Genomic DNA, 542,295 nt, shown 5'->3' with positions numbered 1-542,295 from the left:
AGATTAGCTTTTGTCAACATTTTCTTGTGTGTGCAAAAAGAAGCACCATTTCCCTATATAAGTATCTAGATTAGACTGCCTGATGTATAGCTTGAAATGAGTTGTTTTCCTGCAATTTTGTCTTTTGTTGTTGTTCCTTGTTGATGGCGTGGCTCCTTTTTGTTCCCAGATGGTTGGAAATGCCAGTCAACTTGAAACTCAGAGACTAACATTTAAAGATTTTTGTGCTCTCAAAGTGATTGAAGAGTCAAGTGATTCCCATAGTCAAACACATGGAAAGGGAGCACCAGAGTTTCTTATTCATGTCCAAACCATTGAAAGCATGCTTTTGTAGTGGCTTTTCTGAGAGGAAAGAACATAAGCTCTGGAAGATAATTTTGCTGAGAATGGACCATTTAAATAAGGGTATAGAAGGTGAGAACTGAGTGCTCTGAGTCATTTCTATCATCAGACAGGAAATTTCTAAAGAAAATTTTCTAAGTAGTGTCTTGGCACTCTTGCATTCCGTTGTATTTAACATCTCTGCAAACAAACCATCAAACAAAATTAGTGCTTCCTGCTGTTTGGTTCAGCTCGTATTGTGCTGATTGTTTAGAAAACAGCATCTAGAAAACTGGAAGTGTGGCAATTTAACAACTACTTCACTGAATCCTGATTGTTCCAGGAAGCATGTTTTACTAGTAATTTTGGGGTCAAGTCTGACTTCTCCCAGTTCACCATGTATAAAAACACAAGCACTGCTCCCCTGTCACATAAGCTGCCATCAAAGTCATGCCAATGTTTCATTTTTCAACATTCCAATTGTAAAGACAAAGACTTATGCCCCCCCAAGCCAAAGCTTCTCATTAGATCTCATCAACTAGGTGGTGCCTGAACTGACCAGTACATCACATGGGTGAGAGACCTTCAAAGGAAGTCTTAGTTCTACAGGAGATGTTGGGGGACTTTTTCTTTTGATGTTTAACTAAATTAAAGATCTTTTTTATAGTAATTAACAAGACAGGACATATATCAGAGATATATTATGAAAAAATATATCATTCTTAAAATATCTTTCTGTTACCCATTAACATGATACTGTACACCAAATCCAAAGATCCTTGTGCACAACATTTGGTTGTACCTACATGAGAATTTGGACATGCATGCTCACCTAACAGATGGTTGGTGCTGCCAGCTTTGACAACATTAGTCAGCTCTTCAAGGACCAAGGGGGCATTGATTCAGTTCCCATCCCCCCAAATGAGGCAATTGAAGCACTCTCATAGCCCTAAGTGATAGTGCAAACAACCTGTTTGGCACTGTGTCTATAGTGCAGAAAACAGGCTGAGGTGGAGGGAGAGACCACATGACATGCACAGACCTGGATGCTGGACACAGCAGTCCTGCTGCAACAGCAATTGTTCACATCCTTGTGCGTGCGTACAACTTAACCCAAAAGGTGATCCATGTGCAGAAACTTCCTTCCAGGTGTAGATGGAGCATTGCTGGACTGGGGCACATCTGTTTATTCATAGATCTCAGTTATGCTTGCACAGCAAAATAATAGACTGCACTGAACTAACTACGGCTGCAATCCTATCCACACTTTCCTGAGTGTAAGCCCCATTGAACACAATAGGACTTACTTCTGAGTAGACATGCATAGGATTGTGCCCTACGTTGGATGAAGCATTGGTAATGCCTCTTGACTTTTTTTGTTTTTGTTTTGTGCAAATCCCACTTTTCTTCTTCCACCTTTGCTGCTTCCAGTCTGTGTGTCATGGCTGCCAGAGATTATTACTGTGTACAGAAGTGGGCAACATGTCCCACAACTGATGCTTCAGAGTTGCTGCTCTGCCCCCATCTTGCCTGACCGCTGCTCCTTTTGAAGAGCCAGCCCACTGCACATGCACATCTTGCTGCTGGTACACTGTCACCCCACTATCAACAGATTTGGGAACTGTGTACAAAGCTGGAATTATACTAAAGGCGCGATCCTAACCAACTTTCCAGCACCAAGGTAAGGGCAATGCAGCTCCAAGGTAAGGGAACAAACATTTCCTTACCTTGAGGAGGCCTTCTTGAATGCCACCCAACTGAAGGATGCAGCACACGCCCCAATAGCACAGCTATGCCAGTGCTGGAAAATTCAGTAGGATTTGGGCCCTAATCATACTCTGACATTTTTCTCAGATGGAGACTGAAAGCATCTTGTTAACATATTAGGGAGAAATCTTCCAACATTCAACAGCATGAATACCTTTTTGGATGTCTGAGTTTCTGTTGTGAATAGAATATGTGATCTCAGCATGTAGGGATTCAGTTAACTCACAATGATACTGCATTTTTGTCTGCATGACCTCCTTTTTTTCCTTTTCTTTGCTTCTGTTTTATACAATTTAATCAAGAGTAATGGCTGGCTATTATTTGGCAGCAGGACAGGCGAGGGCCAAGAATTCAATTAGGAAATTACAGAAAAGACAGCTGAATCTTTACCACATAGAATGTATGTGCAATTGATAGCTAGAATGAAACCTATGAGCTCCTGCAGATGGTGGATTTCCTCACTCCTGGTTCATCTCTATAGCATCCAATTGAGAGCATAGGAGGCAGCCTGGAGCGAGGTTGCTGCCTTTCCCCCTCCCTAGAGCAGTCTGTGTGGGAAACCAGTTCTCAAAAACTGCACTCAAGCGACTTCAGGTCATTTATATAGTCTAACAGAGTCAGCATAGATTGAAGCCTCCTTCACATTTGGCTCACAACTACCATAAATCCTGGAATAGTCCTCATAACCCTTAAAATGCAAGCCATTTGGACCAACCTTCCATTTTGTGTTGCCAACATTTTTCAGGCAAGTTTCCTGTACCTTTAATAAGTGTGCATAACAAACAGAAATTCACCAAGTGTTGTCTTACACACAGGCACAACAATGGAAAAAGTTTCACCAACTAGATTTTTTCCTCATAGTACAGTGGCTAAGCACACAAGCCTGAAAAAATAATGTTGGTCAGTTAGTCATTTTATACCCACTTTTCAACACCACTTACTAAATCAGTCAGTGGCAAAAGGGCCCAATCCTATCCAACTTTCCAGCACTGATGCAGTCATGCCAATGGGGCATGAACTGCATCCTGTGGTGGGGAAGCATCACGGAGGCCTCCCTAAGGTCAGGGAACATTTGTCCACTTATCTCAGGGCTGCATTGTAGCTACATCAGTGATGGAAAGTTGGTTAGGATTTGGCCCTAATCCAGGCTCTAAAGTGGGGGGGGGGGCAGACAAAAGGAGCTTACACTGTAACCTTAATCTTATGTTACGCACTTTATCTCAGTGTATGGAATGGCTTCAGATTTGTAAACTGGTTTCAGATGTTTAATAAAGCCATTACATCACTTATAAATAAATGGTACTTTCAGGTTCAGTCAGGTGAGGAACAACAGGTTATAACAATGTGTATAATACAGGCAGTGGTGTCAATAGGGTTTGCATCACCCAGTGCAGGATGCCAGTGTGTCACCCCTCCATGCAGTGGGCGGAGCAACACCCCAGGTGGTGGGCATGGTGATGTAGCATGACTCTGCCCCCACTGGTTTTTGGCTGCACCTTTTGATAGAACAAAGATAGAACACATTCTGCATGAAATTACACATTGATTGATATATAACATGCTGGTATTATTCCTCCAAACTGTGATTTTAGTGATTTTGGTCACTAGTGGTGTCACACAACCCCACCCAGAGTGTCAACTTACTAACACCTTATTGCAGCAGTTCTCAAATTTTTAGCACTGGGACCCACTTTTTAAAATGACAGTGTGTCCAAGACCCACCGGAAGTGATGTCATGGTGGAAGTGACATCATCAGGTATTATAATAAGTATAAATAATTACAGTAAAACAAATAAATAAATAAGCAGAAGCCAGCCCTGTTCCACCAAGTGAATTTCCTCTATAGCCTGCCTGCAATAACACCCCCCCTCCAAAAACAATAAGGTTTTCAGCCCTATCCAGTGCCCAGTTCAATTGAAGAACTTCTGTTTAAACCAGATCACTGTCAGGATCCACCTGGCTTTACAAGTCTCAAAAAAGTTCACCTTATTAGCTGAAGCCTCTGTTTTGATCCTTTTTAGTGGGGGGGGGGGGCGAGGCTGCCTTCTGGAGCATTTGTTGAGCTCCAGTTCCATCAGATCAGGACCATTCTGGTGGCTTCACATTCCCCTTTGCCTGGCCTGACCACCAGCCAAGGCACGTTTGCTTACTCGCGAGTAAACGCGACCATGAGACTTAGGTTCACTTTCCATAGGGCACAATACATTCATTGCTTGGACTTCCTTCTCAGGTGTTTTTGGGAGCTGCATTCATTGGATCAGGACCATTCTGGTTGGATTCCTCTCAGCCTGCCCTTTCTGACAGATTAAGGCAAATTCACTTACTCACGAGTAATTGCGCAATATGGCTCAGTTTCACTTTCCGTAGGGCTCCATGCATTTTTTGTTCTCCGACTTTTTGGCCATAACTTTTGATAGAAAGGAGATATTTCACTCAGGTTTTTTCCATTGCATTCTGCTGGAAATTCCACATCCAATGGTATATAACATGATGGTACTACTCCTAACCACTGCAATTTTAGCGTGTCACCCCTCCTGTGCGCATCACCCGGTGCAGCCCACACCCCCACACCCTCTTAGCGACGCCACTGAACACAGAGCAAGAGTGATATGCCAACAGCTGGGACAGTCAGGGCCAAAAACTGAATTACAATGCAATAAAGATAGCTGGTCTGAATCACAGTGTAGGTCTAAGTATTAAAACAGAATGTAAAGGGATGGATACAGAGCCATTGTCCTTACAGTTATGCTCACCGATAAGCAGCACAGGGAGGGGCTGTAGCTCAGTGCTCTGCATGCACAAGGTTTCAGAGAATCCCTTGCATCTGCAAGTGGTACAGAGAGAAATTTCTGGATCCCTCAAGAACTACTGCTTCAAAAGCAGTGTAGGCAACGTGTAACTAAATGGGCTGATGGTTTGTCTCAGTTTAAGGCGTTATCCTACCAAAGGGTCTGGCATTTTTCTCTAATTTTTCAGGGAGTGTGCAAAGAGCCCTAATGGAGTTGTGGGGGGCAGTTTCAGAGTATTTGGTAATGATGTTATCATAATCACCAAGCTTGAGAGCGCCATGACTGTAACTGCACAGGGCTTTGATCAGGGATGGAAACTCGAGTCAGGTGACTCAGACTCAAGTCACGAAAATGTGTGTGTTTTTTGCTGACTCATGGATTCATCAGTTGTGCACATGGAAGATTTGGAAGAACACTCGAGTCACAGGCTCACTGACTCGGCACTCGTCTCCACACATGCAAACTCAAGTCTGCCTGCGTCTGGGTGTGCTTGCTTACTATTTTCACAGCGTGATAAACTTCATGGAGCCATCATTCAGACCGGGTGAACAACAGGGAAGTTCCAGCCAGGAGGCAGTGAAGGGTTAATGTTTTCCTTTTGCACACTCTATGGACAAGTTTCAGGAAGGGGGATGGAATGAAAAAAAACACGACAGTATTTTCTTGTCCAGCTCTCCAGAAATCCACCTCTCCCTGCTAAAAAACACTCTCATTTAGAACGGCAGCCAGCTTCATACCCGAGCCGCCTGATGTTCTGTAATACAGCAGGGGAAAGTTTCAGGCAGGAAGGAAAGAAAGCATGTTTTTCCCCCCTTCTCTCTCCCCTCCTGAATTATTTCCCTTGCTGATCTCTGAGCAGCACTAAAAAGCTCCTGTGTCAGGCTGTACAGAATAAATTGAGGGTTGGACGGGGACAAAGGCAAAACATTGTTGCAGTGGTCTACTAGTGAACTTTAAATATAAACACAATTAGCATTCCATCCCTTATATTGTTCTGTTTCCCTGTGCCTCATGAAATGTCTCTCGATATAATGGCCATAATCCAACATAATGTATTAGACATGTGAAATAAATGGGATTAAGGATATTTTACTCTAGATAGGATTTTGACAAATGTATTTAGTAGCATATAATACAAGCTATATCTAATCCGGGAATACAATTTGCAGAAATACAGTTGCTCAACAAAAGAATTTTATGCACCAATGACCACAAAAAGTGCTTGTTGACATGAAAGTACATGATATACTTGTTATGTCCGAAAGCAATACCAAAACCCATTCACCAGCAAGTAGCCTGAGACACGCTAACAAAAGAAAACTGAAAGCAAACTGCATATTAGATGATTAATTTTGTTTGATCAACTTCAATTTCATAAAGACTTTCCTAGCAGGGCAAACACTTTTGCGTTTAACTACACAGTACTTTAGTCAGACATGGGTGTGTCTTTGTACCAAACATAAGTGAACAATACTGAGGACTGACAATGACAAATGCATGAGTTCACACTGGGAAATTCATCTGGGATACAGAAACCTCCTGTGACTTTCTTATAGCACAATCCTATAAATATTTATTCAGGAGTGACTCCCACCAAATTCATTGGAATTTCAGCCCTAAATGGGCATGCTTAAGGAGGCTTGTCCCCACCCACATCCCATCAATGTCTGCTTACTTTTAGGGTGACTTCATAAAATCCTACGTTTTTCTGTATGATTTATTTGACAGAATAAGGATTAATATGCTGCTTATAACAGAAATAAATTAGGGAAAATATCAATTTAAAAGAAAAGTAATTTGAATCATCAAAACACTTTTGATGATTCAAAAGTAGAGTAGGTTATAATTTCAGCAATAAAACAGGAATTTAAAAACTAGTTTGTGTTCCTTTTCCTCTTTAGGACAAGACTTCCATTTACTCAAGGAAGCTTCTTTGCCCTTTATAGCCTCTCTAACTCTGCTTGTTAGCCATGCTGACACCCTCCTGGACATAAGGCCAAATCCTATCCAACTTTCCAGTGCTGGTGCAGCCGTGCCAATAGGGCATGCACTGCATCCTGTGGAAGGGGGGCAATCACAGAGGTCTCCTACAGGTAAGAGAATGTTTGTTTCCTTTCTTGGGGCTGCACTGCTGCAGCACCAGCACTGAAAAGTTGGATAGGATTGGGCCCTTAGTTGAGCCCTTCCTCATTTGTGGTATACTCTTCAAATGGGCCTCTGTTACTGTTGCTTTGAAGTACCTCCATGCACTTTGAAGAGATTTCAATTTTTTTTTACTTTCCCTCAGTTTCTTTCTAACAAGTCTCCTCATCTGTGGTAAGACTACCCTTTTGAAATACTGTAAGTGGTCTTCTTGTCAGGTTTGCTTGGTACTCTTGGTACATGCATGTTGAAACAGATTACAGCATGGTCACTGTTCCCCGATGGTTCCATAACATTTATATCCCTAACCAGGTCCTGGCTATATCAAATCCAAAATCACCTGTTCTGTGGTTGGTTCCATGACTAGCTGTTCTAAAGCACAGTCATTCAGCATATGAAGAAACCCAGGCTCTCTTTCATGATCAGTCCATGTGAGGATAATTGAAGTCCCTCATGATTACAACCATATCACTCATTGACATTTCCCTGATTTGCTTCATCTCAAGGCCTCCTTCAGGTTTTTGATCTAGAGCAGGTGTGCCGAAACCCCAGCCCTGGGGCCACTTGCGGCCCTTGAGGACTCCCAATCCAGCCCACTGGGAGCCCCCAGTCTCCAATTGGCTCTGGCCCTCTGGAGACTTGCTGGAGCCCACACTGGCCCAATGCAACTGCTCTCAGCGTAACGGCCAACTGTTCAACCTGTGAGATGAGGGCTCCCTATGGGACGAGGGTTCCCTCCACTGCTTGTTGTTTCACGTCTGTAATGTAGCAGTGGCAGCAAAGGAAAGGCCAACCTTGTTTTGTGCAAGGCCTTTTATAGGTCATGAGCTATTGCAAGACCTTCATTCATTCATATAAGTTCCATTTCTAATAAATTCATTTATGTAAATTTATTCAAATTTTAAATGTAAATTAATTTTTTCCCCAGCCGCCGACGCAGTGTTAGAGAGGTGATGTGGCCCTCCTGCCAAAATGTTTGGACCTTCCTGATCTAGAGAATGATAGCATACTGCCACTACTACATTGTTCCTTGGGCCTGGCAGTGGTGTCGCTAGCGCGGTGCAGGGGGTGTGTACAGCACTGGGTGACGCGCACTTGGGGGTGACATGCTAAAATCATGGTGGTTAGGAGTAACCCCATCATATTATATACCGTTGGATGTGGAATTTCAAGTGGAATGAAATGCAAAAAACCTGAGTGAAATATCTCATTTCTATCAAAAGTTATGGCCCAAAAACTGGAGAACAAAAAATGCATAGATCCCTATGGAAAGTGAAAGTGAGCAATATCACGCATTTACTCTCAAGTAGGTGAACCTGCCTTAGTCCATTGGAAAAGGCAGGCTGAAAGGAATCCAAGAACACCAGAATGGTCCTGATCCATTGAATGCAATCCCCAAAAACACCTGAGAAGGAAGTCCCTCCCTCCAAGCAGATGAATGTATTGATTCCTATGGAAAGTGAAACTAAGCCTCATGGTTGCATTTACTTGCAAGCTACCTTGCCTTGGCTGGTGTGGAAGATCAGGTGAAGGAGAGTACAAGGCTACCAGAATGGTTCTGATCCAATGCACCTGCAGCTAAACACACGCTCCAGAAGGCAGCCTCACCCCCCCCCCCACTAAAAAGGATCAAAACTGAGGCTTCAGCTGATAAGGTGAACTTTCTGTAGACTTGCAAAGCCAGGTCGATCCTGACAGTGATCTGGTTTAAAAAGAAGTTCTTCACTGGGGCAGTGAGAGCAATACAGAGGCATTTCCATAGTTTTGCTCTGCTGCCCTGAATGGCTCTGACAGTGAGGGGAAGGGTATGTGTTGAGGAGCACTGCAAAACATAGCACTGTGCCCCCCCCCCCGTAACACCACTGCCTTGATGGTCACCCCACCTCCAACATGCCCCTCTCTGTCCCTCCTTAAGAGTTTGTAGCATGGAATAACGGTATACCATTGGTTTGCTGCATTCCACTAGGTTTCCATTATGCCCACTATATAAATGCTTTCCCTAGCCACGAAACATCCCAGTTCTCCTATCTTTGTAGACTTTGAGCATTTGCATAAAAATTCATATAAATTCATGCAAGGCTGCAGTTGGCACATCACCTAACCTGTGAGAAAACCTCCCTGGTCACTATACCAGCTGGTAATTCTCCAGCACAGTGGACTCTATGGAGGGTCTTTTTGTTTATGTTTGTTTTCTTTTCACAAGGCACAAATTTCTTACAGCAAACCTAAAGGTGTCTGTAACCCCTTTCTGGGGGGCCAGATGACCCATGTCCCAAGCATCCTGGAACAGTAAGTGTAAAGTCATGCACATTGGGGCAAAAAATCAAAACTTTAGATATAGGCTGATGGGTTCTGAGCTGTCTGTGACAGATCAGGAGAGAGATCTTGGGGTGGTGGTGGACAGGTCGATGAAAGTGTCGACTCAATGTGCGGCGGCAGTGAAGAAGGCCAATTCTATGCTTGGGATCATTAGGAAGGGTATTGAGAACAAAACGGCTAGTATTATAATGCCGTTGTACAAACCTATGGTAAGGCCACACCTGGAGTATTGTGTCCAGTTCTGGTCGCCGCATCTCAAAAAAGACATAGTGGAAATGGAAAAGGTGCAAAAGAGAGCGACTAAGATGATTACGGGGCTGGGGCACCTTCCTTATGAGGAAAGGCTATGGCATTTGGGCCTCTTCAGCCTAGAAAAGAGATGCCTGAGGGGGGACATGATTGAGACATACAAAATTATGCAGGGGATGGACAGAGTGGATAGGGAGATGCTCTTTACACTCTCACATAACACCAGAACCAGGGGACATCCACTAAAATTGAGTGTTGGGCGGGTTAGGACAGACAAAAGAAAATATTTCTTTACTCAGCGTGTGGTTGGTCTGTGGAACTCCTTGCCACAGGATGTGGTGCTGGCGTCTAGCCTAGACGCCTTTAAAAGGGGATTGGACAAGTTTCTGGAGGAAAAATCCATTATGAGGTACAAGCCATGATGCGTATGCGCAACCTCCTGATTTTAGAAATGGGTTCTGTCAGAATGCCGGATGCAAAGGAGGGCACCAGGATGAGGTCTCTTGTTATCTGGTGTGCTCCCTGGGGCATTTGGTGGGCCGCTGTGAGATACAGGAAGCTGGACTAGATGGGCCTATGGCCTGATCCAGTGGGGCTGTTCTTATGTTCTTATGTAGTTAGGTCAGCACTATCCTCCAGAATTTATCTTCTTCTCTGTCACCCACTTCCTTTTCCAACCCAGGGAGTTAGAGGAGCAGCACCAATCTGCTGCCTGAGGGCCAATTCCTATCCAATTTTTCGGTGCTGATGCAGTTGTGCCAGTAGGTTGTGTGCTGTATCCTGTGGCGGAGGGGCAGTCACTGGGACCTCCTCAAGGTATGGGAACAGGTGTTCTCTTACCAGAGGGCTGCATTGTGGCTACACCAGAGCTGGAATGTTGGATAGGATTGGACCCTAAAGCTACAATCCTATCCACACTTACCTGGAAGTAAGCCCCATTGACGATAATGGGACTTACTTCTGAGTAGATATGCATAGGATTGACCTCTGAGGCAACTGTTCAGTTGGCCTCATGGTTGGGCCAGCCCTGCTTTCCAACCCCATACTTGGACCCTTACCCTTCTCTGCTTGGGGCACATGATTGAGACGTACAAAATTGCAATATGCAAGGGATGGGTAGAATGGCTAGGGGGATGTTCATCTCTCTCTCACACAACATCAGAACCAGGGGGCATCCATTACAATTGAGTGTTGAGGGAGTTAGCACAGACAAAGGAAAATATTTCTTTAACCAGTATGTAATTAGACTATAGCAGTGGTTCTCACACATTTAGCACCAGGACCCACTTTTTAGAATGAGAATCTGTCAGGACCCACCAGAAGTGATGTCATGACCAGAACTGACATCATCAAGTAGGAACATTTTTAACAATTCTAGGCTGCAATCCTACCCACACTTACTCAGGAGTAAGTCCTGTTGACCATCGTTGTTAAAATAATATACATAGTAGCTTGTTAAAAGTGCAGGTCTGTAACATTCCCCCAAATTATAGTCACAAACCATGGTAGCATCAAGTCTAATATATTGAAAATAAAAAATTGAAATGAATGGGGGCCCACCTGAAATTGGTTCATGACCCACCTAGTGGGTCCCAACCCACAGTTTGAGAAACACTGGACTATGGAACTCTTTGGCACCGGTTGTTGTGGTGGTGGTGGCGGCGGCAAATGGCCTGGATGTCTTGGGGATTAGGCTGATTTCTGGAGGAAAAGTCCATCATGGGTCACAAGCTGTGATGGGTATGTGCAACCTCCTGGTTTTAGAAGTGGGCTGTCTCAGAGTCCCAGCTGCAGGGGAGGGCACCAGGATGCAGGCGTCTTGTGCGCTCTCAGAGGTGCCTGGTGGGCCACTGTGAGACGCAGGAGGCTGGGCCAGGTGGGCTCTTGGTCTGATCCAGCGGGGCTCTTCTGATGTCTCAGGTTTTGCTGAAGAAAGGTGAGCCAGCTGCCCGCAGCCGTTCCGACGGACGGTCGCCAGGTGGCGAAGCATCCCAGCGATTGGGAATCACATGGACTGAACGCTGCAACTCGTCCCCGAATGACCCCGCCAGGCTGTTGCTCTTGTATCCATTCCGAGCGTCTAGCGGGAGAAGCCTTGATGGCGCCTCTGGCTGTTGTTGCTGCCGCCGCGGGACTCGGTGCAAACAAAAGGTTGGTGTCCTGGGTGGTACTGGTAGTCGTAGCAGGGCTGGGCTGTTTGCAATGAGTAGTACCCCAGTTGCTCTGGGTGGGAGAGCGGCTGCTGCTGCTGCCCCAAAGGGTGGAGAGTGAGGGCTCCACCCTGCGCAAGCACGGGGCGATGATGGAGCGATTGCGTGGAGGCTCCCACTCCCACGACCGACTAACGGAGCACTGGGACTGGGAAGTGCTCGCCCCGGCTGCAGGCTGGGTCGGCTGCCCAGCTGAGCGTGCCTGCCCCGGGGCTCTCTCTGTGTGCCTGCCCCTGGATCTCTGCTGACACGCCAGGGAGGAGAAAACCCACCCTGCAAAAGACTGGAGGAAGGGAAAGTTCAGGCTGTCGCGGAGTGTGCAGTTCTTGGGAGGAGTAAGTCAGTGTGGTTGACTCACAGCCCCATCCTAGGCATGTCTGTTCAGAAGTAAGTTCCATTAGAGTCCATGGGGCTTACTCCCAGGAAAGTGTGCCTAGGATTGCTGCCTTATGGGGGTAAAAGCAGATGGCTGCGTGAATGACCAATTAGTTGGGGAGATCTACACGTTGCAAACTGGGCTGCTTGTGGACAGGAGCGGACAGGGTGCTGTCCTCTTTTTCCAGGACATGTCCTCTTTTTTAGCATGTCCTGGAAAAGAACTTTAATGTCCTCTTTTCCTGTGAGCAGGCAGCACATAACCTTCTTGTAATTAATAAATCATATGTAATATGATTTTAAATTTAATAATATAGTGTTTTAAATCCATATAGGAGTGGATTATAAATCCCCATGAAATCCATATAGGAGTGTTTTTAGCTTTTATTTTGTCATGTCCTACATTTTGGGGTGCCATGTCCTCTTTTGCAGTTATGACATGTGGTCATCCTGGGAGTGGGTTGCCCTGCTGTTTTTGCTGAGTGATTGGAGGTTGGCTGTGGAGATATTGGTCAACTAGGAGCCACTGAGGCAGGACGTTTATTATGAGTGCACCCATGTTTTTAATTTTCTGCTGTGTTCAGAGGCATTTAGAGCTGCTCATCCTACTCTCCTCTAGAAACCCATCCCAAAGATAGTCAGAGGGTGTAATTTCTAGCTTGATCTTGCTGCCACCTGGTTTCTGTTGTAGGTGACAGTAGCTGTGAACAGCTACACTTCAGAGTACTGTACTCTGTACTACAGAGTATTTCAGAGTATATTTGCAACTCGGTTGCATGATATTAGCCTATAATCAATGACATCAAGGGTTAGTAGCACTGATTTCCAAGCTGGCTTGAGCTAGGACACCCAGCCTTTAAAGAACTAACACCTTTAAAGAACTAACAAGTAGATAGCCATGGCTATTTAGGGTTAGCATGGGGGGGGGGGTCTTCTGTGATGTCGTTTGGTGTGAACAGTTAATTCCAGATAACCTTGTGTATGACAAGGAGGATACAAAATGGGAAATTGGCATTGAAGGGCATGTTGTAAATGCTGTGTACAGTTTTGCCGAAAAGGTAAAGAATATCCAAGTGCCGCAACTTCTCCTTGGGGTTTCTATACATATTGGGTTGTGTGCTCTGTTTTTAAGAAATAACTTGGTGTACAAAACAAGGAAAGAGAAAATAATCCCAGAGGAAGCTCATTTTCCATTTGAGATTTCCATATAAATTACACTATTGAACTTTAATCTCAGCTTTCCTAACTGGTTCACTTGGATGGGTTTATCTCAATTTGTATCTTGTAAGAGAGAGAGCTTTACAAAATATTGTGCTCTATATAGACCTCTTGCACATTCTGTACAGAAGGGACTTGTTTCTATGTGCCTGTTTAAAAGTTGTTTGTAAGGCTTTGTACCTATTAAAAAAACTTTTCCTATCTTTTTTGACCATGTGCTTGCAGTCTCCATTCTGATCACATTGAATCCAGCTTCTGTTTGATCTCTAAATTATTAGTTGGTGCCCATTGGTCATTCATGGGAATATAATTACAATGATACTTCCTACAATTTACTATCAGCCTGCATTTAATTTAACCCTAAATCTACATTTTTGCTGAGCTGCATTTCAGTTTCTTTAAAGACATGGAACACAGTCTACTAGGACCACTTTCTGTACCAGGCAAAGGAAATGAATGAACATAAAAAGTCTTCTTTTTTGTTTTTTTTGGCTTTTCCCTTGATAAAGATAGATCCAGGTTAGTTAATAAATGACAATAAACCCTACCCCCACCTTCCTGTTCTGTTTATAGGTCAAAAACATTTACCTACTCACAGCCTCTGAACATATAAGAGGACTCTGGATTATAACACTTTGAATTTTTTTTGTCACTCCACCCCCCCTTCCCCATGAAATGAGTTAGAGTTCTGAAAGTCCTGTCTTATTCACATTTGCGCTGAGGAATTGAGTAAAATATTATTGAGGTGGGGAAGAGTTGACCTCGGCAGTCATATTTTTGTTATTCTTTGATGAAGTACCAAATTCATCATCATTATTATTTAATAATAATCCAGTTATCTATTGAGTCACCATGGAAGTGGCTAAGAATGATATGCTCCAAATGTGACAATGAAGTAACATTATAAAACATGATCTTGTACTGGTATTTCAAAGATGTTGCAAAGGCCCTGTACTTGGATATGTTTGGGATCATGGTTGCCACACTTTCCTTGACCTCCTTCCTCCACTTCCTGAAATTGCATTAAAAACTTACAGATAATTGCAATAAAGGCTGCTTGTGAGCTTCTGCATGTGATATCTGAGTAGTGCTTAATCTGCCCTCCTCCATGCACACATATACCCATTAGCAATCCAATTTTATGTAGTTGAATGGGCTTTGGTGTACTCATAGGACCAGCCTGTGGAAGAAGAATGAAGTTACTCCCATTCGATTATAGAAGGGTATTTGTGTTGGTCTCTTCCAGCAAGAAACAATTAACAGTCTTGTGGCACCTTAAGAACCAACAAACATACTGTAGTATAAACTTTCAAGGACTGCAGTCCACTTCATCAGATGCTTGAAGTGAAAACCACAGTCAGTTGTAAGAGCAAGGCATGTGGTCTTGTAACAAACTTAAAAAGTATATAAGATAAGCACAATGACATTCATAATTCGTGATAACTTCCCAGCAGCTAATTAACTCTGCAATGTGATAAGACCCCATTGTCTTGATTGAGACCTGTGGAGATGGTGCTGAGTCTTGTTATAAACCTCAGTTCAGCTGATAATTTATCTAATCTCTTTGAAGTTTTTCTGCTAATTGTTGTCTTATGATTTGCTGCAGAGTATTTAAACATGTTGCATTTATGCTTAGAATTGAATCTGCTGGGTTTAATTTCATTTTTTACACACACACCTGTTTACTTGGAAAAGCGTTCACTCACCTGAGCATTGCATGCAATTTTGCCCAGCTTTTTTTGTGCATGAACAGAAACTGCAGAGGGGAATCTGGATTGGGACAGCTGTGTGAAGGAGGGGGCTTTAACTCTTTGTTCCTGCTGCAGTCCCAGTTAAAGGCCCTGTTGCTGCAGGAGGGAAGCTCTGGCATGTTTAAAGTAACAGAAGGGTGTCTTTTCACAAAGGATGTTAAGATTAACTTTTAGTCTCAGGAGCATCAGTTCTGATAGTCATTCTCGGTAGAAAAAAAACAGTAATGAGAGAGCCATTTTTAAATAAAATGTATAGTTATCAATGTGGTTCTTGTTTTGTTTTATTGAAATGTGAGTCTGTGAACACAGTACAAATTGAGTTGTTAACCCTGTGAACCCAGCCAATTGGCAGAGAGCACCCACCACTTCTGTCTGCCCACTGACCTCCACTGCTGCTCCTCCCACTGCCTGGATTGGAAAAGGAAGAAGGGGATGAAGTATGGAGGAGAGTGGTGGGCTAGAGCAGGGGTGCCCAAACCCCGGCCCTGGGGCCACTTGCAGCCCTCGAGGCCTTTCAATGCAGCCCTTAGGGAGCCCCCGGTCTCCAATGAGCCTCTGGCCCTCTGGAAATTTGTTGGAGCCCACACTGGCCCGATGCAACTGCTGTCAGCGTGAGGGCGACTGTTTGACCTCTAGCGTGAACTGTGGGATGAGGGCTCCCTCCACTGCTTGTCGTTTCATGTCTGTGATGCAGTAGCAGCAGCAAAGGAAAGGCTGGCCTTGCTTTGTGCAAGGCCTTTTATGGGCCTTGAGCTATTGCAAGACCTTCATTCATTCATTCAAGTTCATCTTTAATATATTCATTTATGAAAACTTATGTAAATTTATTCAAATTTTAAATGTAAATTAATTCTTTTTTTTTCCCTGGGCCCCGACACAGTGTCAGAGAGACGATGTGGCCCTCCTGCCAAAAACTTTGGACACCCCTGGGCTAGAGCATCTAGGACACTTTAGTCTCTCCTCTCTTCTCTTCCACACTTCCTATTCTGCTCTGTTCCTTGTTTCATTCTCCAGTTCACAGAGTGGGAGGAGCAAAGGCTGGCACATCATGAGGATCCGTATACAGGGGATCCGTATTTGTGCATTGCCTCAGCTGCCTTGGGCCAGCCCTACATGTGGGGGGTCATTTGTGAACCCCAGCTTAACTATATCTGTGAATTTTAACGTTTTTGAAATCTGGATAATGGACCTGACTTTTCTAAGTAGATGTGAATAATGCAGCTGATATTTTGCATAGCAATGTGTGTGGCTCTTATTAGAAAAGTACCCAACTTCAGTTTATTTTCAGAGCTGTTTTCTAAAATTCACTATATTTGCCTGTCTTGCTTGACTTGTAGCACAGTCTTTGTGCAGCACAAGGTAGAAGATTGCAAATGTCCTCTTATGAAACACACTGACATAACACATAGTATGCTGAGGGAAATGTTTTGCAAACCTGTGTAGATTACATCTAAACAATTACCGTAGTTTAGTTTTTTTCTTATGGGTGCAGAAAAAAATTCTTCAGATTAAATCATCGTTAAGATTTTATTAGATTCTCCAATACCGGAAAGCAATTAAGTTTTTGATAATTGAGATTATTTTACTTGTCTTGTTAACTAATGCTGCAAACCTACACGTGCTTAACTGAAAGTAACCCACATGAAGCATGATAGGACTTCTTTCAAATAAATGTGCATATGATTGCATGTGAAAGACAATGATATCTCTTGTGTAGAATGAGAGGGAGAAATAATGCTGGAATTGATTTTAAGGAAAACTTTTCCAGGGGCTGAGTTTACCATGGGTTTTTTTTCAATTTATTATATATTTGGCAGACATAATTGCAACATTCTGTTGTTTTTTAAGTTGTGGCATTCTGGGAAGTGAAACGCAGAAGTGTCAGAACTTGAGGGGGGAAAAAGCCCTGGGGAAAAGAAAAGCCCTGAAAAAGAACATCAGTGCTTGAAGTGCAAGAATAAATTATGCTCTCGAAAGGCAAATTGTATGCAGGTTGGCTCTTCAATGTTGGCTGCCACGCACGGGCGCACCTTGCTTCCCCATGCAACTTTAAAGAGATGCCTTTGAATTCCTGCAGTGTTGCAGAGGATGTTGGAACACAAATCTCATATTGCATGTGCATTCATGCCATCAAAATAGCATTCTAAGCTTCTATCGCAAGAGTTCTTGGGACAAGTTGTACAAGTTTCCATGACATCCTTAAAAATATTACTGCTCCAAATGGTTGCTTGGCTTGTCTGCACATTCAGGCAAGACCTTGTCCCATGCTGAATGTAGCCCAACTACTTTACTTGCAAGGCCCACTTGTGCTGTGAAGTGCTCATGAACCATAGATGAGACTCACTGCCAGAGGAAAATAGGGTGGTGTAGAGTTAGCATTGGGTTGGTGAGGTGGGCTTAAGATATGAGCTTGATGCGCAAAGTTCAGAATGGCGCCTGGAGTGGTTTTTGATGACTTCCAGTTTTCGGCAAGGCTCCAGTGGTGTTTGGTGCAAAGGTGGGCTTTCAAAACCATGTCTTTTGTTATCTGCGGTTTTCGATATCCGTGTGGGGTCTGGGAATAGAACCCTCTCTGATAAAGAGGCTCCACCTGTAAACAAATCGCAGAACTCTGTCTTGAAGGCCGCAGCTGAAATGTACTGTTATCCGTTTGATGTTACACAGGATATTAGGCTTCCTAATGCATTTATTTACAGCCCAATCCTATGGGCACACTGCAGTGCTGGAACTTGTGTTCCAGTGGTGCAGCATGCTTTGTGGCCGTTGTAAAAGATGACATGCCATATACCGTAGCTGGGCTATGCCAGAAGCCTACCAAGGAGTTCTGGAGCTGGTGAATTTGTAGAGTAGAGGAGGAATGTGGCAGAGACCAGGGCAGGGTGGGGGGCAGATCAAGGCTGGGAAAGGGGTGGTATTGGCTGTAGCGGTGCTGCCCATATCCTATCCCCTTTCTTAGCCTTGATCTGCCTTCCTGGGTGCACTTGGACTTGTGCCAAAATTGCTGGTGCAGGTCCAAGTAGATCCAATCAGGCAGTGGAGGGTTATTCCATGGACAAGGGAACAAATGTTTCCTTACCTAAAGGAGTTCTCTAGGGCTGCCCCCACCCGCAGGATGCAGTGTGCACTCTGGTGGTACATCTGCATTGATTGGGTGGTTTACATAGGATTGGGCTGTAAAATTTATTTATATTGAGTAGGGTACAAACTTTTTAGCACTGGGACCCACCGAAAATGATGTCATTAACCTGAAAGGGATGTCGTAGCTAAAAGTGGCATAATCAGTTCAGGCTTCAAACCTAATCTGCTATCAGCCAGATGTCCTATTACAGGGCCTGCTCCTGCTGTTATTTCGCATTCCAGCTTGGAATGTCAAAGCAGAATGCAGACTTTGATCCTTCTCCAACCACACAGTCCTCCCCCTTCTTTCCATATTCCCACCTACTCAGGGCAAAGAAAGAACCATCCCTGCCCAGCAGCAATGCACCCTGAATTTTCAGATCTGTATCTTCTGTATTTTCAGCTCTGTATCTTCAATGGCAGCTGAGCTAGGTGCTATGTGACCCACCTGCAATTGGTTCACAACCCACAGTCTGAGAAACGCTGGAGTAGAGGTTCCTCTCTTACTCGTTTGGATGAACAATTGCATAATTTGGTCTGTTTGTAATTTGTAAATACATTCAGGGAAGAATGTTGGGTATGTGGTCTTGAGATGGAAAGAGTAAATGATACAAAGAAGTCCAATCCCAAATAATCAGTGAAGAGAAAATAATATCTGTGTCACAGTGAGAGACATATATTGCCACTGATTTTTTTAAGCAAAATTGTTGTAGATAGGGCCTTATCTATGTATAAATTCCCTCCAGAATTTCAGTTTCTTTCTTTTCTTAGCTGACTTCAGCACAAATATGGGATCATCCTGTGCCAGCTGAAAGCAGTTTGAAAAGTGCTGATAGATGTATGATATAACTTGATCTCTGGCTGCTCTTTGGGTAAAAAAAAAAAAACCAATTGTGGCAAATGTGATTGTTATAAAGAAAAAAGTGAGTACAGTACTGAAAACAGTTTTAAAGTCTTCTGTCTGTAGTTACACAAGTGGCTGTCATTGTAAATCTTCCTGCCTCTGTGGATTAAAAGGTTGCTACTGTGCCAACATATTTGGTTTTCAAAAGGGACATATAAACTACTGTGGATTAAATCTAAGTATCTAAACTATGTCCATTTTCACGAGGGGAAGGAAAGGGATTTGAAGAATCACTGCAGAAACGCAAGCATAAGTCGACCTCACAGATAAGCCGAGGGCAGGTTTTGAGCCATAAATCATGGAATTTTCTATGACCCTCGGATAAGTCGGGGGTTAAACGTAGGGGGGTGTCTGACTCAGTGGCATGCGAAGGTCATTTGGCACCCAGGGCCCATACATTTTTGGCACGTCCCATACAATGAAATAAAAATTAAATAATATATAATATAAATCAAATATATTATTAAGAAACATTAAAACACTATCAGTCTCTTGCTATGAAATTCAGCATGCTCTGACCTCACAATTTAGTCCAATTATCTCCACTTTTGACTATTGAAAGAGGGTGAGGTGAAGGAAGACCACTGGAAATAAGGCAAGAATTAGCAGCCATCAAAGCACCTATTCCACCTAAAGGATTTATTTGCTCTCCTGACCCTTTCAAAATTTAATGTATTACTAGTAAGGATCAAGACAATACTCAGTGATAATTTCTCAAGCATAAGATTATTCCCCCCTCCCCCTCCCCCTCGGGGAGAGGGGCTAGCAAGCCTCAGCTTTGCAACAGAGAGTTTAAAGTTTGGATTCTATAAGGAGGGAGGGGACAGAAACAAGAAGGAAAGAGGAGATGGACTTAACCCTTTCAGTGGCTTGAGAAACAAAGGTGCAGCCTTCTGCAGGCTGCCTCTCTCTTCTATTTTTTAAAAAAAGATCACACTCCCCCCTTCCCCCACCCTGTCCAGCTTCATCTGTGGGGCAGTGGGAAGGGGGATAACAAGTTGGGCTTTCCAAAAGAGTGCTTGAAGTTTATATACAGTAGGAAGGGGGGAACAAGAAGGAAAGATGGACTCAGCTGTTTCAAATGACTGCTTCTCCTTCCCACACAGGCACACACAGTTCATTGCCTCCTGCGCATCCTGCTCTGTCTTGGGTGCCTCTGTCTTGGGTGCCGCTCCAGCGATGCCTTTGTGGGCACTGGTGCTGAGCGAGGGGGGGCTGCTGATGGCTGCGGTGGCAGATGCTCCTGCCCTGCCCTGCCCTGCGCAGGCTAGACCAGTGCATCAAGCTCCTGCAGCTGGAGCTCGCCCCACAGGCAGCGCCTGGACAACGCTTCCTCTCCGAAGATCACTTTCTTTCTAGTCCCAGCTCCCTCCCTCCCTCCCTCCCACAATAGTGATTGGCTGGCTGGCTCACTCAGGGCCCCCCCCTCGCTGCTTGCCTGCCCCGGAGATAAGGAGGGGCAATGATTCAGGCTGCCTTTCTGGGAAGAAATTTTTTGCCTTATAGGTGAGTATCTATGGTAATGTCTACAAGTGTGCACACCAAGGGCCCAATCCTATTCAATTTTCCAGCATTGGTGCAGCTGCAATGCAGCCCCAAGATAAGGGAACAAATGTTCCCATACCTTAAGGAGGCCTCTGTGACTGCTGCCCCACCACAAGATGCAGTGCATGCCCCACTGGCATAGTTGCACTGGTACTGGAAAATTGGATAGGATTGGGTCCTAAATTGCTGGCTAGATGCTACTGATGTTAATGGGGTTCAAAGCTAGCTGAACACCCATTCCCAACAAGTGCTAATTAATGACTTCCTCATCAACCTGGATAGAGGTGTTGAGTGAAGTGCCACCGTCTTGTACCTGTGCTGTTCAATATTCTTATACATTTCCTGGATGAGGGGGTAAATGGGATGCTTATCAAATTTACAGATGATACAAAGCTGTGGCGGGTGGGTGGAATTGCTGACACTCTGGAACAGGGGTGCCCAAACCCTGACCCTGGGGCCACTTGCGGCCCTCGAGGACTTCCAATGTGGCCCTTAGGGAGTCCCCAGTCTCCAATGAGCCTCTGGCCCTCTGGAGACTTGCTGGAGCCCTCACCAGCCCAACGCAACTGCTCTCAGCGTGAGGGTGACTGTTTGACCTCTAGCGTGAACTGTGGGATGAAGGCTCCCTCCACTGTTTGCTGTTTCACATCTTTGATGCAGTAGCAGCAGCAAAGGAAAGGCCAGCCTTTCTTTGTGCAAGGCCTTTTAGAGACTTTGAGCTATTGCAAGACCTTCATTCAATTATATAAGTTCATCTTTAATATATTCATTTACGTAAACTTATGTAAATTTATTCAAATTTTAAATGTAAATTAATTCTTTTTTCCCTGGCCCGCGACACAGTGTCAGAGAGATGATGTGGCCCTCTTGCCAAAAACTTTGGACACCCCTGCTCTGGAATATAGAAGCAGGATTCCAAACAATCTTGGCAGTCTCAGTCTTTGGACCCTTGTCAAGATGAAATTCAACACAGACAAATGTAAAGTTCTGTTCTTTATAAGAAAGTACATAAGAAATCAGAGAAATTGTATTGTATAAAAAATCAGAGGCACAAGTACAGGATGGGGGAAACCTCGTAATCTAACGACCCAACTACTTCCCTGGTAGGTTTCCTGTATCTGAAGTGTTTAAAGAAGTTGTTTTTGTTTGCCTGTTTTATCCAACTGCTCTTCATAGTCTTTTTCGCATTCCTTTTTGTCAGTTTGCACTTTGTTTGGCAGAGTATGTGTTTCGTTTTGTTCTCATTTAAACAGAATTTCCATTTTCGGGGGAAAAAAGCCTTCTTGCCTTTTATAGCTTCCTTGAGTCAACTTGTGCTCTATGCTAGCCACCTCCTATTTAGTGGAGTACATTCTAACTGAGCTGCTGTCCTCCTTCTTCTTGTAGCTTTTTTACACTCCTTATGCTCATGGCTGCCTTAATGTCATGGCTGAATGACATTAGTTATACAAGAATAAGAAATGCTTTGAGACACTGTCCTGGGATTTAGTGTTGGTTCTTCTATGCGCTTAGGCTAGAGGCCTAAGGGCCCAGTCCTGTCCAACTTTGCAGCACTAGTGCAGCTGCAATGCAGCCCTGAGATAACAGAACAAATATTTCCTTACCTTGAGGAGGCCTCTGTGACTGCCTCCCCACCACAGGATGCAGCACATGCCCCATTGGCACAGCTGCACTGGCACTGGAAAATTGGATAGGATTGGACCCTAAGCCATTAATTCACACATATTCTATGGCTTGTAAATCCTATTGGCAGAACAGACTCTCACTTTCCCTGGGTTCTGTATCTTCCTAATTATTTTGGTACTTGCAACACTCTGTTGCTGTCTCCTGTCTGTGCCGGGAAAATGCCAGCGTCATCTGAGGACCTCTTGTAGCTGTTCACTTGTCATGTAGGTTAGTATGCTTTCTCTGTTTTAAACTGAAAATTCTAACCGTTCATCCAGAAACACAGTGCACTCATTCTTTTTTCCGTTCTAGACATGGTTCTGGGCAAGCAAAATGTTACTTGCTCTGTAATAACATGGATTCTTATTGGCCCCAGCAAATCTACAAGATCTGGCTACCGCGTGTAAACGTGTGGAAATAGGATAAGCATTCTCATGTATGAGCCACATTGAATCTGCATTTTTTTGCTTCATGGTAAGGGGCTTGCAGCCCAAGCTAGGTCCTCTTGGACATCCAGGATCCCATCTTGGATCCTGCTCATCTCTTTCCTGTGCTACCACCGAGAGGAATTTATGTGGAAGGTGGCTTTTATTGTCTTTTACCAGCTCTTTCCACAATTATCTGAATAAATGTGGAATAATACCTGAATAATAATTCAGGTAAGTAGGTTCTACATGTGAATTTAAGGACAGAAATATTCAATAATTCATATAATAGGAATGAAGAAAGTATTTACATGGATATACAGAGAGAAGCATTTTTCTGTAATTCAGTGACTAGACCTACAAAGCTGTAAGTTTTGTGAGTTGTTTTTTTTAAAAAGGAGATACAGTTACTCCTTTCCTAAGGGTTGTTGGTATGTTTTCATGCAGATGAATAGGATTCTTCATACAGTCATTTACTGCCAAACACTGATGTATTTGAAGACAAAGACTTTCTTCAGAGGAAAGTTTAGGCTGGCATGAGTATGAATCCCAGATTTATTCTACATTTGGATGAAAACAGTGGTACGCTTGTACTCCTAGAGTGCTGGAAAGCTGCTCGTCCCTGATTCTAACTCTGCTGAGCAACTCTTTCTAATCTTGCTTGCAAATTTGCTGTTCCTCTCACAGATACTGAAAACCAAACTTGGAAAGATAAACTGTATTTCTGCTCTCTCCTGTTTGCACCTATAAAAGAAATGATTGGTTGGTCTGTTGAGGACGTTCAAGTGGTCAGTTTAAAGATGACTTTTGTATGTACGCAACTACAGCTGCATGTATTTACACGGTGCTAGTCTTTACAAAGAAAATTATAGATAACCATGTTGGTCCATTAGTAAAATCCAAGAGCCACAGTCTGAGCATACCTTTACTAGGAACAACCCACATGATACAAAGTTTTGAGCAGCCTGGTTTGAATTCTTTAGAAACAGAAGTGCTCCAAAACTGGGAAAACAGCCACTGTTCTTTCCTTGTCTCAGAAGTTCCAGGGTGCATTTTTAAATTTGATTCTGGCACCTTATGAAGCTAATCTAAATCTGCATAGTTCCACATGCACTCCCCTTTAGGCTATTTAAACCTGGAATTTGGAGGTTTAGTGTATCGACTCCACAGCCCTGCTAGTTATAATAGTTGGCAAGCCATTGCTGACTGGGTGATAACCCGAGAGAACAGGGCTATGGAGTCGATACACAAAACCTCTGGCTCCACCCAAAGTTGCTTCTAACTCTAACTCCACAACCCCAAGCAGAGCTGAGGAGTCAGTGGTTCAGTCTTGGGTAGGGTTGGAGGTTTTTTGTGCAGACTCCACAGCCCTGCAGACTTTGGGGCTTTCAGTACATATTGGTTCACCCACTTTCCTTATTTTTTTATTTTAACATCTAGCTTGATGAAGCATTCTGCATCCTTAATACTCAAGACTTAATGTCATTAACTTGCTCAAAAACAGAAAATGTTAGGTAGCCAAGTGGGAAGGGAGCAAGTTGTACAGCCAGCTGTGTAGGTCAGGGATAGGCAACGAGCAGCCGTAGAGGCTTGGTCTGGCCTCTTTTCTAGCTCCTGAGTCCAAGGATCCCACCCCCTTCTTAAATACCTTGGCCACTTTCTCCTGCATCAGCTGAGGCCCAGACAGAAGACTGTTTAATTCCCTTTTTCCCCCAGTGTGAATAGCAACAATGGCTTGCATTACTGCAGTCCGCTCACTCTACTTGACTAGCATACCTCCTATCACCAAGATGTGAATGAAAGTAGGTGAGCTGTCACTCCCTTGTGCAAGCCAAGTCTGAAGCCCCTTTATTACAAATTCTCACTACATGCATTAAGGGCAAAGTTGAGGATCATTCCTGCTGGTTCAGCCCCCAACCTCCACACATTCAGCAGAAGATGTGAAAGGGACTCTATGTGCTTATAGTCATGCACCTAGATTCTCCATGCATGTCTGAAAACTCTGATTATGCAAGATTCCGATTAACATGGGAGAGTTTACTTATGTAATGGTGTGTGAATTAACACTTGATATCCATCTGCAACTTTCTGATTTCTAAAGAGCCTATAAAGTAAGCCATTAAGCTTTCAGAGCCCTGTTGCACCATGCCAATTTATCTTTAAAACTTGCATAACTCTAGTCATACCTACCCTATAAAAATACTGCACAAGGATCTCATTGTATTATGAAGCATACACAGTTGAGCAATATAAAGGAATTCATTTTGTTGCTGAGTATTGAAAACCCACTAGAGTCCAAGTGGGTTTACCCACTTTACCCCTGGGGGCTGGGGGATGAGAATGGGCCCTCAGTTTGGCTGTACTTGTCGTAAAAGGCGACTAAACAGCCACCAGGTAGATGAAACTCGTTAACCTGGGAAGGCAGCTCATCTGAGAGAAGGAAAACTTTGATCCCAAACCTCCACTGCCTTGTGGCTACATCCAGTTATGGAAAAGGCTTCAGGAGTCAACCTCGAGGCAAAATCCAGAGCCGGAGTCCCTGAGGCAGTTCATGGCTGAACACAGTCACGTTCTGGCAACTCCTGCGACACCGCTGGAACCAACCGTATTGGCTTCTGCCTTTCCATTGGACCATTTCAGTGACGTGGAGAGGGGGGATTTGCTGCATGGGTAACAGCCTATTCTCCATACCTACTTTACCCAGGTTTCGCACACTGGAGAGTACACTCTGTTCCAGAACCACTATTCAGAGCGCGATACCATAGTCTTCAGAGACTGAAGGATGCCAGTGATGAGAGTCCAAGATGCCTACTTGCTTCTGTATTTTTCAGTTCAAGCCTGGGCGGATCAAGACTTGCCAGTTTTTCTCTGAATCTTCTTTGCTACAGTAGCTGTAAGCTTCTGTCTTTTTATCAGAGAAGATTATAAGGGAGATAATTATGTGCCAGATTGTAGGCCCTCAATTTATTCTCTTTGTAGGTTTGAATGATTTTATTTTTTAAAAATGAAAGGGTGGGTAGGTGTGTTCCTGGTAAGTTAGGAACTCTGCTCAGGGCTATTCATTCATGCAGCCAACTGAGGCAGTCACCTCAGATAGCAGATTGGTAGGAACAATGAAAGGGATGCTGAGATATCACAGGGGGGGGGGCCTCCTGTGATGGGGGGCTTCTGAAAGAGGCGAAAAACAGGCAAGGGAAATTGGGGATTTTACAACATTTAACATGATTTTGCCTTGTTCAATAAGCACAGGTAAAGAATAATGTGCAAAATGTATATTGATGTTACACACAGTCATACACACAATAACAAACATATATGCGCATGCTCACAATATTGGTCACAGTCTCCAGGTCTCCAGACAGATTCTGCACATCCAGTAGTGGTTAGCTGATCTTTTCCCACCAAACAGCAACTCAACATGTTCGTCAAATAACTTTTGAGATGTTGGAGAGAGTCCAAGTTTGTGGTGGATTAAAATGGGGTTGATCATGCTAGTGAAAGGAAAAATGAACATTGACTATGACTACAGAAGCTTGATGTATCCAGGCTGTATCACAAGTTGGACTGCAGAAATCGTAGAAAGCCTGAATTACCCAGGTGAAGCAACTGTGTCTCTACTACCACCTCCTCCACAATTCACTAACTCCATTTTAAATCTGGCACTGTCTTCTCATTGATGCATAGTAATTATATTGTAAACTAAAATTACTGTCCCCAGGCAATCTGTACTTTGCTGTAGCAAAAGCTCAGACTGGGGCGTGATGACTTTTAAAAAGAAGTTTGTGCATGTGCCAGGTAGTCAGAAGTGTTTGCATCATGGAAGTAATTGATGAAATCTAATTCCCATTTTTAAGGAACAGAATTCTCTGCCTGCTGTCTGTCACGGCGTATTTCTGAATTTCATAAAATATCTTGCATTTGTGCTTTGTGTTAATGAAAACACTCATTTTGTCAATTGAGTTCATAACATTGGTTCCTTTACAGTACCAAAGCTTGTCTGTAAATTATAAGCAAAGATTTGTCATGTCTGTTGCTATCTCCAGCTGTCTAAAAATATATTCAACTTTAGGGAATAGGGTTGTATGTGAAAGTGAGAGGAGAGGCAAGAAACATGAAGTAATCTGCTCAAGTATCATTGCTTTACTTGATGACCCTTGTTCAGATGTTAAGGCCAAACCATGGTTTACTGCTACATATACAAGCCTAAGGAGCTCTGTAATTTAAAAGCTGTATTATAGTTAACGCCTCTATTTTATATTTTATGTTTACTTGAGGTAGCAAAGAAGGAAACATTAGTACCTCCCTAGTATGTGACTTTGTACATTGTGTAGACTAGAAGGCCTGTCAGACATGGCAGCAGGGGTGAAGACAGATATAGGGCACAATCCTAATCAACTTTCCAGCACTGACTTAGCTATGCCAATGTGGCATGCACTGCATCCTGCAGTGGGGAGGCAGTCAAGGAGGCCTCCTTAAGGTAAGGGCATATTTATTACCTTACCTTGAGGCTGCATTTCGGATAGGTCATGCTGGAAAGTTGGTTAGGATTGTGCCCATAATGTTTTTAGAGCAGAGCCGATGGTGTGGAAGCATCCTTGCTGTGTTCAGCTTGAGCCTGTCTTTCTGCTGTATCTTTCTGCTTTTCCACAAGTTGAGCTTTTGTGTATAAACTATCTTGGCTCAAACTTGTTGTCTTTCTTTAGGACTATAATACCTGGTATAGCATCGCAATAATGCAACTTCTACACAGTACTTGGCATACAGCTTTCTAAACAAAACACGTGTAGATTGTCAGTTGTCCGTGTGGGGTTAGCTGATGTGATCATTTTCCCATTCTGAAGTGGCAAACTGATAGTTACACTGTAGTGCAGAAAGTAGTTGTGTCATAGATTGGAGCTACATGCATGGTCCAGTTTCTTAAAATACTGGACCAAAGTCTTTTTCAGGGCTGATCATAATTTGCTGCTAAAGGGGCTGTTGGCCAACCCAATGCTAACTCCTTGCCTAGCCCTATTCTATAAAAAAATAGATGAAACTCAACAGATGAAACTTGAGGTTGATCTACAAGGGGCTCCCTCTCCTGAGGTTACTATCAGGCTTTTGACAGCCAGGCTACATGACATAGAGAGACAAGAGACTTTAGGTACAGCACAAAAAAAATGTTGCCCTTTGAATTTCCAACTCAAAATTACATTTGTTCAACAACCAAAATATCTGTCCCTCCTAATATGCCCCCCAGAGAGGTGGGCTTTCGCCCTGGCACGTTGCAATGTGTTCCCCCTCTAATGGCCTCCTAGGCAGATTCAGAAATGCCTCCGGGGAGAACGTTTGTGTAACTGCAACTTAGGCGAAGTAGAATCATCTATACACATTATGCTGCGCTGTCCCAGATATCAAATGCTAAGACATCAATTTCTCTCTCCCTTGCTCAGTGCTAAAACAGGGCATTCTGAGAATTCAATTCCTTCTGGGGGGTGACGACGAACATATAACCCTTTTAGTTGCACAGTTTTTAAACCTGAGTAACCTGAATTGAGCCAAGCTATCGGTCCCAAGTAACCATTGAATAGATCAAATTCTGGCAAAGTCTGTAAAGTAATTGGTTGTTTTCTGTTTTTTAAATAATATATGCACGCATTTATAATATGTTTGCATGTATTTGTGTATCTGTGTATTGCTTAGGTCTCTATTCTTGGTATGGTATCTGTTTAGAGACTTTATTTATCAAATACTTGTGCCTAATAAAGGTTTGAATGAATGAATGAAAAAGTAGTGGTGTGAATTGGCCTACCACTGCACTTTAACAGCTTTTTGGATCCTGAGTAGTGTGAGCCGGAATGTCACACCTCTCCCGCTTCACATCCCCTACTTCACATCACCTGCCTCCAACCCCACCCTGCACCCACCAAAAAGCTACTGCTCTTGGGAGGACCCACTGGAACAGCTTGTGATGTGGCACAAAGGAAGAAGGGAATTATTCATTTTCATTTCCTCAATGTTCCTACAAGGATATGGTTTCCATAGAAGTATTTTGTAACAAGTGGAGCAACTATTGGGGGGGGGGGAGTATGCAGTGGACTTCTTTTTTTTTTAATTTAGCAGCATCTACATAGCAGGAACAAACATGTTCTATACATTATATTTAACATAAATTGTTATAAATTGAAGTAAAAACTATTCATAAAGCTGAGATCTTTGAGTCTGAATTAAGAGTTTTGAACAGAGGTTTGCAATATAACCTCTGACTAATTAAACAAGCATTCTCACAGATAAGTCACTTATGGCAGAAAATCTTAGCAGACTGCAGTCAAGTTAATTAACCTAATTTGAAGAAGAGTGCTTAGAAACTGAATACCATGGAGAGAGAGTGCATCACAGAAATAATTTTAAGTGCTGTCTTTTATGTTCAGCGTACTGCTTATAGATTTTGCAGTATATTAATAGATACTATAATATTCCCAGTTCATCTCTGACATATAGGCTTAAGCAATCCTTAATTACTGTCATGGAGTAGTTCTTAAATGCTGCTGTACTGAGCTCTGCTGTTTTGAATTGCTTGTTCTTTTCTGTAACACCATGAGGGAGAATGTACCAGTGTAGTATAGCAGACAGACTTGGAATGGGGGGGGACGGGGGGACGGGGACGTGTTCAGATCCACAAGGAGCCATGAAATTTGCTGGTTGGCCCTGCCCTTATCACTGCTTCTCAACCTAGGCTATCATGTGGTTGCTGTGTGGATAGAGTAACCTCATATGCTGCCCTGTGCTTCCTATGGGATATAAATATGATAGTGACAGATGCTTTCAAGTGGGCTTAATTAAAACTTATCTGCTCCACTTGCCTGTCTCAATCAAAGTAGGATCCTATGTGTTGGAAAACTGGCTTCTCCATTTGCGTCCCTAGATGAATGGAGAACTATGAACGCAAATGAGTGCTTGTGTGAATTTTTCCAGGTTGAAAACTGGATGGATTTAGGAAAGGCTGAAATATGCCAGTGCAGTGACAGTCAGATTGCTGGTAGTTGTGCTGATCATCTGTTTAGATGCATGTAGCAGGGATGACTGAAGCCATCCATTCACTCTCTTCTCAAATAGATGACAACTATTTGTCTGGGTCTCATATGGTCCTTCTCAATAGTAGTTTTTGATATATTAAGTGCCTGGTGTTTTTAAGTATTATTTGTGTAAAAAATAAGTTACTTATTTCTTTGGGCTTAATGATGATGATAATGATAAAAAGATACAATTCATGGTGGAGAAGAAAATTAAAGTGTAGTCCCCTGTCTTCCCCTCTTCTCTTCGGAAACCAGCGAGCTGGACATTTATCCTTAAAGTGCTAGTTTTCTAAGTGCATTTTTAGGAGACTATTTAAATCTGCAATCCCCCATCAGCAACCTGAAATACGTAGTACAGGCCAGCTCTGGGCTCTCTCTGTCAACTCTCTTACATGATTTCTCTGAACATGTAGGTTGGCTTTTAAAGGACTGTCTTGATATTATTGTGTTGATGCATCAAGAGCCCAAAGAGACTGCTACCTCATGGAATTCATTTCTCCTCTTTTCCTCTTTCAGCACTGTTACAAGCATGAAAGTTTCACAGAATCCTTGCAAGACATTTTTACTCGAACTGACCTTTAATGCTCAGGATTAAACAGCTATGGCAACAGTTCCCAAACTTTCTGGGAGCATTTGGGAAGTCCTTCCTGGGGAGGGAAGGGGGTGGCACTGCCGTTCCTACAGTCACACGGCACTTGGGACATCGGGGCTAGTTTTAGATTTACCAAGGCCCACGGAGGGTGGGGGAAGCTTGTGGGGCCCTCAGCAAGCCTCCTCACACCTTAGAACTGTTGAAAAATGCTCACATGACCCACTTCTGGTTTTTGTTGCAAAACTGGAAGTGGGTTACATGAGAATTTTCAACAATTATAAGGTGTGGAGAGACTTGCCAAAGGCCCTGCAGGCTTCCTCCACCTTCTGGAGAGCATCTTCAGGCCTTGGTAAAAATTATCCCCGATGTCCCCAGTGCTGGTGCAATTGCAGGAGCACCGATGCTGCTGTCCAGGTCGCCCCACCTCTTAAGGGTGTAGGGTCAGAGTTTGTCAGGCTGGGCCATCGTGACGCCCAGTTTGAGAACCTCTGAGCTATGAGACAATGTAACGTTTTATATGGTGTTTTATGGATTTAATTGTATTCTTCATTTTATTGCTACATGTTCTGAACTTTGTGAAGGAACAAGTTCAAATTTAGCAGCATTTAAATAAATTAATCTTGCTATGCTATCTTCCAACCAATGACCGATAGCTTTCATATGCTTGGTAGGTTTACCAGAGAGGGTCTGTAGCTCAGTGGTCAAGTAAATGCCTTGCATACAGGAGGTCCAAGGTTCAATCTCTGGCACCTCCATGGTGGGCCGAGAGAGACTTTGGTTTGAAACGTTGGAGAGCTACTGCCAATCAGTGTTGGACAATGTTTGACTCTATTTAAGGCAGCTTCCTATGTAGTTATGAGATAATAACACAGGCTGGATGGGAAATAGAATGCACGATGAAGCCATTATATGATCCGACTACTTCTCTGCCTGCCTAAGGCTGGAGATAGGCAACTGTTGTTGCTTGTTTTGGTTTTGTAAGTGGTATGAAAGAGGTGTGGTCCCCATGGTGTACACCAGGGGTGCTCACACTTTTTTGGCTCGAGAGCTACTCTGAAACCCAGCAAGGCCCGGAGATCTACCAGAGTTTTTTTTACAATGTTCGCACCATCATAACATATAACATTTATGTGCACAATGTATGTTGGTGTACCTTGCATAACCGCATAAACATTTTTTGTAATTACTTGAGTTTACTTTGATGACTTGCACTGAAGTGAATCAGCCAAGGATGCATAGCCCGGACAGTAGCTGCTGACAGCCAGCTTCAAGCACACTTCCAAATGTTCATCAGTCATGGTAGAACTGATGAACTTGGACTTAAAGGTCTTCATGTAGGAAAAGGCTGACTCACATAAATAAGTGGAGCCCTTCCTGCCTCAGGTGCTCTTATATCCCTGAGGGCCCTATTGCCTTCAAGTGGCTGCAGCTGTGCAGCACACTCTGCTGGATGCCCAGGCCTTACCCTTAAAGGGGCCACTGCTGACACCACATCTACCTCCCCACCAGATCTTCCTCGATTCCAATACAAGGGGGGGGGGGAGCAGATCTCTATACAGACCAGTGCAAAAACAAGGGAAAGGTGTGAGGGAGGGAAGATCTCTATATAGGCATCACAGCAAGACCAGTGCAAAACCCCTTGCACACAGAACCAACAGATGGAAGTGGGGGGGGCAGATCTCCATACATACCAGTGCAAAAACAGGGGAAAGGTAAGTCATCCCCATGAGAGTCAATGGGGCTCACTCCCAGGGATGCATGGACAGGAGAGAAGTCAACGGGGCTCACTCCCAGGGATGCGTGGATGGGAGCTCCTCTCCAGGACTACTCACAAGTCAGCCCCAGTAGACTACTCACTCCAGGACTACTCACTCCCAGGGCGGGGCTCACTCCCAGGGATGCTTCACTCCCAGGGCGGGGCTCACTCACAAGAATGCGTTTTGCCTGGCGATCGACTGGTAGATCGGGATCGACTTATTGGGCACCCCTGGTGTACACACACCCATTTCTGTTGCCCCACTGTTGCCTTTGGTCAGTGTTTTTGCAGTGTGTGGAAAAGCTCTTTGACACAGAGGCAACAGTGGGGCTAAAGAAAAAGGCAGAAAACATGTCTCTGTTATATAATTTTCTTGACTGTCTCTCAGGCCCCTTCAGCTTGGATACACTCAGCCCGCATGCTAACGACAGCGAGTTTTGTTGTGTGAACAGGCCCTTTACAAATGTAAGGAGTTTAACCTCTTTCTCCTATCTTGAGGTAAACAATTATGTTGACTCATCTATGATGGATGGGAGTTAAGTGTTTTGCCCCTAATTTTATACGGTTATAACAAGTATGTCTGTTACCAAAGAAAAGCTCAAAGTATTGGTATTGCTCTTTTGGCAAACACGTAGCTATTTTATTTTTCTCCGGCACCATTCCCATGTTGATGTTTTTCCACTTTCTTCAGGTACAGAATTTCCCAAATGCATTGCTTTTAGCACCCCCAATAATTGTTTGGGGCTGCTAGCAGGCCATTAATTTTGGGGGGCAGATTAAATAGCCAAGGATACCTACAGAGGGCTCCTTAATGGGAGCTTAGGGCTGGAAGATATCCAGAGATCTCTCTGGAATGTTGAGAATGAGAAAAGTCAGACATGCAAAGAAACAACAGTTTGGGGAGGGAGAGAATTCCTAACAGCAACCTAGAGTCTTGTTTCACCTTAAGGACTAAACAACTTATTTTGGTGTGGTGTGCGTTTTCATGGAGTGGTGGTTTGTGCAAGTCTTGTGGCACACAGGGCAGATGTGTGGGCAAAGAGAGACACATTGCTCTCCATGCACATGGAATACCTTTTAGCACACAAACAGGGTAGACTTGTTGCCACCTGAAGGGTATTTGTGTCTCTTACCCCCCCCCTCCAAGAAAACACCAAGGTAAAGCCAAGTTTCCCTTTCTCACCTCACCTCCCAGCTAGGTGTTCCCGAAAGACCAGGGTTCCCTCAGCATGAAAGCTGGTGACTAAAAGAGTGATTCACATAACCAGTTTACCAGGTAGGACCCAAACTCTTAAGCATCCATGTTTGCCCTGGGTAGCAGAGGCTAGGAGCAGCCATCCAGAATGAGAGGAGGTTGTTCTTGGCTGTGGACAAAGAGACTGGGCAAGTAACTTGTGAAAACAACAAGAGCATACCAAGAAAAGTTAAAAACAAAGCTGGAATAGGTAAAAGATTTATGAATAATAATACTAATAAGCATTTTCTGCTTATTAGGTAAGGACGTATTCCTTTTTTAATTGGGTAAGTTACTAGCAATGTAATCTGTGAATGAAAGTCCTATTACAATAAAATTTATAGCTGCAGTGTTATTACAGGTCCAACCTTAAGAACATAAGAACAGCCCCACTGGATCAGGCCATTTGCCCATCTAGTCCAGCTTCCTGTATCTCACAGTAGCCCACCAATCCTTGTTATACATGAATTTTTTTATTCATGGATTTGACTTAACACGAATGGCCACTGCAAATGAGAAGGAATGTGCTGATCCCTGGAGAAGGGGAAAAATGCATCTCTTTAAAAGCACAGTTTTAAAAACGACTTTTCTTACTGTTGTAGAGAGATAGTCATGCAAGTGATCATTCCATTCTTCAGCTGAGCCAGGCAAAGCCATTCTTCAGCTGAGCCAGGGGTCCTTTGCATTTCTAATTACTGACTGCCTCTCTACAACAGTTATTTAACACATTTTATGGTATCAGCAGGGAGTCCCAGAATTCAACCCCCTGCAGATGTTGAGTTACGACCTTGTTCTGTTAGGAGCAATGGAGGGGCAAGAAACCTGGAAATAGGTCTTTAAATCTGTTTTTCAACGGGTTTTTTTTTTTTTATCCACGGATTTTTTAAATCCACTATCCATTCTGGAACGGAACCCCAGCGGATAACGAGGAATGATCTGTATTTCACTCATCTCCAGTATGTGTTAACATAAAAGAATTTTAGGGAATGGAGGACGCTCAGCAGTAGACCAAAAGCCGTGTTGGAAGAGATTCTAGATTCAGCCTTTGGCATCTACATTTGGGTTAGCAAGGCTGGGAATGACCTCTGCCAGAAAATCTCGGGAAAGTTGCTTTCTGCTTGAGTACACATTACTGAGCTAGCTAGACCAACAGTCTGACTCAGCACAAAACAGTTCCTTATATCTGAATATCAAAGTGGAAACCAGACATAATATAAAGCTGAGCAGATGGACGGCAAGTAAAACAGCAGGATAAGTAAAAGCCAGGATAAAAATACTGTACTGTAAACAAATGAGTCTCCTTTTGGGCTGCCCACTTTTCAGTTACTGTTGTATTTGTGCCTTTGACAGTAACTTATGTGCTGACATTAAGAGGTGGTGAAGTTAACATGTTATAAAAACCTTTTGCTGATTTCTGAGTACCCAACTGCTGTTAAAAGGCACATGAGTGGGCTACAATGCTGCTGCTGCTGCTGCTGCTGATGTTTTGGGTCACTTGGTATGCTAATTGTGTGACATAAAAAAACAGGATTGCTCCGTTCTCCCCATCTGTGCCACTTTAGAGTTTCCATGGCCTGGATTCTGAAAAGAAACTGGTGTCTAGCCTAGATGCCTTTAAAAGGGGATTGGACAAGTTTCTGGAGGAAAAATCCATTATGGGGTACAAGCCATGATGTGTATGCGCAACCTCCTGATTTTAGAAATGGGTTATGTCAGAATGCCAGATGCAAGGGAGGGCACCAGGATGAGGTCTCTTGTTATCTGGTGTGCTCCCTGGGGCATTTGGTGGGCCGCTGTGAGATACAGGAAGCTGGACTAGATGGGCCTATGGCCTGATCCAGTGGGGCTGTTCTTATGTTCTTATGTTAAACTGGGTAGTTCCTTGATATGATAACAAATTTCCTGTATGCTGTTAGCAAACTATTGTCTGAGTACTGTATTTCCTTACCCAGTTGACAGTACTTCTTAACTGTTGCAATAGCGTTACTGGAGTTGCTTTTGCATGATTTCAGCCTGGAGCACTTCTATACTGCTTGCAGGGTTTAAATCATGTGGACAAGTTCAGTTGTGACGGTCTTTCCAGGAGGGCTATGGGATTTCGCTGCCATCTTAGAGATTAATAACTGTTGAATGAACCTAACCATAGTGGTCTGTGCCCAAGTAACATTCACATTTGAGTATTGTAACATCTTTTGCGTGAGGCAGCCCTTGTAGTTGATCTGGAAACTGCAGGTAGTGCAGAAAGCCACGGCCCATATAGTCACAAGAGTATAGTGGTACAATTCAGTGGCTACACTGACTGCTGGTTCATTTTGGGGCCCAATTCAAGGTGTTGGTTTTAACCTTCAAAACTCTTAACAGTTTAGGACCAGGATATCTAAGGGACTGTCTCTTTCCATATCAGTTGGCCTGTTCCTTAAGGATATCTGAGGTGGGCCCTCCTACATGTGCCACCCTTGATTAAGGTTGGCAGTCATGGGGATGGGGCTTTCTCTGTGGTGGTGCCACAACTTTGGAATGCCCTCCTATTTAAGTCAAGGTCTATGTTTTGTCTGTTAATTCCTTTCAGCAGGGGCTTCAAAACTTTCTTTTTTGTTTGGCCTTAAGTTCTGTTAGTTTTAGTTTGTGAGCTTTAGCTGCTGTTTTTATAGGGCTATAATTTTATTATGTACTTTGCTGCCATTTTGTATTGCTCTGTGTTGCTTTTATTGTTTTAACCGTTCCTACTGGTTTTTTTCCTGCCAACTTTTATTAAATTACTGATTTGTTGTGGTGTTAGCTGCCTTGGGCATCCTGGTAAAGGGAGGAAAAGTGGAGTACAAGTTTCTTAAATAAAGGAATAAAAACAACTGGTTACATAACCAAAGGGTAGGAGTAAACAGCAGTTCTCACAGTTGGGGGGGGGAACAAGTAGTAGGGGGTCTCTCAAGGATGTATTTTGGGACCACTACTATTTTACTTGTATATCAATTACCAAAAACTAGAGGTAGATAATGAAGTGGCCAAGTGGATGACATAAAATTATTCAGAGTGGAAAAAAACCCAAGCAGAATGCCAAAAGCCTCAAATGAATCTTTCCAAACTGGGTGAATAGGCAACAAAATGGCACCTGAAGTTCAATGTAAGTAAAGTGATGTGCATACTGTAATTCAGGATCCCCCAGTGAAATTGATTGATGGGAGATTCAGGATAGGAAAAAAAGAGCTTACTTTACACAGTGTGTAGTTTAACTTATGGAACTCACTATCACAAAACGAAGTGGCAACCACTGTTTTAGATACCTGTAAAAGAGAATTAGGCAGAATTTATGCAGCATATGTCTCTTAATGGCTGTTAGTCATGATGGCCGAGTAAAGCCTCCAGATTCAAAGGCAATACGCCACTGAAGACCATTTGCAGGGGAGCAATGTCTGGGGAGGCCTGTTTTGTTCATGCCCTGTTTACGGGCTTCCTGAAAGCATCTGGTTAGTTATGCACTGTCAGCAGTGGGATGCTGGACTAAGCAGACCTTTGATCTAGTCCAGGGGTCTCCAAACCCTGGCTTGGGGGCCAGATGTGGCCTGCGGCGAGCCTTTATCCAGCCCACAGCCAGCCTCTTGTCCCCTGAAAGCCTCTGACCCACTCAACCAATCACGACTGGAGCTGTGTTCTGGTTGCGTCTGGAGGGTATTCTAAGGGCTAGAGAGGTTGAACGAACAAGCCTGTTCATAATTTATTCACTCGCTTAGTTCCATCTCCAATTTATTTATTTAAATTTTATATTTAATTTTTTTTTCTTGCCTTCATCACCGTGCCAGCTACTTGATGCGGCCCTCTGGCCAAAAAGTTTGGAGACCCCTGATAGTCTGATCTGATCCAACAGGGCTAGTACTCTTGTTTTTTACTTGGAGTGCAGATTCTAGGGGAAATACCTCTGAATTCACCTTGCCTACATTTAAGCACAGCAGGAGCACTGTGGGGTAAATCCATGGAGTGAATCCCACAGCACTCCTATAACATTTAAAGGGCACTTACAAATTTATCAGTGAGAAGTTCTTCATCCCATTACATAACTTTTTTCCAGCTGTACAGTTATGTAATGAAAATTCTTTTCATGGGATTAGAATGGCTTCTGTAATGTTTGGAATTATAGTTTAATAAAAGCAAACTCTTTCCAGGAAATTGAGATGAAACACACTGGAGCGTCTACTTAGAAATAAGAAAACAAATGAAAAATGAATAGTGTGAAAACTATAGCAAACAAACACTTCACATGCCTACATAACTCACAACTTTGGCTTGGAGTGCAGCCATTTCAGTGTTTTGGTTAATGTGTTATAGTTAATAGCGGCAGCTTTGTTCCTCTTTGAAGTTTATTACACACACACCCCAACTTTAGATGATTCAGTGAATAAAAACAGAGTACAGTATTGGTAGGTTCAATGGGCAGATATGCCTCAAAAACAGAATTTTATAAATTAATGTCTCTGCTATGCAGACACTGATAAGTTGGTTGACTCAACTTCAAAGGGTGGTGTCTAGTTTTGGGAATCTAAAATACTGGTTTTGTAAAAACAAGGGCTTATATTTTAAGAAACTAAAACAAGATCAAGAAAAATGCATTACTTTGAGTGGTAATTAGTTTAAGCATGAGATTTTCCCACAGCTCATTTGGAATGGCATTGTTTGTTTGAGGGAACGTGGAAAGTCAGTAAATTATGTTTTCTGCATATTATTTCTAAACCTTTCTAAATATTAGAAAATATCTTTCCAGCATGAAATAGGCACGATAGTAAGCACTTTGCATAGTACAGAATTTATAATAAATTGTACTCCATTGAATTTTAGCAGTTTTCCAAAGCAAAAGTCAGTGGCTTTTAGTTCTTTTCTTGGTTTATACTATTCTTTTATTGAATAGGTTGGGCCAAGTATTGTACATTTCTGCTTCTGTTCCTCCTAACTTTTGTTGTTGGAAGGTAACTCTTTATCTTTATCTATGTATTTGTGCTGTGCCCTGCAGTGTGATCCAAATGCTACAATAATGTTTCTGAACTTGCAAAGATTATGTGAGTAAGCTTATAAATTCACTTCCCCTACATGAAGGCAGTTGATTAAAAACTTGATAAAGAAGGCTCCAGCCCTGGAAATTTTCAGAACCAAAATTAGCAAAGCAGTTTGACTTTCCAAAGGAAAATATTTCCAAAAAATTATGTTTCAAGCAATTGGGGGAGACAAGATTCCTGTATGTTGTTCTCCTGTGTGGGAGAAAGCAGTGACTGGGAAGGCTTTGAACAGCCAAGACACTGCAGGAAAAGAAAGTATGTATTACGCAGGCTTTTCCCTCCTCCTGATCACCTGCTATGCCTGTGCTTCTGATTACAGCCTCAAAGATCCATTTTGTTTGTTTTGAAACCTACATTCTCATCTGCTATGATTTGGCATTGCCGTTTGGAATCCTTGCACCCCATTCCCAAACGTCTTTGCTTGGAGGTAAATCCCATTGATTTTAGTGGATCTTTCCAGGTGAATGTGCTTAATTAAGCTTCCAGTCTAAAAACCCTGTTAGTGAGGACCTACAAAAGAGGAATACAGTATTCACTTTTCTTGGAAGACCCCTTCCATGTTGCTTCAGACCTGCTGCTGAAACTCAACCCATATACTGCATTTACCAAGGCCACACCTACATCCACCTCACCTATTCTGTTTGGCAGGTTCAAGAGACCTCAGAAGTTTGAACAAACAGCAGTAGTGTTGGCATTAGAGTGGATTGCAGCATGTGGGACAGAAATGGTTCAATTTCATATCCCTCAACTTCCCTATTGATCAGGGCAGTCCCTGTTTCTGGTATGTATTCTATAAAAACACTATTCCTGTGTTGTTTGACTGTGGGGTTGTCCATGAACCTAAGGCAAAGGGTTATAATTAAACAAGTAAAATTGATTTTTATTTAAGGAAATTGGGGCTTACATGCCTTTAAAACCTAAAACAAGAAGAAAACTTCTAAAAATGGCAGAAAGACATGCCTGTTAACAATGCAAGCTTTCTGTACTCCTTGGCCAATGGTGTGATATGCCCAGGAGGCTCCTCAACTTCCTTGGTTGCCAGAGATTATTTTTTGTTCATCACATTTCCAAAATGGAGTCCAAGATGTGTTGTTAAAACAAAGAGACCTGAAGAACCAGGAAACTAATTCATCCTGGAATTTGCAGGTGCTCCTGAGCATTCTCTAGTCTAGGCAAAGAGAAAGCTCTTCTTTAATGTCTTGCCCTGCCTTTAACAGAGGGGTGCCGTCTCTTAAGGAGAAGGGAAGGGCAAACCTAGGGCTGCCACAGTGAGATGGGCCAGGCTTGCACCAACTAGTCATTGAAGAGTATATGTGTGTAGGGTTGCTGATTTTATGTTTATGTAGTGAGGCCATGACCTCAGCCGCTACATAACCAACAAATCCACAGTCCATGCAGCTCCTGTGAAACAAGCTTTCCAACAGGAAATGGGGTGCTGACAAGCAGCTAGCAAGGGTGCAAGCAGATTAGGAGACGGATGCCTGCTGCTAAGAAACGAACTTTGATTCCGAAAGGGATCTGCATTTACCATATGTGGACTTGCATGCAAGCAAACAGGCAGCTGCAAAATGGGATTTTTCAATATTAGAAATTGAGAGCTGGGTTCAGTTAGCAGTTAGCACACTTTAAAAACCTTGCAAGTTGCCTTCACAACAGCGTATCATCACTCTTGCAGTTTCAGTTCCTGATTTTTTGAAGTGTGGTGACATTTTTCAGTTCTTCCTTCTGTTTAGCGGAAGAATGCTATAGCTGTGCAGTGAATAACAATTAGGCAGGTTGGTGCTTGGAGACTTGCATGTTCTCTGTCTCTCACAGTCATAAATATCTTGATAAATCCCTTTCCTATAAATATTTTCTGCCTCTTGAACCCCATCCTCTACCACTGCTGTTGTATGTTTCCCTGGTGATTTCTGTAGTTTTGATTCTTGCATTGTTTCTTATTTACAACACTCAGTTGACCTCTGCTTTTTGAGATCTATAAGCAGTTTCCAGTCACTAGGAATTTCACAGCTCAGCTTCTAGCTGCATTATTCATACAATCAGATGCCTTAAAAGCAAGCAGGGAATATCTCCATAATGTGACACTGAACTTACGATGGCTGCTGTGATCTACGGTTTCATTCTGTTATGCTCCAAAACTGTCAGCAGCGTTTCTTTGATTATAAGAGTTTGATTATTCCAAAGGTTGTCCCAGGAACCCAGATGGATCTGATATCTCAAGACTTCAAGGCTCCCTGAAACTCCTTGGAACGAGGCCAGTAAAAGTTTTGCAAGTTAGTAATTAACTACAAGTTGTAGGCTTGATTAGAAGGCTGTTTTAAGCAGTTTGGTTTTTATTGTGTATATTGTTGTTCTATTATATTTTGATGGAGTCTGCTTCGAGCTAAGGAAAAGTGAGTTAGAAGTGTGTTCAATAAACTTTCTAGAAGTGCATGAGCCAGTTTTTAATTGTACCTTTTTCTTGCGTATCTGTAAATAAATCTAATTTTACTAAAATGCTATAAGACTGTAGCACTCTTATAGCACTACTTGGACATGGGGAGCATGTAATGCTATTTAGAAATGTTGAAGTTGCTCTATGCTCTCCTATTTTACTACACAAGTGTAAGATACTCTGGGATTCGTGCACCAATTTGCTATTTCAGCTATCTCTTGCTATAAAAAAGTTCTCTGATGACAGCATATTTTCCCTCTCTGAAGCAAAAATGTACATAACCTGATTTTAAAAATGTAAGAACAAAGAATGAAAACTGTTGAAGGGCTAAACTGGAAGCAGGCTTTTAATAATCAATGCAGTTTATGTTTACAGAAGATAAGGAAGTTACTCTAACAGAAACCACCAACACACATTTAGGGCATGTGTTTGCAGACAAGCTGGTCTGCTGGACATTTGCTCTCCTTTTGGAACCCTGTGAATTGTACTTCTGGTGAGAGTGACATCTTGACGATGCCCTCATCAAGTCATAGTTCCAAGGATTCCTTAGGAAAACCCTGACAGATTGGTACAAAATCAGTGTAGATCTCTTGTGCCGATTTGTCTTATTAACTTGATAACGTGTAAGCCTGGGAGCGATCACACCACCAATATTAAACTTGAACCATCAAGACAGCTATTTTATAAAAATAATGAACAAGATGCTTCATTTGCCTAAATCCATGTTTCCCAAACTTTTGACCATGGCCCTAAATACAGGTGGTCTTCTCAGTCCAGCAACCCATAGAGTTAACAATAATTTTTTTTTTTAAATCAGTTTGGGTAAAACTAGCACACTATGGTCAGATGTTCCCAGATTGTTCAATCAGTTTAGTCTGTTGCCTCGGCCACCCCTTCTGAACTTGCAGGTTGCCCAGCTGTGCCCCTCTATGTGGGGATGGTGCCCCAGAGGCACCTTAAGGCCTAACATCTCAAAAGCAGCCTGCTCCACTGGGGGAGGGGGGGAAGGTGTCTGGATCTGCCAGAGCCAGGTGAGTCTAGACCTTAACAAACAAATATATCCCAACCCCTGAGACCTTCCCACAACTCTCAGGAACTTCTGTGCCACACTCGTTTGGGAACTGATGATTTAGATGTTTCGTTACTTATGAGGTTATTGTAATACCATTTCTGAAGACGTACTAGAGTCTATGACTAATTCAATTCCCTAAGTAATTTTTAGAAAACAGTGGCATTTTTCCTGTCTCCACCCCATTTTCTCTTGCATGCGCGCGTGCGCACAGGAAAGCTTTCCTAGAAAGTAGACAATCAGCAGATTCTGGACCCTGAAAACTTTTTTCTGAAGTCTTCCTTCAGGTCCTCACACCAGTGGTCTCAGAACATTCATGCTCCCCTCAAGTACTTGCCTGGAGCCTCCGGAGGCCTCTTCTAGGTTGCACCGTGCTGGCAACCCACTCTATTGGCCTCCATGGGTCTCAGAATAGCCTGCAGAAGTCTTTGGAAGCTACTTCCAGTTTTCGGAGTCAACTTCTGGTTTGATTGGAATTAGCTTCTGGAGGCTTCTGCGGGCATTTGGAGGCTGTTGGTCACTAGTTCAGTGTGACCCAGGATATGCCTCTGGAGACTCCAGGTAAGTAATTGTGGGGAGCCTCTGGGAGCTACCCATGTGGACCCTCTGTATGCATGGATGGTTACATGGTTCTCAACTATGGAAGAACAGAAATTGAAAGAACAGAAATTTAAAAACACTGAAGTGGAGTAGAGGGAAGTAAAGACTGTGCAGTTAATGGAAAGAAGGAAGACCATTTAGAGAGAGGCCAGGAGATTTTTATCTTTCCCAATCTGCAAAGACAAACCGGTATTTGGAGAACCAAATTATGTTGCTCAGACTGATACAACTAAATAGAACTCTGTCTCAGTGACCAGGACTGATGGGGGGGTTGGGGGGAGATATGTAAAGAAAAAACCAGCCAAGCATGTTCCAGTCATTATAAGTTTGTATGATTCAGTTTTATCCCAGTCGTGAGAAGGGCGATGTGCTGCTTCATGGGTAGATCAACTTGGTTCCAGAAGATGAACAGAAAAAGAGAGAGAAGAGTGGTGGGTTGCAGGTAGTTCCTTAGTTGGGTATCTAGGCTTGGTACTTTGAGGGAGAGAGGGAAAACCAGAAGGAAGGAAGGAAGGGGGAGAGAGAGAGAGAGAGAGAGAGAGAGAGAGATATGCTGGATATGTAAGAAAGTTCATGTAACCTTCCTAGCTCACTGGGAACACTGTCTTTGACCAAGATGCTGTAATGCAGCCCAATCGGGATGCTCCAACTGAAGAGACAAGAGATGGGATTCCAAACTGTGGCTCGGTCAGAGCACTGTCGCATAGACCAACATGAAGTGTTTTATTAGGGCTCAATTTGACCTTCTGTTGTATTTCAGAATCTCATGTTGGGTCTCTTTTTTACCCCCAGTTCCTGAGGGACTTGCTGGCCTTTTAGTTGATAATTAAGTTAAAGCTAGCCATTGGTTATTTCCTTGGTTACTTAATCAAAAGAACTTGAGCACTGTTCTTGTCCAAGGAAAGGTCAGGGCAAATTTAGTCAGGGTGAGATTGTTGGTTTGACTTCATTGCTCTAGTGTGGCAGCAAATGACCTTACTTTAGACTTGCACAAGTTTTGTCCCAATATTGCAAACACTGACTAAGCATTCTGCCTGGACTTTGGGGATCATGGCTGTTTTGACTCTCATTTACATTTTGGTGTATTGGCTCTCGCTTATACTTTGCTCATCAGAACAAAAGGGAGGGGCAGATCTTGGAAGCAACAACAAAAATTATGCTTTTGAATTTGGCTCACAGGCTTCTATTTGGCCTGTCCTTATCCAGAGTTTCAAACACGTAGCTAGGTCACCTCAGCACTATGTAGTACTGTGTGTCAATTCCTAACAGCTGTTTTTCTGTATGAAGCATATGTTGCTAGAATGTCCTCTTTAAAAAAAATGCTTGGCAAACCTTTCTGCTGGCCACCTGCTTTGCAACATCTGCAACATCTTTTGGTTTCTTAGTGAAAATCAAAATAGGAATACTATCCTTGCGTTTCAAAACAATGTTTGGCTTGATTACCTTTTAAGACCTTAGGGTCTTACTGACCCCTGGTTTTTGGATGACAGAAAAGTGTTGTCCTTAATCAGAAAGGCCAGATATGGACAACTGATCAAAATGTATAGCCTCTGAGTCTAAACAGTACTGAAACCAGGATGCGATGAGGTCTGTGATATACATCTGTTCTTATTTCCTGTTTTCAGAGTTGGTAATAACCGCTCCTGAATTTTCATCTTTTTTCCAGATTATTTAGATCCCCTTATTTCAGGAGAAACTCTGTAATCTTTAGAACAATCTCTTTGTCTCTAAATGACACAGTTATTCTCTGGGTGCTACTGTAATCCTTTTTTAATCCTGATTGAGGAGAAGCAGACTGGACTGCTTGGGAATTAAATGAATATGGGAAGTGTTTTTTTATATAAATTAACAAAATGTCAGTGCCCACAAACAACTATTGATTTATGGAAACGGTATGTGTCAACCACTGGCTAAGTTTCAGTTATTTTGTGCAGTTCTGTCAATGTCGATCCTTGTTGCTCCTGTTCAATCTTCCTCTAGTATAGTGTGTAAATCACTATTAGTCAGACTATCAGTCTTCCTCTGATAGTGTGTAAAAACTGCTTTATTCTCTTTCTCTTCGTGGATTCTTCTCAGCTTCTCTAGGTATCTCCAACTAACTTTTTAAAATTCTCTCCCTGTGTTCTTTTCCATTCTGTTCACTATCCCAACATTCTGTGACTTCATAGGAGCAGGCTAGAACAATGGTTTAATCCCCCTCCCCCAAAAGGCAACACTGAAATGGTAGTTCACCATAACGGAAGCAATCATGGGTCTATATTGGCGCACAATATAATTGGCAGAAAATCACTACAATCCAGCAAAATTTGATCATTTTTCAGTTCCATTAGTTCTTCTTTTCAATGAAGAGAAATTTTAAGGGGTCAATCCTAACCTACCAATGCAGCTGCATTGCAGCCCTGAGGCCTTCTGAGGAGGCATTCGTGACCTCCCTCCACCTCAAGAGGCAGTGTGTGCCCCATTGGCTGCATCAGTGGATAGGATTGGCCCCTTAGGATGCAACCCAATGCACACTTACTTGGAAACAAATCTAAATGAATTTAGTGGAACTTGCTGTGAAGTGAACCTGTGATGTAAAGCATGTTGTTAACTCTCCTATTGAAATCAATTGGACTAAAAATGCTCACTCTCAGCTGAATCGTGTCCTCTTTTTCATTTTGAATATACAAATGTGTCAATAGAAAATATTTTTCCAGTATGTTTCTAATATGTTTCTTTCTGTTTATCAGGTTTGTATATAAAGCATCATCAAATGGATTTTTTTTACTATATTTCTTTAAAAAGAACTGACCCTTGAAGTGCAGTAACTGAATTTTGAGTTCACGAAACAAATTGGGTCATCATAATTCATAATGTATTTGTTGGATGTTTAAAACTTAACTGGCTATGAAATGCATTGTCGCTTCGGCCAACACAAACAAGGGTGTCTCCCTAACAGAAAAATTACATCATATTCACTTTTTGAAAACATTGGGGAACACATGCAGTTCAAATACAGGCTTCTATTTTAAGATGCAAGAGCATCAGAGGATGTGCTTATAGTTTCGTTGGTATATTATGAATATTATATTATCAGGTCATCTGCTGAACTTCTTATGTCTCATTTTATTTAAGGTTTGCATAATGGAATTTAGATTTACATGGGAGCGACTGCACATTTTAGATCAATCCTGCTGACATTTTCCACGTTTTGCTATATCCTGGTGTGATAGCCTTGATTCTTAGCCCAAAGAAAACATACTATGGATCTTAAGGAAAGTTGTCCAAGCGTTAGCATCCCCAGCTCTGATGAACACAGAGTGAAAAAAAAGAGATTTACTGTAAGTATGTATATACAAAGCTTTCTGGCAGAAATCAAGGTTCTATTCTTGTGGTCTATTTCAGTTTCCATCATTATCACACTAGTACATTATTACATATCTTACACAGGGTCAGCTGTCAAAGTTAGTGTGTGACTCTGATTTTATGCATGTTGCCAAATTTGCAATACTTATTGTATATTTTATATTAAATCATGAAAACATGATGATTCTTGCATGTCAGAACAGATTTATTGGAGCTGCTGTTTTAGAAATCAGAAAGACAGCATAGATAGCTTATCTTTCAACAACTCTTAAATACAAACACATTAAACAGCAGTTTCTCTTGTGCCTTATGCTCCTGTTTCCCTTTCATTGTTTCCTCTTTTCTCCCCACCCCATCCTGGTAGCTTCTCTGGATGTTATTTTATTTTTAATGCAGGTATAATTTTGGCATCAGTTACTCTTGTGTATTATGTCAACTCCTTTTAATTAAATTCTTCTCAATAGGCTATTGGGTTCTAAAGGTGACATCCCAGTACTCCTTTCAGAAATATGGTTTGATGCATTGTTCTGCTGAACTCCTCCTGAGCAGTTCCCCCTAAACCCGAGGGTGTTTTCATTCAATAGTGTGGAAATACCTTTGGACTTACCCCAAGGTTTTCATCTATTTTTAGACTGCAGTATAGTCATCCTTCATTATCTCCAGGAGGGAAAGAGTATTACTTGATGTAGATGTGTAGTTATTTCAAATTACTTGTCAAATAGTATTTGGGTTGAAAGGAAATAACATGGAAGATATGATCAGAACTTCCAATCTATTTTCCCATCCCAACTTTTTAAAGTGGTAGGGCTCCAATTTTGTTTGGAGCAGCAACACTGGAAGAGGAAGGGTTTTATGTTTCCCCTCCCCATGATGTTTCTTTGGCCTGAATCTCTGCCCCAAAGTTTCCTGAATGTTATAACTAACAAAGGGCTATATTGAAATAATTGTTGGAAATAAACCTTGGCTGATTAATGATTTGGGGTGCTTTTGTTAGAAATGTTCAATACATTAATAGAGAAAACACAAATAGGACTTACTAGGAGGGTGAGGAGGCTCTTTTAGGTTATACCAGGCCGGTGTCCCACTCTGCTGGCCTCTGTAGGACTCAGAATGCCCCACAGAAGCCTTGGAAAGCTGGTTTTCAGAAAGCTGCCTCTGAAAATCAGAAATAGCTTTCCAAAAACCAGCTTTCCAAGGTTTCCATGGGGCATTCTGTGGCCCGCATAAGCCAGTAAAGTGCATCTCCGACCTAGTGTAACTCGGAAAAACCTTCCCACCCTCCTGGTGAATAATTTGGCTTTCAGAACACCTCTAATTTGGTGCCAAACTAGAGCAAAGGTGGGTGGGAGGGCCCAAGTCGCTACTCATTGCGTGTGGGCTCATGACCCACCAGTGGGATTGTGAACCATATTTTGGGAAACCCTGGCTTAGGATCCAGCACATTGTCATCTGTTAGATACTCTGTGCCACTTTGCCACAAATATGTACTGAATAACTGTGTTATTGTATTTCTTTACTTGGTTTGTGGGTTGGTAAAAGAGTGGGTGGCTAGACAATAGTAAGATCTTGTATTTGAAAATGTGCATACTAGAAGATGAGCCAAACGAAAGTTTAATTTGAATTGGAGAATCCCAACTGGAAAAGGAAAAGCAGAGTACAAATACTTTAAAATAAATAAATAATAATAATAATAATAATAATAAAACTTTATTTTTATCCCGCCCTTCTCCCAAAAAAGGACCCATGTAAATACTTTCCATAATCTTGATGTAACTAAAGTTTAATGACGACCTACAAATATTGTACCTGTAGGTAGCCATGTGTGCTCTGTCCACTGTAGATGGCTGAGTGTATGAAACTGCTTTCTGCCGACATTGGTCCATCTAGGTCAGCAGTTGCTTTCCAGGCCAGCCTGGGAAAAGCCTAGTCTGAAACTGAGGAGATGCCAAGGATTGAACCTGGAACCTTTGGCATGCAAAGCTTGTGTTCTCCCACTGAGTTATGGCCCCTTCCCAAGTAGAGGCTGTGCTTTCCAGTTGTTCTGTTTCCTAGAAAATATACTCATAAGCCTTACCTGGTCACAGTGCAGATAATACAACAGTTAAATTGTAGTGGGGTTGGAATCAAAGGTGCTTCTCACTGTGCAGAAATTCCAGTGCTTCCAAATTTTTTAACACTGTGACCCACTTTTTAAAATGACAGTCTATTGTGACCCACATAGCTTGACTAGACAAAAAAGAGGTATAGAAATATTTTTATTCATTATTATTCATTAATATTATTCATCAATGATATTAATGACAATAACAATAATAATAATCTGGATGAAGCATGTAAAAGTGCTGCCGATAGTAATTGGCACACTAGGCACAATATCAACACAATTTAATGAGTACTTTGCACAATTGGACAACCCGGCAATAACACCAGCCAAATTACAGAAGACCGCCATAATTGGCACAGCGTCACTCCTTCGTCGGTACCTCATCTACAGCTAGACATCAGGCAGTTGTCCGTGTGAATGAAGATTTACCAGCTGATAAATGTGGTTTTTGTGTGTACATGTATGATCATTATCAGCTGTGCTGTCATTTTGATGTGAATAATAATAATAAATAATTCAATAAAAATCTGGATCCTCTGCTCCCAAGACTGCTAAAGACCTTACATGTAGCATGTGTGTGTAGTCATCTTGCTAGACTCTCCCTGGAAATGGAGTTCAATGACTATTCCCCCAAACCTTTAAAGTCATTCCAGGGTACCAAGAAGATTGAATTGGAGATCAAGATGTGAAGTTAGAGATTTCCAGGCCAGACAAAAGGCTGAAACTGGGTTCGCACATGATCGACAGCATCAAATTACTAGAGAAAATCAGAAAATGTAACAAATTAATTTGGGAGTATGGAAATTGCCTCATACCTCAGGTTAGCATTCCAGCCACTAGAGTGATCTCTCCATCTGGATTGCTTGCTGCTGCAGTTTTCTTCTGGAAACTGGGAAAGGGTGCTTGCAAAGTTTTTAAAAAAATATATTTTAGAAACTTTTCAAGATCCACCAAAAATTGGCTCATGACCCACTGGTGGGTCCTAAAACACAGTTTGGGAAACACTGCTCTGGTCTAGTGCGTGCAGAAGAGCTATTTTCAGTAAGCGCAAGAGGCTTGCATGAAGAAAATGCATAGCAAATCCATGCTCTCTGCATTTGAGCAAGAACTAATTGCAAGACATTATAATTACCTGCTAGCAGTGCAATTGCCCATGTTGTTTGTGGCAACAACATGGGGAATGTCTTTCTTTTTGGAATCCTTTTTTCTCACCCCATCTCTAAGGGCAACAGTGGCTTTAGCAACACTTGAGGCTGTGATAGCGTTCCTGGTGGCCAGGAAATGACAAAGTGTTGCACAGGGTTGTACTTCACTCACTGAGTGACAACAGCCAGCTACTAGTAATAGTGTCAGCATTTTAAACATTTCTGCCTTCGGATGTATGATAAGAAAAAGGATTAAAGTACAGAGAGCCCCAGCACTGTCACTCACTCTGTGTCTCATGCAGCTATACTCCTCAGGAGAACTTTTCCTACAAGCAAACTTTGGATACAACACACTACATTTCTCTGAAACTGTTTCTTATCTGGAGTACGCTTTCAGCTATTTCAAGATAAATCTATTTAATATCAATATAATAATAAGTCTTTAATTCATATTTTTAACTTTTACCCTTCATTAAAATGATTAAGGTCCAAACCAGTTCTCAAAATACTTTATAGCTCTGAATGTTAGGCTCTGGAAGTTTTTTAAAGATTTGTATTTACTGAAGGGTAGGTTACAACTGCAGGACTACTGCCTTTTTAGCAATAGGTTTTGTATAGCTTGTTGCAGCTTTTTACTAAAAGCCTCCATTAAAAACAAAAAAACAATCTGTGGACAGTCTCGCACATCACAATTTCCTGCTACATAAAATTTTTTTGAACATGTTCAGCAGAGTTGAACTGAGCACTGTGTTGGAGAACACAAAATGCATTCAGTTTCTTCACTGTGTAACTATCCGTAAATTCCCCGGCTCAAAGATTAAATCATCAGCTAAAGCAATGAGGCATATCCATGAATGCACAAGAACTTTGTTATTGTCATGTTTAATCTTTGCATGTGTCATTTAAAAATTTGCTATTGTCTCACTACAGGTTTACAAAGTTTTGGTCTCAGTTGGCAGCAATGAATGGTTTGTCTTCAGGCGATATGCTGAATTTGATAAACTGTATAATACAGTAAGTAAATGGGATCATGCCTCGGAGATTACCCTCTAGCACCCAACTGCATTGGTGATCTGTGTGATCAGGCAGTTAATCCATATCCAGAGCTAAACTAGATGTGACTATTATGTATTTCAGCTAAGGAAACAATTTCCCACTATGAATTTGAGGATTCCTGCAAAAAGAATTTTTGGAGACAATTTTGATCCAGGTAAGTAATTTCCTTCTTACAAGAAAAGCACAAACTGATTAGATAGCCAAAGCTGGATACTGCATGCCAAAATTGCACTAGGATTCTGTACCATTTTTCCAAATGCCAAAATATTGCCAGTTAAGGGCCCAATCCTGTGCTCGGCGGCACGGCTCCATGCCACCAAGCACTGTTGCAAACGTGCCATAAGGCATGTTTGCCAGCCTCACTGCTGGGCTCCCGCCAGTGCTAGCCCAGTGCCGGCTGGTGCTGGGCTAGCGCCGGCTGGTCATCCAGTTTCCATGGCTAGGCAGTCTCCCGGACCACCAAGCTGTGGAATGGTAAGCAGGGGGTGGGGATGGGGGCGCAGAGGAGGCCTTTCGGGGAGGGGGAGGCTGGCGGGGGCGAAGAGAGGACGGGCAGGAGGTGTGACGGGGAGGTGTTTTGGGGAGGCGGCGGGCTGGAGGTGTGCCTGGGGAGGGATGGGAGGTGGGTCCGTGGAGCTCCACTCCGCAGGATCCAGGACTGTCTTGTAGGGCTGCATGCCCTACACGAGTGCCTTTACCTTACCACCGACCTTTTGGTTGGCGGTAAAGTGAGTAGCCCCATTGCAGGGCTATTTACCTTACTTGGGGGAAGGGGACAAAAGTCCCCTTCTCCCAAGGCGCCTCCTGCGGTAGCTCGGGAGGCTCAGGATCCGCCAGTAGTCCTTTTTGGTGCCGCCGAGCCTGGATGCCCCAGGCAGCTCAGGATTGGGCTGCCCGTCACCAAGTTCAATCAGTGAGAAATGAATGTCTTCTGCGTTTCAGAATGCAGGGAAGTGGTAACTGAGGACAATAGATTGTGAGACTGCAATGCCTGATTTTTTTTTTGTGGCTTTCCTTGTTCTTTGTGTGTGCACCCACACAGTTTATATAGATATAGTCATAATGTGTTATACCCTGAAAGATGACATATAGATGGCACAGGTAGGGATAATGAAAGAAGATAATGTTGACAGGAGAACTTGACAGACTTTTGACTTGTTAATTTATTTTTTAACTGAGAATTAAAGTCAGTTTGCCAATTCAGCTCAAGATAAGACTTCAGCCTGGGCAAAAAAAACACAAAAAAACCACTAAATTGGAAGCCTCAGTGCCACGAAGTTAGTTGCCTCATTCTGGATTATATCTGAAGGTTTTATGTCATTCTGGTTGTGTCTGGGTTCTAAGAATTTACAAACACTATTTGTGCTCGTAATTCCAGTAAACTTGGAATACGGCATCAGTTTAAACTTTATTGAAAGTACTGTGAAAGTGGAGCTGTTAATTCACTCAGTGAAGTTAATTAGCCTGCTGACACATTTGTGTGGTACATCTTATTTGCCCATGTCCTCCACTTGTAGCACATTTTAGACTGATTAATGTGTGTGAGGCTGATGTGTAATACAAGCCCTCTTGAGGCATTGGCCTGATTACCTTCTAGTCTCTCTTTTCTCAACCTCACAAAGCTGTGATTAGATTACTTGAAATTCTTTCTTCAGTGCTGACTTCATTTCCTTCTATTTTTAGCATAAGGCTTTCAAAACAGGTTGAAGATCAAGACATTGTTAACCACTAGAACTCTGCCAATACAAGTGCATTAAAAATCAAAAGTTTTGTTGTTGTAATCAACAACAACAGCAACAGAATGGTAGTGTTTACTGCAGCATGTTCTGCACACATCAGTATCACACATTTGTTACGTTATGTGGGATATACTGGTCTGTTGTGGATTCTGTAAAGATGTTGATAACAAGGGTTGCATATTTTTCCGTACAATCCAGCTCGTCCTCTTAGGTCATCAGAGAAGGCCTTTTTACAAGTGCCGCCGCCTAGGGAGGTATGTGGGTTGGCGGCTAGAAATAGGACCTTCTCAGTAGTGGCACCAACGCTATTCCATTCCCCTTGATTTAAGAATGGCTCCCTCTCTTGAGACGTTTCGGCGAGGCCTGAAGACCCTTCTGTTTAAACAAGCCTTCTGAGTTCTTGGCCTTTTTAACATCTTTTAATTTTTTACAGGCCTGATTCTTTTATGACTTGCTGCTCTATGCTCTTTTTACCTTTTTACTACTTTTTTATCTGACTACTGTTTTTATGATATGTGTGAATATGCTTTTAACTGTTTTTAAATTGTGTTTTTAATCTGTTTTAACCTGTTGTAAGATGCCTTGAGTCCCTTCGGGGAGAAAGGCAGGGTAAAAATAAAGCTATTATTATTTATTATTTCTTAGCAGTTCTATCAACAACCAGCACATATACTCTGATGTGGTCGAATGTATGTCTTAAACTGTTCTGACCTTCTCAATCATGTGTAAAATTTTAAAACACAAATTCTAATTTTTGTTTAAAACAGATTTCATTAAACAGAGGAGAGCAGGGCTGAATGAATTCATTCAGAATTTAGTACGGCAACCAGAACTATGCAATCAGTAAGTGTATTTAGTTTTTTATATTAAATAAGATACGTGACAAATGGTAATGGAAGCAATAATCCACAAATTGTTTCTAAATAGACCAATGTAAAGGGGATTTTTATACTATGCCTCTGATTACCAGATCATTCACACTACCAGAAGATTTCCAGGGTCATCTGTTTGACCATGGTTAGAAACAGATTTATTGGGCATCTTTGTTTGATTCACCTATGTAAGTCTTATATAAGCCATTCACTTTTACGGGGCTACTGTACTGAATTTACTGGTTTAGGCTGCAATCCTGTACACACTTCCTAGGAGTAAGTGCCAGTAATCTTCCTTCTGAGTGAGCATGATAGGATTGCACTGTTAGAATCCTAAATATAATACATTATTATGTTGTCATCCAAACCTTAGTATCCTTGAGACTAGCCCATGCAATTAGGTATAAATCTAAATCATTATACAACAAACCAAGTTTCTAATCTGGATCATGTTGTTGTGAACAAAAATACATACATACATATTTTTCTAGTAAGCTATAAAACTGCTGAAGGATCAGAACTTGAGAAGCCATAATACATTATAATTGCTACAATGGAAACTTTGGCTTTTAAAAGTCTATATGAATATCATGACTTCTTAAAAACGTCTCTGAATCTGATTGACAGAATTGATCAAAGGAAGTATGATTAAGATCATTCTTCTTCACATTTCAGTGGAGTTTATTATTTTTAATTGATTACCTTCTTCTGGATAACCTGAGATGGATGGTAATTGGAGGCACTGTTTAGGAACAATTTTGCTTCTACCCAACCAGTTAATATAGCATACTATACAATCTGTGGGTTTCCATTTTTCCCCAGTCCTTTTTCACATTGTGCACAGCTGCTAGGAGGAATGGTCATGCAGTTTAGATTGCAATATCCTCCATACTCTTGATATCATCTAATTCAGAAGCACTGTTTTAGTCTCTGAATGCCATTATGGACTAGATTAGGGATCCTCAACATGGTGTACTCATGGAGGTGTCTGATAGCACCTGCTAGTACAGCTGCTGTTGTCACAGTCTAGCCACCTCCTCACCTGTATTGTGAAAGGAAGAGTTTGGAGAACAGAGGATACTAGAAGGCAAAACATCTCCCTTTGCTCTTGCCCACAGATCCTCTTCTGCTTCCTCCTCCCCAATATGCAAGCATGTGCTAGGTCAACCAGAGCTTCAAAGAGCAGCATGTGAAGCAGGATAGGTGATGCAGAGTGAGAAGATGGTGGGAAAAGTGGGGGCTGTGCAGGATTAATACAAGGAAGGGGTTGTTACCAAAAGGGCTGTTTTGTTTAGCGGGAATTATTACACTACCCTTTTTGGAACCTCAGGATCGCAGGCTGGATAACAAGGCAGCGTAATGCAGAGAAATTCCCTTTAGCTTAAAGAGGAGACTGGGAGAAAGATAACTTTTAATAAAAGATTATAGTTTTATTACAAAAGCACAAAGTTAAACATAATGCACATGGAAAAATGGTAAGTTTTTCCCTTAACCCCTGCTAATTGGGTAAGAGGCACTTTTTCAAGTGGGTGCTCCTTTTTTTAGCAGGGGGAGAGTAACTGGCCCACCTCACCCCAGCACTGTCTGTTCTAGTGGCTGTCTGCTGGTATTCATTTGCATCTTTTTAGATTGTGAGCCCTTTTGGGACAGGGAGCCATTTAGTTATTTTTCTCTGTAAACCGCTTTGTGAACTTTTAGTTGAAAAGTGGTATATAAATACTGTTAATAATAATAATAATAATAATAATTAATAAGTATATGTTCCTTGGTTCTAGTACTTGAATCCAGTGTACCTAGCTTTCATGGTGGTTGCGTGTAAAAAGTATTTGGTGCATCCGAGGAAATTAGAAAAGGGAAAGGTTGTAGGGAAGGATTTTAGGGGTCCCTGGTCTGCCGAACCCAGTTGCTAACTAAAGATGGGGAGAGAAGGGGAGAAAGGGGGGGAGAAGGAAAGAGTTTCAGGCGCCAGATAGTTACCTTTTCTGTAGAGCAGCTGGGGGGGTAGAGTCCTGTGTAGAGGACCCTCTGACACAACACAGATGTGTAGTGTCCTTGGACGGGGGGCCAGAGAGAGAGTTGTGGGCCAAAGCCCTCTCATAAAAGGGGTTTTCTGACTCTGCTGAGCTGAATGGTAACTTCCTTACCACCATCCAGCAGGTAAACATTGAAAAGATCAGGATGTCCCTTATCAGCAAAATTCAGTGGGGTCTAATGGCTGGCTTCCTAGCTGGGGGAACTTAAACAATACAATGAATGGGCAACCCAGGAAGGCAGTTCAATTTTGCATATGGTACTTAAGCAGTTATTGAGTTAAACAATACAATGAATACAGTAATGTAGGAGACTGGGTTAAAACAATACAATGAATAGGAGACAGCAACAGTCGTGCCTATTCATAAAAAGGGTGACCCTACCATACCAGGAAACTTTCGGCCTGTTAGTTTGCTTTCTGTACTAGGTAAGATCTATGCTAAATATCTTTGCAATAAACTCACTCTCTGGGTTACTTCGCAAGGCATCTTAGGCCCCGAGCAATCTGGCTTCTGTCGGGGCAAATCAACTTTGGATAATTGCCTGATCCTGTCTCATTTGGCCTATAAGCAGGTCAGGATATGTAAGGCCCGTCTTTATGTAGCCTTTCTTGATTTGAAAGGTGCCTTTGATTCTGTGGATAGGGAGCTTCTTTGGGCCAAGTTGGAAGACATGGGGATTGATAAAAGATTACTGCTGCTGATTAGGTCCCTCCATCTAAATACCTCGTGTAGGGTTAGATGCTCCTGGAGGGGGAATCTAACTCACTCCATCATCACTAACAAAGGGGTCAAACAGGGCTGTGTCTTGGCCCCCATGCTTTTCAACCTATTTCTAAATGATCTTGCCCCTTCCCTGAAGGAAGTAGATGGCCATTGTCCAAAGCTTGGCGCAAGCCAAGTGCCGCTACTTCTGTACGCGGATGATGCAGTACTGATATCTCGTACTAGGACTGGCCTGAAACGTCTGCTCAGTCGTGCCACAGAGTATTTTTTGACCAACAAATTGCAGATCAATTATGCTAAATCTAAGATAATGGTATTTGCTAACAGATGGAAAGCTTTTAAGTGGTCTTGAAATGGTAACAAAATGGAACAGTTTAAGCATTTTAAGTACCTGAGTATCAACTTCCATTACAGACTCACTTGGGCTTTTCATCGCAGGGCAGTGCAGAACGCATCCAAACTAGCTTCCTCAGCCATTTCCCGTTTCTTTTTCACCTGCGGAAATGGTTATGTTCCGGCTGCTCTGGAGGCGTTTAAGGGAAAGGTTCTTTCCCAGGTTCTTTATGGTTCTCCTGTCTGGTATAAGGTTATTAACCAATCACTAGAACGCGTCCAAGCCTCCTTTTTACGGAAGATTTTGGGCTTACCCAGGTGCGTTCCCTACTCGGTCCTGTGTCTCGAGGTAGGGTTAATTCGACTAAGGACTACTGTATGGTTAAGACTTTTGAAATTTTGGTTTAGGATTTTATTTAACCCCACCTCTTCTGATCTAATGCAACAATTATTATCGGATCCAGTCCTGCCTATTGAGATCACTGATCTTCTAACTAAAATTAAGTCAATAGGGCTGGACACTGAAGAGTTAGGTATGATTGGTTGTAATGCAGCTTACAGAATTGTCAAAGGAAGAATTCTAGATATTGAACAACAAGAGCTGTTTAGTGCCGCCAGAACCACATGTTCTCCACTCCATCTTCACATTCCAGTCAGTTTTGGGAAACCGGCCTCCTTCTTTTACCACCTGGTGTGCCCACAGGCCCTGAGAGCGTTTACACTGGCAAGGTGTAACACTCTTCCATCAGCCTTGTTAACGGGCAGGTTCAGCGGTATCCCCTACTTAGAGAGGAAATGCAAGTGTGGTAGGGATTGCGTTGAGACTTTAATGCATACCTTTTTTAATTGCCCGCTACATGTTGTGTCACGCAAGAAATTTCTAGGTCCATTGCTAGCTAGGATGCAGGGCTGGGAGAATTCAACCATGCTTCAGTCTTTCCTGTCCACTCCTGATCCTGAGACTCTGGATAATGTTGCTTCCTTTTTATCTGGGGTAATAGCCAGGCAGAGCCCTGGGACTCTGGGCAGTGACTGATGTTTTTGCTTATGTTGTGTTGTCTTTGTACATTCCTGTCTTGTTCTGTTCTTTCTCTGTATTTTATGCCAATAAAGGTCTTACTGAATAGGAGACACTTAAACAATGATTTACTATGCCAGACTTCTTCCTATAATGTATGATCAGGGAGGTGGATTTAAGATGCCTATAACCACAGGGAAGTGGAGCTTGTGACTTGACCTGATTGTGACCTGTGTGTTGAGGTTTAACCTGCATGATACTTTAGTTCATAGTACATAACCAGATATAAAATCACAACTAAGGAAAAAGGGGATTTTCATGTAACAGGGTGTGTGTGTGTTGTGTGCGTGCATGCCTGAGTTGTTGCAAGGTGCAAGTATATGAATGAATGGAAGGTGCATGCATCTATCTGAGATCTCATTTTGCACCTGTCCATGCCCCCTTGGCCTTGGGGTGGCACCTAGCATCCCTTCTAAGAATTTCTGTGGTGCCCACGGACTCCACAAAGTTGGGAACCCCGGGGCTTGATGTGTGCTTATAGGTTGAAACTTAATCTGAACAAGATAATTGTTTATGATGATGGACCAAACTAGTGCTGGAGGAAAGTCATTTACCTCTCTAGATGAGGCTGCACTACCTCTAAAGTACAATCTTCATAGCTATGGGTTTTGTTTGTGGCCTGCATTGATGTGGGATTCTCAGGAGATGGCAGTGGCCAGGTTGCCTCTTCATCAGCTTAGGGCAGTGGTATTCAAACTGGGCCGTCGCGACAACCTAGCCTGTGGGTCCTGGCCTCTGCCCCCTTAAGGGGCAGGGGCAGCCAGGAGATGGGGGAAGGCAGATCCTTCGGATCGTGCTGCTCAGGGGGGCTGCAGGGGCTTGGATGCACTTGCCCGAGCCTCCTGCAGCCTCCCGGGGGTGCAGGGAGCCCTGCACAACCTTCGGCAGGGCTCCCCAGGTCAGGAAAAGTGAAAGTGGAGTGATTGCGCCCCGTTCCACAAAACCGGAAGCAGAGCATGCTCGCTCTGCTTTCCCTTCTGACAGGGCTGCAGGGACTGGGGTGCACCCTCCGGTCCCTGCAGCAGCCGACCCTGTGTGTGGGGAGCCCTGCGTGAGTGCCTGCAGTTCTCCCTTTCCCTGACCTGGGGTGCTCTGCAGGCGCTCGCGCAGGGCTCCCGCACACAGGGACGGCTGCTGAAGGGACTGGTGAGTGCATCCCAGTCCCTGCAGCCCCCTGAGCCTGCCCCCTGCCCCCGCAAAGACTTACTGCGGGTTTCAAACTCCCAGAGAGTTTGAAAACCCGCAGGCTTAGTGCAATATGCCAGCTGTGATCATTATCTGACAAAGATTTGGTCTAGGTCATACATGTTTTGTTGACTTCTTAAAGGCACAATCCTAACCCACTTTCCAGCACTGACATAAGGGCAATGCAGCATCCTGATAAAAAATTGACCTGTAAATAAAATTGACTTGTACTAATGTTGTGTCTAAATATATTTAGAGAAAAGCTTCTACTTGTGTTGAAATGGTGAAACTAACCATTATTTATAATGGGTGGATTTAACTCTCTTTCTCAGCCCAGATGTCAGAGCATTTCTTCAGATGGACAATCCAAAGCACCATTCTGACCCATCTGAAGATGAAGATGAAAGGAACAGTCAAAAGGTAATTTAGGGTTTGCTGGTATTCTCTATTCAGATAGCAATTGTCTGATTTTTTGGCAAATGTGAGCTGTAACTGTAGATTACATGTGAAAACCCTGCAAGTTTAGTACGTTTTTCTTTCCTCTTTTTTCCTCAGTGTGGATTGCCAGTTTTATGCTACAATGAAAAGTGAAGCAGTGCTTCACTTGTCTCCCCAACTGCAATTGTCCTGAATTTTTAACTCTACATTTCACAGAACTCAATTATTTGGGTTCTTCAAAGTCTACCTTCGTTACATATCTTTTTTAATGTTCACTGAACAACCATCCTGTGTTTCAGTGAAGAGGACCACTGCCTTGTTGGGACAACACCTGTAAGTTTTGGATTCTTTGCTAAGTTAAACATACATGCACAGTGTTTCAAGAGCAAACTTAGCAACAGCAGCAACTGTTGCTGTAACTTCTTTACCATTCACCAATCACAAGGTTACTTACCAATACCCCCATAGTAACACTATATGGAGAGCACCAGTTGAGACACAGCAATGCAAGAACCTAGGATTTACCATAACCTATTTTATGCCCTCTCTGACACAGTACAAAAGTAGGCTGGCTCAAACAGCCCACAATCTCCCCACCCCATCACAGACTCTTGTAACCCAATATTAGACAAAACTGTTCAACTTTTCTTTTTAGATCCAGTTCTGTAGAATGAACAGAGAGATGCTGCAGCTAATTGCAGTCAGTCACAGCATAGAACCACTGCAATGAAAAGGTTCAGGAGTATAAGAGAGAAGGAACTACAGACTCAACAAATTGAGGGTACTTAGTCCTCTTTAAACTCAATCTCAGACCAATCAGAATAACTGGTCTGGTTCAGTGATCTGGCCCAGTGGCCTCACACTGGCAACTGTCTGTCTCAATCATGTCCTAGAATCTCATTTGCTTTGTCCTCTTTGACATATTCACTACCTACTTCTACTCTCACACTATTGTGATGGTCACTTCTACTCTCACACTATTGGCCAATTATTTCCCTACTTGAACCTTTTAGTTCCTCTACCATTCATGTCTGTGCACCAGTGTAAGAGAGTGGATTGGCTGCACAGATGCAAGACCACTTAAGCAAGATCTTATCCCAATCAGCTGGTATAACTGGAGAGTTGCATTATGAAACAGACCTACAGTGTAGTTCTGTGCGTGTCTGCTAAGAAGTAACCCCTATTACATTTAATGGGACTTACTACCACATAGTGTGTAAGATTGCAGCCTCACTTCCTTGGGAATGGATCCTACTGAAATCCAATCTCATACTTACTTCTGAGCAGACATGCATAGAATTGTGCTTTAATTTACTGAAGATAAAATACCTTTTTTTTTCTTTTAAGGGGAACATGATGTTTTTGAAATTTTTTTCAGGGGAAATCAATTCAGCTGTGGATTTTTTTGACTTTTGAAGTGTCAAGTACAAAAATGCTTCACTTTCACCATAATTCAAAGTATTTGTCAGATTTTACTTTTCCACTTCACATCAGCCATTGTTCTCCTACTAGATGGTTAAATATTTTAAAGCTTTTAGTTCATCTACTTATCTGAACATCTCGTAGCTCTGCTTGATGTGATGATAATAGAAGAAAGCTAATTTTCTTTAATTATGTGGGGTTTTTGTCATACCAGAAAAGGAATTTTGACTTACAAGGGACACAGATTCTGCCTGCCAAGAAGGCTTAGACTCTTCAATCTTATTCTTGATTTCAAGTATATATTATCTTGCAGGCAATTAGGTAAAAGTTTCAAAATATATCTTAAGGCTCATAAAGTCCTGGAAAGATTTTTTTTTCAACAAAGGTGATTCTTTAATGAATCTAAGTATCTTCATCAACACACTTTACACTTCTTCTACTTTGTGTCTTTCAGCTGTTGGATCACAAATTATTTGTAGCCCCTTCACACTAACATTTGTGCACATGCATCTGGCTGCATTTCTGTATTAAGGTTCTTGCAATAGCTATGTAATATAATCCGTGGATTCAGTTATTAATGGATTGGGTCTGGGTGACTCTGGAGGGCTTTCCCAGGCCTCCCAAAGCCTTAGAAGACATTAAAAATGCCATTTCTGGTTTCTCTGTGAAACTGGAAGTCACATGATTTGAGCTATCTCATGATCTGAGGTCTTTGTAAGGAGAGCCTCAGGATAATACTTTTGTGCATTACAATACTAAGTGCATTGCACACTCCATAATCATGATACAGATGTTATTTAGTATTACAATAACCATATGATGACAAATCACATTTGTCATTAAGTGTGCAATCAACAATCAGTTTCCTCCAGAGCAGAGTGTAACTTGCACGTCACGTAACCTTGCCATGGAGTCACTGTTTTATTCTGGAGTTGTTCTGTTAAAAGTCATGGGAGTGATTGACATTGCAGCCAGGTATCTTCCAGGCAAGATACTGAAATGCTGATTCAAGAAAGAAAAAGAATAAAGGCTGCAATGTCAATCACATTGTGTTTGTGTCAATCACAATGTCATCGCTGCTCCGGAGGAAACTGATTGTTGATTGCGCACTTAATGACAAATGTAATTTGTCATAATAATAATAACCAGGTATTTATATACCGCCTTTCTGGTCATCAGATTACTCCTCTGACTTTATTCAAGGTGGTTTACATAGGCAGGCGTTTCTAAATCCCTCAAGGGAATTTTTACAATCATAAAGGTTCTCTATTTCAAGAACCAACATTTCAGAATGGATCTTCCTGGTTTGATCCCACTTCTGGCCTCCAGTTCTCCCACGCAGGCTGACAAGCAGCTCCATCTCTCACATGGAGGGCAGCCATGATGCTTCTTGCTCACACCAAGAGCAGGTAGAATCACTCAGCTCGGCTTGTCAGCTGCTTCAAGGTCTTGCCATTCTCAGCAGTTCAGGGAGCTGCTGATGTCCTTGAACTGACGACCTTCTGATGTTATCTTCGGGCTAACGGAGGCTGTACCCTCTAGACCAGACCTCCTACCCTATGGTCAGGAGGTCATATGGTTTATAACTGACCATGTTGTTGAAGGCTGTGGGTATTAGAAATGCTCAGAACAAAAAAAGAATGCGAAGAGCCCTCGTGACTGTGTTTATTAAAGGAATGTCAGAGTAGTAGCATAACTAGATGATTTGACTATGGAAGTCTAACGAGTTTGAAAATACTGAATGAATTTCCCAAAACCCAATGTTTCTGTATGGAACTAGATAGAGTGCAAACTACTGTAGGTAAAAATTATTTTCAGGCATGTAGGCAGCATTGGTTGCAGTCACTTTCAAAATCTTTATCACTTTACCACTGTGTTTCCTTTGTCAGTATCATAGCTTCTTTTCAAAACAAGTTGAATATTCCTCTGGTCAGCACACTAAGCAATGTGGAGGACATAGACTTTGCCCCCATTTAGTTTAAAAATAAGAACCATCTGAGAAACAGAATAGAGAAGGAGCAATTAACACCCAGTGTATTCACTACCAGTGTCAGGAACAACCCTGTATTAACATTAATTAACCTTTGTACACTCCAAAGGCCAGGTTATGAGAGGACAGCATTGTTAAAAGTTATTTGTAACTGATTTTAAAAAGCCTAAAACCTTGATCTGACATTTTGTTTGTGTTCGTCTTTCAACAGCTAAACTCTACCTCACAGAATATAAACCTGGGACCATCTGCAAATCCTCAGTAGGTTTTAGTTAAATATAAGTCAGATCTGTTAAAATCATGACAAAATTTAAATGCATATATTTGCTGTTTGGACAGTTTACGAAGGCAGAAGTGTTCAGGTATGGTACCCTGTGAGTTTTCTGATAACTAAAGGGAAAAGATTAACCTAGGATATTAGTAAAATAAATGAACAGCAGAACAATGAGGAGGACAGTGAAGAAGCCCACAGTTGAAACAGGAAGAGCTATACAGAATGGTGGTTCTTTGGTAGGGCTGAAAAGGAACAGATACCTAGCTGGTGAACATAAACAGCGGTTGGAAACAATGGGACAGAAAGGAAAATGTATCCAATGTATTGAGGAAAAATAATTTGTGACTATGTCTTCCATTGGGTTGCAAAATAATATCATGGCTGCTGTCTTTACAATATTTAAGAACATAAGAACAGCCCCACTGGATCAGGCCATAGGCCCATCTAGTCCAGCTTCCTGTATCTCACAGCGGCCCACCAAATGCCCCAGGGAGCACACCAGATAACAAGAGACCTCATCCTGGTGCCCTCCCTTGCATCTGGCATTCTGACATAACCCATTTCTAAAATCAGGAGGTTGCGCATTTACTACTCTCAATGATTCTCTTTGTCTGTTTTAGTGCTAAACCAACAGATTTTGACTTCCTGAAAGTTATTGGAAAGGGCAGCTTTGGCAAGGTGGGCTTAATTTTTATTTTATGTATTTTTTATTACCCTATTATGTTTGAAGTTCAATTGGTTCCACACTGGGAAAATCTGATGATGATGATGTGAGGGGTACTGTGAAAGCCAGACAAGTTGAAATGTGAAATCATTAATGTATCAGTAAAAAAGACATTCTATTTTAAATTCTAGTACTAGAACTGGTTTTTACTCTATATGCAAATTCTTCTGCAGGTTCTTCTTGCAAAACGAAAACTAGATGGGAAGTTCTATGCTGTTAAAGTACTGCAGAAAAAAATTGTTCTCAACAGGAAAGAGGTAAAAGGAAATAGATATTTTATTTTTCCCTCCAATTACAAAATTGTTCCTATTTACTTATTGACCTTTTACTTCCTTGCAGCAAAAACATATTATGGCTGAACGTAACGTGCTGTTGAAAAATGTGAAACATCCATTTTTAGTCGGATTGCATTATTCATTCCAAACTATGGAGAAGCTTTACTTTGTTCTGGATTTTGTTAATGGCGGGGAGGTAGGTCTGTTTTCAGGTCTCTTGTCTTATGGCAGAATTGAGCCTATGAGACAGAAGCTACTGTTTAGGACAGAGGCTATAATAAATTGTGACAAGGTATTTCTTGCTGTCTTGTTGCATCATATAGATTTATTACCTAGTCTGCCACTAGTTGTATGCCAATTGTCTTCTGTTTGGGAGGGTAAGATGTTCAGTCTGCAACACGTGGAGTCACCAGCTTTTGCATTAACTGAAGGAGTTTAAATACCCTTGAAAAATAGACTGCCTTTTATTCTTTTATTTGTTCATTTATCAGCTAGCATAGCCCAACAAGCTAAGGTTACAGATGTGGCAAAATGCGGAAATGGTTAAAGGAAGGATGTGAATAATTATGCTCAGAGAATCTATTTTCACTGTTTTGATAGTTGTTCATAGGGAAATTAACACAATCTGCAACCTTCTGCTAAGAATGACACCATCAATTATGTTTTTTTTTAACACCACATTCTTCTGACTTGCTCTTTGCATGTTCACAGCTCTTCTTTCATTTGCAAAGAGAACGTTCCTTTCTGGAGCACAGAGCCAGGTTTTATGCTGCTGAAATAGCCAGTGCATTGGGCTACCTGCACTCCATAAACATTGTATACAGGTAATGATTTAAACTCCGTGTAGATGTTAAAGACAGAAATGAATGACCACAAAGCACTTTAATAATACAGTGACCTGGTTCAGTTGTCATGCAAAACTATGATTTTTATCCTTGTGCTTGCAAGCTTCCCTCTCTTTTCATTTTTTTGCTGTGGTATAGAATAAACTGGGATTTGTCATGGTGTCTAAACCTGGCAAATCCTAGCTTGTTCTAAACACAGGTTGTGAACAAACCATAACAGGAGACTGAGACTGAATCTTGTTAATGGTTTAACCTAATGAAAAAGCAATGGCTTAATGCAGTGGTTCCCAAATTGTAAGCCATGGCACCCTAGGGAGCCACGGAAACCTGCCAGGGAGCAACAGAATCATCACAAAGACCTTCCACCCTATACAGTGTATAGGATTGCAGCCCTAATGGGGAGCTGCAGCCAATGGCCCAGTAGGTCAAGGGAGCCACCAGTCAAAAACGTTTGGTAACCACTGGCTTAATGTGCTGTCTGAACTGAGCTATTGTATATTTCTGACTCTTACAGAGCATAGGGGTTTTTTTTGGGGGGGGGGGAGGTTCACAGTGGCCTGATTTTCTTTTAGAATCTTTCATAAGAGTGTGGCAGGCACTTTGCTTACAGTGCAATCCTGTGCATGTCTACTTGGAAATCAAGTTTCATTGAGTTCAGTGGAGATTACTCCCAGGTAAATGTGCAGAGGATTACATCCCAAAAGTCTTACTATAGTGTGAACTAGCAGCTAACATAAGCCCCTCTTATTCTTCTTTCTGTGACCAGGGATCTGAAACCGGAAAACATACTTCTGGATTCACTGGTAGGCATTAAATATCCTTCCTGTTGCCCTAGAGTTCTTTCATTAACATGATAATGAATACTCTGCATTGTTTTACAGTTGTATCCCTATTTTCATTTCAGGGACATGTTGTCTTAACGGATTTTGGGCTTTGTAAAGAAGGAATTGCTACTTCTGACACCACAGCAACATTTTGTGGGACACCAGAGGCAAGTTAATTTCCTTGAAGTGTTATTTAAGTATTTGCAGGACAGAAGGGGGACAGAAGAATTCATAGGCTTATCATTAAAATTGGTGGTATTGGCTAATTTGGACAGGCCAGACTATATATTACAATTTGCTGATGTTGTGGGAGGGGCTGCATGGAACAGGGAAAATTCCATAACATCTGGAAGAGGGCGCTATCATGAATACAGCTCTTCCTGTGGTAGGAGTTTGCATCTGGTTTGTGAGAACTCCCTACACTGTAGCTTTCCCCTTTTTCTCCTGTCCCAATCCTCAGAAGAGGCCCCTCGGGCGTGCAGGAGACTTCTATGAGAGAAGGAGACAGGGAAGTTGTCTTCTGCATGTGCTTCTTTAGATACAAGCCAAAAACACAGAACTGCTAGTGTGCTTCTTTGGCGCGCTAGCAAAAATTGCCAGGCTTTCTCCACCCCCTGTCAGCCAGCAGCAGATCTTGGCTGCCAGCTGATTGGCTGGCTAGCCAAAGGAGGGTGGGACAGATGAGCTCCTCCAGCACGCATGCACTGGGGTTAGCTCAGTCCATTCCTGGCAAGCGACCCCCACCTGCCCGCCCTGTAGCTAGTCTGGGATTAGCTGGTTGCTCTCTGAGGGCCGGGTAGGAATTTTTAATCACCATCTAAATTGGCCCTATGATGGTGGTTGTTTTCACATACCACAGACTGGCTGTGGAGCGTGTTTGGGTTTACAATATAGCTAGTTAACGCCCTGGTCACTGGTGGTAGAAGTGCGGGGTGGGTAGGCAGAAGACCTTCTCAGTGTCCAATCTAAGTCAGCAAGGACAGGGGGTGAACCAGAACTGCTCCCATGATGCCTGACTGGCTCGAGGAGACAGGCTGGCTAGCCCCTTGTCTGAACTTGGGGGCCTTGCAGGGGTGACCTGAAGGCATAGCAGTTTGGCTGACTTACCCTCTTCAGGCGACGTTGAAAGGTGGGCTTAATAACAATTGAGTTACGCCTGGAGTCGGGTGGATGCCCTATGAGATTGGGGGATGAAGACGGCTAGGGCCGTTTCCCCCACGTAGAACCCCGCACTTGGGATGGGTATTGTTTACCCCTGTTGTTGCCTTGTTGCAATCTTGTTGTATTCAATAAAGTGGCCCATTTTAATTCCTTACCTGTTGTCGGCTGTATTTATTTGGGGAATTCATGGTAATAGTTTTATTGCTTATGGTCTTCTTACATTATACGTACAGATAGGTCATATAACAGCACTAATTGCATCAAAAAGAACATTCTTATTTGAGTAGTAAGCACACAAAAAAGTGCTTCTGTTACTCCTTTTAAAATATGAATGATCCTCAAGCCCACTGGGGGGGGAAAAGCTCCAGAAGTGGAGTGATTAAGAGAATGAGCTACAAATCAGGACTTCCATGGTCCGAAGCTCACTTCAGCCATAAACTCACCAAGTTCAACTGCCCAGCTTATGCTCCCAGCTGTAATGTAATCATTGTTGATACCATATACTACACAGATCTCATTGTTCCACCTCCATTTCTGTGTATCATTTTAAAAACTACTTTAATTTTTTAAATCAAGTTGATATCCCTGGTAGCTAAAACAACAAGAACAACAAACTAGCTAATCCCATTTTATCACCTCAACAACTTAGCTGTTGAGATGCATAGAGATGCCCTTCAATAAATGTCATGGCTGAATGGAAACTTGAACCCACTTGTCCAACCTTTCTAAGATGTGAAAAATGTATAAACCACCAGAGTTTATGAAGTAGGTGAAAGACAAAAACGCATACAGTCATCATCACTTACTCTAAATGAGATGATTGGCTTTCTAAAATGCCTTGTATAATATGTACGTACATAGCTCAAAGTTATATTTTAATGCCACTTGTCAAATGTTTTTTTTTCCCCTCTCCTACAGTACCTGGCTCCAGAGGTTATTAGAAAGCAACCCTATGATAACACAGTAGACTGGTGGTGCCTTGGTGCTGTTCTGTATGAGATGCTCTATGGTCTGGTAGGTATTTAATGTTTCACCAAACACTAAAGCAATGACTTGAATATTGGTTGCTAAGAGGCAGTTGGGGAGGGCTATTGCCTTCTTGCCCTACTGACAAGTTTCCACCTTTGAAAACAGGATATTGGACTTGGTAGTCTGCCCAGCAGCATAATTACTTGCCTAATGACATTCAGCATCAAAGATTCATATTAGTGAATAAGTGGCTTCATGTTTAGCTGCTCATGTGATTCTTATCTTGTGCTCCTTTTGGTGTTCTGTTAATTCTCCTATTTGGTTTTTGAAAATCATTGTCTTTCTAAGTAGAAATGGATGATGTCACCCAGCCACATGGAACAGACAAGTGAAGTGGCAATGATGCCATTCATTGCTAAATAGAATGGTATAAGCTAGAAAGGTCTGCCAATATTAAAGTGTGGGACAGTTAGCATCACTTCCATTTGCCATTTGCATTTGGGACAGTTAGCATCACTTCCATTTGCCTGTATTATTATGATACAATAATGAAATGGATCTTTTCCAGACTTTTGTAATACAGAAGCTGAAATGTTGTTTTCAGCATTTAGGAAAAAAATAGTTTTGTCCTTTTAAAAAAAAATTTGGGGGGACCATTTCTCTTCTTTCTTTCTTGTAAGATGCTTCCTTACCTCAGAAAAACATACACAGTGGTGTTATTTCAGAGGCTCATTAATTGTGCCAGACACAAGTTTTGTTTATAGTTGTCAGACAATGAGAGAACATGCTGGGGAAGATAATTAGGAGCTCAAGTAAGAATGTCATTGAAAACATTTGAGTTGTGCAAAAATATAAATAGCAAAAACTGCCAAATGGAACAAAGCTGTTCCCTGCTACTATAATAAGTGTTGGAGATTTCCTAATATTGCTTAGTTGTTTGCATTTCAGATCTAGTTGGTTAACTCTGATTACTTTGAAGAGGGTGCTCTTGACTGATCTCCTCCCTCAAAGTCTCTGGTGTGAACTCAACATTCCAAAGTATGCCTTTATTTGCATACCTCAAACAAGTCTACTGATGGACATGAACATTGGCTCTATTTAAAATGAAAAAGATGAGAATATGAATGTTGTTTTGTAATCAGATAAAATCTGCTAATAAAAAGTCTACTGAATTACTTTACCTCACAAATTATATGTTTTTTCCCCTCCAGCCTCCTTTTTACTGCCGTGATGTTGCTGAAATGTATGAGAACATTCTTCACAAGCCCTTGCATTTAAGGCCAGGCATCAGTCTTACTGCTTGGTCTATTCTGGAAGAACTTTTGGAGAAAGAGAGGCAAAACAGACTTGGAGCTAAAGAAGATTTTGTATGTAATGTGTCTGCATTGAAATCAAGAAGCAAATAAAATACAATGACACTGTCATGTTTTTAGCTATAGCCACACTAAATCCCTTCCTTTTAAATGTGACCTGTCTTTTAAAACTACTAGTTGCCATGGGCATTACTGGGTGGGAGGAGGCTGGAGAAAGGGCAGAACAGGGGGAGGGACTGCCCCAAGAGAGGGGTAGTTCCAGTGGAGACCTCCTCTGAATCCTATCCCCTTGTCAGGCTCAAAAGGCCGACACATGACTTTTCTAATCTGTGCCAGTGAAATAGTTGGTACTGATTCAAGAAGCTCCATGAGCAGACTGGGGTATTACTTGGAATAAGGGGTCAAATGTCTCCTTCCTCCAAGGAGACCTCCAACCAGCTCGAATTCAGCACAGCACAGGTGCATTTAGCACCGCTGTACCTGTGCTGGATTAGATTGGGCTGCCAGTTCCCCTGCATCTTACTCTAAATAAAATTATATATACTTGGTAATGTTCCTTTTGACTTCATGTGTAGTTCACAGAATTTTAAAACACTGTTTATTAAAACAATAGTAGTAACTAAAAAAAGGTTTAGTACATTATTAATCTAATAATAACACTTAACATTTACAATCAGTTTTCTTTATATGTGACTTCACTATCTGCGAGGAGCAAAATTGCCACCTACCTTTTGTTATCTGTGACTCTGTTCTCATTATCCGTGAATACTGTGCTGGTAACACATCAAACATGTGTTAGTATTGGCCTGTAGAGAATTGTCAGACACATTTATGTCTGCTTCCACACTTGCCCTACCATCTTGGGTACCATTTCGGGGGAACCCTGCGTGATGATGAGAGATCTCTGAAGGCTACCTGATGGCTGGTCTGGGACTGGGGCAAGACAAGAGACAGGTGGAGGAGGAGAGCAGGTGAAGCATCCCCTTCCCCACTGCTGAACTCTGAGACCACATTGTTGGGGCTAGCAACATTCAACAAGTTGAGGGATAGCTAGCACAGAGAAATCGCCATCACCGTTGCCACAACCTTCATTGCATCAAGGGGTATCCAGCACAGAGGGAAGCATCAGATGTTGGAGATGTAGATGGGCCCTTGCTGTTGCCCTTCCCATATATTTCAAATTAAGATTCAGGTTCATAGAATATATGGTGAAGAGAGCCCCTGGTGCCCACTGATTTGGTATCCACTGATTTGACTCAGCACTGATACCGAGGTCCCTCTTTGAATGCCTTATAACAAGGAAATAAAGCACCAAAATCCAATTTCCTATTTTGTTAAATAATTATAATTTCATTCCATTGGATTCCAGTATTCACCTCATTTAGTGGTTGAAAGTGGTATAGCATCTATGCAATGCATTCTGGGGCGACAATGCAGGAGCAAGAAACTTGGGAATGGGTCTTTCAAGTTATTTTTCTACTGATTTGGTATCCACTGATGATTTTTTTTTTAATCCACTGGGGGTTCCAGAACAGAACCCCAGTGGATAACAAGGCACGACCTGTATAGAGCTAAGGATACACTACGTTTGTGATCTGCCATACTTGGATTAAGGAATACTACAGTATAGCTACCATATGTTTATATGTAAATAGTGCTCAAATTAAATGGGGACCTGGATGCTTTAATTTTTGTCTTGTCCTCCATTCAGAAGGCTAAATGCTACCAGGTGAAGGTAAACTGAAATTGACTAAAATTAGGGGGAGTCAGGAAGTGGTACTTGAACATAAGAACAGTCCCACTGGATCAGGCCCATCTAGCCCAGCTTCCTGTATCTCACAGCGGCCCACCAAATGCCCCAGGGAGCACACCAGATAACAAGAGACCTGCATCCTGGTGCCCTCCCTTGCATCTGGCATTCTGACATAGCCCATTTCTAAAATCAGGAGGTTGCACATACACATCATGGCTTGTAACCCGTAACAGATTTTTCCTCCAGAAATTTGTCTTTCAAAAAGGCTTTGGAGTTTCTGTAAGGAACTCCTTCTTACCATTCTCCGCATAATTTGCTTGCATGGCAAGCAAAATACTTAGAGCAAATGCTAACAATTCCCCCCCCCCCAAAGTACCAAAAATATTTTAAACTTTTTTTGAAGTTTTGTTTTCATGAAAAAAGGCTAGGGTTGAATTTTTGCCAACATTTCTGACATTCTCCTGTAAAACTATAGCAATCCCATTTTCATGGAAGTATTGTAGCACATGCTAGAATTTTAAAAATTCCATAAAATAAAGCTTTAAAAAATCCTATGTTGTCAGACCTAGAACTGAGCTCTTTTTAGGACTTTTGCCTTCTGTGAAACAAGTTCAAGCATATTATCATAGCTTAGTGTGAAGATTCAGTTTGTGAATGATGAAGGGCGCCAACAGTTCGAGACAAGTGTAAATATTGTGTGCTAAGTGACAGTATGTTTTGTCTCTTATTTCAGCTTGAAATTCAAAGACACCCCTTCTTTGAATCTCTTAACTGGACCGACCTCCTACAAAAGAAGATCCCACCACCATTTAATCCAAATGTGGTAAGTGCAATAGTTCATATCACCTTAATAATTTAGGATGCAGCAACTCAACTAAGAAGGAATTATTGTTAAAAGTAATGACTCTATTGTACTTGGCATTGTATACTTGAATTCAAAGATGGAGAGTATAAAAAAATTCATCATTATTTCAAATAACTTCAAGGAGAAAAAGTATACAAAAATGATAGTGCTGGTAATAAAATTAAATTGAATGCTAATCATAATGGCTAGATACACTAATTGTTAAGGAATTGATCTTTCCAGTTTGACAGGAAGTGCAGGTCCAACCTTGTTGTACACTGATTTTTTTATACATGGATTTGACTCAACATGAATGGCCACTGCAAATGAGAAGGAATGTGGTGATCCCTGGAGAAGGGGAAAAATCCATCTCTTTAAAATCACAGTTTAAAAAAACTGCTTTTCTTACTGTTGTAGAAACAGTCATGCAAGTGATCATTCCATTCTTCAGCTGTGTCAAGCAAAGGCAGGGGGTCCTTTGCATTTCTAATTGCTGACTGCCTCTCTAAAACAGTAAGAAAAGCTATTTTTAAACCACAATTGTAAAGGGACGTACTTCTTAATTTTTTTAAACTGCTTTCATTTAACACATTTTATGGAATCAGCAGGGAGTCCCAGAATCAAACCCCTGCAGATGCCAAGGCATGACCTTATTCCATTAGGAGCAGTGGAGGGGCAAGAAACCTGGAAGTGGGTCTTTAAATCTATACTTCCACTGTTTTTTTATCCACTGGTTGTTGTTTTTTTTCTACTAGGGGTTCTGGAACAGAACCTCAGCGGATAACAAGGGACAAACTGTATTGACACTCAGGGATTAGAAATATAAAAATACAGATTTTTCCTTATGATGATTTATGTATGCTTTATTTCCCAGGCTGGTCCAGATGATATCAGGAATTTTGACACAACATTTACAGAAGAGATGGTACCCTATTCAGTCTGCATTTCTTCTGACTGTAATATTGTAAATGCCAGTGTCCTGGAAGCAGATGATGCATTCATTGGATTCTCTTATGCACCGCCTTCTGAAGACATATTTTGCTAAGATTATGCAGTTGAGAAATACATCACATCATCTTTAGATGGACTGAAGTGTCTTGATTGTGAACAGATTCTGAAATATGTGCAACTAGTGCCTCATTTGATATGTTTATGTTGACAAAAACTCTGCTGTAATATGAGAAACCCGGGCATTTTGGATTCCTTCCTGAGACTGTTACAACTACTGCACAAAAATTATGTTTAGAACAAATACCTTTAGTTAGCTGTTCTTAACATTTGAGACTCCTTTTAAGCAAGGACACTGACTGTTTTCCCTCCAGTTTACATTAACTTTCCTAGGATTGGCTGTCTTTAATAGCAGCACACTTTAGCACATTTAAATGCCTTTGTAACTATTTACAGTGTGTTTGTGCTTGAAAGGTTACTATGCAATTGTTTTTGTATATTGTTTTAAAAATAGCAAGTTTGCCCAGTTCAATTTTGGGAGGGGGGCAGGGCAAGTTGAATCTTCGGCAACACTTTCCCTACAGTTTTATTTTCTAACTTTAATACTGTGTGTTCACTTTAAGGTTACACTGTGCCAGCTTTAGTCTTGCTGGGCTTAAAATTAAGCTGTTCTTCACTTCACTCAGATAATTTGCTTCATTCTGGTTGTGAAACCTAGACATGTGCTTTCTAGGTTAATAAGTAGAACAAATTTAACCTTAAAAATTTGTTGAAGCTACACATCTCATAATGACTGTAACTGTTCTCTTCTTGTGGAAGAAGCTAAGTGATTTTTTTCCCCAAAGAAATAGATGAAGAAAAAATTACTGCATTATAGAAGGGAAAGTTCCTTCTTGTACTTGGAATACTAATAGGTTACAACTTGATTGTATTAAAATTCAAGCTTTTCTTGTGAAATGCATTTTTATTTCAATTAGTTCTTAACACAGCTAAGCAAAATTATCACAATCAGTTTGCCAGGAGAGTGATTGGTGCCAACAGACTTTGGAGGGGGGGCGGCGCATAGTTCTCATAAATATAATGTAGGCATGGATGGTGGTGGCTGAGGGGAAATATATAAAATCCTTAAAGGAATGTAACACATATGAAATTTATCACCTGCAGCAAATAGTCCCATGTATCTTGCTTCCACCCAATGGTCACATTTGGAGCTTCCATAGACACACTCGGCAATGCTACCACTGCTGCACACCTCTGCTGCATAGGTGATTGCTAGCTGCATAGGTGATTGCCAGACTCTCAGTCTCTACCAGATAACAACTTGGAACTGCTATCAGCCTATAAAAAGGGCTGCAGGGCGAGGAATGATGGGAAGACATTGGAAGACAGAGTTCAACGACACAACTGGGAGAGAAGGTTGGAAGGAAAGAAAATACTTAGGGGAAAGAGAAAGGCACTCAAGCTCACCCTGGGAGGACAAAGCCAGGTGACCAGGACTCCAGAAGTAAAGGACCTATGGGCTAGATCCTCAGGCAACCATCCTTTGTGAAAGAGGTGCCCCAAAGGGCCCATCTCAGGAGGAGGAAGACTGTCCAGGGTCTATATGCCTTTCCAATTGGAATCAGATTCCACCGCAAATCTTGCATACAGACCTGTGCACAGAGCCTCTACAGCAGTGGTTCTCACACATTAGCACCGGGACCCACCTTTTTAGAATAAGAATCTGTCAGGACCCACTGGAAGTGATGACATGACTGGAAGTGACATCATCAAGCAGGAAAAATTTTAACAGTTCTACCCACACTTACCCGGGAGTAAGCCCAGAATGGATATAGCTCTTCTGAGATTAGAAGAGCTTTAGTATTGCCTCACACCAATATTCTGTTGACAAGCTCAATGGATGTTTCTTTATTTATTAATACATCAAGACAGATATATAGCAAGACAGATATATAGCAAATACCAAAAGAGATAAGATCTAGAAAAGAAAAAACAAACTAAAAGAAAACAGAAAAAATGTGAAGCAGCCTATCCTAATTTTTTACAGCATACATCTCAAAAGAATTATAAAGCAAATTAAATCAGTTTCTTTATCCTCTGTCCCAATACCAAAATCCAGGTACAGTGACTATTGTTGTAAGATGTGGCGTATTTAAAGCTTTGTGTTTGTTGTTCTAATACTGCACACAGCAGCAGCTTCTTTTGTCTATAATGGTGGCATTATGTAGCAGCTAAGAAATGGTACATGAGAGATGGAGGCTGCAATCCTAACCACACTTCCTGACAGTAAGCCCCATTGAACAAAATAGGACTTCTGAGTAGACCAGGTTAGGATTGTGCCCAGAGTAGAATAGTAGCTTAGAGCTACTGGGTCCCTTAGCTTAGCTGCCCTGGGTCCCTTTGGGGAGAAGGGCGGGGTATAAATAAAATTTATTATTATTATTAATAAAATAAAGTTTATTATTAGAGAATAACAGCATAATATATGCATGCCTATTCAGAAGTATGTCCCATTAGTTCAAGGGGACTTGCTCCCAGATAAATGTGTACAGGAGTACAGCTACTGTGAATAAAGATCTTGAAATTGACTCAAATTATTTGAAAGAAATAAATATTAAATATTTAATAAATTGGCTACAAAAATATTTAAGAAAGCTGTCAGAGATATATCATGTAAACAATGTTGCATAAATGCAACAGGGATCAAATATGTATGCCTGTGGGCTGGGCAGAAATGGGTTAAAAGCAATTTCTGTCCAACACTGCATATACACAAGGACCAAATGTGTACACCTGTAGGCCGAGCAAAAATTAAGTTTCTTCCATTATTCATATATTAATAGTTTTTGTTTACACTTAGTGCCCAAGATATGTACTAGTTCTGTTCTGGAGGTTTGTCCTGCAGTTGGAATGTACATGTGTGAAAACAGCCTTATCATGCCTGCACAAAAGCACCACAATGGATGGACTGTGCCTGTGCAGAGGAGGCCATGCCAACTTCCATAACCCAGATGTCCACAACTCAGCAACTCGGTATACTGTGTTTTTCACACTGATATATTGCCCTTCTGCTAAGGAGCTCTGCATGGGTGTACCTGGCTCCTTTTATCTCCTGTTGCACAGTACCTTTTGCTGAGGTCACCCTCGTCTAAGTCCAGTGCTCTAATCATTGCAGCTAACAGGCTCTCAGTTTTGTGCTTGGTTGGTTTTATACAGCAAGGTACACCATAATATCTTTGTTACACAACATAGTCAGTGCTAGTGCAGAATATATTTTCATGATAATTTCCTTGGGACTCTGAAGTTATTAAAGTGGAGACAAAGTTGCATGTGTACATTATCAACTTCATTACTCAGGCCTAATTAATCCAGAATAAGTTCCATCTCTTTAAACAGCCTCCTCATGCCCATTTAAGGACATGTGCAAGCACATGCTATATTGCTTCCTGACATGCTTTTCCTGTTTTAATCGTACACACACACACACGTGCATGTGCAATTAACTATTAGTTGAAGCCTGTGCATGTTTTTAATTGCAGGTGAGGGAAATGGTTGGAAAAGAATTGCCTGAATGTACAGCAGAAACCTCCCATCATTCACAAACATGCTAAAAAAGGCAGTGGAACAGATTTGCCATTTTGTTGCGCTTATTTAACAATGATTTTGAGTACAAAAAGGTTTTTCAGCCAGCATGTCCAAAACGAAACATATTTGTTTAGAAGTGGGTTGTCAGGCAATTTAGCGGGAATTGCCCCCTCATAATTTTACTTAGGATTGCAGCATTAACATACTAGTAACTGATCAGGGTGTATGTCCCTGAAAATAAAGTGAGCTGAGGTAAATTTTTTGCCTTTTGATACTTTCCCCGTCTTCTTCCTATTGAAGTTGAAAGTGGATGGTAGAGTTGCAATATGGAATCATAAAATTATGCGATATCTCAGTGGGATCTCCTGAGCAGCCATAGCCTGAAGGAGGTGTCATTCAGTTTTTCATTCTGAGGGCGCTTGTGTGGAGGACAGTTTGAAGTCCAGCCCCCTCCTCCTCCTGCGCATGGCTGTGCTCCCTTCAGAGTGAGACAAGGAACTGGAGGCCAGCTGGAGTTTATGCAGTTATCCTGAGGGAAAAGCTGTTGAAGAAGCAGTGACAGCATTAGAAAAATATGAGGGAGGGGTAGAAGGAGCAAAACCAATTCTGAGGGAGAGCCTCCCTGTTTTAGGTATAATTCAGGGAAATTACAGAACACTTAGGGCCCAATCCTATCCTGCTTTCCAGCACTGGTACAGCCGCAGTGCAGCCCTGAGGTAAGGGAACAAATGTTCCCTTACCTTGAGCAGGCCTCTGTGACTGCCTCCCCACCAAAGGATGCAGCCCCCACCCCACTGGCATAGCTGCACTGGCACTGGAAAATTGGATAGGATTGGGCCCTTAGTTGCTTGTCCAACAGATACATTTTTAGCTACCACTGCTTACTGTTGCTCTTAGGGGTCTTCTGTGGGGGATCACAGAAAGGTGTAATAATTGTGGGGAACACTTTCCCACTTTTGTCACCTGGACCACCATTCCTAAGAGAAGGTTCCATAGCTTTGTCAGAATACTCTCCTTTTTCAGTTACATACATCTGTGAGTGGATATGGAAAATCATTTCACCATCCAGCTACATGTAAGGTGTGGTAAAACCTTTAACACTTACAGCCCAATCCTAACCTACCCTGGACCCTGTGCTGCATCCAGAGCAGGGCTGGGCCAGGTTACAGCACAACTCATTCCCCTTACCCCATGATGCTCAGCAGCTACCCCTATGGGGCTACTCAGATCTGCGTCACCTAAAGAGGTACCAGTGTTAGGATCCAGCCTGTGTGCCAGATCCTGGTCCCACCCCCCTCCTGGGCCTAGTCTTTCCACCCGCCCACCCAGCATCTGCCCCCTGCCGCAAAACACCCCTGTTCCATCCTCCCCCTACGCTCCCGCAACCCCCATGACAGCTGAAGTAGGCTGGCGCAAACTTACCAGGTGCTAGCACTCCAGAGGCCAATGCGCATCTGTGCACTGGCCTGCCCCCTTCCCCGATGATGCAAAACTGCCTTAACTCATTTTTGTCCGGCCCACAGATGTACACTTTTGGTCTCTGTTGCATATATGCAACGTTGGGCAGAAATGGCTTAAGGCACTTTGGTGACACCTCCAGGCCAGCGAAAGAGACTTGCAGTGGCCTAAGCAGCCCTTTGGATTGGGCCCTTAGTGAGATTAAACAAATTGTCTCTATAAGGCCTATTGTGAGAACACTGTATCACGTCACTTCCTGAATATCTAAAAAAAACAACTCAGAAAAAAAATGAAATAGTCAAAAGGGACATGGCTACATTAGCAGCCACAGCAAGGGATGGCAAACTAGTTGGTGGGCCCATTGGGACATCAATATTAGTTCTGGCATGAACATTTCAAAAAGTGAAAATTGAAGTACACTTCAGGAGTCCTCCCAAGAAGAAATACCTGAGAATTTTTGAGGGAGGTCAAACTAGTTTCAATAAGATGTGGCATTTCTGAGCATTGTTTTGCACATCCTTATAACATGATATGGATATGGAAATGACACCTGTAATGGCCATGTTGATCTGAGGTTGCTTTTCAGCTGAACACCCATCTCAAACTTTGAACCATATTTACAATGCCCTGTTTTCTTTTGTATATTGCTTAAAGTGTTGCATGTTACTTTGGAGCAGTGATTTTCAACTTTGTTGTCTCATGGCACACTGACAAGGTATTAAAATTGTCAAGGCACACCATCAGTTTTTGGACAACTGACAAGGCACACCTTTCTATTGGTGGGGGGCTCATATCTCCAATGGTCCTATTAATAAATGACCCTCCACCAAACTTCTGTGGTACACCTGGGGACCATTTGCAGCACACCAGTGTGCCACAGCCAGTGGTTGAAAATGGCTGCTTTGGAGATTGGTATTATAGAATTCATGTTCAAAAGCATTTACCATGCAGGGTGAAGGATCAGATGAAAATGGAAGGGTTTATAGCAAAGAGTTATAGCAAAATCATTTAAGGACCAAACTACAGTTGGGACCTCAATATTCACTGATTTGGTATCCACTGATACCAATGTCCACCTTTAAATGTCTTGTAACAAGGAAAAAAGCATCAAAATCCAATTTCCTACCTTGATGCTGTTAAAGAAAAATAATATAATTTCATTTCACTAGATTCCATTATTCATTCCGTCTAGTGGCTGAATGCAGTATAGCATATATACCATATATGCCAATGCATTCTGGGGCAATAATGAAGGAGCAAGAAACCTGAAATGGGTCTTTAAAGCTATTTTTCCACTGGTATCCACTGGTTTTTTTTAATCCACTGGTGGTTCTCGAACAGAATCCCAGAGGATAATGAGGCATGACCTGTACAGGCATTTGTTGGCATGTGTAATGTGGCTGTTACTCAGGTCACAATTAATCCAATTACTCCAAGTTAATCATATGAACATGTTGCCAGGTTCTTGGAAAGTATGAGAAATAATTCTTGGGGTGTATGTATGTAAGTACAAATTCAAGTTTACATTTGCTCGTTCTATCGTGGTACTTGTTGTCAGCTAAGTAACCTTCTGCTCCTTGATTCAAAAGCTATGCTGATAGAACAGATAAACCCATTCTACAATGACAAGGAATTCCAATGTGTTTCATCCATACTGTTTTGTTAAGTGACACTTAACCCATTACAAGAAAATCTATTTGTAATGTAAGTTGCCTCTCTTTAATAAAATGAATGAAGAAGCCCTTATAAGTAGGGGAGCTCTATTTTAATAAATGCAGGGCCCAATCCTGTCCAATTTTCCAGTGCTGATGAAGACTCAATGCAGCCTCAAGGTAAGGGAACAAATATTCCCTCACCTGGAGGAGGCCTCTGTAACTGCCCCCCCACTGAAGGATGCAGCACATGCCCCCTTGGCACAGCTACATCAGCGCTGGAAAGTAGGATAGAATTGGGCCCTAAATGTGTGTGTGTACTAGAGTGCATTTCATGCTTTCTTCTGCTCATGCAAGATGTGGATCCAACTCAATATTATTTAATTAGTTATTAATCAAAGCATTTATATTCTATGTTTTGACCCTTAAAAGGGCTCCTAAAGTGTCTTGCAATAAGATCAAAAATATAGCATTCAATATATTGAAAAATACCAAAACAATGATCAACAAAACAATAGAACTGAGACCGCAGAGCTATTGAAACAGAGAGCTAAATGTCAAATCAAAATAAAGGTGTGGTGAGATTAAAAGGTCTTTGCCACCCACCAGGATGCCAACGATAAGGGGCCATATGGGCAACACGAAGGAGAGTCTTCCATAATCCAGACACCACAACCAAGGAGACTCATGCCCCAGCTAAAAGGACCTCCAATGGCAGAAGGATGTGGAATGAGGATTCCAATGATTGAAGGCCTAGACAGACTTCTGTGGGAGAACGCTGTCCATCAAATACTTTGACCACTAACCATTAGGGCTTAATAGTTAATAATAACTAGTACCTTGAATTGTTCTCAAAAACAAACCAGAAACCCATGCAAATGGAACAATAACAGGGTAATATGCTCAACAGTTTCCCAACAGATTTCAGAGACAGCCTTACAGAGGGTGTTCATAAGAACATAAGAACATAAGAACAGCCCCACTGGATCAGGCCATAGGCCCATCTAGTCCAGCTTCCTGTATCTCACAGCGGCCCACCAAATGCCCCAGGGAGCACACCAGATAACAAGAGACCTCATCCTGGTGCTCTCCCCTACATCTGGCATTCTGACTTAACCCATTTCTAAAATCAGGAGGTTGCGCATACACATCATGGCTTGTACCCCATAATGGATTTTTCCTCCAGAAACTCGTCCAATCCCCTTTTAAAGGCGTCTAGGCTAGACGCCAGCACCACATCCTGTGGCAAGGAGTTCCACAGACCGACCACGCGCTGAGTAAAGAAATATTTTCTTTTGTCTGTCCTAACCCGCCCAACACTCAATTTTAGTGGATGTCCCCTGGTTCTGGTATTATGTGAGAGTGTAAAGAGCATCTCCCTATCCACTCTGTCCATCCCCTGCATAATTTTGTATGTCTCAATCATGTCCCCCCTCAAGCGTCTCTTTTCTAGGCTGAAGAGGCCCAAACGCCGTAGCCTTTCCTCATAAGGAAGGTGCCCCAGCCCCGTAATCATCTTAGTCGCTCTCTTTTGCACCTTTTCCATTTCCACTATGTCTTTTTTGAGATGCGGCGACCAGAACTGGACACAATACTCCAGGTGTGGCCTTACCATGACTGTGGAGTTTACCATAATTCCCTGACTGTGGAGTTTTTTCAGTAGCCTTTGGTAAGGGACCGTGTCAAACGCCTTCTGAAAGTCCAGATATATAATGTCCACGGGTTCTCCCGCATCCACATGCCTGTTGACCTTTTCAAAGAATTCTATAAGGTTGGTGAGGCAAGACTTACCCTTACAGAAGCCATGCTGACTCTCCCTCAGCAAGGCCTGTTTGTCTATGTGTTTTGAGATCCTATCTTTGATGAGGCATTCCACCATCTTACCCGGTATGGATGTTAGGCTGACCGGCCTATAGTTTCCCGGGTCCCCCCTCTTTCCCTTTTTAAAAATAGGCGTGACATTTGCTATCCTCCAATCTTCTGGCACTGTGGCCGTTTTGAGGGACAAGTTGCATACCTTAGTCAAGAGATCTGCAACTTCATTCTTCAATTCCTTAATAACCCTTGGGTGGATGCCATCAGGGCCCGGTGACTTATTGATCTTTAATTTATCAATGAGGTCTGAAACATCTTCTCTTTTAACCTCTATCTGACTTAACTCCTCGGTCAGGAGGGGCCGTTCGGGCAGCGGTATCTGCCCGAGGTCTTCTGCCGTGAAGACAGATGCAAAGAACTCATTTAATTTCTCTGCCATCTCTAAGTCTCCTTTTATCTCCCCTTTCCCTCCCTCACCATCCAGAGGGCCAACCGCTTCTCTGGCGGGTTTCCTGCTTCTAACATATTTGAAGAAGCTTTTATTATTCCCCTTAATGTTGCTGGCCATGCGTTCCTCATAGTCTCGCTTGGCCTCCCCTATCACCTTCTTACATTTCTTTTGCCACAGTTTATGTTCCTTTTTATTCTCTTCATCAGGGCAAGACTTCCATTTACGGAAGGAAGCTTCCTTGCCCTTCACAGCCTCTCTAACTTGGCTGGTTAGCCATGCGGGCACTCTCCTGGATTTAGTGGAACCCTTCTTTCTTTGCGGTATACACCTCTGCTGGGCCTCTATTACTGTTGTTTTAAGCAGCCTCCATGCATTCTGGAGAGACTGGACTCTTTTTACCCTCCCTTTCAACCTCCTTCTAACCAGCCTCCTCATTTGAGGGAAGTCCGCCCGTCGGAAGTCAAGGGTTTTTGTTAGAGATTTGCCTGGTATTCTTCCCCCAACGTGCACGTCAAAACGGATCGCAGCATGATCACTGTTCCCCAATGGCTCAGTAACGTTTACATCTCTAACCAGGTCCTGCGTACCGCACAAAATTAAATCCAGAGTCACCTGTCCTCTGGTGGGCTCCGTGACTAGCTGATCTAAGCCACAGTCATTCAGCACGTCAAGAAATCCGGTTTCCTTATCGTGACCAGAACACAAATTGACCCAGTCAATATGAGGATAATTGAAGTCCCCCATGATTACAACCCTGTCCTTCCTTGTCACCTCCCTGATCTGTTTCCTCATTTCAAGGTCCCCATCAGATTTCTGGTCTGGAGGACGATAGCACGCCCCCAGTATTACATTGCTGCACAAGCCTGGTAATTTAACCCACAGAGATTCTACGGTGGAGTCGGACCCACCTTCAATCTCTACTTTGCTGGATTCTATCCCTTCCTTAACATAAAGGGCCACCCCACCTCCAACACGCCCCTGCCTGTCCCTCCTGTAGAGTTTATAGCCCGGGATTGCGGTATCCCACTGATTCTCCGCATTCCACCAGGTTTCCGTTATGCCCACTATGTCAATATTTTCCCTTGTCACCAGACATTCCAGTTCTCCCACCTTTGCTCGTAGACTTCGGGCATTCGCATAAAAGCATTTATACACGGAATGCCCCAGGATGGGCTGCTTATTCGCTCCTTTGTCCCCGCATCCTCTCATTGTGCCAAACCGTCTATCACATCCCATCTCCCTAACTTTCCCAATTTCTTCTCCTACCCTGCCTTTGTCTTGTTGTTCTCTAACCTCCCCATCCTCGTCCCATAGGGATGAGGAGTCCCGAACCGGATGCCCCTCGGCTCCTGTCGGCCTTCCCCCAGGGATCAGTTTAAAAGCTGCTCTGCCACCTTTTTAATGTTATGCGCCAGCAGTCTGGTTCCATTCTGGTTCAAATGGAGCCCGTCCCTCTTGTATAGGCCCCGCTTGTCCCAAAACGTTCCCCAGTGCCTAACGAATCTAAACCCATTGTAATTTATTGTAATTTATTCATTGTAATTTATTCTGGGGGCAACCAAAGCATGTAGAACAATGGCCAGATATGGCACGTAGCAAACAGTGCAGTTGGAGCACCAGTCAAAGCTGTGCCAAAAACACGATCTGACTCTCCAGAAAAAAATGCCGGGTGCATTCTCAAGTTTGATTACATGTTTCATAGTCTTGAACTTATTTTCATCTCTGGTTCTTTTCAGTAAAATAGAACTGTGATTGATGAAGCTGGTAAGCAAGTAGACAAACCCATCCAGAGAAAATGAATCCAAGTCTTCTAAAAATGAAGGAAGTTGCCTTGATGTACCTTGACAGGAGTGGGGGTCTTCAGAAATTTATGGATGACTGCAAACTGTACAGTGGTGGTATTAATCAGTTTTTTAAAAGTATTTTTTTGGAAAATCAGAACTATTTAGTTTAAATCAGTATACAGGCAATTGTAATGCTGGTGACTGTCTGCTCTTCCAGACTCAAAGCAAAGCTATGCTGTCTTTCGATTCCTTATCTCAGTAAATCCATCTGACATTGCTGAGTTGGATGCTACTCTTGGAAATTATATTCTGCATAAACCTGCGAAGGCCACTCTGATTTTTCAATCAGTAAGGATCACATAATCAAAATGAAACAAAAAATGTATTCACTATTATAAACCACAATTTTTTTCTTAAATAACAAATTGGCTGTTTAATTACAGGTGTGTTTTATAGCTGTTAAAACACTAGCACTAATTCCACAGCTGCAAACAGAAGCTCAGGTGAGTATATGCACTCTGTTTTTCAAGTTCTGGATAAAATTTCAGTCATATTTATTAAATTATACCTTCCTTCTGCTGCTGTTTTAGTCTGATGCAATAGGTTGTATCCAAAGATGTCCTGGTTGAGATGAAAGGGACTTCCATTCACACAAGGTTCCTCAACCCCAGGCAGCCCATTCACAAGGCTAAGATGGTTACCTAAGGACCCAATCCTATCCTACTTTCAAGCACTGGTGCAGCCACAATGCAGCCCCAAGGTAAAGGAACATGTTCCCATACCTTGAGGAGGCCTCAGTAACTGCCCCTCCACCGCAGGATGCAGCGCATGCCCCATTGGTACAGTTGCACCAGTGCTGGAAAATGGGGTGGGATTGGGCCCTCAGGCAGCAGACTGGTGGGGGGGGATTCATTCACCCATCTCCACTCCTCCTTCACCCCACACCATTTGACTTGAAAAAGGAAGAGGGGTTGAAGATGAAGTGTGGGGAAGAGTGATGGGCTTCCACTCCAGCCCACCAAAACTGTCCTTCAGATTTTCTCTTCTACTCTGTTCCCCCCTTCCTATTTCAATGTATACAGTGGAAGGAGCCAAGACTGGAATGTTACAAGAGGGTATTGAGGCAGCATTTGGCATGTTGCCTCAGGCCCCAGGAGATCTTGGGTTGGTCCTGCCCCAACCCGGCTTCTGCTGATTTCCACTTTTTCCTACAGCTCTCTGCAGCCTGTCCTGGACTATTTTAGACAGTCCTCCAACCTCCAAGAACAGATTTTCAGGGGAAGATTTCAGCAAGAGGGGAGGGAGGATGTAAAACTGCCAATGTATAGAGTTCCACTCACACTACTTTGGACCACAGCCCAATTTTTTCTCCCCTGAAACACAACCCTAAAGTCAGAATCATCTATTTTTTTTTACCAGATATCATTAAGAACATTCAGTTGGCCATGTAATCATGCCTTTTCCTTTTATTTGATCTTGATTTTTTATAAGGTTAAGTGTAACATAGCCAAACAGTAGTCTTGGTCTAGTCTAAATGGACCATGTTTTATTGTACATGGAACAATGATGCTTTGTATTATCCTGAACAGTGAATACAGTTCTACACATGCAATGGGATTGCCCATGTGCTACTTTTGATATAGACATCAACAGACACACATACATTGTGTGTGCACTGAAGCTACTATGCATGTGAATTAGATACAGTACTCTGCTTTTTTTTCTTGTCTTATTAGCTTCATCTTAGAGAGGCTTATTATAATTCAGTTACTTCTGTCCAAATATTGGTCTCAGTTCAGGTAGTTCAACACTGGTGTAGTGTACAGGTTATGTATATAAGGCAGAAGAAGGGAGCCCTCTAACTCCTACCTCATATGAATTAACTGAATGGCGTTACACAAGTAATGCTTGACCAACCCTGCAACTGGGGATCATAATACTCCTCTGTATGGGGTTGATGTAAGGACTACAGAGATAATATGCTTTGGGAAACTTAAGAAATGTATAAATATTTCTGGTTACTATATGCTTCTGATCATGCATAGCTGTGCTTTCATTGACTTTCCAAACTAGAAATGTAATAAGGCAGAACAGGTCTCTGGGATGAGAAAGCATGAGACTTGAGTCAGCACTGTGCAGTCTGACTCACTACAGACCCAGATTTGGAGGGTTCAGAGATAAAATCATGCTGTCCACCGTAACCATCTGCTAAGGCAGACGTATTGCCTCAAGATATAAAAAAAGTCTTGAACTCTCTTTATATCGTAAAGTCATTGGCATATGCTTTTTGTAACAGTTATATTTTAAGTGACACTGTTTGTAATAGTAAGCGTAATCCCTAGCCATAATCTTGTGCATTTGTATTCTTTTTTTTCTTGTTAGATGAACATAGTGCTGAAGCTAACACATTTGCCTTCCCTGCCCAGTTACGTTATCAGTTTTTGCAAATTTCCATTTGATTACACTTCTCAGAGATTTTATATGTCAGAGGGAATAGTGGTCGCAATGAGTATTATAACTAAATACACACAAGGAGCAAGATTTGTTTGTTCTGATGAAACATGTTCATTTTCTGAAGGTATGCAAACCTGAAACTCAAATTCACATTATTGTACTATAAGTAACCAAGAACACCAATAAACCCATCATTAATAAAGATATAACATCATTTTCTACAATATTTTCTACATAACATTATACAGATGCATTGCATGTTGGGGTGCATATCAATTTTTTTGTTGACACTGGGGGGGCATGGCGCTTTTTTTATGAACGTATTTTAATCTGGATCCAAGTATTATTTTATTGTGTTTGATTGTGGAATATAAATTCTATAAATAAATAAATTTGACATTAAGGATTCCTACTAGTATTATGTATTATACTAATCCTGTTCCATAGAAGGGGACATAGAAAGCAGCAGAGGAGAAGATTTCCCCTTTTGTTCATTTATTTGAGGGAAGGGAGTAGAAAAAATAGAGTATGTTCCAGATAAGTTGAACTTTATCATTTTTAATTTTTTCACACCGCATAAAAATGTTTTACTGAACTATCATAAATATCTTTCATAAACAAATCCTTTTAAAAGTATTCTAAGTATATTTTTGGAAATGTTTGTAAGTAGGGTCACAAACCATGGGAGATTACTATATTACTACTTAGACTCTAGTGACTGCAAAAGGGGGCATCATGGTCTTCAGCACTTGGTTCCAAGGCTTTGAACTGAATGGCAGCATCTTTTTAAATTGGTAGATTATCAGCAATAGATTGTTAATAAATAATAAAAAAGATTTTTAAGTGAAAACCAATTAAGTATTCATCTTTAGAACATTGTTTTATTCTATTATATGCTTCTCTTAGGATTTCAGTATCTACGAGTACATACTCCTGGTGCTACAGAATCTGCAACAGTGAGAAATGATTTTGTGTGCAGTTTATGTACTTTACCACTGCGAGAAGACATGAAATATCGAGTACTAGGTGGTAAGAATTACACTTCATTATTAATCCTAAATTATGCTATTTCTACTCATATATTTGTTTAATGAGTGAGGGGTGCTCTTGGGCAACCAAAGAAAAGTCAGGACAGAAAGGAATACAAAGGTGCCCCCATACAGTAAGTGAAATTTGTAGTGGGTGCTGCATGGGCACTTTGAACTTCTGACAGGTTTTCCACTTTTTATGTGACCACTCAGCCTAGCATGCTGTTAATCAAAAATCAGAATAGGTTTGATGTAGAATTTAATAGTTTACTGATGTTGCAATATACAGGTATACCCCAGTTCCGTTCCAGACCCAACCGTGGATACTAGGAGTCCGTGGATACTGCTGACTTCTCCTCCCCCCCCCCATTTCATCCCCTTCTCACAGGGAAAGCACCAGGGGAAAGTCCCGCAATTGAGCTTCTCAAGTCTGTGGTGGCTATTTTGCTGGCGCAGACTTGAGAGTCTCTGTGTCTGACTTTGTAGCCTGACATGGAGGATAGGATACAGCAGAGCAGGGCTCTGCCTTTCCCATCCCCCTTTTGCCCCAGTTCCTTCTGTGATGGGGTTGGGCAAGTGGCCATTTCCTTTAAGAGAGATTTTACGCTGGTTACTAAGTAGAAGATGTGAGGGTATTCAGGTGAGGTTAACTTGCAATTTGGAGTATAAAACCTGGGTGTAGGTTCACAGAGAGGAAAGGAAAGCTAGGGTTAGCACCCCTTATGTTGGAGCATGTTAGAAGGCAGTCTTATGGAGTATTATGCTGCTGACTGTTCTGCAATGTGGGTTATTCAGAAACCTTACTATCTTATTGATAAGTTAGCTAACTTGTTCTTATTTTTGTACGCTGCTATAAATGCATGATACTAATGTTTATGGAGCAACAAAGTCTCCCTTAAGAACTAATATTTTATTTTAATAAAGTTACAATATTTTGAAGAGTAAGTGCAATCCTTTTTATTGACCAAAACAATATATTTCAAAAGAACCTGGGCACTTGTGGTGTTATAAGTGGACCGCATTATCCTCAAGAGTTAGGTGGATTCGGCTGGTAAAAGAGGGTACAGGTTGCATCCTGCCTGGGTTTAGAATTTCCCTAATTTGCCTCTGACTCCCTGCCACCCAAAGCTCTTACTGTGCTCGAGGTGGCAACCATCTGGCACTGGGCCCAGCACGATCTGGCACTGGGCCCAGCACGATCTGGCACTTGCCCAGTGCCAGCACTCCTTTCATTCCAGGTGCAGCGGAAGTTCTTTATAGCATGTTTGCATCACCTAGCGCCAGTGCTGGAGCCCAGTACTGCCACTCAGAGCCCATATGATTGGGCTCTGAGTCTGGAAGAAGAAGTGAATGAAACAGTGGGGATGTTTGTCAGTTATGGATGGCTAGATGTGAACACAAAATGTGACCTGGATATTGGAAGTGTTCTGTTGTGCAATCCTGTGCATTTCTCCTTGGAAGAAAGCCATGCTAGAGTCATCCAATGGGATTTACTCTCAGACAAGTGTGCATAGGATTGCAGCCTAATTAAATTCATCTCAATGGGGCAAATGGCTTGAGATCATATTCAGAAAATAAGGTAATATTCTTACATTTTATTTTTAAGATAAACAGCTGGTTGAAATGATTGATACAAATGCAATTAGTATTTTTCAAGGATCTTCCAGTAGCAGAAGACATTGCAGATTTCAGTCTTTTACTGTTTTCCTAAGAGGTAAGTTTTGTGTTAAATTTAAGTTATAAGAACTGTAGTACAATGAAAGATGTTAGTGTTGAATGTATTCTGCAACATAGCATTTGTTAGGGATAAACTTTCAGTTCCGAAATGTATGAGTCAAGAAAACAAAATGTGATTTCCTGTATGCAAAATTTCATTAAATGTCTGTCATATTTGAAGAGGAACTAGACAAGAGGAGAAAACTTGCAGTCACATGACTGCCATTAAGCAATACATTGTTTTAACTACATCAGTTGTATCTTGTATCTTGTCCTTGTTATAATTTTACTTCCTCCTCTCAGTTTCCTATGAGCAAATTGTTCTGTAATAATGATGGTTTTGTAACATTCGTCCTCAGTCTAGCTTCTTTGCTAGATTCCTATAATTCAACTGCATTTAGTAACAAAGGAAACTATTTCATACTATTTGTTGCTTGATGGCTTATTTCCGTACTAATAATAGAGTGTAGGAACCTTTGGCATGCCTCACTGAAATAATCTCTTTGTATTATTGCACTGAAAATGTGTAATTTTTCATTGTTTAGAAGTATTTAATTAAGTCTTCTGAATACAATTGACTGATGATTGAATTCCTTTTTCAATCATTAATAAGACCAGGGTGAAAGCGAACGTGTCACTTTTTGGTTAAAAAAAAATGCATTGCTAAGATAATACTCGTGAATTCAAGTATACCAGTGTAGCCCAATGCTACATATGGAAGAACCGTACAAAGGAAAGAAGACAGGGATTGTCTATAGTGATTACTCTTCTGTATAAAGGTAAAGAGTATACCTTTATAAAGGTATATTGATACTCTATCAATATAAGGGTAATTCTTCCCAGAGTGAACTACCTAGATACAAACCATAAGCCTAAAAGTTTTATGGTGAGACTGCATTTGCAAATTCACACTACCCAAATGTCTGCTTGTGTCATTTTCCTTCTATTTTTCCAAGTACTTTTAGAAAAGGAAACCAAAGGTTTCAGTGACACAGTTAAATTACATGTGTAAATTACATGTGTAATTGACCCACTGCTATACAAATCTGAATTTAATAGCTTAAATAAATGGCTATTAATAAACCTTTCCATCCTTCTTTATCTATAGATGAACTATCAAATAAAATGAAAATAGGGAGCAGGTACAAAGTTATAGGAATTCCTGTCTGCATGCAAAGCTGCTCACAAGTCACTGTATGCCTCGAAGCGAACAGCATACAGCCCTCTAGTCTCCCAGGTAAGTTGTGAAAAATAGTTGCTTGCCAATATCTGAGTTCAAAGTTTTAATTGGCAGAATATTCTACTAAGTAGAGTTTGGGTTAAAAATAAAAACACTTTCAATCTTTGTTATTTGAAGGTTTGAATCTGACTCTTTATGTGAATCTCAATAAATTAGCAGTACAAAATGCAGTTCCTTGTTGTCTTTTTCATTCTCATATTTTACCTTATTTCTGTCTTCAATGGGTTTGATTACAACACTATATTCATATTTTTTCTGGAATACCCTATCCTACACATCATTGAATTTTTTTCTACTTCAACTGAAATTGCAGGCAGAGAGTGCCCTCTACCTATTAATCTGTGATCTTGCAGCTTTGAAATGACATTTCACATTTGATGCATAAATCAATTTCTAATACGAACATACAATCTATACTGTTCTTGGGGTTTTTTCTGCAGTCTCCTGCATTAACATTGCACATGACACTAAAGGTTGTGTTGTATGCTGATTTGTTTGTTGGTTATATTTGTTGTGCTTACTGGGCATCTCCATTTGCGTTTGCTTTATTGTAAATTACAGTACTTTGGATATCTTATACAGAAAGGCAATACAAAACATTTTATAAATCGATAAAAAATGGAATGCACATAATGTCATGCATGAAAAATTATCTAAGGAGCTGAACTTTCATGAAAACTGATTTGCTCTGGATTGAGTCAGTCCAAGTCAAGCAACTGATGATCTAATTGTTTTTCACTCATTCAAGTTGCCTGCAGTCAGACTTGAACATTTTAAAAATTGTCTTCTGCTGATGGAAACACAAACTACAGTACTTAAGGGTGATCAAATGATTAACTAGCATGAATAAGGATAGCTCACAGATGGTCAAGGAGAAGGGCCTTTATGCCTCAATCCTATAACCATGAGCTTGGAAGCAAGATCTGCGAAATGAAACTTCGAGTATTGTATGTCTGTTCTGCACTGCAGTCTTGAATTTCAGTTCTAACCACACTTCTCAGGGACCAAGTCTACTGAAGGCATGTCTCAGTAAATGTGCATAGGATTAAGTAATTCATCTCATTTCAATAAATATATGAAATCTGGGGTAAGATCCAGGTCTAGCACAAGAGGCTCACTCAAAAGAGATAGCTTTCTCACTCAAGTCTTTTTACATCAGCCCTCTCTGCATACCCAAAGGCTTGTTCCTGAGCATCAGGAAAGCTTTGTAAATAGGATGGGCTGAGACATGGAGGTGGATGTTGCCAAAAAGCAGTTACTTTATGCTATCAGAGCTTGCCACATGTAACATACCTGTGCCTGATTTTCAGCAATTTCGCTCCCCTCCTGTAGCCTCCTCACCACAACTCATCCTATTCCCTTCCATATAGACCCATGACCTTCAGATCTGGACCTAACCTAGGTTTTTCTTCTTGTATGGGAAATCACTAAAAATTGAAGATATTGTGACATCTAAACTAAAAAATTGTCCTGTAATACATGTTATCGAAATGTATGGATTTCTATGGGTTTTTCTTTTTTGTATTAGGTCCTTCCTGTATCAGTGAAAAATTTAGCTACCTACATGCTTTGACTTCAAACTCATATTGGAGATTTACAGCTATTCTTGCAAATAGTTTTGCTTCACAAGTTCTTCCACCAGGCATTTACAACACTCTCAAGTTAGCCATTTTGTTGAGTCTAGTACAGACACGTGACACAGATGAAGAAGCAGCAAATTACCTTGATCTCTTAGTAGCAACAAATGATTCTCTAATAGTAGATAGGTAAGTAAATCTTTTTTTTTATAACTGGATTAGGAATGCCTCCTCCATTTAAAAAAATGCTATATACAATTTTTACCCATGAGTAAAGAACTGTATTCTTGTAAAATTTGTTCCTGCTGCATTTGTTCAGTTCCCTGCCCATTATTTAAGGAGGTGGGTAATGTACTTAAATGAGGTAAAAATGTATTTGAATGAAGTATTAAATTGTATGTTTCTATATTCTGAGAATAAAATTGTTGCACATTTGGAATGCAACGTCGGTCCAGGCTATTTTTCAATGTATTTATTATATTATTTATTAAATTGAACTTGATTTCTTCCTCCAAAGCAGTGCTGATTCATTGTTAAGATAGCTCACTTTTCCCATAACTTAGATTTATGAACTATAGTGTTGGTCTCACTCCCCGGGGCATACGACACATTCCATCTGGTGCAATTTTTCCTACTGTATCCAAAGACAAACATGGAACTGCTAGCATTCAGGCTAATAGTGCTTTGCTGGCCAAAGGTGGAATCTGCTTCATAGGAGAATTATCTTCACATAAAAAGGATAAACTTGAACAGCTGCAGTCAGGTAGGCCAACCAGAATACTTGCATTTACCTAAAGTACAATTCAGTTTGCCAGATGTACTCTGTTGTTAATGCTCTTTGAACTAGAGGTATTTTCTGGCTGGTTATTCTGTAGGAAAGAGTCTGGGCTACTTCCACATGACTTCACTGAATTCAAACCTGTTGGGGGAAAGTAGCACTATATACTCCTGTTTTTAAAAAATTATAAGTACAAAAGTGATAACACCTCTTGAACAACTACAGCAGTATCTATCACTTACTTACAGTGAAGTGAATGAAACTTATAGTTCTTTACACATTACAGTTTTAACATACAGGAGCTTCAGTCTAGCTTCCAAGACTATATGATGATCTTAGAAACATACTGCGGGATGTTTTAGAGATGGTACTTGATGCTACCAAAGATAAGTTAGGTTTATAAAAGATAACACTTATTGTTGGGAGCTGAACATGTAACTAAAATAGTGAATATAAACAAGTGGTGGGAGTGACCAACGTTCAGGAAACTCTATAATAAAGTATTGTAACATAATAGATATTACTTGCATACAGATATACCTGCAATCATTTAAATTACTGAATGTTTTTGAGGGAATTAATTCTAAAACAAAATTATTCAAGCAGTAGGTGAATAGTTACTACTAGGCATGGAAGTCAGAAAATTTGCCATTGATTTGGGGCTGGTGTTATGTACAGAAGTAGCAAAACACTAGTATATTGAAAAGGGTGAGGATAATTCATTGACTATTGAGAATAACACACAATAGTTTATTTTCTTTGTGTTTAAAAAAAAACCAGTACAGACTTAAGAAACAGTTTCTAGACAAGAATATGTTTTTTCCTCAAAAGTAGAGAGCATATCTTTCTATATTACATTAAAGATGTAGCTGTGACTTTCAGGAGCAGACCTGAAAATACATGAGAGCTGTTTCTGAGGTTCTTTAAAAACAAGGAGTTGTATCCTATGACTACACAAAGTGCAGTGTCTCTCACTGGACAATTCTTCTGAAAGTGGAAAGAATATTATGGACTACTTCAGTGAAAACTCCCAATAAAAGCACTGTGCATCACACAATGTTAGGATACAACTCAACAACATTATGTAGTGGTCATTATTCAAAGTAATATTTATAGGGGAATCTTCACATGATCAGATTTTCAGTTCAATTTTTTTATTGATTGGGTTAAAGTGCTAGAGAGCAGAACCATCACATTATTCATTCCTGGAAAAAAATATGGACAAGATACTGATCAGCAGGTTATTCTACCAATTCAAACCAGTTTCTGGTCATTTATTGATGTGGATTCTTCATCCAAAAAGCACGTTCAAAAGGAAAATACTCTACTTGGCAAGATGGTGAGTATGCTTTCCCATAATAATTATGTAACAGTAATTAAGAGTACAAGTTTTTGGAACAGCAGCACTGACATGCAAATACTGGTAGCCATCTTCTAAAATATGCTCTCCCCCTCCCCCCCGAAACCTTCTTTCAAAAAGTATGGATGGTCTTTATGATATTAGTTAAAGGTAAACTATATTGAATGGCTATATGTATATCTGTGGATCAAATGATACTAAATGAAAGTTTCAAAAATTTTCAGTGATGTCTAAGAGCCCAATCCTGGGCTCTGTAAGACACGTTTGCGAGCCTCACTGTCGAGCTCCCACCCATGCTAGCCCAGCACTGACCAGTGCTGGGCTAGTGTGGGGCGGTCGCCCAGCCTCCTCAGCTTGGCGGTCCCCTGGACCGCCAAGCCATTGTACAGTAAGTGGGGGCGGGGAGGAGGCATTCCGGGGAGGGGGGAGGCCAGCAGGGGGTGGAGAGAGGGAGGGGTGTGACACAGAAGTGTGACGCGGTGAGGGGGACAAGCTGGAAGCGTGCCAGGGGAGGGAAGGAGGCAGGTCTGTGGAGCTCCGCTCTGCAGGATCGGCGGTAAAGTGAGTAGCCCTATTGCAGGGCTGCTCACCTTACCCGGGGGAAGGGGACGAAAGTACCCTTCTCCAGAGGCACCTCCCGCTGTAGCCTGGGGCGCGCAGGATACAGCAGCAGCTGTTCTCGGTGCTGCCAAGGCTGGGCGCCCCAGGAAGCTCAGGATTGGGCTGCCTGACAGTGAACTTTACATTTTTCACTTCTACCCTGCAAACTAAATAGCATTTTTTTGTTTGTTTGAAACCATGTGCTAATGTTCTGTCTTGAAATGCATTTTTCTTATTTGGCTAGGAACTGAGTTTGATTTCAGCTAACCTCATAGATACTTTTGGGCTTTTGATACATTGCAATGAATCATCGTTTTGCAATCCAATTCTTCCTGTGGCGAACCTCATTTTAAAAAAATCTATTGACCCAGAAGAAGCAGCTTATACCATCTCCCAACAATTCAGAAGCCAAGATTATGAAGAGGTAGCTATACATTAGAAATGAAACAGGATGAGAAACTGATAACCTGCTGTTCCAGTGCCCAATCCTAACCAACTTTCCAGAACCAATGCAGCCCCAAGGTAAGGAAACAAATGTCTCCTTACATTGAGGAAGACTCTGTGACTGACTACCTAACACAAGATCAGTGCTGGAAAGTTGGATAGGATTGGGCCCCCAATTTTGTTTTCTTGAAACTAATTGAACAATCTGGTCTCCCTCCTACTTTAGGTGATGCCCGTACCATTTTGGTTATTGGCTTGTATAGGCATAACCAACTTTCACAGTTCCTCAAAACTATCTGAATTTTCTAATAAGACATATGCAGTTGCTTAGGGGACCATTCCCACAACCCCATTTATCAAATATAGATGACACAAAGATGTAGAGTACAATTCTGTCCTGTTCTTCTTTTTTGTAGCCTAAACTGTTACGTAACTTTTCCCATATTTGGGATGAGGCTATTCTGTTTTCTTTTACTATATCATCCATGTCTTTTACAATGCTGTGAAAGTCAACTCTAGTTTCACAACCTTGTTAATATCAGAGAGATGAGAAAGCAATTGGATCACAGAAAGAACATCTAACCCCGTCCCTTGAAAAAGGTACTTGAGGGAATCAACTCAAAATCACACAGAACTGGTCCATGGACTGGACCTGCAAAAAATATGCGTTAGCCAGCTGTTCAACTTCACATGTAGGTGACAAACCAGTAGAAATTAGGGTTGTGGATAGCTCAATGTAAACAAGAGACCATGTAGTAATAGTGAAGACAAATTCTATGCTAGAGTTAATTAAGAAAAGGATTAATAATGAGATTAGTTATGTCATACTACTACTCTGTAAATCTATGGTGTGGTCACATTTTGAATATTGTGTATAGTTCTAGTCACCATACCTCAAGGATACTGTAGAGCTCAAGCTCTAAATGGAAGACCTAATTGAGCAGAGGGGTTGGGGTACCTTCCTTTTGAGTAAAGTCTTCCACGTTTGAAAACAGGCAAAAAAGGGAAGACATAATTGAGATAAAATGATGCATAGTGTGGACAGGATCAGGTGTCATCCAATGTAACTGACTGGTAGATTTAAGATGGACAAAAGTAACTTCTTCATGCAGCACAGTCAGTGGAATTCATTGTCACCAGGTGTGGTGATAGCCACTTACTTCTGCGATTTGAAAAGCGGATTGGAGGACAGGTCTACCAATGGCTATTAGTTATGACGGTTAGGTGCTACCTCTATGTTAATAGAGCATCTCTGAATACCAGTGGTGGGGAGCACTGGTAGGAGATAAATATTGGCGTGCTCCTGTATCTGCAGTTCTGCTCCGGAACCGCCTCATGGTTAAGTGAAACTGCAGATACAGAGGTCTCCCACCTCTGCTCACCTCGAGAGGGTACTCTGACCCCTGCAAAGGCCATGGACAGCCATCCTCAGCCTGTGCTGAGCTCAGACTGAGCCCAAAGGCCTGAAAGGACAGATAGCAAGAATTACAACCTATTGGAATGTTTAGCACCTTAGCAGACAGAGGTGCTGGATCAAGCGTGATTGAGTGCAGCTGTGGATCTCCAGTTGGTAGGGGTAAGAACTAGGAGGGGTTAGCAACCAAGTCAACTTCGAGAAGGTTCTGTTCCTCAAGCGTTCTGATTGGACAGTCTAAATAAGTATGAAGTCGCCTCAGTACTATTAGCTTAAGAAGATAATATTGAGTGCCCAGGGGGTGTGGGGGTGTTCTTGCTTGAACAGAGTTTTTGGGTGCAACATCCTGCACGTGTGTGAGCTCCATTGTCCATCATGGGCACTTGGTCCCATAGGTAGCCCTGGAGCTAAGAGATCTACAAGAGTAACTGACCCAGGTGAGAGTTAGGGATTAATAGAGATAGCCAGCTAGCTTTATTATTTTATTGCTGATATGTTTCCTAGATGTTTTTGCCTCTAGCATTTGCTGCCTTATTGTAGCGTGTGTAACCTTATCTACTTAATTAAAATATCTTTTACTAAGTTGTTTCATTGTCTGTTGGGGACAAAGGTTCAGAATCCTGCCTAGCTGTTCGGCAAGCTACCAAGTGCTCATTGAGGTCTAGTAACTTGAGCACTGAGGCTTTAATTGGAGAAAGAGCTCAGTGCCTGCAAGGGATAGAATTAAGCCTAAAGGGTCTCATTGTCCCTGGACTGAGGCACTGGCACATACAGGGTGGTGGCAGTACTACTGAGCAGAGGGGCCTTGTGGGCTTTAGGGTTCGAAAACCAAGAACCCTGAGCACCCCAAACCCCCCTATGTTTACAACATGGACCCAAAGGGATTTTATGTTGGATTCAATAGTCTATAATCAACGAGTTCATCACACCATAGCCATAAGGCCTTGTATAACCACAACTCAAATGTCATTTTTACATTTATCTAGCAATCTGCAATTCTTATGTAGATTCAGCAGCATTTGTAATGACTTTAAAATCATTACAAAGGAAATCTGAAGCACACTGAACTATAACAGGCAAACTATAATTATTCGATGAGGCCTGAAAATAGTTTTTACATAAAAATTAACATTCAGATGTTTTATATTTTAAAATAAAATCAGAAATAAATCTAAGTTTGTGTTGTCCATATAATTTGTAAATAAGTGAAATATGCTGTCATTTTAGTTAATTGCTTTCTCTAAGAACATGCATGTGGAACTCAGTTCAGAAGCAGAACGACTGATTAACAGTTATTATTTAGCAAGCCGAAGAGTCAGAATACACTCTGTTTATGGGTCAAATCTCTCAGCAACTGCGCTAAGAATCTTGTAAGTTTTCATTTGCATATTATGTCAAAGTCTGTATGCCTTAAAATATTTATCTTCAAAATCAGAAGCTGTGTTTTATTTGTGGAAATATTTTGCACAAGTAGTTGTGGACATTGAATGTCAACATTCAAGAGATATAACAAAACACACTCATATAAACACACAGTTACTCTGTTTACTGGTAGTTAGAAAAAATGCAAGATGTCATATTCCACAATCACCATGTTTCTTACACACCTTTCAAACATGTCAGTTGCATGGAACAAAATTAGATGCACCTTTGGCCTGGTTTCACAATGTCAGTTCACATGCCCCTATCACTGGTGGAGGAAGCACTAATGCATTTTCTAGAAAATCATGTACTGTACTAAGAGAATATTTTCATGAGTACCTTCTGAGTGGGATGGGAAAGTGCAAGATACAAGTGTCTGAAATAAATAAGCTTCCGCTGGATAGGGAAGAAAAATATAGTATCTACATTTCTCATTGTAATACAGGTAGGTGACTCTTATGCTACTCTTAGGTTTAGGGGAGTTACAACTTATCAAAAAGGCTTCAGGATAATATACAGGCAACTGTAAAGCAATCTCCACCAGCAAAGAATTACACATCCAATTTGTGCAAGTATTTTTTAATTGCACTGCTGTGTCCCTCACATACATGCTATACCTACATAGCTAGAATCTGAATTTTTCCCTCAACTCAGACAAGATGTCACTGTACAACTACAAACTCACTCCATCAAACTTATTTATATGCAACATTTTGACAAGTCTTATTTGAAAACATGTTTATATTCTAGGCTTTCACTGTCTGAGGCGCATGCTAAACTAAGCTTAAGGACAAAAGTGCTTGAGGAAGATGTTTTGATTGCTGTCTTATTATTTGAATCATCTCTCACTTTAAAACATGGTAAACTTAACATTTTTAAATGAACAACTGTGCATATTAAATCCAAATGAAGTAACCAATGATCCTAAACTACCAGCTATTTTGATGCTTGTCTGAGAAACAGAGGCCCACAGAAATCAAACAGTAGGCAGCCCTGCCAAGGTTTCTGTTTCATGTGTCCAAGCTGTAGTTTACATGAATGAGGTATCTACACCCTACAACAGGGCTTTTCAAACTGGGGCATCGCAACGTCCCAGCCTGCAGGCCCTGGCCCCTGCCCCCTTAAGGGGTGGGGGCAGCCTGGAGGCAGGGAGGAGGCAGCGGCGCAATCCCTAGGATCCGGAGCAGTGAAAGTAGATGCGGAGCAATTGCGCTAAAGCGATCCCTCCGCATCTACTTTCACTGCTGCAGGGAGCCCCGCTGCAGGTTGTGCCAGGCTCCCCGCACTCCCGGGAGGCTGCACGGGCTTGGGTACGTGTACCCAATCCCCTGCAGCCCCCCTGCCTTCCCCTGCCCCTGCTGCTTCCCCCCTCCCGCCCACGGAAGAACTTAGTGGTTCTCAAACTCTCCCAGAGAGTTTGAGAACCACTGCCCTACACCTTGTATGCTGATATATTCAACTGGAAAGGTTGTAGAGGAGGGCATTGAAACAAACATTTCACTTGACAGATATTCAGTGTTTGGTTCATGTAAATTTCTTCAAAGAAAGTAAGTAGTCATCTCTCTTTCCCACATTCTTTGGCTTTTTTAGTCTTCAGAGGAGTCCTCCAGACTATTTCATGGTATCACAGGAACGTTTACAGGCAGAAATGACTAAAGCTCCTCTACTCATACTAAACAGCTCTAGGACCCATATTTATTTTACATTCGTGTCTATTCCTTGCGAAAATCAAGCTTGTTTAGATCTTACTACTATGGAACATTTAAAAAATGCTACTCATTTTTATTCTTAATGCATGTAATTGTTTTTCTACAAACAATGCTCAGATTGTAAAAAAAATTTTGCATATCACAGCAGGGTATGGAAGATGAGGTGGTGTCTTATGTTTTCTGATTCCTAAAGTTTAAGGTGCCTTCTCCAAAAGGAGCAAGAGTCCTTGCTTATCAGCACTGCAAAATTTGTGCTGTAACAGAAATTTGTTCAACAACCACTGCTGGAAAGACCACTTAACCACTTAACCCCATTTTCACTGCAGTACCACTTACTCTATTTACTTAATTTTTAGACTGTTTTTCCAAGAGATCAAAGCAGTTTCCAAAAATGGTGATAAACTCACACATACAATTATGGCTCAATTGTGGCCACTGCTTGTTGTGTTGTGTTGCTGGTCTTGCTGCCAGGTGGTGAGGTTCTGACACTAACTCAAGTACCCCCTGTGGTACAAATACACTGCTTGAGAAAAGCTGCTGTACAATAAGACAGGAAGATTTTCATTGCATCTACTCCCCTCAAGGCAGGTAGTTTTAAATTTTAAAAAAGAGTATATGGAAATAATGGGCAGCCCAATCCTACAGGCCAGGGGTGTCCAAAGTTTTTGGCAGGAGGGCCACATCATCTCTCTGACACTGTGTTGGGGGCTGGGGGGAAAAAGAATTTACATTTAAAATTTGAATAAATTTACATAAGTTTACATAAATGAATATATTAATGAACTTATATGAATGAATAAAGTTCTTGCAATAGCTCAAGGCCTATAAAAGGCCTTCCACAAAGCAAGACTGGCCTTTCCTTTGCTGCTGCTACTGCATCAGATGTGAAACAGCAAGCAGTAGAGGAAGCCCTCATCCCACAGCTAACTCGAGAGGTCAAATAGTCGCCCTCACGCTGAGAGCAGTTGCGTCAGGCCAGTGCAGGCTCCAACAAATCTCTGGCGGGCCAGAAGCTCATTGGAGACTGGGGGCTCTCTGAGGGCCGCATTGAGAGGCCTTGAGGGCCACAAGTGGCCCCAGGGCTGGGGTTTGGGCACCCCTGCTATAGGCTCTGGCAGCAAAATGGCCACCGCTATATCCTGTGGAGCCAGAGCAGCCGCTGGTGTCTCCTCGGATCAGTTCCCTTACACTGGGTAGAACTCTGCTAGCACAAATGGGTCTTTCTTGGAACTGCCCCCACTATTCAGAGGGCGCAGAACCAAGGAGGAACGTGTTGGGCAGCACAGCTTGCGAGAGGGGCACTGAATTCCGCAGCAGCCTGTTGCCACCCGCATCCCCCTCATGGGCCTGAGCACGCGGGCCCCACCCCACCCCCAAAAGACCTACTTTCTTCAATGTGGCTTACTCCCAAGAAAGTGTGGACTACAGCCTTAAAGGAACAATTGTGACATTAGTGGCCCAATTCTATCCAACTTTCCAGGGAAGATGCAGCTGTGCCATGCATCCTGCATGGGTAGAGGTGTTTGAAAATATTTATCTTACTCAGAAGCCCATTGTGTTCAGTAAGACTTAGGCTGTCTATCTTACTCACTGGAAACAAAGACCTCTATACATGGGCGGGGGTGGGGGGGAGGTCATAGAGGCCTCCTCAAGGTAGGAGAACATTTGTTCTATCTGTTTAGTACACTAAGCAGGATCATTTACCAGATAGCCTAAAGTGGCCAGAACTTTACAGAAGTTTCTAGGCATATAATTTAAATAGCAGAAGCTTCTCATGCAAGCCAGTCACCAGATATAGTAATTTTCTACCCACTGCCACTTCTTGCACAAACCCATATTCAGAAACCTGTCTTCCACATAGTCTACTACTGTCACTAGAGTAGGATTTCTACATAAATGTCTCACTGTTGTCCTACATGGATATGGTCAAGTTTTCAAGCATATTTAAGTATTTTAGAAGTTATTCTACCTCTCAAAGTAGATTTATTATATGAACATTAACCATTCTGACTTCCATTTTCATATAGGTGCTTCTGTATTTTGTGTGGCCCCAAATGCTGTTTTCCCATTTGAACTCAACAGTGAAAGCTCTCTGAATCAAAGGGATGTTTACTTGATGCAATACTATCAACAGCTGATACAGTTCATTGGCACATATGGGCCTGCAACACATGTCCTCAACAATGACGAATAAACATTTTGAAATATACTAAGTTTCTTTTATAAAATTGATTTTTAAATAATTTAAGAACTGCAAAAATCAAATGTACAAGTTTGTCATGCATACCATGTTGATGAATCTGAATGTGAACAAAATTGATTTCCTATGCATTTAAAAACCAAAAATATTAAGGATATACTATCACATGATCGTACTGTGTCAAAACAGCTTTGTTTTCAAATCACATTCAGTAATGGTTAATTTCTTGTTCTAACAAATTATACACTGCTCAAAACAATAAAGGGAACACTTAAACAACACATCCGAGATCTGAATGAACGAAATATTCCTATTAAATACTTTGTTCCTGACATAGTTGAATGTGCTGACAACAAAATCACACAACAATCATCAATGGAAATAACATCTATTAACCCATGGAGGTCTGGGTTTGGTGTCATACTCAAAATTGAAGTGGAAAAACACACTACAGGCTGATCCAACTTCGATGTAATGTCCATAAAGCAAGGCAAAATTAGGCTCAGTAGTGTGTGTGGCCTCCACGTGCCTGTATGACCTCCCTACAACGCCTGGGCATGCTCCTGATGAGGTGGCGGATAGTCTCCTGAGGGATCGCCTCCCAGACCTGGACTAAAGCACCCGCCAACTCCTGGACCGTCTGTGGTGCAACGTGGCGCTGGTGGATGGAGCGAGACATGATGTCCCAGATGTGCTCAATTGGATTCAGGTCTGGGGAACGGGCGGGCCAGTCCATAGCATCAATGCCTTCATCTTGCAGGAACTGCTGACACACTCCAGCCACATGAGGTCTAGCATTGTCCTGCATTAGGAGGAACCCAGGGCCAACCGAGCCAGCATATGGTCTCACAAGGGGTCTGAGGATCTCATCTCGGTACCTAATGGCAGTCAGGCTACCTCTGGCGAGCACATGGAGGGCTGTGCGGCCCCCCAAAGAAATGCCACCCCACACCATTACTGACCCACTGCCAAACCGGTCATGCTGGAGGATGTTGGAGGCAGCAGAACGTTCTCCCTGCCGTCTCCAGACTCTGTCACGTCTGTCACATTTGCTCAGTGTGAACCTGCTTTCAGCTGTGAAGAGCACAGGGCGCCAGTGGCGAGGTTGCCAATCTTGGTGTTCTTTGGCAAATGCCAAACGTCCTGCACGGTGTCGGGCTGTCAGCACAACCCCCACCTGTGGACGTTGGGCCCTCATACCACCCTCATGGAGTCTGTTTCTGACCGTTTGAGTAGACACATGCACATTTGTGGCCTGCTGGAGGTAATTTTGCAGGGCTCTGGCAGTGCTCCTCCTGTTCCTCCTGGCACAAAGGCAGAGGTAGCGGTCCTGATGCTGGGTTGTTGCCCTCCTACGGCCTCCTCCACGTCTCCTGGTGTACTGGCCTGTCTCCTGGTAGCGCCTCCATGCCCTGGCCACTACACTGACAGACACAGCAAACCTTCTTGCCACAGCTCGCATTGATGTGCCATCCTGGATGAGCTGCACTACCTGAGCCACTTCTGTGGGTTGCAGACTCCGCCTCATGCTGCCACTAGAGTGACAGCACCGCCAGCATTCAAAGGTCACCCAAACATCAGCCAGAAAGCATAGGGACTGCGAAGTGGTCTGTGGTCACCACCTGCAGAACCACTCCTTTATTGGGGGTGTCTTGTTACTTGCCTATGATTTCCACCTGTTGTCTACTCCATTTGTGCAACAGCATGTGAACTTGATTGTCAATCGGTGTGGCTTCCTAGGTGGACAGTTTGATTTCACAGAAGTGTGATTGACTTGGAGTGACACTGTATTGTTTAAGTGTTCCCTTTATTGTTTTGAGCAGTGGTAGTTTTGCTGTAAAGGAATGACAAAGCATCATGTTAAAAAGTGTTTATTTTTCAGCAATTTTGTTCAACAGATACAAGTGAAAACACATTATTTTTCTTCTATTATAAAAACATAAAAATCCTTTCTCAGAGCAGTCAATCAATACACAAATCCCAGGATACAGAAAAAAGTACTTATGGATACACAAATTCTACAGGTTTAATTTCTTCCCCGATTCTGCCTGTTTACCAAGGCAAGGAAACAAGAAATGGATTCAGTACTGACAGTCTGGTATACACCAATTGCTGGGTATTGTTGTTTGTCCCCAATTTAACAAAGGATATGGGGAACAACATTTTCACTTCCATTTTTTGAAACAGGATATATCAACATTACCACAGCAAATGATATGGAAGACAGCCTAGACCAGTGTTTCTCGATGTTTGTCCTCTGCCGTACCACCGCACATGGTCCACCTATTTGAAGTACCACCAGAAGTAACTGGCGATAACATCACTGCTAGTTACTTCTGGGTTGGGAAACTAAATGTGATGCAAAAAAAGCAAGAGGCTCAGGATGGACAGGAGGGATTTTTTAAGTATGGAAAAGCATGCTTTAGAGCTCTGTCCACCAAGATGAGCCGTCTATCGCTATTTGTTGTGCCATGTTCCTAGTCTTGCTGCCAGATGGCAGGTATCCAGGGGTCCTGCCACCAGACACAATCTCAAGTACCACTGGTTGAAAAACACTGGCCTAGACATTAGACTACATAAAGATTACCTCTCATCCCTCCTCCATACCTTGGAGCCTTCTTTCACAAGAAACCCTGAGTGGACCAGTTCATGTGGATTGCCAGCAGTATGGGACACCCTGAAAGAACATCCTCTACTCTTGCACAAGAGGGGGTGGGCTATGTGTGTCCACAATTTCTGTAACCCTGAAAGGAGGTGGCTGAAGAAGGGTTGGAGATAAAGAATGATGTGGAAGGGAAACTTGTGTGATAATGCAGTGGTATGCTCGGGGGAGCAATGTCGCTACAACTGAAAAATAGGATAGGGGGGAAATGCTGATTTGATCTGCCTGATCCAAGATTTAATTCTGGATGCGAATGCTGACCTTGCTTGCATCACAAAGACCTGGTTGGATGCAGCTGGTAGGGTGAACATATCCCAGCTGTGTCCATCAAGCCACCAGGTGATACATCAGTCCATGCTACAGAGTTGGGGGAGGTGTTGCTTTAATCTTTCAGAACTGCTTCTCACTCTCTGGCCACACCATCCCACAATGTATTGGGTTTGAATGCCTGTGCATCACACTACAGGGATGAGATAGGGTAGGAATTCTGCTGTATACCATTCAACTGGTTGCCCATCGATCTCCCTAAATGATATGACAAAGGTGATCTCTGAGGTGGCATTGGAGTTCCCATGCTTGCTAAAACTGGGGGATTTCAGTGTCCATGCTGAGGCCCTTGAGATACATGTGGCTCAAGATTTCATGTCCACCATGATGACCATGGGTCTGTTGCAGTGGATCATGGCTCCCACACGTTACAACAGGGGTGCTCAATACCAGTAGATCGATCGCGATCTACTGGTCGATCACGAGGCAAAATGAGTCGATCGCAAGCTTCTCTCCCGTCCACGCATCCCTGGGAGTGAGCTCCTGGCAGGCTTGTGAGCCCAGGGAGTGAGCACCTGGCAGGCTCCTCCCTGGGAGAGGAGCCGCTGGCAGGCTTCTCTCCCGTCCACGCATCCCTGGGAGTGAGCCCCGTTGAATCTACTGGGGCTGACTTACCTTTCCCCTGTTTTTGCACTGGTATGTATGGAGATCTGCCCCCCCCAAACTTCCATCTGTTGGTTCTGTGTGCAAGGGGTTTTGCACTGGTCTTGCTGTGATGTCTATATAGAGATCTTCCCTCCCCCACACCTTTCCCCTGTTTTTGCACTGGTATGTATGGAGATCTGCCCCCCCCCCCAACTTCCATGTGTTGGTTCTGTGTGCAAGGGGTTTTGCACTGGTCTTGCTGTGATGTCTATATAGAGATCTTCCCTCCCCCACACCTTTCCCCTCTTTTTGCACTGGTATGTATGGAGATCTGCTCCCCCCCAACTTCCATGTGTTGGTTCTGTGTGCAAGGGGTTTTGCACTGGTCTTGCTGTGATGTCTATATAGAGATCTTCCCTCCCCCACACCTTTCCCCTGTTTTTGCACTGGTCTGTATAGAGATCTGCTCCCCCCCCCCACTTGTATTGGAATCGAGGAAGATCTGGTGAGGAGGTAGATGTGGTGTCAGCAGTGGCCCCTTTAAGGGTAAGGCCTGGGCATCTAGCAGAGTGTGCTGCACAGCTGCAGCCACTTGAAGGCAATAGGGCCCTCAGGGATATAAGAGCACCTGAGGCAGGAAGGGCTCCACTTATTTACGTGAGTCAGCCTTTTCCTACATGAAGATCATTAAGTCCAAGTACCGTTCCACCATGAATGATGAGCATTTGGAAGTGTGCTTGAGGCTGGTTGTCAGCAGCTACTGTCCGGACTATGCATCCTTGGCTGATTCACTTCAGTGCAAGTCATCAAAGTAAACTCAAGTAATTACAAAAAATGTTTATAGTTAATTATGTTGTGCAATATTGGCTTATGCGGTTATGCAAGGTACACCAACATACATTGTACACATAAATGTTATATGTTATGATGGCGCGAACATTGTAAAAAAACTGGTAGATCTCTGGGCCTTGCTGGGTTTCAAAGTAGCTCTCGAGCCAAAAAAAGTGTGAGCACCCCTGTGTTACAGGATACACACTGGACTTGGTGTTCATGGGTGAACATAGAGCTACTGATCTGACTATAAAGCAAGATCTCTCCTTTGGCATGGACAGATCACTGAGCTTTAGGCTGGCAACTGTTAATCACTCCAACAAGAGTCCCTAATGGTGGGAGTAGCAGGGGGGCTCAAACGGTATGGGCCGGAGTGGTGGGGCTGGGCAAGGCACGAGGAGGCCAGATGCTCACTCCCCAATAGCTGCCCCCTGAGTTCTCTTGCCCTCCTCCTGCTACGTCTCCTCTGCTGAGGCCGGCCTCGGGAGTAAGTTGCGGTCCGGGGCTCCACCCAGACCCCGACAGCTTCGCTTGCTTGCCCTCCACTCACCTCCTGCTGTGCAGCCCAGTACTGGTCTGTGGCCTGGGGTTGGAAACTCCTGGTCTAGGTGATAGGACTCTGCTACACTGGCTGCCCATCTGCTTCCAGTCCCAATTCAAGGTGCTAGTTGAAGACCTTTAAGGCCTTCCATGATATGAGTCCAGGCTATCTGAAAGACTCCTTCCATTCATTCCTGCCCCTCCTTTTAGGTCATCTGAGGGGGCTCTTCTACAAGTGCTGTTTCTGTCCCAAGTGAGAGGGGTGGCAGCTTTGGAGCAAGCCTTCTCTTTAGTGGTGCCACAAAAACAGAATTCCCTTCCAGGGGAATTGAAAACTATTCCTTCCTTCATGGTTTTTTGACAAGGGCTCAAAACATACCTGTTTTGTCTGGCATTTGGTTGCTGAGTAGATATTGGCCCTCTGTGCCTGTGAAATACTACTGTGACTTGATTGCCTCCCTCGACTTATTTGACCCCTCAATGGCTCAACAATATGTGTTAGGTCTTGCTTTGTTTTTCTTTTTATGTTTTGCTGTTTAATGTTATAATTAGTGTTTTTAATGCTTCTTACCTGCTACAATACAATAAATAATACAGTAATACAGTACAATACTTTGTACTTTATAATGGAGCACTGTAAGCCACTTTGGGCATTTGCTGCAGAATAGGAAAGGTGGGATATAAATAAACCATGAGTACTGTGGTACATTCCCTCCTCTCCCTCTCGTAATTTTCATGTAAGAACAAAAGGAACTGCTATGAATGACTTCAGTTTGATTGACTGCAAAGCAGTTCAGTTTTGCTATGAAGTCTCTGGGGGGGTGGAATCATTATGTGGAGAACTACCCTGCTAAAAAATGTTTAAGCTGAACAACTCTCAATATACTGACTAGGACCCTCGCACCAGAAATGGCATCAAGACATGATAAACATATGCTTTTAGAGTTAGAAAATAAATTTTACATTAGAAGAAAGTAGCAGTTCTATCAGCGCTCTTATCATCATTCTGAAAGGAAACAGAAAGTAGCATGTCAAATGAAATAACTGCCAAATAGCTTGATAACATTCATAATGGCATAGCAAGTATCTCATCTAGACTGAAACCAAGTTTCTTGTCCTTCAGGATAATCACATTTTTTTCCTCAGACAGAAGAGGAAAATGTAAACAGGTTTACATGTAAGGCAAACATATACTATGCTACAAAGAACATCATCTGAAATCAATTTAAGCATTTGTAGGGACTTTCAAAAGAATAAAATCATTTTCAATCAATTTCTGAATATTCAAAATACTGAGAAATACAGAATTTAAAACATTAGTGCCAATGTGTTTCAGCATTAAAATTGAAATTTTCCAACATAACGCAGAACATTTTACTTAGAACCTTTAACTCAAATACTGTATTTGGTTTAATCAAAAATTACCTAAAGGCTCCAAGAAGCATTTTCACAGTTGCAGCAGAAAGAATTTGACAGGTGTAATATCTGAAAACTTCTGAATTCAGCAAGGTATGTCATCAAAGTATTCACTGCAAAGACAAAAATATTTAACATACCTTGAATGTAAGGACAAGCAACAAATCAGTTCACATGGCCTATTTAAAAATTTCTACTGGCATCTCAGAATTAAGAAATTCACATCAATATACATTCAGATGGGTAAACGGCAAAAGGAAATCATCATAGTGCCAGCAGTAAAGTTTTGTAAAATCTATACACAAATCCATTTTCTGTATTAAAACAAGTCCTGTTTTAGTAATTGCTTGCAAACTAAACACTTCTGCTTATTTCCAAAACCAAGTAACAAACAAAGAAAACGTGTGTGACAATTTAAGTCTGCATGAAATTACTTCAACACCCTAGCTCAGTAGTTAACCTGTGCACTGAACTCAGGGGCAGTGCTGCATTTATGGAAATATAATTTTACCAAAAAACAGGATTCCTGCACTTGGTAAGAAAAAAATCACTCACCGTTATCTCAACTCCAGAGGTCAGTAGGGTAACTTGCTGATTCTAAACAGAGAATGAAATATTTCATCATTCAAAAAATATTTGGGAATATCAGCATTTTCAAGCTTTTCTTCTCCTGTGCCTGAAAGAGGCAGTGCTAAACCCCATGCTGGAATGTGGGGGATACAAATCCTTTTTAAGGTAAAGTCACCACTGAAAGTTGCAACAAACCTGAAGACTGCATACAACCCAAGTCTGCCTCTTTGTGCTGGAGTCTTCATGGCTAAACCCATATGTATGTGTGCAAACAAAGATTAAAAACCAATGCTAGCACTGCCCTGGTCTTTTACGGCTGGAGGTTCATGTGTCTTCCATAGCATGTCTGAAATTAAAGATCCAATCCCTTACAAGACCCATGAAAACTCAAAGAACAGTCAGATCACAGGAACCCCTGCTTAACTGTACTTTGCACAGGTCTGTCTAGGGATACAGTAAATGGTCAAACTTACTCCACAACTTTGCCTCACACCAGAATTAAGCTACTGCCTAAAGCAGTAGCAATATACTGCTTGTAACATAAGGCAGCAGGCGTGTATTCATAATGGCCTTTTTGGTGGTAAAAATGGACACAAATGCAATAATGGACTTCATAGTCAGCATCTGATGAAACAGACTGCAGAAAGCCCTTCAAACAATTTAGCTGTAGTTCTGTTTTAAAAAACCACACCACCACAACAGTCACTCATGTTTTTTTTTCAGCAACTTTGTTCAGTTATAGTAACTTGTTCAGCAAAAGTAACAAGTTCAGCAAAAGTAAAAAAAGTTCAGCAAAAGTAACAACAGTTTGCTGCATACCATCATTTAACACAGTATTTTACGTTTATTAAGGGACCAAAATACATGAAATAGGGACTTGGTGCAAATACAGAAAATTTTACAAAGGCACAACTAAAAGAATCACAGTTGCCTTTTTAGTCAATTGTTTTGGACAAGAATGAAAGATGAACTAAGGTTAAAGATTACAACTTCCATTGCTTTGGGACTACAACTATCTGAGTAAGAACAACAACAAAGTCCCTACGGGCTCAGTTCAAACTGAGAACATGGTATTTCCTAGAGTAATCATGTCACAAACCCCAGACCAAAATACGGTGCTCTGCAGCGAAGGGGTCAGGGTTATAAGATGATTCTCTAGCCAATCTCCCCATTGACAAGGAGGCAATTTATCATTAGAACTGCGACATCCAGCTGGTGCAGTTGATTTATGAAGACATCAGCAGCAGTAATGATCTTTAGCTTCATCATCACTCACCCATCTTGGCAGCCTAGAAATAACTAAAAATAATCAATACTGGAAGTAGATTTTTCCCAATGTATCTTCAAAAGACCATCTAATTATAACAAAGTCCATTCTAGAAAACACAGAAAAGGAAATCTTAAAATCCAGAACTGGCAATTTCGCATGAAGCTAGGGAAAGAAATTTCGACACCAATACACATGTGTATTTATTTTAAAAATTATTGCACCAAAGGCTTAAAGAACCTCCACTTTTACAATTAAGAGTAGATGCCATGAATGTAGATTAATAATAGGATGATCAGGGCATGTAAGCAAACGTAAAGCCTAGAAGCAAAAATCTGTTATGTTAGTATTAACATAATTGAAGTTTTAATCAATAGAGAAACAGGATCAGGAAATACAAAAATGCCAGTTTCTGATTTAAGCAATGCTGGCACAAAACATGGATGTAGGCCTACACATCCAGGTAATATTACAACAATCTTGATTATGTCAATCTCCTTTTAGTTACAAGGTGAAATTCTGAGGTGGAATAGTCAATATTCCACTTCAACACGGTAGAAATATTGTTGAAGGTGTGCAAAAAGAAAATTGCTGACAAACTATTTTTAATATTTGATTGAACTACAATTCTAGAATAATGGAACACTGCCTTTGGTTTACATCTGCACAGTCCAATGAAATAAATATACTTTTAAAATGCTCCATAGATAATATGCAGATATTATAATAATGCATGTATAAGTACTATGCTCAGAGTTCCCAACTTACAAATGAGTTCCAGAAATTCTTTTGTAAGTTGGCTGTTGGAACTCTGAACACATTATCAATGTTGTTATAGGATCACAGGTTAGCTAGCAAAAGTCCATTTAATCCATAACGTAGCTGTCTTCTCTTCCTTCTCCTGCCTGCAAAATCGGGCATGCAACTCTCTTGGAGCTGGCTTTTGACATAAGAACATAAGAACAGCCCTACTGGATCAGGCCATAGGCCCATCTAGTCCAGCGTCCTGTATCTCACAGCGGCCCACCGAATGCCCCAGGGAGCACACCAGATAACAAGAGATCTCATCCTGGTGCCCTCCCTTGCATCTGGCATTCTGACATAACCCATTTCTAAAATCAGGAGGTTGCGCATACACATCATGGCTTGTATCCTGTAATGGATATTTCCTCCAGAAACTTGTCCAATCCCCTTTTAAAGGCATCCAGGCAAGATGCCATCACCACATCCTGTGGCAAGGAGTTCCACAGACCGACCACATGCTGAGTAAAGAAATATTTTCTTTTGTCTGTTCTAAGTCTCCCAACACTCAATTTTGGTGGCTGTCCCCTGGTTCTGGTGTTATGTGAGAGTGTAAAGAGCATCTCTCTATCCACTTTATCCTTCCCATGCACATTTTATATGTCTCAATCATATCCCCCCTCAGGCACCTCTTTTCCTGGCTGAAGAGGCCCAAACGCCGTAGCCTTTCCTCATAAGGAAGGTGCCCCAGCCCCGTAATCATTTCAGTCGTTCTCTTTTGCACCTTTTCCATTTCCACTATGTCTTTTTTGAGATGCGGCGACCAGAACTGGACACAATACTCCAGGTGTGGCCTTACCATAGATTTGTACAACGGCATTATAATATTAGCCGTTTTGTTCTCAATACCCTTCCTAATGATCCCAAGCATAGAATTGGCCTTCTTCACTGCCGCCGCACTTCTGTCACAGACAGCTCAGAACCCATCAGCCTATATCTAAAGTTTTGATTTTTTGCCCCAATGTGCATGACTTTACACTTACTGACATTGAAGCGCATCTGCCATTTTGCTGCCCATTCTGCCAGTCTGGAGAGATCCTTCTGGAGCTCCTCACAATCACTTCTGGTCTTCACCACTCGGAAAAGTTTGGTGTCGTCTGCAAACTTTGCAACCTCACTGCTCAACCCTGTCTCCAGGTCATTTATGAAGAGGTTGAAAAGCACCGGTTCCAGGACAGATCCTTGGAGCACACCACTTTTCACCTCTCTTCATTGTGAAAATTGCCCATTGACACCCACTCTGTTTCCTGGTCTTCAACCAGTTCTCAATCCATGAGAGGACCTGTCCTCTAATTCCCTGACTGTGGAGTTTTTTTAGTAGCCTTTGGTGAGGGACCGTGTCAAACGCCTTCTGAAAGTCCAGATATATAATGTCCATGAGTTCTTCCGCATCCACATGCCTGTTGACCTTTTCAAAGAATTCTATAAGGTTCGTGAGGCAAGACTTACCCTTACAGAAGCCAAGCTGATTCTCCCTCAGCAAGGCCTGTTCGTCTATGTGTTTTGAGATCCTATCTTTGATGAGGCATTCCACCATCTTACCCGGTATAGATCTTAGGCTGACCGGCCTATAGTTTCCTGGGTCCCCCCTCTTACCCTTTTTAAAGATAGGCGTGACATTTGCTATCCTCCAATCTTCTGGCACTGTGGCCGTTTTGAGGGACAAGTTGCATATCTTAGTCAAGAGATCTGCAACTTCATTTTTCAATTCCTTAATAACTCTTGGGTGGATGCCATCAGGGCCCGGTGACTTATTGATCTTTCATTTATCAATGAGGTCTGAAACATCTTCTCTTTTAACCTCTACCTGACAACTCCTCGGTTAGGAGGGGCCATTCGGGCAGCGGTATCTGCCCGAGGTCTTCTGCCGTGAAGACAGATGCAAAGAACTCATTTAAGAACATAAGAACAGCCCCACTGGATCAGGCCATAGGCCCATCTAGTCCAGCTTCCTGTATCTCACAGCGGCCCACCAAATGCCCCAGGGAGCACACCAGATAACAAGAGACCTCATCCTGGTGCTCTCCCCTACATCTGGCATTCTGACTTAACCCATTCCTAAAATCAGGAGGTTGCGCATACACATCATGGCTTGTACCCCATAATGGATTTTTCCTCCAGAAACTCGTCCAATCCCCTTTTAAAGGCGTCTAGGCTAGACGCCAGCACCACATCCTGTGGCAAGGAGTTCCACAGACCGACCACGCGCTGAGTAAAGAAATATTTTCTTTTGTCTGTCCTAACCCGCCCAACACTCAATTTTAGTGGATGTCCCCTGGTTCTGGTATTATGTGAGAGTGTAAAGAGCATCTCCCTATCCACTCTGTCCATCCCCTGCATAATTTTGTATGTCTCAATCATGTCCCCCCTCAAGCGTCTCTTTTCTAGGCTGAAGAGGCCCAAACGCCGTAGCCTTTCCTCATAAGGAAGGTGCCCCAGCCCCGTAATCATCTTAGTCGCTCTCTTTTGCACCTTTTCCATTTCCACTATGTCTTTTTTGAGATGCGGCAACCAGAACTGGACACAATACTCCAGGTGTGGCCTTACCATAGATTTGTACAACGGCATTTCTCTGCCATCTCTAAGTCTCCTTTTATCTCCCCTTTCCCTCCCTCACCATCCAGAGGGCCAACCGCTTCTCTGGTGGGTTTCCTGCTTCTAACATATTTGAAGCTTTTATTATTCCCCTTAATGCTGCTGGCCATGTGTTCCTCATCGTCTCGCTTGGCCTCCCATATCACCTTCTTACATTTCTTTTGCCACAGTTTATGTTCCTTTTTATTCTCCTCATTAGGGCAAGACTTCCATTTACAGAAGGAAGCTTCCTTGCCCTTCACAGTCTCTCTAACTTGGCTCGTTAGCCATGCAGGCACCCTCCTGGATTTAGTGGAACCCTTCTTTCTTTACACCTCTGCTGGGCCTCTATTAGTGTTGTTTTAAGCAGCCTCCATGCACTCTGGAGAGATTGGACTCTTTACCTTCCCTTTCAACCTCCTTCTAACCAGCCTCCACATTTGAGGGAAGTCCGCCCGTTGGAAGTCAAGGGTTTTTGTGAGAGATTTGCCTGGTATTCTTCTCCCAACGTGCATGTCAAAACGGATTGCAGCATGATCACTGTTCCCCAACGGCTCAGTAACATTTACATCTCTAACCAGGTCCTGCGTACCGCACAATATTAAATCCAGAGTCACCTGCCCTCTGGTGGGCTCCATGACTAGCTGTTCTAAGCCACAGTCATTTAGCACGTCAAGAAATCCGGTCTGCTTATCGTGACCAGAACACAAATTGACCCAGTCTATATGAGGATAACTGAAGTCCCCCATGATTACAACCCTGTCCCTCCTTGTCACCTCCCTGATCTGTTTCCTCATTTCAAGGTCCCCATCCAATTTCTCATCTGGAGGACGATAGCACGCCCCCAGTATTACATCGCTGCACAAGCGTGGTAATTTAACCCACAGAGATTCTATGGTGGAGTCGGACCCACCTTCAATCTCTACTTTGCTGGATTCTATCCCTTCCTTAACATAAACGGCCACCCCACCTCCAACACGCCCCTGCCTGTCCCTCCTGTAGAGTTTATAGCCTGGGACTGTGGTATCCCACTGATTCTCCGCATTCCGCCAGGTTTCCGTTATGCCCACTATATCAATGTTTTCCCTTGTCACCAGGCATTCCAGTTCTCCCATCTTTGCTCGGGAGACTTTGGGCATTCGCATAAAAGCATTTGTACACAGAATGCCCCAGGATGGGCTGCTTATTCGCTCCTTTGTCCCCGCATCCTCTCATTGTGCCAAACCGTCTATCACATCCCATCACACTACCTTTCCCAATTTCTTCTCCTACCCTGCCTTTGTCTTGTTGTTCTCTAACCTCCCCATCCTCGTCCCATAGGGATGAGGAGTCCCGAACCGGATGCCCCTTGGCTCCTGTCGGCCTTCCCCCAGGGATCAGTTTAAAAGCTGCTCTGCCACCTTTTTAGTATTATGTGCCAGCAGTCTGGTTCCATTCTGGTTCAAATGGAGCCCGTCCCTCTTGTACAGGCCCCGCTTGTCCCAAAACGTTTCCCAGTGCCTAACGAATCTAAACCCCTCCTCCCTACACCACCGTCTCATCCATGCACTGAGACCCCTGATCTCCGCCTGCCTAGCTGGCCCTGCACGTGGAACAGGTAGCACTTCAGAGAACGCTACCCTTGAGGTCCTGGCTTTCAGCTTCCTGCCTAAAAGCTTAAATTTGGCCTCCAGGACCTCCCAGCTACACTTGCCCACGTTGTTGGTGCTGACATGCACCACAACCGCTACCTCTCCCCCAGCACTGTCTACCAGCCTGTCTAGACGAGAAGTGATGTCCGCAACCTTCGCACCAGGCAGGCAAGTCACCATGCGGTCCTCAAATCCGTCGCAAACCCCTCTCTATGTTTCTAATATCAAATCCCCCACTACAAGAAGCCCCCAACGCCCCTCCCACCGAGGAGTATCCCGAGTGCATTCGGATATGGGCCCGTCCCCTGGAGAAGGGGTCCCCCCTTAGGGGATTGTTTCCCTCCTCTCCAGGATGATGTCCTCCAGCCCCGAGGCTTCCCACCTGGGCAGCTGAGGAGCTGCACGCTTGAGGTTGGGATGAAGCCTGATCGTCCCCGGAAGTCTCCCCATGGTCCTTCTCTGCCTGCCTGCGCTTCTCCAGGTCGGCCACCAAGGCTTCAAGGGAGCGGACGCGTTCCCTGAGACCCTGGAGCTCCTTGCACCAAGGACACACCCATGACTTATGCCCCAGAGGCATATAATCATACATGTGGCACTCAAAGCAGAACACTGGATAGCCCCCACCCTGCTGCTGGCTGTCTGACTGCATAGCTTTTTTGTTGTTGTTGTTGTTGTTGTTGTTTTATTTAGGGGTACTTTTAAAAACCCTACACTGGTTAGCAGCCCTCTTCTCAAGGGAAGAGGAAGGGCAGTGTATGGGGCCCTGGCCTCCTCGCCCTGCTGCTGAACTCGCCCAGATGCTAAACTCTCGGTGCCTTACCTGGCACTTAGTTCCCAGAGGCACTGGGGTTCCCAGAGGCCACACGCGTCTGCAGAGAGCCTCACACGATGGCAGGCCCTAGCTTTATACTCCTGGCTGGTTCCTTCTCCCTCCTTCCTTGCTGATTGAAAGGGGGGCTGGTCTTCCCAGGTGAGTTTACAAAAGCCTAGGAAGACAAAAGGCTGCTGATGGGCGTAACCTACTCTGCAGGCTCCTGAATGGAGTGCTTGGATTAGCCTAATGGGGCTCTTATCACCTCCTAAAGGTGGTGATGCTGAATTTCTAAAATGGATTATGCCTGGGTGGTTGGGAACTGGCCCTCCCTAGGTTCTTTCCCTCCTAGTTCTGTTCTCTTAGGCTGGACTGTTTCTGTTCTCTTAGGCCTAGTTCTGTTCTCTTAGGCTGGACATTGTTCCAAGTTGCAGTAGATGTCTGCAGAGTGTGTGTATCCATACTCACTTACTTACTCGCTGGTGGTAGAGCAAGCCTATGTTGGCATTTTCAGATGCACAATTCATTAAATGCAAGACTAGATGTCTGAATGAACAGATTGGTGCTTCCATGCTGGATAATTATTAATTGAACTTTGTTTGCAAATGCAGATATTCATACTAATGGAACCTATTTATTTATTGATATATAAATTGATGTACTAAATTAATGTAACAATACCATTACAATGAATACCATTTCATAGCATTCATTTATATTAAAAGGAAAAATCTCTGCAAGACTTTTCTAGCCTAGTGCACCCTATTCCCTCCCTAATTTCCTACCAGCAGAGTTGGCACCGTTTCGCATTGGGTGTTCAATTTATTTTTTACTTATTTTAAAAACTGCTACTCCAAGTATACAGAAATGTGATGATTCACCAATCATCCGTCATCATACAACCTGTTCCGCCACCCCATTCAGCAGCAGTGTAGTCTAGTGCAGTGTTGTTTAAACCTCGGTTTGGATACCAGTGGGGTTGTGAAACCTCAGTTGTGGCGTTGCAGCAACTTATGGGAATGAAAAAGGTTGGCAACCAATGGACTACAGCACCATGAGATAAAGTGGGAAGCATTTGGTGTACCCCTTCAGGCACCAGGAGACGGTGTCCAGTTCAGCTCAGCTTCTTAGCCATTGTGCTAAATTAACTTGCACTAGTACCAGGCTTCATGGCAACTTTTTCTGCTCTCTCTAATAAGAGTATTTGGTTATAATGAACAGTGCCGCGAGGGCATTACAAGGGTGGAGGGTGGGCAGAGACGGGGATGGGCCCTGAGAGGGGGCTGGGATCAAGGTCCCTGTCACATTCATATACATAGAGAAGAGCATAGCATGGATTTTTCCTTTGAATATAAACCAATGATCTTCAACCTTTTTTTGTGCCACAACACGTGTGCGTGCGTGCACACGCACGCGCACACAAACATGTGTATATACAAAAACACTCTTTGTATATACACACACACAATATATACGCAGATACATACACAAATGCATTATATACACACTGCCTATAAACACACACTTTATATATATACTCGTGCATATAAATATACACGTGCACATTTGATATACACACACAGTCACACACACTTCTATATTTACACACATAAGCACGCACGCACGCGCACACACTCTATGCTTATTTCAAGAACGGCTCCTGCAGTCACCAGAAGCGATGCTTCGCCTCCCACCCGCCGTCGCACAGCCTGTTCCGCCTGCCCTTCCGCGGGACGGTGAGCCTAGTGGTCAGTCCGACACGTGGGGCGGGGGCGCCGCCTCGAGCACTTCGCGGGACACGCGCCGCTGGGGCGGGGGGCGCTGCCTGCAGGACACGCAGGAGGCCCTGCTGAGCCACCGCAGGCGGGAATCTCCTCGGCCCCAGCAGGACGCGGTGCGGCGGGGAGGAAGGAGCGCCTCACCGCCCTGCAGCGGGCCCGTCCGGCCTCCGCCGTCCCCTCGGAAGCAGACCTGGAAAACCCGCCCGGCGGCGTACCTGCGCACAGGCGCCAACCGAGCAGCGTCCGCCGTGCCGCGCGCGCGCTCCCTTCGTAACGGCTGAGCCCCTCGGCCGCGTCACCAACGGCCAGAACGAGCGCGCGCGGGAGACAGGAACCGGAATTACAAATTCACGATCACATGACTCAGTGTCCTTTGCCCCGCCCCCCGCTCTCGTCACACTCCGGCTCCTTCTTCGCTTTAGAGTCCCCGCGCGTGGAGCTAAAGCTGCAAGGATGGCGCGCCCTCTTGTGGCGAGACCCGTATTGCCGGCGGCGTCGAGGAGCATAATGGGACTCGTAGTCCGCTCTCCTTTACACACAAAGACACCCAGCGGAAGGAGTTCAGAACATCAGAAGAGCCCCGCTGGATCAGCCCAGAAGTCCGTCCAGTGCCCTTTGAAGGCATCCAAGCAGATGTCATCCCCGCATCCTGTGGCAAGGAGTTCCACAGACTACTTCTAGATCCAGGAGGTGGTAGAAACCCACCATGGCTTTTCACCTGTGATGGGCTTTTTCCTCCATTGTCCAACCCCCTTTTAAAGGCATCCAGGCCAGAGCCAGACTCCATCCTGTGGCAAGGAGTTCCACCAACTAATTAAACACTGGATAAAGAAATTTTTCCTTGTGTCTGACCTGACCCTCCCAGCACTCAATTTTAGTGATGTTACCACCTCACTGCTTAACTGTCTCCAGTCTCATTTATAAACAGCTCAAATTTATGAACAGATTCAGGGCCCAGTCCTATTCAACTTTCCAGCACTGGTGCAGCTACAATGCAGCAAATGTTCCTATACCTTGAGGAGGCCTCTGTGACTGCCTTCCCACACATGTTATGTGATTTTATTCAAAGAGTGCATTTTAATAATTATAATTCATACACTTTAAAAGTGTACTGGGTAGGATATAGTGTCAGCAGATGCAGCCTCAGTATTATTTCTAACTAGAAAATAATCTAATTTCTGGAAAATATCTTAAGTAACAAAATGCTGTGTTTTGTGTTTTTATTTGGATATTTTAACATCAAAAAGGCGGTGTTTTGTGGTTTATGTGTTTTTAATGAAAAAAACCACCCCTCCTTATAAGCAATAAGGTACACATATCTGCACATATTGAACAAAGTGGGATTTATTTTTGAGCAAACATGCACATGATGGCCCTTCTGCCTACTCTATATGTATGCCAGAGCAGAAATGCTAGTAGCTGTCGATTGCACAGTAAGACTGGTGAAGGCAGTGTGGCCATTGCACAGCAATTGACTTGCAAGCGGAAGTGTAGAATGAAACCTTGTTAGAGTTTCATCCTCCAGGATAGCCTGGAGTCTTCCAATCAGAAATCCTCAGGCAATTACTGAAAGCAATTGTGGATCTTAACAGGACTCCAGAAATTTCCAACACTCTGTCAGGCTGGTAAAAAAACAACAAAAAACTCCAAGTACAGCATCAGTCAGAGTTGACAATTCTGAACCTCACATACTTGTAACTTGCATTGTAGGACATGTTACAGTTTTTGAATTCCAGTAAGCTGACAAACAGTGTATGTTTCTATTTCCCAAAGAGTTTTAGGGAAACAGCAGGGATGAGGACAAAGGAAAAGGTAGTTATTGTATCCCAGAGCTGTAGTAACCCACATTAATCTTTCAGTGGCAGAGAGGGAGGAAGAGAATTGTGGATATCAGAGTTGTGCAGCTGGCCATTCTCTGCGGTCTCTTGTCCTTGAGATTCTTGTGCAGGTGTTCTTGATATATGAGCACTGGAATGGGAGGGGGCTGCACTGAGGTTCTTTTACACGCACTGTACAAGGCACAGAATGCCAAAACTATGTCAGTGCAACCAGGGCTGGTGCAAAACTTCCTAATGCCTGAGGCAGAATGCCTAATGACAAGAGACATCACTAGGGTTTACATCACCCAGTGGAAGAGCTCATTGTGTCACCCCCATGATGGACCTCCTCCCATACCACACCATACAGAATCCATTACAATATCGTATGCATACCCTAAATGCAGTGGCATCACTAGGGGTGGTGTAACCTCCATTAACTTTATTTATTTTAAAGAAATCAACTTTTTGCTAGATAAGGCAGTTACAGTATATTTTCATTTTCTGGTTAGCGCCAAATCCTATCCAATTTGCCAGTGCCAGTGCAGCTGCGCCAATGGGGCGTGCACTACCTCCTTTGGTAGTGAACATCTGGTAGAGAACATTTTTTCCCTTACCTCAGGGCTGCATTGTGGCCGCATCAGTGCTGGAAAGTTGGATAGGATTGGGTCCTTAGTTGGCCATATCTTTTGATAGAATACAAATAATTCAACACTGTTTTATTATGTTCTGCATGAAATTACCTTTCCAGTGACATATAACATAATGGTATTATTCATAAATACAAATTTTCCAAAGGGTTTCTAAAATTTTGGCCACTGGTGGTGCCGCCACCCCCCTGAGAGTGTCATATGGTGCGATCTGCTTCCCCATACCCCCTAGCAACACCACTGCAGATCCTGCCCTCTCTTACCTGATGATGTGCTAGCCTTTGTTCTTCCCACTCTTCAACGTTCTAGCTAAGCACTTTCCTCCCTGCTACATTTCCTTTTCCTCTCTGCCCCCTCTTCCTTTTCCAATCTAAGAAGTGGAAGGAGGAGCAGCAGCAGCAGAGGAGGCAAGTGGGTGCCCCCCTACCTATCTTCTTCCTGAGGGGACTGCTGTAATTGGCCTCCATATTATTGGAGGCCTCATCCAATAATATTAATGGACTGCTGTAATTGGCCTCATGGCTAGCCCTGACTGTCATTGACACCTATGCTTAATATTATTGGATCAAGCTGCACAGTTCTGTCAAAAAAAAATATAATTAGGAAATATTGTTTAAAATGAGTGAGTTTTACTCTAATAAAACTTCAAATTTGATTATTACTAACCATGTGAAAATAAGAGTTAACATAACCCATTGAACAAATCTTGCCTGCTGTCATCACAACTTGTGATCCAAAAATATGTAATTCACATACAATTACAACTTTTAAAGTTATTTATATAGGAACTTCATGCTAATTGGTGTTCTACAGGCTTAAATAAAACAGATCCCTGCCAGCATAGCAGAAAAGGAAAACATACACTATAAATAAATTTAAAAATATATGTATATAAGCTGTACGCCCCAAATATTCTTTGCACTGTGCTTCTGGTTCATGTATACAGCTGTAATTACAATACTATACCCTCCAGTTAAATATTTTCTGTGTTAATATATTCTCTGCCAATCACATTTACTCCCTTAGAGACCACTTAGAACAGAGCCGTCTTTGTGCAAAGTAAAGGCTTGGGGAGAAAATGTAAAATGAACAAAAAAATGAAATTAAAGTCTTGACTTGTTCCAAATTATAGATTGGTTAGATAAACGTTTGTTATTTCTTCTTTGCCCACAGCCCCTAAAATCATGAGCTACATATTACAGATCATGAGACAGTTATATACTACATTTTGATGGGGGGAATAATTTGGTAAGGGCTATGGAAGGGGCAGGAAACTAGCACCTACTTGTGGGAAGTGATGCTGTGCCATTAGGCCTGCAAAGGCCTCGGAAGCAACTCTGGAAAGATTTGAAAAAAATATGCTGGGACTATGTGGCAGGGGCATATTCCAATTTTTGAGAAGTGAGTGGGCAACAATTCAGCCCCTGGTTCAAAGACTCACTCTTAGATATATTCAAAGTGATATTGCAAGAAAGTGTATGTTAAGAGCCATTGACATGAGTTTTTTATAGCCCATAATACAGCGGTTCCCAAACTCCTGAAAAGGAGTTGGGACCACTGTAAGTCTTGACTGAGGCAGGGTAGGGGGAGGCCCCAACTGCTAGCGGTAGCCAAGTTTTCTCGATTACCGGGGGGGGGGGCAGAGCGTGCTGGACTTCAGAAGGGTCTGGGAGGCTTTGGATTTCTGTTTCTGGCATGCACGCCCACTAGTTTGGCCCATGTAACAGTTTATGATTGATACCTTTATTGGCATAAAACAATTTCCAGGAAATAGAGGCAATGGATGACATAGAATGCACACAATAAAATACAAGCATGAGCAAGATTTAAAAAAACAAATATCGAACAAGGCAAAGTAAAACACAGGCACCAAAACTACTCACTGTTCCCAAGCTGTTAACTACCCAAGCTGTTAAGGCCTTTAAAGGTCAACACCAGCAACTTGCATTTATAAATATGTCAGCAACGAGTACAGATAGTAAAGCTTGGTGCTTTCTTACTACACCTTCTGCTAGGCAGCAATTGTACAGCAGCATTCTAAACAAGCTGCAGTTTTCAGGTGATTTTCAAAGGCAGCCCCTCATAGTGTGTGTTATGGTAATCCAAAAGATTACCAATACATGGACAATCATGGTCTGACTATCTCAGGATAGGACACTGTTTATGTGAAGCCCAAGCTGAACAAAATCATTTCAGGCTAAAACTTACACCTGGTAATATCCAGGAGTAGAGCCAGGTCCAGAAATACTCCCAAACTGCAAGCCTGCTCCTTCCAGAAGAATTCAACCCCCATACAGAACAATCCATATGAAGGACTCCTAATCAACAAGCATCTCTGTCCCAGATTTAGGTAATTTCAACTTATTCATCCTCATGCAGCCTGTCACCAACCTGAGTGATTCTGGATTTCTACAGCCTCCCTGGTACCAGAGGGAATCAAGATAGAGAGGTGGGTGTTATCTGCAGATTGCTGATACCGAACCCCCTACTCTTCAAAAACCTCTCCCAGCAGTATCATGTAGGTGTTAATAACAAAGGAGACAATTAACCCTGCTGGACCCTCAAGTCCACAGCATCAAGCACAATTCTCCCAATACCACCTTCGGAAATCTATCTTCCAGGAAGAACCAGAGCCATTGCAAAACAGTGCCTTCAAGTTCCATCCCAGTCAGGTGATCCAGAAGGATACCAAGGCTGATAGCACTGAACACTGTGCTGAGTTATCCAGCAGAATCACTAGGGGCACACCCTCCTGTCCAGTTTCCAACATGGGTCATCAGCTAGGGTGACCAAGGCCATGTCTGTCTGCAATGCCAACAGGACTAACATAAGTGCATGCAAGAGTGCTTCCTATGTAATCTTTCCCCCGCCCCACCAATGTTGCCATACTGAAAACGAGGGTGTGTATCCAGTGTGGGGGGTGATGGATCAAGAGGTTTCAAAGGGAAAGGGGAATTATTTCCTCTTACCCTTCCATAAGCCTCCTGATCTGCACTTGGTCTCCTCAAACCTGCACCAGTGCTGGCGCAGGTTTGAGGAGAAAAAAGGGGTGGAAAAGCTGTGAAAATACAGGATATGATCCAGTGCTCATTATTGCTACTGGATCCACCACTCCCCACCACCTCTACCCAATTTCACCCCCTCCCTGCCCACCCCAACCTACCTTAACTGGTCCAGTGGGCATGTTCGGAATTGACAATGGCTGGGAAGTGCTGCCACCTTTTGTGGCAGTGGTCCCAAAAGGACCACCAATGGAGCACTCTGCATGCTGTCAGCAGCCATTTTATGACAGTAGAAGTGTATTCCATCAGCAGCCTGACATGTTAGGATAGGGTTGCCCGACAGGGAAGCTTTTCTCATATATTCCTCTTACACTTTGATTTTCTTGGCTTCTCAGTTTTGCATATTTTCAAACTGTCATTATCTTTCAAAGTATTTAAGTCAAATCTCATGGGTAGCATAATTCTGTAAATCTTGCATAAAGGGTATAAGACAGTAAGAGAAGTCTTTTATTATACGTTTAATTCTAACTACTGTTGCTTACATGCAAATGGAACTAAATCCAAGCATGCAAGCTCAATTGTCTGGAATGAGCACAGCAGATCACTTCATCTATAAAGCGCATAAAAGTGGTGTCATGTAGGGCACAGTCCTAACCAGGTCTACTGAGAAGTAAGACCTATTTTGTTCAATGGGGCTTACTCTCAGGAAAATGTGGTTAGGATTGCAGCCGTAATAACATAACCTCTCACCCCAAACATTTAATACAGGCCATAAGACAGAGAGAAGCACAAGCAATATTTAATTTATATTGTAAACATATTATTGCTAGATTTAGGCTACAAAGCTGCTTACACTGTTTATATGCCACACTGCTTTTTTGGTTACAGCAATGCACTTTACTATGGACACACATTCACTCTATCATAGAAAAAAAGCAAAATAAAATTTAAGACCATCCAAAATTAGTATCCAAGTGGAAAATTTACACTTTGTAAAAATGTGTAGTACAGAGAGTTTGTACATGTTAGGACTTTTCTTTCTAAAATGGTTATAGCTCATGTTATGAAATTAGGTTTCACTGCACTAGCACCTCAATTGTACTCACTTTAGCTGAGACAGAGAATCTTAAGTGCAAGGCCTACATCTGTGCAGTTCTGGAGTCTTGTTGTTTCCTTGATCCACTCAGTACGATCAGCTAAAACAAGTCTACTCTGGTTTTTGACTGAGTAACACGCACAAGGTTCTCAATCACAGAAACTGTACAATCCTTTGCAGGTTAACTCAGAAGTCCCATTGTGTTCAATGGGACTTACTTCCAGGAAAGCATGCATAGAATTTCAATAGAAGTCAATCAATAGCTATTCACCAAAATAGCAATGTGGATGACCTGTGTTCAGAAACAGGTCATCTGCAAATAAGAGAGAAGGGATGTTGCCTTGGGTACTTCCAGAACACACCTTGGTGATTGCTGTTGGGAACAAGGATCCAGCTAGTCCATCAGCTCTTAAAACTTTCAGCTGGAGTGCCCACTAGTGATTCACAATCAGTGTTTTGAAGCAGCAGGTGATGCAGCACTTATTTCATGAAACTGAATGGAAGATCCCTGGATTGATGTGAACAGTTTTACACTGTCCATTGCATGGATTTGTAAAGGCCTGTTTACATATTACATGTGGCTATTTCCAGTGTCGTTCCTCACCACTGTGCTGCCCTGGGGCACACCTCCAGGGGCACACCTGGAGGTGCCACCCCCCACACCTGCTGCCTTGCCCAGGTATTCTGAGGACCAGGGAAGTTGCACATAGCCTCCCTGGCCCTCAGAAGGCCTTTTAAGACAAAAAAAAAAATAATCATTCCAGAGTACGGTCTCTGGGGTCAGCCCTCAGATCAGCATGCTAATACTATTGGCAGCCAACTGAATGCTGCAGAGGGCATGTCATGGGGGAGTGGATGGCAGCACAGCGGCACCCCCCAAGTCTGGTTGCCAGAGTATTTGCCCCTCTTGCCCTCCTTCAGGTATGCCACTGGCTATTTCTCTTTCAAAAGGGAGTAATCCATTTCCACAAGCACTGTAACATGAGTCAGGAGTTCAAGGATCTCTGATATGGAAAATATCCTTTGGAGAGTCTCTCATTTGGAAATGTACATTTTGCCATTTCGGAAACTATGGGAGTCATCCTAGAAGGAATGCTTTATAGTATATTATTTACACGAGTCAACTGCTTTTGAATGTGAAGAAACAAACCTAAAGTAATACACGAATAACCTTTAAGTTTCAATATGCACACCTCTTCCAGATGCTGTCAGTTCCAGCTATCACTGAAAAATGTTGTACTCATTTGAAGATGTACTTTAACTTAAATATATCTGGCATAATAAATACAACAGTATTCAAGAGAAAAATATAGGTCACATTTGTGATTTTGCTGAGGTTTCTGGTTGATTTGTATTTTCTGTCTGCACGGAGTGATTCAGAAACTGTCCTGTAGCTCCAATGTATAACCTTGATCTCATTGGCCATTTCTATAAGAAACACACACAAAAGTGCACAATAGATTAGTACTGCCTAGGTATCAGGCTTTTTAGTTTTGTTGTTGTTGTTGTTGCTTTATGATTATTACTGTGGACACACATACAAAAGTTGTACCTCCAATGCATGAAAACTTTAAAGTCTTTGTCTTAGCAGTAAAACAAACTAGCCAGTGAATAATGAAATGGCAATACAGTATACATTTTAATACTGTGACAATATCTCACTGATGTCTGTTTTAATTCCTATTTATGTGTGCTGGTAGCCCGTGTGTAGTACACAGAGTATTTCTACTGCTATGCCTCTAAAACAGATCTTTGTACAAAGTTTTCAGTTAGGAAGAATACATGGAAAGATAGGGGACTATACAAAATAAGATCAATATCCACAAGTTATTGTCTTACAATATTACCAAAGCCAGAACTGGTTAGAGAATTAGGCAATGTCTTTCAAATAGCATTAAAAGCAACTCTGAACTTTTTGCACATTTGTTAGTGTGGAGATAGCAAGCAGAAAAAAGTCAGTTATGAATTGAATGTTGTGTTCCAATTGCAGGTGTAGGAAGTACAAAAACCAATTTAAAGTTTCAACCTTAAATACATTTCATAGGGAAAAAAGTAAATCCCATTAAAAAAAAAAAAATAAATTGCTTTTAGTAAGCATGCATGACATTCAATTGCACATGTCACATATAAAGACCACCCAACTGATATGCACCAGGTGTTTGTATGCAAAGCAGGTGCTCTACCACTGAGCTGTGGCCCATTCCAGTTTCAATTCTTGGCATCTCTAAGTAGAGGAAAGAAATATTTCAGTCTGAAACCTGGGAGACCTGCTGCCAGTCAGTGCTAGACAAAGCTGAGCAAAATGGACCAACGAACTGACTCAGTATAAGGCATTCGTCCGATATACTTACTATATTTCTTGGAAAACCGATACATCCCGCATGTTGCAAGTGGAGATTATTTTTAAAAAGAAAAGAATTGCCTGTCTGTCTCCATAGCTTTTTGGTAGGTTCTAAATATTCAGGTATAACTAACCCCCAGAAACTGGTGTGCATGTGTGCGCAATTCTTTGTCTTGATAACAGCTGAAGAATTATATCACAACTGTATGCTACACATGCAGTCAAATCGTATATATACTCAGAAGAAAGCTTGCAGGCAGAAACTTGTCACTCTTAATTATTTTTAAGCACCTAAAAACAACAAGGAGCTGGACATCCATAAAATTAAGTTCACCAAGTTGAAAAAGACTTACTCCCTAGTAACCAAAGGACTGAAGTTCAATGTTATCATTAGTCATCTCTGATCAGCATACAGCTGAGTAAGGATGTAATCCTATATAGTTGGGAGCAAGGTCTACAAAATAAATGGAACTTACTTCTGAGTAGATATACACAGGATTGTTCTGTAAGTTTCACACTCTTAGGGCGCAATCCTAACCCCTTGTGTCAGTGCTTTCTAGCACTGGCATAGCAGTGCCAATGGGACATGTGCTGCATCCTGCAGTTGGGTGTCACTCTCAGAGGCCTCTTCAAAGTAAGGGAATGTTTGTTTCCTTATCTAGGAGCTGCATTGCCCTTATGTCAGTGCTGGAAAGTACTGACGTAAGGGGTTAGGATTGCACCCTTAGTTTGAAATTGGGCTAATAAGAAAAAGCATGGCTTATTTTGTTGAATTCATAGCTGCAACATTGTCCAGTATGGCTTATGCCAATGTGACTACAGAAGCACCTTGTGTAATTCAGACAGGGATTACCATGCTTCTCATTTTGCTGCTTGTCAACTGTAGCCAGTGGTATAGCTAGAGGGGGGTACAAAGCACTAAGTTTTGCAGGGAGCCTCACCACAGTGTGAAAGCAGCACTTCCTCATTCTCTTTGGAGCCATTCCGGGTAGTGGGAGAAAACCAGAGGCAAATGGTCCCACTGTCTAGAATGGCTCCAAAGGGGAGGAGGAGCCGCTTGCACACTGCAGTGAAGCTCCCTGCAAAACTTAGTGCTTTGCACCCCCTCTAGTTATGCCACCACCTATAGCTTTTCCCACTTTTCCCAGGATGGCCAACAATTAAGGAAAAAAGGTGTAAAGATAACTTTATAACCAACAGTGGATAAACTAGTTCCAGGATAAAAACAGCCATTCAATAAACTGAAAGCATCCTGAAAAAGGGGGAGTACACAGTGGTGGAAGGTCATAGGAACAGAGCCCCAAAACCTGCATGCGGCCAGCCATGGAGAAGCCCCTTTTGCATATTATCCCAGCTAATACTATCCAAGTTGTAAGCGGGATGTGGAGGAAGAAAGCTGCCCCAGCAGAGCTTAATGTAACAGCAGAGTCATAGGGGAGGCAGCAGCCCAACTGACAGAAAGGAATAGGAAACAGTGAGATGCTGCCTGGCTGGCATGCTTTAAAGCACTTCTTGTTAGCAGCCTTTTAATTAGTCATTTCCTGAACTAAGTTGGGTGGAAGCTAATTCAGGAAATAACTAATTAAGGGGCAGTAGCCAGGAAAAGCAGGAGTCACTTTAATACTCACTTTGGAGGGAGCTTCGCTAATTGGACTGCAATCCTAAATACAATTTCTAGGGAGTAAATCCCATTGTGTCAAATGAGACTGACCAGGATCGTGGCTACGGGAATGGGCACTGCAGAACTGTTGTGGGGAATACCGCACTATATAAAGTGCAATATGGAACCACAACAAGATACCCAGCTCCAGCTGATTGCAGAAGGGCACCCAAAGACCTACAATAGATGTTGCCTGCATCAGCAGTAATCTCAAGCAGTCTATAGTTAAATATGGCTGCTGTGGTTCTGTCTAATGAAGAGTTGTGTTAACTCAGACTGTAATCCTTTCCACACTAGCTTGGGTGCAAGCCCCATTGGCTATAAGAGGACTAACTTCTGAGTAGACATGCCTAGGCTTGGACTCTCAGAAAAATTTCATACTCACGTTTGAGATCTGGTTTGAGGATACTACCTTGCTTATTTCTGAGTGGCTTACCTTAACAGGGTGCAGGTAGCCATCCCCTCTCAGTATGCCCAAACCCTCCCTGGGCAGTTCTTCTTCATCTTGCAGGCTGCGGGTGAGGTGAGCAATGTAGGTGGTGGCCAAGAGCAGCACATCCAACTTCGAGAGCTTGGTGTCAGGCGGCACTGAGGGGAGGGTCCTCTGCAGTTCCAGGAAGGCATGGCGTAGGGTCTGTACTCGGCTACGTTCTCGGGCTGCATTTGCTGCTGCTGGTCTTCCAAGGGTTGCCCCAGCAGCCCGTTGTCCTGCCAAGGAATCTGTGCTGGACATTGAGGCTAGCCCAGGGGTGGAGTCCGAGCAGGGCACCGAGTGTTCCTTGCAGGTCTCAGATACAGTTCTATAGTCCATTGGTGGGGATGAACCTGCAGTCAATAACGACACCCCTGGCGCTTATTTCTTGTACTTAGGATCACAGAGAGATTTTTAAAAGTTATGTTTATTAAAATTGTGATCTGATTATTTAGCATTTCTGCAGCACTTTTCAGTGTACAAAAATGGTTTACTGTTGTTCTCTCTCTTGTTTTTTATCATGGTGCTTTCCATTGTATATATTACTGATAAAAAGCAGCCAATTCATAAAACCAGTACATCGCTTATTTATAACATTCCAGTCAAACATGCATCATCAGCTGCTAGATTGGGGCAGTTGTTTGTTTGACAAGCATGGTAGAATCAAGCTAACAATTCACCAGAGCAGGTTGTCACAACAAGGGCAGGTTGCAGCTCAGCAGGCCGGTTTGGAAGTGTTTGTGGCGATGTATACAGTAAGACCTGTGGTCTTGGCACATAATTCACACATCAAGTTTACCTTGACCACATTGTAACAGCCTTTAGGAAAAAGGTGGCTGGCCTGAGAACAATAAAACAAGTGGAATTCTAAATATGCTAGCTTATAAGAAAATTTAATTGAAACCAATGGGACTTACTTCCAAGTAACCATTTTTAAAATTGGGGCACCAGTACAATGATCATTTTTATTGGTTCAGTTTCTCCCTTCACTTCAAAAGATAAGTTTGGCCAACGGAAATTATTATCTATGTTATTTTGCTCCATAGAGAGCAAAACCACATAGATAATAAGTTCCATTGGCTCTATAGAGAGCAAAGTCCCAAAAAAATCTCAGTAAATAAGCTTGACCCTAACTGACCCTGCACGCATCTACTGTTCACGCTAATTTCTTCTCAATACACACCACTATTTAACAGAGTTGGATTCTGCATTTTATGAATGTGGACAATTAACCTCTTTGGAAACTTATGCATGAAAAGAGTAGGTGTGTGTTTGTGTGTGTAAAAGAATCTGCTAGTTAGTAAATAATTATAGTACTAAATTAGATCACAAAAGATTAGGAGAGACTGTATAGCTCTGAACACAGAATTCTGTTGCAATTAAATTCAACACAGCTGAGAAACAACAACTTGCTAGAAAACTCTGGTTTTAGCTTGTTCAGCAAATATACAGGTATTAAGCCAACAACATATTGGGTGCACAGGAGCCAATAGCCGAATGTTCCCTTAGCATTGCAGCACCATTAAGATTTTAAATGGTAATTTGAAATGAGATGTGGATTGCACCAAAATGAACAGGCACAGGATTTTTTTTCCTTTTCCCATTAGCAGATTAAATTGAAGAACCTTTCAACAAGTTTGACTGCACAGAAAGAAAACATTTGATCTGGTGCCCATAAATGTTTATGTTATAATGGTTTGTTTCTGTGAATGAGATCATTACACACTGGCCAAGATCCAAAAGGTTACTTTAGGCACATTGTAGAACTTGTGTGAATCCAGTAGGATTGTCTTCTGTGAACAGCAATATGCCCTGTGCTGGGGCAGGGGCACAGACTTTTGGATATACTGTACAAAACTAGTTTACTGGTTCTTTAAATCTCAGCTGTTGGGTATAGACAGCCAGCTTACGGATATATACATGCACGAATATACTCCAGTCCAGACCTAAACATTCCTGTGCACGTGCCTAAAAATGCTTTCACACAAACACAGAAGCTTTGCCTACTGTAATCTTTTGACAGCATTGGATGAGCTACAGATTATCATAATTAAGATTTCCAAAGAATGCAGGAGGCACAGATGAGAAGGAGGCTGAACCGCCCTAGTGCTTAGCTTCATAGTTTTTCAGATTCCACCCATTCTGTATCTTCTGTATGCATGTGTGCAACATGGCAGAGTATAAGCGTGCACCGTTACTAAACTTAGATATTATTATGTGTGTATAAGATAATAATATAGATATTATTTCAAGCCCTTTTGCGTTGAAATTTCAAGCCCTTTGGGGGACACCTGTGCAAAAATATCACAATAATAATAGTATTATTGATGGCTTAACATCTAGCCCCAAAGGGCCTGAAAACTGAAACTATTAGCTGCCTTCCTAACAAAGGTATTATTCGACATTGGTAGTTCGATGATAGAAGCTTTCACGAGCAAATGTAAGGACCAATTTGTAAAACCAATCAAGAGCTTGTGCTCTTGGCAAAACATTGATATTGTTGGTCATCATCTCACGTGGAGTGTGAGCTGGGGAGTGGGTGTCAAGGTTGGTTCCTCAAGTTTAAAAGAAAGGAAAAAAAGAAAACCATAATTCTGTTTTTCTGATTCATCCAAGTGAATGAAACAAAGGAAAGAGGCTGCAATGGGAGAGGACAGGATATCACACCCCTACATCTATTTTCCTTTGGGAGGACTTATGCCCCCCCCCCACTCAGATGTATTTCCCACTTGCCCCTTTTCTCTGGTCTATAGAAGCAAGTGAACACTTTTGCTCCATTCATTTGTATATGAGAGCAAGAAAAAAGTGACTGCAATTAGGAACAGCCCAGGGACAAGGTGGCATTCAAGGAAACTGGGTCAGAAGAGAAGGAAATTGTGAGCTCCTCCCCACCACCCACCACTATTCCTGATGAGTTTGAGACTGGAAGTTGCTGGAATTCTACCGCACCTCAGAGCTGCATACTGTGTCTGTTGGGTGGGGCCACCTCTGATGCTAAATGTATTGAGATTATATATGAAGTGATGCTAAAAAAATGTCCGGCTTGCAAATGCTTAGAGAGGCTGGAGAACGTGTTCGATTCTTGGCTCCGTTTTAAAGTATACATTATATTCAGCACAAATTTGTACTTGTGTACTTTTAAAACTGCGTGTTGGCTTTGCAACAGCCTGTAACTAAAGCAAACAATAAAACTGTCATTGTAAACACACACATACACCAGGGAATTTGGGGCATGCAGAAAAAAAGATCTATTTCCTCCTATGTTGGACATACACAAGTAAACAGTGACAATCATATTCGGCAATTGTCCACAGTTACTGCTGTATCTCCAAGTCACCAAATTCATCAGACATCATTAACTTTCACTGCTTTTCAGGCCTGTGCAGTACAGTATATATTGACCTTGACCCAAAACAGCAACAGAAAAGCCCTATGGGCATATCCAGAGCTTCATTTGCAGTTTTGCTGCTGGAATGCTACTCCTATAGTATGAAGAGAAAAATCACTCCTAAGAGAACAGACACTCTTATAAGCATCCTTTCTATGCAGGGAAATAACTGAACAAAATTTAGGAATATTTGGAGTGCAACATGTCATCTGCAGTTTGTAATTGGTGACTACTTTATGAGATTGCTTGCATGCCTTTCAGCAAGCTCTAAAAGACATTACTTATAAGGACTGACAGTGAAATCAGTCTGTGATCATTGTTTCCTTCTTAGGTTAATAAGACAGGAAGCTGCCTACTGAATCCAACCATTGATGAGTCTAGTTCAGCAGTGCTTGCACTGACTGGTAGCAATCCTCCAGGGTTTCAGACTAGAGGTTTCCAAGCCCTCCTGATGGACTGAACGAGGCACCTTCTGCATAGACTGTCACTGAAATTAATACAGACCTTTCCTCCAAGATGGGAGAGTTTTGCTCCATATAACTCAATTGAATACAGTTTTTTTTAATTTACAGTTTCTCACTTGGGGCCCAGAACTGTCCAACTGCACACAATAATGAATGCCACTAGGTAACATTTTACAATTAAGGCTGCAATCCTATGAGCACCAAACTGGGAGGAAGCCTGCTTGAGCAGAGTGGAAATTACTTCCACGTAAACATGCACAGGATCTACTGCCTTCATGTCAATATGAACATCTTTCCTTACCATTGGGTAATATCGGTCAGTCAGGAGAAAGAAAACAGATATTAACTTTAAAATGTTAACTAAACAGACATTAACTTAAAAAAATTACAGAAAAATCTGTAACAACAGATTACTGCTGTTAATCTATCCTAAGCATTTATTTGAACCATTTAATTTTGGGGGGAGTGGGGGGAACTCAACAGAACTTATTTCCAAATAAACATTTCTAGCACAAATAAATACACCTTAATCCAAAACCTTTACAAGCTGCATTGATCAATGGGACTTACCTCAAATTTAGTTCTTTTCTGGCAGGATCTGCTCTACCAGTTCTATAAGAAAAACTCCCACAAAACCACAAAGTACCCTGTAGCACCTGAACAACAAAAACATATATTGCAGCATATGAGCTTTCGTGGGCAGGTCTCACTTCCAGATGCTGCACAACAAAGCAAACTGTTGTCTACCAAAGCTGATGCTTGTCCAACAGCTAGAGGTGTTCGAAAACAGTGTTCTTTATTTTACTCAGAATTAAGCCCATTGTGCTCAAAAAGACTTAGCCTGTAACCCTATCTTACTCACAGGGGAACAAACCGCTCTACCAACAGCTCTGTTCTAGGCATGTTTACTCAGAAGTAAGCCCCATCATGTTCAGTGGGGTTCACTTCCAGGTAAGTGTGCAAAAGATTGCAGTCTCAATGCACAATCTGTGCAGGTTGACTCTGGAGCAAGGCTGCAATCCTATCCACACTTACTGGGGAGTAAGTCCCATTGGCTATAATGGACATGCTTCTGAGTAGACATACATAGGCCTGGGCTGCCAGTCTCCTGGTATTCACTCTATATAGGGCTGACTCCCTGAGAAGTGCATATGGGAGATGCTGGTAGCCCAAGTGTTAGAATGAAATTCCATTAAATTCAATGGGCTACTTCCAAGTAGACATGCTGAGGCTGGCACTGCGACTGTCATTCAGTTGCCACAAAATTGCTGGTCTTGCCAACCCCAGCCAGCCCTCTGGAATGCATTCTGAAAGACAACGGAATAAGAAGAACTTAAAGCTTTCAAGTTCATTTCCCAGCTAGTGATGGAAAGTAATTTTTGGGGTCCAACTCCTGAACTCAACTTTTCCTGGGAAACTCCACTAGATCCCTTTATTTGGTTCTGCTTGACAGGCACCCCGCGCTCAACAGGTGCACTCCAGAGCAGGAAGGTGCAGTGGGTGGGGAGGCAGGGGAGGCTTCTGCCTCCCCACAGGAGTCCTTTGAAAAGCACCAATGTGTGAGGCGCGCAAGCACTCGCAACCTATGCTGTGAGTTTTGTGCGTTGTGTTTGCTTGCACTTGTGGGCTGTGAGTGTTTGCGTGCCTCCCACTGGAATCCTTTCCGAAGGATTGCAGTGGGGAGGCAGAAGCCTCCGCTGCCTCCCCACCCACCTCGCCGTCCCTTCCCTGGTTCCTTTGCATTCCAGGAGAAGCTCGAGTGTAGCGAGGGCGCGAGTACTAGTGCCCGTCCCGTCGAAAGTGTCCCTCGGCTGGAGCAGGTCCCCCGATGCTGCCCCCTTTCCGCTCCACAGACAGCACCGCACTCGGACCTCCACCCGTCCTTCCAGCCGCGCCAGTCGTCTTCCCAGCCCCGAGCCCCGCTGCTGTTTCTCGGTCTCCTGTCGAGCTCCCCAGATCCTAAACCTCTGGCACTTCGGCGAGAGTCCAGCGCGTTTCTACCCCGCAAGTTCGCGCTCCAGCCCAGACTAAAAGCGTCCCCTCGACACCCCCCCACGGGACTGGTTTGGATTCCCGACGTGCCCCCCAATCCTGCCTTTCGAGGGCATCCGAGCTCTGCAGGGTTGTTGTTTTTCCCAAGCCACCCGCCTGTGGCAGTGCCCCGGGCACAGTTCCTCGGAGGGCAGCCTTAGGGGCTGTAGTACGCCAAGGTCAGGTGAGCCTACCTGGCACTGCAACCTATTCCAGGAGCCACAAGGGCGAGGCCGTCCATCCCCCAAAGCGGTAGCTACTCCGCTTTCACCACGGACCTGGGGCACAGTCCTAGGCATGTCTACTCAGAAGTAAGTCCCATTAGAGTCAATGGGGCTTACTCCCAGGAGAGCGTGGATAGGCTTGCAGCCTCAGAGCCCAACCCTAGGCAAGTCTACTAAGAAGTAAGTCCTAGTCTGTTCTATGGGCACTTACTCCCAGGAAGGTGTGGCTAGGATCACAGCCCCGGTGCAGAGGGTGACTCGCAGGGAGAGGTGCCCCGACGGGCGGCCAAGGAGGTTTACCTGCAGCAGCGCGTCCCCCGTCGTGTCCCCCGCGCGGGCGCTTTTCGACGGGCTGCAGACCGTCTGGCTTGGAAGGAGATCCCCGTCGAATGCGCGGGGCTCCCGACGCCCGGCTGGATGGAAGCCGGTCCCAGTGCAGGGGGCGCACTCCCAGCTCCCGTCGAGGCTGCCCGGCCGGTGCAGCTGTCGCCCAGCAGGCCTCTTTTATAGGGCTGGTCTCCGGCTGCTGCTCCTCCTCCTCCCACCTCGCCCCTTGGCCGTCCCGGCGATCGCAAACTCTTCCCGCTTCGGGGGGCCGAGGCTGCTTTCCATGCAGCGCTCCGGGGGCTGGCTGCAACGCTGGCGATCGCCAAGGCTCGTCTTGGTCCCAGCCAAGTGGAGTTAGGAGAGTTTCCCAAGACTTACTCCAGGGCACTGATCTCCAAGGCCAGGTGGGAGGGTGAGCTCCCTCCCACCCCCCCAGCAGATGGAAAAGAATCAGAGCGCACAGAAAGAGGGCCAAGGAGAATGTGCAGAGTGCATTTCCAGCCAAAGAAGAACTAGGCTTCAAGGGCAGAAGAGCATGCCATCCAGTCCGGGTTGATGCTCTGCACCTTTGAGCTCAGAAATGCCTTCATTCTGGGGCCCTAATAGGGGAATTCATCAAGCTGTTGTCCTGCCAGAAAGGGGAAGGGAAGGTCCATGCGGGAGAAAGGGAGGAAATTGGTCGTCCATGTCCATCTCCCCCCCACCCCCCCAAATAAGCACATGTCATTTGAAGTTCTTTCCATAGCTCAGCACAGTAGAAAAGGCTGCTGGCAGTCTTTGGATTGATGGCAGGAGGGAAGCAGATTTGTGCTCACTGGAGCTGCAGCATGCCTTGCTCCCCTGTGTTGAATCTGAAAGTTCAACAGTATCTCCAGGTAAGGCTGGGAAAGGCCCTTGTCTGCCCTCCCCCTCCAGTAAATTTCATGGAAACCGTGTACAGGTATCTGTTGCTGTTGGGGTGCAGAAAGATGAGTATTTTGCAAAGGAAAAGGCCACATGTACAAGGAAAATGGTCACCATGTCTGCAGACTCTCAGCTCAGTGGGAAGGGAGCGATCCAAAGGCAGACAGAAGAATGAGGCTTGCCTCTCACCCCGGAGAGAATGATGAAATCTCCAATATAAATCACAGCCTGTCCTGGAGTGGGGCTTCCGTCAGCAAAAAATATTTGAATGGAAAACAAAATGGGTAGCAAAATCCATCTCTCTTACATTATATGCTCTAAAGAGATCCTGTGCACGGTCATGATGAAACCTGTGTAGGGACCCTGTGTAGAGCCCTAGGCAAACTAGGGCTCTAGTTTGCAACACTCCCCTCCTCTAACCCAACTTGGAGCGCATATGAGTTCCACCTCCCTCCTGGTGCAGTTGCCATATGAAAAAGGCAGTGAGGGCTACAGCCTCTCCAGGCAGTCCAGGCCACTACTATTATACAGGTCCAGCCTTTTTATACATGGATTTGTCTCAACAGGAATGGCCATTGCAAATGAGAAGGAATGTGCTGATCCCTGGAGAAGGGGAAAAATGCATCTCTTTAAAATCAGTTTTAAAAACTGAACAGTTCTTTAACAACAGCCTCCTTAATGAGAGAGGGGGGGCAGCTGGCTGACCATCTGTCTTTCTCTCTCCAAGCAACCCCTCCCTTCCCCCTGAGCATGGGAAAGAAAGGTGATCCCTTTGCATTGGTGAAGGGAGGGGCTGAGTGAAGCTTTCTAAGCTCTAGGAGGAGGACTGGTTGATGGATTGTCTTCTTAATGACTCTTATCTTAGAGTCAGAAGGTCAGCAACGCTGTTTTTAAATAACTGGAGCAAAGAAAAGTTGTTTTTTAAATTGATTTCCTATAGTATGTTTTTTGCCATCCACGTGAGTGCGGAACCCATGTGAATAATGAGATTCAACTGGACTTTGTGCCTGCCACACAAATTCCTCTTCTTTTGCCTTTTTCATATGGCAGCAAAAACTGGAAGACGTTTGACAGATGTCTGGGTCTGGCCTCAAGGAGAAGATGGAGCCAGTAACAGTGCCAGGCAAGCCATCCCAGAGAACAGAGGGGAAAGTTGAGAGAGTATATGGAAAGTGCAGCAACTGTTACCCTGCACATGCCTGATCTCATCTGATCTTGGAAGCTAAGCAGGGTCAGGCCTGGTTAGTACTTGGATGGGAGACCGCCTGGGAATACCAGGTGCTGTAGGCTTATACCATAGTCTTTCAAGACTGAAGGTTGCCAACCAACCATGGAAAGTAGGGAGAAGAACACCAGCGGTCAAGGGCTTGACCTAGTGCATTGAGGTTCAGTTGAGGTCTAATAGTATGGTTCAAGGCATGATACTGATCCTAGCAAGTAGTGGTGGTGGACTATAGATTAAACAATGAGACATAAAGTACTAGAAAAATTGTTTTGTTTACCGAAGCACTTAGGCAGCCCAGTCCAAATGGGTCTTAGCACCTGCGTTGCAGCCTAGGCTGCAGCACTAGCACTGGCTCTCACTAATGTGCTGTAAGGCATGTTTGCGCCATCCAGAGAACAAGCAGCACCAGTGGGGGGTCCTGTGCTGCCCCAGTGCCACTGTAGCAGGCCTGGGAGGGGGTGGGACTGGCGGAGGTCTCCTCTGCCAAATCCAATCACCTGTGTTGGGCTTGAAAACCCAACTGGGCTTCTCGAGTCTGCACTAGCAAAATAACTGGCACAGACCACATTGAGGCCAAACTGCTCCATTTGAGCAGACCAAACAGCTCAAGCCAAATTGAGCAGGCTGGGGTTTTACTTAGGGTAAGGGGACAAATATCCTCTTCCTCTGAGGAGACAGCCAACCTGCTCAGATTCAGCACAGGATCTGGCAGTAGCCATTTGGAGCTGCTGCTCCTGAGCTGGATAGGATTGGGCTGCTAGTTTCAAAAAAAATCTTTTGACACATTCGTAGAACATGTCTTTATTTCACTACATTGAACAGCTTATAAAAACTATATATAGGTTGTGAAACTTGCAAGCTGATAGCTGACAAGGAAAACATATTGAGTCCTATGGGAAGAGAAAGGAATAGCCTGTGCATGTTTCTTCGTGAGTAGGTGACCATGCCTTGGTCCACCTCAAAAGGCAGGCTGAGGGGAAGACAACACTACCAGAACGGTAGCAATCTGATGAATGCAGGCCCCAGCAAACTCTCAAGAAGGAAGTCCCCCTCCCCAAACACGACAAGGAAAAGGTATTGAGCCCTGTGGAAAATGAAACTGAATTACACGTACAGGTTTATGAGTAGGCAACTGTGCCTCAGCTCTTATCAAAGGCCAGGTGAAGGGGAACACAAGGCTACCAGAATGGTCCAATCTGATGAAACTGGAGTTCAACAAACATTCCAGGAGGTGATCCCTCCACCATAGTAAAAAGGATCTAGGTGGGTCCCTATAGAGCAGGGATTTTCAACATTTTTCATCTCATGACACACAGAGAAAGTGCTAGAATTGTCAAGGCACACCCCAGATGTTGACAGTTGACTAGGCGCACTTCACTGCTAACTGGAGGCTCACATCCGCCAATGACTTTGTTAATGTATGACCCTACACCAAACTTACATGGCACACCTGCAGTGGTTGAAAATCGCTGCGATAAGAGTGTCATTTTAAAAAGTGGGTCCCAGTGTTAAAAAGTTTGGGAACCCCTGGTTTTAACAAGTGGATGCAATTAGTACCTGGATTCTGGAGTCCTCATTTGGAAGGAAGCAGTAACAGAGTCCCATTCACACACTAGTTTGTTTTATCTTGAACATCCCACATTTCAGCAAAACATCTTCCATCACAGAGAAGGCCCAGTCTCTGGTCAATATTCATCCTAAACTCTGAAATTGGCAGTATCTAGAGCAAGCCTTCTGATGAAGATTATAATGAACAGGCAGGTGCATATGGAAGGAGGCGGTTCTTCAGATGCTCAAGCCACATGTAGAACTTTATATGTCACAAGACCAGCACTTTGAATTGTGTTCAGAAACTAACTGGAGCAGAAGCCAATAAGAAAAACTTTTTTTAAAGCTGGCAAGATATGATCCAGGTAACAGCCTGACATTCTGAAGCAACTGGTGTTTTGGAACTTACTTTCAAGGGATCAGGTGTCAATCAGGTTATTTCCTTGAACCTCATCTGCAATGGGAAATGAATCAATCTGTATTTCGAAAATAGGAGTAGTGACAATGTGGCTATCTTCTGGTGGTGTAATAATGATGCAGTAGAAGAATGATATAATGCACTTGCACCGATCCTCAACAGGATGTGGTCAAGGCTGCTAGTATGAACAGGAAGTAGAGGGAAATGTACTCGAGTGAACCAATACCTTCTGACATTGATTCTGGTACAACTGCGGCTAATTTTACAGGACGATTGCTGTGCCACTCCTGATTTTTCTAGTCCATTTGAACTAGAAGTGTGTGAACTGTGGGCATCAGGCACCATCATTTGCAAAACCCTCCTACAAGTTAAAAAGATGAGAACCAATGACAGAAGAGAAAGCACAAAAAACATCTTGAGCGCACTGGGGGTTGATACACGATACCATCTAAAACATTTGTTGGATCAGAGCGAGACTGCTGAATAATGCTCTGAGCACTGACATAAGTCATTTTTCAAATTTGAGGAATCATTCTGCTAAATTTTTCTCCTAGATTAGAATCTCATTGATTTCAACAGCAGGATATAGCAGAATGTGCTAAAAACAGTGTTTATATGTCTTCTATTTTATGATATTGTTTTATTGTAAAGCTGACTTGGGTTGTTCAAACAAGAAAGACAGGGTATAAATGTTATTTAATTAATTCGTTAATTAGTTAGTAGATAGAACTATCTTCAACTGAAGTCTATGGGACAATGGAGTCTCTAGCTTTGGTTGAATTATGCTCCATTTTGAAGCAATCCTTACTAAGGACACTAATTTCCAAGAATCTGAGTTTCAGATGGCTGCCCAAATGATTATACATTATACTTTTTACAGCATTAAATTTAGCAGGGCATTTATTTCTTTGGAGATTTTGATTTCCTCTGCCCTCACCTTTCCCTCTAACTCCCAGCTCAGAACCAGGGCTGAGGACATGCTGCTTTGATATGAAATCCCAGATTGTTTCAGAATAAAGCCCAGAGCTGGCACTGAGCCACACTTTCCAAGCTTTGGACCACAAGATGCGAATGGAGGCTCTCAACAAACCATTAGCCGGCACCTTATCTCACTCTCCACAAGGAAATTGTTGCAAGCTCTGTGAATTAATCATCTTTCTATTAGAAGCCTGGAAGGCGTTTGCACGATTGAAAGCAATGCCTATATTCTCTAGGTACAAAAGTTGAAATTGTTCTTTGGGAAAATTGTTTGGGTTAGGATAAAGTAACCGTTTTGCTGGAGGGGAGTAATTTAAACGTTGGGCTTGGAGGTTAAACAATCTTTTCATAAGTTCCTTCTTTCTCTCCATTATTCTTTTTAGAATTTGCCAGTATTGACCTTTGCTTTGCCAAAGAATTGAAAACCATGGTTCTTCATATTTTCAAATAAGCTTTCCCATCATTAATAAATATTAATGTTACAAAGCTAAATACGTATATAAGATTATAACTCCTCTGAACTGCCAAGAGATTAAAATATCCCATATAAAGCTATTATTTTATAGTTTTATCATTTATAAATAGTTAATACAATTACTGTATTCTTGTAGATTGTGATGACATACCTAAATTCTAACACTGATCCAAACAAGCAAAGAAAACGTAATATGGTATGTTGATTGTCTACAGGTAATCATTGGCTAAATGGTTCACATAAGATCCTTGAACATTGTTGTGTTTTACTAGATTTTCACCGTGCTTTGCACTGGCTGTTTTTGATACAGTTTTTCAGTGTTTCAAAATAGATGGATTTTGCTCATATGGGGAGATTACTTCAAATCTGGGGAAATATTTTACATGAGGAAAAAAGACTTCAACTGGAGACAGAGTGGAGATGACTACAAAGGAATAGAACATTGTAGACCTGGATCTGAAGCATCACAGAACTACTTTTGTATGCCCAAGGGGGCTTTAAGCTTGTTGTTTTGAACGCACTTCCCTGCCCCAGCATGTTGTATGCAAAAATAACATTTTAAATGGTGGTAAGTTTTAAAAGCCCTTTGCTTTATGACACATGGTCCCTTAATCCAACTGGCTGGCCCCCTCCCCCACCCCTGCCTAAATCCAATTTGAAATCTTCCCAGATGTTTTTTTTCCTTTTCAGTCTTCCAAACTGAATTGGAGCAGTTTAACGTGTATATTATCTATTTTATGTATACCTGTACATATTGAATATGTATAAAACAAAGGCACACACCAAATCATATTTATGGGGACACTTGATCGGTACAAAAAGTTGCATTTGGATGGCTGGTAATAACAGTTCAGTAACATTAATGAGAAGAGACATTCAAAATAAATAGGCAGGGTGTAGAATTATCCCAACCAAACATTGGGAATGAAATTTTGATTGTGTGATAACATAGACACAATAAATCAAATCTTTGACCCAGTGAGGCAGAAAAATAAAGTCTGAATTATTTGCTGCCCTTTACATAGCCAAGAAAATTAAAAGCTCAACTTTGAGTATCATTTGTAATTAGGAAGTGGGGTCTGGGGAAAAGGTGATTTAAAGGACAGACAGTAAGGTGCAGGATTATAAGAGAAATAGCAAAAGCTTCAGTCTTAAAGACACTTACATTGCAGTTCTTCTGGAGTAGTTCCAGTGATTTCTATGGGATTACTCTGCACTAAGCATTTGATGGCTTCAGCTACAATACCCTCACATGATGAACAATGTTTCTTCTTGGCTGTTATGCAGTTATGATCCCAGTTAAACTGAAGTACATGAATGCATGCCAGTTGGCACCACCCCCTAAAAACATTTCATTGGCATTAAGTTCCTTTGAAATCAGTTGGACTTGTTTCCAAATAAGTGTGTTGAGGACTGTGATGTAAATCAGGATAAATTCCATGTCTTTTAATTTAACTATGGCCCGCTCTAGAGTACAGATAGCAGATGAATGAGAGCAGTCTCCCAGTGTGTGTGTGTGTGTATGTTTTCTGAAATGCAACCATGGAATCTTGCATCCTCAGGTCCCAAATCCTGTAGGCCATTTCTCTGACCAAAATCACACACATGCACAAGTGCACAAGCACACACTTACCAGCTACTTTCCTCTCCCACAGGAGAAAATACAGTGTTTTGTTCTTTCTACCTATGAAAGAAAAAGCAGCTGGGGGCATTTATAATTAAAAAAACCAAGATGCAGGGAGAGAATTAGGTACCCATTCTCCTCTTGCCATAGCACTAAGCCAATTTGCAGTATACCTGAGGTTGTATTTTTTTTTAAGGTAGGAGACTGCACATGGGTCTTCAGAATCTTATACAGTTTAGCCCTGAGTTATGGATTAACCCAGATAGTGTTTTGAGGTACAAAATACAAAAGCAAAACTGTGATGACATCTTTGAAAAATTAAAGCAAGTCAAATGAAGTCTGAAGCTATGCATTACTGAAAACTGATAAAACAAAACAATAGTGAATAAATAAGACCATGACTAGCAATAGAACACATAGTGTACTCTGCATGTGTGATTCTCCAGATTTGGTCTAGAGAATCATTTCATGTCATTTCACTGGAAGGGCTGTTGCCAGAACACTACTTTCCTAGCTACGATGGTGCAGTCCTATTTAGTAATGCGTCTGCACCAAGAAAGTACTGACAACAATGCCATTTTAAGTATATCTTGTTATATAAGTGGGACCTGAAACAAAATGTTGCCTCTCTCCAACCTGAAACTGCCCAGTTGGTTTAACAGCCAAATTCTTTGTCCCTGCCTGCTTGCCCCCTTTTTGCTGTGGTTTCTTTCCAACTGCCTAATATGCCATGGCTCCTAGATGTTATTGCAGCAATTTTCAGCCACTGTGCCATGGCATACTGGTGTGCCGTGGATGGTCTGTAGGTGTGCCATGGGAGTTTGGGGAGGGTCATTTATTAGTAGGACAATTAGGGGATGTGAGCTACCATGTTGCATGGTGTGCCTTGTCAATGGTAAAAAAAAAACCTGATGGTGTGCTTTGACCATTTTAGTGCTTTATCAGTGTGCCATGAGATGAAAAAGGCTGAAAATTGCTGCATTACTGGATGTTCAGTCCATATCAACTACTTTGGAGTTTTCCCCTTTTCTTTCTTACTTACCAACTTCTCTACTTCTGCATACCTAGGGAGTCTCCTGCATATGTAGAAACTACTATCTTGTCTATGGGTGGTCCAATTTCAAGTATAAACTGATAGGCCCTAACCTACCTGACTTTGTTAATATATTATGATACATCACACACACACACACACACTTCTGGCAATAGTTTCCGGGTAGAGATCTACATTTGGTATTAAATTTTTATCATCAAGAAATTTGCACATCTTATTTTAAACTTTTTATTAAGAACTTGATACATTCTATATACAAAATACTGGTTTTATAATATGCAACTTTCTTGTGTTAGCAGTGAAAAAATGTTTAAAATATCTCTTAGGGTTTTTAAAAAAAAAAATTTGAAACTTAAAATATAAAGCTCTTCCCAATAGATTCAGTTTTTCTTCATAGCTGGCTCTGAAACATTCCATGTGTTCTGTAGTTAATACAAAAAGCTATTGTCTGTCCAGTGTCTGTTTACAGAGGCATTTGTCTAAGGAGATGAGGTTCAAACAATTCCTTCTGAACAGTTGGAGAAGTTTTCAAGGCTGAATAGCTGAGTGAAAAATTTTTTATAAAATTATTTTAAATATAAAATAAATTTGTATACTAATATTTTAAATATTTAGTCCATGGATACAAATGTGCATATTCCATGCTTTAAGTGTCAAATTCTAGATATAGGTGACTAACACACATTCCATAAGGCAAGCACTTGTTAAATAGGCAAAATAAAAATAGCTTGTAAATATACATATTAATTGTCAAAGTACTAGATTAAAGAACAACACTGTGAAGTTATCACTTTTTCTAAATTGAAATAAACATAAATATTCAGAAAAAAATGACAACACAGTCCTAATCATGTTTGCTCAGAAGAATTATGAGACATACAAAATTATGCAGGGGATGGACAGAGTGGATAGGGAGATGCTCTTTACACTCTCACATAATACCAGAACCAGGGGACATCCACTAAAATTGAGTGTTGGGCGGGTTAGGACAGACAAAAGAAAATATTTCTTTACTCAGCGTGTGGTCGGTCTGTGGAACTCCTTGCCACAGGATGTGGTGCTGGCGTCTAGCCTAGACGCCTTTAAAAGGGGATTGAACAAGTTTCTGGAGGAAAAATCCATTATGGGGTACAAGCCATGATGTGTATGCGCAACCTCCTGATTTTAGAAATGGGTTATGTCAGAATGCCAGATGCAATGGAGGGCACCAGGATGAGGTCTCTTGTTATCTGGTGTGCTCCCTGGGGCATTTGGTGGGCCGCTGTGAGATACAGGAAGCTGGACTAGATGGGCCTATGGCCTGATCCAGTGGGGCTGTTCTTATGTTCTTATGTTCTAATATCCTATTGAATTCAGTGTGACTTAGGACCAAATCCTATCCCACTTTCCAGCCCTGGTGTAGCTATGCCAATGGGGCATGCACTGCATCTTGTGGTGAGAGGGTAGTTATGGAGGCCTCCATAAGGTAAGGGAACATTTGTTCCCTTGCCTTGCGGCTGCACTGCAGCTGCACTGGCACTGGAAAGTTGGATAGGATTGGGCACTTACTCCCTGAAAGTGTGTATAAGATTGCAGCCTTATTTTAGTTATTGTGCTTAACTTAAAAGTAGTCATACTTGGGCCTGAACTGGATCCAGGCAGAAGTGCTGGGAATCCATTGCCCTCATGCTCAATTTTCATCTCTGACTTATAATTGTGCAGCACACATCAATGAGAACCTCAGTCAGCCAACTTTTCCTCAGTCAGGAAAAGGCCTGATCCTGAGATCCAGGTCCATCCCCTATCTCTGATTCCACAAGGTATTGTACCTCCTCCAGCTGCCACCATGTGGCATCTCCCCACATATCTCTTGTGTATCTAGTTGGGACTGACTCTTTTTCTATAGAGACTGCCTTTCAGTGAATAAAGGTACCTTTATTTCACATTGGATGCCAAGAAAAGCTATTTCCAGTGGCTCTTATATCAGTTTTAGAATTGTATTTCATGCCCATTTATAATGTATCTAGAACTGGACATGCTACAGCATGGGAAAAAAGAGCAAACACCTGTTAGGATGCATACAGAAGTACATAATTTGCTCTTGCTGTAAAGACACGTGCACAGCATTCTGATTAACAGCCCAATCCTAACCATCTTTCCTATGCTGATGTAACCGCAATGCAGCCCAGGGGTAAGGGAACAAACATTCCCATATCTTGAGGAGGCGTCCATGACAGCCCCACCACCACAGGATGCAGCACATGTCCTATTGGCATGGCTGCATTAGCACTAGAAAGTTGGATAGGATTGGGCCCTAAGTGTACAATCTTCTCTCCAGCTTAGAGGAAACTGGTTGTCCATGTTTACCACAGATGTCAGCTGTACACAATGCAAAATGGTGCATACATCACTAACCTACCTCCTTCTCAAAGCAATTTTTTAGCATTTAAAAATATGATTCTGCTTTTTCAGAAAAGGAAGGGCAGGGACAACTAGTATACATTTAAATTTGTTAATGTACATGCATTGCTTTAGAAATAATAATTTTTTAAAAATGAACAGCTCAGCTGAAGGGGCAGGAGCAACAGAGACTACAGAATCAGTGTTTGCTTTGCTAGCTAATATGTCTGTCAAAGCCACTGGAAGGCACGAAGAAAGCTGGTTTGGGGCTGTGGAAAACCTGATCTGCATGTACAATTGAACATATCCACAAAATAATTTAGTGCAACGGGCACAGAAAGTAGCATTATTAATCATAGTGGGCTGCCCTACAATTGAATTAAACAATGCAATTTCCTTTGTTCAAAATGATACCCAACGCAGTTTATAACAGGGTTCCGAATGTGTGCAATTTTTCCTTGCTATAGACATCAAAATTAGCTTATGAACTCAATACACAAGTACTTAATAACTGAACCTTCAGATTTCAGATTAAATCATACCACAGGTGTAAAAGCTATGGATTTTTTTTATAAATTTAAACAAACTTTTAAAAATTACCAAGTTCTACTTTGGTTCACATTCCCACAGGCTTCAACAAAACTATTCCCACAATCATGCAAATAGGATTTGGCTTAGAGTTAAACTCTTTCTATATGAAGGTTCTCAGGGGGATGGATAATTTTCTCTCAGCAATTTATTATTGCTCGTCAAAGTAAGCTATGCACATGCTATTGTTTTGGTAGGAAGAAAAAGAATCTTTTCCTTTAATTGTTGGATATTCCTCTTTCCAGTTCTGAGTACATAACCTCTAGAACAGTGGTTCTCAAGCATTTAGCATCGGGACCCACTTTTTAGAATGAGAATCTGTCAGGACCCACTGGAAGTGATATCATGACCAGAAGTGACATTATCAAGTAGGAAACTGTAACAATCCTAGGCTGGAATTCTACCCACACTTATCCAGGAGTGACTATCATTATTAAAAGCATATACATGGTAGCCTGTTAAAAGTACAGATCTGTAACATTCCCCCAAATGTAGTCACATACCAGTCTAATATATTAAAAATAAAACATTGAAATAATATAATAATAATATACAGTATTTATATACCGCCTTTCTTGGTCTTTATTCAAGACTTTATTCAAGGCGGTTTACACAGGCAGGCTTATTAAATCCACGCAGGGATTTTTACAAATTGAAAGAAGGTTCTCTCTTTCAAGAACCACCACATTCAAGCTGTTACACTCCGATCTGGTTTAACATTCTGGCCTCCATCCTCCCACGCTCCGAGCAGATGGAACAGCTCAGCTGCAGCTTGCCAGCTGCTTCAAGGTCGCACGGCGCCGGTGGCCTCGAACTGGCGACCTTGTGGATGTTAATCTTCAGGCAAATGGAGGCTCTACCCTCTAGACCAGACCTCCTGCCCATGAATGGGGACCCATCTGAAATTGGCTCGTGACCCACCTACTGGGTCCTGACCCACAGTTTGAGAAACACTGCTCTAGAGGGAAAGGAACTTTTGGCCAAACCAGTGTAAGGGGAATGGGTTCTTGGGGTACTCTTGGTAGTGATGTCAGAGACATCACCCAGTTGGTTGACTGTAACACTAGTGTAACCATCATATCTACAGCAACACACACACGACAACTGTTCTCCTGTTATTTCCATTCAGAACTGCTCTCCTCAAACTGCTTTTTTTCCCATGGGAACAAGGTCCCTTATCGTTTCACTGTTAGAAGCAGCCAGTGCCACCACTCCAAGCAGGAGAGGCCAAGCTGAACAAATAGAAGTGACTAGTCTTGGTCACCATTACTGCTTGCAGGTGAGTGAGTGCAGCTACCAGTTCTGTTTTTTCATTTGCACTTTCCATTTTGAAAAGACAGCAGCTTCTCCCAATAGCCATCACTGCTGGTGGGGAGATGGCCAGGTAAGCAGCAATGGCTCATCCCTGCTTCTCCGATTCCCTGTTCCAAAAGAACTCATCGTTCTATAATGATGCAGAAGAAACAGCAGCAAACAGCCACTGGGAAAGATGGCATACTGGGGTAAAAAGGAACTATGCTCTCTCCCTGATAAATATAAGGGGAAACCCACTTTAGGCCCTCTTTGTTCAGTTAGGAGAGATACTTTCTGCCACATGAGCTTTCTGCCACATGAGCTTATCTACTGGCTTTGGAAGGATGCACTGACATGTGAATTATTTTCAGTGTCTGCAGTTAAAAAACACGTTGAATAAGGCCCAAACTAGACACTACATCCAGGGTCCATAACATTACTCAGAGCTCAATCCTATTCGACTTTCCAGTGCTGATGCAGTCATGCCAATGGGGCATGCGCTGCATCCTGCAGTGGGGGGGGGGCAGTCACAGAGGCCTCCTCAAGGTAAGGGAACATTTGTTTCCTTACCTTAGGGCTGCATTGAGGTTGCACTGGTGTTAGAAAGTTGGATAGGATTGTGGCACCTGTCAGCCCATTAAACTGGAAAAGCTGCCTCTGGATGAACAGTCCAAGAAGTAGTCACACGGTATGCACACTTAACCCTTTCCTTATCATCCGTTTTCCTGTTCCAAATCACACACACCCCTGACAGCTTTTACCCGAAGTTCAAAACATGTTTCTAAATCTCTGCTGGAGGTGGGGGGAAACTGCTGGGGGAGATTTAAAGTGGCAACAGTGCCAAGACCATGAAACGTGCATCATGAAATGCGAATTTTCCGTCTTAAATGGGCTAGGCAACATTACACACTTCTGCCTGTAACACATATGTGAGATCACAGCCATAACTAGAATGTTGTCATACATTATGAAATGATAAAGGAGCAACTTCAGAAACGGGAATTATTTTGAGAAGCAACAGAAAGCAATATGCCCTGCATGCCACAGCTGTGTACTGCAAAATAGGGCTGCAATCCTGTGTGCACCTACCTAGAAGCAGGTTCCACTGAACAAAATGGGACTTACTTCTGAGTAAACATGTATAGCAGTGTTTCTCAAACTGTGGGTTGGGACCCACTAGGTGGGTCGTGAACCAATTTCAGGTGGGTCACCATTCATTTCAATATTTTATTTTTAATATAGACTAGATCAGGGGTGCTCACACTTTTTTGGCTCGAGAGCTACTTTGAAACCCAGCAAGGCTCGGAGATCTACCAGAGTTTTTTTTACAATGTTTGCGCCATCATAACATATAACATTTATGTGTACAATGTATGTTGGTTTACCTTGAGCCCCACTGAGTATAACAGGACTTACTCCTGAGTAGACATGCCTAGGATTAGGCTGTGAGGCTGCAATCCTAGCCACACTTACCTGGGAGTAAGCCCCATTGAGTACAATGGGCCTTACTCCCGGCGTTTCCTCCCATAGACACCTCAAGGGGGGGGGTCGGCACTCCGCGATCTACTCATTTTGCCTCGCGATCTACCGGTAGATCGTGATCCACCTATTGAGCACCCCTGGACTAGATGCTGTGTGACTACATTTGGGGACATGTTACAGATCTGTACTTTTAACAGGCTACTATGTATATGCCTTTAACAATGATAGTAAATGGGACTTACTCCTAGATAAGTTTGGGTAGGATTGCAGCCCAGGATTGTTAAAAATTTTTCCTGCTTGATGATGTCACTCCCAGTCATGACATCACTTCTGCTGGGTCCCAACAGATTTTCATTCTAAAAAGTTAATGTGTGAGAACCATTGATGTATAGGATTGTGCTATAGGTGAAACAGTTCCATTTCAACAGCCCAATCCTAACCAAATCCCCATGTGGCTACACAGAGGCACCTGCACGGCTTCTGCTGTATCATTTGGGCGATTTCTGGCTACTGCAGGGGTGTCCAAACTTTTTGGCAGGAGGGTCACATCAACTCTCTGACCTTACATATAAAATATACGTAAAAAAGTATAAAAGTATAAAAGACCTTACGCAAAGCAAGGCCGGCCTTTCCTTTGCTGCCGCTTCACAGACATGAAGTAACAAGCAGCGGAGGGAACCCTCAGCCCACAGATTGTGTGAGAGGTCAAACAATCAGCCCTCATGCTGAGAGTAGTTGTGTTGAGCCAGCACGGGCTCCAGCAAGTCTCCGGAGGGCCAGAAGCTCATTGGAGACTGGGGGCTCCCCATGGGCTGGATTGGGTGTCCCTGAGGGCCACAAATGGCCCCCAGGCTGGGGTTTGGACACCCCTTGGCTATTGGTTACCTCCTTGGGGTAAGGGAACATTAGTTCCCTTGCCCCAGGTAACCCCCGGCAGCTGCCATGGGTCAACTTGGACCTGTGCCTGCTTGATCACTGATGCAAATCCAAGTTGATCCATGAAGGCAGATCTTGCCCAGGAATGGGGTCAGGATTTGGTGTACACTGCCACTGCTGAACCCGCCCCCTCTCAGCACTGATCTATTCTCCCCCCCCCGTCATCTCCCTGTTCAACCCTCCCTTGCTCCATTCAACCCCCCCCCCCGCTTCCTTTCAACGCCCTGTGCCAGTTTACCTGCACTGGCAGGTGTCCAGTATATCTTCATGTGGAACCAGCTCCTCGCCACTTGTGGCATTAGCCAGGCCCTGTGCACTGACTGGCACTGTTGCATTTGTGACAACCGTAAGTAGTTTATGCCATCAGAATACACATTCTACTGACATACATACATACATACATACATACATACATACATACATACATACATACATACAGGTAGGTTAGGACTGGGCCACAAGTGTGCCTTCTATTTTTAATATTGACTTCAGAGAAAAGCACCTTTTAAAAGGATAGCATATTTCTAAATGCTGTAGTTCCATCTTCTCAAATTTACAAGACTTCCTTAGAAGTTTTCCTTTTATGCACTCCCTTCCTTTTAAGCACTACTGTAGACAACTTGAGCTTCAAATATGTTTTATAGGGAACATACCTGATTTTTTCAGCAGCTCTATTTTCTTCCTGGATTGTCACCTGGGATTCTCTAGTGTGAGATCTACGTGCCTCAGGCCCGAAAGCAATATTTGATTTTTCTTTAGACGATGGGAAGTAGTAAATAGGAAAATGGGGATGTTCAAAGTCAGAGTCATCTGTAGGGTGCAAAAGTATAAGAACACTTACTGTTCAAAAACATGCCCCACATTAACAACTAAAACAAGGTTACATCTGCAAACTGTAATACCTAGGCAACACTGAAATATGACTTAACAAAATATAGATTGGAACATGTAAATGAAAGCATAGCATTTTAAAAAATAAACTACTATAAACATTGCAGATGTGCATGTTTTCTGTCAGCGTCTGCAAGACCATGATCCAAGCAGGATCTTCAATAAAAATTGGAAATAGAAAAAAAAATTATGGAGAGAGAAAGAAAGAAAAACATCTTTGCTGTTACTGTCAGACTCAGTTAAATTGTAGAAATTGATATGAATTAGTAAGTAATGAGAAACCTTAAAAAACTAAGGGTGCAATCCAGAGTGTGCCTTGGGCACACGCAAGTAAAGCAAGTACTTTACTTGGGCAAGTACTTTACTTGGGCCGGCGCAAGTAAAGCATGTCTGCACCTCCTCTAGAGTCAGCTGGGCTGGCGCAGGGAAGGACGCTGGCCCACGCAGGCTGAATCCAGTCTCTGCACCAACTCTGATGGGGTGCTGTGATGGGTCGTATGTATGTTCAGTTGTATACTATGAACGTATTGTTAATTTTTATGCTGTTTGTTGACAATAATAAAACTGAACTGAACTGAACTCTGATGGGGAGGGTTGCGTCGGCTGAGTTCAGGGTCTCAGGGAATGCAAGGGTCTTGGGGGATGGGGAGGAGGGATGCATCCCAGGGCGGGGTAGAGCAGGCGAACAGTGGTCCCAGAGGCGGGTGGGAAGCAGGAGGCGGGGCTGGGACCCGGCAGTTATGACAGATCGCAACCCCATTCCCCGAGCAGCATGGAGCGGCTGCAAGCTGCTCTGCTCTCCTCTGACTTATGCCACCTCCAGAGCACTGGGGCTGCGGTGGCCTACCTAGGGGTTAGGGGAAGATTTTCCCCTTACCTCTGGCTGAGCCACTTTGGGCCGTATCTTGCACTGGATACAGTGCAGGCCTCCTAGCCTGCAAGATAGGACTGTGCTGTAAGTTAACAGAAAAACTGAATTTGTTATCGCTGATATGTGGTCTTCCACCGGGAGAAATGTTTTTGCTGTTCAATAGCACAGAACAAGACAATTTAAACCTTTAATACCATGGAAGTTCATTTCAAAAATGTTTCTGTAAGAATATTTTGAAGATTTGTTAGGGAAGGTTCATTTAACCATTCATACGCCATTACTGAACTATCTAAAAAAGTAATAAACCAACTTTACAGTAAAAACTACTTCCAGGCAATAATCTTCAAAGCAAAAGAATTTGATTAATCATCTATTGCCTTTTCCCCCTTCCAAATACTGTATGTTTTTCTCTTAATGCCGATTCTGTAAATTATCACAAAAATATAATTTGCATACCAAAATGTGAATACGATGCATTTTCATTCAGTGTACTTTCTGCCCTGTTCTTTCGTCTGGCATCTCTGGATGCTTTCCAGTTCATCAGGAATCGTCTTTCCATTTCTTTTATTTCTTTCCCATCAAGAGATTCTGAGGAACAATTTTGGGAGACAGTAACTGCTAGGTTTCTTTAGATTAGCCAATTACTTCCTCAGTGGGGCTCTACTATTTCACAGTGCAATCCTTGGCATGTCTCTTCTGAAGTAAGTCCCACTGCATTCAACATAACTTAATCCCAGGTAAGTGTATATAAGATTGCAATATTAGGAACACAGTGCTGTGGAGAAGCTTTGCTCTCTCTGGCTTTTGTTCTTTTTCTATTAGTACTGCCACAGTAAAGATACCAATTTTGTCACCATGATCTCCACATGCTATTATACAATAGCCAAGTTTCGCTTTGTCTCTGTGATACAATTGCTTGTTGGATAGAAAGCAGGTATACAAACTGCTACTACATAGTGGTGGAAAAGATTAATTTGAGGATTAAAAGAACGTCTACCTGTAAACGTGTCATAGCTCTATATAAAAAGAGAGAAGAATACACCTGAAAAGAGTTAATTCCCACATCTCTACCTGGTGTGTTACAACAGCATATTATGACTGTTAGATATAATCCAGTGCAATGCAAAGGAAGCAAGACCAATGAAACAAGACTTCTGAATAATTTACACGTTCTCCAATGCAATCTAACAACCATTGTACATGACAGCCACAGAGTTTTAGAGCTTGATCATCCAAATGATCGAATTCAGTAATGTTTGCACATCTGTCCTCTGACATGGCATTAACATTTTCTAACAATCCAATCTTAACCAACTTCCCAGCACTGATGCAGTTGTGAATAGGGCATGTGCTGAATTCTGTGGTGGTGGGGGGTGGGTGCTGTTATGGAGGCTACCTCTAGGTAATGTTTGTTCCCTTACCACCTCAGGGCTGCATGGTGGCTGCATCTGCACTGGAAAGATGGTTAGGATTGCGCTGCAATTCTACTAAATAGATTCAATTGTCACAATAATTGTAGTGCAAGCCTCTGCTTGTACAACAGAAACTAAAGCAAACGTTAAGCTGTTTTTCCTCTGGTAGGCTTTTTAGCACTTTCTCAATGATGCTATCATAAACTCACAAAAGTAAATGAGAAACTATGATGTCATACTGACACATTATGAGCTAGTAGGTTTGACCTAAGGGGGTGTAAAGACAGAAGAACAGGGCTAAAGCCCAAACTAGATAAGATGCCTGTTGAGTCCCTGGTCTGATCAGGATTGCCTCAGGGAGGGTGGCTTTAACCCTGTGCCCCCAGGATAGTCCTAATCCAGATCAATGAACACCAATGGGATTTTTTGTTTGGGAGTAAACAGCAGACATGAAAGGCAGGATCTGGACTGGGACCACACTGTGAACAAACTGCCCCCTTTCCCCATGGCAGTTCCAATTAGATTAGATTCTGAGCTCAGGTTAGTGTCTGCTAGTTATGTTAGATACTTCAAGCATGTAAGTCCCAGTTAGCATAATAATGTGTAAAACAATAATTTTTAATACAGATAATAATTTGTTTGACCCTTAGAGTACGGATACCTGGACTGAAATCTCGGTTCAGCTATGAAGCTCATTGGGTAATTTTGTGCCTGCCTAACATACTTCATAGGCTTGATACGTGTATAGGGACAAGGTAGAAACTGCCACTCTAAGCTTCTTGGAGGAAGGCAGATTACAAACAAACACACACTCCTTTGCACATTTACCTAAGATAAGCCTTACTAAATTCACAGTGGGATTTGATTCTGAATAAACATGCATGGATTGGACTGCATCATAAAACAGTCAATTTTCTCATCACCTGTGGAAGTAATAATTGCCTGCAAGTTACTAGGAAGGATACATCTTCTAAAGCAGGTGATTTTTGGCCCAGTCCTATCCCCCTCCCCTGCCAGCATAATTAACATTATGTCAGTGGGGGCTGCTTTACAGCTGTCAGCAAATGAGTGTGGAGAGGAGGTTGCAGCAGCCTTGCAAGTACTGGTGGGCTGATACAAACTGCAGGAGCAGGTAAGTCAGTGCAGGTGATTGGAGGGGACTGAACAGGTCTGGGGTGCAGAATGGGTCAGTGATGGGATGAGACAATGCCGTGACTGGGAAGGCGAGGATTGCTGGGCCTGATCTGCCTGCACGGAGCAACATGGACTTGCACCAGTGATATAGCAGATACAGGCACTGGTATATCTAGAGGTGGGACTGTGCACTAAGTTTTGCAGGGAGCCTCCCTGCAGTATGCAAGTGGCTCCTCCCTCTCCCCTTGGGAGCCATTCACCTCCGGTTCCCCCCCATGGCTCCCAAGGGGAGGAGGAGGAGCTGCCGCCTGCAGGGAGGATCCTTGCAAAACTTAGTGTGCTGCCCCCCTGTCATGAATATGTAAAGTTTAGGCCTAGGTTAGCATGTGAAGCCTGAACCAAACTAAGTCAGTAACGGAGAAGTGGCTAGCAGTTCCTAGCTGCAAGAATGTGAGTAAACAAACAAAAAGATTGTTGTCTCTCCTTTGCTGGCCAGAAAGGACAGACAACAAGAATTACAACCCATTGGAATGTTTAACACCTCAAGTAGACTGAGAGGCAACGGATCAAGCGGAATGGAATGCAGCTATGGATCTCCAGTTGGGAGTGGTAAGAACTAGGAGGGCTACAAGTTTCTGATTGGACAGTCTAAATAAGTATGAAGTCACCTCAGTACTATTAGCATAAGAACTATAATAATGAGTGCCCCAACGGGTGTGTCTGGTTCTTCTTGGGCAGAGTTTTTGGGTGCAACATCCTGCACACTGTGAGCTCCATTATCCACCATGGGCATCTGGCCTCACAGGTAGCCTGGAGCTAAGAGATCTACAAGAGTAACTGACCCAGGTGAGAGATAGGTATTAATAGAGATAGCCAGCTAGCTATTATTTTATTGCTGATATGTTTCCTAGATGTTTGTGCCTCTAGCATTTGCTGCCTCATGTAACCTTATGTACTTAATAAACTAAAATCTCTTTTACCAAGTTGTTTCATTGTCTGTTGGGGACAAAGGTTCAGAATCCTTCCTAACTGTTCAGCAAGCTACCAAGTATTCACTGAGGTCTAGTAACTTGAGGACTGGAGCTTTAATTGGAGAAAGAGCTCAGTGCCTGCAAGGGATAGAGTTAAGCCTAGAGGGTCTCAGTGTCGCTGGACTGAGGCACTGGCACATACAGGGTGGTGGCAGTACTACTGGACGGGGGGCCTTGAGGGCTTTAGGGTTAGAGAACCAATAACTCTGAGCACCCCAACCCACCTAAATTTACGACACCCTCCTCTAGATATGCCAGTGGGTACAGGTGCGGGTTGTCCCACAGCAGTTGCTGGGGCTTACCCAGGGTCAAGGAGATAAATGTCTCCTTACCCCGAGGAGACCTCAAGCAGTCGAAAATTCCACATGGGATGCAGTAGAAGCCACATCAGTGTTGATGCATCGCCATGCAGGGATTTAGGTAGAACTGGGATGATATTTTCAGCTACAAATGGTTAACATAGGTATATGTATTAGTCATATGCAGCATGAAAATTACTCATCTACTCTGGAGGAGCTACCCTCTTTTGTGGGCAGGTAGGCTAGAAATAACTGTTGTGAGTCAGTCACTTTTGTGGACCTATTTACAAGGTGGGTTGAGTTGTTAGTCAAAATGCTGTGGTAAAATAACCCCCCTGCAAAAAAAAACACCATTAAAAACACCCTTTATTTGGTATTTATGTTAGCATTATTTCTGTTCATAGGAACTTTGTTCTAACTATGCTTTAATGAATTTAAAGTTTAGTTTAATGGTTTAATGAATCAACTTCTTATAAAAATAAAGAGCTCTGAAGGTATATTATTTTACCAAGAGTTTTTGACTGTAATATAACTCTGTCTCGGTATTTTGGTTTGTGGCAAACAGGATTCCCATTCAGCTCTAATTTGCTCAGTTTGAACCATACACTCACAACAAACTCCAAGTCCTGCAAATACCAGAGAAAAGAACATGAATATTTTTGCTTATTTGGCAGTATAACTAAACTTATTTGTAATTCTATATATTCGATTAAGCTTTCCAAACTGTTACACACACAGGTATCTTTACTAACTCCAGTAACATGAAGGAATAATCATACATGTTAAATTAAGAAACAAACATGCTTTACTCATAAAGCAAAAAAAAAGTTGCATTCTAATTGTCTAATTCATGATTTTGACCAACTTTCTGTGTAGTCACCTTCTACTGTAAAGGTTAAGTATGAAATATGGGTCAGAATCCAGAGCAACATAAATGGAAGTACAAACACCACTTGTTTAGCTACACATCCATGTAAGATCTTGAGGAAAATATGTGTCCAAATAGTTTTATTTTTATTATGGGCTTCTATTTATAAAAGAGAATATATATGCCATGTAACTATCTTCAAGTTTGAAATAAACAGCCACTTCAAATGCAGATCTCTGGATTTCAGCCATAATACTTCAAGATCATGCTGAAAATAATTTCTAAAAAATTGTATGAGAGTTTTTTTAGGAATCATCTCTATGGCATTTTTCAGTATACAAAATCCCTCTTCTATGCATATATATGTAAATAAGCACAGAAGTATGTACTCATGGGAAGGGGGTTGTCAGCAGAAAATCCTTTTGCATGCTTGCAGAGCTGCATATCCAAGAGAATGGACAAAAAAAGGAGATGAATCATGCCCAGAGAGCTTTGTAATTATTCTCTCAATTATAGAATTCAGTAAGTAAAAATTTCCTTCCACATCTGTGAGTGGTCAGGGCAGAGGTGCCACTAGGGTTTGTGTCACCAAGTACAAGAGCTCAGTGTGGGCCCAATCCCATCCAACTTTCCAGAGCTGATGCAGCCATGCCAATGGGTTACGCACTGCATTCTGTGGTGGCAGAGCAGACACAGATATCTCCTTAAGGTGAGGAAATATTTGTTCACTTAACTCAGGACTGCACTGTGGCTGCACTAGCACTGGAAAGTTGGATAGGATTGGGCCCTGTGTCACCCCCAGGGACCTCCTGATGGACCTCCTCCATACCAGGCCATACAGATTAAATTACAATATCATACACATAGCTTAAATGCAATGGCATTACTGGAGTTGGTGTAACCCCCATTAATTTTATTTATTTAATATATAACAGTACAGGTCACGCAATGAACCAGTAACCAACAAAAAACCAGTGGCTAACTTGAGGACACCCAGAGACCATTCCTGGACTTGACGTGCCGGCTTATCACCAGCACACACTGTTGCAAAAGCACTGTGCCGTAAGGCATGTTTGCGAGGTTTACTGCCGGGTGAGCAGACGTGCTAGCCCAGCATTGGCTGCCACTGGGCTAGCGCCGGCCGGGCACCCAGCCTCCACTGCTTGGCGGTCACACGGACCGCTGAGCCGTGGAGAAGAAAGCGGGGGTGGGTGGAGAGGAGGTGTGACAGGAAGGCGGGGAGAGGGTGGGTGGGAGTCTTGCCAGGGGGAGGGAGTGGGGAGAGAGGGAGACAGGTCTGGTGTAGCTTTGCTTCACTGGATCCAGAGTGTTCGTATGGGGCTCGGTGCCCGACACTAACGCTCTTACTTCACCGCTAACCTTCTGGTCAGTGGTGAATCAAGTAGTCCCATTGTGGAGCTACTCCCTTACCTGGGAGAAGACAAAAGTCCCCTTCTCCCAAGGTGCTGCCGCTGGTGAGTAGGATGCAGCGGCAGCCATTTTCGGTGCCGCTACAGCCGTATGCCACGGGAGCTCATGATTGGGTGTCACACAACTGAATAAGAGTTCTAGTACATGGAAATGAGAGCTGACTCATACTAACACCTTATTGGTTCCTTGCTGTGTCATAACAAGACCTCATTGTCTTGGAACAATCAGTCTCATTGGTCAGTTTTGAGTTAAAGAAATCCACTTTTTGTTACATAAGGCAGTTGTGTTTTATTTTTCTGATTAATTGGTCATAATCTTTGATAGAATACAGATATTCAAACACAGTTTGTTTTATTGCATTCTGCATTAAATTACCTATTTAATGATATATAACAGGGGTGCGCAAACCCCAGCCTGCGGGCCACTTGCGGCCCTCAGGGGCTCCCAATCCAGCCCGCCCCAGTCTTCAATGAGCCTCTGGCCCTCCAGAGACTTGCTGGAGCCTGTGCTGGCCCAAAGCAACTGCTCTCAGTGTGAGGATGACTGTGCAACCTCTCATCTGAGCTGTGGGATGAGGGCTCCCTCCACTACTTGCTGTTTCATGTCTGTGTTGCAGCAGTGGCAGCGAAGGAAAGGCTGACCTTGCTTTATGCAAGACCTTTTATAGGCCTTGAGCTACTGCAAGACCTTCATTCATTCATATAAGTTCCATCTCTAATAAATTCATTTATGTAAATTTATTCAAATTTTATATGCAAATTAATTCCTTTTTTCCTGGCCCCCGACAGTGTCAGAGAGATGATGTGGTCCTCCTGCCAAAATATTTGGACACCCCTGATATATAATATGATGTTATTATTCCTAAATACCAAAATTTTCACAATTTTGGCCATAGTTGTGTCAACCCCACCAAGAGTGTCACCTGGTGCGGTACACACACCTGCACCCCCTTGTGACACCACTGGGTCAGGGCAATGTGACTTAGGTCAAACCTGCTATTTTTATATAACTACAATATATAAGCAAGGTAAAATGGCATGTACGTTTTGAGCAGAAAGATATGTAGAAAAAGAAAACATGAGCAGCAGAGAGCAAGAAAAAAAGAAAAAGCTTTCCTACCGTGATGTCTTAAAAGGGAATGATCTATATGAACATTCCACTTCCGCAACATTAGCAACAAAGAAAAGTTTTCATTGGTATTTATAAGCTATGTTGATCCAATATTGCTGCTGTGGCAATCATATCTTTTGAATGTTAAGGCTCCAATTGCATATTTGGATAATCTGGCATTTTATTTCCAAAAGTGAAACAAAGCCTAAGTATGTGTAACTGCACTGGTTAATGTTAGCTGCTTGCTATCCTCGCCTTTCTTAAGATACCTTAAGAGAACCTTACTATTCAACCTTACTATTCAACCTTACTATTCAACCTTACTATTGGATCCAGTGAAGCAAAGCTACACCAGACCTTACTAAGAGAAATCTTAAGATACCTTAAGAGAACCTTACTATTTACTTGTAGATAGTAAATTCCTTGGAGCAGAGACCTTTTTTGAGCATCATTTATACAGATGACATACCATATTTTGTAAGAAAGAAACAAAATATACTTCAAAAACTAAAATAATTTTGAAAATATAAGAGTACATAATTTTAAAAAACTTTGCAAAGTATACAGCTAAAATTTGATGAATGTACCTACACAATTTTGTAGATTTTTGTTGACTATTACTCAGTTGATAAATGATCCAGAACATGCTCACGCCAGTGTATGTTTATATAAGAATGTACTAATCCCATGTTGAAATATGATTACCCTTTGGATACGCTCTAGTTGTTCATTGCCTTCCTGTCTCTAATAAAGTGCTTTCACTTGCCAGGCTTTCAATAAGCTGTACTAAAGGGACTAGACACTTTTTTGGGCAGTCTCTGTTTGATAAATGATCATGTCATGCTATCACTTAGAGGTCTGCTACAAAATACTAAAGAGCAAATTATATTCTAGGCACACAGGGGTTGAAAGCCTCCGATGACATCTGTAGTACTGGCTGTAGCCTTCTTCCCAATTAATGATGGTCATTTAAGAAGCTGCGTTTGACCAGTGTGCTCCAATTTTTATCGGCTGTGTCTAGCTCAAGTGCCCTAACTACATCTGTAGACAGCAATTTGTCATCATTCTGACGGTCTGCCATTATCTATTTCAGAAAATCTATATTTTTTTCTGTTGTTCCTGACTGAATTGTGAAGTGAAGGAATTCATCTTTTTGAAATCCTGCTGTCATAATCAATAATGGCCAAAGGTTGAATAAATTAAAGATTTATAACCATATTCTCAGAACACAGAACCAGCACAAGTCCTTCCAGCATAAAGAGAACTTATAAACCCACAGATACTACAAGCATTACAACTTCAACCTATATGTCATAATCCAGTACACGAAGGGTCTTTCTATTCTTGCATATGCTATGGAAATACCCCATTCACGGACAAATATGAATTGGTATGTATAGTGTAGCCACTTGGTATGCATAGTGTTTGCCTCACAGAAGAAAACTTTACATACATACCATTTTTGCATACTTTGGGCTTGGCAAACTCAACTGGAAGTTCTTGACTATTGAAAATGTGTTTAGGATCAAAGAACTACTTTAATAGGTTGATACCTCTATTTTTCTATTTAAAAATTTACACATTAGGTCAAATTCTTTTCAAAATAAGGTACTCTGCAGTATTAAGAGGAATGAAAACCAAAATTAAGAGGAATTGTTTTTATCATCTTATAAATTTCAGGTTGAAGAGAGTTTCAAAAGTTTTCTCTAGCTATATTTTGTATAAAATTATGGGAACATTCTATTAAATATGCAGAAGCTGAACAGAAATGAGAAATTGAGGGTCAGTTTGAATTATATTTCTCCCCACTCAGCTCTATACATGAGGACATGAGGGGAGGGTTTGAGTTTATATAATGTCATTTTTTTTTGGGGGGGGGGGGGTTTACAAATCTAAGAACCTGGTCCCATACACACAACTTACAGAGTAATCCTATATAGGTATACTCATAAGTAAGCATCATTAAATGGAGCTTACTTCCAGAAAAGTGTGTATACAATTACAGCCTTAAAAAGCAATTCCTATTTATTTAAATAGAAACTACTGGTCCTGCGGACATTGCAAGGGCATATTGAGGAGTGGAGAGAGAAAGGATCCAGAATCCCTTTACCTCAGAATGCCAGAAGCGAGGGAGGGCACCAGGATGCAGGTCTCTTGTTGTCTTGTGTGTGCTCCCTGAGGCATCTGGTGGGCCACTGAGATACAGGAAGCTGGACTAGATGGGCTTTTGGCCTGATCCAGTCAGGTTTTTCTTATGTTCTTAGGATGAAGGGTCCAGTTCTATCCAACTTTCCAGTGCTGATGCAACCTTGCAAACAGGACATGCACATCCTGCAGTGTGTGTGTGTGGGGGGGGGCAGGTTTGTTCCCTCCCCTTGGGGCTGCATTACAGCTGCATCATCACTGCAAAATTATATTAGGATTGGGCCCCAAGTCTTCCACAAAGACACACTTGTTATAAATATTGTTATATGTTATAAAAGCTGTCTCACAGTGCCAGTCACCTGCTTGGTGGACTGTACATGGAGCAGAAACACCATATGCACATCCTAAGGTGCTGGTTGTTGCACTTTTCATCCCTCCCAGCAACCTTTAATGGGTACAAAAAATGTTTCTGTACACATACTGAATTTAAAAAATAAATTTTAAATGGTGATTAACAATGTTAAAAACCCTATGGTAAATAGACTACAACGACTGGGCAGCCCAATCCTGAGCTTCCCAGGGCCCAGGATTGCCACGGTGCTGAAATGGCTACCGTACCATCCCAAGGGGCTGGGAAGCACCACCGGGGTTACTCAGAGTAAGGTAGCTTACATGCGCTTACCCTGTACAAACCCCAAGCAGCCCCGATGGGTCTCCTCAGATCTGCACTCACTATCAAGGCGCACATTCGAAGAGACCTGTATCAGGTCTCCTGAGCCCAGAAGGGAGTCAGGATATGGCAGCAAGGCTGCTGCCATCTTCCCCCCCCCCACTCTATTCCCCACCACACCTTTCCCCTGCCTTCCCCCACCCTGCAATGCCTACCCTCCCACTCACCTCTCTGACACTCAGCGCTCACCTGGAGCACTAGGTGGTGGTCATCCGTCCTCTGCCCAGCACTGGCTTAGCAGGGGCGTACGCTGAATCAGTGCCTGCGCTGGGTGGGTGGTGAGTGCTGCAGGTGTGCTGTGCTGCAGTTGTGCCTTACCGCATGTTCGTGCCACTACAAGCCAGCAGTGAGCCAGCATGCAATGTTCAGGATTGGTCCCTAAGTCCAAGGAATAAGTTTCCTGTATATTAACACATATATTGCATTTCAATTGCCTCATCCAAACAAATAATTCAAGTAAATGATATTTTTAATAAAATAAAGTCAGAAGTTGACTAACTTTTAAAATATATTTATCATGCCTATTGATGACCTCAATTTCTGCTACATTATTTATCCATTCCTATGTTATTTTTATTACCTTTACGTGGTTAAGTTGATTGTCAACAGCTATGAGATGGAAGAGATTTTCCAGAACTGCCAAATCACTCACTTCATCAATATTGTTATTGCTGATATTCAGAACTGATAAAGACTTCTGCAATGACACAGACCAAACATTTTAAAAGAAAAAGAGCTGGAATCCTAGGTACATTTACATGGGAGTAAGCTTGGCTGAATCTGGAGGGGGGGCTGCAATCAGAGGAAAAACTGTACCAGGGACAAATTCCTAAAGCACTATTACCCCCCCCTCCCCCAACATTCCACCTGCTTCCTCTCCTGCCCAGGCTGCTATTTAGAAAACAAACAACCCACCTATCTGGCCCTGTTGTATGTTTAGAGACACACCTGACTAGGGGTCCAATCCTATCCAATTTTCCAGTGCCGGTGCAGCTGTACCAATGGGACATGTGCTGCATCCTGTGGTAGGGAGGCAGTCACAGGGGCCTCCTCAAGGTAAGGGAATGTTTGTGCCCTTACCTCAGGGCTGCATTGTGGTTGCACTGGTAGTGGAAAGTTGGATAGGACTGGGCCCTAGTTCCTTACATCTATGCAAAGATGCAGAGCACTGTGTAGCACAACTGGAACTCTTATCTCATTTTAAAGCAGTTGATTTGAAATCTTTAATAACTTTTAGCGTTCTTTACACTGAAAGAGCAGTAGTAAAATGGCCATAAAGAAGAGAAGCCTGTGAAGAAAATAAAGACCTTAACCTATATTTTATTTACAGCTTCAGCCTTGAAGGGTGCAATAGAGGCAGGAAAGTATTAACTTTAAATCTTCATACAAAAAGTTAGACAAATCAGCTAGGTCCCACAAGGTTAAGTTGTACAATGTACTGTGGTAATTCCTAATTTGTGAAGTTTGCCCCCCAAAACCTCCTCTTGTTCCACTCTGTCTTTTGTATTTGCTATAATGTGAAGCCTTTGGAAAACACAGCATAGAGTAATCAACAGGAAACACCGATGGGTTAGAATAGTTCTAAACTTGATTGATTCTCTAATGAAAAATTTAGATTACTACAGTGTGCCAGTTAGCTGTACATTTCGTGTGCAAAGCAGGAAAAGCATATTATAAGCTAGCTCTTCCCCAATAAAGAAAATGTAATGATCAATATTCTAGGATAACTATAGTGAAAACAAGAATCGGCAATTTCAAGTACAGTATTTAAAAATATTACAGCTAGGATCCAAACAACCACGCACCTACCACATGCCCAAGGCTTTGAAATCATGTTTCTTTACAGCATATTCCCCATTCATTTCTTAAGAATAAAGAAAGTAAAATAGGACTTTGTTTAAGCAGGGTATACCTGGAAGTATGCCCTACTGAGTAAAAGCTCAATGCCAAGTAAGGATGCTTAGCACTGGGGTTCTCAAATTCTATTCTAGTTATTATCCTATTACCTAACAGGAAGTATATGCAACACAAGAATTTACTAGAACTTACTGTGAAAACAAAACAAAAGATTTCTAATATTTACTACTATGGGTCACTCCAAATCTTTAAAATGTTGTTAAAAATGCAGAAGAAAAATCAACCCTTCACAGTTTGTAAGTCTTATGGAAGTAAAACCCTTTGATAAATGGGAAGTTAAGTGAACATTTGAAATAATTCCTGTTTTGATTTTTTTTAACAATCAACATCCATCACCAGATGTCATCCAAATTCTGTGTTCTTACTGCCAGTGAATGAAGACTTCTTGGGTCAAACAAGAGCTTTTCTCCTAGGGGAAGCTGCTGGCTTTCAATATGTAATTCTCTCAGTTCTTCTAAATTCTCTAAGCCCTCCACAACAGTGATATAATTGCCACCCAGATACCTTAAGAGAACAATATAAGAGATATTTTACTCGTATGATTTGTTAAAAAGATATTCACACATTTCTGAAAGAAAAACCAGTACTGTATAATAATTATAGTATCTTACTGAAGAACTGCAAACAATGAATTAAACTATTATCCCACTCCTAAAAACATTTACCAGGAAATTGAAGCTAATAAGGCTTCCTATCAAGCATGTGTTTAGAATTAGGAGGCCAGTCAAACAAAATTAGAATCTTTGAAAGCAAGTAATTATAATATGCAATATAGGACATTACATATGCCAATTTATATTTATTGTAATATGCAGTGTACAATTACATAGGTAAGTGTATATAACCTGTACATAAATTTTAATACAAAAATAAAATTTGAAAAGGCATGTTTCAGATATCATCTGTTTCCACCCCAAGGCACAATCTAGCCAAAGTGAAGCACTTTAGAGTCACATTAATTTCAACACATGCTTAACTCTCTCACTGAAATAAATGAGACCAAAAAATGCTAGAAAAAGACTTCAATCTTATACTTGAGTGTAAGTCAATTAAACATAATGGGACCTACTTCAGAGTAGACATGGATAGGATTGCACTGTAAAGCTCCAAGACTCTTTCCTGGAAGTAAGCCTAATTCCATTCAGTGGAACTTACTTCTGAGTAAATCTACATAGGATTGTGTTATTGGACTTGCTCATGCGCTAGGATTTACACAACATGTGAGTGGAACTGCTATGTAGCCAATGTAATATATTTTTGTTTTAGAAATTACATACTTTTACTTTATTTTTGTATTTCTAGAGGCATAAATGAATACAAAAATGAGAAAAATCAGAAATTTTGTACTTACAATTTTTCCAGTTTTATTAGTGATGACAGATTTTCAATTCTTGAAATGCAATTGTTCTGCAAGTACAGATGTCTTAGGTTTGAAGCAAAGTCCAAGTTATGTATTTGTCTAATTTGGTTATCATACAAATAAAGGACATTAAGGTTTTTACACAAAGAGAGATCATCCTAAGAGAAAGAATTAAAATGTTACTCTTAAAGTTTACTCATAAGCAATCGCTTGAGCGTTCCAATTTTTTCAGATACAGCTTTTCACCTCCTGTTACACTGCTTGTAACATTTCTGTAAACATTATGTTGTCCTAAACCTGACAGTTCTGATAACATGCTATCCTTAGCAAATTTATTCATAACTGTCCAATGCATTAACATTATATTTAATTTACTTTGGATTCCAGCCATGGAACTGCACAACTAGTTCCAATGCCCAAAGAGGCAGTAAGCTTACATTTTCTGAGCAGCAGCTCCCTGTATCACATAGCGAACGATTTCTGAAATTGAGAAAAATTCCCAGGCACTTTCTGATATGACACGGGGGGGGGGGGGGCTGCTATTCAAAGAAAAAAAAATGGCAAAAATCTTACCAGGCCTGCCCAAGCCCTTGAGCACACCTAGCTCTTTGGATCCCAGCCCAAGTTTTCTGCTGGCAATTGTATCAGAAGTGCAGATTATCTCAGAATATAGAGATTTGACTAGATATATGATCCCTTTCTTGCAACTTCAAGCAAGTGTTTAAAAAAAATCCATTCACCTCCCATGCTTCCTTTGTCCTCTATTAACAAAGAAAGCATGCATTAAAACAAAAGTCTGTCTAAAATTCAACTGAAAGTAGTTGTATTTCAAATACAGTATTCTTACAATTATATCTATATTTTTATTAGATAACTTGAGATGAGTTGTTTTCCTCATGTGCTGGGCCAAGGACTCATCTCTGCGATTCTTCTGATTGAGGCTTTTAGCAATTAGCTCCAACGTTAGTCGAACCATAATTGCTGCAATAAATCCAATTTTCTACTCAATTTGGTAGGTAAATACAGTATTCTTGTTTTATCACCTAAAGTTTTAAAATAAAATAAATGTAAGTTATAAAATGCCATCTTAAACAATATCATTACATTATCATATACTTCAACTGACATTCGTTTCTTATTTCTATGTAATATTTTTTGCAGAATGGGATTTTTCCCATATAAGTCTGTTCCTCCAGCTTCTTCACTTCCTCCAGCTGTTCACTTCCAGCTTCTTAATTTTTCTTATAAATACAATATACATGGTAATATTTGTTATCCCAATCTTTCTATTGTGCACTATTCTGCCTGATCCTGTTTTCCTGAAAGTAGGACTGACGCCCAATTTAAAAAGTATTTGATTAATCATACATGTGTTAATGGATTGGGAGCCCAATCCTATCCAATTTTCCAGTGCTGGTGCACTGCATCCTATCGTGGAGAGGCAGTCACTGGGGCCTTCTTAAGGTATGGGAAGATGTGTTCCCTTACCATGAAGCTGCATTGTGGCTACACCAGAACTAGAAGGTTGGATAGGACTGGGCCCTGAATCTGCATAAATTTGCATATTAATAAAACCAGTGATTTTGAGGAATAAAACATACTGTTTTCAGAAGATGCACAGGTATTGAAGGAAGCACCATCTTAAGGCTGCATCACTCACTCCATTAATGAACACAGCCCTAACATGCTTCATTTTTCTGGGCTAACCTGCAGCCAATGGAAGCTTTCTTCCTGAGGCCAAATAGTAACTGTGTACATGGGTAATCCTCATCAGGACCACTGTGGGGGCAAATGATTCAAGACTCTTTCCCATTATGGTCTTGAACCCCATGGTTGACATTTAGCCTAGAAAAACTTAAGCAGATTTAGGCCATGCACCTTCTTTACATAACATGTACTTTGGGCCTTAGAACTACTGTACCATTCTTTCCTGTGCATGCAAGAAAGGCATGCCTTGGCTCAGATGATCCCTGTCACCTGTGTTTTTAAAGTACTTGTCCAGTTTTTAATAATTATTTTAAAACTAATTTTTATTTTAAACCAACACTATGTTAAGTGAGGGTAACTTTTTAACTCAATGGTTTTTAATCCAGTAAATCCAGTGGTTCCCAAACTGTGAGCTGTGACTCTCAGGGGAGCCATGGAAACCAGCCAGAGGAGTCATGGAATCATCTTGAAAAACCAGCCACCCTATAGGGTTGTAGCCCTAATGAGGAGCCGCAGCCAATGGCCCAGTAGGTCAAGGGAGCTGCCAGTCAAAAAAGTTTGGGAATCAATGCATTAAATCTAACTGATTAACAGCCCAATCCTAACCTTCCTGGAGCCCACTGGGGCAGCACCACCAAAATGACTACTGCTGTATCCAGTGGGTGTTGGGAACAGCTGGAGGTCTCCTTGGAGGAAAGGAACTTTTGTCCCCTTCCCACAGGGAAAGCCCCAAGCCCTGCATTAAGGCTCCTCAAGTCTGCACTGGCTATTTTGCCGGCGCAGACTTGAGACACTTGGTGTTTGGGCCAGAAGGCCAGTTCCACACTAGATAAGATGGGCTATGTTTGCAGGCAACTGCTCGAATCACATGGAAAGGAGGTCGGGGAATCAGATTTTAAAGGCAAAATAAAGGAGGCTTCCAAGGACCTTGGCTGAATTGACCCTCTCTCTCATGCAAGCCTCATCTGACAGCCACTGTCATTTCAGGGGTTGGAACCCAGGGAAGAGAGGGAAGGGAAGGAGGGCTTGCATGCTGAGCAGCCTGCAGCCTGCTTGCAACATGGAAACCACGTGGTCCTCATTTCTTTGTGTGTATATGTAATCCTAGAACAGGGATCTCCAAACTATGGCCCAGGGGCCACATCCAGCCTGCCACAGGATTTTATCTGACCCACAGCAACTTGTTTTTTCTTTTGTGTCGGAGCATTTGCTAATGTCTGACATTTTTACTCCTTATATATAATTTCTCAGTTTCAGCACAGCATTGTTTCTTTGTAATTGTCACATTTCTCTTTAGTTCTAAATCATATCATGCTGATTACAAAAATATCCAAGTAAAACTAATTCAGAGCCTAATCCTATACAATTTTCCAGCATTGATGCAACCACAATGCAACCCCGAGGTAAGGGAACAAATGTCCCTTTACCTTGAGGAGGTCTCCGTGACTGCCTACCAACTGAAGGATGCAGTGCACACCCTTTGGTATGGCTGCATCAGTGTTGGAAAGCTGGTTAGGATTGGGCCCTCATTCATTTAAATTTCATTCATTCATTTATTAAAGTAATTTTTTTTAGGCCTGCAAATATGTGAAAAATAGTGTGGCCCTCCTATTGAAAAATTTGGAGACCCCTGCAGTGGTATAGCGAAGTGGTTTCAGGGGGTAGCAGCTGCACCAGGCAACAAGCTTTAGGCAACAAGCTGAGCTTGACACTAGTGGCCAAAATCTTGGTATGTACAAATAATACCGTCATGTCATTGGAAAGGCAACGTAATGCTGAATGTAGTGAAACCAACCATGCTGGAATATTTGTATTCTATCAAAAGTTTTGGCCAATTAACCAGAAAACATTTTATTTATTTACTTCATAAATTAAATTTGATTTAATCGTGGGGGGAGGGGCTAGAAAAACTTCTTTGCCCCCAGGTAGCAGATGCCTTAGCTATGCCACTGCTCCATTTTTCACTTTTTTAAACGCCTGGGGGCCCCATCCTATCCAATTTTCCAGCACCAGTGCAGCTCTGAGGTAAGGGAACAAATGTTGCCATACCCTGAGGAGGCCTCTGTGACTGCCTCCCCAACACAGGAAGCAATGCATACCCCATTGGCATAGCAGCACCAGCACTGGAAAATTGGTTAGGATTGGGCCCTGGGTGTGAAGTCACTTCTGGGGCATCATTTTGCACTCGGCACCAGACTACACTTTCATTAGCAACGCCATTGGATCCCTGTCCTAGAAGATAGGCTTTGCACACATGCCAAGCTTGCAAGTCCAGCCTGCCTTTGGTCTTCTTCACCACACTTTGGTCTCTCTGGAGTCCAGCGGCTGCTTCTCCTCCTCCCGAGAGAGAATTTTGCCCTTTGTTCCAATGACCTACAGAGAGAGGAATGGGCAGATCCAAGAGAAAGCCATGGGTGTGTGCCCCCCCCCAACTGCCGTGTCAGTGGGGAGCAAAGTTGGGCCTAGGTGGACACCCACTGGGAACCCGGCAGGTAGATCTGCCCAGGCCTACCCACCCAGGAAAACTTCGGCTAGGGAGACCATAAGCTCAACTAGGAGCCCAGGTCTACCTGGCAGGTGGATCTGGGCTCCAAGACTGGATGGGAGCCCAGGTTTACCTGCCTAGAAGAGGGCTGCAGAGGGTGGCTGGAACGGGAGCCTAGGTCTACCCAGCAGGTAGATCTGGGCTCTACATGTGGGAAGGAGCCCAGGTCTACCTGCCTGGAAGAGGTGGCTCCAGAGGGGGGCTGCAATGGCTTCAATTCTGGGCAGGAGCCCAGGTCTACCTGGGCTCTGGAGTTAGTAGCGCTCATGGTCCCCCCAAACACTGGCTCCGTCCCTGCAGAGAGGCCACTTTGCCGTCCCCCCAGAAGTCAACTCACGTCCTAAGCATCCGTTTCTATGGAGACGGCTAGACCGCAGCTGTTCTCTCCACACCGTCTCCCTCCCTCCTCCCCACCGAGTTTCGAGACCCTGCACCGTGGCCCCTTTAAGGGCACGTGGCCTCAGCGCGCGAGGACAGACGGAAAAGTGCACGGAAGAGCCGCCGCTGCAGCCTTTAGAGAGGAGAGACGCGTTGCTATGGAGACGGATACCGAGACGTGTCCGCCATCAGAACAGGACTGCGGGGGGCGGAGATGCTCGAACGCACCTGAGGGTTCTGTGTGACGTCACGAGCGCTCACCTCATCTCGCAGTCGCGTGAGCTGCTGGAGGCAGGCTGGGGAAGGGGCACGCCGGTGTTGCGTATCTGTTGACTGAGTGTCGCTGAGGTTCATGTCGTGGACCTCTGAAGAGACGCGCAGTCGAATTCACAAAGCCACTTCCCCAAGGGGACGGTCTAAGAAGGCAGATGTGTCCATGCGCGGGAGAGGGGTGTAGGGATGCTTCTGCTAGAGCGTCATGCATTGGTGGGCACAGAAGCAGGGACGTGCGGTGGGTGGGGAAGCAGGGGAGACAGGTGAGGCAGAGCCTCCCCACTGGAGTCCTTTGAAAAGTGCTGCTGCCCTGTGAGGTGCCCAAGTACCCACAACCCATTCGCTCGGGCTGCCTGCTCCTCTACTCTCCCTGCTCTGCGCATGGGTTGTGGGTGCTTAGGTGCTTCACACAGTGGTGGTGCTTTTCAAAGGACTCCAGTGGGGAGGCTCTGCCTCACCTGCTTCCCCACCCACCACAAGTGTGTGGATTGTGGGTGCCTGAAGGCCTAACACAGCAGTGGTGCTTTTCAAAGGACTCCAGTGAGGAGGCTCTGCTTCATCTGCTTTCCCACCCACTGTAAGCGTGTGGTTTGTGGGTGCTTGGGTGCCTCACACAGCCGCGGTGCTTTTCAAAGGACTCCAGTGGAGAGGCTCTGCCTCACCTGCTTCCCCACCCACCGCAAGTGTGTGGGTTGTGGGTGCTTGGGTGCATCACACAGTGGTAGTGCTTTTCAAAGGACTCCAGTGGAGAGGCCATGCCTCTCCCACCCACTGCACATCCCTGCACAGGAGGGATAAAATACATTTCGGGAGGGGGAAGAGGATTTTGTCCCCTATGTCCAGTTTCTGAATGAGAAAATATGATGTATATTTCACATTCATGTTTCCATCTTAAACATAAGTAGAAGTGAGTCTATGGGGAACTACTGCTCAAATTCTTTACTGGTATTATTTTATCAAGAGAGCTTGGATCTGTGACTCCAGGAAATAATCTGTGATTTCATTGCAAAGTAAATAATTTCTTGACCTTCAAAGATACAAGGTTGCAAATACTATATCCTATGTGGAAACTTGTAGTTACAGAAATATATATAGAGAATACAAAAATAATCCGTAAACCATTTCTGCCCAACACTCCATATATGCAACAGGGATCACATGTGCATACCTGTGGGCTGGGCAGAAATGGGTTAATATATTGCTTAATTCAGTGGTTTCCAAACTTTTTCAGCTGGTGGCTCTCTTGAACTACTGGGCCATTGGCTGTGGCTCCCCATTAGGGCTACAATCCTATACATTGTATAGGGTGGTGGGTTTTTCACAAGGATTCTGCAGTTGCCCTGGTTGGTTTCCTTGGATCCCTGGGGAGCCACAGCTCACAGTTTGGGAACCACTGGTTTAATTTATAAAATAATGTTGAAGGTCTCACAGCTTTGAGTTTTGTTGTGTGATATCTAGTTAGAATAGAACCATTATAATCCTGTACAGCTTCTGCCTTTCCATGTTTAAAACACACACACACTGTGTGTACAGTACTTTCTGTATTGTGCGTTTTGACTTAAATGGCTTGATCTGGCCTAGTTCTAAGAGACCAAACTATTGAGAGCAATAAAAACCAAAGCAGATTTTGCCAAATGTGGTAGCATATATTAGAGACATACGATCAGGGTCTAGGAGAGGGGGGTAAAGTGGGTAATTTGTACCCGGGCCCAGGGTCAGAAAGGGGGCCCAGGAGCCAAAGGAGGGGGCCCAGAAAGTTCCTGGGATCTTACCTGAACTTGCTGATGGGCTCCAAGAAGGGCATCAAGACGGCTAGTAGACCTGAGCTTCAAAGACTATTGTGGTTGTCAGCACCCTCCCCGATCCTATTTTGCCCCCTTGTTCTGCTGCCCCCATTGTGCCCCTCCCCCTTTGGGAGAATAAACTTTGTACCCCCTGATAAAATTCCTTTCATAGACCCTGCATAGGGTAACAATATTTTGGAAATGACACCCATGCAGAATTGAGGTTAAAACCTCTTCTCAGCCAAAACCTGTTTTTAAAAAACAGCTTTGAATCGTTGCTCTTCAGGCCCAAGACAAAGCAAGATCCACATACTACAAGAATACATTAAAATAGACTAATTACACAAAACCCCAAATTCCATGTGTGGAATTCAATCCAGACAATAAATAGCTGGAAAGGGACAGGATTAGACCTTGAGTTGTTAACTTTTCTTGCAAGCATGGCTCTCCTGGCAGAAAGTGTTCACCTCTTGCCCAGCTGGGTGATGTCAACAGCTACGTTTCCTTTGTGATGTCAGAAAGTACTTGGGAAATCCCTCTAGCCATTTCAGAACTGGGTTAAAGTATGATCCCCCAATTAAGAAGCTATCTCAATGTGCTTAATAAAGTTAAGTTTCTAAATACAGTATGAAAACAGAATGCAAAATGGAAGAGAATGCTTACAGTGCACTTTCTACCATGTTTAGGGTTCAAGAATCATTTTGGGGAGTTGAGTACAGTTGTGTAACATAGGCCCCTCACTCTACCTTAACCCACTCATTTTTCTGGTCAGACAAAAAGGGTAGATGTTAATGTATTGCAGTTGCTAGGAAACTATTACATTAACACCCTGGCCCCCAGGCCAGAATGCACAGAATTATTAGAATAAAACTTAGAGACTGATTTAGAGCAAGAAGAATGGTTGAGCTAGCACAAATGAACTTCATACTCTTGGGACTCAACAGTGTCATTGCCAAAGAAGAAATGCAGAAAGCGTTCCAAACTGTGTGCATGCATTTTTTTTAGTGCTGCATGAAAGCAGTAGCGGTGGTATCCAGTGTGTGGTTAATCTGTGGAACTCCTTGCCACAAGATGTGATGGTGTCTGGCCTAGATGCATTTAAAAAAGAACTGGACAGATTTATGGAGGACAAGTCCATTGCAGGTTACAAGCCGTAATATGCAACCTCCTGGTTCTAGGCTATTTCTGAATGCCAGATATACAGGATGCAGGTATCTTGTTGTCTTTTGTGCCCCATGTGGCATCTAGTGGGTCATTGTGAGATACAGGAAGCCTTTGACCTGATCCAATGTGGTTCTTCTTATGTACACCAATACCACAAGTCTAGCTGTTTCAATGAGGGAACTTCGTTGCAGCAGGGATAGCCTTGCTGGTGGAGGGATAGCATACTGTATTTCAGTTTGTTGCTTTTTAAAACGTTAAGGGAGGTGTATAATGTGCATTGAAATGCTGGGGAAGAACCTTCAAGGAGCTTCTTAAAGAAATTCACACTATAGAACAATAATACTGCAGCAGGAGAGAAAAAGCAAATGATCCTGCACTGGAATTGTTCAGCAGGAGAGCACACATGGTAAGTCCTAAATAAAAAATATTTTAAAAGCAATGAAGAGATGAGTTGTATCTCTTGTCACTGTTGATGTGACAACTACTACTACTCAGTAGTTACTTGATGTGACAAGTAACCACTACTCATACATATTCACAATGAACAAAATCCAGGACAGTTATGCATAATTATATCTTCTTAAATCAGGGTAAAGGATTAACATCCCTGTTTTATATACAATTCTTGCATTTACAGTATTTCAATTTAATGTTTTGTGTGAACAACAAAGTAATTGATTCTAACTTAAAAATGTCTTCCTCCATAACATTTGACTGGGTCTAAAAATGTTGGAATTTCCTTTGCCAGCCTATCAAATGACAGAGAATACCACAAAATGACCATATTACTATATTTCAATTTACTATCCAAACTGACTGTGCCCTGAAGGTTCTTGTTCTGGGAAATGTATCTTTTTTGAGAAAAGGTTTTAAATTATTCAACTTCGTTTTGGACTTAGCTTGCCCTTAAACTTTGGACCTTCTCACAGTTATGGTTTTGTAGTTGTATAAGGCTCTCTGTTGCTAATTTGGTTAAAAAGGGATTATGAAAACTTTCAGAGAAAATATTTGCTCATAAAGAATTGAAATAAGATTCTTTTTGAGTGGCACAGAATACAGTATTAAACAATGGTCTGCATGCTTTCAGTGTGGCAGAAATTTGACAGAATACAGAAGGATTTTGTCTTGAAGAAAACATTTGGGAACGCTATAGAAAATATAATCAAAGACTATTCTGTATATTTCTCACCATTTCTGGATCAGAGTCCAGATGGAACTGATCACAGGATACTGCAGTGCCAGTTCCAGGTTGTTTGGGGGTTCTCAGGCAAAGCTGTGCACTGACTGCTCCCATAGCACATACCCCTGCCTTTCCTTGATGGTGTATTAGGTGGTACCATTGCCACCTGTTTGGTGGGTTTTGGATTGGTCCAGCCAGGTGGACCTCTGATTGGCATGGGCCCATGCAAACCATCTAATTGTTGCATTCTGGTTAAAAATATGGATTGCAGTATTCCCAAATTACCAGCTATGAGACTATTGTATTCAAGTAAGGGCACTGGTATATAATTATCACCTGGAGTTGTGCAAAGGCATACATAGAGGATGGGACCAGGAGAGGGCACACTGTGTCATGCAGTTCTCCTGATAACACAGGCATACAAAATTGAGGGTCAGAAAAGTTTTCCCCAAACGTTATGGTGGTTTGATATGAATTTGGGGTGCAGATTCCAAAAATGGCATCCATTTTGCCCTATCACATCTAGTTTTGGAGATATAGTATAGCCTCATTAGTGAATGGTTCAAGCAGCTTCCTCATGAGGAAGCCATGGTGTAGGCTTCCTCATGAGGAAGCTGCTTGAACCATTCACTAAAGAGGCTATGCCGTGTCTCCAAAACTAGATAGGGCAAAACGGATGCCATTTTTTGAATTGGCACCCCAAATATACCCAGGAATTGGTGTAACGTTTAAGGAAGCAAAATGTGCGTTGGCCTGTGTAACAGCAAGTTATGTGTCTACAAGAACTAACAAATCATCACATCTGATGGTATTCCTATAGAACTAGGATGGTAATTTGTTGTTCCAGTTATGATTATCAGAACATTGATTTGTTTGAACTTGTGAATAGATACGAATAGACTCGTACAATTAGACTCGTACAATTGAGTCTAATTGAATAGACTCGTACAATTAAATAGACTTGTACAATTGAGTCTAAGAGCCCTTCTATGTACATTTGCAAGTCTCCAAAGATTTATGAAATAGCCTGATCCTATCAGGCTAAACCCCACATGCTCTACACTTACTGCTGGCTCTGGGTATCCTAAAAAATGCCATAAGGCACCCTGGCGCCAGCAGTAAGAGTGCTGGGCTGGTGTTAAGGCCAGCACCAGTCAGCACAAAATAGCCAGCGCAGACTTGAGAAGTCCCATTGCGGGGTCTGCACCCTTACTCTGGGGAAGGACACAAATGTCTCCTTCCCCCAGGAGACCTCCAGCAGCTTCCCCGTGCCCACAGGATACAATGGATGCCATTTTGGTGCCACTGTTCCTCCAGGTGCTGGAAACCATAGGATTGGTGTGTGTGTGTGTGTGTGTGTGTGTGTGAGAGAGAGAGAGAGAGAGAGAGTGTACTAGACAGGTTTTTGTTTTTCTTTGCAAGGTTTGCATATGGATATAATTTTACTGAAGATTCTTTGATGGAAATATAAAACTCCATGTACACAGCATATCTTCATGTTCTAGTTCAGGGGTTAGCAAACCCCAGCCTGGTGGCCATTTGTGGCCCCCAGATTCCCGCAATCTGACCTGCAGGGAGCCCCCAGTCTCCAATGAGCTTCTGGCTTGTCAGAGACTGTTGGAGCTCGTGCTGGCCTGCAACTGCTGGTTTAAACTGCCAGATGCAAGCTGTGGGACAAGTTAGAGCAAGGCCTTTTATAGTCTCCATGTGTTTTCTGCTTTTCCCTGGGCATTATTTAACACCCCCTCCCCCAATGCCTCTGAACTACTTATGTCTCCATGTGTTTCTGGCTTGGTCTGTATGTTTTCATAGCGCAAGAGGTGTGTGGCAAACAGTTCACATGCCTGTATTATAGTTTTAAATATCCATATTATACATCTGTATATGCCTGTATTATACATGCCCTATTCTACATGCCTGTATTATAGTTCTCATGTGTATTATTAATAAGCTCAGTAAAATTCATTCATTCATATAAGCTGTCTCAAATGCATTCTTTATATAACTTTATGTAAATTTATTCAAATTTGAAACTTTAATTCTCCCCCCCCAGCCCCTAACATGGTGTCAGAGAGATAATATGGCCCTCTTGCCAAAATGTTTGCCCACTTCTGTTCTAGCGCTAAGGTATCAATGAGGTTTTGAAGAAGCATGTTCTGTAGACTCTGCCCTCTTAGGCAGGGTCTTCCCATCCGCAAGGAATTTGCCTTATGTGATGAAAGGGCATGGGGGAGAGGCATTGGCATTTGTCTACTGCCACAACTGCACCTCCTCCTGCTTTGTAGTTCACTTGATAACAGCTTTGTGGATTTTGAAGAGGGGAACACAGCAGAAAATGAAAGATGAAAGAGAGCATTTCTACTGGTGGCATTTCTACTGCTCTAGTCATCTCTGCTCCTCCAAATGTTTTCTTGTGCTCTTTTTGAATTAAAAAAGTGGGGGAAGGAATGATGGCAGCAGCTTACTCAAATCCAGGTAAATCACTAGGTGACATTTTAGGTGTCAGGAGGTCTTGGGCTGGCTCTACTGTCATGAAATGCATGTCATTTTCACCCTCTGCAGTAATGTAATGATATCCTTTGATTTTACTTGTATTAAAACCAATCCTTTGGCAAGGATAGGGCTAGAAGTGGAAAATGATGGATAGAGTTTTTATGCATGTCTTGTAATCTTAGGTTTCTCAACAGCCCTGCATTCTTATGATTTTTTTTAAACAGTCTAAGCATATACAGTAATTTTTATAATAAAACCAAACAGCACAGCAATTCCTTTATCTCCATAATAAATGATAAAGAAATAGGGACCAAAACTAAAGGTTGTCCTTTGTGAATATGGTTCTGGAAACAAGTGACTGTAGCTGATCAAAATGTGCCCTGAAGGAAAGCTTGTCTTCCATTGTGTTACATCATTATGAAGATCAGTAAACAGTACTCCAAAATAAATATGAATACTTCTTAGAAGGCTCCCCAATGTCACTTGTTCCCCTTTGTCTTGTTAAAGAAAGAGAAAATTCTCTATGCTCAAGTCATTAATCATGGATATCAAATATATTTTAGCCATTTCTTTATTCTAAGCCCTTGAATCTTTAAAACAATTAGTTATCAAGCTGGTTATGAAGCATTTCTAACAAATACTGAATAAATAATGTTTTAGTAGATTTGTATGATATGGCACAAGATCTCATTGTAATTTCCATGTGCCACAAAATACATATTCATTCTTTTTCTTGCATGGATGCATGCATGCATCCGCTTTGTGAACTTTTAGTTGAAAAGCGGTATATAAATACTGTTGTTAATAATAATAATAATAATAATAATAATAATAATAATAATAATGCACACATCAGACAATATCGGTTGCATTTCAGAAGGCCCTGGGCAGGAGAAAAAAACCCATGTGCTACTCCGCTTAATTCTTCAATAGTATCTATCTACACTTGTAACATAACTGATTTTAAGATCATCATTAATAGTCTTGTAGTATAATCCTGTACGTGTTTACTCAGAAGTAAGTCCCCCTATATTTAATAGAGCCTGTTCTCAGGTAAGTGTGAATAGAATTGCAGTCTTGTCCACACCTGTATTTGCTAAGTAGTTTGGGGGGAAAAACACACTTTATTCATGCATATAGTGAAAGCTCTTTCACACTTTGGTTCCTGCTTAAAAAAAATGGGTTAGACAGGTTAATATAACTGCTTTTAAAATATTTAATTTGTATATCTTGACCTTTTTCATTTTCAAATGAACAATTTTCATAAAGCTTTTTCAGAAAAACAGAATTTTAATGATACATTTGTTAGTCTTTAAGGTAACATATGCTTTTGTGAACTAGAGCCCACTTCATCAAATGAAATGGACTCTAGTCTTCAAGAGCCTATGCTACAATAAATTGGTTAGTGTTTAAGGTGCTGCAAAACTTTTTGTTGTGTTTTGCAACAATTTAAGCTGTATGATTTAACAGTATGATTTTAAAATGTTGTGGATGGATTTGTTTTGCAATCAGCCCAATTTATTTTCAGTTATATTATTCTTTTTACATGGCTGTGCCTTAAAATTGAACTCCATGAATGATTCCCGCCTTCTAAAGAAATTTTTAGACTTCAACTTCAAAATCCTTCACAAGAGTCTTGGGCAAATTTGGTTAGACCTATAATGGATGAATATGGACTCAATATAGAGTCCCTTCCTACTCTTATTACTAATGAAATCAAGAAGTTGCTCAAAGAAAAAATAGCCTTTGTTCTAAGAGGATGGATTTATGTATTATTTCCCAAATGTCATCTGCATTTTGGTTTCATGTTTATAAAACATCTTTTGGTTTGGAAAATTATTTTATAAATTTAACTGCTGCTCCGCTACGAAAAGTATTTACGGCCCTTCGCTTTCAATGTATGCCATTGGCCTGGTTGGAGGGGAAATATAATAATACCCCCTTTTATCAAAGAGTTTGTCTATGTGGACTAGGGGTTATTGATGATATCTTTCATTATTTATTTAGTTGTCCCTTGTATGAACATCCTAGGAATCAATTTCTTGCTGGTATACTTAGACTATTGCATGATAGACCCTTGCCTGTTCAGCTATGCAGTTTGCTTGCGGGTACAGATGTTACTATCACCTATCAAGTAGCAAAGTTTGCCAAAGCCGCAAAAAAGATCCGTGCAAAACTCCATAAATCTTAAGGATGAGTGTTTTTACTGGTTATTGTTATATATATTTTGTAGTTGTTTTTCTTTTAATGTATTGCGACGACCTATGGTTTTAAGCAAATAAATTGAATTGGAATTGTAATGAGACATGGCTGTGCCAATATTCCAGAAAGCGTCCACATCCTTAATAGAAATAGCCTAAAATGTATAAAACATGACCTCTGGGAGACTCAGATCTACGTGAATGTTGTAAAAGAATATTTCAACACCAGTGCAAATATATACCCCTAAAGCAAATATATCACGTGATAGGATAATGAGGTAGAATTTAGGTAAGTCTGGTATTCTAAGTAAATCCCTGCCTCCCTTCCTTGAGCAATTATATTTGCCTTTCAGTTTGAAATCACCACCACCACATTACAGGGGAACCCATCCTACATAATAGTAGAAAAAGATCTGAACAAATGTAGAGGTCTGGGCCATTTACTTAAGCCATATTATTAAACAAGTGTATAAACTGACTGAAAAAAGTTTAAAATAGTTCCAAAATACAGTACTGATGAACAAGCTTATAGAACAGTCTTAAACAAAACATGTCTACAACTACACATGCACCAATACTTCACATACAATACATACACGAAATATGAGAATGAACAACAGTGCTGTAGTAGCACTGTTTTATGTAACTAGTTACCCAAGAAAACCATCACTCTTGCTCACAAAAGTTGCCATTGCAGTTTAACGAATGTTAAAATAATCCAGAAATATAGAAGAATGTTGAAAGGTAAACAGTGTGTTTTCACTTGAGTTTATACAACCAATTCAGACACAGTACAGACTTCAGCAGTGTAAATCAATTCCTGTGCATGCATGATTCCTATGTCTGCATCTTATCATTCACACAGCAGTTTTCCTGAAATCCTTTGCCTCTCTAGCATACCACACTCAAACACCAGAACACTCTGCCTGAGAATACTTCCAAGTTTCAGGACCTTCTTCTGTCATGCTTATTTTCAAAGGGCTTCACTGTACTCCATTGTATTACTGTATTGCATTGTTTCAGTATTTTGAATGTTCAGAATAAAAACTGGCTAGACTTTTTGTTGATTTTAAAAACAAAATGTACAACCTCCAACATATTAAAAATGTGGAAACACATTGTTCAAAGCATCAAGGCTGTTAAAACTGCTACCTCTCTGCAAATGAAATTCATTGTGATGTGAATGGTAATCAGTTAATTCCTTAAGGCTTTTTTATTTAACACTTATATTAGATTTTTAAAGGGCATACCAGTAAGTAACTGGCTTTAAGAAACAGAATCTGTTGGGATTACAGAGTACCCTTGCTTCAGCAAAATGGAGCTCCGTCAAAGAAAAATGTGGATTTTCCAACCACAACTGTGCCTTGTGAAAGGATTTTTAGCACAGCAGATAATGTGAACAAGCTACTGTACTTACATCCCTTCACTTTGCTGAAATAGGCTGCTGGTGTGCTCATGGTTATAGCTCAGCCACACTGGCTGAGAGGAACGATAGCAGCTTGAATGATCTGAGGAAAATGCTGGTTAAAAAAACATGATCTGAATATCTGTAATTTTCAGTTTCCTCCGAGAAAGTCATTTGCTGTTGCAGATAAGAGTCTCAAACAGTCAGCAGTTTTGAGAGTTTTGTTTGTGAAGAAAACAAACAGAAAAACCACCACAACTGGAGACATAAGCTATTGTGCCACAACTGCATAACAATTCAAATTTGCATTATTTTTCCTGGAGATTTGCTTTTGAGTGAAGAACATGAAGCTAAATTAAGCCTATTTCAGATAACATGCATGCAACTGGTAAGGATATTGGGGATTAGCACTGCAAAAAGTAATGTATCTGCTCTTACAATGCAAGCATTCAGGCAGTCAGAAATAAATGCTGTAGACTGGGTTGGACCCAAACAACTGTGAGCAGGACAAAGCTAGAAAGGAGCTCTTCCACCCCTCCCCACTGTAAATTTACACATACCAAGGATTTCAACAGATTACCCCCCATGCCGCCACCCCCCAGTTACTCCCCAGCTTTCAGGAGTAGCTTTTTGTGCTCTGGGGAAAGTCCTGCTTAGGCTCATTTGGAGTCAACCTATTGTATTTTGCACAAGCTTAATTAAATCTGAATTCCAGATCCTCAAGAAAATAGTTAATTCTTTTGTTTAAAATGAAGAAGCAGGCCAAAGTTTGTAGTCTTAACACGTGTGTTGACACTCAATATCACAGATAAATGTATAAAGAACTCTTTAAATAAAATTTTTGTTCTTCAGGAATCCAAACTTCCTCAGAAAAAGAGACTCTTGCCCTGCCTTTACACTCGGACTTGGAATAAGAAGTCCGGTGCCGAATTGCTTGCATTTGGTAAGAACTGTCCTTAATCATTCCTCTTTTTTTGCTTAGTTTCTTGGAATAGAATGAATGAAAGACTGCATGTACCTGTAGCTGCTTTCTGAATATCCATGCAACCTAAAAGTACTAGCAGAACACACTTAGAGTGGCCCTACTCCTCCCTGCTGGCTCTTTGGAAAATGGAAAAGCTGCAGACCTATAGGAACAGCTACTTAAGGACAGTGACCTTTAGGTCACTGGTAATGGACAGTCGGGGTAATGGTTGTTTTGAGGAGAAGGAGACTGTGTTAGTTTAATAATTTGCAAAGTAGTGAGGAAGAATTGAGTTACAGGATAGCTGGAGAGTATAGAGCTAGATTATGTACTGAGAGAAGATAAAAGGTAGCTTTGGTAATAATGCAGAAAATGCAACCAATTGTACCTTGGGACACAATGTGTTGTAAGGATGAAGGAAATCATTATTGAAGAGACAGCTGTTGAGAAACTGGAATGTACAAGTATTAGGCAATAGTATTTAGCACACTGATACCCAGACTAGACCCTTTATTTGTAACTGTATTTGACTGGAGTATGATGTACATTGACATAATAATCATCTTAGGAAATCCATGTTCCTTCAATTTAATACTTCCAGCAGAATAGTGCTTAGAAATGTAGTATCAACATTGTTTTTCAACAGTGGCCAGCCAGATCCTTTATTTTCAAGAAATTCCTCTAAATGTTAGTGGAAGGCAATCCGTAGGTTTCAAAATCACCATAGAGATCCAAGGTATGCCAAGTTGTGGGTGGAGGGAAAGCTGGTAACTGAGGGGAAGTAGGGCTATAAGGTCAAGCAATGAGGAGTACCTCTACAGGGCTGAAGTCATCAGAAGTGTCTATGCATTGTCCCAGAAACTGAAGTCATCAGAAGTGTCTATGCATTGTCCCAGAAACTACTGGGGCAGGGAATCAGAATACAACAGAACTGATTATAATAAAAGCCTCAACTAATATTTTCACAAATGGGTTTAGCGCATGTGTTGTGGAATTTGGATTTCAGCAAAGAACTCTGCTTCAAGATATGACCTGGTTGAGGAAGACCAGATTATACATTATTTTCCATACTTTAAGAACAAAAAGAGGCAGGTAGGCCTAACCCAGAAACAATTTACAGTTTCTGGCACAAGAGATCTAGCATGGGGGAAGGAGGGAGAGTGATGAAATTCAAGATAAAATTAAACAAAGCAAAATGAAAAGAGCAGTTGGCCATGTTTAAGAGATCTTTATTGCAGATTGACATAGATAAATTCTAAAGCTCTGTTGTCCAGAAACAGTCAATTTAATGTTCTTTTGAAGCAACAACCAAAACTTTATGGTAAAGAACAGAGTTACAATAAATTTCTGAGAACTGTTCTTAGAACGGGGCAAGGAAGTAGCAGAAATGATTTAAAGTACTACAAATTAACTGAAGATTTCTATTCTGGCTTCAGTTCCGAAATGAACAAGTCCAAGTAGGTACGTCTTTCTCTACCTTAAAGATACATATCAGTTGGTGATGTACTTCAAGCAATGTTAATTTGATTAAAAAGTTTGTCCTTAATAACTTGAGACATCAATCCATGTATTGCTTCTATGGTGGTCTTGCAGCTAAGGGAAAAATAAAAAACATAAATTTAAAGTTGGCTAAGTGCAATTCTGTCACTGCATTGCAAGTTATTCAACTGTCTTATGAGCTCACGGTGCCCATAACCCCATGAATCTTCACCACTGTCCAGCTATGAAAAGGCAAGCACAACAATTCAATCCACGGTCAAAAGCTATTGGCTTTAAAAGGTAAACTCAAAATCTCTTTATATGTGAGTATTCTGTTTCAGGCACTATGGGGTTTGACACATCCAGTTCACGACAAAAAGGAATTCCATCTGTTGTACTACAGCTGTAATTAAAGTTTCCATTACCTGTACTATCAATCTACACAATGATATAATGCTACAACTGTTATTACATATGCTGCCTTCAGATTCAGATGCAATATGCCTCTGAGAACCATGCTGAAAAGCAAGATCAGGAGAGCTATTGGTCACTCTACAATGTCCTGCTTATAAGCTGAGGCATCTGGTTAGCACTGTGGGAAACCAGATGCTGAATTAGATGAATGTTTGGTCTGATCAGCAGGGTTCTTATTATTGGCACAATGGGTTAAAAAATCATTTTCACTGTACATTCTACATATCCTTCATGTCAGCAAACTAATAGTCTGAAAGTTCATAATTTAATTAGACTTTGGAAGTTAAGCAAGTCTGGCTTCCATGGGACATGGCCTTGGAAGAATATGTAAACTGCTTTTTTCAGGAAGAGCAGGATTAAAGTGTAGTAGAGAAGTAAAACAGCAAGACCAAGTAGATGGTAGAACTTGCATTAAAAATTAAATTGGAAGTATTTCTTTGGACAATTTATTAGATGCTGTTCCTCCAGGATTCCCCCAGGAGTGTACATATAAGAGATTCTTAACACATTCAGAATTAAATAATTTCTACCATAGAAATTCAAATAAAATTAGTATATTTTTTACACTGTAAAAATAGCTAGAACAAAATGCTCAAGATTTCTTTACCACTTTTATAAAATATAGACTTCAGCTGTACAGGCTAGGATCTAAAGAGTAATGTGGCACACAAGCAGGTCTTCAGAGTCTCCCTCCCCCAATGCAACTGCCCATGCAGGTCTGTCCCTAAAGCTTGGCAGGGTCTTTCAGAGAAGCATCTCATGAAGCACAAGTGACTGCCACTAACAGGGGAAAAAAACAGCCTCCTCCCAGGGCACAAGGAAGCATTTTACACGTGCACACAGATATTGTGGGACTGTGGCCAGTAATGTACATTCAGATGTATGTTAGTATGTCTGTATTGATATTGATCTACGTGATTTTGCTTACCACAAAAGTGATAATATTGTGAGAAAGTTGTGGTATTATCTAGAAGATCCAAAAGTTGAGAAGAAAGCCTCTGCCAATCCCTCCCCACTCCCAGGCCTGATCTGCCTCTCTCATGCCCCTGCGCCACTTGGCACCTTACCCGTCTGTTCTGGTGGCCGGGAGCTTGGAACACAGCATTGGTGGAATGGCACTGGCTTTCCCACCGGCAGAGTTTACTCACTGGGTGCCACGAACATGCTATAAAGCATGTTTGTGGAACCCTTGGCCAGCACAGTAGCTACTGCACTGGTCAAGTGAATGCTCAGGATTGCATTCTCAATGTCACAAAGCCTATGCCACAACAACAAGCATTTCCCCCTAAAATAAATCCTGGAAAATTAACCTTACCTGTCCCTTGTTGCTTTGGCTAGTTTGTCTTCTGATTTTCTATCATGGGACTCTAAACCCAACATGAAGCTTCCTCGGCCTAGCTGTGCTTCCGACTGCTCTAGTTTTTCTGACAGATCAAAGACCTGTCCAGTTGTATAGTCTGCATTCTGCATTTAAAAGATATTTAATACTGCATATAGAGCAGTCCATTTACAACAATACACGTTTAGCAAATAATCAACTTTAAAATATTTTTATAAACTGCTAGGTCTAGGGGTGACCATGCTGGTAATTATAACAGAAAATCACAATTCAATTCTAAACTTAAAGAGACCGAAATCCTCTTATTTAACAATTATGTGAAATATGCAAACAGTGGATATGTATATAAATTAAGGAGTTATTGAATAGTTTAAAAGTATGATTTTATTTTATTGTTAGTCATAAGACACAATTTAATGAATTGCTCATGTTTGATGTTATAACTTTGTTATAGAGCAGGGTAAAAACCACTGAAGGTGGACTTGCTACAAAAAACTTCAGCTTAAAGCATAGCTCACATGGGATGAGTAGGCATGAGTCATGGGCTACATGTTTTTCCCCTCCCCCTTCCATCCTCCTTCACACACAGAGAAATTTAAAGCTATTTCTTGTTTGGTACAAAATGCAATTTCTGGTTTAAACAGAATATGAGAAACTGTTTTATTCAAACCAGTTTAGTTAATTCACCAAAAACAGTTCCTGGGTTTGAACAAATACTCTGATTACACAGGAAACTGCAGTATGTATTAAATCAATAGAAATGTAGACATATGAATCTGCCTTATAACAAGTCTGAGCAATCTAGTTTAGCATTGTCAGTACTGACTGGCAGTGGCTCTCCAGGGTTTCACATGAAAGCAATTCCCAGCCCTACCTGAAGATGCCTGGGACCGAAACTGAAACCTTCTGCTTGCAAAACATGTAATTTACCAGTGGGCTACAGCCTCACCTTCACACAAAGGGACAGCAGGCAATCTTGGATGTGCTAGCTAAACCATGGTTTAGTGTTATGGCTGAACAACTGTCCTAGCTTTATATCTTTGGACTTAGTGATAAACCAGAGAGAAAAGACTTTCCACTGAGCACAGAAAGCCGAAGATGGAGGTAGGAGCTCCTTCCTTACAATCATTTCAACACAAGAGCTTTCCCACTCTTCACTGACAGTGTGGGGAGATAAAGGGGTCATTTCCTGTTGTACATGTGCATGAATACACCTCTTCATTTGCAACACCACAGACCTATACTTTGCTAGCCTAGTTGATCAAGCTTTTCCTTTGATTGCCTTGCCAAAGACAAGTGAGCCAAAAGTCACACTTTTGGCACACTTCATTGATCAATACAGAGTTGAACCTACACCAATACTCACTGTAAGCAAACTAGATGAACTAAGAGTGTTCACCCAGTATTTGTTCCACAGTAGCTCAAGCAACTTTCGATCCAAAGAAGATTTGAAATAGGAGACTTCTAACGCATAATACCTGTTTCATAAGAAGATAATCACATTGTCAGAGTTAGCCTCTGCAAGAAGATGCTGCATTTTAAATATTCTCCCGTATCAAGATTAAGATCAGAAAGGTGACCAATAAACAAGATCACATTCCTTCAAAGAACAGTTCAATATAATGGCACTTAAAAGGGCCATTTCATGTTACTGTAACTTAGCAAATTCAAGAATATTGTCATAAGATTGCAACGAGAACCAGAGCAGAGTTTACGACTTCCCTAATGTATCATTTTTATTAGATGTTTACATTAAAATTACAATTGCAAGATTTACAAAAAAGGAATAAAAGTGTATAATAAAATAAAAATGAGACAGTTTAGGGCTGGGTGAACCCCAACACAAAATATATATCAAGACCCAAACATTTTAAATTTTAATTGAAAAAAATAAGTCATCTTAACTTTCCCACAAATCAAGGTCTGCAAAATAGCTCATGTTATACAAGAAAAAGATAAAAATGACTGTAAAAAAAGTTTATATGGAGGGTTGTTTCCAAAAAAGCACAAGGTGAAAGTCATCCCTTTATCATCCCTTTTGTTTCTAATGGAATCCCCCCCCCCCCAACAGAAGAGTCTGGATACTCCTGAGGGTCAAGCCTACTTCTGAGACTCAGGGGACCTTTGGAAACAGGATTGCACAAGATGTGAAGGGCTTGCAGGGGCTGGGGGGGGGGAATCAAAGTTCATCCAGATCTTATACTAACTAGAACAAAACACAGTCCCTGTCCTCTATTTTATATTCATAAAATATACAACTCAATGACTAGTTTAGACAAGCCAAGAAATCATACATTTGTTGGGATAGTAAAACAAGCAAGGACGGGATGATCATAAAACAAGAAAGGAAAGAATGATCATAAAAGAAGCAAGGAAGGAAGGGATGACAACTCCTTACGCTCCCTCAATATCTTGATACCTTGAATTGTAGGAAGTGCTTAAACCACTGGTAAGTGCTTTTCCCAGTTGGAGAATAGCCAAAATAATATTGGGAGAATATTGGGAAGTTTTCCATTTAGCCAGGTTTGTAAGGAGGGCAGGGAAGAGGAGAGAAGGAAATGCACAGGCTTGTCATGCTTGCTCATTCATAATCCAAAAAACAGTGACCAATATATGCTGTTCAGGAAAAAAAATGTGTGCCTTATTTCACTAATGTTTTTCTTTCCAAGAAAAAAAAAGAAATAATCTGAGTAAATTACTACTTACTGTTTACAGTGCACTCCAAAGTCTTCAATTTTATTAAGTGGGATAGTCTGATATTCAGAAGGGCCCTCATCAGGAGGCTTGTAGCCCTGAAGGATAAAGGGAAGACAAAAATGTGAAGCTGAAAGCATAACACAGCATCTTCAAATTTTCAGATTTACAAGTTTTGCAATAATATAGATTTCACTCTGAACAAGAACTATCCCAATTTAAGACAAAGGTGTAAAGTTCATAGAAAGCCAGTCGCATTGTTTTGATTCAGAAATTCTAGAATTGTGTCTGTATCAACATGTTTGGTTATCTTCTTTTTTTGGACCATGAATGGATGCAAAACATAATCTTTTTTTCCTTCAATGTACTGCCATAAGCCCACTTCCCATATTCTGTCTGCAAAATGGAGTGTTTTCATATGCACAGTTCAATACAGGGAAGATGAAGACATAAGATCAGTGTCTTGCCTGACCTGTCTCCCTCCAAGTTAGACATCTTACAGGGCAATCCTATGGATGTCTACTCAAAAGTAAGTTCTACTGAGTTCAATTAGATTTATTCCCAGGTAAGTGTATAAAGGACTACAGCCTTAGCCTTTTCTGTGCATCATTTTAAAAAGACTAGACACAGGTATAAATGTCATATTTTACAATTATCAAGTTTCCAAAAGGGTTTATACAGGACCTCCCACATTGTCAGAAAAGGAACCCTGCAGATAATGAAATCCACAGATTTCAGGGCCCTTTAATCCTCCAGAGGTGAGGGGAACACAATTTCCCCTGCCTCTGCCTGGCCTTGCTGGCCCTCAGAATGTCTTCTAAGGCCTCTGGGACATTTCAAGACCTTAAAAAGCCCTTTGGAGGGCTGAAATCTTCAGGTCCTGAATCCATGGATACAGCGGGCCCACTGTATTTTGTTTCTTGCTTTTATAGGAAAGTTGAAAATGTTGCATTCCTTAAAGCAGGGCTTTTCAAACTAGGGCATCGTGATGCCCCAGCCTGAGGGCCCTGGACTGTTCCCCCTTAAGGGGCAGGCAGTGATGTGATATCCAGGATCGCTTCGCGAAGTGGGCTGCAGGAACATGTAGCAGTTCCTGCAGCAAGGACGCTCAGCAGGGCTCCCCAGCTCCCCAACAATCGCGCTCCACTTCCGGTTTTGTGTAGATGGAACATGATTGCTCCGCTTTCACTTTCTGGAGGCTGGAGAGCCCTGCAGACAGACGCACAGGACTCCCCGCACCCCAGGAAGCTGCAGCAGGGACACCTTCAATGGACACAATGGCTGCTGCACTGGTTAACTGGCTAGTTAGGATTGAGCTCTCAGTGATGGAATATGAGTTTTGCATGCAGAAGGCCACAAGTCCAGTAGCTGGCATTTCCAGGTAGGGTTGGGAAGCTCTCCAGCTGAAACAGTGGAGATCTGCTGCCAGTCAGACATTACTGAGATAGATGGGCTAATGCTCTGACTCAGCAGAAGGTATCCTTCCTAGTTTAGTTGCACAGATGTTCAAATATCATAAAGCTGGACAAATGCAAATGCTTTTCTTAAAAAAAAAAGCAGCTCCATGGAGAATTTAATCCGCAGATACGGAGGCCCCCCTGTACAGGGAGATAGATGTTTGAGCGTTCTTTTTCTGGTTCCCCCAAGTCCATTAATGATAGGTAGTCACCCAGATGAAGCCTGGGTCACATAACTAAGCTCCTCGAGGTTATTCATTAGGGCTCTCATAATGAGAAATGGATAGTTTTTTTTTGCAAACAAACAAATAAAATTACTTGTAAATAAAACTATTTCTTTCTAGATCACTTTTAAAAGACTTGTAAAGCTAGGTGGGTCCCAGAAGACTGTCATTTTAAAAAATGGGTCCTGGTACTAAAAAATTTTGAGAGCTACTGCAATAGGGTATATATATCTATTACCTAAATAGAACCATTAAAGAATATTCCCTTAATCAAGTTATAGCAAAAAATACTGAATTGAATCATGGACAAATATTTCAAAATTTCTTAATCATTTTTCTTATGAAGAACATGCCCACATTTAAGAGAGACTACAGAACAGCAGTTATAAAACAAAACAGTTTCATTCACCTTCTAAAATTTTGCAAAATATAGAATATAAATGTTAAATTGAACTATGACTCATTCAGAGCCTTGCTACATCAGTAAATACTTGTTGGGTGATGCATATGTTGTGTCAGCAGAAATTTGTAGCAGGATGTCCATGTATTTAATAGCTTTAATAGCTTTCCTGTATGCTATAACTTCGATTATGTAATTGTTGTTACCTTAGGATATGTCCTAAAAGCTCCAAGATTTACTTTTCCTGCAGATATTGTTCTTGTTGGATCAATCTGTAAAATGTATTTTAAAATTATTGCAGAAAATGCACTCATTCAGAATCTGCAAAATGTCATTTTCACAATCCCAGCTCAAATGTATTTCAGTTCTACATCAATTTGCTGCTGCATCATCAACAACGAATAGGACCTGCCCAAAATATTTCAGTATACCATGTGAAGTATACAAGTTAAAGATTATGATACAATTTTATCAGTGTTAGTTGCATAGAAGAAATCTGAGAGAATTCTGTTCTATCTGACATTCAGCTTGTGGCCACCACAGCAGTTTGCAATCTGGAAATATTTCCCGATATTTGCCTTTTGCAAACATTTTTTCTTAAGTATTTATTGATATACAAACACAGCGATTCTGACCAAAGACTCTATTGAAAGTAATCTCATATGTAACAAATTGTGAACAAAAATTACTATTTCCTTCTTGCTTTGATAACCTAAAATCCAACCCTAAAGATTTTGTAAATATTAAACTAATAAATGTTGAAGTACTCCCAATGCTCTCCTGATATTTCAGTGCATTCTGTATTATCTCAAATAATAAACTGTTTAAAATATGCTTTTCAGTAAGTCTTTCTGACGAGACAATTGATGCTGAAATCACATCAACACAAGCAAACCACATTCAATTCTTCTGTAGGGATTACACAGAATGGTGTACTATTCATTCAAGTTTACTGAGTTCTAATAAAATACTTACCACCACAGCCACAAATGGCTCTTGAAATTGCTGGTTAAGCATCTGTGTACTGACATCAATTCCTGAAAGCCAACAGCCGTAGCCTGGGTGGCTGTGATACCAACCAATTGCATTTTCTAGACGGCCAACCTAACCAAAGTTTTAAAAGGCAGAGAAGAAAGCATTTTGATTAAATAGCTTTTAACAATGCAATCACTGCCCTCTGTTGGGCAGTTAGTAAACTGCAGATTTCATTTCAAAATAAAACTACAGGTCCAGCCTATTTATACATGTAATGGCCACTGCAAACGAGAAGGAATGTACTGATCCCTGGAGAAGGGGAAAAAAGCATCCCTTTAAAATCAGTTTTAAAAACTGAATAGTCCTTTAACAATAGCCTCCTTAATGAGAGAGAGGGCAGCTGGTCAACCATCCATCAATCCTTCTCTCTCCAGGCCACCCCTCCGTTCCCCCTGAGCATGTGAAAGAAAGGTGATCATTTTGCATTAGTGAAGGGAGGGACTGAGTGAAACACCTTTGTAAGCCCTTGGAGGAGGACTGATTGATGGATTGTCTTCTTAACGACTCTTATCATACATCACAAAGGTCAGCAAGGCTGTTTTTAAATCACTGGAGCAAAGAAACTTTGTTTTTTAAATTTATTTGCCACAGTGCGTTTTTTGCCATCCAAGTGAGTGCTTGGAATGGTACCCATGCAAATAATGAATCTCAACCTGTATCGAAGAACACAGGCGATTCATTTAGTTTCTATAGGTGGCTGGGCAGGCCACCTCCTAACAATTAAGGGCGTAATCCTAACCCCATGTCAGTGCTTTCCAGCAGTGGCATAGCGGTGCCAATGAGACATGTGCTGCATCTTGCAGTTGGGTGTCACTCAAGGAAGCCTCCTCAAAGTAAGGGAATGTTTGTTCCCTTACCTCAGAGCTGCATAGCTCTTATGTCAGTGCTGGAAAGCACTGACTTAAGGGGTTAGGATTGCACCTTAAGATGTGCACAAAATGAATCAGTAAGAATATGCACAGAGGAAGTTCAGAAGCCAGTATGATAAACATTAAAGCTCTTTCATGAGATAACTAGAAGAAAATTATTTTAACTCAAATCGATGGTATAAGTTGCCAGCTGGGGATTCACAAATTACAGGTTTATATTGTGTGTATACAGGCAACACACACTGTGTTGAATCCAGAGAAGTACAACAATCCCATTGCACAATGGAACTTTCCCATCCTCTCCTTCCCACTGCAGTCCTCTGTGCTCCTGGAAAATCTCCCAGATCTCTCCAAGACAGAGCACAGGGGACTGCCACCAGAAAGGGAGCAGGGCTGCTTTGCACATGTGGAAGTAACCTTCTGCTTGAACAAGACACTTCTGGGTCCCGCCCATTGTTTGCAATAGTTATGTACTGATATGTCATCAACACCCAGTTCAATTTCAAACTATTTCATTATGTGTTAAATTGTAACTGAAAAAATTTAGTCTTCTATTTTTACCTGCTTTGCATTTTCTATATATGCAGCCATGTATTCATATGCAGCAGCCTGTGCATTAACTCGTGTTTCAGTGCCTTCCACTGGTAGAGCAAAGCTGTCCATGATTATCATTGTTTCACCATCCACTTTTCCAAGCATTAAACCCATCACTTCCAGATTGCCTCCTGATCTAGCATGCATAACCATTTTCAGGAGAGCCAGAGCAGAGATCTTGCAGTATTTGAAATAGTGGTGACTATAATGAAATAACAAAAGACGTTAACAATTCATTTGCACATTTCTATGAACAAAAACAAGATAAACACACAAAGAACAATTAAGACATTTTGACTTATTTAAGGCACAAATGGCCACCAATATAATTACAGCCCATCTTCAACAGAGAAAATTCATTTCTCTTATTTAATTTAACTGTCTATACAGTGTTGAGATGTGGGAAACTCAGGTTCAAATCTCTGCCTCTGTCTGTCCACTTCTTAATTTAAGATCAAAGATCTGTTCAGATCTTACATTTAAGGGAATACCTGAAAACTGAAGCAATTCATACCTGAAGAGCGAACCAAGTTGACACACCACAGAACTGGTGTGAACACACAGAAATGTGTGAAGTGTGAATCACTTTTCAGCAGAAGTTTTGGGCCTTTAGGCTTTGCAATGTATTGCAATAAAAACACTCTGCTGGCTGGCTGCATTTGCAAGAAGGGGTTTGGGGAGGGCAGCCAGTTCCCTAACAATTCATAAGCAGAACTCTCTTGACCCAGTGGCAACAAGAAGAGAGCATACGTTGCATGCCTACAGATCCAAGAGTGTATCCAGCCTTCACTGCCGCTGCCTGGGGCTCACCTTTTGATTCCTTCACTGTCCTCCTCCCTTTATCGTCCAAATGACAGCTGAAACCCAGCCCTTCCTCTCAGCTAACTGTGGTTAAAACTGCGGTCATTCCTCACTGCGAAGACCCTGCCCTGCGTCTCATGCTCAGGTGGTCACCTGCCCCAGCGTGACAGCCTCTTCCCCCTACCTGCCTTCTGCGAGGCCTCTCCGGTCCCTTGAGACCAGCCCCTGGCCAAGGCAGGTGCAGCCCGCAGACCGTTCAAGCAGCACCAGGCGCAACACACCCACTTACTCCTTGGTCCACGGCTTGGCCGCCAGGATCTCCTGCTGCTGCTTGCGGTCGTACTTGTAGATCTCGTCGATGCTCTGCGCCTCCTGCATGTTGTTGGCCAGTTCCCAGGTCTTCTGGGCCATCCCGCTCCCGGAAGGGCCGGCCGCAGCCATCTCGCCGGCTGCTCAGGCCAGGCTCTGCTCACCGCCGAAGGGCGCGCCGGGTCCGAGCCTCCGCCGGTCGCAGCAGTAGCACGAACCAAACACCACGGCCGGGGAGGGGGGAATCGCTCGCCGATGGTTGCATCCGCTCGGGGACGACGTGCCTTAGCTCGCCCCCTAGTGGAAAGCAGTGGGATTGGCCTCCCGCGGAGAGCGTCTGCCCATCCCCTCCCTGCTCGACCTTGGGCAGCCCCACGTCCATCCAAGCGAAGGTCCAGGGAAAAGGATGGGTGGGTGTTCTCTCACCTTACTCCTAGCCACACTTTCCTGGAAGTAAGCTCCATTGACTACAATGGGACTTACTTCTGAGTAAGACATAGGACTGGGCTCTCATACCCCTCACCTTTGAAACACTCCTTGTTCCCCTATTAATTACTAATTAATGTGGAAACACATCAAACATACATCAAAGTAAGCAATCATCCTTTGATAGCAATCCTCCCCCCTACACATAAAGTTTCCAGTAAATGTGAAAAAACAGCAACATTATTAATATTTCTGCCTAGCACACAGCTGTACACATTTGATCCCTGTTGCATATATGCAACATTGGGCAAAAATGGAGGGGGGAGTATTTGCTAGTTTTTGCAGCAGGGCGAGAGAGATTATTATTATTACTTATTACGAGCGTGTGTGTATGCAGAATTTTGTTCTGGCTGTCTCTCTGTAACCACAACCAGCACCATGTATACAGGATTTTAAGCTATATGTACCAATTCGATCTAGTAACCCTTGTAAATAAGAGATACAGTACAATCCAATATGTGTCTGCTTAGAAGCTCCATTATGTTCAATGGGACCTACTTCCATATAAATATGTATAGCAGCCTTAAGGAACAACACATCCTTCAGGGCCTACAATAATCTCCAAAGGTGACTAAGTGCAAGTCTATGAATGTCTGCTCAGAACTAAGTCCCATTAGGTTCAATAGAACTTCCAGTCTCAGCTGCTCTTAGCTGCTAAGAGTGTGCACAGTATAGGATTACAAGTTACTATTCCATACAGTTACCTGGAAGAAAGTCCAATTGAACAGAATGGAATTTCTCTCCGAATAGACATGCGTAAGGCTGCAATTGTACACACACTTACCTAGGAATAAGCCGCAGGAAGTAACACAGTGGCACTTTTTTGGGAATAATCATCCGTAGAATTATGCTATTCGTCTTAGATCTTGGCTGTTTGCAGATGATGGGAGATTCAATCCTAGTGTGAAAAGATTACAGTATTTATACAGTATACTGCTTTTCAACATGAGTAGTTCACAAAGCAATTCGCACAGTAAAATAAATCAATAAATGGTTCCCTGTCCTTAAAGGGTTCATTTCATCTAAAAAATAATTAAAAAAACAACAACACATAACCAGCCCCTGGAAATGATACCATGCTTGGGCAAAGAGGGACTGTTGCTCTCCAACTGCTAAATATAAGAGGACACCAGTTTGAAAGGTGTCTCTTTGTCCAGTTGGCAGGGGTTACTGAAGAGGCTCCTCTGAGCATACAGAGTGCTCACCTTTCACCACTGAGCAACCACAAGTGGTTGCTCAGTGGTGAAAGGTGAGCATTCTGTGTATGCTCAGAGGAGCCTCTTCAGTAACCTGTATACTGAAGTAACCTGTATAACTCTGTATAACCTGTATAACTCTTCAGTAACCTGTATACTGTATACTGTATACTGTATACAGAGTGCTCACCACAGAGTGCTCAACCACAAGTGGTTGCTCAGTGGTGAAAGGTGAGCATTCTGTGTATGCTCAGAGGAGCCTCTTCAGTAACCCCTGCCAACATTCAGCGATGGGTCTGCAAAGGGGCTCTAGCTCCTAACATATCTTGCCTATGCAAAACCCCAAGGACGGAGGCCTCAATCCTATGCATGCTTTCCTGGGGGTCAGCCCCACTGAACTCAATGGGACTTACTTCTGAGTAGACAGGCATAGGCTTGGATTCCGAGTGCCCAGGACTGAGGCTACAATCCTATGCATGCTTTCCATTGACTATCATGGGACTTACTTCTGAGTAGACAAGCATAGGACTGGGCTCTGAGTCCCCAAGGACTGAGGCTGCATGCTTTCCTGGGAGCCAGCCCCACTGAACTCAGTGGGGTTACTTCCGAGTAGACAGCTACAGGCACAGGCTTGGCCCCCTTCCTCCCCCCAGCCTTTGTTCCAGGCGGCGGGCAGCAGAGGGAGCCCTCGACCCGCGCCCTCACCCTGGGCCTCCGCCTCCGCGAGGCTGGCTCCTCCCTGAGCCGTTCCAGTCGGGGCAGGGACGGCGGGAGTTGGCGCCTAGCAACCCGCTGGGCCTCCGGAGTGAGCGAGCGAACACGCAAGCGGCAGCTGAGGCGAGTTTGGGGCGGCCGAGCGCGTTTCCCCCTCAACCGGGGTCACTTTTTAGACTCGTGTCGCGAAGCGCACGTCTGTATGCGAGCCGGGACGCGTGTCTCTCCTCCTAGGGGGTTCAGCGGGCGCCCTGAGTGGAAGGGGTGTGGGGAGTTCGCACGGGGGCAGCCTCAGCGCTCCACCCCTGACCGTTTTGTGGAGGGGGCTCTGTGTGCGGGGAGGCTCTCTGTGGGCGAGGCGGGAGCGCCCGCTGCCCCTCCAGGGAGCCCGCTCTCCTTCTCGGCCGCAGCCGTCGAGGCTTTGCTCGCCCCGTTCCGAGGCCTCACTTTCTGTTGTGACATGGTTGCCTAACAACGCTTCTTAAAGAGACCGCCGCCCTTGGACGAGGGAAGCTGGCGCTGTGCAGGGGCTGCCCTCCCCTTCCAGCCCTCCCTTTCCCACCACGGAATCTCCTCGCTCTGCCTGGTCAGCGACGTGCGGCAGGTGGAGGCAGGTGAGGCAGTGCCTCCCCCTCCACAGTCCTTCAAAACTCTGGAGAGGCAGGTGAGGCAGAGCCTCCCCACTGGGATCCTTTGAGAAGTGCTGCCGCCTTGTGAGGTACCCAAGCACCCACAACCCATACTCTGGGGAGGCAGGTGAGGCAGAGCCTCCCCATTGGCATCCTTTGAGAAGTGCTGCCGCCGTGTGAGGCACCCAAGCACCCACAACCCACCCACTCTGCGCTCCCTCTCTCCTCACTCTACACATGGGTTGTGGGTGCTTGGGCACCTCACACAGTGGCAGTGCTTTTCAAAGGACTTCAGTGGGGAGACCCTGCCTCCCCACCCACAGCATGTATGTCCCTACTTGTTACATTAGAACACAGTCCTATGCATCTCTGCTCAGATGTAGCTCTCTTTGTGTTCAAGTGCGGCTTACCCTCAGGAAAATGTGTATAGCAGTGTTTTCAAACTGTGGGTCGGGACCTGCTAAGTGGGTCCCCACTTAATTTTATTTTTACTTTATTAAACAGATCAGCAACTGCTTGGAAGGGTTAGGAGGGTTCTTCTTTATTTTAAATAAATTTTTAAACTTATAGCAAACTTCTAATTTTCTTACAGTGAAATCCTATGCATGTCTTCTCAGAAGTAAGTCCCACTGGAGTCAGTGGAGCTTACTCTCAGGAAAGTGTATTACAACCTTAATTAATTGATTTGATTTTGTCAACTGGGGCTTTTAAAAATTTTCCTGCTTGATGATGTCGCTTCTGGCCGTGATAGCCCTTCCAGGTTAATGATATAACTTTTAGTGAGTCCTGACAGAATGACATTTTGCAAAGTGGGTCCCAGTGTTAAAAAGTTTGAGAACTACTGGCATTTAGGATTGTAGTCCAAATCTGGAGTCCTTTCTCCTTCTGTTCATAGAAATGATTGTAACCTTTTTGTTCATTATTTAAGCAAATCATCAGAAAGCAGATGTTTTGAAGAAGGCAATTTGTAAAGATGCAAGTCTGTAAGCTAACAGTGTGTGTTCGAGATTCAAACTCTTTGAATTCTCTAAACTGGTGTTTCTCAGAAGTTTGTTGCCTGCTGTAACTGGTGATCACCAGTAACTTCTGGGTTTGGAGATCAGATGTGATGTGACAAACACCAGTTAGAGGTTCAGGGTGAGTGGGAGGGCTTTTTTCAACAGTAGAAAAGCATGCTTTGAAACTCTGCCTGCTGAGTTGAGCCTCCTACCATTTTTCATTGTGTTCCTGGTCTTGCTGCTGGGTGGCAGGTGTCCAGGGGTCCTGCAAGGACCACCAGCCACCACTTCAAGTACCACTCAGTACTACTCAGTTTGAGAAACACTGCACTAAAGTTGTTGTTGTCATGGAAGGTAACTGGAGAAGTTAGGCCAACCAAGGGAGTAGTGGGTAGTGTACATTCACCCCTTCCTTCTCTCCACTTTCCCCTTTTTAGTGAGACAGTAGCTGAATGGGTAGGGGAACTGGGAGTTTTATCCAGTACCACCATCTCAGACTAAAGAGAGCAGGTGGGGGGAGTATCTGGGAACACCCCACCCCCACACAGAACCCTAGAGTTTCTTATTAAGAATCAAGTCATGGTAGCACCTGCAACTGACCATATGTGATAATCTACTGCATTTCCCATGGACATGGACCAGATAGATAAGGAGTCAACACTTATCTAAGAGGTATGTAAGAGGTACTTATGTAAGTGGTACTTGAAGAGGTACTTATGTAAGAGGTACTTTTCAGGTGGTGATCCTCTTATATTTAGTATGGGGGGGTAGAGTAACTGTCCCTTTTCACTCTAACACAGTGTCTTTTCTAGTGACTGGTGTTTCTTCTGCATTGTTTCAGATTATGAACCCTTTTGGAACTGGGAGCCATTTGATTTTCTCTGTAAACCACTTTGTGAACTTCTTTTTTTATTTGAAAAGCATTATATAAATAATGAATAATAATAATACCCAGAAGAAAGAGTTAAACAAAATGGGGAAAAAGAGTTGAGCAGGGAAATGTACAAGCAGGCTGCTGGAAACTAAGAATTTGACCACGTTGGATACAATAATTGGTGACACCCAGCAGAGGGAGCTGGGATTCAGTTTAGGAGCAAAGCACATAAACTGCCAACTTGTCACTAAATTGGTGAGGAGGTTTGCAGGTTGGCTTGGAGTGAAGGGAGCAAACAAAACAAAATTAATTCCTTAAGCACATATAGCTAAAAATGCAGTTCCTATTGCTAGCTACTTGCATTGTCCCAGAAATCCCAATCTCTGCAGTTCCTGGTTAGTAAGTGGGGATGCCTTTCATAAACCAACGCTAGATTTTCCAGCAGACTTGGCATAAACACACACAAGTATCCCTGTACTTGAACTTGTATAGGATTTGACTGCTAGTTGTTCAGTACAATAGAGTGGAGAGGTGGATGAAAGTGGGTGCCAGAGGGCAGAATTTATATAATCAGTCCCTTTAATTCTGGTGCTAATAGGCCAAGCAACCCTCTGCTAGAGCCTGAAGATATCAAGTGACTTACAGCCCAATCCTATGCTTGTCTGCTCAATGGGAAGTATTTCCCATTGTATTCAGTGAAACTTACTCCCAGGAAAGTATGGATAGGATTGAAGCCTTACAGTGCAATTTTAAATATGTGTACTCAGAAGTAAGTCCCATTGTATTCAGTGGGGCTTTCTCTCTCAGTTAAATATATCTAGGATTGCTACCTTACTGGCCTGTTGTGGATTTCAGGAGGGTGGAGGAGACGTAATCAAGAAGAATATTGTATCTCCCCAATAAATTAGTCATTTTCCCCTTATGCTGTGGACATAATGTCTCCTGTGCAGTACTGTGTAGCATAAACAAACTTAAATGAACTGTCAGATATGAAAAGCTGCATCTTCTAAATGGATGTACGTGTGCTCCTTGGGTTTGGATCCTCACTCAAGCAAATAAGTGCTTAGAAGATGTGTACATTAGTTGCTGAACCAGTGCAATGGCATAAGTTGTGATATGATGATGTATTTTGTATATATGATTATTGATTTTTACTTTCTGTAGTACAAGGATTTATATCAATGCGCGACCTTTGATTTCTGTTATGTATTGGGTGAAGTTCTTGGTTTCTATGTATAGTAACTTTCTGTACTTAGTACATGCAAATACAAATTAAAATTTATTATATAGCATCTACTAATGTTTAAATATGTTGTCACAGGTGTATTGGTATATTCCTAACGAAATGGTGGCCATTTAAAGCTATGTTACTGGACTAAGTGGAGATAAATCACATGTGAAGATAACTGTTGGAATCTGACCTCTAGAAAGACTACTAAAAATGCATTGCAGATGAACACATTGCAGAGTATATCAAAGTAAGTAGTTGCAGAGTAAGCAGATTATTGTGCAAATTTGAGCTTTCCTTTCTGAATCATCTTTCCAAATAATCTTGAGCCTTCTTTCAGTAAGATTGGTGGGATGGGTGAAAATGTGTCATGCATTTTATCATCATGCAAAACTATTTAGAGGAATTGGAAAGAGAACTTTTTTTAGCATTGATTGTCCTGTATAGGAAGCAGAGCTTGTAACTGAGTTATCATAGGTTGTTTTTTGTCTTAATTATTTCTGAGCTGCTTACATCAGAGCATGCCAGTCATTGTGATCATTTAAGTATATGTTCACCCTTAAGTAAATTAGTATTTACTGTTGCAAAGGACATAAATTTTATACTTTCCTCCTTTCTGCAGTGTTTGCTTTTTTATTTCTTTTCCCCTCCAAATCTGTATGATTAGTCCATGTAATAATTGAATTGAAAAATGAACTACTGTAATTTTACTGTTCTTTATCAATGCCTATAGAATTATCACTGGCACTTCCCATGTAGTGTGAAAGTCAATATTTGGTAACTCTTTAAGCATTGGGGATTTTGGTAAATATAATGAACTGGAGTTATGCAGCCAATTTTCAGGCTTCATTGTTGAGATAATCTGGAGATAGTTCCTTACAAACTCAGCAATGATGATATTTGACTCTAAATGTGCATTGCCCCAAATAGGTTAATTTAGTGTGTCTGTGTTCAAAGGCTGTATCTGTTCCTTTTCCTGCTCTAGCATGACAGCAAATGGAAGAAGTGGTTATAACACTGGTTCCCAAAGTCCTCTGTGGGAGGAGGAAACCACTTGAGTCTTTGCAGGGGTGGGGTTGCAGCAGCGCCTCTGCTGGGACAGAAGGGGGGAAGTTTTATCTTCCAGCATATCCAGCTGGATTCCGAGGGGTGCAGGCAGACCTGCAGGGCTCCCCAAGCCTCCGATTAACTAAAAATAGCGATCAGAAACAACTTCTGGTTTAGCAACTGAAACCAGAAGTGGTTTCTGATCGCTCTTTTTAGTGAATTTAAGTCTTGGGGAGCCCTGTGGAGGGCTCTGCAGGGCTCCCCGCACCCCTTCCAGAAGCCAGCAGAACCTACTGGAAGGTAAAACCTCCCCCGCATCACTGCCTTCCCCCTGCTGCTTAAAGGGGCATAGGTCACTGCTTCCCAGACTAGTGGGTTGCAACCTACCAGTTTGGGAACTGCTGGGTTAGAAAGTAGTTGATACCAAGGGGATGGTTATGAAGGTTAATTCTATGCTTTCATTGCCTCTTTAATTTTGCCAACCCAGGGAATGCGTACCCATGATTAATTTGTATTGGACTATTGTTGGAATCCTTCTGCTTGCTATAGATCTTGGTGGTCTTATTTTGTCAAATCTCATTCTCCTTGAGCAGACTCCCAGTCAGCTTTCAGATTACTTAGAGATAGCTGAGTTGTTAGCAGGGTGCCACTGTAACAGCCTGAAATTTAGTCACTGACCGTGAACACTGGGATTGTTACAGATACAGTACTGGTAAACTGTAAGAGTCTCCTTACCAACAAATGGTGGTTATCAGCTTCAGTAGTGCTGATCACCCATGAAGGTGGAAGCTGTTGGACATGAGTGGTATTGGGTTATTTCTTGCAGAACATGTACAGGTGTCCCCTGTATCTGTGGGGTATAGGTTCCTGCCGCTTCTGCATATAGCAGCGAACGCTACTTGAAACTCCCCCACTCAGTGAAATAATGACTTGCCTCTCTTTGTTTGCAAATACTTTGCAAATGGAAAATTTTTCTTCCTTTCTTTGGAGCAGGAAGCAGACAGTGAGAACCTAGACCACAGTTCTCAAACTCTTGTGTAGAGTTTGAGCCACACTAAGCTGCACTAAGAACGATCGTGCCGCTGGCAGAGACGCAGGAGCTTGGCTTTTACTCACCCCTGTCTGCTGTAGCGTTGGGGGTGCGGGGAGCCCCAGGGTTCCCTGCACCTCAGAAAGTTGAAGAAATGCAACCGCGACCTGGTTTCGCAAACACAACCCAGAAGTGGGTCATTTTCACGTTTCTTCAACATTTTGAGGCACAGAGGTCTCCCTGCAGAGGGTTTTGTGGGGCTCTCCGCATCCCCTGATGCCACAGCAGACAGGGGTGAGTAGAAGCCAAGTCCCCGCTGGTGGTGCAATTGTTCTGATTGTGTCGCCACCATCACCCGCCCTGCCCCTTAAAAGGGCAAATGCAAAGCTTCTTAGACTGAGACGTCGCATCATGAATGGCGATGACGTTACTGGCCACTCACTTCTGGGTTGCAAGGCCGATAAGGAGCCTAAATATAGTGATAAAGGGACCAGGACAGATGGGAATCCTTTTTGAGCATGCAGCTTTCACGCACAGAAGCTCTGCCCACTGTGCTAAGCCTCCTTATCGCTATTTTTAGGCTCACTCTGTAGTCTCACTGCTTGGTGGTGGGCTTCATGTGATGCTCCAGGGCGTTGTGATGCACATATTGGAAACCCCTACCATAATAGTACCTTGCACTACATTGTGATGGCATCTTGCCTCTCAATTAATAGAACAAATCTTTATACTCAATATACATGTGGCTTCCACAGTTTTTAAGATTCCTCTGGGATTCACAAGGGAGAACAAGGTTTTGTTTTACTTTGCAAGAAACCCTTTTATTTTAATGTCTATGTGTGAGTGTGAGAGAGGCTGCAGTGAGTTACTGATTATTTTGAGACCTCTTCCAAAAATGTGGATTATTTAAAAAAAAAAAAAGTTGTGTTTTCCCCTATCTAAATTCAAATGCTGTTTGACTTGCAGCTCTTAATAACAACAGTAAAACAACAACCTCATCATTTCTGCTGTTATTGAAGTAGTGCTTATGGACAAAAAAAATCCTGTATGATTTCTGTAATCTAAAAAAATGAAGACTGACAACTTAGATCAATTCATTGAAGACCAAAAAATTAAGTTGGCAGAGGACAAAGCAAAGCTTGAAAATGATCCTCCTTACATGGAAATGCGGGTAAGATTTTTACATTTTTAAAACCATTGCTCTTGTAATTCATGCTCAAGTGAAAAACATTGCTCTTGTAATTCAGTCTGAAGCTTTAAAAAAAAAATTGTTTTTTATTCTGTATGCCCATTCTTTATTGTAAATAACAGGAATACAGGTAATATGTACTTTATGTGGTGGTAATAATAGCGAACCAGTTATCAGTTATAAATATATTCATTACCTTTAGACCTGACGGAATTGGCTGAATATTTTTATGCAATTATTCACAATGTTGACAGTGTGATGTGTGATTCCAATATACCGCAAAGAACCTGAACATTAAAATTAATCAAAGCTGGTGACTTGGAAAATTAAAAAGCCAATAATGGCTGTACAGGTTGAACCCAAATATCTGTGGGGATTCCATTACAGAACCACCTCCCTTGTGGAAACCGGAATCCGCAGACACTGAGGTCCAAGTTTAAATGCCTTAAAAAACAAAAAAAAAGCAGTGCACATGCAGGCTTCTGGGTATATAAATATCCTTGCTAGATCCAATCTCCATGCAGATGCATAGGGAGGAAAAGGCCTGGAGGTGTTCCCATGGTGGCCTTTGAAGGCTATGTAGTTTTCTGACTAGAAAGACACACAACTCAATCTTAACCTGCACTGGAACAGGAAGGCCACAGTGGCCTGCTCTGTGTCCAGAGCAGGGTTGGACCAGATTGCAGTGCAGCTTGGAGTAAGGGGAAAATTCCCCTTACCCCAAGTAACATGGCAGCCATCCTAATGTGACTACTCATATCTGTGCCACTGAAATAAGTGGCACAAATCTGAGCAACCTAGTGCAAGGCCAGGCCACCCGGGAGGGTGGTTATGATCAGGCCTAAGTGCCGGATCCTGGTCCGCCCACCCACCCTCCTTGAATCCCCATGCTGGCCTCACTTGGCCGGCACAGATTTACCTGCCTTCAGTGCAGTGGAGGCTGGATTAGCCCCACCTAACTGCGGGTTAGGATTGTGCCCACAGTTGATGAAGTATGTGAAATGGTTACTAGGGAGACATCCATATTGTAAGCTCTTTCTTGTATGATAAACATTGAAGTTCTTATGTGCATGCAGTATAAAACCGTTTATCTTGTTTCTGTAATTAGACTTGTCCCTGTGTTACATTATTAAAGGAAAAGGAAGAAAAACCTTGGAAGTGATAATGCGCATGGGAGAAAGGGAAGTGTGAGGCTACAAACATCTACCTTAAAGTATTATAATGTGCCCTGTGTGTAAACTGTGAAAGTACCTGTACTATCAGGTATTGTCAAAACTTTTGACGTGTTGAGTCTTTGCAATTATGTGTGCAAAGCAGAGTAGAACATTCCATTGGTAGCACCCAATGGAGTTTTTGGAAAATGGTAAATTCATAGTCCCTCTGCTGTATTCAAAGTAACTTCAAAAACCTAAGAACTTCCTTTAGAAACAAAAAAAATGTTCCAGTGATGTGTTTTCAATTCTGCCTTACTTATGTGCTTTACTTCCCTTTTCAGAAAAAGAGTGCAGAAAAACTTTCTGAGACCAGCAAAATGTTAATATCAATGGCAAAAGAAAACATCCCACCAAATAATCAATACGGTATTTGTATATTTTTAAAACGTTTATCTTTTTATTGTTTTACTTTGAATGAAAATATTATTGTATGACATTATTGAGTACATGTTGCCCACCTATCTCTTTTCCTACTAAGTAGAGCAGGGCCGACTGAAGCTATTGAACTGCCTGAGGCAGCACATAGCTCTGCTGCTCCCTGCCAGTTCCACTGTCCTCCCTTATTTGGTTCTTTCTTCCACATGGAGTCTCAAATCAAACCAGGAAATATGAAGCACCCAGGATCACTTCCTGAGCGCTTTACATTTCGTCATTTGCTGAAAGAGCCCACACAAAGGAAAGAGCTATCTTACTCCCCCCCCCCTCAAGTTGGGCTAATTTAAAGCACCCAGTTGAAGTAGGTGAATGCACCAGATTGCTGTGCTCCAAGGTTTGGAACATAGCACTCTCAATCTTCCTCCTCATGGGCTGTTTACACAAAGCAGACAATGCAAGGTATCCTGCATTGCCTATTTTGCTTAAAGACATGTGCGGAGGAAGGGGCTGACTCCTTCTGCAGCTGCAGAGGGGTGATGATGGCAGGCATCAGTTTACCTTCTCTCCTCTAGAGCTCAAATCCACCGCCTGATGTAATTAGCATTATGGGTGAGTCAGCCCTAATGCACTTTTAAGGTGTTGTGAACCTTATGAAATGAACATGGGGTGAGAGAAAAATCTTGTACGGTAATAGTAAACTTCTGTTATGGTGCAATCCTATGCATGTCTGTTCAGAAGTAGGCCTCACTGAATTTCATGGAACTTACTGCCAGGTAAATGTGTATAGAATTGCAGTCTCTAAGGCAGTGGTTCCCAAACATTTTTGACTTGTGGCTCCCTTGACCTACAGGGCCATTGTCTACAGCTCCCCATTAGGTCTATAATGCTATTTGTTATATAGGCTGGTGGATTTTTTGCCAGGGTTCCACAACTTCCCTGGCTGGTTTCTGTGGCTCCCAGGGGAGCTATGGCTCACAGTTTGGGAACCACTGCTTTAAAGTGATAGTGGTAATAGATTTTGGGGGACATAAGGAGGAATTTCTGTGCAACTGAGTTGTGTGAAGGGATGTAATCCACACTGGAGTTCTTGGCTGCTTTTAGCTACTCCAGTATTCTATGTTTTATGACTTTGCTGCTGTTGTGTGGTAAATCAGAGTTGCATTTATCTGTAACAGCTGCTTTTCAGATGTCCTTTGTACTGTCATACTTAAGCATTCTTATTTCCTAGCCCTTGCTGCCCACCTTTTGGTTGATATCAATGTTTCTTACACTATAGGAAAAAATGTGAAGTCTAAATTTACTCTTGACTTTCAGTAAAGCTTCAGTGGAAAGTACAAAACAGATGTACATCTTTTCAACTTCTCTTATTTGTCTGAAATCAAAGGACAATTCTATTTCCTTTCACAGCTTGCAGTTCTTTCAAGTACAGGCAACTCTCAGTTTTTTATGGGGGTTATGTTCCTGCAAAATGGCAAGCATATCTAAAACGGGCAAACGAAGACCAGGAAATAATGGAACCAGCCTGGGTTAGGGAAACAGGGAACACTCATTTTAATGAATGACAATTATGGAGGTGGCAGGAATACCCAAGCTAGAATTACAAGAAGCCTCTTATGGAAACAGCAATTGATTAGCACCTTTTACTTTCTTCTAAAATGCTTATCACATGCATGCAGACTCTCAATTGTTCAGAAAGAAATGGGCTTCGAGCACTAGTTAGAAGCTGGAGTCTCTTCCTCTCATCATCCGTTGCCTCATTCTGTGCACACAGCCTTCACAAAACAGACACCCGCCATAACAAAAAAAACACACACCACCCACATCCTTGGTCTGGCCAACTATTTCAATATTAGCAAAGCAGAAGATTATAGTAGGGAAAGATGTATATAACTTTAAGGGTACTTCTCTTTCCTTTCACTCACCAATATTCAGGTAGGAGCAGCAGGCTTTGCATCAAAGTCCTCTTCATAAAAAAGAGCTTGGGGAGAGTGCATGACTCAGGAGAGCCATGATACGTGCACAACGATAAGCCCACCTTGTTCCTATACTAGTGCCAACCTCACAATGGAAATAACCACTAGTCAGCCTGGTAGGTCAGTGCAGCAGAATACCGTTTCTAAAGCAAGCCATGCAAATCGCACTTCTGGTATTAATTTTTCAATTTATTTAAAAAACGGACAAGTTAAGAGCACAGAGATCAAGAATTACCAGAACAAGAATTTCTTTACTTTTGTATGTATAGTCTTGTTTTCTTAAAATCAGATTTATTCTTTCTCAGTTTTTGTGTTTTCAGAAGTTTTCCCTTTTTCTAATAGTCAACAGAGTCTATATATTTCCCCTGAGATTTCTATCCAATAGTATGCTCCAATTTTATTCTTGTATTGGACAACTGTGACAGTCAACTCCTACAGAGGGTTCTTGTGCCAAGCTGGTTGTTGCTTAGCAACCTCTTTAGTTTCTCTGAGTGTAGCTGCCTCTCAACTGCTTGGGTTTAATTTATTCTGGTACATGTTGTCATGCTGCTTTTTTTTGTGGCTTCCATCTGTGATCAAACTGGTTTTCATCCCGAGAATGACATTTCAGCTTGTTGTGGAATAGGTATTGAATCTTGTATGTGAACTAATTACAAACTGAATATGTGTTTGGGCGAAGCAACTAATTTTCTTCTTAAAACAGACCTGGGCTCATTCTTAAATTTATTGGATCAAAATGCTGAAAAGAAAATTAGGAGCTGGGAGTTGTTTCCTCTTTGAAACAGTGATATTTTCAGACTGGACATATCCAGTTAGCTAGCTGAGAAGAAAATACTCTTGCTGCAAGTCATAAAAGAAGCACTGCTTATCTTACATTACCTTACTTGAGTATTGAACCCAGACTTGTGCATGCTTCCTTAGTTTGGCAGCAAGCTACCCTAAAGGCAGACTGACAGCCTAATCCTAACCAACTTTTGAGTGCTGATGGAGCTCCACTAACGGGGTATGCACTGTATTATGTGGTGTAGGGGCAGTCATGGAGGGTATGTTTGTTCCCTTACTTCAGGACTGCATTGTGGCTGCATTGGCACTGGAAAGTTGGTTAGGATTGGGCTGTGAAGTTCTTTAAGTAGTCTTTGATAATGGAATGTACGTTGCTAAGTCTTTCACCCTTCCCTTTAGTCAAGTATGTATCTTTGAAAAATATTTGTAGACAAAGCCCTAGAGTTAGTTTTGTATTGTGTCCGAATGCTTTTCTAGCCTAGTAGACACTTAAAAAATTTTTTTAAGTCAAGGCTGAGACAGGCACCTAGATGTGTAACTTGTGTAAGTGCTTGTGTAAGTGTAAGTGAGCCAGTGCCACTGGCATCTAGCGATCTAGGCTTTGAGTTCAAATCCTACTTCAGGTGTGGACTCACTATGTTCAGATATTACAGTGGTTCCCAACCTTTTTTCACTTGCATACCACTTGGCAACCCACTTCCATAAATTGTACCCTTCATATTAGCAAAATGTTTGTAGTTAATATAGTTACTGATACTTCAAATTTATATGTTGTAACTGTAAATAAATGGCCCAATAATGGGATTTAAAAATTGGTTTCCAGCTACTGATCTATATCTGATAATACACAAATTGAAAAATAAATCAAAAATTTAATGACAAAAACTTCAGTATGTAGAGAAGACCTGGTATGTGCTAATTATAGTGAAGACTCTGCAGTATGCTTTGAACTTTCAGGTTTACCATAGACATACCTTTGTTTTTTGGGATTTTTTTGTTTTTTGTTTTTATTTTGCATCTGCTCAGGGCTCAACTTTATAAAGTTACTCCTGTCTTCCAGGAGCGTCTTGAGGTACTCTGCCCTAACTGTAGTTTGTCAGTGATCTGTGAGTTCAGATATAGTTAGCTTCAAACCATGCTTTCAGATTCTGGTTTACTATCCCCAAGAAAATCATTTTTACAGGCTCTGATTTGGGCATTTAAAACAAACCATGGTTTTTTGCAGGAAGCCTTCATCAAATCACTTTCTCTTCTTCTGTTCCCATCTGAATAAATTACTGGCCTAGCTTACAGTGTTGTTAAGACAAAACAAAAAATATAGAGCACTTTGGAAATTGAAACTTTCTGAACTTGAAGCCTAGTGGTACACTAAAGCTGCTAGTCTTTTGCAGGGGAAGTGTGACACAATTTAAGCAGGCTCTGTTCCAGGTCAGGTAACTCACTGGCCACTGGTAGCTCTATCTTACCTGGACTAAATTTCTGTTTTTCTTCTATCTAGTTCCTCATAGCTGAGAGGCAACTGTTCAGTGTTTTCATGCCCTCTCTCGGATCTAATAAAAGTGTGAGTGTGGGGGGGGGCTGGGTGTCATCGGCATACTCCTGATTCCTTAGCCCAGGTCTCTGGACAACTTCTCCTAGCATCTTCACATAAAAAAGCATGGAAGGCAGTATGGAACTTGGTAGTGATAGAGAGATTTCTGGGACTTGGTCTCTGGGTCAAATTGCTAAGCAGACATAGACTTCTTTATAAGCATATAGAAAAATTTATTTACATGCTATTTACAGATTAAGAATAGATTAGGATGGATACAGGTTCTAAGTTACCCCATGGTGGATCTTTGATTTCTTCACCGAACCACACCCAAAACTCCTGTACTTGTACTCTATGAAAAACAAGTGACCCATGTGATATTCATGTCACTTCCCTCTCCTTATTTGGCATACTGGTGCATGGTTCTAGCCCTCACTGGGAAATCCGTTATCCATGTATGGAGAAGTTCTGGCTTGCACTTTGATTTCACAAGACCCTGGAATGTTCCTTTTGGGAAAGCTATGACACACATGTTTTTCTCTCTCTGCAGGTCACCTTGACATTTTCTACCTTGTTTTTAACAGAAAAACACTAGTCATGTTTTTCCTAATGTTCCTCCTCTGAGAGAAGTTAGGTTAACCCCTAAAATCTATATCAGTAGTAGCTCAGAGGTGAAAGAATTCAGCAGTTAATCCCCCAACACCATCTTCTGTCTCCTACCATGCAGGAAATTACCTAAATATAGGGCCACCCATACTTATTCTTGACAAGCAACCCCAAAGGTCTACTATGGTACTGAATACCATTGACTGATCCAGGAGAATAAACAGTGACACATGACTTGCCTTTCTTGTTTCTTTGATACCACGAAATATGATCTGATATCTTGCAACAGACAAGAGGGTCTCAACGTGGATATTGAAGCCCCCAGTCCCAGCCTTAGGATCCTTAGTCCAAAATCAAGACCACTTCTACCAGCTCAGATGTGGAGGCTATTGGATAACAGGGCGGGCAGCGCTCTAATGGCATTCCTGTCCTGTTCCAGCAACACTGGATATATATGCGTGTAACTGACTGGTTGCTGGACAGACCACTTGGATGGAGTTACAATAGAGTACAACATATTCCCTGTTCGTTAGCTCTATAATGTTGTTGTACCACTGAGAAAGCTAAATTCTTCCACGCTTGTCTTCCCAGATCTTGATGATAACATGCCAGACAGGCATTCTTATCCAGAAGCAAGTTCTGAATTGCAGCTTTTTCCCCCTTTAACTAACCTGTTATTAAGCAGTATATGAATGGTCTGATGATACTACATCCATCCAAACAAGGAGAAGGACTAGAACAGTGATTTTCAACCTTTTTTGCTTTGTGGCACACTGACAAGCTACTAAAATTTTCAAGGCACACCATTGGTTTTTTGACAATTGACAAGGCACACCATGCATTTGGTGGGGGGCTCACATCCCCCAATGGCCCTACTAATAAATGACCCTCGCCCAAACTCCTGCAGCACACCTGCAAAAACCATTCATGGCACACCAGTGTGCCATGGCACAGTGGTTGAAAATGGCTGAACTAGAAGAAACAGCATCCTTAAGATGTCTAGTTTAGCATTCCCTTGACCAGGTCCATTACTTTTCCACTCCCCCTTTTCCCATACACTCTGAGTAGTGATGCCATCAAGTACACCTGGCCCTGTGCCCACCCACAGTAGTTCTCTTGCTTGTGTTTTCTCCTGGTTAATTCTAAGGTTGACAGTTACATTCGTTTAATACAGATTGATCTCCATTTTTTCCCCTGTTTTTTAAAACTGGAGTCTTTATAAATCTTACTCTGCAATAAGGTTACAAATCTGAAGTGCTTTGTAGAAAAGTCATGAAATAGAAGTTGCTCTAATAACTCTAACGCTGAGCATTTTCAGGAAAGGTATGTAGTGGAAAGATATGTCAGTAGTCTGACAATAAAGTGACATCACTAGAAATGACCTGAAATAACAATCAAGTGCTGCTAACCATCAGAGGCCTCTGGGGAAACATCATGATAACACCACAAAAGTATGTGTTCCATACTTGATTTTTGAATGATAATTACTGTATCTTAGAATATAAGAGATGTATGCCCAAGCATTTTGCTTCTCTCCATGGTAGGATGGGTCACCTTGAGAAGTCCACAAGCAGGATATGAAAGTTGATGTCCTGTCTGTTCCTAGCATTTGTTATTCAGGACTATATTTCCTCAAAGGGGATTCAATTTTGCTATCCTTACTAATTACCGTTGATACAACTGCTTGCCATACATGTGGACTTTGTATTGTTGGGTGAACTATTAGCATATTACTGTACTTACTAACATGGCTGCAACTGGCAAGATAAACTTGCTATTTTATTTGATGCCAGTACTCAAAGCTTTTCCCAGCTTTAGTTAGTAAACTGCAAATGCCTTCACAAAAATGAATAAAGACTTTGCAGAAATGTTTGTAGTATTTAACCCAAAGCTGTTGACCTACAGAGGTCATGAAATCCAACTGCCAGTGAAAAGAAGCCTCCCATTGTACTACGTAGATTCAGAGTGCTCTTTCAGTGAGCTGCAATAATCTGTTTAAAAGTTGGCCATGTCTGTTTTTACATGATGTCATGGAGGAATGACTGATGTACTGGAAGTGTCATTTCTATTATTACAATGCAGTGTGCATTATGAAGTGGAGAAGTAAGATTTTTGCCTTGAAAAACATTGTCCCTGAATTGCATAGTTGTCATATAGTTCAATGACAAAGCATTTTTAAATGTTAAATAAAAATTAAATATGGGCCTAATTGAAGTTCCTTGTTTTGGAAACTCCCTCTGTTCTTTGTACTTGGTCTGTATTTTACAGACCACCTGAACTTCCTTTGAGAGACCCTCTGAGTATTTTTTTTCCACATTTTTATATTGCTTTTTCTCCAAGGAGCTCAGGGTGGTTCCCTCCTTTCGTCCTCACAACAACCCAGTGAGATAGGTTCAACTGAGAGATAGTTATTGGCCCAGGGTCACCCTGGAAGCTTCCTAGGTGAGTGGGGTTTTGGATCTTCCAGAACTAACTCCAGAACCACTGCACCCTCCTGGCTCTCTTCATACAGTGTTTATTTCTCTGGTTAGACTCAGTATCTTTCAATAACTTAATATGGTTGCCCTTTGATTACTTGAGTTGGGAGGGGTGTTTGAAACTAGCCTAATTGTAGACATGTTTAATCAGAGGAAAGCCTCTCTGAGGGCTTTTTTCAACAATATCTGTTGAACAGTCCAGAAGGCAGCTGATATGGGAACTGGCTCTATCAGCAGTGATATGAGATGATGAAGCATGTTTTGTCTCTGCTTGATCTCTGCTGGTTCATTCATACATACAGATCATCTCTCTGGTGATCAAGTAATGGATGTACATGCAAGAACTATTTCAGATGTTGAAAAGCATGGAAATTTCAGTAGGCAAAATTGTACTCATTGCACTGAAAGTACATTTTTTAATCTGCTTTTGGAATTCTGTCAAAGGAATTTTATTGTAAAATAGACCTACTGGTGCACTTCTTATGTGGTGATTGCATGTAGCTTAAGAAATAGGATTTACGATATTAACACTTCTGCTGCTGCTGCTGCTTCCATCGCGTTACTTATATTTTAAGGTTTACAAGGCTGCTACTTCCATCATCTAGGGTGGGTCTTGGCTTTAGAAATTGAACAACTCATTCAGCTTTTATAGCTTAAATTTAGAATGTGTGTTTTCTGTTTCCTTTCTAATATTGCATACAGCCAGGCTAGAAGCGAGATAGGAGGAGGGATCCCTATTCCTTGGAATAGGGAAAATCAAAATCCTTTCAAAATTTTTAAAGATACTGGTTGTGAGGAGTATGATTGTGAATGCTTTCCCTATAGTTCAGTTTCTTTGTTCCTAATTTAAAAAATACACTTTTCACTCCTTGTATGAAATCTTTACTATTTAGTCAGAAACAATGATGTTGTGCTTTTGTGTACTGGTCATGCCTAATAACCAAACTTACAAATTTTGCAGACTATGGCTTAAGCTTGCCTCTCGGGGAAGAATATGAGCATAAAAAACACAAGCTAAAGGAAGAACTTCGACAAGATTATAGACGTTACCTTTCACAGGTAAAACATTCTGAATTCTATTTTGCAAGGTGGCATCAAATATACATTTAAACTCCCCCATCCCTTAATATTTTGGTACTTGTAACTGTAGCTACTGCTGCATGAAAGGTGTGCTGTACTGAACATAAATGACTAGATATGCTTGAAATTGCTTTCTGTATACATACAAAAACCTACAGAATGGATCAAAAATAAAACTAGAGCACAAGGTGAAGTCTTCAAATGTGGATAATACATTTTGAGATTTGTAGGTGGAGGTAGGTGGAAGAATGGTAGAAGAGAGGTCTAGAAAACTGTTTTAAGTTTTCAAGGGTTAGTAGAAATACACTAAGTTCCAAGATACTTTCTGGTTCCATTCTAGAGCTTTGTCTAGAAGTTGGGATGTATGTAGGTTAAAACATTCAGCTCTTGCCAGCCTAGCACAATCACACCAGGCGCTACAATGGGTAAATTGCGCCAGTGTAAAAGTGCTGACAAAGATTTCTGTAACTTGGGGACCCAGTGTATATTCATATACTTTACAAAGGTTTATTCCTTTGTTAATGGTTTTAACAGTTCCATTGTAATGTAATTTTTCTTTCTATGTGCTCCATATGATTTGTCGTAATGATAACTTACAAAGGCATTTTTTGGGATAATTTCCACGTTTTAATGCAAATTTTGGATATTTCAGGCTTTGAGTTCTGTAGAGTAAGGTTCAATCCTGTCTTGCGCTGGAACAGGCAGGCCAGGAGGCCTGTGCTGTATCCAGCACAAGATAGGGGCCCAAAGTGGCTCAGCCGGAGGTAAGGGGAAACTCTTTTGCTTACCCCCAGGCAAGCCACCGCAGCCCCAATGGGTCTCCTCGGACTTGCGCCACCTCCAGAGGTGGTATAAGTCCGAGGAGAGTGGAGTGACTTGCAGCTGCTCCACGCTGCTCAGGAATGGGGGCTAGGATCCGGCATATCTGTCAGGTTCCAGGCCTGCCTCCCATTCCCTGCCCACCTGCCCCTGGAACCGCCTTCCCCCACCCTCTCCCCGCCCTAGAACGCCTCCCTCCTGCCTCTTCTCTGCCTCCTCTCCACCCATCTCAGACCCTTGTGTTGGCTGAGCTCAACTGACACAATCGTCCCTGACCATGTCGGCGCGGAGGCTGAATTCAGCCTCTGTGGGCTGGCGTGCGTCCCTGCGCTAGCCCAGCCAACTCTCAAAGAGGCGCAAACATGCTTAACGGCACATTTGCAACCCTTCTGGGCCGGCGCAAGGGACTTGCGCCAGACCAAGGGTGCATTTGGATTGCGCCCTTAAATGTTTTTCAGATCCAGCTTTTATGTTTATTTTTAAAACTTAATTTACTGGATTTTGTTTAATGTACACTTTCATAACTGAGATTAAAAAATTATTTGTATTTGTTTTAAATAATCAGCTGGTTCAGATTCAGCATCTAGTTGGCTGGTTGGCTGGATGGCATGGATTATGGAACATTTCCCACCGCTGTTGAAACAGTTTCACTCATTTCTTTTGCATTTCTGAAAGCAATTCAGGGTGTTGGTCCTAATCATTTCAAGCCTATATGCCTTGAGACTGAGGTGTATTGCACACTGCCTATTTTATATGGATCTGCCTCTTAAGATTATTGAGGCCCCTGCCTTTCCCCTATCTTCTGTATCTTGGCAGATGTTGGGGGGAATCTGAAGGGTGTGCTTTTTCTGTGGCAGCACCCTATCTGTGTAGCATCATCCTCTGTAAGCATGGTGTATGCACACATCATGTATGCATGGTGCTTATACTTATGTCTTTGTGGCACCAGGTAAAGACACTTTTATTATTAATACATACAGAATTTAATTCTGTGTGTAAATAGGGCATGTTATAATTGCTGCAGTTTTTTCTGTCACTGGTTTTCTTTTTCAGCTGCTGTGATGCTTTCCTCTTTATATGAATCTTTTAATGATTTTCTATTTCTCATAAACCACCTTAGACATTCTATGGAGAAAGGAGATATAATTGTATTAAATAAATCAATGCATGCTACTTTGAGGGAAGGGGCTTAAAATCAAGAGTATTTCATATAAGTTTTTAATGAGTCTGTTTTCCCAACTTTTAGGGTATTTCACAGATAAAAAAGAAGGTAGGGGAGCTTGCTTCCTGCAGCTTTCAAATTAATATAACACTTTGCTTGGTTCTAATTAGATGGGCTAATGGAAATGAAAAATCAATATTTGTGCATTGCTGTGTGCTACAGTTTGATATTTGTGAACTTGCTCATTGCAAGATAAGCGCTGAATTACCATTTTCCATTCATGTCATCTTAACACATTGAATGCCTTGTCCTTTGGTATTTGATTTCACTCCAGAGTTTAATAGACTTTCTGCATTAGTTTTTGTATGATGAATGTTTGCTGCAGGGCATGCTAATGCTGATGAATCTTTTTACAAGGGTGCCATCAGTTAGGGTTGATTTAAATGATTAATTTCAGAGTGCTTTTAAAAACAACAACTCCTTATTAGTAAATTGTATCTTCTGGTGCTTTCCTTGTTAATTTACTCATCTGTGTAGACAAATCTATTTTCTGCAACTCAGAAACAGCATAATTACTTATGCCCATTTTGTATATTCATTGACATGTATATTTGATACAGGCTGAACTGAGATACTCAAGTTGATGGTGCCTTTTTAAAAATTACTCTTTTAATTAAGTACAGCTGGCATGGCAGAAATGCAATATTTTCTGTTTCAGATTGCAAATTACATGCTTCCTTAAATGGTATACTGTTAATATTACTAATCAGTGGAATCTCTACATAGTAAATTATAATGGCTGGACTTCTAATCTCATTTAATTTTAGATTAAATGTATTGTGGAAATAATAAAATTTAAAACTGTAAATTTCTTATTTACATTTTGTTGTAAATACATTTTCCATGTGAATAAAAAATAGGGATAGCAGTGCATTAATACACATGCATTCTTTTTATGCACAACATATTACAGGCAGGCCCCCTATATCTACAGGGGATCCGTTTCGGTGGTCCACTGCAGATACGGAAACTACGGATACAGTGGAACTCTGTCTCCACAGCCCCTGTATGCCCATTAGTGTAGTTTAGAACCTTACTGGGGTGAAAATGATCTTCCTTATAGTGGCTGCTACAAATATTCAGACTTACAGCAACACTCAGGCAGGCTGCTGGCAGCATTTGAAAAACATATATATTAACAGGAAGCAGTTAACTTCCTACTTCCGGTTAGTGTCAGTCTAGTTTTTTCAAGTGTTCAGTCTGCCAGCAGCCTGCCTTAACATCGCTATAAGCTTGAATGCTTATAGCAACCTGTATAAGGAAGATTATTTTCACCCTAGTAAGGTTCTGAACTCTGTTAACGAGCGTGGGAGTGCACGAATAATTGAATCCGCTAATACAGGGGACCTCTTGTACTTCTATTACTCTTGCAAATATGCTCAAAAAATAAAAATTGCCCTTTAAGGGTCAGTTCCACTGGAACATAACTTATATAGAGTCATTGAAATGAATTGAATGGTTGAAGTGTTCTGGATGAAGTAAGCCTGCAATCCTATACATAGTTGCCTGGGAATAAGTCTCATTGAATTCAATGGGAGTTGCTTCTGAGTACCCATGCATTGGGTTGCACTGTTACAAAGTGTGTGTAATATAGAATGGTATTATTATGTGCTACACTATTTGGTTTTGTTATCATTGGAACCACCTGATTGTTACTTGTTTTGCCAAGCAAAATGAGGCTTTTGGTTTAGCTCGTCCTTTTGGCATTCCTTTTGTTGGAATGTTTTTCTGTTTTGTTTGTTTTTCTGTTTGTCCTCTGACACTAACTATATTGAACAATGGTATTGGAATAAAATAAGATACATACGTTCAGGCTACAATTCTATGTTTCAACTTTTGTATCCATTTTTAGTGGGGTAGGAAAATGTAAAAAAATACTGTATAGTGCAGGAGTGACCAATCCCCAGCAGGCCACATGCTACTTTTTACGTACATAAACTTGGATGTGCCACTTCACCTTATTCTGACCCTCTCTCTGGATCTTCTTGGGTGGTTGCCCCAGCCAACATGATCTGCTAAGCCTCTGCTCTGCTACCTTTGCCCTTCCCCAGCTCTTGTCACTCCCTTTCTGGACTTCAAATCAGGAGGAGCGCTGTGTGCTCATGGCCATGGAACTCTGCATCAACCCACATGGCCATGACAAGTGACTTTGTGAGTGCCGCTTTGAAAGTGTCCACATGCCATCAGTGGCACGCATGCTGTAGGTTGGCCACCCCTGGTATAGTGCAATGATGTGCCTTGAATGTAAGTTGATTGCAAGTTGGTGTGTGCGTTCAGAGCACCATTGTATTTCATATTCAACCCCCAGCTTGACATTCTTATATGTTTTTAAAGTGACCAAGAATAGTTGTAAAATCTGGTGTAGTATGACAGTTCGCTTGGGCACTGAGATAATGGAATACATTTGATGTTTATGTTTATGATGCAGTTCTCTGTTTGAAATTTTGCTTGAGCTCCCCACAGCTGTTTTCAGGGAAGGGGGAAAGGAAAGTTAGGTCCCTCAAATCCTGTGCTTTGCTAGTTTGTCATGTCTTTGGTTCAGAAATGCATGTTTTATTATATTCTTTGATTTGCCATGTATATACCTACAGATCATTTTTTAAAAACAATGATGCTGAACATTTGACTTTGCCTCATTTTTCTATAATGTGGGTAGTATTATAAAACTCTGGAACAATGAATTTTTATGCAACTTATATGAGAAAGAGACACCCAAAAGGCCACTTATGTGTCTTTTCAAGAAACTGGAACAAATCAGGAAATTGTAACGTTCAAATAAATGTTTGGCTATTACTACACAGCCTTCTGAGGTAACAAAAGTCATGAGATATTATGGAAATATCAACTTCCTTACTTGTCTAGGCATAAACATTCCCCTTGGGTACCAAGGCATTAAAGCATTGTAAAAGGTTTTTTCCTTTTCTTTTATATCCACATAAAAGTGCTTTACAAAAGTTGTAGGTAACTCTGTTGGTCCACTTAGGGTGGAGGTGAAAGGCAAAGTAGGGCAACACCTTTATTAGGAGTAATTAAAAAAAAAAAAGCAGTGGTGACTAGACTTTCAAGTTCTCCATATCACTTCATCAGGTTGAATGTTGGCAAAAACATGGCCTAGGGAACATTTTTGTGAACTAATAATTTTTATAGACATATTTGCAAGGTTTCCTGTGAGGCCTCCTTTTACACATGTCAGCCATGAATTTGTGTTGAACTGTGTATGATTTCCAGCTTTGAGTGCCATATACCAATGCAACTGTGACTGCCAATTGTATGCACAGTGTGGATTTGTTTTTTGCATGTTACTGAATGTTTAAAAAGCTGTACTTGCAGCACATGGAAAACTGCTTGTATTCAGTTCTGTATCAATTAACCAGGTTATCTTGGAAAATGTAGTTCCTAAATCCAGTGACATTGCTTAGTTCAGAACAAGTTGAGTCATTGATTTTTTTTTTGCATAGAAAAAATATCTTGCATCTGGTGAAGTTGACCCCTATACTCAGGGATTATCCCTTCCTATTGGTGACAGGAGGTCTGCTAAGGTAGGTGCACAGAAATTCAGCAAATATTGCTTAGTGTGTGCAACTTAATACTACAATTCCTAGTACTGTAAAAGTTAAAGCTTCAATACGATATACGTCATTATGCTATTTCTTTTTTAAAAAGTTCTAATTAGATGTCAATGTAGAAATATAGTCTCTTGTTCATTCACTATGTGAGTAAGCATGTTCGGTTAGGGCAGTGGTTCCCATACTTTAGGTCAAGGGTTAAACAACCTGCTGCTTGGACTACTGTCCAATCACATTATAGCCAGCAGCTAGGAAAATGAAACTTTTTTTTTTTATGGATCCCAGTGCTGAAATGTTTGTAAATCACTGGGTTAGGGTGATAGAAGTGTTAGCAGTCATGCTCCATCGTAATCTCCAAATGGTGAGCACGGAGCAAGTATCATTGTTGGTATGCTACCTTGACATCTTTCCATAGAGCCAGAACTTTCATATGTGGTTCCATGTGTATTCCTAGATTTTAGTTGCTCTCAAGGAACTGAGGCACAAACAAGGTTTCCTGTGGCAAAGATATTTGTACCAACAAATAAGTAGTTTAGTAGTTTTACATCACAATCCAGTTCCCTTTGTGTTCAGTGTGGCTTATTTCCTGGCAAGTGTATCTAAGACTGCAATCTTAACAGGCTAGTGGTCTTCAGTGCATACTGTTAAAGAATGTATGGCCAAATATATCTCAGCCGTATACTTAAAGCTAAGCATGCATGTTGAGTTCCCATCTTCCAGCTACATTTTCCAGTAGCTCCGAATCCTGTGGTGAGTTCTATCATTTAGTAATCCTGTTCCTGCCAGTGGGTCCCATTAACATGGAAATGATGAAACTGTAACTTTTTAGGGACAATATTGCTTAATCTAGTTGTTGATTTTATATTTGCACAGATAAAGACCATAGCAATTATTTAAACCTGTTTCTTACTCTCAAATATAATTGTAAAGTCATGTTTTCCTACTTCTGATTAGAGAATTTCTAGAATCAGATATTTTAACTCCATTTGTTTCTTATTTAGAAGATATTTTAAGTCCTGAACAAACAAAAGTTGATTATTGTTGAGCATCTTCTGAAACTAAACAAAACATTTTAAAAGGGAAGCTAATATGAAAAACTAGTGAAAGTTCAGTTAAATCTAGTGGAAAACCTTGTTTCCTGTTTTATAGAACACTGCAAAACAGTATAAAAATCATAATTCATTATTATCATCATATGTCTATGGTGTTAAAACCTTTTGTAGATCCAATATGGTTTCCAATATCTCTTCTAGGATAGGTTAAGACTTGAAAGAAACAAGGAATACAATCAGTATCTCAGGGAAAAGGAAGAATGGAGTGAAAGGTTAAGAAGAGTAGGGAAGAAGCACACAGAGGTAAATCACAGACTTTGTTCAATTATATTGGAAGCAATGGGAGGATATTCATAATTAAGCTATAGAGAGAAGTGGATATTGCATAGCAATTCACACCTTTTTGCTCTTCATATGTTAAAACTATTTTTTACACTGTGAGTTCAGAATTATTCATAGCACAGTATGAGCAGACTGTTTATAGCTTGGTAAGGTATAAAATATTTATTTCTGAACTTCATCTGAAGAAGTTGTGTGTGACATGGCCCTTAACTGCCTTGTTACTACTTTTCCCTTTCTACCTACCTGACAGTGGAGAAAATGGATATCTATTGTAATGAAAGATGCTTCCTATGATGCCATACCACTTTCCCTGCACTTATGTCCCTACCAAGATTACATTGATTCTGATATCAAGTACTGCACTTGGTTCAATATTGCAACTTAAGAAGTGCTAGTAACACTATATAGCCTTATTTAAAGTCTTTCTTGTTTATGCCATTCTGCTTTTTTGTGTTGGCAATGAAAAGGGCTGACAAAATTGAAATGACTAGCGTAAAACATCTTTTAATTATCTTAAATTATTTGTCTTTGTATTGACAGCATGACACAAGCACATACCAAAAAAGCATTGCTGTTTCCAGTGCCCAGCCAGAATTACACTCCCATATTTTGTCCTCAAGAAGAGATGAAGACTCTTTCAAGAAAGATGCTTGTACTTCTACAGAGTCCTATGAAGTGTTTTCGAATAAGATACCATCATTAGATCAGCATCATAAGCCAGGAAATGAAAGTGGAGGTGGGGACAGGATATTGCATAAAAAACTCGATGAATTGAAAATTCCCAACAGAAAGCACCAACAACTGGACAACAAACCCGATATTTCTTCTGGAAGGCATTGTGGGTGTGGTGGGGATTACAATCCTGAAATCTATGATGAAATGGATCCTAGGTTTCGATATGAAAGTGATTATGACAAAAAGCCTTTGCGAGTCTTCCATGCTCAGAGGTAACTATAGCTTCCTTATTGCTAACTTTGTAAAAGCTGACTGATAGAGATGGTGGTCTTTTGTATTTTGTTTGAGTTGCCCTAATCCAGTTCTTCTCTATCCCTCACATTTTGATGTGTACCAGGACTAGCTTTCCTGTGAAGAAGTGACAAGCAGTACATATTGGGTGGCAAATTTACCAAGTGGAAATATTTTGTTGTACACAGAATTTAAAAAGAACCTTCATCCTAGAAACATGTTTACATAGATTAGACTTCCTACTTGAGGTATGAAACTCTGAAGCTGGCACTGGGATATGCTGTAACAATACTGCTACATCTGTTTCATTCAGCTGTCTCCTGTGATTCTGTATTCGGAATGGAGCTAATATTCTTCCTTATTAATGGCAGGTCCATATCAAAATATCAGGTCCCAGGTTGCAAAGACTTAACGACCCAAACAAGCACTGTGAACTTAATTTTTTAAATAAAGATGTTGCCTACAGTTGTTTCCTGCATTTCCAATTTAGTACAGAAGTGCTGAACTGCAAATGCAGGGAGTTTCTTACCTGGATATGCTTTTGCAGGAAGTGAGATTTACAGTCCTGTTCTATGCCCCGGAGCCTCCACAAGGAGCAGTAGTGCCAAAATGGCCACCGCTGTTTCCTGTGGGCCTGGGGCAGCTGCCAGTCTTTCCTTGGGGTAAGGGAATATTCATTCCCTTTCCACAGGTAAAGCCTTAGAAGCCCCAGTGGGTCTCCTTGGAGCTGTGTCAGCCATTTTGCTGTGCAGAACTGAAGGGACCCATGAAGGGCTCCACAAGCTGGGATGGGGCATAGTATTCAGTGGCAGAGTCTGCCGCTGTCTCTAACCCCTCCCGGGCCTGATACCTTGTCCCCTGCCCAGTTCCATCCTCCCCTTGCCCCCACCCCCAAAAGCTGCTTTGCTGGCTGGTGGAGAAATTTACCACTGTTTGCTCCTACGGCAGGCCCTCCCAGTGCTGAGGCCCAGCACCTACTGGCACTGGCCTCAACGCCAGTGCTACATGTTGAACGCTAGTGGTAAAGTGCCTTATGGCACTTTTATGAAATCTGGTGCTGGCGGTACAAGCATACAACCAGTGCTGGGCTCATTAGGATTGGGCCCTAAGAAAAGTGTAGTGGAGTCTGTGAGCATCTCACAGAATCCAGGGACTGCGGGATTTATTAAACTAGAAACCCCTCTTACAACTTCTAGTGTGTACTCTTCTTTGCTAGTTTTTTATTTTATTTTTAAAAAGCATATTGTACTTAGTTCCATGAAGATAAAAGCAGAAATTCTTTTTTCTCTGAGCAGCGGCAATACAGGATTAGAACTGTGTAAACTGCAGGGATATAATTTTCAATCTGAATAAATCTCCATTAATTCTTTGATCAGTTCTCTGTAAACGCATTTGCTGGATTTGTGCCAGTTATATCTTCAAAATTGGGAAGAGAAGATTTTTAGACAAATAGTTTCCATTGTAATATTGGAGTTCTTTATGTGTCTGGTATTCTCTACATTATGGTTGAGAAATGTGTTTGACCTCAGGAATCATACTAGAAACTTTTGCCATCACATGTTCTGCCTTTTATGCAACTATGCAGGGTATCAACTAAATATATTTGTAAAATAAAAACTGGAGTTCCTTAAACCAATAACTTGTGGCTTGCATAAAACCTTTTTCAGATGGCACAAAGTGCCTAGAGTTTCATGAGCATTTCCCAAAGGGTGTTGTATATAGCAAACTCAGTACAAGCCTTATTTTGATTTTCTATTTTCATTTCTCTTTCCTTGTATAAGCCAAGGCAATTCTCCCACTGCAGATCAGGCACACTATGCTGGTGTTCCATATGCAACCGGGCTCATACTCGGTATGTATGCAAAATCTTGCTGCTGATAAAGTTATTTTATGATAAAGTTATTTTATTGCATTCAAATGCAATTCCTTTTTTAAGTAGACTACAAAGTTTAGAAGTTTAAAAACAAAACCTAGTACATGAACGTAGAAGAAACTCCCTCCAGACCTACCCTCTGAAAACAATTAGATGTTTTACGTAAAGCTGAAGAAGAAGCACTGTCTATTCTAGCATGTCAGTCAATTTTGTGTCTATGAAAAGGGTAACTTTGAAATAAAAAGATCCAAAATCTGATCTCCTGCAACTTTTCCTGTATCCTTGCCACCAATAGGAAACATTATTTGGTAACAAACTACATAGTGCTTTTAGTGAGTTATATGCATGTCCAGTTTTATTCCAGCTTGTAAAGGTGTGCCCCATATCCATGGGGGTTCTGTTCCAGAATCCCCCACGGATTTCCAAATTCACAGATACAAAGGGATTCTCTCCCCACCCAGCTGGGCTCCCCTCACCTCCGGAGGCTTTCCGAAGCCTGTAGAGGCTGTGTGTGACCGCCCGTGGCCTCTGTGGGCCTCAGAATGGACGAAAAGGCAAAAAAAGTGAGGGGAGACATGATTGAGACATACACAATTATGCAGGGGATGGATAAAGTGAATAGGCAGATGTTCTTTTTCCCCTCACACAACACCAGAACCAGTGGACATCAAGTAAAATTGAGTGTTGGGAGAGTTAGTATAGAAAAAAGAAAATTTTTCTTTACCCAGCATAGTCTGTGGAACTTCTTGCCACCGGATGTGGTGATGGCATCTGGCCTGGATGCCTTTCAAAGGGGATTGGACAAATTTCTGAATGAAAAGTCCATCAAAGATTACAAGCCGCGATGGGTATGTGCAATCTCCTGATTTTAGAAGTAGGCTACCTCAGAATGCCATATATGATGGAGGGCACCAGGATGCAGGTCTCTTGTTGTCTTGTGTGCTCCCTGAGGCATCTGGTAGGCCACTGTGAGATACAGGAGGCAGGACTAGATGGACTTTTGGCTTGATCCAGCCGGGCTTTTCTTATGTTCTTAAAAAGTAACTTCTGGTTTTACAATAAAACCCAAAGTGATGTTTTTATTGCTGTAAGGCAGTGTTTCTCAAACTTTTAGCATTCGGTCCCACTTTTTAGAATGAGAATCTGTCAGGACCCACCAGAAGTGATGTCATGACCGGAAGTGACATCATCAAGCAGGAAAATTTTTAACAGTCCTAGGCTGCAATCCTACCCACACTTACCCAGGAGTAAGTCCAATTTACTATCATTGTTAAAAGCATATGTATATAGTAGCCTGTTAAAAGTACAGATCTGTAACATTTCACCAAATGCAGTCATATACCATGGTAGCATCAAGTTTAATATATTAAAAATAAAATATTGAAATGAATGGGGACCTGCGTGAATTTGGCTTGCCACCCACAGTTAGGAACACGGCCTTAAGGCATTGGGTGTCCTGTAAAACCAGAAGTTGTGGGGTGTGTTTTTTTTTTGCCTTTTCAGCCATTTTGAGGCTTGCAGCAGCCATGGGCGGTCGCATGCGACCTCTGTAGGTCTCAGAACATACTCTGGAGGTGAGGGGAGCACAGGTCCCTTTGTCCCCAAGGGGGGGTGTGGGGGAGCCATCTAATCTGCAGTTAAATGAAACTGCTGATGTGGGATCCATGGGGGCTCCTGTACTGCAATTTACTTATGAAAGAAGACAGCTACATTTCAACTTCATTGTCAAAGTAAGAAAGTAAAGGGAAGAATTTTTGCAAATATACTATAGCAGTGGTTCTCAAACTTCCCAAGAGCTTTACTCCTGGGTAAGTCTTTGTGAGGGCTGGGGTGGGGTCAGTGAAGCGTCCATTTCGGGGGAAGGGGGGATATTTTTAAACTAAACATATGTGCTTTCAGAGTCTGGGGGGAGCCCTGTGGAGTGCTTGCAGGTCTCCCCGCATCTTCTAAATAATGAAAGTTGCAAGCACCAATGAAACAGGAAATTCCACTTCCAGTTTAATTGCGCTGGCAACTTTCACTATTTAGAAGCCATGGGTAGCCGTGCAAGCGCTCCATGGGGCTTTCCACACACCCCAGACTCAGAACACGTACGTTTAGTTTAAAAATAGCCCCCCTTCCCCTGCAAGGGTGTGATCTTGCGGATTGCTTCACTGCTTTTCCCCGTCCCCGCCCATTAAAGGGAACAAGGCATCGTTACGCGAGCTGGTGGGTCATGACCCACCAGTTTAAGTAGCACTGTACTACAGTATATTGAAAGAAGTAGTATGTCTTGGCGTTCATAGGACTAATGACATTATGCAGCAGGTGACAGTATGCACGGTATCTATGGCATAATTTAGCTGAAATAAAAATGTGAAAAGAGAATGTATTGTATACATGTTTCTATCTCCATTTTTAGGGAGTCAGGACAGAGAACTTATTCAGAGAAGAAAAGAACAGTACAGACAAGACCTAATGGAGCAAATAGCTGAGCAACAGAGAAATAAGAAACGGTAACCATGGCCAATGGGCATATTTATAATTTGGATTCTTTTGTTTTAATTTGAATTGGTGACTAATTAGTAATGACATGCTTGTGAGAAAAGTGAAGAAGAAAATGTTATTTACCAACAGCATAGAATAATGTGCTACACTGAAAATTTTTAAAGTTTCTTTTTCCTCCCCAAGTGGTTTGAATCATTGGGCAGTGTCCTGTTGGACTTAACTATTGTAATGAGCAGATGGGTGATTTCAGGTTGCTACCCTATACTCAGTTCTACTTATGAAGACCCTGTTGTGTATGAATGTTTTTGATGTAACTGGGTGCAGGGTAGCACCTCAGCCTGCAAACCTTCCCTCTGAATAGGACCCTCTGAGTCCTATTCAGATGTTATGAATTCATGAAGAGCTTCCATCTGTGGCTCACCACATCTGTGATCATGCTGGCGAACTCTGGCCCAGTACGCCATTGCCCTGACTGGCACACTCTCCACGAGGAGTCCAAGTTATGAAGTGTGTGTGTCAGCACACTCAGGGTATGGTGAAACCATGGCAACTCTTTTGTTTTATAATGTATTTTATAATGATCCTATAATGCTTTGACTCTCAAGGTTTGTGTTGTAACCCCTGCTGATTGGGTAAGAGGCACTTTTTCAAGTGGGTGCTCCTTTTTTTAGCTGGGGGAGAGTAACTGGCCCACCTCACCCCAGCACTGTCTGTTCTAGTGGCTGTCTGCTGGTATTCATTTGCATCTTTTTAGATTGTGAGCCCTTTTGGGACAGGGAGCCATTTAGTTATTTGATTTTTCTCTGTAAACCGCTTTGTGAACTTTTAGTTGAAAAGCGGTATATAAATACTGTTAATAATAATAATAATAATTTACACCTTTTTAATTCTAAAATCATTTGAGAATTTTAAAGATGCTTTTTGGTCATAATCCAGAGAAATGCATAATTAGTTGTGCACACAGCTGTTGGAGCTTTGGGTGTATTTCTTAAGCAACAGCCCCTTGTCCTGCAACATGATATATTTCTTTTGAAGCCTAGGGGAGTTACAAAAGTCAGCTTGCAATGTGGTATAAAAGTCTCCCTTTAGCTTGTTTGAAGTAACTCTCTGAATCTCTTGAGGATATTCTTCTAGAGACATCTAGACATTTCCTAGTTTGCTTAGTACAGTATGTATCTTTCAACTGAGTTTCCTGTGAAAAAAGGGTTCAAAAATGATGAGAAATGAATGAGTGGGGAAAAAACACACCAATTACTTTTAACTTTCCAGATCTCAAAGATTAGAATAGAATTCTTTGTTTTGAGACATGGACATTGTTTGTCAAAGAATAGTTTACTATTTTAGGTATGCAGTAATCATTTGATTACTTTGTCAGATTTATGAATTTGTAGAAGTAAAAAGAATCAAGTTGCAAAACTAAAATGAACTTACATTGTTCTGACATGGATTATTGTTCTTCTGCATTAATAACTTTGCCTAGAAATGATGATAAAATGTCTTTGAGACTATTTTAATATACTGTTGCAGATGTAATATTTCAAATACCTAACTGTGATTAGGTGACAAAAAGTGCTATAGGCTTGCACATTCCCTTTCTGTTCCTCTTGCTGTCTTGCGCAAATCCTCCCAATTTTTTTTATGTCTTGCTCTAACCATTGTGATACTTACATTTACACTGATGCTCACTGTACTTAATGCTAAGCCAGATTGCCCTCCCAACCAGAGTTTGAACTTCTGGTTATGAGAGCAATCTTGACTAACGTGGTTGCAGATATAATGCTACAGCATTGGTTCTCAAACTTTTAGCACTGGAACCCACTTTTTAGAATGAGAATCTGTTAGGACCCACCAGAAGTGAGTTCATGACTGGAAGTGACATCAAGCAGGAAGAGTTTTAACAATCCTAGGCTGCAATCCTATCTGCACTTACCCAGGAGTAAGCCCCATTGACTATCATTGTTAAAAGCATATACAATAGTCTGTTAAAAGTGCAGATGTGCAACTTTTCCCCAAATGTAATCACATACCATGGTAGCATCAAGTCTAATATATTTAAAATACTGACATGAATGGGGACCAACCTGAAATAGGCTTACAGCCCGCCTAGTGAGTCCCGACTCACGGTTTGAGAAACACTGTGCTACATCATTATTGAAGGAAGCTGCAGACATCAAGGAAGAATTCACGTGAGAAAGAAGAGAAGGGAGACAGTTAAGAAATTGTTCCACTGGAGATATTTTCATGACATTGGCAGTGTTACAAGTTATTGTCGTCGTCGTCCCCCCACAAACTTGTCATTTAATGGATTTTTTAAAAAACTAAACGTAAGCATCCATTGAGTGATTTTTAATTATTCTTTTCTGGCTCTGAGTTCTTTGGAGAACGGGTGGGAAAAGTGTTTGTGTAATAATTTTTCCTATCTCTGTGTTGTTCTTTTTTCCTCAATAGTGAAAAGGAACTTGAATTCCCAGTTGCTGCATCTGGAGCTCTAGACCCTGAAAAAAAGGTGAGGCATTTTTTATGTTAGTATCTTGACAGATTAGATTAACTATTTCAAAAATTATTTGACACAATGTTAACACAGGTAGTAAGTCTCACTTATAAATCTTGATAATCCTCATAGAGAAATGCCAGCTTGCTTTTGGAAATATTTGCACTGATCACTTTTTCAGCATAATATTTTGTGGGCAACAAGGTACTTCTCCTATTTTGCTCTGCGAATACGACTCTGTTGAAAGTGACCAGGGTGCAAGATAGAACCCTGTTCCTGTAATTTAAGGAAATGTCTACAAGGAAACATGATGTTGACTGGATTAATGTCACATGTATAGATAGGCTGTACATAGCCTAACATTTGTTGTGGGGTGACTTTGTAGAACCTTTTTTATTTCCAGTGGAGCACATGTGGTCTGCATGTCTATCTGTGCTTGGCATGGTTTTTTTGGCGGGGGAGGGGTGCTCATTGTGTCTTTCAACAAACTGGCTGTGGTCACGTGTCAAACTGTGCCTTCAGAACTCAAGCAAGCTCTTCTCACAGCAGCAAAGCAACCTTACTTCCTAAAGTAAGGTTTCCACTCTCTTTTTTTCATTATGTCTGCACAGTTATTCAGCTGTGGGAATAGTGCTAGAGCCACTGTAAATCAGGGAGAACTTGCTCTATAACCCTAATTACCTGTGCACAGCCTTAGAGAACTGCTTGTTGAATGTGTTGACAGAAGCAACATGAGACTGGCTGACATATTGTCTTAAACATTGCTACTTCAATTATTTTCAATTAAATGAAATTATTATCTTCACTGTGCAGCAATCAGACCTGTTTTACTTTGTTAAAACTCTCCCATGGAGAACTGTCAATGAAGTATAATTTCTGCCTTCAAGGATATTCAATAATTCTCAAACAAATTTGATTTCTGATAAATTGTTCCCTTGAACTACCCATGTAGTTTCTTCCCTGGAAAATCTTTTCTGACTAACTTAGCCGGTTTTCTCATGTCATACAATTTTTTTTTTTTTTAAAAAGCTGGTGAAAGCCTTCACTGATTATGAAGTCAGACCTGCCTTTCCTTCTTGGAATTTAAATTAACTTTCAGTGCTCAAGACCTCCCAATTAAAACTGCTTAGGAAAGAGGCTGACGTGTGTCTGGCCTATGATTTGTTTGAATTTTATGGAAATAGTGGCTTAGGGACATCTGGGTCTTAAAACCAAGCAAATGTCTCTTGTTAAATTGTAGATGGGAACCCTAAATGGTGAAAACCACTCCTGTCAAAGAGTGGAGCATGCAGCCTCAAACTGCAGGTAAAAATGCCAGAACCTTAAGATACCTTTTTGGTTCCAGTACCAGAGACTTGCAGGAACTACTTTGAAAACTGGTATGCGTGTGAACTTGTGTCATGTGCTGATCTAAGGAATTGTGTCACTGGGTTCTTCTGACTCACAAAAGGATTGTGTAAGTTTTGGTCAAGTGACTGATTGAAGCAAGGCCAGCTGGTTCATTTTTCACATTTATATCCTGTCATTCCTCTAAGAACTGGAGATGCTGAAGTGGTTCTAGGGGTCTTTCCAAGTACATGGATCTTTCCAGTTGTTTTCCCTGGACGATGTTGCAGCTGTGATTAGATAAGACACTGCTGTCATCAGTACTCCTGTTTTTGCCAACTGACTATACTCCAGCAGTCAGTCAGACTAGTTAGGTGTTGGGAAACAAAAGTGTTTATGTCCAGCAAGTGTGACTGTGACATGCTTTTTCTAAGGGAAGATGTTATAGTAATGGTATGAGTAGCTATTGGCTAGTGCTCTACTGCATCATTACCAGGTTTCTTAGTCCCTTTCCTGTGTCTTGCCATGCCATTGTGAGGTGGAGGCTATGCCAATGTCCTCACCAACAGTGAACTGCTCCTCTCCTACTATGTTTTAAAATTAAAACTCTGCTGTTCTGCCTCAGCCTGGCTAGTCCCATGTCTTTCAGGTGTGTTAGATCAGTGGCTATTGAGTTATGGGGCTAGTGATACTAGAACTCTAATAGGAGCATGAGAGCAGAACCTTCTGAGGAAAAAGATCCTTTTTTGTCAGTCATATTTTCTGTCTGAGTGAGAGGCAGAGGGCATATCTACTCTTGTATCTTGGGACATTCTATGGCTGCTGTGAGAAATCTGCTGAATGGAATACGGCACAACCATTTAAAGTAGGTTATGGAAGAATGAATTAATGTAGATGCAGTTAATGGCTTGCAAAGCAGAAAAATGTTTTGAGTTAGTGTTAAGAATCGGAGCCAAATTAGGTGATTGAAAAGTTTTGAAAACAGTTTGAGTTAAATCAGCCACTGTGGGCCCAATCCTGATCTTCACATGCCGGCTCACCGCTGGCCCACATTTGCGAACCTTATTGCAGGCCCAGTGCCAGAGCTAGCCTAGCACGAGCCTGCACTGGGGCCAGCTCTGGTGTTCTGCCGCCCAGTGCTCCGTGCAAAGTGTCGGGTGGTGGAGAGGTAAGATGGGGCAGAGGAGGTGTTTCAGGATGGGCGGGGGAAGGCGGGGTGGGAGGGGGGCAGGACCGGCGGAGCTCAGCTCTGCTGGATCCAGAGCCCTGTGTTGGGCCTCCCAGTCCGACATGACGCATGTTGATTCTGCATCGGCTAAGTAACTGCTGCAGAATCAAGTAGCCCCATTGCAGGGCTACTTCCCTTACTCAGTGGAAGGGGATGAATGCCCCATACCCCTGAGGAGGCAGCGGGAGCTGCTGATGGCTGCCTGGCATGGTTAGGATGCTGCAGCAGCCCTGCACGCCAGACAACTCAGGATTGGGCTCTTAAGTCCTTAGCTTTTCTTCTGGAATAGCTCTGTGGCCCTGGGTTTAAATAGATGCCATAGGATGATAGCAAATGTGTCTCAAAATGCCTCTTATTAAAGTGGTGAATGTTATAAGAACTTAATATGTAGAATATTTGCACAGATTTAGCATATAAGAAGATATAATTTTATGCTATGGCAGGGATCCAATTGGGAATGCTTGCATTTCCTTTTCCATTAGCCATTACAGATGGTGCCCCCTTTCCAAGTATACAGAATTGAAGAATTCTTGCAGTTAATAATGAAAACTGGTGTTCAGGAATCCCTTTGGATCCTGGCTGCAGTATATCCTGAAGCATTTTACTTGGGAAGAACTTGCATCATTTTGAATACAGGCATTTAAAATTCTACCAGAAATTGAGTGTTACACACCTGTTTAAGTGCCTAAATTGTGCTGTAGTTGTAAGTATTAACTCTGTTGTTAATGTTGTTAATGTTGTTAATGATGAGGGATGCAAACATCATCACGCTGTACAAGGCGACAAGGGTGACTGCAACAACTACCGTGGCATCTCTCTCCTTAGCGTTGTAGGAAAGTTGTTTGCCCGAGTTGCACTAAAGAGGCTCCAGGTACTTGCAGAGAGCGTTTATCCAGAATCACAGTGTGGATTCCGAGCCAACAGGTCCACCACTGATATGGTATTCTCCCTTAGACAACTGCAGGAGAAATGCAGGGAACGACAGCCACTCTTTATAACCTTCATAGATCTCACAAAGGCTTTCGACCTGGTCAGCAGGGATGGCCTCTTCAAGATTCTCCCCAAGATTGGATGTCCACCCAGGCTCCTCAGCATCATCAGATCCTTCCACAAGGACATGAAGGGCACTGTTGTCTTTGATGGCTCCACATCAGACCCCTTTGACATCCGAAGCGGCGTGAAGCAGGGCTGTGTTCTTGCACCAACCTTGTTTGGGATCTTCTTCGCTGTCCTGCTGAAGCAGGCCTTTGGAACTACAACAGAAGGCATCTATCTCCGGACCAGATCAGATGGAAAGCTCTTCAACCTCTCCAGACTGAGAGCAAAGTCCAAAGTCCAGCTGAAATGTCTGCGTGACTTCCTCTTTGCCGACGATGCAGCTATCACTACCCACTCTGCCAAAGATCTCCAGCAGCTCATGGATCGTTTTAGCAAGGCCTGCCAAGATTTTGGACTGACAATCAGCCTGAAGAAAACACAGGTCATGGTTCAGGATGTGGACTCACCTCCCTGCATTACAATCTCTGCGCATGAACTGGAGGTTGTCCATGACTTTGTGTACCTTGGCTCAACAATCTCCGACACTCTTTCTCTCGATACCGAGCTAAACAAACGCATCGGTAAAGCAGCTACCACGTTTTCCAGACTCACAAAGAGAGTCTGGTCCAACAAGAAGCTGGCAGAACATACCAAGATCCAGGTCTACAGAGCTTGCGTCCTGAGTACACTTCTGTACTGCAGCGAGTCATGGACTCTTCACTCACAACAGGAGAGGAAACTGAATGCTTTCCACATGCGCTGCCTCCGACGTATTCTCGGCATCACCTGGCAGGACAAAGTTCCAAACAACACAGTCCTGGAACGTGCTGGAATCCCTAGCATGTATGCACTACTGAAACAGACGCCTGTGTTGGCTCGGTCATGTCGTGAGAATGGATGATGGCCGGATCCCAAAGGATCTCCTCTATGGAGAACTCGTGCAAGGAAAGCGCCCTACAGGTAGACCACAGCTGCGATACAAGGACATCTGCAAGAGGAATCTGAAGGCCTTAGGAGTGGACCTCAACAAGTGGGAAACCCTGGCCTCTGAGCGGCCCGGTTGGAGGCAGGCTGTGCAACATGGCCTTTCCCAGTTTGAAGAGACACTTGGCCAACAGTCTGAGGCAGGGAGGCAAAGAAGGAAGGCCCATAGCCAGGGAGACAGGCCAGGGACAGACTGCACTTGCTCCCAGTGTGGAAGGGATTGTCACTCCCGAATCGGCCTTTTCAGCCACATTAGACGCTGTTCCAGAACCACCTTCAGAGCGCGATACCATAGTCTTTCGAGACTGAAGGTTGCCAACTAACTAACTCTGTTGTGTATATATACCATCTTGCAGCCAAGTGAAGAAATTGTAAACCTATTTAAACAGTGTTCTTTTGTAAACATACTTTATCAAAATGGGTATATAGTATCTATTTAGGCATGTAGAGTTCCTGAACTATCAGCATCTTTTGGTCATCAAAACAATAAATGGTGAAATAAAAACAGTGATGCAAAAATTCAGATGCAGTAATTTACAGCAGAATGCAATAAAAAAAACAACCGGAGTGAAGTATCTCAATTCCATCAAAAGTTATGGGCCAAAAGCCAGAAAACAAAAAAGTACGTTTCCTTAATTCAAAACAGACCAATGAGTCTGATTGTTTGAAGAACCAGTAAGATGTTATGACACAGTGTGGAACCAGTAAGGTATTAGTAAGGTGACACTCTCTGGGGTGTGTGTGTGACACCTCTAGTGACCAAAATTGCTAAAATCACGGTTTGTAGGAATATTATCATGTTATATATCAATCCATGTGTAATTTCATGCAGAATGCAAAGAAATAAACCATGTTAAAATATCTGTGTTCTATAAAAAGATATAGCCAAAAAACCAGTGGGGTTGGGGCGATAGTACATCACCATGCCCAGCACCCAGGTAATTGTTCCACCCAGTGCATGGGAGAAGATCCATCATGGGAGTGACATGCTGGCCTCCTACATCGGGTAACGCAGACCCTAGTGATGCCACCGCTTTTTTGAAAAACCAGTGTAGAACCTTAATCTTCACCAATAAAATCAAAACACCTTCCCCCCTTAATTGCTAATGTTTAGAATTAGATGTTTCTAATGTTAGAAATGTTTCAATTTTTTCCCTTCATGTTAAGTTCTTTGAAACAGCCCTTTCTAAACTTCTCTAAGATTAACAGGAGTGATGCTAAAGTAAAAGAAATCTATTTATTACTAGCATATTCTGTTGAGCATGCGAATTATTTACTAGAAAGCTACTGGTAACACTTGATTTCAGTGTGTGATTGAAATGTCTTTAAAAGACAGTACTATTTTTGCAAAGATTCTTCTTTCCTTCAATTCTTAGAACTGGCAACTTCTAAGTTCCAGTTCCATAATTATACTAAACAATAAAGTTTTTCTCATAGCCTGGCAGACTGAGAGACCTGGGATTAACACCACAAATTGCTGCAGAGAGAATACCACCAGTGAGACCGAAGCCAGCCTTTCAAACTCCTACACCTGGACCAGCTTCCACGTCTGCACCTCCTGTCACACCAGTGAATGAAAATTTTCACAGAGGTTTATCAACAGCCCTTGGAGAAATGTTGGCTCCAAGGTGATTTTCTTTGGTGTTCAATTTGTAACTGAGGAGTTGCTTGGCTAGACAATGAGGTATATTGTTGCTAGAAGCCCAAACCTATAGGGAGAATGTCCAAAAAGCTAACTCTCAGAAGGAGCTTAAGCTATCTGGGGGTACTAAAAGCAAAAAAAAGGTTTTTTTGTTTTTTAGGTATGTGCAAAGGAAGAGAAAAGGGAAGGAAATGGTAGGACCACTATTTAGTAAGAATTCTGAAATGTTACCTGATGACAGAGAAGGCAAAAATACTCAGCTCCTACCTTGCATTCATCTTCATGCCCCCCAAAAGCCAGATTTTGTGAATGTTTGTTCTGGCCTGTTAACTGGAGGAGGAGAAATGTGTGGAGCCCCATAAGAGGTGTAAAGAGGGTGGAGACAGGTTTGCAGACTAGGATAGACAGGGAACTGGTTAAGAATTCTCTAACTGATCTCAGTGAATTCAAGTCATCCAGATCAGATGAACTGCATCCTAGAGTATGATAAGTGCTGATGTACTCTTAGAACTTCTGTCTATTATCTTTGAAAAATCCTGAAAGACAGGGAAGGTTCCACAAGACTGGAAACCTCCTAATGTTTCTAATGTCTAATGTTGTCCTGATTTTCAAAAAGGAAGGCCCATGAAATTGCACTTCTGTCAGTCTGACTGCAATACCAGGAAAGATATCAGAAACAGTAGTGTAGCTGAGGGGGTGTCAGGTGCCGGGCGGCACTCTGTGGGGGGAGGCTGAGTGTGATGGCAATGCCACGCTCCGACTGGAGCTGCATGTGGGTTTTCCGGGCCCCAGAAGGCCCTCCCCTTTTGGGAAACCTTAGAACAGGGGTGTCCAAAGTTTTTGGCAGGAGGGCCACATCGTCTCTCTGACACTGTGTCCGTGGGCCGGGGGGGATTAATTTACATTTAAATTTGAATAAATTTACATAAGTTTACATAAATGAATATATTAAAGATGAACTATATGATTGAATGAAGGTCTTGAAATAGCTCAAGGAGGGAGCCCTCATCTCACAGCTCACGCAAGAGGTCAAACAGTCGCCCTCACGCTGAGAGCAGTTGCATCGGGCCAGTGAGGGCTCCAACAAATCTCTAGAGGGCCAGAGGCTCATTGGAGACTGGGGGCTCCCTGAGGGCCGCATTGAGAGGCCTCGAGGGCCGCAAGTGGCCCCAGGGCCAGGGTTTGGGCACCCCTGCCTTAGAAGGTCACTTCCAGTTTTGCAAAACAACAACAACAACAACAACAACATAATAATAATAATAATAATAATAACAATAATAACAATAATAACAATAATAACTTTATTTTTACCCTGCCGTTCTCCCCGAAGGGACTCAAGGCGGCTTACAACAGGTTAAAAACAGATTAAACAACATGATTAAAAAAAACAGATTAACAACATAATTTAAAAACAGATAAAAGCATATTAACACATATCATAAAAACAGTAAGCAGATAACAAGTAGTAAAAAGGTAAAAAGAGCATAGAGCAGCAGCAAGTCATAAAAGAATCAGGCCTGTAAAAAATTAAAAGATGTTGAAAAGATGTTAAAAAGGCCGAGAACTCAGAAGGCTTGTTTAAACAGAAGGGTCTTCAGGCCTCGCCGAAAAGTCTCAAGAGAGGGAGCCATTCTTAAGTCAAGGGGAAGGGAATTCCATAGCGTTGGTGCCACTACTGAGAAGGCCCTATTTCTAGCCGCTGCCCCACGTACCTCGCTAGGCGGCGGCACTTGTGAAAAGGCCTTCTCTGGTGACCTAAGAGGATGAGCCGGATTGTACAGAAGTAGGCGATCTCTAAGATGCCCTGGCCCAGAGCAGTATAGGGCTTTAAAGGTCAAAACCAGCACCTTGAATTGGGCCTGGAAACAAGTGGGCAGCCAATGTAGCTGCTGGAGAAGCGGACCGGCAGAGTCAAACCGCCTACCTCCAGTAACCACATGCGCCGCCGCATTCTGCACTAGTTGCAGTTTCCGAACCGTCTTTAAGGGCAACCCCACATAGAGCGCGTTACAATAATCTAACCTCGATGTCACCGTGGCATGGATCACCGCGGCCAGGTCTCCATGATCCAAGTACGACCGCAGCTGGCGCACCAACCGAAACTGAGCAAAGGCCCCCCTAGCCACAGCCGCCACCTGGGAATCCTGGAGCAGCTGCGAGTCCAGGTGGACCCCCAAGCTGCGGACCTGCTCCTTCAGTGACATTTTAAGACATTCAGAGCCTAAGGAAGCCCTTCATGGGCCTCAGAAGGCTAAAATGTCACTTCTGGTTTTGTGAAAACCTCCCCAGGCCCCGGAACACTCTCTGGATGTGATCCAAGCATGGCTCCAGTAATGTTTGGGGAGTGGCCCTGGAAGGTGTGCCCCGGGGCTGCACACCATCCAGCTACACTGCTGATTGGAAAAAATTATGAAAAATTAAAAGAGTTGTCAAAAATCTTGCCAGACAAATCTGATTCCCCCCTTTTAAACTGGTTTGCTAACTTAGGTTGATGTTGGGAATACCATCCACTAGTGCATGTCTTTTATCCACTGGTGCATTTGTGCCAGTGGGGTGCGTGCTGCATCCTGTGGTGGCAGGATAGTCACTGGGGCCTTCTTAAGGTATGGAAACATGTGTTCCCTTTCCATGGGGCTGCATTGTGGCTACACGGGAGCTGGAAAGTTGGATAGGATTGGACCCTCAGTCTCTGGAATCTGGGAAGCAGCTTCCTCCCTGCAGGCAGGGTCAGATGATCTGAGTCTTGTTGGGTGTGAGGCTCCCCAAGGTTCCCCAGACTGACCTTGCATCATGGCTAGGTAAAAGAGTCATCATTTAGCTTTTATAGAGAGCTCTGAGTATACAGTCTCTTTCCTTTTTTTAACCTTGGCTATGGATAATCCACATGTGCTGGGATCAGCACATCTCTTGTCAGGGAGAGTTAACCCTGTGGGTGGTAAGACTAGCAGATATACTGCCAACAGAAGAGCAGGTTGACAGAGAGTGCCATCTTGCCCCCCACATGCAGCGAGTTCAGCAGTAGCGAGACTGAGTTGACAGCTGTGAGCAGCTGCTCATCTCCTTCCTGCATCTAGTGAGAACTGCAGCGTTAAGCAGACTATGGCTGTCATGGGTTGCAAATTTATTGTGTAATAAAGTTATCATCTGGAAAGAGACCACGTCCTGGTAGCATTTAACTAAAAACTAGTCCATTTTGTCTGGTGATACGCGAATGCGTTCTGAGGCATTGCAAATCTTCCCTCCCTTGTTTAAATGTTTAGTGAAGAGAATGCATGTCAATACAGGTGGGCCCTTTTTTCTCGATTTGACTCACTGTAGGTTCTGAATCTGCCTTGAAGGGCCCCACCTGACTTCCCTGATGCGACCAGAAATGCCTTCCAGTTGTATCCGGGAGCTTTCTGAGGCCTAGGAAGGCTGCACGTGTTCTCTTCAGGCCTCAGAACACTCCCTGCAGGTGTTGGAAAGGCACTTCCACTTTTTCCACATGCAGCCTCACTGGACCTCAGAAAGCCCCCCAGAGGTGTTGGAAGGGCACTTCTCATTTTTGGAAAAACTGGAAGTGCCCTTCTGACACCTCCCTGGGGCTTTCTGAGTCCCAGGAACACCATGTGTAGCCTCTCCAGGCCTCAGAACGCATCTGGACCCGATTGGAAGGTCGCATCCAGAGTCAGGTGGGGCTCAGACCCACAGATTCAGGTATTTGTGGGTTTTGGAACTTGGCAATGGAACCCCCATGGATGCTAAGAGCCAACTGTATCTCAATAAGCATTAAGTTACCAAGAGAATTTTTGTGGAAACAATACCTCAATACATTGTAATACCTCAATACCTCTTGTGGTAATGCAGCAGCCAAAAAAGCTCTTTGTAAATGCATTATCTTTTTTTGTTTTGTTTTAGAATTGCACCCTTACCACCACCACCACCACCACCACCACCAGTCTTGACAGATAACTACAGAACTCCATATGACGATGCATACTATTTTTATGGTGCCAGGAATCCTTTGGATCCCAGTCTTGCATACTGTAAGTTATAAACAGTTTATTGCTTATGCTAGAAAGATAGCACTGTATTACACTTCCTGAAGGTTCTTGTTCTGTCAAGGTAAAATCTTTTTCTTTTATTAAAAAAGAGAATCACAAACAACTTGACTGAATTGAGGGATGGATGAGAATTTAGGAAATGGGAAAAGGGTAATTGAGAATCTTCAAACAGTTAAGAGCCAATCTCACCTGCCTTCCAAATTTAATTGTTTATTTAAAACAGTATTTCCTGTCCTCCTCTTGAAGAGTTAGGGTAGCTCACAAACATTTACACTTTTTAACTTGAAAGTAAGTAATAAAAAAATCAATGATCCAGTAAAAATAGCAAAATTACAACAAACAGAGATAGAGCACACATTGTACAAGCTGCTGGAAAGGCAGTTCCTAACAGAGTAACAGAGGCTTGTTGAAATAGACAAGCCTTCAATTAGTCCTGTAAAAAATCAATGAGATGCTAGTCACATTTCCATAGGAACAAGTTTCACACTGTAGAGGCCACTACTGAGAAAGCACAGTTGTATCAGTTGCTACATCTCCAAAGGTGGTGAAACCTATAAGAGGGCCTCCCTGAAGTTCATATTGGAGTGAGGATGGAGTTTTACATGGTAGAAGGTGGCTCTGAATAATTCAGCCCTCTTCTATACCAGTTTCCCTTTCACCCCCACAAACTTTCCCATTTGTGAAATGTGGGAGGAAGGAAAATGGCAGTGTCAAAACTACTTCTAAACTGTTCCTACATCTGGAGCTCTTTCTATGACATGCATTCTGAGCACATACCCTCTTCCCTGCCCCCCACCCTACACCACCATTCCTGTCACCAATGGAGGCTTCAGGCATAATCTTTGCAGAGAATTTGAAACTTTGGTGTGGGGAGGGAATTCTTGGCTTCATTGCTCTCTGGGCTGCTGATCTTACTCTCACCCTGCCCTAAAGTGAGTTTGGAAAAGGGATGGCAGAGAGGCAGACTGTCAGAGTTGGGAGATGGTGAACAGGCTTCCTTGAACTGTGTTTTTCTGAACTTTGGAGAATTCTCAAGAATTTTTGTTCCAGAAATCACTTAAAAAATTCAGAAAGACCCAGTCCATTTCAAATCAAGATAGCAAGTTTTGCCCATTGCTAATGGAACACTGGAAGCACAAGAACTCATATTTTCTGTAATTTGTTGAAATTTTTTCTAAGTTTAGAAGCACTTCTTCCTTGTTTCTATATTATCAGAGTTTTTCTCCCCCCCCTGCCCCCAATGAAAAGTGACCCCTTTAATTATGTGTTTCAAGAAGCAGCATAGGAAGGGGCCACCAAAGGTCCTTAAATGATTGGCAGTTCAGTTTGGGGGGAAAACTTCACATTGAACACAGATGTGCATTATGGACTACAATGCTTTGTGTGTGGGGGGCATGCAGTACAATGGAACATTAAGTACCACAGATAACATTTTAATTACCTTTCTTGTTTTAGATAGTACCGATGTGATAGGAGCACAGCCTGCTTCTGCACCTCCACCAGTTTTTGACACAGTTCAAAGACCACCTATTGTGACTGTGTAAGTACTGCTACTATTAATTCAATATTACTGGATTCAGGTTACTGATTTGGAGATGTGATTTTTTTTTTTTTAATGGGAAGTGGAAAAACATTTCCAGCGCTCTGAACAGAATGTGATGTACAAAATAAGTTTCTGTTTTCTGTTTCTGAGGTTGACTGTGGAGGAAAAACAAGTAAATTATTACTTGTAAAGCACATTTCACTATCCTGCTTTCATTGTAAAATGAAATTGCATAGGTCTTGCTTTTAAATTTTATTGCATATATATATTTTGAATGCAGAAATAAAACTGGAGCAAGAATAACAAATGATAGACCAAGAGGCTTGGGAATATTTCCTGAAGAAAAACCAAAGCCCTCAAGAGAGGTTACTTTAGCTTATCAACAAGAATTGCAACAGCAGGTAGGAATATATCCAGAAATGGATTTTTGTTTGAAGTTTGAATTTGTTATATTTTAAGTTACCCGAATGAGGAAAGAGAGAACTCTGATAAAACACAGAGAAGATCTGTTCAACATGCACTCTCACTAGCAGCATGATCCTATTACTTGAAAGTAAGTCCAATTGAGTTCAGTAGGGACTAACTTCCAGGTAAGTGTGTGTAGGCTTATAACCTACACACACGTGATACATCTTTTAATAAAAAATAGCTTGCAAATTATATTTTAGCCTGATCTCAGTCTTCTGTAAATGTGCTTTATTTATACAGTGAGCCTCAATTTGAAAGACTAATAGGGGATAGGGAATTCATTAAATTTGAATGCATTTATGATCACTTGCACAAAAATTGTGATTCATTTTTAATAAAGTCTGTTAAATTGAGGGTTTCTGTATTGTCGAACATTAATTCAAGTGGTATTTTGCTTAGTGTGAGATCAGTACCTTAGGATTTTTTTAAAAGATTTTATTAGCATAAATTAGCAAAAATCCAGTTTTAAAAACATGTGATTTTTAAACACATAGACAGGGCAACTGTCTGTAGTAATGAATTATCTTTTCTTCAGCTATATCTTTTAGCCAGTGGAGAAAGAGGGACAGAAAATTTGTTGCTACAGACAGCTGCCCTAGAAACACAGAACATGGAAGAGTTTTTCAGCTATTTTCAACTATTGTGCTCCAAACTCCTGCGGCACACCCCCAGATCGTTTATAGCACACCAATGTCCCGAGGCACAGCTGTTGAAAATAACTGCCTAAAGCATACCCTGTTTTTTCCTCCTGTCTCTATAGGCAGACACCATGCCAGATTGCTGAGGGAGATTGTGAGGGTTGTGTGTGCCTCCTTCATCCCTGTCCAACCCTTCTCCTTTGCTTGGCCAAGAAACAAGAACTCTAACCTTGATCCTTAACTGAACAAAGGGGAGAGGGCTGGACAGCAATATGGAAGGTACATACAACCTTCCAACTTCCTTTGGCAAATTGTTACACTGAGATTCTTTAGTGCCTACGAATGCTGCAGAGGGATAAGGGACTCAAAATGCTGTTGTTTTTTTTACCTTTAAAGCCTTTTAAGGCAGGGCCAAATGTGGCCCCCAGAAGCAGTTTATCCAGCCCTGTTATAATTGGACTCTCCCAAAGAGATAACTAGGCTTGAAAATATGAACAAGATCTTCACATTTTCTTTTCTTTCATTTGCAGCTGAGTTTCTGTGTGATAATAAAGTGTTTATTTCTGGCCATCATCTGCTTAATGATGCCGCTTTCTGCTTTATGATGTCACTTCTGGCCTTCAGCAAGCACTATGAATGCTAACTTTAGCCTTTTATATGAAATGAGTTTGACACCCCTGTTTTAAAGTCTTCTGAGTAAGCCCTGCTCTAGCTTTCATTTTATGGAGAGATTAGATTAGCCTCTACAAGAAGCAGGACCTCCCTTGTGGCATCCCCAGTCCTCTGGAACTCTTTCTCAAGAGAAGCTTGTTCAGTCCTATTGCCTTTTTGGAGACAGTGAAAACTGGTTATATATGTATATTTGTCAGAGCTGTGATTGTTGATGCTGCTTGCTCTTGTTATAATTTTTGTGTTTGATATTGGTGCTGTTGAATGAGATAATTATTGATGGTTATTCATGTTTATTATTGTTCCTTTATGCAAGTTTAAGCAATCTCTAATTGAGACCTTTCTTAGTTTTTATTATTGTTTCTGCAACATTGATTATCTAGGCCTTAAGACTTTAAGATACCTGTTTCTATTTTGTAGGGCCCAATCCTATCCACGTTTTCAGCACATCCATGTATTTGGGCATGTATTGCATCCTGCAGTGGGGGGGGGGCAGTCCCAAAGCCCTCCGCATGGTAAGGAAACATTTGTTCCCTTACCTCAGGGCTTCATTGTGACTGCATTGGAAAGTTGCTTAGGATTGGACCCTTAGTGTTGAAAGCTAATGATGTACTATAAAAACATGATTGTCTCCTTAAAAACACAGAACATTATGGCTAAACTAGCATCTATACTTGTTTTTGCAATTTAATTCTATAAGGGATGTGAGCTTCTATTAAAAAAAATTGTTTTGGAAAAAAGTCCTAAATGGAAACAAAGCAGAATTTTTTTTAATTGAATTGTTTACTTTGACTCCGATTTGGAATTAACTGCTATGGTGAAGTTTAGCCAATATTTAATTCTCAAAAATATGTGACTTTCTAATGTGGAATTACTTTTTCTAGTGGGTTTAAAAGTGTGTGCTGTTAAAAAAACATGCGGTAGTATCTCAAACCCACCACTGATACAAGGCCAAATGACTGGGCTAGGAATCAGACTTCTAATTTAATTTTTTTCTAGAGATCTTACTTTTTCAGAAAGATAAATGCATTATAATAAACAGATGCAGTGTGTGGCAACATAACTTAAAACTGTATATTGTTATTCTGTATGTCTTTGTACTGGAAGATGCACACTACAATATAGGTGTGCCCCCTTATCTGCTGGGGTTCCAGAATGGAATCCCTCACGGAGAGCTGAAACTGCAGATACAGACGAACGCCTGGTGCCAGGGGGCTGCTTCCCTCCAGAGGCAAGGGGAGTTCCGTTCCCCTAGCCTGCAGAGGGGCTTCTGAGCTCAGCAGAGGCCAAGGATGTCTAACGCATCCTCTGCCAAGCTCAGACTTAACTCTGTAGGTAAAAAATGCTACTTGTGTTTTCACAGAGAAACTGAAAGTGACATTTTTTAAGATTTATAAGGCATTGGGAGGCCCCAGGAGGGGCTTCCTGGAAACCGGAAGTCACATGTTTTCAGCTTCTAAGCTCAGTCTGGTGTGATATATTGGCAGTTGAATCACCTTGTGTAAGCCATTTCTGCCCAACATTGCATATTAGCAACCAGTACCAAATGTGTACACCTGTGGGCTGGGCAAAAATGGGTTAATTTCTGGTTAAATCCCCTAAATTTCTAATTAAATCCCTTCCAGAGGTAAGGGGAGCTGAGCTCCATTTGCCTCTAGAGAGTCTTCTGAGCCCAGCAGAGGCTGTGTGCATTTGCCTGCTGAGCATTCTGAGCTCAGAATGATGATCAGAGGCAAAAAAAACGCAGCTTCCGGTTTTTCACCAAAAAACGCATGCAGCCTCTGCCGGGCTCAGGAGAACCTCCAGAGGAGAAGGGAGTGGAGCGCACCTCACCTCTGGAGGGATCATGTGCAGGGGGCCCTGCAGACCCAATCCACTGATAAGTGAAATTGCAGGTGCGGGAATTTGCAGGTGCGGGAATCTGCAGATATGGGGGCCCTCCCCTGTAAATAAGTAATTTGTGAGATGGAAGGTGAAATGGGGAATTTTGAACCTTTATATAGGGTTCCTTTTATCCATGTTTCTGTACCCACAGGAGGTGGGGAACATACTACCCACAAATATGGGGTGGGGGATACCTGTATACTTTTATTAATAATATATGCAATTAACTTTTAATTTCTTTTACAGATAAGGGAAAGAGAAGAACGTCGCAGGCAAGAGAAGGAGGAAAAGGAACGGTATGAAGCCAAATTAGAAGCTGAAATGAGAAATTACAGTCCTTGGGGAAAAGGAGGTGGTGGTGCTCCTCTCAGAGATAAAAAAGGAAACCTCATAAGTATGTTTGAATGTCATAGGATCTTTATATTTGCTTATATTTATATTAGATATACATAGCATGGTAAAAGGAACACTTGGACAAATGGATGTACTACAGCGAATTTACAGCATAGAAGAAATATGTTCTGGTTATTTAAGCTGTTGTTGGATGCCACTTCTATGAGAACAGGAATTTAAAAAATGAAACAACTTGCTGGTGAGAGGTGACAATAAAAGCAAGAGACAAATAAAATTGGGAAAGGAAATTCTAATACATTTAGGGCAGGCTTTGGAAGATAATATTTGTATGGCTTTTGTTAACATATTCCCAGATGAACTTAGCAACCTTATCATGAAAGCTTCAGATGCTGGAGGTTAAAGCACACTAAATATTAATTGATATCCAAAGAAGCCATGTATGTGTGTGTTTGATTTTTCTTTTTCCCAACAAATCAGTTCGTTCTGCAAAAGAAGCAGGCTGCTGTAAAGCAGCAAGTTATCTCTTTGACAATCATGGTAGTTTCAAAGAAAAAAGTAAACTTCTGTGAATGAACAAAGCCCTACTCCCCCCCCCCCGCACTTTTGTAGCTTGTTCAGCTCACAATGATTATTTCTACATTTATGGCCCAATCCTCTCCAACTTTCCAACATTGGTGCAGCCGCAATGCAGCCCGGAGGCAAAGGAACAAATGTTCCCTAACATTGAGGAAGCCTCTGTGACTGCCTCCCCACCAAAGGATGCAACACACACCCCATTGGCATGGCTGCACCAGTCCTGGAAAATTGGATAGGATTGGGCCCTTAGAATGATGGTTAATAAAGATTAGATTAAAAGCTGTTTGCTAGGTTTTTGTCAAATTCTGCTTAAAACACTGTGGACTGTTGACTTGCAAATAGTTTGAAGCGCTCATTACAAGTGTTTAAAATTTTAAAACTTTATCTGAATTGAGTTTGATGGTGACTTGGAGCATTTGCTGAGGTTGCATATAAAGTTTTTAAACTTCATAATATAAATAATTATTCTAAAAATAAAGAAGTAGAGAGAGGTGATAAATCTAGAGATAACCATGCACCACTGATAATTAGGCAGATAAGAGCATTACAACAACCCATACCAGCACTACAACAGGGAAAAGGAGTCCTAACAGAATTCCTTTTTTTCAGAATGTTTTTTTAAAATTTTATTGTCAATTAGTTCTTAGTAAAGCATACACCATGCAGCACTCTGTCTTAGATTGTGCCCTTTGTGTGTCTTGAAACTCTGTCATAAACATGCCTCTTGTTTGAATAAAATATTATAAATGGCTGTTTCCCCCTTTTCTTCAGCTGACTTGAATATGATGCACAAGCAAAATGAAGATGCATATCATAATCCAGAGGCAAGAGTATATGAAGATAAAAGGGCTATAGTATCTGTTGACCTAAGTTTGGCTTCCCCAAGACATGAGAATACAGATGAATCTACAAATAAACTAGCAGGTTTAAATACTGTATTTTCACTTGTAAATGTGTGTTCTGTCACTGATCAAAATTTGTTGTACGTTCTTCCTATGCTGTACTTTCCACTGAAGACAGTCCTATTTTTCCCCCTCTTTCAGTCATCTTAAGTTTGGTATAGTTGTTGAATTGGACGTTGTCTGTATCAATGCACTGATAAATATACTTATAGCTTTTTGTTCTTCAATACAAAGTGCTCTATGTGGGCCTAAGGCAGATGCCTCCAGGCATGTACAAGGTGTCCACCACCAAATGAAGAGATCATGAAAATTGCATTGGAACCACTGGATCATGTATCAGACCTCAAGCAGGTTCTGAGCTAGAGTTTCCCTGCCTTCTAACAGATGGATGTGCTGAGACTGTCAGAGAAGAAAGGGGGCAGTCCTATTTTGGAACTTTAATACAGGTCTACATGCATAGATAGAAGAGCTGGCATTTTAAAAACACATTGCATTTTGGGTTTTGCTTTTAGTACGTGAAATGGAAAAGCAGATCTTGTAATGAGTTAAGAACATTTCAGTGCATAGTATAATTGGGAATGTGATAGAATGTACCTGATTGTTTCCTAGTGTCTATGTAGTAAATAGCTGCAGCTCATGACAATATTTATGTCATGCATGGTTGTGTGCAAATATCTCCATGAAATATGTGCAGTATGCTAGACTATTTATGTTAACATTACCTAGTCAGCCATGCTGAAAACTGTTTCCAGAACAATTTCCAACATAGGATTACCCATCAGGGGTGAGAAACATGGAACGTGTAAAGGTCTCTAGGAAGTTAAAATACATTTTTAGTTCATAGAAAAGACACACATGTGCCAAGGCAGTTATTGATTATTTTTGCAATATACTGTGTTGCTTAATGGTCTTGCCATCTTGAAAGTGAAACATCTTGAAAATGTTGAAAATAGATGTCTTTCTGTGGGCTTTGTTATTATTAGTTTTGTAATTATTTTCTTCATTGACAAATTTTATTTTAAAAATACAAATAAGGGAGAAATTATAACAGAGACAGAAATCAGACTGAAATTGCCCATGTGGATGGTATTGCAAGATGCAGTTTTTTTTCCTGCAATGTTATTTTTAATAATAGCTTGAAGTATTAATAGTAGATAGTTTCATTATTGGGACAGATAAATTATATTTGTTTAAAGGTTTCAAAATACTTTGGAGGCAATCCTGTCCTCCATGGGCAGAGCCTTCACAGGCAGAGGTTTCCCATTGGCTCAGTATAGACCTGTTTTCTCCTGTCTCCGTGAGCATATAGATCAGGGGTGTCAAACTCATTTTATACAGAGGGCCAAAGTTAGCATTCATGGTGCCTGCTGAGGGCCAAAAGTGACTTCATTAAGCACAAAGTGACATAATCAAGCACATGATGACCAGAAAACTACTTTGAACTCAGAATCTCATTAGCTGCAAATGGCTGAAGAGAAAATGTGCGGAATCTTGGTCATATTTTCAAGATATGAGAGAACCCAATTATCACACTTCGAGAGCCAAATTATAAATGGGGCCGAATAAATTGCTTTTGGGGACTGCATCCAGCCTGCGAGCCTTATGTTTAACACCCCTGCTATAGATGCATTCACAGACAGCGCAAGGAGGAATGAGAGGTTTGTGCACACCTCACAACCCTCCATCTTCTTCCTCCCACTCTCTGTATCAGTTAATTATGGTTGGAAGGAGAGGATGGGAATAGTCAGAATGTTCACAGACCTCTCATTTGTAGTGGATGTTAAGATTTTTGAGCACTTGTGTGCACATGTAAGAAGGATGAGAAGAAACAAGATTATTTTGTGACTGGGAATTCTCTGTGTGCAAATATTGTCCTTGCTTGTTTTTTCTAGGGTTTTTGGGTTCTTTTGCTATAGGAGTTGCTGAGTAGCCCAGGTTGGTGCTTCTCGTGGAAATGGAATGGTCACAGAACATCACCTAGAAGTTACATTAATTGAATAAAGAGATCACATAGCTTTCTTTGGTCATACCAAATGATACCAAATGTCAATTTAAATGTTTTTTTGAAAGGACAGATTTACCTATGCTTGCAACTTCTTTCTTTTAAAAAACTAGGTTTTACATATACACAAACATCCCCATTTGCTCGAGGTAACATTTTTGGTGAGACCCCAACACCAGAACAGCTTAGGAGGCAAGAATCCTACAAGAACTTTCTTCGTTTTCAGGTCAGTGTATATTTCAGTATTAAACAAAGCAAAAGATTTTTCTAATTTGCAAACTTGAATTGATGTACACAACTTTTAAGACTTTTGCCAAGCAGTGCTGTCCACGGCCTCTAAACAAAAACATGCATTTTTTCACATAAATATTCATACTGTTTTTTCAGGAAGTGTTTTTTTCACAGTTGCTTTAGCATCTTTACGTAAGAGTAGGGAGCCTCTGACCCACAAGCCTAATTATTCTCCTTCTTCACGCGTCTGCAGTGGACTTAGCTTTCTGTGCCATGTCATCTGAAGGTGCAATTCCTGAGAGACATGAGCAACATCTGAGTTTAGGAGGCAGTTCTCACCCATGGGAGGAGAACACAGGTAGGCTCTGGTTGCAGAACCTATAGGGAGAAATCACCGAGAGGAGACTAATGCTACAATGGAAGCTGTGTTGCTGGGTGGAGTCCGTTAGACTCTACACTTTATTTCTAGGCCTGATATCTGTTTTGTTCACCAGCTTGTCATGGAGTGTTGCTACTAAAGGCAGGAATAGATTCTTCTGGGTTTCTCATATTCTCTTTGCCAGCCTAGAAAATGTTAGCATAGTTGATTTACACAGCTGAGTTTGGGAGACATCTGTTAAGAGGATCGCTTCAAGGCACATGGTCCGGAAAAAGAGAGAACTCCAGGAAGGAGGAGGGGAAGGATAGCTTGATATTAGCAATCTGCATATCAAAGAGAACTTTAGTGGAAAAGTAAGAGGGAAAACCATCATATCCCATTTGACTAGCTCACTAGCTATACTGCCCCTTTGAGATGCAGGCTACTTGTGCAGTATTGTTTCAACTTCTCCATTTCCGATAGGGAAAGCCTGGTTTTTATGGTGCAAGGTGCAGCATGATGTTGTCACTGCATTCTAGGCTTTCCTGCAGCAAAATGAAAAAGAACAATGACAGCAGAAACCAGAGACAACATAGCAACAATGAATGATAGGCCGGCCATCCCTTCAGAGTTTAACAGCCTTGTAATGCACCAATCGTAATTTATGCCCACAGTTGATAGTACCACATTCCCCACATGCTTCCATTTCGGGTGTGCATCACCAATGTTTGAACTAATTTTATTCTAGTTAGTGGATGTAACTTTAGGATAAGGTAAGAGTGAATTAATTAAGCATTGCAAATTATGTGGTATTTTCTTTAGGTAGCAGTGGGTGACTCTCAAGCAGAAATTCAGTTTGTTCATGAGAGAGACTGACTGGTAACATCTAACTGTCTGGGAATGCAAAAATATATAGATATATCTGTGTTGCATAAACATCTAATTTGCATATCATTTTTGTACAGTTGAGAGATGCCAGTTTAGAACTGCTAGATAAACTACACTTATAATTGTATGAAAAATCTATTAAGGGCTTATCTGCATCAACTGTGAAATCCTGTAATCGTTCCCAAACTCATTGGACCCTGGCACCCTTTGCACTCACAGGGTTGCCGCGCAGCCTCTTCTTCCCAGCTCGCTGGGCCGTCATAGTGTGAGAACTCTCAGGAATAGTGCAAGATGTTGGCTTGGCTAGCCAGGAAGAAGAGGCCATGCAGCATTATGCAGCACCCCTGTGAGTGTGCCGTGGTGCCCCAGGGCACACTTTGGGAACCTCTATTATAGTCCATTCCTTCCGCTCCATATGTGTTCAACTTCTGTTTGAACACTGAGTGACTTATTTTACTGTGTGGTTGAATTTTATTTTTTTTTGGCCAGTTTTGCAATAAGAAATGCTAAGGCAAGAAAGAGGGAGGTTCTCAAGCTGTTAGAGCAGGTAGCATTTATGAACTTTGGGAGGTAAATACGGTCACATGAAATGGCTGGTTGGTATCAAGGCAATCTCCAGGATGTTAAGAGGCTAACCAGAGAAAAAGGCTTTTATTTATTGAATGGAGGCAGTAGGGTTCTACTCATTAACAACAATGATGCACACCTTAAGCTACTCTGTAGAACACTCGAGGAGTAAATGTTTAGGAATGTTCTGATTGTCAATCACCAGATAATCTTGTTTTTCCTTCTAGATGGATGAAAAAAGACTAAGAGAAGAAGCAGAACGTGAAAAACGGAAACTGGAAGAAGAAAAGGAAGAAAGAGTACTAGCTGAGCAGAGGGCTAGAATACAGCGAGAATATGAAGAGGAACTGGATAAGAGGAGAAGGAAAGAGGAGGAGGTGTGGTATCTAACTTCTGTGGCCTTGATATGTTTCCTGCCTTGGAGAAAATGATGTGCCTCTCCTTTATTCTATCCTAGGGAGTTTGTGTGTGTGTAGGTAGGTTCTTGGGGAATCTCATTAGAGGAAAAATAGTAGAAGATCATTTCTGCTGTCACTTCTAAGAATTTCTACTATTGGGAATTGTAAAAAAAAAAAACCCATCTCTCTTGTGTGCCTGGTATTATCTTTCAGTACTTTCATATTACTCTCTGTTCAGTGACTAAATGAATTGTAGTAGGTAATTGATTTTTAACTCCCCCAACAGACAAAGGAAGTTGATACCCCAGTCCCTAGTTTACTTACTTGGCAGTAAGCCTTACTGGTTTCAGTGGGACGTATTTCAGCAGAAGAAGGATACCCATGGTTTGTTTTGTGTTGCTTTATGAGTGAGTGTGTGTGTATTTTACATTTTACACTGTAGTTAAAGTTTGCCAAGTTTTACATTCCATTTTTATCCTTGTAGCAAAGATTAAAAAATGAAGAACTATATCGCTTAGCTGAAGAAAGAAAAATGGAGGCAGAGAAAAAGAAAAGAGATGAAGAAGAGAGGTTGGATAAACAGTTTCAGGAGTCCAGCAAAAGAGAAAAGCATGTAGTGACTGAAGAAGAAAAGGTATTCTTCATACATTTTTTATATTCTATTCTCGTTGCCTTGGACCTACAGATTCAGGGATGCTCATCTGCTCTGCTCCCTTTTCTCCCTTTGTCTTCTGAAAATTGGCTCCAGAGTCTTGGAGAACCCCACAGAGCAGTGGTGGATTTTGGTGGATGGGGGGAGGGATTAAAAAAGGGGGCTAAAGTTAATTACCTCCCTCCTCTTCAAAAGGGAATGCCATTTGTTAGAGGGGTCTTTGAATCCAAATTTATGGCTGTTTTGAAAGTTATGAGACAAATGGCACAATATGTAGAAATAACAAACATTTCTATAGAATTTTGGATTCTCTTCTCAGTAATACTCTAATGGTTGGCATATTAAAACCGATTTTAAAAAACCTAAAACTACCACTCATTTAAATTCAAAATAATTGGAAATCTTTCTGATTACCTTTTCCCTTCCGCTTGAAGAACAGCTAAAACCCTGAAAGATAAACATGCCAAATTCTTGTTTTTACTTAGTCTGAAAATTCACAGTATAGTCTGAAAATTCAGTGTCTCAGTCCAGTCCTATTTCTTATCTCAGTATAACATTGCTGCTTTCTTGAAAAGCTCTGTTCTGATTACTTAGAACACATCTGAAGTTCTAATGTATGTCACAGAAGAAGTTCACTATGTATACTTGTGTATAGGTTGAGAAATATACAGGTGCAGCCTATTTATCCGCGTTAGTTCCATTCTGTGACTCTGCATGATAAAAACTATGCTATGCTATGTCCTGCTATGTGCTAAATTCAGTGGAGTTCAGCAATACACTGCAGCCTGACACTTCCCTAAATCTAAGATCCCTAAATCCTAAGATGGAAGAAAACTAAGGCAGCTGTTATCAATCCCCTCCACTCTGCACTCAGCCCTCCTCCTTACCAGCTGTCCTGATGAGCTTTAAGAGTCCAGCCCTATGCATTTCTACTCAAAAGTAAGCCCCATTCCAGTCAATGGTGCTTACTCCCAGGAAAGTGTGGAGAGGATTGTAGGCTAAATAGCATGCTTTGCTAACTGGGAAGGCCTGCTTGTGATTGCCTGCACCATCTCAGTGGGGGGGGGGTTGCTTGTGCCTCAGTGGGGGGGGGTTGCCTGTGTGTTTGCCTGCACCATGGGGGGGGGAATTCAGCAAACACTCCCTGGGTTTTTTAAAGCAATCCCCTCTGTTGCTACCACACCTGCCCCTGTGTGTGTGTGTGTGTGTGTGTGAGTGAGTGAGAGAGAGAGAGAGAGAGAGAGAGAGAGAGAGCTCCACCTTGCTGCATCTGTTTTGGCTACAGAGATTTTCAACCCCCCTTCCCCTCTTCAGCCTCTTTGCTGGCTCAGGGGCTCCAGGAATGTTACTGTTCCTTGCAAGGGGAACCTCTTTCAGGGCTCCAGGGCTGTTTCCCTGCCTGGGCGAGGTGGAGCCTTTTTGCAGTGTTTTGGGCTGCCTGGAAAGGGAGCCAGATGCCAGCACAGGGCAAAGGAGGCAAAGGTGTGTGTGACTTTCAGTACCCCCACCCCATTCAAGTTGAGACAAATCCACAGATAAAAAATCCGTGAATAAATAGGCTGCACCTGTATGTCTTAAAATTGATCCTAAAACCCTGGGTCAACTTATACATGCGTGTATACAAAAAGTCTGGTCATGAACTTGCTCTTAGAGCAACTCTGAAAGAGAGAGAGTCATTACACGCCCACCCACTTGTGTTTTCGGAGCTGCACAGAGTGTGTTGCAGCAACATCAGCCTGTTTCGGTTGAAAGACGGAAGCCTATATTGCAGAAGCATCAAGTAGCCCTCCATGAATTGCCTCCACAGAGGCAATAACCTCCCCCAAACTTGACTTATGCGTCCGTCATAGGAAATATATAGATGTTTTGCTCCAAACTTGCCCTCAACTATCTATGAGATCAACTTATACTTGAGTATATACGGTAGTTGCATATCTTAATGCACAAAGTGCTTTACACTTCATTCACTGATTCTCCAAGCAAGGTACATATGGGAGCAGTCCAAAAAGCTTTGAAATGTGAAGAAAAATGTTGTGGCCCTAATCCAGGGTGAAGTTAGGTCCATTGATTACATTGATTATTGACTGCAGCGAACCGAGCACACTGAACTATGTGTTGAATTGTGGACCCTGTATTCAGTGGTGTAGCTAAGGGGGTGCAGGGGGTAGCAGTCATACCCAACAAGATTTAGGGAGGCAACAAGCTGAGCTTAACACTAGTGGCCCAAATTGTGAAAATCTTGGTATGTATGTACGAATAATACCATCACGTTATATATTATTGGAAAGGTAATTTAATGCAGAGTGCAATGAAACAAACCACATTAGGATATCTGTTTTCTATCAAACGTTATGGCCAATTAACCAGCAAACGAAAACACAACTGTCTTAAGGAACAAAAAGTGAACTTTCTTAACTCAAAAACAACCTATGATTGTTCTGAGAGCCAATGAGATGTTATCATGATACAGCATGGAACCAATAAGATGTTAATATGAGTCAGCTCTCATTTCCATGTACAGTTACTCCTGCTAACTTGTAAAGAGGCACTTTCTCAAGTGGTGCTCCTCTTATATTTAGCAGGGAGAGAATAACAGTCCTGCTTCATCCCAGCACAGTGTCTCTAACCAATAAGGGGCAAACTTTTTATTTACTTACTTACTTACTTAAATTTGATTTTTTTCATGGGGGGGGGCTACAAAATCTTCTTTGACCCCAGGTAACAGATACCTTAGCTAAGCCACTGGCTGGGTGGAGGTGATAGATCAAGTGAGTGGTGAATTGCTAGGGGGGAGGAAGCAGGTTTTTCCCCAGTTTGCATGTTTTATAAAGCCTGGGCGTGATGTCACTTCTAGTTGTGACATCAGTGTCCGGTTGGACACATTTCTGGAGGAGAAGTTCATTATGGGTTACAAGTCATAGTAGGTATGTGCAAGCTCTTGGTTTTTAGAGGCAAGCTGCCTCTGATTGCCAGAAGCAGGGGGAGGGCACCAGGATTCAGGTCTCTTGTGGTTTTGTGTGCTCCCTGAGGTGTCTGGTGGGCCACTGTGAGATACAGGAAGCTGGACTAGATGGGCCTTTGGCCTGATCCAGCAGGGCTCTTCTTATGTTCTCATCACTTCTGGGGCATCATTTTGAACTCTGCACCAAGCTACACATTCATTAGTTATGCCACTGCCTGTATTTTGTGTGCCGGCCATCAAAAGATACCCAGACATGCATGTAGGGTAACTAAGGGCGCAGTCCTAACCAACTTTCCAGCACTGGCATAGCTGTGCCAGTGGGGCATGTGCTGCATCCTGCAGTTGGGGGGCAGTCATGGGGACCTCCTCAAGGTATGGCAATGTTTGCTCCCTTATCCATGAGTTGCATTGCCCTTATGTCGGTGCTGGAAAGTGGGTTAGGATTGAGCCCTAAGTCATCTAATTATATTGTAACCAGCTTTTGAGTATCTGAAAACAACCCAGAACCCAACCATGTGAACCTCCAAATGGGCTGATTCTTTTTCTCTACCCTGTATGTGAGCGTATGCTATAGGCAGTGGTTTCCAAATTTATCTGGGTCATCGCACCCCCATGGCCTCTTCTTCCAAGCTCAGCCAGGCACTACTATCTTGCATCATAAAATCTCACAGGATCCAAGATGGCAGTGCCCAAATCACATGAGATTTCATGAGATCCAGGATGGCAACGCCCAGGAGAACAGGTTGGGGGGGCTATCAGGGACATATTGCGGCACCCCTGTGAGTACGCTAAGGCATTGCAATGCACACTTTGGGAATCCTTGGTTATAGGTGTTGATAATGCAGAAAGCTTCCATAGCAGTTGCTTCTTCATCTAGGTTTGCTAACTGAAAGCCCAAGCAGGCTTTGGTCACAGCCTGTTATTTTGCAAAGAACCGCCTTGGGTGTTGCAGTGGTTAGTGCTAACCTTTTGGACCACGCAGATCTCTATTCTGGATAATTTCCAATAATTAAAGCATAGCTGGCAACACCAAGGTCTGTTTTAACATGTTAAAGGAAAATGGGATGTTTGTATTGCTTCTGTAAAATGTGATTTTACATTTACTAAACAGACTTTGAAGACCTGATTGGTCAAGGCTTTGCAGTGCATGATGAATGCCTGTTGTGCTATAAGTGAAGCAGCTTTTGGTTTCCTGTTGAGCGTTTTGTGTTTTTTCTTTTTTAAATAGCACATTGGGGGGGGGTGTGTGATACAGATCGTGTGCCCCCAACCCAATGTTAGTTATTTACATGTGTACTATATAGCCGCTATACTGTTTTTAAAAATTTGTTAGCATGGTTGCCCTCTTAACTCCTTTGTTAGATGACTGTACATAAGCTTTTGAAATGCTATCAGTATCCTCTTCATAGATCCAGCAGATTTCAGACTGTGCCAGTGAGACTGTACCAGTAGTAAAGTACCACATATTGAGCATAGTCCCTAGAACAGTCAGAAGGCAGCAACAATTGTGGATGGAAAGGGACATGAGGCTGTTGCTGGGAAGCAGCTACTTTCATACTTTAAGTGTCAAAACGACGATGGTCCTACCCAGGGCTTTTTTTCTAATGGAACGCTGGGGCACTGCGTTCCAGCACCTTTTTGCAGGGGCCCCTCCCCTTCGGAGGCAATCCGGGGGGGGGTAGCAAAACAGAGGCATTCGCTGGGTGGGTGCTAGGGGGTGCAGGGTGGGTGGGCGCCTGGCCCCTGCCTGACCGCACAATGACTCCCTCCTGCCCCCATCTCCAAGCTCTTGTGTGAGCCCAGCCTGCCTCCCCTCCCTCCGCACTCTACTTCCCCGCGCAGCTTCCAAGCCGGTGGAGGGCGCGGGGGGCGCGTGCCGATGCCAAGGAGGATGGACAGCCAGCTAGCCAGCTAGCCAGCTAGGGAGACGGGCTGTGACACCCTTGGAATGCCCAGGTACTGGCTTGGCGGAGGAGGAGGGGAAGGAAGCTGGCGCCCCTGTGCCAATCTGCAGCTCAAGCCTAGGCATGTCTACTCAGAAGTAAGTCTCATTGTGCTCAGTGGGGCTTGCTCCTGGGAAAGGGTGCATAGCCTTGCAGCCTGAGAGACCAAGCCTATGCATGTCTACTCAGAAATAAGTTCCATTGTGTTCAATGGGGCTTACTCCCGGGAAAGTGTCATAGCCTTGCAGCCTGAGTAGACAGGCAGAGGAGGGGCTCTGAGGCTGCAGTCCTGTCCACACTTTCCTGGGAGGAAGCTCCACTGCCTCTAATGGGACTGACTTCTGAGGAGACAGCCATAGGCTTTGGCTCTGAGGCTGCAGTCCTCTCCACACTTTCCTGGGAGGAAGCCCCATTGACTCTAATGGGACTGACTTCTGAGTAGACAGGCACAGGATTGGACCCTGAGGCTGCCATCCTATCCACAGTAAGCCCCATTCCCTAAAGTAGACTTCTGAATAGACATGCATAGGATTGGGCTCTTAGGCTGCATTCCTAGGCACTTTCCTGGGAGTAAGCTCCATTGACTAGAACAAGACTTACTTCAGAGTAGACATACCTAGGATTGGGCTCTTAATCCTGGCAGAGATATATATCTGCACCCGTTTTCACATGCTAAGGGCAGGTAAAAAGGGATTCTACATGTGTACAACGTGCTGTCCAGCCTTGCCAAAGATCCTCCTCATCCTTCCCCCATGAGCATGCCCTCCGCCAGCCAGCATTTGCAGCTCCTCTCCAGCAATGCACAGCAGCTGCTCAGGGCAGCAGAGAACATACTACTGCATGCCAAGCGCCTTCCCAAAGACAGAGTATTCTGATACCTGAATTAAACCATATTTAATCGCTTGTTTGCAAATGTAGCTGTTTCTATGTGCACCTAAGGACCCCTCTCCTTTCCTGTAAGAATTCCTTTTTTGTTCTTACTCCCACAGTTGCTTAGAGTAATTTTACTACATGGAACTCATGTAAGCCATTTTTCGGAATCCATTCACTGCTTCCTCTCCTCGACGTAGTGCCACACTACATACTACACGCTACAAGTGCACCTGTACAGTATTTTTCCCCATGTGTAGAAAAAGTAGCTAGGGGGAAGGGGATGTGGAGATTGACAGCCCAACCCTATGCATGTCTACTCAGAAGTAAGTTCATCTTTAGGGGGGAAGCACATAAACAATATTTTATTTCTCCAATAAAAATGGTTTAAAAATAAATAAATAAATAAAAGATTAACAAGTTGTGAGTTCCTTCACCTTTTTTTTTTTTAAAACAAAAAAAGCACTGGTCCAACCGTACACCACTGTTTCATTTTTGTTGTTTGTCCTCAGTATTGTTGTTCACTCTCTCTTAGAATTAAAAACTTAAGTTTAAAAATAGTTGAAATAATATTTTAAAAATTCCAGAATGAATTACCCTTGTTCTTAACTTTAATTCAAAACAATATGACACTAAAGAGAGCTTGAAGTCTTTGAGCAAGGACTTCTTGAAATACTTTTGCTGTTAGTTGGTGGAACTGTGAGAAGGAGGGAGGGGCATGAGCACCCTTAACAGACACAGTTTTCCAGAGGGTTCTACAGGCCTTCTGACCAAGGCATTCAGAGCCCATCGATGGCTAGACAGGTTTGTTCATGTGACAGTTAAGGGAATGTATATTTCCTTTTACCAACTACTTTTAATGAAGATGTTTCAAAGCCAGTAATATGGTCATTTGTCTTAATTTAAGCAATCTCGGTCATGATTCAAATTCTAGTTTCTTTATGATCAGTATGTTGCCTGCTTTGAACATCAGCTTGTCAAATGAGCTTGTTAACGGTAGTGTGCAAAAGTTTTTTTCTGTGGATGTTTAGGTTAGCTCATTCTATATGTATGAGTGTTGGAACATTGTGATCATGGTGGCAGTTCCTGACATGTTTGCATACCTGTTGTCCTCTTCTCCCCCCCCCCCCAAGTACTACCCCAGTTATCTCTTTATCTGCAGAGGGATATAAATTGCAGAGGTATAAATTGCAGAACCTATCTGTGTTAAGAAATACATTAAACAAAAAGTTGGGATGAGCTATTTTTTTAAGGTGGTTTGCATTGCATAACATGATAACTCCATTTGGTAAAATTAAGGATATCTTCTCCTTTAAAATAGAAATATAGTAAGTTGGAGCCATATGAGCAGGAACCCAGTGGCAGAGCTCATGCTTTGCATGCAGCGGGTTTCAGCTTCAGTTCTTGTTATGTCCAGGTAGGGCTGGGAAAGACTCCTGCTGGAAATTCTGGACAGCCACTATAGGCAATCCTGACCTAGATGGTCTAAATAGTATGACTCAGTAGGATACAGCTGAACAGAAAGTGAACCAAAATAGCTGAAAGCTGACATTACAACTTTTATTATATTTTTAACCTTGCTTTAAACCGCCTTGAGCACCAAGCTTTTAACCTGAGGAAAGGTGCTTATAGTATAAATCTCTCTCTCTCTCTTTGTGCAAAACCTCCATATGTAGGTTCTCCTTTTATTATCACATGTGTTCCTTCTGCTTTATATATTCTTTTGTAATCCAGACTGCTCAGTCCTAAACACATCATCTGTGCACTGTGTCTATTGCAACATTTGCACATGCAGTCTATCAACTGGCAACACTTTGTGTTGACTGTGGCAACAACAATGTGAGAGAGAATAGTTAAACTGGTTCCAGGGGAAAAAGTGGAGTCATATTCTTTAGTTTTCTAGGGTCCTTTAACCACAGTAAGTTTATAAAATTATTAACTAAAGCTGGCTTTCACTTTCGTAATGGATGAAATAGAACACCTGCATATTAAAATTATATTGAATTTAAACTTTTTTGAAAAGATATCCTATTTTTATAATAAACAGGGCAATTGTTTGTTTATCCCCTCCCTTCCCACTTTTCAGCTTTCTAGACAATCTTCTCCTCTCATTCCATCTCTGCAGGACAAGGGATTGCTAAAAGAAGAGAGGACGCTTTTGATGGAAAGCCGTACGTCATACTATACACAAGTATGTAAATTTGTTGTTCAGACACAATCAGTGAATATATTTCTAGCACTTTGCACTTTCTGATAGAATAGCATAAACAGTTTTAGCAGATGTAAACCTGCTGGTGTTCAAGAAAGGTTTGTTTATTTGGGAAAATTAAGAAACAAGGGGAGAGAGCCTCAACCAATGTTAGAAAATCGTTATTCTGAAGAAAATACTATAGCCTGTGCTTTTTAAAAATGCTTCTCCATAGCAGCTGAGTTTATTTCCATCTGAGACAGTTGAAGAGAGTTGAATATAAATGTGGTTCATTTATTGTGTTGGGAAGTAGCATAGTTAAGCGACAATAGCTAAGATCCACAGAGCTGCTAAGGTTATACACTAGCTTAGTGGAATTTGTTTACTTTGGGGTTGTGTGAACAGTTGAACCTTGTGCCAGAAACTGCCTTGAAACTCCCCTTGGAGTCAAACTAGATGTTCTTCTAACTGTGTAATTTGGTAGGATGGGAATTAGGTTTCTTGATGCCTTGGAGGCATAACAAACAGGAGGGGAGTGATCGGGCAGGGGATGATTCTTGCTGCTGCAGCCTTGTTCCCGATTGATCTCCCTCCCTGTGTACTTTACTATTTTTAGTGATGGGCAGGAACATCCATTGCCTCAGTGGATTCCTCCCCCCCCCCCCACTACAAAGAGTGTGTAGGGATGGCCATGACCAGAATCTAAACCATGGCTAGGACAGCAAACAAAAGCCTCCACACCATCCCCACTGCACTTTGTGGGCTTCCCCCAGCATGCTATTTTTTCAACAAACTGAACCCCAGTCTGGCCATCATTCAAAATATGTCTAGTTATGTCTAGCCTTGGTTTGAAAAGCAGTTTACTCTGCTTTTTGAGAAAATTTAACTTGTGACAGCACTGTCTGTTCTAGTGGCTGTCTGCTGGTATTCATTTGCATCTTTTTAGATTGTGAGCCCTTTTGGGACAGGGAGCCATTTAGTTACTTGATTTTTCTCTGTAAACCGCTTTGTGAACTTTTAGTTGAAAAGCAGTCTATAAATACTGTTAATAATAATAATAATAATGATAATGATAATTATTACTTTCATGGTTCTTAGGATGCTTGAAAATAAGAGAACAAGGAGTTTCCACAGCTGCTATTGGTGTAGTTTATTTTAAGGTGAAATATATTTTTCATGTTTTCTAGGATATTCCACAACCCAGAGTTCCATCTCCTCCAGTCCCAGCTAGAAGAAACCAGATACGGGCCTACGGTAAGACAGCTGAATGTGGTGGTGCAATGTCTAGCTCTTTTGGCTGTGCTCCTGGCCAAGAGGGAGTTTCATCTGAGACCTCGGGGTGGGGGGGGGAGAGCGGATGCCGGTCTATCTGTATAACTTTTTCAAAAATCTGAATTGCAGAAGAAAGGAAAAATGTAATCAGTGAGCTGTCTGAGATGAGAAAGCAGCTCCGTAGTGAAGAGCGGCGACTACAGGAGCAGTTGTTAAAAGTACACAGTGATGATGATGAGATGCAAGCGAAAGGGTGAGGCTTATTGTTCTAAGGCATTTGCTAAATTACATAATGTCTTTAACAAGGGTCATGCAATTGAACAAATATTAGACCATCAAGTGGAATTTAGATTCCATAAAATGAACTGCTGATTGAAAGAGTAATGCAGCATGATGAGAGATTTTTACTTTGCAGCTTATGCAACTTTTGTATGTCACACTCAGCCAGCCCTGCCATCATGTTCTAGTGGAAAAAAGACGACTGTCATACCACCTTTTATGAGAAGGCCTTGCAGCAGCCTCTTTTCTGGTGCAAGAGGGAGAACAGAACTGATATTAGAAGTTGTAGGCTTGTTCTATAGGCTTTGGTATAGGCGCAAGGGGCTGATGGAGGCTGAGATCCATGGTGTTATGCTCATGTAAGAGCTTCTCATGTACTGTTGGCGGTTGCTTCAGTTCAAGAAACTTGTGTACTGCGTCTCAAGTTCCCAAGTCTTCTCTCATTTTCTTTTCTCCTTTGGTGACCTCTCTAATCCTCCAGAGCAAGGGTGTCCAAAGTTTTTGGCAGGAGGGCCACATCAGTTCTCTGACACTGTGTCGGGGGCTGGGGGAAAAAAGAATTAATTTACAGTTAAAATTTGAATGAATTTACATAAGTTTACATAAATGAATATATTAAAGATGAACTTATATGAATGAATTAAGGTCTTGCAATAGCTCAAGGCCTGTAAAAGGCCTTGCACAAAGCAAGGCTGGCCTTTCCTTTGCTGCTGCTACCACATCACAGACATGAAACAGCAAGCAGTGGAGGGAGCCCTCATCCCACAGCTCACACGAGAGGTCAAACTGTTGCCCTCATGCTGAGAGAAGTGCGGGCTTCAACAAATCTCCGGAGGGCCAGAGGCTCATTGGAGACTGGGGGCTCCCTGCGGGCCGCATTGAGAGACCTCAAGGGCTGCAAGTGGCCCCAGGGCCAGGGTTTGGGCACCCCTGCTCCAGAGCCTTCTTTGATTCCCTTAGCATCTTAGGATAGATGCAGCTGTGAGTCTGCTGTTGCCAGGCCTTGCCAAGTGAGCCGATAAGTGTGACTGCAGAGGCTTCAGGCCCTAATTATTAAGATGGCAAACAGATAGGCCAGCTTGTAGAGCTCTCCTGACTTCCTGGCCTCAATAAGTGAACAGACAGGACAAATTGTGAAAGGTCACTAACGGCTTATGATTACAACACTCTTTAGATATACAAGCATTTATAAAGTCTTTTACAGAAAATGAAATTAAAGTTGTACATTGTTATAATGTATTTCATAAATGTGATGAACCAAAAGAATTTTTGTACCTGTAAACACCTTTTCTTTCAAAAAAAGAAAAGCTTTCAAAGCTTGGTCACAGCTTACATAGTTGCATATTTCTGTGCTTGTTTACATTCTGCCTACTCTACAAAAACTTTGCTTTACATGGAGAAGTGCCTGCCTGTGTGCAAACGACTTCTGTACACTGTGCAGCCTACCCCTCCTCTATTTAAAAGTGTGTAGCTAGTGTTCTTTGCATTTCTTCTTGTGCTTGTTTCTTAGACAGACCTCTAAGACAGCTCCTGTCTCAAGGAGCTGAGAATGATTAGTTAAATCCTCCACACTATCTTGGTATCAAATCTCAGTTTGAATGGGATGTATCACCAGGTCTCTAGTTTTCAGTTTGTATTTAGTTTTAAATGAACCTACACTTTTCTGTAAAGGTTACTATTTAAAGCATATTTTGGCCTATTTTTTAGCAGGAGGAGAGATAAAATGGATGTATTTGAGATGGCTAGACTTCGTATGCAGGCTCCAGTCAGACGACCATCATCAAAGGAAATTATTGATCCTGTCAATCCACAAAACATCCGTGAATTTAATGAACTTAAATACAAAGGTTAGTTAGTTACTTTACTAATGAGGGGCTACAAAATGACTCCCAACAGTTTCCTCAATTTTAAAGAGAGATTTAATCAAATGAATGTGATTAGACTACTTCATAATTTTTAGTGCTTTATTGAGACTGTTGACATCTATAAAATGCTGTGGTCTTCTGTAGCGCTACAGGAGCCTGTATGGGCAGAGCTGTAAAAATTGTGTTGCAGAATTGTGTGGCAAATTTCTGTTATAATGTGTTTTTAAATTCTTATGGTGAATGGCCTATGGGCTATTAAACCAAATAAACTTGAACTTGAAACTTGTATGGGTAGAGATGTAATGCACTGCCCCTACACCCAGGGCAATGGCATTACAGCGTTACATGATGTCACTTCTGGGTTCTCCCTGGGAGAGGAGTGGTCACTGTAGCAGCTTTGCATTCCCCATTCCTTCTGCTATGGAGGCTTCCCTTGAAGGAGAGCCTCAAAAGGAGAATAAAAGGGCATGCATGATGCCACCAGCACTTCCTCCCTAACTAGGGCAGAGCCTGAGGGGCAGTCACACACTGCCACCCCCTTGGTGTAGCGCTGGGGATAAGGAGTCCCTCAGGTTCTGCCCTAGTTATGGCTCTGTGTATGGGTATGTGCACTAGGGCCCAATACATGCAAGTTCATTGTTTGTGCTTTTGTTTTTTTTAGCAGAAGTCAATATGAGTTTAGTTTTTTTTCCAGTGGATTTGTGTGTTATACTTTGGCGGACTCAGTGCATAACCAAATCATGACGGTTGAATGCAGTGTTCAAAGACTTCTTTTCTGAACGTGTGGAGTTATAGGATCTTAGAGAACAAGTATGATATGTACAAATCCCCGGGGATAATTAATGTACAAAAAAGTCTGACGTGCATCTGATCCATGGTACTCTGGGATTTTTTTTGAATTGGGAAGCGCTTGCTCATCATAAGCAGAGCTTGCTGAAATGAGAACTAATGCCAATTCTGACAATCTGTATTTAAATCTGTTTCATAACACTTTGAAAAAAAACAGGGCTGCCAGACCCTAAAGTGTCCAATTTTATATAATAGATTCAGAGACACGAGTAGAAACGAGACACTTGTATCCTGATCCCCCTACCACTGATGAAACTCTGGACATTCAGCAGCAGGCTCTGCTGAGAGAGCAGAAGAAGAAACTTAACAAAATGAGGAAGAATGCAGAAGGTGAGCAAAGTATTTTGTCAAAACTGAGCATGGTCTTTTAATGGCTGTTTCTGATAGATTAGATTATTGTAATGCGCTTTATGTGGGGCTGCCCCTGAAGACGGTTCAGAAACTGCAATTAGTGCAGAATGCGGCGGCCCATGTGGTCACTGGAGGTAGGCGGTTTGACTCTGTCAGCCCGCTTCTCCGGGGGCTACATTGGCTGCCCATTCGTTTCCGGGCCCAATTCAGGGTGCTGGTTTTGACCTTTAAAGCCCTATACTGCTCTGGGCCAGGGTATCTTAGAGATCGCCTACTTCTGTACAATCTGGCTCGTCCTCTTAGGTCATCAGAGAAGGCCTTTTTACGAGTGCCGCTGCCTAAGGAGGTTCGTGGGGCGGCGGCAAGAAATAGGGCCTTCTCAGTAGTGGCACCAGCGTTATGGAACTCCCTTCCCCTTGACTTGAGAATGGCTCCCTCTCTTGAGACTTTTCGGCAAGGCCTGAAGACCTTTTTGTTTAAACAAGCCTTCTGAGTTCATAGCCTTTTAAACATCTTTTCTATATCTTTTAGTATTTTTACAGGCCTGATTCCTCTATGATTTGCTGCATTTTGCTCTTTTTATCTGACTACTGTTTTTATGGTATCTGTTAATGTGTTTTAATATGTTTTTATTTGCTGTTAAATTATGTTTTTAATCTGTTTTTAACATGTTGTAAGCCACCCTGGGTCCCTTTCGGGGAGAAGGGTGGAATATAAATAAAGTTTATTATTATTATTATTATTATTATAGAGCTAAAACAGTCCTCAGTTGTTGGCCTACTTTGCATTTAGTGCTGCTTTTGGTGTATGTGCACTTCCTGTGTGATAACGTCTAGGTAAAATTCACTGCCTGGGTTCAGCTGATGACCATTGCCAGAAATCAGGAGCGGTCTAGTCAGCTTTGACTTTATCCATGTGAACATGGTCTTGGTGCCTGCCAGCTTTAGAAAAGTCATTCTTCTTATCTACCATCATAGCCCTAGGCCAGTGTTTCTCAACCAGTGGTACAGGTGCTATCAGTGGTAGTTGAGGTGGTGTTTGATGGTACTTGCAGGACCCCTGGGACATCTGCCAGATGGCAGCGAGACCAGGAATGTAATGCAGTAAACAGTGGTAGGAGACTTGGTTCAATGGGCAGAGCTCCAAAGCATTCTTTTCCATGTTCAAAAAAACCCTCCAGTCCACCCTGAGCCTCTTAATCATGTTTGTTGCATCTCATCTGGCCTTCCAATCCAGAAATAACTGGCAATCGTGCCATTGCCAGTTACTTCCAATGGTACTTCAAATGGATGGCCCATGTGAATTGGTATGGCAGAGGACAAACCTTGAGAAACACTGACCTAGGCTATTTCCCTGATGACCTAGCATTTCTCAACATTTGTCCCCCTCTGGACCACTTTGCATGGTCCACCTGTTGGAAATGCCACCTGAAGTAACTGGTGATGTTGTCATCACTAGTTACTTCTGGATTGGGAGGTCAGACACAATGCAGCAACACCTTAAAAGGCTTAGGGCAGACAGGAGGGCTTTTCAAGCATGTGAAAAGCGCATGTTGGAGCTCTGCCCACCAAGTCAAACCACCAACTGCTGCTTATTGTGTTGTTGGCTTCGTTGCCAAGCGATGAGAGTCTGGGGTCTGGCGCATACCACTGGACGCTACCTCAAGTGCCACAAGTCTAACTGATTTAGATGAAATCTGGTAGTGTGATGTTGTCCATATTCTTTTGTAAACTGTTTCCTGGAAAGTAACAGCAGCCTGCTTTCATGGGACTTTTGGAGCCAGTTTTTAATTTTATAGATACCTGAACTGTCAATACGTGACAAAAAATTGGGTTCTCCATAATTATTCTTGTTTATAAACATGGAATTACTGAGTGGAGAAAGCAGGAACAATTTTTCAAAATATGTGATGTAGTATTAATCTTCAGGTGAGGTTTCTCAGTGTGTTCAAAAGAAGCTCTGCCATGTAGTATAGTTTATGGAAAATAGTTATTCTACTAAGTATAGCCCAATCCTCTCACATTGTCTGAAGTTCATAAACAAATCATCACTACCTACCCATCAATCTTTACCAACAGCTGGTATAATAGCTGGTACCAATAGAATACAGATGTGCATGTACTTGAAACCTCTTTCTCTTGGTAAACGACTTGACCTACTTTTATAAAATGCCAAGTTCAGTGTGTGCTTCTTGCCATTTTCTACCTTATTTCTCTTTCCCCCAACAAGTATATGAGTTGATGTTTCTATAGGTATAATGGCAATCATTTTTGTTAGAGTAGCTGTTGCTGGTATGATCTTAAATGTATTTTTTCAGCAAGAGCTCTTATAGTTGCTGAATTTAAGTATTGTATTTATGCTCTTTTATATCCATTCTTACTCTTTCTCTCTCTTCTTCCTCCCCCCATCACTTATTTGCTTTAATAGCTGGCCTTGAGTTTGATGATCCTGTGTCTGGCTTTAAATTGAGAGACAGGAGAATGGTAAGCAGAAATAAAATAGGTTGCTTGGTGTTTGTTCCAAAATGGGAGTGTAATGGCTTGACCTCTGCCTGAAATTGTCACTTTTATTTTTACCGTCGTCCTTCAGATCCCTCTTCAAAAAATTTTGCTCTTTCGTCAAGCGTATAACCTCATCTTTTTCTTTTCTGGCCTCTCTTCCCTACTCCACCTTCAAGTGTTGTGCATGCCCTAGCAACACCCAGATTGTGCTACTGAAATGTGCTGTACATGGGGCTGCCTTTGAAGGCCATTTGGTAATTTCTGTTGCTGCAAAAGCTAAACTATGACTGTTAATAATATTAACTAGTACTAGTTGCAGGGAACGTATCTTACCAGTGTTGGAACAGCCCCCCCCCCCCCACTGCTTATCATTAGGTGCTTCCACATGTTGTAGAAAACATGTTGTAGAAGTTTGGTACATGTCTTGTCTAAAACACTGTAATTTTTTTTTAAAGTCTGAAGATGTATCATTTGGACACCTCTCCTGCCAAACACGGGATTTGACGGTGTATTCCAGAATGATTATGTTACTTTGATGAAGGTTCGAGATAGCAAAGGGGTTGTGGACAGTCTCTTGCTGTACTCTTCAGCGTTGCTAATACTGGAGGATGGAGTATTTCCTGAGATGGTTGTGGGTGGGCTTGCAAAATGACAGCATAGCAACTGTCGTTTACACACCTGTGTGAAATCCGGTCATTCAAACAAACACTCTGAAAGGCTGTGGCCTTCAGCCTGTCAATGCCCATTCTAATATTGCTGCCATTAGACTAGAGAGGAAAATGGGAGAATCTTATTTTATAAGGAAGAGTTGACTAGCTGACAGTCTAGCAACTTGCACAAGTTCTGTTCATTTTGTAAATGTTCTTTCATGGAGACATTTATTCTTCTGAACTGTTTTCTTTTGCAGGTCAGGGATGATGAATCAAATGAATTTATGAAAAACTCACTTCTGGAGTCTGAGAGTGCTTTTATCGGCAAGTACATTTTTCAGTGTGGTTCTTGTCAGTGTACTGGATAGGTAGTATCCATTTGGATAGGTACCTACCATTGGATAGGTAGTAAAGAGTACTTATCCTATGCTTGGTGTTGTCACTTGGTGTTGTCCCTCTGATGCTAGTCCTGAATTGCATTCTTTCTTCCAAACTTGTGTGTGGCATCTTATCCTAAACCAGCATTAGTTGTTTGAGGGACCTATGTGGTGATTGGGAGAAACCCATTCATCTTTTGGGATTAAACAGTGGTTCAAGTTCAAAAACCTTGTAGCACAAGTTTGACTGTACTGCATCTGTAATTTTGATGATGAAGCTGAGTTGGCGCTGGGGGAGGAGATGAGACAGGATTAAAAATCAACTCTACTTGGAAATCAAACTACTGAAATTGTATGAACAGACATGCTGGAGAATAAGATACAAACTAGTGTGAGTTAGAAGAAAAGGGAAAGCATCAGTGTGAATTTCAAGTGGTATCAGTTCATCCTCCTTCTCTTCCCTGTTGATGAATGAGGCAGATATTTTTCTTCCCAGCAACTGTACCTCTGGCTGGGAGTAATGCTCCCCCATCAGTGGGAAGGAAGAAATACAATTGGTCCCTACTTTCTGTCTTCCCCGTTGGTCGGTGTGATGGAGGGATTCAGTAGCAGGCCATTCTAGGGTTACCTGCTCTAGCAGATCTGACCATGGGTGTCAGCCCTGCATATTTGTTTTTGAAGTGTTATCAGATGCATAAATGTGCTCAATTCATTCGAAGCTGTCTTGAACACATTTCTCTGTTTATAGAGATGGCTTAAAAATCTTTGTGTTAATATTTAGATTCTTCCTTTTCTAGGTACTGATGGTGAAACCTTTCCCACTTTAGAAGAACCTAACAACAATATGAATTTTGCTCCTCCACCACCACCTATGTCTGCAAGGGAAAGGAGGCGAGAGAAGAAAAAGGTAATAGAATTCATGGGTCCCCATCTAACTAAAGGTGGGGTTTATATGGTGAACCCTAATGGGACAGGGGTGTCTGTTTAATGTTGAAAGTCAATTAAATACAAATGCATTGAACTAGTTGGAGATGTACATGCACAAAACTTGTATGACTAGTTTTTAAAGAAGCAGAAAACATCTGTTTCCAATGTCTGTTAAATTGAAGGTAAATTGTACTGATAAAGTTAGTTGCACCACACTCTCATGAAATCAGTGGGATTTATGTAAGTTTGGACTAAGTTGTCCCTTTTTTCCCCTCAGTGCAGTGGTATTCAAACTGGGGCGTCATGACGCCCCAGCCTATGGGTCCTGGCCTCTGCCCCTTTAAGGGGCAGGTGCAGCCAGGAGACAGGGGGAAGGCAGCGGATCGTGCTGCTCAGGGGGGCTGCAGGGGCTTGGGTGCACTTGCCCAAGCCTCCTGCAGCTTCCTGGGGGTGCGGGGAGCCCTGCGCAACCTTCGGCAGGACTCCCCAGGTCAGGAAAAGTTAAAGCGGAGTGATCGCGCCCCGCTCCGCAAAACCGGAAGTGGAGCACGATCACTCCGCTTTCCCCTCTGACGGGGCTGCAGGGACTGGGGTGCACCCTCCAGTCCCTGCAGCAGCTGTCCCTGTGTGCGGGGAGCCCTGTGCGAGTGCCTGCAGGGCTCCCCAAGTCAAGGAAAGGGAGAGTGGGATGATCGCGCTCCGCTTCCGCTTCTGCGGAGGTAGAGCAGATGGCTCCACTCTCCCTTTCCCTGACCTGGGGCGCCCTGCAGGCGCTCGTGCAGGGCTCCCCGCACACAGGGATGGCTGCTGCAGGGACTGGACGGTGCACCCCAGTCCCTGCAGCCCCCTGAGCAATGTGATCCTGGGGATTGCGTCATTACCCTCCCCCTGCCCCTGCTGCCTCCCCCCCGCCCCTGCAAAGACTTACTGCGGGTTTCAAACTCCCAGAGAGTTTGAAAACCGCAGCCTTAGTGGGACATTATTTACTCATTCTATGTCCGGCTTTTCTCCTTGAAGGGCACCCATACCCACACATAAGTACAACTAACCTTAGCTATATTGGGACATTATGTAAATGCAACATGCCTTTTTAAAATGTCACTTTTTCACTAGTATTGCTACAATGATATAGTTCATCAATTCCAGAAAATTCAACTGTACTTCAATAGTGGTGAAGTAATGGACCAAAATGGGCCTTGTCCAGCTCAGTATCAGGTCTTGGATAATAAGCAGATGTGAATGTTTTAACGTTCACATTAGCAAAATGTTCTTTTGGCAAAATATTCTTTTGTTGTTGCCACTTAAAAAAAAATTATTAGCATTGGGATGGAGGCCCATATGGAAATCAAAGCCGACACTGAACAATGAAGCTGCTGCATAATATGACAAAAATATGGTAAAGCAACACAAGAGGCAAGTTGGTACCTGAAAGATTCATGGAAATAGATTTCTCTGTATTCATGTGCATGTTTCCTTGTGCTGCGCTGTGAATTTTTATACGTTGATGTGCGTGGATGATGCAGATGTCTACACATTGCTTCATGCAGACATCTTTTTAGTGAATTGAATGCAAAGGAAGTTATATCTAACAAAGGTGTATTGAAATCAACTGAACAATTGTGACTGACTAAGTTCTGTTAATTTCAACAAGACTTAGCCTTGTCTAACTTTCATTGACTACAACCCAATGTTTCCTTTGTTTTTCACCACTCAATTTCTCTTAAATTCTTAGGATGATTCCTTCCAGAGGCAGACACCGTCGCCACAGCCTGACAATAGCTCTGCGTACTCAAACTCTAGTATCAATATAGATCAGTTGAAAGCCAGAAACGAAGAGCGATTGCAAAGATTAAATGAGCTTCGAAAGAAGGCAATTCACATAGGTATAGTTCATTTGAAGAATCTATAGCAGAAGATATTGATGTGGATCTCCATTTAAGATGCATAAATACAAAAGGAGCAAAAATAGTCTAGGTAGCAGCAGTAGTGGACCTGTGTTAATGGTTGTCATGCTGTTGGAGCAGTTCTGCCACACAGCAAAGAGCGCAGTGCTACATTCTTACATCATAAGCTGCATATCCAAGTCATTCAGAGTGACTGATTCTTCCTAGCGAAAACTACTCTGGCTGCTTCCGCTGAATTCGTCTGTAATCATATTTTAGGGTTTGTTTTAAACAAGTCTGTTGAGAAGCAGAAGAGTGTGACACAATGAGTTATAAGAGCAAGAAAGGAACTATACATTATGGGTTATAATGTACTTCAAGCCAAAATGTCAAAGGCTATTAAGCAGGGAGACATAAAAGGGAATGGAAAAATGATTCTGGCCACTGAAAGCCCCTTCCATATTCTGAGTGTTGTTAAGCTGTTGAAATATATGTTCATTATTTTAAAGTGAATGCTCATGGTTGGTGAAGATAAGCTTACAAAGACATACTCCCAACCCTTGTTCAACCAGTTGCTTTTCATAGCTGTAGCAGGTTAAGGAAATACAAGAATAGACCCTACATTTCTCTCTTTCTGTGCTCAACAGCTTTGGGACAGAAGGGAGAACAAATGAAGTACTAATTAGGAGACAGCCACAACTCTGTGAGGCTCCTTTGCATGACTGAAAGTACTTGTGCCCTTTTCTCTTTGGCTGTCAGCTTCACTTTAGAGTTGCCATAGACAGGGCCTATAGCAGCCATAGACAGGGCCTGTAGTCTGCGGACCCCCTAAACATGCCCCAGGTCTCCACTCTCCATCTTGCTGAGGGTAGTTGTGTGTGTGTGCTGGAGACTGACTTTCTCAGGATAAACCAAAAATCATAATTAAGCATTAATAATGTTGCCGCTATTGTTGCTATATGACTGAGAAACGTTACAAGTATTTAAAAAGGCTTCCCCCCCCCCCCAAATATTCTTTTTTGATAGGTTAGCATTTTGCAACAACAAACTCTGGACTCACTTTTGACATTTTCTTGGTAGAAAGGAAGTGGTAGTCAGGGTGAGTACGTGGTCAAATTTTGGTTTCTTGTATCTTTAGATAGATATTTGAAGATGCAATTTGGAGATCAGTCTCCTATTGTAGCAAATGTTGTCCATCTAGAAATGGGTTTCTCCCACAGGCCAGCTACTTGGATGCACAGAAGCCAATGTCTGAAGTAATGGGGGGGGGGGAGACTACATCTAGCAACCATGTTGCTTTTATGAAATCTTGTTCTATAGAAATACTGACATGGAAACCTTTTTGCAGTCAGGAAGCATATCCATGGGCAGCACAATGTACTTGCAGCATCTGTGGTTTACTGGACCAGGCTGTAGGTATTCCAAAGTTAAGCCATGACAAACTGACAGATTCCTTGAACCTGTTTGTAACAACAAATTGGAATCTTTATGGTAGTTTGTCTTGCTTCATTTAGCTTGGATTTGTTCTAGAAATGAAGTTTAGAAATTCTTTTTTGCACAGTCACATGCAGTGGAGTTTTGCACACAGAGCCAACCTTGGAAGCCTCCAGGGCTGCTTTGAGCATTCTGCCCTTGGTCACATGAGTAGGGGAGATCTCATGTGCATTGTGCACTTTGATGGTGGGAAGCATGACCAATCCCTCCGTTCCCATTTGATCACTGCTGAAGCAGCACTGTGGGGAATACATCCTTTTGTCTTCATTCCTCAGAAAAACAACTTTCACTTTGGTTTTCATTTTGTATTAGTTGTGAAATCTAAATTCTTATAAAGTAGTAGTGAAGTCTTCAAAGAGTTCAAATGTGCATGTGGAATTTCATAGATGCAGATACATCACTTCAGTATTGCTGCAGAGTGCATAACTAGAGCCCCTGGGTGGGGACGCATTCATGTATCTTTTTAATAAGAGTATCTCTTTTTCTGAGCCGTTTGTGGCCAGTACAAGTTTTACTGAATGAATGCTTTTTTTAGCTTTTCCTGGGGTCTGTGTGCTATCCTGTCAGTGCTGCTAAACAGCCTCTGCTTGTGGTCTTTTAATTTTGTAGCTTTGGCTAAATTTGCAACTTATGCAGTTCTGAAAACAGAACAAACTTCTCATTGCCCTTTAGTGTCCATCTTTTCATAATTATAAGGAATTATAATTTCATATAATTTCCTTGCCTTGGGGAAAATTAATGTTTTATCTGTTTTCTTGACATATACTAGCAATCCATTCTTTTCAAACCACCCTCAGAAGAGGGGCAGCCCAATCCTAAACTGCGTTGGTGCAACATGGCCTCCGCTGTATTCAGCACAGCTTCGGAGGAAGGTGGAGATCTCCTTGGGGCAAGGGAATATTTTTCCCTTTACACCAAGTAATGTTCCAGCTTGCTTGATGATGTCACGACATCATGGTCATGACATCACTTCTGGTGGGTCCTGACAGATTCTCATTCTAAAAAGTGGGTCCCGGTGCTAAATGTCTGAGAACCACTGTCGTAGAAGGAACATATCTAGAATATAGACAAGAGATTGCATTCATATATTTTTCTAATAATTTCATTAGCCCAACTTCTGTTGTTTTTGTATCAGAATATCGGGCTACCTAAAGAAGTGCTAGCATTCTATTGGCCTTTTTAGTTAAGGACAATAAGTACTTTTCCTGTAGAAGAATACAGGTCCAACCTTGTCATACAGATTTTTTATACACGTATTTGACTCAACACAAATGGCCACTGCAAATGAGAAGGAATGTGCTGATCCCTGGAGAAGGGAAAAAATGCACCCCTTTAAAATGCTTTTCTTACTGTTGTAGAGATTTTTATCGCAACAGGATGAAAAGGGCCCTTTAAATTAAAGGAAAAGAGTCCTTTACAATAGTTAGAGGGGAGCCAGCTGACAATCCATCAATCATTCTCTCTCCCCAAGCAACCCCCTCCCTTCCCCCTGAACAAATGAAAGATAATCTTTTCTAAGCCCCTGCAGAGAGACTGATTGTTGGACTGTCCACTTGACATCATAAAGGTCAGCAAGGCTGTTTTTAAATCACCTGAGCAAAGGAACTTTGTTTTTTAAATTGATTTGCTATAGTATGATTTTTGCCATCTATGTGAGTTCTGGGAACAGAACCCAGAATAATGAGGCTCAACCTGTAATTTCAAATAGCTGAAGGAGCTTGAGCAGAGCTCTTTGGAGGAAGGGCAGTATAAAAATGTGGGGAAAAAATTTCTTGATAAGGTTTCTATGTCCACCAAACCATTTTGGGTAAACATGAGCCTAATTCGTGAATTTCATTGGATGCCTTGCTTTTAAAAACTTCCAGGAAAAAATTCACCATCAGTTTGTGTTCTTCTCTTTTACATCCTCTACAGATTTTTCTCTCCAAAAAAAATGGGAAAAGAGAGAAGCATGCTGTGGGTTACCAGAGCATGGAACATGGGGGCTAGTTTCTACAATGGAACTTTTAAGGGTAGAGGGAGACCTCATTTCTCCACCTTTTGACAGGACATCACATTTGTTTTACTCATGACTTTCTAGAAAAAGGTTATTGTGCTCCAGCTGTCCAGCAGTTGACTTTGGACATGTTGAGTAGTTGTTTCATCATATCATGTTCTTGGCTCTGAGCATCCATGGACTGAATAGCATGCCTGTAAAATTTGAAACTTAAATATCTTACCCTGACTCACCATGCTATCACTGTCCCAATAGTATACCTTTAAGAAACAGATGCTAAATTTTAGTTTCTCTTCCTCAAGGTAATGATGTTTCCCTGGGAAATGCAGAGGACATCCTGAAGCAGTTGCCAACCAAAGATAGCAGAAGATCCAACTCTGTTGACACAGTGGCAACTGAGCAATGGTTGAGACCAGGAACATCAGAAACCCTTAAAAGGTTTATGGCTGAGCAATCAAGTCAGGTTAAGCTTTCTTCAGAGAAGAACTTGCCCTTCAACTGGCAGGGTCTGTCAACTGCGCATGGCTGAATAAATCTGTACTGAAGCCAGTTGTGCCTTTTAAAAGAATGTTTCTCCACTATTGCACTTTTGCTTTTTAAAACGCAAATGTTGTGTACAGAAGCAGAGATCTAATGAATGTTATGCATAAGCAGGCAAACTGATGTTTTGACATGAAGTTGTCAGTATGTTACTGATCTGATCCAAGATTTAGCTCCTGCACTGGTATCATCAGGTTAGAGCTGGCATATTTACCTAGGTTAACAGCACAAAGGCAGGTTTTTTAATTGCCCTTTTGAAAAATTACCTCAGACAAGTACCTGCTACAAGATTGTGAAACATGTCCTACATTTAACAGAGGTGAGTATTGTGACTTGAGTTTTTCAAATGTGTAGTAGCAACTTAGAGTAAAAGCTCCTCCTCTTGCTCCTTTACAACTCATGCAATTCTTTCTATCCAATCATTTGTTCTAAAATGATAAATCTTCTAATTGTGTATTCTCTTGTGTGTTCATGCAAACATTGTCATTGAGTGCTATTGAATGTATAACTTATGGTCTGATCTTAAGGTTATAAAATAAATTATTTTATTACTAAAAGTTTGAAGCAGTTCTTATAGTTATGAATCAATTTAAATGAAGCTATACTTCTAATAGTAATATAGTGACTGGTAGCACTTCTCATTTATCAATCACTTCTCATTATTTCTAACTCAACAATTAATCTCCAGTTACAAGAACATGAGCTTGTGTGGAAGAGTTTGAAGCTAAGCATGAGGGTATCTTTTCAAAGGATGGTACCATGTAGTCAGTGTTGCTGGCCTTATGTCAGCCCCAACCTAGCATTTTCAGCTTGTAACAGTAGTTGAACAAAGAAAGGGTGCATGCGTACACATTAGGAGTATAACTGGAAGAAGGGCTTTGAAGTTTATATGAGGGAGCAGAGAACTTCATCTCTGTCTGCACCCTAAGAAAAAGTGGTAATGTACTGAAAAAAGACAAGAAAAGGAAGGTGTAACCTAGAATTTAGAAGTACTGAAAGACATAAAACAGTTTGCAAAGCTGGCTTAGGAGTGTCACTACCTCTACCTGAATGAAACCAAAGGGAGGGCTGTCTTTTGTTTTTCACTTACTGACTAGCTAGAGTCCTACATTGCTAGAGACCCAAGAGCTCCTCAAGAACATTGGGTAGAATCCACAGTTTCTTCCTGTACAGCACGAAACAGAATACTACCCATTAAACGGCTGCTGAACTAATTTATTTGCTCCTCATTCTTTCGTACTAATAGAACTCCAGCCGTTAGCAAGGGCTGTATCAAACAAGTAAAACCCCACAATTGCTTTTCTTGTTAAATACTTGAGGATGGCTTTTAGTCCAGTGTACTTTAAAGCTTCAAGTTAAGACATTGAAACAAGTAGCTTTACATTACATTGGTTTTGATTGCACCGATGAAAGAATTCAAAAACTTTATTGACCTATAACCTGATTAGAATATGCCAGATGAGAACCAATATTGTACAGAAAGTTGTACAGAATTTACATAGAAAACTTTACAGAGCTGTACCATATACATTTTTCCATCTGAAAAATTTTTCTACATCCACTGTAAGACAGAATGCTTGACAATCTTTTCTTAAACCATCAGAGCACAATTCACAGTATGAATACATTTCCAATAAATTTAAAACCATCCCCAAACCATGCCAGATTTGTTACTTGAATATATTCAACATTAAATTCTGTACATAGAGTGAAATCTACATCAAACAACAACCCAAAAAAAGTGACAGTGGACAAACCTAGACTTGTTTGCAGTGATTCAAGTTCCAGTCCTGAAGGATCATTGCAATGGCTTATTATATTTAAAAGCCCTATCACAGGTATATTACAAACAATTAAGTCAGTTGTGATATTTTAACCTCTCCGCTTGACAAAAGTCAGCAAGACTAACTTCTGGGGTGTAGAAAAAAAATCACAACTCAAACCCAGACTAGTGCATTTGGTAAACAAACTTATGCATCTCTAGGAAATAATACAGGAAATAAAAGAATGCAGGAAGAACTGTATAGTGTTTTAGAATTTTATATTACAGACCTGCATCTCTGTACAGTTTTTCACAGAAAGATGATTACTTATCTCAGACAGCCTGAGTGTGCAAAAAAAAATCTTCAGAATAAGAATTCCACATAGTTGCTAGTTCTCTTACCATGAGCACTATTTCCATTTTTTTTAACTGCAAAGATTTTCTTTTTCAAAATACAGCTCTCCTGAGTTGTATTTCTGTAGAAGTTTAAACTTCTTAATGTTAGTTCTTTGGGTACATCTTACGTTCACACCCATCATAAGCATCTTTTGATTATATATCATGGTTTAGGAAAGTAAGGGTATCACAGTCCAGGCTGGCAATAAGACTGTGTTTAAAACTGACTCTATGCTCAGCACAAGCCAGGAAAGTGGTAGGGACTGGAGAAAGAGATAACTCAATGGAATACTAGAGTGTTGCAAGCCTAAATTACAGTTCTAATCCATACTGAGAATCCATACATGCATGCTGCCGTACAAAGAAACTCTTCTCATGGACACTCAGTGCAAATTTACTTGGTCCTTTGTTTCCTTCAACACACTTCTACTGCTTGAGTGCCTCTAGATCTGGTGGTTGGGATATTTGAAAAACCACCCCAATCCGCAGAAAAAACCTCCGTAAAACAGCTCGAAGCTCAGGGATCAGATCAAACTGCATTATTTCACACAAGAGAGGATAGTAGAATGATGCATGAGCTTTGAACTGTTGGGAAAAAAACAATTTTGTTAAGAATCATAGCCTTTCAGAAGTAAGTTCAATTTACAGCATTAAAATATCTGTAATATTTCTACTATATATTTCCAAAGCAAAAGGGTGACAGCACCAGGAATGAACATAAGAGAGAAGAGCCTCAAGTTACTAACAACAAGATAGTGGTTTTTTATCTGAATTTTTTTTAAAGAAAAATCTAAAAAATTTTTCCACAGGGCCAATGAATTTTGATGTCCCTTTCCTGAAGAAAGTCATTTCAATATTCTTTTAAAATAATTTCCTCTAATGCACCAGAGAGGAGACCACTACACAAGGATGAACTTCTCTCATGACTTTTCAGTGCAAACCTTTCAAATTAAACAAGCCACACTATTTAACCATGTTGTTCTTAGGGCCCTATCACTCTAACATTGCCTTTTATGGTGTGTGATCATTCTCCATACAGATTTCATGTCCCTGATAACAAAGGATACAAATTTACAGCTAGACACAGTATCAACAAAAGTGAGGCGCTTCATTTATATTTGCTTTACATTTTCAGTAGAATGGCTACCAAAAATCAGAATTGTAAATGTGGAGTGAGACATTCACTTTGGAGATCTATTCTTAAGCAGACTTGGGACTTCATGAAACAGACAATTAGGAAGGCTGCAAATGTCTGTGTACCACCCCCTAGCGCAGGTGATTAGCAGGATTTACCTGAGGGAGCAGGGACAGTGGAAAGGTTCAGATTAAAATCCTAGAGTATCTGCACACTACCATGTATAGTCAACTTTTAACCTTGAGCTTTTCATTTTAAAAAATCAGTATAAACCAACCATCTAATTACCGTATCACTACTATGTGTGGTGGGTTACACTTGAGCACAACAGGAACTACATTTTCCAATATACACACATATACTGGATGCATTACACATGTGATATATGGTATCCAGGGTCTTCATAACATTCACTGGTTGTTGGTCATTGGTCACCTCACCCCCCCTCCAGTTGAAATTACAGGTCATGCCTTGTTATCCACTGGGGGTTCTGTTCCCAGTGGTTCTGTTCCAGAATCCCCAGGGGATTAAAAAAAAAAAAATCAGTGGATACCAAATCAGTGGAAAATATCTTTAAAGACTCACTTCCAGGTTTCTTGCTCTTGCATTGTCACCCCAGAACGCATTGTTATAGATGCTATACTGCATTCAGCCACTAGGTGGGGTGAATAATGGAATCTAGTGGACTGAAATTAAAATTATTTAACAGTACAAAGGTAGGGAATTGGATTTTGGTGTTTTTTCCTTGTTAAAAGCATTTAAAGGTGGACCCTGGTATCAAAGGTGAGTCAAATCAGTGGATACCAAATCAGTGAATACTGAGGTCGCACCTGTACAGCCATCATTTGACTTGCTGGTGGTAATGGGACAGAAGGAGGAAATGATATATGCTGAAAAGGCACTGAAGATGGTGTGATTGAGCAGTGAGTCCAAGTCTGTCACACAACTTCTGCTGTGGGGGCCCAATCCACAATTAATCCTGGAGCTAAGAATCAGACTGGAAAAGGTCTATGCATCCCTGTTTTTACACTTTGAAGACAGTGGTTTGCACAAGTATCTCATGAGGAGGCTTGGAATAAAACTCCCTACACATTCAGAATTACTTACCCGATCATCACTTATCTTTAGGACTTTGGTCAAGAATAAAAGTAACAGGCTAGTCCAAGCTTCCCGGTGACTTTCTGATGTCAAAGTAAGGAAGTAACTGAGAGCTTCACTGCAAACACTGCAACAACACACCAACAGAAAAGAAAGTGCATGAATAGTTTTCTACAGCTGGGATTTAGGACAAAATAAAAATAGTAAAAGAACCCTAGATGAGAACAGCTGCACATTCAGAAAGGGGACCAAGCACACATTCCAAGACAGATGTACTAAACACACTTCATAGGATCACGTGCCTACAGTCTCCCATGATATACTAAAAGCCAAGACACTCTTTTGATGGGCAAATACATCACTCAGCACATGGCACAACCTTTATCTGGCTAGATGTAAAGCAGTAACATGGTTGCATTGGCTATGCAGCCACTGGCAATATGGAACAGCTGTAGTTGAATGATCCGCTGATTCAATAAAACAAAACGTATTTTTATCTCAAAAAATAGAACCAGCTGAATGGCAACAGAAAATCTTTCCAACAAACGGTATAGTGTGGGTTATTATAAAAATAACATGGTTAAAATGATATAAACAGACCTTATCATAAAATACACTTGCAGGTTCATTATTATCTACAAATCATGTGCCAGTAACCACATCTCCAACAAGATACAAATCTTATACCAAGAAAATTTAATATGTAGAATACCAAAAGTTAACTCATATGCTCTTGGATAACTGCAGATTACCCTCTCTATGGTAAGGAGCAGAAAGGTACAGCTTGTTCCACTGCATAAAAATATACTAAGAATTTTATTTAACACTCAACATGCTTGCAAATAACTAAAGTATGCAATTTTTTAAAAATTAACACATGCCATTCTAATACAGACTGGTATAGCCAGTGAAAGGGTCCTTACTTCAGTAGGCGCCTCTGCACATCTTCCCAAGCATCTTTGCGACTTTCATCCATGTACATACGGAACAGAATGCGCAACCCACAGGCCAGACTACTAGTCTCTTGTTTCAACAAATTAGGCTTAGATTTTCCTTTAAAACCTGTCAAAACGACATGGGTAATTAAATTTTACTAGCTCCTCCTAAAAGCCTGCTTTGGAATAATGCTTGGGGGGTGGATAAGCGATGTAAATTTCGTTGGATTTTCAAAGCACCTATTTTATAGGAATAAAATATAATGTTCTCTTTTAAAGCCCTTAAACATATAACCGTACCTGCTTTCCAAAGAGCAGTTCTTTGCTCATTGTTTGAATTGAAAGCTTTAGCAAATTTGTGAGATTCCAACAAACAATCCAGCAGCTTGAAAAGCTGCTGCGATGTTAAAAAGCGATACATTCCTTGATCTTGCGTATCTACGTGAACATTAAAATCTACTGCATCTCTCTAAGGAGAAAACAAACAAGAGATTAACATTCATAACAGCTGCCAATTTTGATCAACACAATAAAACCTTGCAATATCGATCATCTAGATCAGGGGTGTCCAAACATTTTGGCAGAAGGGCCACATCATCTGTCCAACACTGTGTTGGGGGCCAGGAAAAAAATTAATTTACATTTAAAATTTGAATAAATTTACATACAAGAATATATTAGAGATGGAACTTATATGAATGAATGAAGGTCTTGCAGTAACTCAAGGTCTCTAAAAGGCCGTGCACAAAGCAAGGCTGGCCTATCCTTCACTGCTGCTGCTGTATCACAGATGTGAAACAGCAAGCAGTGGAGGGAGCCCTTGTCCCATACTTCACGTGCGAGATCAAACAGTCACCCTCACGCTGAGAGCACATGTCGGGCCAGCACAGGCTCCAGCAAGTCTCTGGAGGGCCAGATGCTCATTGGGGACTCCCTGAGGGCCAGATTGGGAGTCCCTGAGGGCCGCAAGTGGTCCCCGGGTCGGGATTTGGGCATCCCTGATCTAGATTCTAAATAAACTTGCAGCAACTAAAGGAAAAAACTCGAAAAACCTAAAAGTGTTTTCCTCAGAAGCCTGTCAATTTGAACTATGCTACTTCTTAATATCTACCCACACATCCTTTGTTGCATATCCACATGACAAGCAACATGAACACTTCCCATGCACTTGAAGTCACATGGGTGCTGCTTTTCAATGGTACAGTACCATGCAGCTGGAGGCTGGTGTGGAACTGATGCAACCAAGTAGACAGAGCAGATCATGTGGGTCATTCCCACAAAGCAGCTCTGTTGCAGAAAAGCAGCTGCCATGCTGCTTTTGAATGACAGATCAAAATGTGTGTGAATGACAGATATAGAATCTTTAAGATAAGATGAAGAAAAATCCCATCAGATTAATGGCATATATCTATATTCCCTTTGTGCACTGAAGATGAACTGGAGGGGCTGATAGGTGTAGCAGAAGCAGAAAATTCATCTACACTTCTGCTTCCCCCGTTTTTATAGAAAACTTGAACTGGATTCTCGGTATAAGACACAGTCATCTGGGTTTTATTAATGAGATGTTATGGTCTTTCCCAGATTGTTTTAAGTCATGATCGCTTGCTGCCTGGCAGCAGATTTTTGATTATTGGTTATTTTAACCTTCACTTTGATATCAGTCATTTGATCGAGATGTATTTTATTTTTTTAAATTATATTGTTCCACTGAATGTTAATATGTATTTTAATTATTATTGTGAGCTGCTTTCAGTTACCTGTCAGGGACAACAGTCTTCTCCACTGTAACTCCCATCCCATGGAACTTCATATCACAGGACACAAGGCTGTCACTCTCCCTACTTTGGCAGATTCCAAATGTTTTTCTAACAGGCCTCAGAAAGACTCCTTCAATTACATCTTTCTTCTAGTTCTGCATTTCCCAATCTTCTTCAGTCTGCAGCACCCCCTGTGCTGCAGAAGCAGCACACGACTCCCAGACATGACTGGTGATGACACTATCGTCAGTTACATCCAGGTTCGGAGATGCACGATGGAGCTTTCAAAGCAGCATGGTGGGTGGTAGGGCTTTTCAAAGCACACAAAAACTGCATGCTACAGCTCAGCCTGCTGGGCTGAGCTTCCTACCTCTGCTTTGAAGCTGTGTCATTGGTCTTGTTGCCAGCCAGCTGGTGGCCTCTGATGCCCAACGGTGTCTCAACGCAAAGTTTGGGAACCCCTGCTCTAGGGGCTCTAGCTCCTTGGATTATTTCTTTTGACTGGTTTGGTGCATTACTGTTTTCCTCCTTGTTTTGATAACTGCGTTTACACTGTTATAAATGCTGGTTGGATATTACTGATGTTTTAGTGATTGTTAGCTTCTTTAAACCCTTGTCTGGAAAAAGTACAATATCTATTTTTAAAACACACAAAAATAAAACTTATTTTCTTGCTGAAAATCCTCAAGAATTTCCCCACAGAAAGTAGAGAAGCTGACTTTACAGAAAAGGAAGATGGAATCCAAGAACAAAAATATTTCTTAGAATGTTAGTACCAACCAACCTGTGCTGCAGCTAGATTTTCTGCATCTTCCTTTTTGCTGGTTGCTGGGAAGAACACAATGTTGTCGATGGTTTGAATAAGTTCCAGCTGCACAACACATTTGATCAACAGAGCACCAAACAGTTTCTGATCTGGAAATTCTTAGAAAAAAAAAAAGTTATAGGTTGGAGCAACTGTGAAAGCACCTATAGATCTATTTATAACTTTAAGAATCCTGTTAAGATGTTCAAGACATATATACACTGGATATATAGCAATACAACAGCTAACATTTCCTTTTGTGTTTAGTGTCATACCACATCAACATACTACCTCTGAATCAAGTATAACAGCCACAGCCTGCCACGGAATGAAAAAAATGTAACAGCCATAGATTGTTACATGACAGAAGGATTGTAACATAGACATAAACTATATTTCTTTTTTTATATACAGCTTGCGTACAGTATGAATCCCTAGGCCAGCCATTTTCAACCACTGTGCCGTGGCACACTGGTGTGCCACGAGTTATCCACAGGTGTGCCACAGGAATTTGGGGGAAGATCATTTATTAATAGGGCCAATGGGAGATGTGAGCCCCCACTGGCAGCATAGTGTGCCTTGTCAATTATCAAAAACCTGGTGGTGTGCCTTGACCATTTTTGTGCCTTGTCAGTGTGCCATGAGATGAAAAAGATTGAAAATCACTGCTCTAGGCAAAGCTTACAATCAACACCTAGAGGCTAAGTTAGGTTACAGGTTCTTTTGAAATGCTAGTTCTTTTAAAATGTGAATTTACTGTGCCTTTTGAAGGGTTTGGATAGCAAGCAAATATGGGCTAAATGCAAGATCTTTTTGTACTTTTTTCCAGGAAGTTTTGCTTGGCATAATTTTAAAGGGTTTAAATTATTTCAGCAAAGCCACTCTTAACAGATGGTTCACTCCTCTTGGTCTTCTGATTAAGGGGAGTCACAGGCAGCTGTGAAACTCTGATGTCTCATCTTGATAAAGCCTGTTTGCAGAGATCTTAGAGGAACATTGGGTAATACATTAAGATAAAAAAAGTTATACAGGGGACAGGACAATTTGACTACAGAAATGTTCCAGGCAGCATGATTCAACAGAATACTGGGGTGTTCTGACTGGGCAACAGCCCTTTAAAAATGGAGGCATTAGAGCCATAGTTTGCCTATCCTTGGCCAGGTACAAGGAGATGCTGTAAGACTGTCCTGTGAAATGATCCTACATCACTGTGGATTTAGACTTAGCTAGTTTATCACTTATATTTCATCATTTAACAAAATTTTCTTGTTTTCCTCCATTAACTCTGTGGGGTGGGAAGGACACTCCAACTCCCTTTGGAGAGAAACCAATGCTCTTGTAAGGGAGAGCGTTGTTAGTGCCACAGAAATCCAGTTCCCCTTGGGGGACTGAATTTGACTTTTTATCCCTCTGTGCGCTAGCTTCCCTAACTAGGAGAAGGGCAGCATGAAAAGAGATTGCGCTTGACTGGGACTAGGCAGAAGCCTGTGGGTATGTGCTCACTGCTAAACTGAACAAGTAGGAAGTGGGGGTGATTGAGTGGAATATAGAAATCCAATCCCCCGACCACCTTCAAAAGGATGTCAAACTTGGAACTGTGCTTTGCTAAAGCTCAAATAACAAACTGAAGTTCAAAAGGGACCCTATATGTTTTTGATACATTATACATAATGTGTAAAATATGAGTACTTAAAAATGTATACCTTATTTTTGAGCAAGGAGAATGAAATTCAGTCTGCAGTTATCATAAAAGCATGATCATCAACTTCATCAATTACCATGAACCAGATCCAAAAAGTGACACAGACATCTTGTATGCATGCAACATGCCTTTGATCCTCTCCCAAAGATAACTCTGACCTTCTATACCAGCATTTCTAAATGTTTGTCCCTTGCCAGACAACTTTGCATGGTCCACCTATTGGAACTACCACTGGAAGTAACTGGAGGTGATGCCACTGAAAGATGCAACAGACACCTGGAAGAGGCTAAGGGAAGATGGGAGGGCTTTTTCAAGTGGGTAAAAAGTGCACACTGGAGCTCTACCTACCACTGCATTGCACACTGTACTGCTGGTCTTGCTGCCAGGCAGTGGGGGTCTGGGAGTCCATGCATGCCACCAGACACCACCTCAAGTACCACTGGTGGAATGAGTACCACGGGTTGAGAAACCCTGTTCTACACAGTGTAAGGAGCAGAGCTGCAAACTCAAAGTATCTCTGCACTAACCAAGCTTGCACCTCAGCTCACGTATCTATTCAAACGATGCTGCTCTGTCAAATATTGCTCCTTAAGGAACAACCTTTCTTCCTTAAGGAAACACTCACTTGCTGTAGGTTTGTTTTTGCTGACCTCCTCACTTGCTGGTGGCCCTACAATGGGCTGAAACTGGCGTCTATCTGAAGGTCTTGGTTGCACGGAGTCATGGATATCTACAGATTTCTGTGATATTGTATCCTGAAAAACAGAAAAAAGAAACGTATTAATTCAGTCAGAACCCAAAAGAGTAAATCTCCTAGATATTTCACTGAAATGACTGAACCTTATATTGGATCACATTGTTTCAAGTCTCTATTTTAGAATTACCACTTGAAAGTTGCACCATATACTACAAAGCTCCTGCAAACAGAAAACTATTATGGTTCATTCACATTGCAAGCTACGCTAAGAACACAACTATAAGGATTGTTTAATTATATATTCAAACTGAAGGTTATTAATTGCATTGCAATTACCTTATTCACATATTGGGAAGTTAAAAAAAAAACTCCAATACCCTGTAATTACTAAGGAGAGTCATTTTGTTCAGTAGATGGAAGTTATTTGGGAGTGGGCTGTTCCTCCTCCGCCTCAACTTGGCAGCAAGGCAATGCAAGCTATGTTTGGATATATCTTCCAACCTAAATGCCAGCAGCGACAACCCTTGGATAGATCTGAATAACCTCAATTCATCAAAGATATGCAATTGTCACAGTAACTTCGTTGTTGATTCCGCCTTCAGAGACGGAAATTATTCAAGAGTGGGATGGTATAACAGCATTCTAAGTGATACCAGGTGGGCTACTTTGCTATGAGAAATTATCTGGAGAAATAAATTGTTGGGACACCTGAAATGAGCTGAAGTCTTTTTTATATATCAGAAATCGAAATTCCATATAGTTTGAGATGGCTTGATTCAGATCAATGCCAAGGCATAGTTTGCCATTATTTGAATAAGCTTGCAAGATCCCTTCTCCTCGAATTCCTCTTTCCTCTGGCAAACAGCCTGCTGCTACATCTGAAATAAGCAAACTTTGGTTTGTGCAAACCAGCTGTCAGGGTAAAGAGAGGGCTTGTCAGCAATCACATGATGATCCAGGGCAGTAGTGCCACTCACTCCCTTCCCATTCTCCCCTCTCTATTTGGACACATAGCCTACCAGGGGAAAGCCTTGGTAGATTGAATTTGCTGCCACCAGCCTAAGAGATCAGGCTAGCCAGAAGGACTCCCTGGACAGAATTACCCCTCCTAGAACAATACTGAATCTCAGGGGTCCCTTGAAAAAAATCACTCTCACAGTAGCGCCTGCAGAGTGAGGAGACATGACAATCCACAATCTTCCCAGAACCAGGAATCAGGCAGACTCAAGGTTAACTGTAAGAAGTTTATTAAAAGTCTAATAAAAGAGAAAGGAGATAATAACATCAAATGAAGAAGAAAACAATGAGAATGGAATTTGGCAAAAAGGGTTACTTAATATTCAACCTGCAATAATACCACTCGCCAACGGATGAAGCTGAAGGGCTGCAACATCTAACTTATAAATAGTGCTAACTTGCTGGGAGTTTTGAATGAGCTTGTAAGGCACAGAGACAACAAACTCAAATCAACTTTAAAACCTTATGGTTTTTCTGACTAAATACTGTGCCTTAAATGATTCTATCTGACCTGACCAGGTTGCTGGAACCACCACCCCTTGCACTTTTCAGTGAGTTTGGTGGGCTCTCTCCCTTACACGAGTGGAAGAGGAAAGAGAATGGGCTTCTGGTTGGGACTGTTTTTCTCTCTCAGCTGATATATCATCTGTTACCTGATCTCTACTTCCCCAGTTCTATTGTATACTAACTGAGAAGTAAGTCCTACTGAGTTCAAGCTAAGGATGCACACACCCAAATTCTAAATCATTTATTTTCCAGAATATTTTTGCCTCCTAGTTGCAAGCATCAGTGCTCATAATGTATGTGTGGGTTTTATTCAGAACACCAAATGCAGGGAAACAATGTTGCAGAAAGAAGACTTGCCCATACACCCTTCTGTCCTGAAGCCCCTAACTCCCCCTCCCAACAATGTTGATAAGCGTTGGGGGTTCTTAGCAGTCACATGGTATCTAAGGCAGGGGAACAGAAAGGGGGGATACCCAGAAACTGAAGACCTGCAGAGGAATGGGGGAAGATACCAGAAACCATGCGTGAACTACAAGTGGAACCACCTGACTTCTGGATTTTACCCTCTCCACTCCTTTGTCCACAGTGTTCCCTACACGCGGCATACTATGCCACTGAGGGTTCCCTGACTGTGAGGGGCTTCAATAGGGAGAAAGGTGTGTATGTGTATATTTTATTTTCTCTTTTTTTGTTCTTCAGTATGTTGCATACACATTTCTATGCTGTATTTTAAATTTAAAAAAAACAAATTTAAAAAACGTTTTAGGCACACCTAATACAACTAGGTGTTACCCAAAATGTGCAATATATGGAAATGATATTTGTTCATAAGCATACTAGTGCATTTCTGGAAAACACCTATACACATTATCAGTAGAGACTTTTATATTTAAGAGTATTATAAGCATCATCAGTACAAAAGCAAGGCATTTCTGAAAAAGAGTTCAGCTTAATTTATTTAAGTTTCTGTCATATGCACCCTCACTTCAATGTAAGATCCCTTGAACATTTCAGCTAGGGACACTTCTTGTATCACAAAGTTACATTTGTAAGCCCTTCCTCTGCCATGTTTATTTTGCATACATACCAACTGTTTCTCTCTCATAGAAGATGGAGATGGAGGAGCTGCATCTCCCCCTACAGGTCGCCAAGTTAACAACCTTGAAAAGAAAAAAAAATTGTCTCAAAGAGCAACACTTAAAAGCCTGATTTTTTTAAAAAAAGGTAATTCTGTTGCAATTTAGATATGTCACTCATGTGATATGTATGATATTAACCATTTCTATCTCATCTTTCCATTCAGTAAAAAACACACAAGGTTTACTTATGTATAAAATGATCAAACAAAAAGTCATCATTAAACACATCAATGTACCTAAGAATCTTTCAAAATAGATAAACATGAAATCAAATGTTACTGATATGGAAGGCTATTTTTGATTGGTTAAAGATAGCAACTTTCCAACATAGCTGCCTTCAGTCAAGACTCACAAATTGCCTTTGCCTCTTAATTTTTTGAGGGGCCAAGACAGACTCTGGCATTATGGACATTTTCTAGGCACGAGGCAAACTCTGCAGCCTACTTTTGCCCCTGTACTCATCTCACATTTTTAAATTTGTTTTAAAGAAGCCTCACTGGGTCATAAAGGAAAAAGGGAAAACTAAGGCTACCATTTAGAACGAGAGGCAGAGCAAGTCTAATTTAAAATGGCTGGGACAAAACTGCACCTTAATTATTTATTTCGTACATTAGTAACCCACGTCCAGAAACATGTCTCCCAGAGCAGCAAACATACATTTAAAATAATGAACCATGAACCATGTCAAATACAACATATTGAAAAAGCATGCACTGAAAGAAAAAAAGCAAGATTAAATGATAATTAAAAAGGTCTGTGTAACTAAAAAGGATTTCAACTGGTGGCAAAATGACATCAAATAGTATCGGCAAACCTTCCTGGGGAGCCCATTTGAAAGCTGGAATGCCACACCCAAGAAGGTCCTTTCATGGTTTCACCTGCCTCATTTCAGAACACAGGGGACCCAGAGCAGGGCTTTCAAAGAAAACCTGCAATATCCAGGCAGCATCGTGGGAAAAGGTGGTCCTTAAGGTGCCAAACTCTTTAGCTGGGGTAGTATCAGGAGTTGGCCAGGTCAGGCAGTGGTCTAGAGCCCCACACTCAGAGGGTCTACTAGGCCAACCCCAAACCTACAATATCAATGGTAGCTCACAATGTGTTCCAATGTGTCTTAAAGTCTTATGGGTTGGATGTTTACTCTGTAGTAGGAAAAATAAAAAGAGTAGAAGGCCCTTGCCCCTTCCCTGACAGGGGTAACTGGTACCAAATGCATTAGTCAAGGCAAGGGGAAAATGCATGCCTTAGGGCAATCCAGAGCCATAAGGGACATTTGTGCCTCCTTGGGAGTTGGCAAGGCCAGCTCACCTGTGGAGGCTGACATAACCTTCCGATGGAGTGCCGACGGAGACACTGAGACTTGCATCAGCCCAGCTGGGTCAACGCAAGGTTCTGTGATAGGCAGGGAGGAGGTGGGAGGGAGGCGTTCCAGGGCAGGCGGTGGATGGCACTGGGGGAGGGTGGGTGGGGAATGGAGGTGGGGCTGGGACCCGGTGGTCAGGCCAGATTCCAACCCCCATTCCTGGGGAGCTCAGAGCGGCTTCAAGCCACTTCACTCTCCTCAGACTTGCACCACCTCAGGAGGTGGTGCAAGTCTGAAGAGACCCATTGGGGCCAGGGTGCCTTACCCAGAGGTAAGGGGAAAAGTTTCCCCTTACCTCTGGCTGAGCCACTTTGGGCCGCTATCCCACACTGGATACAGTACAAGCTTCTTGGCTTGCCTGTTGCAGCATAGGGTAGAATTGCACCCTTATACGCCAACGTTCTAAAAAATTATGCAATTCAGCCTTTGTATGTGAAGATCCTAGCTGGGGGAGCTGCATAGGGGCTATGAGATAGAAATAGAGATACTGGGATGTATCCTAAACTCTTTTCATTTGTGAAAGTGAAGCATGGCAAAAGGTTCTAGCGCACAGCAACCCAAACAGAATCCTGTCTTCATTTTGTACTTATGCAACATGTCCCTCAAGAAAATAGTCAGTACTTAGTTGTCAGTTCTGCAAATTCTTTCACAGCAGTTACACAACTATATGCAGAATAATAAAAAAAAATGCCACTTTATTTTCACGTATAAGATACAACCCATTGTCATAAGTGTATAAATGCACAACATCTCCTTCTTTCCAGATACTAACAGAAAAAAATCTTACGCATGGGGAATGGTAGTTTTGAAGATATCCAGCATACAGTTACAAGTCTTATCCCAGATTTCAAGGGTAAACTTTTCACCATTTAGAATGACAACATTCTCTAAACAGTTTGTACCAGACCGTGCTAGTTGTTCATTGTCTGAAACATAAAACAAGACACTGGTTTGTTCATACTGCACAGAATCAATGGTTTGCATTGTCTCACAACTTGGTACACTCTTACCTTGCTGAACACACCAGTACAGCTGGGCAAATATATCATCCAAAAGAACATCACTAAGCACTTCCAAATACTGTGTGAATACATCACATATTGCATACAGTGCATGATTGCAAGTCGTTGTCATCCACTCAGCTTTCTAGGAGTAAGGAAAAGAGATTCTCAAAAAATGAAATTAGTTTAAGGGAAAATGAAAGATAGTCAAATGTCAAATCCCTTCAAGTAGCTTGGAGGGTATTTAGAATGATTGCTTAGATAAAATGTATAGCACAAAATGCTCAGAGGTATCTCAGTTTACTTCACAAGTTAAGAAGTTTTGACAGGCAAGAGTGTTTTCCTTGAACCCTCCTACACAGCACTATCAGGGTCACAACATATTCCAAAGGGGTATAAAAATGTTATTTCAATAAACTCCCCTCCTCTAACTTTTGCCATCATAATCTATCCTTTTCCTACAATAAAGGGGTGGATTGTTCTACCGCTGTGTTACAACTCCCCCCTCTAATTTTTTTTAAAGTTTGTTTTCTAAAGGCATATACCCTGCCTTTCCCCTCTTAACAGAGAGACACTCTTCTATGCCCTTTAGGACTTTTCAGCCCTTTTTTATAATCCTGCCCTGTATTATAAAAAAAAATTAAGCCTTAATACCGTATATTCAACTGGAGTAATTACCAAATATAGTTCACTGCATTTTGTAAACTATGACTAGAACTGGATTCTACTTGATCTCAACAAATGATTGAAAGAACAAATAATACTACAAAACTTCGATTATGAAAACAATCAAGATGGAAGTCCTAAGACCCTCTCAAAACAGCAAAGTTTTTCCATGAATCCTTTGTCTTAAAAATTTTGTCTACATCCAATTAAAACAAAGCCCAAGTATATGCAGTTACAACTATTCATATTTGACCCTTGTTACCCTGACCACTCATTCCTCCTCTCCCTTTGTGGCTTCCCTTAATGAGCTATCTTTTTGTTTGTCAGTGTATAAAACACTATATATAAATGACAGCATTAATAAATAACATTAAAAAAATAACAAAACCCTTGAACCACACAAGGACTGGTGCAAGATGGGTGAAGAGAAAGAGCAACTCTACCTACAACAATCCCATGCCAGGTGAAATTTCTGCCCCATGAAAAATAAACTGATATGGAATATTTGGACTACCTCCAATACAAAAACATTTTAATATAACGACCCAATGCATGCTTACACAAAGAGTAAGTACCACTGTGTTCAATGGGTTTTTACTTTAGGAATGTGCAGACATGATTACAATCCAAGAGTATTCACTTGAATGAATTGGCAGATGGCAACTCCCTAGTCACTTTCGTGATGTGAATTCCACATATCTAACTTTTAACAGCTTGTATATGAATCTACTATTTGTGAAGCTTTTCCAGAGAGGACTTTCTTCATATTCCACCAGTGTTTGAGGTTCAGCTGGTAGAAATGCACAGGAGGGCCTTTTCAGCTGATGTGGCCAAGCTCTGGAATTCCCTCCAGGGAAGGTCAACTTGCTTCTTCCCTGTTGGATTTCCACAACACCAGGGGTGGGCACACTTTCAACTTTAGGCATTCTGGACCTTTAACAATTTTATAGAAGAGGGAATTTCAGCAGATGCAGCTTGTTATTCCACAGATGACAAGCTACACCTACTGAAAATTGAATATTTTACCTTGTTTTTAAGTATTTTAGCCATGGTCAGTAGCTGATAATTTCTAGGGGTGTGGTCCCTCACTTGAAGAAAGCCTCTGGCACCTGCCTATGAAATTAGCATACAATTATCCCACCAATGCTATACTTACCTCTGTCTGTTGTTCTGGCAGCTTCATGTTATCAAATATCCGGAAGACAATTCGAAACAAATCCTGCCACCAATGCTTTTCATAAGTATGACCGTATGTTTTCATTATTTCAAACATAACTGTTAAGCCTCTAAAATTAAGGAAAAATGGCAAATGAGAAACTTCAGCAGGCTAGCTCAGCTCATAGTGTGACTTTTAACTATTTAATCTTGAAAACAGTAAGAATGGATATTCCTGATGAAAGGAGGGGCAAAGTCAGTAACCAACAAAAAAAAGTGGCAAACTTGATGATATTCACACAACTGAAGAAGAGTTCTTATATTAGCTCTGATAAACAGAAATGAGAGTTGACTCATACTAACATCTTATTGGTTCCCTGCTGTGTCATAACACCACCTCATTGGCTCTTGGAACAATCAGTTGCCATGACAAGTTTTGAATTTAGAAAATCCACTTTTTGTTACACAAGGCAGTTGTGTTTTCCTTTTCTGGTTATAACTTTTGACAGAATAGACTAGGGATATAAATCTTAACTAGAGATAGACTACAGATATTTCAATAGAGATAGTTTCTTCTATTCTGCATGAAATCACACATTAAATGATATATAACATGATGGTATTATTCAAAAGTACCAAGATTATCAAAATGTTGGCCAGTAGTTGTGCCACACACACCCCTTATGCAACACCCAGTGCAGTCCGCATCTCCTAGCGACACCACTGATAGGAAGTTACTAATTGATGCAATGAAAAGTAGACTAGAGTACTAAGTTTTAGCAAAACATTAGCTGTACCAAAATATAAGCTAAAATGAGAAAAGTATGCAATCTTGATTTTCTCCCATTTTAAAGTAATAAACATTTACAAGTTTCTATTTTAGGGGGAAAAAATCAAACTATGAACAACAGTATCTTCTACTGAAACAATATCTGGTGGTGCAGGACTCCACTATATTAAAAAAAAAGCAGTAATAAATGTTATTAGGGTCCTTCATTGGTCCTTTCAGGTTGACTGCACTCTGTAAAAAGTGGATGAAATATTATACACACAACAAACGATAATTGTTTGCTTGTACTGAGAGAAATGCCCATCTCAAACACATTTTAATTCACATTTTAAAACACACACATGCACACTCTATGAAAAGAAAAAAGGCCAAAGATTCTAAGATTTTAAAATACTGTATCTGAAAAAGGAAGTATTTCAACAAATAGCTATGGATTTTCACAAAAGTGCAAGATTTTTCTGATGGTATAATACAGCACTGGTGTACCTGGAGGGGGGTCAAAGGGGGCAAAGTCTAGGAGTGCCAGCACCAGCATCACCCTGCTGCCATCCACGCCCCATCGCAGTCACTGGCTTCATCTATGAAGGCCTTCTGAGGGCCAGGGAGGCTGCATGCAGCCTCCTTTGGCCCTCTAGAGGCCTCTGGAAGGCTTTTTAATGTCACTTCCAGGTTTCTAAGCCTGCATGACCTTCTAGGCGCTCCAGAGGCCTTCTGAGGGTCTTTAAACATCACTTCCTGTCAGAAAACTGGAAGTGATGTTTAAAAGCCCTCTGGAGGCTGAATGCCAAGGTAAGGGGGGGGCAACGGGGGCAGCATTCTGCAATCCTGGCCCCAGGCGGCACACGGAATAAAATCACAAGTGCAATACAGATAAAGTTAGATATACCCACATGTACCGTATTTGCCGGCGTATAAGACGACTGGGCGTATAAGATGACCCCCCAACATTTCCACTCAAAATATAGAGTTTGTTATATACTCGCCGTATAAGACTACCCCCTCTTCCGCACACCTTCCACACACCAAATAAAAGGTAAAAGAACATCAGATTTGATTTCAACATGTTAAATTTATCTTGATTTCAGTAAAGCATTCAACAAGGTTCTCCATGACAACTTGATTAGCAAGCTAGTAAATTTTGGGCTAGAGATGATACAAATATTAGCTGGATATAAAATTGGTTGGACAACCATAGATTATCAATGGTTCCTCATCAACCTGGAGGACAGTTTTGACTAGAATACCTCAAGACTGTCTTGGGCCCAGTTTTCTTCAGAGTTTTTTATCAATGACTTGGATAAAGAGATAAAAGAAAGGCTTCTCAAATATGCAGATGGCACTAAGCTGTGAGGAACATCGAACACTGCAGAAGACAGTAGTAGCATAAAAGAGAGAAGAGACTTTTAACTGCCTCTGTGCTTACTTATTGCAGTGGGATCTGCTTTCTTTTCCTAAGAGATAATTTAGAGACAATAGTATGTGGCAATACTTCCCAATCTTTTTAGTACTGTGATGTACTTTGTCAGCTGCATTGGCCATGTAGTACCCCAGAATGCCTTGCAGCACCACAACAGGTGCTAGCCCGCAACTTTTTTGCAACCCACTGCTGGCTCGTGAACCACAGTTTGGGAACTTTTGCTATTTGATATATTATGATTAAGGGTTTGAGAGGATGAACATATTCATCCCCCAATGGCCAGCCTGTTGGTACAATGCTATACTTCTGAAACATCAGTCTGAGCAGCATAGGATATGCAAATACCTTAGGATGCCAGCACAATGCCAGCTATATCAGCCCAACTACAGTTCTGCCATTTCAATGATTACATGATTCATGATTCATTTCAATGATTCCATGAATGCCATTTCAATTTCAATGATGGACCATGGCAGGGAGAAACACCATGTTGATCATAAGCCTCCTGTTATCTGCTGTCATGTTGTATATGGCAGATAGTGGGGGGAGGGGGGACACAGCAGCATCTATGAAAGAACCAATGGGTAATGTGGCTGCAGCATCTCCTGCTTAATCACCAGCTTTAAAGGAATAGAGCAAATCTCCAGGTTGCAACCTGGCAACCCCGACCCTACCATGTCATTAACCAAATTGGAACGGAGTCTGTGAGAGTATCCTGCTTACATACAAAGGAGAATGTACTGTATAGCACTCATTGTTTGATCATGCGGAAAGGCCCTGTCAAGTACTCGGCTTGCCAGCCCACACAGGTTGTTTAGTGATAGCTGTATGGAATATTTGTTCCTTTTTCAGACTAAGCTGGGACTTTGAGGCTTACAATGTAATAGCACAGCTCTCATCCAGTGCTAATTAAGAGGCATTTTGCATACACAGTGTGCTAGTAGTGATTGTCTGTGTCCCCAGCAATGGATTTGTTGCTAAGATTTAGCAAAGGGGAACGCGTGGAACTGCACTGTACCTGGAAAAGAAAGTATCACCTATCAGGGCAGGAGGAAATATTTGTGCTTCACAGTTCTTTCCAAAACAGAACGAAAAAGCTCAGTTCATCTGTGCCTGCCCCAGGCTGATGCAGTCCTTCCGACTGCAGCAGGATAAGCAGACACAGCAGCATCACCACAGTGCAGTAACCATGGGAAGACTCTGCTCAGTGCAAAAACATTACTCTGGATAGGTAGAATTTTCCCTGGGTGGGTGTTTCATTCAGCAAGAGAGACGGGTGACCTCAGCCGCTGTGAGTCATCCTGCAGAGATGAGGGGGAAAGCACTGAAGACAAAACAAAATCCCAGACCTCTACGGATAACAGAGGAACAGGCAGAGTCTGGAATGGCAACCAGGGGAGGGACAGCAGATGGGCAGCAGTGGGGGGGGGGGAGCTACTCCATCCCCAAAAGCCTAAGAGGCTGCAACAAAACCCAAGCCCCAAATCAAAACCCCACAAAAAGAGAGAATAAACTTTCCCCCCAACCAATCACCACACTGAACTGTTGCTGAGCCCTTGCTCAGGAGTAGCCTGTTTGCTGGGGCTGCAACCCCAGGCACACTTTCCTGAGGGTAAGCTCCATGGCAGACAAAGGGGCTTACATCTGAGTAGACAAGCACAGGCTACTGCTCCGGAATGGCTTCTGCTCTACCCACCCACCCACCCACCCACCGTGTGAATGTACACATTGTCATTGGTTGCTTGGGGGGGGGTTCCCCCTGTAAATGCCCCCGCACCCTGGAATATCAGATCACTGGTATTCCAGCTGCCGGCTTCCAGTGGCACCAGCAGGGCTCAAGGCGTGCGGGGAAGGGGAGGGGCAGAGGGGGTCTCGGCCACAGCAGCCAGAGGCAGGGCGGGGGTGTCGTGACAGGCAGCCCCCAGCCGGCCTCTCCACCGCCAGCGCTACTCTGTTGCTTCCCAGAGACAAACAAGGGGCTCCCTCCTCCTCCTCGCTGCTCCCCCTGCAGACCCCCCAGCACTGGGGCGGGCGCAGGAAGGGCTTGCGGCCGCGATGCTGGCAGCTGAGATCTCCCAGCCCCCTCGCACGCAGGCGGCGGTCTGTGGGGGGGGGGCTGCGGACTCTTTCCCCGGCCAGGCAGCCCCCCGCGCCCCTCCCGCCCAGCGCACCTGGTCTGGTGGAGGGAGACGGCGCGATGTGCCGGTCTCCATGGCAGTGGGCTCGTGTGGGCGGAGTGGTCGGGGCTGCGGCGCGGCGCGGCTCGCTCTGAGGGAGCGTGAGCGCCTCCCCTGCCCCTCGCTCCCTCCCCTCCCCCTCCCTCCCGTGTGTTTGTGTCAGGCTGGTCGCGGCGGCGGCGGCTGCCCGGGGCACCCGGCTCGGAGCGCGGGCGAGGGGAGGACCAGGCACAGGCAGCCTCGCGCCCACTGCCTCTGAAGTGCACCCGGCGTATAAGACGACCCCCCCACTTGGAGGCATGTTTTTCAGGGCAAAAAAGTCGTCTTATAAGCCGGAAAATACGGTAATTAAAATCAGTGAGATATAAAGCAATTGATTTTGCAATGATAGACCACTGATTTTTTTTTTTTTTAATGGAACTTAGGTCTAACTTAACATTATCTGGATTGTTCACAATCTCCTTGTCATACTGGGCTGTTCATATTTTCTTCCAATACAATCCCTGAACAAATCTTCCAGGAAAGCATAGCCAGACTAAAAAAGCTTACAAGACTATATACAGAGATAACCATAAGCAGAAGCTTTCCCATTCACTATACTGTCAGAGTGCGCAAATTGAAGCAAAATTGAAAGTTAGCACCTAAGGGAGGTATGTAGGTCTACTCTGAGCAGGAGCAGAGTCCTACTCGTGAGTAAGAGCCCAAGGGTCAGGCACTTAAATCAAAGTTGAAAGTTAGCTGCACCTAAAGTAGCACCAAATCGAAGGAAGGGAGGAGGATAAAGTGGAAAGCAGGTTTTTCTACTTTGTTTTAAATTAACCCTATACTTAACCCAAGTTAAACTTAATCTAAATTAGAACATAGCCTAAACAGTTCAGTAAATTGGGACACAGGATCTAGAAAGCAATAAATAATTAAGCAAACTCAAATAAAAACTAGCTTGAGGTTACAAAACAGTCCAGCCTAAGAGAACAGAACTAGGAGGGAAAGAACCTAGTAAGGGGCAATTCCCAACCACCCAGGCATAGTCCATTTTAGAATTTCAGCATCACCACCTTAGGAGGTGATAAGAGCCCCATTAGGCTAATCTAAGCACTCCATTCAGGAGCCTGCAGAGTAGGTTACGCCCATCAGCAGCCTTTTGTCTTCCTGAGCTTTTGTAAACTCACCTGGGAAGACCAGCCCCCCTTTCAATCAATGAAGTTGCTTCAATTTTAATATTCTTTTCTTCATTTGAAGGTGGTGTTGGATGGTTATTTTGTATCCTTCTTTGGTTATAAAAGCTGCTAGAAATCCACACCCACACACAGATTCTGCAGTCACTACACAAAATATACTCCTCAAACAAAAACAATTAGGCATATTTAAAGGACTGCTACCAATTTGCTAAGAGGAAATAAGTCCTCAGAAGGAAACACATGGACAATTGCAGAATTGGTTTTAAAAATAACCCATGCTTCTTTTCAACATTCCTGTAGTATGCAGTATGCTGCCACAATGTTAATCAAACGTTTGTGGCAAAATACAACAATTACAACACCATCATTCCTTCAAAGACTCACAAGTGAAACAAAATGCTTTAAAATTTGAATTACAAATATGGATTGTTACCTGGTTCTTACATCTAATTTGCATCTATTGATGATACAGGACAGCTCAAAGAGAATTGGAAACCATCCTCTCACCCACACTCTGTCTTCAGGAGCTACATTCATATCATCACTGGTGTATTCCTTGAAAGCCTTTAAAAGCAAACACAAGATTAATGCAGCAAGAATACTGTCAGTTGCAAGTTCTATTTGCTAATCCTAAAAAGTCATCATGTCAAGTGGTCCTGCAAAACATTACAGCACATTTACTAGTCCAAATCATTTAACTGTCAAAAATAAGGCCTTGACAAAGACATCCTTCTGTGCAGAGCAGCTGGGCTTCTGCTGCTATGTATAAGGATCTTTTCTGATCAAAGCTTCAATCATCGTCTAAGGTTCAACTGCAATTATCTCCTCCCTGGCAAAGGGTCAGGGAGGATGGAAATGCCTGTTCTACTGACTGAGAGAATTCATAAACTATTTTTAAAATGGAGTTCAGTGGTGCACAGAGCGTAGGAGCATTCTAATAACTAGATACAACTTATCACCCTGTTTTGTACCCTTTCATGCATAAGAGCTTGATCCAGAAGGGCGATCTATGCCTGGAAATCTGTTTTCTAAGCACCAATCCACCCATGCCAGACCACAATCATCAGTCAAGAAAAAATGTTCTCATTAATATCTCTACTAGTGTCTGCAAAGCACATGCCATAATGTCACAGTATTATGAATTGACACCCAGAACCAACAATGGTGGGTCAGCTTTAGTTACATGTCTACAACTTTGGTAGGTGCCAGAACAACCTGGAGTCTCAGACTTAAGTGAATTTATTTTCCTGTTGCCCCCAAAATTCTCCCTTGCTACTCTCATTATCATGAGAAAAGCAGAAACAGGAGCCAATGGGCTAGTTTTCCCAAAGCGGCTGTAACTTCCAGACCACAGCTAGAGCACCTGAGCAATTCTTAAGATATTGGAAAACACAGTGCAAGTGAAATACAAGGCAATTTGATGCTATAATAGAGCAATGGACTCAGATCAATTCTACCAAAGCTTCTTGATTGAATTTCCTTGCCTTAGACAAGCACAGCATCCAAGCTTGCTTGTTAGATGAGGAAACGACTCTTGCTTCAGCATTAATGTAACTATTTTTTGAATGGTCAGCGAGACAACCCTCAGAAACTTAGAGTAAACAAACCCTACCTGAAAGACATTAAGAGACCTGAGTGACCCTCAGGAAAAGTAGACTACATGTTAGTCTGTGGTAAAAAGATCTGATGAAAGTACAATTTCAAATCCCATCTCATAATCTCCTGTTGGAGCATCCTATTGTGCTACACTATAGCACCCCACATTCTCTGTAAAAGAAGCAAAACTAGGCCTTTTGTGGAGCACTGTTCTGCCACTGGAAACTGTCTCCATTACTGAAAAGAGTGTTCTGCTCATGCAAAGATCTCTTGCATTCCTTCCCATCACGGAAGGAGTTTCCAATGGCAGAACAGTGTTCTGTAAAAAAATCTGGATGTTATTCATTGCTGGTGGATAAACATTACATTGCTTTTTGCATTAAAAGTACCCATTACATGCCTCTAAGAATTTACCTTAACATACATTTCTTTATTAAGTGGTTGACAATGGAAAGAATATACATCACCTCATGTTCCACTCAGATCTAAAATGTTCAGAGCAATTATAGTCAAGACTAAATGAATGGATGAAGCTGTACCTATAAAACTATACCTGAGGCCTTTCTGAAACATATTTTGCGCAATGACGAATTAGGCGAATTGCTTCCATACTTGTATCAGGAAAAGCTGCATTGCATGCAAATTCAGACAAGCATTTTACTGCATCTTGGAAAGAATCTATGGTTGCCGGGAAGTGTTTCTCAAATACAATTGCTAGAAAACATAATATGTATAAACAATTAAAAGATCTGTCCTTTAACCTGCGGTAGGTAACTTCTTTCTAAGTTTTAAGGCACACATATTCACTCAGTACATAATGGTAGCCTATACTTTTAAACAATGAAGCCAGAACATTATCTTACTTAAGTCCAACTATATAAATACATTATAAAACGAAGAAGTAACAGGAGAAAAGGAAAAGAACATATCGGACCTTGTGATATTCTGTAAATAACTCATTAACACTTACTGACAATATGGCCTGTAGTTTGAAATGCAAGTTCCACTATACTTTCATCCTGATCTGACGCAGCCAAATGAAATACTGAGAAGATATTCTTCCAGCCAGAGCGGATGTTTGCTGCTTGAGAATTTACCATCTGAGCTATGCAACGAACAACCATGTCACGAATAGTTGGAGATCTACAACACAAGACAATTTTACAAACTGTCAGATTTGTCCGTTCAAGTCCATCTTTGACTAACCATTCATTCGATGCAATTTAAGTGAGAATGATTTCCAAATAGTTTCATTCGCTACATACTGTTTACCTGTTTCTCTTCATGATATGTTCAAACGGTCTTAAGAAGTCCTTTTGGAATCGGAAATTAGCAAGCTCCCCCTTTTCCAAGAACTTCATTGATAACTGCCGTAAAGAGTCCACTGCAAAAATAGCTACATCTTCATTGGGATTACAACCAACCTAGCAAAGCAAGTTAGAAACTCATGTTTATTTAGCATCAGCAGAAAAAAAAGACTATTTACAGTTTTAAAGAACCGTTTGGTGAAAACTGTAGGAAATTATACACAAACATTAAAATACTCAATTTCCTCTCAGTAGTATTATTCAATAGCACAATTATTTTCTAAAAACATTCCTCAATACCTATTCTTCAAACAAGTACAGTGGGCCCTTGGTATCCACAGGGGATTGGTTCCACAACCCCTCACAGCTACCAAAATCCACAGATAATGAAATCTGTGGGGGGCCGAGGGTTGCAGCCCCGCAGGAACTCAGTTGATGGCTGCGCTGGGCCCTCCGGCGGTTGCACCAGCATCTTCAGAAGGCTTCCCAGACATGACGGAAAGTCACTTCCAGTTCATGCTCTCTACTTTCAGTCACATCTAGAAGGTGTTTTGAGGCCTTCTGAGACAAGAGAAGGACCACAGCTCACTCCTTGGGCCTTCCCCAGCTTCAAAACACTTCCTGGATATGACCAGAAATAGCTCCAGGAAGCCCTCTGGATGTCAAGCCCATGGATAAGGATGGCCTACTGTTATTTATGGAACTTCTCCCAAACGTTTGTACTTTCTAAAACTGAGTGAGAAATTAACTGGAACTACCATCAACACTCAGAATGTTAATACAATGTGGCTTCCTGAGTTATAGATATCCAAGTTACTAACGTCTGCATTGGCACTTTTGTGCAGGTGCAGTATGCCCATGATTTGAGGTCTGCCTTTTAGAGTGATGTATATATTCCTGATTCCTGCTTTCTTCTAGGGACTGAGACAGATAAAGAGGGAAAGCCACTGCAGAACTGGAATGTGTCCACCCTCATCTTATTTATTTATGAAATGTTTGAGTTGCCTTTCTAAGTTTAAGTGCTAAGTTTAAGAACTGTACGTTTCAACGCAAGTATAGATTCCTGGAACCTCACCTGTACTTAAGTAGGAGACTTAGACCCAAATCCCAACCAACTTTCCAGCACTGGCATAGTGTTGCTAATGGGACGTATGCTGCATAGTGCATCATGCTGCATCACGGAGGCCTCTTCAAAGTAAGGGAATGTCTGTTCCCTTACCTTAGAGCTGCATTGCCCTTATGTCAATGCTGGAAAGTGGGTTAGGATTGCGCCCATAGAGTAATAAAAACATAGAATATTCTTTCTCCTTTTTCTATCTACTTAAGTATTGCATACCTGTGGAGGCTATTCTGCCAGTTCAAGTACTACTCACCACCACCACGGAGAATTACAGCCTGCTAAGATTTGGTCTTTACTTATTTTGTTGTTGTTGTTGTCAATAATATCTATATAATGGATTATGATCGAACAAGCTTTTGCATTATATTTGAAGTTTAACATGAACGTTATATATTTTAAGAATTTGTTTAAACTGTGATGCTCAAACATACCTTATTGAAATGATCTCCAATAACTTCCCAGATTCTAGACCACTGTAGCCTTATTCGCCCCATGTTATAGTAAGAAATTTCTACTATCTTCTGAAGGCTAAACATCCGAGGATGAGTTGCAGACAGCAGTTCATCCATAGACACAGCACAAAGCCATCTGACAAAATCCACTGTGAAATACATAGAGAATCCACTAAGTATGCTTTCCCGAAATTGTGTTATATTAGATAAACTGCTAACAAAACTTACCAATAGCATTTCCATCTAGCCTTGTAGATCCTGTAAATATTCTGCAAAAAAATACAATTGAAAATAATTGTGCAAGTATTTTTTGTGCTAAATTCCCATCTATATGTACCTAGATTTTTATCTTTTTTAAAAACTCTACCTACTGCCCCAAGTTACTAGATGTAAATGTTATTAGAGACAGTGACATAATAGTCTTAAAAAACGGCCAGACAAATAACCTCCGTCCGAAAATAATAACTGTTATTTTCTGGTGTGAGGCACTGATATTGTTATACTAAATCAAATGATGTTATCAATGGAAGCACATATTACTGTACCTGTCTACAGCAACAACAACACTTTGAGAACTAGTTTCTCCAATGGATTCTTGAATGCTTGCTATCTGTTTCCAGTCCATATTTCCTCCAACTATACCAGATGAATTAAAAGAAGAAAAAAAAGAAAAAGTAAGACTGTTGGGAGGAAGGAAGAAAAAAATTACTTTATGACTGTTAATAGTTTCTTAGCACTATCAAAGAGTGGCTGCTTTACCACATTAGGACAATAACAAAAATGGTTGCAGTTTTACAGTGTATGTGCTAAAGAGATGGATGTATGCATGCATACAACAATTAGTCCACAGTCCTCCTGCCCAGCAGCAGTAGCATAAAACGGACTCATTTATCTAAATGAAAAAATGATCTCCCCCAACATAGTAAAAGAATAAAAGCAGATGCTTGAAGAGCTGGTAAAGTGAAACTTTTTTTTTTTGTTTCATAAAGTTAGGTGGGTCCCAATGGAGTACTATTTTAAAAAGTGAGTCCCAGTACAAAAAGGTATGGGAACCACTGCATTAAGGTATTTGCTTGAGGACACAATTTTTTAAAAATCCATTTCAGAATTACGATACTAATAAACAAGAAAACATGGTACACAGAGATTTTTTAAAATATTCTCTTCTTCTATTCCATGCACATAAAAGTATAAACCATGAATAAGATAAGGGATATTATACCTAACAAGCCTGCTCCCCTGGACTTACTTTTTAGAATACTCACCCAGTCCCAGACTTGCAAATTCATCCTGCGCCTGATCCTTTGTTCCTGTAAAAGAGCCTTCTCGGCCTCTAACAGTCCCAGAGATGTAACGGGGTTTTACTCCAGTACCTATTAGCTGTGCTAGTTCAAGCTGACTGATGCATTTCAAAATCTCAAAAGAAGAACAAAATATTACTAAATTAAATCAACCAATCCACTGCAAAACATTATTATCAATAACTATTATAACTAACAGCAGTTATCCACCCATATTTCAATCAGATACGGTGGACTCTCAGAATCTGTGGGGAATCCAGGATCGTCAATTCCAATGTTTTGAGGCCCTCCAACCACGAGCTTGGCATCTGTGGCTACTCAAATCCACAGATGCTGAGCCTGCAGATAAGGAGGGCCCACTATACCACAAAAAGATGAGCAATAAAATCATTAAGCCCTACAGGTACCTTGAATTGGCACTGTGCAATACACATATTCCGAACACGTCAGTATACAATTTACTTGTACAATATATTTTACCAAATTATTCTATAAAGATATATCTCTATTTGTACAAATATATGCATATTCATTTACTGTAAAGTATTAAAAGTAATTTACCTCATGCCAGGAATTTCCCAAGTAATTTCCATCAGTATGCGCCACTGTAATAAGTGTTTTTATTGTGTCAATGTTCTTCTGTTTCATTTCAGTAATACCAGAACTCACTGTAAGTAAAGTAAATCTTGCTAGTGCTTGGACATAAGCATCCCTTTCAAGCTATAGGAAGACAAAAGTAGTGAGTTTTAATATATAAATTCATATATAGTTCATCCGCTGTAAGAGACTACATCACTTTTTTCACACTATGGTATTGTCACAATATGGTATTTGACATGAAGCAAAATAAAATATTAAAACCAATATTATAAGAAACCTGTAAAAGACTCTGGCTCCTTTCCTACTTTACTCAGATGCATCATGTTCTTGACTGATCCTCAATGTTGCATCTCCCTTTTATACAATGCCTTCAATCTTCCTGCTCAGAAGAACCTTCAGCCTAACTTTTGACAGTGGAGAAGGTGACTAAGAAATAGGGAGGACACTCATCTAAGCTTCTCTGCTTAAGCTATTTCCTTTTCTCTACACCTACACCTTCAACTGACTCTGGATGTTTCACAATATCAGAATCAGTGCCAGTAACTCAATATGCTCAAGACCAGGGGTGCTCACACTTTTTTGGCTGGAGAGCTACTCTGAAACCCAGCAAGGCCCGGAGATCTACCAGAGTTTTTTTTTACAATGTTCGCGCCATCATAACATATAACATTTATGTTTACAATGTATGTTGGTGTACCTTGAGCCCCACTGAGTATAACAGGACTTACTCCTGAGTAGACATGCCTAGGATTAGGCTGTGAGACTGCAATCCTAGCCACACTTACCTGGGAGTAAGCCCCATTGAGTACAATGGGCCTTACTCCCGGCGTTTCCTCCCAGAGGCACCTGAAGGGGGGGGGGGTTCGGCACTCCGCGATCTACTCATTTTGCCTTGCGATCTACCGGTAGATCGCGATCCACCTATTGAGCACCCCTGCTCAAGACCAAACTTCTCAACTTCCTTAGAAACCTTCCTTTCCTCAACCATTCTCCTCTGGCAAAGTTATCTTTGCTGCTGACCAAGTGCAAAACTGTGGAAAGATATGCAAAGTATGATTTTTGTCCTGGATGAAAAACTGTTTAGAATGTTTTCAGGCTACTGAAAAGCATATGCTACTTGAGAAATAATGCAGGTGGAATTAATATGTCAGTGTTATTTCACAATGCAACACAAAAAACCTTTGCCATAGAAATAGAAGATTAAAATTCAATATCAAAACCCACCATAAAAAATTCACATCTTTCAGAAATATTAATAGCCAACACTCCAATTTTCTTCCCTGAATTTCAAACAGAAAAAAGCCAGACCCCATTTTTCAATGGCTTTAGCCCTTCTTATGGAGTTGTTCCTTTTCACCTTGTGGTCATCAGTCTGCAGGGTGATCCATGTCATCTCCCATATCTTTTAACATTCACATGAAACCACTGGGATAGGTTATCCAGTGGTTTGGATTCAAGAAGACAACACCACCAACCAATGTTTTTGGTATGCAAACAACACATAGTTCGACACTTCGCATTTCCATTTTCTAATCCAGTGGAGATCCTGAACCAGAGTTTGGGGTAAGTCTAGCACAGATGTGGACAAAAGTGGAAATGCAACCCAGATAAGATGGATCTAATGTTAGTTGGAGGTGTACAACCTGTTCTATAGAGTGCTGAAGTCCCCCTGGAGAGTCAGCTACACTTTGGTGTTGCTACTTGAACCATACAGTAATTATCCCTAGATATTCAGACAACATTGGTAGTTATTCACATTTAACTAGTTTCATCTGGTTCACCAGCTGTGGCCTCTTCTAAAAAAAAAAATAGAACTAGATTTAGTTACTCATGCCCAAATTATGTCAAGGCTAGACTATGGCAAAGTGCTTTATGGAAGGCTGCCTTTAGAAACAGTTTAGAAACTGCAATTGGTACAAAATGCTACTAGGCCTCACCACAGCTGCTCCCTACAGCACAGTGGGCCTGTGGAAATAGGTCATCTGGCTGTCTGGGTGGTGAACTGCAACACCTGAGGGGCCTGCTCGTGTTGTGTCCAGTGTTTGGCCAAGGTGTGAGGGCACTTACCCTCTTTGCACTCAAGTGCAAACAGGCTCCTAGCCACAGCAGTGGCTGGTGAGAAGAGCCCTTGCTGTTCTTCCTCCCTTCCCTTGAAGGACCCATCCCTGGTTGAGAGGAAGAGGAAAAGTGATAGAAGAAATCTAAGAGGGACATGTAGATTAGGAAAAAAAAAAAACCACTGAGCTAAAGCTCAGCAAGACTGTGCTCCTGGAGATGCAGGACCAGTCTGGCTACCTCTTCCCCTCTCCCCCCACAAGGAGGAGACTTTTGTTTCACAACAGGCCCTGCTTCCTGATAGAGGGAATAGCATTCACAGAGGGTCAGGAATGCCTCCCTTCCTCTACCAGAGATCTACTACTTTCTACCAAATGGAAGATAAATGTATGTGTGATTACAAAATAGAAATAAGCTTATCTCATTTACAGTTTAAAAAAAGAAATAGATTATTAACATTTCTTGTTCTTATGAAACTTTAGAATGAAGTATTTATTACCTGGATGTTGAAAATGCATGCTATCCTTATTGCACATCGTATGCCTTCCAAACAAAGAGAGGCAACTTCTGTGTCATCGCAATCTTGTAAACCCACACTGAATGCAGCTAAAAATGGTGTCCATGCTAGCTAGAATATAAAATTAATGCAAATAGAACATATTTAATTATTATTACAGGTAGTGCGAACTGCATCAACACACTTTAAATTGTGAAGACATGATTTACAAATGTTCAAATTTTACAAGCATTTGGTTTCAGTATAGATCAGTGATTTTCAACCTTTTACATCTCACAGCACACTGACAAGGCACTAAAATGGCCAAGGCACACCACCAGGTTTTTGACAATTGACAAGGCACACTATGCTGCCAATGGGGGCTCACATCTCCCATTGACCCTATTAATAAATGACCTCCCCCCAAATTCCTGAGGCACACCTGTGGACCACTTGCAGCACACCAGTGTGCCACGGCACAGTGGTTGAAAATGGCTGGTATAGATGAACAGAAACCCTAGAATAAACTTGCAATACTACCTATACTTCTTTTGTAATCCATCTAATGCTACAGCTGACTGCAACAACATGAAGCAAGGTATACTTGCTAGTACCAAATCTAACAAACACAATCATGGAGCTGGAGAAAAAGGAGAGTTGCATAAGTGAAAGTGCCCTTCCATGTCTGGGGGGAGGCTCAATTTCTTCAACTTACTGCTCATCTGCACCCCCCCCACACACACACACCACATCTCACAGTGCAATATTCTCAAGGGGTTCAGGATTGGTTTCTTGAGAGAAGGCATGTGTGGTTGATCATGGGGGAGGGGCAGGAAAGTGAGAGGAAGACCGCTTGCAGTTCCCTCTGTTCAACCAATGCATGCAAAAAGATCCCTGAACAAAGAGACAGATGTTCAACAAGGCACATGCAGAATAAAAAAATTCCTTTCCTTTCATGATCAAATATCCAGATACATTTTATCCCAACAGCAATACATGCTACTCCCTAATGAGGGATGAATTAGATAATTCAGCTAGTTATTTAATTCTGAAACAATCACATATACAGGTTGAGCCTCATTATTCACGTGGGTTCCATTCCAAGCACTCACGTGGATGGCAAAATACGCACTATAGCAAATCAATTTAAAAAACAAAGTTTTGCTCCATTGATTTAAAAACAGCCTTGCTGACCTTTGTGATGTAAGATAAGAGTCATTAAGAAGACAATCCATCAATGTTGTCCTCCAAGCTAGCCCTTCCCTTCACCAATGCAAAATGATCACCTTTCTTTCACATGCTCAGGGGAAGGGAGGGGTCCGCTGGAGGGAGAAGGATTGATGGATTGTCAGCCAGCTGCCCTCTCTCTCTCTCATTAAGGAGGTTATTTTTAAAGGACTGATCAGTTTTTTAAACTGATTTTAAAGGGGTGCATTTTTCCCCTTCTCCATGGATCAGCACATTCCTTCTCATTTGCGGGGGCCATTCGTATTGAGTTAAATCCGTGTATAAAAAAATCCGTGTATAAATAGGCTGGACCTGTACTATAAAACTTAATTAATTAATTTACGTAATTTATTAATTATGTAATTAATAAACTTAAGTTAGCTGCAAATCTGAAGCTAGTAAGGTGATAAAGCTGTAACGGCACCACCAGTTTTAGAAAATAAGGAGATCTGCAAAAAGTTTAAGAGATAATTTATGTTGTTGTACAAAAAATGTTGTAAGCCACCTTGGGTGCCCCAATGTGTGGTAAAAATTCCTTTTAAATAAATGAATAATCCAGATGAAGCACATATGGGAAGGACAGAATATTCTTAACTTCATTAAACAAAGACTTACCTTGAACATAGGCCTTACATGCTCCAAGTGTGTTGCGCTGGTGAAAGGAGCTTGAACATGACTCACTGCTTCCATGAGAGCTTTAGCTGTTTTAGCCATCTGCTCCATCTCTAGATTGTAAAGAAGTCGTCTCTGCTTTTCACTAGCTACGCCTGGAAACAATTTTTGCTATTAAATCTCTCGCATCCCATATCTCAATGAAAAAATATTTCTTGAACAATTTTGATAATATCATATACACAGGTCGTGCCTCTCCATTCAAAGATTCACAACCTGTGGTTTTAACAAACCATGGGTTCTGAACCCACAGATTTTGCCTGACCTGAATCCACAGATTTGACCTCCCTGAACACCCTGGATGCGACCGGAGCTGTGCTCCAGTCACGTCCAGAGAGCCATTTGAAGGTCGGGGAGGCCACACACATAACATTTTTTGCAGAAGTGACCTTTTTTTTTTGCCTTCCAGAGGTTTTCTGAGGGCCAGGGAGGCCACATGTGGCTTCCCTGACACTCAGAAGGCCTTCTAAGGCCTCCAGAAGGCCAGAAATAATCTCTTCTGGTTTTCAGCACACATGGCCTCCCTGGCCCTCAGAGGGCCCTCTGGAAGTGACTGGAGTATAGCTCCAAAATGCCAAGACCGCCAGATTTGATTATGTGCAGTTTTCAGCATCCGCTGGGGTTCCAGGAGCAGAACCCCCATGGATGCTGAGGCACGATGTAAACATATAGGAATAATATTTTGAAACTAATGACATTAGATGTTCTGTGTATTTGTATTCCAGCCTGGCATACTGCTGAAACAACTATTTGTGTTACGAAAAAGAGAAAAATGTGTATTAAGTGATCTAATATGGAAAAAGTCTTCAGTTCTCTCATCTATACTATGGCCAATAACTCCAATCTTTGATTAATATAAATGAACTATCTCCGTACAAAATGCACTGTTAAGATTGGGAGCAAAAAATCTTTTGCTACCTTGACCAAGGTTTCTCTTTGAAACCCTATCAAATCACTACTTTCACATTTACAGTAGTAACTCTGAACACCAAGCAGCTTCAGCAGCAACTGTCACTGTTTTTAATCAACATTATTAAACCAAAAAGAGAAGGAATAGCCAATAAAAATGTGCTTATTCTGAGCTTTGCCCCTAAACTGTGCAGTTACTAGTGCTATTGTATATTGAATATACACTTGAATATTACTGAGATTTCAAAAATAACTTTTAACAACTTCAGGCAGTTTTATTAGACTATCAGTATCAACAAAAAAGAATGAATCAACAATTATCCTATGAAGACTGGCGTGTTGTGAACACTTACTTTGTTTAGTTGTCTTTGTGGGTATTGTTAACTCTTTTGTTTCCTTCATTGAGATCTTTTTCCCTGCTATTTCATTATAGATGACAGATAGATATTCTTCAGGAAGATCCTTACTATCATTGATACCTCTGTTCATCTTAATGTATTGCTCCTTTGTCATTTTATTCTTTACCTGGAAATAAGGAAAAATGAGTACTGTTTATGCAGGTGAAGTTGGCTGGTGCACAAGGTCTGTGAATACTGTTCATAGTTCACCTCACAGAGGCTATTAAAAGGGAATAACAGTCGATGACCTTGAGATGAAGCTGAGACAAACCCAGGCAATTCTCTCCCACGAAGTTCATCAGCTGCCCTGCTAAATTTACCTCAACACCATATCTGATATAAAAATCAAAAGGAATAAAAGCAACACCCATACTCTCCTAGCAAGCAACCACGGACCATTTCAAAGCATAAGCCTTGTCAGATTATCACCATACTCTGCACTAGACTGGCCTATCAATCTGTATTTACCAAAACTTCTCTAGTTCACCTGTGATTGCATCTGAGTAACACACATTAAGGCTGCAATCCTATGCACACTTACGTGGAAGCAAGTCCCACGGAACACAGTTCAGCTTACTTCTTAGTAGATTGTGCTGAAAAGATAGGTATCACCAGCAGCAAAAAAAAAAAGCACATTTCATTTTTTTTTTGTTTTCTTTTATATCCTGCCTCTCTTTCATCATGAAACCCCAAGGCAGGATACATTGTTTCCCTGGTGGGTACTCCATGCAGGTTAGAAGCCAGATCCAGATCCACTTAGCTTCCAGCAAAGTAGCTTTATCATGTACTTTCAGGCCATGCCAGATATCAGCCGCCCTGGGTCCCTTTAGGGAGAAGGGCGGGATATAAATAAAGTTTATTATATCGTCAGTTCCCTTTCCAATAATGTTCTACCACAATCCTATATTGAAATACTCCTGTTGTAACATCCCAGCTGCCTAAGGTATAAGAGGAAATGAAAAACTCAAGTTCAGATGAACTAGTTTTACTACCCTGTATTGCTGAATTTTCAATTCTCTGATTGATTTTAGTTGAACAGGTTAAATGCAAATCCAAGGCCAAAGCACAGAGAACTAGTTCTACAAACGATCACCTGACATAAGGCTTTTGTGTCAGTTATATGCTACTACAAAACTGATCAGTCTCCAAAGTACCTTTGAGATCTTTCAACAATACTCCCTAAAATAGTATGCTCATCTGAAGTACATTCCAACTTTCAGTTAGCTAAAACAGGCCTGAAGTTAAAAATACAGTCATCAATAACTATGTAAGACATTGCCTTGAATGTAATCCAAGTTCCTAATGGACACAGCAAAATGAGACTGATTATACATAATATATTTTGGCTAAATGAATCAGCAGCACAAAACTATAAATACTAGGGTATATCAAACCTGCTCTTTCAAGTGTAATCTACTTCACACAATTACTGTACATCGAGAAGTTAGTGCATTCCATCCTATATCTTGTGATTTGTTGTCTGTGTGAGATTCTACCTATGGAACATGGTAGAATGGACAGAGTGGACGGGGATGGACAGAGTGGATAGGGAGATGCTCTTTACACTCTCACATAATACCAGAACCAGGGGACATCCACTAAAATTGAGTGTTGGGCGGGTTAGGACAGACAAAAGAAAATATTTCTTTACTCAGCATGTGGTCGGTCTGTGGAACTCTTTGCCACAGGATGTGGTGCTGGCGTCTGGCCTAGATGCCTTTAAAAGGGGATTGGACAAGTTTCTGGAGGAAAAATCCATTATGGGATACAAGCCATGATGTGTATGCTCAACCTCCTGATTTTAGAAATGGGTTATGTCAGAATGTCAGATGCAAGGGAGGGCACCAGGATGAGGTCTCTTGTTATCTGGTGTGCTCCCTGGGGCATTTGGTGGGCCGCTGTGAGATACAGGAAGCTGGACTAGATGGGCCTATGGCCTGATCCAGTGGGGCTGTTCTTATGTTCTTATGTTATATAACAAAAGCTTCAATGACAGCAGATTCTGCTATTGGGCATTGTTCTGTCCTTTTCCACTCATTAACTTTTTGTTAACTTTCCCTTTTTAAACAGTTAATGAGCAGGAACAACAATTGTAGCAGGAACAAGGTTCTAGAACCTTGTTAACAACAAGTGGATCCAAAAGTATAGGTGCAATTGTGCAAATTCAGGGAAAATAAAAATTTAAAAGATACAGGCAAATTATTCAAGTGAAAAGGAAAAGAAAAGGAAGGTGAAGATTAGTACCAGGGACAGACAAAGATAAAAGTGGAATAAAATGCAACAAGAATGCTTGACTGTATGTACTATTATGTCACAATCCTATGCGTGTCTACTCAGGAGTAAACCAACTGAACTCAATGGGACTTGTTCCCACATAAGTGTATATAGGATTGCAACCTTAATTATCTAAACTGATAGAAGAGCAAACAGTTCAAGAAAGTTTTGTGAAACATGTGCTTTCACACTGTGCATTAATTGTTTTTCTACATGGCATGAAAGTTTAAAGCTTCTCAAATTTTAATTTCTGGCATTAAGATGATCTGAGTAATATACCTGTGGGCTGTGGAGATCTGTTGTCAACATGATAATTGAATAAGCCAAGACATATGCAGTGTCTGCGCTAGCAAAGAGAGTTTGCCTGAAACAAACAAAACAATATTTAATCAAATTTTCCCTATTTACTTAGTTCAATAGTTATATAAGAGCAAGATAAAGTTGCTCACCCTTGATTGCACTCCAGATATCTAGCAGCAAACTTTTCCATTAATCTATCAATCTTCTGTGCCTCTCCTGGAAGACGGAATCCTTCCAAAAACATGCGCAGGGCCGAAACAAAATCCTTTGCTGAAAAGTCATGTTGGTCTACATATGCATACATAACTTCCTTGTTAAATTTATCATTGTCTCCTAGGAACTCCCCAACTTGCGTCTAAATGAAAAACAAAGACAAATTATAAATCAGCTCAACCATCATACATATATACAAACAGGAAAGCAATCAAACCATGCTACATTTGCTTTCCACACTAAGAATAAAGTTAGGTATCTGAAGTATTCTTATTCTGATGTTGGCTGTTGATTAATACAATCCCACTGGAATTAGAAGATTTATTAGATACAGTGAAAAACTTGGCAGGTCAAGGAAACTACCTTTCATGAAGAGAAGAAACTTCAGCTGACTGACAACATAATAATGCATAACACTCTTGCCCTGTGTCTGCATTATCCAACGGTGATTGCGGTGGTGGTGAAGAATATTTATACAGTATACTGCTTTTCAACAAGTTTACTGAACTCCCTTTCCATTTAGCTTTAGGGCAATGTTATTTTAGGTTGTTTCACAAGTTAATAGATACAATATCCTTTTTTTCCTCTGAAATTTAAAGTGTAGCCAACCTGAGATCGTATCCCCCTTAAAGATCATGGTTTTATCCACCTTCCCTAAGACTGTCCCCATTTAAATTTACTAAACCTTTCAATTCCTCTTAAAAGAAAGAAAAAATACCCAGTTTCACTGACTACCCAAAAGAATAATCCAGATAATACTTTTATTAATGTAAGCAGCAAGCTTTTGAGTTTTCTAGATCTCTTCATCAGACTGCATGTTTGTATTGGAATCGCTGAAGATCTGGCAAGGAGGTAGATGTGGTATCAGCAGTGGCCCCTTTAAGGGTAAGGCCTGGGCATCCAGCAGAGTGCGCTGCACAGCTGCAGTCACTTGAAGCAATAGAGCTCTCAGGCATAAAAGCACCTGATGAAGGGAGAGTTTGGTGTGGGTAGCAGAAGGAAGAAAGTTTGAGGAAGGACAGACTGGATTAACGGACTAAGGAATTGATGGCTAATGGACTGCTGTGTGAATGGACTTTGGAAGCTGCTGGAGCAGAAACTACTGGAGACACAGTTTGGCTGCTGTGCCCAAGACCTGCTGAGGACCAAGGGGCTGCTGTAGTGGCGGGAGGCTGCTGGCAGGAAGGAGGACCTCTGTAGGTTAAACAGGTGAGCTACCCAGCATTACTGCAGGGCAGAACCAGGGTCATTTTTGAGGAAAGAAGGGGAGCTAATTAGCTAAAAGTGGGCATAATTATCCAGGCGGAGCTTGGACTGGGAATCTGGCAGAACAATGTTAAAGCAAAAAGTGGGGACCAATGCAGCTACCAATACTTTGTGTGCGCTTTGGAGAACATGTCATTTAGCCATACAGTGGTGTTTAAAAAAGTTCATGTTCTGAGGTTAATGCATTCTGAGCCAATTTCTATTTTCACAGTGTACTTACATATAGAGTACAAAAGCATCCTTATTTACAAATATATTAAGTTTGGGAGGGTTTGTTCATGAGTACACCAATGCCCCCATCTGTTGCTGTGAGTTTCACTCCCAGCTTTGTCGGATTCACTCAGATACTTTCTGTTTCACACCCAAGGTTGTCTAATTCACTGGACAAGATGTCAGCATCAACCTAGCTGTTAGTGTCACTCCCAACTTGTCAGATTCACTATGAGGAGTTGAGTGTTGTCCATTTCGCAGTCAAGATGGTGTATTTTATTCAGAAAGCTGTCAGTTTCATGCCAGTTGTCAGATTCACATGAACACTTTAAACTTCAAGTTTCATTGCAGAGCTGCTTGGAATGTTCCTGGGCAGCTTCCATACTCAGCAGAATTGGTAACAAGTTGGAAGTCAGGCCTGATAGTGTTTGCTTATAAGTTGAACACTCGTAAGTAGGAGAACTTCTGTATGCATTTGTCCTGTTTATACCCAACGTAACACTTGCCATAGTCCAGTTATTTCACATGCAGTGGTGTTCCTAGACACATCTCCAGGAGTGCTGTCCCCCACCTGGAGCTGCAGTCTCCCACCCCAGGTGTTTGGGGGGCTAGCAAGGTTACCCATGGTTTCCCCGGCCCTCAGAATGCCTTCTAAGGCCCAAAAAAGTCACTTCCAGTTTTCAGCCAAAAACTAGAAGTGACCATTTTCAGCCCCTGGAAGGCATACTGAGAACTGAGGAAGTCACATATGGCTTCCCAGGCCCTCAGAATGCCTCAGATCAGTGCGCCACTACTATCATCAGTTGAATGAGTGCCATGGGGGATACCATGGGGCAAGTGGATGGCAGTGTAGTGCCACCCAAATTTCCTTTTCAGTTCCTTCAACTTGCCAGGGCATTTCTCCTTCTAGTTCCTACATTTGCCCACCTCAAGCTGAGAGAACGTAAGCCTGCCACTTATGCATAACCCTTTTTTTCTTTCCAGCAACTCTGTGAAATCATAATCCACACTTACAAAGCCCTGTTCCTAACAGTTTATAGGCCTACTGCTATGACAACGAAGTCATTTATGATCATTACCACTCAAGTTCTGCCCATTGCCTCAGTCTGAGAAGAGCTGTTAGAAATGCATTCACCTTTGATTTAACTATTGCAACTTCATGCCAAGTCCACAAAAGGACGAACAGGAGAGCTCAAGATGGCTGTCCTACAATAACAGAATTTTCTCAACTGTACAGCATTAACAAAACAAAACCTGGGGTATCACAAAAAAATGTTCTTAAGTTTTAGTAAAACAGAAAAGTGGCTAATGCTATTCTGTTTATTATTTTCCAAAGTGACTTTTCTACTTTTTAAATGTTCAGCTTCTGGTGTTTTTAAATTTCTTTAAATGCTATTTCATATTAGCTGGTAGGAAATAAGTTCATGTTAGGAGCGTTTTATATTGCTGGAGCCAGTAAAAACACTTGTCTCCAGTACCACAAGCTACCTATGTGTTCCACTGTCATACACTCCCCTTTTCTCTTGCAGTAATTTGCCTATGATGCCCCCCCCGATTGCCTGCTGTAGGGAAGTTTGCGTTTAAAGTGCAAACAGCATGTTTCGGACTTGTTAGAACTTTTAAAAATCTGAGCCATCCTCATAAGGGTTGTTAAATTCCATATTTTTTTCAGAAAAATACTGAATTGTATTTCACTACACTCCTATTCAAGTGTTTTCAGTGGAGTTGAGCTGATGCTGGAGATGTGGGCCGGGTTGCCTGAAATCTTTTGTACTGCTGGGAGACTTGATATGGGTTTCTCTTGAAATCTTTAGGTCATGGTTTTAGAACTCACTTCAGATCCTATAGTCAACTTTAAACCTTTAACATAGGGCCAGGAAGAAAACTAATGAAAGAAAGCTTAATTTTAATTTCTGATCTTAACACAGAAAGGGAGAAGCAAGCGTTCCTTTTATTCGTAGTGACACTCTTACTGGGCTTGAAATGGGATTATTTTTCCATTTATTATTGATTCATAGAAGGAGTGACACTAAGCTTCCACTTCTTAACTTTTTTTAAAACAGCAGCCCCCTGTTCCACATGGCAAACCCATTCAGGGGAGTTTCCAAAGCAGTGGGATAGAGGTTACAGAAGGATACTGTTCAAAAGTAAGTCATCACACAGGTGAGGATCTTGGTCCTAAATGCTCTCTGGACTTTGAACATAAGCACTTATTTTCCATTAGAAACTATTATCAGGATTTAAGGTTAAACAATCTTGCTACAAAAGCTGTATTTTAAAAAGTAAGTACAATAATACACTAAAAATTAACAATAGTTTTCTTACAGAGTCTAATCTTTCCTCTTGATGTAAGAATTGGGCAATATCTTCAGGAGTAGTACCAAGCATCCCTTGCTCTTGTAGATATTGAATTCCTCTCTTTGGTTTCTTATTAAATCTATATTTGGAATGAAACACAGAAAATCACATACAAAACAAATACTCATGCACAATTTGCAATCTAGCACCATAATTGGTGTTAAAATCTAAACACAAAATTTGCAAAGCAAAAAAAAAAAAACTACAAAAGAGATCCACCCTCCAAGCAACAGAAGTCTTAATTAATTGTCTTTGATGAGAAATTGTTTTATTACAGGGCTTGGGGGGGGGGTTTACAGGAAGTGAAAAAGGTCAAATATACAGGGCTTCAAAGGGTTGTGTGTGTGTTTTTAAAATTAAACCTACATATTTCTGCCATGTGATAGCAAGGTTCTCTCTCATAATAATTTCCCTTAAGCATTAGACATAAGGTCACAGTAATGAGCCATCCCAAGCCCCATCTAGTACTACTGTGCAGTTGCTTCTTGGCTTCATATGCATTACAGAAAAACTTCAGTGGTGTTTCCACCTCACCTATGATTAGGGTCTTATTCAGCTGCATGGGAGAACTGGAGGCCAGAAGTGAGACCAAACCAGGAAGATCCATTCTGAAATGTTGTTGGTTCTTGAAAGGGAAAACCTTCATGATTGTAAAAATCCCCTTGAGGGATTTGGAAACGCCTGCCTATGTAAACCGCCTTGAATAAAGTCAGAGGAGTAATCAGATGCCCAAAAAGGCAGTATATAAATACCAAGTTGTTATTATTATTACCTATGTATATGCACATTTGTTTTTTGTACAGTGCCATCCTGATCCATTTTCTGGCAACAGTCAAGAACGGGAAGGAGTATGCCAAAACCCTAAATGCTTCCACTTAGGAGGACAGATCAATTATAAACTAATGGCAGTATTATCAACACATTCAAAAATATATTTGTCTAGAGCAGGGGTCTCCAAACTTTTTGGCCAGAGGGCCACATGAAATAAATTTAAATATAAAATTTAAATAAATAAGAGATGAAACTTAGAATAAATGAATGAGTGGGCTCATTCATTCAGTCTCTGCGGCCCTCAGAACACCCTCCAGATGCAATCAGAGCACAGCTCTGGTCATGTTCAGTTGAGTGGGCTAGAGGGTTGCTGTGGACTGCATCCAGCCCCCGGGCCGGGGTTTGGAAACCCCTGGTTTAGATTCACAAACTCTTAAGGAAAGTAGCAACTGACCATTTCCCTCTGCTGTAAATGACCAACAGAAGAGACCAGCTGGATTGTGCAGCTCACTCACCAACAAGAAGTGTGCAGCATGCTGAGAAAAGCATGGATGCCATAGGAACTATTTCTTTATTATTATAGGATGCAAAAGATTTTGTATCTTTGAAGTAATCTTTTGCATGGTTCTGTATGTAGAAACTTTGTTTCTATGCAAGATTCTTTCTATCAACAACAGCCAGATTCCTCAGTGAAATCTTTTATATTAACAAAAGTATTCTGAAAAACATTATTCTAAGAAAGGAATATTTTGTACTGATCATGATGTTACTCCCTTGTTAATATTTTGAGTGGGACACAAAACAACATTTTACTTCAAAAAGGACCCATATGAATTAAAAACAAAATCCTGAAGAACTAACTAGAACTGTCTCTTTATCTTAAGAATGAATCCTTTGCTCACAACATTGAGCAAACATTCAGAATCAATTTAAATGAACAGAATGAAATGGGGAACAATACCACATATTCTAACTGCAGGTGAGGGATGAGATGATTATTTGTTTATCATTATTACTACAGTGCCATCCATGGACATGGCATTTCCCACTGGAAGAAAAGACAGGTCCCAAGGGGTTCACAATGTAAAACAAGTCATAAGGGATACAACAGAGGTTGGGGAGCAGGCAGTGGTATGCAGTTTATAAGCAGGGAAGAATCTGCAATTATTTTATGCACATGTACTTACACTTAGGGCACAATCCAGCCCTTGACTTGCGCCGGCGCAAGTTCCTTGCACGAGCCCACAAGGGTCGTAAATGTGCCATAAGGCACGTTTGCGTCTCCTCGGGAGGAAGTCAGGCCAGTGCTCAGAGAAGCGCCGGCCTGTGGAGACTGATGGGAGTCTCTGTGCCGGCTTCTTCCAAGCACCTTGCATCAGCATGGCTGCCCAAACGCAAGGCTCTGAGGTAGGTGGGGGCTGGGAAGGAGGCGGGAGAGAGGCGTTCCTGGGTGGGAGGGACAAGAGGTGGCGCAAGACCAAGGAGACCCATAGGGGCCAGCAGTCCTTACCTGGAGGTAAGGGGAAAGAAATGTTTCCCCTTGCCTCTGGCTGAGCCGCTTATGGCACCTATCCTGCGCTGGATACAGCGCAAGCCTCTTGGCTTGCCTGTTCCAGCACAGGATAGGATTGTGCACTTAGTTACAGTAGGGCAGAAGGACTAAGGGGTGGTGCCAAAGATAGCATGGAATAGGTAGACTTTTCAGGCAGGATTTTAAAGTAGAAAGGAGGCATCCTGCACATGATCTGGGAGGGAGTTCCGGGCAGGAGCGGAGAAAGGATGGAGCTGATAGATAGATGGAGGAGGCCTTCAGGCAACCGAGGGTGGTAGAGCTAAAGGAAGAAAGGTCATGGGCAGGCATGTAGTGGGATATGACAGCAGACAGGTAAAAAGAACCATGACTATGTATCTTATGTGAAAATATTCTCCAGTGTAAAACTCTTTGCCCACGGTGAATTAACCTGTCAGGAAGAAGGCTACGTTAAATTCACATGCTAGCTTTCTCTGCAGGAAATTTTAAATATGGAGGCACATTCAAACAACTGCCCCCCCCCCGCAGTTTCATGTTATGATCCAAAAAGTACTTCATTACATAATTTTTTCTGCTAGCAAATCAGTTCCAACACAGTAAAAAGTTCTAACACAGTAAAAAGTAAGAGGAAAGGCCCAAAATAAAACCCAGCTATTATTCAGGATCAAATACTAAGCAGTAGAGCATAAGTCTTGCTCACTACTGTGAAGTAAACATGTTTATACTTGGCTGCATGACTGTACAGTGCTGTGTTAGCACAACTCCATGAACATACTGGGGCAAACTGCGCTTTCAGTATTAGGAAGCTATCTTACACCAAGGCAGCCTACTAGTCCATCTAAATCAGCAATATTCCAGGGGCAGTATTATGGCAGATGCGTTTCAATGTCAGTAAGTGTAAAGTCATGCACATTGGGGCAAAAAATCAAAACTTCACATATAGGCTAATGGGTTCTGAGCTGCCTGTGACAGATCAGGAGAGAGATCTTAGGGTGGTGGTGGACAGCTCAATGAAAGTGTCGACCCAATGTGTGGCAGCAGTGAAGAAGGCCACTTCTATGCTTGGGATCATTAGATTGTAATACAATAATTTGTATTCAGAACAAAACAGCTAATATTATAATGCCGTTGTACAAATTGATGGTAAGGCCACACCTGTGGTATTGTGTCCAGTTCTGGTTGCCACATCTCAAAAAAGACATAGTGGAAATGGAAAAGGTGCAAAAGAGAGTGACTAAGATGATTACTGGGCAGGGGAATCTTCCTTATGAGGAAAGTCTACGGCGTTTGGGTCTCTTCAGCCTAGAAAAGAGGCACCTGAGGGGGGACATGATTGAGGCATACAAAATTTTGCATGGGAAGGATAAAGTGGATAGAGAGATGCTCTTTACACTCTCACATAACACCAGAACCAGGGGACATCCACTAAAATTGAATGTTGGGAGAGTTAGGACAGACAAAAGAAAATATTTCTTTACTCAGCGTGTGGTTGGTCCATGGAACTCATTGCCACAGGATGTGGTGACGGCATCTGGCCTGGATGCCTTTAAAAGGGGATTGGACAAATTTCTGGAGGAAAAATCCATTACGGGTTACAAGCTATGATGCGTATGTGCAACCTCCAGATTTTAGAAATGGGTTATGTCAGAATGCCAGATGCAAGGGAGGGCACCAGGATGCATGTCTCTTGTTATCTGGTGTGCTCCCTGGGGCATTTGGTATGCTGCTGTGAGATACAGGAAGCTGGACTAGATGGGCCTATGGCCTGATCCAGTGGGGCTGTTCTTCTGAATGCAAAGTGGCTCTTCAGAGTCTCAGGCAGAATTTTTTTTTCCATCACCTGCTACCTGTTCCTCCTTTGGTTGGAGATACCCAAGATCTTCAGCATGTGCCCCTACTACTGAGCTAAAGTCCCAGCCCTAATTCTGCCAAGGGATTAAAGATGTTAACAGAAGGAAGCAATAATAGGAGAATTCTCTGCATTTGAATATTCATCAAAGAAACAAATACACTTACAAATCTATTCCTTGTTCTATTATTTCTTTTTGTTGCTTTAGAACTTCAAACTGCTCTGGATTGTCAGTACCAGACATTTGTGTGCTGTAGCTGCCAATTCCCGATGAGGCAGTGGAATCAAGGGAATTTAAGCTTCCATATCTGTTAATTGTCTCAGGGTGTTTGGTTTCACTGCTATCTTGCTCCAAGGGTTTTTCCTGTCCTGAACCAGCAAAGAAAGAAGAAAGTTACACTTATTTTTAAAGATCATTTATTATGAATATTTATATACTATTTTCAATACAAAGTAGCTCACAAAATAATTGTATAGTAATAGTAAATAAATAAATATTTCCCTATTCTCCAAAGGATTCACAATCTAAATAAATATTTCTCAAGTATGGATTTATATAAAAGTATCAGATCTGAATATCAGAAGGACAATAATTCTATCAAATTAGAATTAAGAACACAATAACAAGCAGAAAGATTTAGAATTCTTCCCTTATAATAAAATCATCATGATAAGGAATGATGCAGCACTTTGCAGGATCTAAGACTGCCAACTCTGAAAGCTATAATTCTAGCCAATGTAGATTTGCGCAATGTTTGTCATGTTACAAAGACATCTCTCACAATGGCTGATGAGGGGGATGAGGGAATCTTCTGGAGACTTCAGGGTTTGTATTTTCAGATATTACACATGAGTACTAAACCCAAAGTAATCTTGTAGATCCAGTAATTAGCAAGCAGAAATATCAAATACAGTACATTTCTGAATGGATCACTATTAGAAATTAAAATACGAAAAGCAGCTTCTTACCTAGGGTCGTCTGGGAATTGGGATTTACATACTGATCCTTACTCCATTCCACCATGCACTTCAATATAGATACTAGGCATTCCAGTCCCTTCTTTCTCAAACTTAGCTCCTGCAAGATTTAAACAGTAATCAATTTTTTTAACACAGGTGTTGCTAAGTTTGCCAAATGTAATGAGACCCATTATTGTTCCTACCTGAATGTTGCTCATGCCAAGTTCTTGGCTGCCTCTGCCTTGAGCAATTTTGGACAGATCATTAACTAGTCTTTCAAATATATTTGCAGCATTTAGATCACAATCATAGTTTACATAGATGTCCACCACACTTTGGGCATCTATAACAAAAATAAAATGTATACATTGAAGAGCTTTTGTTGGATACATTTATAGGCATATGCTTCAAACACCTCACTTTCCCAATATGCATGTGATCTTAACTTCATTGTGGTTTTCAGAACCAAGCAGAACCAAGCAGGCCCTCTGCTCTGAAAAGGGGTGAGGTCATACTGGCTGAGACCCTCATCAAGGCTATGGGCACCTGTAGGCCTCTCTAAGATCATTCAAATTTGGGTGCTTCATTCTGATTTATTCTGAACAAAGATGTCTGGGAAGAACAAGTCCTACCTGCATAATAAATATAGGCTGCAATCCTAACCTCACTATCCTAGGAGGAAGTCTATTCAACACAATAGGACCTTTTCAGGATTGTGCTCCAAGTTCCAAATTGTCCAGGTGCCAGGCCACCTGAGCATTCCCTTCAGTCTCTGGGTTAAGTAGTATTCCACCATTCAGTCTGAGGCAACCTATTGTGCAGCAGGAACTTCCCTGATGGGCCATCAAGCCTTTTGTATCCTCCTGGAAAAACTCAAACCTAAAGCTAAAGAAGAAGCTCCAAACTCCTTTGTTTAGCCAGAAATACTTTGTTTCTTTTATGTAAAGTCCTATAAACTCCCCTGCCCTAGAAGCAGAACTTTATCACTCCTAGACCCTCCAAGAGTGTCCTTTCCATGATTGCTTGAAGGTTTCTTTCCCAGCAGAAACCTTCTCCATTTTATGACACTTCTAACTGACTTGAGTGTCCATGCTGTGCCTGGAGGTTTTCTATGTCGGTAAGAAAGCCTCCTTCACTTTGGGTCTTGCTCTATTTTTTCTCCTCTGGAACCTGGAGGACCTGGAATAGGTCTCCCCCCCTTTCCTTTTGATCCTCATCACAGTGTCTCTTTCTCTCTCCGCCCCCCCCCCCCAAGATTCAGTCACCTTCTCCAACTATTCCCTGCTATCCAAATACTGCTATTTACATTTAAAGCTCTATTAACTGATCTTCTAAGCAAAACACCTGAAAGTAAACATGCTTTTTTCTGGTTATATTTCTTTAATACACTTTATCTTCTTTGAAAGAAAGCTTACTTGAGGTTACTGGTAGCCTAATTTTGAGGCACTTTGGGGTTGTCTGTACTGCTCACCCACGTCAATGATCCAGAAACTGTCACTGCTGAATTTGACCTCTTGCTCATTAATTTCCCCAATTTCAGTTATTCTGAATGTGTATGTGACATGTATAGGACATGCGTTTACAAGTGAATGAGAAGTGTTAGTAACAGACTGGTGGAGAACACGGGTAACACATAATAACAAAAATCCTTCAGCAGGTGATCTAGAGACAATTTTAAAGCATGTAAGTAGCACAATGGAGTAATACCTGCACATATCCTTGTCAGGGTTTGTATAACCATCCATTTATGATCAAAGGAGCTAGTGGAGGTTTCTAAGATATACAGAAAAATCTCTTTGAAGAAAACCTAGGAAAAAATGATAGGAACAGAGAAAAGTTACTTATTTATTTCCAAGAACTTGTTTTCACATATGAATTACCTTTTCCCCTAATTACCCCTTGAAAACCAGCACCTGACTTACAAAATACTGAATATACAGTACATATGTGCACTGTACATATATACACAGAACAGATAGTATATTGTGCCTAAATATACACACTACATATAAAATATTGCATTGTGCAACTAGTATAAGAGGTATATTCATTAGACAAAAATATTTTCCTGGTAACTAGTATTTCAATCTGAAAAGATGTTCAGCGTTGCTGGAGTAAAAGAGCATGTTACAATCTTGTTTTATATATTTATTATTTTCATGTTTAGAGCTCAGATGCAGTGAAAATATCAGTACTTCAGAATCACAAATACCCAGTGTAATGATTGTCTAAGATTAATACTTCATGAAGGAGCCTATGGTTATATGTTGCCGTGGAGGTCAAAGTATCTAACTTTAACAATTTCTTTTATCAAACTGAATTTGGGTGTCCTGCTAGGCAAAGTAAAAAAAATCACCAACACAAAGAAAACATCCAACATGTGTGCAATCCCATGCACAGGAAGTAAAAAACTTTGTTCCTGAGCAGTAGAAAGGAGATAAACCATTTGAAAAGATGTTGAACATTGCTGGAGTAAAAGAGCATGTCACATGGAGTAAAAGAGCACATCACATGGAGTCACATGAACAGCAATATTTATAAATGATTTGCCAAAATAGGTAACAATCACAATCTGAGCAAGACCAGCACTATATACCCAGTAAGGATGCAATCCTTCTGTCCCTTTTCAAACTGGACAGTGTTCTTTAAATTCTGAAAAATTTCAAAAGCAATGTGCAATATAGAGAACCCTTGATTTAACAAACTTCAGATTAAAAGCCTTCAGAAATAATGGTTGTTATTTGCTTCTTTAAAATCTAATCATATGCGTTTTGGGCAAGTGAATTGTCATAAATACATTCAGATCCAACAGACTTTTGGCATTAACAGACCCTCCCTTTCCCTCCTTAGTCCACCAAATTGAGAGTTCACTGTACAGTGAATGGAGGATGCAAGAGCTAAGCATTGCTAGATATGCTCAAACCCTCTGTATGCCTAAAAGGCGACCCACCAGTTTGAGAACCACTGCTTTATACAATCTATTCTTCCTGTAAAACAAGTGCTCTTTTGTACCTGTATTGGGTCCCTTCGGGGAGAAAGGCGGGACATAAATATAGTAAATAAAAATAAAATATTTGCAGTCCCCAATTCCAAATTAAATGTGATGAATGCACTGCTTCTCCCTTATTTTTCTATTTTTTTGGCCATTTCTAACTCCTCTGAAACCTCTGTGATGTCCCGGCATCCTAAAAGCAGCTAAGACATCTTCCTGCAACAAGCTTGTCTTTTTCTTTAAATTCAGCACCATTATAAAAGGTTCACATGGGATCTCAGACAAGTACTATGTGGATTAGCTGTCATCATGTCTGGTTGTCCTCAGAGACAAAGAACATTGACCAACCCTCCAGCTGAAACTGGCATATGTTCATCAATTAGGTAGTCAACCCCACCTGGTTACATAAAGAGGTGGAATGACAGGCCCCAGATGGCCACAAATTCTCTGATCAGGGAGCTTCATGATCATTAAAACTGGGCAACATAAGCTCCTGCATGCAACTGCAGATGTGTGATTTGCCATCTCTGCTGCTGGAACCAGCTGCTGATTTGTAGAAGACACACCTGCCTGCCTCCAGTAAATAAAGAAGGCCAGCAATCCAGGGCCAAAGTAAGAAATTAACAACAAGGACAGTATTTCTAACTGGACACATTTAGGAAGTCATTTTTTAAACTTGTTCTTTTCACTTCAAGTCCAGCCTACCAAAGCCACTTTATGTAGCAAACCATTGGGGACTGTGTTCAGAGGCTTGGGGGGAAAAGGGACAGGGAGCAGCAGCAGCTGTCACATATGTGGACCGCTGCTGGTCAGAACATCACTAAGTGATGTTAACCTGTAATTACCTTCCTCCCCCTGTTGGTGTTACTAGTTACTGCATCCATTTTGTCTTTCTTGGGGGGCATCCAGCCAAATCCACACATTTTTGAACAGTCTGCAAAACATCTCTCCATTTTATTTATTTCCTTTTTTGTTTGGGTTTTAATAAAACTGTTTTTGCTTCTGTTACTTGTCTGCATAATCATGTACACCAGTGATTTTGTGAGTGGTCACATCTGACCATACATAGTCACTACTGTGAACTGAGTTTGAACAGAATCACCAGTTTCTATACTCTAATGGAAGGAGTGGTCTTTCTGAGACAGCTATCCTGCTACCTGGATGGTGACAGCAAGTATCTACCAGTTTCTCACTATTCAGCCACTGGCTCTTTAAGTGAAGTGGAAAGCTAGAAGGGGTGATTTGATTGCTTACCACTGAATGCTACTCCCCTTAATAAGTCTGGTTTCTCTAACATTAAATGTATCATAATCATATAAACATTGTAAATGTAAAACTTAAAGGTGAATGTGAGATGTAAATACTATATTATACCACAACTCTGATCAAAATACATACACTGAGAAGACAAATTCTTCACAGAGGTCACCTAGAGTCCTTTTTTACATTTGGAAAAAGACTGAGAACACAATTCTTTCTTCACCTACCACAGCAAGCAATCAAATAAACAACAGATGCTAAATACATCAGATCAATCACTTCCAAGAGACCTTTAGTCAATTGTATGTAGCACACTGAATTGATCCATATAAAAAATGCATGTCAGTCATCTAACACTTTCCTTGGGCTAGAATCCAAAGAGCTACTTAGGGCAATATAAGAGACTGCCACTAACACAGCAGAATTTTAAATTTTTTCACAGAGCAGTGAATCCCCATGTTATTTCACAAATTACTTTTCATACTCCATTCAGTTTCAAAAGCAGTTTATCATGCTGAATAGGAGGTTGCTACCCTAGAAAAACAAGTACAAAGCATTCTTATGTTTACAAAATTAGTGTCAAGGTTCTTTGAGGCCTTGTCTCTCAATATTTTTGCTTTAAAATGGGTTAGAATCTGCCCCCCTACACACAAAACATCACTTCTGGCATTGTTATCTCATTAACAAAATCTCGTCACTAGTTCAGGGATGAGATTTTGAGATAAAAGATTCCCAAGAGAAGCATCCCTTCCCTGCATAATTAAAAATACACAGCTGAACAGAAACATCAAGTTTTTTAAACATTTAAGTTGTCCTATTGTGCCCACAGTGGCACTGGGGAGAAAAAGAGTCCAATATACAAAGCTAAGATGAAAAAGACTGCAAACAAATATTTAGACCCATAGCTATGTAGTAAACAAATTGCACAAGGCAGCATAAACACTAGACCAAATAGTCAGTCCTTGGTCTCAGCTTTGCCCTGGAAAGAAGGTAGCCTTCTCCCATCTCCTATTGGTTGAGACTACTGGTGGTGGCAGGAGGCCATTGTCTCCATGACTGTGTCAGTAAAAGAATATAGTGTGAGAGTGTGGTGGAAAAAGGTGAGAAAATTTTATATAATGAGAAATGTGTTGGTGCTTTGCAGTGATAGTTTCAAGTAAAGACTTGAACACCTATTCTTCCTTCCTCCCCAGATATTTGCTTTCAGAATATGAATAGTTAAGGGTCAAAAAAATTTCCATATGTCCGATTGGCTAATTACCCTAAATACACACAGCCCAGCAGTAATTTTCTCAATACCAGTTTAGCAGCCCTCAATCTTGATCTTTGCTTGGATCACATCACATGAGTGTTAAGAATATATGTATATACAGAAATTTGTGATAGTTCAGGATTTCAACTAAGAAGTACAACAGTTTTCTGACTCGGATGGAAATAACTAAGCTATATACACTTATTCAAGTCCTATGCAGTAGGGAATTTGGGAGTGTATATCTTCCAGCTTGCCTGTCATACATTTGCAAGTTGGATTTCAAGTTTACACCGCAAACTTCAACACTTGCAGGTCACACCCACACAGTTCAAAACCTAATGTGGAGAGATCGCACTTTCAGGGTCTACATACACTGGGTAGTGTGTGTGAGGTCCAAGATGTGACTATAAGGGAAAAACAGAGCAGTGAGCATACAATCCCAGTTCCTTACTGTGAACATGGAATGAAATAAAAAGAGCCCAATCCTATCCAACTTTCCAGTGCTGATGCAGCTGTGCTAACAGGGCATGTGCTGAATCCTGCCATAGGAGAACAGTCACAGAAGACTCCTCAGTGTAAGGGAATGTTTGTTCCCTAAACTCAGGGTTGCATGGCTGCTGCATTGGTACTGAAAAATTGGATGAGATTGGATTCTAAAACAGTTAAATTACTAGCAGTATAGCTTACCTCAATCTGCATTTTCAGATGAGTCTTAAAATTTGAAAGTAGAGTCAGGAATATAGAAAGTGAAAGTTCAAATACTTCAGGAACAGATGAAACTCCATTTTTAGACAGTGCAACACAAAGATACTGCTTAATAGCATTAATAAACATTTCATTTGTCCGGAAAACAGGTCCTGCATTCTGTAAGATGGACAGCAGCAACTGCAATGAAAGAATCTTTGACCGCAATTCATGAGACCTACAGAAATATAATATAACAATTACCTCAACTGTTTGCAGTAGATATTATTGATCATACACTTCTTTACAATCTTTACGTAAGTTTCATTTCCAGGATTTTATTCCTGAATGGGTTTATCATCATTTGTCCAACCATTCTTACTGTGTTTCTATCAGTAGGTTCCTTCCCATCTTGATTGTTGGTATCCTCCCAGGGACCTGTATTGGAACCCTTTATTCTTTATCTGCCACCACTTTTACCTCTTACGAATTCTTTTCATATTAATCATCACTTTAATGTTGATAATTTACTGTTGTATTTTTCAATTCCAGAATTTATCCTATTGTTGGTTGCTAATCTTCCTACCAGTTTTGTGCCTCTTCTGTAAATAAATGCCTCTGTATTGATTATCACCCATTAAAAAAAAGGGGACCTTGCTTTAAAATGGTAATTTCTGGAAGCACCACTGCATTGTGAAAATACTGCAATGTGAACCTAATAATGCATTTTTGGTAATTTATTCCACCACCTCAGAACTTGAAGTCTGCTACAAAACTATTTCCCTCTCTAAATGGTTATTTAAAAGTTTATGTGTTGTAGTTAAAAATCATAAATTACAAGGCAATAGCAAGAGAAGAGATTCTGACTGGATATTAGTAAAAATTTCAGACAGAACGGATGGTTCAGCAATGGAACAGATTGCCGAAGGTGATGGATACTCCTTCACTGGGAATCTTCAAGGAGAGGCTCGACAAGCACCTGTTGGAGATGGTCTAGGAGGATTTCCTGTTACAGGACAAGGGGTTGGACTACATCAGCGGTGCCCAAACCCCGGCCTGGAGGCCACTTGTGGCCCTCGGAGGCTCCCAATCTGGCCCACAGGGAGCCCCCAGTCTCCGATAAGCCTCTGGCCCTCCAGAGACTTGCTGGAACCTCTGCTGTCCTGATGCAACTGCTCTCAGTATGAGGACAACTGTTTGACCTCTCACCTGAGCTGTGGGATAAGGGCTCCCTCCACTACTTGCTGTTTCACGTCTGTTATGCAGCAGTGGCAATGAAGGAAAGGCTCGCCTTGCTTTGTGCAAGGCCTTTTATAGGCCTTGAGCTACTTTAAGACCTTCGTTCATATAAGTTCCATCTCAAAAATATTCATTTATGTAAATTTATTCAAACTTTAAATACAAATTAATTCTTTTTTTTCCGGCCCTCTGACACAGTGTCAGAGAGATGATGTGGCCCTCCTGCCAAAATGTTTGGACGCCCCTGGACCAGATTATCATTTAGGTCTCTTCCAACTCTGATTCTACAATTCTATGATCATCATCTCAATAAACATAGTCACAATGTTGAATATGCTGCTACTGGCTGAGATGCTACCAAACACTTATATTTGCATTGCTGATTAGCTTAACTATCACCCACGAGGTTATAACACCCTGCTGATGGCAATCTTGAACCCATTATAAAGTGAATAACTTATTGTATAATGAACCTTGTATTAAGTGGGGGGTTTCAGATACTATATTACAGTGTTCTTCAACCTTGGGGTCAGGTCCCCAAGCCGTGGAGCTTCAGTTGTGGGGTCGAAGCAACTTATAGGAATGAAAAAGGTTGAAGATCACTGGACTAGAGCACAACCAAGTAAAGGGGGAGGTATCTGATGTACCCATTAATCTGTCAGGAGATAGAGTTCCAGTCCTGCTCAGGTTCATAGCAATTGTGCTAAAGTAGCTTTCACTAGTGCCAGGCTTCATGGGAAGTTTCTCTCTCTCATAAGAATATTTGGTTACAGTGAACAGTGCTGTGATGGTGTTAACAGGGCAGGGAGTGGGCAGCAACAGGGGCAAGGAGTCAGTGGACAGGGTTCTGGAAAAGACCAATGGTGGGCCCCCATTATCATACTTTATATATTGGGGTTGTGGCACGGAAAAGGTTGAAGACCACTGCTATATTACATGGGGCAAAGAGTGGGAACTGCTACTGGGTATTCATAATGTTATTCTCTAAGAATTTTACAGTAAAATAATATAAACTTACTTTGGATCAGGTGGCCCATCTGACAGAGGCTTCATAGAGAGTTTACACAGTGACCTGAATACTAGGAAGGCATCTTTTTGTAAAATATGGGAAAATTTAGCACCAGGGGTAGGTCCTGAAGAATTTCCAGATTCCTAAAGAAGTTAACATATTTAGTAGTATTCCATTTAGAATTAGAACGGCATATTGAATAATCTTTATCTTGTAGCAAAAAGGATATAATACAACATTCTCAGTACAAAATAAGTTTGATTACTGAATTTTTTAAGCTAGCCATTATTCTCAAGAATCACATGACTTGAAGTTAAACAATTCAAAAATTTAATCACCATGATATTTTGATTAATTTTTATACTTTTTATTGATATCAGTCATACTTTTTACAATCACACCATTTATTTTTAAATGTTTTAAGTAAAACACATTTCTAGTTACTTATGTTAATATTTCTGAAGAGAATATCAAGAGTTCTGCAACATATTTAAGAAGTACAGCTGAATGAAAATAGCAACTTTCCCCCTTCGCCTTAAGCATCTATGTTTGGAACTGTTTATTTTTTAAATTTGTAAAGGATAGTTATGGACTAGCTATGAGCATGTGTTCATAAGCAGAGCCCTAGAGTGTCAGAGAGCAACACAGGGTGTAAACATTTAAAAAAATTTAGACATAAAAACTCACATTCTTGAAGTGACCAAGGACATGAAAAAAATATCAAATCAATGTTTATGTAATATCTGAGTCAGAGGCTATTCCTACATTATTTATGTAGCAGTATCACATGCAACATTGGTCTATAGGACATATCAATCTTTGTCCTGTGTTTGTATCAACTTACACAAATTAAAAATTAAAGCATCTGCTCTGTAGGGTTAAAGTTGCTGTCTTATCCAAGCTTTGTTTACACAACATAAACTTAAAAACACATTATAATAAAGTATTCCAACTCATTTTAAACCACAGTTTTCTGCAAATATTCAAAAGACTTTTTCATGTAAGGCTACTTTAAGGTTCAGCATATGTCCTTATACCTGAGTATCATTGGAAGAGACTGATAACCTGTCATCGGGTAAAGACGGTGTATAAACAACAGAAATGGGTGTCCCTGGAATTCCATTTGCCTGGATGTTTTCACTGTCACTACCATCTTCTGAAGTTCCAGCTGGCCCATCAGTCATATCCTTTTCAGCAGTTCTTTCTACTACATCTGTAAGGGAAAAAAGAAAAAATATTATGGAATGTCATAAAAAGTATGATGTTTATAAGTAGCTGGTAATACAGCTGGAAATATGTATTAGTGTTACAAGCCACATAATATTTCAACTATTTATTGTACATTGCCAAACAACAGCCCCCTGAAGATTATAAACCCTTCCAAAAGTGTCCGTGTTGCCATATCGGCAAATACTACTATATCAAATTAAAGTTCAGGCAGTACATTTCCACATTAAAGATATGAGTTGGAAAAAATAGTGTTCAACAAATTGAGTATGAAACACGTTATTGGCTCCTAATTTAAAAAAATGATTAAATAAAATTCAACAGGGATGCCAGAAACTGTAGGTTTTGAACCAGGAAGCTTACAGGCTGATTCTGAGATCCAGCTCAGAAGGGAGGGCGGGGAGGAGGAGGAGGAAGGAGAGAGGCGTTCCAGGGCAGGGGAGGGTAGGTGGTCGGGCGGGGTGCAGGAGGTAGGGCTGGGACCTGGCTGTTATGCCAGATCCCAACTCCGTTCTCTGAGCAGTGCAGAGCGGCTACAAGCTGCTCCATTCTCCTTGGGCATATCCTGAGGTGGCACAAGTCCCATTGGAGACCCACTGGAGATGTGGTGGCTTACCTGGGGGTAAGGGGAAGAGTTTCCCCTTGCCTCTGGCCCCAATCTTGCCCTGGATACAGCACAGGCCTCCTGGCCTGCCTGTTCCAGCACAAGATAGAATTGCACTGCACGTGTCATACAATATTTTAAACTAAAGACGCAATCCAAACCCGCACTGGAGCAGGCAAGCCAGGAGGCTTGTGCTGCATCCAATGCGGATTTCTGGCCAGCAGCGGCTCAGCCAGAGGCAAGGGGAAACTCTTCCCCTTACCCCTGGGTAAGGGCTGCTGGCCCCAATGGGTCTCCTCAGACCTGTGCCACCTCTGGAGGTGGCGCGAGTCCGAGGAGCGCGGAGCAGCTTGAAGCTGCTCCATTCTCCCCGAGGAACGGGATTGGGATCTGGCATGACCATGGGGTCCCAGCCCCGCCCCGGCTTCCCCACCCCCGGGGCTGCCCATTGCCCGCCCTCCCCGTCCAGAAACGTCCCCCTCCTGCCTCCTCCCCGCCCCCACACCTACCTTCACTGCTTGTGTAGGCACGGGTGCGACGGCACAAGCGGTAGGGAGGAAGCTGCCGTGGAGGCTTCTGCCAGCCTCCGTGTGTCGGCGCATCTATATGTGCTAATGCAGCTTCCTCCCACTGAGGCGCAAATGTGCTTTATGGTACATTTGCAACCCTCCTGGGGCTCCTATACCAGCATAGGTGCCGGTTAGGATTGCGCCCTAAGATACTAATCAAAATAACTGTGCTGCTTAAAATACTACTACTTGTTATTTTAGGTATTATATTCCCACACTGCCTCCATCCCCAGATCTTTACCACAACTTCCCACAAGTTTCCTGAGCTCCCACCCAAGTAAGTTATATGCTTTAATGTAAGTATAGTACCTCCAACTACTATGTTCACCATTTCCTGGACTATGCTTTGTACAACATCCTGTGCCGTTTCTTCACATTGAGTACATTCTCCATCATATGGTCCTCCATCGTTTTTAGAAAGAGCTACAAAATAAGAACAGGAACTGTTTTATTCAGAGTATATTATGCTTGCATTCCAGTCAGTTTTATAATACAATAAACCCCACATAGCTCTTTATTCTTCAACAGTTATTCATTGCATATAATTAACCTGAGTTGCTAACAATTAACTACCTACCTCAACCACACTTCAAGAAAGTAACCTGTGACTACAAGGCAGTTTGTTAAAGTAACCATAATCTTGGTATCAAGGTCTGCTGACAATGTGCCTGTTAGTTTGAATTAACTGAAACTGAAACAACAATTCCTTTAGACAATAAAACTTCATACCCTCTTCCACCCTGTTATGGCCAAACCACCCATTATTACTTTCTGCTGCTGTTGCCTGGTCAGCTTCTGTTTGTTCATTTTCTGCACTGGAAATATCAGACCCATTTTCTGCTTCTGTGTCTTCTTGAAGGCTCTTGTCCACATGATTTGTGTGATGGTCCAGGTCCCCTTCATGATCCTGGGATAGGTGATCAACCGTCTGCTCTGAAAGATGTCTCAGTTGAGGCGATTCAGGCTCATGATGGCTTAGAGGTGACTGTTGCAGATGGTGCTGCTGCCGATGTCTTTCTTTCTCCATTTGTTTGGCTTCTTGAAGCTGTAACAAATTGAATACATCTGAACAAACAATGTATTAAAGAAAATCTATTATTTTGTTATGTTAGAACAAACATTCCTGCTATTTTATACTCTAGGACAGTGGTTCTTAAACTGGTGGGTCATGACCCACCAGTTCGTGTAACACTTCCCCCGTCCCTTTAAGGGATGGGGAAGGGGGGAGGCAGCAACACGATCCCCAGGATCGCGTCGTGAAGGGGGGGTGCTTGTGCCTTACTCTGCATGATGCTGGGCTGCAGCAGGCTGCAAGAGGTGCAGGCAGCCCTGCATAGTGCTCCCTGACGCTTGGAACCTGCAAAAGAAGTAGGCGCAAAGCACTTCTGTTTTGCAGGAAGTGCTTTGCGCCCGCTTCTTTTGCAGGTTCCAAGCGTCAGGGAGCACTATGCAGGGCTGCCTGCATCTCCTGCAGCCCAGCATCATGCAAAGTAAGGCACAAGCACCCCCCCTCGCCCCTCTTCACAACACGATCCTGGGGATCGCGTTGCTGCCCTAGCCCCTTCCACACAAGAACTCACTGAGGGAGTAAAGCTCCCTCAAAGTTTGAGAAACCCTGCTCTAGGAGCATCAAACAGAAAAGTCCACACATAGAAGATGCACATTCAGGATTTGTAGTCTTCTAGCCTTCGACTGTATGCAATGCTCCACTATATGTGAAGTCTGCAAAAGTAAAGGTATCAAGAATAGCCCAAGTGCTCAACTCCTCAAAATGTTTTCAGTTATTGCAATATGAAATAAAAGGAAGGGGCTTGGGCAGAGACTAGCAAAACAGGTCAAATATTGCTTAGGAATACAAGAGATTAAAGTAGCATTTGAAATCACCCAATATAAAGTGCAAAGATACTTACTGCTTGGTTTTCCATACGTGCAAATATAACATTCAGCATTTGGGTAAGAGTGGCCTTGGCTGTAGTTTGATTTATGAGATTTTTGCTTGCAAGATAGATATTGTAACATGTTCTTACAGCCTGCAGGACTGTTCCTTCATGAATTTCTATGTGTTGAGATGTTACTGCCGTGAGTAGAGCCTAAAATATATAAGTAGACATATAGGTATAAAGTTACCACTACTATCATAACTGAAAATTTCTGTATGTGCAGTTCCCCCTCCATTAAAACACATCTAAGCACATGCTCACGCCCATGTGTGGGTAACAGCAGCACATCCACCTGGAGTACAGATCATGCCATGTGTATGCTAATGTTGCACACATGTAAACCAATACATATGGCATGTGCACTTAAGATGACATCACAGAATGCTTACACAGAGCATTACCTATAACCTGTACTACACTGTAATAGTGCTTTAGCATATTATACACACATGGAATTCTCTTCATACAAATGTAATGAAATAATGAAATATTTTTGTATTTAGAAAACTTTGTTGTCTTTCTACCAAAAAAACAATGCAGCTCTTTAACAGAAGAGTTTGTTTATTGAAATGTTAAATAGCATCTCTCAGAAAAGTTGGAAAATTCATGGCTAAAACAAGAAATGAAACATTGTACATTATAAAGCAGAGGATATTCAACTCTACTCAATTACTGCAAGTGCATGAACCACATAGCTGACTGGCACATGTCAGCCTGCCACCCTCTCTAACCTGGAAGTAATTGCTGAGACATGATGATGTCACTCCCATTACTTCCAGCATGGTCAGAGCAAAGTTGGCCACTTCCGAAGAAGCAGTCAACTTTGCTCTGACCAACTGCACAGAGAATGACTGTGAGGGTGGGCAGGAGACCACCCCCGCAATCATTCTTGGAGGAGTCACGCGCCACTTGGAACAAAGCTGGCTGTTTCTGCATGTGGCCCTGCTGCAAGCGGCTCATTCACAAACAAGGAGGGCAGGACTGGCAACTGGAGCGCCATAGTGGGGGTGGCAAAGAGTGTCAGTAAGGGTCCTGTGACAGCCCTCAGCTACGCAAATGATGCGCATCTCAGACATATAACTCTACAGAAAACCATATCAGGTTCAAAACATTATTTCAGATCTTTGTTTTTCCCTTACCATTGTTTGCAGAAAACTAGTTTCCAAGTTTGGACATAATGTAGAACCATAGTTAATTCAAAGTGAAAGTAAAATCTTTCATTCACCTTCTCTCAGGAAGGAAGGGGGGAGTGCACAAAGCTACAATTCCCATTATACAAAGAAACCACTGTGGAACTCTGGTTTCCCATTATATTCAAACCAGGTTATGATATATAAGTATCCAATTAGAAATCTGAAAACAGCTGGCATCAGCTGTTACCTGATGAAAACATCAGATTACCTTTATAATTTGTAGCTGAACACCTTCATCTGTCTGAGGTCCTTGAAAGCAGCCACATATTGTTTCAATAATTCTATCAATTAATTTTTTGCCAGGAGCTGTACTATCTGGAGCACTGCCAGTCAGATGTCCATAGGCTATAAGTTTCTGAGAGAAAAACAAAAGAACTGTGAACAAACAAGGTTAAGCACCATAACTTGTACCTTGCAGTCAGGATAATTCTCATCTAAAGTACTTTACTGCAGTAATTCCAAGCTTTTAAACATCCTGGAACAAATCTGCAATAAGGTAAAATCAGAACAAAGCAGGAACTAGCAAGATACTGACATGTCCCCCCATCTCCTGTTCACAGTAACCACAGGTTTTCCCATAATATTTGAACTGGGTAGATTATGGCTCTGCTAGCTGTAAATTTACCTCCAACCGAGAGTAAGAAACTCTTGATTGAAATGGATTGTCAATTCTGGTTCTGGAGCAAACAGTGGTTATCAATAGCACAGAAGTCATAATAGAAAAACCAACTGTTACCAGAAACCAGGATGTGACAGAAGACATCAGCACATGAAAGGCAAGAAGGGAACATTCAAGCCAGTAGCACATTTGCCACAGCCAAACAATGATTTGGCTACAACATCTGAACTAGGCCACGGCAAATCCCAATTATCGTAGATACTCGCCTATAATTCAGTCAGGTTTTGAGCAACAACTCAAACATCATTTTCTATGACGCTCAGATAAGTTGGGGTTAAACTTGGGGGGTGTCTGATTATAGTCTTGTCTGATTTTACCCAAGGCCAGATCCTGAAAAATAACCTTCCAATAACCTAAGAATGGTACAGACTATTAAAGACATAGTAAAAGATCATAAGATACATTTTTATTCTTTAACTTTATAAATTCTGGTCTTCACAACCTTTATGTAAACTATCAGAATAAGTGCCCTGTAAACAAGATACCAGCAGAGCAGTGGTTCCCAACCTGGGATACATGTACCCCCAGGGGCACTTGATAGGACCTTTAGGGGTACTTGAAAAAGAAATGAATGGCAGAAAAAGGCAGGCAGTGCTCCAGAATGCCTTGCAGAACCAGCAAGGCAGAAAGGGGGGTAGCTAGCTGGCTGTGAAAGGTCCACCAATGGCTAATTTTTGGTCAGCAATTCATGTAGGAAAAAAGCTGAAACATAATATGGAAAGCGATCAATCACCAAGAATTTCTCAGGACACTTCTCATACAAAACTGTGTAAAGGCATAGTCTTCAGTTCTTCAAACAGATAAATACTGTGATGAATACATGAAGTATGGATTTTCATATAGAGGAAGGCTTATATTATTTTAATTACAAACATTTTGCTAATATGAGGGGTACAATTTATGGAAATGGACTGCCAAGGGCATGCAAGTGAAAAAAGGTTGGGAACCACTGCAGGAGAATCATTAATCAAATCCTTCTTCAAGGTGCCTGGTGTGTTAAGCCAGAGGCTCTATATATAACATACAACTTATAACACATAACTGAGAATGTGCAATTCAATTCACAGTGGAGAGACAAGCAACAAGGCATGATTGTGAGCAAGTGCAGCTGCACATAGTTGCAACTCTATTTACTCAGACGTAGTAATTCTTAAGTAATGGTACACTGAATTGGAGCCTGGGACTTCCTTTCAAATGGTGTTTAAAAAAAACAGATCTCTGTCAAACATTTGCAAAATGGAATAAGGCTTGCTTGCTTTCAATGAAAGCCTTGCTTTTGTTCTCAGGGGAATAAAAGGTTAACTGTGGCTGCAGTTTTACCCAGGAGGGGTTGCCTTGGAGATTAACAACCCTCTAATTATGTCTGCAACTTCTCCTTGCCTGACACTTAAGTGACCTCAGAGATAAGGCAAGGTGATGATCTAAACTTGATTTACCAGCAGAAATTTCTGCAGGAGTATCTACAGTAAATCACCATGTGAGGACAGTTAACATTTCCAGATTTTGCTCTTAGTAGGACTTCTATTTAAAAAAAGAAAAAAATTAGTTTCTCACAAAATGTAATGTTAGCTTAACAGCCTAAACCTAAAAGGCTGGCTTAACAGCCACTAGCTGTTAGATAGCTAGATAGTAGCCTAACAACTTTCAACAAATTTAAAAAAAACTAATACTATGAATAGATTTAAGAATTTGGATAAAACTTCACAAAGAGACTTCCTTCTTTTCATTAAGAAAAAACCAGAAACTTAAACTGATAAATTAGTGATACACAATTCAATACAAACCTGCAAACAATCTAACGAAGTACTAACAATCCTGGGACACTTGGACTGGCATGCCAATTCAAATGGTAAGAAGTACTTGTCCGCCTCAATAAAGCTTGTCTTTGATTTCACCGGTGGAAGAGTGCTTGAGCCAGGCTTTGCTTCTCCATGAGGAGGACTGAACAAAATGATCCAATTAGGATGGTAGTAAGGTAAAAATATTCAAGAAAATACAGAAACAGATGTACAGCTAATCACCACAAATGCTTTTCCATTTTAAAAATAAAAAATGTGCCTGTTTGACATAAAACTATATGTTGAATAAATTTGTCATTGCTTGCTAACTGACTCTAGTTACTGTATTAGCTAAGAAGCAGACAAATGTAACAATTTGCAATGAACATAGCAAGAGCTAAAAATTTTACCAGACTACTACAGAGAATCTAGAACAGGGGTGCTCAATAGGTGGATCGCGATCTACCGGTAGATCGCGAGGCAAAATGAGTAGATCACGGAGCCCTGTCTCTCCAAACTGTTAATATGTCAGTTTCATCTAGTGACTAGACGAAACTGACATACTTAGCTAACACTAAACTGACACTGAAACTGACACTTTAGCTGCTCTTCAGGCATGCAGCAACAAAACTGACAAAACTGACTAGACTCCAGCAGGGGCTCCATACATTAAAGGGGGTGTCTGTCAGATGCTTCCTTCTCCCCTGGTAGATCTCCGGGCCTTGCTGGGTTTCAAAGTAGCTCTCGAGCCAAAAAAGCGTGAGCACCCCTGATCTAGAACATGTAGATTAGTTATGTATGGCGGTTTTGCTACTGAACAGCTCCTGTCCTCAGTGTGAACAAAGTATTACTGTTACTTGTTACTGTTACTTAAACAGATGCCTCTTTAAAAACCTGTAATGTGAAGATGTGTATCATTGTCTCTTAAGGGTGTGCGAGTATGCTTGCACACGTGAAAAAATGTAACATCTGCTCATTTTATTGCAAACACACAAATTTGTGGCAAAATTTTCTGTATATCAATACCATAGATATCAAAAGCCCCAAATTTTAAGATATTATTTATATTATATATTTTAAGATATTTATTTAATATTAAATATTAAGATATTATTTTATATAAACAAAAACAGCTCTATGGAGAGAATAAAATAAAACCAGACTGTCATACGTGCTGCACTACATGTCTTGCAAAAAGATTTAGGCAGGGGATAACTTTAACTTGTAATTAATTATATTATTTTAATTAATTTACTTTACTGAACAAATTAAAGTATACAGGATGACATATGGAATGCTGTAACATGAAATCTCTCATATTCTTGCAAAATATAAGCAGCATGAAGATAATCTAACTCTGCAATCCTGATCAAGTCGGTTTTTCCTTCATCAGGCAAGTCCATACAATTAAAAAAAATAAAAAATATGAGTATACTCATTCTTAGCTCTGTATGATTAAGGAGTACATAGAAAGTATCTGGATATTTCATTAATTTGTGGAGAATTATTTACCAGTTCAACTATTAATCCTAAATTTTAGGGTTTTTTAAAATTTCCAGAAGCTGTAGTTTTCCCTTCATCTTGGGTGCTCATAGGAAAGTTCCTACAACAGATGGTCAAAATGTGGAGAGAGAAAGGGAATTCTACATTCCAAGAAGTTTTAGAGTCATATAACATCTATAAAGGGTGTTTAAGGTGCCTTATTTATGACCTTCACTGATCTAGTAACATCCTGACACTCCTTATATTTGCTTTAACTGTAATTTGAAGCCAGTGATTAGAAAGAAAAAATGCCTGCTATGAAAATTGATTTGAATCACAAAATGTTTTTTTTCCTGCATTTGCACATTGCAGATGAAGATTTGATACCTTTAAATTGGCACCAGGTCCACATGTGAGTGTTCCATACTTCACCTTAGCATGGTGCCTTAGTGCTAAACAGGCAGTTTATGAAGCAGCCTTCCCTTAAAACAAAGTACTGCATGATTTAAAGCAACGATTTTCAACCTTTTTTATCTCACAGCAAGGCATTAAAATTGTCAAGGCACACCATCAGTTTTTTGACAATTGACAAGGCTGAGACACTGACAGTAGGGGCTCACATCCCCCAGTGGCCCTATTAACAAATGATCCTTCCTCCAAACTCCCTTGGCACACCTGCAGACCATTCACGGTACACCAGTGTGCTGAGGCACAGTGGTTGAAAATGGCTGATTTAAAGTATTTCTCCATATAAATACAGCTAGGAATACTTTTAACAGGTAAAACTATTCATGCTCAAGAAAGAGGAAGAGTACCTTTGTTTTCCAGTTTCTGCTTTTATTTCCTCTGGGGGAAAAAAACACACATAAAAACATTATTTCTAAGTCTGACATATTACATTACCAAATTCACTTTCACATTTAATTTAAAAAAATTTAAAACTAATTCTACACTAGATAATACATCAGTAGCATTTTATCTCAAACTGAACTACAGGCCAAATCCTATCCTTGAGATATGCCAGCATACACCAGCAAAAAAGAGCCCTGTCAGTGAAGAAGCCCACCCCACCAGCACATACTGATGCTTCACTCCAGTGGAGCAACCAACGTGATAGAGATGGCACATCGCTCCATGGATAACAGGCTGTATCAGTGTTTCCAAAGACATTGGGGGTGTTATAGGTAAGGACTGTGCTAGCATTACGCAGAGTAAGAACAAACTTGCATTTGGCCCATGTTGCATTGGTGTTGGTACACTATTGGTGTAGCGCTACCAGCTGTGACGGGTGTTGCATTGACACAACATCCAAATAGGATTGTGCCGTAAGACCTATTTTAACATATCATGCAGTTCATGTTGAGCAATACAAATAACTGCACTCATGATTACAATCAGACAAACACTGATTGAACCTTGATAACCAATAAGCTTTCAATTCAAAGGATGAAAAACCACCTCATTGTGAATATGGCAGGGTGTCTGAGTGTCTTGATAACTAATCTCTATTATGTGATCTTGATGCTGTAACAGAACCTGGTCCAGAATAGAAACCTTTAAGAAACCTGGTCCAGAAAAAGAATACATAGACAGAAGTTCCAATCTCTTGGCATAATGCATGCAATTGTGCTTATCTACACAGAATGGTAACCTCCAGTACTCTATTTAGAGGAAAGATATAAATCATTTAAATACATAAATAAGAATGCTCTTAAAATGACTACGGACAAATATAGTCCCTTATACACCCTCATATACACACATTACCCACACAGCTCCCACCATTGCCATAAGAAGTCATTGCACTGAAAACAATGCACACCTCTGAGTCCATTTCACAATTAATGTTTGAGGAAAGTTTGTGCCAACCGTTCCATTCACCAGTGTGGCAAATTTCAGGACCATTAGAATGATGACTGTATCTTATATAAACTTTCAGTTTATAACAGAACACTTCTTCACCTGTCAAAACAGCCATTTCAAATGTCATATATTTATTTCTCTATGCCAAGCTAGTAATAGCGAGCTGCTCTCTTATCAGCTGAAACACAACATTTGCACACAAAACATAGTTTAGGAAATAATTCATCCAGAAGCAAATTTTTAATTTTTCCTATGCCTAACACATATGCTCAGATCAATATACTTATTCAAAACGCCTAGTCAAGCCACCCAACAGGTTCCTTGTAAAACTAAAATATTCTATAAGTTCACTTTAGGAAAAACACACATTTTCAAAGTTGGAGCATCAGCTACATCTGCTTTACTGTTAATTTCATGCTCAGGAGCATTACATGATTAACTGCCAAGTGAATGCAGATCATGAACATCACAAGACGACACAGGCCCAGATTTGTTCTTCAATTAAATGTCAAAAACCTCAGATGTTTAATAAGCTTCCAGAACAAGTACAAATCATACTTCATGGCCTGATTCACCTGATGAACATATGAAGACAATTACATATTTGACAAAGTCAAACATTTCTAAACTGCACAAGTCAAAAGACAGCTTTAAACTTGGTAGCATCAGGAATGCTAGTGCTTAAAATTACAAATCTCTGGACAGAGGGCTAGGCCTGAGCCTAGTGAGCTACAAGGCCTGTGTGCACTCATTGACCCCAAGTCCTCTTTAATCACAGAAGAAAATACAGTAGTGTTGTACAACCTCAGTCAATCCTGCAGTTGACAAGCACTATATAGCTTCTGGGTTGACCAGTCTGGCCTTGCAGCTGCACCAGTGCTGGAAAGTTGGACAGGACTGGGCCCTAAGGCAGTGCACAGCTCCACCATTAAAGCCTCTAATCTTTCCGTCCACTGGAAGGCTCAACTCAGAAGTGTGTTGGACAGCACCACTGTGGATGACATGTGTCCCCTGTGAAATAATGGGCCAGGAAAGACCCACTGGAATCTCCCCATGTTTTACTCGTATCTAGCCACTGGATAGATCCATCAACCTGACCATGAAGTAGGCTATGCTTAACCTCTCCCAATGCAACTAGCCAGCACATGACTTGGCAGGCAGGCAGGCAGCTGGTCTGACATCTACAAACTCAGTACAAATGCAGATCAGGGATTTGTACTGAGACAAATACTGTACTGTACAAATGCAGATCCCCTTGCTTCCTCTCTCCTCCCTCCGGGCTGTTGCATTACACAGAAAAGGGGAACGGCACACAGTACTGCATAAGTACCTTGTTAATGTCTTCAAAAACAGTGATGCACCTCAGATTTGTTTCCCCGTTTCAAACAGGCTACAGAACTCGTGCAAGGAAAGCGCCCTACAGGTAGACCACAGCTGTGATACAAGGACATCTGCAAGAGGGATCTGAAGGCCTTAGGGATGGACCTCAACAAGTGGGAAACCCTGGCCTCTGAGCGGCCCGCTTAGAGGCAGGCTGTGCAGCATGGCCTTTCCCAGTTTGAAGAGACACTTTGCCAGCAGTCTGAGGCAAAGAAGGAAGGCCCATAGCCAGGGAGACAGACCAGGGACAGACTGCACTTGCTCCCGGTGTGGAAAGGATTGTCACTCCCGGATTGGCCTTTTCAGCCACACTAGACGCTGTGCCAGAACCACCTTTCAGAGCGCAATACCATAGTCTTCCGAGACTGAAGGTTGCCAATACAAATACAGGGCAATCAGGTTCCAGGGCGAGCTTCAGCTCTTCCTCACAAGCACCTTTCCCCATGAATTACCCCTGACTTATCTGAGAGTCATGGAAAATTCCATGATTTTGGCTGAAAACCTGCTCTTGCCTTATCTGTGAGATTTCCTTATAGGCAAGTATATACAGTAGTCAATGAGAAAAATGGAACCCCAATTCCTCAACTCCTCATAAAAATGGAAAGATAAACTGGGCACTTATGTATTTTGTTCTAGCTTACACATTTTGTGGCACAGTTAATCCTGCTCTAAGCGACACACTCCTTCAGTCATTGGAGGCCAACAGGAAAGTCTGCACACATGGCTTTTATACAGACACTGGCCAGTTCAGACTTTATTCCATATTAGCTTTAACCTCAAGTATCTGATTTTGCTCCTTTGATCTTTGTCTAATTTTTTTAAAAATAAATTTTCTATATACCGTATTTTTCACTCCATAAGACGCACCTGACCATAAGACGTACCTAGTTTTTAGAGGAGGAAAACAGGAAAAAAATATTCTGAACCAAATAGTGTAATGAAATATTTAATAAACTATAACAGAATAACATTTGAACCATGTAAAGTGAACAGCAGTCAACAGTGGCATTAAGAACCATTATCACTGTCATTAACTAATGGAGAGACTTAAAGGTTTGAGTACTCTAGTTTTCTGGAAACCCCAAGAACTCATCATCGCTAGAGTCAGAATTTATGAAGCTCACAAAAGCAGGTGCACACAAATAGGGGATCACATTATCTTTCTGCTACAATGATGTTCTGCCAAATTCCAATCCACTGGGCCTCGTGCCCGCTTAAGGCTGATCAGTCCCCCTTGTGCAACTCACCAGTGCAGCAAGTAAAAGTGAGTCCAGTTCTAGTCCACAGATGCCAAGTAAATCAGTCCCATCAATCAGAGTTGCCAAATCAGAGTCCAGAGCCAATAAGCCAAATTACAGTCCAAGGTCAGGTTCCAGGTAGGTTAGTCAAATCAGGGTATCCAAGTCCAGTCACAATCCACAGTCAGATTCCAAATTCAGTAAACCCAGGCAGTCTCCTCTCCTACCTCCAACCTGCACTCCTTCAAAACCCACAAACCCTTTCTGCCTCAGGTACTCCTTATATCCCTGAGGGCCCTATTGCCTTCCAGTGGCTGCAGCTGTGCAGCACACTCTGCTGGATGCCCAGGCCTTACCCTTAAAGGGGCCACTGCTGACACCACATCTACCGCCTTGCCAGTTCTTCCATGATTCCAATACAAATGAACAAGTGGAAAGTCCAACCACAACTTGAATTCTCAAGACACAACAAACCTCTGGATTTATGGTGATTTACCTGGGGCTTGTGCAATAAGCAAACACTGGCATTCTGACCAAGGAGACAGTTTTTTCTTTGTGATGGGGGGGGGGGGGCTTACATTCAGATGCTGGATGAGGTGAGTGAAAGCGCCCCTCCCCTGCTGTGTATGTGTGGGGGGAGGGCAGAGCATCTGTGTGTGTAAGAGAAAGGGGCAGCCTGTGTGTGTGAGAGAAGGGGAAAGTGTTTGTGTTGCAGAGAAGTTGCAATGCTCCAGGCTTGGGGTGGGGGGAAAGAGAGGCTGTGATGCTCCAGGCTTGGGAGGGGAGAGGCTTTCCTGGGAGTAAGCCCCCCTGACTCTAACGGGACTTACTTCAGAGTAGGCATGCACAGGATTGGGCAGCGAGACTGCCACCCCACCCACGCTTTCCTGGGAGTGAGCCCCAGTGACTCTGAGACTTACGTCTGAGTAGAAACGTGGGCTTGAGCTCCCTCCAGTGCTGCCACAGTCCGCGCGGGCGCTGAGGGAACGCAGGAGCCCCCCAGCCAGCTCAGCCTCTGACCGCCCGGGGAAGCCGAGCAGAGCGAGCGGGCAGGGGGCGGGGCCAGGGCGGAGTGTTTTTTTGTTTGTTTGTTTTTTGCAGTATTCGCTCCATAAGATGCACACACTTCCCCCCCCACTTTTTGGGGTGGAAAAAGTGCGTCTTATGGAGCGAAAAATACGGTACCTAAAAAAACCACCTGCCCATCTCATTATGACAAGAGCTCTGAGACCATGTCTACTTGAACTCAGGCAAGACTGCTCACTTGGTTAAATGTTACAAAGTCTTGGAGAATGAGAGAGTTGTGTGCACAGGTCAGTCAGCACTCCTTTCCTCCGATATCTGGGTTGCATGCTGAGAGATGTGTAGAGAAATGGGCTCACCACAGGTGGAGGGGGGGAAGGCATGAGAGGGAGCCTATACTCTTACCACTCTGAGAGACAGCAAATCTGTCCCCCAAGAGATACAGCAGTTAGAGCCAGGACTGTTTGCCAAAGTGTGCTTCTGTCTTCCCTGAGGAACTCAAGAGCACTTGGGAAACCTGACGCATAGGTTGCCTGTTCAACTACTCCCCATCATCATATAACCATCATTTATCATACATGTATTAACTACTGAGTTTCATCTGCTCATATATTTTGTGGATCTGTTTCCTAGTAGAACTCTTTTGAATCATAACAGTAATTATGGTGACATTCAGACTAGTTTTCCACTCACCAAAAAGCTCTTGCACAAGTAGAAGTGTATTGAAGAAGGTTGATGTACACAGAAATCAACCTCTGTTCCAGAGTAGTACTTGCAGTAGTAGAAGATGCCGAGCAACAGATTTCACAGCCTTTAGCACAACTGTTGAAGTGTTCTCTGGCATTGCACCCCTGGTGGCCTATCACACTTCATGTGTGTTTCAATATGTCCTGCATTCAATTAAGCACTGATCTGTATTTGTGCCTTTCTATTCACATTATTCATGCATGTATGTTTGAAGAGTGGTATTAAACATATATTGATATAAAGTTACATATATAACATGCAACACATTTTTGTCATGAAGTATGTGCCAGCATACAAAAGGCACAAAAGTGACAGCTGTTAGAATGTAGCCATTTTTTATCACAATCTTTTTTATCACAATAGACATTTTTCTCCCCCAAGCAGCCATTCTCAAAGGGGTTCATGTGTTCCCCAGAGGAACCCTGGCACATTTGAAGGCCAATAAATGGTAATTTATGTTAATAAATGACTGTATGTTTATCTGTTCATGTTGCATCCCTGTTCAATGGGGGCCCTGGAACCTGAGAAGAACTCCTAAAGGGCTGTCACCAAAAAATGTTTGAGAATGGCTGAAAAGCCACAGCAAGTGATGCTGGCTGCCCCTTCAGTGTACTCGGCATTAGCTGATAAACTTTTCAACAACAGTATGCCATTTATAACAATCCTTTTATTTGCATTTTCTGGGTCACCCGGCTGGTTTTACAGGAATGTGCAGTCTTCGACGTTGCAGAGAAGCAGGGGCAGATTCTGGGTGAAGGGCATACTCAATTCACCACCGCTTGGCCCCCACCATCTACCAGTGACACAAGCTGCATCAGGTTGCTGCATGTCTGAGCCAGTCAAAGTTGTCAGTCCCAGTGAATTGCAGATCATGTAAGCTGTGGAATGTCTTCTAGTTCTCATACATGTGCTCACTCGGTGCCAGGCAATGATGTGGACATATGAATAGTTCACTAGTCCAATAACTTCAGAAAATCTAACAATCTCATAGAATTCCCATTCAATGTACACATTTTCTTTCTTCTCTACTGGCACAACGATAAGCTCATATGTATGTGACAATTATTTTAAGAAATATATTTAAATGCCTGCTAATGGAACATCAAGAAAGGCCCTGGCTGCACAGGCTCCAGGAATAAGCCTGTGTCCAATACTCATAGACCAACAAATATTATCTATAGTGGCAGAATATTTCTCTGTGTCTCTAGCCTCAGCTGGTACTTGATTTCTTTTATGCTCCTCTTATCCAAGCAAAGGCACCAGATACATGCCTTGTCAGTACCTGGAACATAGGTAAATCTTGACCTGTGTTCCACAAGATACTGCCTCTACTGCAGTAATAACCAATACATGGTAATGGCAAACAGTGCCAAAGGCATTTACGAATTACTGTATACAAATTTACCAATTGTTCTTCATCTAAAATCAAAGCACAGGCATTTGACTATACATCTCCTCAATGCACAGTCTCTCCCATAATTCAACTAACGGAAAAGAGAAAATACAAAAAAGCAAGGGGGGGAAGTGAAAGAAAAGAACAAAAGTAAGATAAATAGAGAGCTTAAAAGGGCTATGGGTGGCCTTGCACAAGCATTATCAGAAGAATCAATCCAGAGTCTTCCAGCAGCATCTACGCAGCTTATATAAAGTAAGAGACACAACTGGCTTATATCGCACAAAATGTTGCATAAGCACAAAGGACAATACACTGTTGCTCCTCTTCATTGTTCAGTTACATAAACACAACATGCTATACTCCTGCACTAAGCCCTGAGTGCTGTGTGGACAACATCTCCTCCATTTGTGTTTTCCTGCATTATGTTGGCTCGAAAAACTAGGAGTTATTCAATGACTTTGAGAAGAGTTGCTCAAACTCTTCAAATTAAGTCAAGATCAGTTTCGACATAAGTGTGGAAATTCTGTTGCATTCGGGATGGATGAGGAGGTTCTTAAAGAGATGGAAAGCCCAGAGGTCAACAAGAACAGAAAGGCATTTCAATTTTTAGTCAGACCAAGCAGCACCAGTCTTGAGAGTGGCCCGTTTTTAAGACTGAGTGTAATTAATCAATAGGATTTTCACAAAAGTTACCTTCCACAAAAGAAAGCCTTCATAGAATTGTTCTTAGACTTCTGGATTGTGTGTACTGACACACATCCTGGTCCTTATACAAAGGTGTAAGCCTTACACATCCTTACAGATAGGTATAAGCCAGCAGAGGCAAACCAAGCAGTAGAAGGAATATGAATGTGATTCAATCCATAGAAATACCAATAAAATCCTGGAATTAAAGACAGAGTTTTAGTCTGCAAAATTCTCTTATGCCTCTAACCTGAAGAGATACAATTTGAAAACTTTCCATTTGAAAGGTCTCCATCCACAGGTCTATGTAAGTGCAGAAATATGTGTCATGCAGGTGCATTAAATTCACAATGGTCCTAGATTTATGGACTAAGGGCAGATAAGACTTAGAAAGGCATTAAAGAAATGTGATTCAGGCAGAGCATAAAAATATATTCTAAAATTAACATACAACAAGGTGAAAATACCTCACTGAAAATGTTAATGGACACACTCACAAGTGGAATAGTGTTAAAAGGCAAACTACTTCCAAGTTCCTTGCCTAAGACAGAACTTTTTTGCAACACAAGGTGTTTGGGGGTTGGAACTAAGATACATACACAGAACTGACAATATCTGCTGTGAACTAACCTCTCCAAGAGAAAGGACTGCAACAAAAGTAGCAATTATCAGGAATTTATCCATTGTTACCATTTACAAGTGAAAGCAAGTAAATTCAAACCAGGTATTTTAAGATAACAGTTGTATGTTATTTAAATTTAGATATGAATACAAAACCAGCTAATATCCTTCTCCTCAATGCAGTCTCCCCCATAATTCAACTAACAGGGAAAAGAGAAAATACAAAAAAAGCAAGAGGGGAAGTGAAAGAAAATAACAAAAGTAAGATAAATAGCAATAAACACAAAGAAGTAAATCATGTAGGCTTAAATATAAATGCAAAAAAGAACTGTATATCACAACTGCAAGAGATGTAACATCTGCAAGGGCTAAATAATACTTTAACATCCATCTGTAATGCTTGATTTATTTCAGAAACTGTTTTGGGGAACTCTGTAAAAGACAAAGGCATAAAAGCAAATTTTAAAACTTTATCAGAAATGGCAAAAGTGAACTATATTTGAAGAGGGGAAAATCAGCATTTGTTTTAAAGAGATTTGACATTTTTCTCCTTAAGCGTATCAAGAAAAACTAAATTTGCATTTGCATAACTCTCTATCCAATGTGCAGTAAGAACAAGAGGTTTTCAGCAGCCTGGCACAGAATAGGCAGAAATGCACATGATTGTACTAGTGTGAAAACAAGACCATTTGAAGTTAATTCTCCATTACAGAAAGTTTCCAACTTACAGACATTCAAGTTACGATCAGGCCTACCAACTGGCTTGATCAAGGCTTTGAAGCAGCTGCAGCTACAAAGACACTGGCAAAAATAAACAGAAGCTGCTTGGAGACATCCTGAGCAGCTCAATAACTTTGAAAACAGTGGCCTCTTGCTGTGTCAACAGGGAAAAGCAACCGCTCAATAACAATGGATAACATTAAATATCTGGGGATTCATGGGGGCAGACTGGATGGAGAGGATGCAGTCAGCATGGACAAAGCTGATCGGGCACAGAGAGTATTGAAATTTTACAAGGCACATGGGAGCATTAATACTATAAGAGAAAAATTAGGCCCTGAATGGAGGCAGATCCACCAACAGAAGAACAAAAGACAGCCACTTTTTACCAAAACCAAATATAATCTCTGTTACAATATGGTACAGGATAAAAATCTGAATAAACTGAGAAAGATAAATTACTCAGTAATGGCATTTAGTTTATATTCTTTTGTTGACAGCATTTATTGGTAAATTAATCTTGCTCATTAGGAAAAATACTCAGCACTACTTAGCTAGTTCCTAGCTTTTGCTGTATATGAATTATCAGCAAGTTGTGAGCTATTGGAAACACATAGATTAATCTCCAAAATTTTGGAGATTAAACTGGGATGGAACATTTCCTATACTGTTAACTGTTATTTTTAAAAACTGTTCAAGTCAATACAGTCACAAGAACAAAAACAAAGGTTTAAGGCTGGCTCCAACTAATTTCATCAATTATACATACTTAAGCCTTTAGTACTATCAGAAACAGTATATGAAGTTAGATTAACTTCAGAAAGAGATGTTTTTGTTCACAGGTAGACAGAATACAAAGATGAACACTAAGGAATTAAAGAGAAAAACAGAACACAAGCATCAGCCTTTCTGGTTAAGGCAGAAACAAAAGTGCTCACATAATGGGGATTTTTGCATTAGCAGAAAACAGAGAAGAGAATCAAAGTTAGAAGTAATCTTTAAAGTCACAAAAACAAGACAGCTGTCTGGTGTTCCCTTTTATTGATGTGTCCAGTGTATTTCTAATAAATCTTTGTTTTATATAAATCCCTTTGACAATAAGATATAAAGGATAACATATAAACCAAATGATTAAAATATAAAATACATACTACCGTGTCTTCATACTTGCATAAATGAATTACAGGTACACACTATTATAACACTCTAAACCAGTGTTTCTCAAAGTTTGTCCTCCACTGTACCACCTGACATGGTCCCTCTAATCAAAATACCACTGGAAGTAACTGGCTATGACATCATCACCAGTTATTTCTGGGTTGGGAGGCCAGATGTGACCTGTGCCTTGTCAAAAACCCAGTAAAAGGCTCAGGTGCGGGAAGGCTTTTTCGAGCATGGAAAAGCATGCTTTGGATCCTCCTACTGCTGCTGCGTCACGTTCCATTCCTGGTCTTGCTGCTGGATGGCAGGTCCCACAAGGGGTCCCTTGAGTACCACCAGACACCACCTCAAGTACCACTGGTAGTAACGGTACCACTGGTTAAGAAACACTGATCTAGTTAGACTAAACAGAACAGTGGTCCAGTAGGTTTATATATATGTACTTCATCAAATAAAACATGACTAGCAAAATAAAATATTGCATCTAATTTTCAATGATGGAGTGAGAAAACTGAAGGACAGAAAAGGGGAAAAGGACAAGAGATGAATATGAGTAAATAATTTTGTTTGCTTCGGCTGGGAATGAAGACAATAAGTCAAGAGCTGCATGAGCAATACAGATTTTGAAAACAGATGTGAAGAGACATTCCAGGATGAAGGAAAGCAAGAGAGGATGGGGAGATAGGGTTTGGTTTTGCTGTTCTCCAATTTTTTGGAGAAGGGACTCAAGCCGCCTTGAGTCCCTTCGGGGAGAAAGGCGGGGTAAAAATAAAGTATAATAATAATCATAATTTTTTGGCTTCCTTTTTAAAACACAGTAAAATACACAGCACTACCATAAACGTTCACACATTACTGACCATGAAAGCACCCAAGAATATTTATGGAATCAGAAGGCAAGAGCCAGTAACAGAAGCAGTTGTGATAACAGAAGAGTTCAGCAGACCCTTCAGTCAATATACAGTATAGCTATGAATGATTCCATAGAGCAGCAGTTCCCAAACTGGTGGGCTATGACCCACCAGGGCGAACTGGAAGTGGGCCATTTCCCTTTAAAGGGAGTGGCCCAGAAAAAGGTGGACTGATGGTGCTGCAGTGATCACAGCACTGTTGGGAGCAAGGGGTTTTAAAAGTTTCCTGGGTGGTCACACTGGCATCCAGCCCCTCTCTGCGAACCTCCACGTTGCTCTTAACCGCTCCAATCTGTAATCAGAGCCCACTTCTGGTTTTCACACACCCAGGGTAACTTTTAAAACCCCTTGCTCCCGGCAGCACCGGGATGATGCCTGTGGTGCCACTGTGGCCTACCCTGTCTCCACCAACACTCATAGCCTTCCCAAAGTCCAGTTAGGACTATGGGAACTGCTGCCAGAGAGCATTTAATCCTCAGCCTATTCTGGGACTTGCCTGTGCCTGACAAACTATTACTATTATCTAAACCAGAGGTTCCCAAACTACCAGAGAGTTGGGACCACCATAAGTATTTGTGGGGAGGGGGGTGGCAGTAACGGGACTTCTGGGATCACGCCGCCGCCAAGAAAAAGTGAGAGTTTCCCCACTTACTGGGGGGTCACGCCGTGTGCAGGGGGAGTGCACTTCAGAATGGGTACCTGACATGATCCACTTCCAGTTTTGCAACGAAAACCAGAAATAGGTCACAATCTTGTCAGGGAACTGGTCTGAGGCATGCAGAGGCCCACAGAAGGAGGTAAGGGGAAGCCCTCACGCTTCAGTGGTTCAGCATGATCCCCAATTAAGTGGGAAACCCCATTTTTCTTAGTGATGGCACGATCCCAGAAGTGTTGTTGCCAATGTTGTGACGTTGCCTCCCCACTTAAGGGAGTAGTGACCAGTTTCCCAGCAACTGGCTTCCCAGTTTGGGAACCCCTGAACTAAACCAAAGATACTATTTTCTCAATATATTTTATATATTCTCATGACATCCCAGTTTGAGAACCTCTGAACTAAACCAAAGATACTCCTTTCTCAATATATTTTATGTATTCGCAGTCAAAAAATCAAGTTTGTCATCATTCGTACAGATTGACTCTCAGACAAACTCCTTATATGCAAACTTCTTATGATACGCTGCAGCAATTAGGCAGTGTATCAGAGAAGACCATGAACTCTCTGTATTTCATTGGCTTAAGAAATGAAATTCTGCCACATGTGTCATGTATATGAGAAGAGGAAAAACGTGATCCAGCAAAAGTCAACTTTTGCAACATCACCAGAATTCTCTTCCTGTAAATGATACTGGATAAGTATGAGAAGCATATGCTCCAAGAACAAGTTTCGTCAGCGTAAACAAAGACCTTTGCATCAAAATGGTCAAACCTGCTGTGCAAGAAAGACAACCAGAAAAACAGCCAGGTGCAAATACAGTCAAAATTAACTAACTGCTAAAGAACAGAGGAACAAAATTTGCCGCTCAAAGAACAGGACTAGAAGATTCACAAGAAACATGCACTCTAGCATTTTTTTAATTTAAAAAAATTGTTAAATTGTGCTGATCAAACATTTCCAAAGACTTAAGAACAACTGCTTGCGTACTATAGGTCTAAGTCACTGACAAACTAAAATTTCCTCAATTTATGAAAATTGTCAACCTAAGATCTTTGAGATCAAGGGTCAATTCCCCATTCAGTCATGAAGTTCACTGAAGGAACTTGGGTCAGGCACACTCTCACAGTGGTTACCCAACAAGCATGTGTATATAATGCTAGATGCATGACAAGAGTGTGACCAAGGCCAGTCTTGTGCTGCTTTTGTTCAGGCGGATGGCAACAGAGCATCAAGTTCCACAAGTCTTCTTGAAAAGGCTAACCTTGGTTCAACAGAGTAACATTTCCATGCACTGGTTTGTGAGAAATCTTTAGAAAATTCCACAATAGGCTGCACCTTGCTTGGCCAAACGATTTAGATCTACAACAATATCACATCCTGGGAGCTTCCTAGCTCTGAGATAAACAGGACTATTTGTGGCCTCTATGGCAAAAGTCCCTATAAAAGGTCTAGTTAGAGACCCACAAAGTGCACACTTCCTTCCTCCTAATCTCTGAGGGTTACATACTTATGCTATGCCCATTCCCTTCAACAACTTAAGAGCAACTATGCCATCAAGGGCAGGTATTCAGCCTCTTGCTTTCCACCCTTCTTCATGCCTTGTTGCCTCCGAGTGAAACCAGCTGTGGCTTAGTTCCCACAGAGAATCCTTCCCCCAGGAAAGTACCCTTGGCTCTCTTGCCTTGCTACTTCCCCTGAAACTAGCTATAGGCTATGCCTAGTCCCCCATCAAGTTTGTTTATGAAATCCTTTCATCTTTCCTGCACCTTTAGAAGACCTACTCTTCTATACCAGGAGATCACGGTCTATTGTTTAACTAGATCAGAGGTGGGCAAACCCCGGCCCAGGGGCCATTTGTGACCCTCGGGGACTCCCCAATCTGGCCGGCAGAGAGCCCCAGTCTCCAATGAGCCTCTGGCCCATCAATCCACTGGCTCATGGAGATGCATGCCTAAAGTCCTCGCCCTTCCCTCTTTCTTTTGTTGCAGTCTCCAGTCTTCTCCATCTTTTTTTCCAGCCCCCTGACTCCTTAACCCAGCTGTTTTCAACCACTGTGCAGTGGCACACTAGTGTGCCGTGAGGTTGCCTCAGGTGTGCTGCGGGGCCAAAGAGTCAGGCAGCAGCAGCAGGCAAGGATCCTGGCTGGCAAGGATCCTGGAGAGACCCTTTTCCTTGCCTGCAATGCCCCAAAGTGACCCCCCGGCAAGGCTTTGGCAGGAAGGGCGCTGGGCCACAATCCTATCAACACTTACTTAGGAGTAAGCCCCATTGACAGAGGCTTGGTTGGTCACACTCTTTCTTGAATAAATGAGCAGGCAAGTGATGCTTTTCTCCCCCCCACCTCCTGCACACACACACCTCCCATCATAATTGCAGTTAACCCCTCTGACTGCCCCTCCTCACCCCTCCCTCTTCCCCACCTTCCAAAGTTCAAAACCAGTTGCTTCCCTTTCATTCTCTCTCCCCCTCTCCCTCCCCTCCACCCCAGTGAATCCTGCACTTGTTTCAGCCACATCTCCTCACTGTCCCTCCAGTATGCTCAGTCTCATCTCTCTTTGCCATCACCTCCTGGCATATCAGAGCATATCAACTGATAACGGTTTGAACAGACCTGCTTCAAAACCTTTCTAGAAACCACATATATCTCCCTCTCTAAGCTTCTTGGGAATTTCTTTCATTGTCATGTAATGATCTAAGGCTGCAATCCTAACCACACTTTCCTGAAAGTAAGCCCCACTGAACAAAATAGGACTTACTTCTGAGTAGACCTGGTTAGGATTGTGCCCTTAGTTATATTAAGTTAATTATAACATAATAATGTAATTAAAAACTAGTAGTGTGCCTTGACAACTTTAGTGCCTTGTCAGTGTGCCGTGAGCTGAAAAGATTGAAAATGGCTGCCTTAACCACTTGTCTGGCTTCTGCCCACCTCCTTCCACTTCTCCTCCCTGCATCTTTCCTCACTGTACCTTCTCTGACTGATACTGCCTTTGCTCTCCATCCACCTTTTTCCTTTTCTCCTGGTCCTTCTCTCATTGTCTCCTTCCACTGTGCTTTTTCCTCTCCATCTCCCTCCTGCCTTTCCTTAAATTTCCCCTCCCAAGCTGTGCTCCCAATCAGTGGAAACGCTAGTTAGGACTTGTGACAGAGGCGTAGCTAGGTCATTTGACACCCAGGGCCCATAAATTTTTGTCACCTGTATGACTTAATTAATTAATTATATTGTTTAATTAATTAATTCACTTTTTATACCACCCTTCCTCTAAGCAGCTCAGGGTGGTGTACATGGTTCGTCCCCTTATTCTGTCCTCACAACAACCCTGTGAGATAGGTGACACAGAGATAGTAATAGTCATGACATGGAATGAATAATAATAATGGGCAGAAAAATAAATGCAGTGAATATTTCCCCACAAGCAGTGGATGAAATTCTGCTTCAAATGGTATATAACATGATGGTATTATTCCTAAAAGCCACGATTTCCAGAATTTTGGTCACTAGGGTGTCACATACACCCCCCCCCCCCCATGTCTCATTGGCCTGTTTTGAGTTAAGGCAGTGGTTCTCAGACTTTTAACACTGGGACCCACTTTTTAGAATGACAATCTGTGCAGGACCTACCGGAAGTGATGTCATGGCTGGAAGTGACATTATCAAGCAAAATAAAATTATAAATAAAGAAAAACAGTTAAATAAGGGGAAGCCAGCCCTGTTTCACCAAGTGAATTGTCTCTGTAGCCTGCCTGCAATAACACCCCCCCCCCACACACACACACACAAAGCAGTGAGATTTTCAGCCCTCCCCAGTGCCCACCTTACCAGCTCAAGCCTCTTATTTATGCTTTGGGGGGGCTGCCTTCTGGAGGATTTGTTGAGCTTCACTTTCATCAGATGGGGACCATGCAGCTAGCCTTGCATTCCTCTTTACCTGACTTGACCAGGAGCCAAGGCACATTTGCTTACTCATGAGTAAATGCAACCATGTGGCTTACTTTTGCTTTCCATAGGACTCAATGCATTCATCTGCTTGGAGGGAGGGACTTCATTCTTGGGTGTTTTTTCAGGGGCTGCTTTCATTGAATAGGAACCATTCTGATGTCACTGAATTCCTCTCAGCCTGCCCTTTCTAACAAACTATGGTACATTCACCTACTCATGAGTAAATGCACAATATGGCTCAGTTTCATTTTCTATAGGGTTCCATGCATTTTTTGGTTTCTGGTTTTTTTGCCATAACTTTTGATGGAATTGAGATATTTCAATCTGGGTTTCTGCATTGCATTCCGCTGGAAATTCCGCATCCAACGATATATAGCACGATGGGGTTACTCCTAACCTTCGCAATGTTAGTGATGTTGGGGCATTTGTGGTGTTACACCCCCTAAGGGTGTAACCCCCCGCCCCCGCTAGTTACGCCACTGACTTGTGACACTGTCTGAGTGATGCCGTTGAGATGAGCAGGCAACACAAAAGCCTCGACTCACAGCCATTCTCCACAGCACGAGAGAGCTCCTACTGCCACAGGGTCAAATTGCAGCTATTGCACAATACTAGAGCTCCCACTGCTTGGCCTTGGAAAACAAAACACTAGCCTATGTCAACTGCTAGTTTGGTGTCTCTTCTGTGCTGTGGAGGAAAAAGTGTGCTTCAACTGGCTGTCTGGAGGCAATTCTTATTCACAGCTGGAGAATACTGAATTACAAGGCTGGCATAAGGTACTATTTTTATAATTGATTTGAGGCTTCTGTCACACCTCTGAATATGTAAGAAGTCTTGGTTTTAAAATGTGTTAATGCTTTTAAAAGACAACAGAATTCATATAGTGAATCTTGCTTTCATTTAATTGATACAGTCTTTTCCCTTTTTCATAAATAAACTTGAAGTTGCTTCAACAAATGCAGATATCTGGAGGGATTATATCCCAGTTCAGGAAACGTATTCCTAAACTTTTATTCACGTAAATAGTTTCATCCGGTCACAAAGAAGGCTAATCCCACTGCTTGTATAATTACAGTTATATAAATGGTTAGGTTCATCATTAGTATAGTGACCCACCAGATTGAGAAGCACTTGACTCTGCCCCTTAAGGGGCAGGGGGGGAGCAACGTGATCCCCAGGACCACGCTGCTGCTGGGGGGAAGGGTTTTTTCATCTTACCAGAGGGAGTGCCAGCCGGGGGGGGGGGGCAGGGGAAGTGCAGGGAGTCCTGCAGAGGCTGCAGGGCTCTCCAAGCCTCTCTAATAGTAAAAAAAAAAAAAAAAAACTCAACTGAAAACCAATTCCGGTTTTCAATCAAGAACAGGAACTGCTTTGAGGGCTTGGGGAGCCCTGAAGAAGTGTCTGCAGGGCTCCCCACAACCCCCTCAGGAGGGCAGCACTCCCTCAGGTAAGGTGAAACACCCCCCCCCCAGCAGCAGCACAATCCTGCATTGCTGCCACAGTCATTCTCCTGTACATACTTATAGTGCTCCCAACTTCCTTACAGGAATTTGGGAAGCACTGGTATAGCTATAGCGCATCCCATTTGACAAGTCACAGTTCAAACTCAGAGTTCCCACTTCAGGCTGGGTGCAGACATGAGCAGCCACTGTAAGTCTCAGAAAGTCGCCTGGAGGTTTTTAAAGTGAACTGGAAAAATTCTGGAAATTAACTGGGGGGAAAAAACTGGAAATAAACTGGGAAAAAACTTTAAAACCCTCCAGGTGGCACTCTTAGGCCACAGAGGGGAAGCAAGGCCTCTGCAGGTCTCAGAAGGGCTCTAGAAGTGACCAGAACCTTGTTCCGGTCACATTGAGAACCTCTGGGTGATCCAAATCCATGAATTCCAGTATTTGTGATTTCAGCACCCACGGGGGTTCTAGGAACAGAACCCCCACAGATGAGGGCCAATCTGTTTTTATTTTACTCAGAAGTAAGCCTATTGTGTTCGGTAAGAATTAGGCTCATAATCCTATCTTACAGGAAACAAACACCTCTAGTCTTACCTTCAGAGGGCTTCTAGTTGAATGAAAAGTTCACAAAGGTGTATCAGGTCTGTTAAACACTAAAGAAATTAACATGAAGGGTCATTACAAATACCAGATATCTTCCCTATGTCGTTGTTCCCCTGCCCTATGAATACCCATAATACAATTATCTGTTTTCACATTAAACCGGAGCAGCTGTTCAATATATCATATACTTTCCTTTTTTTAAAGTATCTGATTAACAGGGTGTTTTTTACAAGTGGAGGAGGGTTAAAATATGTAGGTAATTTACATTTACATTTCAGACAGACTAATTTTATTTCACAATAATTTAATTGTGATTTAACTTCACATCTATTTTCTCTGAACTTATGTGAGATCTGAAGCCAAAAAAGAAAACATATGATCACTTTATTTGTGCAAGGTTTATATAGTTGCTCTGCTCTGACAAGGCCCTTCCCACCTGACTACTGCTTATCCTAGATACTACCAGACTTATAGTGCTACAATATCTTAAAGCACATGGAGCAGTTACTTTTTCCCCTATAGTTAGTAAGGTGACATTTGTAAAATATTTACTTTTCAATACTACATACTGTACTACCTCTTATACACCACACAGCAAAGCAGCAGTCAGTGAAAATGTCTAGATTATCTAGTATTTAATGGCACTGATACTAAGAGCCACCCAGAAACTGAAGGTATTGTCTTCACTAAAATGATACTGAAATCTAACTCAGATGACAACCTGACTATCCAGGTCACACAGTTGGGCTCAGACAGAATGAAACAAAAATGGGCAGAAAACAATAATAGCCAAGGTATAAAACAATTACTAGGAGAGAATAAGAACAATGACAAAACAAAGCTCTGCCCTTTTCTTAATGTGAATTGGTAGGCATGAAAAAGCAAGACAGAAAAAGTAGGGTTCAGGCTGTAATCTTAAGCACAAAGACAAACAGCATCTGGATAATGTCACAAAGAAATGCATCATCAGATTTAAGTTTAATGGTTTAAACATCAGTTAATGAAAGTAAATAAAGCAGGGAAACGCAATACTAAAAATAACCAAACATTTGCAGAGGGAGAAACTGACAAACCCTTTGAGTATCTCCTCACAATTCTAACCTGTTAGTAAAATGCTAATAGTCAATTCAATAACATTTGAAGTTAAATCTTCCTCAAAGTTTTTACTACTGTTATTCATGAGGACACCACAATGAAACACATACTTTGCCAGGATTGTTGCATGAAGATCAGGCTTCAAGACCATGAACAGATTTGTGAAGTAACTGGATATGATCCAAACAAAGTTACATATTTATCTCAACAAGACAGAAGAAGAAAATTAAATTTTTTCTTCTCTCCATTAAAATTAGAGGGCGATTAATGTGAGTGGTTGGATTTCAGTGACTCACTTAGAAATGGCTTCTTTCCACCACCATTCCATAGTGGTGATGGTGTATCTCACAGCTCCGTCATACCAAAGAGAGATGTGGCCAGGCTTACAAATGAAATGCAAAAATCCAGAAATTAAGAAAAGGGCAACTCCTTCCTCAGGTACAGGTAAGCAAAAGGAACAATAAACTGCACTGACACACAGAAGGTAGCTGCCACTAAATGTGAATGCCCAATTTCAAAATAAAGAAAAACAGGTATCAGAGAACTGCCAATGCAAGCCTATGCATGTTTATGCCAAATTAAATGTCACTGTGTTCAATGGTGCTCACACCTGAGCAAGTGTGTTTAGGATTGCATCTTAATTTATTGGGTTCCTCTTTGGTCATGTGAAATCGTTTAGTTTATGTTCAAACATTACATTACAGTACATTATAGTATAAGAAATGTTTACCAACTCTGCCGGCTAGCAGCAGGACATATGTATTTACTGCTGATCAGTTCAGGAATCTCAGATTCATTTCCATTCTATCCTGAAGATTGAACACTGCAATTAAGGATTGTGTGCCTCTGCAAAGGAATCAACCAAAGGCCAAAGGATATGACATAATATCCATAATTCTCAGAACTTTCAAACTATATGAGATATGATTTTTTTTCTGAAATGCTCGAGTATGTGCATTCAAAGATTTTGAGAGTCACAGAACTCTCTTTTTAAACAAAGCAACTTCAACTGCCTTATTAGTTTGCTTTATTACCTTTAGCATACATTATGCCATACCTACAGGATGCCCTAGAATGCCTTATTTATGAAAGTCCCATGGAACCAAAGCAAGGCTTGCTGCAAGAGTGGTTAGAAAAAGGTGCTAACATTTATAACTGTAAAGAGAACAGAGCACTGAACTAATTTAATTTAGATCGTGGTTCCCACACTTTCTAGCACCGGGATCCACTTTTTAAAATAACACTCTATTGGGGTCCACCTAGCTTTACAAGACTAAAAAGAAACAAGTTTCACTTTACCAGTCAATCGAGTCTTTGCTTTTATCCTTTTTACTATGGGGAGCTGTCTTCTGGAGCATTTATTGAGCTCCATGTTCACCGGATCAGGACCATTCCATCAACAGGATCAGGAACTTGCATTCCCCTTTGCCAGCCTTTGATAAAAGCTGAGGCGCACTCACAAGTAAATGTACACGTGTGGCTCTGTTTCACTTTCCTCAGGGCACAATACATTTTCCTTGTCAGCTTGGTGGGGGGGGGAATGGAACTTCCTTCTCAAGAGTTTGTTGGGGCCCATGTTCATCAGATCAGGACCAATCTGGTGGCACTGTATTCCCTTTGGCCTGCACTTTGAGGTGGACTGAGACACAGTCACCTACTACTGAGTAAATGTACACATGTTGTTCTGTTGCAGTTTCCACAGGGTTTAATACCTTTTATTTTTCACCTATCAGCTTGCCAGTTTCACAACCCACCAAAAACTGAGTCACAATCACTGGTCTAGTGAGGGCAGGATGTCTGGTCTAGAGGGTAGAGCCTCCGTTTGCCCGAAGATAACATAAGAAGGTTGCCAGTTCGAGAACATCGGCAGTTCCCTGAACGAGACCTTGAAGCAGCTGACAAGCCAAGCCAAGTTATTCCATCTGCTTTGGCTGCCCTCCATGTGAGAGATGAAGGAGCTGCTTGTCAGCCTGTGTGGGAGGCACTGCAGGCCAGAAGAGAGATCAGACCAGGAAGATCCAACTGAAAATGTTGTGTGGTTCTTGAAAGAGAGAACCATTTATGATTGTAAAAATCCCCTTGAGGGATTTAGAAACGCCTGCCTAAGTCAGAGGAGTAATTCGATGACCAGAAAGGCGGTATATAAATACCTAGTTAGTTTGTCTCAAACACTTCGAGAACCACAGATTTAAATTACTGCTTATATCTCTATGACAATTTTAAAAACAACATATGTACCTATATAACATAATTAGTGCAAGTCAAGATTAAATTATTCTGTTCTACATTTGCCAAACTGATAGGTTTCTTCAGGAAATCTAGTCTACCATCCTCACTCTGAATTAAAATACTTTTGGTTTTAAAGTAGAATGTTGCGGTGGGGGCAGGGAGAAAAATGAAGTCAATCATTATAAGAACATAAGAACAGCCCCACTGGATCAGGCCATAGGCCCATCTAGTCCAGCTTCCTGTATCTCACAGCGGCCCACCAAATGCCCCAGGGAGCACACCAGATAACAAGTGACCTCATCCTGGTGCCCTCCCTTGCATCTGGCCTTCTGACATAGCCCATTTCTAAAATCAGGAGGTTGCGCATACACATCATGGCTTGTACCCCGTAATGGATTTTTCCTCCAGAAAATGGATTTTTCCTCTAGAAAAATTGGAAATGGTGTCCAAGAACACAGTGACTCCCAATCATAAGACATTTTCAAATCAAGATGATTTGATAGATCACATTCAACAAGATTTAATGACCTTGATAAAATATTACAGGGTCTGTACAGGAAATCAGGTTAGCAAAAGCTACTTCTCTCGAAGGCTTCATATCCATACATCTTACTGACTGTTTTGGCCTGGACAGAATAAACAGCTTGAAAGTTTATGTTTCACCAAATAAAAGAGCAGCTTTGAAGTCAGTCAACAGAAACTACAAGTCCATGAAACTTTACTAACCCAACTGCATGTGCCTACCAATGCACATATTCATCGTTTGTGGGGAACTGAGCCCCCGAAAAGAACAAAAAGAACCTACTCTCTTCAGACTTCAAGCTTCCCTGCCAGGGCACTTGAGGAGAATACTTATTTGCAAAAGTGAAGTGAATATTTACCATTTCAAAGAAAAACACCATTTTAGCTTGCTTTATTTATCTAATTCAGAATTTCTCAAACTGTGGGGCAGGACCCACTAGGTGAGTCGCAAACCAATTTCAGGTGGGTCCCCATTCACTTAATGGGTATTTTATTTTTAATATATTAAACTTGATACTACCATGGTATGTGACTGTATTTGGGGTAGTAACCACCAGCCATGACATCACTTTCAGGTTAATGACATCACTCTAAAAATATGGGTCCTGGTACAAAAAAGTTTAAGAACCACTGCTCTAATTTATATTCTCCAGCACAGTTCTTTAATTCTCTAATTTTGCTAATGTCTGTAGGACAGGCATAAAATGGCTGCTAAACACTAATAAATCAGTATGCTTTTCAATGTTTCAAGGTTACACACATCCTGTTCCAGACACCCACTCCACCAAAATGCAACACTGCATCGTTGTAGTCATAAGCTTCAAAAAGTGTGCACACACTCTCTCAAACTCACTCACATCTTAACACTAGAAAAGGAGGGAGGCACGTAGCAGCCATAACATCAAGCTGTATTTTCCCAGCTGAAGTTTGACAATACTATCACAACTCCCAAGTTCCACCCATCTTCTGCAGGCTTTAGTACCAGTAGCAAAAGGGAGAAGAAAGGAAACTTATGGTAATTTGAGACAGATGCACCAGCAATTTCATGCTGGTGCAGTACATCCTTTGCTGGTATTTCCATGCAGGTGCAATATTGCTGGGCAGCTAATGGACCTCAGCAACTTAACCTTTCTGTAAGTAGGGAACTTTGTGTAGTTCAGACCACACAACATTATGGCAGTTCTGCCATGTGACTATGACTTCTGCTTAAAAAGGGATGAAAGCCAGAAAAAGTTATAAGCATAGTCACCACAGTAAAACACTGCTGTATTTTACCCAGGCAAAGGAATGGTGTTCCATTGTGCTGAGTGGAAGGGTGGTCATATGTCATTTGCCATCAACTTGCTTGCAAAGGGGCAATTGCTACATGCTCCAGGCAAACAGAAAACTGCACTTATATTTCAAAAACAACATCTCTTCATTGGATTGGCATGTCCCTCTGGTACTGGTCACCTTGTTAACTTCTGCCTGTAGCACACTCATCACAATACAAGAATTCCATTTGTACTGAGTGTAGCTATTCAGCATGAAAACAACTTAGCATGGGAAGGATTCCTGACTTCAGCCAAGAAGATGGACTTCATATTCCTTTTTGTAGTATTAAAGAAAGCCAGTTTTCAACACTGGTAGTATTTTAATAATTTGGAAACAGGAGTATCTCCCATGTACCCCATCACATAACACCAATGAAATAAAATTTGTGGTGGGGCTTGTTAGTGGGAATGATGAGTCTGCTTATAGGAAGGAGGTACAGGAGTTGTTATTGTGGGGCAAAGAAAATAATGTCTCACTTAACATCAAAAAAACTAAAGAACTTATAATTGACTTCCAGAAAAAGATGGATGTACACACACCATTATACATAAATGGTGAGGAGGTGGAGGGGGTTGCTAGTTTCAAATTCCTAGGTATTTACATCACAGAGGATCTCTCATGGACTATTAACACCAGTATGTTGATAAAAAAGGCACAAAAGTGGTTATATTTTCTGAGGAAGCTTGGGAGGTTAAATTTGCCACAGCAGCTGCTTGTGTCTTACTATCGTTGCATCATTGAGAGTGTTCTAACCTATGATATCTTGGTGTGGTAGGGAAATTGCTCTGCAGGGGACAAAAAGGCTCTGCAGAGAATTATTAAGATCACGCAGCACAATATCAACCTTCATCTACCAGCTTTGGAGAACATCTATACATCTCACTGTCTGCAGAAGTCACATAGTATTCTGAGAGACCCCTTCCATCCGGCTCATAAGTTCCTTGAACTGCTGCCTTCATGTAGACTGTAGACGATACAGAACTATTAGAGCACACACCACACAATTCCTGAACAGTTTTTATCCCACAGCCATAATTACGTTGAATAAGGCGATATAGTTGCTACCATGCTCCTGGGCATTATAGTCTGTTATATTATTATGGTCTGTTATATTATTATGGTCTGTTTTTATATTATGATGCATGTTGTATAGAATGTGATTGTTGGAATTGTATATATTTATGCTTGTATCTCCAAGGTGCTTAAATTTTGTTTTGCTGTAGCACAATTGGATATAGCCACAAGGCAGTGGAGGTCTGGGATCAGAGTTTTCCTTCTCTTAGATGAGCTGCCTCCCCCCCCCCACCCTGCATCCTCCGTTTCACTCACACATCTCTCTTTCCAATTTCCAGGTGCCCACAATGCCTCCCCCCCCCCCAGGCATCCTCCATTTAACTCACACATCTCTCTTTCCAACTTCCAGGTACCCACAATGCCTTCAGAACATTCTGTCAATATGCTGACAGAACATACCAAGATCCAGGTCTACAGAGCTTGCGTCCTGAGTACACTTCTGTACTGCAGCAAGTCATGGACTCTCCGCTCACAACAGGAGAGGAAACTGAACACTTTCCACATGTGCTGCCTCCGGCGCATTTTCGGCATCACCTGGCAGGACAAAGTTCCTAACAACACAGTCCTGGAACGTGCTGGAATCCCTAGCATGTATGTACTGCTGAAACAGAGACGCCTGCGTTGGCTCGGTCATGTCGTGAGAATGGATGATGGCCGGATTCCAAAGGATCTCCTCTATGGTGAACTCGTGCAAGGAAAGCGCCCTACAGGTAGACCACAGCTGCGATACAAGGACATCTGCAAGAGGGATCTGAAGGCCTTAGGGATGGACCTCAACAAGTGGGAAACCCTGGCCTCTGAGTGGCCCACTTGGAGGCAGGCTGTGCAGCACGGCCTTTCCCAGTTTGAAGAGACACTTGGCCAACAGTCTGAGGCAAAGAGGCAAAGAAGGAAGGCCCATAGCCAGGGAGACAGACCAGGGACAGACTGCACTTGCTCCCGGTGTGGAAGGGACTGTCACTCCTGGATTGGCCTTTTCAGCCACACTAGACGCTGTGCCAGAACCACCTTTCAGAGCGCGATACCATAGTCTTTCGAGACTGAAGGCTGCCAATGATTATGTAGCACAATGACAATAAAGTTACTACTACTGCTACTACTACCACCACCACCACCACCTCTAGGCATCAGGTTATCTATCATGTAAGAACCCTGTCACCTGCTAATTACTGTTTCAATGATGAATTGAAATGCTATTTCTTGGTAAATCAGTATCAAGAAATACATGTTTATGCCAGATTGGACAAAGTCAACCTGTGTTGGGAATAAAGCCTACAAAACCCAAGAATCAGTTCTTGCCTTGAATGAACTTGTGAACTGGTCCATCTTCAGCAGAATCCTTAAGAGAACAGTACTCATTTTTGTTTTTTTGTTTTTGTTTTGAAAGAACAGGTTGACATTGTCCAGTCTGGCATAAGCAGCTCCTAGAAAAATACATTTTTAACTGAATTAGGAAATGGATGCTGAATAAAACTATGGCCTTGGTAACCTATACATTTATTAGACTTTAAAATGTCCACTCATGCCACGGTTCCATGAGTAGTAGCATGGATGACATATGCTTCCAAAGTTACAAAAATTCCATATGACACTAAACAGGTCCTTTGAACCAGCATAATATTGTGCAAAGAACAATCACAAAACACTGCCTTAGTGCATTAATTCAAAGTTATTAGATTTAACTACTGAAAATGCTCAGGAGAAGACTAATCAAGCAAAGAAAATATATTTCAAGAATGCTAAAAAAATGAATATTGAATACTTGATATTAAATTTCCTGCTGAAACTGCATGTGGGCAAGATAATGCGATTTAAAGCAAACACCAAGCATCCTGCATGTGTTTAACAATAACAAAAAGCTGCATTAAAAATAGATTTACAAATACAGGTTTTAATTCTAGCACAAACAGGATGAACAGAAAGAAAAGAGAATGAGAACAATGGTGTGTATTTAGCAATGAAATTTTATAATCAGAACAAAGCAGCACCTGTGTGACTGAATCACTTGGCCCAATTCTAACTTGACTTATAAATGTATATACAACACAGAACACAAATTGGATCCAATGACTAAGTCCTGAAACTATATTATAAGCATACATATTTTACAACAGTATATATCTCACATTAAACATCTACTATTCCACAATTAGCAGGACAGAATGAAAAGGAAGAAATAGACAAATGAGGCATTGTTTGAGGAGAGCTATGAAGAAAAAGAAATCAAAGAAAGGTTTTTACCAACGTTAATTTTTTACTAACAATATTTGTAAATGGCTTTGAAAAATCTGTTCATAGTAGTTTGTAATAAGTGAATAAGAAGGAAATCAAGTAATACAATTAAAACACCCCCCCCCTCCAAAAAAAATTAGGAACTAATAAGCAGCTGCAGAAATCTTCACTAATTCCTAAATGGCCAGAAGAATAAATGTTTCTGATGTAATCAGAAAAGTGACCAGGAATTAACTAAAACAGAGTTTCCATGCAGGAGCATTCCACAACTCCAGGGCCACCACAGAAAATGCCCTGTATCTCACAGATGACAACCCTATGCCTCCACATGGTTGAGGACAATAACAAATAGCATTTGTATAGTACGTTATCAGCATGCAGAGTGCTTCAAATGTATAATCTTGATATAAGCTTTGCAAAAGGCCTATAAAATACACAGTATATTTAATCCATAGCATATATTCCTATACGTTTATTTTCAGGAAACAAGTGAATTAGTTGGAAAGTTGATTTAAATCAATTATTTAAACTGGTTGTCTATCTTCGTCATTTAAAATTCCCTTGATGCAAATCAATGCACTCAGCTTACTTCCAAGAAAACGATTATAGGACTGAGTTACACAACTGCAATCCTATGCACTAGCACTCGGGAGTACGGTAAGTCACATTAAATTCCAAGGGCTTCTGAATAAACCAGCTTGGAATCAGGTTACACAATCTTACTAGCTCTGCTTCTTCTTCCTCCTAATATAAAAGGTATTGTTACTTCCTTGTTTCACTTATCCTTGACAACTTTTGCCAAGATGTTATAATGCTTTTTATATTGTACAAAGCAATACAATATAAGTGAGATTTTACATTTAGGGTTGCTACTACTGTTATCTTAATTCATTTCTTCCTTTCACTCAATTTCATTATTTTTCATAGATTACTGAACAAATAACAGACCTAGTGACTTAGCATTAGCACCACACCAAGTCAGGATGTTTCAGGAGTTTTTCAGCTGAATTTCAGAACAATATTGAAAGCAAACAAAGAAACATAAGAAACGCCCTGCTGGATCAGGCCCAGGGCCCATCTAGTCCAGTTTCCTGTACTTCACACGATTTCACAACCACCAGATGCCTCAGGGAGCACACAAGACAAGATATTTGCATCTTGCTACCATTCCCCTACATCTGGCATTCTATTTACCCTCACATACCCCAACGAAAACACCAGACTACCGCTTGGGTTTAACTTGGGTCACTTTATTAACACAAGTAACCAATTTTTAAAACATGGAGCTTACTGAACACATCATCCCTCCCTCGCCAGTCTGAGGTACGTGAAAAAAACTGCCATCCACACATCCCAGGAAGAGAGGGACGAACTCACAAGCAAAAGGAGAATAGACACAATCCAATGATCTGGTCCGTCAACCCTAGGGAATGTTTTACTTTCTTCTCCAGTACTACTATACCTTCTTCTCCAGTACTTATATTTTCTGTTTTCAATCTACTTGTCTCTCCCATAAGTAAACAATTGGTAATGCCCCACTAAGGCTATCAGACATTCTTGTAAAGCTCACATACAAAATCACATATTTAAAGAAACACAAGACAAAGAGAAAACTGGGCTATTAAAAGTAGAACATTTCTCTCACACAATGCAAGAGAAAATAACTCAACAATATGTAGATATCATAAGCAGGGAATGAAATATCCATGTTATGAACATGCTTTTTTCCATGCTGCAGCAATAGAAAACAGAATTTATAGCTCTGATCTGGTTCAGACATCTCACTAAACCATGGTTTAGCATGATAAACATAAGCCTTACCCTATCCTTACGTGCTGGGATTTGTCATAACATCTAAACCTAGCTGATAGTTCCAGTTTCAGTTTGTGAACAAGCCAGGATATGGAATTGTGAATAATAACCACAAATCTCAGCTTCCTTAACCAGTAGGGGAAGCAGAAAATTCCACCCTTGCTATTTAACTGAGAAGTTGGAGCACATAAGCCCAGCACTTTTTACTGTCACAGTAAACCATTTATACAACAGTTTAGTATGATGTCTGAGCCAGTTTATTGCATAAAAAACCGATCTGTTTTAGTTGCACTGTTTGCAGGGTTTCCTCCACTCAATGGATGAATTTCAAGAAAACAAAAGGAATGGGGGAAAGGGACACAGAGCAAATACAGGCCTCATATAATTAGAATGAGATAGTGGATCTCAAATTTGATCTATCAGACAACAATTTCATGGGCACAAGAAAGAATTATTGGAAAGGCACAAGTTTGGTGGACAGATGATATACCATAGCCATGAATTAAGAACAAAATAAGACAGAAAAGAATATTTCTCAAGGATCAAACTATTTCTAAAAAGAAACTATAAACTCTACAGGAGGGACAGGCAGGGCTATAAACTCTACAGGAGGGACAGGCAGGGGCGTGTTGGAGGTGGGGTGGCCCTTTATGTTAAGGAAGGGATAGAATCCAGCAAAGTAGAGATTGAAGGTGGGTCCGACTCCACCGTAGAATCTCTGTGGGTTAAATTACCAGGCTTGAGCAGCGATGTAATACTGGGGGCGTGCTATCGTCCTCCAGACCAGAAATCTGATTGGGACCTTGAAATGAGGAAACAGATCAGGGAGGTGACAAGGAAGGACAGGGTTGTAATCATGGGGGACTTCAATTATCCTCATATTGACTGGGTCAATTTGTGTTCTGGTCACGATAAGGAAACCGGATTTCTTGACGTGCTAAATGACTGTGGCTTAGATCAGCTAGTCACGGAGCCCACCAGAGGACAGGTGACTCTGGATTTAATTTTGTGCGGTACGCAGGACCTGGTTAGAGATGTAAACGTTACTGAGCCATTGGGGAACAGTGATCATGCTGCAATCCGTTTTGACGTGCACGTTGGGGGAAGAATACCAGGCAAATCTCTAACAAAAACCCTTGACTTCCGACGGGCGGACTTCCCTCAAATGAGGAGGCTGGTTAGAAGGAGGTTGAAAGGGAGGGTAAAAAGAGTCCAGTCTCTCCAGAGTGCATGGAGGCTGCTTAAAACAACAGTAATAGAGGCCCAGCAGAGGTGTATACCGCAAAGAAAGAAGGGTTCCACTAAATCCAGGAGAGTGCCCGCATGGCTAACCAGCCAAGTTAGAGAGGCTGTGAAGGGCAAGGAAGCTTCCTTCCGTAAATGGAAGTCTTGCCCTAATGAAGAGAATAAAAAGGAACATAAACTGTGGCAAAAGAAATGTAAGAAGGTGATAGGGGAGGCCAAGCGAGACTATGAGGAACGCATGGCCAGCAACATTAAGGGGAATAATAAAAGCTTCTTCAAATATGTTAGAAGCAGGAAACCCGCCAGAGAAGCGGTTGGCCCTCTGGATGGTGAGGGAGGGAAAGGGGAGATAAAAGGAGACTTAGAGATGGCAGAGAAATTAAATGAGTTCTTTGCATCTGTCTTCACGGCAGAAGACCTCGGGCAGATACCGCTGCCCGAACGGCCCCTCCTAACCGAGGAGTTAAGTCAGATAGAGGTTAAAAGAGAAGATGTTTCAGACCTCATTGATAAATTAAAGATCAATAAGTCACCGGGCCCTGATGGCATCCACCCAAGGGTTATTAAGGAATTGAAGAATGAAGTTGCAGATCTCTTGACTAAGGTATGCAACTTGTCCCTCAAAACGGCCACGGTACCAGAAGATTGGAGGATAGCAAATGTCACGCCTATTTTTAAAAAGGGAAAGAGGGGGGACCCGGGAAACTATAGGCCGGTCAGCCTAACATCTATACCGGGTAAGATGGTGGAATGCCTCATCAAAGATAGGATCTCAAAACACATAGACGAACAGGCCTTGCTGAGGGAGAGTCAGCATGGCTTCTGTAAGGGTAAGTCTTGCCTCACAAACCTTATAGAATTCTTTGAAAAGGTCAACAGGCATGTGGATGCGGGAGAACCCGTGGACATTATATATCTGGACTTTCAGAAGGCGTTTGACACGGTCCCTCACCAAAGGCTACTGAAAAAACTCCACAGTCAGGGAATTAGAGGACAGGTCCTCTCCTGGATTGAGAACTGGTTGGAGGCCAGGAAGCAGAGAGTGGGTGTCAATGGGCAATTTTCACAATGGAGAGAGGTGAAAAGCGGTGTGCCCCAAGGATCTGTCCTGGGACCGGTGCTTTTCAACCTCTTCATAAATGACCTGGAGACAGGGTTGAGCAGTGAAGTGGCTAAGTTTGCAGATGACACCAAACTTTTCCGAGTGGTAAAGACCAGAAGTGATTGTGAGGAGCTCCAGAAGGATCTCTCCAGACTGGCAGAATGGGCAGCAAAATGGCAGATGCGCTTCAATGTCAGTAAGTGTAAAGTCATGCACATTGGGGCAAAAAATCAAAACTTTAGATATAGGCTGATGGGTTCTGAGCTGTCTGTGACAGATCAGGAGAGAGATCTTGGGGTGGTGGTGGACAGGTCGATGAAAGTGTCGACCCAATGTGCGGCGGTAGTGAAGAAGGCCAATTCTATGCTTGGGATCATTAGGAAGGGTATTGAGAACAAAACGGTTAGTATTATAATGCCGTTGTACAAATCTATGGTAAGGCCACACCTGGAGTATTGTGTCCAGTTCTGGTCGCCGCATCTCAAAAAAGACATAGTGGAAATGGAAAAGGTGCAAAAGAGAGCGACTAAGATGATTACGGGGCTGGGGCACCTTCCTTATGAGGAAAGGCTACGGCGTTTGGGCCTCTTCAGCCTAGAAAAGAGACGCTTGAGGGGGGACATGATTGAGACATACAAAATTATGCAGGGGATGGACAGAGTGGATAGGGAGATGCTCTTTACACTCTCACATAATACCAGAACCAGGGGACATCCACTAAAATTGAGTGTTGGGGGGGTTAGGACAGACAAAAGAAAATATTTCTTTACTCAGCGCGTGGTCGGTCTGTGGAACTCCTTGCCACAGGATGTGGTGCTGGCGTCTAGCCTAGACGCCTTTAAAAGGGGATTGGACGAGTTTCTGGAGGAAAAATCCATTATGGGGTACAAGCCATGATGTGTATGCGCAACCTCCTGATTTTAGGAATGGGTTAAGTCAGAATGCCAGATGTAGGGGAGAGCACCAGGATGAGGTCTCTTGTTATCTGGTGTGCTCCCTGGGGCATTTGGTGGGCCGCTGTGAGATACAGGAAGCTGAACTAGATGGGCCTATGGCCTGATCCAGTGGGGCTGTTCTTATGTTCTTATGTTCTTATGTTCTTAAACTGAAAAATGGTATTTAGAGAGAGACAGACATTTATTCAAAATCTAGAATGACTTCATTTTTGTATCTAAAAATGTATTTATATGGCCTCTGGACTAATAAATAGGTTTTGCTTTGCTTAATGATTCCACACTTCCTCTTTGAAATAGCAGGATGTATTTTCCCTGTATAAAGTAGGTGTTCCTAAATAACAGGGAAAACAAAAAACCAAATGGGATGCTCTCCGAGCTTTCTATAGTTACATGCGCATTAGACATTATTACTAATGAGAAGTATTCTCAGGTACAGTTAAATTATAAGCATGTGATTGTGCTAAAACCGATGAATAGACAGTGACAGATAAAAACATCTGGAACAATATCAACTGATTCTGATATTGCTCTTATTGGTAATACTATTCTGTTTGAGAACACTGTACGATAGCCATAAAACATTAATGCCTTAACACATTTACTGTCTGATTGGAATAAGGAGGAAAGCCATTATAAGATATAAACCACCTTGAGCGCCATAATAGAAAGGCAGTATAAAACTGTTAAAACAATAATAACTAAAGTTCAAGAGAGTTCAGTAAGGTTTATTTCTCGCTACGTGCTGCTTACAATTGCAGCCTAACCCTAAGAGCAGTTTACTCAGAAGCAAGTCCCACAAGCTCAATTAATGGTACTTACTTCCAAATTAATGGCACTTACTTCCAAAGTCTATTTAGGATTGTAATCTTGTTACATATTAGTCAATTAGACATTGGAAGGTTAAAACAAATTAGTTTAAACATATTTCAATATTTCTCATTCCAAACAAAATCCTATTAACCTATTTTTGCCTGGTCCACAGGTATACACATTTGGTTCCACTTAATGGCTTACAGGCCAATCCTATCCAATTTTCCAGTGCTGGTGCTGCTGTACCTATGGGGTATGCACTGCTTCCTGCCTTGGGGGCGCAGTCACAGAGGCCTCCTTAAGGATTGGGAACATTTGTTCCCTTACCCTGGGGCTGCATTGCGGTTGCACCAGTGCTGGAAAGTTGAATAGGATTGGGCTGTTAAATGCATTCCTCTACCTAACACCTGTCACATTTTAAAATTATATAGATTCAGAAAGACATTAAAATTATCACTAGAAGTGAAATTAAAATATTGAAAAGTATATTTCTTTTATAAGAAAGAAAAAATACAGTATTGCTACAAATTATTTGGTAATATCTTTCAGGCAAGTACCTGTAAATTAATCATACTTAGATTAGAACAGCTGCGGTCTTGTGCAAGTCTCAGTCAAATTAGTTGGAGTTGTATTATACCAGCCATGTTCTTGTGTAATTCCCTTTAATTCAAATGAGCTATTACAGAACAGTTCCCAGCAGATTATGTCCCTTGCCTCTAAACACTCAGCATAACCCCATATACAAGACACTCCAGTAGGAATCAGGAGATTCAGGTTGAGTTCTTGCATCCTAAAGCAACTCCTTTGCCTCTGTGTCTCACTAGTATGGCTTTTAAATAGTATTTAACTAATATTTATTAGCTCAGCTCAAATTTTTGTCTGGGTCATAAACCATAACAGTATTAAATAATGAAACATCACCTATTAAGATCTCAGTAGATAGAACTACAGGCTAATAAGCAGAAACTTTGATTTTATTTTTAGAGTGTTACATCCCATTTGTGAGCTTTGTATCAACCTAAAAGGTTGAATTTGTGCTAATCATATAACATGGCTGCACTGTGTACTTTCAGCAATTATTCCTGTTTCCCCAGGCCTTGTCTATGTCCATCTGTCATTTTTTGGTTGTTCAAACTGCAGCACATCCTACACTAGATTGACCTAGGAAAGCATATCCACAAAGCTCATGTCTGTGAAACCCTGGCTAAGAAGAGGGTCTCTACATAAAGAGGAACTATCAGGATTGAGGGTGAAAGAGCAGAGATCTGATGAGCAACAATTATGTCAGCCATACAACAAAGCTTTGCTCTTGACAATAGCATCTTAAATGTAAATAACTACTGTACTGTTGGCCTCATGATTTCTCTTACTATCTAAGTATTAGATAAGTATTCTCTTATGATCAAAAGTATTATCACAAATCAAAGAAGTACATTCAAGGTCTATTATGAATTTCTTCACTTTTCCCCTTAGGTCTTATATTAGATCATTCATGAGACTTGAAAACAAACAAACCACTTCTCTCAGCAATGCACACAAACAGCAAAACAGCACAGAAAGAGAATAAAAAAATCACCCAACATCACAGAACGGCTGAATGAAAAATTTAAAAGAGTAAAAACAATCCGGTCCACATTTGTATTAAGATGTGGAACTAGTAATGCATGTTAAAAAACACAGTGGTATGGACACACATCCCAGTTTGGATGCACATCTATGGGTGGACCCAAATGCACATTTGGTTTAGGCCACAGTTCCTGATCTAGAGTAGAAAATATTTTCACATGTAGATCTCCTTCTTTGGCTCAGCTTATGGAAGGAGGTCAAGCAACACACTGAGGGCCCAATCCTATCCAACTTCAGTGTAGCCACAATGCAGCCCCATGGTAAGGGAATATATGTTCCCATAACTTGAGGAGGCCCTAGTGACTGCCCCTCTAGCACAGGATGCAGCACATACCCAACTGGCACAACTGAAAATTGGATAGGATTGGGCCCTGAGTTGATTTAAGACTTCTTTTAAGACACAAACTTATAAAATGGACAAACGCTTGTTAAACAAAATCATTAAGGTGATATATAAATCATTAAGTTGCTATATATCACCTTCATCTCAGAGCCTGGAAAAAACCACTATCCAGTTATGCATTGTGTTTTCTACTACACAAAACTGTGTTCAACAATATAGGGTCAAATCAGGACAGGAGTTGTATTCCTCATCACATCATAACTGCCTTTAAGTGTTACTTCAAAATATTGTAGCATCTAATCACTTTTCATCTCAGTACCTGCCTTCTTCAATAATAAGGACTGCAAGAATCTTCTGAAAGAACTTCAACAGAAAAAGGATTACACTCAAATCAGATAGCCTTTAGAAGGGGTCCACCTTGTGAAATATTCACATTATGTGCTGCATTTACTTTCATTCTGCAATAACTACTATGCAATACATAAAAGAAATCCCTCTTCCCAGCAGATCATTTTCCCCCTATCATCTGTGTAGATACAGGTTCTCTGTACCACTGCATCTGTCCCCTGTCATTATTCCTCCTCCCTACACAACAGCCTCACATTCCAGGAGCAGCCATCAATTTTACATGCGACCAGGGTGTCACTATCCCTTGTTTTCCATCATCTTTTTTCCTCTAGCTTCCTTCCTCCTTTCCTCCTCCAGAGGCCCCCCCCCCACTCATCACTGCTGCTCGTCACCTGCTCCCTCCCAGCCAGCCTTGTTCTTCCAGGTCAGCTCTCTCCACACCTTCTCTGCCTATTCATCCAGGGTGTGTATGCATGCGCACGAGGGGAGGCAGGGAAAGAAAGCCATGTCAAGGCAACCGGCTACATTTCCTTGTCAACAAGGAGGAGGAGAAGCGCTCTCTCTCTCTCTCTCTCTCTCTCTCTCTCTCATACAACAAACTCCATCAGCTCACCAAACTCCACATGCAGGATGCCTCCCCCAAGGCTAACACCAGAAGACACACTCAGAGCCCAGCCCAAAGTCTGTCTACTCAGAAGTGACTCCTATTCTAGTCAATGGAGCTTACTCCCAGGAAAGTGTGGCTAGGATTGCAGCCTAAGAGTCCAACCCTATGCCTCTCTACTCAGAAGTAAGTCCCAGTCTAGTCAATGGAGCTTACTCCCAGGAAAGTGTGGCTAGGATTACAAGCCTAGGAGCCCAATCCTAGGCAGGTCTGCACAGAAGTGAGTCCCAGTCTAGTCAATGGAGCTCACTCCCAGGAAATTGGAGCTAGGACTGCAGCCTCACTGTCACATCCCCCCCCCCAAACCTCAGCACTTGGCCAGCTCACAAAGGCCTGCCTGCCTGCGGAGAACGCGGTGCTCTGCTCCCTCCCAGCCGGGCAGCGGGATGCTGGCTCCAGAGGCAGCCCCCCCACCGCCTGCCACCCCCGAGGCGGCGGGCGGCCTCCCTCCCGCAGCGCCTTACCCAGGGCCACCTCGCAGGCCTTGCGCAGCTGGCAGTGGTGCGCCTTCCTGACCTCCTTGTCGGCCAGGATCTTCTCCAGGGCGCGCGTCAGGAACATGTTCTTGGTCTTCCTGCCCTCGTGCATGAGGGCGCGGTGGCCGCGGAGAGGAGACGCTCGTCGCTCAGCACCGCCTCCCGCTCGGAGCGCTGCGCTTCTCGGGCTGCTGCGGCCTCTGCTCGGCTCAGCCCCGGCGCTGCCCGCCCGCCTCAGCCCCCATCAGCAGCGGCGGCAGGGGCTGCGGGAACGGCGGTGGCGGCCGCCTGCGCTCGCCATGTTGGGAGGAAGCGACGTCAAGGCCGCGGCGGCCCGAGTGGCTGCAGAGGAGGAAGCGGCGGCGGCGGCGGGGCTGTTGTTGCCGCGCCTCAGCACGGGGAGGGAGGCGGAGGCGCAGCCGCAGGGCGGGCGGGAGGCACAGCAGCCGCGCGGGCGAGGGCTGGCGCTACAGGTGTGCGGAGGGAGGGGCCTCGTCCTCGGAGGCAGCGCGGCCGAAGGGCTGCTGAGGGGAAGGGGCGTCCGGCCGCGCGCGCCTCCCCTGGGCGCCCTGAGTGCCTCTGCTCTGCTCCCTGAGGCGAGCTGGGCCCCTTCTTCCCCCTCAGTCGGGGTGTGGAAGGCCCGACTGCTCCCCCTGGCAGACTTGCCTCTCTCTGTCCTGCGCTCTGGGAGGGCGAGGCGTCAACACTCATCAGCAAACCTGAACCATCTGGCCCTTTAGAGCCCAAGGCTAGGCATGTCTGCTCAGAAGTAAGTCCCATTGGAGTCGATGGGGCTTACTCCCAGGAAAGTCTGAGCAGTGCAGCCTCGGAGTCCAAGGCTAGGCATGTCTACTCAGAAGTAAGTCCCATTAGAGTCAATGGAGCTTACTCCCAGGAAAGTATGGATAGCATTGTAGCTTTAGGACCCAGTCAAGGCCAGAGAATTCCTCCAGCTTTTGCAAAGCCAGGAGGATGGTGTTAATAAAGCCAAGGCAGCCCCCCCCACTTCCGTCTTTCACCCTACCACAGCTGACAGCCTGACCCAGGTCCTCTGCATAGGTACTAGACCAGAGTACATAGCCCTATGCAGAGTGCAAAATGCCATTAACACAGTGATTTTCAACCTTTTTCAGCTCACTGACAGGGTACTAAAATTGTCAAGGTACACCATCAGTTTTTTGACAATTGACAAGGCACACGATACTGTTGGTGGGGAGCTCACATCCCCATTGGCCCTATTAACAAATGACCCTCTCCCAAACTCACCTGTGGACCATTCGCGGCACACCAGTGTGCCACGGCACAGTGGTTGAAAATGGCTGCGTTAACCACTGGAGCCCAAGTTTGCAGGCAGGGTGCCCAGATGTCATAATCACAAAAGAGGACAAGGCACCCCAAAATGTAGGACATCCCAAAAAAGTAGGACGTGACAAAACAAAAGCTAAAAAACACTCATATATGGATTTCATAGGGTTAATTTAAACACAATATTACTAAATTTAAAACTATATTACTTATAATGCAGTGTTTCTCAAACTGTGGGTCGGGACCCACTAGGTGGTTCGCGAGCCAATTTCAGGTGGGTCCCCATTCATTTCAGTATATTAGACTTGATGCTACCATGGTATGTGACTGCATTTGGGGAAATGTTACAGACCTGTACTTTTAACAGCTACTATGTATATGCTTTTAACAATGATAGTAAATGGGACTTACTCCTGGGTAAGTGTAGGTAGGATTGCAGCCTAGGATTGTTAAAAATGTTCCTGCTTGATGATGTCACTTCCGGTCATGACATCACTTTCAATGGGTCCTGACAAGATTCTCATTCTAAAAAGTGGGTCCCGGTGCTAAATGTGTGAGAACGACTGTTACAATGTATTACATATAATTTATTAATTACAAGAAGGCTATGCGCTGCCAGCTCACAAGGGAAAGGAGGACATTTAAGGTTTTTTTAAGGATACCAGGCTAAAAAAGAGGACATGTCCTGGAAAAAGAGGATGTCTCGTCATCCTGGGTGCAGGTAACAGTGCCTCAGCAAAAAAAATAAAATGACTGGCCCCTAGTCCTTACGGGCCCCTAGGCTTCAGCCTTGTCAGCCTTATAAATAATATGGCCATGCCTATTACAGCTTTTGACGCTGTGCTTACTTTCCATGCACTTGAGCTTTTACAACAAGAAGCTGACAGAACATACCAAGATCCAGGTCTACAGAGCTTGTGTCCTGAGTACAGTTCTGTACTGCAACGAGTCATGGACTCTCCGCTCACAACAGGAGAGGAAACTGAATGCTTTCCACATGCGCTGCCTCCAACACATTCTCGGCATCACCTGGCAGAACAAGGTTCCAAACAACACAGTCCTGGAACGAGCTGGAATCCCTAGCATGTATGCACTGCTGAAACAGAGACGTCTGCGTTGGCTTGGTCATGTCGTGAGAATGGATGATGGCCGGATCCCAAAGGATCTCCTCTATGGAGAACTCGTGCAAGGAAAGCGCCCTACAGGTAGACCACAGCTGCAATACATCTGCAAGAGGGATCTGAAGGCCTTAGGAGTGGACCTCAACAGGTGGGAAACCCTGGCCTCTGAGTGGCCCACTTGGAGGCAGGCTGTGCAGCATGGCCTTTCCCAGTTTGAAGAGACACTTGGCCAACAGACTGAGGCAAAGAGGCAAAGAAGGAATGCCCATAGCCAGGGAGACAGACCAGGGACAGACTGCACTTGATCCCAGTGTGGAAGGGATTGTCACTCCTGAATTGGCCTTTTCAGCCACGCTAGACACTGTTCCAGAACCACCATTCAGAGCGCGATACCATAGTCTTTTGAGACTGAAGGTTGCCAACAGTCAACAGAGCTTTTACATCAAAATGTCACAGGCTGTACCTCTTGTATTTCAAGGTTTTTTGTCCTATTGTGCCTAATTCTTTTTGGTGTTTCCATGTGTGTGGGGGGTATACATGGAATTGAAATACAGGGTGCCACTTTGCAATGTTCATCGCAGAATTTGTTCTGTACGAAACTGAACTCTTTGAAGCCTTTGATACAAAAATCCATTTTTGTTTCCTTTTCAAGTTTTCGTCAGTTCATCAGGTATCAGGAGGTATCAGCCTCCTTCCTTATAATCCTGCCCGTCCTCTTAGATCATCTGGGGGGGGCCCTTTTGACTATGCCGCCACCAAGAGAGGTGAGAGGGGCGGCGGCCAGGAAGAGGGCCTTCTCGGTGGTGGCCCCCAAACTCTGGAATACCCTTCCCTTAGAACTGCTCCCTCTTTGTTAATATTTCGGCATGGACTAAAGACCTTTTTATTTCAAAAAGCTTTTAATTGCTGACAGGCTGGCTGGCTTTCTTTCTCTTTTTTCTATTTTCTATTAGAATCCACGGGGCTTGTTTTAGATTTGTTTTTAGATTTTTTAATTATGTGCACCTGTTTTAATTATTGCTTTTAATTGCTATTTTTGTATTTTTATTGTTGTAAGCCGCCTTGTGTACCCATGGGGCAAAAAGACGGGATATAAATTAATAAAATAATAATAATAATAATAATAATAATAATCTCCGCACTGGAAGAGAAGCCATTTTGGGGTTGTTGCTGCTAAACAACTGAGAGTGAAAAGCCCTAACCTATGAACTGCAAACTGCTCAATGTCTGGTCTACTTTCTGCCCAGCAGGGATCGGCCGCAACTGGGGTGAGTCGCAAAAACATGCATTTTTCACAACTTGTACAGACTTGTCACATATGTCAAAAACTTGGACACTGACTGGACTCAAGGGTTTCCCCTAAAAATGAAAAGTCTTAAATAGACCTGAGTCAAGACTCACTTTTACGTGTGCTTGCAACTCTGTTTTGTATGTATGCTTCTCTGCTTTCTTTCGCTGCTTCTAAGATTTGACTTGTTTCTCAAAATGACTCAAAAAATGACTCTGGATGAGTCATGATGGCCGGCCATTATGACTTGTAGGTGACTTGAGTCAAGGGGGCAGAAACTTGATTCAAGACTTGGACAGCAGGGATGTGCCAGAGCCACACCTCTGAGGAAAAAAGGGTCATGATGGCCAAGACTGAAACCTACTTCTGAGTAGACATGCATAAGGCTGTGCTGGAAAAGTCTTTCTATTGTACATTCCTGACTCCAATCCTAACCATATTTATTTGGAGGTAATGGGACTTAGATAACAGATTTCAGTGGAACAACCATATTAGTAAGATACACTACACTTCATGAATTGGGCCCACTTCATCAAATTCAAGGCTTTTCCAGCACAACCTTATGCATGTCTACTCAGAAGTAAGCCTCACTGAATTTAAAGCCTCACTCTCACATAAGTGTGTATTGTATAGGATTGCAGCCTATCTGTTCTACGGCCTAGAGCAGGGGTGCCCAAACCCCGGCCCTGGGGCCACTTGCGGCCCTCGAGGCCTCTCAATGCGGCCCTCAGAGAGCTCCCAGTCTCCAATGAGCCTCTGGCCCTCTGGTGATTTGTTGGAGCCCACACTGGCCGGATGCAACTGCTCTCAGTGTGAGGGCAACTGTTTGACCTCTCACGTGAGCTGTGGGATGAGGGTTCCCTCCACTGCTTGCTGTTTCACATCTGCGATGCAGTAGCAGCAGTAAAGGAAAGGCCAGCCTTGCTTTGTGCAAGGTCTTTTATAGGCCTTGAGCTATTGCAAGACCTTCATTCATTCATATAAGTTCATCTTTAATATATTAATTTATGTAAACATACGTAAATTTATTCAAATTTGAAATATAAATTAATTCTTTCCCCCCCCCGGCCCCCGACACCGTGTCAGAGAGACAATGTGGCCCTCCTGCCAAAAACTTTGGACACCCCTGGCCTAGAGGTTTCAGTCTTGGCCAACATGACCCTTTTGTTTGCTTGTGTCCCCCAGGAGGTAAACAAATCTAAGTTGGCAAGAGAGCATTTGTTTTCAGCTCTGCCTCAAGATGAAAGCAGATCAAAGTGAGCAGAGCTTTGTGAGATGGGATATTTAAGAACTTAAAAACCTTTGAAAAACACAGAGTGCCTCATTGGTCCTTGTAACCATCCAGGGTGAATGACAGAGGGAGTGTAGGCAAATTAGGATTCAATATCCTTGTTCAGAAATAAGAAATACGTTGGTAGGAAGCCAACTTGTATCTCCTTAGCAACTGGCCAGTTTTCCCTTAGTAAGCTACTTTACATGTTGAGAACCCTAACTGTACTGTAAAAGTTCACACACTGACAGTCAGCTGTACCATTAACCCCCAGTGTTCACAGAATAAAATGACCTCATGAAAGTGCTGCAAGTGTAGAAGTTCATTTTTCAAAGTAATCAGCTGTCATGTGCCTAAAAAAATTGTTTTCCAGCAGATAGTTTAGACGAAAACTGCTTTATACTGAATGAGACCTTTGATACATCTAGATCACTATTGTCAACAGCTCTCCAAGGTTTCAAACAGGATTTTTTCGCTGCAATACCTGAAGATACCAGGTATTGAACTGGAGACCTTCTATACACAATGCAGATTCTCTACCAATGAGCCATGGCAATTCTTTTACAAGTCCATTTTATCAAAGGAATATTAAGGAAGTAAGGCATGGTGACTCTTCTTACTTAGGGCACAATCCTAACAGGGCCCTGGGCCAGCTTTAGCGCCTCCATGCCAACATGGGGAAGGAGCCTTATATCGGTACAAACCTACCTCCTCTGGGCACGGGGACGGCTCCACAAGGCCAGCGCATGTCCATGTGCTGACCTATCCTACTCCCAAGTCACCGCCAACATGCTTTACAGCGCATTCACGATAGTGCCAGCTACCGGGGGGGAGGGGTGTTAGGATGCACTGCCCGAGGCAGCCAAAACTTGAGTGCAAGTCTTAACAGTTCAGTCCTACTCCAGAAGTTTTGGTACGTCCTTGGGCCTGAGAGGATAGACTCCTAAGGGCAAAGGTACTGGAATTTAGATACCTCCATTATGTAAGGATGTGGTTACTTGTACAATAAGCAATTATTGCTGGAAGCATGAAGTTGCTTCTTTCTTGAGCAAACCTATTTATTATATAAATAACAGCATAATTTTGAGCCTTATGTACTTGATAATGTGGTATTTTGTAATTTGAAGAAGGCTTTTTTTAACTATCCGTTTTCCAACAGTTCCAACAATCAGTTGTTCTCATAGTTAAATACAGAAAAATTGAAGTATGACCAGAGACTGTGCATCAATACTGTAGGAAGTATTGACATTTATCAATTACCTACTAATTAGAACATTTTCTGAAGAATATTAAAACAGTACTGTCTTGCAGGGGTGTGTCATTGCGGACGTGCATTACTTCGTGAACTCACTGTGCCTGAGTTGCGAGTTATGAGTCTCCAACTCTTGACTTGCTTGCGAATCATAAAGGCAGGCTGGCGCAACTCATCCTTAGTAATTTTAACTTGAGCCTGAGTCTTTACAAGAAATGAGTCAAGGCGCGAGTCAGGTGCAGCTCTACAGAAAACATGGAAGTGCTGGTGAGGTGTGTGTGTCAGAGTTCTTTAACACTGGTGTTCCCACCCCATCTGCATTCAGTGATGTGTTGAAGTCCTTCGGTTCAACCACCATTTTCATTTCATTTACGTAAACAAAGCTGTGCTGTAATTTGAGTGAATGTCACAGTGCAGAAAAGCGATCATTCCTTTTGAACCCCAGTGACCCCCCCTTTCACAGCACAACTCCCAATTCCACCTTGAGAAGAAGCACTGAGCAGCATACCACAGACCATCAAGGAGGTGTTCAAGCTCAACAAAGTGGGGAGGAGAGGGGACAGATAGCGTGAAGGAGTCCCACCCACAGCAACCAAGAGGCTTATGACCCAATCCTTTGCAGGTCTGCTCAGAAGTTTATTGCAGTCAATGTGGCTTCCTCCAATGTGTGAAAGAGGTCTGAAGGCATTCCTATTGCCAGGAAATCCCTCCCCTGGTTTGCCCACCTCCTTTGCCTACTCCCTGGCTTATCAAGCCACTAGTTTCTATCACAAGAAACCCCTCTCCCTCCATAGGGCTCCTCCTTCTGCCCTCCCTCATCCAGAAAAAAAAATCAGACCATCCAGCCCTTGTCCAATGGATTGTTTGTTCGTAGATGGACAAGAAAGCCCACTCCCTCCCTCATGTCCTGGGTGCCCTTTCCTCTTCTGATTCCTCCTCCTAGCCTTGTTAAGTCTTCATCCTTCCCTTCCACCCCCCAGCCCCCACCTCCTGGAACCAACGTGTCCTCCTCCCACCAAGTCTGCTGTTCATGCCTGTCTGAATGCTAGCTTCTGGATCACCCCCGTGAGGTCTTTCACATGATGCAGAGGTGGCGAAAAGAATAGTAAACAAGCACACACAGATACAAAACCAAGTCACAGGCACAAAAATAATGAGTCTTTGTTTCTCGAGTCTCTACAATGACTCTTTTCTGAGTGACTGCCCCAAGTCAGGGTCCAAGTCAATGACACGCATGACTTGAGTTCATATGAGTAGTCGAGTGTTTATGAGTCGAGTTCCCATCACTGCTATCTTGCATGTTATCTTTGTACATTTCCAGTAGCAGGACTAAAAAAACTGATACTTGATCAATAAGTATAATGTGTTTATTACTCACAGAGGTGTTCTTTTCATGCAAGTATCATTTGGGATAAGGCAAGATTTTGTTCACAACTCTTAAAGGAGAAGTGCGTGTTCTATACAGTGGAAAGACCCATTAGATCAATAGACGCTGGATACATTGCTTCTCTGGGTATAGAGACGTTGCAATCCAAGATCTGTGCCATGAGAGACCCTTATGCTGCTGCCATCAAGAAAAAGTTGTTGGGGTGTTCCTCTGAGGCCAACGCAAGGATCAACTGATCTATTGTTCTGGGATCTCCCCAACTTTATTCCTAGGCACAGCAATAGTAACCTGGTTGAGACTACTTTGACTCCATGAATCCTCAAACTGTGGCTTAACCTGACAGAGCTATAGCCAATTTTTATATTTCAGTTGCCTACAATTAATCAAATCTGTATATTATGAGTTTTTATTGTGTCGGGCATCTTTGTTCTTAAGAGGCAAAAATGAATTATAAACCTTTTAAATAAAGAAATAAATACACAAATGTTTATGAACAAGGGGGATTTCAAGCCATTTCTACTGAGTGTAACTGAATTTTTGTAATTCTACTGAATTACACATTCTATAATTACCCTGGAATTGCTTGCCTTGCATATGAGAACCCATTTTTTATTCATGAACAAGCTTGTTTCACTGAAATTTCAGGCAGCTGTACTGATGTAACCCTTCAAAATTGTCTTATAAGACATTTGAAAAGCATTCTGAATTGTGGTTCCTTTAAAAAAAAATTCTCTAGCAATCATTGTAATGATATTCTCAGGCTTATCTTTACAAGCCTTTGCTAGAAAGAAAGGGGTGACTGATCTTTAAGTGTCCTCAGAGGACACTAAAGTGCTTTGGGAGCCATATACACCCATGGGCCATAAATGTTTTGTGTCACTGGCAGGTCTAGCTCTACCATGAATTAGTGGGTTGCCCATCTTAGGCTGTGGATTGCCTAAAAGGCTTCAAATTGCCAATTATTTAATTTGTTCTATTTTCATGAGGTATTTGCATTTTCTTCCTCAGGCTCCACGTCTGACTTAGATCAATCCTGAATGCTGGTTAGGTTTATCATTTAATTAGACTAACTTTGCAGAAGTTAACAAACCCAAGGCCTCCCATGCCTGTTTTTTGAGATAGAAATGTATAGAAAAGAGAGAAGTTGAATACAACTGCAGCACAATCGTATGCATGTCTACTTAGAAGGAAGTCCCATTGTGTTCAAGTGTACTTACTCTTAAGAAAGTATGTGTAGGATTGCAGCCTTAGAATCAGAACTTCATTATCAAACCAAAGCTGTGTTCAGATGGTACCTGTTTTCCTGTTCATCCTAGACTTACTACTTTTTTCAATGTTTTAATAATTTGCAAATATTATCTTTGTTGGCTCGGTCATGTCATGAGAATGGATGATGGCCGGATCCCAAAGGATCTCCTCTATGGTGAACTCATGCAAGGAAAGCGCCCTACAGGTAGACCACAGCTGCGATACAAGGACATCTGCAAGAGGGATCTGAAGGCCTTAGGAGTGCACCTCAACAAGTGGGAAACCCTGGCCTCTGAGTGACCCGCTTGGAGGCAGGCTATGCAGCATGGCCTTTCCCAGTTTGAAGAGACACTTGGCCAACAGTCTGAGGCTAAGAGGGAAAGAAGGAAGGCCCATAGCCAGGGAGACAGACCAGGGACAGACTGCACTTGCGATACCATAGTCTCTCGAGACTGAAGGTTGCCAACAACAATTATCTTTGTCCTGTGGAACATTTTTTATTATCTGGCCTACTTCTGATTAAAAACTGTGATGAAAATGATTAAAAACTATGGCATGCATTTATTATTCTTTTACTTTTGTTGTTATATACTAGGGCTGCAATCATATACACTTTCTTTGAAGTACAACCTATTGAACACAATGGGACTTACTTCTGAGTAGACATGCCTAAGATTGCACTGTTTGGAACCTACCCAGCCAAAGTTAAGCACTTTTAAGTTGATGCAGAGTGGTTGAATTGTGTCCTATGCACTTTTTCCTGACTATTTAGGGAGAATTATGTAGTACTGAGTACTATCACAGAGACTTTATATTATTCACTGATATTGTACCAAGCTCATAATTAGAGGAGTTTGAAAATGGTATTATTTTACTCAGGCGTAAGCCCACTGTACTTAGTAAGACTTGGGCTGTAAACCTATCCTAGTCATTGGAAACAAACACCTCTACTAATAGCCTTATATTAGCTCTCTTGGGCTTAAGAGGGGAGACTGGAGAAGGAAGTTCTTAATGGTAAGGGAACCAATTATTGAGAGAAGTGGTGGATCTTGTCAGAATCCTTCTCACTTGAATGTCCATGATGAGATGATCGGGATTGAATTAACTTCAGTTTTCCCCTAATGATGGAGGACTAGCAGAAGTTGGGATGATTATTTGACAATCATCAAATAATCAATCATCAGTCAATCAAATAATCAATCAATCAAGTGACAATCATCAAGTGAGGCTTGACAAGCACTTTTTGGAGATGCTGTAGGGAGGATTTTCTTGCTGTGAGAATTGGGCTGGATGACTGTCATACTCTGAGATTTTGATATGAGATGTATCTCATGGGAGCAGGGGCAAATGTTTATTTGTATAGTTTTATGGTTGATTATGAAAGAGATAATAAAAATTGTTTTATAGTTCTATAGTCTCATTTTATGTGTCTGGAAGGCTGAAATGTTATTGCCTGTTTTATATGTGTATACTGTAGTGTGTGCTTTTATACATTGTAATGACCAATGGTTATACAATAAATTCCTAAATTCAATTCAGTTCTATAGTGTTCATCTGACAGATTTCATTTTCAAGGCATGCCATGAACACGAACATCCTTCTTGGCAACCTCTACACCAGTATTTGTTTTGAATGTGCATTCTGTAAACTGTATGCATTATTTCTTTCTCCATGTATGCATACTAGGCATTTGTTTAGCACCCTATTAATAGAATATTTGTCCAGGATAATTCACACTGAATGTGGCACATAATTATCATGTATCTGTTCAGGTTTACACATAGCTAGCTCCTCTATGAATCTGCCAGTAATCAAGATACAAAGCTACATGATGTGCTGATTTTTCTTTGCCTCCCTGATAACTTCCCCACTAATAATTAATTTTAAATTATTGTTCCTGCTGGGTGTGGTCATACAATCATCATGGTTACTATTCCCACTCTCTGCTTGGGAAAGTGTTTCGAAAGCAGCAGCTGCAGTAATTAATTCCCACCCTCCTTCTGGCTGGACCAAAGTTGATGTGATGATGTTTATTTCAATAAATAGAGCCTAAAGGTAATGCTGTATGTTGAGATCTTGTGCCACCTCTTAGAGATCTTGCATGGTAGCAGCCTGGATAGAGGACATTGGAGCCCATAAAGCAGCATTTCTTTTGTTCTGTTTGGCATGTTCAAAGCAGATCTGTTGCTCTAGGTCTGTGAACCAGGTGATGTGCTCCTTTGGTCCCTGGCCCTGACATGGATAGGACAATGCCAGAGTAAAATACTTTAAAAGAAAAGAAAAAGCCTTGATTCCCAACAATGCTCTTCAGTTGGTTTCAGTGAGTCTGCAATTTACAGAAAGATATGATATAATCCAGAAATATCTCACATTCAGAACAAATGGGCTACATATAAAAATGATCATACAGTCAAGAGATGTAACCTTACCTTTCTTTGCTTTTTTTTGTCAAATAATCATCCCAACTTTTGCTAGTCCTCCGTCATTAGGGGAAAACTGAAGTGAATTCAATCCAGATCATCTCATCATGGACATTCAAGTGAGAAGGATTCCGACAAGATGAAGATGGTGAGATTTAAAATAAGAATAGTCTAAACCTTTTCTGCAATGTTTTGTTAACTTGTACTTGTTGATATTAAGGTCCTCTAATCTCTTTACTTTGATCAATTTTCATTCAGTATTTCTTACCCTAAAGTTGACAACATCAAGCCTGGGGATTGTGTATGGCCTATTGCCCCTTTTGTTGCAACCAGAGTATGCAGTAATGTAGCATACTGCCTTGAACAAAAGACCACAAGTTCCTGCCAGCATGTCCTTGCTGAATTTCACCAGAACCAGATATTACATTGTATGGCCTTCAGCAAACCTGCATGACAGAAAGAGAGTCTGTTTTCTCCCATCTAATAGGTCACTTCCCAGGATGTGATATCACAAGCTTGGAACTGCTTATATGGAATCTTGCAGTGTAATGAGATAGTATGATATTATAAAGAACCCTGGAGTCAGGATCGGATAAAAGGACATTGATACTGACATCACAGACCCCACATTTCTTTCTTCCACCAACACACAAATAGATATACAGCAAATACAGGTTTTATGTTATGCAACAACTGAAAGCAGGCTCAATGCAGAAATGATTTTTAAATAATATATGAAAAATAAAATATTGAAATGAATGGGGACCCATCTGAAATTGGCTCGCGACCCATCTAGTGGGTCCTGACCCACAGTTTGAGAAACACTGCAGGCTTACAGAATACTGATTTGTTGTATCTCTCATGTTGAATTACCACACATCAAGCATGCATTCTAAAATGTCACCCAGGAATCGATTTTGTGACTACTAATAGGGACTGTCAACACACTGTTAACAGAAGACCAAATAGATGTAAAAATCCACATTCTCTGAGAACTGATGATGTTATGAAAACCAGAATCAAATACAGAACTTTGAAGTAGTACTCCTTCCAGCATAATTCAGATTCAGAGCTGATTTGATTTAGGAGACATCGGCCCAAATCCTAACCCACTTTCCAGCACTGGCATAGCTGTGCCAATGGGACGTGTGCTGCATCCTGCAGTTGGGTGGCACTCCCAGAGGCCTCCTCAAAGTAAGGGACTGTTTGTTTCCTTATCTAGGAGCTGCATTGCCCTTATGTCAGTGCTGGAAAGTGGGTTAGAATTGCATCCACGGTGTTGTACTGGAACCTAGAAGCCTGTGTTCTTAGTTTTCCTTGGCTTTGAGCAAGTCATTAACTCTAAGGTTTCAACTCCTTGTTTGTAAATGGAAATGTTATACAGCATATACACTAAGTCCCATGATGGGTACCAGTTCAGTTCTGAAGCTTTGTCTGGAAGTTGAAACAGATATAAATCAGAACAGCTAGCTGTTGTTGGCCCAGTGCTTTTGTGCCTGTGCAAATGGGTAGACTATGCTTAGAGTACCAACATAGCTGCCTGTAACTCGAATACCTGTAATCTGAATGTCCATAACTGAGAGATGCTGTGCGTGCGTGTCCTTAAATTACTGCAAACATTTGGTACAAGGAGAAATGAAATACAAATTGTAAAGTGCCTTGCATATTAGAAATACCATAGTAATTCTAAAATAATAATAATATACTGCTTGACCATACAGCTTTAGCATCAGTCTTGCACTGCAACTCTGAGATTCTTTTGCTAATAACACTAATTTATAATGAGGAAAATAAATATGGCTAATCAGACATAAAACCAGTCAATGGGGGTGGGGATGGCTGATGGTCTACACAGTCCAGCATCCTATTTCCCACAGTGACCCTCAAGCTGCTTTTGTGAAGCCCACAAGTAGAAGAATCGTATTCCACCTTTTCTCCCCTACAACTAGTACTCAGAGGCATACTTATTATTATTAACAGTATTTATATACCGCTTTTCAACTAAAAGTTCACAAAGCGGTTTACAGAGAAAAATCAAATAACTAAATGGCTCCCTGTCCCAAGGGCTCACAGTCTAAAAAGATGCAAATAAATACCAGCAGACAGCCACCAGAACAGACAGTGCTGGGGTGAGGTGGGCCAGTTACTCTCCCCCTGCTAAAAAAAGGAGCACCCACTTGAAAAAGTGCCTCTTACCCAATTAGCAGGGGTATACTTCTGCTGAATCTAAGAATAGTGCATAGTTGTTGTGGCTAGTTGCCATTGATAGACCTTTCCTCCATGAATTTATACAATCCCTTTGCAAAACCATGCAGGCTTTGCTATGGCATCACAATTGCATTCAAGTATCAAGCATATTCCATGGTCCTTGCCTGCACTGATATCTGTTTCTTTATCTTGATACGCAACATATTTTGCTGGCTCAATTATCCCCATAGCTGAAAGTGGATAAGAGTAGCTGTAGCTTAGTTATTATATGGCAAAGTTTCCAGACACCTAGTCTGATTGAATCCAAAGGCGACCGCTTCCAGTTCAGTTTCTATGAACTTTGATCTACATTCTTTTACCCTTTTGTCATACCTTAAAAAAAATATTGTTAGTCTTCTTTTAAAGGCCATACAAATGTCTCTTGCTGTAGGCAGACTTCAGTACCATATAAAGTTCACAGAAGATCTTTTTTATTCAGTAGATAAGATCTAATCAGCAGGTATTTAATATAGTTTATACAAAATAATTCAACTTTCTTAATAGTATCTTAAATGCTGTCATAACCTCCTTAATTCCAGACTCACCAAATTGTACCTGAAAAAAACATAGCCATCTGCAGACTATACCGTGTTTAATTTTTCTGTTATTAATCAGATTTCAGCACTTTTAGTCCATTTAATAGATTACTCAGAAATATGTAATACATGAAATTTTGAGTTGCTGAAAATGTTTTTAGGGTGAATATTCAGAGCAGAAATAAGGAGTACCGAGGGTATTGCTGGCTAGCTCTTTTCTTTGAATAAAACCAATTATAACTTACTTTCTCTGAAATGTTGAGACTCTTTACTTTTGTCAGCTGCAGCTAATGTATGTGGGTGGGTGGCTTTTTAATACCTTAAAGCTCAGGTTGCGAATATACCTGCCACGGTTTTATAAGTCTAAAATGTCAGGGACCAAGAGCTTGTAAATGTTCTGCCTTGTACAAATGAAGTGGTTAGAAGGTTTCTGCCCACTAGATGAATGTGGAGAAGTGTTCCACTCTATAATGAGGGGCTATAACAAAGAACAGCACTTTATAAAAAATGACATTTTTGTCTCAATGGTATAGCATTTTATTTCTTCAAAGAGCTACCAGATGCCGGGCTAAGTTCAAGACCAGGCTGCGCTATTAGTTTCCTTCCTGCGCTAGCATGTTGCCTCACGTAAAATGCGCAGCCAAATTCTAAGAACTGATTCTATGCATCCAAGGAGGCTTTGTCTCTGAACAGCAATCCCCCTAGAACCCATGGCACTTTGAGGGGCCTTTCCAAAGCAGTTGGACTGTGTGAATGTAAAACATTGGTTCCCAACCTTTAGGAGCCTGCAGACCAGTGAGGCAAAAATTGGAATTGTTGTGGACCACATGCAATGCCAGCTGTGGGCAGTCTGCTCTCTCTGGTGGTCCATGGGGAAGCATCTCTCAGGTAAGCACTCCCCCACGAACCATCGGAGAGGGTGGAGTACGGACTGCCCACAGCCACAGCCTTCATATCTCCATCATCTCTGTGGGGAAACATCTCCCAAGTACACTCCTCCACAGACTACCAGAGAGGGCATGGAAGTGATTGCCCACAGCTGGCACTTCAGTGCCAACTGGACAGTCCATTCTCCACCCTCTCTGGTGGTCCATGAGCAAGCACTTGCTAGACAAGATACTGGAAGTGATCAAAGGTGATTTTTTCCCTGAGGCCTCGCGGACCTCTTCTCAAGGTCTTATGGACCATCTATGGTCCATGAACCACAGGTTGGGAACAAGTGATGTAAAAGAATAAATCCTATCAGCTTCTATACCTTTTGAGCATGCCTAAAGTAGTTCTTCAATCCTGACCTATGTTTGTTTAAACTTACATTCCCAGCGTAATGGTACCTCCTTCATATTCTTTGGCAACACTTTCCTTTTTCACCTCATAATCCCTCCATAGACAATTGCATGTCATTTGAACTAATTTGCTTTTTCACTTCATTCAGGTACAGGGAAGCTATATGAGTTGCTGCAGTTGAGAGAAGTATCTCATCAACCAGTTCTTTCCAGGAAGGCTGGCTCCTAACCTAGAATATTGTGTTCTTCCTTGAATATTGCTTTTTCTGGGATGACTGGACTTCCTTCTGAGCAATGCTGCATAGGACTGGGCTGCATGTTTGGTAAAACTGAAACGAAGGGAGATAGCTGAGGGTCTACCTTGCATGTACACTTGGGTTGCATCATATGTGCCTTTAACTTGGTGAATTCAAGGACTGTACAGGATACATGCTTGGCAAGAACAAAACATGTTTAAATACTATGAGTGATTTTGCCCACATTCCATGTACTAAGTATATGCCCTTGAGAGAGTGTGAGATGACCAACCTACCCTCACGTAAGATGCAACCTGACTGCAGGTGTTGAGTTAGGATTCAGCTTTGTCTCCTTGGGTTGTACTGTTTATTAAAATAACTGTGTGTATGTGTTTTAAAAATCACATGTTTCATTTATCAAGTTATTATACTGTAAAATAATTTTAAATTCTCCCCCCCCCCATGTGTAATGGTATTGCACAGAATATAGAGCTGCATTCTAGAGTAGAATGGTTAGGATGAAAAGGAATGAAAAGGAAAAAATGTCATATGAATGCTTAACAACCCACTTTGCTTTTATATGTGAAGGTTCAGTTCTTCTCCTTTTAGAGGTGAAAAAACCCTCTGCTTTTCTTCAGAATTTAAAATGATGAAATAATAAAAGCAAAACTAAAATACAAAGAACTGTGAAATACTAAATGGGAATTTAGTATAAGATTTTTTTCCTTTTGCTTTGAGGTTCTAGAAAGATGAATAGTTAGGATGGTTTCAGTTGTTCATCGCTGCAGGCATTTTAATATCTGTGTTGAAAGGCTCCAACAGAGGTCATAAAGTCATGTGAATTAAGGTGGGAAGCATTGAGACTGGAGCAATAACCACTTTTAACTGCCAAGAGCAGATCTTTCCTCCAGCAAGCGGAGCTACTTATTTCCTGTCAAAAATGCAATAACTGATATTTCAACCCACCCGTTATAACTGCATTGAAGAGAGAAGCATTTTAAGTTTGAATAACATAGGAGGTAAAATTATTTGGAAACTGCTGTTCTAAAAAGAGATAATACAAGGATCACAGCAATAACTTATTCAAGCACTGTAGCTACCTCTTTACAAATACAGAACCACTGAAAATCATTTTTGGAAGAGCTGTTTGCTTACTTGACAAATGCCTATAGTTATGCAATACAATAATCACGTATTTTGCTAGATGTCCCTTAACAGGGGCTATTGTTGCACCTCAGTCTTTCAGAAATGCATAATTATGTTGATGTGCTTGGTACAGTGACTGGAGACTCTCCAAGTCAGCAGCAGTGATTTGCCACCCAATCCTCCAGGACTGCAGTGCCAGTCTTGGGTGTGCAGCCCTGGCAAAAGCCATTGCAAAAACACTTTGCAGCAGCCAGGAGGAGACAGGTGCTGGTGTGGAGGCCAGTATGGGTGGATGCTGGGTTTCTGCACTGGTTGGAGAGGCTCCAGGATCCAATGGCAGTGAGTTTGCTTCTGAGCAACTTGGAGGCATTCCAGGGTGGGGAGAAGACAGGGAGAGAGCAGAACTGGGAGGGGGAGCGTGGCGTGGGGGTGCGGATGGGGACAGCAGCAGTGGCTGCTGCCGGATCCTATCCTCCCTCCCGGGCCTGAAAGCTCTACACAGGGGTTACTCAGTTCTGTGCCAGCAATTCTACTAGTGAGATCTAAGTAGACCATAGCAGATGCTGGGGCTTGATATAGAGTAAGGGAACAAATGTGGCGGTAATTTGTGGCCTAGGAAACTGATGTAATCAGTTCCAGAGGATCTGGATTTTGGAAAGGGAGGTAGGTAAAATATTTCAGTAATCTTTGTTTGAAAAATGCCTGCTGAATGACTATTATAAAGTAAATGTGCATTTTAAATAAAAATGGAATAAAGCAATACAATGAATTTCCTGAAAGTGTTAAGATTTAACATTATACTAAAATTTGATCCAATTTTTTTATAGAAGTGTCAAAGTCTCTGAAAGTACTTTTTCAGGGCTGAACTGTAAACTCTAGGAAGGTTCCCCAACATATTTCCTGTGAAAAGGTAGTGTGCAAAAATTCAATCATCACATCATTTATTAAGCGAACATTATGGATAGGACTTAAGTGTTAGTGGGCATAAATACAATAGAAGCAGCACTACAGGATTCTTTTATTTCTTAGACGTTTTGTGTTTATAAATTGTGTAAATTGTTGACAATTTATGGGAAATACATCCCCTTGGGGCTGGGGATAAGAATAGGCCCTCAGTTTGATTGGACTTGTCGTAAGAGGTGACTAAACAGCCACCGGGTAGATGGGGCTCGTCAGCCTGGGAAGGCAGCTCATCTGAGAGAAGGAAAACCCTGATCCCAAAACTCCACTGCCTTGTGGCTACAACCAGTTATGGAAAAGGCTTCAGGAGTCAACCTCGAGGCAAAATCCGGAGCCGGAGTCCCTGAGGCAGTTCATGGCTGAACACAGTCATATTCTGGCAACTCCTGCGATGCCATTGGAACCAACTGTATTGGCCTCTGCCTTTCCATTGGACCATTTCAGCGATGTGGAGAGGGGGGATTTGCTGCATGGGAAACAGTCTATCCTCCATATCTTTACCCAGGCTTTGCGCACTGGAGAGGACACTCTGTTCCAGAACCACCATTCAGAGTGCGATACCATAGTCTTCCGAGACTGAAGGATGCCAACAACATGGGAAAGAGTTCTCAAGAAGCATATAAAGAAGAAGGTAGCATTTTATGCTGTTCCATGGGTGACTGCACAAACAAGCACATGCAGAAGATCCTGCATAACAATAAAGAAGTGGGAGGGGGAGTTCCTTGAGTACTAGACCCCTCCCCCAGCCCAATCCCTTAGAGTGGCTTTTGATCCTATCTTGCAGCCCCCAGATCCAGTACAAAATGTGCCAAATTTGTCTTGTAATTGCATTTTCATGGCTAATTAAGTAACATGTCATTAATACTGCATTTTTTAGACAGAAAATAGCCTAAATTTAAAAGATAATTTTTAGTCATTGTTTATTTCAAGTAACTTCATATCCCAATTACATGTTAGGCAAACTCCAATTTTATTCAGAATTCACCACCATTGACTAAATATTTGACTTTATTTTCTATTTCAGTTTGTACACTGAAAGTTTTTATCGTCATCTGTGCTGTAGAATTACTCTACTTTGAAAATTCAACTAAAAATAAATAATAATAATAATAATAATAATAATAATAATAATAATAATAATAATAATAACTTTATTTATACCCTGCCTTTCTCCCCAGAGGGACCCAAGGCGGCTTACAACAAGTTAAAAACCGATTAAAACATAATTTAAAAAACAGATAAAAGCGTTAACATATTGACAGATATCATAAAAACTGTAGTCAGATAAAAAGTCGGGTAAAAGGAGCATAAAGCAGCAGATCATAAAGAAATCAGGTCTGTAAAAAATACTAAAAGATGTTAAAAAGGCCATGAACTCAGAAGGCTTGTTTAAATAAAAGAGTCTTCAGGCCTCGCCGAAAAGTCTCAAGAGAAGGAGCCATTCTTAAGTCAAGGGGAAGGGAGTTCCACAACGTTGGTGCCACTATAGAGAAGGTCCTATTTCTAGCCGCCACCCCACATACCTCCCTAGGCGGCGGCACTTGTAAAAAGGCCTTCTCTGATGACCTAAGAGGACGAGCAGGATTGTACGGAAGTAGGTGATCTCTAAGATACCCTGGCCCAGAGCAGTATAGGGCTTTAAAGGTCAAAACCAGCACCTTGAATTGGGCCCAGAAACGAATGGGCAGCCAATGTAGCCCCTGGAGAAGCGGGCTGACAGAGTCAAATCGCCTACCTCCAGTAACCACACGGGCCACCGCATTCTGCACTAATTGCAGTTTCCGAACCGTCTTCAGGGGCAGCCCCACATAGAGTTGTTTGGGACATGCCCCTTCATCCAAAGGGAGATGATAATATTACATACATCATCTCCGCATCCCACCCATCTTCCAACCTCTTTTGAGATTTGTGCTGGCTGTAGTTGTACAGGTGGGTGGCAAAGGTACATCAATGTAGTGTGCTACAGAACAGGGGCTACACAGGAATAGGTGCAGTTGTAGTTGTACTGGCATCTGAGGGCATACAGTTCATCTTATACCACATAGAATGTGGTGTCTGAGATATAGAATTCAACTACATGTCACTACATAAATATGAATACTGCAGTATGGTAACTGATATCCAACTAAGGGCTCAATCCTAACTCCCGGGTTAGGCTAGCACAAGTCACTTGTGGTGACCTGGGGGGTGTTGCAAATGTGCCATAAGTCACGTTTGTGCTGACTTAGGGCCAAATTCTATCCAACTTTCCAGCCCTGGTGTAGCTGTGCCAAATGGGTATGTGCTGCAACCTGTTTTGGAAGGGTAGTCATGGAGGTCTCCTCAAAGTAAGGGAACATTTGTTCCCTTACCTCCAGGCTGCACTGCAGCTGCACCAGCACTGGAAAGTTGGATAGGAGTTGAGCTGGCCTTCCTGAGCCAGATTCAGGAAGTTGGGCTAAGTTTGCATTGGCTGAGCTCGACCAACGCAGGGGTCTGGGAGAGCATGGGGAGGGCAGGAAGAAGACAAAAAGGAGGTGTTTCAGGGTGGGGGTTGGGCTGGCTGTAATGGTAGGATGTGGTGCCAGCAGTGGCCCCTTTAAGGGTTAAGGCATGGGCATTCAGCTGAGGGTGTGCTGCACAGCTGGAGCCACTTGAAGGCAATAGGGTTGTTACAGGGTGTTCCCAGATGTTGCAAGGTTCAAAAGCAAACTCAGTAGGCAAGAGTGGTGATCAGTTCCAGGCCTTTATTGTAAATCCATCAACTAGCATCTCAAGGGATTCATTTCCAAGCATTGAGAGTGTGTGTGAGAGTCAGAATGTGAGAAGAAGAGAAGCTCAGAGAGCCCTCTCCAGCTCACTTTTATTATAATGTGGGTTCCCTCCTTGAGACACGTACATTGGCTCAGGATAGTCTTAGACAATTGATTGGTGAGCTACAAGTCACCAGTTGTTCAAATTATATTCAACATATACAATTTACAGATTTTGAGCAGTCAGTAGGTGGTACTGCAATTTCAATTTTGCTCAAAACTGACCTTATCTTATGACATCATCTTCAAGTAGCCAAAAGAATCCTTGAAATGCAACTTACTTGCCATGGGGTTTGCCGGCTCAGCTAAAAAATTGCTGCCTTATGCTTTTTTTCTGGGAACCTGACCTTTGATGTGAACCGGAAATGGCTTTGATGTGAAATGGAAATGGCTTCTTAAACCCTTTTAATGCAGTTAGGCCACTAAAACTTACTTAAGATAATGTGTTATATGTTAGGTACACTTGTTTAGGCACCAAGACTGGGTTAAAATATTAAAGAATTAGTAAAAATAAGATTAAGCTGTCTAGTATTCTTCTGTGATATAGCTATGAGATTTGTAGCCATAATACTTGACCCAGCATTGTATGCAACTCTTTGCTCCTAAAAACCTTCAAACCAAAATTTCAAACCGAAAACAATTTTTTTTTCTTTTCTCTGAGAACAAAGGCCTATTGATCGTGCCTGCATAGTCTTATCAGAATGTTCTGTTGTGGAAAGAACATTTGACATGCTGCCAAGTCCCAGCCAAACGCTTGACTTTTAAACCAGACAAATTTTTCTTTAACTTACACATACAGACCGATCAGAAACATGCTGTTTTCAGGTGAGCATCCCTGTAGCATAACTGACAGTCAGGGTCCTCAGGCATTAAAGCACCTGATGAAGAGAGAGTTTGGTGTGGGTAGTAGAAGGAGGACAGCTTGGAGAGTGGATTAATGGCTAATAGAACTACTGATGGGTGAATGGACTTTGGAGACTGCTGGAACAGACTGCTGGAGACACTGAGATTGGTGTTTGGTTGCCAAGGCCTGCTGAAAACCAAAGTGCTGCTATAGTGGTGGGAAGAGCTGCTGGCAGAAGAGGGTGGTGGGGTCCAGCAGTGCTGCAAGGCAGAACTAGGGTCATTTTGGGGGAAAGAAGAGGAGCTAATTAGCATAAAGTGGGCATAATTCTCTAGGCAGAGCTTAGACCAGGAATCTGGCAAAACGTGGGCAGCAGGCATTCCTGGGCTTGGCAGGTAGGGATTGGGAGGCAGGGCCAGGATCTGGCAGTTATGCTGAGTCCTGACCCTGTTCCTAGGCAGCATGGTGCAGCCCCAGCTGCTCCGGTCTGCACCATCTCATCATTGGGGCCACTGCAGCGTGAAAGGTTTCCCCTTGCCTTGGGTTGCCCACTTTTGGCCCCAAACTTGTGCTGGATGCAGCAGAGGCCTGCTAGCCTGCCTGTGCCAGTGCAATTTAGGACTGGGTTGCCCAAGATATAAAGGCAAGCTTTGCCCTCCCCTAAAGAGGTTCTAATCAGTTTTAGATAGGAATAATATGCGCAAATAACATTTACAAAAAATAACCTTGCTATAGTTAAGGGAAGTGGTGACTATTAGGAATAATTTGTCTCTTGCATACTGAAGTCTGAATTTGTGCACTGATAGATATCTAGATCAGTGTTTCTCAAGCTGTGGGCTGGGACCCACTAGGTGGGCCACGAGCCAATTTCAGATGGGTCCCCATTCATTTCAATATTTTATTTTTAATATACTAGATGCCACCATGGTATGTGACTCATTTGGGCAAATGTTACAGACCTGTACTTTTAACAAGCTACTATGTTTATTCTTCTAACAATGATAGTAAATGGGACTTACTCCTGGGTAAGTGTGGGTAGGATAGCAGCCTAGAATTGTTAAAAATGTTCCTGCTTGATGATGTCACTTCCAGTCACAACATCACTTCCCGATAGATTCTCATTTTAAAAAGTGGGTCCCAGTGCTAAATGTGTGAGAACCATTGATCTAGATAAAATGGGGCTGCTTAGAGACAAGAGGGAAGTCCCAATATACACAGGAGCGTATGTTAGCACAAATATTAAAAAATTAAATTAGGTCCTTCAAATTTACAAAAACTCTCCAAAAAGGAATGCCAGAGCACTGTGCATGTATTGGAGGCTTGCTGATATCTGTGCCCTGTGCTGGCCATGAGGGGGGTGGAGGAGCAGTGTCATCTTTGTGGTTTGAAGCACTTTTCTCTCTGTCCCTGGAGCCAGGAAAACAGAGTGGGGAAAGCAGACCTTCCAGCTGCCCTCCCCCACCAAACCTGGAGAACAAAGAAGCCTAGCCTTGCATGGCTGTAGGAGGCTAGGCACAATGTCTGCTAGCCCTCTCCCAACTGCTTCTGGCTCAGTACACAAACAGAAGAACCTGCCAGACAATTTGCTGAGTGTCCCATGGGGTGAAAAAATTTCCCTTAAGGGGACAGTAAATATTTCCTGGCAGCCTGTGAGCAGAGAGCAGGTGAGAACCAACACTAAGCTCAGGAAACTTTGTGCCAAGCCAAAGATCCGACTCCAAGATCTGGACAATCCCCCCACAACTCCCTGTTGAGCTGCAACAGAAATTCCAATTGGCTACTCAGCTCATCTCTCTGTTCCACCAGTAAGACAGGATTAAGCAGCTCCCCCAGGGAGAAGTTACTGCTGCTGTAACAGGTATCTTGCAGGTTGACATACATAACAGAGGCTCTGAGGAGCCTTCCCCTTGCAACACACCTTGTCAACTAAGGGGATGATTGTGAACTTCAGAGTAGTTTTGACTAATTTTTGCAGCTTTGGAGAGTAAAAGCCTTCATATGTTTGCCCTAAAGTGCTCAAGTAAGTCCCATTGAGATAAATGGGACTTACTCCCAGGGCTTTTTTTCTAATGGAACGTGGGGGGGGGGGAACGGAGTTCCGGCACCTTTTTGCAGGGGCCCCTCCCCTTTGGAAGCATTGGGGGGGAGCAAAACAGAGGCATTCGCTGGGTGGGTGCTGGGTGGTGCAGGGTGGGCGGGCGCCTGGCCCCTGCCTGACCGCACAATGACCCCCTCCTGCTCCCATCCCCAAACTCTCGCCTGAACCCAGCCCGCCTCCCCTCCCCCAATGCTCTGCTTCCCCGCGCAGCTTCCAAGCCGGTGGAGGGCGCGGGGGACATGTGCCAACGCCGAGGAGGAGGACGGACAGCCAGCCAGGGAGACGGGCTGCGGCACCCATGGAACGCCCAGGTACTGGCTTGGTGAAGGAGGAGGGAAAGGAAGTTGGCTGGTGCAGCCCCCGTGCCAATCTGCAGCACGAGCCTAGGTGTGTCTACTCAGAAGTAAGTCTCATTGTGCTCAATGGGTTTGCTCCTGGGAAAGGGTGCATAGCCTTGCAGCCTGAGAGCCCAAGCCTATGCATGTCTACTCAGAAGTAAGTTCCATTGTGTTCAATGGGGATTACTCCCGGGGAAAGTGTCATAGCCTTGCAGCCTGAGTAGACAGGCAGAGGAAGGGCTCTGAGGCTCTACACTTTCCTGGGAGGAAGCCCCACTGCCTCTAGTGGGACTGACTTCTGAGTAGACAGGCACAGGATTGGGCCCTGAGGCTGCCATCCTATCCACAGTAAGCCCCATTCACTAAAGTGGACTTCTGAGTAGACATGCATAGGATTGGGCTCTTAGGCTGCAATCCTAGGCACTTTCCTGGGAGTAAGCTCCATTGACTAGAATGAGACTTACTTCAGAGTAGACATACCTAGGATTGGGCTCTTAATCCTGGCAGAAATATATATCTGCACCCGTTTTCACATGCTAAGGGCATGTGAAAAGGGATTCTACGTGTGTACAACGTGCTGTCCAGCCTTGCCAGAGATCCTCCTCATCCTTCCCCCACAAGCATGCCCTCCGCCAGCCAGCGTTTGCAGCTCCTCTCCAGCAATGCACAGCAGCTGCTCAGGGCAGCAGAGAACATACAACTGCATGCCAAGCACCTTCCCAAAGACTCAGAGTATTCTGATACCTGAATTAAACCATATTTAATCGCTTGTTTGCAAATGTAGCTGTTTCTATGTGCACCTAAGGACCCCTCTCCTGTAAGAATTCCTTTTTTGTTCTTACTCCCACAGTTGCTTGGAGTAATTTTACTACATGGAACTCATGTAAACCATTTTCCGGAATCCATTCACTGCTTCCTCTCCTCGAAGTAGTGCCACACTACATACCACACGCTACAAGTGCACCTGCACAGTATTTTTCCCCATGTGTAGAAAAAGTAGCTAGGGGGAAGGGGATGTGGAGACTGACAGCCCAATCCTATGCATGTCTACTCAGACGTAAGTTCATCTTTAGGGGGAAGCACATAAAAATATTTTATTTCTCCAATAAAAATGGTTTAAAAATAAATAAATAAATAAATAAATAAATAAATAAATAAATAAATAAAAGATTAACAAGTTGTGAGTTCCTGCACCTTTTTTCTTACAAAAAAGCACCGCTTACTCCCAAGTAACTGTTTAAAGATTACAACCTGAGTGTGTGAGTACTCTTTGAAATATCTCCTGGGATGCCAGATATCTTAATGATAGTTTTAATAACAAATATGATTAGAAAAATTGTGAAGAATTTCCAAGACCATTAGAAAAATGTGTGAATGACAGGGTTTTGCCTGGATGGTGTCGGATCCCCTGTGAAACAGAGACTGATTACACTGAGGGTTAAACTTGGCATTGAAAAGAAAGAGATCCTGAGTAGAGCTAGCAGAACAAAGATGGGACAACTTATGTTGAAATCCTATACATTGAATTTAATTGGCCTTACTACTGCATTGACATGCATAGGTTGCAGTGTTGGTCTTGCAGGTAACTCAGAGTTACAAATTATAGCAGACTAAAGAGTGTACCTAAAAAGCAGTGTGTCCACCTTATCAAGGAACATTAGGTATCATATTAATCAAGTCATGTACCATGTACCTATGATTCTTAAGTGTTGGAAATAGTCCTTAACAGCTTTCAGCCTGCTTTTAGCAACTGAATGATTTGCCAGTAAAGAGCTGCACTTGTACCATAACATGAAGCATTATAAGTACATATTGTGCAAAGAGACATCATGTCTCTGTGTGAATAAGTCTGTGTAGGTATGTGATAAAGTTCATCTATTCATAACAGGTTCAGGATTATATTACCAAAGGTTAAGCTTTAGCATAGCTTTCAGATTTCCTCATTAATTATTCCATTTTGAAAAGGATGAAATAAAAAAACAGATGTGAAATGTTGTGATGGGCAGTGAATTTTGCCTTGTCTGTTCCTGTTTGTGTACATATTTCTAAGGAACAAGACCCAAATTCTCCCTGGTGATGGGCCAGCCCTGCGAGCCTAAATGTTGAGGCAGTGGCTCAGTATGGGCTACAGGAGTCCTAATGCCTGGGAACAGCTCCTCCCCTTTTATTTGCAGTTCCCTGCCCACTGTCATTGTTGACACAGCTGTGGCCATTCACAGTGCTGTGCCAATGATTCCCTTTCCCCCAGGGATACTTTGAATGAAGTTCACAACCATAAACCTGCTGGGGTGGGGCAGGTGGGGTGGGTGCAGAATAGAACATAAGCTCTTTATGTTGCATATGCACCAGAAGGCCATGAAATAGGGGGGAAAAAAGTTTACTACTAAGCAACTGTTGGTGGTTTCCTACAATGGCATTCTACAGGAATAGAGCTGAATGTAAGCTGCCCTCATTTATTCTTCACAGTGTTGAGACATCTTTTTCGAAAAAGATGCCTCAACAGCCTTTGGCAAAACATACAGAGCAGGTTGATTTTTCAAAAATAGTGTGCTAAATGAGGTAATAATGAGATATGTAAAATATATTTAAAGTTCAATCATAATTTTTCATAATTATGAATTATGAAATTATGAATTATTAAATAATCATAATTAAAAAAAGAAGAAATTGCTTTTGTAGTTCTTTGTGCCTATAGTCACCAACAACTTTTGTTACTTTTATTCTTCAAACCCAGTTTATTTTTTAAAAAATGGTGGTGGTTTTAACCATGTGTCAGGAGAGATGGCTTAACAAGATAATTGGCATAAAACACGATAACCCTGAAATAGTGGCAAGGTGGATAGTCCTTCATGTATTTAATTACAGTGTTTGTACACACCACAGAATGCAATAATGTGTGATTAACATTTAAATCTGACGTTTCTCAGTGCTTTAATGGCAAAATGAATTCCAGCTTTGGAATTCTAATAAGGTTTTAGTCATTCATCATTCAAACAATATATAGGCCACTCATAAAAAAATGTATATATATTAAAATGAAACATTTTAAAAAGAAAAAAAAACAATGGTACTCTGTGGACAAAACTGTCTGAGCACCACCTTCTTTTAATATACGAATACATAAATAAAAACTATGAGCACTGTATACCTTTAGTGGATAACCTACATGGGATGTGCATGCCATTGTTAATATTGTACAATAAGGGCTTTTTTTTGTCATGGACCAATCTGGGCACCTCAATGGAATTCTTTCAATTACCGATATAATATATTATTCATGAGTAGAATCTCTGATGTCTTAATGGAGGGACAATTCAGCCAATAGGTGATGGCATCTCTTGCCCAGGGGAGATACTTTGCAAGGGATTGCGCTAGGAAGACAGCTGGATTGTTCTGCTTCACTGCTCGATTTCTGTAAGTCATGAAGAAGAAAGGGGCCTTCTGGTCCAAAGATTCATCCTATTTTCAAATAAAAAGGCACTGCAGTGCCCCTACTCAAGATTTATTGTTTTTCATTGGGTTGGTTAACCTGAAGCCCCAGAAATTAGAATGGAAGGTTTCCATTTTAGCTGGTAAGTAATTAATGGAAATCAAGTGGCAGACACACATTCGCTTCTCTCACTCTGAAGCACTCTACAAAAGAGCAAAACCAGTGCTGATTAACAGTGTAAAATTTTTGAGCATAAGTGTGACTATTTTTAATGGTATTGTTTAGATGGTATGTGAACAGTTCTATAGAAAATTTCTGCAAATGATTATTTATCAAGAACCTCCAGTTTGTCTGATTTTTTTTGCTCACTGTACCCAGCAGCATCGTGGCCCTAGTAACATTGACATGGCCCCTGATGACCTGAAGAAAATGAACAATTGGCAAGATCTGTGATGGGAGAGGGGAAGCCTTCCTAACCCAGTGTGCCACAACAGGGCCCCTAGAACAAAATAACACCCCATAGCAGGAAGAAATTTTGGTAACACTAGCTCAAAATCGTTAAGTAATTGCTCCTGCCAGCTTCCCTAAAGTTGAAAACATGGAGGGTGTGAGTAGATGGGATTTCGAAAGTCAGTGGGGTAAAGTTGGCCCTCTTTAAACATGAGAGTGTGTAGCCACCTGCCCCGTGCAGTGAGGAGATGGGCCTTGCCCACCTCCAACCTTGGACTCTATATCACCTAAGAAACTGCACCTGCACATGCTGTCAGAAGGACCGACATACTCCTTTCCTATGTTACTCTCTTTTCCTCTTTAAACTAATTGCCTACTGCTTTGTATGTCACCTTATGCTGATCTGTGCCTCACTATTACAACGTGTGAACAACCCACCCAGAAGCTAGACACGCTGGCGACAACCGTAGAGGCCACCCACGGAGGACCCCCTGGATCCAGGACCCATGACCGGAGGCTGCCCTCGGCGGAAGAAGCCTGGCCTGGCACTGCTGGCCATGTGCAAGGCGGGAGTGAGCGTATCTTGCTCTAGCCTTGAATATAGTGACTTATGGACTTCCAACTCACCCCATGTAACCCCCTGGAATGGACCTACATACCAGACTTGAATGCTCTGTGTTTGTGACTGACAATGCTCTCTCACTGTATGTAGCCGTGTCCTGGGATCTTATATTTGCTATCCAGTTGTTTTTCTGTTCATGAAACTGAAACATTTTCTAATAAAAAGTTAATCACTTGAAACTAGTTTTAATGCTGGATTGAAGCTGACAGAAGTACTGAGGCAAATGACAAAATGGGACATAATTTGTTAGATAGGAAAGCCTTAATGTTACTTATACACAGTTGGACCCCAGTATCCATGGATCCAGCATTTGTGGATATGACTTACTGCAGATGCCAGTGGATAGCAGGGTCTGAGTTTAAATTCCTTTAAAACAAAAAAGGTACAAAACTCAGGGCTTGTATTGTTTCTGGCAAAAACCTCACTATTTCCAAGCCTCTACAGCTATTTTCCAGGCTGAAAGACTCACTTCTGGGTTGCATAGAACTGAACCCCTCTCAAAGATAGCAGACTCCAACCTATAGTTATAATATGAATTTGAATAAGGTACATAAGGGAGTGAGGGTAAGCAAAGCTATGTTCATAGTCACAATGCATTCTGGGACAAGGCTGAGAGGAGCAAGGAACCTTTGTGAGACCCAGAAGTCGGTCTTTCAGCCTGAAAAACAGCTGTGGAGGCTTGGAAAGTGGCACGGTTTTGCCAAAAAAATGGTAGGAGCCCAGATTTTTGTGCCTTTTTTGTTTTAAAGGCATTTAAACTCAGATCATGTTATCCACGGATTCTGGTATCAGCAGGGGCTTCCAGAACTGAACCCTCGCAGATTCTGGGGTCTGACTTGTACTTATAATATGAATGTGAATGAGATACATAAGAAGATGAGGGAAAGCAAGACTCCATTCATACTTTTAGCATACAAATTTGTAACTTAGTTGATACTATCATTTAGTCTTTTCTTAAAGAACAGAAAGAAGGCTGTCCGCTGTTCACTGGTTTCCAGTCAAATGCAAGCACAGATTGATACGCCTGGACTCAGTGTCACGTGAGCCTTGAAACCAATGCAAATATGTGGTCACTTAAGCAAAGCTTTCAGAACCACACTTCAGCTGGCTGTCAAGCCTATATTGTTGTAAAGCAAATAGAGATGAAACAATTATTCTCTTCTCTCCCCCCTTTTTACCTCCCAGGGAGAGGATGGGAGTACCAATCCAGAAATTGTATCGTAGATAAATAATGCAGGTATACCAAGGTTGAAGTTGCTGAAGCATATTATTATCAATTCCCTCTGACCCAAGTTTGCAAAACAGGCTGGTTTTCAACTAATTGAGCAGTTGGGTACTTCTCTGCCCACAGCCCTAACCATGAAAGCACCTATTTTAAATGTTTTTTGTTTCCTCTCACTATGATCCATTCACATACATTTAAATTATGGATGTTACATTCTTATAAACATATGTAGTGATGACAAACCAATTCAAAGATCCACTGCTGTATTGAGGGTCCTCTCTGCTTCCTGTGGTGGATTGGCCACAGAGGTGAGAAAAGGAGTTCAGACGAATCTGCCTTAAATTGAATTGGACTAATGGTCCATCTCAGTGGTTCTCAAACTCTCTGGGAGTCTGAGAACCTCACATAAGTATTTGCAGGGGCAGGGACTGGAATGGGGAGGATGTCCCAACAGTGTCACAGCAACTGTGGTACCATGGGCACTCAAGTGCATTTCAACATACCTGGGGACGACGACTATACAGCCTCCCAGAGGGTCTTTGAGGCTCGCAGCTCCCTCCATGAGCCTCCCCTCTGCTGCAGTGGGCTCCAATCTGCAGTCAGAGCCCACTTCTGGTTTCAGAAGTTCCGTGACCTGCAGTTCTGACTGCAAACTGGAAGTGGGCTCTGACTGCAGATTGGAGCCCACTGCAGCAGAGGGAAGGCTCACAGAGGGGGCTGCAAGCCTCCAGGACCCTCCAGGAGGTTGCACAATCCCCCCAGGTATGTGTAAATGTGCCTGGGTGCCCGCAGCACTGTGATCACTGTGGCGCCATCAGGGCACCCATTTATAGGTCGCTCCCTTAAAGGGAAACGGACTCTTTTATGTTCCAGTGGTGGGTCACAACCCACTTTGAGAACAACTGGTCCATCTTGTTCAGTACTGCCTGGCAGTAGCTATCCAGGATTTCAAGATAGGATTTTCACTGCCCTACTTGGATTTTGCATGCATGTGCTGTACCATTGAGCTGTGACCCTATCACAAAGACCTGGACTGTATTTTCCCTTCCTAACATGAGGTGGTTAGTTAGTTCTGGTACTAATCTACAACCTTTTGAACAATCTGTGCAAGTTGGCCATATGAATGCAAAGGACTCTGGGTGCTCACCACAATCTCTTGAGTATGCAGTCAAGATAATCATGCTGAAAGCTGTTTACCCATGTCTTGTTGGATCAGGGTTTTTCTATACAGAATAATTTACATGAATGATAGTTCTGAACAGAATGTGGGGATTGTGGTATATAATCATATATAAATGAATTTGGCAGTTAGGAATTAAAATTGCAAGCCATACATGTTGAAAATATATGCTTTAGAACGGAATGGGTAACCACCAGTTGCTGCTATTCCACAATCATGGTAGCTATAATTAAAGCATGCATTGGATCATTTTCATTACTTATTTATTAGATTTATAGTCTGCCTTTTTTCCTGAAGGGCACCCAAGGCGGCTAACAATCAAAACATTAAAATACAGAATAAAATACAAATAAACATTAAAAATAAAAACAATTGAAAACAAGAGAAAATACAGTCAGCAATAAAACACACAGTAAAAAACAGCCCTTATAAGGCCTCAAAGGCTTTCCTAAATAAAAAAGTCTTCAGGCTCCACTGGAAAGTTAATATCAAGGAAGCTGTCCTCAATTCAGAGGGGTGGGAATTCCATAACGCAGGTGCCACCACCGAGAAGGCCCTGTTTCTGGCCGCCATCCTCCTCACCTCTCTCAATGGTGTCACCTCTCTCAATGGTAGCAACAGGGCCCCCTCTGATGACTTCAGAGAATGAACCGGACTACATGGAAAAATGCGGTCTCTCAAATATGCTGGTCCCAAGCTGTTTAGGACTTTAAAGGTCAAAACCAGCAGCTTGAATTCAGCCTGGAAACTAAATGGCAGCCAATGCAGCCGCCGGAACAGCAATGTGAGTCAAACCACTGACCTCCAGCAATTACACAAGTCGCCGCATTCTGTACTAGCTGTAGCTTCTAGACTGTCTTTAGGAGCAGCCCATGTAGAGCGTGTTACAATAATCTAAGCTTGATGTCACCGTGGCATGGACCACCATGGCCAGAGCCACTTGGGACAGGTATGGCCACAGCTGATGCACCAGCCAAAGCTGGGCAAAGGTGTGCCTGGCCATAGTCAACACCTGGACATTCAGGAGCAGCTGCAAATCCAGGAGAACCCCCCAAGCTGCGAACCTGCTCTTTCAGGGGGAGTGCAACCCCATTCAGAGCAGGGCGATAGTCCATCATGGATTTCAGCACCGGCATCATGGATTTCTGAACCAGGAAGACCTCTGCCTTGTCAGGATTTAACCTTGGCTTGTTTGCCCTCATCCAGATCCCAAATGCCCCCAGGCAACACTCCAGGACAGAGACATTAACAAATGTGCTTTATTTAAGAAGTCCTGGTGCTATTAAAAACATATCCATAACATTCCAATTACAATTGTACATGGAAATATCAAGGAAGTGATGATCCTCGTAGTTGCACATTTTTTGCTCCAACCCAAAGACAACAACCATGGAAGCCACAACATTTACTGGATCAGGAACTGCAAGCATACATCAGATGTGCATCTATCCACATTGTGTTATTTTCAATTAGCGTTCCCATTCTGGGACTTTTCTAACTCCCACCCCTGGGTCCTATATTTTTATTTTCCAATTACTTAAAAATCCTGAACACGTTTCTTGGAAGCATGCACCAATTTTGAATCTCCATGATTATCACATGTCCATAAATTACATACCTCTCTGATGACCCAGACCGCCACTCTCTTCTCCACACTTCCTCTGCTACTTTGTTCTCTTTCTTTTCTAATCTACAGCACAGGAGGAGGAAGAGGAGGAGAGGTGGTGGCTGATGTGCTGCCAGATAAGAGGCAGTAGCATTTGGGCAATGCCTCAGACACTGGCAGGGGGTGGGGGGCTTGAGCTTGACCTACTTCATTCTGCAATTTGAGGCAAAAAAGAAGGAACATGGGCAAATTCTCTCATCATCTCTGGTATGCTTTTCCTGTGGGATTTATATATGGAGTTTTTACTGGGCCTTTTTGGCATATCAGACACTTTTCTGCCATCAATAAAGTTAATAACAGTGAATGTGGAGGAACTTCATGATCCCAAAAGTAGATAAAACAACTTGTCTTGCACACATCTGAGCTATATTCAGGGCTGTGTGAGATTTGCTATTAAAATTATCAAAATTTTGTGCCAAGGCAATTCAGATTCTTCTTCAAGCCCAGTTGATATCTGTGCCCTATATTAATTATGCAAACTAGGTACATTTGAATATGCATGCTTATTTTGAATAATTTATTGTGCTTTATTCCAGTTGTGAGCTGAAGCAGAGACTTGCTCAGGACACTGAAGACCTGTCTCCTGGCACAGGAGATCTTACTTTGTTTCTCTGGACCCACCCTACTTTAGAACCCAAGTTTCTACCATTTTGCTAGGTACTGCCCCGCATATTTTTGTTGTTGATGCCTGCATTTTGGTATGATCAAAGGATGTACCCAGTCCTGGTCTGAATATGAATTTTTTTCCCCCAAAAGCATTTATATGTAGAATGAATATCACATTCTTTCTTCTTTGAGCTCCTCAAGCGGAATGTATCGATATTGACTTCAGTGACTTGATGCTGTCTATGTAAGAAACACTTGAGATTATAAAAAATTAACAGATTCTGGTCTTTGAATTATCCTTCAGTGACACTTTTTTAGCAGGTGCATGGTTATATTTTTAACAGCTAGCATGGTCTCTGTACAAGTTGGCTTGATCAGCGTCTCGGGCAGTAAAAATCCAAAATGCCCAGTATCACGCAGCTCAAATGCAAATGCATAGGGGATACCGTTTTTGTAAGCCCAGTCCATAGAACTGCCAGAACTCACATCTGGGAAAGCAAAAGAAGAGAAGTTTAAAAGATAGTCCAGTTAGCAGTGCAGGTAGCTAATAGCCCAATCCTGAGCTGCCAGGTGCGGGGGCTGCAGCAGCACCAAAAATGGCTGCTGCAGCATCCAGAACGCCCCAGGCAGCTGCCACAGCCTCCTCAGGAGAAGGGGACTTGAGAGTTGGTGTAGAATTTTAGAGCCTCTGTGTCGGGCAGACAGCCTGACACAGAGGCTTGGAATCTGGTGGAGCAAAGCTTCACAGGTCCCCCCTCCCATCTCGCTCCCTCCCCTGGCATGCCTACTCTCCACCCTCCCTCTTCTTCCCCCTCCCCGGAACACGTCCTTCCCGCCTCACCCCACACCCACGTCTCTGCTGCCCGGCGGACCGCACAATCCACACGGAGCGATGGAGCTCCGGTGCTCCGCCTGCGCTAACCAAGTGCAGGCCAGCTCCGCTTTCACTTTCACTGCTGTGGGGGGCCCTGCAGAAGGTCGCACGGGGCTCCACGCACCTTTGAGAGGCTGCAGGAGGCTTAGGTAAATGCACCCAAGCCCCTGCAGCCCCCCTGAGTGGCGCAATCCTGGGGAAACTCTCCCAGAGAGTTTGAGAACCACTGCCTTAGACACATATTTTACATGGACATAGCTTCACTTTACAGTGCTCTGCTCTTAGAGAGATGAAAAGCAGTCACCTCCCACATGTCCACTGCTGATGAATGAATGAAATGCAATTCATATCTGTTGGCACAGTTTCACGGCAACAACCTGGGCCCCAGGATACAGATTAGCATGACATGCTGCTTTATGTAATGAATGATGAGCTACCACTCTTGATTCAGGGACCAGCTACAAAGTCAACCACTTTTGCTGTTCAATACCCTTTTCAAATATATTTTTATAATTGGAATATTTTAAGAAGCTGGTTATATCAGGCCTGGGAATGCTGAGATGCCACAGCAGTAGACCACTATTTTACAGATGATGATGATGATGATGATAACAACAACAACAACAACAACAACAACAACAACAACAACATGTATTTATATACCGCCTTTCTTGGTCTTTATTCAAGACTTTATTCAAGGCGGTTTACATAGGCAGGCTTTATTTAAATCCCTTATTAAATAGGGATTTTTACAATTGAAAGAAGGTTCTTTCTTCAAGAACCACTACATTCAGGTGTTTCATTCTGATCTGGCCTCCATCCTGGCCTCCATCCTCCCACGCTCAGAGCAGATGGAAATAGCTCAGCTTCAGCTTGTCAGCTGCTTCAAGGTCGCAGGGTGCCGGTGGCCTCGAACTGGCGACCTTGTGGATGTTATCTTCAGGCAGACGGAGGCTCTACCCTCTAGACCAGACCTCCTGCCCTGATGTAATTACTAGAAAACTATTGCCTCGTGAGACACGTTATGCTGTATGTGAATTAGAATGTCTTGCATTAGTGTGGGCTTTGTCTAAGTTAAGACCTTACCTGTTAGGAACTAAGTTCCTAGTGCAAACAGATCACTCGCCTTTAGCCTTCTTGGCTAAAGCCAAAGACAACCAAAAGATCCTGGGTTGGGCTTTATCGCTGCAGGATTACCAATTTGAGATTCAGCATCTCTCAGGTTCTAAGAACATTTTAGCTGATGCATTATCGCGCATGTGGCATAGTGGAAATCAGCAAAACACTAGTTTATGAGTTGTAACATGACTGTATTAGTGAGAAAGCTGTGAAGTATTCTCCATGTAACCTCACTATGTATGATGCTGGTAATGCAAACTGTCTTATAGCTTTCACTGCTTATTATCTTGTAATAAACCCTGCTTTGTATTGCTTAGTATGTAATTACCAGATTACCAGATGTAATCACTGTGTCTAAGAATAGCTAAAGAAAGTGTACTGAAAACTGAAACACTAGTTATTTAAAAATAACAGAACTCAGTAGAGACAGTTAAAAAAAATCACTGATAAAATGTTACTATTCATTATTTCAGTTACCCTAGGGAAGGAGCTGTCCTTAAGCTCCTTGGCAATGGTGATGCATCATTTCATGCCAATAAATAATCTTTGGGCTGAAGAAAAGAATTATCTGTATACATCTTCTCCTCTTCATTTTGAGCCCAGATAATATTCAGGTTCCCAATATTTCAGCTCAGATGAAACCAAAGGAGTGAACATATTCCCTCCTACACAAAGTTGCTGAATTTCTCTCTCAAACTTGCCTAGAGAGTTCTATTCAAGCACTATTGAAAATACAGACTTTAAAGATTTTGTACTCTACTGGGAAGAATATACATGTTTAATGCTCTATAAAATACTTCTGTATTGAAGAAATGTTATTGTCTTTTTGTCATTTTCAAAATGATTGTGCTCTAAACTCATAATTTAAGAAAGAATACAGCTCAGACTCTGAATGAAAAATGAACCTTTGGCATATCAATACAATCTCTAGACAGATGAGGGAAAACCCAGGAATCCTTTACAGTACAAAATATATATGCCTTAGGGCGCAATCCAAACCTGTGCTGGAGCAGGCAAGCCAGGAGGCTTGCGCTGCATCCAACGAAGGTTCGTTGGGTGCAGGCGGCTCAGCCACGGGCAAGGGGAAGCTCTTCCCCTTACCCATGGGTAAGGGCTGTGTGGAGGTGGCCCAAGTCCGAGGATAGCGGAGCAGCACAAAGCCACTCCGCTCTCCCCAGGGACTGAGGTTGGAATCCAGCATAACCGCCGGGTTCCAGCCCTGACCCCGGCTCCCCGCGCGCCCATAATGGACTTGTAACCCATAACGGATTTTTCCTCCAGAAACTTGTCCAATCCCCTTTAAAAGGCCAGATGCCATCACCACATCCTGTGGCAAGGAGTTCCACAGACCAATCACACGCTGAGTAAATAAATATTTTCTTTTGTCTGTTCTAACTCTCCCAACACTTAATTTTAGTGGGTGTCCCCTGGTTCTGGTGTTATGTGAGAGTGTAAAGAGCATCTCCCTATCCACTCTGTCCATCCCCTGCATAATTTTGTATGTCTCAATCATGTCCCCCCTGAGGCGTCTCTTTTCTAGGCTGAAGAGGCCCAAACGCCGTAGCCTTTCCTCATAAGGAAGGTGCCCCAGCCCCGTAATCATCTTAGTCACTCTCTTTTGCACCTTTTCCATTTCCACTATGGCTTTTTTGAGATGTGGCGACCAGAACTGGACACAGTACTCCAGGTGTGGCCTTACCATAGATTTGTACAATGGCATTATAATATTAGCTGTTTTGTTCTCAATACCTTTTCTAATGATCCCAAGCATAGAATTGGCCTTCTTCACTGCTGCCGCACATTGGGTCGACACTTTCATCGAGCTGTCCACCACCACCCCAAGATCTCTCTCCTGATCTGTCACAGACAGCTCAGAACCCATCAGCCTATATGTGAAGTTTTTTTTGCCCCAATGTGCATGACTTTACACTTACTGACATTGAAGCGCATCTGCCATTTTGCTGCCCATTCTGCCACTTTGGAAAGATCCTTCTGGAGGTCCTCACAATCACTTCTGGTCTTCACCCCTCGGAAATGTTTGGTGTCATATGCAAACTTACCACCTCACTGCTCACCCCTGTCTCCAGGTCATTTATGAAGAGGTTGAAAAGCACTGGTCCCAGGACAGATCCTTGGGGCACATCGCTTTTCACTTCTCTCCATTGTGAAAATTGCCCATTGACACCCACTCTCTGTTTCCTGGTCTTCAACCAGTTCTCAATCCATGAGAGGACCTGCCCTCTAATTCCCTGACTGTGGAGTTTTTTCAGTAGCCTTTGGTGAGGGGCCATGTCAAACGCCTTCTGAAAGTCCAGATATAAAATGTCTACGGGTTCTCCTGCATCCACATGCCTGTGGACCTTTCCAAATAATAATAATAATAATAATAATAATAATAATAATAATAATAATAATAATACAGGTATTTATATACCGCCTTTCTTGGTCTTTATTCAAGACTTTATTCAAGGCGGTTTACATAGGCAGGCTAATTTAAATCCCTGTAGGGATTTTTACAATTGAAAGAAGGCTCTATCTTTCAAGAGCCACAACAATTCAGATGTTTCATTCAATTCTAAAAGGTTTGTGAGGCAAGACTTACCCTTACAGAAGCCATGCTGATTCTCACTCAGCAAGGCCTGTTCGTCTATGTGTCCAGGGAGTCCTGCAGACACTCGTGCAGAGCACCCCCAAAAGGCTGCGGCAAAGACTGGTGGGTACATCCCAGTCCCTGCAGCACCCCTTAGCGACGCAATCCTGGGGACTGCATCACTGCCTTCCCCCCACTCCGCTGCCTCCCTCCCCACCCCTGCAAGGACTTACTGCGGTCCTCAAACTCCCTGAGAATTTGAAAACCACAGCAATAAACCATGGTTTACTGAATCATCTGAACCAGTACTTGGAGTCAGTGTTTGGATCTGAGCCAATAGAATTTCAGCAGTCTATCTGCAGGGATTCAGCCTTTACTACTATCTCCCTCTCTTGCCTCTAATGTCTGATTGAACAAAGTCCTCTTCAGAATGGTTTGATTGACTTGTGTAGAAGAACCAAGAAAGAAACTACCTTGGTGAAAGAAACTTACACAAAGTGCTGGAAGCAGGACCATATCGGTATCTTATTCCATAAACTGATTGCAAGGCATTTACTGCATTAAAAGCTGCAGATTCCTGGTGGAGGAACAAAAACAAAAAAACAAAAACATCACCTCAAACAAACATAGTTTTATTTATTGTAATTCATCTGAAATTTCAAAAAGCATTCAGTCATTCCAGGAAGTGTATAGAGTTGAAATTTTCCCACTTTGATCCCCCTTCAACAATTACTCTATCAGGAAGTTGAACTGTACACCTTAGGTGTCTTTTAAAGGCAGTCCCTGGAGGAAGCAGTGAATGTGGAGAGGCTGCCCTTGAAGCTAAGGAGAGTTCAGGCTTCTGTGTGCGTGTGTGAGGAGTGACTCTGAAGACAAGGTCTGTGATAAGAGATAATGGTTTTGAACAAGCCTGGGAGAGCCATGGGTTTAGGCTTACATGCATCCCCTTCCCTCTCCTTTGTGCTCTGTAAATCTTACATAGGTGGTTAAATGGAAGGGGCAGTACAAAGCAGCTGGATATGCTCAAAGGTCTTCACGTTTGGCTGCTGCAGTTGGGAGATCCTATTAGTGGTAGGAAAGGGGTTGGTTAGAAGTTCCAGTTGGACTCCTTAGTTGCATGTTGCTATATAACTTCATTGCAAGATCTCAGACAGGAATTATTGAAGAGAAATATACAAATAAACAAAAAGAATACCCTCCTTTTAAAGACTGGAATAACCAACCCAAACATTATATCCTCACTGGAAAACACTGTCTAAGAAACGACTTAATGTAGGGGGTTGTGTATCCCTCTCTCCAGTTTCAAAGCCCTAAATAATTTAAGACACTAATTCAATGAGTGACTGGCAGTACAGTTCTGCATAGCAGGACAGAAGCCTGTTTGCCTTCAACTCAGGAATTATTAAAGAGTCCCCCTCATTTCTGAATACAGAAACCCATGGACAAGCTTTCATCTGCTGGCCAGTTGCAACATGCAAAATAAATCTGAGGGACTGATACTTGTGAAGTCTGTCCCAAGGGAGGGAAATGAGAAGGAATGTCTTCACGATTCTGCTTTGCAGCTCAATGCAATTCATTTCATATATAGTAAGCCAAAACTGTATCTTACAGTGCAAGCCTATCTTGTGCTATATCCAGCGCAAGATAGGGGCCCAAAGTGGCTCAGCTGGAGATAAGGGCAAAATCTTCCCTTACGGCTGGGTAAGCCACCACAGCCCCAATGGGTCTCCTCAGACTTGCACCACCTACAGAGGTGGTATAAGTCTGAGGAGAGTGGAGTGGCTTGCAGCTCCATGCTGCTCAGGAATGGGGGCTAGGATCTCACAGATCTGCTGGGTCCCAACCCCGCTTCCCACTCCCTGCATGCTCTCCCCCAGGACTGCCTTCCCCCCACCCTGGAACGCCTCCCTCCCACTTCCTTCCTGCCCACTCAAGACAGTTAGTGGAGGAAGTGTAAAACACTTTGGGGTATATGTTGGGCACAGTGTTCTCCTGCTTAAAGATGCTAAGGATACCTTCCTGTGCCCAATTTGGTGATTGTAGAACTGAGATCTGGAGGGAAGGTGATCTCAGGAGGAGTGGAACAAAAGCTGTTGGATATGTGTTTGGGAGGGACTGTTATGTGGAGGATGCTGTTTCTGCAGGGGGAGAAACATGTTGGGGATGCTCTGATCTGTTGGGGAATGGTGAATCTGGATGCAATAATAAATAATTATTATAATTTTAATATTTATTTTTTTATTAATTATTATTAAATTTTGTTATGGGGTGACAAAATTTTATGGACCCTGGGTGCCAAATAGTCTTCATATGCAACTGGTGGGATCCATTAGCAAGTACATTGCTTATTCAGGTGAAATCCCCAACCTTTTCTCTAGACTGGGCTAGGGGATCTCCCAAATGCCATGCTTCTTCTGGAGTGTACGAAATCTTCTTTCTCCAGGCTCAGGAAAGGGAACAAGATATTGCCAACCTCATGATGAGCCCTGGAAAGACTTAGAAAACAATGCAAAGTTTCACTGCTTCCAGTCCTTTCTATATCATCATAAAGTCTGGGGAATTCCCTGCCCTTTCCCAGGCTCAAACGTAGTGTGATGAATCTCTATGACATTGTGGTGAGCCTATTAGGCTGAGCCTAAGAGGAATGAGTTTGTCCCTCCCCAGCTTAGAGCTAGGGAGAAGAATGAAAGTTAGCCCCTGTGTGGCTTTGCGATCCAAGGTTCTGATCCTGTAATAGCATATAAGACTCACCTACTTTCCCCACTGTCCCTGCCTTCTCTGTCAAATTTGGATCTTTTGCTTTGAAATTGTATCAGCACAGCTAAATGTCTTATGTGGTTATAACTAAGCTTCTGTCTAATTATTCTAGTATAACATAACCATGAACTGCATTGCACAATCAGAAGGTATTTGTGTCTAGTCCAGTATTTCTCAACCAGTGGTACTTGTACCACCAGTGGTACCCGAAGAGGTGTTCAATGGAATGTGCAGGACTCCAGATCTCCGCCGCCTGCCAGTGAGACCAGCAAAGCAACACAAGAGGCCGCAGTAGGAGGCTTGGCTCAATGAGCAGGGCTCCAGTGTGCACTTTATGCATACTTGAAAAAGCCCTCCTGTCCGCCCTAAGCCTCTTACCAGTGTTTGTTGTATTGCATCTGGCCTCCCAACCTGGACGTAACTGGTGATGACATCATTGTCAGTTACTTCAAATGGTACTTCCAATCGGTGAACCATGCTAAGTGGTACAGTGGGGGGACAACATTGAGAAACCCTGGTCTAGTCCTATTCTAGTGAAGTACACAAGTGTTGCGGCAACCCTTTAGCAGTCCTACCCTTCATCCCCAAACACAAATTATAGATAGCATACATCACAGGTGTGTGTTCTCTTTATAGCCTGACCCTATGCAGAATTCTGCATAGGATCAAACTGCAGGATGTTACGATATACAGTACTTTGGCAAAGGCAGCCAAAATTTGTCCTAAAAACATCTATCTGAGTGGGTTTTTGAAAGGGAGTAGTTTTAAGTGGAATGTTTTAAAAAAATCAGAAACAAACTTATATGGGTCACAAATGTTCTCAAAAAGGTAACTTCTGTAAACACATTTTATCCATCTGGAACAGGGCTAGACAATGATATTTAGATGTCTGAAGTAGCTGCGTTACACAATACATGAAGTGTGCCCCAGGGTTTCTTGTCACAGAAGGTGATGGGGAACAAATCTCTGATTGTGCATAAAGGCACATGATTCAAGAACTATGCTTCAGCATCCTCGGTGACATTGGAAGGGATCCTTGGATATCTCTTGGATTGCAGTTTTATGGGCAACCCTCAAAAATACTGCCAAGCTAAGCACTTGTGTGTGACTTGTCAAGTCAGACCAGTTCCGAACTAGAAACAGGAGTGGAAGCACGTATTCCGTTGCCTAGCAATCTCCATAATCCATTTTCCTCCCACATAACAGATTTTAGCATAGTCATATGAATGGTAGAAGCTGCTGTAGCTGAGGCACATGGAAAGAGAGAAAAGGAGTCTGACCCTCAAACTCTGGGGCCAAACACCATGAAATTCAAGAGGTGCATAACCATTTGTATCTCTATACCTATGTACACTCACACACTACTCACGTACCTACGGGGCTTCCCCAGGTCACCTAATGCCTTATAAGACACTAAAAACATCACTTCTTGTTTTACAAAAAAACTGACTTTTTTTTGCCTCTAAGGCTCAGCCTGAGCCAGGCAGAGGCTGCAGATGAACATCTGTGGCCTCTGCTGGGCTCAGAGGACCCTTCAGAGGTAATGCACGCCAGGGGTATGTGGGGAGGCTGCTGACCCCATCCACAAATAAGTGAATCTGCGGATACTGGATCTGTGGATACGGGGGTCCCCTGTATCTGGTGTCAAAGAGACCATTACATTGCAATCAATACAGAATTGATTTAATAAAACATTATATTAGATGTCATGAACATGAATAGACATGAAATAGATTACAATTATTATTTTTTCAATGTTTGCAGCAGGTTTAGTTTCCATCGTTCTAGAAACTGCAGCCTCCAAAGAGAAAGTCATTTCCTTATCGTAGACAGAAAAATGAAAATCCTGACTGCTGCTCTCATTGAAAAGAGCTGAAGCGGCACACAGTCAAAATACTCCAAGCTCTATACTTACCACACAGCTAAAATTTGGAATAGTTGCATACTTATAAGAGTATGGATACAACAACATCTGAGCGTATGCATGAAAGGACAAGTAGGCTTTGATTTGTTTCCGGTGTTTGCGAAGAAAGTGAGCTACAGCCTTCACTTCAGGTTCAGATTCAGGGAAAGGACCGCAGTATGTATCATCACAGGGGTGGATGGAAGCACCTTCATCTATTCATTGAAACAAAAAGAAATAGTGAATGTTCTCTCTCTCTCTCTCTCTCTCTCTCTCTTAATTGAAATATGAGATGGGTATGGGCACAAGCCAGGAACACAGAGATCATGCATGCCAGTGCTGCAGAGCCTTTGGGTGCAATCCTATGCATACTTGCCTGGGAGTAAATCTAATTGAAGACAGTGACCTACTTCTGAGTAAACATGCACAGGATTGTACTGTTTATTTCCGTCAACATATTTGCAGCAGGTAAAAATAATCTTGCTTAGACCAAGGAGAGATGGAAAAGATCCAAAATAGCACAGAAGACACCTTTAATTGGATCAATTCTGTTGGCAGGGTATTATAGCAAATATAACTTGCACTTTTTTTATTAATTATGAAAAGGTGTTCTGAGCAATTCCATATTTATTGCTCTTCCAGCATAGTTGTTCAAATTACAGGCATTACTTAAACCTGTTTGGATCCTAACTGTGGAACTGAATCTCATATTGTGATGCTTTTATGAAGGGCAAATCTATCATTGGCTACCTGGAACCTGCATCTCCAGAGCCAGCATGCCACTAAGTATGTAACTATGTAGACATAGCAGGATGGGGCTGTTTCCTTCCAGTTTTACAACTGGATTTCCAGGAGGCAGTTGGCTGCTCATGATGGAAAATAGGCGGCTGGGTGAGATAGAGCTTTGGTTGCTAATTGAATTTGGGCTAGGATAGAAATTCAGCCCTCTCTCAATTTCAGAATAAGTGGTGAAATCTGTCAACAGATTTATGGGGGAAAGGCTTATCATAAGCACCCACAGCAGGTTTTTTTTTCTGATGCAAGTGGTGGAAGCAGAACTCCTCTTGCTTCAGACATAAGGTAGTTCTGTTTCGGAGGCCCCAGGACAAAAATAGCAGCCACCACAAAAAAGGCACCCACCAGTATGTGGCACATTTTTTTTCCTAGAATGTAGAAGCAGGGCCTTCTCTGGTGTAGCACCTCAATTGTGCTCTCTCAAACTCCCTCTCTTGCAATTTAAGAACTGCCCCCTCCCTTGAGATGTTCCAGCAGGGAGTGAAAATTCTCTTGTTTCACTTGATGTTTGGGTTAGGGTCTAACCCATGTTTGGGTGGGTCTATTATGATTGGATGTTCTGTTGTTTTTACCACTGCTTCTTGCCCCCTTTATTAATGTCATCATTTCAAAGTGCTTTTTACTGTGACTTTTATTGCCTTTTATTGCTTATTGTCACCTTTCACTAATTTATTGCCACTGTATTGATTTTGCTGCTTTTGATAGTTTTACTATTTACTATTTTCATGTTTTTAATATTATGACTGTACATTTTTATACTGTGCTAGCCGCCTTGGGTTTCCACAGTGTGGGGGGAAAGGCAGGGTATAAAAGCATTAAATAAATAGAACAACATCTACCAGAAGGACTCCTCTTGTGAAACATACTTCCTGGGTTCATGCAGGTGTAATCTTCTTCAAAAATCAGTTCACCTGTTTTCTGAGATTGGTTTAAGGAATGATTTTTTTTGTCATGGTTAGCATTAGAAATAGTCTAATTTTATTCACTGTTTGTGTAACTGGTTTATGTGTCACATGAGAAATAACCAATTTCAGTAATTTTGTACAGCAATGAGATCTTGACTGCTGCATTTCTGCTGGGGTTTATTATCCACTTTTTAAAATAAATATTCTTTGCATAATAAGCGCCTTCAACATTAAGCGGATGAAAACCAGCCCTGCATGATGATCCTTAATAACATGAAGAGTAATAGGATTATATAATTAACTTGGTGGCTGAAAAGTAACTAAGTAGCACTTAACATAGTGAGAGGAAAAACTCTGGCACTGCTATCTGTTGTTTGATACATGATTTGCCTTTCATACCCATCTGCAAGGATTTGCAAATGTATCTCTACTGGGCATGGATGGAGATGTTGTGGAAAAGGTGTAGGTAGATGGTCCCCATTGATCAGAGGTTACTAAGCCACCAAATCTACAACAGCATCCTTTAAAAAAAAATCTCATCAAATGCTTGTATAGCCCATCAGCCTCCAAACTTTCTAGTTTAAGGAAACCTTTTCCATATTGGCATATCTGTTGTAGAACTTCTACATGTCTGCTGTGGAATCCCTAAAGACACAATCCTAACTTGCACTGGAACAGTCAGGCCAGTTTCCCGCACTGTGTTCAGTGCAAGGTAGGTGTGGACTGGAGTGGAATTCAGAGTAAGGGGATTTTTGTCCTCTTATCCTGTGTCGTGCAGCTGCCAGCCCTGTGGAATTACTTGAATCTGTGCCCATGATTTTGCGAGTGCAAATCCAAGCAGTCAGTATAATGCTGCTTGAGCCAGGGACAGGGTTAGGTTGTGGCATGCGCTGCCACAGTCGGATCCACTCCTCCCAGGTCTGATCCGCCTCCAAGTCCACCCTCCTCCACCCAAAAATGTCCCCTCCTCATCTCTGTTCTGCCCTCCGACCACCTTCTCCCATCTCCTACGCTGGCCTACTTGGGCCAGCATAAACTTACCTTCTCCAGGGCCTTCTCATTCACCAGATTCAGCTCCAGCAAGCCAGTGCACATCTGTGCACTGGCTCAGCCTGCTCCTGAGTAAACGTGAACGTACTTTATAGCATGTTCACGATACTTGACAGCCAGTGCAAGGGACTTGTGTTGGCTCAGGGGCAAGCTAGGACTGCTCTTTTAAGGGCACAATCCTAACCCCTTATGTCAGTACTTTCCAGCACTGGCATAGCGGTGCCAATGGGACGTGTGCAGCTGGGTGTCACTCATGGAGGCCTCCTCAAAGTAAGGGAATGTTTGTTCCCTTACCTCAGAGCTGCATTGCCCTTATGTCAGTGCTGGAAAGCACTAAAATAAAGGGTTGGGATTGTGCCGAGAGTGTTTCAGAGGATTCTAGGAAATGGTTTAGAGTCTGCTTATCAGGCCTATTGTGCTGAATTGCTGTGAACTGAGAGCACAACCTAGATCTCACTTAATATGCCCCGTGGGTGTGCACTTCGGAGGACAATTGGCAGCAAACTACTTTCTGGAAATATTATCCTCCATTATTATTACACATGCTACAGTACTATACTGTCCTATTTTGCGTACATTTTGAAAAAAAAAAAACACAGAAGGTTTCTAGAATATCAAGGTAGTTTGATTTCTTCCACAAATTAATCTGAAATACAATTAAGTGACCCTCTCTATCTTTTACAAAATGGAGCAGCACTATATTTCAGCATGTGACTCCATATACAACCTAAATTGAGTCAAATTATACTATTTTATGTGTTTGGTCCTCCTGTTTCAAAATGTCTTGTGAGGCAGGTTTGGATAATAAATTAGTAGTAACTGGCATTCTATAATCTTTGCCTCCTGTTGCTGCCATTTCATTATGGTAAGTAGCAGGTGATGAAAGCACAAGATGGCAGTTCCAGGTTGAAGAGGTAGGGTATAGTAAGAGATTACCCTTGCCCAAGACCATCTGGCCATTCATATGATCTAATCAGTGATTGTATTGCACTGATAGCTGTCTCCCTTGCTGTAGTACTGGTTCAAGAAGTTAGGAAAAAAAGGAAACTTCAGGAAGTTTCTGAAAAAATCCAGAAAGACAGTAACCAGTAATAAGTTCTCAGCTGATTCAATCATTATTTTATGCCAGCAGTAGCCAACCCATTTACCACTTTTTATGTAGAGAATCTTGAATGTGCCACTCTATTTCATCATTGTGTTTAGTGATTACCAAAATAGCTAAATAGAGCCTCCAAGTTTAAGAGCAGTATATCTCAGAGTGCCACAAGATGCAGAGCAAGAAATATGGGAGTGCTGTTGCCTATTTTGGGCTTTCCAAAGACACCTGGCTGACTGCTATGAGGCCAGAAAGGTGGCCTGCATGGACCCATTCGGCCTTGCAGGACCTGTTCTGAAGTCCAAATAAGGTGTATTCATTGCCCTTCTGCACAGCCCAGACACCTGTCTGCCTACCACCTTCTCATCCTCAAAGATGAACTTCTGTAGTGCTCTATTTGTTATTAATTAAATGTTTTTCTAAATATATGGCAACTTGGTGCATGCCACTTAGAAAGTGTCTATGTGCCACACGTACCACAGGTTGGCCGCCCCAGTCTTATGCCATTATCAAAGGAAAACTAAATTGGTGGTGTGACTATGAAAAATAGCCTTTTTTGCTGAGATTGATGATTTGCAACTGACAGCTAAAATTGCAAATACAGGCTTCTTAGTTCATTAGAACCATAGTGCAGTCTAACTCTATTACCATACTTAAAAGAAACACAAATCTTAGAATAAAAGTAAAAAAGCTACAGCCTGATAATGCCTGTATTAGTAGGGTTACCAGAAACAAAGGGGGACAGAGTGCCTATACCTTTAATCATTGTATAGAAAAGGGAATTTTGGCAGGTGTAGTTCAACATGGAATGGTTTAGAAAGCTAGACTTGCCAAAATTCCCTGCTCCACACAGTGGCTACAGGTATAGACACTCTGTCCCCCTTTGTATCTGGTAACCCTGAGCCCAATCCTATGCATGTCTACTCAGAAGTAAGTTCCATTATAGTCAATGGGGTTTACCCCCAGGTAAGTGTGGATAGGATTGCAGCATGTATTAGGACCAACTAAATAAATTCAAAATCTTACAGTCCAATCCTATCTATGTTTGCTCAGAAATAAGTCCCACTGAATTCAATGGAGATACCCTGAGGAAGGTGTGCATAGGATTGCAGCCAAAAGCATGTTTTTGAGTTCTTCAGAACTCTTTATCAGGCTGAATGCTAAGCACAACAAAAAGGTTAATGGCGTGGAATGGAATACTGCAAAGCCGCCAAAGTCTTCTGTTTGCAATACCACAATCCTAGGCATGTCTATTAAGAAGTAAGTCCTGTTTATTTCAGTGGGACTTATGTCCAGGTAAGGATTGCACCCAGGGCTTCTGGGACAAAGATGAAACAAAACTGTCTGTTCCTCATGTTCAATCTTAGAAGAGAAACACTGGCTGCCATGCACAGCTCGAGATAGCTATCAGTATTAATGTTTTCTTCATCTATTGTTTTTCATACAGCTAAAGTGTCCAAGTTTAGAAAGAGTAAGGATAAAAGGGAATGCAGTAAATGTCACCTGCTGTCAAATGTCAGAGTTACTGTCATAATAAAACAATGCAAATACAGGAAATGACAGTACTGCCTGCAAGGTTGTTTCAGAAGATGGCTGAATCCTCCATCTTCCACCGCAGGAGTGCAATGCTTAAGGTAATTCAATATGTTGTGTTCTCTTGGCATACAGGAAGGAAAACAGAGTGCACAGAGATAAAAACAAAAACAGAAACAGAAACCTTCACTCTAGCTTTAATGCTGAAGCAAAGAGATGAAATTGTGGATGACCTGCGACATTTTCAATGTCCCAGTGATCAGGCTTATGTTCTATATGAAGCAATCGTCTGCTATCTAGCAGTCTTACAAGGGGGCTGCTACAAAACTCATTTTGAGGACAAAGGTGAAAATCTAGGATAATATTCTTACCAATAATCAGTTGCCCTAGTCTTATTGTGAGGTTTTGTTTATGACCTCAGAATGCTGCCACAAAAACCAGGATACTGTCAGTCATTAGTCTTGCTGCCGCAGACTGTTCATCTGTATATACAGTAATTAATTAAAAGTACCCCCACTTCTCTGCCTAAGTTTCAAGATTCCATTACCCTGGAACTTACTCATCTAGTATTCAGAAATACTGAATTTGAATTTGGATTTAGTTATAGCTAAAAGTAATGGCTAGTTACGCAGGCCTACAAAATTGAGGGTCAGAAAAGTTTTTCCCAAACTTTATGGTAGTTTGATATGAATTTGGGGTGCCGATTCCAAAAATGGCATCCGTTTTGCCCTATCACGTCTAGTTTTGGGGATATAGTATAGCCTCATTAGTGAATGGTTCAAGCCGCTTCCTCATGAGGAAGTCATGGTGTAGGCTTTCTCATGAGGAAGCTGCTTGAGCCATTCATTAAAGAGGCTATGCCGTGTCTCCAAAACTAGACATGATAGGGCAAAACAGATGCCATTTTTGGAATCAGCACCCCAAATATACTCAGCAAGTGGTGTAACGTTTAAGGAAGCAAAATGTGTGTTGGCCTGTGCTATGACGATTAGTAATTAATAGAGCTGTTCACAAATCTCCTGTCAAAGTTATCTAAGACAGTGGCACTAGGCATTCAAAATACTGAATGTACATAGAGAAGTTTGCAGAGGGCTTAGACCCAACCAAAGCACATACATTAGAAGTCCTTGCACAGATCTTGAGGCAGCCATTTTATAATGGGCCCCTCACCCCTTTGCAGCCATTTTGTGGTGGCACCCAACACTCCTTCTCAGAATTCCAAAACTGCCCACAACCTCCATGGAAGCCTATCCTAAGTTCATAGACTGTGTAATAATCAATGTGTGGCATTATATATAATGTGTGGCATTATATATATATATATGCACAAAATGCAAGAAGAAATTTTTCAGTAATACAACATTTCAACAGGCAGCCTGCAGTTGAAATTGCAGTGCAATCCTATGCATATTGACTCTGAATGGGCCAGTGATCTCAGACAGTGAAAAATATATATATATATATATATATATATATATATATATATATATATATATATATACACACACACACACACACACACACACACACACATTAAATATATATATATTTAATATACTGTATTACATTAATTTCATAGTGAGATCCAGTGAGGGCCAGTGATCTCACTATGAAATTAATGTAATACAGTACATAATACACTGCAATTTCAACTGCAGGCTGCCTGTTGAAATGTTGTATTACTGAAAAATTTCTTCTTGCATTTTGTGCATAATATAAAGCAACTAAGATGAATACTGCATCAAGCAGATTATGTCAGAAAAGGATACAGAGTTGGCACAAAAATGTTGGCTTAAAGAAAAAGAAAAGCAATATAGCCTCTTGGATACCAAAAACATGGGAAGGCAAAATGCAAAGATAGGACTCCTGCTCAAAACACACCCGCCCTCAGGCACCTGTCAAGAATTTCAAGGCCTGAAAACTGGAGAAATCATCACTACATGAACACGAAGTGAAGGTTTTTCAAACGGGTCAAGGTAACATAAAGTATGCTTTTCCTATTCATTTTGTCTCAGTGAAAAAGGAATATAAGATGACAATTGTTCATGGGAATCAAAACAAAGTACTTCCATGTTCTAATTCTGTCATTGTTAGTTTGCTACTTATCCATGAGCAAATATACTGTGCCTACCTTTTGCTTCTGAAAAAAATCATTTCCATCAAAATGGACTGTTCTAAGGATTGGTTCTCTGTAAGTCACTTCAAAGGAAGAAGCACATGGGAGTATCATGCAAAGTAGCATGAACGTGTATTGATGATGAGGAAGGTTAAGCTGATTGAACATGAGGAGTGAATCTTCAACTAGAAACCCTTTATGTAACAACTAATAATGTGTATCATTTAAAAACATCATCCAGATGTAAGTCCACTATTTACATTTTTTTTAAAAGGCAGCTGAATTTAGGATTAGAGAATGCACTCAGTTCATTCTTTTTTACTTTGCGAAATAGAATATTACAGGAATGAAGTTGGGTTAAACACACTGGGGTAGATGTACTAAACAGATGTGCATAGGGAACATAGGAAGCTGCCTTACACTCACAACCAAATCCTAAACAATGTTCTGGCACTGATGCAGCTGCACCAATGGGGTTTGTGCTGCATCCTGTGGTGGTTGGGCAGTCATGGAGGCCTCCTCAAGATAAGGAAACACTTGTTCCTTTACCTTGAGGTTGTATGGCAGCTGCATCAGCACTGGAAAGTTGGTTATGACTGGGCTACAAGTCAGGATGTTGATCCATCTAGTAGTGTAGATAAGATTGGCAGTAGCTTTCCACAATTTCAGAGAGGGGTCTTTCCCAGGCCTGCCTGGAGATGCTGGGGATCAAAACTGGGACATTCTGCAAACCATGCGATCTAGGAGACTATCATCTGCTCGTGGTTTCACCACCATGACACAACAGCTAGGGGCATATTCTCATTTTTTTTTAGGCCAGCAATTTTCAACCTGGTGTGCCATGAGAGTTTGGTGAGGTTCATTTATTAGTAGTGCCATTGGGAGATGTGAGCCTCCCACCAGCAAGCATGTTGTGCCTTGTCATTTGTTAAAAAACCGGTGGTGTGCTTTGACAATTTTAGCACATTATCAGTGTGCCTTAAGATGAAAAAGATTGAAAATTTCTGTTTTAGGCTATTATAGCAAGTCATTGCAAACTTTAGGTGTTTTGAGCAGATCAGTCAGCATTTAGAACCAGTAGAACAAACCAAGCCTTGTAATCTATTTATTCCGATAGCTAGGTTTATAGCACTATAATACAAAGATATATCGCATGCAACATTTCATATACATCACTCTTATTTTTGAACTGATAAACTGTTCTAATTCTTGATGAATGAACTGTGTATTAAATATTTGGATTTATCTACTGGTAAGAACTATTGCTAGGTTTAAATATGCCATATCTTTTTGTTTATAGCTTTACATATACACTCTGAAGCCAACATAATGATAGTCCCAGAAAGAAGCAGAGCTATAAGATCGCACCAGGAAGGTGGGGTGTGAAATGAAATAGAGGGGTAGATTCTTGATCTTGGCATAATTCAACAGAATAATCAAAAGTCCAGTCATACGTTCTGTATAATTTTCACTGCTATTCAATACTCTGAATAACAAATTACTTATACTGCCTGCTATTCAAATTCAGATTCCTTCTAGACTTACCACACCATTTCACTTTCCAGTTGCGATTAGCATCGACACCGTGACAGCGGAATCTCAAATTCTTTGATCTTGTTTTTCTCCAAAATCGATCCTATCCATAAATTTTTAAGCATGAGAAATGCAACATGTATGCAGTCAAAACAGTATCACATGCATATAATGTATTCTTGAAAAGATACTCCACAATGCACATCAATGCAATACATACACATCACATATTTTAAAACAGGATTGGGTTTTATAAATATTTATACTGGCAATTTATACCCCACATTTCTCACCAAGAGGGCAACCCAAGGTGGCTTAATGTACATGTAAAATATAAAATGTAAATGTAAAATAAATAACCATAGTATCATAAAAACAAAACATACAATAAATAACCAAATAAAATCAGCAGTGTACATATCCAGGATGAAACTTACAGGAGAATAAAGAGAAGTATAACAGCTTAAATAAAGTGTAAAACCCCATACATAAAACAGTCAAGCAGCTATAAATTAAGGATTATCATCAGCAGTATAATCTAATATTTAGAACCAGCCACAGTACCATCTAAAATCCAATAAAAAGTCAATCAAAAGAAAAACGTCTTCAAGTCCTGTTAGAAAGCTTCTAAGAAGGCAGTTGTTCTTGAATCACCACATCAAGAAGGCCTTCCCCATTGCTACTGCCCTCTGACCTCAGTTAAGGGTGGTACACACAAAAGGATCTCCTCTGATGATCACAGGGGATGGGCCAGAAAATGTATGTAAGAAAGCAGTCCCTAAAAAGCCCTTGTCCCAAGCCGTAAAGGGCTTTAAAGCTTAAAACCAGCACCTTGAATTGTACACATTAACAAACTGGTAATCAGTGTACCTGCCAAAGCAGCAGTCTGACAGTGTCAAACCTCTGGGACCACATGCGTTACTGCATTCCTCACTAATTGCAGTTTCTGAACAGTCTCAGGGCCCAATCCTATCCAACTTTCCAATGCTGGTGCAGCCGCAATGCAGCCCCAAGGAAAGGGAACAAACATTGCCTTACCTGGAGGAGACCTCCATGGGTGACCCCCAACTTGACCAACCAACCTAGAAAGACACCATGGTTGAAGCTTCAGAGAGGTGCAGCAGGACCAACAGGTACACATACCCCATGTAGCCCCCAGTGCAGGTAATCCATCAGGGCAGCCGAGGCTATCCCCTTTTGAAAGCCTGGCATGGAGGCAGAACGAAAGAAATCTAGAACAGTGACTTTCAACCACTTTGCCACGGCACATCAGTGTGCCACAGTTGGTCCACAGGCATGCCATGGTTAGGGGTGGTTTTTTTGGTGATCTTTTCCTCAAATATGTTGATTAAAATAGCAAATCGTGGTGTTATACGTTTTTATTCCAAGAGCACATTTTAATAAATTATAATGTAATTTTAAAAAGTACTAGATAGGTGATATAAGTGATATAGTGTCAGCAGATGCAGCCACAGTATTATTTCTAACTGGAAAAGTAATCAATTTTAATTTCTGGAAAATATATTAAGCACCAAAATGCAGTGTTCTGTGTTTTATTTGGATATTTTAATACCAAAGAGACTGTGTTTTGTGTTTTATGTATTTTTTTTTAAAAACAAAACAAAATCTAGCCATGGGAGTTTGGTGAGGGTCATTTCTTAGAAGGGCCCTTGCTGGATGTGAGCCCCCTGCCAACAGCAAAGTGTGCCTTGTCAATTGTCAAAAAAACTGATGATGTGCCTTGACAATTTTAGTGCCTTGTCAGTGTATCGTGAGATGAAAAAGACGGAAAATTGCTGATCTAGGTCAGTAGGTGCCAATCAAAACACATGGCCTGCTGGGGCAATAGGCAGCACAAATGGCTGCCTGGCATGAGTTTCTGGGGTGATAGACTGGAAAGATAGGCAGCTGCAGTGTAGAACGGTAAGTGCCATACCCTGTGGGAAAGGCATTTCTAGGAGCAGAGGTCCCACTGCTGATCTAGATGATCCTGGCACAGAAGAGATCACTGATCTAGCTAATTTGTTTCCTCCAGGAAACATCTGGAGCTGAGATGCTACCATCCACTTTATCATTTTGCTCAGCAATGGGAGGTTAGAGACTAACCAGAAATTATCCACTGTACGTGGAATCCAGGGAGCACATTTTTAAAGAGGGGGTGAACCACTGCTTGCTTTAATATAGCTAGAAACATCCCATCCATTAAAGAGGAATTCACCACCCTCCCTGTCCATTCAGCCAGCCTCTCCCCTCTGCCCGCCAGGCAGATCTTATCAGCCATGGGGGTGGGGTGGGCAAGGTCAAGTGCACAAGCATTCATCTCCTGGGAATAATGCTCTCAAAAAACAGATGACAAAAAAGCACAATAGCAAATCAATTTAAAAAACAAAGTTCCCTTGCTCAGGTGATTTAAAAACAGCCTTGCTGACCTTTGTGATGTAAGATAAGAGCCATTAACAAGACAATCCATCAATCAGTCCTCCTCCAAGAGCTTACAAAGAACTGAGAGCTTACACTTAGCCCCTCCCTTCACCAATGCAATGTGATCACCTTTCTTTCAGGTGCTCAGGGGGAAGGGAGGGGTCCACTGGGGAGAGAAGAACTGATGGATTGTCAGCCAGCTGCCCTCTCTCTCTCTCTCTCTCTCTCTCTCTCTCTCTCACACACACACACACACACACATTAAGGAGGCTATTGTTAAAGGACTGTTCAGTTTTTTAAACTGATTTTAAAGGGATGCATTTTTCCCCTTCTCCAGGTATCAGCACATTCCTTCTCATTTGCAGTGGCCATTCATGTTGAGTCAAATCTGTGTATAAAAATCCATGTATAAATAGGCTGGACCTGTACACTATAAAAGATCCTTTAAACCTTCAGGCTGTAGAAGCTGAAAAGAGTCCATTAAAAAGAGGAACAACAGGTGCCAATATGTAAGATAAGATCTACCAATACCTTAATGTTGAGAAAACAATTAACTTACATGGGTCCAACTGAAATGGTATCCATCTACATTGAAAATAGGCATGATGTAGAAATAGAGTTGATTTAACATCCTTCTCATGGCTGGGTCACTTTGATATGTCTGGAGAACCTATGAATGGATATAACATAGAAATGATTGTAATAAAAAAATCTTTAAAGATTTTGTGCTAGTCACATGACCCACAGGTAGAGGTGTTTGCTTCCAGTGAGTAAGATAATATTACAGCTTCATGGAACAATCCTAACTTGTCCCTGACCTGGCACAACCATCCCTGCACAGGCTTGGGGTGTCACAAACATGCCATAGAGCACATTTGTGGCTACCTGCGAGCCAGCAGCACAGCTCCAACAACCTGCACTGGCCTGCTGGTGCTGCATCCTGGAGCAGTGCCAGCCGGCACAGGTAGGGTTCTGCTGGGCAGTGCAGGGCGTGGAAGAGGGTGGTGAGAGGTTGCTCTGGAAAGGGGCATTTGGGGGCAGAAGACAGCAGAAGGGGGTAGGATCAGGTCTAGTGGGGGGGCAGGACTGGTGGAGCAGGCCTCTACCCAGCACAGGTTAGGATTGGGCTACCAGTCTTACCTAACACAATGGGCTTACTTCTAAGTAAAGTAAATAACAAGCACCTCTACCCATAGGAATTCTGTCTCCCCTATAAAGTTACTCTCTAGGGAAGATATTTGGGTGCCTAACACCACCTCTGCTACAGCTGTTCCACCTGCTACCTCATCTGCCTGTGCTCCCTCTTGGGAAGATGATCTAGAAGCTGGTCACTCTCCTTTTTTTACTTCTTCATCTGCTTTGTCCCTTTCAAATACAGTATACCAAGGAAGAAAAGGCAGACTCAGAAAGGCTCTTTGAGCTGTCACCGGTTGATGGCAGACAGGGGAGCAGGTGGGGGGCGGCAGCACCCCGGGACAGCAGGGACTGGTGACTGCATCCCAGTTGCTTTCTCCCCACCCCCCTGCTCCCACTGCCTCCCTCCCCTCCCCTCCCAGGACTTACTGTGGTTTTCAGAATCCCTGAGAGTTTGAAAACAGAAGCTCTAAGGAATACACGAAATCTGACTTAATATTCCCATTGTCTCCTCTACATCCCCAATACTCATAATAATAATTATTATTTCTGTCACTGAATTCCTTAGAATCCAGAGACTTCAGTTCCAATTCAGATGTTATTCATGTGCACTCACAGTCACATGCTACTCAACATGGGTATAGTATATTTGTGAATACAGCAGCCATTCACTCCCTCCCATCGCTAGTCCACCAGGGTGCACAATCAATGGATGAAAAAGAGTAATGTGACTTGTCCCACTCACACAAGTCTCATGTTCCCATGCATTCCATAGCCACATGGCTGGAAAGAAATGTCTCCAGTGGCTGTGGAGAACGCTTCTGTATAGCCAATTTCACACTGTTTAGGTGAGGCATGAAACAGAACCACGTGAGATAGGTCTGATTATGTGATTAATTATCATTCCAGCACATGTTACTGGAGCAGTGTGAAACTAGACCATGTGGATTCAGCCCTACCCCCACCAGTAAGGCAATGACTGAACTTGGCCTATGTCAACACATGAAATAATAAGTGGAGACCAAGATTTATAGTACTATTAACATGCTGCAGACAATATTGGAGAGCTGAATATCAGCATAAATCAAGGATGCTGAACTGACTTCTTTACCATGTACTGGAAGATATTTTTCCTCAGAACAATTCCCATTTGCAAGTAAAATATGACTAAGAGTATTATGGCCATAATGGATTCAGAGGTGTCTATGCCCTGCTGGTTAATAATTACACAGCAATCTAGTCTGGAAATTGTCATTTGAAAATTTCTCCTGCACATTTTTTGCTCATGCAATGACATTTCTCTTTATCATCACCATCATGTCTGTTGTACCAAGGAACATCTGTGATAGTGAAATGAGTTTAAACATCTCAGAATGTATTCCAGGTTAAATTAAAAACAAGATATAATGCTCATGTTGAATTTTTAAAACACATTTCATATTGAAAACCTATGGCCCCAACAGTATAGCAAAACAGAGGTGACGTCCATACTTATTGATGACAGAATGCATTGCATGCCTTCTTGTGGTGACAGCTAGGAACTGCATTCCACCTTTAACTACCAATCCAAAGATAAATGTATAGAAAAGGCCTGGAAAGTCAGCAAATCCAGCCCTTCCCTTTCAGTAAGATTCTCCACATATCAGTGCACTGCAGTCCTATATCAATGTGTTCAACAAATAACATGAATAAAAATGTTATTAATGTTTGTTGTACCAAGGCAACAAGGATAGCAAACACCTCTGGAAAGCACAAGTGACTTGAGCCACATGTCTGTTCAGGGGTCATATTACACTGAATTTAGAATACTTCGCTCTGAATGTTCCTCAATTTGCATTGAATGAAAGCTCTCCATCAGAAAATTCCCCAGATAGATGTTATTTCATTACAGCTTCTCTTTAGTTAACTATCTGTTTTTGTTTATAAATTCCCCCGATGTCCCACAGAGTGACAAACAAGAGTTAAATCGTACAATTTAATTAAATATTGGGTCCACCACTTATTTTTCCAGTGGGGCAAGCAAATGGTTGAGATAAATAATAGAGACTATTATTCTATATTTATATTATAAGATAGAAAAAAAAATGTAGTGTGTACCAATTGTGTGTACAAGTGTGTAGCTTGTGGTAAAGCATACTTCTGGGGGGAAAAATACTTGGCGTGATAATGTAGACATGGAGGTAAACCAAGCACAGAAAGCAGAACATTTAAGAGACTTGGGGTACAGTCCTAACTCACCTTCCTGCACCGGGGTAAGGGCAATGCAGCTCCAAGGTAAGAGAACAAACATCCCCTTACCTTGAGGAGGCCTCCATGACTGTCACCCAACTGCAGGATGCAGCATATTCCCCGCTGGCACAGCTATGTCAGAGCTGGACAGTTTGGGCCTCAGGTATAAGCTGATAAGTGTGAGGAGGATGGGAGACAACGACTGCAGGCCAAATCCTAACCAACTTTCCAGCCCTGGTGCAGCTGTGCCAATGAGGTGTGTGTTGCATCATGCGGTGGGAGGGTAGTTGTGGAGGCCATCACAAGACAGGGGAACATTTGGTTCCTCATCTAGGGGCTGCATTGCAGCTGCACTGGTGCTGGAAAACTGGATAGGATTGGGCCCTGCTATGCCAGTTCAACAACCTGTTTTAAGTATTTGTCATGGGATGTTAGATAAAAGTTCATCTAAACTAGTGTTTCCAAACATTTTTGACCATGAGCCTAATGACAGTTTTCCCTCTGTCGGCAATCCCTGGAGTTGGTATATGTTAATAATTTTAATAAAAACAATTAATTGGAATAATTAATTGGGCTGGGGATGGACATTCTGAGATTCTTCACCCAGCTCACTGCTGAACTTGCAGCTTGCCCAGTTGCATCTCTCAACACCATGGAGGGCAGCATTTCTGACTCCAGAGGGTCCTCAAGGCCTGGTGCCTCAAACTTGGCCTCTTCCCTGGAGGGACAGGTGCTGCCAATAGCTTGTCTAGGTCCAGTGGAGCTAGATGAATCTGGACCTGGCAATCAACAAATATTTTTTTCCCTTGAGAGCTTCCACGATCCTTGTTTGGGTCATGATAATTGGTTCAGGAACCACTGATCTAAACCAGGGGTGCCCCAAGCCCAGCCCGGGGCCACATGCGGCCCTCAGGGACTCCCAATCCGGCCTGTGGGGAGCCCCCAGCCTCCAATGAGCTTCTGGCCCTCCGGAGACTTGCTGGAGCCCGCACTGGCTCAATGCAACTGCTCTCAGCGTGAGGGTGACTGTTTGACCTCTTGCATGAACTGTGGGATGAGGGCTCCCTCCACTGCTTGCTTTTTCACATGTGTGATGCAGCTGTGGCAGTGAAGGAAAGGCTGGCCTTGCTTTGTGCAAGGCCTTTTATAGGCCTTGAGGTATTGCAAGACCTTCATTCATTCATATAAGTTCCATCTCTAATACTTTCATTTATGTAAATTTATGTAAATTTATTCAAATTTGAAATGTAAATCAATTCTCTTTTTCCCCCGCCCCTGACACAGTTTCAGAGAGATGATGTGGCCATCCTGCCAAAAAGTTTGGACACCCTGATCTAAACCATCATTCACAGCCCAATCCTATCCAACTTTCCAGTGCTGATGCAGCTGTGCCAACGGGGTATGTGCTGCATCCTGTAGTGGAGGGCCAGTCATGGCTGCGTCCTCAAGGTAAGAGAAGGTTTGTTTTCTTATCTTGGGGTTTCATTGTGGTTGCATCATTCCTGGAAAGCTGGAGGGGACTGGGCCCTCAGTTCAGCTAGTGACCAGCCAGGTGCTCTTGGGACAATCACAAGCAGAGCAAGAGGCAGACTGCACTCACTGCCATTCCCTGCTCCCCCAACATCTGGTAATCAGAAGTCTAATGTTCTATTCGTTGTCAGAATTAAATATCTATTTAATTTGGAGTATTAATATGGAGTTTTAATATGGAGTATACAGACCTATACTCCATTATCCTAATATCAGGAAGTGTCCTTGAAAAGCATGCAGTACAACTGGTTTATTTGATGCTGCAAAGAGAAAAAAATGAACAAGTCTGTAATATTGAGGCTATATAGAACAACTGGTGGAGTCATGATTTGGCTACATCTGAAGGGAGTCAGGGCCTGGATCTTTTGGATTTCATTAACGGTCCATCTATCTTTTCTTCCATAAGTCTTGAATATATCCATGTAAGTTAATGATGACAGCTTGAAGTGAAGACAAAAATGCTTGAAGACATGACAGCTTGAAGCATTAAGTAAAGACACTTAGGGAGCAATCCTGAGGCACCCTTGGGCCAGCGCAAGTCCCTTGCGCCAGCCCAGGAAAGTCGCAAATGTGCCGTAAAGCACATTTGTGCCTCCTTGGGGTAAGCTGCATTGGCACACAGGTTGAATCCAGCCTCTGTGGCAGCTTACTCTGTGAGCCTTGCATCAGACTGGCTGGGCCGACGCAAAACTCTGGGGTGGGCGGGAAGCAGGCATTCCTCGGTGGGGGAAGGGTGGGCAGTGGGTGGCCCCAGGAATGGGTGGGTGGGGAGCAGAAGGTGGGGCTGGGATCTGGCAGTTATGCCAGTTCCCAACCCCCGCTACTGGGGAGCTCAGAGCGGCTTCAAGCTGCTCCGCTCTCTTTGGACTTGTGCCACCTCAGGAGGTGGTGCAAGTCTGAGGAGACCCATAAGACCAGCATGCTTTACCCTGAGGTAAGGGGAAAAGTTTCCCCTTGCCTCTGGCTGAGTCGCTTATGGCCCCTATCCTGCGCTGGATGCAGTGCAAGCCTCTTGGCTTGCCTGTTCCAGTGAAGAGTGGATTGCGCCCTCAAATGAACTCAATTAAATTAGCACATCTCTGCCATAGCAGTATGCCATGTGTATCAGATAGAAAATTTCTTGATTTCAAAATATTACAGCGAAGTAAATACTTACTTCTTTCACAAACCACTGGCAAAAGGCTGGACCAATCCATTCTCTTGCATGGATTCCACAGTCTATCCAGACAGCTTTCTTGTACACACGTGATCTTTTGCCTAGCTGCAACAATAAATATGTGTGAGGATAAGAAAAACAGTCCATAATCCTGAGGGCTTTTTAGATTTATGCAAAGGTCTTATAGGCAGCCATTTCCTTCCTTCCTTCCTTCCTTCCTTCCTTTCTAAGCTAAATAAACTTTCTAAGGCAGGGGGTATTTTGTGAGAGCATCATTTGAGTCTTCCATGTTTGTTTTAAAAATGAGGATAGTATGTGCAGGTGATCCAATCCAGATTGCAATGTGAAGGAAGGGAGCATTACTATTATTATTTGAAAAAATTATATCCTCCCTTTCCCATGCCAAAGCAAATGCCCAAGGCAGCTTACGAAGTTCCAGAATAAATGTACAAATTATAACAATAAGTTAAATCATTCTCTCTCTCTCTCTCTCACACACACAGTAGGGCCACAGAAGTGTCTACTTTTAAAAATAATTCATACAGAAAATAGCTCACATAAAAGATTGTACCTTCAATCTTATTTCAAAGGAAATGGTAGGCACCATGTCAGCACCACTGACATCAGTAATACATTAGAAATTAAACGTTACCTTTAGTACAAAAAGAGGTCTTCCTTCATATGACTTGCCAACAGAGAACATGTGAACAAGGTCTGAGTGTGTTTTGTTCAGATGATGCATCCAACTTTGAATCTTAAAATACCCAAGTAAAAAAGAAGCAGTACATTTAACTTATTTGAATCATTTTACTATAAAGAATATCAAATACGAAAATAGAATGCTAGCACAGCATGCCAGAAACTAAGAATTCCATAGGAAGTTTTTCATTGCCTATTAGAGTCTCCTATTTTACATATTTTTAAAACCTTACTTTAAAGATTCTTGTTAAAACCAAAACAAAAAAGCAAGATAGGTTTGCTGTTTCCCTGGCATCCTTTTATTTGAAGCATTAAAAACGTGTAGTATATGAGATATTATCTTACATACTTCTTCCAGCGAATGATATCTCTCATAGTTGTATCCTTGTAATGCTCTGCGATTCCTGGATGATCTTGAACCACTTTGCTTTTCCACTGCTTTTTGTAGATCAGATATGAGGATTCTACATTCAGAAGAAAGTAACTTGAATAAATGCAGAGTATGGTACTCCCCAATGTATAGCAAGTGTAATGTCATTTAAGCAGATTAAGACCCTATTTATGTTGGTGGGATAAACAGGCTTAAATTGTTTGTGACAGTACTCTTGTGCATGTCAAACAAACCAGATATTTTGAAATATAACTATATTTCAGAAAATGCAGAAAAAATACTAGTAATAGCACAACCATATACATATTTACTTAGAAGCAAGTCCCACTATGTTCATTGCAACCAACTTTCCAGAACATTTCCACTTTCCAGAACATTTCTCAGCTGCTGAGCTGTGAAGTGACACCTCAGCAGAAATGGTGCTGCTGAAAGGGTGGCCCATGTGATAATTGGGTTCTCCATATCTTGAAAATATGATCAAGATGAGCATATTTTCTCCGATGCCATTTGCAGCTAATGTTCCTAAGTGAGAAAAAAGTGCTTATTTCTGGTCATCACCTGCTTAATAATGTCAATTCCAACTTAAAGACATCACTTCTGGCCCTTAGCAGGCACCATGAATGCAATTCAGCCCACTGTAAGAAAAACATTTGACACCTCTGCTCTATACTGTGACACACATGAGTCCAATGAATGCCTGAACAGAGCTCTTATCATTGTATGTATAGGGGGTCTGTTCAGGCATATGTCTAACTTGGAGGTGAGGCCTCCCAGCCCTTCCTCTCATACATGTTCACTGAATTCAATGACTGAACAGGACTCTGTGCTCAGTGTTTTGCTGAATCTCCTGAGAATACTGTAGAAGCATGTTCTGGTTGCACCAATAACTTGCAACCATAACAAATACAAGTAGTGGAATTGTGAGTCTTTTCCTAGTAAAGTGAAGACAAGGCTCTAGAACAAAACAACAGGTAACAACTGCACATTCAATTATCTCTTTAAAACCATCTGCTGTATTTTCAAACAACAGCAGTAGGCAAATAAATGGCATGTCTGTTTCAATACATCTTAAGTATCAACATTCCGAATAAAGTTATTGACATAACCTATCATTCTTTGATTCACAAGCAAGAAAATCTCCTTGAGAAACAAGTTCTTTTTGCGGGATTTGTTTTCTCTATTTGTGAGAGAAATGGAGCAAAATATATATATTGCTTAAAAACACTGATGTGGAATGACAAGGTGCAATTCTAGCTGCATAAAGAGGGAGGCATAACAATTAACAGTAATAATGAAATTGTGTTCTGCATGGTCCTTTTTGGTGACAGAAACTGACTAGTGTATACCAGTATATAATTTTAGAGCAAGTGGGTGCTTGTATCTACAGCACACTTGAATGTGAAGTAGAAGCATGAATTAAGCAGACTACAGAATGAGTAGCAATAATTAGCGTTTATCTAACGACCAAAGCAGGTCTGCATGCACAGAGGGGATACTAATCTCAAGCCTAAAGGAGACTATTCAATTAAATAGTCTGTACGTGAGAGCTCTTTTGCGCTTCGTTCAAATAACAGAGTTGTGCAAATTCTGGGTACTTTCAAGCTACTATAATTGAAAAGGTACAACAATAAACAGGAGGTATTTTCAAAGAACATTAATAAACCTCATCTCATGGTACAACCAACAGATGAACTTTCAGAAACTAAAATCCATTCTTACATGTACTGGATGTTTGCTTGTTGTAGGCAGGGGAGAAGAATTTGCGACATATTCCTTGATACACGCACATCCGTAACTGCACCCTTGGAGATGTAGGAAATGCTGCCAGGCTGCCACAAGTCCACCTGTAGTGCAGGAACCAACCTGTAATTCATATTTTTAAGTCTAGATTGGGAACATCCATAAGACTAATATACTAAACAGCATCTAAATAATTAAATGGCAGCTATTTGTGAATTATTTGAGTTTGAAGTAGAGGTAATGACTACAGCCTGAACAAAACTCAACCATCTGGTTTTCATAATGGCACTGCTCTATTGCAAACATTTAAAAGTTGTCTGAAATAGTTACATTAGAATTTGCTTCAATTCACTTCCAGATACAAAAGCAAATGTGCTAAAAGGTGAATTAGAGCTGCAAAACTGGAAACTTCATTGTAGGTGGATGTTCAGCCCACGTGTTCTCCTGTTCTGTGTACAATTAAACGTAGGGTTACCAGATACAAAGTGGGACAGAGTACCTATACCTTTAACCTATACCTATAGGTTACCTATACCTATAGTATCTATAGAGTACCTATACCTATAGAAGAGGGAATTTTTGCAGGTGCACCTCAACATGGAAGGGTTTAAGAAGATGCACCTGCCAAAATTCTTCTATCTTCTGGACGTACAAGTGCACAGAGGGGCTGGGATAGACCAGGGGATCACACGTCCAGAAAGAGGCCTGCCTAGAACTTTGAGATGGTTCTTTACACTCTTGATTATCATCTGTCTTCCTGATTTCTTGTTGTGCTGATATGCATCAGTGTTGCATCAGTCAACTTCCTTGTTCTGACAGTTCTCTTTCGATTGTTTGAAAGATGTAATGCTTTGATTGGCCAGCAGTCCTGATAGTGCAAAAATCTTCAACTCTTATAGTCAGCAGATAGGCCAAGGTAGTGTAAGACAGCTGAAAGACTAATGGTCCTTTATAAAAAGATTTTGTGATGAAAGGCAACTGAAACTGAATGGCTCATTAGACAGGCGACAGCAATGCTACTTTTTCTTTGAACACTAAAATGAGCAAACTTACCTTAAATTGTTCAAAAAGGCTCTTCAGTGTCTGTGCTTCTTTGTCATTCTCTGGAATTATTTGTAGCACCTTATCCCTGTTTAAAAAAAAATGTTGAAATGAAGGTCTAAGCATTTTTTTCCAAAAAGAAAAATAAGGAAAAAACACTATTGTAACAGTTACCAATCTGTGCGTCATGGGGTGGTATATAAATCTGTCAGGGGCTGTCAGTTTTTGAAAACTGGAAGTGGGCTCTCTTAGTGACTGGAGCTATTTGGAGCAGCGGGCAGGCCCTGAGGCCAGTATGACCCCCCCCTCCCGGTAAGTTAAAAAAACCCTTGCTCCCTGTGGTAGTGTCGATGCTGCACCATCAGGGCACCCATTTCTGGGCCACTCCCCATAAATAGGAATGGCTCTCTTCCAGGCCCCCTGGTGGGCTGCGACCCCACCAGTTTGTAAACCACTGATATAGAGAGTATGTGTATGTGTGTATACACACACACACACACACACACAGAGACATATATACACACACACATACAAATACAATACCACAAATTTTCATTTTTATATCAATAATAACCATCTGAACAAGAAAGAGCAACACAAATAATACCCTGAACAAACTTTTCAATCACAGAAAGACCCTGCTATGCCTTAGAATGTTTTAACAGAATGATTTTTAACTGACGAACACACACAGCTCATCACTGGTGAATTTGGTTCAGCATCTATGCCGGCCCTGATTAAAAAACCTGACTGAGAAGGAAAGACATCAAGGTAGTGACATGATTGATTTTGATGAACTGATTGGTTAACATATTGCTGGAAAACACTTCTAGCTTCAGCTCGGCAAAGAAAATAGTTTAGCATGCCACATCCTGATACTTGGGCCAAACAGTGGCTGATTCAGTTTGGAAGTCCAAGTTCATTTTTTGTGAATATATAAAAAGCAAATCAAGAAGAGAGCAAGAGACAGAGTGAAAGACCTAAAAAGATTATTTTCCTTTTAAAAAGGGGAAAAGAAAACAGTTTTCTAGCACTACCCTTTCACACCCAAGTGATCTAAACCTTATTTATGGTTCCTATAAGAATATGGCCTGCAAAGCCCTTGCCAAAGTATTCAGATTTTGCAGGGCACCACTCAGGGTAAAAAGGTCTCTCTCTCTCTCTCTTACTGAAAACCTAAAGTACCATATTTTTCATAGGAATGTCTTGGACAATTCATATCCAACTGAAGAAATCTGAACTCTCTTGAAAATTTTAAAGAGGCTTGGTTCATTTATCATTGCTAAGATTTAGCTCTTTTCCATGAAGTTCAACAACATAAACGCACTGATATACTGCTCCCAAAATCCAACCCAACTGGAATGTGGAAAAGAATCCTAGGTGCTAGATGAGGTGGAAGCATTTTAAGAGCATGATCAGAACCTGCCATATTGTAATGGATTTTGGCCTATCGGCTAAAAGGCAATGACGTACAAAGAGGGTGACCGTGGGGGGCCTCTCAGCCCCAGGTGTCAGTCTAAGTGGCCTCCCCAAAATGGCAGTGGTGGCAGGAGTTATCTTGGCTGTAGTCACCCACAAGAGAAACATGTTTATTGCTATGGTGATATAAACAAAGTAAAAAAGTTACATATAAATATACAAATATAAATATACAAACTTACAAAGTTAGTATATTTATGATATATATACATAGCACAATAAAAGAAAATGTTCACTGTCTGAGCTTCTTCTTTGGCAATTAATATTCATTTCATGATTATTGCTGAAAATAATTTTGTCGTGGGGAGGTGCCAAAAATTTATGGGCCCCAGATGCCAAATGACCTAGGTATACTACTGCTAAAAGGCACCACGCCCTGGTTATTCCAAGGAACTGGAACATGTGAAGTATCATCTTAGAACAGCCCAGTGACATTCCTGGGTCATTCTAGGCAATCACCTCATATGCCCTTCTTGCACCCTGTAAAATCTGTGGGGGTGAAAAACATCATCTGCAGACCATGCTAGATGTTATTGGGTGAATGTCCACATCTCACACATGATTTGTTGCTGTTAGTGGTCAAAAGATTTCTTTTATAAGCATGAAAACCAAAATTCTGTCCACAGATAGATTGTTGATAAAGCACACTAGATGTTGACTGCAATGGAAAGGAAATGCCGTAGTGCAGGAAAAGCCCAAAACTGCCAAGGAAACAATTCCTACAGGCTTTTGAAGAAGTACAACCATACATTTTTTTTAAAAGGTAATATGAGACAGTTCTCATACTGTTCCCTTCTTCTGTTTCTTCTCAGTAACTCACAGGTGATATTTTTCTCTCCTCGACTGAGCAAATGCTACGAATGCTCAGTAGAGTACTGTATTTTTCACTCCATAAGACACACTTTTTCCACCCCAAAAAGTGGGGGGAAAAGTGTGTGCGTCTTATGGAGTGAATACTGCAAAAAACAAAACAAAAAAAAAAACACTTCGCCCCGGCCCTGGCCCCGCCCCCTGCCCGATCGCTCTGCTTTGCTCGGCTTCCCCCGGCAGTCAGAGGCTGAGCTGGCTGGGGGGCTCCTGCGTTCCCTCAGCGCCCGCGCGGACTGTGGCAGTGCTGGAGGGAGCCCAAGCCCGCGTGTCTACTCAGAAGTAAGCCTCAGAGTCACTGGGGCTCACTCCCAGGAAAGCGTGGGTGGGGTGGCAGTCTCGCTGCCCAATCCTGTGCATGCCTACTCTGAAGTAAGTCCCATTAGAGTCAGGGGGGCTTACTCCCAGGAAAGCTCTCTCCCCCCCAAGCCTGGAGCATCACAGCCTCTCTTTCCCCCCACCCCAAGCCTGGAGCATCACAGCCTCTCTCCCCCCAAGCCTGGAGCATCACAGCTTCTCTCTTCCGCCCCCAAACCTGGAGCATCACAACTTCTCTGCAACACAAACACTTTCCCCCCTCTCTCACACACACAGGCTGCCCCCTTCTCTTACACACACAGATGCTCTGCCCCCCCACACACTCACACAGCAGGGGAGGGGTGCTTTCACTCACCTCATCCAGCATCTGAATGTAAGCCCCCCCATCTCAAAGAAAAAACTGTCTCCTTGGTCAGAATGCCAGTGTTTGCTTATTGCACAAGCCCCAGGTAAATCACCATAAATCCAGAGGTTTGTTGTGTCTTGAGAATTCAAGTTGTGGTTGGACTTTCCACTTGTTCATTTGTATTGGAATCACGGAAGAACTGGCTAGGAGGTAGATGTGGTGTCAGCAGTGGCCCCTTTAAGGGTAAGGCCTGGGCATCCAGCAGAGTGTGCTGCACAGCTGCAGCCACTGGAAGGCAATAGGGCCCTCAGGGATATAAGGAGTACCTGAGGCAGAAAGGGTTTGTGGGTTTTGAAGGAGTGCAGGTTGGAGGTAGGAGAGGAGACTGCCTGGGTTTACTGAATTTGGAATCTGACTGTGGATTGTGACTGGACTTGGATACCCTGATTTGACTAACCTACCTGGAACCTGACTGTGGACTGTAATTTGGCTTATTGGCTCTGGACTCTGATTTGGCAACTCGGATTGATGGGACTGATTTACTTGGCATCTGTGGACTAGAACTGGACTCACTTTTGCTTGCTGCACTGGTGAGTTGCACAAGGGGGACTGATCAGCCTTAAGCGGGCACGAGGCCCAGTGGATTGGAATTTGGCAGAACATCATTGTAGCAGAAAGATAATGTGATCTCCTATTTGTGTGCACGTGCTTTTGTGAGCTTCATAAATTCTGACTCTAGCGATGATGAGTTCTTGGGGTTTCCAGAAAACTAGAGTACTCAAACCTTTAAGTCTCTCCATTAGTTAATGACAGTGATAATGGTTCTTAATGCCACTGTTGACTGCTGTTCACTTTACATGGTTCAAATGTTGTTCTGTTATAGTTTATTAAATATTTTATTACACTATTTGGTTCTGAATATTTTTTTCCTGTTTTCCTCCTCTAAAAACTAGGTACGTCTTATGGAGTGAAAAATACAGTAATTGTTCTGATTTGTGAGACTAGCACTGTTGTTAATTGCAGAACTATAAACTCCTCTCTCTAACCAATAAAGTATTCACAAAAGAAAATGCAAAGGACCAACACTACTATTTTACAAAGGCTTGAATGCAAGGGGTGGGCTAGGCTGGGCCAGACCAAGCTATGTCTTAACTGATTATTCAGAAATGGTGCCTGATTCTGCAGACAAACTGAAATCTGCAAAAAAAAAAAAGTTTAAGAACACCTCTACTTATAACCACAATTGCTCTTATGTACATTTATTGTATATAATCTATTGAAGCCCTTTTCCCCCACGCCGTATGTTGCAAGGCTAGTCTCGCTGCTTGGACTGTGTTTGTGCAAGTGCTTTGTGTAAACTTCAAGCTTAAACAGAAGCTATCATGTTTTTTAAAGGACAGGCGTTGGAAATATTAAGGCCACTGACTCACCGAAAGCAAATAATTCGCACCATTTGAAAATCTAACTGTGTGAAGTCTTGAGCTGAATTCCTGATGCCAAATTCTCCGCAGCCTCACACTATGCATCTGTGCGCAGCAAGCATAAATTGACACCATTCAGTTTGCACAATGACAAACACTCGCAAAAGTTGCAAGACACTTGAGAATTAGGTTGTACTTCTGGAATGCTAAACGTTGCTGCCCTTTGCTAGCTCAAACCTTCCGTTTATCACTACTGTATTGTGGCTTGTTCACATAAAATGTGAGTCCATTAAAAGAGCATCCTTGATCTCTAGGTGGGCAGATAATGATACTTTTTATTCAACTAAGAAATAGCAGCAGGCTATAATACAGCAATGTCTTAGCTGGAGCACTCTGCTTCCACTGTTGGCAGTTTACCCTAAAAACTTAGTTTATGCATGAAGCCTGATGTTTACTTTTGTTTATATAAACTGGCAACAAACGTAGGGGAACTTTTTAGCCTGAAATCTTTTCTTTATAAATTATACAGAAATATAAAATATGAAGCTAAGTTTACTTTGCCCCTCATTTCTCAAGCATTATCTTGACTGTCAAGATTTTCAGAGCACTTTATGGATACATTACTTTCCATACAGGGACTTTCAAAATTGGTAGCATCCTGTTTCAGTGAAAGAACATGTTGCAGATATGAGTGTGTACAAATATACTTCCTTTCAGGAGCAGGTGTGGTTTTTGCTGCTGTGGGGTGAGCTCATCTACTGACATTCATACGTGGCACCAGCTTCAGGATGGATATTTGCTGCTCTTTCTATGTTTGGGTCGTTTTTAAATAATAAAATAAAATTCAGATGCCTCGCTTGTTTATCTGTCAGGCAGCCCAGTCCTAACCAATGCTGGAACAGGCAGGCCACTTGGCCTGCCCCATATCCAGGGCAGGTATGGGGTTCGCTGTGGCTCAGCCCAGGGCAAGGGGAATTGATTCCCTTTACCCAGGATAACGTGGCAGCAGCCTCAATAGGGCTACTTGGATCTGTGACACCTAAAGAGGTGGTGCAGATCCAAGCAGTCCTGGGCTGAGCCGGGTCGCCTGGGAGTGGGGTTAGGATCTGGCCTAGATGCCGGATCCTGGCCCCACTACCACCCAGCCCCGGGCCACCCATAGGCCTGCCCCACAATGCCTCCATTCCACCATCCCCCGTCCTCCCCTGCCCCCAGCAGCGGTCTGACAAGGCCAGCGCCAACTCATCTCTCCTGCAGCACAATGGGGCTGGATTTGGCCTCCCGACTCCTGAGGGCCAGCGCAAAGGACTGAGAGGGAGTGGCTTCATGAGTGCTACAAGGGCTAACCAATCAGCTTTCTGCACAGCCAGCTGGGATGGGCAATGGAAAGTGGCTTGCTCCTGATCTCGATTCAATTCGAGTTTGTGTATCTCTCCAAAAACATGCTACTAGAGAAACTGTTCCAGTCTCGAGCATTTAGCACCAATTTTAAAAAATGGGTTGCTCTAGAACAGGGGTGCCCAAACCCTGGCCCGGGGGCCACTTGCGGCCCTCAAGGACTCACAATCTAGCCCACGGGGAGCCCCCAGTCTCCAATGAGCATCTGGCCCTCCGGAGACTTGCTGGAGTCCATGCTGGCCTGACACAACTGCTCTCAGTGTGAAGATGACTGTTTGACCTCTTGCATGAGCTGTGGGACAAGTGTTCCCTCCATTGTTTGCTGTTTCATGTCTGTGATGCAGCAATGGCAGTGAAGGAAAGGCGGGCCTTGCTTTGTGCAAGGACTTTTATAGGCCTTGAGCTCTTGCAAGACCATCATTCATTCATAGACGTTCCATCTCTAATAAATTCATTTATGTAAATGTAAATGCTTTCCAGCACTGACATAAGGGAAATCCAGCTCTGAGGTAAGGGAATAAACATTGCCTTACTTTGAGAAGGCCTCTGTGAGTGACACCCAACTGCAAGATGCAGCACACGTCCCATTGGCACCGCTATGCCACTGCTGGAATGCACTGACATAACGGGTTAGGATTGCATCCTAAGAGGCCTGGGGACTGAATGTTCATTTGAGGTCTCTTCTTTCTGCATCCTGCAGCAATGTTATTTTTTTCTCATTTGGGGGGGGAAAAAGCTGTTCATATAACCATCTCTAAAAATTCTTTATTTCACTTCAAAATGTAACATATCATGTTTTGAAAAATGAAAGTTCAAAGGAAATAAAAAATAGCCATGATTTGATTCACCTGCAAAATACAGTACTCTCCTGCCTATGGAACCCTCTTTTCACAATCCATCAACTAATATCAACATCAATTAAAAAATTAAAATCTATGACAAAAACTACAATCCTATACACACTTATCTGAAAGTAAATCCCATTGAACTAAGAGGGATTTGCTTCTGAGCTGACATGCGTAAGATTGTGTTGCAAATCAGTAAATATTCCTTGCTACTATTGTAGCATTGTCTTGCCCTCCCATCAGGATATGACTATTGGTTTGACTGGGCGTGTGGGAAAGAGAAAGTATAAAGAAGTTAATTTGTTATGTTTATTGAATTTTGATGCCAGATAATAGCAGATCCATCTACTGAAATAAAAGATCCAGCAGTAAGCAAGGGGCACACACAAGAATTACTTTTGGGGTTGTATTTTCATTTTCCATACATTTTTGTTTGATAGTAATGGGAAAGACTTTTTAGCGTTTCAGTGGCCCCATTCCCTACCATAACTATGTGTAGGTACATGTAACTGAAACGACTGCATACACTCTATTTACCCAGTCTCCAACTCCCTCACCCTTCTCAGGTGTCCCTCTTGCATCAGTACCTAGACAGCAAGCTCCATTGATGATGCTGTATAAATAATTATTGAACAGAGTCACTACCTTGGAAGGAAAAGGATATGATCATTGAAACATAAATTGTTTGCCAATGTTGGTGTGGTCCCTTTCATGTGTAGGGTCTGGAGCTTTTGCCCCATTGCATGTCCAAGGGCCTAGCTGCATTTTCACTTGTGGAACCATTAGAAACAGGACTGTTTTCTGCAACTTGACAACTCAAGTACTAAGTAAAAAACGATAGGATAGGATGGGGTCGGCAACCTTAAATACTCAAAGAGCTATTTGGATCCGTTTTCCAGAGGGAAAAAAACCTCAGGAGCCACAAAACCCTTTTGACATCTAAAATGAAGATAATACTGCATATATAGTGTTTTGTTTTTTTAACCTTTATGCTCTTATAGGTCCCATTTTTATAATGTAGCCCCCTCTTGCAGCTTTTAGTTAGTTTTGTCATACATTCTTGTCCTGTGTTTTCAGACGCCTGGTCCTCTATGATGTTTTGCCTGATTCCAAGGCCATTCTCTGCCTGGAGAATTATGCCCACTTTAAGCAAATTAGCTCTCCTTCTTTCCCCCAACAAATGACCCTGGTTCTGCCCTGTAGTCCTGCTGGACCCCACTTCAAGGGTAGCTCGCCTGTTCAACCTGCAAAGGTCCTCTCTCCTGCCAGCAGCCTCCCACCACTACAGCAGACCCTGGGTCCTCAGCAGGTCTTGGGCACAGCAGCCACACACCAAACCCCAGTGTCTCCAGCAGTCCATTAGTCACAAAGTCAGTCAGAGTATCCAGGGCAGAGTCCAAGGTCAGATTCCAAAGTAAGTCAGTCAGAGTATCCAAGTCAATAAGCCCAGTCAGTCAGTCTCCTCTCCTACCTCCAACCTGCACTCCTTCTACAACCCACACCCCCTTCCTCAGGTGCCGTTATATCCCTGAGGGCCCTGTTGCCTTCAAGTAGCTGCAGCTGTGCAGCACACTCTGCTGGATGCCCAGGCCTTACCCTTAAAGGGGCCACTGCTGACACCACATCTACCTCCTCACCAGATCTTCCAGGATTCCAATACGTATGGCAGTTATGACATCTGCTTATCTTACATGGATACTAAAGAACTCCCCCCACCTTCCAGAGGCACCCTGCTGGAAGGAAAAAAGGACACAGACTCCAGAGGTGGGGAAGAGAAGAAGACAGAGCTGGGGGGGAAAGTCTTCTGCCCTGCCTGCCTGCCTGCCCACCTGCCCTCCCTCACTCAGGTTGCAACCCTCTCCACACTATCCTGGGAGTAAGCCCCATGGGCTACAATGGGACTTCTGAGCAGACGAGTTGGTTGGAGATCTCAGGTTGCAGTCCTCTCCACAGTTTCCTGGGAGGAAGCCTCACTGACAACTTGTGAGTAGACCTGCATAGGAGGGGGCTGAGGCTGCAGCCCTCCACACCTTCCTGGGAGGAAGCCCCACTGACTACAGCAGGGCTTACTTGTGAGTAGACCTGCACAGGAGGAGGCTGAGGCTACAGCCCTCCACACCTTCCTGGGAGTAGACCAGGGACTACATCGGGGCTTACTCTTGAACAGACCTGCGCGGGCTCCCACTCACCCATCCTTGCGCTTGGCCTTGAGCAGGCTCCAAGGCTGCCATCCCAGGCACCCTTTCCTGGGAGTAAGCTTCATCTGCTGTAATGGGGCTTACTACTGAGTAGACACACAGGATGTCTCCTCTGCTGTGGAGGAAAAGCCTCTCCTTGCACTGAGTGGGGACCTGCTCAAGGAAAGGCGGGCTGCAAGGGCTTGCAATGGCTGAGGAGGAGGGGAGCTCAGGATTGGCTGGTGGTCAGCCAGTGAAGGGCCCTGAGCCATTCCAACAGAAAAAGCCAGGAGCCTGCTGGATGCTGATTGGCTGAGCCTGCTGGAGAGTTGGGGAAGGGAAAAACAGGGAGCTTAAGCCTGCAAAGGGGGGGGCGTGAAGGGAGAGGAGGGCAGTGAGCTCAGGGGGTGGAGGAAAGCAGCCTGCCCTCCCAACACAGGTGCCTCCTGTTAACCCCTTTGCCACTTTCACCAGGAGGAGCCTCAGCAGACAGCTGAAAGAGCCACATGCGGCTCTAGAGCCGCAGGTTGCCGACCCCTGGGATAGGATATATGATGGTGGTTTCCAAACTGAGGATGAGGGGTCACCAGTGGGTTCTGACCCAATTTTTGGTGGGTCACAAAACTGAGAAGCGAATAACTGAGAAGGAAAATGTATTGAGCTCTATGGAAAGCAAAACTGAGCCACACATGCATGTTTACTTCGAAGCAGGCAAATGTAGCTTGGCTCTTATTGAAGGTCAGGTGAAGTGGAATGCAAGGCCACTAGAATGGTCCTGATCTGATGAACGTGGAGCTCAACAAATGCTCCACACAGTGGTTCCTTCCCCCCCCCCCCCACCATAGGACATAGAAACAGAGGCTTGAGATACTGGTAAAATTAAACTTTTTTAAAAAGACTTGTAAAGCTAGGTGGGTCCCAAAAGAGTGAGATTTTAAAAAGTGGGTCCTGATGGTAAAAAGTCTGGGAACCACTTATAAGGAAAGGAAAATATCCAGCAACATACTTGAGTGGAGTAGCATAAGGAAAGGGGGAAGATGAACTCAGTAAGCATATGTGGATTTGAATTTGAGGTTTTAATGCAAGATTATCCTCTTCCTTGCAAAATGGCTCTTTTAACTAAGCATTTGGATGTGCACCTAAAGTGTATGCAGGTTATATCTTTAAAAGATAATAAGCTGTTCAAGGGAAGAAAAAAAGAGTAAATGTGACTCTCAGGTGGAAAACTGTTTTCTTCACTGCTTGTAGCACCAGCATAACATCTGGAAATGAATCTGAGTTTCTTGCTGTAATCTACTTAAGGCAGCAAAGACATCAGTCAGGCATACAGCTCTAGGCCCCAGTCTCTATGATACTTCTGTTCCAACCACCCACACACAACCTCATTACACAGCATTACATATAAGTCTCTAGTTAGATTACCAATGTTTTTCAAAGTCAGGACCCTGAGGGAAACCACTTCGTGCAAGATATAATCTCAGTTATTTTTGCCTTGAAAAATATGTTGAAAGTGTGGGGAACAGGGCAAAACCGGGTTTTTAAACAACTTTTCAATATCTGTGCAGTTATTAGTGGTTATTAGTGTAGATAAATACTGTTAAGAATATATGGATTTTGTTTTAGCAGAGATTGCCTTGACTTTAGATTCCCAGACTCCCACTGATGCCTGATAAAGTTAACAAGGCATGTCAATGCTTGCAGTCTTGAGGTTGTATGTGTTTAACCCCATGTGCCTCCAAGTAACTCAAAAACAATGTACGGTGTCATTCATCAAAGCTGTGCCCACCTAGGGCTCTTTCATGCAATTAGGTGCATGCTCTTACTCATATTAATAGAATTTTTAAAATCTGGAGTATTCAGAGAGGCAGCCTGCTCATTTGTTTCACAGTGCATCTGTAGAGGGCATTGTACAGGCATACATTTTTTCCACATTAAGGTTTCCCATTCTCAGCCAATGTTGGTCCCCATTGGTAAGACTGGCCTGCCCATGAAGCAACTTGAAACAGCCACAGGGAGAGCCAAAGTTGGGGGGAGGCAAACTGACAAGTCTCCAGACTGCCTGATTGCTGCCATCTCCAGACTGCTGCTCCGGTGGGTGCTCTGTCCTCTTCTGGCTTCCCCTTCTGCTTCACTGATCCTTTTTCAGACAGAAGTCAGAAGAGGATCACAGCCATGGCTCTCTCTTTCTTCCTCCAGTGCTGCTGGTGGAAGAAAGGGGAAGGAAAGAAGAGCTGCAGTGGCTCCAGATCATATCTTCCCACCCACCCAGTGCTTATGAAGCAGTAAATGGGCAGGGATAGGAGAACCAGAGCCAGCTCCCCCCACCCCAGAGCTCAATATGCACCCTCTCTCCTCCACACCACTTCTGTTTTGAATGAAAAGAAACACTCTTCATTTGAAACAGAAGTGGCACAGAGGAGGGAGGCTATAACAGGGCCTCTGAGAGGAATTTTATCAGGGGGTACAAAGTTGCTTTTGGCTCTTTTGCATAGGGGGAGGGATGAAACAGAGCGGGGGAGGATGGTGATGGGCGAGCAGAATAGGGGCAGGGAGGGGGAAGCAGGGTGGAGGGAGCGTAAAGACAGCTGGAAAAGTCTTAGGAGCCCAGGTCTACCCACCCATGTGGCATCAGTAGTGTCCCCAGCATCCCTAGTCATGGTAGTGCCCCCAGCATTCCGTATGGACAATAAGTCTGAGTAGATAGGAAAATGTCAGATCCCAGGAAATTTCTGGGCCCCCTCCTTTGGCTCCTGGGCTCCCCTTTTGACCCTGGGCCCAGATACAAATTTACTCCCCTTGCCTAGGCCCTGGGCTGTACTCCCAGCTCTACATAAGGGAAAGGAATGGGGGTGCTTATCTTCCTCCTATCCACGAGGGTACTTGCTTGCTTGTTCATGTGCTCCACATCCTTGCCCATCCTTCCCCGTTCACCCTCCCATTCCTTCAAAGGTGGGCAGCCATGGTGCAGAGGTGGCAAAATTGTAGGGGGTGGGGGGTCTCAGGTGTCATGGATTCATAATGCATAATTAATTGTGCATGAGGAATTCACGCATGTGATAAAGTGGGCTCTAGTCCAGTGTTTCTCAAACTGTGGGTCAAAACCCACTAGATGGGTTGTGAGCCAATTTCCGGTGGGATTCTATTCATTTCAATGTGTATTTTATTTTCAATATATTAGACTTGATGCTACCATTGTATGCAAATGCATTGGGGGAAATGTTACAGATCTGTATTTTGAACAGGCTACTGTATATATGCTTTTAATATTGATAGTCAACTAGGCTTACTTCCAGGTAAGTGTGGATAGGACTGGAGCCTTTGGGATGTATGGGGATTATTTTTTAAACAGATGAGCAAGTGCTTGGGACAGTGGTTCTTTATTTTAAATAAATTTTTAAACATATACTTACTGTAAACTTTTAATTTTCTTATTTAATTGATTTGATCATATGGGGGGGGCATTCAAAATTTTCCTGCTTGATGACGTCATTTCCGGTCACTTCCAGGTTAATGATAGTACTTCTGGTGGGTCCAGAGCGATTGTCATTCTAAAAACTGGGTCCTGGTGCTAAAAGGTTTCAGAATCATTACTCTAATTCATACAAGTGTGTATCTTTGGGAGAATATAAACTGGCACCATGTGTTCAGTTTCTCACTGAGAAAACCTGGCTTTATGTTCAGTGCTTACAATGTAAGTCACCCCCTGTGAAACATGCAAACTTCATCCTGCTATCTACTGATAGCAGAGAACACATTTTGTTATTCTTTTATCTGTGTAATGCATCATGCCTTGTAGTACATCGCTGAGATGAAAGCCCTTAAGTGTTTATTCAGAAGCAGAAAGAAAATGGAACATGACAGTTTTGTGCAGGCTTCACACAAACCTTGACAGGTACATCATGTTTTACTGCATTCTAGTTTATAGTGCTTTAGCCTATTAGAAGTGTGGAGCCATAAGATTCTGTACACAAATGAATCAATTGTTAGGACCAGTGGTTAAAGCTTTTTCAGCTGAATTTTGACCTTCTACTACAGTATTTTCCTTTATTTTAAATTATATGTAAATAATGCTGATAGATTTAATTAGGCCTGAACTCTGCCAAGACTTACAGCACAACCCTATGCATGTTTATTGAGAAGTAAGCCTCCTATGTTCAATGGACTTTGCTCCCAGGTAAGTGTGGATTCATGACTTTAAGATTAACACTAGATTATAGAATATCAAGAGGTCACAACTAAAGGGCTATTCTGGCAGTTTACTGCCTGGTTTCAAGATAATTTAAAGAAGAATTTACCTACAAGTGTAATTTAGTTGCAAAGTTTTGAAGTGTGCCATAGGTGGAACATGAATAAGAAACTTTACTTAAAGGTGGGAAAAACAGAATAATTTATGGCAGTCTATATGCTTGTTCCTTCATGCCTGGACAATGACACTTCTCTCACACAAGCACAGTAGGCCTATCCTCACTTACAGGCAGGTTCCCAATCTGAAACAGCTACCAACCAACAACTCATCATATGATGGAGATACATATATAAACCTGAAATAAACCTAAATGACAGATCTGTAGCAATATTCAGCCTGACAACATTATCACAGGATCAAAGAACACGAATTCATTCACTTGCTTATCCTCCAGAGAGATTCACACTATCACCTAATGGTACTCTTTTTCTATCTACGTAGAACAGGAGCTGTGTGAGTTTAACAGCTAAAAGCTGCTGGGACATCCCTCTGCAAGCTGCCTTTGTTTGAAAACCACTGTTCCCAGACAGCCATGACCTGGATGTGTATTGGGTCCATCTCCCTCACTGGGTTCTCTGTTTTCTTTATCCATTGGGTAACAAACGTGTCTGTCTAGATCCAAAAGGTAAGATGGAAAAGTCACCTGCATTCCACTCTAGGTAACTCGTGACATCACCTACCAAAGTTCTTTTAATCCAAGTACAAAAGGACACCAATTATCATGGGCCTGAGTGACCCATTCATTGGAAGCTCAGAGAGGAGAACTCACTTGCTCAATTGCAAGTGCAAACACAGGATTCCTTGGACAAATGTAAGTCGCTACAGCTAGGGACTATTTCAAGCTAGATTGTGATCATGACATTTGTTTTTACTTTGTCTGCTCTTTTTCATCCAGTCTGCTTACAAACTTAACCAACTGTTGGGGGGGGGGGAATGCCTGGGACTTGTGTTCTTTGAGTAAAATCCCCACTCCAACTGGTGGGTGTTACTGGTTACTGCATCCATCTGATCAACCTTTTCTTTGTGCTCTCCAACCAAGCTCAAGCATTTTTCATCAACCTGCTTGTATTTCTACTACCTATCGTTCTTTCCCCATATTGTTTAATTTCCCTTTTTACTAGTTACATTTTGACCCTTTGCCTGCTTAGTCCATGTTCACAGGTAATTCAGTGAATCGTCCTGTCTCATTGCCCTGTTGATGCTACTGTGGGATTGATTTGTTCTCCTGGTGGGGAGGGGGTTTCCAGATGGCTCTTCTCTGCCTGGTCTCTACAGCCCTGAATAGTTGCACAGGACACAAACTACCAAGGCTTCTTGCATGTTCAGCAGCTAGTCTGGTAAAGGGTAAGTAGGGAGTAGGAAGGGTTGCATGCATGCTAACCAGTAGGTCGAACTCCCCTTCCCCTGGAACAGCCTGCCTTCTCCCAGAAGTCACTCACTTCCCTTTCCCTGACACTGAATTTGATTTGGCTTCTAGCATGCAGCTCAGGTTTACTTGCACATGAGGGGAGGATATTTGTGGCTTCCATTCAGGGTTGGCCTATTCATAAGACCACCTGAAGCAACCACTTCAGGCAGCAGATTGGTGGTGGGAACCAGCTCTGTCTACCTACTTGCTTCTGTTGCCCCATCTTCTTTTTCTATTCCTTGGACTGGAAAAGGAAGAAGAGAAAGAGGAAATGTGGAGGGTAGGAGAGTGCTGAGTAAGAACACTGGAGAGTGAGAGGAGCAGAGGCCGGCACATCATCTGATAAAGGTGGGCATCATTTGCCATGCTGCTTCAAGCATCAGGAAGTCTTGTGCCAGCCTTACTTCGATTCATGGTTAAGAAGAAACCAAGATCTTTCATTGCACCCAAACAAATCCTAATATTAGCAAATCCTAATATGTTTTAATTATAGTTTGTGAACAAGTCAGAAGAGCTGATTTCATTTGTTACCTGGCTTGTGGGCCTCATGTGACACAAAACATACTGCACAGTGCACAGGATACCATCCTGAGATAATCAAATCAAGGACAAATTGAGGCATTTCTGCCCAACGTTGCATATATACAACAGGGATCAAATGTGTACACCTGTAGGCTGGGCAGAAATGGGTTAAAATGCACTTCTATTCAGTGTAGAGAAAAATGACATCGTGATTAGTTCCAACTGATAAAAACCTGAACGTGATGAACCAACATGACTCACTGTACTGTACTGGCGAACCAACACTTGTATTTTTTCTAACACAAATAATGTAATAGTGTCTTATGCATTTCTCAATTAACAATGAAACAATTTCTGTGAACTTTGAAAAGCAGCACAAAGCAAAATGCAGTAGTGCTTTTCATATTGCCTTAAGGCTCAAATTACCTCAGATTTGACAGGAAAACCTTAAATAAATCTCCTAGCCTGGGGCAATCTCCTGGGGCAAAAATAGTTGCAGGGTCTCTGTTACTAACTTCAAACTATCCTGAACGTTATGCTGACACGGGTTCCGTTCTCTAGTCTATGCAGAGAATTTCTACTCATGTTAATGAATATTAACTTGAGCCCTGGATCAAGCCAAGGGCCCAACTAGTCCAGCTTCCTGTGTCTTGCAGTGGTCCAGCAGATGCCTCAGGAAGAATACAAACAACAAGATACCTCTATCCTGTTGCCACTCCCTTGCATCTGGCATTTAGAGGTAGGCTACTTCTAAAACCCATAGGTATATTCCACATGCATATTATCTATATAGTCAGGTTCCATGGTTCTAGTTTCATGAACATTCTTTACTATTATTGAAGATTTTTAAAGGATTTTAAAAGGATAACTGTAGGATTTTTATTGCTGTGAGCCCTAGTAAATTGTTAATAACTAGATTTGGGAGTCTGTAAAGCAAAGTAATCTTCAATGCACTGCTCCTGTGGGCTGTTTTCTCAACTGAAACTGTAGAGAGTATTTCCCAGAGGTCTATTTTGTTCAGATTCTAAGTCCAAAGTGCCAAACGTGTTTCATACAATGAGCTACATAGCATTCATGGTGCCTGCTGAGGGCCAAAAGTGATAGATATCATTAAGCAGAGAATGACCGAAATAAGTGCTTTTTTCTCGCCTAGGAACTTAATAGCTGCATATGACAGAAGAGAAAACATGCAAATCTTGATCATATTTTCAAGATATGGAAGAATCCAATTATCACACAGGCCACCCTTTAAGCAGTGCCACTTCCGCGAAGGCGTCACTTTGCAGCTCAGCAGCTGACAGCAGCTAATGGTGGTGCTGAGACAGCCCAATTATCACTCAGGTCAGATAAAAAGCTTCTGTGGGCTGCTTCCAGCTCTCAGACCTTATGTTTGACACCAGTGTTCTAAGTAGTTTGAGATTTCTCAGGAAACATCCTTTTGCAGAATCCTTCTGTGAGGCCTCCCTGTGGGGGAGGGGAGGGCCCCTTGTGGAGGCCTCAGACTTGTTCCCCACAAGAAGGGGGGGGGGTTGCGTCACCCTGTTCCCCTTCTTTGGGTTGGCAGCATTCATTAGCCAGGAGCAGGGGCTGCTAGCAGCAGATCCTCCTGCCTGCTCTTCCAACTACCAACCGCCTTGTCATCCCTGGCCTCCAGGTTTATGTAGGGCAAACCCCTCCCCTTTGGCCCCTCCCCTTCCCTCACAGGGAGGGTATAAAAAGGGCCTGTCTCTGGGCCTGCCCTTCCCTGGGCTTACCACAACTCCTCCCCTTTCTCTCTCTGTTTCCCTCCCACCTCCTCTCACCTGGAGTTGCCAGGCTTGTTCCTGAGAGGGCTGGGAAGGCTGCTGCCTCTGCTCTGGTCCAGAAGCCTCCTCCCTGGGTAAGCTGGGAACTCGGGGGAGGAGGGGAACCCTGACACCTTCATAAAATTACTTTTCTAGGCACCCACTGTCATAACATATTTGAAAAATTCCAAGCAGCTGAGCAGTGTCAATTTTCTGCACCAGCGGTCTCCAAACTGGAGACTTCTCTGCACTGAAAAGCCCTCCCCATCCCATCCAGCACTTACAGTTCCGCCGTACTGCTGCTGCTCTTGGCACCCAATCTCATCACAAAGACACTCTAGGCAGTCGTGTCTATTGCCAGTAGCCCCAGCAAGCTTTGAAACAGGATTCCTGAGCAGACATGACTGCCCAGAGCATCCTTGTGATGAGATTGGGTGCCAGGAGCAGCGGCAGCAGCACAGTGGAACTATAAGTGCTGTTCACACAGGGAAGGGCTATCTCCAAATGCCAGATCTGGCTGCAGGCTAGGGTTTGGAGAGCCTTGTTCTACTTGTTTGCTTTGAGTGCACTATAGAACAGAAGAGTTCTACTGGATTGGACCAAAGAGCAGTGTTGGGAAAACCCAGGGGGCTTGACTTGAGTCGAGTTTAGAGTCACCGCCCCCCATGACCCAACTTGAAAACGAGTCATAATGAGGGGCACTTTACAAGTCTCTGAGTCACCCTTCAGTGACTCTAATGGACTTGAGTCAAGTTCCCCCCTCCCCCTGTGCAAAAAGCCAGCTGTGGGAAAAACGGGGCTGCTGCCGGGGAGAGTGTGAGTGTGTGAGTTCTCTTTGAACACTCCTCTGTTGTCCCCACCCATCTGTAAAGAGGGCAGGAGGGGTGGGAGGCACTGAGTGACAGCTGGGACAGAAGTGGTGAGAGAGAAGAGGTTCACAAGCAGCAGCTGGGAGGCTTACCAGGACAACCCAATCCTTAAGAACATAAGAACAGCCCCACTGGATCAGCCCATAGGCCCATCTAGTCCAGCTTCCTGTATCTCACAGCGGCCCACCAAATGCCCCAGGGAGCACACCAGATAACAACAGACCTCATCCTGGTGCCCTCCCTTGCATCTGGCATTCTGACATAGCCCATTTCTAAAATCAGGAGGTTGCACATGCACATCATGGCTTGTAACCCGTAATGGATTTTTCCTCCAGAAACTTGTCCAATCCCCTTTTAAAGGCGTCCAGGCCAGATGCCGTCACCACATCCTGTGGCAAGGAGTACCACAGACCAACCACACGCTGAGTAAAGAAATATTTTCTCTTGTTATTTTTTCTCCCCTTTCCCTCCCTCACTATCCAGAGGGCCAACTGCTTCTCTGGTGGGTTTCCTGCTTCTAACATATTTGAAGAAGTTTTTATTATTCCCCTTAATGTTGCTGGCCATGCGTTCCTCATAGTCTCGCTTGGCATCCCGTATCACCTTCTTACGTTTCTTTTGCCACAGTTTATGTTCCTTTTTATTCTCCTCATTAGGGTAAGACTTCCATTTATGGAAGGAAGCTTCCTTGCCATTTACAGCCTCTCTAACTTGGCTCATTAGCCATGCGGGCACCCTCCTGGATTTAGTGGAACCCTTCTTTCTTTGCGGTATACACCTCTGCTGGGCCTCTATTATTCGTTGTTTTAAGCAGCCTCCATGCACTCTGGAGAGATTGGACTCTTTTTACCTTCCCTTTCAACCTCCTTCTAACCAGCCTCCTCATTTGAGGGAAGTACGCCCGTCGGAAGTCAAGGGTTTTTGTGAGAGATTTGCCCGGTATTCTTCCCCCGACATGCATGTCGAAACGGATTGCAGCATGATCACTGTTCCCCAATGGCTCCGTAACATTGACATCTCTAATCAGGTTCTGTATACCGCACAATATTAAATCCAGAGTCACATGTCTTCTGGTGGGCTCCATGACTAGCTGCTCTAAGCCATAGTCATTTAGCACGTCAAGGAATCCTGTCTCCTTTTCGTGACCAGAACACAAATTGACCCAGTCTATATGAGGATAATTGAAGTCCCCCATGATTACAACCCTGTCCCTCCTTGTCGCCTCCCTGATCTGTTTCCTCATTTCAAGGTCCCCTTCTGATTTCTGTTCTGGAGGACGATAGTACGCCCCCAGTATTACATCGCTCCACAGGCCTGGTAATTTAACCCTCAGAAATTCTATGGTGGAGTTGGACCCGCCTTCAATCTCTACTTTGCTGGATTCTATCCCTTCCTTAACATAAATGGCCACCCCACCTCCAACACGCCCCTCCCTGTCCCTCCTGTAGAGTTTATAGCCCGGGATTGCGATATCCCACTGATTCTTCACATTCCACCAGGTTTCCGTTATGCCCACTATGTCAATATTTTCCCTCGTCACCAGACATTCCAGTTCTCCCATCTTTGCTCGGAGACTTCGGGCATTCGCATAAAAGCATTTGTACACGGAATGCTCCAGGATGGGCTGCTTATTCGCTCCTTTGTCCCCGCATCCTCTCACTGTGCCAAACCATCTATCACATCCCATCACGCTACCATTCCCAATTTCTTCTCCTACCCTGCCTTTGTCTTGTTGTTCTCTAACCTCCCCATCCTCATCCCATAGGGATGAGGAGTCCCGAACCGGATGCCCCTCGGCTCCTGTCGGCCTTCCCCCAGGGATCAGTTTAAAAGCTGTTCTGCCACCTTTTTAATGTTATGTGCCAGCAGTCTGGTTCCATTCTGGTTCAAGTGAAGCCCGTCCCTCTTGTACAGGCCCCACTTGTCCCAAAACATTCCCCAGTGCCTAACTAATCTAAACCCCTCCTCCCTACACCATCCTTGCAGCTCTACTCAGAAGTAGTCCCACTGCAGCTGGTCATTCAGTGGGGCTTCCTCCTGTAAGTAATGATAGAGCTAAGAGACATATGGTTGGAAAGCAGAATCGGCAAAAGAGTTTTCTTTCGCCTCCTTGGGCTCCTGAAGTCATTTGTAAGACAAGACAAATGGGCTCTGCCTCCTGCTCTCCCTCAGCCAATGAAAATAAAGAAATGCCCATAGTTTGTCTAATGAGCATTGGTTCCTTCTGTCCTAACAGAGATGGGGAAAAAGAGCTCTCTTGCCTCCCCCCACCTGATTAACCCTTCCCTGCCTCCTAGCTGGAACTCCCTGAATGCTGGCCCCACGAGGTTTTTCATGTAGTAAAAACAGTAAGCAAGCACCCCCAGACACAGGCAGACTCAAGTCAGTATGCATGGAGATGAGTGCCAAGTCAGGGGGCCCTTTTCAGTCTTCCACACGCATGACTCATGAGTCATAGTCACCCAAAATCATGCATTTTTGCGACTCAAGTCCGAGTCACTGACTCGAGTTCCCAACACTTCGAAAGAGCCATCAAATCAGGTATCCTGCTTCCAACAATTACCAACTAGATGCCCCTAAAATAGTGGTCCCCAAATTTTTTAGCACCGGGACCCACTTTTAAAAATGACAATCTGTTGTGACCCATTAGACAAAAAAGAGATTGAGAAAGAAATGATATTTTATTTATTAATAATAATCAATTAGATTAATAATAACAGGGGCTTTTGCTCCAAAGGCAGCAAGAGACCTTACATATAGTGTGTGTGTGTAGACATGTGCTAGACTCTCCCTAGAAATGGAGTTAAGGACTGCTCCCTCAAACTTTACAGTCATTCCAGTGTACCCAGAAGGCTGAACTGGAGAGCAAGATGTAGTTAGGGATTTCCAGACTAGACAAAAGGCTGAAACTGGGTTCATACATGATCTACAGTAGGGGTCCCCAAAACCCGGTCCACAGGTCAAATCCGGTCCATTGCTGGTGAGATCCTTATTCCATGTTTACGTACTCCTGTGTTTGGGTGAGTGTGTGTCTCCTGAAATCCAGAAATGGTGGAACTCTGTTGGTTCTGAGATACTTGGTTTTGTGCATTTTTGTAAGGTGCTGCGGGTGTGTGTATATGCTGGGGTTTGGTGAAATACAGGAAGTCGGTTGGTTCTGAGACACTTGGTTCTGTGTATTTTTGTAAGGGGGAATTTTGTAATTTTTTGTAAGGGGGAATTTTGAACACTTTCCTGTGATCTGCTAGTTCTTAGTTCTTTACGTTTTAATAAAGTCAATTTTGCCCTCTGCTCCCCTCCTCCTTCCTTCCCCACTCACTTATTGTACTCAATCAAACTCTCAGCACATTGGTTCTTCATGTATTTATTTATTTTCCAACCCTCAACATTGTATATCTGAGACAATGTGGCCCTTGTGCCAAAAACTTTGGACACTCCTACAGCATACCAATTACTAGAGAAGATCAGAAAATGTGACATTTTTATTTGAGTGGTATGAAGATTTACCTTATACCAGTTAACAATTTTCTTCTGGAAACTGGGCAAAGGTGCTTGCAAAGGTTTTTTTTTAATGTTTCAAAAATGTTTCACGACCCATCAAAAATCGACTCACGACCCATTGGTGGGTCCCAACTCACGGTTTGGGAAACACTGCCCTAGGAAGTTCATAAGCAGAGATTTGAGGAAGTAGACCTCTCCTGAAATCGCACTCCAGCAACTGGTATTGAGGGACATAATCCAGGCCAATTAGATCCCCAGGACCACTGGTGCAGGGTGGCATGTTTTTCCATTCCCCATCCTGTGAGCAGCTTTTTGTGTGAAAGTACTTTGAAAGGCAGACTAGAGAGGAAGTGAACAGACAGCAAGAATGCTAGACTCCGTTTCTCGTTAGTGTTTTCACTGTTGCCTCCTCTAGTATTTCTTTAACAGTTACAAGCCTAGATTCTTGCTGTTTGTTTCCAAACTTTCCTTTTGCAAGTCATTTGGAAACGGAGGTGAGTCATAAGTGTGACGGATTTGAGAACCACGGATAAGTGAAACTGTGGATATGGGACCCACTGATATGGAGGTGGGGGCTACTGTACACATGCAAGCATATAAAACACATGCACATGTAATTTTTCTCCACCAAATAATTCAAAGTAAACAACTACATTTCTAGGAATGATCACAGCTGTTTTCTGTTTTATATGTTCTGCCAGCTATATGCTCAAACTCAGTAACAGCCCAATCCTCTGTATGATTACTCAGAAGAAAGATGCAAGAAAGTGTACTAGTTAATATGTGTACACAGGATTGCAGCTCTTAAATGACAGAAGTTACTTCTTAATTTCACTTATGAAGAAGTCCTTAACATTATCACTTCAGCATATCACTTTTGAATCAGGCTGTTTTACTTTTTTTAGTAAAAAAAAAAATCACTAAAGAATGGGAAATAAGCAACTCTTCAAAATGTTCCTCTTCTTCTATTAAACGTTATTAAATCTCATTTTAGACCCCTCAGTAATTTGGAATCTGCTCCACAGCAAACACCATTATTTTTGAAAAAAAATAAATTTGTTTCAAAAAAATATTTTGATATTTTACACATAATCCCCTTTGCATTATTTCAGACCCAAGCTACAACAACTATAAGCTACAAGAAAATAATTTATGAGTGATGCTGATGACAGCTGGTCTGTAACTTTCCTTGGTGGGTTTTTTAAAAAAAAAGTGATTTCTGCTGAAAATGAAAGCACTGATTATTCCAGCATGGTTGGTCTCTGATCTTTGTTGTAGGACAGCATCTGGTACTGAACTGTCAGTTCAAAGATAAGTATTGCCATGCAATTTGATTATGTAGCAAAAATTGCCAGCTTGGAGTCATTTACTACATGCAACAAAATTTTTTTGAAATAGTTAATGCTAAGCTTTTCCTTTATTTGCTGAGACTTTGTACCATCTTTATTCAATTTTAATATGTGATGTTTCGTTGTTCTTTTACAACTGCAACAACTGAAAGAATAGTGGCCAACTCCCTTATGTTCATGCAGCTGGGACCCTTTCTGACAGGAAAAAAATATTATTTTGCAATAGCTCACGTACATTTCATGGAAATCAATATACTTTTTGGGTGCAATCCTAACCCCTTATGTCAGTGCTTTTCAGCACTGACATAAGGGCAATGCAGCTCTGAAGTAAGGGAACAAACATACCCTTACTTTGAGGAGGCCTCCATGAGTGACACCCAACTGCAGGATGTAGCACACGTCCCACTGGCACTGCTATGCCAGTGCTGGAAAGTACTGACATAAGGGGTTAGGATTGCGGCCTTTATTATTTTTTACAGAACAAATCTGAAAGCTGTGAACTTTTTGTTGAAAAGTGGTATATAAATAACTGTTGTTATTAATAACAATAAGCCCAAATCTGCAGCCAAGAGATGGTTGATTTGAATAAATATGTCATTGCTTTCAAACAATGCAAAATTCAAAATATGCTAGAATCTTCTGCAGATTTACTAGAAGATTGATTCCAATGAGTAAGGCCAACACTATAGGTGGGCCTTGTTTGCAAAGTCCACCTGGGTTCATCCAGCCCAATGGGAGATACTGTGAGCAAGGGTGGGAAAACCCATAACAGGGACCAGAACCAAGATGGTGACAAAGTACTATAGCCTCCTGGTCTCTAGCCTTGGTTTTGGTCCATTTCATTGTTATATACAAAAAAAAAAAAAAAAAAAGAATAACCGCAACCTTCTGATTTGAACTCAGATTTGAATATCTGAACTCAGATGTTTTGGGTTCCATCTGATTTGACTGGAAGAGCAACAAGAGATGCAACAAAAAAACTGCACTTCTTGCCTCTATTTGGTGGTTGTCCCACTACTTCTAACTATACTGAGAAAGGAAATCATATAAAAGTTTTGAGAATCTCAAGATGCTAAAACACAATAAGGTGCCCTCAGACAATATTAAATAAATATATCTTAAAAGTGCTTTGTACTTGTTTGGTCTTGCCACAAATATGCACTTCAAACCTGAATCAGGCTTAAAAATTATATTAATGCAAGGCCACATATTCTCCTTCATTGCTTTTTATTAAAAAAAAAAAACATTTCCTCAAGACATGTTTTCCGTGGAAACTAATAACCTGGGACTTTCCCAAAATGAACATGCCTGCTTATCTATAATTTGCTTCTGTCTAAGCATTTGGAAGTGCATTTTGTCTTGAACTACTTTTTATTAATTGGTAAAAGTAAAATATAGCATCTATCTTTAATAGCAGCGATTAAGTCATAAATCTTTAAGAAGGCACAAGTTACATTTTCATGGTTTCTTTCACTTGTATTATAGGGTAGCATCAAATTATTGTGGATAAAATTTCTGGAGGTGGAATAGGGGAAAATGAGGTGGAATCAAATGTTTGTTCATTCTCCTTCCCTCTCACGCATACACTCACACACACCCCTGCTTATTTCTTCATGTGCTCTTTGCAGCTTCTTTTTCTGATCTGCAGTTTGGAACCATTTTAAAAAATGAGAGAGCTTCATTTGGGAATTATCCCATGCTATCAGGATTCACATCGGAAGTATGATAACAGATTTGACTGTGTAATGATGTAACACAGTGTTTCTCAAACTGTGGGTCAGGACCCATTAGGTAGATCAGGAGCCAATTTCAGGTGGGTCCCCATTCATTTCAATATTTTATTTTTAATATATTAGACTTGATGCTACCATGGTATGTGATGGCATTTGGGGAAATGTTACACACCTGTACTTTTAACAAGCTACTATGTATATTCTTTTTACAATGATAGTAAATGGGACTTACTCCTGGGTAAGTGTGGGTAGGATTGCAGCCTAGGACTGTTAACCCCTGCTAATTGGATAAGAGGCACTTTTTCACGTGGGTGCTCCTTTTTTTAGCAGGGGGAGAGTAACTGGCCCATCTCACCCCAGCAGTGTCTGTTCTAGTGGCTGTCTGCTGGTATTCTTTTGCATCTTTTTAGATTGTGAGCCCTTTTGGGACAGGGAGCCAATTAGTTATTTGATTTTTCTCTGTAAACCGCTTTGTGAACTTTTAGTTGAAAAGCGGTATATAAATACTGTTAATACTGTTAATAAATGTTTTCCGGCTTGATGATGTCACTTCTGGTCATGACATCTCTTCTGGTGGGTCCTGACAAATTTTCATTCTAAAAAGTGGGTCCTGGTGCTAAATGTGTGAAAATCACAGATAGTACAAAATTTTTTTGCCAAGTAATCAAGCTCCAGTTCTCACTTCGCCTTATCTTCAATCAGAGGGCAGAGCCTTTCAACTCTGAAAAGTTTTGTTTCTCCGCTCAGGCAGGCTCCTTTGTTTCTATAGCAGCACAGGGAAGAAATCAGCACTGCTTTGACTCCTGCTGTGAGCAAGAGGAAGGCTGCAATGGGATCCTCCTTTACCTGGGAGTAAGCCCTGTTGACTATTATGGGGCTTACTTCTGAGAAGATAGGCCTAGGATTGGGTATCAAGTCCCTTGTCTGCCCTGTGCTGATTGGGCAACCAGAAAAGCCTGGAGGAGGTCTGGGCGGAGTGAGTGAGAAGGAGGAAGCCGAGGAAGCCAAGTCTGCTAAGGCTACCAGCCTACGAACGGGCTGGCTGAAGTCCCTTTTCCTTGCCACAGTTGCCTGTAGCTCCCCAAAGCGACCCTCCCTGCATTGCCTTTTGCCTTTCAGAGGAGGGGCTATGGGTCACAATCCTATCCACACTTTCCTGGGAGTAAGCCCCAATGACTATAATGGGACTTACTTCTAAGTAAACACGCCTAAGCTGGACTGGGCTCTCAAGTTCCTCTCCTAGCTCCACTTTTCTGGGAGTAAGCCTCATTGACTATAATGGGACTTACTTCTGAGTAGACATGCCTGGGCTGGGCTCTCAGGTTCCTCTCCAACCCCACTTTCCTGGGAGTAAGCCCCATTGACTATAATGGGACTTACTTCTGAGTAGACATTCCTAGGATTGGGCTTTTTTCTGAAATACAGGAGCAGGCAATGGGGGGGGAGAATGTGAGGCAAGTGATTCTGGACCTGTGGAAGGTGTGGACCAGTGAGGGGGGTGTGGGGGGTGGGGCAGGGGAGAGGAGAGAGAAGTGCCAATTGCCTGCTCTTGTATTTGAGAAAAGAGTGCAACCAAAAGCCCAATCCTAGGCATGTCTACTCAGAAGTAAGTCCCACAGGCACATCCCCCCCCCAGTCTTTGGCTGCAATCCTAACCACACTTTCCTGAGAGTAAGCTCCACTGAACAAAATAGGACTTACTTCTGAGTAGACATGGTTAGGATTGTGCCCTTTGTCATGTAATGACTTAATTGTATTAAATATATTAATTAAAAATTAATTGTAATATAGTAATTTAATGTAAGTAAAAAATTGGTAGTGTGCCTTGACAATTTTAGTGTCTTGACAGTGTGCCTTGAGCTGAAAAAGACTGAAAATGGCTGTTCTATAGTAACTCTCCTGGGAAATTCCAGCCAAAGTTAACCTTTTATTCTCCTCCGTTCCCTTTTTTTGCTGCAGGCTGGTTCCTTTTTGCAAATGCATTTGGCAGAAGTCTTCCCCCCCCCCCCCCAACAGCAGGATAGGATCCTCCTTTCCATCAGAAATTCAATTCAGGCTACAATTCAATGCACCATTACTTAAGAATAACACCCATGGAAAGCAGAGGGTCTACTTCTGAGTAAAAAGGGTTGCAAATATATGCAGCTGCATCTCTCTGCTATGAATTCAATTGCACACTCCCAGTTATGTGTTATGGGTTGTATGTTATATGTAGAGCTTCTGGCTTAACACACCAGACACCTTAAAGGTGGATTTGATTCATGGATCTCCTGCAGTGGTTCCCAACCTTTTTCATTCGCATATCCCTTGGCAGCCCATTTCCATAAATTGTACCCTTCTTATTAGCAAAATGTTTGTAATTAATAATACAAGCCCTCATCTCCTCTATATGAAAGCCCAGACTTCATGTATTCATCACGTATTTTCTCTTTTCATCTGTTTGAAGAACAGAAGACTCTGCCTTTGCACTGTTTTGCACCAGAAGTGTGCTGAGAAATTCTGGGTGATTGATCGTTTTCCATATTATGTTTCAGGTTTTTTACTGTGCTGGTTTTCAATCACTGGTGCATACATGAATTGATGACCAAAAACTAGCTACTGGTGGGGCTTTCACAGCCAACTAGCTACCTCCCTTCCTGCCTTGCTGGTCCTTGCAAGGCATTACTGTCTTGCAAGGCATTCTGGAGCATGACCTGACTTTTTCTACCATTATTCCATTCTTTTTCAAGTACCCCTAAAGGTCTGTTGAGTGTCCCTGGGAGTATATGAATACCAGGTTGGGAACCACTTCTTTTACTGGTATGCTGTTTACAGTGCAGTTACTCTGATAGTGCTTACAAAAAGGTGATGAAGACCAGAATTTATAAAGAATAAAAATGTATCTTATGATCTTTTACTTTGTTTTTAATAAATTAGAGACTACAGTTCTTAGGTAACAATTAGTGGTGGGTTATTTTTCAGGATCTGGCCTCGAGTAAAATCAGACAAAACTATAGTCAGGCATCCCCCTAAGTTTAACCGCCGACTTATCGGAGGGTCATAGAAAATTCCATGATTGTTGGCTCAAAACCTGCCCTCGACTTATCTGTGGGGTCAACTTATAGGCGAGTGTCTGCGGTGTGTATTCAAGCAGTTCTAGTTGCCACATCTCAAAAATATAGTGGAACTGGAAAAGGTGCAGAAGAGAGCAACCAAAATGATTACTGGACTGGGACACCTCCCTTATGAGGAAAGGCTACAGCATTTGGGGTTCCTCAGTCTAGAACAGGCGTGCCCAAACCCTGGCCCGGGGGCCACTTTTGGCCCTTGGGGACCCCCAATCTGGCTCTCAGGGAGCCCCTGGTCTCCAATGAGCCTCTGGCCCTCTGGAGACATGCTGGAGCCCACACTGGCCTGGTGCAACTGCTCTCAGCATGAGGGCAACTGTTTGACCTCTCACATGAGCTGAGGGATAAGGGCTCCCTCCATTGCTTGCTGTTTCATGTTGGAGATGTAGCAGCAGCAGTGAAGGAAAGGCTAGCCTTGCTTTGTGCAAGGCCTTTTATAGGCTTTGTGCTATTGAAAGACCTTTTTTCATTCATATAAGGTCCATCTCTAATATATTCATTTATGTAAATTTATTCAAATTTTAAATGTAAATTAATTCTTTTTTCCCCTGCCCCCAACACAGTGACAGAGAGATGATGTGGCCCTCCTGCCAAAAAGTTTGGACACCCCTGGTCTAGAAAAAAGGCATCTGAAGGGGGACATGATTGAGACACACAAAATTATGCAGGGGATGGATAGATTGGGTACAGGGATGTTATTTTCCCTCTCACACAACACCAGAACAAGGGGACATCCACTAAAATTGAGTGAGGCATCTGCGGGGGTGGCACCACCTGCCCCCGCCACTGCCTTCATCCACTCTTCAGAGCCCTTCTGCAGGCCAGGGAGGCCCTGCGCTGTGTCCACCTGTGCTCCAAAAGCCTTCTGAGGCCTCCGTAGGGCCATTAAACAGTACTTTGGGTTTTTGGACATTAGATGTATTGTTTCACGGTTCTCTGGAGGCTTTTGGAGAGCCAGTGGATGTTGCACAAGGTTCCAGAACTGACTGGTAAGTCTGTTCTGGGGGGGGGGGATGTTGTGGTCCTATGACCCTGGGCAGCACAGGGGTCAGGTCTGCAACTGCTTTGGTCTGATCCAGCAGGGCTCTTCTTATGTTCTTATTGGCTCTGTCCTACTAAATAAACACACATAACAGCTTACCCCGCATTGTTCTGTTGAATAGCTTGTCCAATTACCCATGTTACTCAGGCTACATATATTGTATTTTTTGTATCACATTCACTGTATGCCAAGTATTGCTAAAATATCTGAAAACATGTTTCACCTTTACTCAGAAGGATTATTTTTTATCCCAACTGATGTCAATGGAGTGCACCCTTTTTTAAAATGAACAAGCGTGAATGGGCATTCCCACTTAACTGCAACAGTAATCTTAGGAAAACTGGGAAGATCAACTCAGCATGGTGAACAGCAAAGAGAAGACAAGCCCTTCTTTGCTGCACTCCACAGAAATTCATTCAAGGCAAATTGGGAAACATTTAGCTGTTAGTCTAACAAGTGTGAAAGAAAAAAAATAGGAACATGGTTTTCAGGCTGGAAAGGAGGTAACATATTGCCAGATAGAAACAGGAAGGGGTATTTCTCATTCAGCAGGGGATTTGGCTACTCCCACATGCTGCTTTTGCATTACCATATTTTTCCCCAAGCAGTCCGTGTCATGGTGGGGGGGGGGGAAGAGAGAGAGAGACCTTGATGTTTAATGCAACAACAGCTGCAAGTGTTATTCTTTACTATTCTTTACTATTCTTTACTATTGCTTTGCAAGTTTCCCCCACTACTTTTGCAATCTGCTTCAATTTCCTTTGCAGATCCTTGGGTATACCATTATTCTCTTCTGTAAAATGTAGGAAATAATTCTTTGCAATTGCAAACTTTGCAACTACGCCAGGGCTCAGCCCCAGAACCTGTTCTAGACGCAGAACTCAGCCCTAAGCCATGTAAAGCGACAATAACCAAGAAGACACGACTTGAAGGAAGACTTGAGCTTCCAAACAGCTGCAGATCAGCATTTGCTGATGTTGACCATCAACAACTGGACACTCTGAGGCTGCTCTCTTCCCCCAGTGTCATCCCAGAATGCAGTGCAAACAGAAAGAGAATGCATCGTGCTGCATTCTAAACTGGAGGAAGAGAAAACCTCAGAGTGACATGAAGGAGGCGGTAGGCAGCTCAGAAGGCTGCCTGTAGCCCTGAAAATGCAGCAGTTAAAGGAAGGTAAGTTTAATAAGTTAAAGGAAGGTATTTTTAACCTTCCTCTTCACTTTATCTTTTAAAAAGGCATCCCTGGTATCTGCAGATCACTAGTATCCAGAGAGGAGCCCCCACAGATACCAGGGCAGTCAGCCAGTTACCTTATTAACACAGCCTCATTAGCCATGACTACAGGTGGGACCTCAGCATCTGTAAGGGATCCATTCTCAGACCCCCTGTGGATAGTGAAAACCATGGATACTGAAATCTGTGGTTTTGGCCCCACCTGTGTCCTCTGCAGACTTCTGAATGCCTCATAAAGGGTGAAAAGTGACTTCTGGTTTCTGGAGGGAAACTGAAAATGATGCTTCTAATGCCTTATGAGGGCATTGGGAGGCCAGGGGAAGTCCTGGAGGAAGCTTTTTATGCCTCTAAGAGGTGTTCTGAAGCCCACAGAGGCCATGTGCGGATGCATGCTGTCTCTGTGAGCTTCAGAAAGCCCTCTGGAGGCAACCAGCAACAGATCCAGTCACCTTTGGAGGGTCCAGGTGGAGCCAAGTCTCCGGGAGACCCATGTTGAGCCAGATCTGCGGATATAAAATCTGCAGATAAACAGGCTCCACCTTATTTGCTGGGATAGCATTGATTCAATTTACAGCAATTATTACTATTTATTTGTCCTGGGAAAATGTTATAGGTGCACAAATAAGAGGTATGTATTTACTATATTGGACAGAGTGCAGGAACACAACTGGGGAGACCCACATTCAAATCCCCCACACAATCATGAAGCTCCCTAGGTGACTTTGCCAGGGGTGTCAAACTTGTTTCATACCAAGGGCCAAATAATGTTCATGATGCCTGCTGAGGGCCAGAAGTGAAGTCATTAGGCAGGACTTAATGTCATTAAACAGGTCATATTAAAAAATAAGCACTTTTTTCTTACTTAGGAACTCATTAGCTGCAAACAACAGAAGAGAAAATGCACAAATCTTTATCATATTTCAAGATATGAGAGAGCCCAATTTTCACGTGGGCTACCCTTTTAGCAGTAACACCACAGCACTGCTCAGCAGACGAGAGCCTGAGGGCCAGATAAAAAGCTTCCGAGGGCCGCACCCGGCCCCCGGGCCTTATGTTTGACACCCCTGATCTAACCAATCTCACAGGACTGCTTTGAAGAAAAAATGGGAGAAGGAAGCATCCATACCATCCTGAATTATTTAGAGAAAGTGATACAAAAAAAATTAGAAGAGTAGAAACAGCTGCATGGTCATTGTTTAAAAAGGTTCTATTAGACCTTAAGTACTTTTTAAATATAAGTAAGGAGAAAAAACAAAAATAATGACAGCAATTACAACAGGAATTTGATGGTAGGGGAAGTAATGGGCAGAAGAGACAGACCTTTTCAGTAGTGATGCCAAGATTTTGGAATACTCTCCCCTTAGAGATTTGCTGGGCTGCCTATCTCTGTGGTTTCAGATGCCTTTTAAATACTTTTTTGTTGCAACAGGTCTTTACATAGGCACATAAAAAAGCCCTACAGAATCTGATCAAAGGCCATCTAGCCCAGCATCCTCTTTCCCAAAGCGGCCCATCAACTGCCTCTGGGGAGCCCACAAGCAGGAGCGAAGGCACACGTCTCCCCACCCAGGTTCGCCTGCAACCGGTATTCAGATATATACTGCCACTTAACCCAGTGGTAGCACATGCTCATCATGACTAGCAGCTAGCTATTCATATATGTGTCTTCCATGAACTTGTCTAATCCCCTTTTAAAGTTATTCAATCTAGCAGCTAAAACCACATCTTGCAAGGATGAATTCCACAGGCTAATTATGTGATGTGTGAAGACACGTCTCCTTTTGTTTGCCCTAAATCACCCGCCAGCCAGTTTCACTGGATGACCCCAGTTCTAGCAATGTGAGAGAAGTAGGAAAGAAGAAGAAAAAGCTCTCTCTTCACACCATGCATAATTTTATAAGTCTCAGTTATGTTCCCTGTTAATTGCCTCATCTCCCAATCTAAAGGGTCCCAAACATTGTAGCCCAGTGAATTTCAAACAGTGGACCGTAGGATGCTGGTGTGACACAAATGGTCTGCAGGTGTGCCACGGGTTTGGGGGATGATCATTTATTACTAGGGCTACTGGGGCATGTGAGCCTCCCATCAACAACATGGTGTGCTTTGTCAATAGACAAAAACAACAGATGCCTTGACAATTTTAGCACCTTGTCAGTGTGCTGTGAGATGAAAAAGGCTGAAACTCTGTTGTAGCCTTCCTTCTTCAGGAGGGTGCTCCAGCCATCTGATCACTTTGGTTGCCCTCTTTTGCACCTTTTTTCCCAGCACTGCAATACCCTCCTTGAGTTGTGGTAATATGAATTGCACGCACAGCAGCCTTATTCTTTACCTAATGACCCCAACACTGGTGTCATTGGCAAACCTTGCCACCCTGATGTTCATCCCTAATTTCAGATCGTTAATGAACAAGTTAAAGAAACTATTTGTCCCAAGACAGATCCACTTCTTAGTTCCTTGCATGGTGAAAACTGCCCATTTATTCCTTCTTTTTGGTTCCTCTTTTTTAACCATTTACCGACCCATAGAACTGTCTTATTATTCCATGATGAAGAAGTTTACTCAATACCAGGTGCTGTAGGCTTATACCATAGTCTTTCGAGATTGAAGGTTGCCAACCAAGTGTACTCAAAAGTCTTCACTGATGGACTTTTGGAAGTCCAGATATACAATGTCAACCAGCTCATCTCTATCCACATGCCTGTTGACACTCTCAAAGAATTCTAGAAGGTGTGTGAGGACTCTCTTTGTCCTCTCACATGGTTTGATTAAAGGTATATTTGCAAGTTTGATTTGACTTGCATATTTTTGTTAGAAGATCAGCAATTTCACATTTGTTAAATAGTGTAGCTAGAAGGGTGCAAAATCATAAGTAAGTGCAGGCTCCCAACCAGTGGCATCACTAGGATTCGAGTCACCCCATGTAGCGGGCAGGGCAACACCCCAGGTGGGCATGGTGATGTACCATCGCCCCGCCCTGACTGGTTTTTTGGTTGTACCTTTTGTTAGAACACAGATATTTCAATGTGGATTGTTTCATTGCATTCTGCATGAAATTACGCATTGATTGATATATAACATGATGGTATTAGTCCTCCAAATTCTGATTTTAGTGATTTTGAAAACTTGTAGAGTCTCACCCACACACACCCCCCATGTCAACTTACTAACAAGTTATTGCAGCAGTTCTCAAACTTTTAGCACTGGGACCCACTTTGTAGAATGACAATCTATCCAGGACCCATTGGAAGTGATGTCATGGCCAGAAGTGACATCATCAAGCAATTAAAATAAATAATTATAAATAATTAAATTAAAATAAAATAATTAAATAAGGGGGAGCCAGTCCTGTTCCACTAAGTGAATCTACTCTGAAGTAAGTCCTATTGTGGTCAATGGGGCTTACTCTCAGGAAAGTGTGGGTAGGATTGCAGCCTGTGAGCCCAATCCTCTGCATGTCTACTCTGAAGTAAGTCCCATAGTGGTCAATGGGGCTTACTCTGTAGTCTGCCTGCAATAACAACCCCCAAAAAGAATCAGTGAGATTTCCAGCCCTCCCCAGTGCCCAGTTAAAGTTCTTCTATTTCAGGCATATCCAGATAAAGACCCTCCTGGCTTTGCAAGTGCAAAATGGAAAACTTTCCCCTTACCATTCAAGACTCTTTTTTGTTCTTTTTAGGGAGGGGAGGCTGCCTTCTATTGCACTCCAGCTCCATCCGATCAGGACCATTCTGGTGTCCTCACATTCCCCTTCTCCTGGCTTGACCACCAGCCAAGGCCTGGTATTGGCAACCTTCAGTCTGGAAAGACTATGGTATCTTTAGGCTGATCGTCAGTCCAAAACTTGGCAGGCCTTGCTAAAACGATCCATGAGCTGCTGGAGATCTTTGGCAGAGTAGGCCAAGGCCTACTCACTAGTAAATGCAACTGTGAGGGTGCTTTGCTTTCCATAGGGCTCTATAGACTAGGAGGGAGGCAGCTGGGAGGAAGGAACCTCCTTCTCTGGTGTTTTTTTGGGCTGCACTCATTGGATGAGAACCATTCTGACGTCCTTGGAGCCTCTCAGCCTGCCTTGACTAAAGCAAGTCTGACTACTTGTGAGTAAACACAGCTATGTGGCTTCATTTCAGGCTCAGACTAGCAGCTGGGAGGGGGGAGCATCTCGAGTGTTTTTGGGGGGCTGCATTCAATGGATTGGGACCATTCTGGTGTCGTTGGATTCCTCTCAGCCTGCCCTTTCCAACGGACTATGGCAAGTACCCCTACTCACAAGTAAATGTGTGATATGGCTCACTTTCTCTTTCCATAGGGCTCCATGCATTTTTCCTTCTGGTTTTTTGGCCATAACTTTTGAACGAGCTATTTCAATTCTGTTTTGCATTGCACTCCACTGGGAATTCAGCATCCAACGGTTTATGGGATGACATGGTAGCTCCTAACCCCGTGATGTTGGTGTGTCCTCCCCCAGGGCATGTCACCCCCCCCACGTCACCTGGTGCGACCCGCACTCCCCTAGCGATGCCAGTGCTCCCAACCACAAGTGTAAGCAGCCCCTCCCACTCGTCCTTGGAGCCATTCAAGCAACAACAGCTGCACATTGTTCCTCTTGCTGCTGCCTAATGGCTCAGAAGGTGAGTGGAAGGGGCTGCTTACACTCATAGTTGGGAATCTGCACTTACTTATGATTTTGTACCCCTCTAGTTATGCTATTGCATTTGATTCCTTGAGAACTCCTGAGTGGATGCCATCTGGATGCAGTAATCTATTAATTTTTAATTTGTCAGTATGTTCTGGCACCTTATGCCTTGTCACTTCTATATGTCTCTGTTCTTCAGACTCTCTCATTGGGGCGAGAGAGGTCAGGCATGGGTTTCTGCCCTGAGTCTTTTATACTGGAAACTGATGTAAAGAATTCATTTAGCTTCTTCGCAATCACACTATCCTCTTTAACCTTGGCTTGTGTTCCATCATTATCTAACAGTCCAACCACCTCCCTGGCAGGTTTCCTGCTTTTGATCTATTTAAAGAAGTTTTGATGTTTTCAGACGTGCACTCTTCATATGTGGTTTTAAATAACCTCCATGCATCACTCTGGAGAAATTTGATCCTCTTGACTTTCCCTTTCAGCTTCCTGTTTATTAGATCCTTCATTTTTGAGAAGCCCCCACTTTTGAAGTTAAATGCATCTGTGTTGGATTTCCTTAGAAACATTTGAATTACATATGTGCTGGCTAGCTTTATCGTCACTTTTGCTTACACCCTGCACACTTACACCTTACACTACATCACACAGGATTAAGTCTAGGGTCACTAGGCTTGGATCCAAGACCAGTTGTTCTGGGGCACCGTACTTTAGAGTTTCTAAAAATGTTCTCCTTTTGTTCTTCACTCATTACTACAACACCTTTTTCTTTTGGAAGACTCTCTCATTTCTTTCTCCATAAGAACAGCCCCGCTGGATCAGGCCATAGGCCCACCTTAGTCCAGCTTCCTGTATCTCACAGTGGCCCTCCAAATGCCCCAGGGAGCACACCAGATAACAAGAGACATGCATCCTGGTGCCCTCCCTTGCATCTGACATAGCCCATTTCTAAAATCAGGAGGTTGCACATACACATCATGGCTTGTAACCCATAATGGATTTTTCCTCTAGAAACTTGTCCAATTCCCTTTTAAAGGCATCTAGGCCAGATGCCATCACCACATCCTGTGGTAAGGAGTTCCACAGACCAACCACACGCTGAGTAAAGAAATATTTTCTTTTGTCTGTCCTAACTCTCCCAACACTCAATTTTAGTGGATGTCCCCTGGTTCTGGTGTTATGTGAGAGTGTAAAGAGCATCTCTCTATCCACTTTATCCTTCCCATGCATAATTTTGTTTTATATAAATATAATATAAATCAGCTTGTCTCAAAATGTTCCCCAGTACCTAACAAATCCAAACCCCTCCTGATACCACTATGTCATCCATGCATTGAAACTCCTCAGTCCGGATGGGTCAGGTTGCATTTCTGAAATGCCTTCAGCATCCTACCTAGCAACCTAAATTTGGCTTCTGAGACTGCCCAACAAGTGTTTCCTGTACGCTGTGCAGCTTTGCAGCTCCAAGATGAGCTCCACACAGCATGCAGCTCAGCAACCTAGAAATTTGGCTATGAAGCACAACGTCATCACCACACACCAGAAGAAGGGGCTAACACACTGGAATGGACCCCTTAGAGTTAATATAGTGCCCAGTGGGACAATTCCAAGTAAAAATGCATAGTATTGTGCGATAGCAGTACAATTCTATGCATTTTACTCAGAAGTAAATCCCAGTGTGTTCAATGAGGTTTATTCCTAGTGTTTTCAGGAATGCGGGTTAATTCCCACTGAAATTAGTGAGGTTTAGTCATGACTAAAGTCTGACTTGACTAACAAAACTTAGGTATCAACCCAATCATGATAAAACATGAATGTTTTATTTAACCCATTTTTGCCCGGCCCTCAGATGTACACATTTGGTCCCTGTTGCGTATATGCATGGTTGGGCAAAAATGGTTTAAACCATAAGACAACTGAAATAGTGTGCATATATTGAAACTATTCATCAAGAGTACCTGCTTCACTATAGTGGCAACTAGCACACTCTACAGAGATCTGTAAACAAATCCAAAATATCTTTAACATCACTGCCACAGTTCTTGCATTGTGAACTTGGAGCCTGTGCTCAAAACAACAATCACAAGCAATCTTTGCCCTGCATTTATGAAGTTCTTGGCCTCTCTTGACATCACCAGGAAGGGTCAAAAGTTGTGGGGATTGTTTTTCACCAGGAGGATACCTGCAAACTAAGCGCTGAGCACAAACCATAAAGCAGCTGTCATGTGTTAAGTGTTATGTCACTGTTACTGACCTAGAGGTGAAATGCTTTATATCATATTACCGATTCCATGTACTTTCCTTTCATAAAGCATATGGAATGTTTTTTACCAAAACAAAAAAAAACCAGACACCCCCCCCCCTTCAATGAATGGTTACATTTCAACTATGGAATTCACATCACTGGCCTTACTGCTTCAATAAAATGAGAAGCACAATGTAATTCTTACTTACTTCTGCTTTACTCAAAGAATTTAAAACGCTACTTTAAATGTATTATGTGCAGAACACTCCTACTGAAAGAAGTGCAACTTTATCTCCAGGGCTCCATAAGGCAAGCAATTTCAAAGACCGTATTCCTACAAATAAATTATTTCACTTTGATAAGTCTCTATATCTCATTCAGTCCTGGACTGTTTCCACTAAGTAGAACTAAAGTAAGGTAGAAGCGATCTGAATTTCAATTTATAACAAGGCCCAATATAATCTTTGCTGGTCTCAGTTGAGACAATTTTAAAAATCACATGACTGTAGAGAGTTAATGTAACATTGCTTGGATGTTATCATCAACAATTGTGGATTGTCAACAACAACAACAGTATTTATATACCGCTTTTCAACTAAAAGTTCACAAAGCAGTTTACAGAGAAAATCAAATATCTAATGGCTCCCTGTCCCAAAAGGGCTCACAATCTAAAAAGATGCAACACCAATAGACAGCCACTAGAAAAGACACTGCTGGGGTGAGGAGGGCCAGTTACTCTCCCCCTGCTATATAAAACAGAAGCACCCACTTGAAAAAGTGCCTCTTAACCAGTTAGCAGGGGTCACCATGCTTATATACTAAAATTTGTTATGAGAACAGGCTTGTACCATTTGCTCTTGCAATTAATTTGGCTGTTTTCAATTCCTTTTCTCTGTGCTGGGGTGACTGTGGTTTGTGAGCCACACATGGATCTTTGACATATAATGTGCGGTTCGCGGAAATATGTTGGCTGAGCTTCTTTTTGCATCACAATTAATATAAAAGGTAAATTAAAAATGTCAATAAAAAATCATAAACTGAGTCCACTGGAATAAAATGTAAGCTTAATGTTCATGGTGAGTAAATATATTTAACAATTTAAATGCTTTTTAAATATTGCGGCTCTCAAATGTCTCTCTTATGGCTCTCAAACATCTGAAGTTTACTGTTTGTGGCTCTTACATTAAGCAAGTTTGGCCACCCCAGCTCTATACCCAAGTATAATGTGTGTCTTTTTAAGACAAATACATTTACACACACCTGTCTACTGAGGATTTCACTTCATGCATCTGAAGCGGATTGTAATCCATGGAAGTTCATGCTCCAATAAATGTATGAGTCTTTTAAGGTGCCACCAGACTTTTTTGTTTTTGTTGGTTCACTTCAGACTAACAGCGCACTCCTAAGCTGTGCAGGTACAGCCAGGCTGCAATGCCTGAGTTGTATCCAATGCAGGTTAGGAGCAGGCTGGAGGTCACCTCAAAGTAAGGGCATGTTTTTCCTCTTACCTCAGCCTGCCCTATGGAGCTACTCAGTTTATATGGTAAGTAGATCTCAGTCCAAGCCACTCTGACTGTACAAGCAATCCTCTTTTAGCTAAACTTCTCTAATCAACATCCTTCTTTTCTTCTTGCAATATGTTGTTCTGACCATCATGGGGACTGCACTGCTCAGTAACTGCAAAACAGCTATAAAGGAGGTCTTAACAAAGACATTTATTTTTCACATTTTTATACTACCCTTCCTCCAAGGAGCTCAGGGTGGTGTACATAGTTCCGTCTCTCTTTTGTCCTCACAACCCTGTGAAGCAGGTGAGGCTGGGATATAGTGACTGGTCCCACGTCACCCAAGAAGCTTCTTGGCTGACCGGGAATTTGAACCTGGATCTTCCAGGTTGAAGTCCAACTCCCAGACCACACTATACCATCCTGGCTCTCTCTGGCAAGAATACTGCGGTTCAGGAGTTAAACTTGGAAGATCCAGGTTCAAATCCCCACTCAGCCGTGACCCTGAGCCAGTCACTATCTCTCAGCCTTACATCTGAGAGGGTTGTTGTGACAAAAGAAGGGGAAGAACTATGTACACCACCCTGAGTTCCTTGAAGGAAGGGTTGCATAAAATATGAAAAATAAAAACCATTAAATAAATAACTGAAAAAATAAAGGGATATACAGTATAAGGTGGATGGAGATAACGTTGATCAGATAAAAGAAAAACTGTTGAAGAAGCAAAAGGAAAAGAAGGAAGCTGTTGAGGGCTTCAGGGAATGACTATACAGACACATCCGCAGAAAGAGTTTCCAAAACTGGCATAAAGAGAACTCTGTTCACTGCAACTTTGCCGTGGATCATCAGACCACTTGAAATCCTCCTGTCCTTCTGCTATAGACATGATCATTTCTTGAAACTGACACTCCATTGTGGAGCCTTTAATTTCAATGCATTTTCCTTTTTCCATGTCACTCCAGTCTCAGTACTTGTCTCCTCTTAGACTCATCCAAGTCATTCCATACACATTCCATGACTTCCTTCTCACACGTCGCCCCATTTTTCACCAACGCCCAATCCCTCATTTGTCACAACTTTGCTACCTCGGCCATCAGTGGTGCTAACTTCTGAGTCAGCAGTTTTTCAATTAGAAATGAGTCAGGGTCCAATCCTATCCAATTTCCCAGCACTGATGCCACCATGCCAATGGGGTGTGTACTGCATTCTGCAGTGGGGGGGGCAGTCACAGAGGCCCCCCTCAGCGTAAGTGGGCCTTGTTTGTTCCCTTATTGCGGGGCTGCACTGTGGCAGCATCAGTGCTGGAAAGTTGGGTAAGATACTTCCACTCTTCTGGGAGTAAGTGCTATTGGACACAATGGAACTTACTTCTAAGTATACATGTGTAGGATTGTGCTCTCACTCCAGAAAGGATCTAACTTATTTTTTTCTCCCGATTCCTTTTTTATGCTTAAAAGTTCTGATGCCTTCTCAGTGTGGAGAAGTCTCCAGCTCCAGTCTTTGAGTTTTCATTTCCAGTGCTCTGATTTGCATCTGTTAGGGAGGTTTGCCTGCTCAGCCTGTATACTACAACAGAGGTTCTCAAACTTTTAGCACCAGGACCCACTTTTAAGAATGACAGTCTGTCAGGACCCACTGGAAGTGTTGTCATGGCCGGAAGTGACATCATCAAGCAGGAAAATTGTTAACAATCCTAGGCTGCAATCCTACCCACGCTTACCAGGAGTAAGTCCTATTTACTATCATTGTTAAAAGCATATAGATAGATAGAAATGAATGTATATAGCAGCCTGTTCAAAGCACAGATCTGTAACATTTTCCCAGATGCAGTCGCATACCATGATAGGATCAAGTCTAAGATAGCTAAAATATTGAAATGAGGGGACCCACCTGACATTGGCTCGCGACTCACAGTTTGAGAAACACCCAAGACCAGCTAGCATCCAGGTAGATTAATCGACTTTCCACAGGCATACCCCCTGCTCCCCTGCGCTTACTTGGAGCCCCACTGCATGAGACCCCAAGCAGGGGCGCACTGCATTTGGAAAGCGCGTGGCGAAGTACCCCGCGGGAAGCTGCGCGCCCCCCTTTGCACTGCAGGCGGCACCCCGGGGAGGCGGACTCACCCGGCGTAGCGGTTGTCGTAGAGGCGGCTCTGCCCCAGGGGCGAGGCGAGCAGGCAGAAGAGCGGGAGGAGCGCGGAGCCCCGCTGGTCGCGCTGCATGGTCTCCGGGGAGGGAGAGGGGAGCTGGCCGCCCCGCGCGCTCCGAGGTGCGCACAAAAGGGAGCTGGGCGGGATCGCCTGGCTGCCCGGCCCCCGCGCACCCAGCCCCTGCCAGGAAGGCGAGGCGGGCGGACCACAGCCGGGCAGGAGCCAGGAACGCTCCGAGCCCACCGTGCGCCGTTTGGACGCCCAGGCGCCGGGGCTGCGAAGGCTGGAGCGTGGGCGGGGAGAGCGCGGGCCCAGCGCCAGCCAACTTCCCAGCTCCCGTGTAGCCCCCTGGCAAGGGAGCACGTGTGCCCACCCGCAGTGGCTGCCCCTCCGCCACAGCCGGCAGCGCACCCCCCACTGGCACCACCGCACCAGCACTGGATCGGATCGGGCCCCACGTGCTTGCTGGAGAAGAAGCAGCCAGGGGGTCTCTGCAGATGCTCACGCAGGCCTTGCCCCAGGGGCAAGCTCCAAAGTGGGGCTGGGCACTCTTCTCTGCTAGAGAAGGGGCCCTTTTCTCCTCAGCATGAGAGCTTTGCTGCTCACAGGAAAAATCAAACTCATTATTGGGCCGTAGCACAGTTTTCAGCCTTTTTCTTCTCATGGCACACTGACAAGGCACACCATCAGTTATGGGACAATTGACAAGGCACACCACGCTGCTGCTGCTGCTGGTGGGGGGGCTCACATCCCCCCCAATGGCCCTACTAATAAGTGACCCTCCCCTAAACTCCCGCGGCACGCCTGTGTGGCCATTGGCAGCACACCAAGGTGCCACGGCACAATGGTTGAAAATAATTGGGCTACGCATTTGTAAATACAAATCGTTTATAATTTTGTTCACTTTGTGTAGCCCTTTCTTGATGCTGAACAATGCAGGCTTGTGGGACCCTCCTTCAGAAAACCTACAGCCAGAGAGCCCTCCCTCCTCCTATCAAGGTGAGGTGGAGACAGACTGGACTGGACATCAAATAGGGCAGGGGTGCCCAAACCCCGGCCCTGGGGCCACTTGCGGCCCTCAAGGCCTCTCAATGTGGCCCTCAGGGAGCCCCCAGTCTCCAATGAGCCTCTGGCCCTCCAGAGATTTGTTCAAGCCCACACTGGCCCAAAACAACTTCTCTCAGCTTGAGGGCGACCGTTTGACCTCTTGTGTGAGCTGTGGGATGAGAGCTCCCTCCACTGCTTGCTGTTTCATGTCTGTGATGCAGCAGAGGCAGCAAAGGAAAGGCCAACCTTGCTTTGTGCAAGGCCTTTTATAGGCATTGAGCTATTGCAAGACCTTCATTCGTTCATTTAAGTTCATCTTTAATATATTCATTTATGTAAACTTATGTAAATTTTCTCCCCTGCCCCCCCCCCCCGACACAGTGTCAGAGAGCTGATGTGGCCCTCCTGCCAAAAACTTTGGACACCTCTGATATAGGGGAATGAAGCCAGGGTACAGGGGTGGGTTCAAAGAAGTCCAGCGCCACTCCAAGGATTGCATGGTCTCAGGTGGTGGCCCCTGAGTCAAATCTGGCCCTGAGAAGTGTGGTCAAGTGCATTCAGTCACCAGCCACCCCTTCCTTCCATTGTCTTTTAATTATTTCAGTTGCTCTAAAGGATCCAAGAAGCCACAGAGAGTTAACCATCGATTGTTTTTTTACCCAGTGAAATAGCGCTCTGGCAAGTAACCTGCATCAGGCCCTGAAAAACAGTTTCAGGTTTCAGGGCTGGTCTAATTCTTTGCTATGGACTCCAGCCAGACTAGACTCACTGCACCCTGCTTCTGCCCCTGATCTTTTGCCATGCTCCTCCAGTGCCTATCAATTGACTTTCTTCTCTGGCCACCTTGGATCTGCCCCTTGACCCTAAGGAGGTGGTGCATCAGTGAACTTGAGAAGATGTCTTCTTTTGAGTTTTTTTTTTTTTGTTGCAGTTATTTCATGTAGATGGGAAGAGTAAAGAGAATGGCAGATGCATATGCTGTATGTCAGTTTAGGGTTGGGGACGTATTTGGCTCAATCATAACCCTTGCTGGCTTCAGTTAGTTGTTGATCAGAACTAAGGGAACTTATTCAGAGAGAATATGTCCAAGGATTGTAGCAGTTTGGGGGAGGTCATCCCCAAGCCACCACCTTGTCACCACCACAGAAAAAGATTCCAATGTTGTAAAAATGCATTTATCCAGAGGGCTTGCACACATATAGAGTCTCAAGCTTCTTCCCCACTTTTCAAATCAGGAGCTTTAAATGCCACTGGTGATATAGCACAAGAAGGGGCCTGTAATTTTGGAAAGTGAGGGGAAAAAATCCTTCTATATGTGTAGAACTCTCCCACGTATCTCTGGATTTGAGCCAGAACAAAAACAGTTCTTTTCCTAAAGCAAGAGCTGTTCACATCCTAACACATTGGGAAGTGATTGTACCTCTGTCATCAGGAATGGCAGAGCACAGAATCACACAATGATTAAAACCATCCGTGATCCTGGGCAAGCATCAACAAAATTATACTGGCAATAATAATAGCCTACAATTCTGTGTCTTAAATGTACTGCAGATTACATATGCATTAGCATACAACCAATCTTCACTTAGATTTCATGAGATGGTTTGCCTACTGGCACTTGCAAAACCACCCTTAGATTGGGCCCTAGCTGGTGCATCACACCCAGGCAAGTTAAAGACAGAGGTTCATATTGATTCCAGGAAAATGAAAGCTTTGCCATCAGCCTGCCTGACCTCTTGCTTTCTCCTGACATTTGACAGTTTAATTGGCAGTGCCTCATGTGGTGGGTGCCTGTGTGCCGGCAGGGTTAATCCTGTGTAGCACATGCTCATGCTTTGCAAAGCCCCTGTAGAGAAACAACAATAATAAATAGCTGGCGGCATCTGGTCAACAAAGGGGATTTTTCCATCAACAAAAGGATTTGGTATAGTGGCATTTCACAGTTTGCAAACATCATAATCTGCATGGTAGAGGCACCATTAAGCCACCAAATGCTGTTCTAAATCTGTGGCTGGTCCTCAAAGAGTCTCCAAAAAGAGTTCCTGAAGTCAGAGGAATGATGTGTGGTGTGTTTTTGCAGCCAACAGAGATCAGACAACAATCTTGTAGTTGTACTATAGAGTGTCAATCCTAACCTGTGCTGGAATAACCAGGCTGACTGGCCTGCGCTGTAACTAGCGCTGGTTAAGTGCAGGCTGGAAGTCACCTTCGGGTAGGGGGATGTTTTTCCCCTTAACCACGTAGAGCCCCAGCCTACCCTATTGGGCTGCTTGGATCTGCGCCAGCTATTTGGCTAGCACAAATCTGAGCAGGCCATATAAGGCCATCCAGGCCAGGGGGGGTTTACCGTGCAGCTTGTCCTGCCGCAACCAATCCCAACTTCCTTCTAGGCCCAAACCGCTTCCTATTTCACCCTTCCCCACCCAAAAATGCCCGTCACCACCCCCAGAATGCCCTCCTGCCACCCCCTGCACCACTCAGCGCACACCTCCCCGCCCAGTTGGTGCAGAATTTGGACTTGGCCAGGGGAAGCCATTGTGGGCCTTACGTACGTTTGTAACACTTTTGTAACACTTGGGAGCTGGAGCAGGGGGCTTGTGCTGGTTCAATATTGCTTCTAGGTTATGCTGTCAGTATCTTGAGTAATGCAGTAAATCATAAACTATATTTGTTATATGTTGCAGAATCATTCCCAGCAGTGCCTAGTCTTAGCCTTTAATAAAAACATTCTTTTTTAAAAAAACACAATCAGGCCTATGTGAACCAACTTCACAAGTTTCAAAGATACCTCTTCAATCAGCTGAGAAGTTCCTTCAGAATTTGTTGGCAACTGCCCAAAGCTCATTGTGTAGCCAGTCAGTGCTTATTCCGTCACAATCTTTTCAGATAGTGTGAAACCATTGCAGAACAGACCAATGGATAACTAATTTGGGGGTGATTGTGGGAGGTGTGAATGTAGCCAAAGAAGATAAACACACAAGAAGTATACAGTTCAGAAACTAGTGGGAGAAAATTTTTGTCTCTCGGGACACTCTGCTGATTATCTGAAAGTCATTATTCTTCAACAAAGAAACTTCCAAGAAAGGTTTGAGTGTTACACTGTTGGATTAGAATGTATCAAGCAGTTTGATTATAACAGTTCTAGCTAGAATTGAGATAAAGGTTTCCTATCACTTTACAGGAGTCAATTAACTATGTAAACCTAGGAAGATTTTATTACCACCTATTGTGAATTGTCATTGTGCTTATATATATATATATATATTTAAACCAGTGTTTCTCAAACTGTGGGTTGGGACCCACTAGGTGGGTCGCGAACCAATTTCAGGTGGGTTGCATTCATTTCAATATTTTATTTGTAATATATTAGACTTGATGCTACCATGGGATGTGACTGCATTTGGGGAAATAATGTGACAGACCTGTACTTTTAACAAGCTACTGTGTATATTTTTTTAACAATGATAGTCAATGGGACTTACTCCTGGGTAAGTGTAGGTAGGATTGCAGCCTAGGACTGTTAAAAATTTTCTTGCTTGATGATGTCACTTCTGGTCATGACATCACTTCCGGTGGGTACTGAAATATTCTCATTCTAAAAAGTGGATCCTGGTGCTAAATGTGTGAGAGCCACTGATCTAAATTATATATACAATTGCCACTACATGTGAGGACTATTTATCTGCTGGTTTGACATAACACAGATTTGACTCTTTGCAGGCTCTGAACCCACAGATTGCCTCATTGAAGACTTCCAAGATGTGACCAGAACCTTGTTCAGGTCACATCTGGGAAGCTTTCTGAGTGTTGGAGAGGCCATGTGCCACAGCGCGTTGCCTCTCCAAGGCTCAGAAAGCCACCTGAAGCTTTTTCAGCAACTTCTGGTTTATTTATGCCCCAATCCTGTCGTCCTCTGGCCATGCCAAAAAGGCACATGCTGCATCCAGTGGTCTGAGGGCCAAATAAGGCTAACAGGAATTAAGTATAAAACATATATACTTACCTTACTAAGTAAGCCCTGGAGCTGCCTGTGGGTCTCCTTCCACTTTTGGTGGCATATATCTGATAAGTGAAATGGAGTGGGGAGCTGTGAAATGGAAGGTATAGGATCCAGGGTGCACCATTGCCACCAGTTCCACTCCTCCTGCCTCCTTCCTGCCCCAGTTCTTTTCCCCTCCCTGCCCGTATGACTGATAAAATAGACCAGGGGTGTCAAACATAAGGCCTGGGGGCCTGATGCGACCCGCGGAAGCTTTTTATCCAGCCCTCAGACTCTCAGCTGCTGAGCAGTGCTAAGGTGTTACTGCTGAAAGGGCAGCCCACATGAAAATTGGGCTCTCCCATATCTTGAAATATGATCAAGATTTGCATATTTTCTCTTCATGAATCATGAATCATGAATGCTATTGGCTCTTGGTATGAAACGAGTTTGACACCCCTGAAGTAGACCATTGTTCACAAAATCTTATGCTGCAATGTTAGTATTTAAGGTGCCAAAAAATGGTTGTTTCTGCTACAAAAGACTAGCATGGCCACCTCTTTTGAAGTAGATAATCTTGTAACTGTATACATGAACAAGTAATCTAGAAAGGGCAACTCATCAGTCTGACTCAATAGCAGATAGATCAATGTGCAAAACTGACATTCTACTCTACTCCTTCAAGAAAATAAAACTGCATGTAAAGATTAGGCTCTCACTCTGGACTGTTCTAGGATGCATGCATATAATAAACATCCTGGTTCATATGACCAGAAATTGCTCTGGACATGTGGCAAATTCAATTCACATTTCAATTAGCTACATGTTCAAGCAGTCCTCTGGTTATTCCATCACACAACTAAACTGGTTTACAGTACGCAATGAGGTAATGTTTTCTTACACCTTTTGGTCATGTGTGTTGGCTCTAAAGCATGAAAACAGGAACAAAAAAAAACCCCCAAATTAATCCCACACACATAGATGGAAAACTGCCTGGTGAGTCTCTGCACTCTCCTTTCTTGGCGTTCTGCCCAGGTGAACTAAGTAAATGCATCAGCTTTTCTATCAGAAGCCCATGCAATTTCCTTCCCAACCACCTTGCCCCTTCAAAGGCTGAAGCAAGTGTAGCCCATGGAGATTCCAGGCAGCGAAAGCAAACAAGCCAGGTGAGCACATGAGAGAGAGAGAGAGAGAGAGAGACTCAAAGTGCATACAGCAGTGTCCCAAACTTTTTTGACCACGACTCTAATACAGATAGGCCCAAATCCTAACCAACTTTCCAGCACTGGCATAGCTGTGCCAGTGGGGCATGTGCTGCATCCTGCAGTTGGGCGGCAGTCACAGGGGCCTCCTCAAGGTAAGACAATGTTTGTTCCCTTACCTTGGAGCTGCATTGCCCTTACCTTAGTGCTGGAAACTTGGACCCTTGCACCCTTATTCTCTAAGTTCAGCAACAAATTGAGTTTATTTAAAGAATTTATACCCTCACTTTCCAGTTAAAACTGCAGGGTGGCTTTTAATAAAACAAAAAATTATCAATTAAAATTAAAACATAACAAGCAGCCAGTACTAGAACAACACACAATAAAAGGACAATAAAATGCAGGACAATGAAAAAACAGGCAATAAAATGGCAGAAATAAATAAAACATTTCCACCCAAAAACAGGGAGCAGTGGCAGCAAATTGTTCAATAGTAATGGCAGTGAGGCAGCGAGTTGGTACGTGTTAATAATAATACCTGTAGTGCTCCCAAGCACTCAGCAATCTTCATTGCCAAGCTCTGAAGCACCGAGGGGGAAGCTGCACAAGGCTTTAATTCCAGGTGTGAGGCCACGCAACCAAGTTCCATAACCCTCAGGAACATCCACACATCGCTTGTTTGGATCACAACCCCTGCTTTGGGGACCACTGGTGTACAGTGTTTATATTTGTCCGATGCAACCCCTTGCGTATACACTGAACTTGTATAGCCCACTAGATGCCTTTTCTGCATGTTCACAAGCTGTGAAGATATGATGAAAATGGGACTTTTTTCTAGTATAAGGAATAAGAGGAGGCGAAAGAGTTTTGAATACTACTACTATTGTTCATCTGAAACATTTTGAAACATTTCTCCTATCCTTGCTGTTTATTGCTTGTTTAACTCCTCCACTACATAAGAGCTGTAAAGAATATACAGTCTCTGCTCCATTATACTTTTGATTAACAACTACCATATTCTGGGATTTTAAAAACTCAAGCGGTTATGCACCTGGGAGCTTCCCTGGAGGTACTTGGCTGGAAACTGCCAAGTTGTCCAAATATTCTGTGTATTACTTTTTAGTCTGCCAATGAAGAAAAATCATTCCCAACCAACCTACCTTCTGAGATTGGCATATGCCAGTCTATTAGGCACTCCAGCTCACCTGACCATAACAGAGGTCAGAGTGAAGGGTTCAGGTTGCCCCAATCCCTTCAATTAGAAGGGCAGATGAGCCCACCAACCAGGGTTAGGCAAAGAACTAGAACAGTGGTTCTCACCCTTTTTAGCCCGGGACCCACTTCTGAGAATGACAATCTGTCTGGGACCCACTGGAAGTGATGTCAGCAACCTGGAAGTGATGTCATAGTTCAGAAATGACATCATCAAATAGGAAGTGACATCACTGTGGTGTCAGAGCCGGAACTGATGTCACCAAGCAGGAGGTTCTTGCCTAGAAACTCAAACTGTAAATGACAAGAGACAGTATTCCAGCTCAGAAGCTTCTTCCAATTCTCCCTGCCCTCACTACTATTGCTATCAAGCAAAAAATAAAACCACATCTGCAACAAAATATTTGTGTATTTATTTACTACTGTTTTTATTTCTGTCTTTATTTACAAAATCTCAAGCTACTTCTTGTATTGTGCTTGAAACTAATAAACATTGATGTGACTATTGATACTGTACTCAGCATTAGCCAGAAACAAGTGCACCCTACTCATGCACCTCAATACAAGAAGTAGCTTGAGCTTTTGTAAATGAAGGCAATAAAAACAGTAGTATCCCCCTCAGAAGGAAGATAAGCAGGGACGCTTCCCCTCATCTCCTCCAAGCCTAAGCACGTCTACTCAGAATTGACTCCCATTATTAGCAATGGGGCTTACTCCCAGGTAAGAGTAGACAGAATTGCAGCCTGAGAGAGAAGTAAGAAGAGGGGAAGGGTTCACATCAGAAAAGCGGCTGGGGGAGCAGCACTCTCCCTGGGTGCTTCCCCCCCATGCCAGGCATGCCCTCCCTCCCCCCCTCCTGGCTGCTCTCTTGGCAGCCAGGCAACCAGGGTTGCCCCCTCACCCCAGCAAAGGTATAAAGAGAGGATGTACAAGCCAGGGCAGGAAAGGATCGTGGCTTCCAGGCGATTTCAGAGAGGGTGTGATGCAGAGGACGAGAATGGCAATGGGGTGGCGGTGATGCTGCTTTCAAGGCAGGTTCACAAGAGGGCAGATCACATGGGTCTGATTCTACTCACCCAAGCCCTGTGTTCAGGTCTCTGCCTACACTCTCCAGCCCAGTCCAGCTGCAGGGAGGAGGGAGCTGCTCTGTCTTGCAACCCCAAGGCAGCCCATCCCATCAAGGCAGCCAAGCTGACAAAGGCCGGTGGGGAGAAGCCTGGCTGGCTGCAATTGGCCCCCCTGAGGGAAGCCTCCAAGTGCAGAGGGAGGTCCAGCTGGAAGGCAGCAGCATGCTTTCTGGGGAAAAGTGGCATGCTGCTTTCTTTGCACATGTGCAAGCCACTCTTAGTTACGTCTCAATGCTGGGAAGTTTAAAATGGTGACGCCCAGGCTTTGCCCACTTCCAAAATGGCACCACCTTGGTCTTTTGCCATCTTCCAAGATGGCTGCCACCAGCTTCTCGCAACCCACCAGAAATTGGATGGTGACCCACCAAGTGGGTCCTGACCCACAGTTTGAGAACCACTGAACTAGACTGTTCTTAACAGTTTTTGGTTCTGACACTCACAGAATCATCCTGTGTATTGTGGAATCCATTTCCCAGGATGTGAGATGCTGAGAAGTGGAATGAGACACAGCTGTGGCATAAGTGCAAATCTAGGCAGGGAGTATCTAGTTAGTTGCCTCAGAGATTTACTGTTTTTCATCTTGGCTTCTAACTGCAAAACTTGTCTGTGGTCTAACACAAAGACCAGATTTTGTCTGTTTGCAACAATATCCTTTTCTCTTTTTGTTTTTAATTCTATTTAAATAAACTGTTGTTTTTACATGTTGCTTGCCCAGTTTGTCTGTTCAGAGCACAGAATTTTTTCCCCTCTGTCCTGATAGCTGCTCACTTGCTTACTACCTATGGCAAGTATAAAAGCAGAGGAAGTTAGTGTAGTCATTTGGCTTCCCAAATCATTCCTATTGCATCCAGCTTTCCTCCACTGGCAGTGTTTTTCTGAGTTTTCTGCATAAAACCTATTTTACTCCTGGCTTGTGGATACTGGACAATCACACATTATTTTACTGAATTAATTCATTCTTGATGTTGAATGTGCTGAACTAAACAGCACATTTTTAAGTTTGTATCTGGAATTTTTGAGCACATCCCCAAATGTAAGAAATTATGGGGTAATGCTATAGCCTATAGGGTTTAGTCTTCTTTGGATAAGAGAAAGCATTATGGTGTCCTTGCATTATTCATTTAATTTAAAATATACAGACAATGTGACTTCTATAAAGAGGCAGAAAAATTACTGTTCATGGATTAGATTCCTAGAAAACAACAGTGTGGAACCCCTACCCCCAACAACTCCTGGGTGCTTTCAGTAAACTCACAACTATTTCTGCCTCTGCTTGACCTGTGTACAAATTCTACTTGTTTTGACAATAGAATTATTTAGCATTGCTGAGGCATTGTTTTCCATAACAATCTGAAAGCAGGATTAAACAGCACCTGATACTGTGCAATATTATCCAGCAATATCTTCCTCTTTGCTACCAAAGCATATCCTTTGGGGTAAGTCCCATTCATTAAAGGTTCCTTCTAGTGCTAATTAAAGATTCCCCCCTTATAGGTTCTGATTTATTGCTTGTTCTGCATGCCCTCAGCAGGAGGAATTAGTGATTGGTGGTCCTTAATTTTGTTTTTCTCTCAGAGCCTTTAATTAATTGTTTCCTTGCATTCTTTTTCCTTTTTTAGTTTTGTTTGAATTGTTAAATAGTGTTATTTTGCTATAAAAGAATGAAAGTGGAAAAACTGATTATCAAGGAAGTTGATAATTAAAGTCCTCCTTGCATTGGAACCAGGAGCTAATTAAGTAAGAATTAAAGTCAATTGTCCACTCCCTCAACCATGGAAGCAATAGAATGGACAGGAGCTGCAAATGGACCTTTTATAAAATGTCCAGTAGCCATAAAAGTCTTAGTAATGCCTTGCTGTTCTACACTATACAGGCTGGCAAATGTAGCAGTCAGACATATGAATAGTACAATATCTGTATTGGTTGGCAAAGCCCTGCAGCTTGCCCCATCACAACACCCTCAGACTCTCTGATGGTCTATTAGCCACTGCCATTGCCACCAGTACTGAGAGTTCAGTGAGTGTCCTGTCCAGGTGGGTCGTCTGATGGACACAGGCCCTTCGCCAGTGCCTGGAGAACCTCTGATTTTTGTAGGCATTTTTAATTATTTGCATTTTTATTCCACCTTTCACCTCAAGTCTCCCAATAGCGGCGAATAATAAAATTTCAAAATATTAAAATTAAAATAGTTGCAATAAAGATTGGAATCTGTTGGCTTATACTGAGAAGACACGATGGCAGTGGTAAAGTGAGTTATCTTTGCCATCATCATTGCCATATAGTAGGTCTTAAAATGGGCTCTGACGCTTGTTTGATTGGATTCATCTCAGGCTTTCCTCTAACTTTGCTCTAGCTGTCCAAGCTGTTTCATTACTCCTGGCTTCCTGGAAAATGATGCAGCCACATGGGCTCCATCTAGTTAGAGAGGGCATTTAGGAGCAACTGTATCAACCGTGGAGGTTATTCCTCATTCCAAAAACAGGCCTTTCTTCAACAGCAAACAGAAAGCTCGCAAGAACCCACTGAAAACTGAGAAAATCCATAAGTCTACCAGGACACATCATCATAAGAACATAAGAATAGCCCCACTGGATCAGGCCATCTAGTCCAGCTTCCTGTATCTCACAGCGGCCCACCAAATGCCCCAGGGAGCACACCAGATAAAAAGAGACCTGCATCCTGGTGCCCTCCCTTGCATCTGGCATTCTGATGTAGCCCATTTCAAATCAGGAGGTTGCACATACACATCATGGCTTGTAACCCATAATGGATTTTTCCTCCAGAAACTTGTCCAATCCCCTTTTAAAGGCATCTAGGCCAGATGCCTAGATCTGCAAGATGAGCTTGCGTCCTGAGTACACTTCTGTACTGCAGCGAGTCATGGACTCTTCGCTCACAACAGGAGAGGAAATTGAGCGCTTTCCACATGCGCTGCCTCCGACGCATCCTCGGCATCACCTGGCAGGACAAAGTTCCAAACAACACAGTCCTGGAACGAGCTGGAATCCCTAGCATGTATGCACTGCTGAAACAGAGACGCCTGCGTTGGCTTGGTCATGTCGTGAGAATGGATGATGGCCGGATCCCAAAGGATCTCCTCTATGGAGAACTCGTGCAAGGAAAGCGCCCTACAGGTAGACCACAGCTGCGATACAAGGACATCTGCAAGAGGGATCTGAAGGCCTTAGGGATGGACCTCAACAAGTGGGAAACCCTGGCCTCTGAGTGGCCCACTTGGAGGCAGGCTGTGCAGCACGGCCTTTCCCAGTTTGAAGAGACACTTGGCCAACAGTCTGAGGCAAAGAGGCAAAGAAGGAAGGCCCATAGCCAGGGAGACAGACCAGGGACAGACTGCACTTGCTCCCGGTGTGGAAGGGACTGTCACTCCCAGATTGGCCTTTTCAGCCACACTAGACGCTGTGCCAGAACCACCTTTCAGAGCGCGATACCATAGTCTTTCGAGACTGAAGGTTGCCAATACAAGGCCAGATGCCATCACCACATCCTGCGGCAAGGAGTTCCACAGACTGACCACATGCTGAGTAAAGAAATATTTTCTTTTGTCTGTCCTAACCCTCCCAACATTAAATTTTAGTGGATGTCCCCTGGTTCTGGTGTTATGTGAGAGTGTAAAGAGCATCTCTCTATCCACTTTATCCTTCCCATGCAGAATTTTGTATGTCTCAATCATGTCCCCCCTCAGTCATCTCTTTTCTAGGCTGAAGAGGCCCAAATGCTGTAGCCTTTCCTCATAGGAAAGGTGCCTCAGCCCAGTGATCATCTTAGTTGCTCTCTTTTGCACCTTTTCCATTTCCACTATGTCCTTTTTGAGATGTGGCAACCAGAACTAGACGCAATACTCCAGGTGTATTTCTCCAGCCCTGCATAGCTAAAAGCATGCTGTGAATCTAAACTCTACCAGATAGTAATCTCTGCACATGACAAAAGAGTTACTACAAATAACCGACCCACAGATCACTCGCCACCACTCAAACAAAAAGGAGATCTAAGATAGATAGATCTTAGGAGATAGATCTAAGGCCGGCTACAGGTAAAGCCAAGTATTAACTGAAATACGCTCATGGAGGCCATGAAATCCAGAGCTGTTCCTGGCGGAGCTACCTCAGTGTTAAAGTTCCCCATGACAACAAATATGCCTTACAGCACCGGTGGAGCACTGGTACTAGCCTAGTGCTGGGCTAGTGCCGGGTGAGCACCAGAGCTCCGTTGCTTGGCGGTTGCAGAGGGGTAGGTGGGGGTGTGGAGCGAGGTGGGGAGAAGACATTATGGGGGGAGGTGGGGAGAGGGTGGGGAGGAGGAGTGCTGCCAGCGGAATGCCAGTGCGAGTGGGGCAGGATGGAGGTGGGACCTATGGACCTTTGCTCCACCGGATCCTGAGCATCCATTTCAGGCCACCGGCCCGACACAGAGGCTCAAAATCCTACACCAACCCTTGGATTGATGTAGAATTTAGTACTTGGCTTACTTCGGTGCTGCCTGTGGAGCACACAGGATGCAGCGGCAGCCATTTTTGGCACTGCTGAAGCCCTGGGCATCGGGAGCGCAGGACTGGGCTGTAACTCTTCACACCTCTTCAACCAGGTCCATGTGTTCATCCAAGAAAAGCTTATATCAAGGATTTTGCTTATCTCATCCTGAAAAACTTGGAAAATGTGGGGTGGAAAAGGGTTGGTTAGCAGCTTGACCAGTGGTTCTCAAACATTTTAGCACTGGGACCCATTTTTTAGAATGGCAATCTGTTGGGACCTGTAATGGAAGATCAGAAGATCATCAGGTGGGTGATGTGATGTTGACAGCTATTCCATGTTTTGACAGCTGTTTGACAGCTCTGGGAAGGGCAGGGCTGGCTCCACAGCTGTAATCAATCAAGGCCAATGGAGACCTGATTGGACCCTGAGCTTCATTTGACCTTGATGGGACTTTGAATGGACATGGACTGAAGAGATGGCTCACCTGAGCCTAATTTGGACTTAACAAGGGGCTAACAAGGTAGCTCACAGGTGAGCTGCATTTTGGGCTTAATGGGACATACAAGGATAAAAGTCAGCTTCAGAAGGAGCAAAGCTACCTGACCCAGAGGGAACCTGACCAAGAGGCTACCTGACCACAGACCTACAGGACAGACACACAGGAGAAGGGAACTACCAGGCCTCTGCTGGAGGACACAGAAGAGAGAACTGCCAGGACCCTACTCAAGGAAACACTCTGCTGGAGAGGACCCAGAGGAGGGACTCTGCTGCAGAAGACTGAACTAGGAAGACTGGACTGTGCTTTGGAGACTGAATTGGACTTGGACTGGTGGCTTCAGACCTTTACCCACTAAGTTAAATGGAGTTTTGGAGAGAGAAAGCCTCTGGACAAGAGGACTTGCAGGGAGTGTATGTGTTTGTAGCAATAAATTCTTGTTAATTGCTCAACTGATTAGGAGTTCTGTTCATTTCTTTGCACATCACAGCTATTGTTTTATTCTTGGAAAAGAAGGGTGTTAATTAACCAAAAAGTGGGCATTAGAAGGGAGTTGGAATATTTGGACAAATTGGCGTAGTTGGCAGGATTGGGAAAATCGAATAGGACAGGACCTACTGGAAGTGATGTAATGAAGTTGGAAGTGATGTCATGGCTGAAAGTGACATCATCAATTTAGGCTTCAGACCCAAGCCGCAATCAGCCAAATGTCCCATTGCACAGTTCACCTGTGTTGTTATTTCAGCGCATGGCTTGGAATTAAAACATTACAGTTCAGAAGTCAAAGCAGAACCCAGACCTGGATCCTTCTCCAACCACACAGCCCTCCCAGCTTTCCAGCATCCTGTCTTCCAACCTATTCAGGGCAAAGACCATGTCTCTCTCCTATTGGGAGGCCAGCCTGCCCAGCAGCTCTGTCTGCTGTATTTTCAGTTCTGTATTTTCAGTGGCAGCTGAGCTAACTGCTACACGACCCACCTGAAATTGGCTTGTGACCCACCTAGTGGGTCCTGACCCACAGTTTGAGAAACACTGTTCTAGACATATGCCAAAGTAGTCATAAGACAAGTCATTGGCAATTTGTACAGTTTTCCCAAGCAAGATATTGTGCACTAACTTGTCACCCCACCTCACACCACTATCACAATTACTGTATATTTCACTGCTTGTAGACACGGAATATGAGTTATCCATACAGCCATTTCCACAAGTACACCATTGGCCCAAACCTATCCTTGTATTCCATTGGCAGAATGTGCATTGCATCAGTGGAAGTGAGAGGGTGATAGCGGTGTTCCTTCAGTGAGAGCAGCAAGGCTACCAGCACATTGGTACATGAGAGGCCAGCAGAGAGGCCATCATCCATTGGTGCCAATGAGTTGGTGGTGGAGGTGAATGGTGAGAGGAATGAGGGAGTGTTGGGGTGGGGAGTGTGAAGGTGGAAGCAGGGTGGGAGGGGCGGTTACTGGTGGCACTCAGATGTGCCAATATTCTATGGTTCTTCCCTCTCCCCTTCCCTCTCCCTAACTCACCTGCTCCAGCAAAGTGGCTGGTGCAGAACCAAGGAGACCCAATAGGGAAGCAGGGGCTTTCTGAAAGGTAAGATAGTGAACGTTCCCTTACTCTGCGGAGACCACCGTGAGTGCCCCCCACACCATGAGATACAGTGCACACTCCTTTGACACAGCTACATGTGTGTGTGGTTTTGATAGGATTGGGTTGTATGCATGTTTGGCAATGCAAAACCACATTTAATTGTTCTTGCAGTTGATCTTTACTGCAGGATTTTTACAGTGACAGACTGCTTTTGTGGCTGTTATTCTGAAAACTGTTTTAAACTAAATTCATGAATATATATGGGATGGAAATACTACCAAGTAGATCAGTGACTGCAGTATGTACGACTTTTGAATGTCTGAAAGCCAACGCAAGTCCACATCAAATAACAGTGATAGGAGCTGAATTTTACTTGTTCATACTGACATGAAATGATTTAGCTACAAAGGCATTTCTAAGTCCTACTCCAGAATATAATGTAGCTTATGAATACTGACTGTTAAACTATCCCCTTTTGCAAAGGTTTAATAGCAGCCTATCATTATATTACAGATTAAAACTTCAAGAAAAATGATAGAGTATGCAAACATATACACATAATGTATGTAATACTATAGCATTATGCACAAGGTGTACACAGAATTATATCAAAGACAGATGAAAAGCAAAACAGTGCTCATGTGCTGTTAATCATCTACCATCTGCAATGGTAGACAATGTGACTGATGTTTGCTTGATTATCATCTAGTGCAACTTAATTTATGTGTTAAAGAATCATATCTGATGCTTACTGGTGCCCATGTACAGCGAAAATGTTCCACCTTTCATATTTTCATAGGAGTTTTGTCAGCAAACATGATTCTACATGTGTTGTAAATTTCATTTTCTTTCAAGAATCTGGAAATACTCAGAAGCATTCAAAATTTAATGTTACCTCTGAGATTTGAAATAGATGCAATGGTGGCAGAATGGTGCAAAACAGGTTTAAAGTGGGATGGGAAGTTGTATGAACAAAAGGGGCAGGTGGAAGTAAGGGAGGTTTAGGGTAATCTGCTGCCTGAACCTATCCCCAAATTTTGCCTACCTCCCAGAAAAACCTCCTGGCCAACCCCCTATACCCAGCACATGCATGCACACACATCAGCATGTACCACGCCCCCAGTACAAAACTCACCACCTCCTCCTACAGCTCTGCTGTGGCTTTTTAAAAAGTGTCTTTGTCACTTTTTGCTACTTTATAAAAAGCACCGATGGAACTGCAGGTAGATGTGGTAAGCTCTCCCATCTTCTGTGAGCGCGTGAGAAGAGGATGGAGCAATCAGGCAGGCAGCTGGTCACGGAGAATGTGAGTGGGTACAGGTTACGGAGTATACTCTGCCAGCTTCCTTCCCCAATCTGCTGTCTGAGGCAAAGGGTTCAAGTAGCCTCATGGCTGGTTTGACATTGAGTAGAAAGCAGGTGCCCAATTATTTTCACACCCAGTGGTGACATCAGGGGACGGGCCTACCCAGACATGTGTTGGGAACCCATGGCCCACATAGGACATGCAAGGCAGGAACAATCTGAAACTATAAAGTTGAATGGTCATCTTAGATTATCTTAACTATACGTGCAAGTCACACATAGAATTAAGAGATGTAAAATCACTGCAACCCTCCAGAAAAAAAATGATTGGTTATGGGGAAAGTGGGGAATGAGGCAGTACCCATGCAAACCTTTCTCCCCCAACACCCTAACATGGTATTTTCACCATAAGACCAACATATTACACCAGGAATACAAGAATCCATTGTACTCACTTAATTTGCCATTTAATGTTAATGTCCCCTATGTATTAGGGTACTTTTATCCATGAAATTACATTTTGCTTTTCTGCACTGTGATATGGATGTAAAACCGACATGAGTTAAAGTGTATCATTTTTTTAAAAACAATTCTCTTCTGCTTTCTGTCCTACATTAGCTACATCCAGACATGCATACATTTGCACAAGCATGGCTCCACCTTTTGTCCCTTCCCTAATGAAACCATGGCCCACTGCATAAGGAAAAAGCCATCCAGGTGCAGTACTTTCCGTTCTGCACCACAGCCTCCTATCTTTTCAGCCAATCCGCTCAGAAACTTGTACCAGGTGGCTGCTTCTACCGCCCATTGTCCTAGCAGGCTCTGGGTCCCAGTTTTCAGGCCGAAGCGGCTGCCCAGTGCGAGTTGCTGAGAAGACTGACTGGAAAAGACAGGAGGCTGCTGGATGGAACAGAAAGTGCTGCAGTGTGCCCAGATGGCTTTTTCTTTATGCCTTGATCTGGCCTGTGGGCCACAGTTTAGAGACTACTGCCCTAACGCAAGAAATCAAGGAAACACATATAATTAATGATTAAAGTTTTAGTTCATTTCAAATTATAATCTACCACAGTGCACATGATCATAAATAAATAGATCCTGTGCATAGAACTGGGGACATAATAAAGTGAAAGGACAGTTCCAAAAGACACTGACGGTTTCACAACAGTCTGATTTATCTAATTTCCACAGCACAGAAATAGTATACTTTAATTTTCTGCCACCTAGTGTTAGAAATCATAAAGTGAAAGCTTTCCACAATGAATGGAGTTTTCATATAGCTGCCTAAGAGTCCAATCCTGAGCTGGCTAGTGCTGGGCTAGCACCGGGTGCGCGCCTGTCCTCAGCTGCTCGGCAGTCTCACAGACTGCTGAGTCGCGGCATGGTAAGAGGGGGCGGGGAGGGGGCGGGGAGGAGGCGTTCTGGGAGGAGGAGAAGTGGGGAGGGCAGAGAGAGGGCGGGCGGGAGGTGTGCTGGGGAGGCAGCGGGACAGAGAAAGGGCGGGCAGGAGGCGTGCTGGGGGGAGAGAGGGAGGCAGGTCCCATGGAGCTCTGCTACACAGGATCCAAGACATTTGTGTGGGGCTTGGCCCCCTACATGAATGCATTTACCTTACCACCAACCTTTTGGTCAGCAGTAAAGTGAGTAGCCCCATTGCAGGGCTGCTTCCCTTACCTGGGAGAAGGGGATGAAAGGCTGAGGAGCACAGGATGTAGTGGCAGCTGTTCTTGGTGCCACTGCAGCCATGTGCCCTGGGCAGTTCAGGATTGGGCTGTCAGACTGCAATCCTAGATTGCACTGGGCTGGTGCAAGGGACTTGTGCCAGCCCAGTACTGTCGCAAACGTACTGTAATACATGTTTGTTCTGACTTGTGTGTTGGTTGGTCCAGCTCCTGTCTATGTGCTGGTCCGTGGAGGCCAGATTCAGCCTCTGCGCTGACACAGAGAGGTAAGTTAATGCCGGCTTCCCTAGGCCAGGGCAGGGGTTTGGGGAGAGTGTAACTGGGATGTTCTGGGGCAGGCGGCAGGTGGGTCTGTGGGCGGGCTGGGCCTGGGAAGTGATGGTGCCAGGATCTGGCACTTGGGCTGGATCCTATCCTCTGGGCAGCCCGGCTTAGCACTGGGCCACTCAGATCTGTGCCACCACTCTAGGTGGTGCAGATCCAACTAACCCCATTTGGGTTGCTACCGCAGAAAACAGGGTAAGGGGAAGTGATTCCCCTTGTCCCAGGTTGCTCCCGCAGCCAGTCCTAACCCTGTGTTGGATACAGTGCAGGTTAGGATAGGGCTATTAGTATCTAATCAACTGATGTTTACACTATGTGTACATATGAAGTCTCAAAACAGCATAGAAAATGGTTTTGACTAATGCATTACAGCTTAGCACAAATATTTGCATACTTGACAAGATGTTATCTATCATACCAGGTCTACTGTATTTCTTTTAAAATCTGATATATTGCTTACAGATGTGATTTGGCATTGTTACAGACATAGAGGATAGTAACAGAACACAAAATATTTGTGAAAAACTCCATATGCTCTGTGATATTTGATATGCTAATTGACATTAAATTGCAATGTGCCTTATAGAAGTGCCCTATAGTTTTAGTTGCATATACTTCAAGATACTAGCAATATTTTATCTCCTGGAACTGTATGGAACACTGTCACATCTATAGCATATTCATGCTGGTACACAGGACTACTACGAATATTTTTTTTCAATATATGAATAAACTTTTAAAAAGCAAACTAGCCAATGCATTTACAAATGTAAAAATTTCAGGACAATTAATTACACAGTCTTTGGAGCTGGCTAATACAGATGGGGACAGGAAATTCATTTATAACTTGCACCTAATCACTGTCAATGAGCCCTGACTCAGTAGCAGAGGTTGCTGAGAGGAAAATGCCAGACACCTTGGAAACCTTCCAACTAATAATACTGGATGCCACTTCAACATTCCTCCTGAGCTTCCAGAATGCGAACTTGGTATTTAAGGGGATAATAGGGTTGGAAAAATGAGGACACTCTGGAGGGGTGGTATTGGAGATAAGCGGTATCCATTAGATTCTTAAATATGGACCAGACATTTTGTTGTGACTGTGACAGTCTGAGGGTGAATGGGAACCTGGAAAGAATGCATAGATTCCCTTGTCATCTAGGCTCAGTATTTGATGATTGGCAGTGAGCTCCAGAAAATTGCTGCACTGGCTGTAGTCACCAAGTGAGGAATATGCTAAAATAAGACGAATACCTCAGTTCTGGACGGGACTGTATTTTCTCTGGGTAATACAATAGTAGTGACATTTATTTCTATGTGTCAACATTTCTATGTGTCATATTTTTGTACGAGGAAGCCTGTACTGTAAAAGCTGTCTTCTTAATAGGAAGCTGATATTTGCCATTAACCAGGGGCGCAGTGCTGGTGAGTTAGGCATAATTACCTTTTTCCCTGCTTCCTATTTTGTGTACCTAATGCATGCAGTACCAGCAGGAGATCTTGGCATTTCTTCTAGTTATGTGGTTGAAAGGAGAGATTCTAGTTCTAGGTTAATATGCTGGGCCCCAAAGCAGCAGACTGCCACAGAAAATTAACTGGTTGATGCAAATTTTACTTGGTTCTGGTACACTTCTATTGCTTCAGTACTTTCTTAATTGTTCATCTTAATTCAAGGCCCAGGTGTTATGTATGAATGCTTTCACAGCTGCAGTGCATCATGGAGATTTCATGTTAAAACTGCATATTATCTCCATGTTGTAAAAGAAACTGAAAAGCTTGCTGCAGAATTAATTCTCCATGCCAGCACCTTGACATGTAGTACTAGATATCACATAATTCCTCACCTGGCACTTTCCATATCATTGCTCGACACTGCCAGGAATGATCTTGTTGCTATGGTGATGCTTCATGCCAGGTAGAGGAAAATAATGGCTGGTGTGAGACATCATGACACTAGTATGGAGAATCAATCACAAAGAGATGGTTTCCATCTTCAATTTGATAAAGGTAAGGTACAGATTTCCTCTCAGTCTTGTGCATGCATATTTTGCTTTAGGACAATTGTATCATAGGTTTTGTAGTCTTGAAGCTGCATTATGTTCTTGCATATGCATATTTTATTTAAGTTACACATGATATCACAAGATTTGGTAAAATTATAGACCGTGGTTGCTGCAAGAAATGCTGTGGTACAAAAGTGTTAAAAGCTAGCAAAGCAGTTGTAAAAATGCTGTAGTGGCAAATGTGAATCAGCTATTGAAACACCTGGGGGGAAAAAGAAGAAAATCAAGTTAGAGTATGCAAAATTCTGATTAAGGGCTCTTCTAGAGATATGAATACTTACACAGCTGCTTTAAAGTGGCTGTTTCAGCAAAAACTTTGACATTTCTGTGGCTACAATAATGTTGGTGAAGGTTCTAAACCGAAATCACTAAACCAAATTAATTTTTTTTTTTTACAAAATTCAGCAACAAATTTAATTTCCTTGGCTGTAGAATTCTGGAAATACAGGCAGTCACCACAAAATGCTGTACTGGTTCATGCCTTGTGATGTGTTTTCCACAAAGATCTGTTGATGAAATTGTTTATTCCCAAACTATGGGCCAAAACCAACAAGTGGATCTGCAAAAAGCACCTGCTGCACCCACTTCTGAACAAGCTGGAGCGGGCTGTGGTACAACCCAAGATGTTGTGGTGCTACCCAGCTGACATGGCTGGCACTGAGGCCAGCCGTGCCAAGCAACTGCCACCTCTTGTGCCAGACAGACCAAGAGGTGTTGACCCCCACGTTATCAGCACAGCATGGGGCAGCCAGGCAACCAGCCTCTTCCTTCTGGGCAGGCAACAGAGAAGGGCAGAGCATGGAAGTGGGAAGATGGTGAGGGGGAAGGAGAGGATAGAGACCTTTTTGGACTGGAACTAGTTTGCTGTGCTAAAAAGTTTGGGAAACTCTGCTTTAGAGCCAGGGATGACTCAGTAAGAATCCAGTGACTAATGGAGTGGTAACATACTGCAAGAACAACCTGTTTATAATAAGAACACTGGGTGCATGAAGTGATTGGCATGAACACCTTCCTCGTACTTGCTGACACTGTTTGGAACTTGTAAGTCTCCAGCTTGTTGTGACCTCAATGAATCATATCTGAAGGCACAAAATTAGAACTGACTTCAAAATGTTTCAGCTGTAAGGCACAGTCTTCATGCATATTGATGAAGGAATTTTGACAGCCTTCCACTAATACAGCTCCATCTGCATCAATGCACTTGCCTGTATTTTTAAAGTTGCTATTCGTTTCCAAATTACAGGGGTTCTGCTAGCAGCAAGCTGGGTCATGGGTCCAAGTAAATATATACAGGTTGAGTCTCATTATTAGCTAGGGTTCCTTTCCTAGGACTCACCTGGATGGCAAAAAAACGAACTAAAGCAAATCAAATTTAAAAAACAAAGTCCCTTTGCCCCAGTGATTTAAAAACAGCCTTGCTGATCTTTTGTAATGCACACAGAGGCCATCAGTCTGTCTCCAGGCGCTTAGACTTCACTAGGAGGCAGCAGTCCCTCCCTTCTCCAGGAGCTACAGTGAGGGGGAAAGAATGGAGGTGATAATCATTGTCATTTAGCTTCCTTCACATGATCGGGGGAAGGGAGGGGTTTGCCTTGTGCCTGGAGAGAGAATGATTGATGGATTGTCAGCCAGCTGCCCTCTCTCGAATTAATGAGGCTATTGTTTTCCTTTAATTTAAAGGGTACTTCTCATCACATTGAGATAGAAAACTCTGTGGATAATTAGGTTATACCTGTAATCACTTGCATGACTGTCTCTCAACAGTAAAAAGCAGTTTTTAAAACTGTGATTTTAAAGGGGTGCATTTTTCCCCTTCTCCAGGGATCAGCACATTCCTTCTCATTTGCATTGGCCATTCATGTTGAGTCAAATCCGTGTATAAAAAATCAATGTAAAACAAGGCTGGACCTGTATACAAGTTAAATTGTGAATTATAAACTGTGGCATCCCTCATGTCTTGGGATACTCCACCTTCTCTCCAGCAGAGACAGAGGATTTCATGCAGCTCAGTGGCGATGATCTCTTTGCAGCACTTTAGGACTTCAGCAGGGATGCTGTCTTTCCCAGGTGCCTTGCCAGAGGAGTCCAGGGTCACGTGAAGTTCTTCTAGGGTTGGTTCACTGTCAAGCTCCTCCAACACAGGCAGACACTCAGTGTTGTTCAGCGCTTCTTTGGTAACTACATTTTCTCTGGAATACAGCTCAGAGTAGTGCTGCACCCATCTGCTGTGCCCGGACCTGGATAACCTCACCTGTGGCAGACTTCAGAGGGGCAAAACAGAGGCAACTGCAGGACGGGGCAACTGCAATAACTACCGTAGCATCTCTCTCCTTAGCGTTGAAGGAAAGCTGTTTGCCCGAGTTGCACTAAAGAGGCTCCAGGTACTTGCAGAGAGTGTCTATCCAGAATTGCAGTGTGGATTCCGAGCCAACAGGTGCACCACTGATATGGTATTCTCCCTTAGACAGCTGCAGGAGAAATGCAGGGAACAATGACAGCCACTCTTTATAGCCTTCACAGATCTCACAAAAGCTTTCGACCTGGTCAGCAGGGACGGCCTCGTCAAGATTCTCCCCAAGATCGGATGTCCATCCAGGCTCCTCAGCATCATCAGGTCTTTCCATGAGGACATGAAGGGCACTGTAGTCTTTGATGGCTCCACATCAGACCCCTTTGACATCCAAAGCGGAGTGAAGCAGGGCTGTGTTCTCGTGCTGACCTTGTTTGGGATTTTCTTCGCTGTCCTGCTAAAGCAGGCCTTTGGAGCTTCAACAGAAGGCATCTATCTCCGGACCAGATCAGACGGAAAGCTCTTCAACCTCTCCAGACTGAGAGCAAAGTCCAAAGTCCAGCTGAAATGTCTGCATGACTTCCTCTTTGCCTACAATGCAGCTGTCACCGCCCACTCTGCCAAAGATCTCCAGCAGCTCATGAACTGTTTTAGCAAGGCCTGCCAAGACTTTGGACTGACAATCAGCCTGAAGAAAACACAGGTCGTAGTTCACGATGTGGACTCACCTCCCTGCATTACAATCTCTGCACATGAACTGGAGGTTGTCCATGACTTTGTGTACCTTGGCTCAATGATCTCCGACACTCTTTCTCTAGATACTGAGCTAAACAAACGCATCGGTAAAGCAGCTACCACGTTTTCCAGACTCACAAAGAGAGTATGGTCCAACAAGAAGCTGATGGAACATACCAAGATCCAGGCCTACAGAGCTTGCATCTTGAGTACACTTCTGTACTGCAGCGAGTCATGGACTCTTTGCTCACAACAGGAGAGGAAACTGAACACTTTCCACATGCGCTGCCTCCGACACATTCTCGGCATCACCTGGCAGGACAAAGTTCCAAACAACACAGTCCTGGAACGAGCTGGAATCCCTAGCATGTATGCACTGCTGAAACAGACGCCTGCGTTGGCTCAGTCATGTTGTGAGAATGGATGATGGCCGGATCCCAAAGGATCTCCTCTATGGAGAACTCGTGCAAGGAAAGTGCCCTACAGGTAGACCACAGCTGCGATACAAGGACATCTGCAAGAGGGATCTGAAGGCCTTAGGGATGGACCTCAACAGGTGGGAAACCCTGGCCTCTGAGCGGCCCGCTTGGAGGCAGGCTGTGCAGCATGGCCTTTCCCAGTTTGAAGAGACACTTGGTCAACAGTCTGAGGCTAAGAGGCAAAGAAAGGCAGCCCATAGCCAGGGAGACAGAGCAGGGACAGACTGCACTTGATCCCAGTGTGGAAGGGATTGTCACTCCCGGATTGGCCTTTTCAGCCACATTAGACGCTGTTCCAGAACCACCATTCAGAGCGCGATACCATAGTCTTTCGAGACTGAAGGTTGCCAACAGAATGCACTGCTGAAACAGAGGTGCCTGCCTTGACTCGGTCATGTTGTGAGAATGGGCGATGGCCAGATCCCAAAGGATCTCCTCTATGGAGAACTCGTGCAGGGAAAGTGCCCTACAGGTAGACCACAGCTGCGCAAGGACATCTGCAAGAGGGATGTGAAGACCTTAGGAATGAACCTCAACAGATGGGAAAACCTGGCCTCTGAGCGTCCCGCTTGGAGGCAGGCTGTGTAGCATGGCCTTTCCCAGTTTGAAGAGACACTTTGCCAACACACTGAGGCAAAGAGGCAAAGAAGGAAGGCCCACAGCCAGGGAGACAGACCAGGGACAGACTATGTTTGCTCCCAGTGTGGAAGGGATTGTCACTCCCAAATTGGCCTCTTCAGCCACGCTAGACTCTGTTCCAGAACCACTTTTCAGAGCACGATACCATAGTCTCCCAAGACTGAAGGATGCCAATGATGAAACTGTGGCAAGAGAATAATATTGCAAATAATCTGTCTATTCCATTTTCACTGGGTTACATCTTCTACTGCCCAATCATATCCCCAACCACTGGCACCAATGCAGCTGTGTTGGTGGCAGTGGCATCACTAGGGTTTGTGTCACTCAGTGTGGAAGGCCAGCTCATCATCCCTATAATGGACCACCTCCCATGCCCCACTGTACCATCACCCTAACTCACTGATGTTCCCATGCACCATCACCCTGCCCCACTGATATTTTGGCTATAACATTTGATAGAATAGAGATATTTCAACGTGGTGCCATTGGCTGGTGGAGCTCAGACTTTATCCAATGGTGTGAGCCAGGGACGTCCAAACTTTATGGCAGGAGGGCCACATCATCTCTCTGACACTGTGTCAGAGGCCGGGGGAAAAAAGAATTGATTTACTTTTCAAATTTAAATAAATTTACATAAATGAATATATTAGAAATGGAACTTATATGAATGAATGAAGGTCTTGCAATAGCTCGAGGCCTATAAAAGGCCTTGCACAAAGCAAGGCTGGCCTTTCCTTCACTGCTCCTGCTGCATCACAGACATGAAATAGCAAGCAGTGGAGGGCTTCCTCGTCCCACAGCTCATGAGACAGGTCAAACGGTTGCCCTCACGCTGACAGCAGTCACATCAGGCCAGCATGGGCTCCAGCAAATCATGGAGGGCCAGAGGCTCACTGGAGACTGAGGGCTTCCCGCAGGCCGGATTAGAAGTCCTTGAGGGCCAGAAGTGGCCCCTGGGTCAGGTTTTGGGCACCCCTGGTGTAAGCAATAAGTAAAAAGCAGCAATCTGGAGAATGCATTAGTTTTCACCTAGAGATCAGAAATGTTCCTAACTGGGGGAAAGTATTCTAGGACATGGTGCAGAGAAGGTCCTGTCTTACATAACCTCAGTTCTCAAGGGGATTGTAGTGGTTCAGTACCAGAAAACAAGTGATTTTTCACAATTTTCAATTACCCACCCAACTGGAGAAGCCTGGGGTTCCAGGCTTCTAAAAGCTGTGTCTTACCTTCCCCCTCCACTTTCAGAGCAGCATTCAGTGTTGCTTATCTGTTCTTGCATAGTTTAGATAATAGGCCCAATGAAATGAAATGATAATAGGCTCAATGTGCAAGGAAAAGTAGCTACTGCAATGAATAGCAATGAGATTTTTGTATGAGAAACAGTTTTCAAGGTTTCTAAAACTTGCCTTGCATATGGTAAATAACCCCTAAAAACGGACCACACTCTTTGGATTTCATCAGTGGATGAGGAACAGATCAGGCATCATCATATCAGATCATCAGATTTCATCAGTGGATGAGGAACAGATCAGGCATCATCATATCAGATCATCATATCATATGATATCATATGATATCATATCATCATATCAGATCATATCCTATAACCTGTGCCATTGGAGTTCATTTGTTGCTTTCCATGCCTGAATCCCTAGCACATTGAAGGCACATAGTGTGTAAGCTTCCTTTTGCCGGTGTGTCACATGTATATGTAATCTTTCATTTATCTAATGCTCTTACATTTATATTTGCTTTTATTTGCATCTTCAGTATTTCAATAAAACTTATTCTTTCTAACACACATTGTAGTCTGAGGGCACAGTCCTAACCCACTTTCCAGCACCGACATAAGGGCAATGCAGTTCCTAGTATGGGAACAAACATTCCCTTGCTTTGAGGAGGCCTCCATGATTGCAACCCAACTGCAGGATGCAGTACATGTCCCACTGGCACAGCTATGCCAGCGCTGGAAAGTTGGTTAGGATTTGGGCTTAACTCTCCTTTGCTGTCCTTTGAACCTGACAGGAAGTCTGGCTGGAATAGCCTCAGGGATATTTGGAGCAGGTCTTCCATTGTTGATATAAGTGAATGGGCAGATTCATATGGGAGTAGACCATCCACATACCATTGGAGGCAGAACCTAGGAGAGGGGGGTAAAGGGGGTAATTTGTACCCCCAGGGTCAAAAAGGGGGCCCAGGAGCCAAAGGAGGGGGCCCAGAAATGTCCTGGGATCTGACATTTTCCTATTTCGCCCAAACTCACTGACTACTTGGGATGCTGGGTGTGCAGTGACAGCTGCTGCCGCAAGTCATATCTGCTGGGCCGAGGAATGCATACATGACATTCCTTTATACAGTGTCAAATACAGGAAAGAAATTGCCCTGCTACAATAGCTCTTTGGCTAACCATGAAGGAGTGTATGGGAGCTCAGGGACACAGCTGTGGGACCACAGCTGCTGCAGAAGTAAATTTTGGTACATACAGGACACTTTCCATTCTAGTGTGAACCTAAATATGATGATGCTAATTTTTCTGCAAGATTTTCTATATTTAAAAGATTTTAGAGAGACTTAGGAGTGTGTTTGGTTTTGCATATTACTGTATCTAGCTGGCAATGCCACAGGGGTAGGTAGACCTGGGCTCCAAAGATTTTTCCAGCTATCAACCCCCTCCCCCCACCCTGTTTTGCCTCTTCCTGCCCTCATTCTGCTTGCCCATCACCCCACTCTGTTACACCCCTTCCCCTTTGCAAAGGGGCCCAAAAGAAACTTTGCATCCCCTGACAAAATTCCTCTCAGAGCCCCTGATTGGAGGGGCTAAGCTTTGCATGCAGAAGGCCCAGATTTTGTCTCCAACATAGAGCATACCTCCTATAGGGATAGGGCATACCTCCTATATAGAGCTGGAAAAGACCCTCTGTCTGAAATCCTGGACAGCTGTTTCCAGTCAGTGTAGACAATATTGAGGTATAGGGACCAATGGTCTAACTTGGTATATGGCTGATACAGAACTGAGGAGACCTGTGTTGGGCTCCAAGGTCTGGGAGGTGTGATAGGATGTGGCAGCAGCAGAGGCTGCACTCCATTTCTCCCTCCCAGGTCTAAACTGCCCTGGTCCGTCCTCCTTTACCCAGTTTTGCCCCTCCCTACCCTCCTTCTGCCCACTAACGCCTCTCTGCTGCTCAGCAAGTGATTCATTGCTCCTGGGTTCCAGTGGGCCACTGACTGGCACAGAGGCCCAGCATTGACTGGCACTGGCCTCCTCCTAAGCACCTTTCCCCTCCTGGCTGCCACAATGTGCCTTCTGGCACATTTGCTATGGCTGTTGCCAGGGTAGCACATGGGCCACCAGCACTACCTGGCATTAGGATTGGGCTGTAAGTCCCATTGGAACAAGCTAATTTCAGTGATAGTGCATGGTGATTAGTATCAGGCTAGGGCCTGGGAGACCTGGGTTCATTCCCCACTCAGCCACGAAGCTCATAGGGTGACTTGGGTCAGTCATTATCAATCTAACAAACCTCAGGTGGTTGTTGTGACAATAGTAATGAGGAAGAACGATGTATACCATTCTGAGTTCCTTGGAAGGAGTGTGGGAAAGAAATGCAATTAATAAACAAACAAGCCCTGTTGCACTTAATCACAGCTAATAAGGGTGATGTTGGGTTGGCTGTGTAGGGTTCTTGCTGAGGGCCCACACCATACAGAATTTCCCTAGTCAGCTGAACCTGTGAACCCTCATTGGACAGTGATAGTGTCTAGTGTACCATTAAGAGGTGGGCGGAACGTGTGTGTACATGGGTGGCCCAGTGCAGGGCTTTGTCCCAGAACCCCCAGTCAGATGCCTCCATCAGATGTCTAATATTTGCTGGATTGTGCTTTGGGAGATATAGAAATACAGAAAAAGGTACTTCTGTGGGGGGAAAAGCCTGATAATCACCATTAAAAGAATTTTGCAGTGTGACTTTTGGTTAACAAGAAAACAGAACCAGTGGCGTGACTAGGGTTTGCGCTACCCAGTGTGGAAGGCCAGCGCATTATCTCCATGATGGATCTCCTCCTCCCAGAGGGTGGGGCAAAAACCTGAGTGGTAGGCATGGAGATATTCCATCACCCCACCCCTGCTGGTTTTTTGACTATACCTTTTGATAGAATAGAGATGTTTCAAAGCAATTTGCTTCATTGCATTCTGCTGTATATTATACATTGAATTGTATATAACATGTTGGTGTTATTCCTACAAACCACAATTTTAGCGTGTCACGCCCCCAGTGCATGTCATCTGGTGTGGGCCATACCCCCTGCACCTCCTAGCAATGCCACTGAACACAACTTCTTGAACATTTTGAAACAAATACTTTCCTTATGGTTAATTGAAGTTTCTGTCTCTTTTTGACCCGGATTTACTAGTCTTGTTTCTTCTGGCCAGTAGAAGTAGAACAATTCTTTTGCCAGAACTTTCAACATCTCAACTTCTTATATATAATAGGAATTTCACTGCAAGAAGTAGCAGTGAAACAAGTCCTCTAAAAAGGACAGCCTTTTTACCCCCTTTTATAAGGAGTATATATCATTAGAGAGCTAGCTGACAGATTCTCAGTTTACAAAAATGCTTTCAGTCCTTTATCGGCATCAGACAAAAAGCTCAATTCAAAGGCTGCTGGAAGCAAAGTAAATAGATATGGGTTTTAAAAGGATGTGTAGAAAAAGTGAGAGAAGAATGTGCTCTAGGGTTTTTAACATTCAGTTGGACAACGTATATACTGGTGGTTCTCTTTATCTTTCCATCACTATAGCACTGACTAGCAGGAATGGGGGGATGGAACTGAAGGGTGTGCACGATTCCTTTACCATCCCCTCTAGACTGAATCAACTTTGGCACAGGAAACTATTCTTTGGCTATTCCTCTGTATGATTATGTGACTTGGTTTATTTACTGATAAAAGAATTGTTCAAAATGATTTGTGGAGCAAACGGTGTCAAATATTGAATAAAGCATTGCAAAGAGATCAGGGAGAACAGGGAATCAATTCCTTGTTCATCCATCAGCCATCAAACCCAGTGATTACATCACCTGGGGCAGCTACTATCAGCACAATTGACCTCACAATTGACCCTATTGTGAGGATAAAAAGGGATAATATTAGTCCACTGTGACTTTCCTGGAAGGAGGATGGGATAAAATAGATGTGAAATATGCTAAGTTGTGGGAAGAGTATCTTTTATATAGTATAGTAGTATTTTATATAGGTGCCCTCAGGACACATCTATTTACTATCTCTAGTCAAACCAATTTTATAGGTTTTCAGCATGCCTCAAGCTGCCTCTGAGGAAAACCCAATTCCTCTCTCCAAAGAGAGACAACTGCTGATTGTACACAGGTGCCCAGCTGTTGTGAGTGCCTAAAGGCTAGTGTCCATAACATCTCTGAAGCCAAGTAACAAATTTCAGTTCCCCAACAAGTGTGCAATTTATTTTAAGCATTTTTTAAAAGTAATAAAATGAAACAAACACATGTGCACATAAACATCTATGTGATTCTCTAAAAGAGATTTATTAAAATGGAAGGCTGCTTCTCCACAGCAATGTTCTGCCATTTCAAGTTCATTTTCTTATTTCTCATAAAGTACCTTTCTCTGAATAAAGTGCATCCTCTGTTCTAGTACCCTTTACTGATAGAAGCTTTAGCTTTGCCCTCATCTGAGATCTTACTGAAAAAAAGTTCTGGTGAGCTCTTACTGAGGAAGAACCTTGACTGAAAGTGTGGTGGTTATGGTGAAATGAACAGAAGTATAGATTGATTGTGTGAAATAAAAACCTGGCTATTTATGGTGTATGGATCAAATGTGCATTCCAGGCACTTTCCAAGATTTTTGGAAATCTTCATATAGTTGAGTGAATATTGCTATTATGCTATACAGATCAAAGTAATTTCTCTCCCCATCCCAACACACTGAAATCCTAACTGAAATCTCATTGAAGTACATCATGCCTTTCTAGGAAAGCATGATAGATAAGGAAGTGATCTTATAACAAGAATTGTGGAGAGCTTTCCATGTGAGTTTAGTAGAACCAGTTGCTAAATGCTGTGTGTACCATTGAAAATCTCTCAGGATCTCAAGATGTTGATATGTTTTTTCTTCCAGCACAAGTACTGTTGTCCAACTGTTTAGTGAGATAGAAGTGAAATATTTACTACCAAATATTTACTACCAATCACTGATTTCTAGCTGACCCCTGGATAGATGAAGACTACTTACTATTAGTGAGTACAGTGGTTTTTACAAACAGCTTCCCAGCATTTATTTCACAGTGTGGTGACTGCTCAAACTGGGCTCTATATGTTGCATTTAAGAGATCCTAAACTAAGCACCTTATTTCATTTCTGACAAGAAGCCACTGGAGGGCAGTATATGGTCAGTGTAATGACTGCCTCTGTTTCTGTGTTTCAAATGATCTGATTTTCACTAAGGAATCAAAAGAAAGAAGGGCATTCAATAAGCTCTAATCTGTTTTCAACCTTCTGAAATTAAATGGTAGGTTGCAGAAATATCACTTTTTGTACATGAGGCACTGCACTTGCCCAACAGTCCTGTCTTTGTGCTTTATTAAATATGAGAATTCAATATTTTTGTCCCCTGAAATCTTAACAGCCAAGTTGCTGAAATGTGATAGGATATTCTCTTTTAAACCTATTGTGCCAGAAAAACAAGTGATTCCAGCATGAAGGAATGTTTTTTTTTTTAAGCCCAGCAATTAATTATAATTAATTAGAAATCAGGTCACATCTGTTATGATAGTCACAGAGAGGCTCTATGCAATACAGTCAAAGCAGTCAAGGTACATCTAATTTATAAGAATTCCTTTTTGAGTTAATTATTTGCGTGTTGAGTATTAATTATTGAAACTTTGCCACAAACCAAAACTGAATATTCAAGTGTTTTCTCTGATCTGGGCTGCAACTCTTGTATAAATACTTAGGCATACACATCTGACAGCACACACTATTTAAATAAATGATATTTGTTTTTTAAAATATAACGTTTATTGAAACGTTGTTAATATTAGAAAACAAAACACACAAGCCTATGGCAGAACCCACAGTCCCTGGATGTTCCCCATGAACAAACTCAAAGAAGAGGAAAAAGGCATGCAGAAGGTCTTAGTTTCAATCTGTAGCACCTCCTAGAAGGCCAGAGAAAGGTTCCTCTCTGAGATCCTGGACAGGCATCACCAGTCAGTGTTAAAAACACTTGATGGACCAACTTTCTGACCAACATAGGCAGCTTCCTAAGAGAAAGGCAAAGAGGGAGATGCAGAGAAGACGGAAGACAACATGAGGTTGAGCCTCAGAAGATATGCAGAAATGGGGGGGGGATCAGAATTTATATTCCTCTAAAAGCAGAGCAATTGGAATTTAGATCTCATGCTATTGGTTCTCAGTCTTCTAGATTGGAAACATGTCTATCCGTGTTTTGACATGTGGTGGAGTCAGTACCTAACAGTTTTGGAGGATGAGATGTTTATAGAAGCTCAGACAATCCAAACTTCTTACAATGAGGCAAGCTGTCCCATAGATTGTATGTCATCCCTGCCCCCCGAAAGGTTCAGAACTGAGAATGTAGGCTCAAGAATGAGGCTAATTTTTTTTCCTGCTCTGCTTTTTGCCAGAATGGAGCTATGAGAATGGAGCTATGTGCTTCCCACTTCTCTGAGGAGTAACAGTTCTCGGGGTGCTGTTTATAAATAAATAAATAAATAAATAAATAAATAAATAAAAAGCCATTAAAACATTTTTTGTTTGTTTAAAAGAAATAAAAGCAAAACACCTTGGGCCAGATTATTGTGTCTCATAATATGTAGTTTGGCCCTTAGCTTCTCCAGTCAACCTGTGCAAAACTCAGGACCCACTCCTATCCAACTTTCCAGCACTGATGCAGCTGCAGTGCAGCCCTTAGGTAAGGGAATAAAAGCTTCCTTACCTTGAGGAGGCCTCTGTGACTGCCCTCCCCATCGCAGGGTACAGCACATGCCTGGTTGGCATGGCTGCCTCAGTGCTGGAAATCTGAATAGGATTGAGCCTTCAGTCTATTTCACCCCAGCCTATCTGTTCTTTTGTCCCTTTGCATACAAACAACCTGCTGGAAGGGGGAGAATACGGCCCAATCCTATCTAATTTTCCGGCACCAATGCAGCTATGCCAATGGGGTATGTGCTATGCATTCTGTGGTGGAGGGGCAGTGTCATGGGGCTGGGTGCCCTGTGGGAGGTGCAGGGCTTGGGTGCTTCCCCAGGGCTCCCCCAGGGGAGGGGGGAGCAGCCCTGAGCCAGCACAGGGGACACTGCAGGCACAGCTGTTGAGAGGCGGAGCTGCCAGCCACGCAAACAGTTGGGAGATGCTTCTTCCTTACATGGTCGCAGGCTGAGAGACATGGCCTCCCGTGGCGCATGCCAACTGAGGGGTGTGGCTGCCAGGCACACCAGTTGGCTGCGAGTAACAGCCTCCTGGCGTGGTTAGCTGGGTGATGGGTGTGCCAGAGGTCTCGCAAGAGGCCTTGCCGCCGAGGCACTTGGCATGGCTGTTGTGGTGCCTGGAGGCAGCCACTCAATGCACAGCCCAGCTGTGAGATCTTGGGCTATCCCCAAGACTGGAAAGGGCGGGGCTGCTCGACCTGACTGCCGGGCTCAAAAGGGGACTCGCAGTTATGGGAAGAGGTCGCTTCTCTCCTTGTGACTACAGCGCAGGGAGGGGAGTCACACAAGATGCCTCGCCCTTCTTCTGCCTGTCCCAGGCCTGGAAGAGGTCCTTGAGGTCCGGGTATCAGAAACTGGCGTTGGGGGCACCGAAAGGGAGAACTCTCTGGTGTTCAAATCAGACTTCAGCAACCCCCTGGGGCAGGGAGCCCACCAACCCAAGGCCAGCCCAATGCCCCAAGGACACCACAGGCCAATACCCATGTGGCAGAATCTCCCTGGGGGGTGCCCCAGACCAGGCAACCAGCACACAGCAGGCAACCTGGGTTTTTGGCCCAAGGACTGCTTCTGACGTATCTGGAACCTCTTGACCCAGGATGGGGCTGCGACGAGCTGGACTGTAGGGGGCGTGTGTGGGTGAGCAGCCCTCCTGTGAGGAGGAACAGGAGGTGCTCTTGTTAAGAGTACCCTGTGAAAGTAACAGGGACTCCATGAATGTACAAGCCTTAACCAAAGTAAATTGTCTCTGCAAAGTTGTCTGTCCACCGTCTCTTCTGTACACCCATTGAACAAGACCCTCTGACACCTGGGTAAAAGTTCCCCAACCAGAATAAAGGGGCTGGGGCAGAGCCCCAAGCCACAATGGACATCACAGGCAGTCATGGAGGTCTCCTCAAGATGAGGAAACATTTGTTCCCTTAACTTAGGGCTGCATTGCAACTGCATTGGTGCTAGAAATTTGGATTGGATAGGATAGGTTAGGACATTCCAGATCCACCCCGTATAACTCTCAGTCATTTACAGGCATCTTTCACCATCATAAGAATCTGCTTAACTAAGAATGGGGGGGGGCATTGCAATTCCCCAGCAATATGAACTTGAGCCCCTCTGGGTGCAGAGCATCTCCAGCAGTAGTTATCTGCAATTCCAAATCTGTGGAATCTGTCTGGAGTCCAATGAACATGCCAAACCATTTTGAATTGTTATCAGACGTAGCCTCATTTGAAACTGACGTCTGCTGAGTCATACCGTTCATCCATCTCGCTCAGTATTGTCTATACCAGTGGTTTGCAAACTGGTGGATTGCAACCCCCCAGTCTGGGAAGCACTTAGCTCTGGCACCTTGAGGGGACAGGGTGGGAGAAAGGCAGCAACACCATGTGTGAACATGTGAACCATCACTTGAATCTGAAGATGAGCTACTTTCTCACCCTAACCCACATCACACAGTTGAGGATTAAAAACAAGGGATAACGCATGTGTATCACCCTGAGCTCCTTGGAGGAAGGCTAGGTTACAAATGTGATATAGAAATAAAAGACATGTGTTGGACATTTTTATAAATTTTATGTGAATCTCAGTGCATGATGGCCAGAAAAAAAAATCATAATGTGCAGGAGAAATAGGCCATGTAAATTGGAAAGTCTCAGCCTTAATACTGAGATATTTTGTAAACTTTTACCGTCAAGTTCAAGGGTGGATGAAAAAGGACAAATTTTAATATTTTGTTTTTATCTCTATGGCTACTCATCCATTACACTGTATGTGCACACAGATGCCTGTGCGTGTGTACATGTTTTTGTGTGAATGACTGTACTTGCACTCATCAAAGAGGACTAATGGACCAGTGGTTTACAAACTGGGGCATCGCGGCGCCTCATCCTGAAGGCCCTGGCCTCTGCCTCCTTAAGGGGAGGGGGCAGCAAGGAGGCAGGGAGAAGGCAGTGAAGTGATCCCTAGGATAGTGTCGCTCAGCAGGGCTGCAGGGACTGGGATGCACTCACCAGTCCCTGCAGCAGCCATCCTGGTTTTGTGGAGACGGAGTTTTGTGGTTTTGTGGAGAAGGAGTGCGATTGTTCCACTTTCACTTTCTGCAGGCTGGGGAGCTCACGCAGACGCTTGCGCAGGGCTCCCCGCACCCCAGGATGGCTGCTTCAGGGACTGGTGAGTGCATCCCAGTCCCTGTAGCCCTGCTGAGCGTCATGATCCTGAGGCTGCCTTCCCCCCGCCCCTACTGCCTCTCTTCCCTTTCCTGCAACGACTTACTGCGCTTTTCAAACTCCCGGAGAGTTTGAAAACCACAGCCATAGACTGAACCTCCCAAATGTAAGACACTGCTGTTGTGTGCACTGCTACACATACATTGAACATAATGAATAAATAACTGTCTATACAGATCAACAATCTATGTACACTGTATGCAGATTACACATGCATAGAATGAATGCATGAATAGCCCTACTGAATTTTTCTGATCTGCTAATACCCCATTCTGCAAAATTGCTACTTACCACATTAATGATTCTTGCATAGGTCGAGTTGTGACTCTCTGTTTATGAAGGTAAAGAACATGCTTTTGTCTCACAGCTGAAATGATGTTAAGAATGACTAACGCAATGGCACGCTGCTTCTGACTGCTCTTCCCCATGATGTCCTCTGCAGTGGAATATCCTGTTTTCAGAGTGGACAGTCACTTCTTTCTTTCCTTTTAGTTCTCCCTCACAATTATGTTGGTAAAAGCCAGCTGCTCTACCAGTTGTTCATATAAACATGAAGGCTAAAAATATAACATGCTGTGCTCCAGACCATCTCTCCTACTCACTAAAGAATTTCATCATTTTGGAAAAGGGTCTTACTTCATTGTCATTCTGTTGGAATAGGTGCAGAGAGATTTGAAAAGTTGAGGCTGTTAGCAAGGATCTGTTTGAAAGATGCACAAGAGGCTTACTAAGGCAAAAGGGCCTTGGTATAACATGCAATATAAATAGCCATAGGGGTCTGAAGCACACCAGCATCTTAAGAGATATTTCCTGAATGTGTGTTCATCCCCCATTCTCAGCATGTTCTGCATGCATATGTGGAGTTTCCTCATCTACTGAAGTAAGCTGGGAAGTTGGCGACAGTAGGGAAGTGCCGCATTGGAATTTCCATACCTACCAGGGATTGCTGGATAAAGATCAGTATAGGATTGTAGAATGTAAATAGGCTATCTTGAGTGCATAGACCAGTATTTTTCAAACTGTGGGTTGGGACCCACTAGGTGAGTTGCGAGGTAATTTCAGGTGGGTCCCCATTCATTTCAATATTTTATTTTTAATATATGAGATTTGATGCTAACATGGTATGTGACTGGAGAAATATCACAGACTTGTACTTTTAACAAGCTTCTATGTATATTCTTTAAATAATGATAGTCAATGGGACTTACTTCTGGGTAAGTGTGGGTAGGACTGCAGCCTAGAATAGTTAAAAATGTTCCTGCTTGATGATGTCACTTCTGGTCACGACATCGGTAGGTCCTGGCAGGTTCTCATTATAAAAAGTGGGTCCCGATGCTAAATGTGTGAGAACCACTGGCACAGAACGTCCACTAGAGCAGCCAGCTATTTTCAACCAGTGTGCTGACACATTGGTGTGCCACAAATGATCCACAGGTGTGCTGCAGGAGTTTGGGGGAGGGTCATTTATTTATGGGGCCATTAGGGGATGTGAGCCCTGCACTGGCAGTGTGGTGTCCCTTTTCAATTGTCAGAAAAACTGATGGTGTGCCTTGACAATTTTAGCACCTTGTCGGTGTGCCGTGAGATGAAAATGGTTGAAAATCACTGTACTCGAGTGAAGACGTTTGGGGTAGTTCAAGGATTTGCTCTATCATTAGGGTAAGAAAACTAAGCTTGAATTTCAATATTTTTGTAAAGCATTCAGTGTGTGCTTAAAGTTTGACTAGAAAGAAATAGAAACCAAGATATCATTTCTAATTCTAGACTGAAAATATCACAGATTTGAGGCCGAAAATAACAAGTTGTGATTTGGTTGCAGTATAATTTTGGAATTTGAGTTTAGGAACTTTAATGTGTTAAAGGGCAATTACTTGTTAATGTCAACATAATGTCAGAGTTCAGTGGAGTTTCATATGTTAAAGTGTACCTTTGCATGAGAACAGAAAAGATAGGTATGAAGCCAAGGATGACTAATAAAAGAAATAGCATATTCCATCAAACATCCTTATGTTTCTTAGGTTTTTTTTCCACAGTACCTCTGCCAAAACATAATTACTAAAATGGCACATTCTTTTTCATTAGAAGCAATTCACATGAACACAATAAAATGTAATTAAGCTAATTTATAAATAGCCAGAATTGGTAGACTGTAAGTACGCCCTATGCATGGCTATTGAGAAATAATCCTATTGAGTTCAATGGGAATTCCTCTTGGGAAAGTATATATAGGATTGGAGCCTTATTTAGGGAAAATGACAGCCCAATTCTAAACGCAGCGCTGCTGCTGGGTGCAGTGACGCCAGAGCAGCTACCACTGCATCCTGGACTTTCATCTGCTTCACCCGGGGAAAGTCTCAAGCCTCACAATGGGGATTCTCAAGTCTGCACCAGTTATTTTGCCAGCACAGAGTTGAAAGACGGGCCAGAAGGACTCTGTGTCAGGCTGGAAGGACACACAGTTCAGGATTCAACGGAGCAGTGCTCTGCTGGTCCCGCCCCAGTTCCTCCCTCCACCCTGCCATCTCCCTGTCCTTTCCTGCCCCAGAATGCCTCCCCCTGTCCACAAAGCCCTCACCACCACCTGGAGCTCTTACCTAACTCCAGACAGTATCCGGACAGTGCTTGGCTCAGTGCTTACTGGCTCTGGGCCAGAGCTGGTGCTGACCTTACAGCACGTTTGCAACTCCCAGAGCCAGAGGTTAGTGCAGGCGCTGGCTCAGCTCAGAATTTGGCCCTAAACCTACAGTTGGGCTCATCTTAAACACACATTACTTGCACAAATACAAATGTACATGCTTGCCACCCCTCAAATAGAGAAAAACAGTTTAACCCATTTTTGCTTGATCCACAGGTGTACACATTTGATCCCTGTTGCATATATGCAATGTTGGGCTGAAATGGTTTAAACAGTGCAGGCAGTTCCACCCACCATTCCACTTGCATACTATGCCCTGGAATAAGCTTGAAATAGGAGAATGAAGCCACCGATCCCTCCGTTGTCCCAGTTCCCACGTGTCTCTCATACTGTGATTTTTAGTTCTTAAGAAGACAGTATGAATTTGTTGAGTTTAAGGTAGCTTTGACTACACAATTTTGGCTTTATGACAAAATCCAAAATGTTGGAACCTTGGCTTTATGCAAAAAGCCAAAAGTGTTGTGTAAGATGCAGGTTGACTGTACTGAGATACCCAAACAGGACCAAAAGAAAGTAAAACATTATTGGTGATTTTTCCTAAGGGAAAAATGCTAAGTTATTTTAAGAAACATTTTAAGAAACATTGATTGGAAGAAAAGGCACTGATTCCTTTCAGGTGTTCTCAGGAATTTGCAAAAAGTATGTTGTTGAAATGATGGCTCCTCGACGCACTTTGTGAAGAACCAAAGCCTAGTAAATAATCCGCGGTAGACTACTTTTTTATTTTCCAGCCAAGTTGTTTCTTCATGCTATAAATATTTTGCTTTTCTACATCAGGCTATCAACTCTTTGTGGGAGAGTGGGGGGTGTGTGTGTGTGTGACGACAAGTAGTTTGCTCCGATTTTCTCCACCATTGCTGAATCCCTGTGGTTACTTGAAGGGGAAAAAAAACTTTTTACATGCTCTCCAAAATGCTCTTTTCCTCTTTTGTGCTTGCCACAATATTTTTTTTTCTGATGCTGCCACTTCAGATTCTATTGACTAATGAAAAGATATGGGCCAATCATTGCACTTTCTCAGTTGTCAGTAATTATACAATGACTATATTAACAAAAATTTGATATATTCACATTTTGCATCCCCTTCCCTAAGGTAATGTACAGTTGTCAACTCCTAACACTTCCTTTGCTTTTCTAACCACATCTGAACTGAATGGAATCAAATGCTATAGTAGTGCTATTGTTATTTCATATATATGACTCTGAATTAATTAGGTACATGGAGAATGGAGACAGTTTTCTTCATAAATTATGAACAGATTAGCAGCCAGAGTACAGAATGGATGGTTTTTAGACTTAGACAACACTTATGATGATGATGATGATGATGATAAATACAGTGCCTTGTGTTCTCTCTCTTACTCACATACACAGATTGTTCTGAGCAGATAAAATAGAGAAGTATGCCCCACATATATCAAAATTCAATTTTAAAAAAATCAGAAGTATGGTTGCTGGATAGGAGATATTATTTTCTAGTTACCTAACTTGATTTGATATTCAAGCTCTAGAGTTTCCTAGGACAAGTCAATTTCATACCTTGTCAGTAATACATCACAGAAACATATCACATCAATTCACTGCAGACGTGATAAATCACTTGTTTTACCAAAGCAGAACACATTAACCAAAGCTTGTTACAGCGCATGCATGTCAGATTGATTGCTATCAATAACTGGAGTGAGTTTGGACAGCAGTGATATATAAAGCTTTTTTTTTTTTTTTAACCCACTTGGGAACACACAGAGTACTGCTTATGATTTTTTTAGCTGTAGACAAAAATCTGTCCTGATTCGGCCAGGCTGTGATATTGCAACACACCAGGGAATAACCAAAGGGAACAAGAAAACTGAGCTTCAGAGGGAATTATCATGCTGTGGAAATCAAGTGGCAGTTTCCAGGTAGGAGATAGAGGGTTCAAGCAGTGGGTTCAGACTCAGATTCTGATCTAATAGAGGTATAGTCACTGAACCATGTGGGAGTCACTTTGCTGTGGTGCTCTTCCATGTGGCTGTGTTATGAGTGTCAAATTGCCATTGTATGAATACCACAACCATGTAGGTGAAGACAATCACATGAGTCTTTCCCACTCAACTGCTAGGGCTAAAAGGGCTGTCTGCATGGTACCCATACATTCTCTCATATTCTGAAGTCACAAGGGAAAGCCTCATAGGAAGTAGTTCCAGTGCAGCTTAGCGAGGGTACGAAGAGGGCCAAAGTCTGAAGCTCAACTGAGATCCCAAAGCAGGGCTGATAATGGCCAGAACCCTGTCTGTCAAGCAAAATGTATAGGAATTTAAATGGGCAGTGCCCTGAATTTATCAAAGAAACTGACTGGTCTGGTTCAAAACAATTGAGCTATCCACAAAGTATCTTTGGCCACAATCCTATACACACTTTCCTGAGAGTAAGCCTAACTGAACATAGTAGGCCTCACTTTTGAGTAAACATGCATAAGATTGCACTGTTGGACATCTTGCACTCTGTCCTATAACACTCTCATAGCTACAATGGCTGTAACTATAATTGAGTTTCATGTGCCAGCTCTGGTGACATTCTGTGCAAAGAGCAGGTTTGTTCTGCTATACCAGGATGGTTGTAATCCCATTCTAATGTTAAGTGTGTATGTTTGTGCTAATGTAACTAGTTCTCTGGGGCTGAAAAGACTTTAGGGTGAAAGCAAATTACAAACTTTATGCAATAACCACCAAGAGTGGTATTTTTGTTGCCCTAATCAAAAATATTTCTTATCAATGCCTATTGGATATAATTTTTCTGTTTTGTTCTGGTTCTGTTCTGTTTCTACACTTTTTGCCATTGCTGCTAAGAAAATTAGGGAAAAAATGTAGCTGAGATATGTGTTAATTGTGTAATTGTGTTAATAATTCTACCTCATCTCACTGGTGTAGGTGGGGAGGGTCAAGGGAGGCAAATGCCCCTGGGCGCCACACCTCCAGGGGTGCTGGCACCAGCCACTCCCTACTGCCATCTATGCCCCCCCCTTCCGCCACCACCTCTGGCCTCCCTCCAGAGGCCTTTTGAAGGTTGAGAAGGCTACGTGTGGCTTCCTTCTTGTTGGAAAACCAGAAGTGATGTTTAAAAGTCCTCCAGAGGCCTCAGAAGGCCTCCAGAGGGCTGGAGGAGGCTGTGCACAGCCCTGGATGCCAAGGTAAGCGGGGTGACCAGAAGGGCAGCATTCTGCGGTCTTGAACCCAAGCAGCAAAGGGGCCAGGATCATAAGTGCCTCATCTATACTTCGTAACTGATGTGCTATGTTCTTTGTATTTTCATGGATATTTGTTCTGTGTTCTTTTTGCAAAAGCCTTTGACAAAAAAGCAATAGAGCACTGATGGATGAACAGTTTGATTGATTGATTGATTGATTGAACAAATGGCACTAGAGAGGAAAAGAACAAAGATTATGAACAATCAAGAAAAAATGTCCGAAAGAGTGGGTGTTTGCTATTAACATTTTTTGAACCCCTCCCAAAATGGAATCTTTCAAAGCAAAATATAGGCCCCCAAATTAAGGGCAGTACTGTACTCATAGTGGGTAAAATGGGGTGGTGCTTTTGGGGCCTGGGATGCAAACATCTTGTGAGGCCTGCATATCTCTCATGTGGATCTCAGACTTGCCCACAATTCACAATCTCTTTTGGGATATATTTTCCAGCAGCCTATCAAAGAGCTCTTGTTCTTTTAGTTTTGTTTCATGAGATGATTCACTTGCCACTTGATTCACTCAAATGTTCCTTTCGAACAGAGGATGTATTTTTAGTCTGTGAACTTTGTGGTGATCACAACAACTTTTTCAACTTCACAGGATCTTCTCTCCCACTCTTGGTTGCCACATTACATTTTCTATGTATTAAGGTAATGGTTCTCACACATTTAACACCGGGACCCACTTTTTAGAATGAAAATCTGTCAGGACCCACCGATGTGATGTCATGACCGGAAGTGACATCATCAAGCAGGAACATTTTTAATAATCCTAGGTTGCAGTCCTACCCACACTTAGCCAGGAGTAAGTCCCATTGACTATCATTGTTAAAAGAATATACATAGTAGCTTGTTAAAAGTACAGTTCTGTAACATTTCCCCAAATGCAGTCACATACCATAGTAGCATCAAGTCTAATATATTAAAAATAAAATATTGACATGAATGGGAACCCACCTGAAATTGGCTCGTGATCCACCTAGTGAGTCCTGACCCACAGTTTGAGAAACACTGTATTAAGGTTTGCTGAGACCACATCATGCAACCCAGAGATCATAGTTAAATCCTCTGCAGAACATAAAAGCAATTTTATTTTCCAATGCAAGTGGTGCTTGTTAGTCAGCTATATAGTAGATGACCAAATAACAAATAAAGGCACTCTAGAATTAACAAAACTACACACTGAAAAAAATGTTGCCATGTTTATCCACTGAGGGTCTGATTCCTGAATGTTTTACAGTTTCAAAGTTCACTCATATCTGTGGCACTGGTGCTGTAGAGCACCTGGGGGATGAAGTCCCAGATGTATGCAAATGAATAGCATATGAGCAATTAATTCATGACCTTGCTTGTGGTTTGAATTATACAGTTTGAATGTGGCGAAATCTCTCCCAGTCATAATATTTATATACAGGCAGCCCTTGGTATCCATAGGATCAGTAACCATAGATTTGAATATCTATGGGTTCCAAACCCATGGGGGTGGGTCACCTGTTGCACTCCAGATGCAACCAGTTCAAAACTGGGGTGATTTCCAGTATAATGGATTGTATCCAGGTTCGTGCATGATTTTGAAAGATTTTCACTCTCCTGCACACTCTGTGTCCCATCCCACCTTTTTTGGGATGGTCACCTTACCTTTAGGAGATGTGTTGAGGAGACTGGGGGGGCTGCTATGGGGGAAAGCCTAGTTTTTCGTGTCGAGTGCAACACTTTCAAAATTGAAAAAGTATTCTGTGCCTGGAGGTATTTTAGCTGTAGACTTTATAGCAATTTATCATTTACAGTATGTTTAAATTGTTGTTGTCTGTCCCTCTGATTAAATGACTGTATTTGGGCCCATTGCTGAAGCTGGCGTCACCCAGGGCTCCAGTGGTGCCAAAATGGCGACTGCAGGATACTGTGAGCACTATGGCTACCACCAGGGTCTCCTCGGGGTGGGGGGGGGAGGAAGGGGCATTCATGTCTTAGCTGACGGCAGCAATGGGTCTCCTTGGCTCTGTGCCTGTGTTTTAATGGGCGCAGAGTCAAGGAGGCCGTTTTGGGTGGCCCGGCTTGTGGAGGGGTTTAAGATGCAGCAGCATATGCTGGCACTGTCTCCACCCTCCTTGCAGACCAGATCCTCCCCTCCCCCATCCAGTTCTGCCCTCCCTATGCCTTCCCTCCACCCTCCCCCACCCCGAAAATCTACAGCACTGCCAGGTGGTTCTGGCAGCAGCGTAGCATCTTATCTGTTGTGCTGAGGCTCAGTGCTGACTGGTGCTGGCCCAGCGTTGGTGCTCGCTCCTTGCCGGGTGCCATGAACGTGCTCTAAGGCACATTCACGATGTCTGGAGTCAGCGCCAGTCTCAGCATTGGGCTGCCCATCAATAAGAAATAGCTTCAGTGTGTGTCTACTCAGAAATGAGGACCACTAAATTCAGTGGGGCTTGCTTCTAAGAAGTCTGCAGCCTTTGGTTTCCATCCCATATGAACTTACTTGGGAGTAAGTACCACTGAAATTAATGGGACTTACCTCTGAGTAAATACACCTAAGCCTGTGCTGTAAAATACAGATAGCATTTTAGTCTGTGCATGGTGCTGTTCATCAGAGTACAGTTGTACTTTTGCACTAAGTTTCGTAGAATATACTGTATGCGTATGGTTTCATAGTGGTCAAAAGTCTGTGTGCCCCAATATACTTTGGAATTGAATGTTTCACACAAATTGCACCCACGTGCTTGATGAAGCATGGGAATATTCCCAAATGAAGATGGAGCATAACTGTTTGCAGAGTCGTGGTCTTCAGCCTATCTGGTTCATGGGCTTTTAATAAAACAGTGCTTTTAGTTTTATGACTTACTCTTAATAAAAATGTAGGGAAATGTGTTTTAGTTCAATGTATTCCCCCAATTCCCATCTCTTTCCTTCCTCTCAATTTTTTCTTCCTTACAAAACATCTCTTTTTATGTGGGGTTTTTTAATTTTTATTTTTAAATGGAATTTTCCTGTTACTTCTCAGTGTGACAATTTAAGAAGTGGCTAATGGGCCATACAATTAACTATTGTTATGTTACTTTTTTGAGGAACAGTGAGAGCTCTTGGATACACCCAATCCCAGCTGGACTCAGGGAATACCTAGAATCAGAGACCAGAAAGAGCTTGGGAGAGGACACAGAACGTGGGTAGTGGAACACAAGGAAGAGCAAAAATAGGAACTTAGCTTGGTGGCAGATTAAACTAGAGGAAATGGTATGTGATAGAAAGAGACAGAAAAGAATCAAGGCCTATAACTGAAGCCAAATTTTAAATCCAGTTTTTGTTTGTTTTGTTTGTTTGTTTGTTTGAGGCTGAAAAAGTGGCTGAGGTAATCAAGAAGTGAAATATTTTTTAATCTGAAAGAATAAAAAACTCTTAACATGTTTGTGTAATGTGCAGTTAGCAGGGATAGGAACATGGCAGTTAGCAGGGATGGAAACATGGCACTGTGGCAGGACTCAAGTTGAGTCCCAAGTGTCTACCCCCCACAACTTGAATCGTGCATGAGTTCTAGTGGGTGTCCTTTGCTGACTCGCCCCCCTGAAATTCCCAAATCATTTTGACTTGAATCAGAGTCTTTTGGGTCAGGCACACCAGGGTCAGGCATGCCAGGGCATGGACCAAAACAGACAGGGAGGCATTCAAGCTTGGCAAGGAGGAGGGAGTGGGATGGACAGCGGGAGGACAGAAGTGCAAGCAAGAGAAGGGTCGCACAGCAGCAGCCGGGAAACTTACATTAAGCGTACATTATATTAAGACCCAATGCTTTGCAACTGTACTCAGAAGTAGTCCCATTGCCTGTCATTCAGTGAGGCTGTTTTTTCCTCCCAGGTAACAATGGCAGGAGCCATGAGGAACTGCTTCCTGGATTCCCACCTCCTTTTTCCCCCCTTGGACTTATCCACCCGTCCTTCCTCCAATGATCATCAGTTCCTTCAGAGATGGACAAGAGAGCCCACCCCTGCCTCCCTCCCCCCCTACAGGTTGATATAAAACATTAACCCTTCCCTGCCTCCTGGCTGGAACTTTCCTGCTGCTGCTCGCCTGGTCTGAATTAAGACCCCACAGGATGTTTCACATGCTGAAAAAAGTAAGCAAATCCACCCAGACACAGACAGACTCAAGACTGTGCATGTGGGAACACTCTTCTGACTCAGTGGCTCAAAATTGAGTGAATGCCTGAGTCAGTGATATGCTTGACCTGATTGTACAGGAACAAGTCAGCAAAACGTGCTTTCGTAACTCGAACTCAAGTCACATGACTTGAGTTCCTATTCCTGGCAGTTAGTAGGCTTAGGGCGCAATCCTAACCCTAACCCTTTCCAAGACTGACATCAGGGCAATGCAGCTGTGAGGTAAGGGAATAAACACTCCCTTACTTTGAGGAGGCCTCAATTAGTGACACCCAACTGCAGTGCTGGAAAGCACTGACATAAGGGGTTAGGATTGCACCCTTATTTCTACTTTCTTAATTATGCTTGCTTTTCAGCTGGAAATATATCAGAGTTAACTATTTGCAAATGGCCAAGAAAAAGGGTTCAGAAAATTCCATATATTGGTTCAATAAATGGAGCATTAAGTCCAAACTAGACATGGCTTTAAATGTATTGCTTGACCTTGAGTGTTCTTATTCTAAATAGGAAATATGGAGGGCACCAATCCCAATCAGGATTGCAGTAGGGACCATGTCATATCCTATTTAGCTCTAAATGTTTTCTTTTTGACTAATTTAGGGCACAATCCTAACCCCTTATGTCAGTGCTTTCCAGCACTGGCATAGCGGTGCCAATGGGACATGTGCTGCATCCTGCAGTTGGGTGTCACTCACAGAGGCCTCCTCAAAGTAAGGGAATGTTTGTTCCCTTACCTCAGAGCTGCATTACCCTTATGTCAGTGCTGGAAAGCACTGGAAAGCACTGACATAAGGGGTTAGGATTGTGCCCTTAGCCTTCTACTTTTATGATGGAATTTGTAGGCTTCACCAAGTAATGCTATGCTCTGATATTGTATACTGAAAGTGATTTTCTGATTGAAGGATTCTCCTAAGAATTCATTGATTTTGAGCGTGCTTTTTTTTCTTCAGGGTTTTTTTATTTCTGAAGGAATACCCAGTCTGATGTTAGAAAGGATTTATATAAGTTTTAAAATGTGATTTATGAAGGCTAATGAGAAGGAGAAAGCATGCCCAGCCTCTAGTACAAAGGTCTCCAAAGTCTTTTAAATGTACCTTCATTTATTAACTATGAAATAAACAATTGTAGTAGTAATGAACAGTACATTTCAAGCTCAGTAACCCTTTGTTATGCAGTTAGCTCAAAGACCTTTGCCCAGTTTTGAAGGATCCATTTCAAATTTGTAATAAATATCAGTTCCACATTGATTATTTTCATTATACAAGCTGTTGCTCCAAGCAATGTTGTTTTCTGGAGCTGATCTGGTGTCATTTGCTCAAGGCCAATAATGTTAAGGTGTTTCTTCAGAGTTCTAGGCAGTTCTCCAAGGGCTCCAATCACATTTGGCACAATACTGAGGTCCCAATCCTGAAGAATGCATGCAGGTGATAAGCTAGCCTGCACTGTCGCAAATGTGCCATAAGGCATGTCTGACTGTTAGCACCTGCCCAGCACCAGAGCTGGCCCAGCATGAGTCTGTGCTGGGCCAGCGCAGGGTGGCAGTGGTGAGTGGGGGAGGCATTCTGGAGCAGGGAAAGGGCAGGGAGAAGGCATGGTGGGGGAGGGAGCTGGGCTGGAGGGGGCGGGACGGTGGAGCTCAGCTCCACCAGATCCATAGTCCCATGTTGGGCTTTGTGGCCTGACATGAGGTGTCTTTAACCTGCACCAGCTAAATAGCTGGCACAGAGTTGAGTAGCCCCATTGCAGGGCTACTTCCCTTACCCTTACATTTGTCCCCTTCCTCCGAGGAGATGCCGGCGGCTGCCCAGTGTGCTCAAGATGTTGCGGCAGCAATTTGGCACTGCAGCAGCCACATGCACTGGTCAGCTCAAGATTAGGCTGTGACCTTCTTAGCCCAGAGACACCCAAGTTCTACTCTCAGGTCTTACTATCTTTTGATCTTCGCATGTTCTTTATCTTCAATTCTACTATCACAGCCATTTTCAACCACTGTGCCATGGCACACTGATGTGCTGCGAATGGTCTGCATGTGCTGTGGGAGTTTAGGGGAGGGTAATTTATTATTAGGGCCATTGGGAGATGTGAGACCCTCACCAACAGCATGGTGTGCCTTATCAACTGTCAAAAGACTGATGGTGCTCTTAATAATTTTAGTAACTTGCCAGTGTGCCGTGAGATGAAAAAGTTGAAAATCACTGCACTATCAGCTGGGATTACAATGATGATGATGATTGGTACAAGTGGGTTTTCTCTTCTATAAGTAGAAATTTATTTTCATGTGAACTGGTTTTGTGATTAGAAATTCTAGATTGATTATAGGTCTCCAGTTAATTAACTTCTAAATAGACATTTTATATTCTTTTTAGTGCAGGTTCGGGGTACTCCACAGTATTCACCATGTCTCATGTATTCATCTGGGGAAAAACACCCATATGGTTAAATATTTGTGTATCGGGTTTTGCAACAAAGATTTAAAAAACTGGCCTGCAGGTACAAATAAAAGTGATTTACGATTTTTAGAGGTTGGTGATGAATGTGCTTCATTTATTTTCAATCTCAATAAAATGAAAACCATATGGCTTTATTATTGAAATCAGCATGAAATAAAATGCTGTGCATATTCACATGAACCTTAAGAGAATTCTGTACGGGACCTGGGCAGAAGAGTGGTAAATGGTAAAACAACAATGCTACATCACTTTTGATGAAACTTGTCCAGACCCAATTAGAGGATATGAGAAGCAATGGCTTTCAAAGGCCAATGTATCTGTTATTTTAGCTTGGGACATCCCTTAATTCATAAAACATGACTGCTCTGTAAAGAAGTGCAGTTGAAGAAAGGCTCACAACCTTACCATGCTGCCAATTATATGGGACTTGCTGACCTTGTTCACAAACACACATCTCTGTATTTCCTCACAAATACAATAATAGAGGCTTAGAGCTTCCACTTGAGAAGAGCTGAAACATATGTTTTGATGAGCAGCCTGCCTTATAGGTTTCTTTCTATAGAGCTGGGTACTTTCAACAGCCAGTGATATCCATTGAAATTGAAGAGGAAAAGAACTACAGAAGAAGGCTTCAGTACCACTTCACTCACATTCCTGCAGAACTAAAGCCATATCATTTTATTCATAGATTGTATTAGTTGTAGCATTTCTATATCTACATAGTTGTGGGATTCCACAAAATACTCACTATGCTCTTTCTGAGGGTTATCTTTTCTTACTCTGACAACTAGAGTGACTAACACTCTATAGTTGTTTGAGACTATAGCATAGCAGAAAGCTGATCAAGTCCCTCTGAAGGAGCATTTGGAGGAGGGAGAACCAATGGTCTCATCTTGAGTGATCAGAGTTAGGAGGGAATTCAGACTAAGTGCAGAAGGAGTGCCCTGTGTTTGAAAAAAAATTGCAGGAGAGAGAGAGAGAGAGAGAGAGAGAGAGAGACACAGACACGGACACGGACACAAGTTCAGGAAAAGTGATTATTTCTGTCATTGACTGAGCTTCTTTATTATGTTTGCAAGTTATGCAGGATCAAAATTCTGCATAACCGATTGGCCCAGTCTTATGGTGGTGGATCAAAATCCAACCATCCGATTGGCCCTCTAGTTTAGCCTGCCAATCAGGTGGTCTGAGACTGTTTCAATAGCGCCAATTGTGGGGAATCTGGGGGAGCTAAGGGGTATAAAGCAAGAGGTGTTTGTCTTGTATATTCATTGCCAGGTTCTGTTCTGAAGATGGAATAAATGTGTTGAGCTGTTATCTCTTTGCCTTCATTTATTCACATGGACCCACTGTTTAACATCTTGTTCACAATAAGTCATGAAAAAGTAAGCAAAAAATGATAGCCCTTTACATACCGTAAGCTTTTTGGAATGCAAAGGTTGTATTTTAGCTGGCAAGCCAGACTTCGTTAATCTCAATTGGTTTTTCAACCTGAGCATATATATGCTTACTCAGAAGCACTGAGGGCCCAATCCTATCCAATTTTTCAGCGCCAGTACAGCCACAATGCAGCCCTGAGGTATGGAGGAGGCCTCTGTGACTGCACCCCCAACACAGGAAGCAGTGCATGCCCATTGGCACAGCAGCACCAGCACTGAAAAATTGTATAGGATTGGGCCCTGAATCACTGATTATACTGGGACTTACTGTACTTTCAAGTAACTGTGGATTGCAATATTGCTTATATAAAGCAATATTATAGGCTATATTATAGGTCAGCAGAGCTGACCTAGCCATGAGGCATGTTGGAAACTTCACCTTGAACAGCAGGCCAAACCAGGCAGCAAGGCAGTGGGGGTTCCTCATTGTCTGTGACTTACTATCAGCTCCCCCCAGCCTGCCACCTGCTTCGTTTGGTATGTATGCATCCCTCCTAACACCCATGGTTATGGGAAAATGTCTTTCCTTTGGATGAGGGTGAAAGGTCCTTCTGTAATGGAAATGTGCAAGATCCTTTGAGGACATAGGGTGGCCTCTTGCTCTGGCAGGCAAGCATAGGGTTAACCCCAGGGCTCTAACTAGCAGTGGGTAGGCTGCACAGCTGCAGCCACTAGAGGCAACCAAGTCATTAAGGGATAAAAGCAGCACCTGGAGAAGGGAGAGTTTGGTGGGTGTAGAAGGAAGGAGTTTGGAGAGATTGAGAGAGCAGAAGGGAAGCTTGGAGGAGAGAGAACTAAACTGATGAACTACTGAGGATTAATGGACTGGCTGATAGATTCTGACTAATAGACAGATGGATGAATAGACTTCTGAGGATTGCTGGAACAGAGACTTCTGTAGACACTGGAGATTGATGTGTGGCTGCCACTCCCAAGACCTGCTGAGGACCAAGTTGTTGCTGTGGTGGCTGAAGAAGCTGCTGGCAGGAGAGGGGAGGAAGGAGGACCTCTGCAGGTTGAACAGGCAAGCTACCGTTGTGGTGGGAGCCAGTAGTACAGAACTAGGGCCATTGTTGGGGAACACAGGGGAGCTAGTTAGCTTAAAGTGGGCATAGGTTCTCTAGGTGAAGCTTGGACTGGGGATTTGGCAAAACACCTTCCCACCACAATGTGCTGATTGGGTACTTCAGTCACTTAGCCTTCACCCTTTTTGCAATGGGTTCTTTCAAAACGGAGGCTATTCTGTACACATGCTGCCCACCTTCACATCTTGTGCTGTCCTTCCATCACTGAATGTGTGTGTGTGTGATATGCTGCTTAAGACTTTTGTCATGTTTAGTTTATTTAGAAGTTCAACAGGTAACCCAATCATAATCCAGTGCAGGGTTGGGGCTGCCTGCGGCTCAGCCCAGGGCAAGGGAAAGTCATTCCTCTTACATGGGGTAACACGGCTCTAGCCCCAATGGGTCTACTCGATCTGTGCTACCTAAAAAGATGGCACAGATCCAAGCAGCCCCATGCTATGCCGAGGTGCCTGAGAGTGAGATCAGGATCAGGCCTAAATGCTGGATCCTGGCCCATCCCTGCTTGGCCCTAGTTCACTCATGGACCCGTCCACTGCCTTCCCTCCCCCAGCCCAGAATGCCCCCGTTCCACCCTCCCTCTGTCATCCCCGAACCCCTGCACCAGCCTCACTCAGCTGGTGGTTACTCACCAGTGTGCTGGCTCTGTGGGGTCCATGTCAGCCTTCCTTCTCTCCCGGTGGTGGGAAAGTGCCAGTATTTTAGAGATATGTAAAATGTGGTACTATGCAACTTTTCAAAGGCAGCAAATTCCAAGACTTGACTGAAGCTCTGGAAGTAATTAACAGTCGACAATTACACTACCCAGTCATGAAATCTTTTTTAAAAATTCATCCCATCACACCCGCCATTTACCTTGAAATTAGGCTTTAAAAACATTAAAGGGAATAACTATTTTAAAAGTACATGTGCATAAGAACAGCTCCACTGGATCAGGCCATAGGCCCATCTAGTCCAGCTTCTTGTATCTCACAGCGGCCCCACCAAATGCCCCAGGGAGCACACCTGATAACAAGAAGCCTGCATCCTGGTGCCCTCCCTTGCATCTGACATAGCCCATCTCTAAAATCAGAAGGTTGCACATACACATCATGGCTTGTAAACTGTAATAGGTTTTTCCTCCAGAAACTTGTCCAATCCCCTTTTAAAGGCATCTAGGCCAGATGCTGTCACCACATCCTGTGGCAAGGAGTTCCACAGACCAACCACACGCTGAGTAAAGAAATATTTTCTTTCCCAAGCATAGAAGTGGCCTTCTTCACTGCCACTGCACATTGGGCCGACACTTTCATTGACTTGTCCACCACCACCCCGTTTCAGTTTCAATTTATTTGCTTAAAAACATAGGTCGTCGCAATACATTAAAAGAAAAACAACAAAATATATAACAATAACCAATAAAAACACTCATCCTTAAGATTTATGGAGTTTTGCACGGATCTTTTTTGCGACTTTGGCAAACTTTGCTACTTGATAGGTGATAGTAACATCTGTACCCGCAAGCAAACTGCATAGCTGAGCAGGCAAGGGTCTATCATGCAATAATCTAAGTATACCAGCAAGAAATTGATTCCTAGGATGATCATACAAGGGACAACTAAATAAATAGTGAAAGATATCATCAATAACCCCTAGTCCACATAAACAAACTCTTTGATAAAAGGGGATATTATTATATTTCCCCTCCAACCAGGCTGATGGCATACATTGAAAGTGAAGGGCCATAAATGCTTTTCGTATCGGAGCAGCAGTTAAATTTATAAAATAATTTTCCAAACCAAAAGATGTTTTATAAACATGAAACCAAAATGCAGATAACATTTGGGAAATAATACATAAATCCATCCTCTTAGAATAAAGGCTAATTTTTTCTTTGAGCAACTTCTTGATTTCATTAGTAATAAGAATAGGAAGGGACTCTACATTGAGTCCATATTCATCCATTATAGGTCTAACCGAATTTGCCCAAGACTCTTGTGCAGGATTTTGAAGTTGTTCTAAAAAACATATCTTTGGGAGGCGGGAGTCATTCATGGAGTTCAATTTTAACCAATACCTAATGAGTGCAATATGACAGCTAGCTTCAACTGAAATCAATCCCACCTCAGCTCTTAAATATACAATTGGCGTTGCACGGGGAACAGATAAAATAGATCGTATAAAAAAATTCTGGGCCAATTCCAAAATAGGGGACTTTGTATATCCCCAGATCTCAGCCCCATAGGTTATTTGAGGAATTATTTTTTTTGGCAAACACCTCAACAGCTGGAGCAACTAAACTTCCCCCGTGAACTCTAGTAAATCGAAGTAAAGATTGAGTAGACTGAGTCGCCTTCAAATTAACTGCATTAAAATGATACTTCCATGAGAGTTGAGCACTAAAATGGAGACCAAGATAACTAAAAGCACCAAGCTGTTCTATAGGTTTTCCTATAGGTTTTCCATCAAGGAAAACCACCACCCCAAGATCTCTCTCCTGATCTGTCACAGACAGCTCAGAACCCATTAGCCTATATGTGAAGTTTTGATTTTTTGCCCCAATGTGCATGACTTTACACTTACTGACATTGAAATGCATCTGCCGTTTTGCTGCCCATTCTGCCAGTTTGGAGAGATCCTTCTGGAGCTCCTCACAATCACTTCTGGTCTTCACCACTCAGTCACCTCACTGCTCAACACTAAACTTAGCCACCTCACTGCTCAACCTTGTCGCCAGGTCATTTATGAAGAGATTAGCAGCAACTGTTACCCTGTACATGCCTGATCTCATCTGATCTTGGAAGCTAAGCAGGGTTAGGCCTGGTTAGTACTTGGATGGGAGACTGCCTGGCAATACTGGATGCTGTAGGCTTATACCATAGTCTTTCAAGACTGAAGGTTGCCAACCATTTATGAAGAGATTGAAGAGCACTGGTCCCAGGACAGATCCTTGGGGCACACCGCTTTTCACCTCACTCCATTGTGAAAATAGTCCATTGACACCCACTCTCTGTTTCCTGGTCTTCAACCAGTTCTCAATCCAGAAGAGGACCTGCCCTCTAATTCCCTGACTGTGGAGTTTTTTCAGTAGCCTTTGGTGAGGGACCGTGTCAAACGCCTTCTGAAAGTCCAGATATATGATGTCCACGGGTTCTCCCGCATCCACGTGCCTGTTGACCTTTTCAAAGAATTCTAAAAGGTTTGTGAGGCAAGACTTACCCTTACAGAAGCCATGCTGATTCTCCCTGAGCAAGGCCTGTTCGTCCTTGTGTTTGGAGATTCTATCTTTGATGAGGCATTCCACCAACTTACCCGGTATAGATGTTAGGCTGACCGACCTATAGTTTCCTGGGTCCCCCCTCTTTCCCTTTTTAAAGATCAGCATGACATTTGCTATCCTCCAATCCTCTGGCACCGTGGCCGTTTTGAGGGACAAGTTGCATATTTTAGTCAAGAGATCAGCAACTTCATTCTTCAATTCCTTAATAACTCTTGGGTGGATGCCATCAGGGCCCGGTGACTTATTGATCTTTAATTTATCAATGAGGTCTGAAACATCTTCTCTTTTAACCTCTATCTGACTTAATTCCTTGGTCAGAAGGGGCCATTCGGGCAGCGGTATTTGCCCGAGGACTTCTGCCGTGAAGACAGATGCAAAGAACTCGTTTAATTTCTCTGCCATCTCTAAGTCTCCTTTTATCTCCCCTCACCATCCAAAAGGAGCTTGTTTCTGGGAGCATATGCTCACCTCAAAAGAGCACTCATGTGCATTCTTCTAAAGGATAATGATTGTCTCCTTTGAAATCTCCTGAGCATCTCATTTAAAGCACAAGAACAACAAATACAAAAGAGAACAGTGATGAACATCTGGAGAAACAACAAGAAATGAGGATAAATGGTGAGGCATATGCATAGCACAGCTGCTGCTAAGTGAGAATGTTTGCCAGAGACAAATAAACTCTTTGATAGAGTGTATAGAATTTACTAAAGTCCTCAAAATAAAAATCATGTCAAATTGTAGGTGAATTTAATGTAAGCTGTTGAGCAGGAACATAAGGAGAAACACAATCCCAGGAAACTGAAAAAGCACACAATGCAGCAGCCTTGGTGAAACTTCAATTACTCCAAAATATGACTACTGATTATTGGGACCAGTTGGTGAGAGTATAACTCACTGGTGCTTAAACCAGTAACCATCTTCAGTGGTTACTAGCCTATCCAGCCCTGCCTTTGGAGAAGAATGGCATAATGGGAAAGCACAACCCAGTCAGAGATGAGGATCTCAGAGTACCAAGTGAGCACCCTGCTCCAACAGAGAAGTTTTAAATTGTTGAGGCCTAAATTCACTCTCCCAGGCTCCAATCCTTCTACGAAGGTCGCCCAGAAAGTAATGCACCACATTTTTTTTTCTCAGCCTACAGTAATGGTACGAATGTGAAACTTTAGATATACATTATTTGAATTTTCAGGAGTGCGCACACAAATTTTTGGTTTCTTCAGAGAGATAGCGTAGCTGCAGCAGTGTTTTGAAATGGCGTCTGTAAGTGATGTACGTTACAAGCAGCGTGTCGTCATTGAATTTCTCACTGCGGAGAAATAAACTGTTGGGAACATTCACAAACGTTTGTGTACAGTTTATGGAGAATCTGCAGTCGACAGAAGTACGGTTAGTCGCTGGGCACAGAGGGTGAGGCCATTAGAAGGCGGTTTGGCAAAGATTTGCAGCGTTCGGGGTGGCCTTCCACGGCTGTCACACCTGACAGCGTTCGGGGCGGTCATCCATGGCTGTCACACCTGATACACCTGTCACACCTGACAAGACACAGCTTGCTGATGTGCTCATTCACGAGGACCGACGCATAACGACTAGGCAGTTGGAGCTGAAGCTGTGGATGCAATCATCCGTGCTCTTGATTACTCAAAAGTGTGTGCATGATGGGTTCCACGCTGTCTTACGGTGGACCACAAATCTCTCAGAAAAAACATTTCTTCTGAGTTGCTGAAACGTTTTGAAGATGAGGGGGAAGCGTTCTTGTCCAGGATTGTGACAGGTGATGAAACCTGGGTTCACCATTTTGAGCCCGAAACAAAACGACAGTCGATGGAACGGTGTCATCCTCAATCTCCACAGAAGAAAAATTTCAAAGCAACTGCTTCCGCCGGTAAGGTCATGATCACTGTGTTTTGGGACTGTGAGGGCATCATACTCATTGATGTGATGCCAAGAGGCAGCACCATTGATTCTGAAGCTTATGTGAAGACATTAACCAAACTCAAGAAGCGCTTCCAGTGACTTCGGCGCCATAACAACCCAGGTGAATGTTTGATTCAACATGATAACGCTCGGCCTCACACAAGTTTGAGGACTTCAGAACACATCACTAAACAGGGTTGGACTGTGTTACCCCATCCACCCTACAGCCCTGACCTAGCTCCCTCAGACTTCCACTTGTTTGGGCCATTAAAGGATGCCATTCGCAGAAGACATTTTGAGGATGACAAAGAGGTGATTCGCACAGTGAAGAAATGGCTTCGTGACCAGAACAAGGAGTGGTACTGACAGGGCATACATGCCCTTGTGTCTCGTTGGAGGAAGGCCATAGAACTGGACGGAGATTACGTGGAAAAATAGGGAGAGTAGAAGAAACATCATTCTTTCTTGTGTGTAAGTTTCATTGTGTTCAATAAATAATTGTTGAAGAAAAAAAAATGTGGTGCATTACTTTCTGGGTGACCCTCGTATTTGTCCAGCAAAATGTCTTAAAGGGGTGCCCCCACAGCCTGAAGTCTTACACTCCTTACCCACAAATTCTTCCTGACCTGCTGATGAGCACACACAGTGGAGAACGGGCCCCTCTGTATGGATAAGCCTGGCTCTAGGAGTTGCAGACTCTGAGGTGTCTTGGTCCTGGTCTTAACTGACCATTTGTTCTCAAGCTCCACCCTGCTGCTCAGGGTGAGGGTCATGACAATTACAGGTCCACTTCTGAGTATAGTTCAAGGTGTTGGTACTTACTTTTAAGTAAGTAAGTGGGAGGAGCAGCTAGTATTGGCAACCTTCAGTCTCGAAAGACTATGGTATCACGCTCTGAAAGGTGGTTCTGGCACAGCATCTAGTGTGGCTGAAAAGGCCAATCCGGGAGTGACAATCCCTTCCACACTGGGAGCAAGTGCAGTCTGTCCCTGGTCTGTCTCCCCGCTATGGGCCTTCCTTTTTTGCCTCTTTGCCTCAGACTGCTGGCAAAGTGTCTCTTCAAACTGGGAAAGGCCATGCTGCACAGCCTGCCTCCAACCGGACCGCTCAGAGGCCAGGGTTTCCCACTTGTTGAGGTCCATCCCTAAGGCCTTCAGATCCCTCTTGCAGATGTCCTTGTATCGCAGCTGTGGTCTACCTGTAGGGCGCTTTCCTTGCACGAGTTCTCCATGGAGGAGATCCTTTGGGATCCGGCCATCATCCATTCTCACAACATGACTGAGCCAATGCAGGCGTCTCTGTTTCAGCAGTGCATACATGCTAGGGATTCCAGCTCGTTCCAGGACTGTGTTGTTATGAACTTTGTCCTGCCAGGTGATGCCGAGAATGCGCCGGAGGCAGCGCATGTGGAAAGCGTTCAGTTTTCTCTCCTGTTGTGAGTGGAGAGTCCTTGACTCGCTGCAGTACAGAAGGGCAGGAGGTCTGGTCTAGAGGGTAGAGCCTCCATTTGCCTGAAGATTAACATCCACAAGGTCGCCAGTTCGAGGCCACCGGCACCGTGCGACCTTGAAGCAGCTGGCAAGCTGCAGCTGAGCTGTTCCATCTGCTTGGAGCGTGGGAGGATGGAGGCCAGAATGTTAAACCAGATCGGAGTGTAACACCTTGAATGTGGTGGTTCTTGAAAGAGAGTACCTTCTTTCAATTTGTAAAAATCCCTGCGTGGATTTAATAAGCCTGCCTGTGTAAACCGCCTTGAATAAAGTCTTGAATAAAAGACCAAGAAAGGCGGTATATAAATACTGTATATTATATATTATATTATTACTCAGGATGCAAGCTCTGTAGACCTGGATCTTGGTATGTTCTGTCAGCTTCTTGTTGGACCAGACTCTCTTTGTGAGTCTGGAAAACGTGGTAGCTGCTTTACCGATGTGTTTGTTTAGCTCAGTATCGAGAGAAAGAGTGTCGGAGATCATTGAGCCAAGGTACACAAAGTCATGGACAACCTCCAGTTCATGCGCAGAGATTGTATACTTTTAAGTAAGTAAGTGGGAGGAGCAGCTATAGCAGAGTTAGTGGCTGGCATGATACCAGGTGAGGGAGAGGCGTTTGGTACTCTACTTCAGATGACATGAGGACTTGGTCAGCCTTGTGTGAAATGCCTCTAGGTCAACGTCTATAGATAAGCTTAAAGGTCTCTCTGGGAAGGTGCAGCATTGCAGCCATTCTCCTTTCTCAGAAGTTTCCTTGTGCACAAATGTTGACCATTTACAGCCCTAACCAGAGATCAGCAGGAGAAAATCTCCCATTGTACTATCAAGCAGATCGTTTGCAAAAGGAAGATTTAGAAATGTCCACCCTCCTTAGACACATTCAGGTTCAGAAGATCTCATCAGCAGGTCTGTCTGGGAACATACCTTATTTCTACATAGCTGTGAGTGGAGAAGACAAAGACAAGTGCCAGAGGCAATGCCTTACTGCACAAACATTCAATATGGTGGAAAAATAAGCTTGATATTGAGTGTGGAAAGAGTTATAAAGTGGTAGCTTATTGGTGAAGAAGTAAAAGAAACAAAGGCACTACAGTACATAGTTTGAAAAGTTAAGCTAGAAATTAATCAAGATATTTTGAAATGCATATATTTATAAGTAAGCCCATTGCTAAACATATATATTAAGTGGTACAAGGTAGCGCATTCAAGAAGTGAATCACTGCATTGCTCATAAAACCCTGTCAAGGCAAAAGAAATAATGAGTACAGAATTCTCTTACCAGGAAATCTCATTATACAAAGGCAGAATTCAAATGGCAGAACAGCAAATGCAGGGTCAAGGGAGAAGGAGAATGTGCACATTTTATTTTACTGTGTTAAACAAATACACTGATATGATCCCATCTACCAAGGTCTGTATCTAAGCAGGTCCAACCACCAATATAAGTATACAAGCACCATTGCGGGCAGAATTCAGAGTAGCATTTTACAGACATCATAACGATTCCTGAGCACAAATACATATGTAATTGCTCAGAATCTGAGATTGTCATTAGGCAGAAATGTGTTTTGTGCTTACACATAGCATGTGCAAGACGCTTCTGCTTACAGAGCACAATTCTGTCCCTGATCCAGCAGAATCACTGAAGCAGGTCTTATGCCCCTTCTGTGCTCATGGAGATCCTTCCTTTCATGATTCTTCTGGGGTGAAAGATTGATAGTTTGGTGTAAGCCCTCATTCAAGTCCATTTCCTTTGAAATGGAGTTCTTATCATGCACTATAGTTTGTGGATATTTCCAGCAGTGTCAAAAAGTGTTTCCCCTTTTAACAATTGTTTGGAAATTGCTTTAAAAGTGTTTACATGTTCAAGAAGCACTGTCCTCATTCTGAATTGACTTTGCCCTCAGTGACATTAGCATACAGCCGAATCTAATTGGTTACATAGCCCTTTGACAATGAAACCAGAATTGTAATGGGAATACATTCACTACATGATGCTCCACTGGTAGAGGTGTTTGTTTCCAGTGAGTAAAATGAGATTACAGCCCAAGTATTACTGAACACAATGCGCTTACTTCTGAATAAGGTGAATAACACCATTTTCAGACATCTCTATCCATTGGCTGGGATCAACCATGCAAATAATACTGAGTGGCAAAAGACAAGAGAAGATGAAGTTATATAACAGATAGGGGAGGCAATGGTGCTGAACATGAACAGTTTCTCCTGATATTTTGAAATAGCTGATCCTTTCCCAAAAATCAAGATTCTGCGCTGAGGCCCCAAAGGCGTGATTTTCATTTATTATACTGCTATAATTCTTGCCAAATATCAATTTCGTTGAAAATTATCAACAACCTAGAGGATCCATTGTAAATTAAGAGCTATGTTATCATTGATTTGAGAGTCCCTTATTTAATATTTAAATAATTGTTTTGAATTTGAATAATAAATGTTCCCTGTAATTATTTTATAATTTGCATATTTTAATTGAAAATTACATATCTTTAAATAATAATAATAATCAAAGTTATTACTTCACACAAACTTGATTTCTTCATTATGACTGTGTTCCAAGATAGTTTTATTTTTTAAAACTGTGATTATCTACAGCTTATACACTTACATGTCATTTTCTAAATTATGTTAATTCTAAACTATGTAGCGAAAACCTTTTCAGAGGTTTTACCAACTGGAAAATTTCACAGACCATAAGCCATAGTTATTTTGGTTTATTTTCTAAAAAACATCTCTTTTTAACAGGGTTTTATCCGTTCAGCTTGCATCTATTCAGTATGCTTTCTCTTCTCAACCCATTTGATGACAACATGCAAATGTATATCAATAGTGAATTCTGTGTGAGAGACTAAAAGGAGAAAGGCTACAAAGTTAATTATCTTCTTTTGTAACAACAAATAAATACAGGTTACAGATACTAAACTCAAAAACCTTGATGGTACATATTGGTTTGCAAATTCATTCCCTAACATCTGTGAAATCTATGAAAAGATTCTCCTCACCAAGTAAAAATATGAGATCCATTATCCACATAGCAGAATCTGTACCATTTATTCGCCACTGGTAGAACTCAATTACCATGCAGACTGTCCTTTCATAAATGACATATTGGTAGAAGCAGCACTGCTGATAGGGTGACCTGCATGATAATTGGGCCATTCCAGGATTTCCCTTTCATCTGTGCTGCTTCTGCCAAAGCATCATTTCACAGCTCAGCAGCTTATGGTAGCTCTCGGTGAGCCAATTATCATGTGGGCCAGATAAAGAGTTTCCACCAGCTGTATTTGTCCCCCAGGCCTTATCTTTGAAACCCCTGCTGTAAAGTATTATTATATCCCTCCACCAGCAGGATTAGATTCCTGGCATGCATCTGGATGGCAGTGGCACGTCTAGAGTCCTCCTGTATAAGCATTCACAATCTAAAACTTGGCACACATTCAACATTTTGTAGAGCAGAAATCACAACTTGATGCCAGTTTTTCACACATTCCGTGGCATCCCCCTACTTAGCTAATTAGCAATGACTTTTTTTTTTCTCTTTTAACTTCCTGACTGGTGCACTTTATGATGGTTTTGAAAACCAAAATAACGTCACATTTGATTACCAGGATTATGCCTTATATTTGCTAATTGAAGGAGCAAAAACATCCTGTACATGAACCCAACAATGTCGAAGATGACTGGCATTTTTCCAATAGCATTCTTTTCGTTACTATAGCTACCCCCTTAGTACTTTATCTTGCATCTGTATACTAATCTACAAGAGTTTCCTTTTACTTGAACATTTAAAAAAACAACTGCTTCCTCCAGAAGGTGCTTCTCTGATCTTTAGGTACTACTCTATTTGGGGTATTTTCTAAGAAGAGAATGTTTAGAAGTTTTTTGTTTTCTGCAGTTGCTCAGAATCTTTGTTTGTACTGGTAAAAATGGTTTGAAAAACAGGTGCTCAATTTTGTACTGAAGTGCTAATAAATATCCTAAAATGGTAATGATATTTGACAGAAGGAAATTATTTAATTATTTAAATGATTTATATCCTGCCTGTTCCTCTGAATAAACAGAGTGCTCAAGGTGGCATGATTCGCACTATTATACACAACTGAGAGCATGTCATTGTACTAGCAACAATTACTGTGCGTAAATACACATATTTAAAACTCTTAGAAAAAAAACAGGAAAGATACTTTCAGGTTCAAAAAGCTACATAATAGCACCTACTCTTCCATTCGTAAGAATAGCCCCAAATGGATGTGCTAAAAGAAGATTATGGAACTTTTTCCTTTTTGAAATTTGCAGTTTCTAGGATAAGTCATGGTCATGGTTCCAGTGACTGCTTTCAATGCTCTTTGGGTCAAATGTGTCTCATTGAAGGGTTACAAGAGGAGGAAAAAATTGCAGAGGAAGAAGCAGCTGCAACAACGGTGTTTGCCAGTAGGCTGCTTTAGGGCAATGTGATGTTACACAGGATCGTGTCCCACTCTGGGCTGGCCCTACCACAAAGCATGGCAAATGTGGGCCAGTTCACAAGAGCAGTACAGCCTCTGAGTACCATCATCCTGCTCCCCACTCTTAACACTGAAGGCCTGCAGAGGAAGAAAGATGAAATGCTGTATTTCCTCTTCCCTTCCTAACAGAAAAGGAAGGAAGGAAAGAATTGGCAGGATGATTTTAGGGGAGGGGTTGGTTTTAGGAGAGACAAAGAATATTAGCCTTGATCCTGATCCTCAAGAGCATTAGCCTTGATCCTGATTTATGATCCTGGTCCATACATTCAGCCAGAAGCTGTGCTGAAATAGAGTAGTGAAGGAATACCATGACTTCCTTTCCTCCACCACACAGATTGCCTCCAGTGTGAACTTCCATGTGACCACCTGACTGTTTCTGCACAGTTGGATATTCTCATGCAAGGAAAGAATTCATTCTTGTGCAGCTCCTCCACTATGCTGTTTCAGCTCTATCCATGACTGAATATATGAACCAGAGCTAACTTCTGATTTCAAGCATATTCTAAGAGTTCATCCAGAATCTAGGATCTTCTTATGACGGGTGTTGAACTGAGTACAACTTTGTGAGTTCATTTACTGTTTGCCATCTAAGGGCACAATCCTAACCCCTTATGCCAGTGTTTTTTAGCACTGACATAAGGGCAATGCAGCTCTGAGGTAAGGGAACAAACATTCCCTTCCTTTCAAGAGGCCTCTGTGAGTGACACCCAATTGCAGGATGCAGCACATGTCCCATTGGCACCGATATGCCACTGCTGGAAAGCACTGAAATAAGGGGTTAAGATTGTGCCCTAAGTGAAACTAGCATAATTTTTAAATTACTTTTCACTTTCTGGTTGAAATGTCAACAACTCTTGAAGCATAAACTTTGCATAAACATAAAGTAATATCAGTACACTCTTACTAATGAGAATCACAGTTTTTGTGGCAAGTCCTGAAGCATGGGATGAGGAAAACAGCATGAAAATAGTTTCCGCCAAGCTGACAAAACCTTGGAAAATTGGATAATAGAGTTTAGCAAACTCAGTTTTGGATTAATAATGCAAACCAGTAAAATTCAGCACATCCTGAATCTCCAAATAAGCAAAACTCAAGTTGGGTATCTATTCCTGATGCAATAAGCAAAAGTAAACAGTAACAAATTAAGCTTCAAAATAACATTTCTTAGATTGCACTTTAAAAGGAATACTAATATTTTACGAGGGTATTCCAGAACTGACACAAGTCCATTCCAGATTGTTCAGATTCAGCAAAACCTTATAATTCAGCTCAAGTAATATGTTTTCAACTGTGAATCTTCAGTGCTTCTTTAAAGAGGCAGTTGGGAGGTAACCCGAAGTAAGGGAGGAAAAGTGAGTCACAAAGATGTGTGAAAAGTTAAACAAAACCTGGCCATTTCCTCTCTTACAATTGAAATATTTCAGCTTGTTTCCCTATGGAGCATCCTCAGATTATGCTGTGCATGAATGGCTTGCATTAACATCATATCCGTAAAATGTAGTCAATCCAAGAAAATAATTTAGCTGATAGTTGCTATGGCTGCAGACCACAGATTAATTAAGCAAAAATACAATTCTTTTTGAACGCATTTTTTTCTATAAATAACTGTGCAACTAGGGATTGATGCATAGCCTCCACTTGAATTTATAGTCTGTCAGTACATGCTGCATATTTAACAACAAACAACAACATAGTGTTTATGATTGCTGATTGACTCTAGTCACTTCACACAACCATGGAAGTATGTAATGTGTAAGGCACTGAGGTCCTGGAGACTCTGGACAATTGCACCCGTGTGCCTTATTCCCTGTCAGTGGTGGACCTCCCCAGCCCCGCACCCCAGGACAAAGGTCCGTGATGGCGCACCCCCAAGGGATGTCAATGCCCCCCTGCATGCAAATCCCCCCCCCCCACACTTGTCTGGAGCTCACCGAGCCTTGTGCAACTCCAGGATGTGTCAGGGAAGTCTCTCTGAGGTTCCCCAATGCTTTAAACTGTGTTTCTGGAAAACCAGAAGCACAGTTTCTGACCTCATTGAGAACTTCAGAGAGCCTTCCACGGGGTCCTAAAGGCACGCAAGTCTCCATGTCCAGGGTATTTGCCCCATAGAATGACTGGGAAGTCCACCACTGCTCCCTGTTCCATCAGAGCAGTTTGCAAACACTGAAAACTACTGGCTGAATCTCAACTGAACTGCAGCCCCACCTCCATAGATGGCTGGAGGATTTCAGGCTCAACAGCTTTCAGGCCCAGCCCGAATAGTAATCTAAAGTGCCAAAAGAGTTCCATGGTCAGGCCTTATATTATTGCTGGTTTTGCTGGACATTTTATTTAGTTATATCCCATCTTTCCCCTGCTGAAGCAAATGCCCAAGGCAGCTTGCAAAGCTCCATTACAAAAGTACAAGTAACACCACAGGTAAAAAGGAAAAATATCAAACAAAGCATTAAATATATTAGTTTTAACAACAAAAAGTGAAACATAAAAACAAGACAAAGGAAACCTAATACATAAGATTGAGCCACTGGGTGAGCAAATTAGTCTAGGGAGTCAGTAAAGCCACAGCAGTATTTCAGAGATGCAGAGGGCAAATAATCACTCAGCAGCCAAATGCCAGATGAAACAGGTATGTTTTGAGCCCTCACCAAACTGTCATAAGGGAGGGAGTAGTTCTTAATTCCCCTGGAAGAGAACTCCATAGTTGTGGTACTACTACAGAGAAGGCTCGCCCTTGAGCTGACTCGTCTCTCACTTGGGACAGAAGTAGAACTTGTAGAAGAGCCCCCTCAAATGACCTAAGATGGCAGGATGGAATGTATGGAAGGAGGGGGTTTTCAGATAGCCTGGATCCAAATCATGGAGGGTGTTAAAAATTCAAACTTGCACCTTGAATTGGGACTGGAAACAAATAGGCAGCCAATGTAGCTGCTGAAGCAATATTAGCCTATGGGCATAATCCTAACCCACTTTCCAGCACCGGGGTAAGAGCAATGCAGCTCCGAGGTAAGGGAGCAAACATTCCCTTACGTTGAGGAGGCCTCCGTGACTGCCAACCAACTGCAGGATGCAGCTCATGCCCTACTGGCTATGTCAGCTATTTCAGTGCAGGAAAGTAGGTTAGGATTTGGGCGTAAGTACCTTGTTCCTAGGGACAGACTGAGGTGAAACAGACTGCCAGGATACTCCATTTGAGCGTGCAGAATGGCTGGCCAACCTCCCTGTCACTGTCATGCTGACAGTGTGCATGCAATGCCAGGTCATTTGAAGGTTGTTTTTCATGCAAAGTCAGAAATCACACTGAAACAGAGAGTCATTGGCCAACCTCCAGATCAACCCACATATATCTTCCAAACTTGCATTTCAGTTGGACTGTCATTTTAACTGCCTTTCCCACTTTAACCTTGAAGCAACACCTGTATAGCAGTGGTTCTCAAACTTTTAGCATCGGGACCCACATTTTAGAATGAGAATCTGTCAGGATCCACCAGAAGTGATGTCATGACCGGAAGTGACATCATCAAGCAGGAAAATTTTTAGCAATCCTAGGCTGCAATCCTACCCATACTTACCCAAGAGTAAGTCCCATTTACTAGCATTGTTAAAAGCATATATAGAGTAGCCTGATAGAAGTACAGATGTGTAACATTTACCCAAATGCAGTCACATACCACAGTAGCATTAAGTCTAATATATTAAAAATAAAATATTAAAATGAATAGGGACCCATCTGAAGATGGCTCACAACCCACCTAGTGGGTCCTGACCCACAGTTTGAGAAACACTGCTCTATAGGCAACATCACATATGCAATTTAAGTAACCAAATGGGAAAGTTTCCTCACTTTGAGCACAAGACTTGTAGGTTCCACCAGAAATCCCCATCCTCTAGTCTCATGGATGTTCCACAGTGTGCCGGAAGTTCTTACAGAGTTATCTGAAGTTTGCCAGCAGATCAAGTCAAGAACTCAGTAAATTTATCCAAACTCTTTTCTTTAGCAATTGTAGTGCTGCATGCTCCAATACAAATCAGTTTAGCTAACAAGTATCATACCATTACAGACTTTAAATGGTTATAATAACAAAAGAATGTTGTTCTAATGATTATGTTTTCAGGTGTACATAACTGAGAGCTCAATCCAAACTTTGGCTGGAGCAAAAGCCTCTGTGGCAACCGAGGATGTCGCCAACATGCCATAAAGCATGTTTGCAGCACCCAGAGAGCAAGCAGAGCTAGTGGGGAGGCTGGCATTGCATCTTGATGAACGACCACTGGTGGAGGTAAGAAATGACATAAACGTAAAATGAATCAATGGTTTGTTTAGCAGCTTCTTTGAGACAGACAAAAGAGGAACTGAAAGTTTGCAACTCAATCTCAAGAGACTGTTGTATCATGAAGACAGGAATGTGTTGATGAAGCAGAGTCCTGAGCAGATGAAAAATAAAAGCAGACATGCAGCTCTAAACCTTGGTTTGCATGTTTTACACCTGGAACCTCAAACTACACTGGGGATTCTTAACATAATTGTATTGGCAACCTTCAGTCTCGAAAGACTATGGTATCGCGCTCTGAAAGGTGGTTCTGGATTCTTAACAATGGCTAGCATAAACCATGGTTTCACAGTGTTGGTACCAAGCACAGCTCCTCATCCAGTGTCCTACCTTGCTGAACTCTGATGCCACATCTGGTTTTGTGTGTTATACCTGAATGCAGCTGCAACTTAACCCTCACTCTCTTTGGCTGAAGTGAATGCCCAGTTAAATTCAATTAGATTCTACCTTTCTCCTTCTTAAATTTCTATTATGGGAACTGTAGTGGGAACAGAGATTTCATGGAAATAATCTTCTGCTGCAGCCGCTAGAGAATAATAGA

The 542,295-nt window shown here is 42.4% G+C and overlaps 8 protein-coding genes, 1 non-coding gene and 1 pseudogene across 16 annotated transcripts; 4 read left to right on the top strand and 6 right to left on the bottom strand.

The window, feature by feature from the left end:
• Positions 1 to 11,668: 11,668 nt before the first annotated feature.
• On the top strand, positions 11,669 to 72,886 carry SGK3 (serum/glucocorticoid regulated kinase family member 3). 2 transcript variants are annotated; one of them, XM_066626590.1, is made up of 17 exons: positions 11,669 to 11,739; positions 45,695 to 45,900; positions 50,105 to 50,188; positions 50,312 to 50,384; positions 52,737 to 52,812; positions 58,526 to 58,613; positions 62,255 to 62,304; positions 62,938 to 62,995; positions 63,215 to 63,298; positions 63,381 to 63,512; positions 64,028 to 64,140; positions 64,928 to 64,964; positions 65,066 to 65,152; positions 67,065 to 67,160; positions 68,327 to 68,482; positions 70,915 to 71,004; positions 71,900 to 72,886. In XM_066626590.1, exons 2-17 carry the CDS (start codon positions 45,823 to 45,825, stop codon positions 72,068 to 72,070), a joined length of 1,473 nt encoding a protein of 490 aa, XP_066482687.1. In that variant the 5' UTR covers positions 11,669 to 11,739; positions 45,695 to 45,822; the 3' UTR covers positions 72,071 to 72,886. The 2 variants fall into 2 exon arrangements, with proteins under 2 accessions (XP_066482687.1, XP_066482688.1); XM_066626591.1 differs by lacking the exon at positions 11,669 to 11,739 and adding an exon at positions 12,146 to 12,185.
• Positions 72,887 to 82,729: 9,843 nt separating this feature from the next.
• On the top strand, positions 82,730 to 100,654 carry MCMDC2 (minichromosome maintenance domain containing 2). The gene is made up of 14 exons (XM_066626589.1): positions 82,730 to 82,829; positions 82,936 to 83,066; positions 83,162 to 83,221; positions 85,101 to 85,296; positions 86,079 to 86,201; positions 87,807 to 87,914; positions 89,025 to 89,153; positions 90,685 to 90,922; positions 91,297 to 91,496; positions 92,684 to 92,850; positions 93,716 to 93,895; positions 96,557 to 96,699; positions 97,502 to 97,611; positions 100,488 to 100,654. The coding sequence occupies exons 1-14, from the start codon at positions 82,730 to 82,732 to the stop codon at positions 100,652 to 100,654; spliced, it is 2,052 nt and encodes a 683-aa protein (XP_066482686.1).
• A 6,562-nt stretch (positions 100,655 to 107,216) lies between these two features.
• Positions 107,217 to 107,298, bottom strand: LOC136650655 (small nucleolar RNA SNORD87). Its single transcript, XR_010794471.1, has one exon. It is a non-coding gene; the product is annotated as a small nucleolar RNA SNORD87 (small nucleolar RNA).
• A 17,037-nt stretch (positions 107,299 to 124,335) lies between these two features.
• On the bottom strand, positions 124,336 to 127,833 carry TCF24 (transcription factor 24). The gene is made up of 2 exons (XM_066626595.1): positions 127,459 to 127,833; positions 124,336 to 124,449 (listed from the first exon to the last, which is right to left on the bottom strand). Exons 1-2 carry the CDS (start codon positions 127,831 to 127,833, stop codon positions 124,336 to 124,338), a joined length of 489 nt encoding a protein of 162 aa, XP_066482692.1.
• An 8,168-nt stretch (positions 127,834 to 136,001) lies between these two features.
• Positions 136,002 to 136,121, top strand: LOC136650673 (5S ribosomal RNA; annotated as a pseudogene).
• A 6,495-nt stretch (positions 136,122 to 142,616) lies between these two features.
• Positions 142,617 to 165,006, bottom strand: PPP1R42 (protein phosphatase 1 regulatory subunit 42). The gene is made up of 8 exons (XM_066626358.1): positions 164,878 to 165,006; positions 164,022 to 164,188; positions 163,036 to 163,174; positions 161,334 to 161,450; positions 154,978 to 155,095; positions 151,050 to 151,181; positions 149,485 to 149,641; positions 142,617 to 142,695 (listed from the first exon to the last, which is right to left on the bottom strand). The coding sequence occupies exons 1-8, from the start codon at positions 165,004 to 165,006 to the stop codon at positions 142,617 to 142,619; spliced, it is 1,038 nt and encodes a 345-aa protein (XP_066482455.1).
• Positions 165,007 to 181,337: 16,331 nt separating this feature from the next.
• On the bottom strand, positions 181,338 to 194,281 carry COPS5 (COP9 signalosome subunit 5). 3 transcript variants are annotated; one of them, XM_066623760.1, is made up of 10 exons: positions 193,988 to 194,091; positions 193,070 to 193,183; positions 191,780 to 192,096; positions 190,657 to 190,891; positions 189,167 to 189,295; positions 188,398 to 188,463; positions 186,123 to 186,208; positions 184,783 to 184,894; positions 183,393 to 183,541; positions 181,338 to 181,717 (listed from the first exon to the last, which is right to left on the bottom strand). In XM_066623760.1, exons 3-10 carry the CDS (start codon positions 191,929 to 191,931, stop codon positions 181,633 to 181,635), a joined length of 1,014 nt encoding a protein of 337 aa, XP_066479857.1. In that variant the 5' UTR covers positions 191,932 to 192,096; positions 193,070 to 193,183; positions 193,988 to 194,091; the 3' UTR covers positions 181,338 to 181,632. The 3 variants fall into 3 exon arrangements, with proteins under 3 accessions (XP_066479857.1, XP_066479859.1, XP_066479858.1); XM_066623762.1 differs by lacking the exons at positions 183,393 to 183,541; positions 193,988 to 194,091 and adding an exon at positions 194,187 to 194,281; XM_066623761.1 differs by lacking the exons at positions 181,338 to 181,717; positions 193,988 to 194,091 and adding an exon at positions 194,187 to 194,274 and having other exon boundaries at positions 183,389 to 183,541.
• Positions 194,227 to 271,899, top strand: CSPP1 (centrosome and spindle pole associated protein 1). 4 transcript variants are annotated; one of them, XR_010794307.1, is made up of 32 exons: positions 194,227 to 194,318; positions 198,018 to 198,174; positions 200,968 to 201,172; positions 202,686 to 202,770; positions 211,111 to 211,208; positions 213,295 to 213,318; positions 216,729 to 216,809; positions 218,090 to 218,191; positions 218,771 to 219,177; positions 220,978 to 221,048; positions 223,471 to 223,564; positions 226,005 to 226,062; positions 232,061 to 232,251; positions 236,163 to 236,290; positions 237,764 to 237,848; positions 238,132 to 238,252; positions 241,757 to 241,904; positions 243,212 to 243,364; positions 245,458 to 245,570; positions 247,616 to 247,765; positions 248,271 to 248,420; positions 256,300 to 256,404; positions 257,589 to 257,655; positions 257,803 to 257,926; positions 259,660 to 259,799; positions 260,862 to 260,996; positions 263,445 to 263,500; positions 264,426 to 264,492; positions 265,343 to 265,452; positions 267,205 to 267,355; positions 268,382 to 268,454; positions 271,148 to 271,237. XR_010794307.1 is itself a non-coding variant. In XM_066623759.1 (31 exons), the coding sequence occupies exons 3-31, from the start codon at positions 201,071 to 201,073 to the stop codon at positions 271,372 to 271,374; spliced, it is 3,504 nt and encodes a 1,167-aa protein (XP_066479856.1). In that variant the 5' UTR covers positions 194,227 to 194,318; positions 198,018 to 198,174; positions 200,968 to 201,070; the 3' UTR covers positions 271,375 to 271,899. The 4 variants fall into 4 exon arrangements, 3 of the variants coding, with proteins under 3 accessions (XP_066479856.1, XP_066479855.1, XP_066479854.1); XM_066623759.1 differs by lacking the exon at positions 268,382 to 268,454 and having other exon boundaries at positions 256,339 to 256,404; positions 271,148 to 271,899; XM_066623758.1 differs by lacking the exon at positions 268,382 to 268,454 and having other exon boundaries at positions 259,663 to 259,799; positions 271,148 to 271,899.
• Positions 271,900 to 272,794: 895 nt separating this feature from the next.
• ARFGEF1 (ADP ribosylation factor guanine nucleotide exchange factor 1) lies at positions 272,795 to 372,387 on the bottom strand. 2 transcript variants are annotated; one of them, XM_066622770.1, is made up of 39 exons: positions 372,082 to 372,387; positions 336,668 to 336,698; positions 334,377 to 334,533; positions 332,122 to 332,268; positions 330,691 to 330,870; positions 329,510 to 329,825; positions 329,090 to 329,203; positions 327,418 to 327,593; positions 326,390 to 326,523; positions 324,136 to 324,370; positions 319,652 to 319,751; positions 318,148 to 318,287; positions 317,954 to 318,062; positions 317,152 to 317,353; positions 312,801 to 312,912; positions 308,936 to 309,141; positions 308,766 to 308,850; positions 306,168 to 306,339; positions 304,849 to 305,000; positions 303,010 to 303,138; positions 300,417 to 300,575; positions 299,820 to 299,970; positions 299,100 to 299,190; positions 298,783 to 298,823; positions 298,534 to 298,703; positions 296,948 to 297,099; positions 296,646 to 296,818; positions 296,229 to 296,389; positions 294,513 to 294,643; positions 288,519 to 288,648; positions 286,706 to 286,841; positions 286,483 to 286,621; positions 284,284 to 284,356; positions 281,601 to 281,730; positions 279,253 to 279,392; positions 277,012 to 277,180; positions 276,700 to 276,838; positions 275,786 to 275,903; positions 272,795 to 274,128 (listed from the first exon to the last, which is right to left on the bottom strand). In XM_066622770.1, the coding sequence occupies exons 1-39, from the start codon at positions 372,203 to 372,205 to the stop codon at positions 273,970 to 273,972; spliced, it is 5,583 nt and encodes a 1,860-aa protein (XP_066478867.1). In that variant the 5' UTR covers positions 372,206 to 372,387; the 3' UTR covers positions 272,795 to 273,969. The 2 variants fall into 2 exon arrangements, with proteins under 2 accessions (XP_066478867.1, XP_066478869.1); XM_066622772.1 differs by having other exon boundaries at positions 329,549 to 329,825.
• A 32,956-nt stretch (positions 372,388 to 405,343) lies between these two features.
• CPA6 (carboxypeptidase A6) lies at positions 405,344 to 436,874 on the bottom strand. Its single transcript, XM_066624408.1, has 11 exons — positions 436,825 to 436,874; positions 435,668 to 435,743; positions 434,594 to 434,718; positions 432,833 to 432,947; positions 432,437 to 432,538; positions 431,785 to 431,889; positions 426,295 to 426,405; positions 423,327 to 423,417; positions 414,299 to 414,501; positions 410,119 to 410,203; positions 405,344 to 405,531 (listed from the first exon to the last, which is right to left on the bottom strand). The coding sequence occupies exons 1-11, from the start codon at positions 436,872 to 436,874 to the stop codon at positions 405,344 to 405,346; spliced, it is 1,251 nt and encodes a 416-aa protein (XP_066480505.1).
• Positions 436,875 to 542,295: the final 105,421 nt, after the last annotated feature.

The sequence above is a fragment of the Tiliqua scincoides genome, chromosome 4 (assembly GCF_035046505.1).
Source record: "Tiliqua scincoides isolate rTilSci1 chromosome 4, rTilSci1.hap2, whole genome shotgun sequence".
NCBI classification, from domain to species: Eukaryota; Metazoa; Chordata; class Lepidosauria; order Squamata; family Scincidae; genus Tiliqua; species Tiliqua scincoides.
This window is presented reverse-complemented; position numbering and strand designations above follow the sequence as displayed.

Coding starts and splice junctions, on each gene's coding strand:
- ARFGEF1 (XM_066622770.1), bottom strand. CDS start 372,205: ATGCACGAGGGCAGGAAGACCAAGAACATGTTCCTGACGCGCGCCCTG. Junction 288,649..294,512: donor AAATTAGATGTAAGAACCAG/GTAACAATCCAT, acceptor CCTTAATTTTAG/AGGCTTAACAGTTATGTTTG. Junction 277,181..279,252: donor AAAATCTAGCTGCAGCACAG/GTTGGTTGGTAC, acceptor TTTTCTCCTTAG/AGAGATGCAGTAGATTTTAA.
- COPS5 (XM_066623760.1), bottom strand. CDS start 191,931: ATGGCTGCGGCCGGCCCTTCCGGGAGCGGGATGGCCCAGAAGACCTGG. Junction 190,892..191,779: donor GCCAAGCCGTGGACCAAGGA/GTAAGTGGGTGT, acceptor ATTTCATTATAG/TCACCACTATTTCAAATACT. Junction 188,464..189,166: donor AGCCATTTGTGGCTGTGGTG/GTAAGTATTTTA, acceptor TACATTTTACAG/ATTGATCCAACAAGAACAAT.
- CSPP1 (XM_066623757.1), top strand. CDS start 201,071: ATGAAGACTGACAACTTAGATCAATTCATTGAAGACCAAAAAATTAAG. Junction 259,800..260,861: donor TAATGAACTTAAATACAAAG/GTTAGTTAGTTA, acceptor TTTATATAATAG/ATTCAGAGACACGAGTAGAA. Junction 267,356..271,147: donor AAAGAAGGCAATTCACATAG/GTATAGTTCATT, acceptor CTCTTCCTCAAG/GTAATGATGTTTCCCTGGGA.
- PPP1R42 (XM_066626358.1), bottom strand. CDS start 165,006: ATGGTTCGACTAACGTTGGAGCTAATTGCTAAAAGCCTCAATCAGAAG. Junction 163,175..164,021: donor CTAATAAAACTGGAAAAATT/GTAAGTACAAAA, acceptor TGTTCTCTTAAG/GTATCTGGGTGGCAATTATA. Junction 149,642..151,049: donor TGCATCGTATTCACATTTTG/GTATGCAAATTA, acceptor TGCACCCTACAG/ATGACTCTGACTTTGAACAT.
- MCMDC2 (XM_066626589.1), top strand. CDS start 82,730: ATGAATCCAAGTCTTCTAAAAATGAAGGAAGTTGCCTTGATGTACCTT. Junction 82,830..82,935: donor TGACTGCAAACTGTACAGTG/GTGGTATTAATC, acceptor CTGCTCTTCCAG/ACTCAAAGCAAAGCTATGCT. Junction 92,851..93,715: donor ATACTCTACTTGGCAAGATG/GTGAGTATGCTT, acceptor TTATTTGGCTAG/GAACTGAGTTTGATTTCAGC.
- CPA6 (XM_066624408.1), bottom strand. CDS start 436,874: ATGAATTGTCCAAGACATTCCTATGAAAAATATGGTACTTTAGGTTTT. Junction 423,418..426,294: donor ACCATTTCAGTTGGACCCAT/GTAAGTTAATTG, acceptor ATTTATGGATAG/GATCGATTTTGGAGAAAAAC. Junction 410,204..414,298: donor TTCCAAATTTTAGCTGTGTG/GTAAGTATAGAG, acceptor TTCCTCCACCAG/GAATCTGCAGCTTTTAATGC.
- TCF24 (XM_066626595.1), bottom strand. CDS start 127,833: ATGGACTATAGAACTGTATCTGAGACCTGCAAGGAACACTCGGTGCCC. Junction 124,450..127,458: donor GCTACCTGCACCCTGTTAAG/GTAAGCCACTCA, acceptor TGTTTCTTATAG/AAATGGCCAATGAGATCAAG.
- SGK3 (XM_066626590.1), top strand. CDS start 45,823: ATGGATCTTAAGGAAAGTTGTCCAAGCGTTAGCATCCCCAGCTCTGAT. Junction 45,901..50,104: donor TGAAAAAAAAGAGATTTACT/GTAAGTATGTAT, acceptor GTCTCACTACAG/GTTTACAAAGTTTTGGTCTC. Junction 58,614..62,254: donor ATGAAAGGAACAGTCAAAAG/GTAATTTAGGGT, acceptor GTCTTTCAACAG/CTAAACTCTACCTCACAGAA.